Source organism: Misgurnus anguillicaudatus, chromosome 8 (genome assembly GCF_027580225.2).
Source record: "Misgurnus anguillicaudatus chromosome 8, ASM2758022v2, whole genome shotgun sequence".
Lineage (NCBI taxonomy): Eukaryota > Metazoa > Chordata > Actinopteri > Cypriniformes > Cobitidae > Misgurnus > Misgurnus anguillicaudatus.
The window spans coordinates 13,279,111-13,833,564 of record NC_073344.2 but is presented as its reverse complement, the minus strand read 5'-3'; the positions used below and the strand labels follow the sequence as shown (position 1 = coordinate 13,833,564).

Here is a 554,454-nt window from a genome sequence, read left to right as displayed (position 1 = left end):
GTTGAGACAGGTAGCAATAAGAGGCCAGAAAAGTTAAATGTACACATAAGGAACAGCCGGAGGAGGACCAATGTTTAGGAATGGGAATGTTGTCCTATTCTTGTCTAAAACAGACTTCTAGTTGCTCAACTGTCTTAGGTCTTCTTTGTCGCATCTTCCTCTTTATGATGCACCAAATGTTTTCTTTGGGTGAAAGATCTGGACTGCAGGCTGGCCATTTCAGTACTCAGATCCTTCTTCTACGCAGTCTTGATGTTATAATTGATGCAGTATGTGGTCTGGCATTGTCATGTTGGAAAATGCAAGGTCTTCCCTGTAAGAGAAGACGTCTGAATGGGATCATATGTATCTAGAACTTGGATAAACCTTTCAGCATTGATGGTGCCTTTCCAGATGTGTAAGCTGCCCATGCCACACGTACTCATGCAACCCCAAACCATCAGAGATGCAGGCTTCTGAACTTAGCGCTAATAACAACTTGGGTTGTCATTGTCCTCTTTAGTCCGGATGAAATGGCATCCCAGTTTTCCAAAAAAGAACTTCAAACTTTGATTCGTTGGACCACAGAACAGTTTTGGACTTTGCCAAAGTCCATTTTAAATGAGCCTTGCCCAGGGAAAACGCCTGTGCTTCTGGATCATGTTTAGATATGGCTTCTTTTTTGACCTATAGAGTTTTAGCTGGCAACAGCGAATGACACGGTGGATTGTGTTCACTGACAATGTTTTCTGGAAGTATTCCTGAGCCCATGTTATGATTTCCATTACAGTAGCATTCCTGTATGTGATGCAATGCTGTCCTAGGGCCCGGAGATCACGGGCATCCGGTATGGGTTTCTGGTCTTGACCCTTACGCACAGAGATTGTTCCAGATTCTCTGAATCTTTGAATGGTATTATGCACTGTAGATGATGATAACTTCAATCTCATTGCAATTTTTCTCAGAGAAACTCAGAAAACTATTTTTCGCCGCAGTATTGGTTGAATTGGTGATTCTCTGTCCATCTTGACCTTTGAGAGACACTGCCACTCTGAGAGGCTCTTTTTATACCCAATCATGTTGCCAATTGACCTAATAAGTTGCAAATTGGTCTTTAAACTGTTCCTTGTGTGTACATTGAAATTTTCTGGCCTCTTGTTGCTGCCTGTCCCAACTTTTTTTGGAATGTGTAGCTCTCATGAAATCCAAAATGAGGCAATATTTGGCATGACATTTCAAAATATCTTACTTGCGACATTTGATATGTTATCTATATTCTACTGTGAATAAAATATAAGTTTATGAGATTTGTAAATAATTCCATTCCTTTTTTACTCACAATTTCTACAGTGTCCCAACTTTTTCTGTTTTGGGGTTGTACAAACAATCCTTTTAAATTCAATTTTATTTATATAGTGCTTTTCACAATTTGGTTATTGTATCAAAGCAGCTTTACATTAATAGAAGCAGTGAAAAGCACAGAAAATCGACAGATAGCACAACATAATACACGATAGCACAAGCAGCTAAATATGCTGCGGCTATAAATCAACATTAAAGCGACTGTATTACTAATGTAACGTATGGAAGTTAAGCCCAAGAAGGCTGCCTCCCCGGGTTGAAAAACCCCCTAGGAGAAAAAAACCCAGACTTTTTTGCCGGGGAAGTAAAAAAAGTCCTAGGAGGGAAAAACCCTTGGGAGATATATATGTAGATCAAAGGTGTGCCGACTTTCACATTTACCGGAACTGGATCTGTTTGTCTCATTGTCCTCGGGATCGCGGACGAGACGGGGAGAGAGAAACAAAATCTTATTAGCGTAGGGGCCGTTCACATGTAAAGCAAGTGTCACACAGTGATGTGGTTTAAGTCAGCTCGGTTCCAGACAGGCTAACCATTGCTGGTTAAGTGTATTACATATAGTTGATGATTTTAGAAAATTTGTGGGCCCAGGGTGGGTCTATGTATGGGGCCCCCCGTATGATCTTTAAAACAGAAACAGAAACTCGTTTGACTAAGGCCAGAGGCCGCACTGCCAAAATATTCTGGTGTGCATCTTGAGTCAAAACAATGGCACTGATATGTTAAGATACATCAGTGTTTTAATATGTTAAGATCCATCAGTGTTTTAAAATGAAGGCAGCTTAAACATGCATCTAAAGCCCGGGATACACTGCACAATTTTTGTCCCAGACGAAAGGGTACCATCGTGAAACAATCGTGCCGATTTCTGTGATCATGGCTCTTTATCGGTGGTCACTTGTCATATAGTGAGAGAGACATTTTCCCGGTCTTGTGTCCAAAGTTAGCCTACAATAGTTTTCTGAGAGTGTTAGAAAACCTGCATACTAGTATTTGTTTACCACTAGCACATGTTGGTGACATTGCCCTAACGTGTGTCGCAGCCGTTAAAGCCTCCGGCTCAATAGGTGTCATCATCATACAATCTACAAGCTTGTCATACCCAAGTTTAAAGGGACACTTCACTTTTTTTTGAAAACATGCTTATTTTCCAGCTTTCCTAGAGTTAAACATTTGATTTTTACTATTTTTGAATTCATTCGGCCGATCTTCGGGTCTCGGGCGTTGCCACTTTTAGCATGGCTTAGCATGATCAATTGAATCTGATTAGACCATTAGCATCGCGCTCAGAAATAGCCAAAGAGTTTCGATCTTTTTCTTATTTAAACTTGACTCTTCTGTAGTTACATCGTGTACTTATGGTGCGTTTACACCAACCGCGTTTTAGGCATCAAAATCATGTCTACCGCGCCTAGTTTGCCGCTTGAACAGTTTGAATGCATTCGCGCATGTAGAGCAAAGTAGGCGCTCGGAAAAAGCAAGCATTTGATGCGCGTCTTGTGGGAGGGGCAAGTGCTATGCGGGTGTCTGTTTGCAAGATGACTGATGTTGATTGTGCATTTATCGAGAGAGTTACCAGTTTGTATTTGGTAACCTTACTATAGGGGGAAAATAAATAGAGCGGGTCGATAAATGTCACATGACTCAAAAATGAAATGTGTATTACAACTTACCAGGTTGCCCGATGTCCTCACTGACACTCTTCCAAGCGAGGTCCTTTTTATTCCTGTCTCCTCTATAGAAATAAGAACTTGTGTCGTATAGCTCTGGGTGACTGCTTATGTACAATATCAAGCGTTTGTTGAATGAGTGACTCCGGGCGGGGCTGCCACCACAGCAGCAAGCAGGCTCCTGATTGGTTAACGCGGCGCGAAATTCTGCCAAAGTTAAAAAAAAAATTAACTCGGGCGTCAGACGCAAATTCGCGTGAACCGCAAAATGCACAAAAAGCACCATTCGCGCGTACCATGCACAACGCTCAATTTGAACTAGACGAGCGAATGAGGCGAAAACGAGTCTTCACATTGACTTAACATTGAAATCACTCGCGCTTCATGCCTCTACCGCGGTTGGTGTAAACGCAGCATAAGACCGACGGAAAATAAAAAGTTGCGATTTTCTAGGCCATTATGACTAGGAACTATACTCTCATTCTGGTGTAGTGAGCAGGGACTTTGTTGTCGTGACGTGGCTGCGGCAGGCGCGGTGGTGTTGCGCAGCGCCTTAAAGTAGTCCCCTTGGTTACTTTCAATAGCAGAGGACTATTTTCGAGCACTGCGTAATATCGTTGCGCCTCCTGCAGCCATGTTACGGCAGTAAAGTCCATTATTATTACACCAGAAAGAGAGTATAGTATAGAAAATCGCAGCTTTTAATTTTCAGTCGGTCTAAGTGCATGATGTGACTACAGAAGATTTAAATAGGTAAAATATTGAAACTCTTTGAGCGCAATGCTAATGGTCTAATCAGATTTAATGGATTGTGCTAAGCTATGCTAAAAGTGGAACTGCGAACCCGAAGATCAGCTGAATGGTTTCCAAAATGGTAAAAATCAATGTTTAACTCTATGGGAGCTGGAAAATTTGCATTTTATAAAATAAAGTGAAGTGTCCTTTTAAATGATACGTCGCACAGTGTGACACTTATAGGAGTGCAAAAATCCTGCAGTGTATCTCAGGCTTTAGTCTAAAGGTGTATATACGGCCAACTAGTGGCTAAATAGTATACTGAAACACTGTGTATGGTGTCATTGCTGTGACTGATTTTGGGTTCATATCATAGACTGAGTGTAAAGGTTCCTACACTGAGCCTTAAAAATAAAGTTTACGCCCCCCCCCCCCAAAAAAAGAATTAATGAATAAATCTTATTTCTCAAAATGTTCACATTTTACCATGTGAAACGGAGAAAGGCTAACAATAAAAGTGGATGATGACTATGGCTATCAAAGGTACAAAAAAAAAGTGTAATTTGTATGCTATATTGTAAGCATATGGTGACAAAATATAAATTGTTTACTCAATTTTTGTTATTTCAAACCTGTATGACTGACTTTTTTTTGGACAAAAACAAAAAATTAGCTTTGATACACAACCTTGGTCCCCAGCAACTTCCTTTGTATGGACACGAAACAACCGAGACATTTCTCAAAATATCTTATTTTGTGTTACATGGATACAAATACCGTTTTTAAAAGACAAGAGGATGATTAAATGACAGATTTTTTAATTTTTGTGTGAACTATACATTAAAATAACAAACTCATGTCACTGATGATGTCTTTTATTGTGCAGAACCTTCAGTATTTTTTAAACCAAAACCGATCCATTCTTAGTCAAACATTTGAGTAAACAGGTGCTTGTCTGCGCCTGCTACCTCTCCACAAAATACAAATCGAATGTCGTCTAACATTCACACACAATGGTTACCAGTTTCTGAGTCACCATTAAAAAGAAGTATAAACAAAATGTAAAAATAAAAAACGACAGCTACCTTACGACTACAATGTAAAAGACGGGCCGTAGAGCCGAGCAAACCGATCGACATTTTCAACACTGGTTAGATGCGTGCAAATCTGTAAATCCTTCGTCGGTAATACTGCATGTTGGTGCATACTTGTGCATTCACATGTGTGATGATGTAAACCGCAAGTAATATCACAGCAGGAGTGTTTATGTGTTAAATCTGATAATAGCTTACTAATTCCATCACTAGTACTGACATTTGTAGTATGGAAACATGGTGAATGAATGTCAATTCAAAGTAATGTGTGGCGAACCATCGAGTGCATGCACACCACACACACACACACACAAAAGTCCAGCCTCTCTGTATAAAGCGAGTGACCTTCACATCAACATATAAGAAAGAGAAAGAAACATTACAGAGTCATGTTTTTAAGATAACAGCATTCATAATAGTGTAAAGAAACATATAAAAATACAAAAATAGGACGGTTACAATATGAAGACATATGAGACACATTTACCACAGCTGCAAATGTAACTTTAAAATCCCTTCTCGACTAATCAGGTAGTTGCCATTAAAAAGATTTTCCTTCATTTGGCGAATACTTTCTCTGGGTTTGGCCTGACACAGAAACACTCATACATACACAACATATTCTCTACTAACTATGAATACTGGTTATTGAAATATGCAAATGTTATCTCACTGAAATGATAAGAATTGTATTTAAAAAAAAAATGATTTTAGTTTTTTTAAACATCTGTTTAAAATCGTGCCTTTGTTGTCCTGGTTATGATTCCCAGCATTATTCTGTATCTGTCGATTATTAATGCGCTCCCACTATTATGTATTCTCATAAGCATAGCAATGAGATGGAGAACAACACTACCTGTAAAACAAAAAAAGTAAAGCAACACTACGATATTTTGTGTTGGATGATGTGTATATCTGCACACATACCCAAAAAACAACATGCAAACATCAATTATTGATGACGTGATTTTCAGGTTTACAGTACGTTGTTAAACAAATACTAACTTGCTGCCCTCTTTTTCATGCTAAAATCTAATATTACATACAAAAACAGGCCAAACCACTGAAGCTTTCACATTTTCCCATGAGCAAAACCAACATTCACGCACGCACGCACGTACAGTAACAATTACAAAGTCAAAGTCAAGTTTCTCTTCGGACTTTTCAAACTGAGTGCTTCTATGAAAACAAATACAAATCTTTAGTGATAAAAAAAACGTCGATAAAAGAAAACATTAAGTCAAAGCTAATTTGACTTGATGCTTCAACCCTCCAATAAGTAAGATTAGAGAAACATTCAAAAAGTGCAATTTCTCGGTTTACTTTTCCATCTAAGTACCTAGATCAAGGTGCGTTTGGACTGCCTTCGCTGGATCCCAGTATAGGTGATGAATTCTGGATCCTGTAGTTTTGCTGTAGGTCTTATGACATTACTGGAAATTGATATATAGTGTTTTCAAGGCTAAACTTTGTTTCGGGTACTTGGATGCAGAGTTGAGGGTCAGGAGTGCTTTTGTTGGGCGTTAACCAAATGTCAAAACCGAAGGTCATTTTTTATCTTTTAGTTTCAGGGTTTCAAGGTCAGTGTTTGGCTTTATCAATTTTTTTCAAATCCTGTCGTGTTCTGGATGCTGGCGAAATTCATGTATGTAATTTGTTCCAAAAATGATGAAAGTGACAAAAACAAAAGATTCGCTCCCTTCATTTCTATTTCTTCTATCTTAAAGGTTCCACTTTTTCCAAATCTCATGCTCCCTCTCTTTACTGCGTTGGGGCAACGGGGGCGTTTGGATAGAGAGGATCCCCTGTTAATGGAGTACTGGAATCTAAAAGAAAATGCAAACAGAATACAAATTTAAGCAACTGAATGCGTTTACGCTGTCGATCCAAATCGAAAAACACATAGAGACGTGATCAATTTTGGGGACGGGTTCTGTGTTTTGCACTTGAAGCCCTGTTTTCAGATTGTTTGTGATGAAATGGAACGGTTTTGACGGAAATTTGGACGTGTGATGCTGTCCCGAGAATTTTCGGTTTCTTTTGTATCACCCTCCACCTCTACAATGGGTGTATAGGTGCACTGGAACAATCCTTCTTAAAATGCATTAAACTTTCTTTTACAAAGACATGAAATTCATCGAGTGGTCGGGGGTGTTCGCTGGTGTGCTCGCACAGAAATCACTGCAAAAGATGCTTTCCAACAGGTGTTTTACCATTCGTTGTAAACTTGTGGACCTATTTTTCCAAACGCCTCACACCCGTAATTTCTTCCGCTGAGAGCTTGAATAATAGACACTCCAGCCCAGTTGGTGCCAATAATCCACCTTTGCCAATTGCAAGAATACAAACAAAGTTCCCGGCGCAGAGTAATACCATACCTCACAGCACATCTAATACAAGTCAATGGAGTTGGACAAAAACTACGATAAAACCTGTTGTAAAGCATCTTTTGCAGCAATTTTTGTGTGAGCATATCAGTGAACACCCCTGACCACTCGGTGAGTTTCACGTCTTTGTAAACGAAAGTTTAATGCATTTTAAGAAGGATTGTTCCAGTGCACCTATGCAGCCATTGTAGAGTTGGGAGGTGATACCACAAACACCCGAAAATTCCCGGGCCAGCATCATATGTCCGAATTTCAGTCAAAACCATTCTTTTTCATCATAAACAATCTAAAAACAGGACTTTAAGTGTAAAATACCGAACTTGTCCTTTAAATTCTTTAAAAAATATTAAATAGACAATAAAGGTGTAGAAAATAACTGACATTAATCTGACAATGAGAATCAAGTGCATGAATAATTTCAAATTTTAATAATACATTATTAATTTCCTAATAACAAGCATATAAGAAGAAAACATGAAAAAAAGTTTTTGTAAGGCAGGAGTTTGTCAGGCGAACCCCCTTGACATAAATTATTTACTTAACTCTTTCATCGCCATTGACGAGTTATCTCGTCAATTAAGAGAAAACGCTTTCCTGCCAATGACGAGTATTTCCGGCTTTCCGCAATACCGCTATTATAAAACCTGGAAGTATGGCCCTAAGGCAAGCAGCTGCATGTCCGTGTATGTTTTGATGGTCGGTTTGAATCTGATCTCCATCAAAAGTCCTTCACAAAAATGCAATTATCTAAGCTTTTTGCTCAAGAAGAAACCTACCCATATTTGAGAGGTGTTAAAAAGAGAACTAATGGAGGTAGCATGAAATGTTTGTTTTTTTGAAAGCAGAGGGTCTGTTCTTTCATTTGATATATTGTATGTTTATATATTTAAAGAAGAAAATTTTCTGCAAGGCATTAAACTTTTGTGAAAATCAAGAAAAATGCCAGCACTGACTGGCAACTTTTAAAAAAAATGCTGGCACCGATGGAGTTAAAGTACCCCCTGAGATTTTAAGTAAATATTGCAAGAATATTGCCTATTTGCATGTTTGACTACAAAAACATTTTATTTTTCAATTTTAAAGTTTTTATCAGCAGTATTTTTTGATTATTATTACCTATTTTTATTATTATTTTTATTATTATTATTATTACTTTCTTTTTATTATTATTATTACACCTTAAATAATTTTTTATCAGAAAATTTGGTAATTTTCTTTTATGGGTACATAAAATGTATCTGTCCATTTTTCATCAGTTCTCAGTTTTCTGATATATTGTATGGGGCGGTTTCCTGGACAGGTCACATTCTACTCCCAGAATAAAATCCATGTTTGAGCTGCCTTAATTTAAAAACACCTTGCCCTGACATATATTAACACAGGGGTCTCCAACATGGTGCCCACGGGCAGCAGGTAGCCCGCACAGAGTCTATGAGGTGCCCGCCAAAACACATTCTATTAATAGTTTCAATAGTAATATTTATTACATATTTTTAGATTAGCTTGGCTTGGTTTACGTATGTTAACATTACACAGACAGTAACTGTTACTCGACGACAAATAGTGCAGTTGAATCTTTTCGGTACTTTCAGCTCTGAAACTTTCGGAGGTGTACGCGGATCTGGAGCTTTTTCTGCCATTGTTTAAAATCGACTCCAGACACAGTAACGAGACCCGCCCTCCTTTTCACCCTGATTGGCCCGACCTGATCCTGACTGTATTAAACAACTAATCAAATGATGATGGCAGTGACATAACCCAGTTAGAGGTAGAGCACGAGTCTTCACAGAATGCGAGTGCTAATGTTTTGTATGAATGAAGGCTGCACAATTTGAAAATACGGGACAAACGACGTCCCGTGTTGATTCAAAATGACGCGCTTATTCTCAAATTCAGGACGACTTCAGAAATGTTTGGAAAATTGTAGCTTGTGTTGTAGCTACCGCACTACTTGGTCAAAAAAAGAGCTTAGCTACTGAAAAGCTGTTTGATTTAGAAAGCAGCTAAGCTACTACCAAGCTACTAAAAAATGTAGTTAAACTACTAGCTTCGCTTCTTGTAGTGAAGCTACTGCCCAACACTGCTTCTACGTGGGCCATGTGTATTTATTTCTTAGCCTTTTTTTCTTACAATTCTTGGCCTTCTTTGACTAATTGTAATTGACAAAGTCTTGTATTTTATGATGTAATGTGCTTTTACCGTGTGCTGCTCCAGCCTGTGCGTTGGTGGGGGGTGAACTGTGAGAAGCCACTGGAGGCGGAGCTTCGTGAGCATTAGCGGCTGTCGCTGAGGCGGGGCTTGGTGTTGGGGGTGGAGCCGAGGCGTTGGGGACAGGCTGGTGGGTCACAGATGGAGCCGCTGGCTGATTGCCAGGCTGGTTACTGTGATGCTGGTGTTGGATCTGCTGGAAGTGTTGCTGTCGGGCTCTCATCTCCGCATACTTTAGCTGCTCCATATGAAAGGACTGACGATCAGCGAGAAGCTGCTGCCTCTGATACTCCAACTATAAAAACAAAAAGCATATAGGCTTATACAGTATATGCTGAAAGTAACTCTACTAAATGCCTAAACTCTAGTACTGTTGCTTTCCTAAGACCAGGGTTCCCACACCTTGGTTAACTTCAAATTCAAGGACCTTTCAAGGACTTTCCAGGTACAATACCCTCAAATTCAAGGACTAAATGTGGGGATACATTTCAAGTGAGAGCAAGGTTACATCGTGTTACATTTTAGGATACATTGTTACAGTTCCCTTTCGAGGGAACTCGCGCTGCATCACTGCGGTGAGACTTTGGGGACGCCTCCAGGGGTAAGTGCATCTGAATGTGTATATCAAATTCAACCAATGGTGAGGCTTAACGACAAAGACAGGATGACGCGGGAGCCAGGAAGTATATCGCTATCTAAAATATTGCCAAAGACGGCGTTACAGGGACGCAGAAAAGTATGGCAAGGGAGACGCAGCGTCTCATTCCCTTCTCAGGGAACAACAGTTACATATGTAACCCAAAACGTTTTCATGTGTCAAAAAAAAGTACGGAAAAAAGCATTTTGGTAAGAATCAACATTCGCATACAGAAGATATAAGCATTTAAAGCGAACAGTTTAGCACGTGTGCTTAAAAAGTCTAGAATTTTTATGATATTATCCTACATTACACAGAAAATAATATGGATTTTTTTCCAGAATTTTTTTGCATAAAATAGATTCAAGCACTTTTAATGACCTGTATCTATGTATGTATATTTGCAAAAACTTCCCAGGGCCTTGAATTTTTCCCCAGATTCACAAACTTTCAAGGATTTCAAGGACGCGTGGGAACCCTGTAAGACGGTTCGCTATGTTTTTTCTCACTTTTGTAAGTTGCTTGGGATATAAAACATATACTAAATGCCGAAATGTAATTAAAGCGAAACAGATTAATCAGAAATACAAAGATCGGAGTATAACAACGTTTTTTATTCTTATTATAATACTTATATTGTGCACAAGTTGTCTGAACTCTTACACATGTTAAACATATGTTTAATGAAAGACAAAATCATACAAAAATGATTTAAAATGAGGGTAAGTTATTTAAAGGGGACATATCATAAAAATCTGACTTTTTCCATGTTTAAGTGCTACAGCTGGGTCCCCAGTGCTTTTATTAACCTAGAAAATGTGAAAAAGATCAACCCAGTAACTTGGTTTTGGTAAACCATTCTCTGCAAGCATGTGAAAAAATAAGTCATTGAAATCTGGCTCCCTCTGTGATGTCAGAAGGGGATAATACCACCCCTTAATTAATCTGCACTATCGAACCACGACACTGCCATTTAGTGCAGAGATCAGCTCATTTGCATTTAAAAGAACACACCCAAAACCGCACATTTTCGCAATTTTAACATGCTATAATAAATGACCCATATGGTATTTTGAGCTAAAACTTCACATACGTACTATGGAGACACCAAAGATATATTTTACATCTTAAAAAATTCTTGTGAAATGTCCCCTTTAAGTAACATATCCAAGGCCCACTAATACCCATGATGCCTTACCGCCTCTCTCTCTCGGTCCATGATGGTCTCCAACTCTTCAAAGTGTCTAAGTTTGATCTCCAGTTTCTTCATCTGAGTTTCTACCAGCAGAGCCACCAGAGATTTGATCTTCCTCTCTTCCACTGCAGCCAGGTGCTGAAATAAAGGAAATCGGAGAAGACAGCATTCAGTGTTGTTTGTAAAACATCGGTTTGTCCACTGTGATGTCACTCAAGTCACTCACTTTTGCTTTCACAGCTGCAGCAGCAAGTGCAGAAGCGGCAGCGGTGGCCAGGTTTCCTTCTCCTACATCCCTCTCCACCTTCGCTTTCTTCTCCACCTCGCTCTCTGCGTCCCTCTGACCCTCCTCCGTTGCCTCCTTCCGCTCTTTCTCCTTCTCGCCATCTGCTAGAAGTTCAAGTGTATTGGTACGATATTGGATTGTATGGTTTGAACTTTGTGTATATACAGTACCCACCCATTTCTGTATCTGTCTTCTCTGTTTCTCTCTCTGGTTCTGCTTCTCTTGCTCTTTCTTCCTCTTTCTTGCCGTTCTCTCCTTGTTTCTCCTCTTCTTCACTGGCTCCGTCTTTGGTCTCCTTATTGAATAAAAACAGGAATAAAGCACATCAATATTATGGATATGTAAAAAATGTATTACTTTAAGCTGAAATAGTTTAAGTTGTTTTTATACAGTTACCTTATTGTCCCTCTTTTCCTGGCTGAATTGGCCATCGCTGCTCTTGGTCTCCTCACTGCTCTCCTCAGCTGAAATATTTTTTTACATTTAATCATTTAGAAGACATTTTGTTTATTTAAAGGATTAGTCAATTTTCTTATGACACTCTGTGAGTTTCACGTCTTTGTAAACAAAAGTTTAATGCATTTTAAGAAGGATTGTTCCAGTGCACCTATACACACATTGTAGAGGTGGGAGGTGAAACAACAAACACCCGAAAAATAACGGGACAGCATCATATGTCCAAATTTCAATCAAAACCGTTCTATTTCATCATAAACAATCTGAAAACAGGGCTTTAAGTGTAAAATATCGAACTTGTCCTTTAAAAAATAAAAATCCATATAATTCATTCACCACCATGTCATCCAAAATGTTGATATCTTTCTTTGTTCAGTCAAGAAGAAATTATGTTTTTTGAGGAAAACATTTCAGGATTTTTCTCATTTTAATGGACTTTAATGGACCCCAACACGTAACACTTTTAATGCAGCTAAAAATTGCAATTTCAAAGGACTCTAAACGATCCCAAAGAGGCATAAGGGTCTTGTCTGGCGAGACGGTTGTCGTTTTTGACAAGAAAAATAAAAAATTGAACCACAACTTCTCGTCTATGTTCGGTCCTGTGACGCGTCATCGCGACCTCAAGCAATACGTCATCACGTCAAGAGGTCACGGATGTCGAATGCAAAACTACGCCCCAGTGTTTACAAGTGTGGAGAAAGAGGACCGTTCAGACGTTGTTGTATGTCGAATGATACTAATTAATGTCTTTGTGTCAATTAATTGTTTAAAATGGTCCGCAAATGTGCATTTCATATATGTAACACGTGATCTTTCCATGGCATTACACAATTACATGAGGTTGCGCTGGCGCGTCACACTGCTAGTGCAAGACGAGAAGTTGCAGTCTAAAAGTGTATTTTTTTTTTCTTGTCAAAAATGACAATAGTTTCGCTAGATAAGACACTTATGCCTCTTTGGGATCGTTTAGAGTCCTTTGAAACTCTGTTGAAACTGCAATTTTAAACTGCATTAAAACATGTTGGGGTCCATTAAAGTCCATTAAAATGAGAACAATCCTGGAATGTTCTCCTCAAACAACATAATTTCTTCTCGACTGAATTATCTGGATTTTTTTTAAGAAAATGTACTAATCCTTTAAGTACTTGTCCATCAAAGTGACAATGCTTGTATGGGTGCATTACCGGGTTTGTCTGAATCCTCAAGGCCCGTGCCAGCGATGCCGCTCCCCTCCAGGCCATAGAGAGGGTCCGGCCTGCCACTGTTTCTGGCCGCCTCCTCCACCCGACGCACATGAGCCTCCACCAACGCGGCTGGCACCTCCTCCTTCATACGAGAGAACTCCTCTGAGAAGCAAGAGGAAAAATGTGATGTTTACACTACCTTGTTGACCCGACTGCTCCAGAAATTTGACTGGGTCACATATAATAATTACCAAAATAACAAATGAGCCATATGTGCTACTTTAATAGATCCTGTTTTATGATTTTTTTAATTCATGAAAATTGTAAGAAAAACATATCCTCAAATTACAATGAATAATACGTGTATGAAATGATATTGAATGAGTAGATGACAAAAGCTTTATTTTTGGATGACCAATTCCTATAATTGCTTAACTTCTCACCAAGGGCAGATTTAGCTGCGGCGGAGGCCACTCGAGGGTCAACCACAGAAGCCAGAAATGCCACCGTGCTCATGACAGGATTTCCAGCTTGACTGAATGGGATCGGCTGATAGGCTAGTGGGCCCATGGAGGCGGAGCTATCCTCCAGGTACGGGTCTTCAATCGGGAGACGTAGGAAATGGAGGATGCACTCGTCCTGCGTACGGCTGCCTACATGCTCGGATACTTTATTCCAATCGTCCTTACACATCTCCAGACCCTGTGAACCAGGAGATTACATTTTCAATTACAATTTTCAAAAAAGATTCAAAAAAGTTTTATGCTATTGCATATCAAAGATTGAAATAAATGTAAATCTGGACCACAAATCTAGTTTTAAGTAGCAAAAATACACTGTATGGGTCAAAATTATTTTTCTTTTAGCCCAAAAATGATAAAGATATTATGTAAACATTATGTTCCATGAAGATATTTAGTAAATTTCCTACCGTAAATAAATCAACATCAATGGAACATTTCCTTTTACTCAAGCACATTAAATGTCCTTTGGAAATATTATAATAACATAAAAAAGGTTTTGCACAAACTTGTAAAGTCCATAATATGCTGTTAGTAAAAAAGGACATACCAAATAGCATATTCTGTATCCTAATATAAAATTTGTAATGTTCATTTTTTAATTTCATCTTAGTCATTTTTTTATAAATCTTTGAATATTAAATTATGGATTTGAATTTTTAAAGCTATTATAACCTAAAGATGCTATGTGAAAGTTTCTATCAGAAAATAGTGCTTTTTATCTTTTCACTTTCTTGGTATAGAAAACACATTTTTACAGAAATTAGTCAAAATGGATTTATTGCGTTTTGGAACCAAACTCTTCATATATTTTTTAAAATAAAATAAAAATGCTGTATACCTCCAGCAGCAGTAGGGTCTCCTGGTCCGTCCATTCTCGAGTGGCACTGGCTGCATTTTTATTCTGTGGAATGACAGAATAAGATCCTAAATCTGTCTCACAGCTCAATATTCCCAACATCATCTCCATACAGCATATTTCGAAATGTCACACACTCTCATACATGTGGGTGCTCTTACTTTAGCCGAGCCAGACTTTTTGCTGTACATGTCTGTCCTCAGTCCAAAGTTTTGCAGGTCGGTCGGTTTGTCCTTCACTTTTTCTGGGAATGACAGCATCTGTTGTGAAGTTGAAGTCTGAAGGAAGCACAGAAATTTTTTTTTCCATAGAATAAACTCCATAACAAAATGTTTAATTTTTTAAACTAGCCCCTTTATAGATACATGCCAGCAGTTTGCCCTTTCAAACAGGTTTCAATGTTGTTTTTATGTTATGTTATGTTTCTAACCTAGACAACATTTTTGGGTAAAATAGACATTATGACATCTCCAAACATTTGGTTTGCCTATGATGCCCAAAAATGCTTTCTATATAGGCGGGCGGCATAATATATTATGTATGACTGTCTCTGTACCTGTGATGCTTTAGGCTGTAGTGGGACAAGACTTGAAGGAGTGTCAGCCAGCACATGAAAGTGCGAGGTGGGTGGAGGTCCCATGGGAGTCGGACGACTCTCTGAATCCACCTGATAGTTAATCAATCCCCACTGTTCCAAAAACGCATGAACCCTGTTCACACAAACACATCATCACAATCAGAAACAATGCGACAAATATAATAGAGTGTACACAAAATAACACTCTCCAGACCTCATAATGGCACAAACATCTCCGGCAAGGTTCCTACGGCAAGCCGTGGATGTCAAATACTCCTGTGGGTTCAGCCGATATGTGTCGATCATGAAGTTACGGTAAGCCAGATAACTGTAACATAGCAGAAGAGTGAAAACATGGACAGGACAGAGGCGGCACATAGTGATCACCAAAAGAGATGGTAAAGTTTACTTACATTTCAGGAGTTTTGGATTTGTTCTTCCCATTAAAAAACTCAGGCAGTGCTCTGCGCTCTATGGCATGAACGCTACAAAACAGAGAGAGATATTATTATGAATATGATGTTAAAATTCACTCGATTTTAAAAGTATGTAACATGGTAGTCAGGTTAGTGGCATTAAATCTTTAAACAATATGGAGAAATATGTCATAGATATTGCATGGATCTATTTTGACATTAGTGAAGTCTACCTGTTGTAATCGAACCAAGCAGCATAACTCGGTATAATGATATGATGGGTCTGTTCAGTGACATTATCCTCATGGAGGTCCGAACCCTTTACCGGCTCTCCCTTCACACTGGGGGAACCCTCTTCTTCCTCCTATAAACACACACATAAACACACAATTCAACTGTATTCTCATATTGTTGTGCGGCTAACATAGCTTATAATAAAAAGAAGTACATAAAAAATTGGTAACACTTTACTTGAAGGGGTGTTTATAAGACTGACATGACACCTTCATAATCATGACATAACACGTGTCATTAAGATTAAGGAGATTTTATGACAACATTCATTAAGTGTCATTTGTTCCATAATGTCATTTTTAATTTAAAGATTACATTGTTTGAATTGTCTTTGTTAAGACAACTTGACATAAACCAATACATCATAACTTGACATAAATCTGTCATAACATGAGATAGCAGAATAATTATCAAACTTAAGAAACTACATAGCTTTATGAGTTAACATTACATTAAGTAATGCTAATACTATGTCAAATAATTTTAAATACCTTAACAAAATGCAACAGACACGCCAAAATATTATACTTAACTTTATGTATGTGCACAATACATAAAAAATCTGACAACTAACAGAACTTGTTCTTACTCAGACAGAAAGTTCTGAAATGTTCTGACAAAAAACTAACAAAACATTTAATTGATTAATTTAATGTAATTAACTGTTTTTCCAGCGATATGAACCCAACATTGCATGGGTTAACCCATTATTGTACTGTTTTCATTTCATTTTAGGTGAATCTATCTCCAAATGCAATAAAATATAATTGTATCAATTTTAATTATTATTATTATTATTATTGGATGATTGATTTTATTTCTTAAGCACATGAAGAAACTTAAAAAAAAAAAAACATTATGAACTGAAGAATATTCATGAGGCTGTTATAAAATTATTTGAAAGAGTATTTACACTTAATGACATTTTAATGAGACATTATATTTGTACCACTGTAGTTGAGGTCAAGAAAAATATTTATGACACTGTTATATAACTATTTGACAGAGTATTAACACTTAATGACATGTTAATGACAAATTAACTTATATCAATGGTAAAAGGTGGTCAGTTATGTTGTCATAACAAAGACATCTTAAACAATGTCATCTTTGCATTAAAAATGACATAATTGAACAAATGACACTTAATGACAGTTGTCATAAACATGCATAAAATCTCCTTCATGTTCATGACACGTGTCATGTCATGATTATGAAGGTGTCATGTCCGTCTTATGAACACCCCTTCAAGTAAAATGTTACCAAAAAGATTTATCAGCGAATTTGAAGCATTTTCCACACTATTGGTCTCAGACCTTCGGCAGAAATAAAGATACAAAAATGTGTAAGTGAATTTTCTAGAAAGATTTGAAATGTGGTTCATATAATTGCAGCCATACCTTTCCTACGGTTTCCATTGATTCATCCTCTTGCTCATCTAGGTGTGATTGCAAAGGAAAGGACAAATTTAACTGGGATGAGTTAAAAGTTATTTTAATAGAAAGGTAATCAGTATAAAAACATTTATACAGGTTTATACAGGTCAGAAAATGATGACAGAATTTTCTTTTTTTTTGTGAACTATCCCTTATATTATGCATAATAACAGGCAGCTAAAACAAACCTTAACGTTACATGTTGTTAATAATTATTACTCAGTATTTAAATGTTTCACTACACTGAAAAAGGACACTGTAAATAAATTGTAACCCAATCTAGAATTGACTATCTTGTCTAAACAATAGCACAAACATTATTTTTGGAGCCAGTATTATCACTAACATTGCACACTTCACCTTAATTTTAGTCGGAGCATTAGGTGTGTTAAGCTCGGAGTATAATCAGTGTTCACGAATGTACACACACAGTCAAACGCAAAGCCTTGCAAAGCATTGTTTATTTGACTCGTAGCTGTACACAGACGTTCGACACGTGTGTTGCGACAAAATGCAATGCATCTCCTGGGCTACCAATCCAGTATCATGATGTTACATACCTATAGTCACATACATTTTTTACTCTTTTCCGTGACACTGTCATGTTTTTCCGCGTTTAAACATGTACGTATCACGCATTTCTGTTTACGTGTCACTGTCACGTATTGGCTACTCAACTGTTTTGTCCTATTTTCTTACCATCGTCGCTTAGGTTTAGTGTTAGATTGACATAAAATGACATCCTTACCCAAAGTTTAAAAATCAGAAAATATAAAAAATAAATCAGAAAAAATAGTATAAACCAATACTTAAAGTGACATCCTAACGCGAACACCAAATCTAACCCTAAACCAAAGCGTCAATGGTTCGAAAATAGGAAAAAGCAGTTGAGTAACCACTACGTGACAGTGACACATAAACAGAAATGCGTGAAACACGGAAAAACGTGACAGTGTCATGGAAAAAAGTCAAACATTTACGTGACTATAGGTACATAATTTCATGATACAGGGTTGGGGCTACACTACATTATCCTGTAGATGTATAAGCGACCTACGCGTACAAGGTACGCAGACTCTCCGTATGTATAAAAACGAGACAATACTTCTAGCTTTAGACACACACTAATCCATAGATACATACCCAGGTCCGTCATTGTCCCTCCTTTGACTGGAGTAGAATCTGAGTCCTTTTTAGTCACTACACACACACAAATTTCATGATTACACACAATCTTGTCTGAATTGGTAGATTACAACAGGTCAGGTGTGTGTATGTACCTGTTTTAGGTAGTGTGGCTTCCTCCACTGCAGGTACAGGTGAAGGTTCATCTAGTTCTTTTGTCAGATCTTCCGGTTCTTCCTCTCTCTGCCCTCGTTTGGACTTAGTGTAGGGAGTAGTGGGCCTGGAGAACACAAGCACAGTTTCAGGGTCAGTAAAGGAGACACAAAGTGTATAGACCACTTGCATCTGTTATAACTTACTAGATCTTTTATTTTGAATTAGCTTCATTTTCAGGAAATGGTGCCTTTTGTGTTGTATGTGCTATATTATACTACCGGGCTGTTGAATGCTTTACACTGATTGGTTGAGAAATTTTCCATGGGTATGCATTATTTTTGCATTATGCATTAAAATTTTTAATTTTGCAAAATAAAAACAAAATAACTTAAAACAAAACATACATTTTGTTTCACAAATTACAAAGTAATTTGTATTTTTATTAAATTTATATTGAATAGTTATTTTTTTAACACTATTCTACTAACACTTTTTATCAAGAAAATGTATCAATTTATGTATAAAGGAAATAAAAATACCCCTTTTTTGTGTTTTTCTTTTTGTTTTCCTGCAGGGGAGGGGTTGGAGATGGAGAAGGGGAGCGTTTTCTCTTTTTGGCACTGCTTGGCTTTTTGTCCCTCCTTTCATCCGGAGTGCTCACTTCATCCGTGAGGGTCTTTGCTGAAATCCTCTTCCTCCTCGGTCCTCCCTCTCCCACCTCATAGTCTTCTTCGTTCATCCACTCGTTAAACTGATCCAGGTCGAGAATCCACTTTGCATGAACCTACAAAAACACAGGCACCCATCTGTAGTCAAGAGATTAACTATGCCAAATTAATGTACCGTAATAGAAATGTGTAGAACAGCATCTGCGTAAGTAAACATAAAAGAGAATGAAGAAAGCATGTGTGCGACAAACAAAAGAGACAAAGCAAAAGAGAGGTAAAAGGAACGTGAGACAGATGGAGAAAGGTAAGGGAGGGGGTTCCTAACCTTCCTGGGTTTCTCAGCTGTGGGCGGATCCTCCACTGCAGCTTCCACCTCATTGGCTGAAATCCATGTATCGTAACTGCATCACAAACACAGTATATTAATACATAATGCATATACAAACCTGACGTGTGTGCTTATGTGTGTGCGCACACGCACCTGTCCGGCCAGTAACCCCAGTGCAGCAGCATCTGTTTGTCTCTTTTCATAACAGGGCGGACCCATTCCTCTGAAAAGCACACACATGCGCATCACAATATGGTGAAAAACATTGGATGAAAAAGTCACTTAATGCATCTGTTAAAAAGATTAAAAAGTGAAAGCATATGTGTACAAATAATATCTGATTGCTGTAAACAATAAACAACAAAACATACCGTCCTCCAGACTAGCAGGAATAGGCACCACTACATGCGAACTGGATGGTTTATCCTCAGTCACAGACCCCTACACACAAACATAAATCTATATAAACTAGATAATATCAAATTATATGTAGGGTTGGGTGATATACTGAATATTGTGTTTGCAATGATTTTATTCATCAATATCAATATTAAATACAACACCCAGTGCACATTTGCGACACGCTTTTATTGTGGCCATTTTTCTACTGAACCAGTTCTTCTGTTTTTTTTTCTTCAAAAGCAAAGCCAGTTTGTATTTCAGTATGTTTTAATAATGGCCAATTGTTTATCTTTTTAAATTATTTTAGAGCACATATTCAGTGTAGATACTGGCATACAATTTTTTACTTCTATCGCCCAGCTGAAATTAAATGCCATTTGCACCAAGAACTAATAGCTATGACTGTTTAAAGCAATTTTGTTGTGAAGATACCTGGTGTCTTTTGATAATGTCCTTCAGCTTTCCCAGTAGCTTTGGCTCTATGTCTGAACTCAGGTAAATCACAGGTCGGGATAAACAGTTATTCTACACAAAGAAAGAGCACATCTGCATTACTCAATGTTTCATACCTCATACATTCATACTATGTGGGTGTGTGTGTTTATTTTGTGCACACCTGTACTAGCGATTTTTCTATAGTTAGAAACATTTCAACATTGCGGTCCATCCTTGAAGGGTTCTGGAAGTCAAATCTCCTCCTGAGAGAGACCACAATGAAAAATCAACAGATGGACAGCTATTGAGGATTAAAACATCAGACATGGACAATCCTTTACCATTATTCTGAAGATGCAGCACTTTTCAAATACACTCAAAGTGAATGCCATGAAAAATTTATTCAGGAGCATAAGGACCAATTCACACTACAACGGAGGCGAAACACGAGTTTCTCAATTTCACAGTGTGTCATAACATCAAATGCCACGAATGAAGCTACTTTGACAAGTTCACTAGTAAACCCGCTAAGTACGTCTGACATGTTTTCTTGTAAACCAGCATTTTTATCAGATTCTTAATAGATTTTGTCAACAAACTGGTATTTCTGAATGGCCTGAGGCTGGGATTAAAGGAATAGTCAACACATCCTCACCCCATGTCGTCAATATTTGACGACACTTGACCATTCGTCAATATGTGATTACGCAAAATTAAACAGTGTACGCGAAATTAAACAGTTGTCACCTGGCATTGGGGTTACAGTTAGGTACGAAAGTTGTCACCTGGCGTTGGGGTTAGAGTTAGGTTTGGGTAGGGATGTCATTATGTAAATCTAACCCTAAACCGACGCGAAAATGGTAAGAAAATAGGAAAGAGAATGCAACGGACGTAATAGTATTGAAGTCCCCAGTTCGTCAAAAAATTACGCGAAAGGTATACCCTCCCCGTCACATATTGACGAATGGTCAAGTGTCGTCAAATATTGACGACATGGGGTGAGGATGGGTTGGAATAGTTCACCCAAAAATGAAAATAATGTCATTATTTATTATGACCTCCGTTCATCTTTGAAACACAGTTTAAGATGCTCTACACTTAGTCCGAGAGCTTGCCGACCCTTCACTGAACATCTACGCACGGCACACTGTCCATGTCCAGAAAGGCAACAAAAACATCACCAAAGCAGTCCACGTGACATCAGTGGGTCAGTTAGAATTTGTTGAAGCATCGAAAACACACCTTGTTCCAAAAAAAACAAAAATTAAGACTCTATTCAGCATTGTCTTTTCTTCTGAGTCTGTTGTGAAGCGCATGCGTGAGGCCAAAGTCACGTGATTGCAGTTATGCGGCTGACGTGTTATCCTCAGACATGTTTTTTTCAAACTGACAGCATGCGTCTACCTCAGACTGTAAATGAAGCCCGGGCGCCCCCCCCCCAAAAAAAACCCCAGCTGGGGCGCACCAGATAACACGTCAGCCGCGTCGTACGTCAGCCGAAAGAAAAGACAATGCTGAACAAAGTCGTAATTTTTGTTATTTTTGGACCAAAATGTATTTTCAATGCTTCAACACATTCTAACTGACCCACTGATGTCACATGGACTACTTTGATGATGTTTTTATTACCTTTCTGGACATGGACAGTGTACTATACATAATTTTCAATAAAGGGTCAACAAACTCTCGGACTAAATATAAAACATCTTAAACTGTGTTCCAAAGTTGTCCGAAAGTATTTGATGAGCGTATAATACGTGCCGAGAGCATTTTGTTAATATCATTATCTCACTTTTGGTGAGCTCCTCAAATAATGAAAAATAAATAAAGGCACATTGATGGTATAACATACTGTAATCTTACCCTTTTAAATTTTAAATTTACTTTTCAGTAATTAAATGGTTTTAATTTATTAATTATGACTACAACAGGATTTATATTGTCAGAGTTACTTGTCAATAGCAATAATTGAAAGTTTGTTGCCATGTAGGACAGCCTGAATGGAAAAAAATGCAAGTAAATCCTACAGGAGATATGATTTTAGGCAGACAAGATTTATCATTTACATTGATTTTAAGGGTTGTAAACCTTGCCAGATACAAAATGATGACTACTACAAATCTAATTGATAATATTTAATAAAATACACAGTTTTATAACTGTTCTTAAATTAAACTGCTCTTAAATAAAAGACACTAAATATGAAATATTTTAAGAGTCTGAATACTTTCTGGAGACAACATGTGTAAAGTAAAAGGAAAGAAAGAGAGATATTACCATCCTTGATCACTCTTGAACTTGTAGGCAGCAGCTAGAATATGACACAAAGCTCCTCCAGATTTGAAATCCAGAAAACACTTTATCTAAGGTTGAGAAGAGAGGACATTACACATATACAGTGGTGCTTTGGTGATATAAGATTGTGTTTTCCTAATGGATGACTTTTTCAATGCTCATATAAAAGAGGGCTTGTGTGATTACCGGTAGTTTTGTAAGGGGTGGGTTGCTGACATGCCGGCCGAACACTTCCTCTTGAAACTGAAGCAGTTGAACCACCAGGCTTGACAAAGACTTATTGGTGGGGGGCTCTGCCTGAATATACTGGAGACAGGCAAAGAGAGATTTTAGAGTTGTTACGAAGACATCATCATGAAAGGGACATACATATATACATTTAATTTTCAAGAAAACACTGATAATTGTACCAATTGGGAGTTTTAAATTGGCGGGTTACTTTTTATAAATTATGATCAATTGTTAATTTCTTGGTAAAGCACAGTTTTAGCGCAAAAACTCAAATCGCGAGTCATCATGGTACACTAAATACAGCATTATTGGTCAGGCACTAGTAAGACACTGGCTCACTATAGGCTACATTGGGACACTTGATGACCGCTGATGTGCTAATTAAAACAAGGTTAAAGAACAGTATAAAAAACTTTAATTATTCTGCTTCATGTAGTACAGACAAGAACAAAGTCCAGTAAAAAAGACAGAGCTGGTACAGTGTTAAGATTAAATAGAAATTCTATTTAGTATATAAATACGTAATGGAATTTATTTGATGCTTTATTTGATGTTTATTGTACTATGTTGATTTGCTTACGTAAAAAAAGTTTTGGTGAAAAGGACAAGGGTGAAAGAGGAAGGGAGAAGATGGCAGGATGACAGAATTTTGTTGGAATATATGCAATTCAGATTTTATAATAAATAATAATAAAATGTTTATAAATAAAGATGACATAGTGACATGGTTAATCATTATTAACACAGTCAATTGTTGTTTTCTTACTTCTTTTGGCTAGTAGAAGTTCTGAATGGCCAGTAACTTAAAAATTTAGTAGCCAAATTGGCTGGTGAGTGAAAAAGTTAATTTCAAACCCTGTTCATTTCATTATTTAAGGAAATATATATTATTATTAGGTTCATTTTAATGGTGTTATTTTCTACAATGAAACTGTCAGAAATCAGTTCATTGTATTGCAACGTTTATCTGATTTAAAATAAAGTAAGTAACTAAAAACAAATGACAATTTAATTCATACACAATACTGTATGATTTAAGTTAGTGTTTTATTAAGGAAAAACGGATTAGACTTTTTACTGACCCGGCACGTCCTTGCATTGTAACATGAACAAAGTCATTTTAAAGGTTAAATCGTTGCAACCGAAACAGGCTACGCATTTAACACCTTCTGCTACTTTACACACGCGCGCGACAAGCATGGAGCCGCACATCTGGATGCGCGCACTTGCGCTGCACGCGAGCTGCCAATGCCGCAACCTCGTCAAGAGAGCTAGCCTTTCCCTGGATAAAAGACAAAACCATTCTTCAAGGCCATTTGTAAAAACCCACGAGACACGATGTAACGACTGTAAAGGTGTGAACGGCATCAAATATTGAAGGTAAATCCGAATTTTTAGGTGTATCTTACGGGTTTTCTCAAGACGCGCGTCCAGCATCTTCTATTGTTCGAGGCGCGTCAGACTGTGGTTTAAACAGCTGGATTTCTCTCCATCTCCTTTTCTGCCCTCCCCTCTCTACCCGCATCGAGCCCTTACTGCACTAATACCTCACTGACTCTAACCTGCTGGTTACAAAAAAATCGAATGGTACCTTTTTATAATTCTTGCCCAGCCAGACCCGGACATTGTCGAACTGCGAGACGGTATCAGACGCCTCGAAATATTTTACATTCGGGCCGCCGTCTTTCTTCCGTACCGCCATCTTTGTCTGCTCGAAAGTTTCACCACCCACCGCCCCCTGGTGCTCATTTGTTGTGCTAGACAAGTCGAAATATGATGGTTATGAAACTACATCCATTCTGGCTCAAATTCGAAGCATTGTCTTCTATACGGAGAAGGAGAAATTAGAGCCAAAATGGCGGACAAAGAGAGACAGTAACATGCCCCTCCCCATCGAGAAAAGTCTAATCACCAAATTAAATTCAGACTGTAGACCTTAGGTTGTGGAAGACCGTATGGTTCTTTAGCACGTTGGTTAGAGCAGCCTCACCCTCTCGCAGATTTTAATTGATCTTGATCCACCACAATACTGTATAAATAGCCAAAAAGCGATCAATCATATTTTTGCCAGGCTTCTGTAGATATTTTGTAGCGCCTAGCTATGATGACTGCAGTTTTTTGCCTTTTTTGACACCGATCTCGAACTTTTCAGAGCCAAGTCCAGTTTTGTAGAAAATGGCAATATCTATTAGTTTCCAATAGATGGGGCAATTGTGTTTAAAATATGGACAGACCATACGGAAAAAATATTTTGCCAGTATATATAACACTTATAATCACCTATCATTGCCATAATATACATGAATTAATAATATTATTAAATAATTATATTCATATACATTAATAAAACACATTAATTTGCTAACTGTAAAAAATAAAATGTATACTAACAATAATATTTTCTAACGTAAATATGCATTTTCTTAAAAAAAAAAAAAGCTATAATTTGATGGCATCATTCTGCACGTCAGATTTCTGACTGTGAGGTAAACTAAACGATGTTGGCTATTTTAAAATAGGGAGTAGCCTGAACTGAATCCTCACAGCTTTTCATAATGTCAACTTCTCATAAACAATCTTGCTTCTGATGGCCTAACTTCTGCTGTAAAAAAAGCATTCATGTATTACAGTTTTTCTCAGTGGCTTTGGAGCATTTCTCAGAAGTAAATTTTTCAACCAACACATCATCAAGTCTGTTGTGCACAACATATAAGCAAATTTTCACTGTTTTGGACAAATTGCAAATGCTTTGATACAATCATGCAGATGTTGACCTTTTTGTCATAATTCAATAATCCATAAGTTTTGGGTAGACTTTTGTAAATGGGAACTTAATTGATAAATTGCTGAAGAAGAATGAATGTTAGATCACTATAAGACTTTTTGAGTGATTATTTGCTATGTTGCGAGCATATATATCTGTTGTGATGTGGATGAGAATCTGCCTTTTGTTCCTTCCATCACAATATTTTGAATTGGATTTTTTTACATTATACAATTTCACATCAACAAATAAGTAACTTACACTCAAATAAGTAAACTTACATTACACTCCAATGGGGTAAGCAAAAAAATCTTGAACATTTTTCTTAAACACTAAATTCAAGAAAATTCAAGAAAAATTTGCTTACCCCATTGGGATTTTTTTGCTTGTTTTACGCACAAAATCACTTCAATTTGATATTTTTAGTCTAATAACTAGACTTATTTTCTTGGGTTGTTTTGCTCATCAAGAAAAAGCATCTTAATTTAAGAATTTTTAGATATGTTTACTTAAAACAAGACAAAAATACTAAGAAATTTTTACTTTGTACTGTTGAAATTTAAAAAGTGCAGCCATGTTCATTTACAATCATTATCAAAACTGATTAAAAAAAAATAATGACATCTATAATTGTGTACTCTTGTTATATTGACAACATGGCTAAACATTTTGACTGTCTTGTTTATAACCACTGACATGCAGACTTGCCATTTTGACATAACTGACATGTTCACTGACATAACAATTTACTTTTGAGAGATGAACTAAGGATTTTGAACAAGTTACATGCTTTTGCAGGAAATCATTTTACAAAATGTTGTGCTTTTTGTACAAATTGTTCTGAGAAATGCACTTATTATTTGGCACATTTTAAGAATTATTCGAGAAATGCTCCAAAGCGTCTGAAAAAACATTTTCATGTTGCCCTATTCTACAATTATAATAATGCTTGGTAATGCAATAGATAACATCCACCTTAGTGTACTGTATGTCAAACAGTGCATCTCTTTTTTAATAAAACAGGTTAAGGTTTCAGTCATATCTGCACAATACTGTACTGTATATTCTTGTAGTTGACAACACTGAAAGACGAACAGCACTGTCTTTATGCAATCATAAGGTAATGCCATCTCAACATAACACAAGGGTTAAAAAAATATTTAATATATTTTGCAGCCATCTCTGAGGGCTAATTAAAAAAAAAATCAATTAAAAGCATAGGCCTACCTTAAATGTTTAACTTAAATAAGAAATATTTAATTGGATAGAAAATTAGCAATACAATTAAAATTATGTGTTTGTATGAAATGGATCATACGATGCTTTCTCAAATGACATCTGTAATTGTAAGGCTCTGTGTAACCACCACCAATTCAACATTTATATATTAATATATTGTCAGTGCAGATTGACACAATATGAAACTTTCTCCTTTCTAACCTTGTTTCTGTCAGAGTTATCATAATTTCAGAGACTGTTTGTGTTTGTGTTATTGTCTAGCCAAAGTCTCTTTGACCTTTTACTACTGTCTTTCAAAGGATGCCAAGCTATCTCCCCTCATTACCAAGGAAAATATATGTGTGTGTGTGTGTGTGTGAGAGAGAGAGAGAGAGAGAGAGAGAGAGTAAAGCAATGAATAGTAATCAACACTATCAATTGTTTCCTGACTAATTAGTGGTGTGTTTGTGTGTGAAGAAAAGCGAGTGGGTTTTTGTTAACAACACATTTCGTTGGTAATGGGCTGGTGTACATTTATTTTAAATTGTTAACTGTATTTGTACCATATACACATTGAAGTCTTTGCATTGAGGTTGTGTACCCTACATTTTAAATTGTGAGAGGCATGTATTGATTATGTTTGTTAGCAAGTGGTGTGCTTGGTTGTAAGTGGTTTTCATGCCTTCAGGCCTTGCAGACACACACACTAAAGAGAAATAAAGCTCAAGATAATCAACTGTCCTGCTTTAATTAAAAATGAAAGGCAATTAGTTGCCAATTTTATATGTAGGTTTTCTCAGATAGACATTGAAGTGTTTATTTATTTTTTAATTACAGCATGTACTCTTTAACATGCCAGAATAAAATCTATAATAATGATTAATTACACTGCAAAGATTTACAACAGCAATCAAGTAACTGCAGGTTAAATATTTAGAAGCAAATCTCTTATATTGTGATATAACACATAAATTACATTGCAATTACATGCACACACGCAGACACACACATACGCACAGAAACTTGATGTTTTCAGATTACAATCAAGTCACTTTTAAAGTCATTCTACAACAAATTATTTCAAAGTTCTTTCAGTATAAACATAGTGTTAGACACAGAAGTTAAAAACACAGTTTCCATGCCATGAAATTGCATACAACATTTGTTCATCAAGTCCCTATTATACAAATTACACACAAACCTACACACATACATACTTCAGAGGGAGAATGTTCATTTAGTTAAGCATGACAAGATATATAATATATCTTATCAGTATAGCCTATTTTTTTTGTAGCTTAATAGGAGATAACATCAATTCTGGATGAGGTATTCACATAGACTTTGTAAATATAACAGTATGCATTTAAGGATGCCTGACATTGTGTTTTAGGGAATTTCAGTTACAATATCAGCATCATAAACTTTCTGTGCAGCAGTGATGGGCCTTTTTGCAACATGTCATAAAGTAGCAAATAATCTTTGATTACATGGAGAAGATCAATTGATCAATGAGTCAATGGTTATGGCCTACAATGTCATTGACATCACCATGAAAGAAAATGTACTTTATTTCCATAATGCAGATTTCTGGTCTTAAGAGGATGACTCATTAGTTGACCTTACTTCAAAAAAGTTTTTCTTTGCAATATAATTTGTTACAACAAAAAAAAAACAGTTAATTCACCCATATTTCCCACCCAATCATATTAATTTTCCACAATATTTCTACTATAAATATTGACATACAATCACATTCCATGTTGACTTTAATACTGTAGTATAAGTTAAGGTTATATATTAACAATAAAATAACAAAGGGGGAAACTGCAACCCTAAAAACACTTTCAAGGCTACAGTTTCCCCCCTCCTTATTGTGTTGTTAATATATAACCTTGACTGTTTTCTATACAGTATAGTGAATGTTAATGGTTTTGGATATAACCTTGATCACTACTGTATAGCTTCATAGCAGGTGAACAACATCTGTATTATCTGCAAATGACTTTTCAGCATATATGTACTGTATATGTATTAGTCGGGGTAGATAAGAAAGCCGCTGAATGTGCTGTATTTGTTGGTGTTTCCTCCGTGCACTTTTCCACCATCCAGCTGCACGCACACTTCATCTCCCACATCTAAATGCAGGATCACACTATTAGAGGCGTAGTCATAATTCTGATCTGCGTCCTGGGCGATCGCACTAGCCCTCACCTATTACAGGGACAAAGAGATGGAAAGGAAAGGATAGTTATGTTTTAATGTAAGAGCAAGAGCAAATCAATTCATTTCAATTCAGTATATCCCTATGCATTTAATTATGCATATTATGTTATGTCTAAAATCATAACTCCTTATAAATCACTAAATATGCTCATTTTAAAGATACCTTTACATCCCCCAATTTCGCAGGCACAAACAATACCCCATGGCATAAATAGTATATTAGACGGAAAAAAGATAAGAGACAGACCAAGGTCCAAGAGAATCAGGATTATTGATCTGTGCTTATGTGTTGCTTATAATTTATTGAAGAGGCCACTATTTGTACGCCACTTGCATACCTTTACACATGCATGCATACATAAACATACACATATTGCTACTTGGCTATCCTAATGGATACAGACTTTTTTAAATCCAAGTAAACGTATACATTTCTTTACCTGCATATATGTTTTTTAGAAGATTCATGTTAAACACTAAATACTTTGTGAAACTTCAAAACCTAAGTTGTCTTGTGATAATGCATTAATTTATGAGCAATAGGGTTTATGACGGGCAAACACCCTTGATCTTGCGGCACATTTTCTGAAAAAATGCGATGGAATATGCGATTGATATTTATGCAATTATATGCAATGAAAATGTGGGAACTTGGAAAAATTGCACAAAAAAAAGCTGTTTGCAGCTTTTGGTTGGTGTTCACGTCGCATAATTACGTCACTTCATAACGTTCCCATTGCAACAGGGTACATACTGTGCTTATGTGACGTAAATGCAAAAATTTTCAGCTTTATGCTAAGATATATGTGACATATGTGGTGTTTTTGCAGAAACCTACCCATATTCAAAAGCTGATTACAAAAGAACCACTGAAGGTAGGATGAAACGTTTTTTTTTTGTTTGAAAGCAGAGGGCCTGTTCTTTCATTGGTATATTGTATGTTTATATATTTAAAGAAAAACATTTTCTGGAAGGCATTAAACTTTGGTGAAAATCATGAAAAACGCTGGCGCTGGCTGGCAACTTTTTTTAAAAACGCTGGCGGTGAAAGAGTTAAACCAGTCACTAGAATAAAAATGTTTTCGGTCCAATATGAAATATTAATTAATGCTTCGACTATCCCACTAAACATTAGTCGTCTGATAGATCGGTCCAATGTCGTTGGACGTCTACATAAGGTGCAAACTAGGTCTGCTAGGTGACTAGCTAACCTTTATTTGACGTCTAGCTGTGCGTTTACACTAGCCGCGGGAGAGGCGCAAGCGCAGGTGATTTACATGTTAAGTCAATGCAAAGATGCGATTAGGCATCCTGCAGTGCGGTACGTGTTCCACGCATTTGAGCATTGCCGCGGGAAACGTGCAAGTTGAAAAATTCGGCGGATTTTCATGCAGTGTTAACCAATTAGGACCTTGCTGTAGTAGTGACGTGATTACAGGAAGAGAGCGGAGTTGCAGAAGCCCATCCCATGATGCAAATTTTCGTGTGAATGTCTCGAATGACTAGAATTTCACGCGCAGCTTTCATGCGCGAATGAAGCGAGTACACTCCAAATGTTAAAGCGTCCAACTACGGCGAATAGTGTGTTTTTGCTGCCTCTACTGCGGCTGGTGTAAACGCAGCATAAGACATGTGCCAATAATTTACATTTGTGCACAGAGCCTAGAAGCGGCATAAAAAATGTAATGTAGAAAAGACGTCCACAATGATGCCACAATGGCATCACGGTCCTCACCTTTAGAGGACCAAAATGGGACATGCAAACACAACGCGCAAAAGTGGGAGTTTAAATTTGATGTAGAAAAGACATCCACAACAACCACATTTGGACTACAATTAGCCCTTTTACAGGTCCAGTGAACATTAATACTGGATGTTCAGTAGACGTTAGAAAAAAGACGTGGTCTGGTGTCATAGTATGCACCTTCAGGAAACCAAAATTGGATGTGCAAAAAAGACGTGGGATTATCACATATGTAATTAATTTCTGCTACCGTATAGGTTATCAATGTGAAAAATACTTTTCCAAATAAGTAACCACGTATTTACGTCTCCTCTCAAATTGATCGACATTTTGTTGTGTGCTTCCTAATTCTTCTCACATCTCCCCTCATTAATTATCCCTGCCTTCCCCTCATCTTTCTTTTGCCACCACCTCTTCACCCGTATCTGTTCTTCCCTTGCACCATCTATCCATCTTTTTCTCCTGGAATCGTAATAAAATGCAGGTCACGCGCGTCTCCACCACGCGTCTTGTGTTGGCGCGTGTCCCTGTCCAGTCTAAATCGGATTGATTAACGGCGTGAGGTGGCAGCTCCCGCGGGAGGTCTAGGGCTCTGTCGGGTCCTCGCTTGCTCAGTAATTGCCCAGCACAGCAGCTCGGCTGTTGCTCCTAATGGGGCCCACTCCTCAATAACTTCACTGTATCACAATAAACGGAGCCTCGAACCGACCAGCGGTTAAATGGAGTCAGCGAGTATTAACTGGGTGTGTGGGAAATAGAGAGAGATAGGCTACATGGTCACAAATGTCTAAACGAGGACATGGATGTTGTATTTTATTGAATGTGCTCTGTGCTTTTCCCTGGTGATTTGAACGACCGTATCAGATCAGATTAAATGGCGAATATTTTTATACAAAACCATAGAGATCGTTTCTGGCAGAGAAACATGATCACATTGGAAGCATTATCTTTAAACAAATTCAAGGCCTGAATAACACAAGCTAAAAAATGTCTGAAGGTAAATGTAATACATACGCATACACAAATACTGGCACTAGTGTGAACTGCCACTGTACTTTATTTTATTAGATTTTTATGAAAGCCAATAAAATAAATTACACATGGCATGGACTACAAATGTTTTATTATTTGTTTTCCCTGAAAGACTGCATTTATTTATTTTAAGCTGTGACTTTGTTCAGCAATTTGTCAAAGCACAATAAATCACAAGAACAGCAACATCTGTCTGTCTGTCTATCTATGTCAGAGTATGTACGTATATCTACCTACTGAACAAACATTATATAGAGATAGACAGGAAAATCGTTATTGACAGGGGTGCAGTCGATATTGAGAGGGGCAATTTTGAGTATTTTGCCCGAACTGTGTTGCAAAATGTCAAGTGAAGCTATAAAAATATAAGAGGCAGAGTTGAACGAGCTATGGGATATTCTTGTTTGTTTATTTCTTAACATGATTGTAGCATCTATGGCTATATTCATGGTTAATAATCTACACACAAGTTAATCTATACATAAATTGGGAAAGGACAATTTGGTATCTCCAGGTTACCTAACCTGCATATCGTTGGACTGTGGGATGAAACCAGCAATCCTATCTCATGGCAATTCGTATGTATTTTAGGAGGTGGCAAATTTGAATTAATTTGTATGACCACATTCGTAAACAGTTTCCTACGATTTGAGCCGCTGTGATGCTGGGGTTAGGGGTGTGGTTATTGTTTTTTATGATAATCGTAAAATGATTCACTTCGTGCAAATTCATATAAATTTGCAGCCTGGTCTCAATGTTATTACTTAGTATAATACGTAACTTTTAAAAACACAAAACAAATTTTTCTGTACGTTTAAATGATGCTGAAGCATACAATGTAGACATATTAATGCAACATTTTATCGTAACATTATTACGTTTTTACAGCTACAAAACGTAAAACAATTACAAATCCTTCATACCATAAAGATTGCTGTATAATTTTACCTTTAACCATTTTATTGATACTGTTACCACTCTAACCCCAAACCTTATGTGGGGACCCCAAACCTAATGTGGGGACACATTTCAGGTGAGAGCAAGGTTACATCGTGTTACCTTTTAAGATACATTGTTACAGTTCCCTTTCGAGGGAACTTGTGCTGCGTCACTGCGGTGACACTTTGGAGACGCCTCCAAGGGTAAGTGCGCCTGAATGTGTATATCAAATTCAACCAATGGTGAGGCTTAACGACAAAGACAGGGTGACGTGGGAGTATATCGCTATCTGAAATATTGCCAAAGACAGTGTTAGAGGGACGAAGGAAGTATGGCAAGGGAGACGCAGCGTCTCGTTCCCTGTTCTTAGGGAACAACAGTTACATACGTAACCCGAGATGTTTTCATGTGTCAAACACAACTATGCAAAAAAGCATTTTGGTATGAATCAACATTCGCATACAGAAGGTACAGTATAAGCGTTAAAGCCAACAGTTTAGCATGTGTGCTTAAAAAGTCTAGAATTTTTATGATATTATCCTACACTACACAGGGAATAATATTGATCTATGCATGTATATTTTCAAAAACTTCCAAGCGCCTTCGATTCCCCCCCCCCCAGATTCACAAACTTTCAAGGATTTCAAGGACCCGTGGGAACCATGTTAATTATCAAAAGTAGTTAAAATGAAAATGTGCTGCAGCCGCGGTCCTCTCTCGAGTATATGAACAGAGAAGTATTAAAGTTATTAATCAACGTAAATATTAATCCGGCTTCTCTCTGTTAAGGTGAGCATTTTACATTTCAAACGTACATCGACTGAAAGACGGCAATGTCACAAATCTGTGACGTAGCACGCAAGTGCAGTGAGCGTTTAATATCATTACCATAAAGCAATGTGTCGTAAAGCTTCTTGAGGCGCAATATTGGAATTTGAATTCATAACGGCGGCAAGATTTGACGTTTACAGTTGCTGTTGAGAGCTGGAATCAAGATCGCTGGATAAAGGGTTGAATTTACATATTTTGTGAATTTATGTTTTTTTTTTGTAATTATTGTTAAGAAAATGCCTTTTCTGTGTCATGGAAAACAAACTAAATATTGCAAAATGGTAAATAAATGCAGAAATGTTATTCATTTTAATCTTGTTTAATATTATATAGACAGAGCGCAACGCGTCATAATCTGAAGACCACGCCCACCGGTGGGAAAACAATCCATCTGTCTCCATTTTATAAGCTGTCGACCCCAAAAAACGATCGTTTAAAGACACAAAAGTGGAAACAGGCAACTTTTTATAGTACTACTATTAGTAGAACTTCACTCACTAGAGGAAAACGTAGTTGGCGATCCACTTTTTTCTCCTTAAAGGCTGAGTTTTCCGGCTCGACAGCTTATAAAAACGTATGTCTGTTTTTTTTGGCTTGTTAGCTGTACACCTTGTTACACAGCAGCTTTTAGGCATTATTCTGTTTTTTGTTTTAAGCCAGAAATGACAAGGAGGCGGCCTCTCGCAATACAAAGTGAATGGAGACGGTTGGATTGTTTTCCCCCCGGTGGGCGTGGTTTTCAAATTACAACCACACTTTACATATTCTCATGAGATCATCACGCTGGAATTTGCCAACTCGTAAAATACGTACAAATTTTTGTGAGATCAGGCTACCAACGCTGGCACAGAGAGAACATGCAAACTTTAGACAGAAATACCTAGCCGAAGCTTGAACTGAAGACCTTCTTTCTTTGAGGCAACAGTGCTACCCACTGAGCTGCCCGTTTTTATCATTTGCACTTTATTAGAAAAACACACAATCAGCATAAATACCTAAAACAAAACTATTTTTAATTATACAATATGCCGGGAAAAAATATAAGCATAAGGAAATGAGTCTACAGTCCAGCCACATTCACAAAGATTTCCATGCAGCAACTGCACCTCTTTCTTCCTTATTTTTCTTCAAGGCTAAAGGACTCTGGTGTATTTTTCAGTATGTGTCCTTGTTTAAAAAACTGTACTTGAGAATCTAAGTGCCTTTTGTGCAACAGGTTCATATATGTGTGTTTTGATCGTACTCCTCAGAATGGGCCTGTTTATAAAAAACACGTAATTTCCGGGTTTTGTATTAGATCGATATTCAAAGGCCATTAAAAGCACAGGAAATCAAAGTTAAACTAAAAAACTAAAGGCAGAGACACATGCAGCACATGCAAACAGCCTATCAAGGTACTGTGGGATGACAAGATTAACTATATTAATGAATTAATTGGAGGATGTAAACTCATTAGTGTGGTATAATTGACAGGATGTTCTAACAAGTTGTCTGTATCACATTATAATTAATGCCGTGTTGCTCTAACAAGATGATGGAGCGCAGAGAGAGGGGGCTGGTGAGTTAAAAACGGACAGAGAGTAAAACGTTAGTCGTACAGCAGGATGACAAGAGATGTGTTAACATAGCCAAGAATCAATTATTGAATTCATTAATTCAGTTTTTAATGAGAAACAAATTGGCTGGGTATTTTGCTTGAGTGACATCAATTTGGTTCCTCCTGGAGCTCTTATGATGCTGTTTTCATTTCTTATTCATCCTTATGCAAGATTCCTGCCATGAAAAGCCATATAAGCTTCATGCAAGCTGCATTAATAAGTTACATTTTACAAAAATATTTAATATTCAGAACCTTGTAAAAATAAATATTGCTCAGTATTACACTGTCACTGTAGCAGTACCCTTTACACGCTCCTAACATGTACCATTTAGATGCAGATGTGTATACGCATGTATACGCAATATGCACTTTTGAGGTACTAATATGCACTGTTTAGGTGCAAAGGTGTACTTTTTTGAAAGGGTATCGCCCCAGTAACAAATAGGGTCCATTCAAATATTGAGTTAATTCAACTTAAAAATATTAGTTAACTCAAAAAATTGTGTAAAAATTGTTGTGTCAACTCAAAATTTTAAGGCAACCAGGTAACGTTTTTACAGTGATACAGCGCAGTTTGCAGATTTTGAGAAGCTTAATGCTGGGTTCACACTAGCCGCGGTAGAGGCTTCAAATTCGCATCTACCGCACATAGTTGGACGCTTGAACATCTTGAGTGTACTCGCTTCATTCGCGCGTGAAATTCTATTCATCGAGACATTCACGCGGAAACTTACGTCATGGGAGGGGCTTCTGCGACTTCGCTCGCTTCCTGTAATCACGTCACTACTAGAGCTAGCTCCTGATTGTTAACGCGGCGTGTTTTTCCGCCAAAGTTAAAATTTTTCAACAAGCGCATTTCCCGTGGCAACGCTCAATTCGCGCAAACTAGACATGCAAATGAGGCGAAATAGCTTCTAGCGTGCCGTGCTTAATGCCTCATTCGGGCCGCGAGACCTCCAGACGTGAAATCACTTGTGCTTGATACCTCTACCGCGGATGGTGTGAACACAGCATAAGTCCAGTGGCATGCTCTTCTGAGGGGTGCAAATTTAAAATATGTGTTTGGAGTGTCATGTGTGTTGCTTGTGTTATGTCAGAATAAGTGTCTGCTGCACATTCGTCAAAACCGTTTATGATAAAAGAGACGCTCACGTTCACAAAATACACGCAAGACACTTAACAGTAAACTCTGATTCCGCATGAGATTATGCGAGTATCTGGCAAACGCGAGCATCTCTTTTATCATAAACCCTTCATAAACACTTATTTTGACAAGACACGTTACAGGTTCACAAATTACGAACCACACACATGACGGGCTACATACATGTTGTGACGAACTTCGCATTGTGCGCCCTCGAAAAAAGAAGTCACCGGCCACCACCACAAGTCTATTATTCATGATACTGTATACGTTCCTACAGCTCAACTGGTATGGTTCACTAAGTCATGGGTTTAATTCCCAGGAAATGCTGAATTGTTCAAATTTAACTTGATATGTCAACCAAATGCATTCATGTACTGTAAATAATAAATGCGTACATACTATCAGCTGAACATATTTGACCTGAGATACGGTCAGTATCTTTCTGAGTCTCACACACACATATGTGCTCACACTTTTTCACTTTTTTTGCTCATCTATCTTACTTTGGCTGATCTGATGCTGTCTGTGTCTCTGGCCTCGCAGTAACACTTTCCCTCGACCTCTCTGTCGGCTTTCCTCTGATTAGCCATCCATCTTCCTCTTCTCCGTTCATCTCTCTATCATCCTACACCATGTTACTGTCTAGCATTGCACGCACTCATGTTCAGATCTTTCCCTGTAGCTCTCATTCTCACTTTTGTTTTATACGTTTAAAATAATAATAAAAAACTGAAATGATGAAATATAAAAAGTTAAAAATGAAACAAGAATGACAAGAGCAGGATTTACATATGGTTTTAGCTTACATCTAGAAAGAGCTAAACTATATAGTATAAAGACTCAAACGTTCACAAATCCTTTGCCTTGAACGTTGAAAGAGGACGATCTGCTTATGTTTGTGAAAATGCTCTGAGAGGACCTTGAGATGGGTTAAATAATTTAGCTAAGGGGGGGAGATAATTAATGAGGGTTGAGATAGACATTTGGCAGAGAGTGGCTCGGTGTGTGTTTGTGTGCCACAGGTGGAAAAGAGGGAATCTCATCTTAAAAACATGAATGATTTAGCAAGCGAGAAGATCACTGGAATGACAATATATGCAATACAGCATGCCATACACTGCGCTCCTACGCTCCTCATCTTTTTACTTTTCGTATCTCGTCCTTCACTTAATGGAAGCTGTGTTGAATATCTGAGCAGTCTGGTTCTGATCCACAGCACATGGGCTATTGTATAGTCGGCACTAAAACATTTTTGTGTATGAGACGAGTAGGGGTAGAGATTTAGCTTTTCTTTGGACAGACTGACTCATGTTTTATTAGTTTATCAGCATTAATACAATGTATTCATTGGTGTGTCCATTTAGACACATCTTGCCCTTGATATTACTGCCAATTTATCCAAATCCACCACTATAGTTTAAAACGTGGGCATTGGCGTTTCTTACTCATATTAATGACATGTTTTCAGTCATATTTTCTGACTTATTTATTTAAGACAGTTTACCCATTGATGGGTAATGAAATGATTATGATATTCAGAGAATTTCACAATATTGAACATTTTAAAACTTTAAAATGAATAACATTTCTGTATTTACTTAACTATTTTTTAGATATTTAGTTTGTTTGCCATGACACACAAGAAGCGTTTTTCTCCTATGCCGTCTTCTATGCAATACGTTATTATTACTATACTAAGCAATAATTACACCAAAACACAACATAAATTCACAAAAGATGTAACTTTTACTCATTTGCTGTAATCCACGTCTTTAAAATTCATACGATTGCGAGGAACAGATCCAAATTCAGCCCTTTATCCAGCGATCTTGATCCGAGTTCTAAACAGCAACCGTAAAGTCAGATCGCGCGTTCGTTATTATAGAAATTTGAATACAAATATTGCACCTCAAGAAGCTTTACGACACATTGCTGTACAGCAGTGATATCAAAAGTAGGGATTGACCGATATGGAATTTTTAGTGACGATGCCGATACTGATTTTTGTTTCATCAGCCTCATAGATATGTACACTAGATGTCGCCTTGGCTACAGCAGTTCGTTGGACCGAATGCGTCAGCTAGAGCCGCCATCTTGAAACAGGGGAACCCCGCATCAGCGTCATTGTAGGCAATGGTGTAACAGAAATAAAATCACCATAAATCGTCATGAACGTGATTTTCTTGGTTTTCTTTTGGTTCGTTTCAACAGTCAGACATTTAGTCCAGGAAAAAATATAAGTTTTGATTTTATGAAAATTAACTTTTTCTAACTGTAATGCATAGTGCTATTAGCCCTAACATCCATACGCAGCACAAAAGTCCGGCATCGTTCATGAATTCGAAGTACAGGCGGAGATAGCAGTTTTACCTATACTTCCAATGACAAGACCCCTGTTCTAAGATGGCGGCGGTTTTTACGCATGCTCAGAGCCCCAAGGCGACATCTAGTGTATATATCTATGCATCAGCCTTAGCCGATGACCAATACAGGCTGCCGATTTTCTCGAGCCGATATTTGGAGCCGATACTGCTTTTGCTCACTCAATTTACATCATAAAAATGACACAATTATGCCAAATGTTGCAAGTCTCAATTTAAAAAAGTAACATTTTAATGAACTTAAAAAAACTATATTTAACAAATAGTAAAAACAGGTGAGGGTGCTATGGAACCATGAACTGCACTCTCCACAACGACGAGGAACAATCAGCAAAGGATATTCATTTCTAGCACTTTACTACTACAAATATAAATAGAGACGAGAAATAAAAATCTGCTTTGTCCAGCTATGATCAGCTGTTAGGCTGAGCTTTCGATGTTGTCATGGAAAGGTTGGTTGTTTTTAGTCACATGACCTGCAATCGCTTGCAGCTTCCAGCAATCTGTTTGTAAATAATGCCGGAAAAATCAGCGAACACAGCAGCCACATATCGGCCAATGCCGATACACATAAAACGTCCGGCCGATATATCGGTCTATCACTAATCAAAAGCTCATTGGCTCTTTGCGTGCCACGTGACATTTACGTGATTTACGTGATTTACGTAATTTCCGTTGGTGTACGTTTGAAATAAAAAAAATGCGCAGTGACAGAGGGAAGCCGGATCAACGTTCTCTTGGATTAATAACTTTAATACTTCTCTTTGCTTCATATACCCCACAGAGTATATGGTAACAGTAACGTTAAATGATTTTAATGAACTGTTTTGCGTAGGATTTTAATAAACTGTTTTGCGTTGGCGTAACATATCACTAAAATGGTTAAAGGGAAATTATACAGAAATCTTTATGGAATGAAAGATACGTAAATGTTTTACGTTTTTTAGCTGTAAATGTTGTAAATATGTCTGTGTTATGTTTTAGCATCTATTGAAACATACAAAAAATATGTTTTTTGTTTTTGAAAGTTACGTGTAAATACTCCGTATTAACAATGAGACCAGGCTGCACTGGGTCATATTTGCCATCAAAATTTACAGCTTCACTTATTCTTGTCCAGGGAAACTCTTTATCATGAATCCATCATATAATGAACAGACATGGGCATCATTGGCAGGTGTTCTGTTATGTTAATGGTAGAGTAATGAAGGGAAGCTGTCAGTACAATACTACAGACTGATTAAAGGGGTTTCATTATTTCCTGTCAGATAAATCTGTCAAAGAGCTGTAAGCTCCGGGGAACCGTGTGTGTGCGCAAGAGACGGATATACTGTATGCAAAAACATACTATCAGGGAAATCTCTTTAGATAATCCCCGATTTCTGTTCCACTACTAAAACTCAAAACTGAGCGCTTGAGTTGAGAGCGCCTGAATCCCAGATCCATGTCATGTTTCACCAGATGGAGAGGTTTTTTCTCTCGTTACTTTTTCATTTATTGTTCATTCACAGGTCCTGTGAGAACTGCTTCCAGCTGTTGCATTTCGTTCCACTTGAGAGACAGACAAAAAATGTGCTGAGTGTCTATGCTTATTTGTATGTGCTTTAATTGGATTTTAGCCTATCACATTTCCGACATGAAAATTAAAATAAAGTGTTTTTTGTTGAACAAACATAAATATGTTTTACACAAAACACACTTAAATCACATTTAAACATATTTTTTTATAGATTCTGACAAAACTGCATAAACCAAGTTACATTTAAATGGTTTTACATATTTTGTTCCCCACACATTTCTTTTTTTTTGTGGCAAGGCCTCAAGTGATAGGCTGAGAAAATGACTACTGAATAATTTAGGAGCCGTCTTACAGGAACCTATTTGAATTTTAAACGCATTCCTTAATCCTACCTCAGTAAATCTAATCTTTGTTTAATATTTCAGTCATGCCAATCTTATTTAATATAATTCATTCACTTCCAAGCTTACTCTATGTAACATCCAAAAACTTCTCTCACATGCACAGTTATCTTACCTGTCCGTTTTTCTTCAAGTCTGCCCACATACTAGTTCCATCCCCTCCTTTCATAAGCACATGATAGGTGAAGAAGTAGATCCCAGGAAGAGGGCAGGTAAACTTTCCTGTGGTCGGCTCATAGTAGTTCCCTACATTTGTGACCACATCGTCAAACTTTAGTATCTCACTTCCTTCATGTTGCTTGCGCAGACCAGCATAGAAGGCTATTTTGGGGCTGTAGAATGATGGGATGTATCCTCCCGGGCCTGGACCTGGAGGTCCAGGAGGACCTGGTTTTCCTGGTTCTCCAGGTGGACCACGTGGGCCTGGTGGCCCTTGGTTGCCACGAAAGCCTGACTTGCCTCCCCCTCTGCGTCCAGGTATGTCATGAGGGGGAGGGGAAACAGGTGTTAATTCATTGGTGGGTGTCAGGGAGTCACAGACCATCTTACAACTTCCAAGCATTTCATAATGGGTGCCTCCGCCCCCTGACCCACCCAACTTGGTGCTGTGGACCAAAAGAGGAATTGCAACCAGTAGCACTAACACCATGGCCACACCCACTGCGGCCCCAATAACGCGCTTCCTGCGGCTGAGCCGTGAGGTAGCTATAGAGAGGAAGTCCTCCTCTCCTTTTGAAGAAACAGGCCCGGCCAGAATGAATTTTGGGATAGATAAAGGACTAAGATGAGATAGAAAGCTTGCTTGGAGAATACGACAAAATGTGGTTTGTGTCTGTAATATAAGCCACAGAGATGTTTTTTTGATGTGAAATATCCTTTTTCGTTCAAAAGAATTAAATATCCAAATTGCAATAATTATTACAGTTTATTGAGGATTAAAGAATGATTGTGTTTATTCTTATTAAAGTCTTAATGTCTTCTATTTTCTCTTTTTATTTGTATTGACTTCATCAAAATGTGCCAGCAGAATAACCCTCAATTCTGCGTGGCACACACTGGACTGAGTTATCACTCCATATAAACTGCATTTCTTGGTGATCCAGCGGGTTTAAATGGTCATATAAATAAATATAGCTTGTCTGATATGAGCAACATAGGGGATTTGGTGTCCCCAAATTTTGGTCCTTGGATGGAGATTCTATCAGATGATGGGATGGTGTATTTCTGTCTCGGGAGTTGTGTGGCAGTAATTTCTCCTTATAGATTTGTGGACTGACAGCTGTGCGGCTCTGTGTTATTTTTCCATGGGAAGTTCAAGAACTGTTGTGATTCTGGAGAATTCCCAGAAGAGTCCATATTCACTGCAGCACTCAGACAAACTCTGCTTGGTTGGGCTCAGTTTTCCTGGATTAAATTGATCAAGAAAATCCGTTATTGTTCCACACAATATATTATTTTGTATTTTCGTGACACTATGAAATCTCTTAAACCACCAAGTGTCCAAGATTAAGCTCTCCGCTATTAAATGTCCTGTTTGCCCAGTGGTAAATGGATGGTGAGATATAATTTTAAATCTGGTTCGTAACAATTCCTGCTGGTCTTCATTAAACTTCTCTCACTAAAAAGAAGAAAATAGATAAATAAGCAAATGAGACAATCTTACAACTCATTAGGCTACTTATTAGATAGCTGCATGCTAAAATTAATTTAAAATTAAATGCAAATAATTTTGTAGTTACTTTACATGCAAATGTTTTACTACATAATTTTATGTTACAAAACTCCTTTTTTTATTTTATTATGTTATCAGGCTTTATGCATACTTTACATTATTACTTACAAAACCACATACAGTATGATCACACATTTCTAAATAAAAATCTAATTTGTTTTTTTTAGATTCATTTAAACATCACTTAAATATCACAACTTAAATATCACTACACTTGCTTTTAAAAAATAAAGGTATAGTCTATCTTTTACAAACACAGAAGCTTTTTGTTTCATTAAATGATTTTTGTTGTAAAGAAACCTTTTTTAGATTATGAAAAGGTAAAGAAATTGTTCTTTTGTGAACCTTTAAATAAAAATATGTTTCACCTGTGGCATTGCTGAGAGGAACGCTTTACAGAACCTTCATTTTTAAAGTATGCAAGATGATTTCAAATCAATTGTGACAGATTTTGTCAGTCATCTCAACGTTAAAAAGTGTCTCAATTTACCAGAAATTACCCTTGTAAATAAACTACTTTTCCTAAATCAATTGTAACATTTTAAATCAATAAAACGTTTAAAGTTTGCAAATAATATATATAAATGTATATAAATAAAAAGACAAACCTTACCTTATACATTCCCAGAGAATATGGAAATGACACCAGATTTCCAGCTTGTCTCTCGCGCTCGAACCGCTGTAACGTTATGTCATCCAGTTCTCGCGCCTTCCGGCTTTTTATTTTAACGGTCACTCTGCTCTATGTGCTGTCTGTCAGCTTTAAGTCTCGTCTTTGTCCGTCTTCTCTGTTTGCAGCTTATTTGCAGCCTTTCCCGCTTCTTCAAGGCAGTTCACTTTACAGACGCTTACATCTACCATATAATTCTTGAGGAAACTCTTTAAGGTGAGACTTATAAATTTACTCTTAGAACCTGTAACTTTCGATTATTTTTCACTTAAAAGACAAAATCAGAAAGAAAGCGTCCATTTGAAAGTAAAACACGTTTCTTTGTTAAGATATCATATCGCCAAGAAGCAACAGTTTCTCACTTGTTCGACTTCTGTGAGGAAAAGACCCTTCCACCTGCGGGATGTGTGTCTCGCGCTCCTCCCGCCCTGTGTATAATCACGCGCCCGCTCGCGCCAGTCCGCAGATCAAGAAATCGATTTCCAGAGGAGGCGACTTGTTGGAGATGCGCATCCTAATAGGGTTGCTGTCTACCCAATTAGTACTTATAAAAAAATAAGAAAGGTTGTGCTGGTATGATGTCATTACAAGCAGCAGCAGGCATAACGTTACATATAAGCAGATATTTAGTAGCTATATTATGACTTCAGCTACCTGTTGTGTATATTCAACAAAATGGGTTTATTAAGGAAAAACTTAACGTTAACAAGCCAGTAATAATTACAAGTAAGGCACACATCGCATTGACATTTTGCAAATTGATTGTGTTCCCTTAGCCCTCACATATGCTCAGGAATTTTAATGCGTGATCGTATAGAAAAATTGATTATGAAAAAAAATCCTAAAAAATAATCCTTCTCTTCACTCCTCTGGCTTCGCTGCATGTCCCTCGCGAATCAGATGCTGTGTGTGCATCATACACTTGCTAAAGTGAAAATACATCCACTAACATCCATTACACTGGTTAGTTTAAGCTGCTGTACATACTTCATGTAAAGTAGCATGGGATGTGTTAATTATTTGGCTGAAATACTTTTTGCATTAGTCTGTGACAATGTCAAGAGTGGAAAATTGGTGTGAAAAAGCAAGAGACAGAGGAATGACAGTGTGTTGGGTGAAAGACAGTTTAGCTGTGTTTTTAAGGCTGTTGCCAGTGTCTCTGTTTCTTTAGCCTTCAGAGCTCATTAGCAGTGATAGACACATTGCTACTGACAACCTCCTCCACACACTTTAGCTCTCACCTTACTCCCTTTCCCTATCATTCCACTTTCATCATCATTTATATCTCTATCACAAACTCCCTGCACTATTAATTTCTATTTTACTAAAGCACTTGCCTCTCCTTCCCTTTTCATCACACTTTTTCAGTTTTGTCTCTCACGCTGTTATCTCAAAAGATTAATTCTGCTTAAAGTGTCTGTTCCCTTATTTGCACTGTAAAAGAGCACGCTTTTTAAGCATTTAGTACATTTACAATTATGCATTTGGCAGACGCTTTTATCCAACTTGCACAGCGACTTACAGTGCATTACAAGGTATAGGTATCAGATTGTGTGTTCCCTGAGTTTAAACCCATGACCCTTTGCGCTGCTAACACAATATCACAGAGCTACGCAGGAACACAAAGCAATTTGCAACTTTTAAAGAGCACCTATTGCCCGATTCATGTTTTTAAATTTCTTTTGGTGTGTAATTGTGTATTAGTACATGTTGATGCAAAAGGTACATACCAGTGATGCGTCGGTCGGGTCGTTTGAAATAAAGATGCAAGTTAACTATTTTAAACAAATACTACTTTTTAAAAATGCGGGCCAGGGAGCGAGTTGGGTACACAATTATTTTTTTTTTGCGGTCCGAGTTGCAGGCAGTTAGTTGAAAACGTTGGTCGGGTGCGGGTTGTTTATACATTGACCCGCGCATCACTGGTACATACCCCAACATAAACGTTAACGTGAGTTATCGTCTCCAACGTAAATCTCTTTTCTTGGACTACAGCAAACACACGGATTGTAGGCAACTCCTGGGATTGGTGATGTAGACCTCCGACATTATCATAATTCCTCCTGCTTCGTGAATTAACTCCTGTTAGCATTGCATTGTTAGCGAATCTTTCAAACATGGTAAGGAGTAGGGCTGGGCAAAAAAAAGATTTCACAAGCAAGACGACGACGATAGTGTTGTGGCTTTTAATTTCTTTTTATTAATTACCCACTTGTAAACTGCTATTCACTGTTCTTTTTTATTAATATAGTATTTGTATTAAATCTATATTCATTGAGTTGAATCGAGAATCGAGTATAAAAACCAGCCCGAACCGGAATCAAAAATTTAATCGGGAATCAAAATCGAATCGATCTGGAACATCTGATTCGATACCCAGCCCTAGTAAGAAGCGTCACATTTCTGGCTGATGTCAAAAGTATTCAGGCCAATCTTAGTAGGCCCCTTCTGCCTCGAAAGACAATATTTGTTTTAACCATAAACCATGTCAACACATTGTTTTATACAATAAAATGTATTAGCAATAAAATATGTGCCAAGTTTTGACTTGATATGTTGACGTAACTTAAAAAACTTAAATTAAAAACAAGTTTAAACTTAATATGCTATACGTTAAAGTACATGATATCATTTTTTACAGTGTGGAAACACTGACCACCATATGCTCTTGGTCATTGTCAATTTCCTTCATGACTTTGTGGGCTGCACATACATATTTCAGATTCAGTGTTGGGAGTAACGCATTACAAAATATAATGTATTACAGTAATATATTAGTTTTTGCTGTAACGCAGTAATATAACGCATTACTAATAACATTTTGGTAATATTTTACTCGTTACAGTCGTAGTAACGAGCGCGTTACAACAATGCATTTCAAAATTAGACTCTGTTATTTATTATTTTTTTTACCAATGCGCGCGACCAGCATCCACACATGAAAAAGCTGCGTGTAAAATAGTTATCTGCGTCCCAAACCGCATACTTCCATACTATATAGTGGGCGAAAAGCACTACTTCTCGTACTCTTTGCCTACTATATAGTATGGAAGTAGGCGGTTTGGGACGCAGCGTATGCCTGTTTCCATGCAACATGTTCATTTTAACTTTAACTTTGTATTTGAAATGCGATTTGGACGCGGTGCGCGTCAAATATAGACATGTTTTCGTAAAGAGCCAAATCTGGGAAGTCCGCGGCTGTATAAGAGGTAGCAATCAGGTCCAGTACCGCCGCACACGCATAATTTTGCGAAAAAGAGCACTAAGTAAAAGCAACAGAAAGTTTCTATCTGTCTCCCATGCTGCTTGAACCTCAGAAGTAAAGATACTTTTACAAATGTTGCCAGTAAAATCCATATCACACCAGCAATGACAAGGTAAGCTTTGCTATGATTACAGTCCATATACATAATAGATTGCTAGGCTATATGCTATCTACAGTTTTATTACAAACAGCAACCTAAACTACAACATAACATTAGTGAAGACTTAAACATGGTTATCTAAATAGTACATTTAAACATCACTGTTTAAAGTTTTTACCAGCCTTTGTATGGGAGCCTATATTCATTGTTTGGCAAAAAGCAGTGTTCCTCTGTTTGTCTGTGTTTTATATGTTAGTCTACATGTAATCCTTAAATTGTACTGAAATGAGCTGTATTCCTTGAGCCCTGATCCTCCAATAGCACTTTTTGATAAGTTGTGTCAACCAAGTGCATTCCAGGTTTGTGCTGTGAATCTGAATTAAAAGTGAATTAAAGAATAGAAATGAAAAGAGGTTGTGTGTCTTGCCATGTTATTAGGCTATAGGTTGCATTATAGTGGGCTCTAGCTCTATTGTGCTTGGTATGTCATGTGTACCATAATTTACCAGACTTTTACCAGATCATGTGTCTATGTTTCTGATTCTGACAGTGATTGTTACTGTATTTTGCCATAAGTATTCACTGTGCCTATTCAAAGCTCGAAGGCCAACACATAACTTCTAGATTTAGAAGCAGCAACAAACTACATTTTAACATTTTATAATGCCTAGTCTAGTCATACTTCTGTTATTTTGATGAAAGTAACTCAAAAGTAACGCAAAAGTAGTGTAACTCATTACAGTTCAGAGAAAGTAATATTGTAATGTAACTAATTACTTTCAAATGACAGTAATTTGCAATATATAATGTATTACACTTTGGAAGTAACTTGCCCAACACTGTTCAGATTAAACAGTTCCGGCAAGCTTGTCCACACATCGATACACAACAATACAGACAATGATGGCAGTGCACAAGATTGAGATGAGTAAAGTGTTATTGCACAAAAAAGAAACCCTTTGAGTCTTGACAGACAAATGGCACTCATGTATACGTCTAATAATGGTCTCTCTCAAGTACTGAAGGTACAAAAGTAGAAGGCCAGACTAAAGCCTTGGAAAACAAGAGACCTCTGATAAGTGCTGTCACTGTACTACTGTACAGCTTCTCTTTATAGGTTTCATAACATCGCTTCTTTGTTTTAATCTTGTATTTTTTGTGAATGCCTGTCTATGTTCCTTGCTTCTTAAACTTTATTAAGTCTGGTCCAGGAAGGTCCTGCCGCCATTTTGCCTCTTGATCAATAAAGCACACTCTTAAGAAAAAAGGTTCTTCAAAGGTTCTGGTAAAGGTTCTATATAGAACCATAGCTTACTGAAGAACCATATTTTGCTGAAATGGTTCTTTGTCTTGGCAAAAGGGTTCTTTATTTCCCTCCTTTTTTGATTTTAAATTTAGTCAGTTATTTTCAAGCTGCCTCTTGATTATTTTCACCTGTAAAAGCCCTGAATCATCAGTCCTGCTGAACCGCCAGCAGATTAACATCACAAGCAGGTAAGAGAGTAAAATAATCATCATTTACTGTTAAAAACATTTTGAAAATTGAAGTTTTGTGTGTTCTTATTGTAATTTATTTATTTTATAACAGGTAAACGTTATACTGTAAGCTTCATTCACTTTAAAGCAGGTAAGCTTCATACTGTTTTAAATGATAGGAGACTCTGCTTTAACAATGACTTAGGATAATGATTTGTTAAAGTGTTATAAAGCATATACTGTACATGTATATTGTACATTAAGTTTATTAAACTAATTATCAGAAGTATGTGGTACATCATGTGTTTCGTTTTTTTATTGATATTTCAGAGTTTTTGTATGTGAGGTAATCTTGCTGGGAAGGAAGGCAGTGCGTATGACCACTTGATATAGACACATTCTATTTTTAAAGGTGATGTATGCATGTTACTTTCAATCCTGGCATTAAAATAATAATATTTACTGTTTAAACATTTTGCAAAATTGAGGTTTTGCGTGTTTTTGATGTACTTTATTTATTTTATAACAGGTCACATACTGTAAGCTTCATTCCCTTTAAAGCAGGTAATCTTCATATTGTTTTAAATGATATATTTCAGGGACTTTGCTTTAACAATGACTTAGGATAATGATTTGTTATAGTGTTTGTTATAAAGCACATACATGTATATTTTACATTAAGTTTATTAAACTAATTATGAAAAGAATGTGGTACAACATGTGTTTAGTTTTTTTTATTGATATTTCAGAGTTTTCATATGCGAGGTAATCTTGCTTATTCTGGGAGTGAAGGCAGTGCGTATGACCGCTTGATATGAAAGACACATCCTGTTTTTAAAGGTGATGTATGCATGTTACTTTCAATGCTGGCATTAAAATAATAGTTATTTACTGTTTAAACATTTTGGAGATTATGTATGTGATCTTGTGGCACATTTACTTGTGATAACAGAATTATTTTTGTCTATCTGTTGTAGGTGGACCATGAGTGAAGATCTGGAGGTCTGCCATTGGCTTGATAACAGTGGTTTATGTGAATTGAGTGAATTCAATTTATAAATAAATCTTTCACCAAGCATTCACCTATTTACTGACAAAACAGGTATCTTGAGCAGAATCATATTAAAAATTCTGTCAAATCATGTTTTACATACAGTATGTAAGCAAACTCCAGTCTAATATTAACTTGTTTTGTCTCCATGTCTTATCCTTTCTCCCATCTCCAACAGATCCAAATCTCAGCCTGATGCTCAACCTTGTATGATGATGACAACAGCCAGGTGATGGAGATCTGTGTTATTCACAGCCTGCGTCTCAAGATCAACATGACAATAGCAGACCATTTCTTAACTTACTCTTATCTGACTAAATGTTCAGCATCATTGCAACAAAACAAAGAACATTGGATGGAGTATTGGAGTATTGGATGATCCCGTAAAGAAAATAATATGGACTTTTTTGGTGAGATTCTACAAAGATTGACACAATCCTATTGACTTTTATTTTTACAGTTAATAATGCATTATAAACATCCCATTCATTTGTATTCTATGTCATCGATCTGTTTGTGCTAAAGTGTTTACATCTGAATGTAATGTCAATAATATGTTAATATTCAGGATTTATTATCATTTGCATGTTTTGATGTTGATGTCATGATTTTATTGATTTCATGTAATTGTTGTCTATTTAAAATGATTTTAATTGCCAAATTTTATTGTTAATTTATTTAATATTGAAGCTGTTATTTAACATCCATATCTTATTTGAGTAGTGATTTGTTATATTTGCATAATAATTAATATATTTATTCTGATTGTGATTTTAATGCACATATTTATTATTGTATGACACCTCATGTAATGAAAAAGTGAAAATAAAAGTATTTTCTGATGTCTTGCAATTCTGTTTTTAAACTTTTAAACCTTATAAAGTGCTATAAATAAGAAAAAACAAATAAAAAATAATCCTTCTGACTGCTGATAAATGAAAGGGTTCTTTATAGCACCACTGAGGTTCTATTTAGCACTTTTTCAAGGCAAGGTTCTATATAGAACCATCTAAAAAAGGGTTCTATATAGTACCAGAAAGGGTGCTGCTATTGTTACAAGCTGAAGAACCCTTATTTGGTACTATTTAGAACCATTTTTCTTAAGAGTGCAGCTCCCATGATGCACCATGTCAACTTCTCTTACAGGCAACTGCTTGATGCATGCGAGGTCACATTAGCATAACAAACTTTAAAAATGCTAGGGCATCTCTTCTGTAAATAAAACAAATAAATGGTTGGTAAAAAAAGAAAACAGTTTTTTGCATCATGAGAGTAAAAAGACTGTCGTTAATAAACCAAATCTAACCAAAGCTGTACAACAATTACATATTATTGTGTATTACACTTTTGTAAAAAAAATTATCCCAAGCTGTCATTGTGGCGCAGTATATATACTAAAAGGTACCGATTTTATGTACATTTGATACCAATATGTGTCGAGGCTTTAATATGAACTCTTGACATGCAAAGGTGTTTTTGAAAGGGTACCTCCCCAGTTACAGCTAGGGAATATTTTTGATAATTTGTTCTAACAGTATGTTAATGTAATCCTAATGTAAGATAAAAAGTTAACAATTTTTGCCTCGCTTTTGCTCTTATTTCTAGATACAAAGCTGGAGTTGCAGTGAAGGAGAGATGGCGGAGTGTCAAAGGAGCGAGGTAGGAGCAATGACATTGATTGGTCAGATTAAATGAAGATGCTGCTTCATGATGTAAACAATTTAATAGTAATGTTGGGGATAGCATAGATGATTATTTATATTGATAACATAATAAAGAAAAGAGACTACACTCTTAGAACGAATGTGTTAAAAACAACACATTAGTGTTGATTCTGGGACAACACACTAACTGCGTCGTCCTGGAATCCACCCATCTCTGTGTTATTATTGAAACAACACATTTTGTGTTACTTTTAACACAACATGTGTTATACTTGAACACAAAATCAACACAAAATGACACATAATGTGTTAAAATTACACATAATGTGTTAAAAGCTTACCGCACAATGATGTGTAAAAAATTAACACATCCTTTCTAAGAGTGTACAAGTATTATAGTGATTTCCACCTGTCATTTTTTGTAATATATATACGGTTTCATCAGACGCACATGCGGTGACGCGATTACGCATCTAGTCGGAACTTTACTTCCGGTTTCTGTTTTTGCAAAATTAAGAATTCAAAACATCGGCTTGTATCTGAAATTTGTTAAATGTAACGCAAATGTGTGTTGCATTGAATGTTTTGTGCACACAACTTGAAAACTTAAAACACAATAAAAATTCTTAAGAGCCAGTAAGCTGCAAAATTTAAGCGTCCTATCACTGTTTATAAGTCCCGGACAACAGGTTTAAATGTATGCAAGGTCAAAAAACACTGTAATTTTCTCAAAATAAAAAATTAAAATTACCCCATGTCTCAGAGATCCCCAAACGATTTGTGTGAAGCCGTTCAACGAATCACTCTGCCTAAACCCCACCTTTCAGTGACCTACTCTGCTCTGATTGTTCAATTGACACAGTCTCCGCACAGACCACAGATCAGTGGCACAGACCAACAATACTGCAACATGCATTAACCTAGTGCTAACATGATTTACTGAAAAGACATTTAGTGATGGGAGAAACAAAGCTTTTCGAAGCTTCAAATCAATTGAACCAATTGCTTCGAAAATTGATTCAGTTTTTCGAAGCAGTTCGAAACACCACACACGCTGGCGACCCCTGCTGGTCAAAATAGAGTAAAAGCAGATATGGCCAAACATTTGACACTTTTTTTTTACAAAATAATAGCAAGATTTTTATTAAAATATGTTTTAAAAATTATTTTACTTACTTAAGACATGTATTATGACAAAGTGTATTATGTGTTTTTAGCTATATTTAGGGCAAACAAATCATTAAAACTAACTACCCTTTTGATTATGCACATTTTTGTCATTAAATCTGTCTATAAACAAAAAATAGACAAAATGGCAGTGTTATTAGTCAGAAGGATAAATGATTTATAAACTTTTATAATAAAACTGACCCGAGTTCACCGAAACATATTAGACACTGGTCATGTGATCAACTCCCCCTAGTGGTGAACCATCGGATTTTCGAAACGTTTCGAAACAGCTATGACGTAATAAAGCCTCGTTAGCTAAAATCACGTGACTTGGGCCAGTTTGAAACACGCTCCGAACCACTGATTCGAAACAAAAGATTCGGAAATGTTTCGAAGCCTCATGAAGCAGTGCTTCGAAAACGACCATCACTAAAGACATTATCGACATCAATACATCATTCATCATTAATCCAAGCAAAAAAACAACAACAGACACTCATATTTTACACTCATTTAAGCAAGTATGTAAGCAAAAATTTAAACACTAAGTTAGTGCACATGCGTTAGCCGCTTGCTAAATTGACTCTCTGACAGTATATTAAGAGTTTAAACACCAACATCAATACACATTATTCATCATCAGTCCAAGTTATAAAAGCTATGACAGACATTAACATTTTTACACTCATATAAGCAAGTATGTAGCTATAATTATACTTACAGGTTGTGGTTAGGAGACACATGTTGTTCCAAATAAAGTGGGTACGTTTAGTAAATCCCTCCTTGAAAAAGTAATTTTAACCACTGATTCTTCATATATCTTCATCCTTTGGTAGTGAAAACAACACAAACTGAAAAAACTAAGCGTGATGTTTACACACTAACTAGCTGAAGTGTCTGTTGGCAGGTCATAGTTTTTGTTTCTCCCGGGCAAGGCTGTAGGCGGAGATTATTATGCAAAGTGTTCGAATTACGTGGATAAAGACAGGCAAGAGATTCAATCCATATGACGACTCGTTTCAGCGATTCAGAGTCGACTCCCTACTTTAGAAGCCAATAACTTTATTAATCGTGCACTTTTTGGTTCAACTGCTTTGCACATTGTTTACATTGATGGACAGCTACATGATACACTACAATACAGGTCATTTTTTATTTTGGATCTGTGTGGCTCTTTAAAACAAGATATATTCCCTTAAGGAACCAAATGACATAAAGCATTTACATCTTTCTTTCAGAGAAATCTAACTAAATTTTGTGATACTTTTGCTACTGTATAAAAGAAAAATTATTGTTTTCCCTTTATTTGTTTATTTTTCTTACAAACAGATTTTTCTTGTTTTATGCAAAAACATCACAAAATTTTGATAGAATATGTAGATGTAGAATATGTAGATAACATCATTTTGGTTTTGGAAAAGAAAACAACAATACAGTCTTTCTGAAAAAAGCTATAGCTGGGTCTACCCAACATGCAGTGTATGTATAGGTTTTTGAAAGAAAGCGAGAGAAAGGGCAAAATAGAGGCTGGATTTGTTGTGTGTGTGTGTGTGTGTGTGTGTGTGTGTGTGTGTGATAGAGAGAGAGTGTGTTTGTGTGTATCTGATTGCTTGCTGATACATGGTGACATGCCGTAGATTGACTCAGCCTGCTTTTCTAATTCTCTCTATTAATAAGCCACAGCTTCCCACCGTTGCACCGGACTACATCTATTCATCTCAATTTGTCATCTGCTCTCCCCCTCTCTCTCCTTATCCTTTCAGTCTTTCTAACCCTTACTATCTCTCACTCTTTCCCCCATCATCTCCTGCATCATGTCTGTTTTACTGACCTCTTCTCCTGTTCCAAACCTGTCCATTCCACCCGTGTCGTTCACAGCATGAAGATGTCTGGTACATTAAAAAGGCCAGAGGTCCTATGTTTTATATTCTTTTTAAATGCGATGGTTAAATAAACTGATTTAGCTCTTGAGTATACTATGATGGCTTGCTCTCATTAATGGCATTCAAATATGTAATTTCCCATTTGGCATATTCAAGGAAACAACAAATGAAATAGTTTGAAGATTTCTTTAGTAAACTTATTTGGCTACACTGTAAAAAGTACAAATTTGGATCAACATCTAATAAATTTTACCTTAAAATACATTGTTAATTATTGCCAGTAACTTACTGTAGATTTAAATGTATGTTATTTACTGGCAACAGTTTGCTAAAAATTAAATGAATATTAAAGATTAACAAGTCTTTATCTTTACAAAATAAAATTATAAAATAACAGCCTCTTTCAAAGCACACTGTTGCCAGTAAATAACATAAATTTAAATATACAGTAAGTAACTGGCAAAAAGCTGCATATCTACAGCAAAAAATTTTACATTTTACATTTAAAGGGATAGTTTGCCAAAAATGAACATTCTGTCATCATTTCACATGTTGTTATAAACTTGTATGAATTTCTTTGTTCTGATGAATGAAGGAAGATATTTTGAAGAATGTTTGCAACCAAACCGATCATAAGCCCCATTCAATTCCATAGTAGGAAAAGATCATACTATGAAAGTGAATGAGGCTCATGAACGGTTTGTTTATAAACATTCCTCAAAATATCTTCCTTTGTGTTCATCAGAACAAAGAATTTTATACACGTTTGTAACAACATAAGAGTGAGAAAAAGATGACAGAATTTTCAGTGAATTATCCCTTTAAAGTATTTTTCACTTAAACATATAAGTTAAAAAAAACTTGTTTAGGTGTTACCAATTGAAATATTTTTTTTAAGTTGATGCAACTTTTCACTTTATACATTGTAATTTTTAAACAGTTCCCAAACAAGGTAAATGCAACCATTTGGCTTGTTGTCCGTATAATGGGTTAAATAAACATGCTCTTCCCAACCTTCCCCTAGAAATCAGTCTATATCAGAGGACTACTAAAAGTCTGCAACACGCACGTGTGTGTGTGTGTGTGTGTGTGTGTGTGTGTACCTGGTAATTATCACGTTGTGGGGACCAAATGTCCCCACAAAGATAGGAATACCAGTGTTTTTGTGACCTTGTGGGGACATTTTGATGTCCCCATGAGGAAACATGCTTATAAATTAAACAAAATGATGTTTCTTGAAAATGTGAAGTAGTTGAAGGGTTTCTGTGATGGTTGGGGTTAGGGAATGGGGTAGGTTAGGGGAATGTAATATACAGTTTGTACAGTATAAAATGTATTACGTCTGTGGAATGTCCCCACAAAACATGAAAACCAGAATGTGTGTGTGTGTGTGTGTGTGTGTGTGTGTGTGTGTGTGTGTGTGTGTGTGTGTGTGTGTGTGTGTGTGTGTGTGTGTGTGTGTGTGTGTGTGTGTGTGGGTGTGTGTGTGTTGAGAGAAACGTTACTACCGTAGGAGTGAAACAACTACAAAGATAAAAGTGGAATCTCAAAAGCATGACAAGGGATAGAAAGACAGCAGGAGAGGAAAGAAAATGAGGGAACATCCAGCAGGACAGACAAGAATTACTAAGACTACAGACATTGATTCTTTGCCCTTAACTTCCTTCAGCCGCAAACACACTGCATGTGCAACATGCACAAGCCTTTTAAAGAATAAAATAGTTATCTTCAAAGACTTCATTATAATCCATCTTTTCTGGATTGTTACATATAAATATGGATTATATTAGTACAAAAACCTAAAAGTTTTTTTTACAGCGATGCCATAGAGGAACCATTGTTTGCTTACATTTTTTCACTACAAAGATTCTTTTTAAAAACAAGGGGCCCTATCATACACCTGACGCAATGCATTGCATTGCACCACGCAAGTGTTTTTTGCTCGTTTAAGCACGGTGCATTTACTGTATTATTTTCACGTCCAGTGTCACTTGTTTAAACAGCAAATGCATTTGCACCCATTTGTGTGCCATGGGCGTGCTGGTCTGAAAACGAGGTGTGTTCAGGCGCATTGTTGGCGCGTTGCTATTTTGAGGCAACTAAAATAGACTACGCCATTGACCAACTAAAACCTGGTCTAAAGTCTAAAGTCAATGCCGCAATACTGTGTTTGTTATTTAGTGCATTAGTAATATGCGCCTATAAACAAGACGACAAAGTGCATTTGCTTATTATACACCTGGATACGCAGCAGCACAAAAACGTTTTAAATATAAAGTTTAAAGGATTTAAATGTAAAATATTATTACTGAATCTTTTGGAGATAAATGAGGACCGATTATTAGACGTTAGAAGGCGTAAAGAGCTGCTTCACCTGCTGTAGCCTGGTAAGTAATTAAAAGTTTTGCTTTAAAGGTCCCGTTCTTTCTGTGTTTTTGAAGCTTTTTTTCACTGTTCTAAAAACGGGCTGATGTCTTCAGAAATACGTATCGAGTTCTGAGTGAGTACGTTTAGATGTACAGAATAAGCGAATAACTATCAAAAATCTGCTTATTATAAAAAACTGTTTCATGCTTTTACATGCAAATCAATAAACCGGCTATGCAGATAACTGTGTTTACATGGGACTTGGAGATTTGTCAGGTTTCTCGCAGGTAGTAACGTCATCGCCTATAGTACATAATAGTCGATCAAAAAGCCGATGGCATGTCTGTCTTAAGCTATATTGTTTTATCTCTTTTTGTGTCTAAAGAACCTGTAAATATAACATCAGTTTTTATTTTCGCAGTTTCTCTGCCAACTGCTTAAGTACAGCAGAGACTTTCATGCGTTACTTTGCGCTTACTTCCGCGTCTGACGTTTATCTTTCACACGCGGAGACATGCGCACATGGACAAAACCATGAGAAAGCCGGTTAAGGTGTTTACATGCCACGCGGGGTAATAACCAAAAAACTACCTGTGCCGATTGGTTTTTGCTTACGCCGTTTATGGGCTTTCCCCGATTAAAGAAAACCGTTTTACGCATTTACATGACCCCACACGTTATCAGTTTATTAAGCATAATTGGCGAAAGACTGTGCATGTAAATGCACTCATTGTGTAGCTTGTTTGGTGTGTTGTGATTTGACTGCAGCTTAGCTTAGCAGAGCCGTTTGAGTAAGTTGGCGACTGACGTATTCCTGTGGGCGGAGATTAGTCAAAAAATTATTGATGTCATTCAACTGGGAAGTAAAGGGCTGTAGTCCAAACGGGCCGTTCGCTGTAGGCTTTGAAAGAGGAATTCTGTTAAAGAAAATATATCGCCTGGCAGTGAACTTTGAGCCTTATTATTTTTCAGGTATTATTTATGTTCTTACAGCAACAATACACACTAACTAAAGTTTGGCTGGCTTTTAAAGGGGGTTTATTACACGTTATGCCCAAAACACACCCATTACTCATTACGAGAATAGGAACAACCCTTTTAGACTGTGCGCTAGGCCCACAAACCATTTTCTCATTGTTAAATTAGCAAAAGTGGATTCTGACACACCCTTTTAGACTGTGCGCCATATGCTTTAGACCATACGCTTATATTGTAAAAATAGGGCCCAAGTTTTTTATGAAACCATTCATCCAAAAACAGTTTTATGGCATTGTGAAGCACTTTTATTTTTAAGAGTGTGTTTTTTTTACATTTCCAATGACTTAAGATCCCTTAACAGCACATACAGCATTATCACACAGATAAAACACCATCTGGGTAACACACTCAACACTAAAGTAATGCTGTAAACATTAGTTAAACCACAAGTTGTTTACTAAAACAAAAACATCCTTTCATTTTGTTCCTTGTTTCCCCATACATTGTAAAGAAAATTATACCTTTACTTGCAAACCATATAATTAAAGTTACATGAACCATCCTAAAAAGTATATTATTTAACCAGGTTATTTACTGTTAGAGTAGCTTAAGAACACTTCTGAAGTGTATGATACAGGTTAGTTATGTTAACGTGTATGTAGGTCTCTATGGCTAATAATACACCTAATTTAAGGGGATTTAAAGATAGCTAAAACAACTGTAACTGCACACTTCTCGCTCACTCTTTTTCTCTTCCTCCCACTCCTACCTTTCCTCTGTCAACTTCTGCCCAAATCATTATTAACCAGCGTTGTCTGTCTCATTAGTGTTCACAAAACACCACTGTAACATCAACAAAACCAGACGCAGACTAACCTCTGACAATTGCAGTTTTATTCATCTAACTATATATAACTGTCCTGTTTTATTCCCCAGCACCTGTCCATCATCTGTCCATTTAATCCTTTGCCTTATTTCCATCTAAATATACCTAATCTTACTGTTAAAAGTGGAGAAATTGGACTCATTGTATCAACATCTAGCAAATGTAAACCACTAATGGAGCTCAAGCTTTTATAATGTCTTTGTGTCTTTCTAATCAATCTTCTGATATTGTCATACTAGATAAAAAGTAAGGTAAAGGTTATTTAATCAAATTAATTCTCCACTGTGCTGTTTGTGAACTATTTAAACAAGTGTGGTTAAGGACTCATATTTAAGATAATTAATATGTGACCATGTCTGTGTCTCACAACCAGGCCAAAGTCTAAAAATCGAATTATGTTACCATTATTTGTCCCATTTTTTCCTAAGATGCTAAAAAAGAAAGCCAACATACTAAACCAACATATTATTATATAATATGTTGTTATAATGTTGGCACTATAATGTTTAAAGAGATACTTCAGCCAAATATCAAATTACCCCATGATGTACTAACCCTCAAGCAATACGAGATACATATGTCCATCATCTTTCAGACGAATGTCACAAGGTGACAATCTTTCTAAGGGCGGAACCAAAGTTAGGGAAGTTTTGGTTCCGCCCGGAAGGTTTCCCCACCGGGCCACAGAGGAAGACGGACCGGTTTACTTCCTGGTTTCCAGGGCGACGCTGTCAGGGCTTTACGAGCCACAGGTGTGAGGCATTGAGTGAGCAAAGTGTGATTGGAGGCTGGGGGAAATGAAGCACTTATATAGCTCTGTTGGAACACAGAGAGGAGAAGCGATTGACACGGAGCGATGTACATGTGAAGCAGTTGACACGGGGGAAGCTCCTTTGCCAAAGGCAAATGAAGACACGCACCTTTTGAAGAGCCCGAGGGCTCTGTTGATCCGGCGATCGCTGAAGCGGGCGGAAAGAGGACAGAGCCAAAGAAGGTGAAAGGAAGGCAGGCCGTGGATCTTAAACAAGGAGCACCCCGAAGTCGTGTCGATTGTTCCTGTCGTTGATGTGGATCGTAGCGCTGAGTTGGGCTCACCGGGTACGCTACTTTGGACTGCTGTATTGCTCTCTCTCTCGTCTAGATTATAGACTTATGTGGAGGAAAATACCGAAGACCTTAAAGGTAGATGAAGTGAACGAATGCTGACCTTGGATGAAAGCAACGAAGGAAGGAAAGACGCACCGTTGTGAGTATACGTTATGGAAGAATAGTGTTGGCGGCTGGAAAACGCCCTGTCTGTGCATCTGGAACTATTACAGCGTGAAGTCAATCTAGGACAAAGAAAGTACAACAGCTGTGAGTAACGGAATCTTCTTATAGAAGTATTGTGCATGTGTTTGACCTGTATATCTTTTTGAGTGTCTCCAACGAGAGCGGGCGGCCCTACCCCTGAGCCAGCGTGGTGGGTGAGCCGAAGGGTCTTTTTGTGGAACAGCTCCAGTGGTGAAAGACAAACACTAGGCCAAGTTAACATCTCCATATTTCCGTCCAGAGCGAAGGAAAGGAAGACGGGCGTCTATTGTGTACACTGAGTGGTGGGTGAGTCTTGGATGTAGAAATTGTCACTTGAAGTGGTGCTGTGTAATGCTGTGTAATTGCAGTGGGATTGCTGTTGTCTTGCCTGACGTACCCCCGCCTCCAGTCACTCGCTCCTGAGACGACGAAAAGGAAAAACGGTCCTAGAGTAAGCCCTGTACATGATTATGCTGTGAGTGTGTTCCAGTCTTGAGACTACGAAGTATTTTCCCAGCTAAACGCTCAGCGGGTTTGAGTTTATAAGTGGCGGTGAAGAACTGTGCTACTGACGGTGCGTGAGTATTATCCAGGATATTGTTCCCTTACCTGTGTCTTTTTGATCAACATAGAGCCTGAGGCGAAGGAGATCCGCCGGCCCGAGGTCTCGACCAAAGGGCGCCCCGGTCCAGTTTTCGATCGACCAACGGGTCTCGAGGAAAGGGCAGCGCTCGACCCGGGGAGCCGGCGTGACGGTTCTCGCCCCTCTATAGACCAACGAGCTCGCCGAGAGGGCTTTGGCCCCCGGCGCCACCTAGAAAAACCACCGTCCAGTTGACGCACCGCACAGCCAGCCACCGTAAGTCCGCCCCCCCTGTTAAGTAAACTATAACCTGTTAAACTGCTTAATCGACAGGAAGGAGGAGTGTGTCGTGAAGATCTGTGGAGAGAGAGAGACAGTGTGAATGTCGAGATAACGAGTTGGGAAGAGAGCCATATCTACCAAAAGCTGTAGTCAGCGACGAGGTGAGAGAAACCATTGGAAACCGATTCACGGTGCCCTTGTGTCCTAGCAGTCATCTGTGGAGAGAGAGAGACAGCGTGAAGGTCGAGATAACGCACTGGGAAGAGAGCCATACCTACCCAAAGCTGTAGTCAGCGACGAGGTGAGAGAAACCATTGGAAACCGATTCATTGTGCCCTTGTGTCCTAGCAGTCACCTGTGGAGAGAGAGAGAGACAGTGTGAAGGCCGGGATAACGAACTGTGAAGAGAGCCTAGAGGGGCCGATATTTTAAGTTCCCCTTTTTCCTGCCCTATTTATTATTTTTAAGTAAATTTAAATAAAATACATTTTAATTTATGCTTACCTTGTGTGTCTGGTCATTGGGGTGGCTTTGGGAATCTCCTCGAGGTGGAAAAAGGGGCGTGACCTTATTTACATCTGGGTCCACCCCGACTTGTGACACAAACACAGTCAAAAAGATGAAATGTTAGATTTAATTTGAAAAATTGTGTCAACAGGTTCCACACAATTCGTTTAGGAATCTCAACAAACAATAATTGAGTTTATTTTACAAAAAAAGTTCAAGTAAACTTAACAAACCTTAGTAGTGTCAACAAACAACAATTGAGTTAATTGTACATGAAAATTTTAATTAATGATGACAAAAATCATATCTATCAAACATAGTGTAGCTGCTCAATACAACTAATTATATAAACAATTTGATTACAGCTTATCAAATACATCACAAACATAACATGAAGTGTTACATTTCAAACTATTTGTTTTGTTTGTGTGTTTGTTCGTTCGTTTATTCATTCGTGTTCTAAAGAACAAGTTGACTGACTCATACTGAACAAAGAATTTTTAAGTAAAGCTGATAAGACACACTTTTTGTTAAATTAACTCAATTAAATTAAGTTTGCATTGTTAAATTGTTTAAATAATCTTAACATGAAAGGATTAATTAAAATTGCCAAAAGTTTTTTGAGTGCACATAATGGGGAAAAAAACATGGATCAGGGAACAACTTTTGACTCCAACATGGCATGTTACCGAAAACTAGTAATTACAGTTTATAAAGTTTGTAATCTGGATATTTTTCTTACAAAATCACATCAATAACCCACTAAAGACCTTTATTTAACCCGCTGGAGTTTCCCTTTAAGATTTTAAGGCTTGTAATCCCTGAGTCTTTTAGCATAGTGCATTGTGAGTTGCACTTGATAGAGTATTTAAAATCAGTCACGAACAAGGTTTACACAATTTGTATAAAATCTGTATAGAAATTACATAAGACCTATTTAACCTTCAAACTAAGCCTTTTTTTAAATGTTCAGACAAGTGATTGTGAAGCCAACTTCAAAGTTTGTCTAGACAAACTTTCCTAGTTGTCTACTAATTCTGTACATTCTTCCCCCTAATGGAAAACTGCAGTGCCGGTTGGAAGCGTAGAAACGCGTGTAGAGATAACTGATAGAGAGCCGAAACGCTCTGCTGCATAGATGGTCTCTGCTGACTAAAAGAAGGATCAGGGTGAAAGGAATAAAAAGAGATAGATGTAAGAGAGAGAGAGAGAGAAAGGAGAATTTTGTGTCAGGAGCATCACCCTTTTGAATGTGAATGTATGCAGGATCCGTCTATTTAACCGCAGGATCTGTCATACCGCATACGTGTTTGTGTGCATATGAGAATGTGATGTGGTTGACAGGATATCTTACGCCGTCTGATGGTATTGACAGAAATCACCGCTTGAAAATAATACAGCGGACATTTCAACACGTGGCCCTGCCCTTGTCCACAATGACAGGACGAAATATCACAGAAGATTGTATGTGTGCGTCCGTGTGCATGACAGTTCTCTATGCTGAAAACTTGTTATTTTGGGAGGGCATTCATTATAAGTTGTTGCACTATACAGACATTAAAAACAATTAATGAAGACAGGATGGAACCAATCATAAACACAGTGAAGTCGACATGAGTCAGGTTTTTAAAAATAAATCCCCAGGGTTTGATTTAACAGATTCAGTTTCACATACAGTAGATGTAAGTGTTTTCCAATTGAAATTGAATTACTTTGACATTAATTCCATAAAACACTTCTTTCAAACTTAAGTATACATAAAGTTGCCCCAAAATGAATCTAATATATTTGGACATTAATTCTACATTTAAATATTCATGAATGCTATTCAATTAGATTACAAAATATCAAACAAAGTGGGATTTATTTAACAGAAAAACAGCACAAGCACATTTTCCAGTCAAAATCTTTTGCATAATAAAAGTTATTGTTAAAGAACTGCACTGCACTGTCCATAAAATATTTATACAGTTCATGCCAAAAATTTTGCATGTCCATATGTGATGAACTACATCTGTGGTTATAATAGGGGGCTAAATTGCCAAAAGCTGACTTTGTATAAATCAACTAATGACTTTGGTAGCTTGTCATTATTACAAAAATTGCTGAAGATTATGAAAAAGTTAGTTCTGAGAAAATGTACAAGTTGTTCTTACCGTGGGTTCACACCAGTCGTGTTTGAGGTGTCAAATTTGCATCTACCATGTCTAGTTTGCTGCTTTGAGTTTACTCGCTGCATTCACGCGTGAAATTCTAGTCATCAAGACATTCACACAGAAATTCGTGTCATCGGAGGGGCTTCTGCGACTACGCTTGCTTTCTGTAATCACGTCACTAATAAAGCAAGCTACTGATTGGTTAACGTGTTGCGTTTTTCCGCCAAAGTGCTAATTTTTCAAGTGGCGCATTTCCCACGACAATGCTCAATTTCGTGGAATTCGCCCGAACTAGAAGCGCCGCACTTAACGCCTCATCCGCGCCGCAAGACCTCCAGACGAGCGTCAACGCGTCTTTACATTGACTTAACATTGAAATCACTCGCGCTTGACGCCTCTACCGCGTCTGGTCTGAATGCAGCATTAGGCCTGGGACACACTGGACTTTTACATCGTAAACGATTTTTAAATCCATGGGAGACCACAAACATAGGGACAGTGTCAAATGCATACACACGCACTGGATGACTCGAGCAGACCACGAAACCACAAATGACTGTACATCTCACAGAAACGCGAGATCAAACGTGACTTGAGAAAAACAAATGTTGTAGTTCTTCCATTCTTCTTACATTGTAAAAACACTTTTGCCATTGTTGTACAAATCTATATTCTTTCTCAATCCTCTTTCATATCATGTTTGTGAGTGTCTTGTTTTAGCTATAAGAGTACGCAACAAGCTTGTACGCTCTCATTGGCTATCGCAGCTGTCATGTCGGATCCAGCCCGATCAAGTTTGATATTTACGATTTGGGATAGGCAAGGCTCCAAGTCGATCAGGAGTACCAAAATAATCGCACCACACACCAGAGGTTTTTTTTTGGCCTTTAGATTGCAAATTTTTAAAATCATTATTACTTAGGGTTAGATTCGGGGTTTGCGTTAGGATGTAATTTTATGCATTGGTTTCTACATGTTTCTCTTCTGCTTTTAAAACTATTCTCACTTGGAGTTGGGTTTAGAGTTGGGGTTTGGGTTAGGATGTCACAGAAAGTGATTTTAACCCCAACCCCAAGCGACAAGGTTAAAAAATTAGGAAAAAAAACATGAGAAAACAAAATATAAAATGACACGATAAAGAAAGTTGTGCCACAGACACGAAAAACTATTTATAGAAATTTGTGCTGAGTGACACGAAAAATACATTCGTGATCCAGTGGCATGAAAACAGTGGAATCGCGTCAATAACACAAATACATTAATCAAATATTTTGTGACTATAACACAAATTTCCGTAAGATTGGGTTGGTCTGTACATATGAGAGTATTTTTACAAGGGGGAAATTCGCAAAGAGCTAATAAATTGTTTTAAAATAGTCAAATACTGCCAAGAATTTTAAAGTTATATGCACAAACAAAGATAATAAAAGCTCTGTGGTTTTAGGGGTAGCATCTTGTTATCATTTCCTTTTGGTTCATTTAGATGTCTTTGGTCCATGTTGCTTTCTTTCAAAACGCACCTGAGTGTGTTTGGAAGCGGACCAAGAGCCGCTTTTCAGCGGTCTCACTTGTTTGGTGTGCACCAAGTTGGGGGGTAGCACACTTATAACCAAGTAACGTAAGAAGCGCAAGAAAATGTATTTAACAGTTAACAATTGCAGCCAATATTTTTGAGGATAATGCTGATCTATGTTAGCCACTGTTCTCAAAAAAGACGAAAATGCAAGCTTTTATTTTAATTGTAAAGTCAGCGTGTGTTGGTTCATGCCCTTTATCTACATCAGTTAATTTGGCAGCAGCTGGTTGAACTCCACTGATGCTGATTTTGTGGAAGGAAGTGGCCTTTTCTGGCAACACAAGGGAAAATGTTTGTTTTGAGGAGAGCTATAAAGTGTCTCTCTCTCTCTCTCTCTCTCTCTCTCTCTCTCTCTCTCTCTCTCTCCGTCATGCTCCCCTGCTTCTGCTCTTAAGGTCACGGTTTGTACCCACCGTCACTGACTGTCACTCTGTTTCTTTCTTTCTTTCTCTCCATTTCTTCTTCCACCTCTAACCCCCACCCCATCTCTCTAGCCCTCTGTCATCCATCTCAAAAACACCATTGAACAAAACATAAAAAGAGATAGAGACAGAAGAGAGGGGAGAAAAGAGAAGCAATAGAATAAGACATAAAGAGGGTACAAAGACAGAAACGCGTCAAAATATTTAACTTTGTTCTTTAAGAATACCATCAGGACACATCAATCATTTCATCATCAGATTTAGTATTTGTTAGTAGCATTTGTAAATTGTTTCAGAAATAAAATCTGTATACAGAAATTCAATAATTACACCTACAGTATGTTAATTTTAATCACTTAATCTTTTTAACCTGTAACATTTCTATTTGCATCTATTAAACATGATATTTCTCATTTTTTGTATATGGTTAAATGAGGATCATTTAGCTCTAGTTCTTTGAAAGACCAGCGTGTTGCATTTTAGATGTTTCTACCCAGCATGGGATACTGATGTCCCTACCAGATCTCTTAACTAGCTTAACCAGCAAGGTTTCCTTGTTTAAGCTTTAGTAGAAAGCCCATGCTGATCAACCAACTTTTATTGGCATATTCCCCTTTCCCTAAGAAATCACTTATAGTTAATATATTCCAGTCTTTGGTTAAGACAGATGCAACAAACATTTGTGTTGTACAAACACAACCTTGAATGTGGGTCATTCTACAGAAAAGGTGGAATTCGGGTGATGGAAACTTGCTTAAATGAACTTCTTTCAACATACCCAAAACTTCTATAATAGCATTAATTAACTTGTCAAATCTATGAATCCGCAAAACGGGGAGCTTAATCTATGTTTCACTTTTTAATACATTTTAATAATAAAATCCATGACGTTGTATCTTCAAAACCTGACAAAATGAGAATATAATAATAGATAATGAATATGATAAACTGGATAAACTTAAACATTTTTCCATCTTGTTTTGTTTTTATGCTTTTATGTTGGTCAGTTAACCCTTGTATTGTGTTCGATTTTTGTGACGATTTTGATGGAGCGGGTCAAATTGACCCGCATTGGATTCAATGCAATTCCTTAAATATCACATTATGAAAAACAAGAAGGAATTAGGTATGAGCAAAACCATTTTAGTATCAGTCTTTGTCACACATTACAAACACTTAAAATTAAAAAGTATGATTTAAAAAAAAATGCATTTAACCACAATTTTTAACATGTTTGTTTTAACAAATGTTGCACAAAAACGGTTAACATTTAAGATTTAAAATTTTAATTCAACATGTTTTTTTTACATACCTATGTTTAAGACATCCTAAATGAACAATATAAAATTGCTGTGAAATGAAATGAAGCTTTTCTTTTTCTAAATAGGCTCATCTTTTGTTCTTGCGGATCATTGTACGAATTCAAAAAATCACTATTTGCATGATGTGCACACATCAAGCATGTGCTTTCTGACTTCTTGCATTTTACACAAATGGTGCTTATTTTGGTGTCATGTTTTATGGGGCACAGCTGGCATCACCTGTATTCACCTCTGGATTTTCTGTGGGTCTGAATTCATCAGCTTTACATAGTATTTCATATACATTGAAAATAGAAACGATAGTTCACATTTACTTTTCTGTGTCTGAGGAAGTCTTTATCAGTACTAAAAAAAAGTGAGGAAAAGCTCACTTTTCCCTTTCCAGGGTAGTAAAACACCAAAATATACGCAATAAATGTATTTAATTTGTGTCTTTACAGTTGCCTTGGAACAAAGAAATATGGGTCAAATTGACCCGCGAACATCAAAATCGTATCAAAAACCATTATTTGTGCTAAAAAAAAAAACACTTCAAAACACATCAGTGTATCCTAACTTTGCATGCATGTTCATGGCCCTAAATGAGAAAAAGTGACAAAATTTCTGGAAGAAAACCGTAACTTAAGTAGTATTTCATATAAATTGTAAATAGAAATCATAGCTCACTTTTACCATCTGTGTCTGTAAAAGTCTTTTTTAGTACTCAAAATAGTGAGGAGAAGCATTTTTACCCCCATTTCAGGATAGTAAAACACCAACATAACAACAAACACTAAAAATATATATTTAATTTAGGTCTATACAATTGCTTTGGAGTAAAACAAAATGCGGGTCAAGTTGACCCGCGAACCTCAAAATCGTTACAAAATTATTTTGGTACACTTCAAAACATATCAGCATGTCTAAACTTTGCATGCATGTTCATGGCCATAAATGAGAAAAAGTCACAAAATTTCAAGAATAAAATCAAAGGTTAACTGGTTTATCCGACAGCTTAAAAATCAAAACGGGTCAAATTGACCCGGAACATAATATGAGGGTTAAAGGAATAGTGCTTACACTCTCAGAAATAAAGGTACAAAAGTTGTCACTGGGACAGTACCCTTTTAAAAAGGTACACATTTGTACCCAAAGAGTGCATATTAGTACTTTGAACTGCCAAAATGTACCTTTAAAGGAACATATTTGTACCTAAATGGTACATATTAGGACCTTTTTTAAAGGGTACTGCCCCAGTGACAGCTTCGTACCTTTATTTTTGACAGTGTAGGAAGTACTCATTAGAGAAGTAACACCAATGACGGTAACACCAATGACAATTTACAGAAAAAAAATGGCTGCCATTAGCCATGTGCTATTTCATAAGAGATGTAACAATCACATTCTTATTCATTATAATGTATTTTTATGTAAAGATCTTAACACTCCCAGCTATAAAAAAAATACTAATGACATTCAAAAAATCTTATCTCAAAATTCTTAGATATATCATGATATTTTAGACAAATAAGGTAAGACGTCTAATGCTGGGTACACACCAGAAGATATTTTACATCTTATAAGATTGTCAAAATGTGATAGACCAAAAACATGAGGATAAAAAATCCTAGATTTAACCGTTTTGCTCCTATAGTGTGTGGTGTGCCATTATGAGTCAAAGACAGCACACCACACACAAACAGATTTTTAACCAGAGTCTCAACTGTGAACACAGGAAATCCCTCAATCTCGCGAGACTTCAGAATAAGCATGGCGGACGATATACAGGAAGACATTTCAATGAGAGTGATTGGAATAATTTTTACAAGACACGTTGTATAAACATTTGTACTGTTGCCACAAATCAACAAGCTGATCCTCCATCTCTGCTGTCCACATCAACTTCACTTTGGCCGTTTCTCAATCCGAAGGCTGTAGCCTGCGGAGGTCGCATATGCAGGCTGCATACGTCATGAAACCTGGTTTATTCAAGTTAACTGAGCATTACATTCGCAAGTCATAAGTATATTACAACAATATACGATACTAGGAATAATAGTTAATTTTATAACTGTTAATATTCTGAAATGATGATCTTGATGATGTCTATGCAGCCTGGAAATGCGACCTACGGATTGAGAAGCGGCCTTTGTGCTGCGCCATGACTGCTTCAGTCTTCCCTCATCTCGCTTTCTGATTGGATATGGTTTCGTTTCACGTGATAATGTCAAGAGCGTGCTCGCGTTTGTCCTCGGGATTCCCTACACACATCAAGATTTGTGATCGTAAATATTCAACATGTTGAATATTTACGATTCGCGATCGGCGCGGCTCCGACGTTCTTCCGAGCAGGTTCGGACACTCTTAACACACCTCACATGAAGGGACAATCTGATAAGATAATCTGTGAAACCTTCGCAATACTCGGGACATAGCTAGGATTGTCGGAAGGGGGGAAATCGGCCCAAAATCAGCCCGATTATCTTTTGGTGTGTACCCGGCTTTAGAAACCTTTTGCCTTCCTCCACTGCACTTCTTCCACTGACCTCTTGCCCCAAGAAAAACTTCAAATAGCTGATGCATTGTTTCAAAATAAAGGTGCTTTGGGTAGGGTAACACCAATGACATATTTTTGGGGGACAAATATTTATTTGATATTATTCATATTAATACTGCAATTTTTTACCATTTCAGTGTTGTAGTAAATTCATACAGGGTTAAAGGTAAATGTAAATTAGATTTGTTTTATAAAAAAACATGGTTTTAAATAATAAGTACACAGTTCAACTTCCATGTATGATCAAAGGGACAGGGCAATTTTCAGGACCAGACATTTTAAAAAAAGTTTTAAAAAAGGAAAAAAAAGAAAATGAAATAAATAAACTCTCTCATCATTTTAAGGACAGTCTATATTTATTAAAAATATATCATTATGGGATTATTGGGTCAAATTTAATGATTAAGGGGTCAAGGGAGCAAGGGACAAGCATTTCCACCTTTTTTGTAGAATGACCCATGTTAAATCCAGGCTAAAGTCTCATGATCGTAATCAATGATTTCACATTGATTTCAATCTTTGACTTGACCTTACTCTGTCAATATTAAATATATTAAGATTATATTTTCACAGAATGTTCTTTAAATTATCTAGAATGATTTTATGTAGAAAAATTACTTTAGCTGAATGGGGTCACAATTTTCTATTGAAATGTAAAGCAAATAGGAACCTTGCAACCTAGTTGTTTGCGACCCACTCCTACAGGCCACCTGCAAAGCTGCACTGCACACCTTTTTTAACGCAGCACTCTATCATCTAAACTGGGTTTGTCAGATAAGTCAGACACCTAAATGTTGAAGGGGGGGGTCCATTACCCAACTCCGCGTGTCTTTGTTTGTGAGCTAGAAAGATGTAGTCTTTTCTGTGATCAGATTACTTTGTGGCACGTTCTCCCCTTAAAGAGGATTTTGCCTCAAACTATTTGTCAGTGTATAAGCAAATATAAGACATTATTGTGACATTATTATTGGTTTAGGAAACACACTGATGCAAACACTAACAGCACCATATTTCATTGTAAACACACAGACATCTTCTCTGATATTTTTTCTGTTGTTTGATGCTTTCTCTCTTTTTTATTCTTTTCTTTGTCTCTGTGTGATCCCTCTCTGCAGACCTGCTGTGGTGCGTTCAAGCGCTCCGCTGCCACGCACTAACGAACTTCCAACATCTTGTCCCGTCACGGCAATTACACACACACATACACAAAAACACACACAAACACACATGTACACTGTGTTTACATTTACAATAATACACATATTCCCATTGCCAGCATTTATAAATGGACTGCAGATTTAGTTATGTGGATCCAATATTATTAATGTTATCCTTCTGTTAAACATTGACTTAATATCAGTTTTACCTGCTTATATACTGTACACTTATTTGACAACCATCTTAATGTGTAAAGCAAAATATGCTTTACGGCTAATAGGGATAATGGATATAGCATCAGTTGTAGTTTCATTATCGTAAAACTGTTATGACATGTGTTTTAGTATACAGGCGTATACATGTATAGAATATGCAGATATTAGACATGAGTGGTTACAGACACTCCCCTCACAGTGATATCTTAGACTCAGGGATAATCAAGGCTCAAACTTTAATAACACATACTTAATCATTTATAGCTTTGCTGAACCAGCAGACCTTGGGCCAGACAAAAACACACACAAACACATGTACACTTCAGTGCTATTGCAAAATCGCTAAAGATGAAAGTCTGCAAATGATGAAAGTCAGAATTAAAAAACATATAAACTAAACCACACATTAGGGGGCACTGTCATCCATGTCACATTTGGGTTGTGTTCAGGTCCAAGCAGCCTACTGTACTCACAAGAGACCAGGGGCAGATCTACAAGGGGCCAAGGGGGGCAGGTGCCCCCCACCTGTCCCCCTAACTTGGGTGATGCAAAAACTGTACTTGTAAAAACAAAAAAATCGCCACTATGTCAGTTTGCTTAATATAAAATATAAAATCTTGTTTGTAATGTTTACTGATGGTCGCCGTTTTGCAGACGTAACATTACAAAACAAAATACAGTGCCATTTGGAAGTTCAATCATTTTTATTGAATTAGCTAAGAAGTCCACCCTGCCAAGACCTCTTGCCACCTCTTTGCCCCCCATGTAAAATTTTCTAGATCCGCCTCTGCAAGGGACACAAGTTTGAATGTGATCCATGGTCATTTTGTGTGGCATTTAGCAGATTCTGCCAACAAAGTGGTATCTCCGAATGGCCTGAGGTGGGGATTAAGCAATTTGAAGTGAAGGTATTTAATGAACATAATATAACTGTATACAGTATACACTATTCTGTTTGTATACCATTTTACCTGATACAATGTGAACTGTCACTAAGAAAGCATTCTCTTTTAGTCTGAGACATAAATTGAGTGTAAAAAGAAAACTAATAGTCCACAAGAGAGCAAGAAAAATAAAGTGTGGGAGACAGGGCGAGCCAATAAGACCCAAAGGATGGTTAGGATTTATGATTCAGTTGCTGAACTTATAAACAGATCATTCAAAAGTAAATGCCTTCCACAACTCTCTTGCACTTAATCTCACTCATCTTTTATCAGTCTCAACACCAAATATATACCAGAAATATCATAAACTATATCTATCTAGCATATCTGTGTCCACACGCACCACAGGCACAGTTATATACGTATACTTATTGCAGTGAAATGAAATCTACAGACTGAGCAAAATATTTAAAGAGCACCAATTATCTGATTCACGATTTTACATTTCCTTTGGTGTGTAATGTTAACGATATGCAAAAGGTACAAACCCCAAAGTAAACGATGACGCGAGTTATCATCTCCAACGTAAATCTCTTTTCTTGGACTACAACAAACACAAAGATTGTAGTTTACTTCCTAGGATTAGTGATGTAGAGAAGACCGACATTATTATAAATCCTCACGTTTTGACTCAGCCTGTAAGTTAACTCTTGTTAGCAACCGAATCTTTCAAACATGGTAAGGAGCGTCACATTTCCGACTAACATCAGACGTATTCAGACTAATTACGACGTACAGATTAGCTGGCCAATCAGGGACAGTTTTTTACAAAATCCATGCATTTCAGGAAGAAATTAAGGGAAATCAGAGTTGGTGCTGTATATACCTCTTTCTTCTGTGCAACACAAACATAGATGTTTTGAGAAATGTGTCAGTGGTTTTATGTCCATACAATGGAAGTCAATGGGAGCCAGTGTTGTTCAATGTTCTTTAAAATATCATCTTTTCGATTTTGCAGAGTGAAGAAAGTCATATAGACTTGGGCTGAGTAACATAACTGAATGAGACCTTTACTAATATATGTATTATTTAAAAAGAGCTTGTGAAACTGTGTCTGTATGGCTGTGGCATTTAAAGTACTGTATACTCTCAGATGTATGTCTATTGACTGAATGCAGTTAATGCCTACTGGGGTGGAGAGAGACAAGATGGGGTTATAACATACAATCTGTACTAACAGGCATGCAGGCCTAGCAAGGACAATATAACAATTTATTACACGGCTCTCTGGAATGCTTGATTCTGATTGGTCAGTTGAGACATTTGCAGGTTCGTTCTTTTCAAATAATAACCGCTCCAAAGTAATAACGCATAGCCGGTACTACTTGTACGAGTAAAATCGCTACGCGCCAATAAAGATCAATAAAGATTACTGTTTGGCGCCATCTTGTGACAAACACTGGACAACCACGACAAGACACAGACAGCTTACTGAGACTGAACTTGACAAAATAGAGCATGACAGCTACGAAGCCAACACACAAAAAATACAGAATGGGCATTAAAACTTCTCAAAGACTGGCTAAAAGAGAAAAAATGGAGACAGACAAGTATGAAGCAGAGGATCTTAATAAGGTATTACGATCATTTTATGCATCTGTGCAAAGTTTCGCGGAAGGATAAAAATGTTAATTTAAAACAAATATGCCAATAAAATGTTTCAAATTCATATTCATGTCCGTTTTTTTCTTATGTGACAAGTAGCCGTGTAATAAGCGGGATAATGTAGAGGCAGCGGGTAGTTATCGGGAAATAAGCGCCTTCAGTGTGATACAAGACCCTCCGCTTCGCGTCGGGTCCTGATCACACTGTCGGGGCTTATTTCCCGATAACTACCGGCTGCCTCTACATTATCCCTTACATAACCTAAGCTAACATTAACCTGATTAACTTGACATTTAGATTCCTCTTGAATTGTTTAATGCTGATATGAAAGTTCACAAGCAATTTGCACCATACACATGTGCACGTTCCAAAATCAACTCTTTATCTTTTATCAAGTAGGATTCACAATAACCATCATGTTTTAAATGTATTCTGTTATTCTGTTACTTCAACCTTGCAGTACACATAAATAGATAAAACCATGCTAAGTGCTATTACCAGCTAGTAGACGGGGTCATCTGAGTTTGAACAAGCAACAAGTACCAAAAGAAGTACAAACCAACACAAGAAGTTTGCAAAATTTAACAGCCGCCACCACCACAATGAAACCCCAGAAATGTTCTTGGGTATGGGCTGAATGCACGCTTGTTAGTGGCAAGATAAAAAGAATGAAACGATGGAAAGGAGAAAAAATGGAGCAGTGCAGGGATTTGTTACTATAATTGAATAGATTTGGCTTGTTACCACACAGTTGTTAGGTGTCAAACTGGGAAACAAATAAATGGATAAACAATGTGTGTGTTAGCATTTAACTTAGCACATGTCCATATAGGGAATTTAGCGTGAATGTGTATGTGCATCAGGTTTTGCATCTGAGCTCTTTAATTGCATTAAAAAAGCTAAAAATGTAATGTATATAGTAAATACAACATAAAGTTTTGTAAGGTTTTGTCATTGTGGGTCCCAGGTAAACATAAAATCTTTATTGTGTCCTGGACCTACAAAAATTGAACCCATGATAATATGGCGCTTGCCTTTAAAAAAAATAATTGACTGATACACTTTTGAGAAACACAAAGAAATAGAAATCCCTACATTCATTCCCTACATGGTCACCCACACATACACAGATTCATTTGATATGCAACACAAAGTGTGTGTGCTTTAAATGTCAAGGGTGTGCAGGCTTAGCATTGCATTTAGCATACAATTAAAACAGGGAATGATAGCAAGATCAGGGAAAAAGAGAAAGTTAGAGGGCAAGTCACTAAAATGCAGGTGGATAAAAGATGAGGACAAACAAAAATATTTATTGAGAAGATAAATGGGAGAAAAGAGAGATGATGAAAAGGCTAAATAGAAATTTATTATAGAGGATGAATCAAATATCCAACATAAATGGTGAATATATAACATCTGGAAAAATAAGAAATAAATACAGTATAAGAGATACAAATGTTAACAAACTTTATAATAAGGTTAGATTTGTTAACAGTAGTAAATAGCTAACAGGAAGTAACAATAACCATTACCATCTTCAATGTTTATAATCTAAGTTAATGCCAACAAAGTTATTAGTTCAATCAATGTGCATTAACTAATTTGAAATCTTTTTTTTTACAAAAAAAAAAAACTAATTTGAAATCTTTGACTTTAATAATCTATTAGTAGATGCTGAAAATAGCACAAACTAAGATTAATAAATGTTGTAAAAGTATTTGTCATTGTTGGTTATGTTAGCTAATGGATTAACTAATGTTGACAAATACAACCTTATAAAGTGTTACCAAGATAGATTTACTGAAACATTACTATAAATCTTGCCAATTAGATTTGACTCATTTTGCAGCTCCAACCCCTTTTAAAATAGCTACATTACATATTGAGCAAGCGAAAGATGAAATAATATCTAGGGTCTTTTCAATGGGATGTTTGGACCCTCATTGTACCACTGAGAGATGTCTGTTTCCACCCAATGGTAAGAAATGGTACTGCCTGCCACCTATGAAAACACTTAAAAAGACAACAGATACAGAAACAACAACAAAGCCATTTATCCCAAGAAATGCTAAAATGTAAATTAGCCCTTTATTACAAATGAATAAAAACTATTCTTACATCAATGCACTTTTTGACCATGTCTATCAAAAAATATGAATTCTTTTGTGTTGGGGCAATCATGGGAAAAGATCTAAAGACAAATTTATGTCTAAATTAAACTCAAATGGAGCGTTTACCAAAGGCATACTGTATTGACAGCACTTACCTTAATATATTAAAGCCATAATTTCTGATTCAGTTTGATGCTAGTCATTTGTATGGTACGAGTTTGTTATATGTGCATGTAAAAAGAGTTGCTTCATAATTGTTTGTGGTAATTATCTTGGATACCTTAGTATGTATGTACCATTATTTTAAAATTTAATGAAGTTTATTTAACTAAGTTCGGGAGGAGCATGGTCATGTGATCCAACCAATCAGTGCAAAGAGGTGCCTATAAATGGCAGTCCCTCACCTCTGTCCCGTTACAGATTTTTTTGCAGCATCCCTCATCCACCCCATCACCTCACTCTCATCTAGATTCATTTATCACAGTTAAAGAGAGGGGAGTACTCTGGGTTCGGTCTAAAATTCCGAGCTTGGAGCCCTCTCCTCAGACAGCACGCCAAATTTATTTATCTCATTCCCTATCAATTACATGTTAATGCGAACTCGTGAAATGGTGTGTAAAATACTAGATGTTTTGGTGGCCAAGCAGGTACACAAAAAGACACTGCATTTTAATTTCCTGGAAACAAAACAAGCATTGTTCATAGAGGATGGGTAATGAAAGTGCTTCCTAAGCATTGTACTTCCACATCAATGGCATATACAGTAGTTGTACTATAAATGTGACAATTGAGATTTATTTAGTATGTAGAACAGCTTTAGGAATGTATCTCACTAAATTGTATGTCCCTAAAGAGAAATACAGTGGTGTAAAAGAGTGCTGGCCCCCTTCCTTTATTTCCTTTTTTTTTTTTTTTTGCATGATTGCACATTGGAGGGTTTTCGAGCATGAACCGCCTTTTTAAGGTCATGCCACAGCATCTTAATAGCATTGAGGCCAGGACTTTGACTAGGCCACTCCAAAGTCTTCATTATGTTTTCTTCAGCCATTCAGAGGTGGACTTGCTGGTGTGTTTTGGATCATGTCGACCAAGTCGTGTTTTACTGGAACTTCAGCAGCTCCAGGCACGTGAACAAAACGCCAATCTCATTGGTCGGCCAACTTTTAACGAGCCGCATCAAACCAAAAAACCATGTCCAAGGCGTTTTTCTGAAAATGACGCTTTTACGCCTGGCGCTTTACGTGTGGGTGTGCTCACTTATATTGGTGCTCGTTCTTAAAGGGATACTTCACCGATTTAGCATTCAGCTTTGTATCTGTAGAAACCCGGCAGTATTACTGAATGACCATGTTTCCCTCCCTCATTTCCCCCTGAGAGGAGAGATATCTGCATTTTGGTTCTGCAAAAAAGTCCTCCGATGATGTAATATGACGATTTTTGCATCATCGGAGGACTTTTTTGCAGAACCAAAATGCAGATATCTCTCCTCTCAGGGGGAAATGAGGGAGGGAAACATGGTCATTCAGTAATACTGCTGGGTTTCTACAGATACAAAGCTGAATGCTAAATCGGTGAAGTATCCCTTTAAGTCTTGAGGCGTTAAATGCTAGTGATAAGCACGGAAGTTAAACGTTGCGGTGTGCATGCGAACAGATGCCCAAACATTGTCCTTCAGGATTTTTTGGTAGACAGCAGAATTCTTGGTTTTTATTTATCACAGCAAGTATTCCGGGTCCTGAAGCAGCAAAACAGCCCCAGACCATCACACTACCCCCACCATATTTTACTGTTAGTACGATGATCTTTTCCTGAAATGCTGTGTTACTTTTACGCTACCCTTTACGCCAGACGTAATGGGACACACCTTCCAAAAAGTTAAACTTTGTCTTATCAGTCCAGAGAGTATTTTCCCAAAAGTCTTGGGGATCATCAAGATGTTTCATGACAAAACTGATACGAGCCTTTATGTTCTTTTTGCTCATCAACAGTTTTCGTCTTGGAACTCCATTTTTGCTCACTCTTTCTTATGGTGGAGCCATAAATACTGACCTTATCTGAGGCACGTGAGGCCTGCAGTTCTTTGGATGTTGTTGTGAGGTCTTTTGTGACCTCTTGGATGAGTCGTGGCTGCTCTATTGGGGTAATTTTGATCAGCCAGCCGATGTTTCATTTTTTTTTTTGCCATTTGTGGATAATGGCTCCCATTGTGGTTCGCCGGAGTCCCAAAGATTTAGAAATGGCTTTATAATCTTTTTAAGATGGATAGATCTCAATTACTTTCCTACTCATTTGTTCCTGAATTGGATCCCAATGATTAGATTACCAACTAAGATGATGTGTAGCTTCTGAGCATCTTTTGGTCTACTTCACTTTGTCAGGCAGGTCCTATAGAGGGTATGCATTGACGTAACTTTTCCGCGTGACCACGCTGGAGCACGCCCTGTTGCGTGGCAAAACATTCAACAAAGTGGCTGGTTTTCACAGCGGCTGCTGCGAAAACGCAAGTAAAACTGACTATTATCAGCTTAAATTGAATTTAGTTGGCCTTAACAGTGACCCTAACAACTTGCCAAACAACCAGTACTCTGTGGACATTGGCATATGGCCAGACATTGCTTTTCCTGACATATGTTTCTCTTGCCTAACACTATTAAACCATCCCACCTTTGTAGAACACAAGGCTCATCGTAATGGATGTTTGTTAATGAAGGCTCACTGACAAAACTTGGCAATTACACAGAATAAGAGTATAATTTATCTGTATTTCATGTATTTTTATAGGATTTTTTTATCCTAAAATTTTACCTACCTGACATATGGCTAAACAAAAAATGTATGTGCTTGTTTTACAGGCGGAAAGTGTACGTCCAAAAAGTATTTTAATGGGGCCTTCAGTGACATCTGCAGCTCTACTAGCATACACAGTTACTCTAAGTTTGTGTGTGTGTGTGTGTGTGTGTGTGTGTGTGTGTGTGTGTGTGTGTGTGTGTGTGTGTGTGTGTGTGTGTGTTCGTGCGCACGTGTGTGTGTGTGTGTGTGTGTGTGTGTGTGTGTGTGTGTGCGTGTTTGGGTGGCTATTTTTGCCACCCATCTGCAAAACTATGTCCTATGGGAAAAGATAGCATAAAGGTCAAGCATGCTATTGATGCATGTATTCACCCGTGTGTGTGGTTTATATGTCTGTGAATGTGTTTTGTGTTCTTCCAGTTTCATCCCTTTGTTGATTAAGCACAGGGATCACTATGAGCACAACATGCGTATGTGTGTTGTGATCATAAGTTTGATTTATATTTAGTTATCAAGGGGGTGGGCACGCTATGTGTGGGTGTGTATGACACCGTATAGCAGGGTGAGGGATGTTTATACGCCTACCACTCACAGACCTCTGCCTTTCCCAATCAGTCTGGGATAGAGTGGTCTGATAGAGAGCTACAGAGACAGAACAGTAGTTTACTTTTAATTGTCTCGTCGTCCACAGGCCATCTCGACAGTATGCAGCAGCCAACCACTGTGGACCCCACACAAATGGGGGTCGGAAAGGCCATCGCTGTCCTTACCTCTGGAGGAGATGCACAGGGTGAGGAAGTCTGTATTTTGTCTGTAGTTGTGACCATTTTTATGTCACAGTGTACACTATTGTATATACTGTATGTACAGTACACATTGTAGTGTATATTAGTCACTGTTCATGGTCCTTTATAGAGAGAAACTTTGATTGAATGTTTTAAGTGACTACACTTAATCTTACAACACTTTTAACTGTTTTTTACAAGTTTATGTTCCAATATAATCTTTAGTGTGCATGGTAAACAGTTTGGGATTGCTGTCCGCTATAGAAGGGATGTGATTTGCCCCATTCCTACACCACCATCTTTAATAACCTGGTAATAAGATTAGATGTGTGTACTCCTTAAACTTATGTTTTATAACCTAAGACCTCACTGCTCTTATATGTTTCTGTACACAGTGTTTAGGCATCATCTGCAGTTATCAGTTCAAACCTGTATCTGCACGTTCACACCGCTGCCGGCGAAAGCATCAAAAAACGCTCTGGCTGCCCTGCCAACGACGCTATAGAAAAAGAATAGTGGACGCTCTGACAATTAAATGCATTCTCTGGAATCCTCTCAAGCAGAGGACTTTTATTAGTTTCCACCTTCCGATTGGTTGCTGCCGAACCGGGTCATAGCTCATTACCATGAAGTTGACGTGCCTTCAACTCTCCTCGACACTGGCACTGTCTAAGACGTGCCGCGCCGATGCTCGCCGCCGGCTCTCATTGAAAATGAATGACATCCGGCCACTTTGGTGCTCTCGCCGGTGGCGGTGTGAGTGTACAGTATGTGTTTTTATACTATGAAACACAAAGCAGATGTTAAGTCCTCCATACAACTGCATAAATATATTAAAGGGATAATTCACCCCAAAATTAAAATTCCGTCATCAATTACTCACCCTCAAGTTGTTACAAACCTGTTAAACACAAAGAAAAATATTTTGAGCAAAGTTTGTAACCAAACAGTTTTGGAGCACCACTGAATACAATTTTTTCCTATTATGGAAGTCAATGGTGCTCGAAAACCTCTATTGTGTTTAGCAGAACAAAGAAATTGATACAGGTTTGGACAGTGTTGGGGGTAACGAATTACAAGTAACACGCATAACGTAATAATATTACTTTTCTGAAGTAACAAGTAAAGTAAAGGGCTCGCTATAGTTGTGCGTAGGTCCTATGGCGTAGCCGCGCTGGCGTTGGTTCCGTGTCGGTTTTAATTTATACTTTTGCATCGGTGTCCGCGTCGACGTGCAAACACACGCGCAGACCGCTGGTAGGCAGTAACAATGCGTGTAGCCACAGTACCAGCACGAATGTCAAAGAAGAAGAAGCTTAGCAAGTTAACCCACAAACGAAAAAGAAACAGCAACTTGTTGTGTATAATTTGAGAAGATCAGCAATGATAGCAGTAAATAAACAGCGACTTTTGTTGTAGTTTGAGTTAAATCACTCCTTAACTTGGCTCATCTTTGTTTTCACCGCCACAAACGGAAATACCTATGACGCAGTTTTTTTACCTGACGGGAGGGGTTCTGGTGGACCAATCACAGCGCTTGCGGTCCGCGTAGATCTGACGCGCTGTTAAAATTTGCGAGGTGCACGTCAGGCTATGCAGAGCTACGCACAGGCTACGGATAGCCAACGCCGTAGAACTTACGCACGTCTATAAATCGGGCTTAACGCCTAACTTTATACATGTACACATTAATATTTGAGTTACTCTTTTTTTTAAATAATGCGAGTTTCTTTTCAGTTTAATTAATTCAATTTAAAAATAAAAAAAAAATATTGAATTACATTAAACATATTAATGTAGAATTACACACTCTGTGCACCTGAGCGGGAACAGTTTGTGTCAGAAACGGAGATGGCAGGCCAGAGCTTGACATTTTTGCAATCATAAAAACACCTGCAAGGCCTGGAAGAAATCAAGCCTCAGCCAAGTAAGAAAAAGTAATGCAAAAGTAACTTAAAAGTAATTTAAGCATTACTTTCCATGAAAAGTAACTAAGTAACCTAATTAGTTACTTTTTGGGGAGTAACTTAATATTGTAATGCATTACTTTTAAAAGTAACTTTCCCCAACACTGGGTTTGGAACAACTTGAAAGTGAGTAAACGATGGCAGAATTTAAATTTTTGGGTGAACTATCCCTTTGAAGGTCCACTGTGTAGGTTTTTAGCAGCATCTAGCGTTGAGTGAATTGCAACCAAAGGCTCAGATCACAGATCAGAAACGTATAGAGAAACTACAGTAGTCGCAACAGGACAAACATATCATAGATTGAGACAACATAGTAATAAAACGCGCTCTATAGAACAATTTGGAGTAGGGTTACTGTAGAAAAATGGCGGTGAGTCATTAAGGGGACCCACGGTGTATGTAGATAAAAACGGCTCATTCTATGTAATAAAAACAATACCTTTCATTATTGGTTCTTTTCCATTGCATAGTACCCCACGGTTTGGTTTAGGTCGGGTCAGCTTACTTTTGGGGGCTTTTCCACTGGGTGCAGTACGTAGTACCCAATACTTTTTTTAGTACCATCTCGGTTGGGGTTCCAAGCGACCCAAGCTGATACCAAAACGTGACGCAAAAACACTGGATCACTGATTGGTCTGAGAAAATCATCGCTACCAGCATCACCGCTATAATGTAAAAGATTAGCTTTACCTTTATGCTAGCTTGCGCTGTCTCGAGTAAACCTGTTGTCATCTGTGCTTTGCTGTAAGTTCCCAAACTCCCTTTTTAGTGCTTAAAACATCCACAGGTTGAGAATCTGGAACACCATACCAGTTTTTTCCAGACTGGCAGTTTGTGGCGGCACATTTGCGATGCGCACGTCCGCATATTTGTGACGCGCATGTCCGCATATATTCGACATGCACGTCCGCATATATTCGACGCGCACGTCCGCATATATGCTTAAATGCAACTTAAATGCGGATCAGCGGAGCGTGTTGACTGACGCCAGGGTGTTTGTACGAAAACGCTCATGTGAGACAGAGGTAGTGATAAATGTGATAAATTTGTGGTGGTCAATTTTAATTTTTGTGGCAGACTGAGAAATAAATGAATGTATGGGGATTTATAAAACAGTTAGTTCCAATCCTTGATTCTGATTGGTCAATAGGTGTGCTTTATTCACGATAAAACATGTCTATGACTGATTCACCCAACGGTTCTATATATCACTGCGCGCTTAGCAACACCCTTAGCAACCACACGTATCGGTTTGCTGTTTTTATTTGAGCTTTCATGCATATTACACATTGGAACCCCTTTTTCTTCATGGTCAGGGACTATTTTTTCTAGCGGAAGGAATGCTTATTGATTTATCTTCATGAAAGTTGCACTAATATTTGTTTTACTTTAATATTGTGTGGTAATCGTTTTATAAAAGCAATAAGGTACTTGAGGCAAGTGCTGTATCGTGAATAAGTAACGGCTGAAGGGGTTGCTGGCACTCCGCTTCGCGTCGTGCTTAACAACGCCCTTCAGCTGTTACTTATTATGATACAGCACAGCCTCTCGTACCTTATTGCTTACATATAGCATTCCAAGAACACTCTCACTTGTATGATGTCACAGCAGTAGGCAGCGCAAATATAACGACACGCCTATAATCCCTCCCAATCCAAAGTGTTACTAAATTCGACGGAAAAGCTAACCAAGCCAAAGTGAGGTGAGCTGACCCGACCTAAACCGTGGGGTATTATTCAATGGAAAAGCGCCATATGTAAGGTCTTTATACACCACTGATAATATAGTTATGTATTATATTTAATTTCTGTAAAGAGATCCTTCTAAAGAATACACAATGCACCTTTATTAAGAGATATCTGTATTTTTACATTCAAGTAAATCAGATGTGATATTGTGTGACTGAAATAGCTGCTCGGAGGTGTTGCAGACATGGCCGCCGCAGAGTCCAGACACTTTCCCTAAAGGGACTTTGCTATAATCCAAGTCTGAAATCATGCCATCGTTATGTTTGAGGAACAAAATAAAGTTGTTATGTCTTAACCTCCACTCCTTACCATCCATTCTTTAGATTTGGTTTTATTAAAAACGCTCTTTTGAGGTGCATTGAGAGACATCACAATATTGGTAATTTTTCAACCAGAAAAAGAGATATGCTGTTTTCTCTGTCGAAATCCAACAAAAGATGCTAGGTCATACCGTAATTTCCCCCCAGAATTAGAATGCACGCTATAAAGTAAAATGTGTGTGCTACTGGATTCGGCACAACCTGATAGATGATAATATTAAGTGCTTGTGCAGGATGAGCTCTAGAATCCTTAATTACGTTATTGAACTCTTGCCAACTGGCGGCCACGTTGAATAAGCCAAAGGTGTCGTATATCAGTGAGGTCACGCAGGGTCATAGAGCTTTTATGCTGACCTTTAAGCCAACCTTTAGCAGTTGGAAAAAGATTTCAACTTTAACCTTATCTGGTACCAGCTGGAGAACAAGTCAAATAACTGTGTAATGTCAACTAGTCCTAGGAAAACCTTAACCATCAGTCCCTCTCTCTCTCTCTCTCTCTCTCTCTCTCTCTCTCTCTCTCTCTCTCTCTTTCTGTGGAGCGTTATATTTAGCTGGTGACCTTTGGGGAAATGTGGCCGCTCTGTAGAGCAAGGCAATGAGGCTTTGCCGGTTCTCTTCTCTGGTTCAATTTTAAATGAAACTCAAGCCAGTTAGATTGCCCTTTTCAGTGGGACTTAACCACGGTGTGTCTATAGCCTATAGTATGTGTGTATGACAAGATAACACGTTTTTATTTAGACCATAACCACACACTTCTTGCTAACAAGGGTTAGCTGAACATGTTCTACAAGAAGTCATTAAATTTAATTAAATGGTTTGTCAGTTTGTAATAAATAAAAAAGATGCAATTCCTTCTGATACATAAACGAGTGCAGTATATTGACATTAAAGGGAACATATCATGAAAATCTGACTTTTTCCATGTTTTAAGTGCTATAATTGGGTCTCCAGTGCTTCTATCAACATAAAAAATGTGAAAAAGATCAACCCAGTAAATTAGTTTTGGTAATCCATTCTATGCGAGCATGTAAAAAATAGGTAATTGAAATCTGGCTCCCCTTGTGATGTCAGAATAATTCCCCACGGTTTAGGTCGGGTCAGCTCACCTCACTTTGGCTTGGTAAGCTTTTCTATCGAATTTAGTAACACTTCGGAGTGGGAGGGATTATGGGCGTGTCGTTATATTTGCGTTGCCTACTGCTGTGACATCATACAAGTATTAGCGTTGTTGGAATGCTATGCATCCTCATACATATGTATTTTACGAGGTGGCTAATTTGTTTGAATTCCTTAGAAATGAATGGTATAAAAATGGATCATTAAAGGCTCTCTAAGCGAATAATGTGTGACGTCACTTCCTGTTGATGTTTGAACTGTTTTCAAACAAACGGAGCGTAGCTAACGCCTCCCCCTCCCTCTCCCGTCCGTGCTTTCATGAACGCGCCCAACGCCCACCCCCAAATCCTTCTTGTCGTTTATTGGCTGGAACACTTTGTTATGTTTTGTTGTGCTAGGTTTGGCCACTATGTTGATATTGCCGTTTGTCGAGCCTGAGCTGTCTACAGAGATCGCGTTTTTTTACAGTTTGATCAGCGGACAGGCAGCAAGCAGATAGTGAGGAGATGTTTGCTGTATGTAACAAAAAATGTTTTATGGTCTAAAACGCGTCAATTCGCTTAGAGCGCCTTTAATAAAAAAACATTATTGATACCCCATCCCTGACCCTGGCCCTAAATGCAACGTCACTGGGACAAAAGGACACAAACGTACCAAATGGATCACAAGAATTAGCCATCTCGTAAAATATTTACAAACTGCAAATGGGATTGTGTTGAAACTACTGTATGATTTTGAAATGAAATAACACTTCAATTGTTTTGCAATTTTATATATCATACTATTAATTTTTATATATTATTGATCAACTTTAATAATTACAATTTTTTTTATGTGTCAGGTATGAATGCTGCTGTCCGAGCCACAGTCAGAGTTGGAATGTATACCGGTGCTAAAGTCTATTTCGTACACGAGGGTTGTACATTTTCCAAATAAACCCAAATAAAATAATTAACTTATCTATGGATACTCGATGGATGCGTAAATTGTTCCTGTAGCTCAATTCGCAAAAAGCTTTGTGTTAGCCGTGTGAATGTTAAAGGATTACTCAATTTTCTTACAAAAAATCCAGATAATTTACTCACCACCATGTCATCCAAAATGTTGATGTCTTTCTTTGTCCAGTCGATAAGAAATTATGTATTTTGAGGAAAACATTCCAGGATTTTTCTTATTTAAATGGACTTTAATGGACCCTAAAACTTAATAGTTTTAATGCAGTTTAAAATTGATTGCAGTTTCAAAGGACTCTAAACGATCTCAAACGAGGCCTAAAGGTTTTATCTAGCAAAATTATTGTCACCTTTGGCAGGAAAAATACAAAATATGCACTTTTAAAGCACAACTTCTCGTCTTCCTCCGGCTGTGTGACGAGCCAGCGCCACCTCACGTAATTGCGTAATGCCGTGGAAAGGTCACGTGTTACATATATGAAACGCATATTTGCGGACCATTTTAAGTAAAAAACTGACACAAAGACATTAATTAGTATAATTCGACATACAACAGCGTTGAAACGGTCCTCTTTCTCCACACTTGTAAACACTGGGGCGTAGTTTTGCATACATCACCCATGACGTGATGACGTATTGCGTGAGGTCGCGCTGGCGCGTCACAGGACCGGAGGAAGACAAGAATTTGTGGTTTAAAAGTGCATATTTTTTATTTTTCTTGCCAAAAATGACAATCGTTTTGCTAGATAGGACCCTTATGCCTCGTTTTAAATTGTTTAGAGTCCTTTGAAACTGCAATTTTAAACTGCATTAAAACTGTTCAGTTTTGGGGTCCATTGAAGTCCATTAAAATGAGAAAAATCCTGGAATGTTTTCCTCAAAAAACATAATTTATTCTCGACTGGACAAAGAAAGACATTAACATTTTGGATGACATGGTGGTGAGTAAATTATCTGGATTTTTTTTAAAGAAAATGTACTAATCCTTTAAGGCTTCAATGCCCAGGGAACACACATACTAATAATATGAAGTTTATAGTATGAATGTGTTTTAAGTTGCCTTGGATAAAAGTGTATTTACTCGAAAAAACACTTGATCATTCATTTCTTACCCAATTATGAATTCATTTAGTATTTCAAAGAAGTTTAATGCATTTTTGTAACATCCATGTGTCTAGGGTTATCAGGGTCTGGTTGATGGAGGAGATAACATTCGACTAGCAACCTGGGAGAGCGTGTCAATGATGTTACAGCTGGTAATGAACATATTAACAATAAATTCATACACACATCACACCTCACTTTCAACATACATTGACTTTTTTACAACTTTGCACGCACATAACAGCAATACTGTGACCTAAGTGGTGTGTGCAGCAAGCGTATTGTGTATGGCTGATACCGTTCATGTTGCACGGTGATGTAGCCCAAAATGCCAGAGTTCAAAGACCTCTGCTTTTAAGACGTAAGGTAATATCATTTACATGCTCACTTACACTTTTAAACACACTCATGCACAAGTAGCTTTTGCTTGCAAACTCTCCAGTGCTTCACTATAAACGCGTTGCAAGTGCAATACTATACACTGTTTTAAATTGAAATTATTTGGGGGAAATTGACAGGAATCCTGATGATAGAGCTAAAGTGTTATTTCAATTTGACGGTTAGCATAACACTCTAGTGCACTACAAAGTGTAATATGTGAGCTTAAATGGCTTTTTTGCGCCTTTGCACATTACGTTATCTTACTGAAATACCCCACTGCCGGGTGAGTAAGTGTGCCCATAGCTCACTTGGTAGAGCATAATGTTAGCAGTACAAAAGTAATAGATTTGATTCCCAGGGAACACACATACTGATAAAAATGTATTGCTTTGTTGCAATAGATACAAGGATCTGCCAAATGCTTTCTCTTTATATGGGCAGGGTGGCACAGTGATTGGCAGTGCCCGCTGTCAGGACTTTCGCACCAAGGAGGGCAGAGCTAAAGCAGTGTGCAACCTTGTAAAGCTGGGCATCACTAATCTGTGTGTAATTGGTGGAGACGGCAGCCTGACAGGTGCCAACGCCTTTCGCAATGAGTGGAGTGAACAACTCCAATTCCTTCTAAAAGGAGGTAGGAGGACACCACCCAACATACAAAACCACATTTCTGAGAATCACATAGCTTAGCTTTTTATATTAAATGATCAACATCAGATCAGGTTTATTTGCTCTGGCACTTTATTCTTACAGGAACTACATTGCCACCAAGGTGTTTTAATATACTGTATACCATGATACTAAAACAAGATACCTGGAAAGATATCACAGTACAGGATCAGTGCCAATGTCTGCAAATGTTTGTCTGTGCTCGTAGGTAAAATAACAGCAGAGGAGGCCAGGCGTTCCGCTCATCTGAACATTGTTGGCATGGTTGGGTCCATAGACAATGATTTCTGCGGCACAGACATGACCATCGGCACAGATTCTGCCCTGCACAGGATCATGGAAGTTGTTGATGCCATCACAACAACAGCTCAGAGGTACACACATGTGACCTCGTCTATGAAATCCAGGCTAAAGTCTATAATCTAATTTTGAGATGAGTATAATTCATTGAATGTGTACAGGTCTGTTAACAATCTGACAACACATTTACTCAATTTTATCATTCTTTCCCATCTCTGCAGTCATCAAAGAGCCTTTATTCTGGAAGTGATGGGGAGGCATTGTGGGTATGTTGCAGTGTAGTGTTTTACCAACTGATGTACAGGAAGTATGCATAGAAATATCACGTTTCTACATTATCTGTTCCACATACATAATATGTAATCATATGGCTTGGTTAAGTTATTTATTTAGATTACAGATAATTATACAAACACAACAATGCTTTCTGTTATGGTTATTATTCACAATGCAAATACTGCCACTAACCAATAGTGTGTGTATGTTTTGGTCTTATTATGTGGGTATTTGGCTTTAGTTACTGCTCTGGCAAGTGGTGCCGACTGGGTTTTTATTCCTGAGATGCCCCCAGATGAAGGCTGGGAAGACCATCTCTGCAGGAGACTTACATATGTATGACCTATACACATTTTATCTAACTTTATAAAGCTCTGTTCAGTTTGCACTGCTAAAACCCCTTCTGGTTCCGCTTACAAATTGACGTCATGACTGAACAGATCTATTTCAAGTTTACTTATCATTACATTTATCATCACTATTATAATCTGGCTAACATCACTTTACATTTGTGATTCTCCTATTTATTGTCCAGCAAAGAAGCATTGGCAATCGTTTGAACGTCATCATTGTGGCAGAAGGAGCTTTAGATCGTCACGGCAAACCCATCACCTGCGATTTGATCAAGAACGTAAGAGCGACACGCCAGCATGTGAAAACATAAATGTGGTTAAAGATTTTTATCTGGTTCTTGACATGGCCCATGTTTGTGTGTCTGTGTGAATGTTTAGATGGTCACTAAGAAGCTTGGCTTTGACACACGTGCGACTGTTCTGGGGCATGTGCAAAGAGGAGGAACACCTTCAGCCTTCGACAGAATCCTGGTAAAGTCTTAGTTTATGTTATGTGTTTTAGATAACACTTTACAATAAGGTTGTATTTGTTATCATTAAAGGACACATAATATGCAAAATCCACTTGTTTGGACATAAATGTGTGTTGGCAGTGTGTAAACACAACAACTCTACAATAAAAAAATTCAACCCTCCTCTTCATTTTTTAATTCCCATTAAACCAAAGCATTCTCAAGACACGTTGTTTTGATTCTCTTGTTAATGTGATGTGACACTGATAAAGCCCCGCCTACGGCCATTGACTGATTGGTTAATTTTCCCCAAAAGAGGGAGAGGGCTCTGAGCTCGGAAATGGGCCCGAACGCAGATTATCCCCCCCGGTTTAGGAATTAACCTGGTGAGTGAGAGGAGACGGGGTGGTGGAGGGATTCTGAAGACTGCAGAGGATCGTTGGAGAGTTAAACTGTGACTTGTATATGGCTTGCCTTTGTGCTGATTGGGTAGATATGATGATTACTGATTGTGGACAGCTGGTGGTACTAGAGTATTTGTTGATTACTGATTATAGATTATAGGTTTATTTGTAGTGCTCCTCCCGAACTACGTTAATAAAACATCATGTGACGTATTTAAGGCGTTTTGGGAGACTGAATCCGCTATTTTTTGAAACCGGGTCCTAAAGTGGATAAATCTGAAACCGACACCCTTGCGGTTTCGGCTGTACAGCCAATCCGTATATTTTGTGAAGCGAAAACGTCATCACATCACGTGTCGGAAGCGTCACACGTAACAGCAACAACAATAACGGCGGACTACGTGATTGTGTTCGTGCTACAGAAGCTACTAAAGCCTACTAGCTTTATTACAGCAAAATCTATTGCTTCTATGCAATTGTGGTGACCAACAAGCGATAACGGACAACACCATACCTTGGTTATGCGCACGCTCAAAGTCTTCTTCTCCGTGTATATTGTATATCTGTGGCAGAATTACAGCGCCCCATACTGGTCCGGCATATATACTACACCGCTTTCAGTTGGTTTCAGTGGTTTTGTGTTTACGGATTATTTTTTTAGAGCAAGGAAAAAAATGATCGGATAGGGAATGCACCGGCTTCGTGTGGACATAGCCTAAAATCCTGCACTTTGTAGGTTTTCCATAGCGTCAGAACTTTGCAAATTATCCATGATTTCTCTGGAGAGCAACAATGCGTCCATTTTAGTTTATGACAAGATCATAAGGAGTGCGTGATGCGCTGTTCTGTCATGCTGGTGAATGATCTCAGCTTCTGCGTGGATAGTGACGAGCTCCCTGATCTCTGCTTCAGTCCAGATTGTTGATCTGCGTTTAAATCCCTGCGTCAAAGAGCTAAACCATAAGGGGTTGTGCACACCAAAACTTTTAAACGCGGCTGAAAACGCCTGGACAACGCCCAAATGCCAGCTGTTTTTTCAGATGAGTGCCAGCTTTCTTCAGCTGAGCGCTTTGGTAGCTGGGATACTTTAGCTGGTTGGTTGCTGTGGTAATGCCCCACCTCTCCTCCACTGTGATTGGACGGCCGTGTGAGAACTGACATTGACTAGTGAAGTTTTTCACCCAAAGTTGAATATTTTTCAACTCTCGGCGCTCAGAACTGAGCGCGGAAAAACCGCTGAGCACCGTTTTTTAGCGCGGAAGAAAATTTATTTGAAAAACGCAGAGCTTCCATTGGAAACAATTGAAAACATGCGCCAGCTGCGGGTCTAAAAGCTTTGGTGTGCACGGCCCCTAAGTTCTGGTTGCGATGACACGCAACCGCGCGCGGCGCGCCCCTTACGGCATTGTTTCTGCGTCGTGTTCACACAGAATGCTTTCAGTGAATGTTACTAGGTCCTCTTTACGGGATCCCAGAACATTTACAGAACGTGTTTGTGTTCACACAGAAGCCTCTCTGCCATTTTTACGGAAATTTTCTGGGACCAAAGTGCTGTGTGAATGGGGTTTTGTTTTACATCTTGTAAAATGGGCATAATATGTACCCTTTAATTAATGTATTAGCTAACATGAACTTGTGATTATCAATATAGACTTATATACATTCACATGTATCTTTGTTAATGTTAGTTAATGCAAATACAATTGTTCATGTTAGTTCATTGTAGCCTGGCTCCACCCTCCTACGTGCTTCCGCTTAATTTTCATTTAGCTTCAGAACTACGTCTGGGACTGCTCTGTAGAGTTTCGTTTTCTCCTGGAAAAATCTGCAGGACCAATCAGTGAACAGATGGGGGTGGCTAAGAACGATGACGTTGAGGTTGTGCGTCAGTTTGAGTTGTAGTTCAGTAATGGCAGCGGAGAAAGACGTGAGAAAACCTATTCAGTCCGTTGTTGCAAAACTGCCGAATATACAGAAGGTAAAGCTGGAGCAAGAACCAGGTTTACTAAGTTTTGCTTGTCTGATTATTCTGACTTGTTGTTTCCGGACGGTTTCAATGCATTATGTACGTCACGACCACACGTTAGCGAACGCCTATGGCAGATCCTGAGTGACTCTGGGCAGATCCAATAGTTTTAAACTTCAACAGAGGACCCTCCTTAACGGAAGTAACGCTTTGCAATGGAGCGTGGCCAGGCTCTCCGTACAAATGAAATGAATGTACGAGAGTCTGATTGGACCAGGCTAAGTTCATTGTGCATTAAAGGGGACGTTTCACAAGACTTTTTTTAAGTTGTCAAATAAATCTTTGGTGTCCCCAGAGTATTTATGTGAAGTTTTAGCTCAAAATACCATATAGATTGTTTTGAATCGCTAGTTAAGGCGCTAGCTCAGCTCAGGCAATCGATACCACAACCTGAGACGACGGCATCTTCTTTGTTTATGTCAACGCTCGTCTGTTTATGTAGCAGCCAGTTAGCGGCAAGGGAAGGTAAAGCAAATGGTAATCGGGTGGTGTCTAATTTTTTAGACAAACGATCTGTCTTACCCCTTCCCTTTCACTCGGTTTCGAGGGGCAAGGGGAAGACGAAGACAAAGGGGAAGGGGTAAGACACAGAAATGAGATTGGCCCTTATTATAACATGCTAAAATTGCTACTTTGTAGGTGTAAGCAAAAATGTGAATTTTTGGGTGTGTCCTTTAAAATGCTAATGGCTAGTGCCGTGGTAGAATAATGCAGATTAAGGGGCGGTATTATCCCCTTCTGACATCACAAGGAGAGACAAATTTCAATGACCTATTTTTTCACATGCTTGCAGAGAATGGTTTATCAAAACTAAGTTACTGGGTTGATCTTTTTCTTATTTTCTTGGTTAATACAAGTACTGGGGACCCAATTATAGCACTTGATTTATAAAACATATAAATAGATGCTGAAATGAACATGAAATTAACATGAACTAAGATATTTAAAAAAAACTTTGCAGAAATATTGTTCATTGTAACTTTCTTGTTACCTAACTTTTTGAACAACTCCAACAACTTGCTGTGGTAATGGGCTAAAATAAGGTATTTTTGGTTCTCAGGGGAGTAGGATGGGGGTCGAGGCTGTGATGGCATTGCTAGAGGCAACACCTGACACTCCTGCTTGTGTTGTCAGTCTGTCTGGAAACCACGCTGTCCGACTGCCCCTCATGGAGTGTGTGCAAGTGGTGAGGTGGCATACACACATTTCTCTAAATCCTCAATATAACCTTAGTATCTTTCTTACCAATATTGCTGAACTCTGTAGGGTTGTCTTAAGGTTTTCTTTTAATATATTTGTTGCTTTTTGTCAATGCAGATGTGTTTGTGTGTAATTAAATATCCTGTAAATGTGCGTGTGTGTGCGTATTTTGTAAGTGTATATTTTTCAGTATTTGTCCGAAGCAAAACATAATAATAACCTTTCTCGGTTTTTAGACTAAAGATGTGACCACAGCTATGGCAGAAGGCAGGTATGAGGATGCCATTAAGCTCAGGGGAAAGTAAGTTGTTTATCCCTCTCCTTCTTGCTTTCAGTACAGTTCATGCAAAGTAAGTTTGGGATTGATATGCTGTGTCTCTATTGCAGGAGTTTCGAGAACAACTGGAACACATATAAACTCCTGGCCCATGTGACCGCCCCAGACATAAAGGTGTGTAACATCTTCACTTTAAATCAAGTCTTTAGTGTGGATGAAGTTGATTAAAAGCCAAAGCGTCAAGCAACAGTGTCAAACTGTTTTATAAATGATTATTATGTGATTTCTTTCCTCTCTTCCTTTAGAGTAATATAAACATAGCTATAATGAATGTTGGAGCACCGTGCGCCGGAATGAATGCCGCCGTTCGTTCGGCTACCAGAATCGGAATCCTCCAAGGACATAACATGCTGGCTGTGCATGACGGATTCGAGGGTCTTGCGCAAGGGAATGTAACGTATTTTACATTGTACTATACATGAGCAATCAATGAGTCCACATAAGGAAACCCTGAAAGTTTGAAGAGAGTGCTTTTTCTCTCTGTTTTCCCACCCTTGACAGGTTGAACCAATGGGATGGTCCTATGTGGGAGGATGGACAGGCAAAGGTGGTTCTAATTTAGGAACCAAGAGGTAACACAGTGCTGATTTAATTCATATATAAGAATATAAAACTAAATTATTTATAAATGCTTTAGTCCAAGTAATTTTATTTTAATGTATTGTTAGTAAAATTGAAAGGTTGTCCTCACCAGGCTCAATGTCATCACTTTATTTATAATCTTCATATTAATACGTTTTTATTTGGGATACACAATTGGAAAACTATCTAAAAATATTTTTTTCCAAATCCTGTGCTGCTGCTGCTGCTACTTGCATTTATCTCAGTGATGTATCTCACCTGTTTTCTTTTTCTATCTCATTGAAATTAAAGGACATTGCCAAATACTATGATCGAAGAGATCAGTCTGAGCATAGCCAAGTTTAACATTCATGCATTGGTGATCATAGGAGGGTTCGAGGTGAGGAACTTAAAGATACCGAAGGCAATAGCAAATGAACAATTACAATTCATTTATTTGCTAACCTGAAACCTTTCTCTCTCGCTTAGGCCTTTGTTGGAGGTTTAGAAATAGTGGCTGCCAGAGAAAAGTATGAGGAGTTGTGTATTCCTCTGGTTGTTATTCCAGCTACTGTGTCTAATAATGTCCCCGGATCAGACTTTAGTATTGGAGCTGATACTGCCCTTAATACTATCACATCAGTAAGAAACTGCACCTGAATCAAACACAGACAAGCATTATGCACAAACTTGTGAATATTCATAACAAATATTACATTTTCATCTAAACACTTAAAGTCCCCCTATTGACGATCATTTTTAAAATGATCTTGCAATTGTTTCCTGTAATAATTTCTTCATGACATACAATAGCTTGAATTTAACTACACACCTGACTCATGTAGTATACACAGATCTATTAATATGCGAATTAGTCCGCGCCTCTACTTAATCACCCCAACTTGGACCATAGATATTAATACATTAGTCTCTGTAGACTATATATATAGATATAGATATAGATAGATGCTGCTTTCAGCAGTTCCAGACATTTAGTTTCACAATGCAAACTTGAGTTGCACATTTTTAGCACGTTAAGTATTTTCTTCAACGCTGAAGTTAACAGGTTGAAGCCAGTGCCGGCTGGTGACTTCTTTTTTTGAAGCGCACAATGCGAAGTTCGCCACAACATGTATGTAGCCCGTCATGTGTGTGGTTCGTAATTTCAAAATATGTGTTCTGCGCTTGGGGGATTGTGTGTGCATCACGTGTCATGCCAAGGTGGGTGCCTGCTGTAGACACGTCTAAAGGGTTTATGATAAAAGAGACGCTCGCGTTTGCCAGATACTTGCATAATCTCATTACATCTCATGTAATCAGAGTTTACTGTTAAGGAAGTGTCTAGCGTGTATTTTGGGAATGTGAGCGTCTCTTTTATCATAAACGGTTTTAGCGCGTGTGCAGCGGGCACTTGTTTTGGCGGAATACGTGGTGCACACACACAGGATCTCTCGACACGCAGGACACATGTTTTGGGAAAGAGAACCACACACGTGACAATCCGAATACTTATTTTGAATTAGTGCATCCTCGGATGAGCAGTCACGAGCCGCCACTGGTTAAAGCATTCACACTGCACGTGTAAGCAGCACATCTTTGCAGTGCCAAGTCTATGCAAAATATATATCTATGGCTCGAACTGCCTAACCGTGGGTTCACACCAGCCGCGCTTGAGGCGTCAAATTTGTGTCTACCGCTTCTAGTTTGCCGCTTGAACATTTTGAATTTACTCGCTTCATTCACACGTGAAAGCCGCACGTCAAACTCTAATCATCGAGAGATTCACGTGGAACTTCGCGTCATGGGAGGGGCTTTTGCTACTTGGCTCGCATCCTGTAATCACGTCACTACTAGAGCAAGCTCGGCACGTTTTTCCGGCAAAGTTCAAATTTTTCAACTTGCGCGTTTCCGGCGGCAACGCTCAATTCACACGAACTACACGTGCAAATGAGGCGGAATCGCATCTACTAAACGCCTCATTCATGCCGCGAGACCGCCAGACGCTTGTCAACACGTCTTTACATTGACTTAACATTGAAATCACTTGCGCTTGACGCCTCTACCATGGCTGGTCTGAACGCAGCAAGATCCACTCGTTCAACTGTTTTGGCGTGATTGGTTGTATGTTCGTGACGTAGGCGCTTTCAAACTGCAATTTCATGGAGAAAATACTTAGCAATGGTGTTGAATGATGAATTTGGACATGGTTTGTCCTAAAGCATATTAAAAACATCCCATTGACATACAGTGTAAACAACAATATCATTTGATTTTCATCACAGGGGGACTTTGTGAAATTGAAACATTTGCCATCACAAACTTTTTACCCCACTGTAATCTCATATTTGTCCTCCTTGTCTGTGTATTTTTAAGACATGTGACAGGATAAAGCAATCGGCCGCAGGAACAAAGCGCAGGGTGTTCATCATTGAAACTATGGGGGGATATTGTGGATATCTGGCAACTATGGCAGGGCTGTCTGCAGGGGCAGATGCTGCCTATATATTTGAAGATCCATTTGGCATCCATGACCTGGAGGTGAGACAGTATTAATGTATGTCTAAATCCATAGGTGCATATTTGGATGTTTAGATGTGATTATATTAGTTTTTATAAATGGTCAATTTCTGTTTGGGAGATAGACAAACGTGGAGCACTTATTGGCAAAGATGAAGACCACAGTGAAGAGAGGCCTCATCCTCAGGTTGGTCTTTTTTGTCCATTTTTCATCTCTAGATCAAAGTTTCTCTCTCATTCTGTCAATGTCTGCAGTAATCTTAGCAATTAACTTTGGCGTTATTTGATTTTTGTATTTGATTTTCCCCAGGAATGAGAAATGCAACGCAAACTACACCACAGATTTCATCTTCAACTTGTACTCAGAGGAAGGCAAAGGGGTTTTTGACTGCCGCAAAAATGTGCTTGGTCACATGCAGCAGGTCTGACATTATTCAGTGTTTATAACATTGTAGACTTGTGATATAGATTAGGATACTAAAAATCACTAATTATGCTTTCTCAGGGTGGATCTCCAACACCATTTGACAGGAACTTTGGCACAAAGATGGGTGCTAAATCAGTGTTGTGGTTGACTGATAAACTGAAGGAGTGCTACAGACATGGTGAGTGAAAATTCATTTCAATAGCTGGAGAGTTTTTCTCTGTACTGTGCTATGGTGTGTCTTCAGCTTCTCTTTTGATACATTTTCATAATCCTGACTGTAATTGTGTAAGCAAATAACATTATTCATCTTTCTGTTGGTGCACAAATGTCTTTCACTATCATATGAGCAGGTCGCATATTTGCTAATACACCGGACTCTGCCTGTGTTGTGGGACTGAAGAAAAGATCCATGCTCTTCCAGCCTCTCTCTGAACTTAAACCGGATACTGACTTTGAGTAAGTTATTCATTCAGATGTGTCAAGCATCAGTTAATACCTAGTCTGTTTACAACCCAGCTCAAGTTTTTGTGATTTACTGTTTACTACATAAAATCGTCTTACATGATGTAAAGGACATACTGTGAAAATATAACCAATATATCTTTAAAGGTGCAGTGTGTTACTTTTAAAAGGATCTAATGACAGAAATGCAATATAATATACATTACTATATTATCAGTGGTGTATAAAGACCTTACATAATGAACTGTTATGTGTTTATTACCTTAGAATGAGCCGTTTTTATCTATATACACCACGGGTCCTCCTACATGGAAGTCAACATTTTGTTCCACCATGTTTCTACATTAACCCTTAACGCACAAACTGCTCTACAGAGTACGTTTTGTCACTACTGTATTTCGGTGAACGGTGGGCGGAGCTGTTGGTTGCAATTCACAATCTCACTGCTAGATGCCACTAAAATCTACACACTGCACCTTTAATAATGACTGAGCAAGGTCATGTCAAAGATTGAAATTAAAGTGATTTTAATGAAATCAAACTTTGATCATAAAAATCTCACAATGAGATTATGAGACTTTAGCCTGGATTTTAGCCTGGATTTTTTATCGTGATCGACTTTACTTCTGTATTGTGACGTGTTGGATTGATTGGATATAAAAAACTAGGCATTTGTCTAAAATGGACCTTGTGTCGGAGCCAATGGTGTAGTGGGCAGCGCTCTGACATGTGGTGCTTTCGCACTTTCGGCGACCCAAGTTCGATTCCTGGCTCATGGTCATTTGCCGATCCGATACCCCTCTCTCCTTCCTATACTTTCCTGTCCTCTTTTCAACTCACTGTTAATTAAAGGCAAAAATTGTCAAAAAATATAACTTAAAAAAAAGAAATGAACCTTGCAGCAGACTGACAGTTGGAGGGGGCGCGGTTAATGGATGCTCTGCCTAACTGTGCATTTACACCAGATGAGGTAGAGGCGGCAACACTGCGCTACTCGTTTCATTCGAGCGTGAAATTGTAGTCATTTGAATTTGTGCTTAAAACTTGCAAAAAAATCTGCCAATGGGGTAAGAAAACAAAACTCTTAATGCAAGAAAAATTCAAGGAAATTTTTCTTACCCTATTGGCAGATTTTTTGCTTGTTGTAAGCACAAATTCTCTTCAATTGTTTATTTATTTGTCTAAAAACTAGACTTGTTTTCTTGGGTCAATTTGCTCATCAAGAAAATACATCTTGATGTAAGAATTTTTAGATATTTGTACTGAAAACAAGACAAAAATACTAAGTAAGAAAGTCATTTTTGCAGTGTAAAGATTATGTTTCATGTGAAAGATCTCTGATCTCCGTTTGTTTTCCAGACATCGCATACCAAAGAATCAGTGGTGGTTGAGGCTTAGGCCTCTTCTCAAGATTCTGGCCAAATACAAGATCAATTTGGACACCTCAGAGAAAGCAACGATGGAGCACATTATCAAGAAGACAGGAGCCGTCTAGACGAATCACACACCAAATAACAGTGGAATAGAGATTCTGTATTTATGACCTGTGTAATCTTTATGTAAAACATATAGTTGATAAGCACTTACAGTCAGTAGTGTTAAACAATGTTTTACATTCTTAAGATTTTTAATAGTTCTCAAACATATTTCTCAGTTTTATGATCACGTATGGTATAAGTTGTACTACTGATTGAATATAAATGAATAAAATTGCGCTTCATACTAGGTTCACATCCAATCATTATGTCTTTATCTCTTTTTGTTTGTCTTACTACATGGTGATTTCTTGTTTGGGTGTTTTGACATAAGCAAGTTTCATCACATTCACATGGTGGGGAAATAAAATGCTTCCCTAAAACTCTTTTGTTTTATGCACATTTTAAAAAACTGATCATGTTTATGAAAATTACTTGCTTTATACACGTTAACACTTACTTGCTATTCCAAGACATGTTACAGCTTCAGTTAAGCAAAAGTGAACGCAATTACATTATAGTATTTACATATAATATTACATAAAATATTTAAATATTTTTAAACTGATTCCAGTCAGCAAAAAGACACAAACATGCAAAATCACGAGGAAGTAGTGATACGGTAAAAAAAAATATTTTTCCTGTATTTCTTGAACTGCAAACAAGCGTATGTGATATAAATGGTCTGTGGCTCAAAACATACAGAGCTGTCTGTCTAGGCTGCATATTAAACGTTGCATACGCGTGCTGTCCCCAAATCATGCGTTGAAACAAACACGTGCTGCATTTTTTGGGAATCATATACCACCCTCACCTAAATATCTAACATCCCCAGGCGTATTTTTCTCTCAAGTGATGTTGTCTAGTTAGGAAGCTCACTAGATTTTAAGACACGCCCGTCGACATAACGATAATGATGACGTCCCATATTTGACGCGACGTCAATGAGTCTTCAGCATCTCATCAATCACCACGCGATCTCTCATGTTTCTGGTAGGATAAACTGGGAATTTTAAACTGGGATTATTTTAATAGATTTTACCGTGTTGAATAATCTGTCAGTTCAATCTCATAATTTTAAACTACAAAGTTAGTTTTAATAACTGGAAGTGGTGTGGTGGGGAGGAGTGACTAACTATAACGTTACACAAAACATCAGGTTTTCTGAAACACCACATCATCTTTTTATATGTTTTATTCTTGTAAACTGTTTAATGCTATTTATTGGTCACTCTTCCTGTCAATTTCGTTTACTTAATTTCTTAGAGGAGTGCGTTGATGAACTCGATCTTTTATTGAGAAACCGTTATAAGACTTCTATATTTTAAAGCAAACAACATATTACACGAAATAAATATTTATTTTGTTAGACCTTTTCCACATTCCTAACTAATTTAGCTGCAGAATACGTCAAAGTTTATCAAACTGTTTACTTACTCTTCTAGAGAAGTACATTGATAGGCATCTTTAGCTTGAGCTTTGTTGCAATCTTCTGCATTTCATTACAAACAACATATTAGATGTGACAGACATTTCTTTTGTTAACCCTTTTTTATGTTTTTCAGTTTTTTCTACACTTTATCTACTTTACACAAGGGAATAATATTTTAAATATATATATTAATTTATTTAAATTTTTAAGTATTTCCTTTCTGATGTTCCTCATACAGTACATCCTCTCGTTACTCTGAAACACTAAAAAGGTGCAGTAAAAGATCTCACTGTCTGTTTTGATCTCTAGATGTTTCCGTTGCTGGAAGAGTGTCAACCCACAGTAAAAATGTGGCATTGCTCCGTAAAAAAAAATGTTTACCAATACATACAGCTGAGGGTTGATTCTCATGTCCAATTTAATATTATCCTAAACGAGAAAACACAACTAGTGTTTTTTCGGCATTAGCTCAATTAAATTTTTATTTTTTCCTCTGAATTGATTTAATGCTTAGCGACATTTACAAAGAGGAAGAGTGAAACGTTGTGGTTTTGTGTGACTGTCTGCCACTGTGGCCTCATTTACAGATAGTTGCAAACGTTAGGCTTGTGAAGTCTGACTCATTGTGGAATGCTTGGTGTATGTTCTCACGAATGATAAGTTTACTGCTGTTTTATATTTATCTCTGGTGTTTTTTATTCAAGTGACTGCCAGATGGAGTGACGTGGTTTGTCAAACTTTTACAGAGAGATCACGTAAAATTGGTTATTTTTAACCCAGCGTTAGGTCAAAAAGGAACAAACCTAGCCGTTGGGTTAAATAAACCAAGAAAATCTTTATATTTGACCCAACAATGGATTAAAACAACCCAGCATCAGTAAATTTCAACCCAATGGGCCCCTTAATAATAACCCAGTTAATTTAAGTACTGAGAAATTTCTAGTCTTCTAGTTTACTACCTGTAAAATGATGGTGGTTTTATCAAAATAGATCGGTTTATGTCAGTATTTTAAAGTAGATAGTAAGTGATAGACAGCCCTGACAGGTGTTATTTCACCATAATAACCGGCTGCGGCTGCCTGCACATTATTCCACTTATATCACATGGTTGTTTAACTCATAAGTAAGGTAAGGAACATTAAATATTGATTTGAAATATTTAATTAACTAATTTTTAATAAAAACGTTTATTAATATTTTTAATAAAAAGTTTTTTCGTGAGAAAAATTTTATTTTTGTATAATATTATACTGTACCTGTCAAAAGGATTTGCAGCATCTGGGTTACCGTGTGTTATTAGTTTAACGCAGTTGTTATTTGGGAATAACAAACCTGCAAATGTCACGACAGGCCAATCAGGATCAAGCATTCCAACGAGCAGTGTAATAAGTAAGGCATAATCCACGGCTAGCCATGCATTAAAGGATTTTAATGCACGACGTAGAGGTGAAGAACCACCGGACGTGTAGCACATTTATCACATTTATTTAAAGGTAGGGTAACAGATTTGATCCTGAAACATTTTTAGTTATGCTGGTTAAAAGTCTCCTCACATCCTGATAGCAATCACTGTGTTAAGTTGTTTAAATGTATTTGTAGAAATTTATGTCATCTGTGAAAGGCATAGGCCAAAAATGTTCAACCAATCATAGATTTCGGTCCGAACGGACGTTTCCTTTTTTGTCCCTCATACGTAAGCGTCATTTGAATGCCCACCGCGCAGCGAGTCCACGCAGACACCATACGTCATCGGCGCGTTCACGTGCGCTCACCTCCTATCTGTAAACAGCGAGAATGGCAAACTTTTCTGCTGAATTGACAACCTGCACAGGAGCCAGAAAAAGAAAGATATCTTTTATAACAACATCAGCAAAGAGCAAAAACCTAAATTAACATCGGTAACTTTACTGCTTTACCACGAGATGCAAACAGCTGCAGGAGGCAAAGGGTCTGAAAGGGTTGTTGCACTGTTTATTTTGGTAAGGTAGGTACGCGATATGTTTGTATTGAGATGGATTCAGATATTCTACTTTGATGAAGCATTGTGTTGCTTATGAAATTTGTGTTCGTTTACGAATTAGCGTAACAATATAGTTACTAAGTCTACACAACCGAAAAGTATGCTCTAATTCTGATGTGAACCAGTTGTTTATGTTGGATATTTTGGAAATGTTATTCACTTTGTACTGCAAAGTTTTCATAACTGGTTAATGAGACATGAGATGTGACCGTCTGATCTGTGCGTGTTCATGTGTTTTGAAAGAGGCGTGACTTTGGATGACAATTTGACTTGAGGGTGGGATCGTGATTTCATTGCTAGGCAGCTACCGTTAGCATTTTTCAAAATGTGAAACCCTACCTTTTATTTAAAGCAACACTAAAGAGTTTTTGCTCTTTGCTCCCCCTACAGGTTGGAAGCGGAATTGTCCATTACCACTGTCGTAAATAATTTAGCCTACTGCAGCAAAGCTGACTCTGATTGGATTGTAGCCTAGGTCTTCCGTAAAGCATGTTTTTGTAGTTTTCACTCGAACTACAGGACCGCGACCCGACGGTTGGAAACTTCTTTAGTGCGGTTTTGGCCGATAGAGGGCTGCAAAGCGAATGTGAAAGTGTCGTTCACCCTGTTTCGAGTGGATGAACGACTGAAACTTTTTGGAAATGTTATTTTAAGGTGAAAAAAACTCTTTGGTGTTTCTTTAAATTATTTATTTAAAGAGAGAGACAGAGAACTGAAAGAAAAGGACCCGAGAAAGAGAGAGGGTGAGCGAGAGAGATTGTGTGAACGAGGCTACCTCTATGCGTCTCTAAACAGCGCTGTTATTGCCTCTGAAAATCGTCTGTCATGTTGTTTTTGTTAGTTCGTTATTACAGTTAATATGCAAAGTGATATGGAAATGTAAAGCAGTCAAGAGCTGCCTGGAACTACGTTATCAGATTCAAGCATTCAATGGACCCATAGTATAAGTAAAGGATAATGTATAGGCAGCAGGTTGTTATCACAAAAATAAGCCCAGACAGTGTGATAAGGATGTGATCTTGTATCACACTAAAAGGGCTTAATTCGCAATAACAACCTACTGCCTGTACGTTATCCCATAATGCATGGATAATGCCTGGAACATAATATTTACAATACACATCTGGCATTCATAATTTCCAGCTTTTTTATTTGATTTATTTAGTTTTGTACATTTTTACTGTAAGTTTTGTTACCAAGCTGTCAATGAGGAAAAAGGACCGTCTACTTATTTATCACATTTACCAACTTTTTTTTCAGTAATTACAACATATGACTAGTCACTAGATATGACTTAATCATGTCTCGCTAGTTGTGGCAACATCAACACATGACCAAAACAGCAATAATTTTTTTCTTAAAGGTCACGTTCTTCCTGATCCCATTTTTCAAACTTTAGTGTTAGTGTGTAATGTTGCTGTTAGAGCATAAATAATACCTGTAAAATGATAAAGCTCAACGTTCACTGCCAGGTGATATATTTTCTTTAACAAAATTTGCCTTTCAAAGCCTACAGCGAACAACCGGTTTAAACTACAGCCTTCTAATTCCCAGTTAAATGACGTCAATATTAGATTCTGACTAAACTCCACCCACAGGAATACGTCAGTCGCCAACTAAGCTCAAAACGGCTCTGGCTAAGCTAAGCTGCTGTCGAATCAAAACACACTAAACAAACTACACAATAAGAACTCGTTACGTATTTCTGAAGAAGGGACTTCATAGAACAAGGAAGACATCAGCCCGTTTTGAGGACAGTGAAAATAGCACTATACAGATAAATTGTGTGAAAAATACCACATTTTTTTACACGTGAAACATGAACACATGCGCACTGTTAACACTAATGCTGTGACGGGTCGCAGTTGATCCGTTATTTATACAGATCACAACCCGCGGTTCGGCTCCCATGCCGTTCGCTGATTGATATGTAAATTTAAATAGGGAAAGTTTATCATTTGCATGTGTTTCTAAGGCATGCAAATGTTAACATTCAAGTGATTTAAAACAATTTAACCGCAAAAAGGCACTAAAGTGAGCAGATTTCTGTATGCACATGCGGTTAAATGTGACCGGTCCATCTCCAGTCAGAACTCCTCGTGTGTAAACTATAGAGAGAGTTGCGCTACTGTGTATCATACTGTAGTCCATTAATACATTGGCTGAATAGAGCAATGAAAAACAACGTAACGTTTTTTATGCTGCAACTTCTTCCTGAAGCGCCGTTTGGAATTCGCCCTTCACCTGTGTGTGTGTGGACGCGTTTAAGTGCCATCAGTAGTGCATATACGGAGAGACGCGTTTCAGAAAGTAAGCCAACATAAAATCGTTCCATTCTTGACAGGGCACGTACACACAAAATGATCTCACAGTATTCTTTTTCTAATAAAAACATTATGTCTTAAGTGAATTATAGAGTCAGAAGAAACCAGTCTGTACTTATTTGTTCTTAAAGAGACAGTAACCTCAATTAACTTACTTAAGTCTGTGTCATTAATGTTAATCAAACAACCCAAGACAAAGAGAAAATCACTTCTGCAGCTCTAAAAAAATAATATTCATATTTAATTTGTACAATAAAGACAGTGTTTTTATTCATTTAATTCGATTTACACTCACCTAAAGGATTATTAGGCACACTATACTAATACTGTGTTTGACCCCCTTTCGCCTTCAGAACTGCCTTAATTCTACGTGCCATTGATTCAACAAGGTGCGAAAGCATTCTTTAGAAATGTTGCCCCATATTGATAGGATAGCATCTTGCAGTTGATGGAGATTTGTGGCATGCACATACATGGCATGAAGCTTCCGTTCCACCACATCTCAAAGATGCTCTATTGGGTTGAGATCTGGTGACTGTGGGGGCCATTTTAGTACACTAAACTCATTGTCATGTTCAAGAAACCAATTTGAAATTATTCGAGCTTTGTGACATGGTGAATTATCCTGCTGGAAGTAGCCATCAGAGGATGAGTACATGGTGGTCATAAAGGGATGGGCATGGTCAGGTAGTCCGTGGCATTTAAATGATGTCCAATTGGCACTAAGGGGCCTAAAGTGTGCCAAGAAAAAATCCCCCACACCATTACACCATTGCATTAATGAGAACAGGTGTTCCTAATAATCCTTTAGGTGAGTGTATGTTCCTAATGCTAATTTTAGACCTTACTTAATGTGCAACTTTGTTCTTTTTTTATAAATGTTTGTAATTTCTTTATTTGTTATTAGATTTTTTTTACTGATCCGAAAAATTAAAGCTTTAAAAACACAGGAAGAATGGGACCTTTAATGCAATGTGTTTGTGTTTTTTGTCATTTTTCTAATAAAACAATTGTATTAGTTTACAGGAGAATCAAGATCTGATGGACATCATAAAGCTTTAACTCTACCTTTCTTTCTCTCTGCAGGTTATGAGGACTGTTGTGATAGTAACAATTCTCCTTCACTGTGTGGGACAGAGGTATATACTAGGTAATACAACTAAACACTTGAATCACAGCCGTGCCTTTCAGCATAAACTAAATGTGTCATTTCCTTTCCCATTTTGATTTTTGATGTTGGCTGTATCTATGCCTTTAGGTCAGGAACAACTGTGTCAACCTCAGCCCTCATGTTCTGAATGCATAAGCAGTCCTGGATGTGCGTGGTGCACACAGTTGGTGGGTCATATCATATAAATAAGTCATTTTATTTGATCCAATTGTTGTGTTATTCTTTATAAATGTTTCCCATATTAACAGTAATACACCATTTAATGATTGACAATTATTTACAACTAACACTCATCAGTAACATGAGGTCAAATTCATGACCTTTGCTTTGCATTACTTTATCAATTGAGCTACAGAAACACCATAATACATAATAATAACATATTTGAATTCATTGTTATATTTACATAATAATTGAATTTGCCAAATTTAACTCCCAAGGCTCCGTTCTGCCGTGATCTGCATACATTGTCAGCTTTTTGATGAACTTACCAAATAGGGATTGTTGAGAAGAAAGGCATAAATTATAGAAATCATATAACACAGGCCTTTAAGTTTGCTCAGGCATTACTTTTCAAGCACTTTTGCAGGCCCTTTTCCTGCTGTGGTACTTGTGGTGAAACTTGTTTACTATGCAAGCTATCTTGCTGCTTCAGTAATATGTGTTCATATGAAAGACCAATTATATTTTTATTTTCCTATCATTATTGATTTTTAGTACAAGTAAGAAATGCACACAATAACAGATTGCTGTGCAATAACAGATATGTCTTGCATATTGACTTCCATTTATCTATGCTTACAGACTTTTAGAATTACAATATTTCTGTAAGATTTCCAACATATCTTTGTTGAATATGTAATAAAAAATCTTCTGCTGCAGGACTTCTTGAAATCGGGCGAGGCTAATGAACGACGCTGTGATTCCCCCGACTCTCTGAAGACCAGGAATTGTAAAGATTTCACCAATCCCACAAATTTATTTACCATTAAAAAGAACAGCGACCTTAGTAATAACCCTGATAATGTGGTTCAACTCAAGCCTCAGAATGTCGACATTAAACTCAGAGTTGGTGAGTTTGCTTGCACATGCAAGTATCATATCATTAGCAAGATGTGACATTCATGTAACCTTTAAGCCATCTGCATTGTATTATAAAGCATTGTATACAAAGTCTTAAAGCTCAACATTTAGTTAATATTGATATAATGAGACTTAATCAGATTTTTTTTATGTGCAGGTGTCCCATATGAATTCAAGATTGATTTTCAAAGGGCTGAGGGTTATCCTATAGACCTGTACTATCTGATGGATCTGAGCTATTCAATGAGAGATGATCTGGCGCAAATTAAAACCTTGGGGCAGAAGATTCTCGGGAAGCTGAAGGAAATAACAGGCACTGTTCGGATCGGTAAGACTGCACTCTAAAGTGTATTGAAACAGGAGGATTTTTGGTATTGTGCATTTGCTACAAAGTGAGTCAACGTAATAAGCAGTAATTGTTTTAGTAAATACTTAGTACTGCTTTTGCAAGTGAAAGTAAATTCTTAAATTTTTTAATAATTTGGGATTCTGTGCTAAAAGTCTGACAACAAAGCCAGTTTATAGGTCTGGTTTTACAGTCTGATCATTTGGAAATCTAGTAAAACCTCTTTGCTCAAAACACCTCAAGTTGTGACAAGACACAAGATTAGGTTCACGAGAACGAGACAAGATTTTTACACTTTTTAAGAAATCCTTAATGATAAAATATATAAATGGGAAACTAAAATCACATCATTTTGAAATGTTTCTAGGAGGCTGTTTACACTTGGCATTAACATGCGTTTTCATAGATCGGATCACAAGTGGACGACATTAATGCCAGGTGTAAACAGTGTTCAAAACGTTTTGAACGCGTCCACTTTCAACCACATTCAGGGGTAGTCGAAACCCCCTTTGATCGGATTGCTTTTGTAAACGCACATGTGGTTGAATGTGTTCGACCGCCTTCCCATTTATCTAATCTAAGGTACTGAACACAAGTTTTACGTCTTTTCTGACTTCTGGCTTGAAGATACGGTGAACAGTGCTATTTTTGACTTTCATTGATACAACTAAAGTGGTCTCCGTAGTTTCGTTTTGAAAACGTGTGAAAGTTGCGCGATCTTATTTCATCAATTGCGCTGAAAATTCAGAGAAAGCTCTAACATATACACAAACAAAACACTGTGCAGCATGTTTACTTGCTAAACAAGCAGTGGACTCTGACATAATATTAGTTCGCGTCCATATAAACTCATAATTACTTCTGGTCGCGTTTGAATGATACCAGGTGTAAACGTAATGTGTCTCTCTCGTCCACTTGTGATCCAATCGATGAAAACACATCTTAATACCGAGTGCAAACAGCCCCTAGGTTTGTCCCTAATAATTATTTTGGTATTTATAATGAAATGATTTGATTATTTTTAGTAATAAAAATAGATCTAATTAAACAACAACCTTTAAAATTACATATTGTAATGATTATGCAGTAAAGATTGGTTCAAATAAAGTATCAAAACCAAGTAAACACATGTAAAAAACAGCATTATGTATTATAACAAATGCCTTAGAGGGCGCCCGCAGACTTGCGATTGTTATTTTTGCATTTATTTTAGATTGAGAAACGCTTTCTTTTGGCCAACAACATTTAAATCCATTTAAATATTTAATATTTGTCCAGTTCTTTATAATAGAATTGATACAGCCACTGAAATTTTTGAGCAAGAACATGCAGACATTAAATCATTTAAACTTAAAATGAGAGTTTAATCTGCTGAGACACATCACATCTCACTGACAGTGGCGGCCGGTGACTTCTTTTTTCCAGGGCGCTCGATGCTAAGTTCATCCAACATGTATGTAGCCCGTCATGTGTGTGGTTCGTAATTTCAAAATATGTGTTCTGCGCGTCGAGTGATCCTATGTACATCACGTGTCTTGTCAAAATAAGTGCCTGCTGCAGATGTGTCTAAAGGGTTTATGATAAAAGAGACGCGTTTGCCAGATACTCGTATAATCTCATGCGCAATCAGAGTTTACTATTAAGGGAGTGTCTTGCGTAAATTTTGTGAACGTGAGCGTCTCTTTGATCATTAACGGTTTTGACACGTGTGCAGCAGGCACATATTTTGACAAAACACATGATGGACATGGTTTACATGATGCAACAAACACATATTTTGAAAACACGAGCAACACACATGACACTCCGAGCACTTATTTTGAATTTGCGCCCCTCGGATGAGCAGTCACGAGCCGCCACTGCTCACTGATCAACAGACAAATACAACACATCTCAGAGTTTATATGAGTTCCCAAATAAACATTATTGGAAATGCAAATAAAAAGAGCACATGCAATAAAAGACAGAATATAATGCATTGTATTAAAAAGTGAAACTATTATTGCTATTAACTTAAAAAAACATAAATAAAATTAAATATTTTATCAAATTGCAGTTTTCACTTTCTTACCACTTTCCCTTTTTATCTCTCAGGGTTCGGCTCATTTGTCGATAAGGAGATGTTGCCGTATGTCAGTATGGTTAAATCAAAGCGTGCAAACCCCTGCCCAAATCGCATAGATACCTGCCAACCAGCTTTCAGTTTTCAGAATGTCCTGCCATTGACCAGCAATGACAAAGATTTTACAAAGGAGGTTAGCAAACAGAACATCTCTGGCAACCTGGACTCCCCTGAAGCGGGATTGGATGCTATAATGCAAGCTGCAGTCTGTACGGATAAGAACTGTGTACAGGATGTTTCCTGGCTCAGAATGAGGTGAAGGTCATTGTGGTATAATGATGCACACATGCATGTGTACCGTGGCTCTTTATATATGCACCACTTCATGCCAGTCAAAATGACAGAAAATGAACTAACCAACTTGTAACTTGCCACCAATTTGTTGATAATTTGCATTATTTGCGCTGTGCCTTTTAATAATGACTAATAAGTCTTATAAAATTCAGAGCAAAAAATTCTTTCACATCCTCCTGTATGCGTTTCACTCATTGATCTCCGCTTGATTCACTGAGCTCTGATTGATTCGTTTGGTGAATGAATGGTTTCCTAAACGGATCGGTTTAAAAGAATCATTCATTTTTGACTTATGACTGGTCACGTATTATTCAGAAAACGTTAACGCATCAGCTTGTGTTTAAAGTGATTTACATGTACAACATCCATGAAATCTAGCTAATATCTAATATAACTCTTATAGGAAACTCCATGTATTGCAGTTCTTCTTATAAAGTTTGGTCAGCGCCTCACTGTGTTGACCACAAATCCGTGCCACCACAGTGGCGTAAGGCCACAACTGCAAAATGAAAGTCCACCGAGGGCAAAGATTTGTTAGTGTTTTCGAGAAGACACATGTCAGGAGCAAGAGGCGGCACGAAATTTGGTTGAGCTGGGTGCATCCAAAATCTCTATGCAGGAAAAACCTGTTTATAAAATCAGACTTCATGGATAATGTCTATGTTTCTGTTTTGTATGTTCCTTGTTGTTCCAAAATGTAGTTGCATCCAAAAAAATAATCAATTATTCATCAAACTGTCAGAAAAAAATGGTCCCTGTGGGCTGTCCCTGATATTTTGTTTATTTCTCACTACAGGATAAGATCAAATGGGGGAATGTGACACGAATTCTGGTTTACACCTCTGACGATACTTTCCATATGGCAGGAGATGGACGGCTGGCTGGTGTGTTTCAACCCCATGACGGCAAATGTCACCTTAATGACAAAGGTTCCTATAATGGAAGATCTCATGTGAGTATGGCAACATGTTTTATTAATATCCTGTTGTTGATGGCAGGGGTCAATAAAATTAAATGTTCAACTTTAGGGTATCACCTACAAACTAGTACGTAAAAAAATCAATATAGATGCATATGTGTGTTTTGTATACTTTATTGCAGGATTACCCATCAGTAGGTCATCTGTCAAGAGTTCTGCAGGATAACAATATCCAGCTGATATTTGCTGTAACTGAGGAAATCTATCCAGCATACAAGGTTAAAGCAAATACTACTTTTATATTACAAAATAATAATAATAACATTTTATTTTATTTTATTTTATTAACGTTTTTATAATATAGTATTCAATATATAGTATATCCTCTATAGGATCAGCTATTTTCTATAGGATCAGTTTTTTAACCTGGGAGTAATTTGGGGGTCAGCTGACATTAGCTTAACTTAGAACGATGTCACTAGTACGGTTTAATCTTAAGACGGTGACACTCTGGATGCGTTGCATAAGCGCCTCAGCTGCGTGGCATGTCCGTTTTTTATCCGGCTATCAGGTTAACAGGTTAGAGCTTGTAGACTGCCTGCGTGAGACGCGTGGAAAGCGCGTGAATGCTAGAAATAGAACCGACGCCCATTTTTCACGGCACACGCAAGCGTGTTGGGAGTGTTTCCAGGAAAAATAGAATAGGAAAATATGTTTATGTCATTTTGTACACACATACATATTAATTAATGACATTTTGATGTTTGAAAGTCTATAGGTTGACATAAATTCAGATATAAATGTAATTTAAAAAATAAATAAATAAATAAATATCGATTTTCAAATATGGCACCTGTCAAACATAGTCTATTTTGCCGTCAATACTGTTGACGGTGTCCTTTATCTGTAGGCTTTATATTTATATATAAGCTACACAGTGTTAGGGGTAACGCATTACAAGTAATGTGCATTACATAATAATATTACTTTTCTGAAGTAACGAGTAAAGTATAAATGTACACATTAATATTTGAGTTACTTTTTAAAAAAAGTAATGCGAGTTACTTTTCAGTTTAATTAATTTGATACAAAAAATAATTTAAAGAATTAAAGTGAACGAATACGTAGAATTACGCACGCGTATGCCGCTGTATACTTGGTTGTCCAATGATTTGTCTGTTTTCTCCTGTTTTTATTCATGTAAATCTGCTTTGAAACAATAAAACTATTGTTTTTTTGCTAAATAAATCAAAATTGAATTGAATTTACAGGCATTGAGTGCATTGATTCCTCAGTCTGTGGTTGGTGTATTAAAGACTGACTCTAGTAACGTCGTTGATCTCATCTCTGAAGCTTACGGAGTGAGTATTGAACCCTTTAACCCTTTTCAAATATTTTGGCTTCTGCACTAGCCCTACTTCCCAACTGATCTAATGATACAAGAAGCAACTGCTCATGAGAATAAGTCATCATGTGTCACGCAATCCTCTTTCTCACTTCTCCTTCAAACAATAGTGGTTATGTCATATCCTAACTGAACTGAAACCATGTGTGTGTGTGCGGGACAGCATGGGTTTATGTAAGATACTGATACCGGAATCAAGTAAACTGAGACTGATATGCATCTATGTTTGTCTGCAGTTATGACACAACGTTATTTAAAACATTGTGTAACTTTTAAGACAGCGCATCGTAAGTTATAGCTTAGTAGCTTTAGTTTGTAAGTTGCTTGGTAACTTATATAAAATTATTGTTTGGTCCAAAGGTCTCAGATAGTGAAAATGTTAGTGAATTTAGCTTTTTTTCTAATACGACAGAGCACAACGTGTCATAACCTAAAAACCACGCCCATTTGGGGGGAACAAGCCATCCGTCTCCATTGACTTTGTACTGCGAGAGGCCGCCTCCTCGTCATTTCTGGCTTATAAAAAAAAAAGTATAATGCCTAAAAGCTGCTGTGTGACAGGATGTACAGCTAAAAAGCAAAAAAACAGAAATACGTTTTTATAAGCTGTCGACCCCAAAAAACGAGCGTTTTAAGACACAAAAGTGTAAAACAGGCAACTTTTCATACTACTACTATTAGTAGAACTGCGTCCACTAGAGGGAAACGTAGTCAGCGATCCACTTTTTTCTCCTTAAAGGCTGGGTTTTACGGCTCGACAGCTTATAAAAAAACATTTCTGGGTTTTTTGGCTTGTTAGCTGTACACATTTTCACACAGCAGCTTTTAGGCATTATTCTGTTTTTTGTTATAAGCCAGAAACGACGAGGAGGCGGCCTCTCACAATACAAAGTCAATGGAGACGGTTGAATTGCTTTCCCTCCGGTGGGCGTGGTTTCCAAATTAGCATAACTGCGCTCTATCTCTATGTTTAGGACCCCAGTGACCATATATGGCAATATTGGGGAAACAAATAGAATTCTTTTTTAAGTAAGTCTTATGACAGATGTTGATGTTTTTACTTCCTACAGTCCCCCATATTTGTAAACTGATATATAAATATTGTATATATTAAAATGCCTGTGTTTTTATCAGAACTTGTCATCCACCCTCATGTTGGAGGCAGAGGGAGCACCAAAGGAACTGGATGTGTCCTACAGGTCCATCTGTAACGGGAAACCGGCAGAGGGTGAATGGAAGGACAAAGGAGAATGTCAAGGCATCAGGCATGAGAAGGTGAGATCCACCATAATTGGTGTCATCATCAGGCCCATCAAAATTATTGAGACTTAAGAGAAACATCTGTCTGCTTAAAATAGGTTTTTGTTTGGTTTTCTATTTCAATAGGTTTCGTTTGAAGTACGTTTGAAAGTGTCAGAGTGCCTACCGGAGCCTCAGACGTTTCGGATCAAAATCCAAGGCATCGGTGAGGAGGTGAAGGTCACGGTGGATACGCAGTGTCAATGTAGCTGTGGTGAACCAGAGACGTCTTCTCAACACTGTAATGCTAACGGAACTCTCTCGTGTGGAGTGTGCAGGTAGAGCCCCCTAGCGGTTTTAGCAGGGAACTACATTTACAGAAAGTGCAGTATATTGCTTTAAAGGAAACAAAAATTACATTATTAAATACATATGCAAATATATATAAATAGCTTTTTATTATTTGTTTGTTAGCTGTGACAAAGGTTATTTGGGTCAGCACTGCGAGTGTATGCAAAACAACAATATGGACTCCATTCAAAGCATGCTGACGTTGTGTCGCCAAGACAATAACTCGCTGGTATGCAGTGGACAAGGCAGCTGTGAGTGTGGCAAGTGTGTATGTCACGGGCGCTACAGTGGGAAGTTTTGCCAATGTGATGACGGTAGTTGCGAACGCTATAACAGCATGATCTGCAATGGTAAGTCCAGTAAAGTAGCAGAACAAACCCACTTTTGTACACACAGTTCATTGTCTTGAGGGACAGTTTTGGTATTTTGCACTTGGGGCCCTGTTTTCAGATTGTTTATAATGAAATAGAACGGTTTTGACCGAAATTTGGACATATGATGCTGGCCCGAGAATTTTTGGGTGTTTCTTGTATCACCTCCCAGCTCTATAATGGCTCTATAGGTGCACAGGAACAATCCTTCCTAAAAATGCATTAAACTTTCATTTACAAAGACGTGAAACTCACCGAGTGGTCGGGGGTGTTCACTGATATGCTCACACAAAAATCGCTGCAAAACGACGCATTCCAACAGGTTTTATCGTAGTTTTGTCCAACTACATTGACTTGTATTAGATGTGCTGTGACGTACGGTATTATTCCGCGCCGGGAACTTTGTTTGTATTCTTGCAATTGGCAAAGGCAGATTAGCGCCACCACCTGGGCTGGAGTATTTATTATTCAAGCTCTCAGCGGAAGAATATACGGGTGTGAGGCGTTTGGAAAAATAGGTCCACAAGTTTACAACGAATGCTGAAACAGCTGTTGGAAAGCATCTTTTGCAGCCATTTTTGTGTGAGCATATCAGTGAACACCCCTGACCACTCGGTGAGTTTCACGTCTTTGAAAACGAAAGTTTAATGCATTTTTAGGAAGGATTGTTCCTGTGCACCTATACACCCATTGTAGAAGTGGGAGGTGAAACAACAAAAACCTGAAAATTGTCGGGGCAGCCGCATATGTCGAAATTTCAGTTCTATTTCATCATAAACAATCTGAAAACAGGGCTTTAAGTGTAAAATGCCGAACTTGTCCTTTAATTTGGGATTGTAATACTTTTTGCATAGTGCTTAAGATTAATTTTATTTGGGTCAATGACGTGACGTTAATTATTTGGTGTCCGTATTTCGGACAAATGAATTTGCAGATTACTTGCAATCATTCTCTTTTTTGCGGACCAAGTCTAAAATTTCTGGTTTTATTTCATTTTTAAAGAATATTTGGGGGATAATTGCAAAAATGTCAATGTGGTGTAACCGGTCTGTGTCAATTGGTGTAACTAGTATTTTTTTAAATTAAAATATAAATATATTCATAAAAAATTGAGAATAAAATCTAATCATCTAGTTTAGTGTAATATGATTTTTTAACACACAGTTTTACATAATTTGATAAAGATTATTTAGAAAACAGAGCTATTTTCAGCATATGTCAGGAAAAATATTACAAAAACGCATTAAAATTTACATTTAGAAATAACTAATAAAATAATATTTTAAAATGATGAGTAATTTTATGACTACGCTTACATGCAATCAAGGTGGATAACATATTTAATATTTCTCATTCTTTAGCGCAATTGGCGGTTACACCATTTGACATTTTCAGGTCCATTCAGTCTTAACTGTCATAAAAATGGTGCAAATGTAATTTTATATCGCATAAAATGAACAAAAATACAATGTGCAAGGAAATAAACCTGATGCATGCTTTTAAAACAAGTTTTTTTGTATTGAATTTCTCATCTTGCCAAACCGTTTTTGTCACTGACCCACTTCTCATCTGTAAGCCGCCGTGGATAAAACTGTGTACTAAATAAATAAAAATTATGTTTTTTTAGCTTTTATGAATGTTTTAACTTTAATGTTTCTGTTTTTAAATTACATTTTTTCATAGGAAAAGGAACATGTAACTGTGGCACGTGTATATGTCATGGAAACTACACCGGCTCTGCATGCAGTTGCCCTCCTAGCACAGAAAATTGTCGGTATAACAAGGGGCTATGCAGTGGCCAGGGCAAGTGCGTGTGCAACCAATGCCAGTGTAACCCAGGTTTCACGGGAAGTCATTGTTCTTCAATTTTGAACCATTGTGCACAATTTAAGTGAGTATAATAAACTACATATGTCTCTGCTTGTGATCTCATAGCTGTGTTTGATATTTTTTGTGATGGAGCATTTATGTGTTTGAATCTATATATTTTTAAACCCATTGCTATAAGTATCATAATCACTGGGGTGTAACCTTTTTTTAAAAGTACATTTTTGTACCTAAAGAGATGCCTGTTAGTACCTCAATGGTGCATATTGGTACCAAATTGTACATATAAGGACCTTTTTAAAGGGTGCCGTCCCACCAACAGCTTTAGTTTCTTTATTTCTGATTTTATATTTGCATTTACCTGTTACTGTTTTAACCCATTTTTGTCTCATCTGTAGAGATTGTGTGGCATGTCACGTGGAAGGTAGGGGGGCTTGTGCTGAGACCTGTTTGAATGGCAAAATAACTCGTCTTGATGGTTATCATGAGCTGGATTGCTTATATAAAGACACAATTTCCTATGAAGTGGAACTCGGGCCCGAAGGCAAAATTGTTCTTAAATATGGAGACCTGCCCCGTATGTCCTAACAGTCATTTGAAATGTCATTTGTAGCGTATTGTATATATTGTATTGTGCATAATTAAAATGGGTTATCAATGTTACTTATATACAACAGAAACAACACAAAGCTAATGAACTGTTAATGTTTTTTTTGTCTATAGGTTCTATCGATAAGACCACAATAATAATCGGCACCTCTGTGTCGTTGATCATCATTATTGGCATTATAATAATCGTTATTTACCGGGGCCTGCTGGAGTTGTATGACATAAGAGAATATCAAAACTTCGTCAAAGCACAGAAACAGACTCAATGGAATGAGGTGACAAATACAGACACACTCTATGGAGACACTTTACGTTATTTAACGAAAATTATAATGTTCTTTTTCATTAATGTTTGCGTAATTTATAACTTCTCACAAACCTATTATACTTAACTTGGGTAAGCAAAGTGGAGCATAGATTAACCTATGCATACAAAATTATCTTTAAGAGTATGAACTAGAGCTGTCAAATGATTAATCACGTTAAAATTGCATATAAAATAAAAGCTTGTGTTTGCATAACATATGTTTGTGTAATGTGTGTAATTATTATATTTAAATATATAAATACCAACATTTATCTATATATAATTACACACAGTACACGTACTTTTATTTTGTATGCGATTATTGTGATTAATCTTTTGACAGACCTACAGATTCAGTTTAACAACCAGCTGTGTCTGTTCTCTCCAGGTCCAGAATCCCCTTTTCAAAGGTGCCACAACAACAGTGCTTAACCCTTTGCATACAGCAGACGAGTGAGATCAGGTCACACATGCAACATTATGAGAAAACTATTTAATTTAATGCAACAGAGGATCCACGGGAGTTAGTTATTGCCTCTTTTTTGTTTTAGTATTTTTTTGTATAGCTATTATTGTATACTTGTGTCTAACACTGGACAAACTGAATATAAACAAATTAATTTTTTTTATATTTTCTAAATGGCAAAAAAGCCAAACAAGGTGAACGTGACTTTTAAAATGTTATAGAATATTTTATATTTATAGATGCATGCTGAAGTTAAAATAACAAATACGGTGGAGACACTGTATAAAAATAAATTGCTTAATGTTATTTTTTTATTTTTCTGGTTATGGACAAAAATAAATTTGGGAAACAAATTGTGTTGTCTTTCATCTTTAGGTCATGTCATTTTACTTTAAATAGAAAATAGCTTAAAGTGTTCTTTATATTTATAAAGTATTAACTGTTTAACTACATATTTATTATCACCTAAAAAGAAATAGAGACGCTCTGTCGTTTAAATACTACAATACCCATAATCCATTTCCTGGGCTTTTTGATGACGTCACCGCAAATTCCCGACAGCCTTTGCGCTTTTTTAAAATAAGTGCGCTACTTCTTCGTGCGCCGCTTCTGTCAACAAAATTACGATGAGGAGAAAGTGGAGATTGTAACTAAGTTAATCTTACATTGACATTTATTTAAACCACACGTGTATGCTACAGCTCATACAGGGCGAGTAGTTTATCGCATCTTTTTGGCCATTTGCTGATTTAGGTAAGTTGCACGCTAACACGTTTGTTTACATCATCTGCGTCTTGTTTAAAAATAGAAATAGAAACAGCTGCACACGCCATCGAGGTTGTCTTAATTCAGTACAAAAATATACTTTAGTCCTCGTGAAGTGTAGTTACTGTTATTTCTTTATTTAAAATGTAACGGTTGCTTTGACGTGTGTGGCCGACTGATAACCTCCGAAGGACTCTGGAACGGAAGACTCACTTAGCCAGCTAGCATGCTAATTTTGAATTCAGTGTCCAAGTGAACAATATAATGTAAAGAAGGCAGACTTATTTCAATAACGTGTGTATGTGTTCACTGGACCTAAAAGGTATTTGGGATCATTTAGACACTCAACCCACTCTAGCGAAATATCATAACTAACGTTACCATGATTGGCTGAAGTGTCCAATCAATTCCTAATGAAAAATTCAGCTAAGACCAGCATGAGATGGTTTCATCTGGTGTAGCAAGCTGGTCTAGCTGTGTTTTGGTTACCTTCTAAGATGACAGCTGACCCACCAGATTGACCGTCTTTGAAAGGCTGGGAGGACCATCTTAAACCAGCTACGAGCTTATGGTGGTTTTAGCTGGATTTTTCAGTAGGGATACTTTTCAGATTATGGGTTTTTATTGTTTAATGAAATAATGATTTTCCAATGAAAGCTTTGGCCATGCCAAGATACCTGAAATAGTTTAAATTAACCCTGTTTTTTCCATCTCATTCAGTAAAGTTTTGGTCGCAATCTCTTTCCTGCTGCCATTGTTTATCAGTTTCATAATTTTTGAAACTTTTCTTGGTTCAAACAGCTTGGACTGGTTTTAAAAGTTAACCTAGTCTAAAGTTAAACCCTATGGGATGGTTTCCCGGACAGGGATTAGCTTAAGCCAGGACTAGGCCTTAGTTTAATTCTGAAACATAAATAGTTTTAACAAACATGCCTTACTAAAAACATTACTTGTGTGCATTTTGAGGCAAAACAAAGGGCACTGATGTATTTAAAGATATGTCAGTGCAAGTTGTTTTCAGTTGGGACAGCTCTTACATTTATTTTTAATCATATCGTGAAAATGGGACCTTTTCCATGTTTAAGTGCTATAATTGGGTCCACATTGCTGTTATCAACCTAGAAAATGTGAAAAAGAACAACCCAGTAACTTAGTTTTGGTAAATCATTTTCTGCAAGCATGTGGAAAAATGGGGCATTGAAATTTGGCTCCCCCTGTGATGTCAGAAGGGGATAATACCACCCCTTAATCTGCACTATCCAAACGGCACTGCCATTACGTGCTCACCTCATTTGCATTTAAAATTACACACCCAAAAACGGCACATTTTTGCCCACACCTACGAAGTGGCAATTTTAACATGTTTTAATGAATTATCTACTATTTTGAGCTAAAACTTTACATTTGTACTCCGGGGACACCAACGATTTGTTTTACATCTTAAAGTCTTGTGAAGTGTCCCCTTTAATTATGTTTACATTTAAAGGTTCATTGGTCTAATTTGAATCCAAATAGTAAAACTGATTAGCCCTAACCAATTGCTAGCTGGGTGATTCTCATGAAAATGTAAAAATTGCTTAAATTTACTTTTTTCCCACCATACTTTGAAAAACAAAGTCTGGAAATTAATGGGAACATTAATTTAAAAACTTTTACTTATCATTTAACACTTTTTATAACATAATTTAAAAAATTAGTCCTAAAAAATCTCATTACCGCAACAGTCAGAAAACATCAACACTGACATATTTTCAAAATGACATGACAAACCTGAAAGAACATAATTTGGAGATTCTGCACATGCATTTAAAATCAAAGTATTATGCTTCTATTAATTAAATTAACATTTAATAAGCATCTGTTGCGGTAATGATAATCAAAATGTTGTGTAAGCATTCTGACAAGACAATATTTCAAATTAACTGTAAAAAAATTCTTACCTGGTAGCCATCTTGAAGTAACTGGTCCATGTGCTTGGTCACTCAAAATCAAACTTTATTAAAATTCTGTATGTGTGCTTAAACTGTTCTCAAAAAGTGTTGCGGAGGATGAGAACATCAGGCATGGACACATCATTTTCCTAATTTTTCTTCATTATTATTATACATGAATATTCAGTAAATATTTTTTCTGTCATCTAAAGTAGTCTAGCAAAACATCCATTTATTTTTTTTCTTAATATTTTTGTGTTAATTTGATTAAATTACAACATAACGCATGTTCAAACACAGCCGGACACATTGCGGTAATGAGAATTGCAGCAGAAAATGAGATAAAATTTCCAATTATAAATTCTTATGTTGAAATCACACATTGTGCAAGGTAGAACACAGAATTGTGTTCATTCTGATCCTTTTTAATGTTACTATATTACACATTTTAAAGCTAAAATCATTAGTGCCGTGGTGTTTCAATGGTTTCGTGAGAATCACCCAGCTGATCAAACTAGTTCTTAACAGTCTTAATTTAGCAGCTGTGTGTTAGTAATTGGTTTTTAATCTGTGTTTCAGAATGTAATTTAATACATGCTTAGCTAATAAAGATTAAGGCTTACTCCTGTCCTATTTTAAACCCAGTCCAGCCAATCCCAGGTCTAAAATAATATCTTTAACAATCATTATGTTTAGCAGAAGCAACAGTGAATGCAAAATGAAGTACTTGAGGACAGAGGAGTATGTCCAACAGCTGTCTTCTGTGAAGGACACTATTCTTCTTTACGACAACCTGAAGGTATACAAATAATTGTTGTGTGTGTCAGCGACAGCAGATGGTTTTGATTTCAAATTTAATGCACACTGTTGGAGTTTCATGTTGTTGTCTTTTGTCAATGTTTTACTTTAGAAACATGTGGATGGTGGCCTCGGTCCATATGGCCGAACAATGTGCGATCGTATCATCCGGGCGTGCAACCAGCAGCTGGCCAGTGGCATGTTGGATTTTGCCCATCAGGAGCGACTGGTGGAGTTGGCTGAACTTGCTATTCAAGGGTTTGAATTGGTTGAAGATTCAGGAATGCAAAGCAACCCATTATATCTGGAGAAAATAGTATACCACATCCTACAGAAAGTTGCATCCTTTAAAGCTCACGGCCTTGCTAGTCGATTGGGGCATCTCATGTACAGAAGACTGAAGCATTTTTCTGCAGAGGTAGTTTGCTGCTTTGTTACTGACACCTTGTAATGCATGTACTAGTGCTATTTCTTATGGACCCTCATAATATATCCCCTTTTATAAAGATAGATAGATATCCCCTAATATATCGGTGTTTTTTGTTTTGTTGACAGACCGACGACTTCAACGTTCTGGTGCGAAACTGTTTTGCCGTCTTATGGAACAGTCTCCAGGTTAGCGCGCGCAGCTCCGCCCTCTCTCCAAGAGACAGACTTCACTATCACCTACAAGCTCTGACCTTCAAGCTCCTACAACAGGAGCCCAGCGCTGCGTCCTCTACATCCAAAATTCCTCAGTTTGTGGAGGAGGTGGTAGGGGAATACGAACGATCGTGTAGTTTGACTCACGGTGATGTGAGTTTTTTTAACTTCTGAATTACAAAAACTTTCCCTTGTGCCGTGCTTGGAGCAAGACTCCGAGCAAACGTGCCTTTCACTGGCTGTGAAGTGTGAGGTCTTGTTTAAGGTCTGTAAGCTGCTCTGTAAGAGTCAGTTTTCAGCAGAAGCTGTCGGGTTGTTGCAAGGCGCCCTGGAGGGAATAAAAAGTCCAGGTGCTCTGCGATCGTCCCTGAGTCTTGCAGATCGGGCATTGCAGCTGCATCGTACTTTGGGTTTGGAAGGAGATTGCTGTAAAGCGTTTACTGAATGCGCACGCATCCTAAGGGGGCTGCCCAAAGCCATGTCCAACCCGGAGTGCCATGTGCTGTTAGAGGCTTGCCAGCTGGTTATTTGGGCAGTGGAGGGTGGCCGGAGTAAAGGGATGAACGTGGTCACATTGCTGGCTTGTTTCTCCTTCTTGGAGGAATACCAGGAACTTCTGTTCACACAGCAAAAGGTAATACCGTATAAGCATTACTCATTTTTTTGGGAGAACTATTCTTTTAAATATACCTATAGAAGCTGGCATGCTGTTTAAAAGAAAATAACAATTTTAACCCTTTAAGTGTTATCATTTTATGTGTAGGAATCAAACCCATGACCTTGTGTTTTTGTCTTCCAGGACTCATTTTCACAGCAAGTGCAGTACTCCCTTTGTTTCAGTTTCTACCAGGGCTTCATTAGCACATACGATAGCCTTCACACATCTCTGGTAATACATTAAACTGTCACGAGTCCAATATCCAGGTTGTAGGATGTTAAACACAATGGCTTGAAGCATGTGGTGGATATCCTTTCAGTATATTTATGTGTGTCCTCAGGTGTCTACCGGCGATTCTTTGGACAGAGTGCTGTTGTACTGCAATGCAACTGCAGGACGCATGCTAACTGAATTGCGGACACTAAACAATGACAAGTTTTTGCTTAACGCAGGTATGTCTGCCTCAGATCTGCCTGCTTTTATATAATAAATAGCTTTGACATTAAAGTGATAGTTCACCCAAAAATGAAAATAATGTCATTGATTACTCACCCTCATGTCGTTACAAACTCGTAAGACTGGCGCTCATCCTTGGAAGCACAGCCCAAGACTTTCTACATCTAATCCGAGAGCTTGTTCACCCTTTATTGAAATCTATGTACGGTATACTGTCCATTTCCAGAAAGGTAATAAAAACATCATCAAAGTAGTTAATGTGACATCAGTGGGTCAGTTAGAATGTGTGAAGCATTGAAAATACATTTTGGTCCAAAATGTACAACTTTATTCAGCACTGTCTTCTCTTCCGCGTCTGTTGTGAAGCGCATGTGCGAGACTAAAGTCACGTGACGCGGATGACTTATGGCACGGCTGACGTGTTATCTGGTGCTCCCCAGCTTTTTTTTTTTTGGTCCGCCCGGGCTTTATTTACAGTCTGAGGGAGATGCTGTAATTTTGAAAACAAAAAAACTTTGCAAACATGTCTGAGGATTTCATTTCTCGCGCATGCACGGAAGAGAAGAGAATGCTGAACAAAGTCGCAATTTGTTTTATTGTTGGACCAAAATGTATTTTCAATGCTTTAACACATTCTAACTGACCCACTGATGTCACATGGACTACTTTAATGATGTTTTTATTACCTTTCTGGACATGGACTGTATACCGTACGTATATTTTCAATTAAGGGTCAACAAGCTCTCGGACTAAATATAAAACATCTTAAACTGTGTTTCGAAGATGAACGGAGATCTTAAGAGTTTGGAACGAGTCATTAATTACATTATTTTCATTTTTGGGTGAATTATCCCTTTAATGTCTTTTGTATCTTGTATTCAAGGCAGCATGCGTAAGTTTTTTTTGAATGGTAATCTGTTGTTGCTTACTACTTTTAAATGATTTGCATGTTTTAATGATTGAAAATACTTTTTTTTTTATATATTGTTCTGTCTTCCCTATAGTGTGCGTAATGAATGATGTGGTGTATGAGCTGTTTGACAAGAAGTTGTATGACGGAGCATTTGGTTTGGCTGTGATTGTATGTCAGGAGCTGTTAAAGGATGGCCTACCCTCACTTCCTGTGGACAGGGTAAGACTTCCAATTGCTTATTAAATTACAGTTCATTTAAACGGGACGGAAGCGTTACTGCTTGATGGAAGGCTTGTCTGAAGCGTGACCAACAGCCAATCACAGTGGCCGCAACACATTTTCCGGTCTTCCAATTGGCTGGCTCGCTCTAGGTTATTTGCATGAGGCGTTCTGATTGGCTGACGCATGCATTGGGGCTTAAAGTTGAGAAATGTTCAACTTCTGCTGCAAACAACGGTAGTGAAGTGACGTTGACGGATCCACAATTCAGTTCGGCAATGGATGACCTCACCTATTAAATGGAACATATAATGAAAATCTGACTTTTCCATGTTTAAGTGCTATAATTGGGTCCCCAGTGCTTCTATCAACCTAGAACATTTGAAAAAGATCAACCCAATAACTTTTTTGGTAAACCATTTTCTGCAAGCATATGAAAAAATTGGCAATTGAGATTTGGCTCCCCTTGTGATGTCAGAAGAGGATACTACCGCCTAGGGCTGGGCGATTAATCGAAAAATAACCGAAACCGAAATTCAGAACCTCTAACCGACATTATTTTATCATGTCGGTTATTTCAGTTTTTAATCCTGTTAATACTTTCCCTTTAAAAACAAACTGCTGCGTGTGATGTTGCGTAACTCCGCCCCGTCCTGTCAGTGGCACAGCAGAAACATGGAGGAGAACTCAAACACTGTTTAACTGAGCAGCAGGATCATCTAGTGCCCAAAAGAAGCACAGTACTTTTTTTAAGAAGTACTCGCGAATGTGCAGGCACCTGTGACAAAAATACGGAATGCGCGATCGGGTTTTTACCGCACACGCGCTCAGTTTAATCTACCGATGGGTCTCTAAGCAGCCCGGGTAATGTCATCACATCTCACTCACTCAAAACCGCGAAAAGACGCGACCGCGTGAGTTTAATTAGACACTTCAGAGATGACGGAGAGAGAGAACGGGAGAACTTCTAGTCTACATTAACACCAAAAGCATTACAGATGAGAATAAATGGCTTAGACATCAGTGCCCAGTTAAGAAAAAATGGATTGAATACAAGAAACGTGTAAAGGATAGAGTCCAAGTATGTATTTTGCCCTACTCATCTCATTACAATATGCTATCTGGATACAACTTATTATGTATGTATCTTATGTCTATAATTAGTCATGGGGGTTGTATGATTCTGAAAGTTTCATCAATTGTACATAATGACATGCAACATCTGCATAGAGTTAAGTCTATTTAATATTTTTCAGTAATGCAGTTATTTTGGGAAAAATGTGAATAATTGCATTGCAGGCTGATTTAAGGTGTGCCCTAAACTTTCCAACCTTGTCAGTGAACTATGAGGCAAAAAAATAATCGTTTATTAATCGTAACCGATGTCAAATGTTAGATTAACCGAGGTTTTGATTTTAGGTCAAATCGCCCAGCCCTACTACCGCCCCTTAATCTGCACTATCCAACCACAACACTGCCATTAAGTGCAGAGATCAACTCATTTGCATTTAAAACGACACACTAAAAAATGGCAAAATATTTTAACATGCTATAATAAATTATATGTTATTATGAGCTAAAACTTCACATATGTATTCTGGGGACACCAAAGTTTGTTTTTGCGATAACACCCTTTATTACTCACTTATGTGTGTTGAGTTTTATTATTTGGACTCTTCAAAATAAAGTGCATAAACGGAAATATGAACCTATAACCTTGATATACTGTATAATAAATGTTTGTGTACATGTTCAGGTCAATCGGTGCTTTAAGCTGACCGTCCAGTGCAGCCGACGTGTGGGTCAACTGGAGCGGGCTTTAGACTGGATTGTACGCTGGATTCAAGTTTTGGGGGCGCGGGTTTTGGATCATCTCTCAGAACCTGTGTCGCTGTGGGTCAAAACCAAATGTGATGCAGCACGAGCAGGAGATGAAGACACACGCCTAAGGTAACTTGCACTTGATGTTTGACGTGGGTGGTTAATCGAGCTCGCATGAGTATGTTAAACATCACACTCTCTCTCTTATCAGAACTCTGAGGGATGGTTTGGCAGAAGTGTCGATGGATGAAGAGGTGCTCATGAGTTTATTAGAGGAGGAATTACGCATGTATAAGGAGCAGACAGAAGACACTGCCCAGGAGCGCTACAACACACTGTGTGACCTCTTGGATATCTGTCATGAAGACACCGTACACAAACTGAGACGTGCTTCTTACCTGTGCGAGATGTCACAGGTTGTGTGTTACCAAGACTTTAGCCAACAGACTGAGTGGTAGGTATTTATAATTTTTATGCATGTTCCCGCTTTAGTATTCCTTAAATTGGCACGCTTGAGGACTTTAAAATCTTTCTTTTTGGCAATCAGCTCAGCGGTTGACTTTACCCAGGAGGCTTTGCGGTTATTGGAGGCAGAGCCAGAGACGGCAGAGAATGCTGATAGGTTGAAGGACGAAAAGGCACAGGCCTTCCTGTGGCTGTACATCTGCACTCTTGAATCCAACCTGCAAGAGGTAAGTACTTGAGAGATTTATTTTCATGATGTTTTGAATAAGTGGACTAGTGGTACCTAAGGTAACCATATATATTTTCCTTGAATACCACAGGCTGTGGACACAGAGAAACGATTGCGTGCTGTGCAAGAGGAGAATAAAGTGAATGTCGATCCTGTTCCCACCAACGATCTGGAGTATGAGGAGAAACAGAAATCACAAGAGAGTCAGCTAGTCTATGATGGACTACGCTTCAGTCTACTGGCCGACAGCAGTAAGGCACCCTCATGATACAATTGATATAATTTGGTTTAATTGTGACCCTGCCTGTGAAATCCAGGCTAAAGTCTCATCCAATTATAAGATTAGGAGCATCAAAGTTTGATTTTTGTCATTGATTTTAATGTTTGTCATGAACTTACTCAGTCAATATTAGAGATATAAAGGTTATTTTTTTTAATGGGATGAGACATGCTATTGATTTGTGTCTGTGTTCAGAGCTGAGCGAGCCTTTGGAGAAGAGTTTGTCTTTATGGAGAAGTCTACTCAAGGGGTCCTCACCAGCAGTTAGAGACCCTAAACTCACAGCATCTTCAATCACACTGATGGCTGCCCTCCACACACTCATGGGAAAAGTAGGTCCACGCACATCAACATCCGCAAAAGGCTTCCTTAGTTTGACTCTAGATTTGAACTTGCATTGAATAATAAATGGATCTTTTTCAGCACCTGCAATCTCTGGAGGGATATCAGCTCGCTGCCGCTCTGTTTCGTGGCATTGGCGATGCTCAGAACAGCGCTAATGCCTTTTGCCAAACTGCCAGGATCCTGTTGTATCTAGGGTCCCCTCAGCTCGCCCAGGTGACCTTTTTATGCTTTGAAAAAACTATATTTGAATAACATCAGTGGTTCTCAAACGTTTTGGTGTGCACCCCCTTTCCTTGTTTAGGGTGCATCCCTGTGGGCCCCCCTACAAAGAAAACAATAACACAAAACAATCTCAAACTTAGAATTTAAAGGGATACTTCACCGATTTAGCATTCAGCTTTGTATCTGTAGAAACCTGGCAGTATTACTGAATGACCATGTTTCCCTCCCTCATTTCCCCCTGAGAGGAGAGATATCTGCATTTTGGTTCTGCAAAAAAGTCCTCCGATGATGCAAAAATCGTCATATTACATCATCGGAGGACTTTTTTGCAGAACCAAAATGCAGATATCTCTCCTCTCAGGGGGAAATGAGGGAGGGAAACATGGTCATTCAGTAATACTGCCGGGTTTCTACAGATACAAAGCTGAATGCTAAATCGGTGAAGTATCCCTTTAAATTGTATAATTAAATATGCATTGTTCAATGTAGAAGTGGTGTTGGTTAGTAGCCTTATTTTTCTGAGGTTTAATTTAACCGAATTTATGATGAATGTATTCTATAAAATGTCATAAAACTGGGGCCCCCGGCACCGTCTCACGGCCCCCAGGGACCCGCCCCCTGTTTGAGAACCAGTGCTGTACATGTTCATTGGATAGTTAGTGGCTTACTAACTATCAGAAAGACTAATATCAGAAAGACTAACTATCCTTTATTCATGTTTTAGGAGGAGTTAGAAAAAGCAGAACAGAGTTTGACATCTGACTCAAGCTCAGAGGGCTCGTCTGTAATATCCATGACTGTAATGCTACAGAAAGCACAGATCTGCTATGCTTTAGGACAGGTAATGCTTGCATTGCACACATAAATGTATGTGGGAAATGCAAAAAGATTTTAATCCCTGTCCATACCATTCTTTCTGATTCGAATGCAAAATGTTTGACGTCAATTGAAGTCATCTACCAATAATCCAGTTTGATCCACAAAAGTAAAAAATGAATAATTCACCCAAAAAGGAAAATTATGTCATAATTATTTCATCTTTTACTCTTTCACTGCCATTGACGAGTTAACTCGTCAATTAAAGGCGGTGTGCATGATCTCTGAAGCCAATGTTGACATTTGAAATCACCTAAACAAACACACCCTTACCCCAATCGAATCTGGACCTTCTTTTGATAGACCCGCCCCTTGGTAGATATCGGGTGTGCCTCATAAGCCTTGAAAAGTGAAGCCTCTGGCTCTTTGATCACCCCCCGGTGGCTGGCTGCAGTACAAGTCATAAACCCCGCCCTCTCCATTGAAACGAATGGGACTCTGCTCTAAATAAAAAAAATGATTTACACTTCCAATAAAAGTTTCCGAAAGATGGTTTTGGTCCTTTCAAGTATTTGTTATCACGCTGATATATATTCAAGTGTTCATTATTGTGGTTAGTTTCATTTTAGCTAGTAATTTAATGCTATAGAAACGGGGCTTGTCGTTATGATTGGCGTGGTTGAATTGGTCGCGCAAGTGTTTGGGCGGAAGTTTGATACCGCGGCTCCGCCTCTGGCTCCACGGACGATTCCTTCTTCGCATGCCTTGGCTCCAAACTGACGTTTTTACGCTTCAATTCATTACAATGGTGGGAGGCGACGTCGCGTCGTCCCTATTTTTTTACAGTCTATGGTAGATACGCACTTTACTGCCGATTGGCTACAAATGTGTTTTGGTACTTGGCCCGACTCCTTTTTCCAAAGTGTTTTTCAAAAATTATGCACCCTGCCAATGGCGAGTTTTTCCGGCAATCCGTATTTCTGCTATTATCCACCTGGTTGTGCTCTTACCCAACTTATAAAACCTGGAAATATTCCCTTAGGGCAAACAGTTCAAACTCCATGTATGATTTGATATCTTCACAAAAATGCAATTATCTGAGCTTTTTGCTCAAAATTTGGTGTTTGAAGAAACCTACCCATATTTAAGAGGTAATAAAAAAGAACACATTAAGGTAGAATTGAACTTTTTCTTTGAAAGCAGAGGGTCTGTTTTTTTCCCCATTTATTATATTGTATGTTTAGATATTTAAAGAAGAACATTTTCTGGAAGGCATTAAACTTTTTTGTGAAAAATCATGGCAACTTTTTTTTAAACGCTGTTGGGGAAAGAGTCAAGTTTTTTTCAAACATGTATACATTTCTTTGTTCTGCTGTACACAAATAAACATATTTAAAAAAAGATTTGTAATCAAACAGATCTGGGGCATCACTCACTTCCATAGGATTTACTTTTTCTTACTATAAAAGTGAATGGTGCCCCAGATCTGCTTTGTTCCGAACCTTTTCAAAATACCTTCTTTTGTGTTCAGCAGAACAGGTTTGAAACAGCTTGAGGGTAAGTAAATTATTTTTCTGTGAACTATCCCTTTTTAGATTTAGTAACCTTAAGTTTTTAGTCTCCATAAATTGCATTTGTATACTCATTCCTGGACCACTTTTCTACCCATCTACTCTAATTTAAACTCCTGAATTTGGGCTGTCCCCTCTGTCAGAGCGTGGGTTTACTCCGGTTTTCTTCCACAGGCCAAAACATTTAAGTACGAAAAATTGGAGATGCCCAATTGCTCTCCCCAACATATGTGTGGATTAACTTGTGTATGGAACCAGTTCTCACCATAAATGTAACCATAGATGCTGGAATGGCGTGAAGAATAAATAAATAAAGAAAAAATGTATGCTATTAGTTTTAATTATTAGCATTTATTTATACATCTCACTCTCTTACAGATGGAACATGGTGTTTTTTGCCTGATGCAAGTAATTAAGGAGTCCACTCGGCATCATTCCAAGAGCTGGTACCTGCTCAGGGCACGAGCACTGCAGACAGCCAGTGACTACTTGAGCCTGGACACGCAGACTTTAGACACGCAACTGCGCCAGAGCATCATTGAACATGGTCAGATCACATTTAGTGCAAATGTTTTTTATGTGTAAATCCATTCAAACTTTTATTAGAGCAAACCACCTTGCTTGGCCACAAATGATGTCTGTGTGTGATAATGTAGTGGATGGTGTTTTACAGGTTTGAAAACTCCAGATACAGCCCAGTATGAAGGACTGAAGCTATTGTGCAGCTTAGTGATGATGTTGCTGGGCAGCGGGTTTTACGGAGCTCCCGGATCAAACACAGACACTCGCTTTGTGGATCAAGGTACCACCAGTTTACCACAAAACACTTAAATATGCACTGCATGTAAATGCTGCAATGGGCGCTTGTGCTTTTTCTCCATAGGAGACAGCGTTGTATTTAAGTGGCTGTTGTTGAGCGAGGTACTGGTGTGTTCTGAGAGGATGGTGGCAATAAGGAGCAGCAGCGGGGCCGTTCATGAAGCTAAAGCTCAGTGTCTAGAGGCCCTCAAACTGGCCACCAAACTACAGAACCTCAGCCAGTAAGTGCATTAACTATTAAAATGTGTATGACTGTTCACATATCTTGTTTTGGACATCAAGTCACCACTGTAAGTGCTTTACTTAAGCTTGAATATGTGCATTGAATGCTCGCTTGCATATTTAAAATGACATTTCATCTGTGTTTGTAGCTGTGCCGAGCTGTTGGTTTTGAAAGCGGAGCTGGAGTTGATGAAGGGAGCAACTGAAGCAAGTGGTTTGGATCTAGAGCAAGTTAGAAACTTACTGGATTTGTGCACGGGTAATGGTGAAGTAAAAGTCACCCATTTCACATCTCTCATTTTGGAGCTATTGCTATTAACATGTCATCTTTCCTGCATGTAGATTTTGGCCAGGGGCAACAAGCGAAGAGTGAAATGAAAATAAAACCACGCAAAGGTCGACCAGCTGCCCCTGCTTCCTCTGGTGACGTTCTTGAGGAAGAAGAGGACCTGAGTGGAATCCTCAGCTCTCGTGCCCTTCTCAAGGAGCCTGTCGAAACCTTATCTAGATTAGGAAGCCAAGGAGCATCTCCCCCTCTAAAGTGCAAACGCCAACGTTGGCTTTCCTGCCTGAACCATGCCGAGACCTGCTCCTGTCCTTGCTGCACCGAGCTCGGTGTGGCTCGCGTCAGTATCCATTGGGCCCTGATACAGGCAGAACTCCAATCGGACCAAGAGCTCTCCCGCCGACTTCGTCACTTTGCCAGGAAACGTTGCCGTAGTGTAATAGCTAAGCTCCAAAGCAGTCTGGGTGCTTTTGTGTCTTCAAAAAAATCAACTAGGCAAGGTTTGACAGTGCTCCAGGCATACCAGGGTAGGGTGCATTTGGCCACCGTGTTTCAGCTTCTCAGGACGGGAGATAAAGGTAAGGCTGCGGCCTTGTGGGAGGAGATTGAGGCAGGATTGGAGGCTGTGAAGCCTTCAGGAGCAATGACACCAGAACTTGGACCCATCAGGGCTGCCCTACTAGGAGCTAAAGCCGTGGCTTCCTGTTTAGCGCTGGCCATGAAGAAACAGTGCAATCCTGAAGAACTCTTCTCTTCTGCGTGGTGCTGGAACCCATCAAAGATTAAAACGCAACTAAAACCTAAAACAGAAATGAAGCAAAGAGCCAAAAGCCAAACTAAAGAAACCACTGCAGGTTCCAAGAAAGCTGAAGATGTGGTGCCTAAAATTACCATCTCCAAATCCTCTGTGGTTTTCAAGACGCCTAAACCACCAAGGACTTCCCGGCCCAAATTTGGCTCCACTAGCACTAGTATTGGCGATCTGAGATCATTTGATTTCAACAATGAGGTGCCTGAGATTTCTGTAAACCTAACACCTGCCAGCAATCGTGTGGCTGCCAAGGCGAAAGTTGCCTCGAAGGGATCATTCGAAGTTTACAAAGATTCTTCTCCTATAGAAGTGAAATCTGTGGCTGTGCCTGCCGCACCTAAACGGACCAAACGCTCTCGATTTAAGGTTTCCACTTATTTATGTGACAAACCAAGCTAGTTATTTTTTGCGATTTGATGTTTTCTACAAAATGTGTAAAATTTGAATTTTATGTCTTCTATCTCAGGTTGAGTTCAGTGATGAGAGCGACACTGAAACTGCACCTGTCGTAGTGGAAAAGTCGGAGAAAAAGCGAACCGCTTCCAACTCCAAAACCCCTCGCACACCTAAACCAGCGTTGAACTCCAACCCCAGTGACGCCAAAGTTCCCGTAGAGCCAGATCGTCCTCGAAGAGCACGAACCGCTAAGAAGAGCACAGCCCTTCCCTCCACCAGCTGTCTCTCTTCTGACGAAGATGCCTCCCAACAGACACGCCCACGAAGGGGCAGGTCGAAGAAGGATCAAGGTTTAGAGGTTACAGGAGAGCCAGAAAAGTTGAGGATGATTAAAGAGGAAGATGAAGAGGTTCGACTGAATATCAGCTTTGAGGAGCTCAAAGTCTCAGACACAGGTGTGTAAAACAAAACTGTAATTGCGTGACTTTGAATTATATTGGACTAATTGGTTTTGTGCGTGCGTGTGTGTTTCTAGGCAGCCCAGATGCTGATTGTGAGGTGCTGAGGAGAGATCTGACTGCAGATGTAGGGCGAGAGTGTTTCAGTGAGCTCAGGAGGGTTGGACAGAACGGTCCTGGAGCTCACACACCCCTACCACATGAACATACTGCCTGGGGTAACACAAAGTCCTTTAAAAACATAACGCATACAAAAAACCAAAGAAGGAAGATTTTGGTTATATAGGCAGGCCCAGATGGAATCATAGGATTTGGGTTTAGGGTTGGGTTTGCTGGGTGGGTTTTAATATGGGTGGGTAAAATGTGCAAAATGAAGCTGAGAGTACTTAAAGGATTAGTCAATTTTCTTTAAAAAATTCAGATAATTTACTCACCACCATGTCATCCAAAATGTTGTCTTTCTCTGTTCAGTCGAGAAGAAATTATGTTCCCCGAGGAAAACATTCCAGACTTTTCTCATTTTAATGGACCCCAACACTCAACAGTTTTAATGCAGTTTAAAATTGCAGTTTCAAAGGACTCTAAACGATCTCAAACGAGGCGTGGTGGTCTTGTTTAGTGAAATGATTGTCATTATTGGCAAGAAAAATGGAAAAATGCACTTTTAAACCACTACAACTTCTCTTCCTCCGGCTGTGTGACGCCCCAGTGCGACCTCACGTAATTGCGTAATGACGTCGAAAGGTCACGCGTTACTTATGTGACTTTCGCTAGATAAGACCCTTATGCCTCATTTAAGATCGTTTACAGTCTTTTAAAACTGCAATTTTAAACTGCATTAAAACTGTTAAGTGTTGGGGTCCATTAAAGTCCATTAAAATGAGAGAAATCCTGGAATGTTTTTCTCAAAAAAACAATTTCTTCTGGACTGAACAAAGAAAGCCATCAACATTTTGGATGACATGGTGGTGAGAAAATGGACTAATCCTTTAATTCGTTGTAATGTAGATGTAAATATGATCTTTGTATGAACTACGTCACTCATCTTCTCCAGAAATTTTGTGTCATACGCTAACATTGAAGTAAATATATGCATTTCCTTCTATTTAGCTGACCTGTCAATGGAGGCCATCCAGTCCTACCTGCGCTCATCATGGCTGCTCCTCCATCACTTCCCGCCTCCTTTTTATCCTCAAATCTGCTCACTCCTCGCTCAGTCACTAGGTCAGACTGATCCCATCACCACAGCAATGCTGCACGCACAGTCACTGGGGGTGTCCACCCGGCACCACATGACCCGTCACGTGGCTGGCCAGTTCAGGTCAGTCACCACTGAATTTCAGAATATTTACTTGTCTTCAAAGAAAATCTAAGACCCCTACCATCTTTTATTTTTTTCTATTTCTATAGGAAACTGAAAAAATCATGTAATGATGTCACTGAAGGTCTTGGTGCTCTGAGGCTGGAGGAAACTGGAGGGGTGACTCGGTCTCAAAAACTATCTTTGCTGGAGAACATCTTTTCGTTCGCGTCATCGAACCCAAACCAGTTTCCACATACACACTGCCAGCAGTTCACGCAGCAACTGAAAGATTTACCAGCAGGTAACTCTTGCGTGTTCATGTTCAGGGGTCTCATTTATAAAACTGTGCATAGGATCCTTACTAATGGCGCTTTTTCATTGCACAGCACCGCACGGTTCGGTCTAGTTTGGGTCGGGTCAGCTTACTTTTGGGAGCTTTTCCATTGGGTGCAGTACGTAGTACCCGATACTTTTTTACGTACCACCTCGGTTGGGGTTCCAAGCGACCCGAGCTGATACCAAACGTGACGCGAAAACACTGTAGATCACTGATTGGTCTGAGAGAATCGTCACGTCATCGCTATAATGTAAAAGATTAGCTTTACCTCAATGCTAGCTTGCGCTGCCTCGAGCAAACATGTTGTCATCTGCTCTGCAATAAGTTCCCAAACTCCCATTTAGCGATGAAAAATATACACATGTTGAGAATCCGGGACACCATAACAGTTTTTTCCAGACTTGCAGTCTGTGGCGGAACATTTGCGACGAGCACGTCAGCATTATATATGCTTAAATGCAACCTAAATGAGGCTCAGGGGAGCGCCGTCGGCTGACGCCGCGGGTGTTTGTACAGAAACTGTCATGTGAGACAGAGGTATAGTGATAAACGCGATGTGCAAACATCTATTTGTGGTGGTCAATTTTAATTTTGTGGCGGTCAATTTTAATTTTGTGGCGGACTGATCAATAAATAAATGTCTGGGAATGTACAACGACACTCTCACTTGTATGATGTCACAGCAGGCAGCGCAAATATAACGACACGCCTATAATCCCTCCCACTGCGAAGTGATACTAAACTCAATGGAAAAGCTAACCAAGCCAAAGTGAGGTGAGCTGACCCGACCCAAACTAAACTAAACCGTGGGGTACTATGCAATGGAAAAGCGCCATAAAAGTCTACGTATGCACAAAAGCCAAAATGGCATATGCCAAAAAAAATTTAAACTTCTAAAACAAAGCAATGTGCCCTTTATAAATCACAGATCACCTGCAAGTGTGCGTACTAGGGATCGACCGATATGGATTTTTCAGTGCCGATGCCGATACCGATTTTTGTTTCATCAGCCTTAGCCGATGACCGATACAGGCTGCCGATTTTCTTGAGCCAATATTTGGAGCCGATACTGGTTTTGCTCACTCAATTTACATCATAAAAATTATGTAAAAAATGGCATGTTTTAAAAAGAGATGTTATTAGTTTGCACAGTTCTTACATTTATTGTAGTCTAGGACTAGTCTAATCCCTGTCCAGGAAACCGCCCCATAGAGATGAAAAAAAACCCACTTTGTTCAGATATGATCAGCTGTTAACCCGAACTTTCAATGTTGTCATGAAAAGGTTGGTTGTTTTTAGTCACATGACCTGCAATCGCTTGCGGGTTCCAGCACTCCGTCTGTAAATTATGCCGGAAAAATCGGCAAACACGGCAGCCATGTATCGGCCGATGCCGATACACATAAAACTTGCAAATATCGGCCCGATATATCGGCCGGCCGATATATCGGTCTATCACTAGTGCGTACATGAATCATCTGTAGATCCCACCATGCAAGCCCATTCTCCCATTTTTATTTTTTATAGAGTACAACCTTTGTGTGAGAACTACGCCAGTTCCCCACTTTATAAATGAGACCCCAGATCTGTTTCAGTTTCTCACGCAATCATTTTGAATGTACCTTTTGTTGTGGTAATAAAGAATGTTAGGGTATTATGTTACCGATTAAAATTGCAATTGACTCTTTTTGATGTAGGAATAACAGTGTGCCTGCTTTCACTTGCGGGTGTGGATCCTGATGAGATTGGCGGTACTATTCTACTTACCCGACTGCAGCGAAACTCTGCCCCAATAACCGTGAGGATCCCTACTACAGACAGAGAGGTAAACTTGTTGGGACTAGAAATCTGTGTTCTGCTTGGAGACAGCGCTGCCATGTTTGCAACGTCTTCAGGTCTTGTTACAGCAACACCTGTCATATACTGCGCATGCACAAAGACAGGGGATGTCATTTTATGACGATAAGCACTAGGGTGGACATATCTTCCCCATTCATATCAATACCAGTGACGCATCTTGTTAATATTAAAGGGACACTCCACTTTTTTAGACAATATGCTCATTTTCCAGCTCCCCTAGAGTTGAACATTTAATTCCTACCATTCTGGAATCCATTCAGCTGATCTCTGGGTCTGGCGGTACCACTTTTAGCATAGCTTAGCACAATCCATTGATTTGACTGATTAGACCATTATCATCACGCTCAATAATAACCAAAGAGTTTGGATATTTTCCTATTTAAACTGACTCTTCTGTAGTTACATCGTGTACTAAGACTGACGGAAATTAAAAGTTGTGATTTTCTAGGCCGATATGGCTACGAACTATACTCTCATTCTGGCGTAATAATCAAGGACTTTGCTGATGTAACATGACTGTAGCAGGCGTAGTGCCCGAAAATAGTCCCCTGCTATTGAAAGATACTAAGGGGACTATTTTCAGGTGCTGCGTAATATCATTGTGCCTGCTGCAGCCATGTTACGGCAGCAAAATCCTTGATTATTACGCCAGAATGAGAGTATACTTTTATTTTTCCGTCGGTCTTAGTACACGATGTAAATACAGAAGAGTCAAGTTTTAAATAGAAAAAATATCAAAACTCTTTGGTTATTTTTGAGTGCAATGCTAAATGGTCTAATCAGATTCAATGGATTATGCTAAGCTATGCTAAATGTGGTAGCGCCAGACCCGAAGATCAACTGAATGGATTCCAAAACGGCAAGAATCAAATGTTTAACTCTAGGGGAGCTGGAAAATTTTCAAAAAAAGTGGAGTGTTCCTTTAATTATCTTTGACTGAAGGCTTTTTTTACTGCATTATCTGATTTGTTGCATGAGTTTACATGGGTAGTCTTTGTCATTCTTTAGCGTTCTATTACCATGCTGTTGGAAGAAATGGACGGAGTGTTGAAGGGGCAGAAGGAGGTGAGCACAGTGGCGGAAAAATCACAGTGGTGGGAGGGACGCAAGGCTTTGGATGCTCGCGTGGAGGTGAGAAATGAGATAAATGGGAGTAATGTTGGATGTACTCAAGCTAGCAGTTTTTTTGACTCTTATCTGTTTCCCTTCCTTATCAGAAAATGCTCGAGGACATGGAAGAGGTTTTAGGGGTGTGGCGAACTTTACTCCTTCCTTTGACCTCTGACCCTGAGCTTGAAGTTCAGATTAAACGCCTCCAACAGACACTGAAAGGAACAAAGATCACAGAGGACACGCTTAAGGTACTGTATATGGTGTTTCTCAATTCTTGCGCCCCCCAGAATGCTTTAAATGTTTCCCTAAATAAAACTGAGCACTTTGATGAGTGCTACTAGTGGTAAATACATCATTTTTTGTTTTCATAAACCGTGTCTGTTTCTCTGTTAAGGTGGTTCTTTCGGCATCTCCACTCCTTTCCCTGCCTGACCTACAGTCTCTTGTGGAAGGAGTGGGTCTGTATGATAAGGACTTGTTGAAGCTTCTCCGGGTTGTTGTGGCTGAACTGAAAGGGAGGGAGGAGCCACAGGGACATACAGTTCTGATCTTAGACAAGGTATAGTGTCATGATTTACTACTGTGTCCTTTTTTTCGCTGGATTAATTATAAATATATAATGGTTATAAGAAGTGCTAGCTGCCAGTCATATTACTAGTTATGTAATTCCGAATCTGTGTTGTGTTATGTAACTATATATTGTTTGCTCCAGTACTTGCAAAGGTTGCCATGGGAGAACATTGCTTGTCTGAAATCTCGTTCTGTCACTCGCATGCCCTCATTACATGCTGTACTTGGACACGGTCACCTTAAAGAGGTATCTGTTAACCATTGCAAGCACAATATTTATTACAGAAAGGGATAATACAATCCTTAATACAATTCACCCCAAAATGAACCCAACAACTATGAATGTGCCTTTTCATAGATGGATTCAAGCTGTGTGTTGTCTTCTGGTGTGAACCCTAAGAAAGTTTATTATGTCCTGAACCCTGATGGAAACCTGCCTGATACTGAGAAACGCTTTAAAGATTGGTTTACCGGGTAAGTTGCAAAAATAAGGACGCTTGCATGCCCACCATTGTGTAGCTCGAGTTTACAATTTGCCATCTATCCTGTCCAGTGAGCGAGCATGGCAAGGGGTTTGTGGAACCGCTCCTGATTCAGATAAACTACAAGAGGCCCTCACTACCAAAGATCTCTATATGTGAGTGAAACTGATGAAGAACTGCTGTCATCATTATTGTGTGCTTTACAATAAATATCTATAAGTATCTATACATTTATGGTGCAGTTACATAGGACACGGAGCAGGAGCCCGTTTTTTGGACGCTCAGAGGGTTTTGAAAAGCTCTGTGCGGGCAGTGGCTTTGCTGTTCGGTTGCAGCAGCGCTGCGCTCAGTGTACTTGGCCAGCAGGAAGGAACAGGAATCATTCTCAGCTATCTGACCGCAGGATGGTAATGTACACATAAATGTGCTGAATTATATTTTATCAAATAAATTGCTTTATCATTAAATATTCATTTTGTCTGCACCAGCCCATTAGTGCTTGGTAATCTGTGGGACGTGACGGATCGGGATTTGGATCGCTTCACATCAGCTCTTCTCCAATCCTGGCTCTCTGCTGGGCCTGGCTCGTCTCTTCTTCAGCATTTAGGCCAATCACGTAACGCCACACACCTCAAACATATAATTGGTGCTGCTCCGATTGCGTATGGTTTGCCTGTGTACATTCACTAGCTCAGTTTTATTTTTAAATACTATTTTATTCACAGCCAATTGTAATGAAATGTTTTGGTCTCTCTTGTGTAAAGTTAAATATTAAGCCTGTGTACATTTATAAAGAATAAAGCGCCACTTGAACTTCACTCAACTTGAGTAAAATCTATGACAACCTCGAACTTTGGCGATCCCAAAGTGTTTAGCTATTTTTAATGTTAAGTGCTTTCATATTTGTCACAATAGCAATTGTTTTTTGTATTTCTTGTGACCTACTGATTTTTTTTTTTTTTAGGTGTAAGTTTTATTACATTTTTGTATTTGTGTTTATGTTCTACATTTTTAAATTAAAATACACGCTGCTTTAAAATGACACACTTCCTGGCAATTGCAATTATTTCAACTTCGTACTGTGTGGTGGTGATTAGACACGCAATAAAATAAAACCTAAAACAATTACAAGCAATGCATTAGAAATTAAAAATATAAAAAGTATGTGACATAATTGGTATATTCAAAATATATTGCAATCCTACTGTATGTATGCAAGTCATATGGGGAAAAATGTAACTTGGGATTAAAACTACTATACAGATCCCTACTATTCAGAATACGATATTTTCGTAAATGACAGTAACCACAGAGTTAACGCTACCTATTGACTTCCATAGTATTTGTTTTCCTACTATGGAAGTCAATGGATACCGTCAACAAAATATCTTCTGTTCCCCAGAAGAAACTCATACAGGTTTTGACCAATATGAGGGTGAGTAAATTATTTTTGCGTGAATAACGTGTTTAATTTTTATGTTTCTGATATTAACAGTCATTCAAAGTTGCAAACAAAACCACAGTGTACAATTTTATAAAGTTTGATTTTCAATATACAGTTGAACTCTCTGTAATAAAGCTTCTTACTCATTTTCCATTAGACTATCTTAACGTTACCTAGAACCCACATAGAAAATGCAACGCACTTTCGTTAAATTTTGGTACGGCTATCTAAACATTAAACATCAATTTAATAGGTATGTTCGATTTTGTCTGGCGCCGCGTGGATGACGTCAAAATACCGCGAGAGCGAGTAGAACGTAGCCTTCTCTGTATGATTTCTTGCATCGCTCTCGCGGTACTTTGACGTCGATTCTTGCGGCACGCATGAAGTCTCCCATTTCTCAACTCAAAGACTGCAGCCTCCGGAGGTCGCATTTGTAGGCTTATTTCAGAATATTAACAATTATAAAGTTGACTATTATTTTTAGTTAATCGTACATTGTTGCAGCCTTCGGATTGAAAAAAAACGGCCACTGAGTCGAACAAGCATATTGTTAAAAGTCCTTTGTTTCATTTCCGTTCGACACGGAAGTATTCCTCGGCCTTTATCAACATGGCGGTGAATCTCACTGAATTAGCTCTTCCACAATTAGAGAGCTTAAAAACTCAGCTTGACCAGGTAATGTGTGGTATGAATACAATCATAACTGATTTTACATTAAACTCCAACTTGCTGTGATATTTTCCTGTCAGTAGTTCACTAACTTACTCGCACACAGCGGCTCTGTCAGTGTCAGGCTGTCTGCGCGTGTGCTGTTAGTAGCACTAACGTGCATTAATGTAACCCTCTTAATATCACCATACTTGTATTTTTTGTTCTTAATTAGCAATTGTTTGTACATGTTCGTTACCTCCTGGGGTAAGATAAAATCCATCAATGCTGTTAACATCAGATATTGCATGATTTTTTTTCTAGGAAACCGAGTTTCTGTCATCATCCATAGGTCAGCTGAAAGTAGTTCAGACAAAATATGTGGAGGCCAAAGACAGTTTGAATGTCCTTAACAAGAGCAATGAAGGTGAGGTTTTTAAGATTTTACTTTGAAATGCTGTCAGCATCCCATAATCATGTATTTGTATTATTGTGTATACATATACTGTACTTCTATTCTATATATGTTGTTCTTATCTGTGTCCCTGTACTTTTTTGTATTTCAGGAAAAGAGCTACTTGTTCCCCTCACCAGTTCTGTATCCTCTTAACAGTTCTTGATCAATTAGATTTTTTACTTAGAAAATATTTTTCCACCATTAATGTACTAACAGAATCACTTGGGGCGTTTTTATATTATATAACTTAAATCTTCAACAGATTGTTAGTTGTTCCCCTAACTCCCTTATTGCAGATGTATGTACCTGGAAAGCTGCATGATGTAGACCATGTTTTAGTTGACGTTGGAACAGGTTACTATGTGGAGAAGGTAAGGCAGGATCTTATAAATTAAATGGATAGTTTTATTTTCCATGTAATTTGTATTTTTGGTACAATGTTAGTACATTTTCTTTTACCCCTTTAGAAAGTAGAGGATGGTAAAGAGTTCTTCAAACGCAAAATTGACTTCCTTACAAAACAAATTGAGAAAATTCAGCCTGCCCTTCAAGAAAAACATGCCATGAAGCAAGCTGACTTTTTGTTTGCTTTACTCTGTTTAGAATGAGAGTTGGATATATGTATTGTTGTATTCATATCATTTTTACTGTATTTAAGTGGCATTTTCATTCATTCCTTTTTTTACTCTTGTGAAGCTGTGGTAGAAGTCATGAACATGAAGCTCCAGCAATTGCACAGCCAACAAGCATCACAGTCTGGTACCACGAAAGCCTAAAGGATCGGTAAACAATCAGGACAGATTCTGAGGATTCAACTTCTGTATCACTCCAGTATGCATTCTTGAGACAGTACTTGATGTCTCATTTTCCTGGAAGTATGTCCAACAGTTGCCTGCATTGAACACTTATTAACTTATTCTGTTCCACATTTTCATACTCACATTTTGGTAAAAAAAACAAACCTTGGCCTTGCATGTGGTTCTTATACATAATGCCACACACGTCTGGGATTTATCTTTTAAAGGAAGAACATTCTGTGGCAACATTTGAATATAGACAGCTTTGTTAATACAAATTGCTAAAAATATTGGCTGAAGAAATTGTTCTCGTTCGGCTTAAAGTGAAATTGCGGTGTATTTTTAGTATTTTTTACTTATTTCATCACTGTCATTTATGATTTGCATTGCTTTGAGCCAAATGAAAACACCACAGTTGTCCGCAACAGATAAATTGACGGTCCATGTTTAAGACGTTTATCTTTATGACTACTGTAAATGTTTATTTAGGATTTTTTTTTGTTCTGTGCTGGGCAAAATACATTAAAATGACATTTCAAAACTTACATCACTTATTTGTGTTTCATTCATGAAAATGTAAGAAAAATTACAGTTACAAAATAAGTTTATTAAAATAAAAACATAAAATTTAACCAAAAGCAGTGATGTTATAAACAAGGCATTTATCTTAAGATGGTCTCAGTTTCACAAGAATTTCCTCTAAAAATATTAAACTCCTAAAAGAAAACAAGTTAATAAAAGTATAATACATTTATAATAAATATAACACCCTGTGGGCCGGCCACGCACCCACATCATAGGGAAGGAGCCTACTTAATATTTGTTTAGTGACACTATTCGTTTTTAAAACATTGTTGGCCTTTACATGTGTTTTTTGTCCATTTAGAATCACACACAGTAATATTTAATATTTTATTATTTTTATATTTTATTTTCATATTATTAGAAGCAAGGTGTTTACCATTAGATGCTCAGGTGTTTCAAAAGTAGAGCCATTCTTGTTTCCCAACCCACTTAACCCTTATAAGTCCCTTGGTGTCAAAGCCACTTTTCTTTAGTTAAATAAAAAATGGTTCCCTTCAATAAGATTTTGTGACATTTCTAGATTATCTGTCAATATTCATATTTAAAAAACTGCACTTGATTCTGTCGTTCTGAAGTGTGTAATTTTTTTTTTAAAGAAGCCCTTGGGGGTCTAAATGACCTAAATTTGAAAATGAATGGAAAATACCAAAAAATATATTTTTTAATTATTTGTCAAAAAAAATCAATGTTCTGTTGCGACGATCGTAACAAACACGTAAAAGTATGACTGCCACAGAGAGCATTTCTTAGAATTTGGCAAAAAAACAGGCACAGATGCAGAACAAAGATGTAAAGTGGTGGGCTCTATAATGCTCACACAGGTGCTTGCACAAACATACATGCGCGCACATACATACACACACACAAAGAAAGACAGTCACACACAAACATGCATGTGACACACACAAAAGTATAACTGCCACAGAGAGCATTTTTATAGATTAGAACCTCAAAATGTCCCCACAAGGTCAAAAATTTACTGGTATTCCTATCTCACCGTGATAATAACAAGGTACACACACAAACTTACATTGTCAAATTTCTGTGGCATTTTGTCAAAACGGACATTTCAAAATGCATCAAAAACTACAAAAAATTAAATACATTTTTTATGTCCTTTCTAATGTTTATATATACAAAAATTTACAAAAAGTATTACTGAAGTAGTGATGTTAGCAGTTGGCCACATCCAGTGAAATGGATGGGTCTCTATGGGCCTCTGCTGGTCAAAATGATTTATTTCCTGAACTGTAATTCTTTAGTTTTTTTTTTCTAACCAGCAGATGGCTGAATTCAACACATAACATCTAGATTCTAGATCAATATCTTAAAACAATTTAATTAAAATGTAGATAATTTATGTGAATTTTTCATTTTAAAAAATGCAAGTTAATGCATAATGGTGTAGTTCAGGAATTTAGTGGTAAACAGGTTCAAAAGTACTTAATATCTCCAAAACACAGCATCATAGATGGGAAGTAAAAAAACCTTGATAGATTATTTGTGTATCATTAAATTGTTTATTTTTCAATTTCAATTTCTGGAGTCATTTTGACCCACACAGACATCTAATGTAAACAGGAAAATCTGGGATTATGAGGGTTAAATGGGGCGAACCGCAGCTCATGTCGCCCCGTTCCTCAATACATGCGCAGGGCACAACAAACTGCACACTTTTGGTGCTTTTCCATTGCATAGTACCCCACGGTTTGTGTCAGGTCAGCACATGGCACGCACCTCGGAGCGACCTAAAGTTGCGGACCTAAAAGGCATTTCTCTTAAAAAGAATTATCTATGCAGGTTTTATTCCTAGATAGTTTTGGGACCCGTTTGGCTAAAAAAAGAAGTTGAACGCCTTAGGGGCTAATCTTTTGTAAGAGATCAGATTCAGAGCGATGATCAAAACAGGCACAACTTAGTGGATGCTTCCGGGTTTTATAAGTGGGTAGGAGCGCCACCTGGGGGATTGTAGAGGAAATATGGATTGCCGTGAAAACTTGTCATTGGCAGGAAAGCGTTTTCTCCTCATTGACAAGTTACTCGCCAATGGCGGGGAAAGAGTTAATGGCACAATTAAACAAGTCAATAAACTTAAATAAACAAAAAATGCCATTTTAGATGTAAATAAAATGCTAATAAGTCATTATTCAGTATTTGATACGAAAGTTAGTCAACACTTTGGAGGTTTTACATGAAGGCAGGGGGGCTCAGATTGTTAGAAATGTAAGTGAGTGCTATGGAAAAGACTTTGAAAGCTCTATAATATTTATTTTATTGTCTGTGTAAGCACAAATTTCTGTGAGCTGTGCACACTGTTCCAAAAAAATTTGGTGCAGTACCCCCCTGATTTTTAAGAGATATCTGTCTTTTCCTATCCAGGGAACTTTGGTACGATTCAAGTGAAATTTGCTTGTTAAAACTTTTTTTTTCTTAAAACAAAATAATACAATATTTATGACTAAATAAATCTTTCTTTTGTCTTCCATTTACTGAAATTAGTCATAGTAATTACAATTCAAGTTTTGTTTTAAGTCGTAATATCTCGACTTTTTTCTTAAAACAATACAGTACCACCACCTACACAATATCTGATTAAAAAGTAATAGGGTTGTAATGTCCAAATGCTGTGAATGAGTCCTACATGTCACGGCATTCCCAACAACAACTACTGTGCATTCTCTTATAAACTAGTATTTTAATCATAGTTTAATGTACATACAGTTCCCGAACAAAAGTTTGTTTAGTGTAACCCATGTTATAGATACAGGCTGTTGATTTATTAAATCATGCAAAAGCAGATTATTCAGTCTAGACTTCCATTCAATAAACAGCCTCTGGTCTCCTTCCCTGCGTAATGCATGGCTTCCCTTAAAGCGGCTTTGGTGTCGATGAGCGTCTGTCGCTATGCGGCGCGAGCGCCCGCTGGTTGCTATGCGGCGCATCGCGTGTTGCACACTGTTGCCAGGGAAGAGCGAGCGCGATGGAGGGGGTGGTCGCATTGTCTGTCGGGACGTTGGCGGTATGTGAATTTCTGCCGTCTGTCAGAAACGCTCGCTGATCTCCCGGTTTGTGTTTTCTTAGGTAATCAGGTTATGAAGTGAACCAACAATACAGATAGATTAGTTTAGGTGCTAGCATAGCTCCAGTCGTTTCGTTCGAGTAGATAGGACAAACCAACCCTAACTAGCTAGATCAAGTGCTTGTTGCATTCAGCCGGTGCGTGCGAGGAGTGGCGGAGCGGACGAGAAGGTGCACGGCGCTTGGTCGCGGATCGGGTAGAGAGAGTGGCGGGCCGGTGGAGAGCGAAAGGCGGCCGATGACTTCGGAGAGTAGTAGTCAACCGCAACAGAAGGAGGAGGTCGAGCTGGGATCAGTCGTACGAGATCAAAAGGAAACCGGCGAGGACCAAGGCGGCATGGTAAGCACGGGCCTGTGGTGCTGAATCGGCACAACCCATTTAACCATCCCCTAGTGTTATCACGTCTTTACGCAGGTAAATGCAGGTAGTTAATAATGTAGCATTTAAAATAAACGAGTTTAGACTACATCATGATAGTCATGATGACAGTCAACTGTTATTGAAACTATTAGAATATGTACAGAATTGTAATTGCTCACAAACTACTTACATATAACGTTACGAGCTGACCCGATTGTAAAGTAATGTGCAAAGTTAACGATTCACTAAATTCGTTCAGATAATTAGGCGTTTAGTTGAGTATTAGCCACGTCTGGCTAGACTGTGACATAGGTAAGACTACATTGCTAGGCAACTAAGATACCAAGCACGTGTTAATAACCTGGTCAACGGAGATCTTCAATATGAGAGCACTGTTACTATGGCGCTGAGGTTAATCGTTTGCAAGTTAGTTTTGTTTCTTCACGACCACCTGACAGGTTGATTGGGTTACAGTTACTTTCAGTTCTCTATCTCTTTTTTTTTTTTTTAGATATTTTTTCAGTTCAGTAACTCATTCAGTTCTCATTTGTCCCACATAGAGAAAGGGCACAAATGCATGTTTGTAACTTAAAATTTAATTATTCTTTTTTTTTTTAATACATTTTTATAGTTTGTGACTATATAGCATAGTGCTGTCACAGTGCCTGTCCAGTTTTGTCCATTGTGCTGATTCTTTAACCCTGCGTATGAGTGACAGCTGTGTTGTTAGGACTGAGATGCTTGGTCATCATGAATCTCAATATGCCAGGAGGAATTTGATGCCATGTGGCAGAAACTGCTTTCTAAATTGGCTTTACTATGAAGAAGTGCAACTTTAGCACAAGAAGCCTTTCATTTCTCCTTCAAAAAGTACTGTAGTGGTACCATCATGGTACAATGATTATCCTACTCATGTACAATGGTATTAATATGGTACTTTAAAGGAATACCATATTATATGCCTTAATACATGTAGTACTAATGTAATTTACTAATTGTACACGTATTTTTTGTATAGTTACATTATTTTGGGGTTAGATCAGATAGAGAAACCTTTGATTGTCAGATAAATAAAATGTATTTTTAATATGTGCCAGATTGACCATGTCAACCAAAATTTCATAACACAATTTTAAAATGCGTAATATAGTTGTTTTTAAGTTTCTGACAGGTCTCGATGCAAAAGCCAATGGCAGTCTTATCACACTCACAAATCGCTGTAAATAAATGCATTGACATCCATTCACCACCAGTCTTTGTATTTCCTAGTACTGTTTGATCCCTCGTGACATACCGATATCAGACCTTACAACACACAATGTCGATTTCAGCCTTAATTTCCACTTTAATGTTCCAAAATAAATGCAACTCTGCGATTATTTGCAATTTTTCATTTTTTTTAAAACACTTATCATTCATTTTGTCAGGCCTGACTCATCTCTCGCCACGTGCTCAGCAATGATCTTTACGGCAGGGGTTGCAGTTCCGGTATATTGAACATAAATTTGACAGACACACGTCTACTCCAATGATGTGGAGACATTTTGTGACGTATTTTAGAACGCACCAATCCCATAGCGAGGGGCGGGAGATATTCAAAGCATGCTGCCGCATGTGATCACAAAAGAGACGAATGAAAAGCCACTCGTGGCCAATCAGACTCCATAAGCGCCGTCTCAATGCTTACGCAGTGTAAAGTGGATTGTAGCAGATGAGTGGCGGCGAAACTCTTTTGCAGTGAATTTGCACTTTTTTGGTGTAAGCAAAAACACCTGCAACCTACTGTCACGTTATCGGGTTCTAGATTTATTTATCTACGGGGTGTCCAGCAAGTGATAACGTTGTCGGCGAAAGACCATGCTGTTGTTTGTGGAGGTGAGTAACGAGGTCACTTTGGCGACCGCGAATGTTCTCGAATGATTAATTGAGCAAAACTTCGATGCAGTTTTTTTAATGCAGTTACAATGGTTATGTTTGGTTTCATATCTTAAAAGTAGTTAATAAGCGATAATCAAGTTGGTTGGAGCTATTTGGTTTTGAGCTGGCCGTCGACACGGAAAAGTCCACGTGCGCGCAACAAATGCTAGCCGTTTAGCCAGTCTTTAATTCATACAACATGCGGACTTTTATATAGTAAGTTACAGCTCAAGTTTTAACAGAGTTGGAAAAACAACCAAACAGCTTTGATTTTACTTCAACTCGTCCAAAAATAACTTTAGCCCATTCAAATCCAATAAAGCCGTAGTCTTGTTAACCTGGCTAACGTAAGTTACCGTTCAAATGCAGGTTTGTAGTCCTTTGCCCTGAACTCTCGTTGTGGTTGATTAGAGTGGACGCGGATTAATAATCAGATTAAATGGGTGAAAGGCCGACTATTTAAAACCCCGGCCTGTGTGCATGGAGTGTGTTCGTGGTTAAGTAACAGATGTTGTGAACGAGACTTATCTGTTATCAGGCGCTGTAAGTTACAAAGTTGACAGGAAAGGTGGTTCTGTGTTGAAACTTGCGAGGAAGTGCAGGTTTGGTTTTCAAGTGCAATTTCTTTGGGTTTGTTGTACATAAAATGTGATTAGTTTGAGCAATTGTTTGTGTTTCCCCACCTTGCTCTTTAAATGTCCTTCGCCAAGGTTGTAGTAAATGCAAATAGTCACACTACAGCAGCGTGACGCGGGACTGTAGTCGGTACGTGTCACGTGAAAGTGATAGCGTCGCGTCTGATGCAATTAAATGCTGTTTATTCGCACAAAAATGGCTTTGCCATGCCCAGTTAACGTTTAAGATACTTTACCACTTTGTTTTTAGGCACACACACACATTTTTGCATATAGGTTTTGTATGTGTGTCCTACACCTTTGCCTGTCACTTTGACATTCAACTACTAGTTTCCAGTTCAAACAATTACTTAATGCAAACTTTGATAAGATTGCTGTCAGTGCATTGCAGAAAGAGATGTCATACAGTCCATTCAGACGACATGATGGTAAAATTATAATAAAATGACCAGAAGTCTTCTAGTTTAGATGTTGCCAGCTGTCGGTGGCTTTTGTTTCATCTTGGTGGGAAGATTTAATAAGGATGGCATTGTGTTAACCTTGTTGTTTTATTGTAACCTTGTTTTCAAGGTGACCACCAAGGGGGCCGGTCTGAATCCCAATGCTAAAGTGTGGCAGGAAGTATCTGCACCTAGCACCCAGGCTCCAGAAGCGGTCACAGAGACTTGCCAATGGCCACAAGTGGATACTAACTCTGAGGACTTAGACGGTATGTATGTACAACATTTAAAATGTATCAAAAATGTACATCAACGATGTCAAAAGACAAAAACGGGTATTGGGAATTGGTTTAAAGACAACTTTTTTGAAAGGTTTGGTCCACTTCAAATGTTGACTAGTATATTTTCCCAATCCTTTACCATAAAACTTCCAAAAAGCATGTAAAGAGAGCGGCAATACGTGACATGGGAATAGTTCACCCCACAATGAAAATTAGCCCATGTTTTGCTTGCCATCAAGTCATGGATGTGCTTTAAAAACGGAGCACTGTCCGGTGTCATTATAAAGCTGAAAAGAGCCAGTATATTTTTTAATATAACTCCAATTCTGTATGTCTAAAAGATACAAGTCATATACACCAAGAAGCACCTGAGGATGATCAAAATATGGGGTAATTTAAAGGGGCCATGGCATGAAAATCTGACTTTCCATGTTTAGGTGCTATGATTGGGTCCCCAGTGCTTCTATCAACCTAGAAAATGTGAAAAAGATCAACCCAGTAACTTAGTTTTGGTAAACCATTCTCTACAAGCACATGAAAAAATAGCTTGTTGAAATCTGGCTCTCCTTATGATGTCATAAGGAGCTCTTATTATAATGATACCACCCTTTAATCTGCACTATCCAACCACAACACTGCCATTTAGAAAAAAAGCACAATTGAGTTTTAATTGCAAAAAACAACCATCATTGTGATCAGTGTTTAAATTGCAAATGAGCTGATGAAATTCAAAGGACACACCCAAAACGGCACATTTTTGCACACACCTACAAAGTGGCAATTTTAACATGCTATAATAAATATTTATATGGTATTTTGAGCTAAAACTTCTCACACCTGCTATGGGGACACCAAAGATTTATTTGACATCTTAAAAAAGTCCCTTTAATATTTAACGCACTATTCTTGGTGAAGGTAACTGTTGTGTTATGGTAAAACAGTTGTAGTTGCAATTGCATATGTGTCCTAAAGTAACCTCAAAGCCTGATGTTGGCTCAAGTTTGAACCCCCGATGATGATCAGTATCGCGCTTGGAAGGACCCAGAACCACTCTTACTGTTGAGATCTTTCATTCTTGTTTCTCATCCATCCTATTTCCTCCATTCTCTTCCTCTGTTCTTCTCTGGTTCTGCCTTTTGCTTGCTTCCTCCTACTTGCTCGCAGTGGAGTGGGTCTGCCCTAATGACCGTGAGATTATGAGATCTGAGGGATGAATTTATTTGCTTAAAACTTGCTGTAAGGATGATCTTCAAGGACAACCTTTAAACTTTCTCTGCTCTTCCTCTCTGCAAGGTTTTAAAGAGTTTGGCGTCGGCTATGGTGACTTGGATTCGGCCTCTCCTTTAGAGAGCAACATGTTGAACGGCATTGAGTCTGCAGAACTGGATTACCCACTCTATGAACCAGGTCTGAGTGTGCACACACCCACTGTCACTTTAATTTAATCGTTTTTGTTTAGTGACTTGATTGTCATTGGGTGTGTGTGTAAATCTTCAGTTGAAGGTGAGGCGATTGAGGAGCAGCCGTTGACTGAGGAGAGCCTGAAGGAGTTGCTTAGGAAACAGCTGGAGTTCTGCTTCTCCAGGTAACTCCCACATCATTCATTGAGACGTGTAGACATTTCCCGAGTTATGTAATGAGTATAAGCACATGAGGGACGGATGGAAATTCATAATCACCTGAATGATGAAGCATTGCTTGTTTGCTTGGTGCTTAAATTAATGAGATTTGTAATGTAATGGAGCAATATGGCACAAGGTTGTATTGTATTGGGTACGTTGCTTATGTTTTATGACAGTTGCTGCCTAATAAATATATTTAATGGTAATTGTTATAAAAAAATTGTCTTCGTGCATTTGGATGTAAACAATAACAATGTGTTGTGAGTGCTACACAATGAAGCAAATAGGAGCTTCTTTTTGACAAGTCAGCATTAAAGAACTTAAAGGAATATTCCATTTTCATAAAAGAAAAATCCAGATAATTTACTCACCACCATGTCATCCAAAATGTTGATGTCTTTCTTTGTTCAGTCGAGAAGAAATTATGTTTTTTGAGGAAAACATTGTAGGATTTTTCTAGTTTTAATGGACTTTAATAGACACCAACAATTAATACTTAACTCAACACTTAACAGTTTTTTTTCAACGGAGTTTCAAAGGACTATAAACAATCCCAAACGAGGTATAAGGGTCTTATCTAGCGAAACAATTGTCATTTTTGACAAGAAAAATAAAAAATATGCTCTTTTAAACCACAACTTTTCGTCTAGGTCTGGTCCAGCGCGACCTAACGTAAATGCGTAGTGACGTAGGGAGGTCACGTGTTACATATATATAAAGGCACATTTGCGGACCATTGTAAACAATAAACTGACACAAAGACATTAATTAGTATCAGTTGACATACAACAACGTAGGAATGGTCCTCTTTCTCGACACTTGTAAACACTGAGGCGGAGTTTCGCATTCGTCCTCTGTGACCTCTTGACGTGATGACGTATTGCGTCGGGTCACGCTAGCGCATCACAACCGGATCTAGACGAGAAGTTGTGCTTTAAAAGTGTATTTGTTATTTTTCTTGTCAAAAATGACAATCGTTTTGCTAGATAAGACCCTTATGCCTCGTTTCGGATTGTTTGTGGTCCTTTGAAGCTCCGTTGAAAAAAACTGTTGGGTATTGAATGTTGGGCTCTATTGAAGTCCATTAGGGTGAGAGGGGTCCTGCAATGTTTTCCTCAGAAAACATAGTTTCTTCTCGACTGAACAAAGAAAGACATCAACATTTTGGATGACATGGTGGTGAGTAAATTATCTGGATTTTTCTTTTAAGAAAATGGTATATTCCTTTAACAGTTTTATCTTTACCACTTCACAGGCAGTTTAGTGTTTTCTTCATTGTGTTTGATTACTGTAAATGCTTATCATCTGTGTAACACGTATTATGTCCTTTTTAGGGAGAATCTTTCTAAGGACCTCTATCTAATGTCTCAGATGGACAGTGATCAGTTTGTCCCTATCTGGACCATTGCAAGCATGGAGGGGATCAAACTGCTGACTACTGATATGGACCTGATAACTGAAGTGCTTCGAGGTAACAAAAAACTTTAAACAAGATAACACTCCGGGTAACACAGTACTTGCATGTAAATGGGTGTTTCTGTTCTGTTTAGCTTCTCCCATGGTGCAGGTGGATGAGAAGGGCGAGAAGGTACGGCCCAACCACAAACGATGTATTATCATCCTCCGAGAAGTACCCGAGACTACGCCTGTTAAGGTGAGATTCGTCGTCTTCGCACGCACACACACACACAATTATACAAGTATATTCCACGTCATGCATGTTTAATGGGGTGGTAAACTGGCTGTTTTTGAAGGTTCAATTGTGTTTATTGGGTGCAGCCATTTCTGTTCAAGAAAATATCTCCATTTGCATTGGACTTTGAGCATCGTCACTTTGCAGATGTTGTTTATGCTCAAACAGCAACATTACACACTAACTAAAGTTAAAAATGGGAAATATTATGAACATCTATAAGGTTTAGGGTTGCACAATTTGTACAGAAATATTACACACACAAACGGTAGGCTTCATGTTGATTGTGCTTCTTTAAAGGACAAGTTCAGTATTTTACACTTAAAGCCCTGTTTTCAGATTGTTTATGATGAAATAGAATGGGTTTGACTAAAATTTGGACACATGATGCTGGCCTGTGAATTTTCGGTTTCTGTTGTATTACCCCCACCTCTACAATGGCTGCATAGGTGCACTGGAACAATCCTTCCTAAAATGCATTAAACTTTCGTTTGCTAAGATGTGAAACTCACCGAGTGGTCAGGGGTGTTCACTGATATGCTCACACAAAAATCGCAACAAAAGATGCTTTCCAACAGCTGTTTTACCATTCGTTGTAAACTTGTGGAGATATTTTTTCAAACGCCTCACACCTGTACATTCTTCCGTTGAGAGCTTGAATAATAGACACTCCAGCCCAGTTGGTGCCGATAATCCGCCTTTGCCAATTGCAAGAATACAAACAATACCATGTCCGTTCCCGGCGGCGTAGTAATACCGTACCTCACAGCACATCTAATACAAGTCAATGGAGTTGGACAAATACTACGATAAAACCTGTTGAAATGCGTCTTTTGCAGCGATTTTTGTGTGAGCATATCAGTGAACACCTCTGACCACTCGATGAGTTTCACGTCTTTGGAAACGAAAGTTGAATGCATTTTAGGAAGGATTGTTCCAGTGCACCTATGCAGCAATTGTGAGGGTTGGGGGGGGGTGATACGCCAGCATCATATGTCCAAATTTCAGTCAAAACCGTTCTGTTTCGTCATAAACTATCTGAAAACAGGGCTTTAAGTGTAAAATACCGAACTTGTCCTTTTAGGATTAGGGCTGCACAATTTTAGAAATATTACACGCATGCACACAAACGGTAGGTTTCATGTTGATTGTGTTCCTTTAAGAGAGACATGAGCCATAAATCTCCAAATTATCGTAAGATAAACTGCAAACTGAAATGGATTTCAGCCTTTATAGAAATTGATTTTGTCATTTTGCTTCGGTTATCCCAGTGATGATCAGTATCGCGCTTGGAAGGATCCAGAACCATTGCTGCTGTCTCTCTGTTTGCCTCTCTGTCTCTTTCTCTCTTTGTCTATCTCTCTGCCTTTCTCTCTATCTCTCTCTCTGTCTGTCTCTCTCAGTACAGTGGATTTTGCCCTAATGACCGTGAGATTATGAGATCTGAGGGATAACCGATAACTGAAGTTTTTCAGTAGATTTACTAGTTTTTCAGTTGATGTTTAACTTGCGCTTCTGTCTGTCTGATAGGAGGTGGAGGACCTTTTTAAAAGCGAAAAGTGTCCGCCAGTTATCAGTATGGAGTTTGCACACAATAACAACTGGTATATCACATTCCAGTCTGACACTGATGCACAACAGGTAAGATGAATGCAAAACGTTTCTTCAAAAAACCTAAAATTTTCTTTTAAAGCATTCCTTTAGTATAATCTGTTGTTTTCTGTATTGTTGGGTACACCTAAGGGCAATGCGGTTATCTCAAATTCTTCCCTAAACATAAATTAGGTGAACTGATGTTTGATGTAATTTGGTCAGAGAAGCACGTTTAGTTGGATTGACCCAGTGATGATACACAAAGCGCATAGAGGGAGACAAGGAGTGATAAGATGATTTTGGGAATTCTTCTCTTTATCTTCTCTCCATCTCACTCTTTTCTCCTTCTATCATACCCAGAATCTCTGAGACTTCTTTCCCAGTGAGCGTAAAGATTATGAGATCTGAGGGTCAGCTATTGAATGTTCACATTCATTAGTCATAAGCTAGTTCACCAATTTTTAATTTTGTGAAGGCCTGAGTTTTTGTATCACAATAATAAAGATGATGGCGTCTAAGTGGGAACTCTAAGTTTGGAATCATCAGTGGTTTGATTATCTGTTGTTTTCTGTATTAATATGCGTTGCTTTTACCCAACAGGCTCACCGGTATTTACGCGAGGAAGTCAAAACATTTCAGGGCAAGCCTATTATGGTAAGTGGACATTTAACATCCTACTTTGTATGTTGCTAGGTTGGTTGTAATTTAAGCATACTGTGTGTGTGTGTGTACGTGCCTGGCCCTGCACTTTGTGCAACTGATGTCACCTTGAGTTTATGACTTGGTCAGTCAGTGTCTTGTTAGTTTGATAAGACTGATGATTTATGCCAGCAGCTGTTGACTTTGTGCGAGCATGTGATAATTGTGGTGTGTAGGAAGTTTGGCTGCACCATTTTAGTTTGCACAGCTCACTGGATGCGGTGTTCACTTTTCACTTAACCAATGATTGATTTGGTTACACACATCACGATTAATCTATAGCAGAGTAAAAGTTTTTGTTTACATCGTGTGTGTGTGTGTGTGAACTGTATGACAATTATGTATATAAATAAATATGCGCACATGCATGTATAATTTTAAGAAAAAATATATTTTTAAGTATTTATTTATAATTTCATATATACACGTTAACATTTCTTAAATGTATAGACATGCATGTTTGTGCATTTATCTATGCAAAGTAATTATACACAGTTTACACACACGATTTAGACAAAAAACTCCTATAGATTAATCGCAATTAATCGTTATGCATTCCTAGAACAGACATATGTAGATGGTTTGTGATCATATAATCTCATGTTTCATAAATCATCCATTCCTCATTATCTTTAAATAGTCAGCCATTTCTAATGCATGTGACGATGTGCCTTCCTGCCATGGAGGTGGACCTTTAAGTAGAGGTTGACCGATTTATCGGCCGGCCGATCTTTGGCATATTTTAAATAGGCTTTGGCCGATTTTGCTGCAAAATTAGGCCAATTAATAGGCAGGCGCATCTGCGGGCACCTAAGCGCTGTTGTAGAACTCGCGACGCTGCCTCTTGCTGCAAGCAGATCGCTCCCGTCTTGTGTGTGTGCAGCCATGCCTTGTTCACAAACAGCTTTAGTAAACGATGGCGGGGTCGCGCGAATTAAGCAGCCAGTACAACAGCGCGACGGGCTTATGTCTTGCGGTGCACTGTCCGTGCAAAGATTAGGCTCATTTCATGTGAATAATGAGTGATGATGAGTTTTGTTTGCGTGACAGAGAGAGAAGAGCCGCGCGCGCACGCTTTCTGTCTCTCTGCTTTTATTACTTAAAACAAAACTGACTCGATGGCGAAAGGTCGGAAGACCAAATCATATCCACAGAGGAAATGTTTTTCGTGTTGTTACAGTAAGACTTTGTTTACAGTTTTGCGCTGCTCAGCCTGGATTAAAAACACAGCGCGTCCGATTCGCGAACTGACTCCTTTGAACGGATTCGTTTGAATGAACGGTTGAAACAACAGATCTGTCCCAACACTAAACTCACAAGACGTCACTGTCAGCACAATCAGTCACTTATAGCGTCTCAGAAATGAGAATGTAAATGTGTTTAGAAAGATTTGCCCTAAATAACAGTCTTAACTTAAAAACATAGATGTTAACTTAATGATGAATAAATAATTTATCAGGTCAAACAAATAAGGATTTTATCCTACAAAGCAATAAAAGCCATTGTGAAAGCGTAGTGAAATTACAAGATTAAGGATTCTTAAATATGAAAGTTTCTTTAGTAATCAAATGAAATTAATATGTTCCTTGTTAATTTTCTGTGTTTTTTATGTAGGCACGCATCAAGGCTAACAACACATTCTTCGCCAAGAACCCTTACGGCGCCGTTGATTCGGGCGCGTACTCGACTGCTCCATCCCAATACTCATCTCCAGTGTACCTGCAGCAGGTGTACCAGCCCCCACAGCAGTACCCCCTTTACAGTCTGCTGCCTCAGACATGGTCCCCTTCACCAACCCCTTACTTTGAAACCCCTCTGGTGAGAACATCAGCTTTGTCTTGAATACTTTTGTGCATTATGCAGGTAGGAGAGTTTTAATTGATCCATCCACTCTCCAAACCTGCTTATTCTACGTTGGGTACACTAAAGTGCAATGTGGTGACTCCTCCAAATTCTTCCCTAACAGTCCAGAAATGGAAATTAGGTTTGATGTAACTTTGGTCAGAGAAGTGGGTTTAGTTAGATTGACCCAGTGATGATACACTAAGCGCATAGAGGGAGACCAGGAGTGATAAGATGATTTTGGGAGTTCTTCTCTTTATCTTCCCTCCATCTCTCTCTGTTCTTCTCTATCATACCCAAAATCTCTGAGACTCCTTTCCCAGTGAGCGTGAAGATTATGAGATCTGAGGGTCAGCTATTGAATGTTCACTTTTATTTTAGTTAGAAGCTAGTTCACCAATTTTAAAGATTTTTGATCACAATAATAAAGATGGTGTCATTATTAGGGGAATTACTCCAGTACAATGTAGTATTAAGAGTCAGAATGGGAAGGCAAGGCTGCTTGGAAAACGGTTACCATGACAACAGTTATTTGGTTCATTTAACACATCACATGTGTATGGCACTAATTTACGTTTGAGTCTGAAAATGGGAATTTAAGATTTGTAGTAGTATATTGACCTGTGGGCTAATCTTAGCTTCTGGTGCATCTTGCAGGCTCCATTTCCCAACAGCACATTTGTTAATGGGTTTGGCACAGCAGGAACCTACAAAAATGGCTCGTCTCCAATCAGCCTTACACGCAGCTACCCCCGCAACCGGTAAGATCCCTCGGCTTTCTTTTTATTTCCTAGCCTATTTTTATCTCTGTGCTTGCTAGATAACATAATAGGGTGTTTCAACAGTGGGCCCTGATTTCCTGGTGGTTGATTTTAAGCTTTGAGTTATAACGAACAAACTTTTGATGTATGAACATTATATAAAACAAGATGCGTCACTGTTATTGATATTATGGGGGAAATCGCACCGGTCAGAGTCTGCTCTAGTCCCGCCTCCTACTATAGAGCCAACCGTTAAAGAATGAAGTCCTCTTGCAGAGGGACTCTGCACATGCGCAGAATCGACAGGTCGTGTTCTAACAAGATCTGGAGACGTTGCAAACATGGTGGCACGTAACTTCCTTGTAAGGTTTTTGGATGCGTTTCAAGTTGCACTTTAAAGGGGCCCAGAGTTGAAGCGTCCAATAATTGTTAAATAACATTTCTTGTATTTCTTTCGAGTAAATGGGCTAAAGTGTTTTTCTCCGCTGTGTCATAAGTGTGAGCATTGAATTTCATGTGAATTCAGTGCTTTGCTGTTATGTGCTGATGTGGGTACAGGAAGTGAGTCACTGGAGGGAATCTGACTCTCCTAACCGACTCTTACTTTCACTTTCTAGACTTCCGCTTTATTCCAGAAAGAATGTAATCAATGCCTTCAGGTAGATGTGCTTTGATACTTTAAGCATTTCTTCATCCGAAAGATCATCCCATGCCCTTTCATCTTAGTGCTGTTAAGTTGCAAATGCCAGAGCTGCATTGCAGTGATACGTCTTTGAATCGTGTACTCATTTCTTTAGGGATGTGCTTTATTGCATCTTCACAAAGACAAAGACACCTTTTCCTGAACAATTTCTGAGTGCAACTGAATCCGTGTTTATGTGCAATGAATGAAATGTACTAAATTTCAGTTACAAGCTTTTATAAAACCAACATACCAACGCTTTAATCATGTAATATGTTAAATGTAAAATAGGAAACAGGCTTTTGGTATACAATCGGCGTCTTCTGTGTTCTGGAAAAGGTGGATATGGTTGTAGTGGTTGCAAATGATGTAAGCCACATTTGCTTTAAAGGATTAGTCATTTTTCTTGAGAAGAAGTCCAGATCGTTTGCTCGCCACCATGTCATCCAAAATGTTGATGTCTGTCTTTGTTCCGTCGAGAAGAAATTGTTTTTTGGGGGGGGCATTCCAGGATTTTTCTCATTTTATAGACTTTAATGGACCCAACACTTGAAGGCGGAGTGCACAATGTTTGGAAAAGGAGACAGGCCGACTACCAAAACACACTTATAGCCAATCAGCAGTAAGGAGCGTGTCTACTAACCGACATCCTTGCCAGGTTGCGTATGTGTGGGGCGGGTCTTTTAAAAGAAGGTCCAGATTCTATTGGGGTAGGGGCGTGTTTGTTTAGGTGATTTCAAATGTCAACATTGGCTTTCGAGCATTGTGCACTCCGCCTTTAACTTAACTCAACACTTAACAGTCTTTCAACAGTTTCAAAGGACTCTAAACGATCCCAAACGAGGCATAAGGGTCTTATCTAGCGAAACAATAAAAATAAAATAAAAAATATGCACTTTTAAACCACAACTTCTCGTCTATTTACGGTCCTGTGATGCACCAGCGCGACCTCGGGCAATACGTCATCACGTCAAAAGGTCACAGATGACGTATGCGAGATTATGCCCCAGTGTTTACAATTGTGGAGAAAGAGGACCGTTCCGACGTTGTTGTATGTCGAATGATACTAATGAACGTCTTTGTGTCAGTTTATTGTTTAAAATGGTTCGCAAATGTGCGTTTCATATATGTAACACGTGACCTTTTTACGTCACTACGCAATTACGTGAGGTCGTGCTGGCGCATCACAGGACTGGAGATGGACAGGAAGTTGTGGTTTAAAAGTGCTTTTATTTTCTTGTCAAAAATGACAACTGTTTCGCTAGATAAGACCCTTATGCCTCGTTTGGGATCGTTTAGCGTCCTTTGAAAAAATCTGTTAAGTGTTGGGGTCCATTAAAATGAGAAAAATCCTGGAATGTTTTCCTCAAAAAAACACTTTCTTCTCGACTGAACAAAAAAAAGACATTTTGGATGACATAGTGGTGAGTAGATTATCTGGATTTTTTTTAATGGACTAATCCTTTAAATGCATGACTCTCTCATGTTTTTAAAGAAATTACATACACCTATCAAATTTTAAAAGCCATCTTTATAATTTGACAATATCATTGATTTTTTTTTTTTTTGAAAGTCTTGTTTGCATGCATCATTCCCTTCTCTTATGAGATGATGTTCCTGTTTTTGGAAGTATGTGGAGAGTATTTACCTACATTCTCCCGATTTCATTACCCATGACTACTAAAAAACATATGGCCCAAAGGTCATTGAAACTGTCATTACTAAATTTGAATTGAGATTGGATTACATAAACCCATTGTGATTTGTAATGTGGAAAAGTTACATCAGCCTCATCTTGATTCATGTCAAAGCCTAATCAATTTATCAGCTGAAATTAGTCAGTGACACATTTCCACTTGTTTATACTTTTTTTTTCTGACTATGGTGCTCAATCTGTATTTTTTGTATTCTCTGCAGGAACTATGTGAAGCCACAGTCTCGTGCTGACACAGAGACGTTATCCGGTGCCGGCAGCCCTCAGCCCCCATGCACGCCCAACTCTGACACCACTGCTTCCACACTCACACCCTTCTCCGAACCTCCGACTTCCCCGAGGGAGAACCACCACTCAGACCTCAGCGGCCGTGCCAGGTCTGTCAGTACAAAAGATGGCACAGACATGTGACACCAATGTAGCAGTATATGTATTTGCTATAGCTTTTGATTGTAATGGATAGACACCTTTATTTTATTGGCGGACTGCACTGGACTGATTTTTCTAAATGACCTTAAGATTTTTGCACAAATCGCAGCAGATTTGTTTGTATTGACCCTGTGATGAGAAACTTGAGCGCATAGAGGGAAGCAAGGAGTGATGGGAAGACTTGAGGAAATTCCTCTCTTTGTTTTTGTCTCTTCTGTACTCCTTTTTCTCAACCTCTCCCTTTATTTCTGTCTCCTTAAAGTCTTTCACTCCTGTCCCAATGAGCGTTTAGATTATGAGATCTGAGGGTCACATGTAAGCGTGCATGTTTTGTGATTGTGCTTTCGATGATAGTAGTGTTTAACAGCTTCTGATCTGTGCAGGAGAGGAAGCTATCGCGGCATGAGGAGGAGAAGAGAAGACGAAAGAGTGGTAAATCCAGAACCATGTTTGTTTGTTATTTTTGAGTTTAATTAATTCTTTTTCTAACTGCATGATCTTTTCATCTGCAGAGGCAACCTTCTGAAATGGAGGTGAAAGCTCCGCCCCCAAAGTTTGACCTTGCCGCCACTAACTTCCCACCGTTGCCAGGGGGTGTGCCAAACCATCTACCAGGTGTGGCCATGCAAGCAGAATCAGTGTTGGAAAATTGCATGGCAGATGTAGTTAAGGGCATCAATAGGGACAAGGTATGAATCGATACTTATTTAGTGATGAATGAAACTGGTTTAAGTTAGTAAAAGTAAAGGAAACAATAAAAGACATGAATTTAGAGATTCAATCTAAAGTCCCTACAAGTTTCATATGTCTGCCCGTCTTTTTGTTTTTAGTCAGATGCAAATAAGCCAGATGTTAGTCAAGAGTCTGTAACATGTCAAGTGGATACGCAGTTGACTGCGCAGCCGACTGCACAACCTTCTCGAGCACCAAAACTCCCCGCCACAAAACCGGACACACCTGCCACAAGGTACAAGCATGTTTTGTTATTAAGCAAGTTATTAATGTGGATCTGGAGTGTGTACAAGGATAAGATGCAGGATAAATTAAATTTTGAATGCTGTATTTCACTTTAGTGTGTCGCATCAAGTGAATATAAAAGAAAAAGAAGTTCAGAAGTCGTCTGATACGCCTCCTAACACTGCATCAAACGCCACAAGCCCTGTCCATCCTGTTCCCACCCCCAAACCTTCACACAGTCCAGCAACTTCAAACACCGTATCTGCCCCACTCGTACCCATAAGCACAACTGTTCAGGTAAGCGCCTTTATCTGTTTAACACTGCTGTCGCCAACTCCACACTATTTTAAATTCATATGGTTTGCGTGACTGTTTTCCCAGGAGCCTCGGAAGCTGAGCTATGCGGAGGTTTGTCAGAGGCCACCCAAAGATCCTCCCCCCGTGCCTGTAGCCCCGCCCAGCCCCACCCCTTCTCCAACCGCTAATCAACCTTTACGTGAGCTCCGTGTCAACAAAGCAGAAGGTCCGGCCTCGTCCCGCCCCAGCGAGAGGTTCGAGAAAGGAAGCGAAGGTCGGACATCCAGAGAGCAGAACGGCTATCAGCGTGGTAACGGACCCAGAGGGACAGGTTTTAAGCTCAGAGAGCAACAAAGACGACCCCCACAGGGTCGGCGCACTTCTCCTCAGTCGGGATACAACCGACGCAGCGGAAAAGAACAAAACATCCCACCCAGATCGCCAAAGTAATGCCTCACAACACATGCACAATTGTGTATATTCGTATACACACATACATAGCAAGAGTATATAAATCTATATATCTATATAAATCTACATTTAAGTACTAGACTGTCTCACTGTGGTGTTAAAGAACCATCTTCCCTCCAAATGACCATGACGTCTGGGAACTCGATCCTTTAAAATACGAGAAAACTATGAATTTAAGGAAGATGACAAACCTCTTACTTGAAAGAAGAAACGGAGGCCATGCTTCCCGTGTTGTTTTACAGCGATTGATCAGCTTGTGAATGAGTTTTTATTTTACTTGTGTTTAAGGTCCTGGCACTAGTCTACAGTCATGTACATTTTTGTCTTGAAATGAAATGAAAACGTGTCATGCATATGAAACAAATCACACAAAGAAGGCATGGCACTGCTCTTCACCAGTCTGTACGTCACACCTGTGCGTTTATGTGTGTGTACGTTCGTATTATGTCCTGCATTTATGCCTAAAATAGGGCTTGGGGAAATCTTATATGGAGATCCTTTGCCATGCTTTTGATGTGCATATTTATATTTTACAAATTGCTACTGATTTGGTTTTGTGGGAGGTAGTAGGTGTGGAAAACGCGTACAGATATAAATGTCAAGAAGTACATTTATAGTAAACCTGATGATGTGACTTTAAAAATCTGGTGGGACGATGACTTGCTCAGTGGTCTATTTAAATTAATATTGTGTGCAATCATTATCATGCTCACAAATTGACATATAGCACAATCCCAAGCAAGCACTTCTGCTACAGTCTAAATTTTGTTTTTTTACCTGTGAAAAAGTCTGCCATTGCTGAGATAAGTAGTGAATGTGTTGACCACTTATTTCTCATCATTGGTTAAAAGGTCATTTTGATCGATACATCAATGACTGTGAGCGCGTCCCATTACAAATCGTGTCAGAAATGGCTCCCTATACCCTTATATAGTGCACTATTTGAGGAGACGGCTGTTTTGTAGTGGTGTCCGAAATTATAGTGGACACTATCGAGTGCACTTCATCAATCGCACAGCTAGCCGCTACCCTGTACTGTGAGGCACGTGCCAAATTAATACCCACGATGGCGCCCGTAGCGCTTTCGGCACTTACGGTCCGAATTGACTCAATCGTTTTCATTTACTCATTCAAGTGGACTATATTAATGAACTAATGTAGGGAATGGTGAATGAGGGTGGGGGGCTATTTCGGACCCAAACAAGGTCTCTATCCCATTTTTGCTTCCAGAGTTACGAAGTTGTATTGTGACTGAATTTTATTTGTCTATGATTTCCACCCCAGTCCAAAACTGTTAGACAAATTGTTGTGTGTATGAAATGGTGATCAGAACATGAAAAGTCATATTGAATGGATACCTCCATATACAGCAGGTAAAAGAAATGGACAAAAATAGGTAGTGTATTTGAGGTGATTTCGAGTTTGTGTAGTGTTGTGTGTAATGTGTCGTAAGGTGTCATCTGTGACGGTCCTGTTTTTAATGGCCAGATCATTAAAGGCGGGGTGCATGATTTTTGAAAAACACTGGAAAAGGAAGTCGGGCCGAGTACCAAAACACACTTGTAGCCAATCAGCAGTAAGGGGCGTGTCTACTAACCAACATTGTTGCCTGCGTTGCGTATGTGTGGGCTGGGTCTATCAAATGAAGGTCCAGATTCTATTGGGGTAGGGGAGTGTTTGTTAAGGTGATTTCAAATATCAACATTGGCTTTCAGAGATCATGCACTCCGCCTTTAACAGAGGAAGGGGATCAAGCTGCTTTTCTAAAAAGAGTGAAATTTGTGACGCACCACAGTTTGTCTTCCTTTCCTTTTGATGTGAAAGTCTTAAGTGACGTCTGTGTTTAAATCAGGTGTTTGTGTTAGGTGCTTTTGACCTGAGTTTTATTTTCTTTTAGTTTAGATGATAACAATCATGTTGATTTTTAAATGTTCTGAGTTAGTGTGCTTTTTTGTTTTTGTTTGTTTAAGCCTGTATATTTCAGGTTTGATTACCTGTTTGCGGAGTGATATAACTGCTACATTGCTCATAATTTTAACTTTTATTCTTTTTTTTATATAGTTGTGGGAACCTTGGAGGAAATCTGTGATTTGTGGCACTGTTAATTTTGTCCAAAGCTTGATTGGCTTTATTTTTAAATTCAGTAGTAACTATTCTTTTTAGAAGCCTGAAGTTTTCCATAATGAAATGTATATTCAAATGATTATTGAATCATTGACATCTTTTCGTTCAGTGTTTTCTCTCTCTTATGTCATTCACATGTATGGATAGGTTGTCCACAGATCCAGACCAAAGTCAAATCAGCAGAGAGACAATCTCAGGAAGTGCTGTGAAAGTACAGTAACTCCTTCCTCACTCCTCTCTTTATTCTGCAATGTTTAATGCATGAGTGGTTATATCATGGTTTTGATGACTAGTGAATTCAATGTGTGCGTATGCATGTGTGTTTTAGTTTTATGAAACAACATCATCCTTTGTTTAGACCTTCAAAAGGTAATGTCCTAATGATTAATTTCTCGGTTCCCTACTTTGTTTGACAGTTTGAAGAAATAATTTTAAGGGAATAATTAATGCAACTTTATTTATTTCGTTTTAACGCTGTCTGTTTCTCTGTTAAACTTTCATTAGCGTGGCTTCCTTGTCCTAACATACATCTGTTAATAGTTTGAGATGTTATTTCAGATTTCTATTTTCTATATTTGGCATTATTGTCTTGGGGCGCAAATTGTGTAGAGACTGTGCCACTAAAATTAGAGAAATCAGTGGACCTGGTTTTATTTTTTTTTATTCTTTTATCTGAATTAATGGATTTGATTCATTACTGGCTGTTGAAATGTATTCTGTTTTGTTGCTAATCCTATATCACTTGTAGGCTGTAAGCTTTTTAAAACTTGAAATGGTGCGGTTATAAGTAGCAGGACTTTAGCCCAAAAAAATAAAGTATTCAGTTTGTTTAATCCTATAGGGATGGTAGGCTCTGTCCCAGGAGAATAAGTATATAGCATCTGCTGAGTGAAGTGTTTGTACAGCATAGTAGATGTTTAATGAAAAAAATCTAAAGGAAATGGAAGAAAAAAATAAAAGAATGTTTTAAATCTACATGTTTGTTTTCTGTTTTTATTTTTAAGTATTCTAGAGGATTCCTATTTGAATTTTGGATCTAATAAAACTGTTTACGCAGAGTAAAATTCTTTTAGAACACACAGCTTCAGTACAGTAACTAATGTTTTTAATCTTTAAGGTTTTAAAAACTAAACTCCTTTTGTGATTGTGATATTCTGTTTCACTGGACGATGGTTCTAATTTTAATATTTAAAAATCTTGTAAAAATTATTTTAATGTTGATCTGAATGTACACATTTTATGATTTTTAACTTTATATTTGTAATGCCACTGATTGTCTATCTATTCTACTGGCATAAAATTTTATTTAAAATTCAAGAAAAGACTGCAATTATTTTACAATTTCTATTAACGGTTATCCCAAATTAAACATGCGTTTCTCCTTGGAATACGTTTTCTTCACCCATTGAAGTTTAAACTGTGTAAAATCTATTGTTTGTGCTCCTCCAATGAAAGACCACAATTTACAACCTGTTTAGATTTTTTTTTTTTTTTAATGAAAATGAAAGTTCTGTCATTTATTCGCTTTCATATTGTTACAAACATGTTATTTTTTGTTCTGATGAACAAAGATATTTTGAGGAATGTTTGTAACCAAACCGTTTGTGAGCCCTATTTACTTCCACAGTAGGAAAAAACAATACTGTGGAAGTGAATGGGGCTCACGAATGGTTTGGTTACTAACATTCCTCAAATATGTTAATCAGAAAAAAGAAATGTATACAGATTTACTTGTAACACCGTAAGGGTAAGTAAATAATAGAATTTCATTTTTGGGTGAACTGTCCCTTTAAAATCTTAAAACTGCCTTTCCTTGTTCTATAATTATGTATTTGCGTCATGTGACGTTTTTGGTGTAAGACGAAAGGGTTGCGGAGACAGTTAGGCGTGTGACCTCACAATACCGCGAGAGCGATTCGTAAACACAGCTCTCGCGGTACTGTGAAATCATACGCCCATCCGTCTGCGCAGCGCCGCACGAAGTCGAACACGCCTGAAGAGCTACGTAAAGCACCGGATTTTACATCATGGTTTCAAATCTGTTACGCAACGCCTTTAATCCGGTTCGAGTATTACCTCAACACATCGCGAGATTAGCGTTGCGTGAGCGAAAACTGGATGAAGGAGTTCCAAAGGTGGGAACGCTGAACGAGAGGGAACGAGCGCGAGAGGGAGGAGCGGGGTGAGTTTGTAAACACTGAAACCCTTGGCTGACGAACAGGTGACACGCAACATATTCGGATTATCTGATGCATTACAATTAGCCATATCAAATCCAACTTTACAGGTCGCGCGAGTGGCAGTGGCGTTATGACAACGCATGGCACGCGACGCAACAATCAGAACACTCCCATTATAATCCACGACATCGTCGCGCGTTTGTACGTCGTTCATTATATTGGGAACGCTGTCGTATTGTCGCTTCGAGCGGATCGCTTGCCGTGTAAATGGGGCGTTACAGCTCGTTGGCTCATGTGTGGTTAGCATTAGCCTGTTAGCTCACACCACAAGCGTTTTAACGATAACTCTTGGAGTTACAATAAACCCCGCGATGTCTAATCGTCTGTTTTAAACTGTTATTGCTTTCTTGCGATCCATTAAGAGGGATTGTGTTGTTTTTAGAATGGTTTAGAGAGGACACGCATGCTAGCTAGCTGTTAATAAAGCTGTTAGGTGTAAGTGTTGGCGGAAACGTTCTCTGAATAGGGCTAATCACAGACAATAGTCAAATGAAAGCGTTTTATCATGTAACCATCGTGCAGTGGTTTGGTGTATCTTTCCTGCAATGAAGTATTGTATTGTCAAATGTGACAGGAATGCCACTCTACAACAATTCAAATGTCAAGACCGAAAGCGTTGACGTTTGACACATTGAGGTGTAATGATCAGATGATGAATTGAACGTATGTCACTTGAAACGCATAGAAACCAAACTCTTGAAAAGTCTGGGCCTCATATATCATAACTGTTTTCTCTGAATGGTCTTTAGAAGTCACACAGGAAGTAGTTGATCTAAAATGGGAGACGATCGACCTTTTGTCTGCACTGCCCCGGGCTGCGGACAGGTAAGAGGCACGCTTTTATTCTGTCACTTTCTGCTGTTTCTTCATTCTTCTCCACTATACTTAGAAAGTCTATATTTCATCGATGTAAGCTAAACTGATACTGCAAGGCCAAAAATATGCTGACACAGTTAATTTTTTTAAATTAGTGCCATTGGCTGCACTTCTAAGGGATATTTCTATCCTGTGCCAGTTCAAAAATCTACTGACAGCCAATGAATAGGGCACATTTACTATTTTCACACATTTTTAGCAGTTTTGAGTAAATGTTCTGTTAGATGAGTGTTTATTACATATATTTAATCTTATATTGTATCGTTAAATTTTATTAGATATTTTGGCAAGCCATGTTAAGTTTATTCACTTTAAAACTCATAAACACTAAACCCTGTGCTGTCTGACCTTTTGGTCCAAAATAAGGTATGGGTTAAATGGGTCATATATAAACATTTGGGGGGACATTTCACTTTTTTTGAAATATGCTCATTTTCCAGCTCCCCTGGAGTTAAGCGTTTTATTCTTGCCGTTTTGGAGTCCATTCATCCGATCTCTGGGTCTGGCGGTACCACTTTTAACATAGCTTAGCATAATCCATTGAATCTGATTAGACCATTAGCATCACGCTAAAAAAATAACCAAGGAGTTTCATATTTTTCCTATTTAAAATCTGACACTTCTGTAGTTACATAGTGTATTTAGACCGACGAAAAATTAAATGTTGCGATTTTCTGGGCGGATATGGCTAGGAACTATGCTCTCATTCTGGCGTAATAATCAAGGACTTTGCTGCCGTAACATGGCTGCGGGAGGTGCAATGATGTTTTGCGGTGCTGGAAAATAGTCCCCTTTAAAAGATACTAAGGAGACTGTTTTCGGCTTTTGCGTAGTGTCATTGCGCCTTTTGCAGCCATGAATAGTGTAGTTCCTGGCCATAGTTGCCAAGAAGGTTGCAGCTTTTGATTTTCTGTCGGTCTTGGTACATAATGTAGCTACGGAAGTAGTTTAAAATGGGAAAAATATTGAAACTCTTTGGTTGTTTTTTTTGTAGGCGTGATGCTAATGGTCTAGTCGGATTCTATGGATTGTGCTGGACTATGCTGGGGGTGGTGGCGCCTGGCCCGGAGATCGGCTGAATGGATTCCAAAACGGTAAGAATCAACTGCTTACCTCTAGGGGAGCTGGAAAAGGAGCATATTTTCAAAAAAAGTGGAGTGTCCCTTTAATAATCGATGTATTGACCACTAATCAGACCTGCATGCTGATTGACTAATTTGGTTATATTGGTTATTGCCCTCGTGCACAATGTATTCTTGGAGACGACGGTTTTATTCTGAAAACATACCAGCTGTTTAATCCCAGCTTTCACTGAGCAACTGTAAGAGGCTCCCATAGCACTGCATAACTGGATAACATAAGCCATCATCAAAACAACAGATGGCTTGATATCACCCACTGCATCTCTGTCCGATTTGAATTAAGATCGGGAAGCAAAAATGAGATGCGTATTGCCTGAAAAACTATCAGCGGGTTAATGTGACACAGTGAATGTTTCTCTTACATCAGAGGTTTACCAATGAGGATCATTTGGCAGTGCATAAACATAAGCATGAGATGACACTGAAGTTCGGACAAACCAGAACAGATACGGTTATCATAGCAGGTTTGTTTCCTGATATATTCACTTATAGATTGATTTATGTTTTCTGTTTGCTTATATTGCTGTGCTGCATATTTTCTTGTTAAGCTATAAGTTCAGTCTACTGCATATTCTCATTGTTACTTGATATCTATTGTAAAGCGTTAGTCAGATTCTTAGTTTAGTTTTGGATATGTTGACATTTTATCATGTAACACCGTGTTTATACTATAGGCCAGTGGTTCCCAACCTGGGGTCCATGGGGGATGCATGACCCCAGGTTGGTAACCACTGTTATGCGGGATCTGATGTTTTTGTGGTTAAATAAAAATGCATAAATGTTCCACTAATAATTGTGTATACAAAACAAAAATATTTTTTTAAGGGTTTTTAAAAATCGTATGCTTAGAAAATGTTAAAATATTCTCTTATGTAAAATAATTATTTTAGTTTTGCTCGCTCCATTTCAAAGTGCTTGTCAACGTATCTTCAAAATTGAATCAAAAGGAAAGATGGATGCAAGAGGGTTTTGGGGGCTCAAATTGTTATATGTACTTGTGGGGGGGATTAGGGGTTGGAGGAGAAAAGGTTGAGAACCACTGCTTTAGGCGACTGATGACTGACATTATTAGATTTCTATTAAAAATTATGTACACTTTGTATTCCTATTTGGTGCTGACGTGTTTGCCTGTGTGTGTACAGATCAGACGCCCACTCCAACCCGTTTTCTTAAGAATTGCGAGGAAGTGGGCTTATTTAGTGAGCTGGCTGGTTCCTTTCAACAAGATCTTTGCAAAACGCACGATGACGAGGAGAGGAGGATTAAAACCACGGTAAGATTTCATTTGCGGAAAGCGGGTTTTATGAAAGATGGATCTTAATGTAGCAGATGTATTCTTTTTAATTGATACATTGTGTTTGCCAAAATCTGTAGTTCATTAAATTGTGAGTTGATCAATGACATTGTCCCATAAGCATCCAACTCTTCAGACGCCTACAGAGAATAAGGACAGAGGAGCACCTCTTGAGATCGACTCCTCTCCCCCTGACAGTCCTGAATCCGCCTCCAGCATGACAAACAGCAAAGACGCTGTTGCCATGGCCAAGGAACCTGTTGCCATGAGGAAGGGCGTGGTGAGTTTTAACATCTTATACTTTTGGTTAAATACCAATTACAGCACTGGTTAAATTCCTAGACTAGCTGTATGTGACCTTGAACCACAAAACCAGTCATACGGGTCATTTAAAAAAAACTGAGATGTATGGTTTGTTAGGATAGGACAATATTTGGCTGAGATACCATTTTATAATCTGAGTGTGCAAAAAAAAGAAAACGTACATAATATCCTAATGATTTTTGGCATAAAAGAAAAATAGATAATTTTGACCCATACTATGCATTGTTGCCTATTGTTACATATACCTGTGCACCTTGTGACTGGTTTTGGGGTCCAGGTTTACATATATACGTTTACAATTATGCGTTTGGCAGACTCTAAATCCGAAGCGACTTACAGTGCAGCTATACATTTCATCAGTATGTGTGGTTCCCTGGGAATTGAACCCATGAGCTTTAGCGCTGCTAATGCAATGCTCTACCAGTTGAGCTCCAGAAACACCAGTATATAATGATGTTATTTAACCACTTCTATTTTTGCAGGATGTTCCTCCAAGGACTGCAGCTAGTTCCACCCCTACACCAACCATAGTGCGCCCAGGCTCGCTTCCACTTCACCAGGGATTCGATTCCATGAATCCAACCCAACCCTCCCCCACATCGGTTATCACTAGGACCCCTCCTTCAAACAGACTTGGGTATGAACATACAAGAGGGGCATGATTTGCAAAAACTATTCACCCCAAAATATGATGTTCCTAACTTGTTTTGGGAAGCACTGTTGCCTTAAAGCAAGAAGGTTCCCGGTTTGAGCTCTGGCTAGGTCAGGTGGCTTTACATGTTCTCCTTGTGTGGATCAACTTGTGTATGGATTAATCAGTTCTTTCCATGAATATAGCCATAGATGCTGGAATGGCATGAAGATAAAAGAAAAAAGAAAGAAAGAAATTACATGAGGGTGCAAATGACAGATTTTTAATTTTTGGGTGAGATGTGTTGATCCTCGGTTTTGGAGCAGATACACTCCTGAGTTTATACCTTTTTAATTGCATGAGTCATTTCGGTGTTCTTCACACCTCTCTTTTCTCATCCTGTGCGAGTAAAAGAAATGTTCTAAAATAGCACCTCTATCACTCTTTTTTTTTCAGCTCCCCGTCTGGCTCTTTTCCCATGCTGATGCAGCTTCCAAATGGTCAGACTGTTCCCCTCCTGCCTAGTCCAGGGCAGACTTCAGTCATATCGGTAATCATTTCTCACACACAGATTTAAAAAATTAACCCTTTGTAATGCCTGCAAATGAAAATCTATATTTTTACTGACCTTAAAATACGTTTTGGAACAAACATAGGTCATAGCATGTATGTCGCTTATGGGCCTTTCACACAGGAAGCAGCAGTGTCATGAGTGTCTAGTTCATTTTCAATAGGAGACATGCGGAAAGCAGCTAAATGCGGGATGTCCGCCCTACCACCGCAACACCATTATACAAGAAAGGCGGCAGCCGCGCGTTGATTCCACCCCTTGCCGCGTCCCATGTGAAACGTCATTTAGTATGTCTTTGCTTTAAATCACACATTTACTTGAGTTGGGTCAAATAATTCATCATTTATATTCAATTGTTATAAAAATAATGTTGCAATACCTAATAACCAGGGTTTAAATTGGGCCGGGGCCATCCGGGGCTAAGCTCCGGCACATAGGCTGAAGGTCTCTCTCTGCTCGTGCCAGTGTACCCGCTGCGCTTGTGCGTGTGTACTCGCTGCGCTGGTGCGTGTGCACTGACGCGAAGGGAATAATGTGTTTCCATTCATTATGGGGCATACTCACCAACGCAAGTTCAACGATTTGCGCGAGTAGATTACATACAAATTCAATGCAAAGACGCTACAAGACGCGTCCTCGCACGGGGCGATGCAAATGATGCGAATTCGGCGGCGCAACTGCCGCGGAAACACGCGCTTTTCCTTTTAAACGCGTCTTCGCGCAAGTTATGTAACTCGAGCGACAAAACTCAAGAACTTCAAGAACGCGCTTTCACACAGGATCATTTGACATTGTAGAGACAAGAGAGAGAGAGAGAGAGAGAGAGAGCGAGAGAGGTAATAATGGTGTCCACGTCAAGGAAACTTAATAGAAGACTAGAAACGTGTTAAGGACTAAAGTATGTATGTCACTTATCTAAGTACAGTATGTTAACTGGATAACACTTCATATAACTCATTGTATAGTTTAATACATTTATGTATTTTGATTACACAAATCAAACCTTACGATTGTTTTAGCTGCTGACCAGCATAGGGAATCTCTATTGCTAATTTATTAGACTTTTTGGGTAGCCTATCTTATAGAATTATTCAAGGAGGTTGATTCCTTTTACTTCATTTAAAGTTTGATCAATTGTGCATAATGACATGTGCAACAAATTGATATAGGGTGTCAAACTCATAGATTTGCATAATTTAAAATTCAGACGCTCTTTATGAAATATTTGTGGTCAATCTCTGGCACAGATTTAAAGTTGAAACTTATCAAATCCTATCAGAGGTCCAGAATGTCATTAAAACACACCAGTAGCTTTGCTGTCATCAGTATTAAACATGTTACCCCTTAAAGTACCCTCCCTGCAGAGCCCCCCCCACATAACATATCCCAATTTAACCCCTGCTAATAACCAGCCAAAAAGCGAGTAGTTCTATAATTTTGGCCCTTGCATAAACACGTTTGTGAGAACCTGTTTTGCTTACATGCAGTGTTTAGAAAGATTCAAAGACGGTCATTAATCCGGTCTTTCTATTATTTTTTGTTAGTGTAAGAAATTTGGCATGATCTTATGACCTACGCTGCCGGGTAGCCATCGAAAATGCAACCTGAAATGATTAATCGTGACAGTTAAATACGTTTTACTGCTTGAACTCTGTAAAGACATTGCTAAGCTTTACATTGCAATAGTCATGATCAGTATCACTGTAAATAAAGGCCAGGCTTACGTTTATTTAACTCATTCACCGCCACCCATATTTTTGAAAAGTTGCCCGCCATCCTTTTTTGTGATTTTCACAAAAGTTTCACAAAATGCCTTCCAGATACATTTTCTTCTAAAAATATATAAACATACAAATAATATCAAATGAAAGAACAGACCCTCTGCTTTCAAACAAACAATAAACAAATAAACAAAACGGGAAAAAAACGTTTCATTTTATCTTTATATATTTTTTGCTTTAAACTCTTAAATATGGGTATTTTTATTTAAAAATACAAAAATTTTGCAAAAAGCTGAAATAGTTGCATTTTTGTTAAAGGAATATTCCATTTTCTTAAAAGAAAATCTAGATAATTTACTCACCACCATGTCATCCAAAATGTTGATATCTTTCTTTGTTCAGTCGAGAAGAAATTATGTTTTTTGAGGAAAACATTGCAGGATTTTTCTCATTTTAATGGACTTTAATAGACACCAACAATTAACACTTAACTCAACACACAACAGTTTTTTTCAACGGAGTTTCAAAGGACTATAAACAATCCCAAACGAAGCATAAGTGTCTTATCTAGCAAAACGATTGTCATGTTTGACAAGAAAAAATACAAATATACACTTTTAAAGCACAACTTCTCGTCTGGATCTGGTCGTGATGCGCCAGGTGACCCCACGCAATACGTCATGACGTCAAGAGGTCACAGAAGACGAACGCGAAACTCCGCCCCAGTGTTTACAAGTGTGTTGAAAGAGGACCGTTCTGACGTTGTTGTATGTCAACTGATACTAATTAATGTCTTTGTGTCAGTTTATTGTTTACAATGGTCCGCAAATGTGCGTTTTATATAAGTAACACGTGACCTCCCTACGTCACTACGCATTTACGTTAGGTCGCACTGGACCGGACCTAGACGAGAAGTTGTGCTTTAAAACAGAGTGTTTTTTGTTTTTCTTGTCAAGGATGCCAGTCGTTTTGCTAGATAAGACCCTTATGCCTCGTTTGGGATTGTTTATAGTCCTTTGAAACTCCGTTGAAAAAACTGTTACGTGTTGAGTTAAGTGTTAATTGTTGGTGTCTATTAAAGTCCATTAAAATGAGAAAAATTCTGCAATGTTTTCCTCAAAAAACATAATTTCTTCTCAACTGAACAAAAAAAGACATCAACATTTTGGATGACATGGTGGTGAGTAAATTATCTGGATTTTTCTTTTAAGAAAATGGACTAATCCTTTAAGGAATTTTGTTTGAGATCAGATTCAGAACGATTATCAAAACATACACAGTGTTTAAAATTAGTAAAGATCTTTTTGGCTTCAGTTTTTTCATAAATTGGGTAATCTAGTGGATAATCGCGGTGTTGCAGATCATCATCATCAGGAACATGTTTTTTTATGCAAATGTTATCTCTTAATTGACGAGATAACTCGTCAATGGCGAAGAAAGAGTTAACCTACATGCAAGCTCCCTTTACAAAAGTGGATCCTTTCGGTGGAGTTCTGAATTGGGATACTTTTTGCAGGTTAATGTTTTTCTGCAGGTTAGAGATGGAAGGATTTGGTTCATTAGTTGTTGGTATTTGAGCTGTGAATAGTCATTGGGATGCTTTTAATTTGAATGGCCATTGGGCAGGTTTTGTAACATGGATCTGGCAAACCTGGTCTTTAAATGCATCCTATCCAAGTTTATTAGATTTATGTCAAACGGTGTGATCTCTCATGATCTTATAAGATGGCAGAAATCTCACAGCCTATAGCAGGCTTTACAGACACTGCCATTTTAGACACCTCACTAATTGGTTTTATTGTGTTTGTATTGTTAGCAATACGACCCTTGCACATATTTTGAAACAATTCAACATCTGTTTTATGTGTCTATGCTTTCTTTGTATAATATTCTAAGCTTGTTGTTATTTGTGTGTATATCTAGCATGCCAGATCAAACGCAGTGCCCAATATCCCAGGGATTCCAGGGCCTCCTATTGGTGGAAGCAGCAGTGGCTCCTCCTCTCCGTCTGGATACAGTACACATTCTGATGCCAAGACGGTGAGACTGCTCACACTTACACCCACACTTGCACATGCAGTGTTTAAAGTGTATATGCCTTGCAATGAGATACAACTAACAAACAAAGATTTTGGGCATTCATTTTCATAATTTGGTGTTTTTTGTGTCTCCATCTAGAGGCTAAAAGCAGCATTATCTCAACAGAGTCCTAGTGGATTAGGACCATTGCAAAAAACAGAACACAACGAGGCACCATCACCCGCTCAACAGGTGCTCAGTAATATATCTAATGAGAAATAACATCCACAAAATGATGTTTTAAGTAATGACATCATTTTACATTGTGGTTCATGCATATGTTATATTCATTATAATCTTTGGGAGCCCTAATTAACCAATAAATTAAAGAATTGTAATTGGTCCTTTTATATGTACTACAACATATAAAGTACTGTTTAATGGTTCATCAACATATCGACTTTCCTTGGTAGTTCTTCAGTGGATCTGACAGTCCGTGCCATGACCTGCAGGTATCCCCTGCTCCACCAAAAGGTGGACGCAGACGTCGAGGGGCAGATATAGAGCCGGATGAACGCAGACGACGTTTTCTTGAACGGAATCGAGCTGCTGCCTCTCGTTGTCGGCAGAAACGAAAAGTGTGGGTCAGTGCGCTAGAGAAACGCGCTGAGGAGTTGGCAACGTCTAACAGCACGCTTACCGTAAGAGCAACGGTTTGACCACAATCATCTTTTCTTTATGATTGATCTCACTGTACTATACCCTTCGATATATACATAAGGAATAACTGACAACAGACCATTGAATTAATTTGGAAATAATGCCTTTACACTGCGGGTGTGAATTATTTTTAAATAATTCATAGGACCAAAGTCAATTATTTCGCTTATACCACAAACATTGCTAAAACATTGCTCTGACATTTGACAGGTCAGGTGTGCGTTTATCAAAAAATAATACATACCCGTGAAACATTTCTCAACCAATCAGAATACAGCACTCAATAGGCCCGTGGTATAATGTACACTCACCTAAAGGATTATTAGGAACACCATACTAATACTGGTGGTAACAAGGTATGATGGATCCATGTTCTCTTTCTGTTTACGTCAAATTCTGACTCTACCATCTGAATATGGCTCAACAGAAATCGAGACTCATCAGACCAGGCAACATTTTTCCAGTCTTCAACTGTCCAATTTTGGTGAGCTCGTGCAAATTGTAGCCTCTTTTTCCTATTTGTAGTGGAGATGAGATGAGTGGTACCCGGTGGGGTCTTCTGCTGTTGTAGCCCATCCGCCTCAAGGTTGTGCGTGTTGTGGCTTCACAAATGCTTTGCTGCATACCTCGGTTGTAACGAGTGGTTATTTCAGTCCAAGTTGCTCTTCTATCAGCATGAATCATTCGGTCCATTCTCCTCTGACCTCTAGCATCAACAAGGCATTTTCACCCACAGGACTGCTGCATACTGGATGTTTTTCCATTTTCACACCATTCTTTGTAAACCCTAGAAATGGTTGTGCATGAAAATCCCAGTAACTGAGCAGATTGTGAAATACTTAGACCGACCCGTCTGGCATCAACAACCATGCCACGCTCAAAATTGCTTAAATCATCTTTCTTTCCCATTCTGACATTCAGTTTGAAGTTCAGGAGATTGTTTTGACCAGGACCACACCCCTAAATGCATTGAAGCAAACGGCCATGTGTTTGGTTGATTAGATAATTGCATAAATGAGAAATTGAACAGGTGTTCCTAATAATCCTTTAGGTGAGTGTATATACTGTATAATCATCTGGTTCTTGAAAAAAATGCCTTTAATGACATAATGTGTGTGTATGTGTTTGGCAGAATGAAGTGTCCTTGTTGAGGAACGAGGTTACTCGACTAAAAGAACTGCTGTTGGCCCATAAGGACTGTCCTGTTACTGCCATGCAGAAGAAAGCTTATCTTGGTAAGCCGTCTATCCATTAACCTAGCATACAGCTCAAAGAATTGTTGCTGTAAACCTACCATCCACATTTTCTTCTCTCTTAAGCTGCAGGAGTGGATGAAAATGCAGCATCGGCGCTCGTGATGCCCGTTTCGGTACCGGCTCCGGTGTCCGTCAACGGTCTGAGCATGCGTGCGGCCGAGGCCGTTGCGGTTTTAGCGGGAATGGGTTCTGGCCAATGGAGCAACGCCGCCGGAGACGCTTCCTCCCAATCACAGCCCACGTCCAGATGATGAGCACGTCATTCAGCCAATAGGAACTTAATATACTGTGTCAATGATTCCTTCAAAGGAGTGAATTTCCCCTTCAAAACTTGCAGTGAATTTGTGAATGCCTCTCATGTGACAAATGGGAACCAACGTTGCCACGCTCTTACTACACCCCCCTGCTCACCCACAGCCTACCATAGACTTTCCCTGGGCCCTTTAGATCTCCGACGGCACAACACTAGGAGGAAATGAAGTCTCTTTAAATACACATTTAGATATACTTGTATAGATCCTCTCACTAATGCATTCAGTTGATATTTTGCAAATATTTTTCATTTTGCATCTTACTCGATTGTTTTTCTAAAACAATGATTCATTGCATGATTCTGGCCACATAAGAAAAATTACTACACTATGCAGATACGTTTTATTTTTCACACTCTCTGGCTATCGTGATCTCGCACACATTCGCTCTCTCCGGTCCCTCTCTGTCTTTGTATATTTTATTGTTGTAAAGTAATTTCTCTCAGGTCCGTGCTTCTGTGGCTGTTCCAGTGAATTTTTTCTCACTTTAGCGTAACCTGGCTGGCACCACACAATGGACTTGCGAACGCTTATGAATGGAGAGAAAATAAGAGCAATATATTTTTATATTTAAATATCGTTATCGGTTTGTCTGCATTTTGCAGTCTATATAATATGGATGTATCGGGTAGTGTAACCACGTGGATGTGTTATAGGTCAGTATGATTATGATATGCTTTGCTGAGTTCTAGTTGTATCGAACCAAAATACATAAATCCTTTTGCATTAGAGGTTAGACCCTAAAGTTGAATTGTATCTGGTCTCGTAGCAGGGAACGCGCACACGAACACTCTCACGCGTAATTACTCTCGTGCTTGCATTTTGTGAATGTACAGTAGTTAACTAACCCGGCTATGAATGTGAAGCGTTGTACAAATAAAATATATTTCTTTTGTCAGGTCTGAAAACATCAGGTTTGGAATCCCTGAGTGAATTTCATCTCATGCACATACCTGACATAATATTTATTAAATTGTATGTTATTAAACAGCGGTCCTGTTTTGTTGCTAAGAACACCTGATCAAATAGTAAACCCTACCCGTTTTATACCGAACTCATCAAATTGACTGTTTTTCTTAACTTTTATATTTGATTTTGAACGCATTTTATTCCTCTTATGTGTTTTGATGAAATGGTCTGTTTGATTTGATTTGTTTATAAAGCCTATCATATCAGTATCTGTCATTAACCTGCCCTGCTTCTGAATTTATCATATTTGGATGTAGACGTACTGCTTTATAGAGTGTGTGTATAACTCACTGATCCTGTACTGTCAGTCAAGCCCTTAAACTAAAGCTGTAAATATAAAATGAGTGTCAGCATACAACAATTGCTTATTGTATGATTTACTGAAATGGTCCTTAAGATATAATTAAACATTGATGGAACTCTAGTCTTAGATGGATTGTGCTGGTTTGTGCAATTTTTACCATGTTGTTTTAAGAGGTGACATTCTTAATGAAGGTTGTACAATTGGTAAGTAAACACATTATTTAAAATTCACAAGGCGTTTGGACGTAAATGTGTGTTGGCAGTGTGTATCCACAACAATCCTACAATGAAAAAAATCCACACCCTCATTTTTTAATCCCTTTTGAACCAAATCGGTCTCATTAGACATGATGTTTTGATTCTCTTGTAATTGTGATGTCACGCAGATAAAGCCCCACCCACGGCCACTGACTGGTTCATTTTGCTTTTCTAAATATGTTTGTTGCCGCTAAATATTGTTTCATACTGTAGTTAATAATGTTTGTAAAAAACCAAACCTTTTGAAAATCGTTGGAAAATTGAGTAAGTTATGGTCATTTAAAAGTACCAGCACCATTAAAACTCAATGCTACGAGTGAGCGAGCTGCCTGTGGTAAGATGGCCGCCAGGTGATGACATTATTGGTAGTCGCCCCGACCATAGTTATGTATAATAAAGGCTACACGTCTCGCCTGCACTGCTGGCCAGTTAGGTGGAACGTCCGCATTTAGCGGCCATCTTAACACAGGGCGCTCGCTTACTCGTAGAATTGCGTTTAACGAAGCATGTGCTTTTAAATTACCATAACTTGCTCAATTTTCTACCGATTTTCAAATGGTTTGGTTTGTTATAAACATCAGAGATGTACCTATGACACTGCATACTTAGTGAATCATTTTCATGAATCATTTTAAAGCATCCAGAATTATAGCCACGTTAATAATGTTTGTAAGAAACCAAACAGTTTGAAAATCGGTAGAAAATTGAGCAAGTTATGGTCATTTAAAAGTACCTGCACCATTAAACACAATGCTACGAGTGAGCGAGCTGCCTGTGGTAAGATGGCCGCCAGGGTAGGGTTGCACCAGTCGTTCGTAAGTTCTTACTTAAACTGGGACGTAAAGTCCAAACTAGAGGCTTAGTAACTACTAGCTAGTTTATAACTAACTCTGTACTTTATTCGGTTGCACCACTTGTTCTTAAGGCAGAACGTAGCTAGTAAGTCGTAAGCTCTCCGTAAAGTAATGCGTTGTCGCATAGAATGACGTTTATTTTTCTTAACCCAATCACAAGCCTTATAATGGGTAAACAGGAAATAGTCTGAACAGTACGTAATTTCAAACTCATTCTTGTCTCGCCTAAACTGAAAGTTAAACAAAGACGTTAAAGCATATGTTATCGAACTCAAAACATTACACTTTTAATTGAAAATATATATCCCATACATGGAAGAGAAAATAAACAGGAAGAAATTTTAAATCTTATTTTAATTGATGGATACACAGAAAATTAAACAGTTCTTGAAAACTCGTTGACGAATTTGCGGCTCTTCATAATTAATACGAGCTCATCGATGTTATATAATCTGGATGACATCTTATTCCAAACGTTATTCATGGACAGGGGCTTCCGTAAATATTAAGTTACAACGTATTGTTACGTTTAAACTAAGTTTAATGGTGCAACGCAAAAACATTTAGTAGTGCGTAAGTTGTAACTTAGTGCCCATTTACGTCGTAACTAAGCTACGTTGTAACTTACGCACAGCTGGTGCAACCGGCCCCAGGTGATGATGTTAGAGAGTTCCGCCTTAACATATCTAGCCTTTATTATACATATCTATGGTGCTCACCTTTTGAGGTTGTGTGCTTAAAAGGTCGCAGCCCTTGAGTTGGGACACAGCTTTAGATTACATCTCGTAAAAATTGACATAATAGGTGCCCTTTAAATATTTTTAGCTCCTTTTTATCAAATTTAAATAAGGTATGAGAACAAATATAGCGGAGGGATACATTAAATTAAGTAGTACCGGTCAAGATGACTCGCGGTACCCGGATGAGTTGTATCGGTTTTGAAATTGCGGGATAACAGACTACTTATCGTGAGTGACCAAATAGAATCAAGTATCATTATGTTGTTTTGTCAATATTACCAAGATCAAAGGCTGCTCTTGTCTTGAATATCACCACAAATTTGGCTGCATTTCCCATTGGTATAACAATGCTTTAATACAATTAGATTTTTAATATAGTTTTGTTTTAATGTTATACATTTAATTGCGTATAATACATTTAAATGTTAATAATTCTGGAACTTGTGTAAATAAAACTTGTAAATTATATTTGGGATATTGCATTAACATAAAGATTCTCCCACACCACGCTAGAGGGAGCAAAATCGCCACGGTTTCGGACCGTCGGCTCAGACTCCTCATCCCATTGTCACGTGACTCTACCCATCGGTCGGGATTTCTTTCTCGGCATGGCGGAGATGATGGAGCTCAGTCTAATGTCAAATAACATTTGTTTTTCACTGTGAGGAGGTGGCGGGCTTTTGCTGTCGGTAAACCATTCCGCATCCTTCTTTATCGGGCCGTAATGGCGGAACGCGGCGTGGATGTGTCTGCTCTCCCACAAGAAGTCCGGGAGCAGCTCGCAGAGCTGGACCTGGAGCTGTCCGAGGGTAAGCCTTTAGACAACAACACAATAATCCTTACCGATAAAAGATGGTTTGAATACAGGCTGATTTTGAAGGCTGTTCAATAAGAGCATCAAGATGTCAGGTCGTGATCGCGATGATGCCTCAATGTCGGAAACACACTGACCTCCTTTTCTGCATCACATCGGTTTAGCGACGCGTTTATCCACACGTTGGCCTTTAATGGTTCTGACAGCGCTTTTATTTGTTTTCTTATATACTCTTACATTGTGCAAAATCAATCAGAACGTGGGCTTTGTCTTATTCCTGTCATTATTATACAGGCCGATGTTTATTTTGCATGTATCCTCTGCATACTTGCAGTAAGACTAAATTAGTGGTAACGTTATTTTCATGAGATCTCTTTATAGAAAAGATAAGCAAAATAGTAAATTAGTGGTTGTTGGGATATAGCTTTAGTCATATTATTATGAAATACAGTGCTGTTATTATTATGAGTATAGTTTATTGTTTATTAAGCTATAAATAGACAAGATAGTTCTCCATAAACACCTTTATTATATCATATGGGAGTCACATACATTTAAAGATCACAAAAATTGCTTACTCAATGTACAGTATAAAAAACTGGAGCAGTCAGTGCCATTCTTAAACTTTTATGGGATGTATACCACCCTAAAAAAAATGTGTCTTGTTTTAGAATTTCCAAAAAATGGTCTCGGAAAAGCTGCATAAGAAAAATCTTTTTTTCATGTCATTGCCATTAATTATATATGTGCAATGAGTCTAAACTAAAACATGATAACATAGATATAAAGTTTACACATAGCGTATCATTATTAAGATTATGAGACTTTGTTTGTTGGTGTGTGTACTTTATTTAGTTATCTTTATGTGTTACATAAGCCTTTCAGCAGGTGTTCGAAAGTTTCAGAGGAGCTGAGAAAAACCTTAAGCAGAATTTAATTGTAAAGAGAGATCCTCATTCATCTCTGCTCTGAATCACAACATCTGATCTGAGATCAGTGCAGTCTGGTCTCAGTAGGTCTCCCACACAACTAATCAGATAGCAGCTAGAGGCAAATTTCACATATTGGACTGGTTTGCGTTTGCCTTCAATTGCTGTTTGATGTTTGGTCTTAGATTTCCTGAGGCTCAGTTGATAGAGCATTGCATTAGCGGTGCAAAGGTTGCCAGTTCGATCCCAATGAAACATATATACTGCTAAAATGTATAGCTTGAGTGAACTGTAAGTTGAGTGTCTGGCAAATGCATACATGATTTATTGGATTTTAAGGCAGTCATGTGCATCAAACACATAAATGCTTTGTATCTCCTACACACTGTTCTGCTTTCATTCAATTGTTTGTGCATTTCTTAAATCTCCTGATGGTTTAGCTCGCTCAAACCATTTTGTACATATTATGTATGTGCTACGTATCAGCAAGGACTGTTTGTCGGTGCCCACAATGCAGTTCTGGCACCATTCACAATCCCCACCTACGGTCCTCACATTTTGGCTACTAGACAGAAGATGCCTCATGCACCCCTTGGTATACAGCTCAAACATACTTATTTAGTAAGTGTTGAGATCAAATGCTTTAGAAAACCGTTGGCTTGTGTAATTGTTTAGATGGCACCCATATCCTATTTCTTATTCAGTATAGGTGACTGTACACAAAGAAAATGTCATAGTGAAGCGGGTAGGTGGCAGGGTGGGGTTGGACAGTTGTCCATAGATTTAGCCAATTGTTTTAAAGCAAAACTCCCAAAAGTCGCTCATCATTTGCATAGAGTTTAAAGGTGCCATAGAATGTAAAACTGTAGGCATTAGGGATGTCAATATATGCAATTTCCCATATTCGATGATCGTTTAAATTAACGATCAATCAAGCGAATAATCGTTAACTGTAATGGTGCAATAAGCCATTACAGCAGTGGCATATAGCCATTGAAATAAAAGTGTGCGTTTCTCACGCGAATTAAAAGATTTTATTTTAAATAACATGCTAGTGGGATTGTAAAATGAGTCAATGTAGTTGGTGTTTTGATAAAAAGCATCAATTTAATCTTGTAATGAAATATTATGACACAGTATAACTCCGCATCAAATAAAAGTTTCATTATAGGGCTGAAACGATTCATCGAGTTACTCGATTTACTCGATTCAAAAAATTCCTCGAGGCAAAAATTCTGCATCGAAGCCTCGTTAAATTCCTATGACGCGCACTACACGCGCCAAAATCTGATTCACACGGACCGTTGTTCAATGTTCAGGAAGCACATCATAGCGCGTGGTACATTTTGAATTTAGTTGGCGCGATGGCGGAGCGAATATGTCCATAAACGGCAGAGAGAGACTGTCTTAAGTTTGGGATCATTACATTCAGCATCTGAACTGAAAACATCCACTGTTGTTTCACCAAGCGTCGATGAAACAAGGTAACGTAGCTTCCGCTGATTTTAATCCCATACTGTATTTGTAGCGATGTCGTTATGCGGTTTGACTAGATATGATGTTTAGCTTTGATGTTTTTAAGTAGTAAACGTATTCACGTTCAATTGCAGGACAGTATTAAAAAAGAACCCCTGCCTTGACACACATGCATGCACTACAGGTGTGTGTACCAAAAACGGCACCACAGTGCAATCATATATGGGCAACTTGTAATCTGACATAATCTCTGTTTTATTGGAGTTTAGCATTATTCTCTCTCACGCGAGTCAGACCGATCGCGCAATGCATCACATATGCTTAAACTTTTATGTAGCCACGCAACAATAATTTCAGCATGCATTCACTGTATACAGCGGGACGTGATGTTGTGATTTTTCGAACGGATTCTTAACCTAAAATGCACCGCAATGCAAGTGATGCAAACCAAATCCAGCGTTCTATTGAAAAGTAATGTATGTTTTTCTGCAGTACCAAAATGCAGTGAAGCAACTGAACGTCTGACTAGGGTGTCACTCTTCCTCACGCACAGAACGCGTGCACACACACAAACACAAGTGCACGTGCGCGCATACACACAGGTTGTTACCATAGCAAATAGGCTCACCCCAGAAATGATATATTATATGTTAGTAGCCTAATGGTAAATGCTGCAGGTGTAGAAATGTACATAAACCAGATATTTACTTTGATGTCAGGGCTAGATTACAGCATGAAACCTGTTGTGCATATTAATAAATTAAAGTGTTTAATTGTTGGCACTGGCACTTATAAACACTAAATGGGTAAAAAATTGAAATAAATAGGCTTATTTCTTGGAGCCAAATACCTCTGTTTTTTTTTAGAAATTAAAGCCAAATGCTTGAACATTTTACAGCCAAGTCATTTTCGTTATGCATTATTTGTTTTGGTTGTTTAAAAACACACAAAAAAATTATCCGATTACTCGATTAATCGATCGATCAAGTGCTAGATTAATCGATTACAAAAAGAATCGATAGCTGCAGCCCTATTTCATTATCATCAAGTGTTGTTATTTTTCTAGTTGTTCACCCCGCTTTCTGAGTCGTTGATATACCGTTTGTTGTAATTATATCCAAGAAGCACACGAAGGGCACTTTTCCTGTTGTCACCTCAGCTTAGACGTACGTCAAAGATGCTTATATTATGAAGATTTTAACCTACCATTAGAAAACCCGCAAAAGTCAGTCAAGAATGATGATCAATGATATATGTTGCGGGCGTTCAGAGTTCAACGACAGTCATTTACAGTTTACATTTTAGTTTCTTACCAGGTTACATTTTAATCTGTTCATTAAAAACGGCTTCTGGTCTCCTTCCCTGTGTATAGCAGCGTTGCTATGCTAATCTTACAGGCTTCCCTGAAGAGGGTCTTTGCTTTTAGTATCTTAACTGTATTTGCATTTTCTGTATCGGACCTTATCAGATCTACTGCGGATGCCATTAAGTTGCGTTAGCAGCCAGCCTTGTCTCGCATGATGTTAAAAAGCCCAGGTGTGTGTTTGGCATCGAGCATCATTGTGATCATGGCTAGTTTAACTGGTTTAATTTTGTTCACCGGCTGTATATGCTTTGCGCAGGTGCCGCACACACGTGCTTGCTTTTTCGACAATCCTTAAGTTTCATCGATTTATTTCTTATCGACAATTAATCGAAGATCGATTTATTGTTAACATCCATAGTAGGTATAGATGAATAATAAAGCCGCATTCACATTAGCGCCGACTAGCGATAGCAGAGCGACGCAATCTCATTGATTTCCATGGAAGCTTGCCGACTTCCGGCGACACGAGCGACAGTGACTGTTGGTGTGTCAAGTCGCGCGACAAAGTTGAGAAATGTTTAAGTAAGGAATAATTGACGACGGGCCATTGAATTATAAGAAAATAATGCACACCAAGTTGGTAATGCGGCACGACGCGAAGCGGAGTGCCGTTAAACCGCAGGTGTGCATTATTTTCAAATAATTCAAAGGACCGGAGTCAATTATTCCGCTTATACCACGGTTACCACAAACATTGCTCTGGTGCCTATTTTTAAGACATTTGAAAAGTTAGGTGTGCGGTTTACAGAAAAATAATCAACACCCATAGAACATTTCTCAGCCAATCAGAATGCAGCATTCGACAGACCCGTGGTATAACTTTATAGAAATTATGAGGGACTTTGGGAGCGACAACCAATGAGAACAAAGCAGAGGAGTTCACGTCATCCGTCTCCCGTCAGTTACTGGAGTGGACGTTACTCAATTGTTTATGACAACCAGATATAGAAATGCCTCTTTTGAAAGAGACGAGCGACACACAGTGACAAAGTCGCTTATAATGTATGTGAATGTACCTTAACTCTTTCCCCGCCAGCGTTTAAAAAAAAAAGTTGCCAGCCAGCGCCAGCATTTTTCATTATTTTCACAAAAGTTTAATGCCTTCCAGAAAATGTTCTTCTTTAAATATATAAACAAACAATATATCAGATGAAAGAACATACCCTCTGCTTTCAAACAAAAAAAACCTTTCGTCCTACCTTCATTAGTTCTCTTGTAATCACCTCTCAAACATGGGTAGGTTTCTTTAAAAACACCCAATTTTGAGCAAAAAGCTGAGATAATTCAATTTTTGCAAAGGACTTTTGATAGAGATTAGATGCAGAGCGATCTTTAAAACATACATAGAGTTCTTTCTCTTTCACGTGAGGCGCTACTTCCGGTTTGTATAAGTTGCGGAAGTGCCCCTGGTGGATAATAGCGGTACTGCGGAAAGACGGAAAATCTCGTCATTGGCGGGGAAGTGTTTTTCTCTTAATTGACGAGATATCTCGTCAATGGCGGCGAAACAGTTAAGAGTTCTTTACATGGTAATACGATATCGTGAGCCGCAAACACTATTGTTTCCTTTTTCTTATCTAAACCTTGTGCATTCAAAAGGCCGCTGAAAAACAGGCCAATCTCAACATAACATTGACTGTAACATTACAGTACACCCTATTACGTTAAATTAATTACAATGTTGTTACAATGCTAAAAACTAATTTTGACTGCTTAGTTAGCGCTATATGATAGATAATGCTATATGCTAGCGTTTAGGCAGAAGTTCTACTATTGATGTTACAGTTATGTTTTGCATGTCCATACTGAAAAAAACACACAAATAAACGTACCACTCAAAAAAATCCATTTCCAATCTTCGAACAATTGGTTGTTCCTCAAAATCTGTATCTTTGTCTGATACAGGCTCGAATATATGAGGTCTGTTTACTAATGTGAGCTACTGACATGAGCCTCCCTGCGAAACTGCCAATCAGAGCAAAGCAGAGCAGAGCTCAACATTATTATTCATGACCCTTCCAAATAAGGTAAAAACAGCCCATTTCATTCTAAGGAAAAATCTTAGGGTTGTAAATAGACATGTAAAACAGTCTCTGGATCATTTTTGCACTTAATAAAGTCACGTACCTTCTATGTAGATATCAGAGAACGATTTAACACATTGTATCAATGCATTCTTTGGCACCTTTATCTTTCCATAACTTTATCAAGTCACTGACATGCCTACTCTGTGTCACCAAAGGTCACTGTCGTGCGTGCCGGAGGAATATGCCAAGCTTCCATTGGAATGAATGAGATCATGCCTCTCTGCTGTTGCTAGTCGCTGGCAGTGTGCTTTACAATAGCAGAGTATTGGGTGTTGCAATATGAAAGCAATAGCAACTTTGGGTTCGGTTTCAATCTCTTCACCTCTGCTTTGTGGGAGGGTCTCTGGATAAAAGTGGAACAATCACAGCTGTTGTGGTCTTGCAAGTTACAGGTTTGGAATATTGGGCTATGGTGAAGACCTACGCTGTAATTGCCATAAACAAGCAGTGGAGGACACCTTAAAAAAAGTTATCAACTTTGACCTGGACGTTCTTCAAAAATATCCTGGAAGAATGTAAAAACTGTTGACATGCATTAAGAGTTTAAATTCACTATTTAAAATTTTTTTTAAATGTCAAAAACATGGTGTGTACTACAGTTATCAATGTCCTCCCATTGTTTCATCCTCTCTTTATCTATGTTAAAAGTCATCCTGTCCCGAAGAGGAAAGGGCCTGCAGATAGTGCACTTTCAGCACATATTTGTTGTTTGTATGTGTGTTATGAATGAAAGAAAGAGTTTGTCTGTATTTATGTGTGCGTCTCCATGACAGAGCGTTAGGGGTGGAGATGGGAGGTTCTGACAGATTCCCACACAATGGACACCATTGAAGGCATCAGGGCCGTGCCGTAGTGATCCCTGCTGAAATTCCTAGCACATACTCAGACGCCTTTATGCACTTAAGCTGATCAAATGAGCTGTGTGTGTGAAAATCCACTTCCTTAGATTGTCAGCCTACACTTGAACCAAATAGGCTTGGACCTGGTGTGTAATGTTCGCTTGGTCGTGTATGTATGTATGTGTGTGTGTTCAGGTAACTTCAGTAGCTTATGCTCCCTGTGTGGCTGTAGTGTAGGAGGACAAGCTGGTTTTCGAAGTTGTAAAGAAAAGGAGTAACAGAGTCAAAACAGAGAAAGAGAGATTACTTCAATCTAGGTCACAGAGCGGCAAGAAGCAATGCAATATTTTACCCACGATTCACAGCAGGGTTTTTAAACATGTACTATCTGTCTCTTTTGCTGTCTTCGATTATAGATGTACAGTGTTGCTGTAGCTCAGTTGGTAGAGCATTGCATCAGCTAGGCAAAGATCATGGGTTTTATCCTCAAGGAACAGGCATATTGATAAAAGCAATGTATAGATTGAACATACTGTAAGTCGCTTTAGATGCCAAATGCATTAATTTAAACGTAATGTAAGTAGGTTCCCTGAATAACTATATTTACTTGTAATCGTGTAAAGGGATAGTTCACCCAAAAATGAAAATTCTGTCATCATTTACTCATCCTCAACCTGTATACATTTTCTTTTAAGCAATGTTTGTAAACAAACCAATGTTTGTTTTTGAGCACCATTGACTTCCATAGTATTTTTTCTACTATGGAAGTCAATGGTGCTCCTGCTTGTGTTCAGCAAAACAAAGTAATTTATTCAGGTTTGGAAGAACTTGAGGGGAAGTAAATGATGACTATCCCTTTAAAAGGTGTTTTATCTGAAGCGAGTGCAACAAATAATTCATCCCCTAAAATACAGTAACAGTTCCACAAACGCTTTAAAGAAATACAGCCTAGAAGAGGGAAAGAAAGAAATCATGGAAGTATAAAGAGTTAATATTACTTGCTGTGTGGTGCACTAACTGAATTATTCACCGTTGTGTGATGGACATATGAAACGCACACCCTATTCACAGCGGACACACCACACGCACAAACTGAGCTTTTATCAACTGCTATCACTTTGACTTGTGTTATCTCTCTATTATAACATCTCCCATTCAGGGAATTATTCATTTGTATGATGTAAGATGTATAATTACATTTTATTTGTCCCAAATTGTTGTTAGTCTACATGCTGACTTACCGTAGGGTGCAAGATACATTAAAGGCGGGGTGCATGATTTTTGAAAAACTCTTTGGGCCCAGTACCAAAACACACTTGTAGCCAATCAGCAGTAAGGGGCGTGTCTACTAACCAACATCGTTGTCTGGTTTGCGTATGTGTGGGGCGGGTCTATCAAAAGAAGGTCCAGATTCTGTTGGGGTAGGGGCGTGTTTGTTTAGGTGATTTCAAATATCAACATTGGCTTTCAGAGATCATGCACCCCGCCTTTAATCTTTTGGAGAAGAATGAAAAAAAAGGCATCCCAGAAAGCAATTTTGCGTTTCAAAGACGTCTAATAGCCGTCCAGACACAGGCAAATTTTTGGCTGTCAGTGAAAATTTAATAGACGTGTAAGTTAAGTCATAGCCCAAAAATAAATGATGTAAAATAAATAAATAAAAGCAAACATCTTGTAATCACTGTTGCTTTGCTTACATTACGGAAAATCGCGGAAGATTTTTTTTTTTTTTTTGAAAAAACAACATAGGTGGCTGTAGGGGTGGGCGGTATGACCAAAAATATATTTTAAGGAATGAGTCATTTTAACTGGATATTTAACTGGATATTTCATGGTATATATGTTTTATCAACGCTATCTCATAAGAATTTGTACGTATTTTACGAGTTGGCTAAATCGTTTACATTTTTACAACCACATTTGTATGTTTTGGAACAATTTGCCTTGACCCCTGTAACATTGGGGTTAGGTGCGGGGTTGGGGGTTCAGTTTCGTTGTTGTTGTTGTTGTTTTTCTTCATGAGAATCGTACGATTTTGCACGATTCACTTTGTATGAATTGATACAAATTAGCCAACTTGTACAATGTGTACGATTTCTCATGAGATATCAGGATGGTTGTTCTGTTTATATTGTTTTTAGAAAATAACAATTTCCCAATTACTATAGCTTTTAACTAAATGCTCACCACCGTTTTAAAATATGGGCAAGTTAGTGTTAGTGTTAAAATAAACAGTAAATCAATAAAAATGACTTTAGCTGGATTTTCAAAGACTGGGTCACATATAACTTCTGTTTAACTTCTATGTAACTACTACACAGTTAGACAAGGGGGTTTCAATCTGGCGTCCGGGGACCCTCAGGGGGCCTCTAGGAGGTTCAGAGATTTTTTTTTACATTTGTTAGGTATTTACCTCTCATTTCTTGCTACATACACATTTGCTTTGTATCTTTGTAGAGTATTTCCTAATAACAGTCCCCTTTATCTCACTGGAGTTTGACAGAATTCTTTATAAAGCTGCTGTAGTTGCTGCAGTATAAATAAGTTTGACTTGAAAATGTTTCAAAAAGTCTTCAGGTTTATAAAGTACATCCAGCTTTACGCTAAGTGTAGCCAATTATATATTTCATCATATTTTATTGATTATATAGTTTATCATATTTGGGGGTCTCTGGCATCATAAGATATAAAGAACTGGCTTAGACAACAGGTACAAGAAAACAATAACAGCATTACTATGTGATATAGATACCCATAGATCTTTTACATCTGATTATAGTGTGTTTTTATGTTGTTCTGGTATGTTTGGGTATGGATTTAAGTGGGTTGTATTTAGGGTCACTGTTGCTATGACAACAGAAGAGTTTCCCTTAGGCTGATCTCATTCATAACAAATAGCTAAAAGCATTAAGAAGCCCATATGCCACCAAAACAGCTAAAAGCCAGCAACATGACATTAAACCACACATGACATTTATTAACAGGAGCTGTTAAAGGACAACACCACTGTTTTTTTATATTTTACTTTATTCTTACCTCAACTTAGACAAATTAATGCATGCCTATCTTTATTCAATGCGTGCACTTAATCTTTGTACAGCCCATCGTGAATGTGTTAACATTTAGCCTGACCCCATTAATTCCTTAGGATCCAAACAGGGATGAATTTAGAAGCCATCAAACACTTCTAAGTTTTCCCTATTTAAAGACTGTTACATGAGTAGTTACACAAGTACGTATGGTAGCACAAGATAAAACGTGGCAATTTTTTAAGCAGATAAAAAATGAGAACTATATTGTATGGCGGAAGAGCACTTAGGGGCTGTCCACACGGAGACGTGTATCACTGTATACGTATAAATTTGTTATCATATTGGCGTTTCATCCACACAGATCCGGCGTTTTGGGAGACTGAATCCGCTATTTTTTGAAACTGGGTCCTAAAGTGGATAAATCTGAAACCGACACCATTGCGGTTTCGTCTTTACAGCCAATCCGTATATTTTGTGAAGCAAAAACGTCATCACATCACGTGTCGGAAGCGTCACACGTAACAGCAACAACAATAACGGCGGACTACGAGATTGTGTTCGTGCTACAGAAGCTACTAAAGCCTACTAGCTTTATTACAGCAAAATCTATTGCTTCTATGCAATTGTGGTGACCAACAAGCGATAATGGACAACACCATACGTTGGTTATGCGCATGCTCAAAGTCTTCTTCTCCGTGTATAGTGTATATCTGTGGCAGAATTACAGCGCCCCATTCTGGTCCGGCATATATACTACACCGCTTTCAGTCGGTTTCAGTGGTTTCGTGTTTACGGATTATTTTTTCAGAGCAAGGAAAAAAATGATCGGATAGGGAATGCACCGGCTTCGTGTGGACATAGCCTTAGTTTAAAGCATTTCGACCTCGGCGTGCAGTAACATCATCACTCCTGACTACTCCCCCTCTCGCTCAGACTTCATCAATATTACTGCGCTCAAGGTCGAAGTGCTGCAAACAAAGTGCTCTTCCGCCATACAATATAGTTCTATTTTTTTATCCGCGTAAAAAATTACCACATTTTATTTAAATACATACTCGTGTAACCACTCATGTAACAGTCTTTAAATAGGGAAAACATGGAAGTGTTTGGTGGCTTCTAAATTCATTCCTGTTTGGATCCTAAGGAATAAATGGGGCTAGGCTAAATGCTGACACATTCAGAGCGTGCTGTACAAAGATTAAGTGCGCGCATTGAATAAAGATAGGGATGTATTAATTTGTCATTAAGTTGAGGAAAGGACATAGTTAAATATTGAAAAACAGTGGTGTTTTCCTTTAAATCACTGCATGACAAAGCTTGACTTTTAAATAAAAAAGTAGGCCTCTGTGAGAGTTTGCTTTTAAAAAAGATGCTAGGTGTTGTGGGTGGTTGCCGGGGTGTTGCTATGCTGTTGCTAAGGTGTAGCACAAATTTTTAGTGCAGAGAGTGGTTAGTGTGTTTCTAGGTGGTTGCCAGGGAGTAGGTTAACTGAAGTTATTTTAACTTGAAACATCACTAGTAGAGTACATTATTAACAACAACTAAAATACTGTAATGCATTAGTCATAAATTAAACATGACAATACACCATACACACATACATTTCCATGTACTGTACTACAGAGTGAGTTCAGAGGGTTACACCTGACTAGGCTTGTTCTCAAGTGTGTGAGGCGGTAATTTGAGTCTTGTTGTCACCTGCATGCACACACCCTCGTAACTCTGACGTTACTGTTTCTACAAGCAGTTTTGCAAAACAGGTTGTGTAGTCAAGAACAGTGGAGCTCAACCTTTTTGACTTAAAGCCCCCTTATTGTCCATTTTAGAAAAAAGGGACAAAACCTGTCACTGGGTCGGTACCCTTTAAAAAGGCACCATTAATGTACCTCTAAGATACCAATATACAGCTCTGAGGTACTAATAAGCCCTCTTTAGGTACAAAGGCGTACTTTCTGAAAGGGTACCACTCAAAGTGACAGCTTTTGTAGCTTTAATCTGTTATATGACTATATGAACCCCTACTCACAATTTTTAATTAAAATATTTTAGAGCTTAATATAACTAGAAAGATGTATATTTGTTATAAAATAACTGAATGCTAACAAATATATTGATTTTTAGATGTTTTACCTTATTTTGATGCTTAACTTGTTTTAAATAATTTGAAGTCATCTTTAGGACTCCATGGAAGTTTCCTGAAGCTCCCATATGGACCCTGAGCCCCTGGTTGAGAAACATTGGTCTAAAAGACACAAGAACAGATTAAAATTAATTGAACTCACTGTTGTGTCATGTTTTCTGACACTTTCTGTCTGTTTCGTCTCTCACACGGGCCTGTTTTTATCCTCTCGGCAGAACAGGAAACCGTGTCATAGTGTTAAAGATTTAGCGCTGGAGAACATGACATCATCCAGAGGGAAAAAAGGAAATGTGTGTGCGCAAAGAAAGACAGAAGTTGGGATGTGTACAAAAGAACAGTAAAGGGGGGGTGGATGAAATTAAACTTCAGTACAGTGCGATACAGTGTTGCCTAATGTTGAGTCACCATCTGGTGGTAGGTAACCAAGACTATGTGCGCGCGTGTGTGTGTGTGTGAGTGTGTGTGTGAGTGTGAGTGTGTGTGTGTGTGTGTGTGTGTGTGTGTGTGTGTGTGTGTGTGTGTGTGTGTGTGTGTGTGTGTGAGTGTGTGTGTGTGTGTGTGAAAAGCACACAATGGAAAGATAACGCTGTATTGTGTCTTGAGTGAAAGTTATTGTGAGAGCTCTTGTGTTTTGTAGTGTTTCATAGTTAGTGATCCAGTAAGGGGTGGGGGTGTATATCATTATTTAAAAATAGTGTGGTCAGACAGAAGTACGCTTTTAAAAGGAAACAATAAATAAAGAAAACGGCTAGATATTTTTGTCTTTGGCTCTCCTTTTTTCTTTCTGTATATTACACACACATATGTACCAGACTCACCCACTTGCACAGGAACACTCACACATCCCCGCTTCAAGTCGAATTTCCCACAGTCAGAGTGTCTGGTGTTTAATACAGAAATACACTGGGGGACTGCATGGTTTAGTCTCTGTTGTGTTAGCGTTAATGCTTCATACTGTAAAACCATAGAAATCTATAACAGCATGGACATGATCAACTTTATTAAACAATTTAGGTTAATATTTGTCGTTTTATGAATTTTATATGTGACCCTGGACTAAAAAACAAGTCATAAGGGTCAATGTTTTAATAATGTGAGATTTATACATAATCCAAAAGCTAAATAAATAAGCTGATGTATGGTTTGTTAGGATAGACAATATTTGGCCGAGATACAACTATTTAAAAATCTGGACTCTAATGCTGCGTTCAGACCAGCCGCGGTAGAGGCGTCAAGTGCGAGTGATTTCAATATTAAGTCAATGTGAAGATGCGTTTACGTGCATATGGAGGTCTCGCGGCGCAAATGAGGCGTTTAGCATGGCGCGGTAGACGCGATTCCGCCTCATTGGTGCAAATTAAGCATTGTCGCAGAAAACGTGCGAGTTGAAAAATTTGAACTTTGGCGGAAAAACGTGCCGCGTCAGGAGCTTGCTATAGTACTGACGTGATTACAGAAAGCAAACAGAGCTGCAGAAGCCGCTCCCATGACACGAATTTCTCGTGAATGTCTCAATGACTAGAATTTCATGTGTCACTTTCACGCGCGAATGAAACGAGTAAACTCAAAATGTTCAAGTGGCAAACTAGACGTGGTAGACGCGAATTTTCGTTTTTAAAAAAACTTGCCAGTCAGTGCCAAGCATATGTTTAAAGGAATAGTCTACTCATTTTCAATATTAAAATATGTTATTACCTTAACTAAGAATTGTTGATACATCCCTCTATCATCTGTGTGCGTGCACGTAAGCGCTGGAGCGTGCTGCGACGCTTCGATAGCATTTAGCTTAGCCCCACTCATTCAATGGTACCATTTAGAGATAAAGTTAGAAGTGACCAAACACATCAACGTTTTTCCTATTTAAGACGAGTAGTTATACGAGCAAGTTTGGTGGTACAAAATAAAACGTAGCGCTTTTCTAAGTGGATTTAAAAGAGGAACTATATTTTATGGCGTAATAGCACTTTTGGGAGTACTCTGACTCGCCTGAAAAGTCCGCTCCCCTTCTCCCTCTCATAATGGGAGAGGGAGGGTGTTACTGCGCCGAGTCGAAGTACTCCCAAAAGTGCTATTACGCCATAAAATGTAGCTCCTCTTTTAAATCCGCTTAGAAAAGCGCTACGTTTTATTTTGTACCACCAAACTTGCTAGTATAACTACTCGTCTTAAATAGGAAAAACGTTGATGTGTTTGGTCACTTCTAACTTTATCTCTAAATGGTACCAATGAATAAATGGGGCTAAGCTAAATGCTATCGAAGCGTCGCAGCGCGCTCCAGCGCTTACGTGCACGCACACAGATGATAGAGGGATGTATCAACAATTCTTAGTTAAGGTAATAACATATTTTAATATTGAAAATGAGTAGACTATTCCTTTAAGTTAGTTATTTAATGCTATAAAAACGGTGGTGTTACATCATGATTGACAGCTGTGTTATGCGCATTCTGCGAGGCCTTGATTTCGCGGCTTTACTTCCTGCTCACTACTGCGCAGGACTGGTCCCGAAATTCCAACTGCGCAGAGTCAAACCCAAGATATCAGCGCCGTATCGGGACAGTGGCGGCTTCACTTTTCACCAATGGAAGACAGCGAACGGGCGTTGTCCATCTTTTTTTACAGTCTATGGTCAGCCTCAGCCTTTTTTTATGACAACACAAATTACTATAGGGGTCATATATAATAATTCGTCTTTTTGAATAATTTAAATATTTTAATGAAATATAGCATGTTAGACCACCCACAACAACCCACAATAAATGCATGCAGTGTTACTAATCAAATACAGTGAGGAAAATAAGTATTTGAACACCCTGCTATTTTGCAAGTTCTCCCACTTAGAAATCATGGAGGAGTCTGAAATTGTCATCATAGGTGCATCGTAGGCGTAGGTCTCATCTGACCACATGACTTTCTCCCATGACTCCTCTGGATCATCCAAATGGTCATTGGCAAACTTAAGATGGGCCTGGACATGTGCTGGTTTAAGCAGGGGAACCTTCCGTGCCATGCATGATTTCAAACTAGGGCTGGGCGATATGACCCAAAAAATTATCGAGAAAATGTTTTCCATATCAGTCGATATCGATAATTATCATGATAAATAACAAATCTTTATTCCTGTCAAATTTAAAGGCAGATTTTTGCTCCTGAATGAAAATTTTAATATTGGTTAATAATGGTTTTAAACTACTTTTTATTCAGAACATGACAAATTCAAATACGAAAATCTTGTTTTAATGTTCAGGCATCTGTATTAAATGTAAATAGCCTATATTTGTTATGAAATCAACACATTTCTGACACAGAAAGCAGCAGGCTACTGTCACTTTAAGATCCAAGACAGTCTACTTTAAGTTTTAATATACTGAGGTAACATCCAGCTGTTTATGTTCACTTAAACAAAAAAGAAAACTTAGTTCAGTGATCACGCGTGTGTTATACATATACGAGCTATACACGCTGATAAATGGATGTCAAGAGCGTCACGTTGCTGTGGGAGCGCATACGCATACAATATATTCACTGCAGTGGTGGATCTGCTGTTTTTCCTCAGTTTCCTGAATTAGTGAATGTCCTGTAAATATACTTTTAAAGCTGTGCGGATGTGTCCGCGCGCAAGGCCGACGCTGAAAGAAAGTACAGTATACTGCACCTATTGTGTCTGCTGTGTTGACGAACCCTGTTTGCGCGTCCAACATTACACACACGAAAATGTTTCCGCGCATTTGGATTCCGTGATTCCGTCCGCGTTATCTGCATCGCGAAAATCATAGGGCTCTCTCTAATAAATGAATAACTTTCCTCATCTTCCACTCATTCAAGTCTAACTGACACTCTGATTGTAAACCCTATGGTAAACAAAGAGCGCGTGCCGCATCCGGAAGTGCTTGCGCAACATTACTCACAGTGCGTAAACATTATCGATCACTTATCGAACTGTCCTTATCGTTTTATCGAAAAAGTTTATATCGGTAAAATTATCGTTATCGAATTATCGCCCAGCACTATTTCAAACCATGACGTCTTAGTGTATTATCAACAGTTAACTTGGAAACGGTGGTCCCAGCTCTTTTCAGGTCATTGACCAGCTCCTCCCGTGTAGTTATGGGCTGATTTCTCACCTTTCTTAGGATCATTGAGACCCCACGAGGTGAGATCTTGGATGGTGCAAAGGGAGATTGACAGTCATGTTTAGCTTCTTCCATTTTCTAATGATTGCCCCAACAGTGGACCTTTTTTCACCAAGCTGCTTGGCAGTTTCCCCGTAGCCCTTTCCAGGCTTCTGGAGGTGTACAATTTTGTCTCTAGTGTCTTTGGACAGCTCTTTGGTCTTGGCCATGTTAGTAGTTGGATTCTTACTGATTGTATGGGGTGGACAGGTGTCTTTATGCAGCTAACGACCTCTAACAGGTGCATCTAATTTAGGATAATAAATGGAGTGGACATTTTAAAGGCAGACTAACAGGTCTAACTAACTTTGAGGGTCAGAATTCTAGCTGATAGACAGGTGTTCAAATACTTATTTGCAGGTGTATCATACAAATAAATAGTTAAAAAAAATCATACATTGTGCTTTCTGGATTTTTTTTAGATTATGTCTCTCACAGTGGACATGCACCTAAGATGAAATTTCAGACCCCTCCATGATTTCTAAGTGGGAGAACTTGCAAAATAGCAGCGTGTTCTTATTTTCCTCACTGTATGTAGGTGCTAAATAATCAGTAATTCAATTCCACTGGTTGCATGTGTTTTTTTTAAAGAGGCACTGTTTCATCAAAAGTGCTCACCATCCTGATAATTACAGTGAAACATTAATACCCATGCAGTTTTATCTTTTATCTAAAGGAGGAGTGCCCTCCTCTTTCAACTGCCCTCTTCATGGCCAAGAACATCCCCACTGTGTTTTGTGTGCATGCACATGTCGTTTTTCTTGTATATGTGCATAATTACAGTGTGTGCATAATGGTATACAAGTATACAAAAAGTACCAGTGACATATAAATAGGTGCTGTATTAAAAAGAAAGGGGTGTGACAAATCTCAGTCTGCATTTCCGTCAAATGATGTGTCTACAATGTGATGTTGTCATGAGTCCAGTCCAATCCACAGTCTGTTGTAGCTCACTTCACATTATCATCATTCTCCCAACAACCAATCAGAATCCATCTAATCCTAAGTGTAAACTGGACCACCTCGGGCCACAACCTTCTAGATTGCAATTGAGTTAGTAATGCATTTACACATCCCTTAAAAGCTGACCTATTATCTCACTCATTGCTTTTCTCCAGACACTTAAAGACTCGTAAAGAAAATGAACTTGAGCACATCTACACACACCCACCCTATACTTACACATCATAGAGCAGTCCACTAAAGCTAAAAATATCCTATAGTGCAGCTGGGCCCTCATGCATTACTTATGGCGGTCGACTCTTTTCTCCTTTCTGTGTTTTTCCTTTTTAATTGCGGGGAATGACAGAACGCTTTTGTCATGCTTGAATTTGTGCTGTTTACTGTCAACACGCTGCGTTTTGCAGTGAGCATGAAGCTTAAGTGTAAAGGCCAATTTGATTTCAATGGGATTAGTATAAATATCTGTGTTATCTCTCGTAAAATCTTTACCCTTCGGGGATGTGTTGAAATGAGCTTTGTGGTGCGTACCCTCCACATGTATCATAACCAAAGCTCTTTGGATCTCATATAATCCCACTAGATTACACATTATGCTCTTTTTCACACTCGCAAGCAAACAGATGCAGCATTTACTACTTATTCCATTAGATTTTGTTGAGAAATGTAAAATGTGATGATCTTTTTGTATTTGTGTTGTTCTAGTGCCACAGTCTGTGATAGTTTTACAAAAAGAAATTATAAATGTAGTCCCCAAAGCATTTGGACGCTTACCCCAAAATCAAAATGTATTAATGTAATTCCAGTAGATAAAAGGTATAAACAGGGTGTATACATGTTGCTGAATGGCTATTAATGCTTTTATCTTTATTTTTTAAGGTGACATCACACAAAAAGGATACGAGAAGAAGAGGGCCAAACTTTTAGCACCCTACTTGGCACAAACACAAAGTAAGAACGACACAAGTTATCCTATCCTACTTATTCATACTAGTGCATCCATCTCCTTTTCTGCCATGTTATTCTCTCTGCTTGTTTTTCTCAGTTGACTCATATGTTAATGTGGTTATGAAACATCTTCTCAGGCTCTTTCCCTCGAGGTTGAGGGTTTTAGTCCAAAAATCCATTTGCAATGCCCTCTACTGGTCATGTGTAGAGTGTCATACCTACCTACTCACTTTATCTAAAAAATAGTTGAGGTAATGTATTTGTTTTTGCTATGGCTGCAGATTTGGCTCCGCCTCCAGCATACGATGAACAGTCTCCTGGTCCAAGCTCTGCCCCTGCACCTGAACCTGGCCCTGGCCCTTCGAACTCCTCTTCCTCCTCCTCCTCTCGCCAACGACGCACACGGCGGCGGCACAGGAGCAGTGGAACTAGAGATGAACGCTACAGATCTGGTAAAAACAGCATGAGGACATGCAACACGATTCTTTTTTATTTATCTCATTTTCGTCTTCCACTTTGTAAGACATCAAAAGGGGTGGGCGATAACTGGACAGGAATAAAAAAACGATATCATCCGGTAGAGATTTTGGGCTATCGTTGAGGTTACGCACCCACGTCACATTGCTGTTTGTATGGTCACGAAAACGTTACTTTTGAACACGTATTCAAGCACCGCAGTTTTAAAACAAGTGTTTTTAAGCCATTGAAACGCAAATGCGCGCACTACTGTGTGTAAGATGAGTGCGCAAGTCGTATTATGAGAATTTTTGCTGCTTTATTGGCCTTAAATTTCAATTGGCAAAATTTCAGTTTTTGCAAGTATCCTTATAAACACAATCATTAAGGTCTTAACTCTTCAATTAAGAGAAAAGAAAATGCTTCCCTGTCAATTACAAGTTTTTACGGCAATCCCTATTTTCCCTATTATCCACAGGGTGGCGCTCTTACACTGAAAAAAATGATTAATTGAATCCAATCAATTTCTTCAAGGTAAGTGGTCGCAATCAACCCACTTAAGCTACATTTAAACAAAAAAGATCAGTAACGTAAAATAAAATATAAAACTTTTGTTGAAATGTAGCTTAAATAAATTGATTGCAACCACTTACCTTAAAAAATTGATTAAATTCAATGAATCATTTTTTTCAGTGTACTCAGCTTATAAAACCCAGAAGCAACCAACTAAACCAAACAGTTCAAACTCTGTTTATGTTTGATCATCGTTTTGAATCTGATCTCTATCAAAAGTCCTCAGCTTTTTGCTCAATTTTTTTTTTTTTTAAGAAATCTACCCATATTTGGAGGTGATAAAACGAGAACACATAAAGATAGAAAGAAACTTTTTTTTTTAAAAGCAGAGGGTCCGTTCTTACATTTGATATATTGTATAAGAATATTTCTGGAAGCCATTAAACTTTTGTAAAAAATTTATAAAGAATGCTGGCTGTCAACTTAAAAATGCTGGCAGGGAAAGAGTTAAGAAAAAGTAAACAGCTGAAAAAGAATTTATTACCCTTATTAATCACTGACTATTTTATCTTCAGTAAGCTTGAGTTTTGTTTGTTTTTGTCTTCTTTTTTATGCTTGTATAAGTTTTTTTTGTGAGAATTATGAAAATTTTATAGCATTAAAGATTTTAATAACATAAAAACTTTATTAAAAGAAAAAGCAAACTCTACCGTGATCCATATCGTTATCATGATATAAAATTAATCCTATCGTGATATAAGATTTTGGTCATATCTCCCACCCCTAGACATCAAGATGAAGTGTGTAATTTTTGCACCACTAACAACAAGAAACATTATCGCAAACAAGTAATTTCTTCTCCCTGACACTTGCGTGCCATCGGTTGGACAAACAGGTGGTCCCGCTCCAAATTCATACTACTGGTTAAATCAGAAGTTAACAATGCTTACAGAAAAGATTTTGAACATTAAATAAAATAAACTTCACCTTCAAAACTTCTTACTTTGCGTTCACACCAGACGCGAATGATGCGTATAAATCACACTATATTTGCGCGTATTTGGACGCTTGAACATTTTGAACATTTAACTTGCTTCATGAGTTAACGCACTTGAAATTTGCTTCATTCGGCTTTAGCTAGCTTTTAGTCTCTCTCTCTCTCTCTCTCTCTCTCTCTCTCTCTCTCTCTCTCTCTCTCTCTCTCTCTCTCTCTCTCTCTCTCTCTCTCTCTCTCTCTCTATATATATATATATATATATTTATTTATTTATATTTAGCTTAAACTGAGTAAAGAGCATTTTTTTGCAACTTACCAGATTGTTCGACCTCTTCACTCACTTTCTTCCAAGCAAGATCCTTTTTATTCCTGTTTATATAAAAGTACGACAATGTGTCATACATCTCCGAGTATCCACATACAGCAAGAATGATTTTGTCCCCCATCGTATTTTTGCCTCAGCTCGCTACTTCTTAATCACGTCACTACTAGAGCAAGGTCCTGATTAGTTAAAGGGGCGGTGAATTTGTCGATTTTATTGTTTTATACTGTTGTCTGATGTCTACTGATGATGTTCGCGTGGTTTTTACATTCAAAAACATCAAAAGCAATAAGTAATAGGCTATTTTGTAACATGGATTAGTGGCTCTCTGGAGAAATGGTTCGTTTGAAGGGGCGGGCCGCATTGAAGACCTGAACGTAAACACCCACTGCTATGATTGGACAGCTTCATTCCCCGTCATTACATGTGGGGACTTGTTTTAAAAACATTAATGTGATAAAAATAGCAGTCGAACACAAATATGTTTGAGCCACAAAAGATTCTGGGTGCTAAAGATGATACACATAAATGACAATACGTATATTAAAGTAGAAACAAAACTCGACGTGACTAAATTACCGTATACAACACAGTAAGCGCGCATCAGAATCTAAACTGCGGCTGATAAATCCTTATCAATAACTTTGTATATTTCTATTGTGCTTGTGAGGTTGCTTTTACATTCACGTAATGTTAAATACCACAGTTATATGATAAAAAATAAGCTTTGTTGAGTGTTTGACCTTTCAAACGCAACTCGCCTAAATTACCGTATACAACACAGTATCCTTCCTTATAACTAACTTTGTATATTTCTACCTTTAATTACAGTCGTATTGTTAAGTGTTGTACCTTTATTAATCGTTTAATGTTTTTAGTAAATTAAAACAGTCAAACAAACGTGTTTAGACACGGATGTTACAACAGGACATATCAAGCAATCTCTTCTAACAAAGCAATAGTGAAACGCAGTAACTTAAATAAAGTAAAATGTCTTACTGTGTATACTGCAGCTGTGTCATTGTTGTCAGATCCAATATAAGTTGTGCTTTTAATCACAGTCTCTCTGCAAATCCAACATCGACTTCTTTACAAATGAATCCGTGTACACAACGTTAACAAACACTCCCCACACGAGCTGGAACTTCTTCAAAAGCAAACTTTATCCAAGCATATTGCTAATGTTATGTTCCAAGCCTACGAATTGAAGTATTTAGCTTCTGTGTTGTTCCCACGCGGTTCTTCCACAACCGAAAATGCGTTTCCATGGTATCATAACAGATCACCGCGTCAAAATAAAAGTCTCTCAGAAAAAATGTATTTAAAAGTCATTTTGGTTACATTTGTCAATCTTTAAAGACATGTTTACTTGTTCAGACACACGTGTGTCACGCGAAGCTGTGGGCGGGGCTACAAAAGTAGACGTGTCCTTTTGGTTATGGGGAGGTGTTTCAATTCTACTTTGAAACTTGCAGGATGTTCATTTAAGTATGATGACCTCTTATATAACAAATTAAGAAAGTTAAAATTGAGTTTTTGATTCACCGCTCCTTTAACGCGAATATCCGTCAAATTTCAGATTTTCAAACACATGTCAAACACCCGAAACGCTCGATTCGTGCCGCGTCATTCGCGACGCAGGATGACTATTGCATTTTTGCATTGACTTAACATGTAAATCACTCGCTCTTAATGTATCATTCAAGTCTGGTGTGAACGCACCAATACTAGAGCTTTACAGGTGAAAATGTTCCTAGAGATGTAATTTTCACCACATGGCAATATTTGTCTGTTCTTTCACCACATCATTGTATAACCATTTAGTCATCTGCTGTGATAGTCGACCAAATGGTTGCCTGAGTGAAGTGAGTCATTTGGGGATTGATGGTCCTTTGTAGGCTGTTTGGCCCGATGCAGGTTTTTCAATGACTGCGATTTCATCTTCATGTGCAATCAAGCCATTTTAGGTTTATTTAAATATAATTTCTGTGGGACTTCTTTCTCCCAACAAGCCAGACATTGCAACATTGGCTAATTCAATGGTATGACATTGGGGCGAGACAGTTTGTTTAACGAACAAATGGGGAATGAGGGATATGTTCGGAAATCTGTCAGAGCGATTATTATTCTTGTATTAAAGGAAAACATCACCGTTTTAAAATATTTTACTATGTTCTTAACTCAACTTAGATGAATTGATACATTACATTACCTATCTTTATTCAATGCGTGCACTTGATCTTTGTACAGCGCGTCGTGAATATGTTAGCATTTAGCCTAGCCCCATTCATAGGACTATAGTTCATATTGTTTATCTGCTTAAAAGTTGGCACATTTTATCTTGTGCACCCATACTTAATCGTGTAACTACTCATGTAACAGTCTTTAAATAGGGAAAACATGGAAGTGTTTGGTGGCTTCTAAATTCATCCCTGTTTGGATCCTAAGGAATGAATGGGGCTAGGCTAAATGCTAACACATTCACGACGCGCTGTACAAAGATTAAGTGCACGCATTGAAAAAAGAGAGGGATGTATTAATTCGTCTAAGTTGAGGTAAGAACATAATAAAATATTTTAAAAAACAGTGGTGTTTTCCTTTAAACTACTTACTACTTTAGTGATCTATTGAGTTCATTCCATTATTTATGTTTATGTCCTTGTTATGTAATCCTTACAAAAATTGTCTGTCCTGTGGCTAAGGAGCTGTGCTGATAATACAAAGGTCGCTGATTTGAATCAGTCAGTAGCATCCCATGAACCGGAAAATGAATAAGATTCCAGTCACTGTTGTGCTTTTGAGCAAAGTGTTTAACCTCAGGATGTTTATCGTTATATATATCCCTGTCACATTGGATACAAAACAGCTGTTAAGGCATCTGCTTGTAAGTAAAAAATGCAGAAAAAGGCCTTTTAGAAAGTGTTTTACAAATTCAGTTATTATCCTCTTTTGTCAGATATTCATACAGAGGCGGTTCAGGCAGCATTGGCAAAGCATAAAGAGGAAAAGATGGCACTGCCCATGCCAACCAAACGTCGTTCCGCTTACGTACAGTCACCAATTGACAACTGCACACCGCCAGGTAAGACCCCACACATATATAAACGCTATGTAAACTGTGTACTAGTGGACATTTACATACTGTCATACTTTCAGACTCCTCCTCTTCCTCTGACGATGAGGCAGTGTCCAGTGAAAGTGCCGGGCCACAGCATTCTCCAGACACCTGGATTAATAGTTCTCTTCACGCCTCCTCAACCTCCTCCTCTGCATCCTCAACTCTCTCTCATGGAGAGTCTCGCCCTGCTCAGGCCGCCCAGTCTCAGCAGGCTCCGCCCCCACCTGCATTCGCTCAGCCGCCCCACTCGCATTCACAGCCCTCCGCTCTGGCTGAAGCCTTTGCTGCAACACGTATTGGTGAGTGTGTCACACATTACCACACACGCTTTGTGTATTGCAAATTAATTCGGGTAATTAAGTTTAATTATTTACTTTTTACTTTATAAACAGTTGTTTCTTTATGTCAAATTTTTCTTTTTTGTTCATTTGTGACTTTTGACCGTCAGTGAGAAGAATAGGAAAAGGTAAAATTAAGTGTGTTAACAACTTTCACTTTACCCTTTGTGTGTAAGATTTACTGTGAAGTACAGATTTCCTCCACCCCCTCCACAGGCCACACCCACTAGCCCCTCCCTCACTCTCTCATGTATTTGTGTATTTAAAGTTTATGCATGATTGGTCCATAGCAGGTGATTGAAATAAAATAAAGACAGTTTGTGACTTGGTTCTGTTTACTATGGTGTTCAGGACTGATCATCCATTATACTTTAATATACACTTGATTCTAGTCTGTATTCCCTACTGAAAAATCCAGCCAAGACCAGCACAAGCCGGTGAGCTGGTTTTAGCTGGTCCCCAGCTTGGTTTTAGCTGGTTTTGCTGGTGTGGGAAGCTGGTTTTGCTGGTGTAGCAAGCTGGTCTAGGTGTGTTTTGGTCACATTTTAAGCTGGTCTAGCTGGACTTAGCTGGTCATGCTGGAATACCAGCTGGCCCACCAGCATGACCAGCTTTGTCAGGCTGGGAGGACCAGCATAAACCACCTTAAACCAGCTAAAACCAGCTACCAGCTTATGCTGGTTTTAGCTGGATTTTTCAGTAGGGTTTATTAAGGGAGTGTGTGTTTCCTGCATATGACTTATCCTGAGTGTGTGTAAAAAGTCAGGAGATGTTAACAGTAGTTTTAGACAATATGTCGACTTCCATTAACATAGCAGGGTTTCCTTTAATTGATTTTGTTAACACGGAATGCCATTTGCAGACACATTGCATTTTGTAAGGGCAACAATGAAGTGTTTTTTTGTTTGTTTGTTTGAAACAGAGTATACATTAGAAAATAATGTAGGGTCGGATTTGATTTTATCTATTGGGAATGGATTAGGCTGTGAAAAGAAGGCTAGCATTTCTGGTAATATAATTTTTCTTTGCCCACATAGTATTGTTGATATCTGCAAAAAAGAAAGTAGTTTCAGAGATAGAAGTTATTCAGATCTTTGAAAGATTATGGGCATTTCTTTACTTTAAACAAGACCTGTTATAACCAGTTTCTTTAACTAAGGGATAATGTATTATGTGTGATTGTGTATCACACTTATTTTGCGATAACAACCGGCTGCCTGTACATTATCCCACTTTTTACACGGCAATTTACCTCATAAGTAAGGTAAGGAATATTTCATATTTTAATACCGTGTTATTAGTTTTAAACGGTTGTTTTCTTATCGCGTCTGGCCAATCAGAAACAAGCATTACAACAAGTCGTGCAATAAGGTGATACAATATTGCGTCACTTTCAAGAGGTTTGTATGGACAAAATAATCCAACTGTACATCGCTACTTACTACATGGTGGATTGCCAAACAATTAGAGAGCACAACTAGACAAAAATATAAATATGATGTTATTTTTTAAGAAGATAGGCAAAAGAGACTTCATAATTATATGAAATACATGAAACCACCTGGGACAGCAGTCAAATATGCAGTTTAACAGTTTTAGTTTAAAGGCACAATATGTAATTTTCGCCCCTTAATGTCGCCATACAAAAACAAAGGCGCAGCTTGATGATGATGTGAAGTAGCATGGAATGATGGAAGTTGTAGTCTTTACATCCATCGCCGTTTAAAAATCATTCCTATGGGACTCACAAATCATGTTCATTAAATAACAAAGTCAGTCGGTGTATGACATCTTTTAAAGCGATTCGATACTGCTTTTGCATTGCTCTCGCAATACTATGATGTCATAGGCAATCGGTCTGCACAGCGCTGGATGAAGTCGAAGACATCCATGATTTTTACTGCAGTAAAAGCGAAAACTGAGGATAATGTGGACGTGCGGACAACCCTATCCGCTTGTTATGTCTGACGTCATGCACCCTTTTTGGGTCCAGCTCACAGATGCCATAGAAAAATAACAACAAAATCATGCAAATATATACTTGTATCATGAAAAACTACCAAAAACACCCAATTTTAATTTTTATCTCCATAACAAAATCCGAGATGACCAGACATAAACTCTTGGACCTGGATTTTTTACGAATTATTAATATATTGCTGTTGGTAATTCCATGAAATTAATTATAATAAATTACATTTTTGCTTAAATGTGTCAAATGAATAAATAGTGCTCATAAACGGCTGTTTAAACAATATCCTCTATTGAAATGAGTGGACCTGGAAACAGTATTTCTTACACCATGATTTAACAAGCGAGGAAAAGGAATAGAAGGCTTTTTAAAACTGTATTCAAATATTATTAAAAAAAATTAAGGATAATGTAAATACAGAAGTAAACAAAATATTTAATTCTGTGCTTGTAGTTTTTGGATATTCTTATTTATATTAAAAATATTTGACTGAAGCAAGCAACAGCTAGCCAATCAAAATCAAGTATTCCAAGGAGCTGTATAAAAATTAAAAAACAAGCCATTTTTCATTTTTTATTTAAAATATTTTTGTTTTAGCACCTATTTGCAAGGGGTCTAACAGGACAACTTTAAACTTTAATGTTTTAAAGTTAAATGTGAGAGAGTAATGTTTGTTCATTCGGGTCAGATCCAGGAGGAGGAGTCGGGCCCCCTGACGTGCCATCCCAAGCTCAGGCCAGAGGCTCTCGTGTGGATCTCCCTACCAACGCTGTGGTGCGAGGAATGAGTCGAGGACAGAGCCGGTCCAGCATGATGGAGACAGCAGACGGTACTGAGTGTGTGTTTAAAAGAGGGATAAAAATATATTTGTGTGTTACAGTATATGTACATACATTGTCAAATGTATGTCAGTTGTACTGTAAGTGCTCTTCATAACTTCTCATGTCTCTCAGAATTTTGTGTTTACATCTTAACCCTTTCCCCGCCAGTGCTTTTTAAAAATTACTGCCAGTATTTTATTTTGTGATTTTCACATAAGTTTCACAAAATGCCTTCCAGAAAGTTATCGTCTATAAAGATATAAACATACAATATATGAAATGAAAGAGCAGACCCTCTGCTTTCAAACAGACAAACACTTTTTTTATCACCTCTGAAATATGGGTAGGTTTCTTTAAAAAATACAAAATTTTAAGCAAAAAAATCTGTAAATAATTGCATTTTTGTTAAGAACTTTTGTTATAGATCATATTAAGAACAATGATCAAAACATGCACAGAGTTTTAACTGTTTTTGAATTAGTGAATGCTTCAGTTTTTTTATAAGTTGGGTAAGAGCGCCACCTAGTGGATAATAGCTGTATTATAAATTACTGTAAAAACTCGTCAAGGAAGCGGCATTGGCAGGGAAATGTTTTCTCTTAATTTGACGAGATAACTCGTCAATGGCGGGGAAAGAGTTAATAAGGACTTTTAAATGAGTCTTTAGGAAATGCTTAACTTCCTCATTAACTGCATCCCATTTCTTTTTTCTTTTCTGCCTTTTATCCACTCGTGTCATGTTGCTTTTCTCTGTCAGTGAGAAGAGTAGGCAGAGGTGATAAGACTCACACATGTCTCGTAGTTACACTTTGAGTCTGTGTTTGTGATTGTATACTGTGTGTTTGTTATGTAGAGACAGCACAAACCAAAGTAAAACCAACACAAAATAAGATAAAAATATAAATGCTAAATCACGTATCATCTTTGCTCACTTGTGGGGTTTTTCATTTCTGAGCCTTTGTAGCATACAATTTTAATAACTCTGCCTACATTTTATGTATAGAATAATATCATATGAGCTTATTATTCACATTTCTTCTGGTGTAGTTTGATATCTTAAACTTTCATGTGATATCTTTGGATAGGACTGAAAAATACCACTGTGAGAAGGATAAATATACACACTGGCCTCAAAAGGCATTTGGACACTTAAGCTTGAAGTGTGTAAAAGAGCATGAATGTCATTGCATTAAACTTAAAATCTACATAGCAAAATATCAAACAAACTGGCATTGATATTTAAAACATGACGTACTTTTGTTTAGCAAGAGATGTCCCGAAATGAAGTTTGGTTTTAGCGGCATCTAGCTGTGAGATTGCGATTTGCAACCAACCTCAATTTCGAAACGCAGAGAAGCTACCGTAAATGCCACAGGACAAACATGTCGTTTTCTGAGACAACGTAGTGATAAAACGCGCTCTATAGGACAGTTTGTCCGTTTAGGGCTACTGTAGAAGCATGACGTCGACTTCCATGTAAGGGGACCCGCGGTGTATGCAGATAAAAACGGCTTATTCTAAGGTAATAAAAACAATACAATTAATTATGTAAGGTCTTTATACACCACTGATAATATAGTTATGTATAATATATTGCGTTTCTGTCAAGGGATCTGGAAACTGTATTTGTAAAAAGTATTTGCTTCACAAGTAATTTGTAAAAAGCATAATTTATTTGCAGATGCTCTTTATTTGATATTTTGTTATCTTTATGAAATTTCGACTATGTGAAATCTGGCTTAAGTGTCAAAATACTTTTCGGAGCTCTAGTCACGATTTGCAAATACCCAGGTGAGTTGAGAGTGTGTGTATGTGTTTGCTTGTGTGTCTCAACCCACCCTGCTGGACCCTAATTCTGGTGTAGGTGTTCCTGTGTCCAGTCGCGTCTCCACAAAGATCCAACAGCTGCTTAACACACTGAAACGACCAAAACGGCCAGAACTCAGCGAGTTCTTCATGGATGACCAGGAGGAGATTGTAGAAGGTACAAGTGATGAAATCATTCTCTAATATGTCCATCAATGTGTTTTTTTCTTAAAGAGATAGAACGGCCAAAATGAAAATATGAGGTGTTTAAATGAAAAGCTGCTAAATGCCACCTCCGTCAAAAATGAGATAATGATATCAATCGAATGCTCTCGCCATGTATATGTTCATCAAATATCCAGCGTAACGTCATTCAGAAATATTGCGTTGTTGGCAGAATCCATTAAACGGCACAATATTGTCCTCTAAGTGTATGGAAGATGAATTTGGTCAACGACAGTGTTCCTTAAAGTGAGATTTATAAAAATAAGTAATTTTAATAACTGAGTAATAACATTGTCATTATTCGCGCTAATTCGCGTCAAGAGTTTTTTTAACGCTGCTTACAATATCTATATAGCCTACTGTCTACAAACATTAACAATATTAACATTACTATACATCGTTTAAAAGGTATACGGGTTTAGCATCAGTTTATGGACTCTGTTTTGAGATACAGATGCTCTAGCATCATAAATGTAGTATTCCAGATGGCAACATGCAAGAGTCCAGTCCAGTCTGTTTCAGATGTGTGAATAACCCATTAAGACCATCTAATAGAATACATCCAATGACCACTTTTGTCCACAAATGCGTATAATCCATGAAATATAGATATATAGTGCGTTGTTTACATCAGATTTCACATGAACGTCTTGTAATAGAATATAATATACAATCTGAGGACTATTTACATCGCAACACTGTATAGGAGATTACACTTTAGGTTCAAACTAACACAAACCCGTGTTCAAACTTTGTTTTTAAAAGTAGGCGGGAGTATAATACATAATATTCAAACAGCACCGTCAAAAATTGTGACGTCATTTGACTCGCTCGTTCCCCCAATGCCTTTATAGAAAATATTGATAAACAGAATGTGTAGCCAATTAGATAACAAATCCAACGATCTTTGTGTGACGTTTTATTTCCTGATGTGGAAACTGCATTTTATATGCTAACATGATGATAAATAATAATAAGAACGAACGTGTATGCATGTAAACAAAAAACTTTTATTTTGGGGTTGATTGGGACTTAGAAAAGGCACTAGTCTTACAAAAACCCTCGCATTTTTGGCCTACTGATCTCAAAGGTGAAACATAGCTTTTTTTAGACTTGTGGCTTTGGGTTTATTGCATTTCTTGGTTTCACACACATATTTATCATTAAGTTTTTTAGTAATAAAAAAGATGTTATGCAAAAAAAAAATGCCAATGTACTTTAGCCTGTCTAACTTCTTTAATTTTTAACTTAAAATAATTTTGAAACCTGGAAAATGAAGCTCAAAGTGTCCTCTCTTTAATGATAGTTATGCTTATATTTTAAATGGTTTAGTAAAAACAACCCTTTTAGTGAAAGTAGGTCTTTTCATGGTTTGGGCTAGAGTGGGGGTGCTTTTCAAGAGGTTAAAGTAAAATAACCGAAGCTAAACACACTTAGAGGGTTTTGCATCTAAACTCCTCATATCTTTTGTCTTTCCTTGATATAAAACTGAACTGTCAAACAGCAAAAGCTTTATAAAAAATTATTTTATGAAAAAAATAATAGCAGACATGTTTATTTTTTTATGTTTAATTTATCTCTTCTCAGTTCCTCGGGTAGATCCTAACACCCCTAAACCAGAAGGTCGACAGATTATCCCTGTGAAGGGGGAGCCATTGGGTGTAGTCAGTAATTGGCCTCCTGCACTTCAGGCAGCATTAGCTCGATGGGGCGCCACACAGGGCAAAAGTCCCGCCCTCACTGCTCTGGATATCACAGGGAAACCACTTTATACGCTTACATATGGTAAGATTGAGCAAGATCACCTATAAGATACTTAACTGAGTCTTGTGATTGGCTGATTGGGAGGTTGATTGGCGTGTGATTGGCAGGTAAATTGTGGAGTCGCAGTGTGAAGTTGGCCTACACTCTCCTCAACAAACTGGGAACCAAAAACGAGCAGATCCTCAAACCAGGGGATCGGGTAAGAAAAACAGAAACCCAGATGATCCGACGTCTATAAGAATTTCCGGATATTCCTGTGTATCGGTGGCCGGTGACTTCTTTTTTCGAGGGCGCACGATGCAAAGTTCGTCACAACATGTATGTTGCCCGTCCTGTGTGTTGTTCGTAATCTCAAAATATGTGTTCTGCGCGTCGAGAGACCCTGTGTGCATCACGTGCCCCGTCAAAACAAGTGCCTGCTGCAGACGCGCCCAAAGGGTCCATGACAAAAGACACCCTCGCGTTTGCCAGACACTCGCATAATCTCATGTGTAATCAGAGTTTAATGGAGTGTCTCGCATGTATTTTGTGAATGTGAGCGTCTCTTTTATCATAAACGGTTTTGATGCGTATGCAGCAGGCACTTATTTTGACAAAACACGTGATGCACATGGTTCACATGACGCAACAAACACATTTTGAAAACACGAGCAACACACATGACACTCTGAACACATATTTTGAATTTGCGCCCCTCGGAAGAGCAGTCACGAGCCGCCACTTCTGTGTAACATTTCTGTCATAACATTAACCTCACTTTATAATGAAGCAATATTCATTGCCAGAAATGATTAGCAAACAATGTTGTGATTTGCACCTAGGTGGCGCTGGTGTATCCTAATAGTGACCCTGCTATGTTCTGGGTTGCGTTTTATGGCTGTTTATTGGCTGAAGTCATTCCCGTACCCATCGAAGTTCCACTATCACGAAAGGTAAACACTACAGAGACTTAAACCTAAATGTGACATCAGTGTAAATCGTGGTTAACTTATATTTTTGCGCCATTACAGGATGCCGGGAGCAGTCAGGTTGGTTTTTTGTTAGGTAGCTGTGGTGTGGGACTCGCCCTGACCAGTGAGATCTGTCTGAAGGGTTTACCGAAAACACCCACTGGAGAAATATTGCAGTTTAAAGGTCAGACTCTTAACCATCACAGAAACGTGCAGGCACTTTGTTATGTGACAACATGATGGATCTAATACTTTCTGATAGGCTGGCCCAGGTTAAAGTGGGTGGTGACGGACTCCAAATACCTCACCAAGCCGTCAAAAGACTGGCAGCCGCATATACCGACAGCCAACACGGACACAGCATACATAGAGGTAAATGATGTATTAATGTGTTTTTACAGTAAACCAGTATGTATCAAACTCAGGATTGCACAGTGACATCTATAGATTTTGATCGTTATGATGCTTTGTCCTTCACTGGTAACTGTTGAATGGACCTGCGTTTCTCCTATGCAGTATAAGGCCAGTAAGGAAGGCACGGTGATGGGTGTTGCGGTTTCAAAGGTTGCCTTGTTAACACATTGCCAGGCACTCACTCAGGCCTGTAACTACTGTGAGGGTAAGTGAATCTGTTGCTATGGAAACACTATCCTTTTATTGAAGCTACAGTCAATCAAATAACCAGCAATGCAGTTTAATACACAGCACAGTCAGAGATGTAACAACATGCATTTGCACGCAGGTGAAACACTGGTGAATGTTTTGGACTTTAAGAAAGACATGGGTTTGTGGCATGGAGTTCTCACGGTGAGTGATGATGAAAGCGTGTAGATTTTGTAAAACTTCAGACGTTATAATGTTTATAATACACTTAAAGTGTACAGTAGATAGGCTACACAGGTAGCTTTATTTTTATTATCGAATAGCATCTGGGTGATTTTCACGAAATCCAGATTTAGAAGGTGTCCAGCATCAGAATTTTTAAAAAGCCCTTGAAGCCAACTATTTTTATAGGATTAAGGTCTAAACTTACTATAACCATTATTTTTAGAGGATTTAAAAATATTTCCTATAGAATTATTTAAATTTTTTTAGATTATCATTATCAAAAATTATCATTACCGCAACATGATATTACATTATGCATTTACAAACTCATGTTTCGGTAATGAGAACTAAAAAGTTGTCTAGATAAGCCCTTGAAGGCAAATTTTTTTTGCACATATACAGTGTTTCCCATATATTTATTTATCTGTGGCGGGCCGCCACAAATAGATTTTTCATGATTCCCATTAACATTTGAATTTTACTATTTAGAACGGCTTAATTCATTGCAGCGAGCGCTCAGCGCTCCTCCATCCTCTCTCTCTCGTTGTTTGCAGCGCCTCAACAGCGCGCGCCTCCGGCCCCTCCCCTCTCTTTGCTGCGCGCCTCTCTCACATAACAGTGAAAAGTATTTAACTCCGTGTTCCTCCGTGTTCTTTCTCTTTTTCGCGTAAACGTCAACAGTCACGGATGTTACTGACAGAGAAGACGGCTGATCAAGTTCATCATGAGAGTAACTTAACAAAAGGTTAGCAGTAGTGTTTCCCACACATACCCGTTCTGATGTGAGTCTGTGTCCGAGCTCTCTCCCTACCTATGATGCGGCATGCCCGTGCACGTGTTCTGTAGTAACAGCAACCGTGTATTTTCTCATATTTCTGAATTTGCAACAAATTGTTTGCGCTATACGCGATATACAATAAAACTACCACTCGTATTTCAAATAAAAAAGCGTTCATAACACAACAACACTGATGAGAAGAGCAACATCAGTACAGCCTCAATGTAAACGTATGATGATTTTTTCAGACAATGTCGCGTTTTTAGCAGCAGTTAAAGAAAGAGCTGATTGGATTAAACAAAGAGTTACTGAGTCGTGGGTCGTTACTGGGTCCTGTTTAGTCACTATTTTATAGACAACAGAACAGAAACTAAGTAAAAATAGCATTCAGTTGTGTTAAAATGCAATATAATGTGACGGATTAAAGAGTAAAACACAACGCAATGACGTCACATATATGCTAATCAGCGTGTGACGTCATTACCGCCACAGTATCTCAAATCCTGTGGGAAACACTGTATAAGATTAAGGTCTGAACTTACTAGAACCATTATTTTTAGAGCATTTAAAAATATTTCCTATAGAATTATTTATATTTTTTAGATTATCATTATAAAAAATTATCATTACCGCAACATGAAAAGACATTAAATAGATGCATTTACAAACTCATGTTTCGGTAATGAGAACTAAAAAGTTGTCTAGGTACTATGACAAACAAAATTTCAACTTTTATCTGGAGAGAAAAAATAAGAACTGCTTACCATCTTGAGTGTCACAGTCAATTATGTCCCTTCCAAAAAATATATATTTTTTAATGTTTGTTCCTTGAGGGCTTAAACAATGATTGAAAATTGTTGCGGAGGATGAGAAAATTGGTCTTGGACACATATATTCCTTATAATTGTCTCTACATTTACCAATGATCACTAAATACCACATGTTTCTTTACTGTAAATGTTTATAGTATAACATGCACTGAAGCTTTTTATTTTTTAGATTTTTTAAAATATAAATATTTCCATGTCAAAGAACCCAAATCCAGTCATGGACATGTTGCGGTAATGAAAATTTCCCCTTAAATGTGCAAAAAACAACAAAATTGGTTGTATGATGACATTTGAAATCATGTGCAAAATAGTACTTGTTTGTTACTGTATGCTTCTTATTTTGATAACATTTACATTTTCTTATCAAAATGTTTCATGACACTGTATAAGTCTAATTTCGCGATAATCACCCATCTGTGTTTGTCTTTTAGAGTGTGATGAACCGAATCCACACCATTAGTGTCCCATATGCAGTAATGAAGGCCTGTCCACTCTCTTGGGTTCAACGAGTTCACATACACAAAGGTAAGGCGCACAAACAGATGCACACGTGTTACACAATTACACAGTAGCCTGACAAACTTTTGTGTTGGTGTAGCGCGAGTGGCTCTGGTGAAGTGCCGTGACTTGCACTGGGCGATGATGGCTCACAAAGATCAGAGAGAAACCAGTTTGGCCTCCCTGCGTATGCTAGTCGTCGCTGATGGAGCCAATCCCTGTGAGTTATGGTTACGGGCCTCCTGCAGTGCATTGTGGGAGATGCTGTTCATTTAAAAGTGATTTATGCTGCTGTTCATACACTGATTTTACTCCGTCTCTTTCTGATGTAGGGTCAGTTTCATCATGTGATGCATTTTTGAACGTATTCCAGGCTTATGGCCTAAAGCCGGAGGTCATCTGTCCGTGTGCTACATCACCTGAAGCCATGACAGTTGCCATACGCAGGTAAAGAATTTTAAGTTTTTGTGTATGGTTTGGGTAACTTGTACCAGACTTTGTGACACGTTTACATTTAATGCGTTTGTCAGACGCTTTATGCAAAGATATTTATGGTGCATTCAAGGTATACATTTATCAGTATGTGTGTTCACTGGGAATCAAACCCACAACTTTTGCCCTGCTCTGCTCTATCAACACAATATTTAATTTACATTTCTACAGGCCTGGGGTCCCTGGTGCTCCTCTACCAGCAAGAGCCGTTTTATCAATGACCGGTCTGAGTCACGGGGTTATTAGAGTCAACACTGAAGATAAGAACTCTGCTCTTACTGTACAGGACGTGGGACATGTCATGCCTGGAGGTGTGTGTGGGTTCATAAAGGTCATCAATGCTACCAAAAAAGGATCACTTGTATTAGCATGTTTTTTTTTTTTGGACATGTACCCTTATAGTGCCTTGGTAATATTGCGGTCTATAAACAAAGTAACCGTTTAGTGCCATGCCATATGTGAAACTATAGTAAAAAAAAAGAATATTACACCATAATGTACTCACTTTAATGTGATGCTAGGTGTATATGACTTAGATTGACAGGAACACTGTGTGTTATGTGACCTTTAAGGTGAGTAAATAATGGGGTAATTATAATTTTTGGGTGAACAATTCCTTTAAAGGGGACATTTCACAAGACTTTTTTAAGATGTCCAATAAATCGTTGGTGTTCCCAGAGTCTACGTACTACGGAAGTTGTAGCTTAAAAAACCATATGGATAATTTATTATAGCATTTTAAAATTGCCACTTTGTAGGTGTGAGCAAGAATATGTCGTTTTTGGGTGTGTTCTTTTAAATGCAAATGAGCTTATCTCTGCACTAAATTGCAGTGCTGTGGTTGGATAGCGCAGATTAAGAGGCGGTATTATCCCCTTCTCACATCACAAGGGGAACCCAATTTTAATGACCTGTTTTTTCACATGCTTGCAGAGAATGATTTACCAAAACTAAGTTACTGGGTTGATCTTTTTCACATTTTCTAGGTTGATAGAAACACTGGGGACCAAATTATAGCACTTAAACATGGAAAAAGTTAGATTTTCATGATATGTCCCCTTTAACATGTAAAACCAGTGATGTGTTTAGCATATTGTAAGTACTGTATCACTATTAAAAAAGTCAGCTGTATTCCACTTTATAATTGTATGAATTGATTTTTGACCAAGTATGTGCTCATGTGTGCATGCGTAACATCTTTATGTGTCGTGTGTGTTAGCATTGATGTGCATTGTGAAACCGGATGGGCCGCCCATGCTGTGTAAGACGGATGAGATCGGAGAGATCGTTGTAAACTCTCGCGCCGGTGGAAACATGTACTACGGCTTATCTGGTGTTACCAAAAACACCTTTGAGGTATGGGAATAACGGCAATGTTATGAATTGCATGAACAATAATTGCATGTAATTGTTGTGTTGTTTTAAATGTTCCAGGTGATTCCAGTCAACGCTAGCGGTGCTCCTATTGGTGAAATCCCATTTGTGCGATCCGGTTTACTGGGGTTTGTTGGACCGGTAAGTGAAACATTAAACCTGATGCACGCTGTACGATTTTGGCCGATTTTTTGTTGCTTTTTGCTTGTCGGATTGTGTGATATAATCTCTGTGAGAAAGGCAAATAAACAGCAGTTGGTAAACATGTCCCCCTACGAAATATCTTTTCACCAGTGGCGGCTGGTGACTGCTCTTCCGAGGGGCGCGAATTAAAAATATGTGTTCGGAGTGTCATGTGTTGCTTGTGTTTTCAAAATATGTGTTCATTGCGTCATGTGAACCATGTGCATTACGTGTCTTGACAAAATAAGTGCCTGCTGCACACGCATCAAAACCGTTTATGATAAAAGAGACGCTCACATTCAGAAAATACACGCAAGACACTTAACAGTAAACTCTGATTACGCATGAGATTATGGGAGTATCTGACAAACGCGAGCGTCAATTTTATCATAAACCCTTTAGACGTGTCTGCAGCAGGCACTTATTTTGACAAGACACGTGATGCAAAAAAAACAGGGCCTAAACGTACAGTGTGCTTAAAGGGATAGTTCACTCCAAAATCAAATTTGATTGTAGACATATTCATATATACAATTACCCTTGAAGAATGGGACAGTGCTGGTATTTTGCATAATTTTTAGTATTTTGCTATTTCTTCTCATTGTTTCTCCATCTTCCTTGTTTAGGGAAGTCTGATATTTGTGGTGGGTAAGAATGAGGGCTTGCTAATGGTTAGCGGTCGTCGTCACAACGCTGATGATCTAGTGGCAACGGCGCTCGCAGTGGAACCGGTCAAGACTGTGTACAGAGGCAGGTGAGGGTATCCCTAATATTTCAGGGCTGAAGTTCAAATCGTGCTGTACTACCAAACTACACTGAAATGTGGAGCATCATAGGAACACATTTGCTTTGATCATATAAATGTTAGAAATGTATTGCTAAAACACACCACAAAGATGGTGTAGTACTGAATCGCATAGTTAAATTGTTAAACAGTTTGTCACCATTTCTAAGTTCAGGATTTTTTAGGGTATAAAACGGTGGCTCGATGATGCACTTGAGGCACAGCGCATGGCCCCGCAGTATTTAAAAGTTGAGAGAGATCGTCAGTTTTTACACGAGTGGGTGTGGTTTCAGCGCAGACAATGGACAACGTTTGAGAGCGAATCCTTCCTGTTTTCCAAGATTTTGATAACTTATTTTATTTATTTAGCATTTAATCATTCAAATTTAATCATTCAAATTCAGACTTTACAGGGACTTTTAAGTTTTCTGTGGTTAATAACACAGTTTTCAGTGGTGTTGCAAACTCTGAACAGATTTAATATCTGACTTTACAGGGACTTTTAAGTTTTCTGATTTATAATTTGTGTTATTGTGTACTTAATCCAGAGAGTGAGTTTTAATCGGAAGTGCGTGTGCGTTTTGTAGGATCGCTGTCTTCTCAGTGACTGTGTTTTTCGATGAGAGGATAGTAATCGTAGCCGAGCAGAGACCTGATGCCAGCGAGGAGGATAGCTTTCAGTGGATGAGTCGAGTCCTGCAGGTACAACTTTTGCAACGATGAATGTTTGTATTTGCATTGTTTTTTTAAAGGGGACGTTTGATGAAAATCTGACTTTTTCCATGTTTAAGTGCTATAATTGGGTCCCCAGTGCTTCTATCAACCTAGAAAATGTGAACGAGATCAACCCAGTAACCTAGTTTTGGTAAACCATTCTCTGCAAGCATGTGAATAAATAGATCACTGAAATCTGCCTCCATTTGTGATGTCAAAAGGGGATAATAATGCCCCCTTAATTGGCACTATCCAACCACGGCACTGTCATTTAGTGCACAGATCAACTCATTTGCATTTAAAGGACACACCCCAAAACAGCACATTTTTGCTCACACCTACAAATTGGCGATTTTAGCATGTTATAATAAATTATCTGTAGGGTATTTTAAGCTAAAACTTCACATACATACTCTGGGGACACCAAAAATTTATTTCACATTATTAAAACACCTTGTGAAATGCCCCCTTCAAGGTTATGCAGCTTGTTTTAACTATGAGCCATGAGAATTAGGATTTTTGTGACGGGAAAATAAACATGGAAAAATTCCGAATAAGCCATCTTTAGTAATTTACTGTTTTAAATCATCCTTCATAATGTAAAGAACATTTTGTGAAAATATAACCTTGATATCTTTAATATTGAGTAAGGCCAAATATATTGAGTGTATAATATTGTTAAAAAAATCAATGTATATTATTTCTCGACTTTAGGCAATTGACAGTATTCATCAGGTGGGACTGTATTGCCTTGCTCTGGTTCCTGCTAACACTCTACCCAAAACTCCCCTGGGTGGCATTCACATCTCAGACACTAAGCAACTCTTCCTAGAGGGGGCGCTGCACCCGTGCAACATCCTCATGTGCCCTCACACATGTGTCACTAATATGCCCAAACCACGTCAAAAACAACCAGGTGTGTATGACTGAATCCCACACCCCATTATCCAACTGTACAAGTGAACGTGATTTTTTCTTCTCAAACTGAAATGTGTTTATAGTCGGTGTTGGGCCTGCGTCCATCATGGTGGGCAATTTGGTTGCTGGGAAAAGAATTGCACAGGCTGCAGGCCGGGATTTGGGGCTGATCGAGGACCAAGACCTGGTCAGGAAGGTAAGATTCGACTTTGCAACAATTTTTGTGAGTCACAGTCAGAGACATGCATTAAAGATGCAATGTGTACATTTTAGGAGGACCTATTGACAGAAATGCAATATAATATACACGTTTTAGTTGTGTATAAAGATTTTACATAATGAACTGTTTGTTTTTTAATTATCTTAGAATGAGTCATTTTATCTACATAAATGCACTGTTGGTTCCTAACCACGGGGATTGCCATTTCTACAGAGCGTTTTTTGTCACTATGGTGTCTCAGACGACAACATGTTTGTCCTATAGCTGCTACCGTAATTTCTCTATGTGCTACGAAAGGGAGGGGTAAGCAGTGAGCTGAGCCATTGGTTGCAATTCACAACCTCACTGCTAGATGCCGCTAAAATCTACACATTGCACCTTTAAATAAAGGAATGAGTCTATCATAAAGCTGTTTGTTTGAAATGCATTTTGTGGTGTTTTATTGCTTGCGTGTGGATGCAGCTGTGCATGTGGCCTACGATGATGGTAAGCACATATTGATGAGGTCATCACCACACATTAATGTCTTCTCTTGCATTTTATCATGACACAGTTGGTGATGTTATGTTTTGCTTTGTTAGCAAAACCTTTTCCTGCTGTGATGTTTTGATATTGATGTGGTGATCTCATGATGAATCTCTATTTCTCAGCATCAGTACCTTACAGAGGCTTTACAGTGGAGAGCGCAAACAGACCCTGACCACACACTTTATGTGCTGTTAAATGCAAAGGTATAATGCTCGCCAAAACGCTTGGAAAGTCTTATTTACAAACCCACAGTGACCATTTCTGATTCTGAATCTACTGTATACATGTACATTTGTATCTCTCTCATTCTCTTTCATTCTCTCTCTCTCTCTCTCTCTCTCTCTCTCTGTTCCTATAGGGAGTGGCTGTGTGCACAGCTACATGTGTTCAGCTTCATAAAAGAGCAGAGAAAATTGCTGCTGCTCTTATGGAGAGAAGTGGTATTAACATTGGAGAGAATGTGGTGCTTTTGTATCCTCCAGGTAAATCACAAATGTCCTGTGTAGAAACATACACAAGGTTTAAGGCAGACCTTTGTGTGGTATGCTACAGTCTTCTACACTATGCTAGACTAGAGCAGTTCAGACTATACTATACTGTACCAAAGATATAGCTATTACTATAAATATAGGGAACAATGCAGCGCTCAATATTGCTGCTTTGGCGACTGAATCCCGTCTTCCAGTTTAAAAAGAACCAATCATCAACGGATAAAGACTGATTGCCACCCTGTGAGCATGCACAGCAGCTAAAAGTTATGCTACAAAATGCAAAGCATCTTCTGGGATACATATTACATTCACTTGTACGTACATGCGCGACCTACACGTTCAAAGTATGCGCAGTTACAAAAAAATTCAGCGGTGTGCGCATACTATTCTGATGAGGAAATTTGACCCTAATGTATGCATAAAGGATTACTCCACCTTCATAAAAAAGAAATCACGATAATTTTCTCACCCTCATGTTATTTAAAATGTTGATGTCCTTTTTTGTTCAGTCGAGAATAATTTTTTCTTTTCTTTTTTGAGGAAAACATTCCAGGACTTTTCTCAATTTAATAGACTTTTACGTTAAGAGGTGATTACACAATTATATAAGGTTGCGCAGGCTCTTCACACGGCTAGTGCATGATGAGAAGTTGTGGTTTAAAAGTGCTTATTTTGTATTTTTCTTGTCAAAAATGACTAGCGTTTTGCTAGATAAGACTGCTAGAGTCCTTTGAAGCTGCGTTGAAACTGCAATTTTAAAGGTGCAGTGTGTAATTTTTAGAAGGATCTTTTGACAAAAATGCAAAATAATATACAAAACTATATTATCAGGGGTGTATAAAGACCTTTCATAATGAACCGTTATGTGTTTATTGCCTTAGAACAAGACCTTTTTATCTACATACACGAGGGTCCCCTTACATGGAGGTTGCCATTTTGTGCTGCCATTTTTTTACAGAAGCCCTAAAAGAACAATTTTATGCTAAGTTGTCTCCGACGATGACATGTTTGTCCTTCTCTATGTGTTTCAAAAGCCTCACCACTGCACCTTTAAACTGGATTGAAAATGTAAACTGTTGGGTTCCAATAAGTCTATTAAAATGGGAAAAATCCTGGAATGTTTTCCTTAAAAAAAAGCTTAATTTCTTCTCGACTAAACAAATAAAGACATAAACAACTTGGATAAAATGGGGATGAGTAAATTATTAGGAGTTTATTTTTATGAAAGTGGACTAATCCTTTTAAAACGAGACTATACTTCTGACTTTAAGCCTGGAGTATAGTCTATTTATTATGTTTACGCACAGTAGAACGCACAGCCCTGCAAAGCATAGTTAATTTGATTCATCGGTGTACAAAGACGTTCAATGAATGCACATTGCCATAAATGCAATGCATATCCTGAACTACACAGTACATTCTCCTGTAAGCGCATGCGCAACATACACGTACGTGGCTGTGCGTGTACAGTTTACGCATACTATTTTAATGACGAAATTTGCTTTATTTGAATCGTACGTGTACAAAGACATTTGATGCATACACATTGCGACAAAATGCAATGCATCTTCTGGGCTACATAATACATTCTCCTATACGCGCATGTGTGACTTACATGTGCAACGTATGCGTGGTTCCAAAATCCGGCTGTGCATGTACAGTGTGTGCATACTATTTTCATGACAAAATTTGCGTCACGCGCATTTTTCGCATACTCTCACGTATACGTAAAAACGGGACTATACTTTTATCTTTAGTCTTGCATGACTGAAAAAACTGCTCAGAGGCGTTGCAAACATAGCCGCCTTGTGGTGCCACTTCCCTAAAGGGACTTTAATTGTAATAAACAGTACTCTACTAAATAATTTCTCTTTTTATGAAAACTAAAGAATAAGGCATGTATGATATGAAAGGTGATTAATCCTAAATTCATTTGGCAGACACTTTTATCCAATGCAACTTACAGTCCATTCAAACCATAGATTGTTTTCAGAACGTGTATTCCTAGGAGTCCAACCTACAATCGTTGCTCTGACTAAAATAATGCTATACCATTTGAGCTACAATAACAGATGATTACATTGTATATGAATTCTCTTTGTGCAGGTATAGACCTGATCGCAGCGTTTTACGGCTGTTTGTACGCTGGCTGTATTCCCGTCACCGTAAGGCCTCCACACCCGCAGAACCTCTCTGCCACCCTGCCCACCGTCCGTATGATCATCGACGTACGTCTGCGTGTTTGTCTATTTGTTAAACGTTGTTTCTTATTCGTGTATGTTTGTGTATAAATGCCTTTCAGTCTAACATCGCAGCTTTTTTATTCATTTTTAGGTCAGTAAGGCTGCCTGCATTCTCACTACTCAGGTTTTAACAAGAATTCTCAGATCTAAAGAAGCAGCTGCCAGTGTCAACATAAAAACATGGCCAATCATAATAGACACGGGTACGACACGCTCATTCACACATGCTCAGATATCTGGGCGTAGTATATATAAATATACTGTATATGTTTGTTCTCAGATGATCTGCCTCGCAAACGACCCCCAACTATTTACAAACCACCTAATGCAGAGGTGATCGCCTACCTGGACTTCAGTGTCTCAACCACAGGAATGCTGACAGGGGTGAAGGTGAGATTTTGGATGCAGACCTTGGTCACCGAATAACTGACCAATAAGAGATGTTTAACTTTCAATTCAATTTCACTGTGAAATGAGCTGTCAGTTTTACTGCATTAAGACTCTGCTCTCTGATTGGCCGTTTTATCAGATCTCTCACGCGGCGGTGAGCGCTCTGTGTCGCTCTATAAAGCTGCAGTGCGAGCTTTACTCCTCACGCCAGATCGCCATCTGCCTCGATCCGTACTGTGGACTCGGATTCGTGCTCTGGTGCCTCGCGAGGTAACAGATGGATACACGCAAGCAGTCACATAAAAATGACTCATAAAGTGACTCACATTATGAAGTGATTTGAGTGGATATGAATGTGTTAAAGCTAGTGTTTGCCTGTGTTGTGCAGTGTGTACTCGGGTCACCAGTCCATCCTGATTCCTCCTATGGAGCTGGAGAGCTCACTGACCCTGTGGCTAAGCACACTGAGTCAGTATCGTATCAGAGACACCTTCTGCTCTTATTCCGTCATGGAGCTGTGCACCAAGGGTTTGGGTGGACAGACGGAGATGCTAAGGGTACACTTACATGCATATAGTATATATGAAGAGTTTGGTTCCAAAACGCGATAAACGCCATTACTGTCAAAATTAGTATAATATCAGGTCAGTATTTAAAAGTAAATTCTTAATTTTACGCGAAATACAATATCCGTTGTGTTATTCTGTCATCTTTTCTTCCTTTTTTCCCAAAACGCAATAAACGCCACTCCTCCTTTTCTGCAAAATGCAATAAATCCGCTCGACAAATCACAGCGCATCATTTCACGCATTGTAAACAACAATGGCGGCACGTTGAATACACGGAATCCTAGTTTTCCTCATCTTGTATTTCGTGATCAAAAAACGTAACAAAAACAAAATAAGACTTTGATGGCGTTGATAAACTTGTGGTGGTTTTCTGTGAAGGGAAAGAAACATAAGCCATCAAAATGTTATAATTTACGCGAGAGGCACTCGGGAGACGGTAAATGCCGGTTGTTGCTTGTTCTCCCGACAGCATCAAGCTTCTGTCATGCTAACACATTGACCTTAGTGGATGTATGAAAAACGTTCTATTATTTTTCGCGAAGCCAGCGAAAATTGAGCAGGACCAAAACATTTTACAGCTGATTGCTGTGAAAAAAGTTAAAGGAATATTCTATTTTCTTAAAAGAAAATCCAGATAATTTACTCACCACCATGTCATCCAAAATGTTGAAGTCTTTCTTTGTTCAGTCGAGAAGAAATATGTTTTTTGGGGGAAGCATTGCAGGATTTTTCTCGTTTTGATGGACTTAAGTGGAGCCCAACATTTGATACTTGACTCAACACTTGGCAGTTTTTTTCAACGGAGTTTCAAATGACTAAAAACGATCCTAAATGAGGCATAAGGGTCTTAACTAGCGAGACGATTGTCATTTTTGACAGGAAAAGTGAAAGATATCCACTTTTGAACCACAACTTCTTGTCTAGATCCAGTCGTGATGCGTCAGCGTGACCCCACGCAATACGTCATGACGTCAAGAGGTCACAGAGGACGAACGCGAAACCTTGCCCCAGTGTTTACAAATGTGTTGAAAGAGGACCGTTCCGACGTTGTTGTATGTCAACTGATACTAATTAATGTCTTTGTGTCAGTTTATTGTTTAAAATGGTCTGCAAATTTACGTTTTATATATGTAACACGCGACCTCCCTACGTCACTACGCATTTACGTTAGGTTGCACTGGACCGGACCTAGACGAAAAGTTGACGTTTGAAAGAGCATGTTTTTTGTTTTTTTTGTCAGGGGTGACAGTCGTTTCGCTGGATGGGACCCTTGTGCCTCGTTTGGGATCGTTGGGGGTCATTTGAAACTCCGTTGAAGGGGACTGTTGAGTGTTGAGTTGGGTGTTGGGTGTTGGGCTCTGTTGGGGTCCATTAAGGTGAGAAGAGTCCTGCAATGTTTTCCTCAAAAAACATAATTTCTTCTCGACTGAACAAAGAAAGACATCGGCATTTTGGGTGACATGGTGGCGAGTAAATTATCTGGAGTTTTCTTTTAAGAAAATGGAATATTCCTTTAAGCGATGACGTCCCAAGGATGACATAAGCAATGACAGTGTTCTTAATATGACGAAAGTAAGTGCTTTATTAATGCCATTAATGTTTATTTTTTTTAATCAGTGTATATCACTAGTCAACTAAATGAATATAACATGGCAAAGATAAATGCACATTAATATATTGATTCAATAGATTTATAGCAACTTGTCATGGATTTATTGCATTTTGTGGAAAAAAATAATCAGTTTTTATAATAAATCTTTGAAAATCAAATTATGGATTTGAATTTTTTATGTTTTTATAACCTAAAGATGCTATGTGAAAGTTTGTAACAGAAAATAGTGGTATTCATCTTGTCACTTTCTTGGTATAGAAAACACGTTTTCAGCGAAATTAGTCGAAATGGATTTATTGCGTTTTGGAACCAAACTCTTCATATATTATAAGACTTTAGCCTGGATTTCTCATTCATACATATAAAATGGCATGGGGGTAAGTAAATTTTTTGAGAATTTTATATAACAATGACTTCAGAAAATAAAATAAATTTGGTTAGAACGCCACATACTGGTCAAAAGTTGTAAAGCTAATAAATGGTTAATGGTCTCATAGTCTTTATTCTTAAAATTGATTGCAAGGGGTGCTGTGATCAGGCTGATTTACTCATGTGCTTAACCACTCAGTATTCTTAACATGCTTTCTTGAACGTGTCTGACTGCAGGCACGTGGTGTGAATCTGTCTTGTGTGAGGAGCTGTGTTGTGATCGCTGAGGAGCGGCCACGGCTGGCGCTCACGCATTCATTCTCCAAACTATTTAAAGACATCGGCCTCTCTACACGGGCTGTCAGCACCGCTTTTGGGTCGAGAGTCAATCTAGCCATCTGCTTGCAGGTAGATTATCTGAATGATACCATTTGTATGTGAATAGTAGCCTAATCAGTGAACAGTGTTAAAAGACTGTATGTATGGGCATGCACGTGTGATATTTAGTTACTAGCTGTGCACCTGATCTATCTGTATGGTTTACAGGGTACCACTGGACCTGACCCCTCAACTGTATATGTAGACATGAAGTCCCTTCGACATGACAGGTAAGAAAAAGACTTAAAATATATACAGCACATAAAGGTCTAATAGTCGGATGGCACTAATAAAGATGCTTCTTGTGTACATTTAATTAAAGAAAATGAGCCCATAATTTACTTAGTACTGTGCAAAAGTCTTAGCCACCATGCCACAATTAGATTTGTTGTTTTTGCTGTGTTATGTGATCATATATAACTGTTTCTCAGTCTCTTTAATAGAATACATCCAGAAAATACAGGAAATGTGTATATATAGTATTAAAAACTGTATAGAAATGTAACTCTCTTTCCACTTGAGCAATAGCAGGAAACTGTATGATCTCTTAAACCTAAATAAAATTAAACCCTAATTTCAAATTTTTATGAAATTAGTCTTTTTACTTCTTTCTGCTCAAAAACGCTCAAGATGTGTCTAGTGCCAAGAAAGGTCACACTAAACACAGACGATGCCTAAAAAAGACATTTAGTCTTATTTTTAATATTAATTTAGTTAATTTTTTTTGTATATATTTCCTGTATTTTCTGTATCTTAATAAAATAGATTGAAAAATAAATATGGATGGACATTGAAACTTCTAAAACAACAAGTCTGGTGGTGGTGGTGGCTTAAGACTTTTGCACAGTACTGCACATAAATTGTATTGGTCCATTTTGCACGAGTTCTCTGATTGAAGTGTTGTTTAATGGTCACATGACTTGCAGATAAAAAAAAACATAAATATTTTTGTTAGTTTTTATTTAGATTTTTTATTTAAAAATTATTTATTACAATTTTATGATTTTTTAATAATATTTTTTATCAACTCATGAACCCTCTGCAATTCTCCCACAAACCACTAGGGATTTGCAAACCCCAGTTTGAGAAACCCTGCCTAACTGTGAGTTCACACCAGACGCGTTTAAGGGTCAAATTCGCGTCTACCGCGCGTAGTTGGACCCTTGTAAATTTTGAGTGTACTCGCTTCATTCGTGCGTGAAAGCCGCGCGTGAAATTCTAGTCGTCGAGACATTCATGCAGAAATTCGTGTCACGCGACGGGCTTCTGCGACTCTGCTCGCTTCCTGTATTCACGTCACTACAGAGCTCCTGATTGGTTAACACGGTGCGTTTTTCGCCAAAGTTCAGATTTTTCAACTTGCGCGTTTCCTTCGGCAATGCTAAATTCGCGTCATTAGCGCGAACTAGACACGCAAATAAGGCGGAATCGCATGTACCGTGCTGCACTAAACGTCTCATTCGCGCCGCAAGACCTCCAGACATCGGTCAATGCGTCTTTACATTGACTTAACATTGAAATCCCTTGCGCTTGATGCCTCTAGCGCGGCTGGTGTGAACGCAGCATTAAAGGGATAGTTCATTTATTTTTCTCAGAAGACATTTAATTACTGTATGGATTAGTTTTTTGTGGATGTTTTTGGACCTTTAACAATGAGAACTATCCAATGCCATTATAAAGCCAAAAAGAGCCAAGATATTATTTCATATAAATCTGACTGTGTTTGACTGAAAAAAAAGTCATGCCCTGGTGGAAAAAAACAGCATACCAGCAAGACCAGCAATGTTGTGTTTTGGTATGGTGGTGACCACCAGCATGGACCAGCATGGGAATTATGCTGGTCTATGCTGTTTTTTTCAGCAGGGTGTACACCTGTGTTGGCTTGTGTGTGAGTACAGTATGTGCCAACTTTCATTTTTGGGTGAACCGTTTCTTTAAAGCAACACTATGTAGTTTTTTTACCTTTAAATAATTTCTCTAAAATTATTTCAGTGATAGAACAACTTTTAACTGGACAAATTGTACTGTTGCTGCAACCTGAGCAGCCTCCTAGCTGCTACAAGCACACTCTGAAAGTGGCGGTGGAGGGTAGGAAACACAGCCCCGCCCCTCCCCCTGCCTGCAGAAGAGTGTCTGATACCAGGCACTGTCTGCTTTTCAACCACATGGGGGAGCTGTAAGTCATTTTTACATGGAAACTACATAGTGTTGCTTTAATGCCATACCTTAAGTATGAGGTATGCAAAATCCACTTTTACAAGGTGTTTGGACATAAATGTGTGTTTACACAACAACTCCCCAATGAAAAACCTCCCTCTCATTCTTTTTTAATACCAATTAAACCAAAGCAGTCTCATTAGACATGCTGTTTTGATTCTTTTGTTAATGCTACTTCACACAAACAAAGCCCTGCCCAAGGCCATTGACTGGTTAATTTTACCTAAAAGCTTTTCTAAATGTGTTTGTTAGCACATTGTTGAGGTAATGCGGCTAAAGATACGATTGTCTCAGACTGTCTTCACAGGAATCAGATCTATTTATAACCAGAAGCGCTCACTGTCTGTTGGTAAGGGAGTGAGGGCAGTGGCTCATTTGCATATAAAGGTACACACATGATAACAGGCTATAACACATGATCTGTGGGGTATTTTGAGCTGAAACTTCACAGACATGTTCTAAGCACCTGAGACTTATTGTACATCTTGAAAAATGGGTATAATATGTGCCATGTTAATATCCTGGATCTTTTAACTTTGTGGTACATGAATGGAGTCTGGATTTCTGAAGCTTTAACTGGGTTAATATATGTTTTCTGAAATGAAACAAAGCATATAGTGATTGATACATCACGTTTGTATATGTACACATGTAGAGAATTGTAGACACATTAAATGGTCGCATGCCACCTCCATGACGTTAAGTAAGATGATCACTGGTTCTCGCATGTCTCGTGATTACATTTCGTCATGACGCATATGCCAATTAGTCACGAGACACTTGGGAGACAATGATCCTCTTACTAAATAGCATGGAGCCGGGCGGAGCCATTTTTCGTGTACTCAATCCTCTATGGCTGCGTCCAAAAACTCAAGGCAGTGACTTGTTGCCTCGCTGCCTCATGAGGAAATTACTTCTGAGGCATGAAGGCAGCTTAGAGAAAGACTTTCGGACATACTTTAAAGGCAGCGGGTTTGAAATAAAAACAGAGAGCGCCTTTGTGATAACTAATCTCATATTTGTAAACTACAATCCTAATTTCTCGCCAGAAATGCAATAAAATGTGTCAAAAGTGAAAATCTACTTTTTTTAAATGTGTAAAAAGTGAAAATGTACTTTTATTTACTCTTAATTTGTGCTCCAGTCGCTTCCTTGGCCGCCATTTTATTTTTCCGAACTCGACCAGGCTCAACCAATCACATTCTTATTGTACACCCACGCATAGGTATGTCAGGAGACAGGAAGTAAACCTAAAATTGACTTCGGACATGCCTTGATGCCTTCCTGCCTTGGAAAGCTCCCTCAGAAGGCAGCAATTTAGAGTTTTTAGACGCAGCCTATATGTCCTCTGCATGTTATTTTCATTTTTGAGTGAGCGGTTCCTTTAAAAAATTTTGGTTCCACTTTATATTAGGTGTCTTTATCAAAATCCATATTAAAAAATATTATCAGCCTACCAATTTTGTGTGAAAAGAACTTAAACATTATTTTAGACTCTTTTCATAATGTAATATCAATGCTACTGTTTGTGTGTTGTAGGGTGAGGTTAGTGGAGCGTGGAGCCCCGCAGTCTCTTTCTCTGATGGAGTCTGGAACAGTAAGTAACCGTAATGACCATTTAAGTGTTAATCAATGTGATTTGATCAATAGAAATATCCTTGATGTCTGTTCTTTTAGATTCTTCCTGGTGTGCGGGTGATCATAGTCAATCCAGAAACTAGAGGACCGCTGGGGGATTCTCACCTGGGAGAGGTGCGTTCGTGTGTACATAATCATAATGTTTGTGATTACAGGTACTGATTTGGCTTTGAAAAAGTCATTGTAATGCACTTTTCCTCTCATTTACAGATTTGGGTGAACAGTCCCCACAATGCAACAGGGTACTACACTATATACGGAGAGGAAAATCTTCAGGCCGATCACTTTAACACTAAGCTGAGCTTCGGAGATCCACAAACGCTGTGGGCCAAAACTGGATACCTGGGATTTGTCAAGAGAACTGAACTCACAGATTCCAGTGGAGGTACTGATAAACTAGCTCATGAGGATATAGATTTTTATTAGATTCAATGGGATATGTATCGTTTTGGCAAACAAAATGCATGTTCTTCCAGGTTGTGCTTAATAATATTGTTGTTTAGATCGCCATGATGCCCTGTTTGTGGTGGGCTCTCTGGATGAGACTTTGGAATTGAGAGGTTTGCGATATCATCCAATTGACATTGAGACCAGTGTGTCACGTGCCCACCGCAGCATCGGCGAGAGGTAAAATATTTGCTTTAAGTTTCCCTTTGGAGATATTTGGTAATTAGATTTCTTAATAAAACAAATACTAAATTATAAGAAATATGTTTTCTTTCAGTCTGTAGACATTTTGTTTATCTTATATAAAACACTATGGGGTGGTTTCTGGAACAGGGCTTAAAGGGATAGTTCACCCAAAAATGAAAATTACACCATGATTTTCTCACCCTCAAGTTATCCTCGATGTGTATGATTTATCTTTTTTAAGCCAAACACAATCAGAGTAATATTAGAAATATCTTGAAAGTACCAAACTTTATAATGGTAGTAAATGGTGCTTCTGATTTGAAGCCTAAAAAAGTCCATTCATCTTTCACAGAAGTATTCCACTCTGTTTCAGGGGGTTAATAAAGGCCATCTGAGGGCAATTGATGTGATTTTGTAAGAAAAATATTATTATTTAAAACTTAAAATAACTGGCTTCCATTAACGATTGATGCACATTTACGAGAGAGTGCGTTTCCAACGTCAGATGTAGTGGGGTAGTGACGAACGTTTTTAAATATTGACATTTTTCTTACAAAATCACATTAATTGCCCTCAGAATTAACCCCCTGTGAGGGATGGACAGACTTTTTTGGGCTTCAAATCAGAAGCACCATTCACCACCATTACAAAGCTTGGAACCGCCAGGACATTTTCTAATATAACTCCGATTGTGTTCGTCTGAAAATGATAATATCATATACATCGAGGATGGTTGAGGCATGAGTTAATCAAGGGGTAATATTAATATTTTTGGGTGAACTGTCCCTTTAAGCCTAGTTCAGGCTAAAAGGCATGTTTGAGCTGTTTTAAAGAGACACTCCACTTTTATTCAAAATATTTTCCAGCTCCCCTAAAGTTAAACATTTGATTTTTACAGTTTTAAATCCATTCAGCTGATCTCCGGGTCTGGCGTTACCACTTTTAGTATAGCTTAGCATAATCAATTGAATCTGATTAGACCATTTAGCATCGCGCTCAAAAATAACCAATATTTAAAACTGGTCTCTTCTGTGGTTGCATCGTGTGCTAGGACAGACGGAAAATAGTCCCCTGCTACTAAAAGTTACCAATGGGACTATTTTCAGGCGCTGCGTAATATTATTGCGCCTGCTTGCTGCAGCCATGGTACGACAGCAAAGTCCTTGATTATTACGCCAGAATGAGAGTATAGTTCCTAGCCATATCTGCCTAAAAAAATCGCGACGTTTAATTTTCCATCAGTCTTAGTACACAATGTAACTACAGAAGAGTCAAGTTTTAAATGGGAAAAATATCGAAACTCTTTGGTTATTTTTTTGCGTGATGCTAATGGTCTAATCAGATTCAATGGATTATGCTAAGCTATGCTAAAATTAGTACTGCCAGACCCAGAGATCAGCTGAATGGATTTCAAAACGGTAAAAATCTAATGTTTAACTCTAGGGGAGCTTGAAAATGAGCATATTTTCAAAAAAACTGGAGTGTCCCTTTAACTGAAAACAGCTTGCACTGAAATATCTTAAAATATAACACATTGGTCCCTAGATGCACAGCAGTAATGGTATTTGTAAGATTTTGTGTTTGTAAAAACTACTTTAAATGTCCTAATATAACTATTAGGCCTAGCCTAGTCTTGGCTTAATCTAAACCCTGCCCAAGTCTCTGTTATGTGGATTGCATGCAATCATTTGTGTATCTTAATTTTGCAGTCACACCCAATTTCCCCCTTTTTCTTCCTCTTTAGTGCCGTTTTCACCTGGACAAACCTGCTGGTGGTGGTCGCTGAACTCTGTGGTTCAGAGCAGGATGCATTAGACCTGGTTCCACTTGTAACCAACGTTGTATTAGAGGAGCACCATCTAATTGTAGGGGTGGTGGTAATTGTTGACCCAGGGGTTATACCTATAAACTCCAGAGGAGAAAAACAGAGAATGCACTTGAGAGACTCCTTCCTGGCCGATCAGTTGGACCCCATATACGTAGCATACAACATGTGAGCTGGGCTATGGCAAACCAGAGGATGCTTATATAGTTTGAAAAGACTTGGCCCTGTTTGTTCAGGGGTAAGGTGTTAATTTACCCAAATACAAATATGTGAGTTCTTCAAAGGAGGGATACTATCGAGTAACACCTCCCCGGCCTTCTCCGGACTCTCCCCAAAATGCCATAAACACAGTCCGGCCAATCACAATTGTAATGTACTTGAATCATTTACGTCACCGCAGTTTTATTATTATTTTAAACAGGCCTGTTTGGTTGGTGCTTAAAAAAGATTATACCCTCAATTTGTATTTTTTTTAATATCCATAGAGCTGATCTGCAACTGAGCAACTCACCAGCTTAACTATGGTGCTGTGTGTTACAGGGCTGTTAATTGTAATATCGAAGGGGTGGTGTTTAAATAATAATAGGGTTATCAAAACTCCACCGTGGTCATTTAGCAGACGCTTCTATCCAAAGCAGCTTACGGTATTCATGCTGCAGAGAAAGTCCTTTATTAAAAGGAGAAACGGAAACCTGGGGTTAAGTGCCTTGCTCAAGAGCAGTATGGTAATAGGACATCTCTGTAATAATTTAGATAATAGAATGCCTATACCCAGGTTAAAACACAGTTTAGCTGCATACCTAGAGACTTCAAGACTACACTACTACCAACCCTTCAGAAAGACCACTCAAACCACAATCTTTTCGGGGGAACATGAGAAATTGCTTACAGATTATGCAATGTAGACTGCAGTTGCACCTGATATATGGATGCAGATCTGATTAGCTCAAATGTTAACGTTATTATAAAAAGATTTATTCATAACACTCAAATTATTCAGGAACACTAATGCTTTAAAGGGACACTCCACTTTTTTGGGGATATGCTGGTTTTCCAGCTCCCCTAGAGTTAAACATTTGATTTTTGCCATTTTGGAGTCCGTTCAGCTGATCTTCGGGTCTGGCGCTGGCACTTTTGGCATAGCTTGGCATGGTTAGTTGAATCTGATTGGACCATTGGCATCGCGCAGAAAAAAAAAACCCAAAGAGTTTTGATATTTTTCTTATTTAAAACTTGACTCTTCTGTAGTTGCATCGTGTACTAAGACCGACATAAAATTGAAGGTTGCGATTTTCTGGGCAGATATGGTTGGGAACTGTGCTCTCATTCTGCCGTGGTGATCGGGGACATTGCTGCCGTGGCATGGCTGCGGCAGGTGTAGTGATATTACGCACTGCCCAAAAATAGTTCCCTTGGTTACTTTCAATAACAGGGGACTGTGTGGTATCATTGCACCTGCTGCGGCCCTGTTGCGGCGGCGGGGTCCTTGATTGTTGCGCCGGAATGAGAGTGTGGTTCCTAGCCGTGTCTGCCTGGAAAAACGCAACTTTTATTTTCCGTCGACCTAAGTGCACAGTGTTGCTACAGAGGAGTCAAGTTTTAAATGGAAGGAAAGTGTCGGAACTCTTTGGTTAATTTTTTGGCGTGATGCTGGTGGTCTAATCAGATTCAATGGATTGTGCTGAGCTATGCTGGGGGTGGTACCGCCGGGCCCGGAGATCGGCTGAATGGATTCCAAAGTTATGAGGATGAAGTGTTTAACTCTGGGGAAGCTGGAAAGTGGGCATGTTTTCGGAAAAGGTGGAGTGTCCCTTTAAAGGTGCACTGTGTTAATTTTAGCGGCATCTAGCGGTGAGGTTGTGAATTTGCAACCAATGACTCAGTCCACCACTCACCCTCCCTTTCGAAGCACATAGGGAAGCTACGGTAGCCGGCACAGTACAAACACATTGTCGTCTGAGACAACATATTGACGAAACAGGGCGGTTCAAAATGGCGACTTCCATGTAAGATAAAATGACTCATTCTAAAATAATTAAAATGAATGGTTCATTATGTCTTTATACACCACTGAAAACATAGTTTTGTATATTATATTGCATTTCTGTCAATAGATCCTTTTCAAATGTACACATTGCACCTTTAAGTGTTAAATCTTACTACTGGGACTTTGTTTATTTATTTATTTTTTTGAAGATGTACAGTTTTCCTTATACTAAAAACACATGCAATATAGTGCCCAACACTGAATTGTTATCTTTTTTTATTTCAGAAATGTACACAGGCAGGTGTTTCGCGATTTGTTAGTTTATTTGTTTAGTAAATTGAACTTGTTTTCTTGTACACAGAAAAGTATTATTGAATAGGAGACTTTTAAACCATGACCTATTTAAAGGCCTATAAAATGCATTTGATATGGGCCCTTTAATTTTACACTCTCGCATATTTTAATTTTTTTTAAGGTTTTCAAAAATAAGCATTGTTGGCTAGGTATATACAGTACTGTGCAAAAGTCTTGGGCCACCATCACCAGCTTTGTTGTTTTAGCAAAGTTTTAATGTCCATCCATATTTATTTTTCACTCTTTTTTAAGATACAAACAGAAAATACAGGAAATATGTACACACACAAAAAAAACAATTTTCAGGACTAAATGTCTTCTTCAGGCATCAGTCAGTATTTAGTGTGACCTCTCTTTAGCACGAAACACATCTTGAGCTTTTTTGAGGAAACTGAAGTCCTGAAGTCATTCGATTAGAATTAGAAATTAGGATTTAAATTTATTTAGGTTTAAGAGATCCTGCAGCTGCCTGCTATTGCTCAAGTGGAAGGAGAGTTTACCCTAAAAACTTGACACTTCAGCTTATACTTTTATACTGTTTTTAATACTACATATACATTTCCTGTATTTCTGGTTGTATTCTAATAAAGAAAAATTATATATGATCACTATACAATTGCAAAAACAACAAATCTAATGGTAGCATGGTGGCCTGGGACTTTTGCACAGTACTGTATATGCAACGATACTACAAAAGGCCAAAATGTACAAGTGAAGGACTTCAAAGTGAGGAAAAACTTTGCAACATCCCCATGAAAGTTCTGTATGAGGACACACACAAGTTGTTTTCTTTATCCTTTATGCACTTTATTAGATAAATGTGGATATATTCATTAATATCTGTCAAGCAGAAGGGCATGTGTAGCCATTGTTATGTAATGTTTACTTTTGAGTAGCATTGATGACTAACACAAAAAAGTGCAGGCACATAAAAACACAATGGTCTATAACCCAATCTAACCTCAACAGCTAATTCCACAAGCTCACCCCTTCATATATAGAATTATTTTAATTTAATTACTTCTAGATTTAACTTTAAACCTCATCACAAACCAAACAGAAACTGAGGTATAGCTCTATTTTTGCTCTCATATAAAGGTGCTTCTACACATCAGGACAAGCCATTGAAACCTCGAAATGGCAAAAAAAAAAAAGAAATTCAGGCATCTGTACAATTAAGCAAAATAACTGTAAAATAACACGACTCTCTGTACAAGCAAGCCCCTCGTAACCATTTAACTGTACAAAGGTATAGTTTTTACATGTTTGGCAAGAGGATCTTTACAGATGCTGATGCTGTCTCATGTACTATAAACATTTTTACCAGGAATGACTCTTCTTGTAAACCATAAATAAATGTAAATAATTGCTTGTGTACAGATGATACATTCTACTGTACTGTATGTTAGTTGTTGTATTCTGTCAGATTTTTGGATGAATATAAACTACTGTCGCTGACATCTCTGGGTTCTGACATTTGAATTTGTAAATAGCTTGCTCCATTTTTGTTTGTTCTTTTACGCTTGATAAGAAATGTGATTGGTAGATGTCTGTGTTCAGCTCCATCTATCATGCATTTCTATTTAGATTTCAGTTTCAGAGATTCTCTATGGTATGTACAGTCCTTATGATACAAGCATGATAAGGTGGGACTCGGAAGAGACTATTTTTAAGTCCTTACACAATTGATCATTTTAGTGCGTTAGCCTAACCTCAATATTGTATAAAATGGGGTATGTGTGCATATGTTTAGAGTGCATAGTGGCAAGCTTGCGTGTTTGTAGTTCACAGTTAAAGGTGCAGTGTGTAAATTTTAGCGGCATCTAGTGGTGAGGTTGCGAATTGCAATCAACGGCTCAGTCCACTGGTCACCCCTAACTTTTGAAACACATAGAGAAGCTACGGTAGCCACACCGGACAAACATGTCATCGTCTGAGACAACTTCGTAAAAAAAGTTTGGCCGTTAAGGGCTTCTGTAAAAACATGGCGGCACAAAATGGCAACTTCCATGTAAGGGGACCCTCTGTGTATGTAGATAAAACATCTCATTCTAAGGTAATAAACACATAAAGGTTCATTATATAAGGTCTTTATACACCCCTGATAATATAGTTTTGTATATTATTTTGCATTTCTGTCAAGAGATCCTTCAAATAATTACACACTGCACCTTTAAATAGCCTACTGATAGACAGTTTATAACTGTGAGAGCACAGGTTGTATGGGTCATGATCATTTCCACAATATCTTCTCTCAAATCTGATACACTGTCATGAAATGTATTTTTTACTCATGCAAGGCTGAGTTTATGTGAAAGCACAAGTGAGTGAATGAATGAGCTTTTACATGGGACATTCAGGGAAATATTGCTTTCCGGGACAGAAAGGAAATTCATAAAATGTTCACTTTAATGTTTGTATTGATTTTTGTTTATTAAAGAAAACTATTTAATTGTCATTAACATCTTAATTGTGCAAAACAGAAAATAAAACATCAATTCTGTAATAAATTTATGAGATGCCAGCTTAGGGCTGGACCAAAATGTACCTATGCAAACTGCTGCAGACACATTTTGAAGTATTTGGGAGACTTGCACACAAACATACAGTATGAAGGGAAATGTACTTGCTAACAATGGACTTAATAAAAAAAATACATTAACATGACTTTATTGTTTAGACAATGCATATTATTTTTTTCTTGATAGTTTTTGTCTCATAATATTAATAATAGCGATATGGCAAAACTTTTCAAACTGAAACTTGAATGAATATGCAAGCAAACATTTCCCTATTGGTTCACATCTGTTTCGTTTTTGTACATTGTTTACTGTTACTGTTTTATACTGTTTCAAAACACGAAAAAACAATAAAAGGCTTTTATTTTGCAACTCTAAAAAACTTTGGCGTTGTTACAACTGCATTTCACGTTATTAAAGGACACTTGTAAACATCCCTCGCTTTCATTCATCTCCCCAGACCCTTTTGCGTTCAAATCTCATTGGCCAATCGCAGCGCTCATAACACGATTACGTAACACGTCCTTCTAATGGGCGGCGCTTATCGCGGCCTTTAGAAAAAACCCTCAAGCCATTTTTGAATGGAAACCGCCCAGGTTTATTTCATGCATTATTAATTAACTTACTTTTCATCGTATACGTTGAATACTGGCGTCTATAAACATCGCATCGTTGTTTCCAGGAGCAGTACGAACGGATTAAAGGTAACGCTTTGCTTTTGTACTCATCCTCGTCAGTCGAGCCGTCGCTGGTGTCATGGCGCCTGTCCGCTCGGTTCTTACGGGAAGGTGTTTTAATGGCTCCCCGTATCGCTGACGTCTATTGACGCGGGCACTTGCGTGCCAGTGACTAGCTTGAAAGTTTCTGCAGAGCGCGACACGAAGTCGCCCACGGGCTTCATAACACACAGTAGCATGTCGATAGTAATGCAGCGGTTTGCTTTATTCACATATGCGCTTTTGACCAGGATCTCTCGGGGGATGGAGACTTTATCACTCGGGCTTTCGCAAAATATTTACAACATCCCTAAAACGCTATCCACCCCTATTCTGATGATGGGGTTTGTGTGTAGTGCAAACAAGGACGGTTGTAAACACATTCTAAACGTTTTATACTTAACGTTACTACATACATATAAATTCCCGAACAGTTTGTTTTATTAGCCAGTTAGCTGCTATAGCCGTATGTTGTTATGCTATCATGTGTAATGTTAACGGCTAATATTACATACAAAGACCAATCAACAGGTGAATACAGCCTGCATTTTTACTATGACTTCATAAAAAAGGACATTTATCTTAATAATGTTTTTTTTTTGCAAGTGGTTGATGGGCGGTTTTTAGCATCCGGTTTTAGTTTGGAGGCATTATTAACAACACGATTCACCTCCATCCACAACACAAAGATTATGATTTACTCCACTACTTTTTATTACCCTAATGTGTTTTTATTACATTGTAGTTACTTCTACACTTTTGCAATTTACATGCTTTAACTAGGATCAGCATCATAAATAAAGACAGAAAATTACACAACAGTGTAAAAAAAACAGTTCTCGTGTGTGCGTGCGTGCGAGCGAGGGCTGAAGTTTTGAAACAGATTGACTCAGTACTGAGGAATATGGAAACATTGACTAAATCTTCTTGGTAGGCTGACCTGACCTTACCACACCACACATCTTTCTATTCACGTATAAGAAAAAATGAATGCCATAGTTTTTTTTATGATGGTAACTAGTACAGTTAGGAGTTAACCGTTAGAGATTTTACATGTCATAGGAAGCATTACATTTATTGATCTAAAAGCTCATCTGTGTGTTTGCAGTGGCAATGGAGGAGGTTCAGCAGAATAACACCAATGGCTCTGAGTCCCAACCTATTGCCATCCCAACAACTATTACTGCCTCTCAAATATCACAGATCGCACAGGTACTGTTAAAGGGATGGTTTACCCAAAAATGAGAATTCTGTCATCATTACTCGCTCTCATGTTGATACATACCTGTATACATTTCTTTGTTCTTATGAACACGAAGGAAGATTTTTTGAGGAATGTTTGTAACCAAACCGTTCCTGAGCCCCATTCACTTCCATACAGGGCTGGCGCCACGAGGGGGCGTGAGGGGGCGTCGCCCCCTCACCGGCAGTATCCCGCCCCCTTAGATCACCATTAATGTTGAATGGGATTTTAATGATAAAATTTTATTTAAAAATCACATTTGCCTTGTGTATTGTCATCCTAAAGTGAATTTTATAGTCTATTATTTAACAAAACAAAAAAATCAAGTGTGCATGTATTCTGTGACATTAATAAACACACGAACCAAATGTTCGGCTGCCATGTCAATTCTGGCACCATGAACTTCAGCCAGACTGTACATAGTTTTGAAAAGTTCAGATGTTTATGTTCTTCAGCATCCTTGCAAGTTAAAGTACAACCAACCTATTATTGTTCTGCATTTAATGTTAAAGGTAAGCATACGATCTCTCTCTCACACACACCTGTTTATCAGAAGTAAAACACATGTATTATTATTAATATTAATAGATAAAAAACAGACATGGAATTTATAGTTAACGAATAGGTATTTGAATTAGCCTGTCCTAAAGCATAGCTAAATGTGTAAACAAGTTATTGTCATTTTGCTATTGTGGTTCTCTATCTGCTGGTGTTTAATCGCTAGCTTATGGTGCATTACTTGTGGCAGTTAAAATAACTACGTTGAATGATCAAATTGAACCAAAATTTTGATAAAATGTTGCGTTTGGACCGTTTTTGCGCTAGAAACCATTTGCAAACACTGTTCCCCGTGACCATTACGTAAAAATTATTTGCACTACGGAAAGCAAACACGAAGTACGAACATTTCATAATTTCAGGGTTTTATATTGCATTAACTAATTTCACCATGGACATTCGAAATGGATTATAAAGAAACTACCTCTGGGTCTGAACTTCAAATGAGCAGTGTTGAGCTGTTAAATAACGTTAGGTATGCTTTTTTGTTGTTGTATATAGTAAAAGTGTTCAGATCATGTACGTTGCTCACTATAGCTGTAGTTTTCGTGGTTGTATTACAGAGATGTTTGTTTATAACACGTTAAAGATTAAGGGACGTACCAAAGCTATATGTATTTTCTAGCTTGGGGAATTAAATGCATTTTGTGTGATCGCCCCCTCTGGTATTTAAGACGCCCCCTCATCAGCGCTGGGCTGGCGCCGGCACTGCTTCCATAGTATTGTTTTTTCGTACTATTGAAGTGAATAGGGCTCATGATCAGAACAAAGACATTTATACAGGTTTGTATTAACATGAGAGTGAGAAAATGATTTCAGAATTTTCGTTTTTGGGTGACTCTCCCTTTAAGCTATGTGCATTTCTTATAACCTTTTATGCAAATTAAAGTGTTTGAAAAAGGAATTGTATACAATTGTACATTTTGCAGTTGATTTCACATTGCTTTGTGCATTGCTTTAACATCATAGATGTCTCTGGGTGGCTCGCAAGTGGCTGTGGTCCAGCTGCCCAGTGGTCAATACCAGGTGCAAGGTGTGATTCAGTCAGCTCAGTCCTCAGTTATCCAGTCTCCTCCAGCACAAGCACAGGTAACGCATACATAACCTCACATTCTTCGTTTTCATCCTACAACCACAAGCATATTAACAATGTTTTCTTTTAGGGTCAAGGATCTGACAGTGATGATTCTCAAGAGTCATCTGACAGTGGGTCCTCTAACCAGAAATCAAGAGATATCTTGGTTCGCCGCCCATCCTACAGGTATAGCTGCAGTCCCCATTTTTATACTGGGAAATGCTTGAGTGCTCCAATCCGCTTGTTAAAGCCAAATGTCAAAATTACCCTTAAGCAATCTGAGATACACATGTCCATCATCTTTCAGACGAACACGTTTGGAGTTATTTTTAGATCAGGGAACAACTTCTGACCCTGCAAAAAAGTGCATCCATCCTTCACAGAAGTAATCCACATGGCTCCAAAGGGTTAATAATGGTCTTCTGCGGGTAATCGGTGCAATATTGTAAGAAAAATATCCATATTTTAATCTTTTATAAAATATAACTAACTAACTTCCGGTAGCAACCCCATCTTGAACTCGCAAGATTCAGGAGAGTCACTGCGCAATGTACCTATGGCACTACGTTCACAACGCTAAAACTCTTGTAAGTTGCTAGCCTGGGTTTCCCCATGCTGCCTTGCGCGCAAATTTATTCACGTTGCAAGTCTAGCATGGAAACTATGGACCTGTTTTAACCCTGAAATAGGGAACCAATCACAGAACGGGGAGGGGGCAGCAAGACGATGATGACATCTATGCGACACACCGATTGGCTATGAGCTACGTACAGACGCATTTGATAGACATTCGTAGCACTCAATAAACGGCACAGGGAACCAATCACAGAACGGGGAGGGGGCAGCAAGATGATGACGACTTCTATGCGACACACCGATTGGCTATGAGCCACATATAGACACATTTGATAGACATTCGTAGCGCCCAATAAATAGGTGTGTTCGAGATCATCCGGCGCTGCGCAGACCGATCGGCGAGGTTTGCCGCTTGCAGTCGAGGGAGGAACTGAAGACGGAGCCGTCAAGCCAGACACCTTCTGAATGCTGTAGTGACGTGTGCGCCGTGTTTCCTGGTTTTTAATCGCAAATGAAATGAATTGGATGCTGAATTTGATAAAAACAAACCTTTTAATAAAAAGTTGCAACCAGAAACATTTTATATTGAATATTTTAATTGCTGCTTATACTGTATACCCGAAAATAACGGGAAACAAGCCTATATTATTAAAATACCAATAGTTTGTTATTTTCATTTTTATTTTACTACACGACACAATATCATATTTATGCATATTAACGTGTTTTTTCCTGTTTTAAAACATGAATTTATAATGTTTAGTTGTGGAACTTAAGGTTGGATTAAACTTGAAACGCACGTGATCGTTGTCATCAGTGAGGCGACCAATCACGTAAAGCTATGTCGTCATCACAACTGAGCTAGCCGGCTACTCTCGAAACGCTCTCGCGGTACTTAAAAACCATATGACACAGTCCCGTGCCTGCAGCGCCAGCTGAAGTCGGACAAAATAACTAACCGGAATGCACTGCTTCAAGTCAGCCGCCGATCGGTCTGTGCAGCGCCGCATGAAGTCGAACACACCTATTGGCTCTGAGCATTCATAAACCACGCCTCTAATACGAGAAAATGAACATGTGGTTCCCAGACCACGTCTCATTCTCTATAAGACTGGTCTGCGTGAGTTCAAGATGGCTCTGTTACCTAGTTATTATAGTTTATAATGTTTGAAGTATGGATATTTTTCTTACACAATCACATCGATTACCTGCAGAACGTCTTTATTAATTCCTTTGAGCCATATGGATTCCTTCTGTGAAGGATGGATGCACTTTTTGGGGTTTAAAGTCAGAAGTTGATTCCTTTTTTCTACCATTATAAAGCTTGGAAGAGAAAGGATATTTACTAAAATACCTGTAAAATAATAATAATTTGTTTATCTGAAAAATGATGGACACATATATCTCGGATTGCTTGATGGTGAGTAAATCATGGGGTAATTTTGATATTTGGCTGGAGTATCCCTTTAACAAGCGGATTAGTGGATCCTATAGTATAGTAGGATTGTTGGTAGTGTAGTATTGCATCAAGAATTTGGCAGCTGAGAAATCTATTTCTCTATGAAGATATTGAATGCAATGTTTACCTCTAGAACCTTAAAGGGATAGTTCACTTTTAAAAAAATTCTGTCATCATTTACTCATCCTCATGTTGTTCTAAACCTGTATGAATTTCTTTTTTATGATGAAAACAAAAGAAGATATTTTGAGAAATGATGGCAAACACACAGCAGATAGTGACCATTGACTTACATAGTAGGAAAATATATTTTGGAAGTATTGTGATAAATGATGAAGAAAATATTTTGATAAATGAAGGTAAGCTCACAGTTGACGGTACCCATTAAATTCCATCATATTTTTTATTCCTACTATGGAAGTCAATGGTCACTATCTGCTGTGTGTTTACCATCATTTCTCAAAATATCTTCTTTCATGTTCATCAGAAAAAAGAAATTCATACAGGTTTAGAACATACAGGTTTAGAACAACATGAGGATGAGAAGATTATGACAGAATTTTGATTTAAAAGTGAACTATCCCTTTAATGTTGTGCCTAATTTCAAACACATATGTTTACATAAATAAAATGCAAAACATTTTTTAGTAAGTGACAGTTGCATTAAACTTTCTGTTCCTTTTAATGTTTCAGGAAGATTCTGAACGATCTATCAGCTGAGGAAGTGGCAACACAGAATGAGGAAAATGAGGAAAATGCCACCTCCTCTACCATAACAAATGTCTCCCTCTCAACTCCGATCTACCAAACAAGCACTGGCCAATATAGTAAGACATGCTAAATAAATATACACATAATGAAAAAAAAAACCATCTTATGTAGGCAGTAATGTGCTAACTTAACATTTTGCAACAGAAATGAAGCAAATGGTTGCATAAGTTAAGAGATTGACAACACAGCTGAGGGCAAAAAAGCCACACAGTCTTTATTTATTTCGCAAGATGGATGCTTCTAAAATCTTGTCTTACTTTTATTTAAAGGTAATTTTGCAATAATGCACAATTTACAGAATTAACTACAGCATGATTGTAATAATGTCTTTATAAGGGTGATTCTTACGAAAACTTGGTTTTAAAAATGTCAAGCATGAAAATGTAAAAATTGCTTAAATTTACTTTTTTCCCACCTGACATTGAAAAACAAAATCTGGAGTAAATGGGAACATTAATTTAAAAACTTTTACTTATCATTTAACACTTTTTGTAACATAATTTAAAAAATTAGTCCTAAAAAATCTCATTACCGCAACAGTCAGAAAACATCAACACTGACATATTTTCAAAATGACATGACTAACCTGAAAGAACATAATTTGGAGATTCTGCACATGCATTTAAAATCAAAGTATTATGCTTCTATTAATTAAATTAACATTTAATAAGCATCTGTTGCGGTAATGATAATCAAAATGCCGTGTAAGCATTCTGACAAGACAATATTTCAAATTAACTGTAAAAAAATGATCTTACCTGGTAGCCATCTTGAAGTAACTGGTCCATGTGCTTGGTCACTCAAAATCAAACTTTATTAAAATTCTGTATGTGTGCTTAAACTGTTCTCAAAAAGTGTTGCGGAGGATGAGAACATCAGGCATGGACACATCATTTCCCTAATTTTTCTTCATTATTATTATACATGAATATTCAGTAAATATTTTTTCTGTCATCTAAAGTAGTCTAGCAAAACATCCATTTATTTTTTTTCTTAATATTTTTGTGTTTATTCGATTAAATTACAACATAACGCATGTTCAAACACAACCGGACACATTGCGGTAATGAGAATTTCAGCAGAAAATGAGATAAAATTTCCAATTATAAATTCTTATGTTGAAATCACACATTGTGCAAGGTAGAACACAGTATTGTGTTAATTCTGATGCTTTTTAATGTTACTATATTACACATTTTAAAGCTAAAATCATTAGTGCCGTGGTGTTTCAATGGTTTCGTGAGAATGACCCATAAACTGTTTGTAATGCTATACCATGAACTATTTCTCACACTTTGCTTTTTTGCAGTTGCGATTTCATCCAATGGCTCTCTGCAGCTGGCTAGTACTGGATCGGACGGGATGCAAGGCCTGCAGACCCTCACCATGAGCAACTCGAACCCAAACCAGCCAACTATACTACAGTACGCCCAGACTGCCGACGGGCAACAAATCTTACTGCCCAGCAACCAGGTTGTGCTGCAAGGTAAACACTTATGCATCTAAAGCTTATTGTTGGTTTAGTGAACAAGTGTCGGTTCAAACACCTACTGTAATGTTGTGCTGCAAGGTGCGGGAGGAGAAATGCAAGCTTATCAGATCCGTTCCTCTTCCTCATCGCTGCCTCAGACTGTTGTCATGACATCACCCGTTATCAGCTCTCAGGGCAAGAGTGACGACCCACAAATGAAGAGAGAGATACGCCTCGCAAAAAACAGGTAGATGGCGTGATAATTAAAGGTGCAGTGTGTATATTTTAGCGGCATCCAGTGGTGAGGTTGCGAATTGCAACCAACGGCTCAGTCCACTGCTCACCTCTCGTTTTAAAATGCATAAAGAAACTATGGTACCCGCCACTGGAAAAACATGTAATTTACGAAAACAACTTAGTAAAAAAAGTTTGTCCGTTAAGGGCTTCTGTAGAAAACATGGCGGCACAAAATGCCGACTTCAACGTTAGGGGACCCTCTGTGCATGTAGATAAAAACGTCTCATTCTAAGGTAATAAAAACATAACAGTTCATTATAAAAAGGTCTTGATAATATAGTTTGGTATATTATTTTGCATTTCTGTCAAGAGATCCCTTCTAAAAATTACACACTGCACCTTTAAACTGGTATAAACAATGTAACCATGCTTTTTAACTAATTCAAATCTGTCATGCAGGGAGGCCGCCAGGGAGTGTCGCCGAAAGAAAAAGGAGTATGTGAAGTGTTTGGAAAACCGCGTGGCTGTGCTGGAGAATCAGAACAAGACTCTTATCGAGGAGCTCAAGACATTAAAGGACCTGTACTGTGTTAAAAGTGGCTAATGGGACACCACGCCAATCACGCTAAAGGAACTTTACTAGCAGACCTGTCTGCACACATGCTTATACAAACACAGAAACAGTGACTTTTTGGCACAGGGAATACATTTAATCCACTTCCTGTCAAATGTTTGTTTTTATAACTCATTTTTAACTAACAGCCTAAGAACGATTGACCAGAAACGACGACGACAAATACGCTTTTGAAACTAAGGATGTACTTTTCTGTGACATCTTTTTATTAGCAGTCAGCAGATGTTTATATTTCTGTATGTATCTTGTGCAAGATTGGCACGTCTACACTGGGAGTTCTTGCTTTGTTCTTGACCCATTTGGTTTCCAGGGAATCTTGAATGTTAATTTTATTGAAAAGTTTTTTTTTTTTTTGCTCGCAGTAGGAATGCAGAATTGACGGACTTGTATTTTTACCTTATCTTTGATGCGCTTGTGTGTATGAAAATTGTGACGCGATTGTTGTGTTCTTTGCATTATTTGCTATGATTGCCCCCATTTATGAAGCTCTGGTATTCTTGTCCCCATTCCGTGTTTTATTTTATGGAATTTTAGTGCAACATTTCCGATTCATAGACTGAACAGAATTGAAGGCAAGGGCTTTATTATGAAATCTATGGCTAACAGTGGAATACTTAATAAGCTGAATTAAGAAAACCGAATTTAACTTGTCATTTTTAGTCAAAGCTTTTGTAATATACGTCTAACTGGTCTGTAAGCCATATACACGCTTTAGTTGATACGTTTTGATGGTTTAGTTAATAGGTTCATGTATTACCGCTGTTTATAAGTAAAGCTGTTACAAGACAATCAGGGAGAATACACCTGCACCTCACAAAGCAGGGGGAAATCAATAAACAATGAATTAAATAAAGATGTCATTTGTTTTTGGTAAGGTGAAACTAAATAAATATTTTTTCAGCCTTTGAGTGTGTTTCTTTCTCATGTCTTTCAGATTCAACGATGCGCTTCATGACTTATTTCAAAAGCAGCTAAAGCATGTACACAGAGATTAAAGGTGCTTGAAAAGGTGCTGTCATGTGATCTAATGGGAGCGGTTAGCTCTGCGGTGATGTTTGATAAAACGTCTTCCCGCACTAAATGAGTTATATCCAGCTGCAGCCCCGCAGCGCCACGATTCAGGGCGCTCGTTTGCGGGCGGAAGTCGAACCATATATGGTTATGGTCTTACTAGAGTCGTGAAAACCAACATTTCTTTTTGTAAATATTCATTTTCTCATGGATTTTGGTATAAATACGAAACATTTGAATCATATGTTTGATACTTAAAAACAATACATGAAAATTAACTAAAATATATAGTCAAATATAAATATTTCTTATCTCCATTAAAATGTATGTTAATAATTAAGTAATGTCCCTATACTTTTTAATTTGATATTAAGAAATTACATTTACTTTGTGTTCATCATCAGTATCTACTTTAAGTATTTGTTACAAAATAAACACCGACACAGAGCATAATTTTTAAATGTCAAATAACATTTTTTATTTTAGAATTTCAACTACACATTAAATAAAATATATTTCCGAAGTAAATATTTCTGCACCACAAAAAAAACTAAACAACGCCAACTGTCCATCACTTCGCGTTTGTCTTTTTTTATTTTTATTAATCCAATATTCTGAACAGTGAACAGAGTATCAAATACATCAAATATAATGGTAGACAAACCGCGTTTGTCCTGAAGCGCGTGCATCGGTGCCGCCCCCACTTCCGCCCTGGATCGTGTGCCTCGAATCGCGGCGTGCGGGGCTGCAGCTGGATAATATTGGGACCAAATAGTAAAATATACTATTACCAAATAGCTATACTTAGTTAATTGCTCACATGATGGCATCTCGTCTTAGACTTAACTATACATTTCGGCATAAATAAATATTTGTTAACGTCAGCAAAGGACCCCTTTACTTTAATTTATTACTGTCTACATTATAAATGTTACAGTGCACTTGAGTGAATGAAAACAAGTAAATCCGGACAGAGGACGCCATCTTGTGCAGAGACGCGGGAATTCATTTTGCTCGAGCCTCACCTCTGACCTCACACTGCGTCCCAATTTGCATACTATCCATCCTACATAGGCTAATATTTAATGTAAATTGCCTTGTTGGAGTACTTTACAACTTTGTTAGATCGGGTCTCTACCGCAGGAAAAATATTTAGGATCCAGCGCCGGACGCCAGATCCCGTCAGGAAATATAAATTACTCACTGTTACTACGTTTAACAGAATATAATGAACGACTGAATGAATGAATAAACAATAATATAATGATAAAAATAATATTGGATAATCATATAAACAATAATATGGATAACTAATGATTATGAAAATAAATGTTTAAAAATAAACTAAAAAACACCATAATAAAAACATTCTGCACGTGAGGATCTAAGGTAGGATCCATCAGATGTTATGTCTATAAAGGGCACAAAAAAGAAAAAAATATAAATCTTCCCATGGCTTTTGTTTTAATGTTAATTAATTTTATTATTTTACTGTTGTTGTTCTTACAATTTATGTAAGTTGGGTTTTTTTTAAGTCCTGGAGTCAATGCAAATACGCTGCTGAGTCACTCCTTGAAAGGGACTTTGCACCTATTTAAATGTGTGAACAAGATAAAGGTATAACAAGACACATAACACAGTCTTGGTATTAACTGTGTTACTCTTTGATACAAAATTATATTTCTAAAATAAAAAAAAGAAAACATTGGATCAATTAAACAATCCTAGTTAATGAATATAGACTTCAGATAAACATTCATTACTTTACAGCGTAACCAACAATGTGAGGTTTGATCATGAAAAACAGAGGAGGATGAATATGGCGTAGCTGCAGGTCTGAAAAGCCAGCCGCCTCAAGATCCTTCCAAATGGCACGAGTTGTCTCACAAAAATACCCCATATAGTACCTAACAAACATAAATTTAAATATATTATTTTTATCTTTTAATATAAAGATATAGCGCTTTTAATTTCAGTACACAGACTCTGCAATATTATTGTGTGTTATCTCCAAAAGATAGTTCTGCATTCTCTCTTCCTTTGTTTAGTTATTCCTTTCTTATCAGCATGCATCGTAAACTTCAATATTGTGTAAGTGATTAGCATAAAAAATATTTTGTGAAATTTAGGACGAAACCCTTTTTTCCAGCTTGGTCGTGTATATTTGAATAATTTATAGGCCTACACACTGTAAAAAGTGAATTTTTTTCACTTTTAGTGAAACATTAATTTAACATAGCTTAACATTTTTGGGTGTTACCAATTTAAGTAAATTAAAAAAAGTTCACCTTACATTTTTTCACTTTAAATGAAAAAATGTCAGTTGACAAAACGTTCTTTTTAAGTGTTACCAATTGAATTCATTTGTTTAAGTAGATCCAACTTCATGTCTAACATCTTGTCTAACATCAGGCTCTAAATTGACCAAAACTTGACACTGTACATTTCTAAAATCCACAGTAGGGCTGATTTAGGAAAATTCGAACAGTGTCCCAATCTACCTGAATTCATCCTACAGAAAGCCCCTTAATTTTATGTAAGGGTTAATGTAAGAGTAATCTTGTAAATAGGCCTATTATATGTATTTCCATATTACCATAAAGGCTGTAGAACGTGTTGAAAAAAGTAAATCCAGCTTGAGGGGTCAGATACCACATGCTCCATAAAGAAAAATGCTCCACCCTGAAGAAGATTAAAAAAAACGTTCTGGAAAGGACATATATCTGACTCAATTGTGTGTGGTTTGGTTTTTCTCAGTGTTTCAGTATTTAAAGCACTTAAAAACAGTAATAATTTGCATAATGACATGTGTTTCTAATGGGATTACATTTATCAAATCAAATACAAAGATGTAATTGCAGTCAGCTATCTGTTGCGCTACAGTTATGTAATGCTATGCGTTGGACTACTGTCAGAAAATTAAATGTCAATGAATGTCAGTTTTTAATAAGGGGAGGGAGCTTTATCACAACAGTGTTTTCAAGTTTTGGTGTTATTAATAGAAATACACCAGATTACTGGACTGGGTCATGTTGATTAACTGTATGTCATCAACTTACGGGCCTGAGAACTCTCTTCGTCTCCTCCAGAACCTTGTGAACATCCTTAACTGAGCACAGAACCAGTGTGCTCACCACAACATCCACCGAGTTGTCCTCTACACCTTGTAGATTTTCGCCTGAAGCGACAACGAAGCTGTCATACACGAGGTGGTCGTTCTTCGCCATATGACCCTTGTAAGTGGACAGTATGCTCCAGGGCATTTACATTAAATGTTATTAATAGTGCATAATTTCACGCGTTTCCATATTAAAGTGTCCACTTACAAGGGTCTGTCATCAGATATGTTGAAAACGTGCATTTTGATATTTATGTGTGCCAAGACATTTTAGAAATCACGACCGGATGACGATTTACGGCCATGTCCTGAGTACAGTACGTATGCTATGTATAGTGACCCTATATATACACAGTTATGGTGACACAAAATGATTTAAAACTTGAAATAAGGTTTTGGATATTGCACATCTCCAAGTCATTCACTCCATGTGCAACTTTGTTCGCTTTTTACACCACCAGGTGTCACTGTGGCCTCAAAGCTTCAGCACTGGCACTCAGAGATCGATTGCTAAGTCTGAGGTAAAACACGCCCCCCTCATTAGCATACAGACGAAGAAAAGAAGAAACAAACAAATGTACAAACAAATAAATGTGGAAATAAATATATATAGAAACACACAAATGCATAAACAAATACGTGCAGACATAAACACATCCATACATAAATAAATGCGAAAATAAACCAAAGTCAAAATAAATAAATGTATAAATAAATGAATAAATAAATAAATAAATAATAGTGTGAAAAAATACAATTATACATAAATAAAGAAATACAGGTATAAATACTCATTTATTTTTGTTTTTTTACATTTCCTTGTATATTTATTTATGTATTTATTTATTTATGAACATGGCAGAATTGGCTCCCCATAGAATAGACACATCACAGACATTTTATTGGTTTTATTCGGAATTTTATTGGTTCTAATGGAATATGGCCCAAAACATACTACAGTGTATTGGTCTTTGTTGGTCTCTAATGGTATGTATTGGTCTATGTATTGGTTCTAATGGAATATGGCCCAAAACACACTACAGAGCGGTTTGCTAGCTGGAGCCATTTACTTCCAGACTTTGTGCTAAGCTAAGCTAGCGGGGGCTGCGTCAGACAGAGACAGCTTAAATTAAATTTAGTTGGCCTTAACAGTGACCCTAACAACTTGCCAAACAACCAGTAGTCTGTGGACACTGGCGTATAGCAATTACACAGAATAAGAGTATTCATTTATGTGTATTTCATGTATTTTTAATCCCAAAATTTTAAATAAATGACATATGGCTATGCTACTGATTTACTTCTCCTTTGAGTGGCAAAACATTCAACAAAATGGCTGGCTGTTCTAGCGTCGGCCGCAAAAATTTCAGTATAACTGACAATTATCAGCAAAAATTAAATTTAGTTGGACTTGATAGTGACCCTAGTAACTTGTCAACCCACCTGTGGTCAATGTACGTTGGCATGAACGATCTATTTACTTTTCCCTTCTGTGTTTTTGGCAGTCTCTAAAACGATAGCTCCGAATTCTTGTTTAATCTGTTAGGACAGTCTATCCCACAACAGCTTTTTCCCATTTAGATGCGTTTCCCTGTGTTTTCGCTGATTTCACACTGTACACAAATTCTGCCGCTTTGTCTTTTGCCACTCAGTGGGTGTAACCGCAGTCACTTTCGCAGAAGGTGACGTCATGTGCATACCCTCTACAGGATGTGAAGACTACATCGCATTCGCAACTCTCATGTGATTCACAGCAATACTTCCAGGTTTCTTCCCACCAGAGCCTCGTTTTCGATTTGAAGATGGCGGCTGCATGAAATCAGTATACTCACTTTTTTTCTCACCAACGCACAAACCAGACAGAATAATGAAAAAAAATAACTAAAAAGTCTGCTGCCTTTCTAAACAGACATCAAAACACAGTAGCACTCACTCAACCGATATTAGACTGCAGTATCGATGTCCACCTGCAGGGGGCGTGGACAGGCTTTCGAACAAAAAAGAATGACGAAATGCTTAAAAAATTATCTGGATTTTTCTTTTAAGAAAATGGACTATTCCTTTAAGGATCACAGCGTTGTCCAGGCAACAGTCGTCACTTCCGTTTCGCGTTTGCATATCTGTGGGTGCGTACTCTTTCGCTCTGCACTCAAAAGTAAGTCCTTTTGCTAACACAAAAACAGTATATATTATAATTGCAAATTGCAACCATCAGCTCACCCTTAATTTGTTAAAACGCATGTGGTAGCCGCCATAGGACACATCGTCATCTGAAGCAACGTAGGGGCCAAATGTGGTCTATTGAACAGTTTGTCCGTTTAGGGCTACTGTAGAAACATGACGATGGGTTCCATGTAAGGGGACCCGCGGTGTATGGAGATAAAAACAGCTCATTCCGAGGTAATAAAAGCAATACAGCTCATCATGTAAGGTCTTTATTCACCACTGATAATATAGTTAATGTATGTGTTTAATATAGCATTTCTGTCAAGTGATCCTTCTAAAAGTTACACAATACACCTTTAACAGTTTTTTAATAACCAAATACTGCTACGGCCAAATCTCGTGAAGTTTCGGGTTAGGTTTGGGGTAGGATTAGGATGAAAAACAATGGTTCTTTCGTGATATGATACAGCTACGACCTAAATCCTGTGAGATGTTGGGTTTAGGGTTAGGTTTATTGTTTTATCAACTGAAGATATTTATGCATTCTTCGTTTCTGTTAAACATTTGTCATGTTGGTAAAGTCATAGTGAACATAAATCTTCCCATGGCTTTTGTTTTAATGTTAATTATTAATTAATTGTTGTTTTACTGTTGTTGTTCTGATCTTTACTTGTTCTTCCAATTTATGTAAGTTGCTTATGGCATTTTTTTAATCCTGGAGGCATTACAAATACGGCTGCTGAGTCACGTGACTCCTTGAAAGGAACTTTGCACCTTTGTGTAAACAAGATAAAGTTAACAAGACACATAACACAGTTTTGGCATTAACTGTTTTACTCTTTGATACAAAATTATATTTCTAAAACAAAACAAGAAAACGAATTTAATACACTTGAAAAGTTTCCCTTTTGTCAAAATGCACCTTCATTATTTTACGGCATAACCAACAATGTGAGGTCTGACCATAAAGAACAGAGGAGGATGAATATGGCGTAGCTGCAGGTCTGAAAAGCCAGCTGCCTCAAGATCCTTCCAAGTGGCACGAGTTGTCTCACAACCATCCCCAAAATAGTACCTAACAAACATACATTTAAACATAAAGATATAGCGCTTTTAATTTCAGGAATGCTAAGGCTGTTACCAATTGAAGTAATTTGTTTAAGTATCCAACTTTCACTTTTTACAGTGCAGATATAACTTTTCACCAACCAAAGTCTAACATCAGGCTCTAAATTTGACACTGTACATTTCTAAAGTCCACAGTAGGATTGATTCAGGAAAATTGGAACAGTGTCCCAATCTACCTGAATTCCTCCTACAGAAAGCACCTTAATTTTATGTAAGGGTGATCTTGTAAATAGGCCTATCATATATATTTCCATATTACCACAAAGGCTGTAGAACATGTTGAAAAAAGTAAATCCAGCTTGAGGGGTCAGATACAACATGCTCCATAAAGAAAAATGCTCCACCCTGAAGAAGATAAAAAATAACGTTCTGTGAAGCATATTATACATAACCGACTCAATTGTATGTGGTTTGAGTAGGTTTTCTCAGTATTTCAGTATTTAAAGCACTTAAAAACAATAATACTCTGCATAATGACAGGTGATATAAAACAAACATGTGTTCCGCTGTTGCGCTAGCTATCTATATGTGCCTAAGAGCACTGATAGTTATGTAATGCGTTGGATTGACTGTCAGAAAATGTTAATGAATTTTAGTTTTTAATAAGGGCATGGAGTTGTAACACCACAGTGTTTTCATGTTTTGGTGTTATTAATAGAAATACAACAGATTAATGAAATGGACACATGTTGATTTACTGACTGTGATCAACTTACGGGCCTAAGAACTCTCTTCGACTCCTCCAGAACCTTGTGAACATTCTTAACTGAGCACAGAACCAGTGTGCACACCACAACATCCACCGAGTTGTCCTCTACACCTTGTAAATTCTCGCCTGAAGCGACAACGAAGCTGTCATACACGAGGTGGTCGTTCTTCGCCATACTTTTCTCCAGATAGCTTCGAAAATGTGGGTTCGGGTCGGTGCATGTAAGTTTGCAGCCAGTCGGGTAGTACTCAAAGTTCGCCCCGGATCCACAGCCCACCTCCAAGATCCGCAGAGGACCGTTCTTTGGGTAAAATTTTGACAAGCTTCGAAATAATTCCCTTTTCTTATCGTTCATTTTGTCATTGTACGAAGCCGCACATCTAGACACGATAAAAGGAAACACGCGTTTGTAGAAAGACAAAAGTCCGACCGTTTCTGCTACGTAAAGCGGTAAGGTAATACATTTAACGAAGAAAGCGCAGGCGTGCATTAAAAACGTCATTTTTAACAACAATCCTGCCGCAAAGACATGCACCTTCTTCTCATAAACGAAAGGGCAGTTGCTACGAATACCATGTGACTACCATGCCTACATCTGAGTGCAGTATATACAATTTGGACAATGTGCCTACAGGTGGCGTCCGTGTATAAAGAATCAGTGCCAGGGTCCAATTTCCCCATTACAGTTTAACCTTTGTGGCCAATCCTTCTGTCTGTCCAACTATCAATCTGTCTTAAAAAAGGCACTAATTCCTAAAGTCCTCCATGGTCACTAAAGCTTACTTAATAGGATTAGGTTTACAGTAATATCTTTAGAAGCTCTGAGCTCCTGTATTACTTGCAAGCCTATCTAGAAACTACAAATCTTTACACCTTGAGCAAAATAATAATACTGTGCTCTGGTAATTTCAATTATATTGGCCCGGCATGCAAGATCATGTTAAGACGTCACTGCCCCATTTGGATCAAATTCAAAGTGGAACTTCAGCACCAAGGACAGTGCCCAAACACAGCGGCTTGTGGCACATTGCACAGCAAAACTTCATCCATTTGATGCTCATCAGTGAGGACTACAAAAGATGCTCAGGTGGCCCAGAAGGAGGAGTTGGCAATAGGGTAAAAGTCTAAGGCTTATTGCACGGTCTAACAGGATTAGAGGAAGATTAACAACTGCCTGCAACCCCTGACCACCTACCATTTGTTTCATCTCAACCAGCCTCCCCGCATGAATCAGCCCGATAAGTACAAACAATGACCAAGCCATTCTGACCACTTTACTCAAAACAACAAATAGTTGATTGAAACCTGAACTAATTTGCTTACCATTTTACACTGTAAAAAATTCCGTAGAAATTACAGTGGTACTTGCAGCTGGTTAGTTTTATAGTTTTATTCTGTAAAGATAAAGACTTGTTAATATTTAAAATTTATTTAACTTTGAACAAACTCTTGCCAGTAAATAAAATAAATGTTAATCTACGGTAATTTACCGGCAAACCAGCTGCAATACCATTGTAATTTCTACAGAATATTTTTACAGTGTTGTTAATATTTAAAATTTATTTAACTTTGAACAAACTCTTGCAATAGCATCAATTTAAATCTATGGGTAAGTTACCGGCAACCAGCTGCAAGTTACACTGTAATTTTGACTGAATTTTTTTTACAGTGTATTTTATATTTTTTTGCCCATGTTCTTTAATATCCTTTCACTATCACTGGTGACTCTGTGTTTGACCTCAAATTTTAAAACGTTTAAACATTTTTTTTTATGAAAACATTAATTCAAATAAGGCAAAACCCCAAGAAAGTTTACATGTAACATATTTGTAACATATTTGTATGATGGTACAATAACAGTTGATCAATGGCATTGAAATGAAATTAATGTGTGCTGATGTAGAAATATTGAAATATTTTATAGTGTTACACATTGGATTAAAATAACTATTAAAATATGGACAAATTCTCTGTTGGTAGTGGTTGGGTTTGTCAATATTTTACCCCACCATGCATGGGTTGAAACAACCTAACATTTTTGCTCTAAAACCTGTTCAAACAAAAGTTGGGTACATTAATTTACTTTGAAAAAGTAAAATGGGATGGCACAACCCAGCATTATGGATAGGTTTGTCCAAATTTTACCCAACCATGGGTTGAAACAACCTGACAATATTTTGTTTTAGTGTAGCCTAGACCATTTCAAAAGATGTAAACAATGCTGGTCCAGAAACAATTCCTGTTTCAGTTTGTGACTGTTTTTTTTATTTCACACATCTTTAAGATGTTTGTTTAACTTTTTGATTCAGTTCTATATGTTGGTTGTATTTTATCCCAACGTTTATCTAGTGTTAAAGAACTGAAACAGGAAGTTGGACCAGTGTTGTTTACATCTTTTGAAATGGTCTATATTACACTAAGGGTTATGAAGCATGAAAAACTACAAATAAAATATTATTTAGCATCTGAAGAGCTTTTCACATCTTAAAATGTGCATAACTACAGGCTATTCATTGTTACACAGTCAGCTAATTTTGGAACTGATTAAATTAAAGAAATGTATTTTTCCACCTACAGTAGAATTAATCAATTAATTTGTCATTAATTAACAGTTCAACTTTAATTGTTGGTTTTAAATCTGAGACAATTTGGCAATTTGAAGACAACTGATTTCTGAAAATTTAAAGATTTTAGGAATTTTTGGATGGTCAATTAAGCTAACATGGTGATTGATATTCCCTTTCAGCGCCGTTTTGCTTACGTTGCAGCGTTCTCCTCGGTCAGTACGGAAGTCGGAAGTAGGGTACTTGCAGACGCTCCCTAACAATTTGCTGAGAGTCATCAATTATGCAGGCTAGCCGTACGCACTGGGAAGGAAGATAGCGGCAACAATATGGCGACATCCGCAGTTTCTCCTGGGTCTTTTAAGCATCCTTAGTCACGCAGTATCTACATGGATCGCTCTTAATGCGGATAAAGTAAGTAGACTTTCTCTTGTCTACAGCGCCAGCGTTTTATTTTTGTCAGGTGTTTATAACCCATTCTGAGCATGCCTCATACCTGGACTCATCTGCCGCAGAGCGGTCTCTCTCGCTCAGCATCTTTTCTGCTCGCAGATGCTGCAGAAAATGCAGGAAAAGACCAATTTACACGCCTGACACTACTAACCGTTATAGTGCTGGCCAAATGAATCGTATGCAAAGTCTGACTGAGGTAAATGAGGGTGTTGGCCTGGCGCCGAAAACATAACATGAGAGTGTCTGTATCGAAATGTAGAATATACGCATAGGATGGGACAGGCAAGTGAGACCTCCGCAAACTTTATTGTATTGATTTCTTTACCTCGCGAAAACACAGACCGACGCATGACGCTATAGTAAGCTTTCAGATGAAATTTGTGACAGTGCGTTGCAACGTAACATGTCAAAATCACTAATGTGGCAGTTTTATGTCCCCTTGCGCCTGCATTCCCCCTCCCTTCGAGTCACCCTCGCCATACTTATTTGGGCTGGACTCCCTAGAATGGGTGCGTTTACGTTTTCATCGTTATAACGGAATTTACACTTCTCATTTGCTCGTAGCTAAATGATGTGCCTCAACGTGTGCGGTGTTGCGGGTTAAATCAGAGGGAGGACGGTAAGACTGTACGGGTGTGGTGCTGAAGCGGACAGGAGTCCCAAATGTTACCAAGTGTTCACATAAAAATGATATTAAACCCTGCGGAATAGCAGCTCTCTATTGAAAACCATTATAGGCACGGCTGTCTGAGTCGTCGGTGGGGTTGAGATTTTGGACTAATGACTGATATTTCACAGGTTCATTCGCTGGCTCGTGCCTTCACACGAGCTCAGCTCCACTGCAGTATTTCAGTAGAGAGCGTGGGGCCCACGCGTGAACATACAGATGTTGTAATTATCGCAAACAAACTTGGATACTGGTCGGTATTCATAGTTTTTATTGCATTGCATGCACAAGCTTGTAAGAAACTAAAATGTTTAAAATAAGAGAGAATTGGTAAATATATGGAACAAATAGAAAGCAAAGCAGAGAAGTGTGATTATAGAATCACAAAATATTTGTAAATTGCATGTACAAATACGTTTACCTGTCTGTTTGTTACTGGACAAAACATACATCTGGAAATAAAAAAAAAATGACTTATTTTATCACATTTGCAATTAAACGTGAGAGCCTGCTCTCATTTTGTTTGTTTTGGTTTAAAAGAGATGGTTATTAAACCAATTTTATGGCCTTTCAACTGCACACGGGACAGGCTGAGGGGAGGGTCCTCCTCGTGACAGTCCCCCCACCCCTTTAATGTACAGCGACTGAACATTAGTAGCCTACCGATAGGAATACATTCACTATCATTTAAAGACACAGAATCAAATACGAGAAAGATATAGGAGTCAGGACATTTGATGGTTTGTTGAGGCGGCATCTGGATTTTTTTTATCACCTAGACTAGAGGACACGCGTCTGCTCGCGCCAAGCGGTACTGAAAAGAACAGCGCTCTTGAGGAGTCAAGTAACCGACGGCAGTGTCTCAACGCCAGTGGACTTTTACCGGTTATTAGACACTTCCTAAAACAAACTACATATTTTTCCGGGCTATAACGGGAATATGTAGGAATCTTCACGGCGGTACGGGATTTACATTTTAAAGAGGAGAGTGAGCAATGACTTTGCTTTTCAGCCATGTAAGTAGCCTACCTGTCTACTGGCATCGATCATTTTACATAAAATGTTATCCGGTAGCTTTTTGTTTTACTTTGCTAATGCTCAACCTTTGATTGAGGCAGTTGAAAATAAAAAAAATACATTTAAAAGTCATTTCCATAGCATTTGAGAGAAAACCAAAAGCATTTTAAGGTCATTGTGGATATGAGTTGTCAGGGCCTGTCTCTTGGACACAGCGTGTCGTTTATGTATCACCTTGAGGTGAGGCGTTTCCACTGTATCTCTGAAAGGAGACTTTTGGGATGGACAAAACCCTCGTGTAACAAAAAAAAGGCACGTCGGTCATACTGTCTATTTTCTGTTTCATTCCTACAAACAGTTCATCTTTGATAGGGAAATTTCATTTTCGTTTTAGCTGATGCCTCTGTATTTAAACGGCCAAGCAGTCGCCTTACATATTATGTCACGTGGTCGTGAGCACTTTACTATTGATCTGGCCCGTGCTGACTTAACTGAATCAGTTTTTGGGTTATAAATAATTAACACACAGTGTCATTAAGGATATAGAGAACAGGGATTCAGCGTTGGACATCATAAAAAAATCCAGAATTTGCTTATGCTTAAGAAAACAGATTTGTCATATAACACTTACTGTAGTTGACATGTGATGGGAATGATGCACTTATCAGAAAAGAACATGAGGGAAAGATTGTGTGTCTTTGGACATTATGCCCATATGCTTTTTTAAAAATGTTGCTTCCCTGAAAAGGATCAATTGTGTATCCAGTCTTGGTCACTGAAGTGTAAATGTGGGACAGACTTGCAGGATGACATTCTGGAAAAGTAATAGCCCAGTTTCGATAGGGTTGGAGCTAAGTCGACACACACCTGAAAGACTGGAGAGTATGATCTCATTCGGGGTTTTTATGTACCACGTCATAAATCATTTTAAATCAGATTGTTCTTCATGGACAAAGCCAAAGTTGCTGAAAGCTTAGTGAAAAAATAACATCTTGAAGATATGCTAAAAAAAGAGTGCATGTGTAAATAATTCTGGTTTATTGAAGTAAAGAGTTTGTTTGATGATGTTTTCATGGCAGCTGTATGTGGGCCCAAGTTTAGACTTTCTGTTGATGTTCTTTTTCTTTCCCAAACATATTTGACATAGCGATGTTGTTTGTTATCTGTATTCACTGCCCAAATGTGTTTTTAATGAGATGGCATAACATGTAATATCCCACAAGGCTTTGCAGTTTAAACCAAGAGTGTGTAGTTTTCTTGAAATCAAGTGAAACCGCTTGTATAACTTGGTACCAGAGTTGGTGTTTATAAAATGGCTTATAATGTTTATGGTCTAAACCAGCTAATGAAAAAATAAGTGTGGCTTAAATGGGACATTTCTGTAATAAATGATCCACAAACTGGATCAACTTTTGAGATTTTAGTATGTATAGCGCAATTACATATATCTGTTTATCTGTTGAACCCTTAGAATGAATATGCTTGACGACATTGTGGACTGGTCTGCAATGTTAGTTAGATAATCCAGGTCATCTTCGAGGGTTGATAGGGCAGTAATACATTTATGACCTTTCCCACTAATGTACACTCTCTCTTTCTCCCTCTTACGCACAGACACACACGTACAGGTTGAGCCTTTAGTGCTGCAGCGCATTTGGTATTATTCTGCTTGGTCATCTACTTCTTAATGGATGTAATGAATGTGTGTGTGTGTGTGTGTGTGTGTGTGTGTGTGTGTGTGTGTGTGTGTGTGTGTGTGTGTAAGAGTAAGAAAACAACAAGAGAGAGAACTGCAAAAGAGGATGACGAATAACAGGGCCCAATAAGACATCAACTGACAACACACGCTAATATAAAAAAAATCAAGAATAGTTTTATGTTTGTTGTGTTTGTAAGTCTTTTCTTAGTAATTGGTGAACTTTACAGAATTATAACATCTGTTCTTTTTCTTTTGTCATTGTTCCCTATGTACATCTGTCTGGGTGCCTGCCTCTCCCCTCCTCTTACTAGAGCTGGCTGTCCTGAATGGCTTCTAAATAAAGAGGACTCTGCTGCAGGATGACAATATGGCCGCGCAGCTGCTCGCACCTCCAGGCCCAGATAGCTTCAAAAAATTCACCCCGGAGTCGTTGGCCAACATCGAGAAGCGAATTGCCGAGGAGAAAAAGAAGAAGCCTGTTAAGCCAAGATCTGACAGCAGTCACCGTGACGACGATGACGAGAACAAACCTAAGCCCAACACCGACCTGGAAGCGGGGAAGAGCGTGCCCTTCATTTATGGGGATGTCCCTTCGAAAATGTTGGCCGTGCCCCTGGAGGACATTGACCCCTACTATATGAACCAGAAAGTGAGTCCCGTATCATCCCTGGTAAAACTCATCCTCCAATGGACGGGTGGAATGTGGTTGCCCTGTCTAGGGTGAATTTAGAGGAGGTGTTCCAATTGCTTCGCTCTCCAGCTTCTGGGAGAACCAGAGAACAGGGAGTGGTGGAAAGGTTTGGGGATGTGCAGAGAGAGAGTTATATCTGCTTGTTAAGTCATGTTGACGTAAATAATACTGTTTCCGGGTCCAAGTCTCCATTTATTTCAAAAGAGGATATTGTTCAAACAGCGTGTATGAGCACTATCTATTCATATTACACATTTAAGAAAATTTTATAAACTTTCAGTATACACAGCAGTCTCCAGGCTTACGGAATTGCCGACAGGAATATATTAATAATGTGTAAAAATCCACGTCCATGAGTCTGATCATCCTCAGATTTTTCAGATGTTTTTGGCAGTTTTGCAATGCGATTGTATATTAGCGTGATTTTTTTTGTTATTTCTCTGTGGCATTTGAGATGGGTTGGACCCGGAAGTGCTGCATGACGTCAGACTTAACAAGCAGATTGGCTGGTGAGAATTCTAGATAGGTGGAATAGTTCTTTGGTAATTCAGAAGTCATTCAAAAGTCATAGATTTGGTTACTAGCAGAGTTTTTTCACCTATGGGCTTTTATTTGCCGAGTTTTTCCTATTATAACGTCGTCAGCATTTTTAGATGCTTTGTGTGTTGAAGTCGTCAAAATTGAATTTGCACTACAAAGTTTCATAGTTTACAGCTAATGCTATCGTTTCTATTGTGAAATTACAAAAAAAGTGTATTTGACATATTATTTTACGTTATTTTTAAGGCACCCCAACTGCCGGAATTTTACGTTTTTTTTACCGTTTTTTTTACAGTGTGCTTTTTATTTTACGTTAAATTGCATATAGTTCGATACACATAAAAGTTGCCATATATACCACATGAAATGTACATAAAAGTAGTCTTGTACATGTAAATAAAACTCAAAAGTCACTCCTATACAGCTGTATTAAGATTAGTATTAGCAGCTAGTGAAACATCAATGTCTAGCGTTTTTAGTATACCGCCATTGACATATCTGCTGTGTTTTGCTTATGCGCGTGGCGTGCGTGACCAAACAATTCACAATATTGTTCTACATTTATTGCAGTTATGCTTCTTTGTGTGGTCTTGTATGTTTAAATCATTCTTATTTATTATCAAGTGACAGAGAGAGTATAGATGATGTGCTCTGTGCTTTTTCTTATGATGCTTAAACAGCAAAACTTTCCCTGTCACTCCCTGTATCTCTATCTTTTCTGTTTCTTTACCTGCTTCTGAAATGACCTTCAAACTCAATGTAGTGTGTGTGTGTGTGTATGAGTAAAGGAGCCGCATCAGCATGTCCTTGGTACTCACTAGCGGTGTGTGTTACATAACTGGACAGAGTGTAGCATGTTTCATATGATAAGGGGAAAATGAGAAAAGCAAAGGAAACATGTTTTTCGTACCTTGCCTTTGTCATCCCTCATCCCTGGAATGACCATTTCCATATATTTCACATCATCTTTTTTGTGTTGTCTCTCTACTGTGCGAGGGTGCAATAACTGCAGCAGCTTACAGTAGTGCTCTTGTATCGTAGAAAGGAGTTAAAGTGAATAAAAAGAGGAAAGGGAGGAGGAAGTGAAGAAGTGCAGGGTTGCAGTTCTGCTGGTCCCTTGAGTAGTGAGGTGAAAGAGCCATTCAGAATGTCATGGGTGTATAAACCTACAGAAAGGCCCGATGCCACTTGACTTTGCATGTGTATGTTTGTGAGATATGGGATGTGTCCGAGCTGCCCATTCGGTTATTATGTAAAATTGACATGCCATGCAGCTCCTGTATAGCTCAGTAGTAGAGCATTGCGCAAAAGGTAATGGGTTCGAACCCATGGAACACACGTAGTAGTAAAAAATTTATGTATTTTAATGCAATGTAAGTCGCTTCAGATTAACGCGTCTGCCAAATGCATAAATGTAAATGTAAAATTTAAATGCAGCTTTCTGTTTGCCCCAGGTGTGTGTGTGTGTGTGTGTGTGTGTGTGACTTCTAGAGACAAGACAGTTTTTTATGGCTAGATAGATAAACTATTTGTTTTTGTCTATTATCTTTTATCATTTTTTTATCGTTCCCAATCATTTCTTATATGTGACACTGCCTATGAAACCCAGCTTTTTGTGTTTTCTACCTAAAATCCTGTTACATAATGTAAAGAACATTCTGTGAAAATATAACCTTGATATCTTTAATATTGACCGTGGAAGACTGTCAAAGATTGAAATCAATGTGAAATTAAACTTTGATGCTCTCAAAATAAGACTATGAGACTTTAGTCTGGATTTCACAAGGAGTGTCACATATTCCTGTATGTACCTTACCTTAATATATTTTCTGCATTGTCTTTTGCATACTTAAAGTACTTTATAATGATAGAGCTTTTTGTATGTTGACAGACAGGAACACACTTATATGACTGGATAGACAGATGGGTGATTCTCACGAAATTCAGATTTAGAAGGTGTCCAGCATCAGAATTTTTAAAAAGCCCTTGGAGCCAATTTTTTTTGCACATATAAATTAATATCTGAACTTACTATAACCATTATTTTTACAGGATTTAAAAATATTTCCTATAGAATTATTAAATTTTTTTAGATTATCATTATAAAAAATTATCATTACCACAACATGATATATTACATTAAATATATGCATTTACAAACTCATGTCTCGGTCATGAGAACTAAAAAGTTGTCTAGGTACTATGACAAACAAAATTTAAACTTTTATCTGGAGAGAAAAAATAAGATCTGGTTACCTGGTAGCCATCTTGAGTGTCACAGTCAATTATGTCCCTTCCAACAATTTTTTTTGAAAATGTTACTTCTTTGTGGGCTTAAACAATGATTGAAAATTGTTGCGGAGGATGAGACAATTGATCTTGGACACATTTATAATCCTTATCATTGTCTCTACATTTATTTACCAATGATCACCAAATACCACATGTTTCTTTAAATGTTTATAGTGTAACATGCACTAAACTTTTTATTTTTTTAGATTTTTTAATTATAAATATTTCCATGTCAAAGAACCCAAATCCAGTCATGGACACGTTGCGGTAATGAAAATTTTCCTCTTAAATGTGGAAAAAACAACAAAATTGGTTTGTTTCATGACACCTCATAAGTCTCATTTCGCGAGAATCACCCAGATGCCTACAGTAGACATACAGACAGGCAGACACATAGATAGATGTGAATAAATGTGGAGAAGTGTCAGATAGCATTTAGAAGGGGTGTTCATTTGAGGCCTTACAGTAAGTGCATTGAATGACGTAGAGTAGATCGGATGTACTCGGAGTTAAGTGCAACCGTGATGCTATATCCAATTTTACCACTACTGAAACCCCCCTCCACCCCCAGCTCTCATCCTCCTCCCCCGCTCTTGTTAACGTCTTCATGTCTCTCTGGCTCTCCTCTCTGTAGATGATGAAATTTTCAGTAGCTTTGCGGCATATCACTTACGCTTTCACTTATACCAACAGACTGGAATGTATGCATGTGCAAGTGTGATATTGGTTCGGCATGTATCTGTTACATCTCATTTCACTACCGTGCATCCGCATGACCTCCCGTGAAAGTGAGATCTTTCATATAGTCATGAGGTTTCTGAAGTTAACCCATTAGACATTTGTCTGAATTGAGGTGTGGAGCCACAAGGCTCAAGGTCATTTTTGAAACTATATGATGATGTTATGGATAAAGATGGACTTCTTTATGTTGTAATATGTTTGTTAGATGCTGAGTGAGGACATTATGCTCTTGTCACAGGTAATCTCATGATTGTCATAGTTGCTTTGGATTGAAGTGTCTGCAGAATGCATAAATAGAATATGAAGACTTGGAGAAGAACAGAAAGATCTGGATATTTAGGACAGGATATTTATTGTGAGCAGAAGAGAAAGAGCCGCAGCTACGTCCTTAGCAAGCAGTGCAGTGTGGGAGCTCCCGCCAGTGGAGGAAGCCCACAGTCTGTCGCATTGTGTGTGTGTATGTGTGTGTGAGCGAGAGAGAGACTCAGGGGAAACCAGTGCTCGGTATTCAGTAACACATGGGCTGTTCACAGCTTTTGCTGTCTGTGCCCCGAAATGACAGCTGTCTTTAGATCAGAGGACACAGTGTTTTTGACTGACATACGCTGCTTTTCATTTATGATTTTGTTGAGCATGTTACAGTACTTGACTTGAAATGATAACAGCGGATGCTGCAGACGAGGAGGTGGAAAACAGATAGACGTAGATGTATTTTGAGGTTAGGGTGCTTATTATGTCCTCCTTCAGACAGCTGTCTATTTTTAATCTAATTAGATTTCAGGAAGATTCTCATCTGCGCGTCTCGCTGGTGTTTCCTTGAGTGGGTGAATGCACTGCTTAAAACACATACACACACACACATAGACTCTGCTGTGTATGTGTTTGTTTAATGATGGGGAAGTTTGCTTTTTTTCTTACATTACATGGCATCAGTGGAGCTGTGCAGGGCTTTTGACCCACCTTTATCACACCCCCCCCTACACACACACAATCTGGAGTCAGCACTTCTGCATCTGACGGATCGCAGTGTTAGCGGTTAGCATTAGCGTTAGTATTACAGTCTGAGTTCCTGTAAGAGCTCTATCTCTTTGCCAGAGCTCACTGCGGTTGTCTTAGCTTGGTTCACGTAAATAATTCCCTCGGTGGCTTTGAATCATCAGGCTTGTTTCTTGACCTCAGTGTAACATACGTGTTGTTGTGAATCTTGGACCCCTTTATTTGTCGGTGTATTCAAAAAATGTGTCATATTTTGCAAGATTTTGTTCAATGCGGGTGCAAAGCTCAAGTAAAGTACATTTATTATTGCTATTTCTCAGATGTGAACCCGTCTGAAAACCCAGCTAAAGTCATTTGAGTGTTTTCTACTTAAAATTGTCAAGAACATTCTGTGAAAATATAATTTTTGATATATATATATATATATTTAATATTAACTGAGAAAGGCCATGAATTTAAGTTAAATCAGTGGGTGAAATCAAACTTTGATGCTTTTAATCTCATTATTCGATTATGAGACTTAAGCCTGGATTTAACAGGCGGGGTCACATATGGTTATATTATTTTTTCTTTTTCTTATTAATGAAAGATTTAACTGAAGACTGACATGTTTGGATAAAGTCTGTTTCTCTTTTTCCTTTCTTCTTTTCTCCTCAGACCTTTATAGTGCTTAACAAAGGAAAAACGATCTTCCGTTTCAGTGCCACGCCTTCATTATATATCATTAGCCCTTTTAACCTATTCAGGCGAATAGCAATTAAAATTTTGATACACTCATATCCTTTTCAATGCCTTTAGAGATTGCTAGATGTTTTTGTTGAAACTGCTTTCTGATTTGTGCTTTATTCAGTTTTTTCAGTTCATGATGAACACCAGTTATAAGCAATATAAAGAGTAGTACTGTTTGTAATAGGTACAAGCTATTCTGTATCAGTATACAATTTCACTTTTTAAGATTTTGCATTTTATTATTTTTATTCACTTTCAGCTAGATCATGATGTTGCATTGTTTTTTTATATCTAATTGTTATTTATAACATGCTATGATGCATTATGCAAGTGAACATGTTCAGAATTTCCTTAACTACTTCTTACAGTTTTCAGCATGATCATCATGTGTACGATTTTGACGAATTGCGTGTTCATGACATTAAGCAATCCTCCAGAATGGTCCAAACAAGTAGAGTAAGTTTGCTACTCTATTCTTTACAATTATTTTATTCCATTCTATTTATGTTATGTATAATTAAGAGATTATATCCAGTATCATCAGGCAAATGCATGCAGAAAGTCAGAAAAGATAAAAACAAATCCAAATGTAAAAAAATATGAAAAGCTCAAGTTTAATTTGGGCAAGTATCAAGACACAATGGCTGCGTTTACACTTTGCATTTTCTGTACATGTGAACTATGTCTGGATGTTATCCACATGCAAGCGTAAATGCGCTTCTGATCGGAATGTTATCTGATCTGTGTGTTCTGGTGCAGAGGTAGTTGAGGACGCATTGTAATTGGATTTCATTGTGATTTGATTTTGTACTCAATCCAGCCATCGTATCTGCATTCACAGGTCAACGTCAAACCAAACCTTGCCCGCTATCGTTATTCTCTTCCTTTCTCCAAAGGTTGTCTAGAAACCGAGATTGCATATACTCTTAGTGGAAAGTTTATTTTTATTATACACCTGAAACTTGCACATCCATTTATTGTTTGTAAAGGATGCAAAATGTTCCCACCACATCTGACAGTAATTTTAGACGCATATGTTTACATTAGAGATGCACTGATATAACGGCCAATAATTGGTTTCATACAGTTGTTAAAAGCCATTTTTAGCAAATGTTTAAAAACAGTCGATAGTCATGGACGATATATCCTGTCAATCAAAAGAGAAAAGGAAAATGCAATGAATTTGAGCTCTGTGTATAATCGATGTATAATATCAGTTTGAATAATTGGTATCAGTGTTTTTTTATATATAGTTGCATCTCTCATTTATATTTACCATTTTGATTGCAGTCTCCTCATTTTATGAGATTTGTAAAATCTCCTGCGATTGAAAATCCACCACTTCTGGTTGACTCTGCATCGCAGGCCATTTTCCACTGCAGACTTATTAAAATATTGTGCATTAAACAGAGATTTTAGATCAGATATCCAGATACAGAAGCCACTTGATGTTGATAAGTGTAATTGTGCAATGTCCGATTGGTTTATGATCCAATCTTCCTAATCAGATTACGGTGATCGCATGTTAATTGGTGTAAACGCAGCCAATGTTGTTAATATGCGAGTATGAGTTTGCTAGAAATTGGTTGTAGATAAAAGGAGATCCATAAACACAAAATTCAAGAGTACAGGTAGCAAAAAAAAAGTCAAACTGTTCAGGGGAAGATGGGCTATGAAAGTTAATTTTTAAATATTGCACACTTGGACTCATTTTCTTTCACTCTATCAGATACACTTTCACGGGGATCTACACATTCGAGTCACTCACAAAAATTGTGGCTCGAGGTTTCTGTATAGACGGCTTCACCTTCCTCAGAGACCCATGGAACTGGCTGGATTTCATGGTCATCTCTATGGCATATGTATAAACCTACTGTCTTTCAAGGATTAAAGGACCTTTGAAATGATACTGGCTATGCATACATTGATTAAAGATGTGTAGCATGAACGTACAGGGGAGTTTAGATCAGCTTCAGGGGCAGAAAAGTTCCCAAGGCTGGTGTTCAGTTTATAATTCTAGTTTGTATATTGGCTTATTTACAATCAAAGCAGAAATATGTGTTTAGTATTTAATCTGTCTGAGTTTGGCATTCTTAAGAGACATAGATTTTGCACAGTATCTTTGTAGAGGTCTGTGAACCTTTAAATTCAAAGATAAATCAGCACCATGACCTCTATCTACATGGGATAGACTTTAAACCCTAATGTTAAGCTTGCACAGAGGAATATGTGTGAGGCTTTTTCTGCATGATGTCTTTACAGGTTGTGATTGGGAGTTGAGATATCTCAGAGATATCTGTTCTTGTTCCTTTTTACTAGTGGTTTCCTCTCTTTCTTTACCTTTAATTCATCTGCAATTCAATTTTTACATTACCTATACATACTGTATCTATACATCTTTTTTTTTTTGAAAGGTGAAGTTATAATTATTTTACCCCAGGTTCCGTTTTGTACATTTACAGGTATACAAAATACATAATACAATGTTGTACCTTTTTGGGTACATTACTGTATTTTAAGGACCTATTGTGTACCTTTAAACGTACAGTTAAATGTTTTGTACCACTAACATTTAACTGGTGCAAAATTGGTCCTTGGGGTGTAGTGTTGTACCCCAAAATGTACAACAGTTCAATGTACTGTATGCTCCAGCGTACAAAAATGAACCTTTGAGGGTACCACCCCAAAGTTTTTGACAGTGTATGCAGAGCCAACAAATCAAAACAATGCTCTCTGACACTTGTGTAACAACGTTGGCTCATCCAAGATTAAGTGTTAGGAAAACCTGTATGAAGTCATTATTTTTGCATCTCTATTTGATCCAAATTTCCCCTTCCATATTTTAAAAGAAACCTTTCTAAGAAGTTATACTATTAAATAAAAATAAACCTATGTGAGATTTATCTAGGAAATGGTCTGCATTAGATATAGACAATTAATGGTCCTAAACCATCATTGTCCTTAAAAATGGCAAATCTGGAGGGTGTGTTTTGTTTGTTTTCCGAAACTAGGAAATGTATGCAAGTTGAACATATTATAAATGTGTTGAGGATCTTTTTGCAGTAATATTGTTCATATATCATTACTTTTAACAATAAAGAAATGTTTCAGTATACAAGTTAAAGGGACACTCCACTTTTTTGAAAATATGCTCATTTTTCAGCTCCCCTAGAGTTAAACAATTGATTTTTACCGTTTTGGAATCCATTCAGCTGATCTCCGGGTCTGGCGGTACCACTTTTAGCATAGCTTAGCATAATCCATTGAATCTGATTAGACCATTAGCATCGCACATAAAAATGACCAAAGAGTTTTCGATATTTTTCCTATTTAAAACTTGACTCTTCTGTAGTTACATCGTGTACTAAGACCGACGGAAGTACGATCAAATATTCTCTATGTAGTTATAAATCAATCTTCCAATGTATGTCATAACCACGTAAACCTCATATTTTTGGAGTAATATGTTCAAGAATACCAGAAAGGGACCGTTCACCTGTCACAAATCAACCCTTAGGACTGCCTTGCCCCATAGGCTTCAATCATAAGCCCTCTCAGAATAACTACAAAAGCTGTCCCTAGGACGGTACCCTTTAAAAAAGTACTTATATGCAGTGTTGGGGAAAGTTACTTTTAAAAGTAATGCATTACAATATTAAGTTAAAAAAGTACGTTACTTAGTTACTTTTTATGGAAAGTAATACTTACGTTACTTTAAGTTTCTTTTGCGTTGCTTTATCTTACGTGGCTGAGGCTTGAAAGTAATATATTATTACGTAATGCACTTTACTTGTAATGCGTTACCCCCAACACTGCTTATATGTACCATTTAGGTATATGTACCTGTGAGATACCAATATGTACCTTTTGAGATCCTAATATGGACTCTTTAGGTACAAATGTGTACCTGCATGAGAGTCTGTGTGTTTTATAACGGAGGCCGTTGATTGAGCATAACCTGTTTTGAACCAACAACCTTCCATCCTTGCAATTTATTTGGAGATAATATTTTCAGTTGTCTTATTTCTAAGGGATAAGCCTCTTCTTCCTTCCCTGCTCTTCCATCCTCAGTCTCTTCTTTTCATTTCTCCTCTCTCTCTCTCTCTTTCTGGTAATTTTGTTGCGATCCATTCTACAGGTATATTACAGAGTTTGTAAACCTAGGCAATGTGTCAGCTCTGCGCACATTCAGGGTGCTGAGGGCTTTGAAAACTGTTGCCGTGATCCCAGGTAAGTCCAGCATCCATCAGGGCCAACAGAGGGCGCCGTTCGTTGTCTCTCTTTTCATGCTCCTGTCTTTTCCTTCCTCCTCAGTTCGTTTCTTTCTTCTCCCGTTAGACGGGCTTTTGCGTGACGTCTTCCTCCCAGTTCAGTGGTGGTGCTGGTGGCAGTGTTGTGTCGTACGTGCCGTGGTGCTGTGCGTGTGTGTTGTGTCATGGTGTTTGTTCTGTGTGTGATCCTCCCTTGTTGCAGATATGTTACAGAGTTTGTGGACCTCGGGAATGTATCAGCCCTGAGAACCTTCAGGGTTCTACGAGCTCTCAAAACTATTTCTGTCATACCAGGTGAGAACGCGTTTAAACACGAAGGCTGAGCTGCTTCCCATGCCGATGCAAACTATTATGACCAGTATTACTACTACTGTTTTTGTTTTTCTTAGTTTTTAAACAATTCTTGGCTTGCTGTATTTTTTCAAGAGGATGCTGCGGGAAGAATACTTTTATGTTATGTACTATTTATTTTCAGATATCCAAACAATCAAAAATGGTAGCGATACATTTTTGATAGGCTTTGCAGTCTGCAGTCAAACACTGACATCAAAATCCCCTTTTAGTAGAATATAAAGGAAAGGTTTATTTATAATACTCATGGTGAAAGCATTGAGATCTGCGTGAGACCTGGATTTTCAGATGGTGCTTGAGGGAATGGCTGAGATGGTATACCACCCTAGTCAAAGACCCTGCTGGACAAAATGCCAATAATTTTAGGGTAAATTGGTCAAGTGTTTGAAACAACAGCTGGATTATTGCTGGTCTGAGATGGCATAACAGGGCTCCACCAGCTAGTCACCCATATAAACCAGAATACCAAAGTAATTACCTCCTTTCTCATGCTAAGCAGATTTACAGTACAATGTTCTGGTAAAACACACATTAAACCGAGAATATAGATCTTATGACATCCAATTTACATTAAAAACATAAATTATGTTGAACATGACACACAAAAAATGCAAGTTTGCTTCTCTACAGCTGTTCTTTATTCACAGCTTTCAGCCTCACTGTAGTTTAACAAAGCATTGGACAGATGTGATGTCTTTGTTGTGTTGGGTTTTAGTTTAGTTTAGTGCCCTTTTTGTAAGTTGAAAACATAAAACACAGCCATATGACATGCTCAAGGTGTACAGTAGCAACATATACACTCACCTAAAGGATTATTAGGAACACCATACTAAAACTGTGTTTGACCTTTTTTGCCTTCAGATCTGCCTGAAAGCATTCTTTAAAAATGTTGGCCCATATTGATAGGATAGCATCTTGCAGTTGATGGAGATTTGTGGGATGCACATTCAGGGCACGAAGCTCCCGTTTCACCACATCCTAAAGATGGTCTATTGGGTTGAGATCTGGTGACTGTGGGGGCCATTTTAGTGCTGAAACCAAATTGAAATGATTCGAGCTTTGTGACATGGTGCATTATCCTGCCGGAAGTAGCCATCAGAGGATGGGTACATGGTGGTCATAAAGGGATGGACATGGTTAGAAACAATGCCCAGGTAGGCCGTGGCATTTAAACGATGCCCAATTGGCACTAAGGGGCCTAAAGAAAACATTCCCTACACCATTGCATTAATGAGAAATTGAACAGGTGTTCCTAATAATCCTTTAGGTGAGTATATGTGCATTTCATACAGCTGTCATGTATCACAATCTGTTTGATGATGACCATTTTTAAAAGAAGCTGATGTGATGTATCCCAGAGCAAGAGTTTGTAAATAGCGCATTCACTGAGACTGCCAAGCCTAGTTTGACACATTTCTGCTGCATGATGCTTTCGGAGACACCTGCTTTTTCAGTTTGTCTTTCTTTTATTCTTTTTGTACATATTTCCTTTTTTAAACAAGTGGCTTTCTTCGAATATCTACATCCTTTACACACACATAGATATATTTTTCCGTTTTTGTAAAAAAAATGCTATTTTGAAGAACTCGGAGTGGAAAGTACATTAGACACGTCAGAACGAGACGAGGAGATGAGGTCTTTGTGAGTATGTGTGTTACGGTTAAGGATACCAAACATTAGGATTAAGTACTTACCCATTATTTACTGGCAGTGTAAAACATGCAAACACACAGAATTAGCAAATTTAGGATTGTTCAGTTTATCATTCATTCAGACTCTGCTGTGTAACATTTGAGTATTTAGATAAGAGAAAGACTTTATCAGTTATCTGGTTTCTCTCAGCTAAAAAGACATTAGCTGGGAAATAAAGATGGGGTTACACATTCTCATAACGATTTGTTAAATAGACATTGACACCATAATGATAAAGCAATAATGATGTTGCTGCCTTCAGCCTTGGCGTTTAAATGACCTGCATGACCTTCCTCCCCCTGCCTGTCCTTTTCTCTTCTTCTCTCTGTGTTGGCTCTCTGCATACTGTTCGTGTATGGCGCCGCTCTCTATAAGCAATGTCTATTTTGCTGATATGTGTTCAATATTATGTGTGTCTGTTGTTTATATTTTAAAGAGTTCTCCTCTTATCTCTTCAATGTCACAACCTGTCCCTTGTAAAGTGCTTACGAGTTTCTTTTAAGTTTAATTTTTTTTACTGTTAGTTAGACAAGTTTATAATGTTTTTATTGTTCACACATTGGACATCTATCTATTGCTTATATAAAAGGGAATATTAATGCATTAAAGAACATTTAAGGTGTTTTCAGTAAAATGGGGGATAAAGTATGAGTTTCTTTCACTCTTAAGTAAATCCTGATCAATAAAACAAACATTAAAATTGTCACAAAAATAAGTTAAAATACTTTTTGATATTTTAGGTGGTGGGTTTCACTTTTGTAAAACAAATGCAACACAAACTGAACTACGGATGAGAAAAATAGGCTTAAGCCATCAGGGGCCCAGGTTAGAAGAGGTGATGAGAAATGTGCAAAAGTTAAAGTATGTATGGAGCTATCACACTTGTCTCATTGAGTATAATATGTATATAATGTAGTATGCTAGTATCTAATATATCATCATATAGCGTGATATGCAATAACAAATAGAGCTTTAATATAATTTTTCTGTCCAACTATCTTATGTAATATTAAACAGCCTACTACCATTCAAAAGTTTTATGGTCACTTTCACTTAGGCTAATTATTAATATTTTTACACATATTACTATAATAGCAAATTGATCAAAACTATAAAACAATTAAAGTCAATACTGTAACTTAAGAAATCCATTAGTTTGAGACCGCAGCATTTATCAATGACTGACGTTCTGGTGCACCGTTTACCTTATTAATATTAAAGGTGAGCCTTAAAGTATTAGGTTTGTTTTACAGTGAGTTTACATTTAATTTAGTATGAAGGCTGAATACAAATTAATGATGGACATTAATTTATTTATCATTTAAAAAAAAATATATTGTTTTATAGGAGGAGACTTCATAGTCTTGGCAAATTAATTTGTTCAGAGGTTTGTAGCTACAGACATTCTTTGCAGTTCATCCAAAGGCTTTTTTATTATACCGCTATCGGATTTATACCGTTTTGGCCGAAATTTAAAAGTATATCGACGATAATTTTTTTTGGGGCCATATTGCCCAGCCCTAGCTCCAAGATGAGTTTTAAGGGATAAAATTATCCATTTATTATCCATTTTTTATTATACATATTTATTATACATATAATCATACATTTATACATTTTTATTCATTGCGACTTGCATTGAGTGCATTACAGGCTATACATTTTATAAATATGTGTGTTTCCTGGGTTCAAACCAGGGCTCGCTCTTGCCAGCTATAGATGGGTGGGCTGGCAGATATCCTGGGTGGGCAATTATATATATATACATACACACATAAAATTATGAGATTAATGTAATTGCACAAACTTAATAAAAAATACATTTACAAACAATGTTTTTGCATGGCATATTAACAAGCTAAGATATTTTATGAATTATAATATTGTTGTTTCATGCAGAAAGATTAATAAAACTGCAAATATAAAGAAAGTGACCAAACAACACTGAATGACTCACTTCTGCGCCTATATACTAATAAATCTGACTTTACAGTACAATGAATCTCCATTCACATCTGCACGTTTATGATAAACTCATTGGAAGGCGTGGCACGCTTTAACCAAATTCTTTAATTGCACCATGCACAACTGTGATTGGTTGTAATGCTTAACACTGCAAAAATAATGCGCAGAAAGTAACCTGATGCAACGTGAACAGATCTAAATGTTATGTAATACTGTCTTCATTTATTTTGATTATGATATTGATCATAATATTTCATTTTGACAGTCATAAAATTTTTTAATTGTAAGGGCCCCTTGTCTTGAATTTAGGGGGCTTTTTTGTTTATTCTGGTTGCATTTTCCCCCAAAGCCCACAGTATTTCCGACCACAAGATGCGAACTGACTATCCAACATAAAATTACTGCTAAATGGAATTAATTGACTAGGATGTGATTTTGGGGAATTTAGGTGGAGAGAGACAGATTTATTTCTAAAACAGGAGCTGTGAAAAGTGGATTTTATTCCGGATCATCGGAAACAAGAGGGTAAAAGCTACACATTGCACACAAGTAAATCTGCTTTAAAATCTTGTGTCGCGTCAGTCAGATTCAAACAGAGGCCGCCTTATGAGTGTAGAGTGACTTTGATTTCAACCAATAAAAACATTTTCTGGTGTTAATTAGTTAGGACAGTCTACAGCCCTTCTTCAAACCAGAGAAAAACATAGCTCGCCTCAGATTGCTTTTAGCCAATGTATAAATTGTAGTACTATAAAACAGTGGTTCTCAAACTTTTTCTGCATGCGGCCCCCCTTGTGTAAGGTGCATTCCTTCGCGGCCCCCCAAAGAAAATTTATGACAAAAAAATGTTCTAAAATGTAACATTTTAATTAAACAAAAAACATATGAAGTTATACAAAGTATTGCTGTTGGTTAGTAGCTTTATTTTTTTTTTAGGTTTAATTACACAGAATTCATGATAAATGAATTCATTTTATAAAATGTCATAAAACTGGGGCCCCCCTGGCACCATCTCGCGGCCCCCCTGGGGGCCCCGGCCCCCAGTTTGAGAACCACTGCTATAAAATATGATGTCTTTGACTAAAAAGACAGAACCCCCCCATGCCTAGAACTGGCGCTGGTTTAAACTCATTACTTTTTGCGCTGCTAATGCAGTGCTATACAGGAGCACAAAATAACCCAGAACCCCTGTACTTTATTACAGCAACTTTTGCACACACAAGCAGACTCACTTTTTCTTCTGAAAAAACAAAAATCTGGTTATTTCTAATATCATAATGTCAGCATATTGAATGTCTATATGTGAGAACAGCACATTAGTGTCCCACCTGACAAGAAATCAGCATTATTTTTAGCTAGCATTTCATATTTAGCATGACATATCTTTATTTCCTTCTTTATCAGAGTTGTTGCTCATGCATTTGCTGTTAAACATACACATGAATGGAATTTCTATTTCATTCAAAATAGCATAATGAACCGGCATAATATATAGTGTAATTGCATTAATGTTCACATTAATGTCCAGTGATTTAAGTTGATCAGTGTGGTGTACATGAATCATACTGACTGCAATTTCACTTATTAAGACGGGGCAGTTTGTGACCAGTTGCTATGAGGAGGTGGAAACTCTTTAAACTGTCTGTTCGGTGTAATATCATTATGTTTTTATCTAAGAAACCCCCTGAGTATATCTTATGATACATAAGAAAAGCTAAGAAAAACAAATATGTGACAGTGTGATTGCTTTGGGATCTGAATGTGTGCAGAAATCCATATGTGTATGCTGTTACCCTATATGTTCGATAAGTTAATTAATGCAAATATTATAAAATATGCTACATATACATAATAGTCAAAGTAATCAAATTAAAATCAGGAAATTGGGAGAAATTTGGGAGAACACAATGTATAATGTGAAAAATTGAAGTGATGGGTATTTACTGCGTGTATCCATGTTCATGTATGAGCATTGTCACATAAAAGCATTTGTAGCAGACTGTATTTTCCTTGATGTGTTTATTTCCTAAACTTCCCACAGGGCTGAAAACCATCGTGGGCGCTCTGATCCAGTCAGTGAAGAAGTTGTCAGATGTGATGATTCTGACGGTGTTTTGTCTGAGTGTGTTCGCCCTCATCGGCCTGCAGCTGTTCATGGGTAATCTTCGGCATAAGTGCGTCATCTGGCCAATCAACCAAACCGAAACCTACCTGGCCAATGGCAGCAGGGGCTTTGACTTCAACGAATATATCATGAACGATAGTAAGTGAGCAAAGCTGTTATTACTAAGGGAAGAAAATTCAATAATAAACCCCACTTTTATCTATAAGACCCTTCATTTTATGTAGTATTCCAAGTTAGCCCAAGCTGAAATCCATCCTTTGCATAAGGAAAAATCTTATTTTCTCTCTTCTTTTTACAGCAAACTTCTACTTCCTGCCAGGCCAGCTGGATGCTCTGCTATGTGGAAACAGCTCAGACTCAGGGTGAAGAGCACACGCACACACTAACAGTGCTCAAAGTGTTTGTTTGCACATACATGTAAATATGTTAATTCATTGTTTATCATTGACCGTCTATACTGTACAGGCCCACTTTATAATAATCAAGAAACATGAATTAATGGTTTCATATACACTCTTAATCTTAAAATCGAAATAATGCCACATTGATACACTTGGTCAATAACCATATATTTGTTTATGGCGTAACTGATGAAGATAAAAGGCAGTTTTTATAAAAATGTGTGTGTGTGTGTTTGTGTAGGCGCTGTCCAGAGGGCTACACTTGCATGAAGGCCGGACGCAATCCAAACTATGGCTACACTAGCTTTGACTCCTTCGGCTGGGCTTTCCTCGCTCTCTTCCGACTCATGACACAAGACTTCTGGGAAAATTTGTACCAACTGGTGCGCACTCATTTATTTTTCTTTTTTAGATGCTTTTTGCAAAACCCAATAGTTGTACTGTTTAATGCCATCTCAATTTAAGTATTAACGTTTCAACTACAGCATGCTTTATCCTTGATTTTATCTTAAACAATGAACCATTTTTTCACATTTTTACATAAACATTTTGTACATTACATGTGTAATTTACAAGATTTACTAACAGCTTGCACCAGCGCAAAACATCTTTTGACATTAAAAAGCAACTGTCAGGATTTACTGAAGACGCACTGAAAAGTTAGCGCTGAAAAGGCGAGGACATTAGGCAAATGACCTTATTGCATATCCATTTGTAGGAGTTTCCCTTTTTGGCGCTAGATACATGCGAGGAGAGTAAATGAATGCAATTTACTACACTGTAAAAATTATGTAAAATCATAATACATTTTTGTTACATTAACTTAAAAAAATAAGTTAAACAACTTGTCTTTATAAGTTATGTTAACTTATCACAAGTAAAAACTCAAAATAGTATGTTAAATTGACTTGCAAAACCAAGTTGGTTTAACTTCTTGCTGCATTTTTTTTACAGTGTAAGGTTTGTGTTCGTCAGTTTACTGGTATTTGCACCTTTATTTAACTTATTGCTCTTAATTCTGCGTTCAGACCAGCCGCGGTAGAGGCGTCAAGTGCGAGTGATTTCAATGTTAAAGTCGCAATGAAAGTAAAATAAAAAACTTTAATTTGTTTTGTAATATTGTGGTATTTTTTACAAGTGATTTATCTGTGAGCTTCATTCATTTTTAAAAATTCATGTGCCCTCATAATCCTTAATCAAAAATGCAAATCTCCTCCCCTCCTAAAAACGATCTCTCTTTACTTCCGGTCATAATGTATGGCAGGTGGGCGGGGTCCGGGAGAATATCGCTGCGATTAGCAATTAGCAACACGACCCAACTTCAAATGATTCAATCAGATCTCGATGGACAAATTCGAATCCAGCCCTGCCTTATTTCATTTCAGAGGCCGGTTTTACTCGGATACACGTCACCACGGGGAAAATTAGGCAATTGATGCTTTCGTTTCATGGCGACTTTAAGTCAATATAAAGACTGGCGTCTGGAGGTCTCGCGGCGGGAATGAGGGGTTTAGGGCGGCGCGGTACACGTGATTCCGCCTCATTTGCACGTCTAGTTCGTGCGAATGCCGCAAATTGAGCGTTGCCGAGTTGAACAATTTCAACTTTGACGGAAAAACGCGCCACGTATACCCAGGGCCGCATTAACACTGTAAGGGGCCCCTGGGCTTTATCATTTTGTGTGGCCCTTTATCCACCAGAATTGCAGCCTACATTCACACAATCTTTATAATCACTAAGTGCAAGTTGTCAGGCTTTTATTTTGCTGGAATAAATGGAATTACAAAATATTAAAACCATATCAGAATGCCCGCAATATACACAAATATCACTGCATAACATATGCACATAGTCCTAGGTGACCCGAATATTCTAAGATTCGATGCTTTGACAGGAGATGCTTCGACTACTGCACAGTCAATTGTCGCAGATGTGTTATAAAATTGAGGATCATTTAATTTTGGCTGTATAAGAGTGCACAGTATCTGATTTCACATTTAACAGCGTTCTCCCAATATAAAAAATATACATCCTATTATAATAATACTAAGTAAATAATATAGTAGCTTAAATATTTTTAAAGTCTGTTAATAGCCTAAATCCCGTGACAGGGCTAGACGTCCATATCCAGAAACCATTGCAAAGTCTCTTTGTTTCTGCAATTAAAAAGACAAAACAGGTAATTCTATACTTTCGTTATTTTAAAATTAATTTTAATATTTCCTTGTTTTTATTTAATTTATAGATTATTTAGTGTTATCTGATTAAACTATTTGTGGGTTTTATTCCCCTGCGCATTTAGGCATTTTGCACCCATGTTCTGCACCTATTGATTCTGACTTTATTTTGTTTTTATGTTTTATTAATTATAAAGGTAAATTCTGATCTAATTTAAGTTCTGTAAGTTTTGGATTGCTTTTCGTTGTGTCGATGTTGCGCGGTTGCATGCTGTTCAACTTAGCCGAACGTGCTAGGTGCTCTGCGTGATCATATTTAGGCATTCATCAAACGTAACATCAAAAAACTGATTTTTTCGACAAGTATAAGTTTTAAAATGTATTTAAAAAGGTTGCTTAACTTGTCAAAAGTTGAGCTACAAAACAGGTAAGCCGTTTTTGTGAATACAGAGATGATCAAAGTGAAAGTAATCAATCAGATATTTCTGTGCAAAATAATAAAGCATATATAGTGTCTATAAAATTCTTAATTTCAGTGTTTTTTGGTTATAAATGAACCGTTTAAGTAATTGTATATAAAGCTTGTTTTTATAATTTACAGTAACAAATTATATGTAATTTCTCGTCTTTTATTTCCTTGCCACGCTAAATCTCAAAATGAAACGATCGCTGAACTTAGCCGTGGCTTCCGAGGCAGCACCTAATTTGTTATTTATTAGATTTAGTTATCAAAAATGTTTTGTGTAATATCTTTGTGTGCTGTTCTGTACATCTTGGCTTTAAAATGTTACGAGGAATCATTTAATGAATGTTTATACACGTTGTCTTTCATATTAAGATAAAAACGCGTCCTCAGTTTAGTCTTTGTTCATCACTTGAAAGGCACTTTTGGTCACTTTATCAGAAAGCTGTCTGTGTTGCCTTCAGAAATGCAATAATGGATATTTCAGACAGAAATTTTAAAAAGCGCACTAATGATTGCAGGGTAGCCTATAGTAAGTAAGAGATTTTCTTGCGCAGGAACTGCATTCACGCACGGACATTCAAAGCAAAGCGATTAAGCATAATTTTAAAGGGAGTATCAACTTTTTATAAAATGCGGCAGTTATTTTTTTCCGGCAACTCGGGGCCCTTCCCAGCCCGAGGCCCTGGGCTTAAGCCCAGGTAAGCCCATGCATTAATGCGGCCCTGCGTATACCAATCAGGAGCTTGCTCTAGTAGTGATGTGAATACAGGAAATGAGCAGAGTCGCAGAAGCCCCTCCCATGACGCAAATTTCCGCGTGAATGTCTTGCTGACTAGAATTTCACGCACAGCTTTCACGCGCGAATGAAGCGAGGAAACTCAAAATGTTCAAGCGGCAAACTAGACACGGTAGATGCGAATTTGACGCCTCAAACACGGCTGGTGTGAACTCACGGTTACACTGCTCTTGTAGATTGCATTCTCGTTGTTACAGAAATGTTCTTTAACTTTTCCTCGCCAGCATTTAAAAAAAAGCCAGCCCCGGCATTTTTTATGACTTTCACAAAACTTAAATGCCTTACAGAAAATGTTCGACTTTAAATATATAAACATACAATATATCAATTGAAAGAACAGACCCCCTTTCCTGTTTCATCCTATTTTTATTTATTCTCTTTTCATCATAAAATAACAAATTTTGAGCAAAAAGCTGAGATAATTTCATTTTTGTAAAGGACTTTTGTTAGACACCAGATTGAGAGCGATGATCAAAACATAAACTGAGTTTTTACAGTTTTTGCATCAGTGGATGCTTTAGTGTTTTATAAGTTGAGTAAGAGCGCCACCCGGTGGATAATAGCATATAAGATAATAACAATAGCAATAGATAATAGTCATTGACAGGTAAGTGTTTTCTCTTAATTGATGAGATAACTCGTCAATGGCAGGGAAAGTGTTAACGTGTGCCTTGTCAGTAAATCACCCGCAGAAATTGCCACTCCCATCTGGGCTTTTTTTTTTTAATTGCACTCTCACGATAATTTGACCTGTTTAGTTAATCTGGTCCTTTGTCCAATGAAATAGTAAGAAAAGAAAGAGATAATTAAATGAATTAGAATTAGTAGTTTACCCGAAAATGTACTTTACTTACCCTTAAGCCATCCCGACCATAAGGTCCTTTTATTAGTTGAACACACTCATTTTTGTATTGAAATGCTATTCTATTTTTTCAAGTTTCTCAAAACTTTCATTTTTCTTAGACACTGCGAGCTGCTGGGAAAACGTACATGATCTTTTTTGTGCTGGTCATCTTTGTGGGTTCATTCTACCTGGTGAATCTGATCCTGGCTGTGGTAGCCATGGCTTATGAGGAGCAGAACCAGGCCACCATGGAGGAGGCCGAACAGAAAGAGGCGGAGTTTAAAGCCATGCTGGATCAGCTGAAGAGACAACAGGAGGAGGCACAAGTACACACACATGCACACACATGAAAACACAAACAGAGTTGTAATAGCGACGGTTTTTGCTGTGTTTCCATGTCCACATGCTTTTTATACACTTCATAGCCAAATGGTCCCATTGTTGTGAAATGTTTACACAGGTATATGAAGGTTTGGACTTTGTGTTTTTTTTTTCTAAGTGGTTTATATTCTCTACCTTCTTAAATTGTCTCTCTCCTCTTTCGAATTGCAAGGCAGCGGCTATGGCAACCTCAGCAGGTACTGTATCCGAGGATGCGGTAGAGGATGATGGGGGAGGGCATCTATCCCGCAGTTCATCTGAGGTGTCCAAGCTGAGCTCCAAAAGTGCCAAGGAGCGAAGGAATAGGAAGAAAAAGTGGCGGAAAGAACAGGAAGAGAAGGGTGACAGTGAAAAAGTAGTAAAGTCCGAATCTGATGACGGCAGCAAGAGGAGCCGCTTTCGTTTCCGAGACAACAGGCTTGGGAGGAAGGCCTCTATCATTAACCAGGTGAGAGCGTTGCTAGAAAACTCACACAGGGCAGGTACACTGCAAAATTAGAAAAATTAACACCAAATGTACCTGCAATGATATAATCACCCATAAAATTAAAGGCAACATTTAGGCATATTCATAACATGTTTTACTGTGTGTTCCATTTGGGGGTTATCATTTATCATTCAGTCCACATGAAATCTGTCAAATCTGAAAAGTATAATACAGGAGATTTAGGAGATAGTTGTCTTAATATATTTAGAGAATATTTATGCTCTTTCTGAATATATTGAGGCTCTATAAAGATATGCATCAAATGCAGTCACTGTTACGTGACAATAGCAAATAACCTCTTGTGCTTCCTGTATGGCCCAGTTCAGCCCATCCCAGCCTTCCTCGAGATGACTGTTCTCCCCTCTTTGCAGTCGCTACCACTTTCCGCTGAGTCATCGTCCATCTCACCAGGGTGATTAGACAAAGTGCTTTAGCCTTACACTCAAAGATCAGAAGAAGAGGAAGTGCTGTTGCCCATCTATCTATTGCTGTAATCTCATTCATTACTGTAGCTCTGTTCCAAAACCTAGTGAGCTGACGTATTAAATTCCAGGAGGTTTAGAATGCTCCCTTTGAAGGCAGCTGTCTGTAGGCATTAGATATTAAAGGGGGGGTGCATGATTTTTGATAAACACTTTGGAAAAGGGAGTCGAGGACCAAAACACACTTGTAGCCAATCAGCAGTAAGGGGCGTGTCTACTAACCGACATCGTTGCCTGGGTTGCGTATGTGTGGGGTGGGTCTATCAAAAGAAGGTCCCGATTGTATTGGGGTAGGGGCGTGTTTGTTTAGGTGTTTTCAAATATCAACATTGGCTTTCAGAGATCATACACCCCGCCTTTAAGTAACCGATTTGGATCACTTGTCACCTTTCTTTAATGCACCATCAGGGTTTAATGAGTTATGCTCGCTACTTAACCGAAATTGTTGCCTGGGTTGCATATGTGTGGGGCGGGTCTATCAAAAGAAGGTCCAGATTCTATTGGGGTATGGGCGTGTTTTTATTTTTTAATTTTTTTATTTATTTTTATTTTTATTTTATTGCATGTTCACTAAACATTACATAAAAGAAAACATACAACATTACATAACATATGTGTTTGTTTAGGTGATTTCAGATATCAACATTGGCTTTAAGAGATCATGCACCCCGCCTTTAAGTAACCGATTTGGATTACTTGTCACCTTTCTTTAATGCAACATCAGGGTTTAATGAGTTATGCTCGCTACTTAACCGACATTGTTGCCTGGGTTGCATATGTGTGGGGCGGGTCTATCAAAAGAAGGTCCAGATTCTATTGGGGTATGGGCGTGTTTGTTTAGGTGATTTCAGATATCAACATTGGCTTTCAGAGATCATGCACCCCGCCTTTAAGTAACAGATTTGGATCACTTGTCACCTTTCTTTAATGCAACATCAGGGTTTAATGAGTTATGCTCGCTACTTAACCGACATTGTTGCCTGGGTTGCATGTGTGTGGGGCGGGTCCATCAAAAGAAGATCCAGATTCTATTGGGGTAGGGGCGTGTTTGTTTAGGTGTTTTCAAATATCAACATTGGCTTTCAGAGATCATGCACCCCGCCTTTAAGTAACCGATTTGGATCACTTGTCACCTTTCATGGATGCAACATCAGGGTTTAAAGATTTATGCTCGCTCTAGATTACTCGCGGGGTTTAACTTCGTGTCATGCTAACTTTTCGCTTGAGTTATTTTCAGCTTGTGCGAAGACACGTTTGAGCCGAATAACATGTTTTCTCGCCAAGCACGCTTCCCGATTTGCGTCATTCGCATCGCCCTTTGCCAAATTCGCGTCAATTTGCATCTTTGCATTGGCTTTGTGTTTAATTTATTCACGCAAATCGTTGAATTTGCATTTGGTGTGTACTATAAGTTCACCCAAAAATTAAAATTTTGTCATCATTTACTCTCATGCTGTTACAAACCTGTATAAATTTCTTTGTTCTGATAAACACGAAGGAAGATATTTTGAGGAATGTTTGTAACCAAACCGATCAGAGGCCACATTGATGACCCATAACAGAAAAAGAAGGGCAAAAGAAGAGTATATAAGTATATAAGAGTATAAGTCGCATCATTCAAAAATGCGTCATTAAGCCGAAATAACATATATAAGTCGCAGTGGATTATACGTCGCGTTTATTTAGAAAAATATTTCACCAAATCCAAGCTGAAGAACAGACATTTAATCTGGAAAGGCAAGTTCTTCAACTAAACAATAGCAAACAGAACAGCAGGCTGAAAAGATGTCTGTACGTTAAAGTAATATTATCAGTTATTTAAAAGATAAACCATAGCATACAGAATTTACCTGGAAGTTAAATAGGCTAAATTAACCGAACAAGCCAACTATTCAATTCAATTCAATTCAATTTTATTTATATAGCGCTTTTCACAATTTGGTAATTGTATCAAAGCAGCTTTACATTAATAGAAGGAGTGAAAGCACAGAAAATCGACAGTTAGCACAACATAATACACGATAGCACAAGCAGCTAAATTTGTTGCGGCTATAAATCAACATTAAAGCGAATGTATTACTAATGTACGCATACTCGTCATTCCGCATCACTGAATCCATTGAATTACATAAATACAGGTGCAGCATATAGCGGACTCTTGTGGCTGTAGACGGTAATGATGTCTCTTGCCTCATAAATGTCAAAATTGATTCATACTGACTTATAAGGCGCACCTGACTATAAGACGCAGCACCAGCCAAGTTATGAAAAAAAAGTGGCTTATAGTCTGAAAAATACAGTAGTAATTTTAAAAAAGCAGTCAATGCCTGTTTCGGATAAATGCTGCCATCTCTATGTTGTTGTTGTAAAGAGACATGGCGTATAGCAGGGAATGGCCATACTTTTACTGCCCCGTGAATTATTTAACCACACACTATAAATCTTTCATCTGATGAGAGCTACGTATATTGTGCTTAGACAGGAACTTATTGGTCTTAGACCCCACCCTGCAAATTCTGCTCATAACAGCCCCACTGTGATAATGGATCCAAGCATCTTATTAAGCAAACACTGCCTCTAATCTGTCTGGATTAAATGCAGCATTAATCTCAGGATTCGCTTTCTTTAGTATGCATAGAAAGCCACTGTCACTTGTAATTAGATAATAATATAAATTTTCTCCTTTGTCAATTCAGCAATGTGGTCTCACCCGTTTACCAGATTAACCCTGTACTCCTCAGTAAGTGATGTGAGTAAAACAGTCCCTGCTGAGAATGCATTTGGGTTTCACTCTGCTGTACATAAACTGCAGTGGTCAACCGCTACATTACCGAGAAGTCTCACAGCGCATCGCAGAGAAAATGTCTGAGCTAGCAACTAGCATTCTGCATTATCAGTGGATTTCAGCAATCAGTTACAACTCTGCAATATTAGTTGTTTCAACTTGCGCCTTGGATCAACTGTGTATTTTAGATGAAAAGTGAATTTTTGCCATGAGCAGTCATTCTGCATTAAGACTGTGCTGCTTCTTTTAGTGTAGTATGTTATAAATATATTTTACTGCATTTAACTCTCTGGGGTCGACCGCGGTGCACGCGCCGTAAACTCTTTATTTTTCAATCACTGCGCAAAGAGACTTAGATTACTCTGCTGATTTTTGACATACATGATTTATACATCATTTAAAACATTAAAGGGTCTATTTTGTTCACTCCCAATTAAAACAGAATGTTGTGCTTTTCGCAAAATTAAACCTTATGGGTTGTTGAGGCCATTTTTTGGTCTTAATTTGGCCAACTTTCTCTGTTTTAGCAAATGGAATGATTTTTGGTGACAAATCTTATATTGACACATATTTTGAGAAAATGCTTTGAAATTTCAACAATATACCGTGGGCAAATTGACTACACTTTCGGGTTGTTTCTGTCAAAAAAAAAAACACTAAATTGAACGACTGTAAAAATGTATCAAATGAATTTTTTCACATTTATTTGCATAAATCTGTTAATCACCCTCAGTACTGATCAAAACTACCAAATGCTTACAAAAATTCCATGATTGTAACTCTTTAATTGCCAAGTTCATGTCATTGATTTGAGGGAAAAATACACAAAATGACCAATTTTCAATATAAAAAGTGATTGTGGACTGGATTTTTTTTTTTACAGTCTTGGGCATGTCAAAGATTAGTAAAAACATTGGCTTTGATGCATTTTAGTTTTTTGTGCAGAATCAGATTCCCCCCCCCCCCTAATTAGTTGTTCGTGGCTTTTTTGTGCCATTGACTTCCATTATAATGACATTTTTTGATTGCAAAGCCATAACATCATATAATCATGCATTCTTGATTGTTAGCAGTTCTTACTTTTGCTAAGATGTAAAATTTGTCATTTTTACTGTTGATCACCACGTGGCACCATTAACCCTTTAGTAGCCCTGTGCAAAAAACAGCTGAAAGGATTAGTCAATTTTCTTAAAAAAAATCCAGATAATTTACTCACCACCATGTCATCTAAAATGTTGATGTCTTTCTTTGTTCAGTCGAGAAGAATTTATGTTTTTTGAGGAAAACATTCCAGCATTTTTCTCATTGTAATGGACTTAAATGGACCCCAACACTTAACAGTTTTAATGCAGTTTAAAATTGCAGTTTCAAAGGACTCTAAAACTCAAACGAGGCATAAGGGTCTTATCTAGCGAAACAATTGTCATTTTTGGCAAGAAAAATAAAATATATGCACTTTTAAACCACAACTTCTCGTCTTTCTCCCATCCTGTGACGCGCCTACTCACGTAATACCTCATCAAGTCAAGAGGTCATGGATGACGTTTCGAAACTGAACCTCAGTGTTAACAAGTGTGTAGAAAGAGGACCGTTCCGGCATTGTTGTATGTCGAATGATACGAATTTATGTCTTTGTGTCAGTTTATTGTTTAAAATGGTTCCCAAATGTGCATTTCATATATGTAATACGTGACCTTTTGACGTCACTACGCAACCACGTGAGGTCGCGCTGGCTCATCACACAGCCAGAGGAAGAAGAGAAGTTGTTGTTTAAAAGGCCATATTTTTTATTTATCTTGCCGAAATTGTTTCGCTAGATAAGATCCTTATGCGTTTGGGATCTTTAGAGTCCTTTGAAGCTGCGTTGAAACTGCAATTTTAAACTGCATTAAAACTGTTAAGTGTTGGGGTCCATTAAAGAACATTAAAATGAGAAAATTCCTGGAATGTTTTCCTCAAAAGACATAATTTCTTCTCGATTGTACGAAGACAGACATCAACATTTTGGATGACGTGGTTAGTAAATTACCTGGATTTTTTTTAGAAAATGGACTAATCCTTTAATTTCTGGCTTGTACCTTGAGTTAATTAATCTGATACATTTTTACAGCTGTTTAATTTAGTGGCTTTTTTGTACACGAACAACCCAAAAGGGTTAAGAAAATAAACATGATGCGCGTTCTGTTCTCTCTACCTCAGTGAAGTCCTTTCAGAAACTATCTAATTGTAACTTAACAAATACCTGTCAGACAAACAAAAGATAAATGTAGTCTACATAATGCTTGGAAATCGAAAACAAATATTCTCATTCAGTGTTAGCCGTATAAGAAGTTAACCGGATAGGTACCGTCTTTCTCCTGTTACCTCATTATCTGTAATGAGCTCAGACTGTCACACCCCGCGCCATTGATAGTAAAAGAGCGAGACATAATAGTGCTGTAACGGTTAATTGTGTGTCCCATTAAAAATGCCTGTCTGAAATCGATTCTGTATCGCAAGGCTGCGATTCTGTGTTTCATGCACAGCTTGTGCGTGTACTACGGCATTTGGTCAGTAGGAAGTCCTTATCAATCTAAAATTATTATGAGTCGGAGTCGTTTGTAATGTGCATTTAAAAAAGCAACAATCGTTAAACGAAATCATTAAAAATATTCTTTATTATCATGAAAATACCTGAAACAATTTGAAGAATAGAGATATAAATATTCCTGTAGACATTTCCTGGAATAGCGTTTTTAATGCTATGGCACACAGGGAGTTTCTGCATGAGAGCGCCCCCTGGCTTTGGGATGTGCCAGGATTTCACCGTAATTCATTAAAATTCATTCATGGGAAAACGCGCATTTGCACGATTAATCGTTACAGCCCTAAGACATAAACACATAAACATTCATGGGTGTTTCTTTTTCTTTTGCAGTCCTTGTTGAGTATCCCTGGCTCGCCATTCATGTCCCGTCGGAGCAGTATATTCAGCTTCAAGGGCTCAGAGAACGGGTTTGCGGACGACGAGCACAGCACAGTCGAGGAGAGTGAAGATCGCCGCGGTTCCCTCTTTGTCCCCTACAGGCGCAGCAGCTACAGCGGCTACAGCCAGGGTTCCTCACGCATCAACCCGCTGGCACCCCACCCTGGTTGCAAGAGAAACAGCACGGTGGATTGCAACGGAGTGGTGTCTTTGATCGGTCCAGGCCCTGGCCGCCTTCTGCCTGAGGTGAAAATAGATAAGGCAGCTTCTGATGACAGTGTAAGGACGTCCACAGGGGGCAGGTTCAGAGTATAGGCATGACAACAGTGGCCCATTATGATTCCAGTTTAGATTTTATTTGTCCCCAGTTTATTACCCCATCTTGAATTTTTCCTTTTCTGGTTCTGAATTTCTGGACTGTGTGTTCTTTCTCCACCCGTTGATGATTTGTTTTCCTCTACTTTTATTCTTTATTTTGTTTTTTCGCAAGTTTTGATCAGCAGTCTCCCTTTGTGAATAGCCAATCAAATCTAAATAAATAAATAAATTAATTAATTAATTGGGAGAGCTTTCAATAGGTCCCTTTGTGCACATCTTGGCTATTAAACCTTTACGCCCATCTTTAAACTAACTTTAGAATATATTTCTTAAGACATAAGGTAATACTCACCCTTAACCCCATACTTTAACCCAATACCATACATACCAACATCAAAATATATTTTTTCTTTGTCACTTTGATTTACTTAACCCTTTAAGAGTTTTAGGACCACTCTGCTCCCCCAAAACCTGTAATGCAAGGCAAACCTATCCTAACCTTTCCAATAACAGCATTTTGCCTTATTTTAGTTAGCATGGTGGATTGACATCCTTATACTCTCTTTGCCTTTACCTCCTGTGCGGGAAGCATGAAATCTGGCCCAGTTTCCACCCAGCTTTCCTGCATGCTCTTTCAGACCTTTAACTATACATGCAACTGTCATCAAGTAATTGCACTGTAAAATTGATCAGCGTTGTAAAAATCTTGGTTACCGTGAAACAGACAAAAGACTTAATATTATACACGCATAAAAGAGCAATGCCCACAATACTAAGTAAACTGATTTCTAAAGCATTTGGCAGTGAAAACTGGGCCTTTGTGCAGTGTGTGATTGTCCTTGCATGATATTGTAGAGGACAACTAGGAAATTAGACTTGCAGTTATTAGTATACAGTAAATATATTAACTCTTCCCCCGCCAGCGTTTTTTAAATGATTTTTTATGATTTTCAGAAAAAATTAATGCCTTCCAGAAAATGTACACAATATATGAAGAGTTTGGTTCCAAAACGCAATAAATCCATTTTGACAAATTTCGGTAAAAACGTGTTCCCTTTCAGTCGGTCACTACGACGTCACGTCGTGACTGACGAATTGGGAACCGCTTTGCGGGTGACCAATTCGTCGGTCACGACGTGACGTCTCCGTTCCCTTCCTTCAGGGAACGAGGGTTACATACGTAACCGAGACGTTTTCTATACCAAGAAAGTGACAAGATGAAAACCACTATTTTCTGTTAAAACTTTCACATAGCATCTTTAGGTTATAAAAACATAAAAAATTCAAATCCATAACTTGACTTTCAAAGATTTATTATAAAAACGAATTATTTTTTCCACAAAATGCAATAAATCCATGACAGTTTTTTATTTCAAAATGCTATAAATCTATTAAAACAATGTATAAATGTGCAAATATAAAATGGTCATCTTTACCATTTTATATTTATTTAGTTGACTAGTGGTATACAATGATTAAAAATAAACATTAATGGCATTAACCAAAACACTTACTTTGTTATATTAAGAACACATTGCTGCGGTTATACTTGACGTAGTCTCTTTACATTTTCACAGCGATCAGCTGTAAAATGTTTTGGTCCTGCTCGATTTTCGTTGACTTTGAGTAAAATAATGTAAAGTTTTCATAAGATCCTCTGGGGTCAATGTTTTAGCATGAGAAGCTTGATGCTGTCGGGAGAACAAGCACCCGAGTGCCTCTTGCGGAAATTATTAGATGTTGATGGCTTACGTTTCTTTCCCGTCACAGAAAACCATCACAGGTTTAGCGATGCAATTAAAGTATTATTTTGTTTTGTTTGTTGATCACGAAGTACAAAGTAGATGAGGAAAACTAAGACTCCGTGTACTCAGCGCGCCGCCATTGTTTGTTTACATTGCGTGACTGCCTGGTGGGCTGTAATATCAGGAATTGATTGATTGCGTTCTGTAAAAAGGAGGAGTGGCGTTTGTCGCATTTTGGGAAAAAATGGAGAAAAGATGACATAATATCACGGCGGGTATTGGATTTTGCGTAAAATTAAGAATTTACTTTTAACTACTGACCTGATATAATACTGATTTTGGCAGTAACTCATTTTTTTCAAAAATGGCGTTTATCGCGTTTTGGAACCAAACACTTCATATCAAATGCAAGAACAGAGCCTCTGCTTTTAAACAAAAGAGCCCGTTTCATCCTACCTTTATTTGTTCTCTTTTTATCACCTTTCAAATATTTTGATACGGATTGCCGGAAAATCTCGTCATTGGCAGGGAAGCGTTTTCTCTTGGTGGGGAAAGAGTTAACTTTAATGGCTAAACTAAGCTTGCTAAGACTTGCTGTGCTTGCAGGGCAGCACTTTGTTGAAATTACAAAACATATTGCATATTCTGGTTATGTCAAAACATATTCTGGTTAGGTCAACTAGCTTTAGGGCTAAGTGTTGCGGGTGACAGCGTGTGGCAGGTGCTTTTGTCTTTGTGTGCATGTGCATGTTTGTTGGCATGGATTAATATGTTTCTTGAACAATCTAATTTTTGACTTCTTTGTCTATCTCCACTTTCAGACCACAGAAGTGGAGGTGAAGAGAAAACACTCAGGTTCTCTAATGGTGTCAGTGGATCAGCTTAATACTTCTTTTAGCCGTAAAGAGCGAGCCAACAGCGCCATGACTGTTGTTACCAACACGCTGGTGGAAGGTACAGTCCAGTATCAGTTTTTTATTTTCATAAAAATAACTGCATCCATTGTTTCCAAAGACAGATAAATGCACAAAAACACATTTTATTATTACATGCTCAACAACAAGCAATGTAGCATGACCAGTGTAGATCTACAGTATGGCTTACTTTTTAGTAAATCATAAAAAAACAGTTTGGATAAATGCATTCGCAATGCATGTAAGTGTAGTATATTGTTAGGATAATATATAGTTATTAATGTGCTATCTATCAAAATAGAATCACTGTCATTCGTTATAAACCTAACATTTCTTATGCTTATATTATTATTTATATTATATATGTTTGTGCTCAAAACATAAGTCTTTATTCCCTTAATCTCCACAGAACTTGAAGAGTCTCAGAGAAAATGTCCACCTTGTTGGTATAAGTTTGCCAACACGTTCCTGATATGGGAGTGTTGTCCATTTTGGGTTAAATTTAAGGAGATAGTGAACTTGATAGTGATGGACCCATTCGTGGATCTGGCCATCACAATATGTATTGTGCTGAACACTGTCTTCATGGCCATGGAGCATTACCCCATGTCAGAGGAGTTCGAGGCTGTGCTTTCTGTGGGAAACCTGGTAAGAATTTGCATAATTTATTACATAATAGAAGGTTGCTGCTGAATAAGATTTGGATTTGGTTACTTTCCTATGAAAGCTAATGGTATTTACTTATTCATTTTATTTTACACCAAACACATTCTCATTAAACAAAATTTTTTTATAAAACAGACATGGCATTTAGAAAGCTATTTATAGTGTTATGCAAGATGCTTTATTATTTTAGGGCTTTTATAGACACGTATGGGTGATTCTCGCGAAATTAGACTTTTGAGGTGTCATGAAACATTTTATAAAAAAATAAATGCAAAGTAAGAGTGTCAAAATAAGAAGCATACAGTAACCATTTTTTTTTTCCACATTTAAGGGGAACATTTTCACAACCGCAACGTGTCCATGACTGGATTTGGGTTCTTTGACATGGAAAAATTATAATTAAAAAATCTAAAAAATAAAAAGCTTCAGTGCATGTTATACTATAAACATTGACAGTACAGAAACATGTGGTATTTGGTGATCATTGGTAAATGTAGAGACAATAATTAGGAATATAAATGTGTTCAAGACCAATTTTCTCATCCTCCGCAACAATTTTCAATCATTGTTTAAGCCCTCAATGAACAAAAATAAAAAAAAAGGGACATAATTGACTGTGACACTCAAGATGGCTACCAGGCAATCAGTTCTTATTTTTTCTCTCCAGATAAAAGTTGAAATTTTGTTTGTCATAGTACCTAGACAACTTTTTAGTTCTCATTACCGAAACATGAGTTTGTAAATGCATATATTTAATTTAATATCATGTTGCGGTAATGATAATTTTTGATAATGATAATCTAAAAAATGTAAATAATTCTATAGGAAATATTTTTTAAATAATCTAAAAATAATGGTTATAGTAAGTTCAGACCTTAATCTTATATGTGCAAAAAAAATGGCTTCAAGGGCTTTTTAAAAATTCTAAATCTGGATTTTGTGAGAATCACCCATATGCATATAAGTTAAGTGATCCATTAACATAAGATTCAGTAAAGAAACCCTATACATGTGTATCTGACTTCTTATTTGTTTCATGTTCAGTGGTTTGCTATTTCAGTTCAACCCTTCTCCTCATTTCTGTAATGAGTAACAGCACTGGACTCCATCCCAGATTTCCATTTTCAGTTATGTCTCTGGCAGTGCGGTACTGATGTCTGCTGCACTGTATTTAATGGGCCTACATTGAAAATGCAGCCTGCATTAAAACAATTTTCCATCATCTTCAGAGTCTCTAGTTTCTTCCACCTCCCTTCATCCCTTTCTTCTCATATCTGATTCAGTGGTCCCGCAGTACTCAGGCTACAATACAGAGGAATTAAGAGATAGATGTCTGTGCATGTGTGCGCTTGTGCATTAATATTTCAGGATAACTCTTGAGGATTAGTACACTAAAAACAAAAAATTGTAGTAGTAATAAACAGTGAAAAAGGTTTAGTTTTGAAAAACTGATCAAGGTAAATCTAAAAACATGGACATTTTTTATAACATTAAATACAGATTTTGTACTATTGACTCCCTATGACACATAGCTTTTGTTTCCTAATCCTAATGCCTTCATGTGTATATTTAAATGTAGATTGAAAGAGGAAACGCTTAACTTTGTGTTAAAGGGTTTAGTATAGCTATGGAAAAGCTTTCACATTCTGGCATATTTGCATTTTTATTCACAAGTGACAAATTACATGAAGGACAGTCCTTACTTAAAACCTCCCATTTTTTGTCTTTTTTTACCTCAGGTGTTCACGGGTATTTTCACAGCTGAGATGTTTGCAAAGCTGGTAGCCATGGATCCATACTACTACTTCCAGGAGGGCTGGAATATCTTTGATAGCTTCATCGTAAGCTTGAGTTTGGTGGAGCTGGGGCTGGCTGATGTGGAGGGGCTGTCTGTGCTTAGATCTTTCAGATTGGTGCGTTGTATATGAAATGTTTTTATGGTATTTCCACTTGCATCCTTTTGTAAGTTTGAATATACTTATTTGAATTTTTCCCTATACAGCTGAGAGTGTTTAAATTGGCTAAATCATGGCCCACTCTGAACATGCTGATAAAGATCATTGGTAACTCAGTGGGAGCTTTGGGGAACCTGACCCTGGTGCTGGCCATCATTGTCTTCATCTTCGCTGTGGTGGGCATGCAGCTGTTTGGGAAAAGCTATAAAGACTGCGTGTGTAAGATCGCCGAATCCTGCGAGCTGCCCCGGTGGCACATGAATGACTTCTTTCATTCTTTTCTCATCGTGTTCCGGGTACTGTGCGGAGAGTGGATTGAGACCATGTGGGACTGCATGGAGGTTGCAGGGCAAACAATGTGTCTCACAGTCTTCATGATGGTGATGGTCATTGGAAATTTGGTGGTGAGTTGTTCTTGTTTTCTCATATTGCTGTTTATTATTTCCACTCACTGACCCAAATGCTACTCACTGCAAGTCCATATGAAATGAGCGCCCAAGATCATCTACAGATGTGTAACCGATTTTTCTTTTAAACAGGTGCTGAACCTGTTCTTGGCCTTGCTGCTCAGCTCCTTCAGTGCTGATAATCTGGCAGCCACAGATGACGATGGCGAGATGAACAACCTGCAGATCTCGGTGATTCGCATTAAGAAAGGCATTGCTTGGGCCAAAATTCACGTACGTCTTCTGGTTGCCCATATCCTGAAAAAGAAACCTCTGGAGGACGAAGACAAACCTCTCGACGACATGTATGACAAGAAACTCAACCTCATGGGTAACCACACTGGTGTGGAAATCAAATGCGGTGATCTCAACTACCCCAAAAACGGTAACGGCACCACAAGTGGCATCGGCAGCAGTGTCGGAAAATACATGATCGACGAGGAACGCATGTCCTTTATACACAACCCCAACCTAACGGTGCGAGTTCCCATCGCTGTGGGAGAATCAGACTTTGAGAACCTCAACACGGAGGACTTCAGCAGCGAGTCGGATGTGGAAAATAGCAAAGAGGTAAGCACGGGGTGAATGAAGTACAAGGTTTGTGGAGCTACAGAATGTGGGAAAATAGCAGGAGGTAATGGGAAAAGGATGGGTGTGAGAAGAAAGGTCGTAGGTACGAGTGGTTTCTATAGATGTATGAGAACAATATTGCTAATTACTGATAAAAATAAGCAAACTGTGATAAAAAGCAGCAACAGTGTTTTCTTTGATATTAGGGGATATTAGGTGCATTATAGTCAGCATATTTCAGTACAGGTTTTATGAGGCAATGCATCAAATATAGAAACTTTGGCAGCAGCACAGTGGAGTAAAGATGCCTTTTGACTAGTAAGTGAAAATGCAATTGGACATCTTTATTTTGAAAGAGGTAGTTCACCTAAAATAAAAATTCTGTCATCATTTACCCACAAGTTGTTTTAAAGGGACATTGCACTTTTTTTGAAAATATGCAAATTTTCCAGCTCCCCTAGAGTTAAACATTTGATTCTTACCATTTTGGAATCCATTCAGCTGATCTCTGGGTCTGGCGCTAGCACTTTTAGCATAGCTTAGCATAATCCATTAAATCTGATTAGACCATTAGCATCGCACAAAAAAATATATCCAAAGACTTTCGATATTTTCCCTATTTAAAACTTGACTCTTCTGTAGTTACATTGTGTACTAAGACCAACGAAAAATTAAAAGTTGCGATTTTCTAGGCAGATATGGCTAGGAACTATACTCTCAAACTGGCGTAATAATCAAGGACTTTGCTGATGTAACATAGCTGCAACAGGCGTAGTGATATTACACACTGGCCAAAAATAGTCCCCTGCCATTGAAAGTAACCAAGGGGACTATTTTCGGGCAGTGCGTAATATCACTACGCCTAATATCGAAACTCTTTGTTTATTTTTTTGCGCGATGCTAATGGTCTAATCAGATTCAATGGATTGTGCTAAGCTATACTAAAAGTGCTAGCACCAGACCCGGAGATCGGCTTTATGGATTCCAAAACGGTAAGAATCAAATGTTTAACTCTAGGGGAGCTGGAAAATGAGCATATTTTCAAAAAAAGTGGAATGTCCCTTTAAACCTGTATACATTTCTTTGTTCTGCTGAAATCTGGACCAAACAGTTTTGGAGCACCATTGACTTCCATAGTATATTATGGAACTACTATGGAAGTCAATGGTGCTTTTGCTTCTCTGCTTGAATACAAACCTCTGTGTTCAGCAGAACAAAGAAATTATAAAAGATTTGAAACAACGTGAGGGTTAGTAAATGATGAATTTTCATTTTGGGTGAACTACCCCTTTAAGTTAAAGTACAAGAAAACAGTTCTTTTATCTGAATGTTGATACTGTATTACAATTATATTGAATAATACTGCTTTATTTTTCTACCCGTATACTCATTTTAAAAACAGAATGAGGAAAACAAAAAATGATATTTTTTTTTTAAATCAGGCTGAAGTAAAGCCAATGAAAAAGTGTACGTAGCCCATGCAGTATTCTTTAAGGAATTGAAAATGGCTTACTGCGGCTTACTGTACAGAATTCACAAGGATCATCATCATTTCGAGGCCACAACGCTTTTAGTATCATTTACTTGGGAAAGAGTTGGCTTGTGTGTACGTTTTTCTTCCTGGCATGGTGAAAGGAACTAATACCACATTATGTGTGTTTCATGGGGGTTTATTAGCTTCTTGATTAAAGATATAATAAAAGAAGGCTGATTATGCACAAATAGGATTAGCAGATATCAAGATTGCATTGACTGTACGTCCGTGTCATTTTTCTTTTAGTGGCTGCTGACTAAACTAATATTGTATGATCAGATTATAGCAGTATTTGTCTATGTAGTGTGAGTAGATAAAGACAGTGTCAGAAGTTGATTACAGACTGCAGATTACAGCAGCATGGGTGGATTAAGGCTTCGCAGGCAGTATAAAAATGTTGAGTTGTGCTATTCCTGTGATTTATTGCCTTGCCGTTACTGCTGAGTGCTGAGCCACTCAGCCAAAGAATAGATGCAGTTCACTAGATGATGTAATGTTTTTCTTTTGTATACGTGTGTGTGTGTGTTTGCACACATGTGTATGTGTAAAAATTTTATGAAAACTTAAAATATATTAGATAATTTTCAGGGACAGCCTACACAAGTAAACGCTTGATATAGTATCTCTCCAAAATCTGTGCACTAGAGTTATATTAGAGTTATTCTGTGTCTGGAAAAAATTGTGATAAGAAACTGATAAAAGAAATAAAATATAATTTACAGGTGCGAAAGCAAATTGTATAAAAACATACAAATGTTATAAGAATTATCACCAATTAAGCACCTTGTAAAATACGTGTGAATTCCCATGAGATTGTGTTGGCTGTAAAATATATTTTCAGTATTTCTGCTTAATTAAACTGACATATGTAGAATAAACTAAATATAGAAATAAGCTAAACGAATTAACACGCAGTGTGAATTAACAGGAATCTGAAGGATGGATGAATATTTATATGCATTTGCCTGGAGTACATAGATTTATACTGACTTTCTTGTCAATGTCCTCTCTGTGCAAAGATTGGGTCACCTTGACCCAGTTTAGACTTATCAGATCCAGCACTGCTGAACTACACGTGCTGAACATTCAGTCAGGGACATCACAGTGCTTGTTAGCCAATCAGAGCATTGCTGGCCCTTTGATTGGCCTGGGTGAATCAGTGAGGACTGCAGAGGAAGTGCGTTTGGGTTCTTTAATGCTTTTGACTACTGTGTGTGTATTGATGAATAAAGTTTTTTTAAATTGCTGTGTCATCCTGGTCTGCTGTGATCAGGCCAACCAGTATAGACTGGATTGGTATATGTGACTTTATGTGTTGCTGTGTGTTGCTGTTTCTGTATGAAATCGGGTTCAAATGATGGGAGTTTGATAACACAGGCGATAACACCTTACATTAAAGTTGTTTCCTTGTCAAATTGTATAGTTATTGTATTTATAAACAGTCAGTATTAATATGAATGCTCAAAGTTTTATTGAATAATTCTAGGATTTTTATTTTCATTTATTTCAAACATATTTATTGTTTATCACAGCCATTCCATTTATTAACAAGTTAATGCATTAGCTAACATTCAACGATAAGCAGTATATGTATTAAAGGGGCCATGGCATGAAAATCTGACTTTTTTCCTTGTTTAAGTCCTATGATTGGGTCCCCAATGCTTCTATCAACCTAGAAAATGTGATAAAGATCAACCCAGTAACTTAGTTTTGGTAAACCATTCTCTAGTTGAAATTTGGCTCTCCTTATGATGTCATAAGGAGCTCTTATTATAATAATACCACCCCTTAATCTGCACTATCCAACCACAGCACTGCCATTTAGTGCAGAGAAAAGCACAATTGAGTTTGAATTGCAACAAACCACCAACAATTGCGATCAGTGTTTGAATTTCATCAGCTCATTTGCATTTTAAAGGACACACCCAAAACGGCACATTTTTGCACACACCTACAAAGTGGCGATTTTAACATGCTATAATAAATGATTTATATGGTATTTTGAGCTAAAACTTCACATATGTGCTCTGGGGACACCAAAGATTTATTTGACATCTTAAAAAAGTCTTGTGCCGTGGTCCCTTTAAAGGCCACAATATGTAAGATTTTTGTAATAAAATATCCAAAAAACACAGTGTGATATATTTAACACAGTTTTGTACATACATTATCCCAAAAATTGTAAATCCAGACAAATTGCTGTTTTAAATAATGCCTCGTCCCTTGTCTCCCCTGTAATTGTCGCCCTTTTAGTGTTTTAAGGGGGACATATCATGAAAGCACTATCCTCAGTTTCCGGTTGTAGAAACTACGGCAACAAGAGTGGACAAATGTGAAAGTGGCCGCTATACAGCGTCTTACACGCAGCTGTTGTGTTGTGCCTTGCAGCTAATTCATTATGATGGCATAAAATAATGTGATTAAAGGCGGAGTCCATGATGTTTGAAAGCCAATGTTGATATTTGAAATCACCTAAACAAACACGCCCCTACCCCAATAGAATCTGGACCTTCTGTTGATAGACCCGCCCCACACATACGCAACCCGGCATTTGATTTGATTTGATTGGCTATTAGTGTGTTTTGGTAGTCGGCCCGTCTTCTTTTCCAAACCGTTTTTCAAACATCGTGGACTCCGCCTTTAAATGTATAGGCATTAAAACATGAATTCATTACCTCGTTCATGAACATGATTAGCGAATTCCATACGTCTCTGGATGGTGAAAACAACATCTCCCATCATTCCATTCTCCTTCATACCTTGAAAAAGTAATTTTAACCACAGATTCTTCGTATAACTTCATTCTTTGGTAGTGAAAACAACACAAACTGAAAGCACAGTGTGATATGATGTTTACACACTAACTAGCTGTGGGCAGGTCATAGTTTTAGGCGGAGATTATTATGCAAAGTGTTGGTATTACGTGGATAAAGTCAGGCAGGAGATTCAATCCATAAGATGACTCGTTTCAGCGATTCAGAGTCAACTCCCTACTTTAGAAGCCAATAACTTTATTAATCGTGCACTTTTTGGTTCAACTTTGCACATTGTTAAAGGAATAGTCTACTCATTTTCAATATTAAAATATGTTATTACCTTAACTAAGAATTGTTGATACATCCCTCTATCATCTGTGTGCGTGCAAGTAAGCGCTGGAGCGCGCTGCGACGCTTCGATAGCATTTAGCTTAGCCCCATTCATTCAATGGTACCATTTAGAGATAAAGTTAGAAGTGACCAAATGAGCAAGTTTGGTGGTACAAAATAAAACGTAGCGCTTTTCTAAGCGGATTTAAAAGAGGAACTATATTGTATGGCGTAATAGCACTTATGGGAGTACTTCGACTCGGCGCAGTAACACCCTCCCTCTCCCATTATGAGAGTGAGAAGGGGAGCGGACTTTTCAGGCGAGTCGAAGTACTCCCAAAAGTGCTATTACGCCATAAAATATAGTTCCCCTTTTAAATCCGCTTAGAAAAGCGCTACGTTTTATTTTGTACCACCAAACTTGCTCGTATAACTACTCGTCTTAAATAGGAAAAACGTTGATGTGTTTGGTCACTTCTAACTTTATCTCTAAAGGGTACCATTGAATGAATGGGGCTAAGCTAAATGCTATCGAAGCGTCACAGCGCGCTCCAGCGCTTACGTGCACGCACACAGATGATAGAGGGATGTATCAACAATTCTTAGTTAAGGTAATAACATATTTTAATATTAAAAATGAGTAGACTATTCCTTTAAAGAGCCCCTTTCATGGATTTCAACTTTTTAAATCTAGTTACAGTATAATGTAGCAGTTTTGAGCATAAAATAGATGTGCAGAGTTACAAAGCTCACACTCCAATTTAAAGGAAGATATTCCCTTTAACTGAAGGCATTTTTAATGTACTACAGTAAACGCCTGAGATGTAGTTCTACAGTTATTTCCGTGACCTGATGACGTAGACGTGTGCATTTGAATAATGCCCGCCCACTAGCTGCTTATACCCGCCCACTTGCTGTTGTCAGAGAGAACTGATTTGTTAAATAGCCCAAGCCTGTTTGCTAAAGGTATTGCGGAGTTATTAAGCTGTTTTTTTATGTGAGGGTAAAATAATATTGTACAGTATGAAGAGTTAGTGAAATAGTGGTTACAGTTTATACAATAAACAGTTGCAATGCAATTCCTTCGCACTGAAACCAGAAACTATATTTCTCCTCTCGTCATTTTTGTGATCACTGCTTCCTTAAACATGTAGAGGTCAAGGCTGGATTTGTGCAATTTTTGCTCCTAAAGGATTAATCTGTTCCTAATTTGTTACCTAGTGCTTTAGGATCACAACCAGTATATGCTACATTATTATGTGTATATTTATTAGTTGTGTACGATCGCGATGCTGTGGAAAACATAACAAATAGTTAAAAAAATTTAATAAACTGACATCATATATGGGAGTTTTTCACGCGTATTTGCGCCATGTTGTGTGGAGAATTCAGTAAATCATACAAAACCATACACTGTTACAATGTAATCGTTTCAAATCATGCAGTATAGTGTTACATTGTAAACTTATAAACTTCAGAGGACTGTAAAATAGATCATCTCTTGTGCATGCACGTTAAATGAAGCCTTTTAACGTAGCCTGCTGTATGTCTAAACTCAACCACTGTTTAAACCTGTATAGCTCTAAATCGACAAGCAAATGCATAAACGACGAGAATAGTTTTGTTGGTGTATAAAACGAATGAAGCAGTTCTCGTTTATACAAGCTCATTTGACAAGAGCCGCGTGCCGCGGTAAAAGTTTGAGTAGTAAGTGGAGAGAGACGGAGCTTCTATAAACCTCATAACCCCTCTTACATTTATACTCAGTGCTGTGTTTCTCAATAACGCTGTTTTTAATTAAACATAGCGTGCTATGAAGACTTTAAAACGTTTATTACTTACGATGTTAGCGGCTGCTGTCCATGGGAATGGTGCTGAATTGGTAGACAGCGATCTTTCTGCATCCATAGTTCAAACAGGCATGTTTATACATTCATTAATACTTATTTATAGCTAGATTGTCTATTCAAAGAAAGTAAAAAATATTTTGTATCCACTTCGCCTTTTTGGCAAGAAAGTATTTGGCTACTTTCATAAAAAAAAACTAGACTTTGTAAAACAACAGTATGTCACGGTACGTGTAAACCGGATTGTGGAAAATAATAAGAGATGAACCCAAACGCAAGATGTATGAAAATATAACTATTTATTAAACTGAAACTAAAAACACCCACGAGGGGGTAAAAACAGAAGGAACAAAACAATGAGATGAAACACAAATAACTGGAACAGATACACGGGAACCATAACACTTGGATTTAACAAACATCAAACAACGCACGCACACCACACAGAGAACACAAGGGCATTATAAAGACACCACATCAATGGGGAACAGGTGAACATAATTAATCACTTAAGACATGGTTACATAAGGGAGTAGGGTAAAAGTGACAAGACACTGGGAATACGTGTTACACAGATATGATGTGAATACACACGTATTCCCACATAAAACACTGCTGCCCTGGTCCTGCCCTCTGGATAATAACCAAGGTCAGGCAAGACCATGACAGCCACAAAACACTGGGAACACGTGTCACACAGATATGATGTGAACACACGTGTTCCCACATACACACACTGCTGCCCTAACCTTGCCCACAGAACATAGACCTGATCTACACTAAGGTCTGGCAAGATCACGACAGCAACAAGACACCGAGAACATGTGGCAGCCACACACAGAATGTGATCCCACATGTCCCCACACAGAACATGATACTGCCACGGTCCTGTCAGATGCACTCAGACCTAATCTAGCACGGATGTCCGACAGGACCATGACAGTACCCCCCACTTAAAAGACGGATACAAGACGTCACAAACAAAAACAAACAAAAACATTAAACACGAGGAACAAAAGACTGCACAACAGAAGACAACCAAGACAACATTACAACAAACAACAAAGGTAAACAGACATACGTGACCAACGGATTGGGGTGATGTAACAAAAACAATATATGATGAAGGGGTGGTGGGGCAAAAACAGGGGAAACAAAATGTCCATGGGGAACAAAAGTCTTAAAGTCCTGCGGCTGAGAAGCCGCCTGGTGACGTGTCTCTGGCTGCGCCGGCGCGTGACGTGTCCCCGGCTGCGCCGGCTGGTGACGTGTCCCCGGCTGCGCCGGCTGGTGACGTGTCCCCGGCTGCGCCGGCTGGTGACGTGTCCCCGGCTGCGCCGGCGGATGACGTGTCCCCGGCTGCACCCGCGGATGACGTGTCTCCGGCTGCACCGGCGGATGACGTGTCTCCGGCTGCACCGGCGGATGACGTGTGTCCGGCTGCACCGGCGGATGACGTGTCTCCGGCTGCACCGGCGGATGACGTGTCTCCGGCTGCACCGGCGGATGACGTGTCTCCGGCTGCACCGGCGGATGACGTGTCTCTGGCTGCACCGGCGGATGACGGGTCTCCGGCTGCACCGGCGGATGACGGGTCTCCGGCTGCACCGGCGGATGACGTGTCTCCGGCTGCACCGGCGGATGACGGGTCTCCGGCTGAACCGGCGGATGACGGGTCTCCGGCTGCACCGGCGGATGACGGGTCTCCGGCTGCGCCGGTTCCGAAGCCCTCTTCGCCCTTCTCCTCCTCCCCCTCGACGCAGGGAGAGCAGGTCCGAGACTGGCCCCGGAAGTAGTCTCCAACACCGAGGAGACAGGAGTCGATCCCTCCAGCCGGATAGCCCCGGTTCTAATGGACCTCAAGCTGGCCTGTGTCTGGCGGGATCCAGCAGGTCCGGTTGGGCGCCGCCTGGCATAACCTTCGGGCCCGCATACGAGTGGGTCATAACACTCGGACCCCGACTCGTATGCGGGGCGGGATCTCCTTCCCCGTATCGCCAGGCGGCTGCCAGCAAACATCTCGCTGGGTTCTGTTGGGTGCGTGCGTTATGTCACGGTACGTGTAAACCGGATTGTGGAAAATAATAAGAGATGAACCCAAACGCAAGATGTATGAAAATATAACTATTTATTAAACTGAAACTAAAAACACCCACGAGGGGGTAAAAACAGAAGGAACAAAACAATGAGATGAAACACAAATAACTGGAACAGATACACGGGAACCATAAAACTTGGATTTCACAAACATCAAACAACGCACGCACACCACACAGAGAACACAAGGGCATTATAAAGACACCACATCAATGGGGAACAGGTGAACATAATTAATCACTTAAGACATGATTACATAAGGGAGTAGGGTAAAAGTGACAAGACACTGGGAATACGTGTTACACAGATATGATGTGAATACACACGTATTCCCACATAAAACACTGCTGCCCTGGTCCTGCCCTCTGGATAATAACCAAGGTCAGGCAAGACCATGACAGCCACAAAACACTGGGAACACGTGTCACACAGATATGATGTGAACACACGTGTTCCCACATACACACACTGCTGCCCTAACCTTGCCCACAGAACATAGACCTGATCTACACTAAGGTCTGGCAAGATCACGACAGCAACAAGACACCGAGAACATGTGGCAGCCACACACAGAATGTGATCCCACATGTCCCCACACAGAACATGATACTGCCACGGTCCTGTCAGATGCACTCAGACCTAATCTAGCACGGATGTCCGACAGGACCATGACACAGTAGGCGCGAAACTATCTGCACTAGAGCTGTAATGTCCGGAGCCCGACAGAATGCAGCCCGAACCCGAACGTACATTTAGATTGCCCGACATTATTTAAATGTGCACACACACACAGCTTTTACACAGCTTTTGTCAAGAATGAGAAATCTACACAGGTTTTAACATTATTTATTCATGACTAATAATCTACACGCCACTTGGAAGTTGAATCAAAGAAATAAAATAAGTCATCTGTAACATTGTAACATCTCATTCTAAATGGGCTTATGCAATACACTATAAATATGCCAATAAAATTATTATTTCTTAACGAATTAAATTAAGATAATACATTCTGAATTAAGATGGGAATTTGGCAATAACGAAATTAAGAGAAAGGCTTCGCGGGATTTGCGTACGCACTTCTCTCCATTACTGCCAACATTAGTCTATATCCTCTGTCTAAATTATGTATTTAAGACTCGATTCATATTTAGTTATACATTGAAAAACCTACTCACCAAGATTATGCTACATGTTTTTGATGAGGAAAATCATTAAATCCACTGGAAATGAATTCAGCGCGGTCCTGTGCTACTGATAATGCATCCAGCAGCATTGAACTTGACCGCTCATTTACCTCACAAAGCCGGAGCGCAAGCACGAGCCCGGTCCGAGCCCGTGTAAAATGTTACAAATCGGGTTCGGCAAGATCTTCAGTGTGTTTACCCGAGAGAGTTTGGTCTGCGCTGCAGAGAACGCGTGTATGGTATTTATTTTATTTTAGCTGTTTAGATGTTTGGTGTCTGGACTGGACATCGACTGTGTTTATTATTATAAAGCAATTCTGCACCAAGGTTTGCCATCATGCTTTTACACAGTGAACGAGAGTAACAGGTTATTATGTGACAGACAACTAGTCCAGTTCTCTTCAGTAGGCTACACAGCAGAGCTTCACCAAAAATGACAATATGTGGCCACGATCAGACTGCTGCACCTGTGCTCTCACTCTTTCTAAAAAGCCCCGCTGTGACATAAAGCGGTTTTACATTACAGACACTAAATATCTATGCAGACACTTAAATAAAGAATTGTAATACAATAGATTACCTTTATTTCTGAATATGGAAAAATTACAGACGTCTGAATTTTTGTGACCCTGTTGTTGCAGCCACAACACATCCGAAGTGTAAGGCGGTTACAAATGTAGCATTGTGAAGCATCCTACTCAATTCGTCCTTGGGAAGGAGTTTTTGTTAGATTTGTTTCTTTCTGCAAACGTTCTAAATCTGATTCAGGCTCAAACTGCAAGGCAATACCGATGCAATAGCCAACTAGAGGCAGTTTACAGAGACCATTTTGTTTGATTATCTGTACACGCATGAGAAGCAGAACCCCGATTATGGTAATGGACATTTCGAACGCTACAAGGATTGACCAATCACAATCGTTTAGAATCCCTGACCAATCAGAGTATACTTGCCGTTTGTGGGGGTGGGGCTTTGAAGAGACGCGCTGCAATCAAGCGTTTTAGAGAGAGATGTTGCAAATATCTATATTATGAGAAAAATAATGCGTTTTTTTAACTTTAATTCAAACAACAGATTTGTGGTAGACCACAACAATAAATATATAAACTTTTTTGTGGTCATTTAAGTGGCTCTTTAACATTGATGGACAGCTACATGACACACTGCAATACAGGTCATTTTCGATTTTGGATCTGTGTGGCTCTTTAACAAATGCAACCTTATAGTAAAATGCTACCCCAATCTTATACCATATGTATTTATTTAACTATGACTCTGTATTTATTTTTGTCATTATAGTACTTTATGCGTCAAGATGGTCAGATCTTTAATGCCATACTACATCACAACAGTGTTGTTGAATGCGTTATGATGTAATGGGTATTATTGTTACCTACAGTAGTATGTTTTGCCATCTTTCTCACTGCATTATGTTTTTTAGTTATACAGTAGCTGATTTCAGAAATAAATACTGGCATGATCACATGTGCGACGCCATAATATTACAATAAAAAGTGAATCAATAAACAATGCCTTATTTGCATAAAGAGCAGCAATAACTCATTCATCACTGTCTGATTTGCATATATAGATGATAGTTTTCAACCTTGTTAACTTAGTGAATGTAGAGTCAAGGTTACATCTGGCTTGAATGGAGTGAATTCTAATTAAGCTTGACACCCAGAAGAACGGTGAAGGTCAATGCTAGGACCAATTTGGCCATCTAGATAATGTAATGTACCAGTAAGACTCTCTAATGTCCTGATATTAATATACATTGTATCTTGCGTCAATAATTTCTGTGGACTTACAACAGAAATTTGTTCTCTTTGGTGGGCAGAAGTTCTTTTTAGGGATCATAGAGACTATTAAACAGTGACTATGACCTTCTGAATTTTCCAGCTCTTATCGAATACAACAGAAGTAAGATGGCACAAACAAAATGTGTATTATTCATACATCCATGTTTTTCCATACAGCTTGATGACACCAGCTCTTCAGAGGGAAGTACTATAGATATAAAGCCAGATGAAGAGGAAATGGCCGTGGTTGAAGTGGTGGAGGAATACTTGGACCCAGAGGCTTGCTGGACCGATGGTGAGCAATCCATTAGTGCTTGTTGGCATGTAACTATACACTTTCTTATATCCAATACATGCATTTTTGTATGAGGATCCAGTGGATTGCAAATTAAGATTCACGTGTGGTAATGTTTTTATCATGTGTAATGTTTTTCAGCCTGTGTGGCACGTTACAAGTGTTGTGATGTGCCCATCACTGAGGGCTGGGGGAAGTACTGGTGGTTTTTAAGGAAAACCTGCTACCTCATTGTTGAACACAACTGGTTTGAGACACTCATCATATTTATGATTCTGCTCAGCTCTGGAGCTCTGGTGAGATTACACACATATACACATATCACGCACAAACATACATACCTGTACTCTACAATCCAGAAAATGTCATATTATTTCATACTACATTTCTAAATACAAGTAAATATAAATACTGTATGCAGATGCCAAGAAAACTAATACAGCCCGAATATTTTGGAACAAGTTCAGTTTTTTTCTTGTTATACAACGTTTTAATGCATTACGTATGCACTCGAGCACTAGTGCTATTGGTGCAGGTGAATTTTAATGTGATTGAGGCTGCATTGCTTGCTGTGTGGTATATGATCTATGTAGGGAGCTAATGGCTATCACAATGTTGCACTATACTGGGCCCTGCATTTCAGCAGTCTGTCTTGGGCCTGCAGTATATCTTGTCTGGTTTTAGGGACCATAGCCAAATGCTTTAGAAAAGGCCCCACATGCAGAAGATATTGCCACCTCACTCAGTTACTTTTAGGGAGCGTCATCAAACTCCCATTGTTGTGGAAAAGTGAGCCAATACAAGTGGGGTTGAAAGTGAAGTAGCAGAAAAAGACCTGATAGTTCAAAGACAAATAGTTAATCCAAACATGAAAATGATTAATCAGTCATGGTATTTACAAGTAATTTTATATATATATATATATTAATTACGTTTTGAAGAATGTCTTGCCTACTGTTTTATATATAATTAAACTGAATGAAATCCAAAAGCATTATAAGAAATGGTTCATATGACTTAATATGCATTCAAATAGATTTTAAAGCTTTGAAAGAGCTTTGTACCCAAAAAATGCTATAAACCAAAAAATCCCTTTCTCTGTTTTTTCACAAAGGCATTTGAGGACGTGTACATTGAACAAAGGAAAACAATCCAGGTCGTTCTAGAATATGCAGACAGAGTCTTCACATACATCTTTATTCTGGAAATGTTACTGAAATGGGTGGCCTATGGGTTCGTCAAATACTTCACCAATGCATGGTGTTGGCTGGACTTCTTCATTGTGGATGTAAGTAACTTACATTAATATCTGTCATTTTACAGTTATTGTCCCTTGCCGTATCTTATACCAGTGGTTCCCAAACTTTTTCAGCGTGCGTCCCCCCTCGTGTATGGTGCATTCCTTCGCGGCCCCCCCAAAAAAATTTGTGACAAAAAACTGTTCTAAAACTCAACATTTTAACAACCCCCCCCCATTAAATTATACAAAAAAGTAGTGCGTTTGGTTAGTAGCCTTATTTTTTTTTAGGTTTAATTACACAGAATTCATGATAAATTAATGTATTTTATAAAATGTCATAAAAGTGGGGCCCCCCTGGCACCATCTTGCGGCCCCCAGTTTGAAAACCACTGTCTTATACTATGTAACTTGATGTAGTTTTAGAAAGATATTTTAACATAGACTGAATGATCTGTGGATATATGTGAACATTTTGTTAATCATTCCCTCCAGGATTTCATGATTTATTTGGGGGGTATTTTTGTGATCAAAATGACCCCCCCCCCCACCCAATTAGGATACCAATGCTTTTCTAATATTAAATTATTATTTAGAAGTTCTCTAAAATTAAGTAATTAAGTAATTTAGTCAGTGATATAATAAGCAAAATTAAAATATGAGAAATAAATACTCCTAAGATACAGATACACTGTTTGTTGTTTGAGTAACATAGACAGCTGTCACACAGTGGTTTTAAAAACTGGGTCGCCTGGATGATGTAAGGAAAATGTTATTAAAATAATGAGCCACTTCATAAATGTTTGATAAATGTTTGATATTAATAAGAACATATGATTAAATCCTATCGCCAACACTGAGAGAGGTGTGTCACGTAATCTTGTTTTTATTTCATAAAAACTCTTTAAAAAGTTTAAAAATGACTAAATTACAGTAATGCATAATAGCCACAATAGTCCAAAACAGCTTTTTCCCTAAACTGTGTCTTTACTTGTGCTTAACTATTATTCGTGTATGTGACCGTTCAAGTGCAAAGCCTGAAAGGAGAACAGTTCAGTCCTCGCGCGCTCGCGCTGACAGGCATGCGCACATGTTTGCTAACGCTGAGATTATAGTGGACAGATGCCTTTTTTGTGTCCCAAGTCCCAACAACTTAATATAAGGACTACAAAACAGTAAATTGAAATGCATTATGACATTGCTTCACCCAGTTTTTGGCATTTATGTGAGAGCAGGTCTGCCACCCAGGACCTTTCACCTATGTATCCTCATGAAAATAATGCATTATACTAGCTTACAGTTAAAAACTTGAGAATTAAAAAAGAGATAATGTGCTCAGGAGATTGTGATTGACTGTTAACTGGAGTGCAGTGTGCTGGAGAGAGATTGTTCATGTGCGATAGTTAAATAAAGCCAGAAAAGTTGCTTACTCTATATGATGACAGAATATTAGATCATTTTCTAAAAACAATTATGAAACCTTTTTAATTTTTGTGATTATTTTGTGATGAAATTATGCAGGATCGCAAAATAATGCGACATTTTATTGATTTTTGCGCTATGTTTCACAATAAAAACTGGAGGGACTGGTTAAAGGGATAGTTCGGCCAAAAACGATATTAAACCCATGATTTACTCACCCCCAAGCTGTCCGAGTTGCATATGTCCATCGTTTTTCAGACAAACACATTTTCGGATATTTTAGAAAATATTTTAGATATTTCTGTTCATTAAATGTAATGTTGCGGGGTCCAGCAATAGTCCACGACCTTCAAGTCCAAAAAAGTGCGTCCATCCTTCACAAATTAAATCCAAACGGCTCCAGGATGATAAACAAAGGTCTTCTGTGGGTAATCCGTGCGGTGTTGTTGTAGAAATATCCATATTTAAAATGTTATTAACTTTATAAACTAGCCTCCGGTAGCGCCGCCATCCTAGACTCAGGAGAGAGGATTAGCGTAGTGTACGCACTTTTCTTAGTGACGTATGACAAATTCGGAGGGCGGGGGCACAGAGCAGCAGCAGAGAAACTCTGTACGCTGCGTAAGCTCTCATCCTGAATGCGCATCACTCCAAAATGGCGGCGCTACCGGAAGCCAGTCTACAAAGTCAACAACACTTTAAACATGGATATTTCTACAACAACACCGCACGGATTACCCACAGAAGACCTTTGTTTATCATCCTGGAGCCGTTTGGATTTAATTTGTGAAGGATGGACGCACTTTTTTGGACTTGAAGGTCGTGGACTATTGCTGGACCCCGCAACATTACATTTAATGAACAGAAATATCTAAAATATTTTCTAAAATATCCGAAAATGTGTTTGTCTGAAAAACGATGGACATATGCAACTCGGACAGCTTGGGGGTGAGTAAATCATGGGTTTAATATCGTTTTTGGCCGAACTATCCCTTTAATGTCATTATGTGCTTTAACTATATAACATTTTTAGCTGATCAATGATGTTATCTGTTATATCAAAGTAAAACATGTTCTTTTATTCCTAATGGTCTGTTCTCATGTCAGTCATAAAACCAGAAGATATCTTAATTCATAGAATGCTTTTTTCAGTGTTATGTTTTTAAGTGAGTGAGGCAATGCCAAAGTAGTTTTATCTATTTGTATACATTTTATAGAAATTAACTGGAAAAACAGACATTACAGAAGAACAGAAATAGACAAAATATCGGTATTGGTCTTTTAAATTTATAGTATTCAAATTTTACTTAATTTAATTTTATAATGTTTAAACTGTTAATTTTTATTTTCAACAATTAAAGTTTGTACTGTCAGGTTGCTTTTGAAACTTTTGATAAAATTGAAATTTAAAATGAAAATGTAATTTCATTATTTTTTGCAAAGATAAATAACAAAATATGTTTGCAGTTACATATAAACAAGATCACAGTCACGTATATTTACTAAAAACAAGTGTAACACAAACATCTATCTTGTTCTGTTGTGTTACTTTTGACCCACCTGTGTGTTACTTTCGTCCCTGCTGACAGGATCAAAAGTAACAATGCGCTACTTATGTATAAAGTGAAATTGTACTCGTTTTACATTTCTTCAAAATTTCACCTGGTATGGATAGACCACATTTGTGTTACTGACCACAGCAAAAATATATCTCTGTGTAAAACATTATCTTTTAAAATTATGTTTTTCTGAAAATTTTACTTTCCCCTAATTTGAAGAATGATTTTATATGATTTTATACTAAATTTAATATGAAACCAGAATTAAATTCCAAGATAAACATCCAATGACTACATTGAGAGACAACATTACTTTTTGTAGCCACATTATTTACCTTACCTCTCTTTTTATTTATATTAGCAACTTTAAACTTTCACATATGTAGATAAAGTGCTCTTTTTATTGTTTATCTCCTAGTTGATTGACTGGTAATAGTAACAGTAATATTAGTTGTTTAGTAATACAAAAATTGTAATGCTTTTTATGAACTTTTATTGATTTCATATCCAGGAACTGTTCATTATTTTACATCCTAGGAGTTTTGCCAAATCAAAACAGAGGTTTTTGAAAAATATGGATAGATAGAAAAGATACAAAAGCAAAAACAGCCTGATTATTCAAAAGATGGTAAAGGTAGTCATAAAAAACATGACGCTCGAAACTTTAACTAATATTAAATATTAATTGACTAATAATAAGGAAAAACGTTAAATGTTAATTTGGTAACACTTTACAACAATATTGTATTTGTTAACAATTAGTTAATGCATTATCTAACATGAACTTGATCTTAGTTCATGTTATTTTTAGCATTTACTAATATATTATTAAATCAAACTTTTCAAATTTTAACTTAATGCACCATGCACTCTCTGTAACTATATTGACATTAAGTAACATTAATAAGAATTAATAAATGCTAAAAAACATATTTGTTTATACATTTTTCATGTTAGTTCATGCATTTGCTAATGTTTACTAATATAACCTTATTATAAAGTGTTACCGTTAATTTTTATTAGAGATAGACCGATATATCGGCTGTTGATGAAACAAGATTCAATATCTCTTCTATAAGGGCTAAGGCTGATGAAACAAAAAATCGGTATCGGCACTGAAAAATCCATATCGGTCGATCCCTAATTTTTATTTTAAAAAATGTTGCTAGGTAAATTACCACACTTAATATCTTGTATGTTGCCATATTGTACAAATACCCATAATACTAGATCAACAGATACAGAGATAGAGAGATCTGAATTTTCTAATTATGCCCCATACTGTATGTGTATCTACCATTTCTTGCTTTATTCAAAAACATTTTAAAGTTTATTTTTATTGAACATATTTTAATAGCTGATTAGAATTTGTATTGCTTTTTAAATTTGATTCATTGGATTATAGTTCTTGTTTTTATTGTTGTGTCTTGTGTTGCCTATCTTGACCAGGATTCCCTTATAGAAGAGATATTGAATCTCAATGTGACTATAAATGCAGTAACTAAATAAATATAATAAATAAACTTAAGAAAAAAATGTAATGACAAGTATACAAAATAGCACTTTAATGCTTTAAAACAATTTAAAGGATTTTACCTATATATTTCAAATGCCGAGTGTTTACTGATGTATGTGGTTGAAATTCCTAAGAAACGTTTTTTTTCCCGATTGATAGTTTATTGTCCCTGACAGGTACTGTAACCTTGTCTCTCTTTAGTGCTGGTGGACACAGAGTGCCATAAGAGGGCCAAGAAATAAGGGGCCAGGGTAAGGTCTCTGTCAGGACTCTCTTGTTTTTTTACAGGAGTTCCTCTCTCTTTCTGCCTCCTTACTCTCCCAAACCGCCCTGTTACCCCAATGACTTTCAAATGGTCTTGTGTGTACCGTACAGTTTGCGGTTGGTGTTTGTACAGTATATATTGTGCGTATTTTGTGTATACAAAGTACAGTGAATGTGCTTGTACATTTGTGCACACCTCTTCTCTAAATGTGTCCCTTCACCTCTGTTTTTGGATTTCTCTTTTTGCAACTATCTCAACCACAAGTTTCCTTCCAGGTTTGCTGTAAGCTGCTTTCCAAGTCTCTTCTGCCTGCCATATCAAAATTGAATCACATACATAGATTAAAAAGAGGGTCGCCCAAAATACCTATACATCTGACTGGATAACCCCATCATGTTTAACCTTTATCTCTTTCCTTCTTTCTCTCTCACTGTTTTTGAATACACATATGTGCATACATACATAAGCGTACGTTTGTATATGTATGTATATATGTGTTTACTGCCTCTTCAGCTCAGTGTCAACATAGGCTTTCTCTCTCTCTCCTCTTTGACTCTAACACTTTGGCCCATCTCTCTCTCTCTCTCTTCCTCCCTTGCTCTTTCTCTCTTTGTATAGGTGTCTATAGTCAGCCTTATAGCTAATGCGCTGGGCTACTCAGACTTGGGCCCCATAAAGTCCCTGAGAACTTTGAGGGCTCTCAGGCCACTGAGAGCTTTGTCCCGGTTTGAGGGCATGAGGGTAAGATCCAGGGCTGCCCCATGCATGCCAGTCACTCTGTGAGAACACGACTGCATGCTGTAAACCACCATTGTGCAGAAAGCAAAACCACAGCTACAGAGGAATTAGCAAATCTGTCAGGATTCTTGAAATACAGATCACTTTGTATTGGCCAAGCTTACTTTTCCAGTGCATGTGTTACAGAAATATACGCATGGAAAACTTCAACATTGCGTCATGATGCAGCTGAATTTTTACGATTTCTCTTCAGTTTAGATTTCTGATATATACAAATAATCTTATAGCAACTTTTGGGGAAACTTATGGTTTTAGAAAAAGATGAGATAAAACATCAGGGGTTATTATGTGAAGCTGCCTCATCACAACCTTTAATTTGTTTTATGTTTTTTGAAATTAGTGCCATTCATGCAACAACATTAATTGAAGGCCTGTTTGTGATCTTTCAAGGGTCTAAATGCCTTCACTGGTTCTCTTAAAGTATTTTTTAAAGTATTCTTTCTTCAGCCTAAATCTCACTTTCCATGCTCTGTTTTCACCATGCATCTTTTCTGCATCTCAACATTTATCCACTAATTCTTACATCCCTTCTCCACATACTAACCTAATCCAGAATATTACCAAATAATGAAAATCATTTACAATAGCCTTTTTTGGTCCTTTTGATCATCATTAATTTTCTTAAGTTCTGTTTTAGCCAATAGAATGTGAGCTCATAGAGCAAAACATTTGCTTTTCTTTGAGTTTGAAGATTTTAATGAAATAACAGAAGTCAACTTGGGCAGGCTTTGAGACAGCATTTGTTTTTGTCTGGAGCTTTCTGTGTCTTTTTCAAGATGTTTTTGTTAAGCAAAAATTAGTGACTGATACATCAGCAGACCATGCGCTCCAAAAAATGCTGGTTTTTTTTTAACCCAGCATTTCCAGACAGCAGACGACTCCGTGCCGGATCTGCACTGGAGCTGCTGAGTTTGGTGCAGATCCGACTCAAAGTCATCTGCTGTCTGGGTTGGGTCAGAAAGGGACAAACTCAGTGCATTGGATTGTAATTTAACCTATCCTGGGGTGCGTTTCCCGAAAACATTGTTAGCCAACTACGGTCTCAAGTACCATCACAGCAAAATCACCAGTGTTAAATCTACACTACTGGTGTTTATATGGGTACCACCAGACCTGGAGTACCCTAGTCTCGCGTAGCCAGACCTTCAATACTAAGCCCGCCCACGAGCTGTTTGACCGACATGTCAAACAACCAATCACAGTTTGTTTCATCTAGCGTCACGTTTCGGACTCCCCACAATAACAAGCCGGCTGGCAACAAGTCAGTTATTGAAATAACCAGCCGCAACCAAATAGTATCTAAATAAACAACATAACTCACCATAGGACAACGTTGTGCACTTCATCAACAGCCACACCAATGAGACGATCCTGTTAAACATCTGTTTGAAGCATATCTCTCCACTTTTAAACACATACAAGCAATTCAGGAGAACCAAACTTTTTGACTCCACTAACTGCCTTAAAGAAAACTCTTGGACGTCTTTTAGAGAGTCGATGCCGCGAACTTTGCATATTTTTGAGAATCCAATGTTTAGCTGATCATGATAACTGCTCATTATTATCCACGTGAACACGACTGATTCTCTTCCTCAATGGAACGTCAGAGCTTTGTTTTCCAGGGACCGAAACTAATGGCGACACTCGCGTCTACTGGAAATCCGTTTTTTTCCAACCAATCAAAGACGACTTTAACATTCTCACAGGGTTTCCAGAAAAGTGTACGAAAAACATCAGACGTTCAGCCAACAGTTTGTGGGCGTGACGTCTGAGGCTGAGAATAGGAGTACCCATACACCAGGAGTGTACATTTAATACTTGTGATTTTGCTGTGATCGTTTCAGCATAGTTCACAGATGCGGATATTCGCAAACTGCATCACAAAGTTGTGTAACCTGTCGTTAGAAGCATAGTTCCTTGTTATTATAATATGTAGACTTACGTTGATCATGATTTTGAACAAAATAAGCAAAAAACATGTAGTATATTCTTTAGCCATCATTCATCATTATATATATATATATATATATATTATGTCTTTATGTTTGTAAACAGAATTAAAGCGCTGCATTTGAAAACTGTGCATGTGCACAGTCCTATGAGCTTTAAGACCCTGGGGAAATCCCTGGGAGGAGTGACGTAAGAGGGAACTTGCGCATAAATTAAATATCTTGAAAATAAACAACATAAAAAAGGTTTCAGCAGTAACAACATAAACAAGCGGCTGCCGTGGTCCGCACGTGACTTCCGGTAAATTCCGCTAAGAATAAATAACAACAAGGTTCTTTAAACATAGTTTATTTATATAACAAGCAAAAAACAACACATAAATTACCTAGGAAACCAAAACATTTGTTATTTTCGACGAGGCATTTGTTCAAGAGATCAGTTTAGCAACTAAAAAACAAAAAAAAACTCAACCGGAAGTAAAGTTCGGATCCTGACGTGTATCGCGTCACCGCACGTGCGTCCGATGATACCGTCTCACTGAAAAAAATGATTCATTGAATTTAATAATTTTTTTTAAGGTAAGTGGTTGCAATCAATTTATTTAAGCTACATTTAAACAAAAGTTTTATATTTTATTTTACGTTACTAATCTTTTTTGTTTAAATGTAGCTTAAATAAATTGATTGCAACCACTTACCTTAAAAAAATTAAATTCAATGAATAATTTTTTTCAGTGTACAACTAAATCACAATAACAATATCTTCCGATGCAATATATGTTATTTACAGCAATAATCTGACATTAAACAGATTAATTAGTACTCTTCCTCCCACGTGACATCATCAACTATGTTGTTAAACAAACATGGTTTAAACAACGAATGTGCGACAAAGCTACTATGCTTTCGGGAAACAGTCGTGACAAGGTAGTTCATTTCTCCAACTATGCATCGGACTATGTTGGTTCAGCGAAGAGTTACGTCGTTATTCGAGAAACACACCCCTGGGTTGTTTTAACCCATTGTTTATAAAATATTAACACTTTCTGGGTTAATTTAATTCAATGGCTGGGTTTGTCCTTTTTATTGTGTAGTACGCTGATCACTTTATATATTGGAACACAATTAAATTTGCATCAACATTTCTTACAACTATGAAAAGCAACTATGCATATCATAGTTTAATCTTTGTTCTTTGTGTTCATCTGTTTCACCTGCTCTTTAACAGTGCTCATCATGTCGAAAGCATGTTTTTTACAATGTTAGCAAGAAGCCATGCTCAGCACTATGTTGAAAGAAACTCCTTATGCTTGTGTGTTGAAGAGAACTAAACTATAACCAATCAAAGCTATTTTTATTTAAAAAATTAAATAAAATACATCAATTGCATAAATACATATTTTTCAAAATTGTAATTGCATCGATGAGGATACTGATTTGTGTTAGATTGTTCAGGTTGTAAATTGAGGAATAATAATGAGTTAGTAAGATTGTTTACATGGTTAATGGGCATGGCTTCTGCTCAAACCCTGCATGCGCTCTAACTTGCTTACCATATCTGAACCTCAATCAATTAGACAGTGTGCTGACATCACCGCTTTTGTGTGTACTGTGAGTGAGAGGGGATTGGGAGGGCATGAAACTTTCTCCCTGTCTCACTTTATATTTTAACCACAGTAAGTGGGATTGTTCTTCTAATATATGGCTACTTTTGTAACACTAAGCAATGTACTGGTATGGATTTTTTTTAAACCTATATTTAGTTGACAATTTTTGGTCTGATTTAAAAAAAAAAATGTTTACTGACACATCAAAGGTGGGAATGGTCTACAAATCTAATTCAGATTTTCTGGAAGCTGCCATTGTTCTGCTTTTGCTTGTTTCTCATAGCTTTATAGACCACTGTGAAATTGCTGTCCGTTCATATACAGTATATAGATTAAAAAATAAATGAAAATATTCTTTAAATTTTACTTGAGGCTTTATATGAATCATTTTTATCAATATGTGTGAATGGGGAACAATAAGGAAATAAGGTATTGAGAAAGTCGTGAGAAGCAGAGCATGAGATATCCGGTGTTTAACTCGCAAACAAAAAAAGCAAATATCTACAAAATCTGCCCATGTGTTACATAATGTCCCATTCCAGTTCAGAATTTAGTAGTAAAGATACAGAATGCGCTTTATTGCATTTGGTCTCTATAATCATTCCCACTTAGATGTTCACTTTGTAGTTACGGATTAATTGATATTTAAAATTTTGTATCACGCCTTAATAGTATGCATAAATCCATACCAGTTTACAGCATCCTAGTGTTGTCATCTTTATAATATGTATTTATATATTTATCTCCATGCTCTTTTCTTAATCTAGTAGCTAATATTCTGTGTTTTTACACACTTTAATTATTTATTTTATTTATGCATTTGGCAGACGCTTTTATCCAAAGCGACTTACAGTGCATTACAAGCTATACATTTTTATCAGTACTTCTGTTCCCTGGGTTTGAACCCATGACCTTTTGTGCTGCAGACGCAATGCTCTGCCACTGAGCTATACAGGAACACACTTTAAAGGGATGGTTCACCAAAAAAAGTCATGATTTACTCACTCTTGTGTTGTTGCAAACCTGCAAAGGAAGATATTTTGAGGAATGTTTGTAATTAGACCAATCAGAGGCCCCATTGACTTCCATAGTATTTTTTTTTCCTAATATCAATGGGGCCTCTGATCTGTTTGGTTACAAACATTCCTTAAAATATCTTCCTTTGTGTTCATCAGAACACAGACATTTGGGTCAATGAAGTGACGTCAATTATTTTGTGTCCTTATGGTTCAATTAAATGTGAGGGTTAGAATTTCAAATTAAATTTGCATATTACTTGCATAAATTATTTTGAGGACCAAGTCTAACATTTCTGGTTTTATTTCATTTTGACTGAATAATTACACTGTAAAATACATGCTGCCTTAAAATTTTTTGTTGAATCAACTCGGATTTACAAGTCATTTCAACTTACTATTATTTATCTTGAATAGAGATGAGTTGTTATAACTACAGGTGAGTTGTTATAACTTATAAAATTGAGTTGACTTTTCTCAACTATATTTTTATAATTTTATAATCTCTGTTGACATGACTTGTAAATCTGAGTTGATTTAACAAAAAATTTAAGGCAGCAAAGTATTTTTTACAGTGTAGGGAATAATTGAAAAAAGGCCAATGTGGTGTAACCAGTCTGTGTCAATTGGTGTAACTAGTTTTTTTTTAATAAAAATATAAATATATTCATTAAAAATGTGGAATAAAATATAATCATCTTTAGTGTAATATGATTTTCTTAAATACATGTTTACATCATTTGTCAAAGCTGTTTTCAGCATATGTCAGGACAAATATTACAAAAACGCATTAAAATTTACATTTAGAAATAACTAATAAAATTATATTTTTAAATTATTTTTTATGATTACGCTTACATGCCATCAAGGTGGATAAAATATTATTTCTCATTCTTTGGCGAAGTGGCGGTTACACCATATGACATTTTCAGGTCCATTCAGTCTTAACTTTCATAAAAATGGTGCAAATGTAATTTTTTATTGCATAAAATTAACATAAATACACTTTTCATTGAAATAAACTCGATGTGTGCTTTTAAAACAAGTTTTTTAAAAAGATTTTTGAATTTCTTATCTTGCCAAACTTGACATCTTGTTTTTGTCACTGACCCTTATACAGGTTTGTACCAACATGAGAGTAAGTAAATGATGAGTGAATTTATATTTTTTGGGTGAACTATCCCTTTAATATATTAGATATACTTTACATATTATGATACTTATTTAACTTACATAGATATGATCATCAAACAATTGCCATATCTTGTACATACCTAAACTGTTAAAGAGATTAAAAGTACCCGGCAAGTACCAAGAGGAAAAAAGTTCACCTTCATGACAAAATGATCTGATACCTTCTGAAGTCTAGAATTGAACTGATTATAAAAGAGCTTGGAGATATGCACATTAAATGTTAAGATCTAAACAACAGAATAGTGTTTTTGTTAACAGTCGCCTAGTATTACACACCATCAATCAATGCCCGTTTCCCCAATCTGTTTATCTGTAGGTTGTCGTGAATGCTCTGGTAGGTGCCATTCCCTCCATTATGAACGTGCTATTGGTGTGTTTGATCTTCTGGCTGATCTTCAGCATTATGGGTGTCAACCTGTTCGCTGGGAAGTACTACTACTGCTTCAATGAGACCTCAGGGGAGAACTTTCTACCCGACGTCGTCGACAACAAGACAGAATGCTTTGCGTTGATCAATGCAAATTACTCAGAAGTTCGTTGGAAAAACGTGAAGATTAATTTCGACAACGTGGGTGCAGGTTACCTGGCGCTTCTGCAAGTGGTGCGTAATTTTAACTTTCACCATTTGTGAGTTGTTTGAATGTATAAACGTATTGTTCTCAAGCATGTAGAGCAAGGATTTGTAATTCTGCAATTCTGATTTTCTCTGTGTGACCTAGGCTACATTCAAAGGGTGGATGGACATCATGTACGCTGCTGTGGATTCTAGAAAGGTATGAATGTTTTTATAGTTTAACAGTTCGTTTTTAACATATTTATGTAGTTGATGTCATAACAATGTGCAGAAGTAAAAAATATTCAATCACCTGTTGTTTATTGCTATTTACAGGTCGAGAGCCAGCCGATCTATGAGGACAACATCTATATGTATATATATTTTGTCATCTTCATTATCTTCGGCTCCTTCTTCACCCTGAATCTCTTCATTGGTGTCATCATTGACAACTTTAATCAACAGAAGAAAAAGATAAGTTTCAATATGATACAGACATTCTTCTCTTTGTCCTGTATTTCTTTCAAATTCTCACCTTTTACCACAAATTTTAGTATTAAAGAATTTAAGACTATATAAGACAGGTGGGTGACAGTTGATCCATTTGTGTGTTTATTTACATGCACCGTAACGCTGTGAACTGTACCGTAATGGTTAACATTAATCTCAATATTGTAATAGTTTCGCTATAAAATATATTTGAAAAGGTCTTTTGGAGTGTCTCTTTGGTGTCTTCAAAAGTTTTTTATATAATAATATTGATTAATTGCAGGTCACTTTGCATACGTAATATACATACTGGTGCTGAACTCATTTTCTATATCTCTGATTGATTTTATCCAACAAGGACCAAGATGAGATCAAACATGATAGCCATTTTACTTTAGGTATCTAATTTTTGAGCTAGTGATTTAAAAGATACAGGTTTTGGGCCCTATTTTAACGATCTAAGCGCATGGTCTGAAGCGCAAGGTGCATGGTCTTAATGGGCGTGTCCGAATCCACTTTTGCTAATTTAACGATGGGAAAAATGGTTTGTGCACCGAGCGCACGGTCGAAAAGGGTTGTTCCTATTCTTTTTATGAGTAATGGGAGGGTTTTGGGCGTAACGTGCAATAAACCAATGAAAGTCTCAGCTCTCATCCCCTTTAAAAGCCACTTGCGCTGGCGCTATGTCTAATCCCTATTTAGATGACGGACTTTGTAAACTGCAAACACAAGAGAAAGATCCGCCCACCAAAAAGCTCCCTGCTTATATATTTATTTGATCCTGCACCCATATTTAATTTGGATGTGCGTGATTCTATCGTTTTGCCTTTTGGGACTTTGTAAACTGAAAAACTAAGCGGAGGAAGAGGACCATCAGTTTAAGAATAATGTTAAATAATTGTGTTGTTTTTCACTTGTATTGAAATTGTTATTTTTTTATTAAAACCTTTAAAACCCGTTTTCTTTTAATCATGGAAGTAAAAATAGCAGGCTTTTAATTGCTGTAAATGTATGGCTATCCAATATCATAAAACATTTATTTACAAGTATGTAAGAAAAGGTTTGTACTCTAAAAAATACTTTATTTGTAACAAACAGGGATTTACAAACGTGCGGAGAGCCGTTTCAGCACCTGGACAGCGCCATGACTTTTTTTTAAAAAGCATTACTTAAAAATGTTTCTCATCTCACCATATCCACAGGTACAGAGTCATCATATACAATAAATCCGTGATGTAGCATTTAAAAAAACATTTAAAAACAGATGCATTTGTTTAAAGCAAAGCATATAATTACTTACCAGGCTACAGGTGAAGCAGCTCTTTACGCCTTCTAACGTTTTGTAATCGTTCCTCATTTATGTCCAAGAGACTCAATAATAATCTTTTACATTTGAATGCTTTTCTTTTTCATATTTAAAAGCTTTTTTGTGCTGCTGCGCATCCATGTGTGTGATAAGCAAACCCACGTTGTCGTCCCGTTTATAGGCGCATATTTCTAATGCGCTCAGTAAATAACAAAAACACTATTGCGGTATTGACTTTAGACTAGGTTTTAGTTGGTCAATGGCATAGTCTATTTTAGTTGCCTCAAAATAGCAACGCGCCAACAATGCGCCTGAACACACCTCGTTTTTAGATCAGAACGCCCATGGGCGCAAAAATGGGTGGAAATGCATTTGCTATTTAAACAACGTGGCGCTAAATGTGAAAATGATAATTGCGCCGGGTTGAAACTAGCAAATGACACTTGCGTTGTGCATTGCGCTGCATTGCGCCGGGTGTATGATAGAGCATTTTGGGTTTATTGGTTTAGTGTTTCAATTTATTGGCTAAAACTTTAAAGTCCCAAGGAAATCAAAACTGTCAAAAATATATATATATTAGTAAATGTTGACATTTACATGAAATTACCATCATCGTTAGTTCATGTAGCTAATGCATTTACTTATGTTAACAAATACAAACTTGTGTTTTTTCTTTAATGAGCTTACATCAAGATCAATAGGTTGTAACCAATATTTTATGTCTCTATACTTTGGAGGTCAGGATATCTTCATGACAGAAGAGCAGAAAAAGTACTACAATGCAATGAAGAAACTAGGCTCCAAGAAACCTCAAAAGCCCATTCCCAGACCGACGGTATGCTAACACAAGAGCCTCTTGGCCATGCCATCACCTCTAAAGACATCTAAAGTCAATGGCTTTAGTATCTGTTCTTCTAATCCTCACCCTGTCTTCCTTTTTTTTCTTACAGAACCCAGTCCAGGGAATGGTATTTGACTTTGTCACCCAGCAGGCCTTTGACATCTCCATTATGATTCTCATCTGTCTGAACATGGTAACTATGATGGTGGAAACAGACGATCAGTCGGCTGAGACAGAGAACATTCTGTACTGGGTAAACTTCATATTCATAGTGGCCTTTACCGGGGAGTTTGTCCTGAAACTCTTTGCACTGCGACATTACTATTTCACCAATGGTTGGAACATCTTTGACTGCGTTGTCGTCATTCTGTCTATTGTGGGTGAGTATTGCGTCCAATTGGGACGTAAATGGTTTAATGACAGAATTTTTGGTGAACTACTCATTTAAAGTTGTAAGCTTATAGTATGAGATAGCAAGAGTCATTATTTTGACATTTTATTATCCTGGGACAACTTGGTAGTTTGTCTTTGCTTCGTTTTTCAGGTATGTTCCTGGCAGACCTGATTGAGAAGTACTTCGTCTCGCCGACGTTGTTCAGAGTAATCCGTCTGGCTCGAATTGGTCGAATTCTGCGTCTTATCAAAGGAGCCAAGGGCATCCGGACATTACTGTTTGCTTTGATGATGTCACTTCCCGCACTGTTCAACATTGGCCTGCTGCTTTTCCTCGTCATGTTCATCTTCTCCATCTTTGGCATGTCTAACTTTGCTTACGTGAAGCGAGAAGTGGGAATTGACGACTTGTATAACTTTGAAACCTTTGGCAACAGCATGATCTGTCTATTCATGATCACCACATCGGCTGGATGGGATGGACTCTTAGCTCCAATCTTGAACTATCCTCCCGACTGCGACCCTAACAAGGAGAACCCGGGAACCACGGTTAAAGGTGACTGTGGAAATCCTTCGGTGGGAATCTTTTTCTTTGTAATGTACATCATTGTTTCCTTCTTGATCGTGGTGAACATGTACATCGCCATCATTTTGGAGAACTTCAGCGTCGCCACGGAGGAGAGCGCTGATCCGCTGTGCGAAGATGACTTTGAGTCCTTCTACGAGATCTGGGAGAAGTTTGACCCGGACGCTTCTCAGTTCATCACCTTTGCCAAGCTGCCAGACTTTGCGGATACGTTAGAACATCCTCTCCGCGTGCCAAAGCCAAACATCATCGAGTTGATTGCCATGGACCTGCCCATGGTGAGCGGCGACCGCATTCACTGCTTGGACATTCTGTTCGCCTTTACCAAGCGCGTGCTGGGTGACAGCGGAGATCTTGATATGATGCGGCAGCAAATGGAGGAGCGCTTCGTGGCGGCCAATCCCTCCAAAGTGTCTTACGAGCCCATCACCACCACGCTGCGGCGCAAGCAGGAGGAGGTGTCGGCCCTTGTCATCCAGAGAGCGTACCGCTCGCACCTGGCGCACCGAGGCTTCATCTGCAAACGGAGGTCTGGCAACAACAAACTCGAGAACGGAGGAACCAATCAGGAGAAGAAAGAAGGCACGCCCTCCACCGCATCCCTGCCGTCGTACGACAGCGTAACCAAGCCTGAGAAGGAAAAGCAGGACGACAACAACGAAGGAAAAGGACGCAAAGAAAAAGGCAGAAACCAAAAAGACGTCAGGGAATCCAAGTGTTAAAGACTGCTGCGGACTCGAACTCGAGGACGGTATTAATGATCATGACGATATAATAACGAAAACTGTCATTTCAAGCGAACGGAAACCCTGAATCAAACTATACAGATGTACAGATTAATTTCATTAAAGGGAAAAAACAATGTTTAGGTTACTCGAGAAAAAATTGTTTACAAGCGTCACAGGTGTATCGATGCGAAAAAAAATGCGTTGGGGTTCCTCAAAGCTTGAAGACTTTTAAAAGTTAAACCAAACATAATCAGCTTCCTGTGTGACACTGTTGCATCAAGACTTGATTTAAACAAAATCAAATACGAATTTAAAAAGACATACTTGATCAAGTGTATTTTAGAGGGCTATATCGCGCTTCAGTATGGAACTCCTCACCGAGCGGTAATGCGATCATCCAAGGGAGACGACGAGCAAGGATGGACGGGGTGCCACCCTTACGGATCCCATGCTTACGAACTGCGTCGGCGAATTTTCCATGCAGAAAACGAACACAATGCTATCCATGACAGAATCAGCTTCCTAAAGCGGATGATGGTGAAGGAGTCTGCACCCTTTCATTTCATAAACATGTGTATGAACTCAAAAAGTGTTGTGAGAGTGAGCCGGAGTGTGAACAAATCCAAGAGTCTGGCTAATTCCGACGGCCTCTTTGCGTTTGTTAGCGTCGAATATCTTTTACATGGTCTTTACATTATTTGAGCGGCAAAAAAAGGAGAATCAGGAGACGAGAAAAAAACGTCACATTTTGCCCATGCCACCCTCAGTAACTGTGTCATGATAACTTTGTTATACCTGCATCAAAAGGCTTTTTCTACATGGGCTTTCACACCGATAGGACCGGGGGCAATAACCAGGGGCCCCCAATACACATCTCCAAATGAATAATAAATTATTGTGCTTGTTCAATGCATAGAAATGACTTGCATGATGGCATGTTTTGATCAGAAATTTTGCATGAATAATCATAGTCCACGAAACACTAATACAGACCACCACAGTGGCTTGATAATGTTCTAGGCTGTCCACTGGCTAAATTTACTACCAGAAATTTGATATCGCATCATTTGATACTGACCGAATTGGCCTAATTGATCTTCTCCTCTACCTATCCTTATTATTATCAAGTAGACTATGGAATTTTGGGATTGGCTTCAGATGGTGCAAAATGCCTGTAACTAATCAGTGGCTTACATTGAAACAAATACTAGCATTGTGGCACATTATTGGAGAGAACGGATAAAGGAGACATCCCATTTTTTTGCTGCTCAGGAGATGATGAATGGGAAAACGTTGGAAATGTTGGAATGCGTGTGTGTGTATGGAGACGGAAGGAAATGATACTAAAATTAACACTGTAACGCTTCTTATTTTATTTGTATGCAGCAATATCGCTTACTTAACCTACAGCACTGCCCGCTCGGCGGGTTATATGGTAGGTGGTTCTAGGGAGGGGGGCAAGAGGGTGGTGTTGGGGGGCTCGGGCATTATTACGGGTGTAGCAAGTTGGTTGGCATTTTTGATCCTCATCAGGGGTTAGATGAGAAAGTGGCAGTTTTATTTTAGAATAATAGAGTTATAATTTTGTATTCATTTAATTTTTACACAATATTTGCTGTAATATGTTTCATGCTTTTTTTACTGTTTATAAAGCCATCACATCTTCAGCAATGGTTTGATTGTAGCCAGAGCGAGGACACATTGGAGACAGGACTTGAGATAGACAGCGAGCCAGGTGGGCACTCACAGCTGTTAAAAGAGAAGCCAAAGATGTTTGTTTTTATTATTTGGTGTGTGCGTGTCTGGACGTTTCTGCAGTGTCTCAAGGGGGTGAGCTGATCCCCTCCTCTTTAACCCTTTCAGGCAGACTGATGCTTGTTGAGTTTCCCCATTATTCTCAGGATGCAACACAGATGTATCATTGTGACTGTGATGTCATCAATAAGGGCCTTCACGTCGGGTCCGGAGAATGTTTGTAAAATGGGGCGGTGCTAAGGCAGGAGCAGCTTCCATCTGTAACGGGAATATAATTATAGGTAGGTGGAAGCAACAACACCACTTTTGTAAGAAGCACAGGGCGTTTGATTTAAACGTGCAGTTATTTAACCCCTGGTCGGCTTTTGTTTTTCATTCGTAGACCAGTGCACTAATGGTTATTTTAGCATTAACCATAAGGCACTGGTCCCGCAGCGTATTTTACTGTGAGCAGGGCAACCCCTACATCAAACTTCCTCCATTTATTTTTTTTGGTTTTTCACTGCGCTTAACCCTTCATCCAACGGTCCGTTTGCTGCATGCGAGGGCGTTGACTTGAACCAAAACGAAAGCTCGGCAAAGCTCAAACCATTCTCATTTATGCAGCCATGCGGGCTTGACTGTATAAACGCAAAAAATGTAAAAATTAACATTCATTTAAAAACAAAAGTGACTTAAAAAAAATACTGTACAGTATAGGCTATGTTGTAAGCGACACAAATGTTAAGAATGAACTTTTTAAGAGACTATAAATAATGTAATATATAATTTTATTTTAACGGCATGCATAGTTTTTTTTTGTAAATACAGAAATACTTTTAAAAATGTACTGCTAATAATCGAATACTGAAAAGTAATTATAATAACCTTAATAGAATGGCTTCAGTCATTGCCCTGGTCTCACTTGTAGACTGTGACATATTTGTTAAAGGGTGTGGATTTTTTGAGACACTTTTCACTTTAAAGAGGGGAATCCAATATGTTAAAAGCAAAAAGTATAAATATATATCTATACAGAAATCAATGCATATATAGAGCTATACTACATATGTATCTATGTATACATGTATATGTACATACATATGTGTATGTATATATGTATGTATATATGATATGAGAGCACTGTCCTCCTACGTGTTGACCTCTGCTTGGTGTGGAGGAAAAGCACTGCTGGCTGTCATTTTTATTTCTTTTGTGCAATACGTTCGGTGAACGACCAAAACTCTGGCCTGGCCCACACAATGTGTGCTTGCGCGCGTGTGTAGTTTGGGTTTGAGAATGAGTGCTTCGTGTGTGCGCATCCAGGTCCAGCTTTTAATGCACGGTGATGTAATGGCTGCTCGCTATGGCTTATGTCGCCCCGTTTTCGGGAGGGTAATGCACTACCAGCAATTCATTTACACCCTGTGTGAATAGGTCTTTCCATCTCGACCCCTTCCATCCAACACAACTTGCGTACATATGCACCAGATGGCACATGCACTTCCCCGTTTTCAACTTTCTGCCTTATCGGCAAACGCAGTCAGAGCCTATAAGAGAGCAAACGTGTGGGATGGCTGTGCGTGACTTTGTCACTTTAAAGGTTCGTGACTTACAGTAAGCTTAGCTTGTTCTTCATCTCTTAGGTACACAGCAATGCAATTCGCGATCTTAGGTTCGGTTAGGCTTTCGATTATGCTTTCCTTGTCTTTGTATGTTTGTTTAAGGTGCCTTTCGCTGACGGATTTCGTTTGTTGACAATGTAGATGATGTTGCATAAAATTCTCCTAAACAAGTGGAGCTTGTTTCAAATGAGCACTGGGAGAAGAACTGAACTAAAGAATGTCTGTGACATCTATTAAAAAGCAAAAAAGAAACAAAAAATACAAAACGTACAAAAAAATGACAAAAAACAGAAAAGAAAAAAAAGAAAACTTAACTGGCATCAGCCTGACTCCATCATCAGAGATTGTCCGAAAGCATGGGGCGAAAAAATGGAGTGCAGCGGTCACTCGATGAATCTCTCAAAGGTTGAGCGTGTAGTAAGAGAAACAGTTTGACTTCTGTGCTCAGCTTCTGTTCATTTTCAGCCACTTCTTTTATTTTTCTATAAATACTGATTTTTCTGTCTATTCTTTTGTAGCATGACTGAGATGCTATTTACTTCATTTGCTGACAATATTACAAGTGGTTTTTGGTTCACAATGTTGTTCTTTATCTCCTGCCACTGATGTTGGAGAGGAGAGGGTATGTTGCACAACCACTTGACTTGGCGAGAATCAGTGAAAGATTGTCTTCATTTGAGCACGAAACCTTTTTCCAAACAATAAAGCAGCCTTCCAGTTATGCTCGAGTGCTTGTGTTGTTTTTCTTGCTTTTGTTGACTATATCAAACAGTGAGAATGTCTTTCATTTGTGGATGCAAGAGCATGTGCATATAAGGTTTGAGAACAATATACAGATTAATGGAAAAAGTCAATATTTTAAAGGGATAGTTCACCCAAAAATAAAAATTCTGTCATCATTTACTTAATCTCATGTTGTTACAAACCTGTATAAATTTCTTTGTTCTGATGAACACGAAGCAAGATGTTTTGAGGAGTGTTGTAACCGGGCCATTTGTGGGCCCCGTTCACTTCCATAGTAGGAGAAAAGAATAATATGGAAGTAAGTGGGGCTCAGGAACTGTTTGATCACGAACATTACTCAAAATATCTTCTTTTGTGTGTTGATGAGTTAAATCCGGTGTTTTAAATAAGGAGACAACAAAAACTTTCTGGGAGGGGTACTCGAGGACCAATATTGGGAAGCACTGACTTAAAACACTATGTAGTTTCCATGTAAAAATGACTTACAGCTCCCGCCTGGTATCAGACACTCTTCTGCAGGCAGGGGGAGGGGCGGGGCTGTGTTTCCTACCCTCCACCGCCACTTTCAGAGTGTGCTTGTAGCAGCTAGGAGGCTGCTCAGGTTGCAGCAACAGTACAATTTATCCAGTTAAAAGTTGTTCTATCACTGAAATAATTTTAGAGACATTATTTAAAGGTAAAAAAACTACATAGTGTTGCTTTAAGGGATTAGTCTATTTTCTTGAAAAAGGGTCCGTATGGTTTGCTCACCACCATGTCATCCAGGGTGTTGGTGTCTTTCTTTGTTCAGTCGAGAAGAAGTTGTGTTTTTTTGAGGAAAATATTCCCGGATTTTTCATTTTGGTGGACTTTGATGGACCCCAGCACGTAACAGTTTTGATGCAGTTTAAAATTGCAGTTTCAACAGGGTTTCAAAGGGCTCTGAACGATCCCAGACGAGGCGTGGGGGTCTTGTCTAGTGAACCGATATATAAAAAATATGCACTTTTAAACTACAACTTCTCGTCTATCTCCGGTCATTGTTTAAAATGGTTCGCAAATGTGCGTTTCATATATGTAACACGTGACCTTCCCATGGCATTACGCAATTACGTGAGGTCGCGCTGGCGCGTCACAGGACCGTAGATAGACGTTTTTTTATTTTTCTTGCAAAAATGACAATCGTTTCGCTAGATAAGACCCTTATGCCTCATTTGGGATCGTTTACAGTCCTTTGAAACTGCAATTTTAAACTGCATTAAAACTTTTATGTGTTGGTGTCCATTAAAGTCCACTAAAATGAGAAAAATCCTGGAATGTTTTCCTCAAAAAACTTAATTTCTTCTCGACTGAACAAAGAACGACATCAACATTTTGGATGACATGGTGATGAGTAAATTATTTGGATTTTTTGGAGAAAATTGACTAATTCTTTAAAACACGTAGAGTTGAATAAGTGGTTTGTGTTTTACTATTGCTATGCACTAGCAGTGTTGGGGTAACGGCTTACAAGTACGTGCATTACGTAATAATATTACTTTTCTGAAGTAACGAGTAAAGTAATGCATTACTTTTTAAATGTTCACATTAATATTTGAGTTACTTTAAAAAAAAAGTAATGCAAGTTACTTTTCAGTTTATTTAATTCGATTTTTAAAAAAGTATGTACAGAATTAAACTGAAAATAATCATGTAGAATTACTTAAACTCTATGCGTGCGCGCCTGAGCAGGAACAGTTTGAGTCAGAAACGGGGATGGCAGGACAGAGCTTGACATTTTTTGCAATGGAAATATGCAATTAATATTAAGAAATTGTCTTGATTAGTAATAATTTACTTTAAACTGGCATGCGTAAATTTCTATTGTGTGACCTTTTTCTATTTCTACCATTGTGTTTTTTGTTGTAACATTAGAAATAATTGAGGTTGAGTGATCAAAATTGAATGATGATAGCCTTAAAATGCTTACTTTTGAAAGCAGTAACAGTAACACCAGTGATGATAACACCAGTGACAAATCTGCAGACACAATGGCATATTTAAGAATGTGGCCACAGTAGCTCAAACCACACTTCTTAAATTGTAAATAAATCACTTAATCATGCAATCTGAAAAATTATATAAATAAAATTTCCTTTCCCCTTACTATAAACTGTAGTAACACCAGTGACACATCCTAAGTCCTTGCATGAAATTATCAAATTATTTATCAAATTGCTAAAAGATGAGGAGAGAGTGCACACTCACCATGTGCTTTTCAAAACAGCCATGCCTACAATGAATGTTTGACCCAGGAAGAAGTTGGCAAGGATGTTAATTTTTTTTTCAAAGTGGTGGTTTTTATAAATTGTAACACCAGTGACATGAAATTGAGGGACAGGTATTCCCTGTAAATTATTTATAATATTTAGTTGATATTTTAGTTTTTTAAGTAGTCCACTAAATAACTGTACTATTTCCCTTTGTATTATGACATTTAAAGGGGGAGAATAATATATTTTTTAACTCAAAATATGTAATTAAACCATGACTCCTGACTCGAGGGACAAGCCAATTTCATGGCACTGACCGTGTTCTACAATATATATAAAAAATGGTTTGCAATATAACTGTCTTACATATGTTTGATTAATAATAAAACACTTCAATTAAAATAAAAAACATATATTTTGTGTCATTTTCTGACAATTTTAAGTGTTTTTCCTGGTTGGGGCCGGGACAGGAAAGCCACCATTTTCATAGAATGACCCATTAGGATCTTTTTAAAGGGTACTGCCTGCCCCCATGACAGCCTGGGATCATTTTTTGACCATTTTTATGATGGTGTCTTACAGAATTCAACAACACTCTTAACACTACACAGGGTTTAGTCTTAAAGGGAACATTTCACAAGACTGTCAAAGATGTCAAATCTTTTGTGTCCCCAGAGTACATATATGAAGTTTTAGCTCAAAATACCATATAGATAATTTCTTATAACATGTTAAAATTGGCACTTTGTAGGTGTGGGCAAAAATGTGCCATTTTGGGTGTGTCCTTTTAAATGCAAATGAGCTGATCTCTGCACTAAATGGCAGTGCCGTGGTTGGATAGTGCAGATTAAGGGGCGGTATTATCCTTTTCTGACATCACAAGGGGAGACAAATTTTAATGACCTAATTCTCACATGCTTGCAGAGAATGGTTGATCTTTTTCACATTTTCTAGGTTGATGGAAGCACTGGGGACCCATTTATAGCACTTAAACTTGGAAAAAGTCTGATTTTCATGATATGTCCCCTTTAAGATAAACAATGAATGAAGTAAAACAAAAGTATATATGTCCTTGCATCTGACTTGTGGTTAAATGAAGATTTATGGACTAAGGGAAGCACTGACTACTATTACTATTACTGAAAGTGATAATATCATGCATATAAAATAAAATAGATTATATTTGTGGTGCTGTCTGTAAAATCCAGGCTAAAATCTCAATCAAATTATGAGATTAGGAGCATGCACTCTCAGAATTTTTTTTAGTATGGTACCATTTTGATACAGATATGTACCTCTGAGGTACCAATATGCACCAATATAACTTTTGTACCATTTTTCCGAGTGTGCATCAAAGTTTTTGACATGACCATACTCAGTCAAGATATCATGGTTATGTTTTCACAGAATGTTCTTTACATTGTGTAAGATGATTTTATGTAGAAAACAGTAAATCACAAAAATGACTTTAGCTGGGTTTTCACAGGCAGGGTCACAATTTTACTTGTTACAATATGGCTGTCGTTATGCTGACACCTAGTGATGAAGATGCAGATTAAGTTAAAGGATTAGTAGATTTTCTTAAAAAAAAAAACACAGATAATTTACTCACCACCATGTCATCCAAAATGTTGATGTTTTTCTTTGTTCAGTCGAGAAGAAATTATGTTTTTTGAGAAAAACATTCCAGGATTTTTCTCATTTTAATGGACTTTAATGGACACATATACCATTATTATTATTTATTATTATTATTATTATTATTCTCATTTTAATGGACCCCAACACTTAACAGTTTTAATGCAGTTTAAAATTGCAGTTTCAAAGGACTATAAACGATCCCAACCTGCAATTTTAAACTGCATTAAAACTGTTAAGTGTTGGGGTCCATTAAAATGAGAATAATAATAATAATAATAAAAAATAATAATAAAGGTATATGCAGTGTTGGGGGTAACGCATTACAAGTAACTTGAGTTACGTAATAATATTACTTTTCTGAAGTAACGAGTAAAGTAACGCATTACTTTTTAAATGTACACATTAATATTTGAGTTACTTTTTCAAAAAAGTAACTCAAGTTACTTTTTTAGTTTAATTAATTTGATTAAAAAGTATGTACTGAATTAAACTAAACGTATGCACTCTCTGTGCCTGAGTGGAAACAGTTTGAGTCAGAAACTGAGATGGCAAGCCAGAGCTAAACATTTTTGTGATGAAATATGCAATTTCTGAATGCAGAACTTTTCAGTCATAAAAACACCTGCAAGGCCTGAAAGAGATCAAGCTTTAGCCAAGAAAAAGTAACGCAAAAGTAACTAAAAGTAACGTACGCATTACTTTCCATGAAAAGTAACTAAGTAATGCAATTAGTTACTTTTTTTGGGAGTAACTTAATATTGTAATGCATTACTTTTAAAAGTTACTTTCCCCAACACTGGGTATATGTATATATATATGGGTCAGTGACAAAAACTGTTTGGCAAGATTAGAAACTCAATTAAAAAAAAAACTTGTTTTAAAGGCATGCACAGGTTTATTTCAATGCACAGTGTATGTTAATTTTATGCAATAAAAAGTTACATTTGCACCATTTTCATGAAAGTTAAGACTGGATGGACATGGACCTGAAAATGTCAAATGGTGTAACCACCATTGCACCAAAGAATTATAAATATTAAATGTTTTATCCGCCTTGGTGGAATGTAAGCGTAATTATCAAAAAAAAAAAAAAAAAAAAACGTATAACTAATATTTCATTAGTTATTTCTAAATGTAAACTTTAATGCATTTTTGTAATATTTGTCCTGACATATGCTGCAGCTCTGTTTTCTAAATAATCTTTGACAAATGCTGTAAAATGTATGTAAAAAATCATATTACACTAAACTAGATAATTATATTTTATTGTGTGGAATAAAATATAATATATATTTTATGAATATATTTATATTTTAATTTAAAAAATACTTTTTACACACCAGTTGACCGGCTACACCACATTGACATTTTTTCAATTTCCCCCCAAATATTCTTTCAAAATGAAATAAAACCACAAATTTTAGTCTTGGTCCTCCAAAAAGAGAATGTATGCAAGTAATCTGCAAATTTATTTCACATTTAATTGAACCATACGGAAACAAAATAATTAAGGTCACGTCATTGACCCATATACTGTGATTCTGAATCAGTACACATGGTGACTAACTGATGCTATTATGACATACGCATTGATGTCAATTACAGATGTCCAACTTCACATACCAATCTCATTTATCACTGGTTGCTTTTTAGTTGATGAACACGTTTCAGTCAATTTTTACAGCACAAAGATGTTGATCTGTCAGATGAAAGACACAATTCATCAGTCTCAGATTTAATGCCTTTCACAGTATTGAAACTTCTTCAAAACAAAGCACCAGAGGCTGCGTGGTGGGGGTGGATGGGGAACATCTATCACACTCGGCTGCACTTTGACTGCAGGGAGCTTGGGAAGGGGGAGCGGTACAATAAAGAAGCGAGTCAAAAGTCAGCATCTGTTTAGCGTTTAGTTAGTGTTCGGGTTCAGGGGATTCAAAAGGACAGTTAAATAGCTGTTATAGGCAAACATAAAGGGAAAGTGATTTTTCCCAAGTGTTCTTTATATACTAGCCACCGAAGGAAAACACACAAATAGTCATAATGTATGATAATAAGTAGTAACATGTAAAGTAGTAAATGTCGATTTAATTCATGAAAGAAGATCAGAGAGCTTAAACAAAGACACATCTGCACAGCCATAAGGTTGTGATCGCTGTTGGGAATTAAGGCACGTGATATCTGAATGTCAAACTGGACAGGGTACAAGGTGACCTAGCAGGACCAGCTGTGTATCTGGTCTTTAGGGAGCTACAATAATATATGCAAGTAAATCCTGTTAAAGGATTTAATACAGTCCTACTAGACTGCATGTGTTTTGGAATGGACTACAAACAGATTTTTCATCCGAATTCCCCTTGCATCTGAAAACATTTCACAAATGGTTGTGAAAAATTATTTTTGGTGATTTCCTTGATATCATTAATACTAAGGTCACGTCAAACATTGAAATCGAAGTGAAATCAATTACTGGAATTTTGATACTCAATCTTACACTAGATTAAAGGGACACCACTTTTTTTTTGAAAATATACTAATTTTCCAGCTCCCCTAGAGTTAAACATTTGATTTTTACCTTTTTGGAATCCATTCAGCTGATCTCCGGGTCTGGCAGTACCACTTTTTAGCATAGCTTAGCATTATTCATTGAATCTGATTAGACCATTAGCATCGCGCTCAAAAATAACCAAAGAGTTTCGATATTTTTCCGATTTAAAACTTGACTCTTCTGTAGTTACACCGTGTACGAAGACCGACAGAAAATTAAAAGTTGTGATTTTCTAGGCATATATGGCTAGGAACTATACTCTCATTCTGGCGTAATAATCAGGGACTTTACTGCCGTAACATGGCTGCAGGAGGCGCAATGATATTACACAGCAGCTGAAAATAGTCCCCTTAATAACTTTCAATGGCAGGGCACTGCGTAATATCACTACGCCTGCTGCACCCATGTTACTGCTGCAAAGTCCTTGATTATTACGCCAGAATGAGAGTATAGTTCCTAGACATATCGGCCTAGAAAATCCCAACTTTTAATTTTCTGTCGATCTTAGTACACGATGTAACTACAGAAGAGTCGAGTTTTAAATAAAAAAAATATCGAAACTCTTTGGTTATTTTTTAGCGCAATGCTAATGGTCTAATCAGATTCAATGGATTATGCTAAGCTATACTAAAAGTGGTAGCACCAGACCCAGAGATCAGCTAAATGGATTCCAAAAAGGTAAAAATCTAATGTTTAACTCTAAGGGAGCTCGAAAATTTGTATATTTTCAAAATAAGTGGAGTGTTCCTTTAAGACTTCAGCCTGGATTTCATACGCAAGGTCCCAAATCGGGTATCAAACTTTGGTCAACACGCAAACAAAACCAAATTTTGCATTGGTATAACATTTTTATTGCATGTATTTTTCTTGAGGTAGACATTTAGGCATGTAACACACAATTGCATATTCTGAACGTACAGCATCGTAAAAGTGAGGTAGATCATATTTAATACTTTTTTACATTGCCCCCTACTACAATATATTGCATTCGTAAGTGTTAAAACCAAACCAGTTTACATTTTAATATTAACCGAACTGTCATTTAATGTTTAGTTTGTACATTTCAGTGTATGCCCTGCTTACCTCACCAAAACAAAAGATCTTTATTCTTTCACATACCTCCTTTAAAACAGAATGGGTGGAGGTCGAAGGGTTAAAGGAAAGCACATCCAGTGATCAGCTTTAGGGGGCTGGGACAGCTCAGAGGGTTTCCATAGTAAAAGTCACAATAGGGGAACAGTAAAACACATATTTTAGCCTTCGCACTGTTAAAGTTGCTGGATATATGTGTACGGTAAAAAAGCATTTTATTTGTTATTAATGTTTACTGGCTGAGATTTACGAATATAGTACTGTATGACATTAAGGACTTTATAAGAACGTACATTTTCCAATGTCACATTTAGAGAACGTAAAGAATCTAAGCTAAATACACAATAAACTTCTGTCAAACTCAAATATCTGTATAATATAAAAGTATGGCTTCATTCACAATTCCTGAGGAAAATCTGATTTACATTCAAAGGGTACAGAGTAATCTTAGCTCTTATTCCTAAAACGAGTCTTTATAATCAATAATCATTTTGAAAAACACTGACAATCACAACCGACACACTGACTAATAATACATGTTAAACCTTATATCACACTCATACTGTAAAACATTCACGTGTAGTATTAAAATACTGATCATTCAGTAATGTTGTCTTTTTTTAAGAGAACCCAACAAACAAAGCCAAAACGACATATTTTCTTGATACAAAGTAGAAAACCTTATTTCTCTTTCATCTTCGTTTTCCATTCCACCCTTTCAGTCTTTGGTTTGGATTTCATTGATTGAAGTGGTGGATTAGCGCTTGTCACCATAATGTGCTTCACTGCACAGCATAATTATAGAGTAAGGGATGAAATAAAAAAGAAAGCCTGATTTAAGGTCATAAGGAATGCAACAATGTCAAAATATGATACAAAAGAGTGTCTGTGTTAAAACTCAGATTCAAATTTGTCAGGTTAGTAAACAGGTTACTATACCGATGGTATTGTCTCATCCCGTATCCCACCGGGAAATAATACAGATATATTACCAAACTTGATATACCGCCCAGCCCTATGTTGAAGTATTGTTATATGTGATACTAAAACATCTAGGCCTGGTTTCACAGACAAGGCTTAGCTAAAGCCAGGACAAGGCTTTAGGAGTTAAGCATCTTTTATAAACATGCTATAGAAAAAGACATCACAGGTGTGCACCTTGAGACAAATCAATAGCATTGGCATATTTTAAGATATGTCAGTGCAAGTTATTTTCAGTTGAGACAGCTCAAACACGGAGATCATTCATTGGAAACTCCTGCCAAATATCAAATATACCCCATGACTCACTCACCCCCAGGCAATCCAGGATACATATGTCCATCATCTTTCAAGCGAGCGTATAATGGTAGAAAACAGGGATCAGGGAACAACTTCTGATTTTAAACCCCCAAAAAGTCCTTCACCCAGGTAGTCCATGTGGCTACAATGGGTTAACAAAGGTCTTTTGGGGCTAATCAATGCGATCTTGCAAGGAAAACATTCCAATTTCAAACTTTATAAACTATAACAACCAGCCTCCGGCAACGGCGCCATCCTGGAGTCACGTGGTTCACGCAAGAGTTTTAGCGTGGCGAGCGTTGCTTGCCTTGGGGTATACGTTGCGCAGTGCCTCTCGTGAATTGCGTGAGTCCAAGATGGCGTTGCCACCGGAAGCTAGCTACCACAGTTTACAAAGTTTAAAATATTAACATTTCCCTTACAATATTGCATTGATTACCCACAAAAGACTCCCATAAACCCATTAGTGCCGTGTGGATTACTTCTGTGAAGGATGAATGCACTTTTTTGGGCTTCAAAGGCTATGTTTACACGTGGGCGGCTATTTTCATAAACAGACATTTCAACCTCTCCGGTTTCAAAAATAATATCGTGCACACGTGTCAGTTTTCAGAAAAGTGTTCATTTACACGTACCCGTGCATATATGCCGTCAAGAGAAGCTCAAGCCCACATAAGCCAATCACCGGCAGCGCTGGTGGTGACGCGGACTGGTTCTTTGTTTTGGAGGGAGGAGTTGTTGCAGTAGGTGTTCGATGACGTCATAGTACCGCGAGAGCAATTCGAAATTAGACCTCTACGTGTGATTTCTCAACTCGGTCTCACGGTACGTTGATATCATCCGTCTGTCGGTTTTTGCAGCGCCGCATGAAGTCGAACGCGCATAAAATTGCTGACCCCCGAGCACTCGTCTCTGCTCCTCGACATTATGGAGCAGCTGTATTTGCAAATACAAACACGAACATAAATGTGATCTTGGAAGCGTTCAGAGTAGCAGTCACATGTAAACATAGGTTGCACTTTTGACGTAGGTGCGAGCTCTGGTGCATACTCTGTGACATTGCCTGCTTAAACATCCGTTTGTCTTAGTTTACATGCAACCGAAGATTTTCAAGATCTCCACTCCACTCGGCCGGAGTTTTTAGAAATAATCGGTTTTAGAGGCGAGTTCTCCGTTTGCGTGTAAACGAGGGGCAAAAATGAAAGTAAATCTCTCCGTTTTTAAAAATAACCATGTACGTGTAAACAGGGCCAAAGTCAGAAGTTGATCCTAATCCCAGTTTTCTTCCTTTATAAACTTGGAAAAGCAAGGATATTTCCCAAAATAACTCAAAATTTGCTGGTATGAAAGATGATGGACATACGCACTTCGGATTGCCCGAGAGTGAGTACATCATGGGGTTATTTTGATATTTGCCTTGAGCATCGCTTTAACCACCGTTTTTCAATATTTTACTATGTTCCCACCTCAACCCAGACCAATGAATCCACACCCATCCCCATTCAATGCGTGCACTTAATCTTTGTACTGCGCCTCATGAATGTGCCAACACCCAGCCCAACCCCATTCACTCCCTAGGATCCAAACAGGGATGAATTAAGAAGCCACCAAACACTTCCATGTTTTCCATATTTAAAGACTGTTACACGAGTATTAACACGAGTAAGTATGGTGGCACAAAATAAAACGTTTGTTGGAGCCATAGGAATAAATTGGGCCAGGCCAAATGCCAACACATTCAAGAAGCGCCGTACAAAGTGCACGCATTGAAAAAAGATAGGTATGTATTAATCCATCCAAGTTGAGGTAAGAACACAGTAAAATATTGAAAAACAGTGGTTTTCCTTTAAGTAGATTTAAGGATATGTGTACTGTCCTGGGCCTCCATAAGACCTTGTCTCTAAAGGCTGGACATTACTACTCTTCCCCTCAATATCGGCAGACAGTCTTTCCGGACGGTAGCTCTGGGCGTCCGTACCGCAGCTTTCGTTTCCGTCAGCGGTCTGCCGATCACTCTTGTCTCTGATCGTGTAAGGAGACACTCTGGCGGTTTTGGATTGGTCGAATCCGAACTTCCGGTTGCGCAGAGGATCCGAAGGACTGTGGAGGGTGGGGTTCAGAGGCGTAGGTGTGTGCAGGCCGGAGGGCAGCAAAGGCGGCGTACCGTGGGAATAACCGGCCGTAAGGCTGCACTGCTGGGGATAAGCATAGGCCGGTGCGGGTGGCAGGTAGGCAGATGGTAAGGCAAATGCTGGTGATGGGAGATAGGATGGTTTGGGGAGCAGGTGTTGGCTACTGTAAGATGAAGGGTAATCCTGGGGTGACGGGCCACCGCTGTACTGTTGTTCTGTAAGATCACTTCCATTCCCCTTTAATGCATCTAAACCAGGTGGACCCTCTGCACCGTATCCCACAGGCCACGCCTCCTGATGCTGCTCACTTCTCAGGAAACTTCCATGCTCTGGTAGGGCCGAACTGAAGGAATACCTCTCAGCGTATCGCTTCAGCAAGCTAGAAGCACTCAGGGCGCTGATATCGTCGGTGTAGCCCGAGAACCCAGGACGACTAGGCTGTGGAAATGGGAGGGGCTTGGGGTGAACTGGTGGTGATGTGGTTGAGGAGACATCGTAGTGCTGCTCCGCCCACTCGGATGACCACTGCATCATTACCACACCTGAGAAAGTAAAAAGGTAAATATACCGCACACATTTCATATACGATACATAGTAGGCCATTTGTGTTAAAGGTGCACTCATTCATTTTGGGTAATGTTGCAGTTGGACATGCTGACACTTACAGTAGCTGTCAGGAATGCATTTAAAGGTGTAATGTGAGTTTTAGCGACATCTAGTGGTAAGATTGCAAAATGCAACCAACCTCAATTTCAAACTGCAAAGAGAAGCTACAGTTTGTCCATTAAGGGCTACTGTACAAACATGGTGGCGACAAGGAGATAAAAATGTCTTATTCTAAGGTAATAAAAACAAAACATTATGTAAGGTCTTTATACACCACTGATAATATAGGTATGTATATTATATTGCATTTCAAGGGTCCTTCTAAAAGTCATACACTGCACCTTTAACACATGAAATGTACTGTATACCTTGTAATGCACTGTAAAATGCATGCATCTGCAAAAAGCATACATGTAAAATGTCACAGCGACACCCATGAGGTGGTCCACACCGTGTGCATTTACATAAGCATTAATGTTGTGTACTTTATATTAGTTATATGGTTATCTTGTATGACTGTACGTGATTTTGCAAATATACACTGCAAAAATTATTTTCACGAAAAAAAATCTTAGTATTTTTGTCTTGTTTTCAGCAAAAAACATCCAAAAATTCCCAAATCAAGGTGCCTTCTCTTGATGAGCAAAACGACCCAAGAAAATAAGTCTAGTTTTTAGACCTAAAATATGAAATTTACTATAAGTGATTTTGTGCATAAAAAAGCAAAAAATCTGCCAATGGGGTAAGCAAAAACATCTTGAACATTTTTCTTAAACACTAAATTCAAGACAATTTCAAGAAAAATTAGCTGATTTTTTTTGCTTGTTTTATGCACAAATTAACTTAAATTTGATATTTCTGGTATAAAAACCAGACTTATTTTCTTGGGTCGTTTTGCTCATCAAGAAAAAGTATTTTAATTTATGAATTTTTACATATTTTTACTGAAAGCAAAACAAAAACACAAAGATTTTTTTATTGAAAATAATTTTTTGCAGTGTATGAATTGTGGTTAATACAAGCTCAAGGTGAATTTACTATTTTTTGGATAAACTTTTAATTACTAAATGCACCTTTAAATATATAAAAAGCTTGAATACATCATTTTAATGTCATTTCAAAACCATTAATTTCCAAAACCGAACCATATGGAAGTGTTTAGTAATCTGGACAAGATGTGATCCATTCTTTACATCCTAATCTGCATACTCTCAGTACAGTTCATAATCTCGCACATTTTAAGAAGTGTGAAACAAATTAAATGAGGGATTAAATGTTAAAACCAGCATAAATGTGTGTGTGTTTTCTGGAAGATGAAGTCAGATTAGAATTGACAGATTGATGTTCAAGCGGCCAGAAGAACAATGACACATTTGTCAATTTCCTTTCCCACAGATGAGATTCCTCAATAATCCCAACAAATCCCTGCTTAACACACTCTTGTTCATTTAAAAAAATATATTTAACCCAGGAAAACATTCACATGTTTTATACATAAATCTCTCTAACTTTTATGTTTTGTGCCGCTGATCTTTTTACGCTGCTTCCCTCAAATTCACACTGATCCTAGAATTCCCATTGAAGAGCCAGGATCCCATCCATAAATTTGGCTGCACCCGGAATGCCAAGAATTCAGCTTGGGATCTATTTACAAAGAGCACATCATTTCCACACACACATAAACACATACGGGACGGCCAGACCTCAAAAAAGACTTTAGTATGAGATCTGCAAAGTTAAAAATCAATCAGTCATGACGTGCAGAAGTTTGGAGACTGCAAATAAACTTTGTAGGCAGATCTATAGATCTGTTATCAATAAAACAAATGGTTTTCTTAAATGATAGTTAAACAAGCCATAATGAGAAGACAGCTGGTTAAACCATTACTGTTGCACACACTTTTCCTGTTGCAGAATGTAAACCTTTTTGCATTAACATGCATTTACTCACCATGCTGTTTTACTTCAATTCCGATTCAGTGTGTCGTTTTTGTGAGTTGACTATTGGTTTGCAGTATTTGTTTGACCATTGTTCATCATACATGCCTAAAATACAAAAAGTTATTACTGCTCTTTGCATAGAGTCACACTTCCTTCTCATAGGCTTACAAGCACACGCATTATACAATATAACAATAAAGTCTCTTTCCTTGCACGTGCATACCATCAGTTAGATCAGAAAGGCAGTCGTGAATAGATATCATTTAGACATACGTCACAGTGTTTTAAAATGTGCATGCAATAAGAAACATAGCATTACCTCTCTACGTATCGCCATTGCGTATAACATTTATAAGTATATCCCAAGCTTACACTGCCATGCCTTTACACTCACTCTTTTTGTCTCTTTTCTTGGCTTCAACTCCACGTTACCTCCCTCTGTCCCCGTGACAACAGCCCCACCCCCACCGGAGTCCTACCCTCCCCCTTCCACTCTGTTGAAACATTTAAGGGGAGAGAGGGAATGTTTTAGTATGTTTTTACAGTTAAATAACAGCGTTTTCTGTCACTGTTTATCTAAGGTCAACAAATGGCCAGTGATCTGTAAATCATCCACACAAATGGAGGTTGCATTTGTTTTACATGAGTGTAATGCTAAAACCGAAACGGACATTTGTTGCTTTTCGTTAGGTGTTGCATTTTTGTTAAATAAGCCTCTGAAAGAATCAACATAATTTCTAAAAAATAATGATTATTGGCTTGTTCGACTTTACGCTGCGCAAACCGATCTGTCCATGACATCACGGCACCGCGAGAGAAAGTGACTATCGAATCGCTCTCGCGGTAGTTTGATGTAATACGCCGGTGGGTCTGCGCAACGCCAAAAACGCCTACTACTACTGTGAAGTCAACAGCTGAGGGTGCTGTTGGCTATAATACACTCACTCACTGCTGCTGAAGCGATTAAGCGGTGTGAAATGTTGAGGGTATTTTTTCCTTATTAATAAATGATCTTGAGCAATGCTAAATAATCTGTTACTTATCTAAAATGCCTACATATAATCAATAAATAAGTAATCAATTGGCTTTTTTAATCGTTTGAAAAAGTCACACCAAACAATGTTACAATATAGATTTTTTTGGACATGTATACGCATATGGCCTGCATCATTGTTGACCTTGGAACAACATTTCTAACAACCAATCAATCAGATTTAAGGGATAAGGTAAGGTTTTAGACATACAACCAGGGTTATGGTTAGGTATAAGATTTTAAGCATAAAGTTATAGTTAGGGTTTAGGGTTTGTTGACACTGGACCATCTCTTACTTAGCTACATCAGATTTACAGTAGTGCTTTGGTTAATGTGTGTGTAGCTCCTTAACAATTCTTTGGAACTAATTTGTCTTCAGATGTGAGTTAAATATGATCATTTTTACTTTAAGGGATAATAAGGATGTCCTCAAAGTAAAACCAATGTATAGATGTTTTTTTAATCGAGAAATACAAATGCAAGGCCTGTGACAGTGTTGCCGATTCTTCTTGATTTCTAGAAATAAGTGTTTTTTTTTTTGTTTAACAGTAGCTGACAGAAGCAACAGACTGCTTGTGTTTCAACACATCTTCATGCGATTGCAAAGATTAATACAAGAAGATGCTCTCTGATTTGCTCAGGTATGTTGTGTCCCTTATGTAGACTTTATTTTGTCTTGCATGTTTTAGCCTCATTAGCCTGTTTAGTTGTCCTATCATATACCCATTTTTGTGTTTTGGGTACGTCTGGGTAAGTCTTTAGTTTTTGTTATATTAATCAGCACTTGGATCTTAACCCTTGCTGTCTGAAGGTTCATTTTGTGACAGCTAACATTAAAGGGCCCCTAACATAGTTTTTTTCAGCAATATAAATATAGCCTCTGATATGCCAAGGATTGTGTCTGTAAAGTTTCAGCTCAAAATACACCACAGATCTTTCATTATACGATGTTGAACATGGCCATTTGTGGCTGCAATGAAAAACGCACTGTTTTTGTGTGTGTTCCTTTAAATGCAAGAAACCTTTTTCCGCTCCCCATATAGAAAGTAGGGGGTAGAAGCCTTACACATGTGCTTTGGACTACATGAAAACATGTGTCTCTGGCAGAAGGTTGAAATATGCGCTCATAAGGCTGAGTCTGTGAGCCGTCATGGATGGGAGGTAATCAGTGTGACATCACATTGATAGGGGATTCCCAACCGTCTAAATGTTGTAGGACCGTTGCGGTTTAAAGATTACACAAAGAAGAATAAATGGATTTGTATAATAACAGGATGTTTCTGCACACACTGGTGACTCATTTTCTGATAGAAAAACATTTTGAAAAACAAAAATTCAAACAAAAGTGAATTTTTTAGGTAAGAGGGGCTTTAAGACATTGACAAATGTCCTCATCCCGTCTCCTTGAAACCCATACCTAGTTAAAAAGCCATTAGTTATGAATTTAGTGTATAAATATATACACTAAATATAAATGCGATGACCTGTTTGAAAACTACTTTTAGGGGCTTTTCACACTTGAAATGGTTAACCCCTGGGTAATTCCGAACCCTGGGTAAACAGAGTTCTTTGTTATCTGTTTATATTTTACTAAGGTTATCAGAGCCCTGGGTATTAATAAGTTTCACACTTTTCGCAGATTATTTTCTGGCAATCAAAAGTGGTGGAAAAAAATGCAACTCATACAATTATTTTGTATTGTGTAACAATGACAACAGAATTGCTGTTTGTACGCGCTGCACTTCTAGGATTTCACGTCATAATGCTTTGAAATAATTAGTAAAAAGCAAAAATATCGCTATCTATAGGTATGTAATTCTAAGTAGTTGAATATTGGTATCGGCACATCAATTTTGCATTGGTGCATGGCCAAACTTTCATTTAAACTTGACCAGAAACCCTGTAGGAGGGAGTGAAAGTGATTTAGTAACTAAGGGCTAAGGGGGCGTGTACACCAAAGCGTTTAAACTGAGGGCCACCTTCCGATCTCTCTGATGAATCCAATACGGAAGTGACTTAAACTGCAATTAACCATCTGGTTGCTAGAGGCTGGCTCCAAAAGGGAGTCAATTCCTATAGACCTCTATGTTAAAATGGCCAACTTCACAGCAGAAACGAATATATTTATAGCCCGGTCCAAAAAGTGTTCTTGGTCTTTAAAGCTAATTTTGAACTTCATGACAACTGTGTGAATTGTATCTCATTCGTTTAAATGATATTAAAGGTGTTGAGGAAGATTTTCTTTTTCTGGGTAGATCATCAAGACTATTGGTCCTCCTAGTTGTCAATCAGGAGTGTTGTGCAATTGCATTTTTTTTAAAAAGTGGAGAAAATCCTCCGCTTCACCTTTAAGTCTTAAAGTTCTGCATAATTAAGGGCGTGGCCACTTGAGTGACTGGTGAACTGCCAATGCTGTCACTAGAGTTGAGCTAGGCGGGTGTGGTTTCAGCAACCAGCCACCTCAGTTTCACTCACGTCCCGCCTCTTTACCCATTTTCGGTTATACGCGAGTGATGCGTGGTGACGCCAAGATGGCGACGGCAGGCACCGCCTACTATTGGCCTTCAAAAGAGCTCTTCACAAACCTATGGGTAACGTCACTGACACTACGTATATATTTTTTACAGTCTATGGTTTAAACGCCACTGAAAAAGGCAGGCAGATGCCAACTCTCTGCGCTTGCCAGCTTTTCTACAGCTAAGCACTTTTGTTGCTATATGATACTTCTGTTGTGTTTATCAGTTGTTGTAAAATGCGCCGGTTAGTTGTTGTGGTATTTGTCCCAACCCTCTTCCACTGTGATTGAACGGCTGAGTGAAAAGTGACATTGACGAGCTTAGCGCACAGTGCAGACAAAACATGCCAGCTACTGGCGTTTTTGAAAACCGCTGCGCTTCCATTGGAAACCATTGAAAACATGCGGCGAACGCAGGCGTCAACGCCTTGATGTACACGCCTCCTAAACTAGATGTAGGGCAGTAAAATCAATTATTTTGTAATGGAGAAACACATCTTATACACTGGAAGAAAATGCAGCATGAAGTTAAAACAACTTGGTTTTCCAAGTCAATTTAACTTACTATTTTAAGTTTTAGCTTGTGAAAAGTTGACATAACTTATAAAATACAGTTGAAATTGTTTTACTTAATATTAGCTCATATTCGAAATGCGTAACTTTAAACAGAAGTCATATTTTAGTTAGGTGGTGTTAAATGTCTGGTGAAGTGTACATGTTTGCTAGTCAGGGTGTAGATCTGTTAAATGCATAGTTTACATACCCAGTAATATTCTTTATAGTGATTAGCATTTTTCAAATGTCTTTAAAGCACTCGTCTTTGTAAAACACTCCTCACATTCACTGTAGAAATCATTTTATTACTTTTTCTCACAAAATTCTTCACATTTCTTTTGACATTTTCATGTTTGTGCTTTTAAACAAGACTGTATAATTGAACAACAATGTGGCACATTATAATACGTATTATAAGTTTTATAATACACCAGTAATGCCGTAATGTTGCTTTTATGTAACTCGCACATTGCTTGGCGTGTGTTGGGTGTAACAGTATTTGATGAGAGAAAGTAACTTTAAAAGAGATGAAACGTGTCCAGAAATCTGCGCTGAATAGATGGTCAGGTCAATTCAAAGTGGATTTTCCAATAGAAAAAGATTAAAGCGATTTGCCACAGGTTTCATTTGAATGCTTTCTATTTGAATCTCAAGTGCCAAAATGTTTTGATCCACGTTCAGCATGTTGTTCTCTTCAAAGTCGGCATTTGTGATTTCAATCTCTGTCCTCTTCTAGTGCATCCTGGAGCTTGAAGAACAAAGACATAGTAGAATCATAAACTTCTCGACATTATCTATACTAGTATGATACATATACTATATAACCTTACTTGAAGTCTCCTCCATCAAGGAGTCTCTTGTATGTGTTGATCTCTGCTTCCAGTTTCATCTTTATATTAAGCAGGGCTTCATATTCCTGCCCCTGCTCTGTGATGTTTGATCTCAGGTGTGTTAGCTCAGATTCAAGCTGTAATATGATGTTATTGGACTTTTCCACCTCTATATTTGAGCGTTGCTCAGTGTTCCTTAATGTATCCTCAAGTGATGCTTTCTAGAGAGAGTTTTGAACACAAAGTGAGAGAGAAGTACACTTCAACAGATGACTTAAGCGAGTCTTATTAACACCAAAGCAACGATGCACTGTGCATTTAAACCCCATAAAGTTGTGTGTCTGTGCATGTACCAGGCTTTGTTGGGAAGCGAGCTCTATCTCTAGAGTCTGAATCTGTCTTCGAAGATCGTTCATCTCCATTTGGGCACTTTGCAACGCCTCTGTGTTCTGAGCTACCTGCACCTGAACGTCTGAGATCTGAGGAGAGAGAGAGAAGCTTGAGATCATGTAGCCAGATTAGTGGCCAGAGGTTTGGTTTTATCCTAGAAGTCATCTCTGTACCTGGTTTTCATGCCACATTTTGAGTTCTTCTGCATTTTTAAGAGCAAGTTTTTCGTAGTTGGCCCTCATTTCTTCCATCACTTGAGCCATATCCTGGCCCTTAGGGGCGTCAACATCAACCTGGACACCTGACTGGGTGATCTGGTTTCGTAGCTCTCCAACTTCCTGCAAACACAGAAGAAACATGAGATGTAGACATGCATTGATGGTTGGGCATTGAGACTGTTCGGTAACTTAAGTGCTGGTTAATGATAAAAGACATTGGTCAGATAATCTTGACACAATTATTTGCATGCCAATTCTGATGGCTTACATACAGCTGCATTTGTATATTGAATTGGGATATAAAACTTGATAAATTTTACACACTTTCGCTTAAAGCAAGTTTAAAGCAACATTCTGTTAAACTTTGTGTTAAGGGTGCAAAACAGCTCATTGGTTATTTACATTATCATGGTTCTTCTTGAGGAAAAGAAGCTCTTCTTTCAAGGACTCAATTTCACTCTCCACGTTCAGACGACCCATATTTGTCTCATCAATGAGCCTTTTCAGACCAGCAATATCTGCTTCAACAGACAGTCTGATGGACATCTCATTGTCAAACCTAAAACACACATATGGTTTTTAAATAATGTGCTAACATGTCTTGGTAAATCGTCAACACTGTATTTAAAAAACACAACTACACTTGTACAAAATTTGTCACTGGGGTGGTACCTTTTACAAAAGTACACTTTTGTACCTAAAAGGTACATATTGGTACCTCAAAGGTACACAAGGTACTTTAGAGCTGTGGGTCGGATGTGCTTCATACGTCTTGAAAAGTAAAGCTGCTGGCTCTATGATGGCCCCCTGGTGGCTGGCTGCAGTACAAGTCATTAACACCGCCCTCTCCATGCAAATGAGCGTGACTTGGCAAAAGAAAATTATTTGCAATTCCAATAAAATTTTCCTAAAGATGGTTTTGGTCCTTTAAGGTAGTTGTTATCACGCTGATATATGTTCAATTGTTAATTTTTGGGCTAAGTTTCATTTTAGCTAGTAATTTGATGCTATAGAAACAGGGTGTGTCGTTATGATTGGCGTAGTTGAATTTGTTGTGCGAGCGTTTGGGGGAAGTTTGTTACCACAGCTCCGCCTCTGGCTCCACGGACAATTCCTTTTGACGTTTTTATGGAACATGGCAGCGCCCATGGACGGACATTCTTGACTTCAATTCATTACGATGAAAGGAAGCGATATTGTGTTGTCCACACAACACAACGTTAAAAGATATGGAGATAGTGTCCGTGACGTCACCCATAGGTTTATGAACAGCTTTTTTGAGCCAATAGTTGGCGGGCCCTGCCGTTGCCATCTTGGCATCGCGTCACTATGCATCACTCGCAGATAACAGAAAATTGGTAAAGAGGTGGCAGGTGGGTGAACCGGAAGTGGCTGGTTGGGAAAATCACAACTTTTCATTTTACGTCAGTCTTAGTACACGATGTAACTACAGAAGAGTTTTAAATAGGAAAAATATCGAAACTCTTTGGTTATTTTTTAGTGCGATGCTAATGGTCTAATCAGATTCAATGGACTAGACCCGGAGATCAGCTGAATGGATTCCAAAAAGGTAAAAATGAAATGTTGAACTCTAGGGGGGTAAAAAATGAGCATATTTTTAAAAAAAGTGGAGTGTCCCTTTAAAGGACAAGTTCGGTATTTTACACTTAAAACCCTGTTTTCAGATTGTTTATGATGAATTAGAACGGTTTTGACTGAAATTTCGACACATGCGGCTGCCCCGAGAATTTTTGGGTGTTTGTGTTTCACCTCCCAACTCCACAACGGGCCGACAGGTGCACTGGAACAATCCTTCCTAAAATGCATTAAACTTTCGTTTACAAAGACATGAAACTCACTGAGTGGTCAGGGGTGTTTACTGATATTCTCACACAAAAATCGCCGCAAAAGACGCCCTCCAACAGGTGTTTTAGCATTCGTTGTTAACTTGTGGAGCTATTTTTCCAAACGCCTCACACCCGTACATTCTTCTGACGAGAGCTTGAATAATAGACACTCCAGCCCAGTTGGTGGCGATAATCCGCCTTTGTTTGTATTCTTGCAATTGGCAAAGTTCCCGGGGCGGAGTAATACCGTACCTCACAGCACATCTAATACAAGTCAATGGAGTTGGCAAAAACTACGATAAAAGCTGTTGGAATGCGTATTTTGCAGCGATTTTTGTGTGAGCATACCAGTGAACACCCCTGACCACTCAGTGAGTTTCACGCCTTTGTAAACGAAAGTTCAATGCATTCTAGGAAGGACCGCTCCAGTGCACCCATCAACCCACTGTAAAGGTGGGAGGCGAAACACAAACACCCGAAAACTCTCGGGGCAGCCGCATATGTCGAAATTTCAGTCAAAACCGTTCTATTTCATCATAAACAATCTGAAAACAGGGCTTTAAGTGTAAAATACCGAACTTGTCCTTTAATGCCAATGTCCCATGAATGGCAAATTCAATGGTTTTAATGTTAGATATTTTGGGATTGCAATTAAACATTTAATTCATACAATGACAATAAAAACTACACTCTTCTAAAAAGACAATTTTTTTGTATTTCAAAAGTTTTTCTGCTTATTTTTATAAAAAATATTTTGGTGGGTGCTGAGATAATTATACCAGTCTAAGTTGCGAAATGAAAATGTTTGGCAACCACTGCCTTAGGTACATACTGGTTCCTCAAAGGTACATATCTGTACCAAAATGGTACATATTAGGACATTTATTTAAAGGTACCGTCCCTGTGACAACTTTTGTACCTTTTTTCTGATTGTAAAGAAAGATACTATGCAATAGTATACTATGCAATAAGATACGTTTGTAAGTTCTATTCAAAGAAAATTGGCATACAAAAATGAGGTCAGAATGTTTAGAGGCATTTTTAAGATTCTTGTTGTAACCACTGGAATGTATACTGACTTCACTCTGAAGTCATCTGCGGCCAGACGAGCGTTGTCAATCTGAAGAACAAGACTAGCATTGTCCACAGTGGCATCAAAAACCTACAGGCAAAACAGCAAACATATTTCACCACAATGTGTCTATAGAGGAAAATCTGCTTTTGACATCCATATCAAACCTTTATAGACCAGTTCAAATGATGTTAACAACACTGGTCCAGAAACACTTCCTGTTACAGTTTGTGACAGTTATTTTTTTATTTTACATATATTATTATCTTTAAGATGTTTGTTTAACTTCAGTTAATTCAGTTTTATATGTTCTGTTTGTTTATTTTATCCCAACGTTTATCTAGTGTTAAAAAACGGAAACAGGAAGTGCTTCTGGACCAGTGTTGTCCACATCCTTTGAACTGGTCCATAGTATGTAGAAGCAAGATAAGAAGAGCATTATTAGAATGGGGTTCAAATTGGTCATGAATTAATCATGCATGTAATAAAGTAAAATTATGAACCTTTGGAGCACAGAAAGATCTATATAAACAGGAGTTATTGTAAAAAAGCATTTTTGCATGTGAAGAGCTTGTGCATGTCTATCAGTATTATCTATTTGTGCAGTGTTTTGAATAGATTGAATGATAAAACACGCCTACAAGTTTGTCATGTGACACATCCTGCAGGAGGAAACTGCTATGATGCATTATCACGAGCTTCTGCTCATCTGGCTGCCAGAAATGTCATAATATCTTAATGTTATCCAAATATTCTTCATGTGACCCTGCTTGTGAAACCCAGCTACGGTCATTTTTTCTACCTAAAATCATCCTAAAGTAAGAACGTGGATTAACTGATCGGGAAACCGCCCCTAAATGTTGTAAAATGACCCAACCACATCTGTTGTTTAAATTTTGCAGCAGTTGCATTCTTCTGCGTTCGTGAGTGCCTGGGTGATTGTGTGGGTGCGTATGTGTTCCTCATCCCACATCTGTTTTGCATTTTGACTGTGTAGTCTGTGTAGTTTGTGACCTTGTAGGAAGTTTCAGCTGCCCGTAGTTCGTCAAACTTTTTTAACAGTTTAGAAATGACTGCAAGTGGTTTATTTGTGTAATCTGTCTCTATGGTTACACTGATTTTACAACCTTGGAGGAATTCCCTCATAGTAAAGAATGGGTATGAGGAACAGAACATGCACAATAGAAAAGAGAAGAAGAAAAGGGCATGTGCCACACCCTCCATTGAGACGTAGACATATGATAACCCATTTGCTGAATTCTAAAGGTTTCTCATGGACACAACTAAATGTTAAAATATAAATGTATTTATTTAAGTAGATTCATCTTGATAATGCTTTAGTTAAAGCCTTCGATGACAAAAAAAAATAGTTTTCACAACTTATACACTTCTTTATTCTTTATACATTATAAAATGTTTATATGTTAATACATACAGACTATACTTATTATATTCACTTTCTTTGCTTCTCTTTAAAAATTCTCTGTGTCTCCAATTTCGGCTAGACCGCTATAATTCAAAACATCTGGCATCAGTGTGAATAATTTTTGGTCTCTCAACTTTCTCAAGCTTCAACCCCCCACCAAAGAAAACACATGAAAAAGCATGTATGACCTGACAGTATCTCTCACCTTCCTCCTCAAATCATCCAGGATGGCATTGTACTTGCTATAGTCTCGGGCTTCTGGACCTCCTTTCTCCAGGACCTCTCTGATCTGCTGCTCCAGTGTGGCGTTCTCCTTTTCCAGCCTGTGCACCGTATCCAGATAGGAGGCCAGACGGTCGTTCAGATTCTGCATCTGGCCTTTCTCATCGCCCATCATTGGCCCCGTGGACCCTGCGCTCGCTCTCAGGGACCCTCCGGAGCCGGCGCCCATGCCTGCAGAGCTCACCTTGTAGGCGCTGGAAGAAGTAATGCCCCCACTTCTAGGGGCAGAACGGAGAGACATGGAAGATGCAGAGGAGATCCTCGTACCTTGACCTCCCGCCCCGCCATATGTGCTGGCAGCACGGTATGCTGGCATTGACCGTGTGAAGGAGATGTGAGATGCCTGTGGTGCGTAGTAACTCATGATGATGGAGGAAGGAAGTGTTAACTGAACGAGAAACTTAGCACACGCTAGGGGACGTCAACGCTAAAGAGCCACAGGAAGAGAACTGTGAGGCTTTTATACCCCCACCAAACTCCTGCCGTTCCTCCTTTTCTCTATCTGAGTCACAAACACGCGCACTGACCAACTAAGACCCTGCCCACATGATCTGTTCCCCCCTGTTTTTTAACGCCCTTCCCACATCCTCTTTCTCCCTCTCTGCCCGATCTCAACCCTCCGCCTGCTTCCAATGCCTGAGTTCATCTGGCCAGGGCCACATACTGCAATAAGATACAGCGCTGAGATCGGGCTCATTTTATACTTTTAATCCCATAATGTTTTGCAGAAAGATTGAATTACAGTCTCAGCTGACGAGAAAACAAGTTAACAATAGAAAACAATAGTTTTTGACTTTGATCAAGCCCAGTAGGGATAGGCTACACCTATGAGTACACTTTTCCAAAAGAAAGTGACTTTTATTCTTTTAGACATACACTGTCAGAAAAAATGTACAAAAGTGTACCTTTTCTGTCTCTGGGGTGGTACCCTCAAAGTTCATTATACAACACATTAAAATGTTGTACCTTTTAGGGTACAATATTATACCCTAAGGACCTATTGTATACCTTAAAGGGATATACTAAATATACTAAGTTAAACATTTGATTTTTACCATTTTGGAATCCATTCAGCTGATCTCTGGGTCTGGCGGTACCACTTTTAGCATAGCTTAGCACAATCCATTGAATCTGATTAGACCATTAGCATAGCGCAAAAAAATAAGTTGCGATTTTCTAGGCCGATATGGCTAGGTACTATACTCTCATTCCGGGGTAATAATTAAGGACTTTGCTGCCGTAACACTCTATGATATTACGCAGCGCCTGAAAATAATCCCCTTGGTTACTTTCAATAGCAGGGGACTATTTTCAGGCACTGCGTAATATCATTGCGCCTCCTGCTGCCATGTTTCGGCAGCAAAGTCTTTGAATATTATGCCGGAATGAGAGTATAGCTTCTAGCCAAAAAAATAGCAAATTTTAATTTCTGTCAGCTTTAGTACACAATGTTACTACAGAAGCATCGAGTTTTAAATAGGAAAAATATAGCCTGAGTGCCAGCCGATCTTAGCCCCTCCCACAACATTTTAAAAGACGGGAAGATCGGTCTGGGGTTTCTTCGTGGAGGAGCTACTATGCGAGACCCAAAGCTGGTCGACCAATCAAATTGTCAGGGCGGGCTTTATACGATGATGGACAGATGATCAACAGTAACCTAATCATTCACGTCACCAAAGAGCGCGTTTGTTGAATCTATTTACAACAAAATGGCTGCCGCTGTAGAATTTAGTTGTGTGGATTCTTCGCAAAAGCCACTCCCATGACGCAAATTTCCGCGTGAATGTCTCGATGACTAGAATTTCACGCGCGGCTTTCACGCGCAAATGCAGTGAGTAAACCAAAATGTTCTAGCAACAAACAAGACGCGATAGACGCGAATTTCACGCCTCAAACGGTGCTGGTGTGAACCCACAGTTAAAGCTACACAATAGACCCTTTAAGTACAGTAATGTACTCAAAAAGGTACAACCTCATTATGTTTAGTAAACCTGTAAAGGTACCACTCCAAACCTTAGGGTACCACCCCAGCTACAGAAAAGGTAAAATTTTATACCTTTATTCCTGACTGTGTACAATATGGGTGAGATTCCACCTTTCATTATATTATTAAAAAGCATCTAACACCTAAAGACAGTGTACATTGTCAAAAAAATGGTCCCTGGAACAGTTTATAAAGGCCCTAACATGTACTATTTAGATTCAAATGTGTAGAGATTTGGTACCAATATGTTCCTCTGAGGTACTAATATGAACTCTTTAGGTGCAAATGTGTACTTTTTGAAAGGGTGCTGCCCCAGGGACAGCCACGGGCCATTTTTGGCTATTCTTTCTGACAGTGTGTTCAATATTAACATTTTCACATTCTGAGAGTTTTTTTCTGTAAACATCAACTCCACAAATAGTCTCACTCGCTTTTGGCCTTTTAAGGGTATACTGCTCAAAATTACATAACTGTCCAAAAATGCAATGTGCTATGATAACATTAGGACACAAAACAGATAAAAGTTGATTAAAAGATGCAGGCCTATGAAAACGGCTCTGTATCACATCGCTCGTATTACATCATATTTTGGCAATGAAGCCTCTATATCATCTCTAAAATTTGGACTTGAATGAATAGAAAACAGTATGAACTTTTACTTAATGCTGCATCTTTTGTAATCTGACCATAGCAGATTACACATAACTGATAATGTTGTTGTTGTTGTGAAACACCATTGATCTATACAACAGGACACCTAGAGGCTGTATACACCCACAACTTTAAAGGAAACCTGAGGAGTTTGCACAAAGCGTTTTGTGAAAGCGGATCCTTCTTTTTCTCTTTTTTTTATATAATTCCTACTGTTCTCAGCAGTTCTAGTATGTGAAAACCCATCTATAGTCAGTTTGTTATTTATTGTTTTCTACATATAATCATCATACATTGAGTACATTCTGTTACCATGTAACCTTGATGTCTTTAATATATTAACTGAATAAGATTGAAATTAATGAGTTAATCAGTTTATGAGACTTTAGCCGGTCACATATTCAACCAAACTTTTTACAACTTACAGCATTTAACAACACATCTCTATTTAGCTTCATGAATACTTTATTTTTTGGCATCAGTGGATCAAAATCTATTCCAGCTGGCAGACATAAAATGACGGGGTGTGATCTGCAGGTTGTCTTTGTTTGGTCTTTGTGTTGTCCATAGATTTCAGAGAGCTTTGGTTACCAGATGAGTCATCAACCCATGATTTCCGGGAGCTCTGAAATACGAATGGCGTTTTTAAATCACAAACAGCCCTGCGGCTGAACGTATGGCTTCATCAAACCTCTCTGCTTTATGCTCGAGGAAGTCGCCTGCATAATGTCTAACTGGAGCTTTATTCTTAAAGCTGTAGTATTTCAAGACACTCTTCAAGAAACTGAGTGTTTGTTTCTATCATACTCATGGCAACTAAATGTGTGTCATGTATTTCGACAGATGGTTACCAAGCAACGTTTTCATTTCCTGTCTTGTGGCTAGTCAAAAAAGCACTTGCATGGTACTTGCACGCCTTATATCACACAAATTAAGCCTGTAATTTTTTCTGTGACAACATTTTTAGGTGTTGTTTAAACTTTCAGACCTGAACCAGGTTTTAGATGTACAGGTAGTGCGCCACACAGATAGCAATTTCTATACATTACGTTTAACTAAATGCAGACGATTGATGTAGAATTTTAGTTACCTTTCGTGTAAGTTAGTAACAATTTGGATATAAATATGGTCCCCTTCATATACTTAACCACGATTAACCACGATGGTATTATAGTTAGAGTGTAATATTACATTAGTAAAACCATGGTTTTACTACAAATCACATGTAATTTAATCAAGCAGGTTTGTAGTTTGTAGTTCAAGTTTGTATTGGCCCACACCTGACAGATACTTTTATAATTGTTGAAAATTTTAAAAATGCATAGGGAGTTGATATCCTAGCATTTTAATGTCTTAGCTGCACCTCTGTTACGTAACCTACACACATTCACATTTAGGCATGTAGCAGACATTTTAGGTTAGGAATAATTGACGACGGGCCATTGAATTATAAGAAAATAAAGCACAACCAAGGTGGTGTGCCGTTACACCGCGGGTGTGCATTATTTTCAAATAATTCAAAGGATCAGAGTCAATTATTCCTCTAATACCACAGTTACCACAAACATTACTCTGGTGCCTATTTTTAAGACATTTGACAAGTTAAGGGCTCTTTATAGTTGTGCGTAGGTCCTACGGCGTAGCCGCGACATCGCAGATTCCATGTCGGTTTTAATTTATACTTTTGCGTCGTCGTCCACGTTGATGTGCAAACACGCGCGCAGACCGCTGGCAGTATCCATGCGTGTAATACCTATAATGCAGTTTTTTTACCTGATGGGAGGGGTTCTGGTGGACCAATCACAGCGTTTGTGGTTTGCGTAGAACTGACGCATTGTTAAATTTTTTGCGAGGTGCACGTCAGGCTACGCAGAGCTACGCACAGGCTACGAATAACCTACGGGCTTTAGGTGTGTGGTTATCGAAAAATAATGCATACTAGTGGAACATTTCTCAACCAGAAAATAGCATTCAACAGACTTTATCCATATTATACCACGGGCTGTTGAATGCTGTTTTCCTGATTGGTTGAGAAATCCACAGTTCCATGAGTATGCATTCTTTTTCGATAAACACACACCTGACCTGGCAAATGTCTTAAAGGGGACATATCATGAAAATCTTTTACCATGTTTAAGTGCTGTAATTGGGTCCCCAGTGGTTGTGTCAACCTAGAAAATGTGAAAAAGATCAACCCAATAACTAAGTTTTGGTAAAACATTCTTTGCAAGCATGTGAAAAAATAGGTCACTAAAATTTGGCTCCCCTTGTGATGTCAGAAGGAGATAGTACCGCCTCTTACTGTGGGTTCACACCAGCCACGTTTGAGGTGTCAAATTCACCGCGTCTAGTTTGCCGCTTGAACATTTTGAGTTTACTCGCTTCATTCGCGCGTAAAATTCGAGACATTCACGTGGAAATTCACGTCATGGGAGGGGCTTCTGCGACTCCGCTTGCTGCCTGTAATCACGTCACTACTAGAGCAAGCTCCTGATTGGTTAACGCGGTGCGTTTTTCTGCCAAAGTAAAAAATTTTCAACTCGCGCGTTTCACGCGACAACGCTCAATTCACAACATTCACGCAAACTAGACACACCAATGAGGCGGAATCGCATTTACCGCACCGCGCTAAACGCGTAATTCGCGCCGCAAGACCTCCACACACGCAGCAAATGCATCTTCACATTGACTTAACATTTAAAACAATCACTCGCGCTTGATGCCTCTACGGTGGCTGGTGTGAACGCACCCATAATCTGCACTATCCAACCATGGCACAGCCATTTAGTGCAGAGATCAGCTCATTCGCATTTAAACGGCACATTTTTGCACACACCACCTACAAAGTGGCAATTTTAACATGTTATAATAAATTATATAGTTTTTTTTAAACTACAACTTCACATACATGCTCTGGGGATACCGAAGAATTATTTGACATCTTAAAAGAGTCTTGTGAAATGTCCCCTTTAAAATAACCACCAGAGCAATGTCTGTGGTTACCGTGGTATAAGCAGAATATTTGACTCACTCCCCTTGTGTCATACAGCATTACCACATTGGGTGTGCATTTTTTTCAAATAATTTAACAGCTTGTGATCAACTATTCCTAAAGTGACTTTTACAGTGACTTTTAACAGTTAGGAAACAATGAAGCGATTAATCTTAGGGAAGCTACAAAGTTTCAACAATGTAAAAGGACAATGCAATACAAATGCTTATGAATTAGGCCTGATAGATGTTGATACTGTATATCTTAATGCAAAACCCTAAAAACAAATATTGTTTACAGTTTCTTCTCACTTCATAATGAAATAATTTTTATCATAGTGGGGGTCACATGTTTAGATCTGTTCTGTGTGATAAGATCTGCATAACAAATAATCACTTGTTGTCGAACAGCTAAGTCATAGAGTCTAATGCAAATGAGCAGTTACAGTTGGCCGACAGAAAACAGAGTTAGGGAGGATAACCGTGTCAAAGAACAGGAAAGTGATGGGATAGTGAATCACACACCAGAATGAAGGAATTTGCACCCTCCCCACCCCATTACCCATGAAGCACCATCCACCAATCCCAAAATCCCCAGATCTCTCTCTCTCTCTCTCTCTTTCTCTTTCTTTTATTTAAGATGAATGCAATGCAATATTTTGAAAAAAATTGCTTATTTAAATCGATAGCCTCAAATGCAGCCTGTATGCATTTTAAATGAAAAGCGAAAGTTTGAAAGCATTTTTAAGAGAGGGTGAGAGCACATTTTAACTGCACTCCTTTCCAGTCAAAATTGGCTCTGTGGCCTTTAGTGAGGCTCAATGTTCTTGGCAGCCACATCCAGCTGAACGTTTTACGACTCTTTTGTGTTCGCCTGTTTTGACTCGTGTTTCCACCCAGTGCTTTTCTGCACTGCCTGCCTATTATCTGCAAAAAAAAAATCTTTGGGAAAATGAGAAAAAAAGAATAATGCAGAGAACAAGGAAGGAAAATTTGAATCCTTCTACAATGGAAAACTGGAATCATATTTCTGCTTTTATTTTCCTTTTTCCAACAAGCATTGTTGTAAGCTAGCGTGTGAGAAATGAGAAAGTAAAGATGCAAATGTTCTCCTAAAAAACTTTACACGGCAGTCTTAATGAATAACAGGACAGAGTGTAAATATTTTGGTTTAATTTACAATGTTTAATTGTATAATTATTATATTTTTTATGCGGCATAAAAATATACTGCATTATAATGTTTTTATAATGTAGTGTAACTTTACAGAGTAATTTTGTATGTGGCATGTTTTGATAGAAGACATATGGTGCAATTCCAGACTCTCCCTCAAGAGGGCGCTAACAACATTACAAAATCAGAACAGAACACACCAGGGTTTGATAAGTTTATGGCACCACATTTTGTTTACTCAGCTTTCTTCCTTAGTTTTCACTCTTGGCTACAGCTTCATTTTGTTTTATCCTGCGATAAAAAATGGAATTTCAACAGGACGCAGCGTTTTCCCGAAGCTTGAATGTTTACGAAGCAATAATCTCAGGTGCTCAGCTGAAGCATTTTGCATACTTGAAGCAAACCATAATCAAGTTATCAATTGTAAATGTACCCAGCCTTTAGGATCAGTCTCTTTCTCACTAGATTTCCCAGTTTTGTAATAAAAACATTTCCTTTCATGCATGAACTGGCATGTATTAACTTAAGATTTGTTTTTGCTTTCATTCAAAAATCACACAACTCTGCATTGTCTATACTTACACCTTACTTGAACTAGTTTATCCAAAGGCAAACAGATATGTTATGCGTGCTTGGATAAGCTGTCACTCATAGCCAATTGAATTTAATCTTTGTTGTCATAAATATGCCCACTAGAGCCCCTGGAGGGAAACCGGTTTCATGCATGAGGTGCATATCTGCTTTTTAAAGACCTGTTTTAACGTTGATCACCTGTACTGAGCATACCTGCAGGGTGACACACCCATACTCTCATTTCAGGCAATGTGAATGAAGAGTGCATAGCAAGCACTTGTTTGAAGATTATTACTCACTTGGCCAACAATACGCAGGATTCACCTTTAAAATGAATTCCCAAGCCAACGAAAATAGGTCACCATTGGTTCACTGCTGGTTTGGACTTGTTTGCATTACATGCTGACTAAAATGAAAGTGTGTGACATGTAGTTCAAGATTTTTTAATTAGTATAGACATGATATAGAAACGCCCTGAGGTGATCTGTTGTATAGTATAGGACTTCTGCACCCCTATGCTGGGTTGCTTCTAAAAAATAACACTGAGAAGTTGCAAGAATTGTTCTAGTAGCAAGAAGTAATGATTTTAATTAGTGTGCAGGCTAAACATGACCATATCAGTACAAGACCTATTTATTTTGGCAAAAAAATAAAAAATAGTTTTAGGCAATATTGATCAGTTTTAAACATACACTGTCAAAAAAAAAGAGTAAATAAATGGTCCCTAGCTGTCACAGGGGCGGTACTTTTTTCAAAATGTACACCTCTGCACTGAAAAGTTCATATCTGTACCTCACAGGTATATTGGTACCAGAAAGTGCATATTATTACCTCAAAGGTACATTAGTACCATGTATACAAATGTATACCTAAATATGTACATATTAGGACATTTTTAAAATGCTTTTAGAGCTTTATTATTTAGAGGCCTATATTTTTAGGTGAACTGTTCTCCTTCAAAGGGACACTCCACTTTTTTTGAAAATATGCTCATTTTCCAGTTTCCCTAGATTTTTACTGTTTTGGAATCCATTCAGTTGATCTCCGGGTCTGGCGGTACCACTTTTAGCATAGCTTAGCATAATCTATTTAATCTGATTAGACCATTAGCTTCACGCTAAACAATAACCAAAGAGTTTTGATATTTTTCCTATTTAAAACTTGACTGTTCTGTACTTAAATTGTGTACTAAGACCGACGGATAATTAAAAGTTGTGAAAATAGTCCCCTTGGTAACTTTCAATAGCAGAGGACTATTTTCGGCCACTGCGTTATATCATTGCGCCTCCTGCAGCCATGTTATGGCAGAAATGTCCTTGATTATTATGCCAGAATGAGAGTATAGTTCCTAGCCATATCTGTCTAGAAATTCCCAACTTTTAATTTTCCGTTGTTCTTAGTACATGATGTAACTACAGAAGAGTCAAGTTTTAAATAGGAAAAATATCAAAACCTTTTTTAGCGCAATGCTAATGGTCTAATCAGATTAAATGGATTATGCTAAGCTATGCTAAAAATGGTACCGTCAGACCCAGAGATCAGCTGAATGGATTCCATGATAGTAAAAAGTCAAATGTTTAACTCTAGGGGAGCTGGAAAATTAGCATATTTTCAAAAAAAGTGGAGTGTGCCTTTGAGAAATTCCTAACCAGTGTGATTTCCAACCCTGTTCATCAAGGCATGGAGGAACACCTCAACTTTTGGATGTCCTCCTTCTCCAACACACCTGATTGAACTCATTGGCCTATTAGCAGAATAAACCTAGACCTGCAATGGGTGTGTCAGATAAAAGCAGTCATGCAAAATGTTAAGTATTAGTTTTACTTTCGTGGATCGCAACTTTAGCAATAGTCTCTATTACATTTAATGGCATTTAAGAACATTGTGATTTTAAATAATTATAATAACAACTGAGATTTTAAGGGGATCTATCTTTACTATGGATTTCCTATAAGATTGTATAACCTATAAGGTTTTGCAGGAATATGGCATTCTACCTAGTCTAATCCAGCCTTTCCACAATGCATTATTTTTAGCAACGATTTTTTTAATCAGTTTGTCTTTTCCCATGGGAATCGAAACTGTGGCCTTGCAAGTGCCATGCTGTGTCACCTGAACTACAGAAACTCCTTGTTAAATCAATTGTCTTTTAACTACACCAACCTGCAATCAGCCCGGTTAGCTAAAAGTTAACTTTATGTGCCAGTAGATGTTCATGAAAAAGGGGAAGAAAAAATGGCATGACTTTTTACGGTCTAAGTACACTGTCATCCATCCCATAAATCAGACCAAATAAACATGCCCCACCTACAGTACATGATGAATGTAAACACCACACAGCGCTTGTGATCCCTTTAAACCTCTTCACATTTTGGGTTGCTTGTATAATTAGCAAAGTAGTTGTTTTTTGTAATTCCCTAATTACTCAAATTATTAAATTAGTGTTCTTGTAGCTCAACTGGTGGAGTACTATGTTAACAATGCAAAGGTCATGGGGTCACATTCCAGGGAACACTTAAAGTGACTTTAAAAGTGTGATTGCATTTTCAAGTCACTTTGGATGGAAGGTAGTATTAAAATGAAAGAGGACATATCATGAAAATCTGATTTTTTCCGTGTTCAAGTGCTATAATTGGGTCCCCAATGCTTTTATCAACCTAGAAAATGTGAGTAAGAACAACCCAGTAACTTAATTTTGGTTAACCATTCTCTGCAAGAATGTAAAAAAATAGGTAATTGAAATTTAGCTCTCCTGGTGATGTCAGAAGAACCATTCAGTCACTGGTTCTTAAAGGGACACTTCACTTTTTTGAAAATATGCTCATTTTCCAGCTTCCCTAAACATTTGATTCTTACCATTTTGGAATCCATTCAGCTGATCTCTGGGTCTGCCCGAAAATAGTCCCCTGCTATTGAAAGTAACCAAGGGGACTATTTTCGAGCAGTGCGTAATATCACTACACCTGCTGCAGCCATGTTACATCAGCAAAATCCTTGATTATTACGCCAGAATGAGAGTATAGTTCCTAGCCATATCTGCCTAGAAAACGCAACTTCTAATTTTCTGTCGGTCTTAGTATATGATGTAACTACAGAAGAGTCAAGTTTTTAATAGTTTTAAAAATATTGAAACTCTTTGGTTATTTTTTGGCGCGATGCTAATGGTCTAATCAGATTCAATGGATTATGCTAAGTAGGGCTGGGCGGTATGACGGTATATTCCGTTACCGCGGAATAAAATGTCAGACGTAACAGATTTTTCTATTCCGTCTATTCCGCGGAATGCAAATAAGTGGGCGTGGCTAACTCTGCCCTCCCGCATGTTAGACTGAGTGTGACGGAGAAACATGGGAAATAATTTACTCATAAAAAATGAACGAGTTATTTGTGTAATTTTTATAATAAGTGCCAGTGAATCCACCACGGGTCTCGCAGCAAGACTCTCGCTCGCGCTCTCGCTCGCTCTCTCTCTCTCTCTCTCTCTCTCTCTCTCTGCTCATGCAGCAGCCGGCCGGTCTCTCGCGTGCAGAGGTCTCTAGGCACGCGCAAGGAGCTGCGACGCCAAATAAAGAGTTCTTCTCGCACATGATCCTAATAGTTATAAAGTTTTCTGAACTTTATGCAAGGTAAGACAAAACTCGCGTTTATATCAGTGACACGTGCGCTGCTGGAGCGATGTAGTTTGATGCGCCATTTGCTTATAGTACAAACATATTTGATCGGAAAGACGAGAAAGAGACACAACATTTAATGTTAAGGTCTAATAGAAAGTAAAGGGAGTCAAGACCTTAAAACAGACTTCATGATTACATCATAGCACCTGTCATATTTATAATATCTAGAACTTCGTCTCTCATATACAGGTGTTTATGCTGTCTGTAAGTTTTTGCATATATTTATACCTGTTCATTTTACGTATTGCATATGTTTAATGTAATGTATGCATAAATACAAAATACAATGAAGGCATACTATAGCTTCAATAGTCTATAAAATTAATAACTTAATTAAAAACAAGATTCTGTCTTATCAAGACTTATCTGTTGTTATCTTCTGGGCATTTTCACTTTAACATTATTAACTTTAAATTGTCCATATTTTAAAACTGCGGTGAGCATTTAGTTAAAAGCTATAGTGAGTGGTGAATTTCTGTAATTTTTTATAATCAAAAAAAAATATTAACTGAAAAACATTTATACCGCTAAATTTTCCGTTCCGTGAAATAAAATGACTCATTCCGTTAAATTGATTTTTGGTCATTCCGCCCACCCCTAATGCTAAGCTATGCTAGAAGTGTTACCGCCAGTCCTGGAGATCAGCTGAATGGATTCCAAAACAGTAAAAATCAAATGTTTAACTCTAGGGGAGCTGGAAAATAAGCATATTAAAAAAAGTGGAATGTCCCTTTAAAACAATGGTTCTCAAACTGGGGTCCGGGGCCCCCAGGGGGGCCGCGAGATGGTGCCAGATGGGCCCCAGTTTTATTAAATTTTTATAAAATAAATTAATTTATCATGAATTCTGTGAAATGAAACCTAAAAAAATAAGGCAACACTACTTTGTATAATTTAATGTTTTGTTTATGTAAAATGTGAAGTTTTAGAAAAAAAAATCATCATAAATTTTCTGGGATCTGGGAAGGAATGCACCGTACAGAAAGGGGGCCGCACGCTGAAAAAGTTTGAGAACCACTGCTTTAAAAGAACCATTTCTTTACCCTAAAAAGTACTTTTTCTTTGTAAGGTTCTTTGTAAGTTTGATCTTATTCTCATTCCACGGCAGCAATTTTTTAAAAAGTTGCCCGCCAGCATTTTTTGTGTTTTTCTGAAGTTTCACAAAATGCCTTCCAGGACAATTTTCTTTTGAAACATACATACAGGGCCGGAGTGGGGCCACTTTTCAGCCCGGGAGTTTCAGGCCCAAGACCGGCCCACTTTTTCCATAGTGTTATTCCAAATTAGCACTTTTTTCAAATTGGATAAATAAAGCAACAGTTCAGCTCTTACTATAGTTTTTATTAATATCATGGTTTAACAAATAAGGTAAAAGTTAAATAATATTTCACTTAAGATATTCACAAAAATATTCCTCTACACTCTAAAAAAGGCTGGGTTACTTTTTACCCATAATGGGTAAATATTGAACAGAACACATGCTGGGTCAAAATTGACCCAATGCTGGGTTAAAAATAACCCAATGTTGGGTTGTTGTTATGCAACCATGGATTATAATAACCCAACAGTTGGGTTAAAACAACCCAGCACTGGGTCAATTTCAACCCAGCAGTGTGTTCCGTCCAATATATAAAATATATAAACCAGCGCTTTTTAGAGTGTATTCCACAAGGAAAGGTTGATAAATTATTAGCATGGCTAATGCTATGAGGCGGATGATTAATGCGAATAGAAATATAAAAGTCCTAATTAAAAAAGAAAACAATTTGACAAAAATATTAAATACAATATTGGGTAAATGGCATAACAAGTGATTTATAAGCTTTTTTCGGCTGGTCAGTTTTGACTGGGAAAACAAAAGGTGTTATAGGGTTCTGAACACAATGGGTTAAATAACTTTAATTCATATTGTTTACTCATGGCCTCCTCATTTTCAGTGGGGGACTGCTCAGAAGCTGCTTGCATAATATTTGCAAAGTCTATGAATCGCCATGTATACACAAAAGGGTAATATTTTAACAAAAAAATTTGCCTTTTAAATAGTTTGACAACGGTATTAGCCAAATAATTACGTTGCTAATGCTAATCATTACTAGGCTTATTTCTCTTTAAGTTACCTGTTGCCACTTTTGTTTGTCCTCTTGAAAATAAATCTGTAAGTTTGGCACATTTGGCATCCTCCTCCTCCAATGGATTTTTTTCTTCAATCTGTTTTTACGCCCTCCTCCTCTCAGACGCGTTTTGTTACGGTAGGGCCGGCCCAGCCTACCGGAGAAAAGTTTGGACGCGCTATGGACCGAACCAACTCTATGGGAGGGGAGGGGAAAACTCCCTCACATGGTACAACCCATGCAGAGGCTGCGCGCTGCAGTGTCAATGCGAAACGTGTGAAGTTTCATTTAAGAGAAGATAGACTCACTAACGTGACAAATGTAAAAAAAAAAAAAAAAACTCGACCGGCCCAAAAGTGAAGCGGCCCACCGGGAACTCTCCCGGTTCTCCCGATTACCCACCCCGGGCCTGCATACATATATATTAAATGAAATAACAGACACTCTGCTTTCAAACAAACAATAAACAAATAAACAAAGCGGGAAAAAAACCTTTTCATTCCATCTATAAAAGTTGAAATTTTTGTGAAGGAATTTTGTTAGAGATCAGATTTAGAACGATTATCAAAACATACAAAGAGTTTAAAATTAGTAAATAACGTTTTGAGTTCAGTTTTTTCATAAATTGGGTACTGTAAGTGTGGTATTGCAGATTAACATAAAAGTTAATCATTTTTAATGCACATTTTTTCTCTTAATTGACAAGATAACTCGAGATAACTCGTTAATGGCGGGGAAACAAAGCAGCCAAAAATGGTTCTTCTATCACATTATTTTTTTAAAGTGCAGCACTAAGCAGTTGAAAGTTTCAATCTGTTATCTTTACAACATTGTGGGAGTTGGAATTAGCCCGTAAAAAGGTTGCCTTCAAAAAAGTACAACATACTTTTACCTGTTGTACACTAACCAATGAATGCAGAGCGCGGAAGCTTGATGAAGAAATCGGGTATTTTAATGGGTTTAAAGGGTAATTGTTTTGGTTTGTAGATAGTGGGGGAATGTGAATCAATGAAGTTCATATCAGCTATGAAGGGGTCATCTAAACATGTGCCATGTACTCAGAGAATCAGTTAATGTATAACATCTCGATTTTCGCCCGTGTGTAACCCTTTGACCACTTATATGTATCTTCAACATTGTTTCTCCATCAATAAACCTACCTTGAACCCCTCCCCGCACTTCATATAAGAGATCGACAGACCTTTTTCCATTCCTTCGTATTTCAGCTTCCCACCTCGACTCTAAGTTCTCTCTCTCTCTCTAAAAGCAAAAAGATGCTCAGCATGAAGAAAACCGTGAGGTCCTACAGTAGCCAGTCCTCAGTGGGTGTAAGCAACAAGAGCTTCTCCTCTCGTAGCGCCGTTTCCAGTGGATCGGCAGGTGCAGTCGGGGGGTTCAAGGTTGTTGGGTACAAAACTGCTTCTGGAATACGTGGGGGCAGCCTGGAGTTTGGATATGCGGTAGGGATGGGGTCAAGAGAAGGCTGGGGTTCTGCCCCCACTATCTGTCCTCCGATCACAGCCGTAACGGTTAATAAAAGTCTCCTTGCGCCTCTGAACCTCGAAATTGATCCCAGTATCCAAACCATCAGGACGCAGGAGAAAGATCAGATCAAGACCCTCAACAACCGATTTGCTTCGTTTATTGACAAAGTAAGTGATTCTTATTATCTGACTCTTTAATTCTGGATGACCTTAAGTTTAGTCTTGGTTTGTCCAAGAATGCGTCCATTTTATTAGGCTTCAGTCTTTGGTGTTCGTGTTATCATATCTATATTTTTCTTTTAGATTATTCAACTAGTAGCAGTGCAAAAAGTTCGATCCTATGGAACACACTCTTATTAAATATATGACTTGAATGTATATTTTATATTAGTGATGCACCGATGTATCGGCCACCGATATATACCGGCCGATTTTTGATGAATTTGAAACCATTGGCATATCAGCAATAGCACGAGAAAGGCCGATACGATTGTTTATTAATTAACCGCATAAAGACATCCATTATATGTTAAAAAATGAGTTAATGTTGTTAATAAAATAAATGCTGAATAGCAAAAAACACCTTTGAAGGTTGTCATGCTGTCTTATTATATTTGTTTTAGCATAATTTGTGCCTCTCTTATTATGTTGGTCAGTTGAATGTTAATCAGATCCAATCCATGTTCAGTAAAAATAATTTGATGCAGAAATAAACTAGCTAATAAATCAACTGTATAGTATTTATACAATCGTTTAATATCGGTATCGTCCAGAAGTTGTCTGTTTTAAATCGGTATTGGTATTGGCCCAAAAAATCCTATCGGTGCATCCCTATTTTATATAATATGTGAATATAATGATATGGCACATCTTAGATTACCTTTGTATGTCGAAGACCCCTGCTTTACTGACTCTCCTGAAAGGGCAATGTTCACAAACACACCTTAGACTGTTTGTAGGCAATAGGGAGCTATTAAAATCAGGGGCAACTCCCTAACATTTCTTTATACTGTAGAAACACATACGCCGACACAAACGAACCCACCCTTTCAATACAGCACAATGTGAGAAGAACATTTTCTTCCCACTTTCCCACAAACCTAGAAAGTTAAAAACCAATTTATGGCCTTCGCATAGTCCAGAATGACATAACGTGTCGTGGCACGAGCAACATTTTTAGGCAGCATTTTATGAGTGCATTCATTTTATTACCTGAGAGATTATGTGTACCCAAATTTGTTTGTTTTATTTCGATCCCAGGTGCGCTACCTAGAACAGCAGAACAAAATGCTGGAGACCAAATGGTCTCTTCTGCAGGAACAGACCAGCAGTCGGTCCAACGTTGACGCTATGTATGAGAATTACATTGCAAGTCTGCGCAGACACCTAGATGGTCTGGGCCACGAGAAGAGCCGCCTGGAGTCTGGCTTACATGACATAACTGGCTTGGTTGAAAACTTCAAGAGCAAGTGAGAAAACTAGGAGTGTCTGGCTACCGTTTTAGCACATATTTTCATGAGTAGAGTACATTCCACATGCACTTCCAAACAAATAAAATCGATGTATTCCTTAGGTACGAAGAGGAAATCAGCAAACGAAATGACAGTGAAAATGACTTTGTATTCCTTAAAAAGGTTAACACTTAAAGTGCTCTTGATAATTACAACTTTTTATGACTAATATATTAATAATAATTGTGTGTGCGTGTATGTGTGTGCGTAGGACGCTGATAAGGCATATCTGAATAAAGTGGAGCTGGAATGTAAATGGGACAGCTTAACAGATGAGCTCAACTTTCTTAGACAGATTTATGACGAGGTACTGGTTACTCCCTTCAATCTTTTTATTTTTTGTACTGTAGTTCCTTTTGCAATACTCTTTCTTACTGATGCCCTTGTTGCATTTATTGATAGTAATACATCATATCATTTGGAAGCTTATATGTTATGAATAAAATAATAAATCTTTTACAAAGCATTTTAAATATATGAGCATGGACCACAAACCAGTCATAAGTCACACGGGTATATTTGTAACAATATCCAAAAATACTTTTGAATGGGTCAAAAATGATTAAAGGTCATGTTCCGTGGAGAATTTTTGAACAATTCCTACCATAAATATATAAAGAAATTAGTGCTGGGCAAAGATTAAAAGTTATTTTTTGCATAATATCACATAACATTCATGTATGTATTTAAAAAACATTTACATGTGTATATATAATGTATATTTATTTATATTTTTATATATGATAAATAAATAAATACAAATTAAATATAAATAAAAAAATTCTGAAATGAATATGTGTGTGTGTAGTTAAATAAACATAATAATTACACACAATACACTCACATATATTATGCAAAAAAAACACTTTTATTTTGTATACGATTAATCGCGATTAATCTTTGCCCAGCACTGTAAAAAATCTATTTATTATTAGTAATATGTGTTGTTACAGCTTTATTTGCACAACTTTAACGGTGATTTTCTCAACATTTACATTTTTTGCACGATAAGATTACAGATTTTCATACACTGTAAAAAAAAATTCTGTAGAAATTACAATGTTATTGCAGCTGGGTTGCCGGTAATTTACCGTAGATTTAAATTTATGTTATTTACTGGCAAGAGTTTGTTCAAAGTTAAATAAATTTTTAATACTAACAGGTCTTTATCTTTACAGAATAAAACTTTACAATAACAGCCTCATGCAAAGCATTCTGGGAACCAGAAATCATCATCAACCTTTTTCTGTTTTTTGCTTCAGATTTTGTTTCCCAAATGTTTTGCTTGATGCTGTTTTTTTAGTTTTACTTTGTAAAGACAAAGACTTGTAAATGTTAAATGTTCATTTAACTTTGAACAAAATGTTGCCAGTAAATAACATGCATTTGAATCTGCAGTGGATTACCGGCAACCCAGCTGCAATTTCTACGGATTTTTTTACAGTGTATAGTTGTATCATGGACAAAAAATCAATTTAAATTTTCATTTTTTTTATTTCAGATGATGTATTTCAAAAAATTGTAGTTTAAGTCACATATTTATTTTAAGCGGTAAGCATATATAAACTTGGACATGAGTGCTTCCCTTGTTGTGTCTGTAGGAAATTCATGAGCTCCAGCGTCAGGTCAAGGATACATCAGTGGTTGTGGAGATGGACAACAGTAGAGATTTGGACATGGATGCAATAGTTGCCGAAGTCCGTGCTCAGTATGAGGAGATTGCCAACCGTAACCGAGCTGAGGCTGAGAGCTGGTACAAACACAAGGTGTTTAAACACTAGGTTTTATTTTCTTTTTCTTGCCTTGACATGCGTGTGACAAGACGTGTTTGAGCTTGTGCAATACATGTCTAACGTAAAAGTTTTGCATATAAGTATGGTTTCTAAAGATGCTCAAATGAATTAAGTATGCGTTTCCTGTATGATTTTAGTATGAAGAAATGCAGCTGTCGGCCACCAAACATGGAGATGACTTAAAAAGCTCAAAAGCTGAAATTGCAGAGTACAAGCGCAATATCGCACGCATACAATCCGAGATGGAAGCTATTAAAGGGCAGGTAAAAACTTTATTCATAATATTCATTATTTAATATATGGGTGTTCATGCACTAGCAACGCAAAGGTCAAGGGTTCAATCCCAAGGAACACACATACTGATAAAAATGCATATGTTTAGTGCACTATTAAAGGGACACGTTTTTTTTAGAAAATGTTCTCATTTCCCAGCTCCCCTGGAGTTAAATATTTGATTTTTGCCATTTTGGAATTTATTCAGCCGATCTCCGGGCTGAATAACTTTTAATTGCAGGGGACTTTTTTCAGGCACTGCGTAATATTATTGCGCCTCCTGCAGCCATGTTACGGCAGCAAAGTCCTTGAGGTGAGTATAGTTCTAGTATAGTTCATAGCCATATTTTCCGTCGGTCTTAGTACACCATGTAACAACAGAAGAGTCAAGTTTTAAAAAAGAAAAATATCGAAACTTTTTGGTTATTTTAAGCGCGATGCTAATGGTCTAATTAGATTCAATGAATTATGCTAAGCTATGCTAAAAGTGGTACCACCAGATCCGGAGATCAGCTGAATGGATTCCAAAATGGTAAAACTCAAACGTTTAACTCTAGGGGAGCTGAAAAATTAGTATATTCTCAAAAAAAGTGGAGTGTCCTTTAAGGCGCTTTGAAAAATAGCATTTGCCAGATATAAGCTGATCTGAATTTCATTCGCAAGAAATAGTTCATAGTGTGGCGATGGTGTAATCTTTTGTATCCTTTCATTGTTCAAGCATTTAAAACATCAGACTCAGGTCACCGAGGCAGAGGAGCGGGGTGGAAAGGCTGTGAGAGAAGCGAAACTTCGTCTCCAGGAGCTTGAGGCGGCTTTACTGAGAGCGAAACACGACATGGCCCGTCAAGTGCGCGAGTACCAGTCATTAATGAACATCAAACTGGCTCTTGACATTGAGATCGCCACCTACAGGAAACTCTTGGAAGGAGAAGAGAGCAGGTTGGTAAAGCTAAGCAGTGTAATTTTGCAATGTGTGCAGTGATGAAAGTAATCCGATATGTACCGTTATTCCTTCACAGGTTGTATAGGTCCCACAATGTCTCCATCTCTAAACAGAACTGTAAGCACTTTAAGAGCACATTACAATTTTTTTTCTTTATACACATATTTGCTGATAATCTGTTATAGTGAAATCATCTGATTTTTCATAGCCTATGACCTTGAAAGCAGACGCCTTGCAAGAGTCTCATCTCAAAGTGCTGGGCAAGATGTTCTGGACGTGGGTCTGCTTAAACAGGAACTCGTAGTTGCTAAGGGTGACGGTGGCATTTTAACAAATGAGAGTTTTAAAGCTGCCAGCAGTTTAACCAGCAGCAGTGCCACCATTACCAAAAGCACAAAGACCACCATCGTCACCAGTGAGAAGAAACTCGTAGCTTCTGAGGGACACGTGGAAGTAACAAATACATCTGCTAGCATACAAGAGAGGAAGGTTTCTGAATAACCGATGAACTGATGAATTAATGTGCAGGGCTGTTGGTTAAATTCGAACAGAAGAACACATTTTGGATGGGTTGCACCCGTCTCTCACTTAAGCCTGAAAAAAATTATTCATTCAATTTACAATTTTTTTTTAGTTAAGTGATCGCAAACAATTTATTTAAGCTAAATTTAAACAAAAAATTGAAAAACAAAACAAAAAACTTGTGTTCAAATGTAGCTTAAATAAATAAATTGCGACCACTTACCTTAAAAAATTGAGTAAATTGAATGAATCATTTTTTTTAGTGCAGGACAAATTTTTCATGTTGCCCTACTTGTGCACTCCAAATTCACTTACATATAGTTATATTAAATGCTTTATAATAGTAGAAAATTAAAGAAAATATATGATGGACAGTGTTTAAGCTGTCACCTTTCAAAAAGTACACATTTGTACCTAAAGGGTGCATATTAGTACCTTACAGGTACACTGTAAAAATTCCATGTTGCACTTCAATTTTTAAGTTTAAACAATTTAAAATTACAATTAATCAACTTTTTGACTATTGCGGAGTTGCTATACATTTTTTAAATAAAGTTGAAATAACTTAAAGGGCACCTACTATGGCCTTTTTACAAGATGTAATATAAGTCTCAGGTGTGCCCAGAATGTGTCTGTGAAGTTTCAGCTCAAAATACCCACAGATAATTTATTATAGCATGTACAAAATGCCCCTATTTGCGTTGGAGCAAAAGCACGCTTTTTTAATGTTCTCTGTACCTTTAAATGCAAATGAGCTACAGCTCCTCACTTCCTTACAAACAGACAGTGAGCACTTTCAGTTAAAATAGATCTGATTAATACAGTCTGAGACAATAGTATCTAGTGGACAGAGTACAATTTGCTGAGGTTGGAAGCTATGGTAATGCAAGACTGTAAGTGGGCGGGGTTTATCGATGTGACCTCACATTGATAAGAAAATCAAAACGGCATGTCTAATGAGCTTTGGTTTAATGAGGATTAAAAAACAAGTATCGGGTGGATTTTTTTTCATATGGGTGGTTGTGTTCACACATACTCTTAGAACGGATGTGTTAAAAACAACACATTAGTGTTGATTCTGGGACAACGCACTAAATGCGTTGTCCCAGAATCCACCCATCTTTGTGTTATTATTGAAACAAAACTTTTTGTGTTAAGCTTTTAACACATTATGTGTAATTTTAACTCATTATGTGTTAACACAAAGTCTAAGAGTGCATTGCCAACACACATTATGTCCAAACACCTTGTAAAAGTGGATTTTGCTTAGGTGCCCTTTAATTCAACTTATTTTTTTAGAATTTATAGCAACTCCTCACTCGGCAAGAAAGTTAAAATTGGAATTGTGATTAAACTTAAAAATGTAAGTGCAACAGGGAATTTTACATACATACAGTGTACATAATGTTTACTTAAAGGGATAGTTCACCCGGGAATGAAGATTCTGTCACCGTTTGCTCATTCTCATTTTGTTGCAAACCCATATGGATCTCTTTGTTCTGATGAACATGAAGGAGGATGTTTTGGGGAATGTTTGTGGCCAGGCCATTCGTGGACCTTATTTACTTCCATAGTATTATTTTTTCCTACTGTGGAGGTGAATGGGGTCCACGGGCGGATTGGCTGCAGGCATTTCTCGATGTGTCTTCCTTCGTGTTCATCAGAACCAGGGAATGTGTGCAGGTTTGTGGCAACATGAGAGTGAGTAGATGATGACAGACTTTTTATTTTTGGGTGAACTGTTCCTTTAAATGGTACATATTAGGACCTTTTTGAAGGGTACCGTCCCAGTGACAGCTTTTGTACCTTAACACACTAATAACGTATAATAACGAAAAATCTTTTTTGCTGTTTTCAGATTACCGCTTTACTGCACGTTTATTCAAATAAAGTCAAACTTAAAACACAGATTTTCCTTTCATTTGAATTTTTTTCCATTTTTAAGCCTCAAAGCTTCACGGGCTGTGCTCTGAGACAAGGATTCCCAATAAGTATGTGAACCCCAGGGGTACTTGGAAAGATTTGAGTTTGCCTTGTTAAACCTGTTCATCTTTGCACCTCCAAGTCTTATTCAAATCATGGTGAATATTTCATATCTGCTAGGCTTAAATGTACCTACGAATGTGCAAATATCTTCAGTTCAATTTTTTTTGGAAACACTGATCTGGAATGCACCATTTATCATTATGAGGACATAATGTCACTTCACACCTTACATGTTCCTTTTGGCAGTCAATGATGGTTTAGAAAAGAAATGAAGTGACATTCCTTGATGAATGAAGTTACATCCATCTACAAATTACACCTGATTACATAAGAAAACCAACATTCCCTTTTAAGCCCTGCTTTTCTTTTACCAGAAGTTGTTTGCATTAATGTGACCTTTCATTGTTAAACACAGTCATTTTGAAACAGCAGAGGGAGACAAAACAAGCACAGGTGAAACGTAACCTGTTGCATAATCACATTTAAAATTTATTTTACATTAAAATGCTATTATTGTAGCTTTTTAGGGCATTTGAAAACTTTATAATGCCAGAATTGTTTTTATTTTTTTAACAAAAACCAAACCCAAACCAAAAGAAATTATGTGCTCTTGCACACGTGCACACACACATATATTAAGCATACATTAATATTGACAATAGGCTTAAAAAGAGTGTCATGTCTGCAAGTCTGCAAGTATCTCCTAAATAAATAAGCCAAAGATACATATCCTGCCAAGTAAACAGATGTAACATAATGCCAATAGTAATAGTAATAACTACATTTATGACAATGTCTCCTCCCCCAATAGCAAACATTATCAAGGTTATAGTCCTACACTCCATATCTAACTGCTCAGAGCGGATTAAGCTAATCTGTTACTAATTCGATCAGCAGTTTTTCCATAATTATCACGAAACTGTTAACTGATCATATTTATGTTTCATAACCCTATACTACACTATATGTGACAATGTCATGCATTTACCACATCTAACCACAGATTGTGATAAAACTGTCATTGTGGAGATAAACAGTGGTGTAGGCAAGTTACAATAGGTAAGTGCCCTGGAATTTCACCTGTGGAAGATCCTGCCACAACATGCACAGAGCTATTATGTTCGGCTTTCTGTGTCCTCCTCCCATTGACTCCAGCTGTTGTGTAATTGCGTAGTAATTTGCAAAGAAAGTGAAGTTGTACAATAGTTCTTGTTAAAATATAGTTTTTTTTTAAAGAGAGTTTGCAGGTATCGTAAGATAAAGTTAAATACCGCAGTAAAAAATTCTTCACATTGCTGGGTTGATGCAGGATTTTTATGACAAGCGTTGACACTTGTTTGCCTCAGGTGCTTAGTCAGTGACCACACCTTAAACACACCTAAATAACTCGTCCCCTACGATTCATAACCTCCCTCCCTAAACCAAGCTAGCGATACACTATTATTTTCTCTGACTTTGTGCAATTTTAGCTTCGTAACATATAATGCAGCTTTTCCTTGTTTGACCCTCCTCCCTTTTATTGATTTTTCCATGTAATTTTTAAATCGTTGATTGCCATTAGTTTGAAAAAAAACTCCTTTTTTTCTCACTCTCTCTTTTAATCAATCTCTCCTTCTATGCAGGCCCGAACACGCTGCTACTTAATTACAGATACCAGCAGAAACTTGAGGGTTTCACATTTGGATATGCTCCAAATTTTCCCTTAAGCACTTTTGCTGGTCACAGGATTTCCTCAGTTTTGCACATGCAGTTTTCCATGCATAAAGACTTTATATAAACAGATATTTTGCAAACAGCAGTAGTGGATATATACTGTATGCTTATATGCATGCATTGATTGCACTTATGCATGCACAAATCTGTTTTATTGCAACATAGTTAGTTACACTTTAGCTGCATGCTACAAAAAGTAATGCACATTTTGAAAAGTAATGGACAAACACCATCACAATTTGATTGTACAAACATGAATAATGTGTGTACATTGTTTTCTAGTTACATGTTTACTTAGTCTTAACCAATCACAATACAGAATACATATTTGAGAAGCTTCCCTCACAATGCAAAAAAATGACTTTCTTGCTTGTTTTTAAATCAAGATGCATTTTCTAGATCAGTGATTCTCAAACTGGGGGCCCTGAGATGGTGCTGGGGGGCCCCAGTTTTATGACATTTTATAAAATACATTAATTTATCATACATTCTGTGTAATAAAACCTCAGAAAAATAAGGCAAGCAATACATTTTATAATTTAATGTTTTATTTCAATTTTAAGTGTTTTACGTCATAAATTTTCTTTGGGGGGCCATAGAGGGATCCACCATGCACAAGGGGTGCCACATGCCGAAAAAGTTTGAGAATCACTGTTCTAGATGAGTAAAGAAAATAAGTTTAATTTATAGAGAAAAAATATCAAATTGAAGTGAATTTGTGCTTAAAACAACCAAAATAATAAAAATAATCTGCCAATGAGGTAAGAAAAAAATCTTAAAGTAAGTTTTCTTTTTTCTTAAACACTTAGTTTAAGAAAAAATGTCTTACCCCATAGGCAATTTTTTTGCTTTTTAAGCACAAATTCGCTTAAATTTGATATTTCTGTCTAAAAACTTTTTCTTAGGTCATTTTGCTTATCCAGAAATTGCATATTAATTTAAGAATTTTTAGATATTTTTACTGAAAACAAGACAAAAATACTAAGAAAGAAAGTAATTTTTGTACAGTGCAATCTTTTAAATATTTTGTTAATATTTGTCTTTCATTACTCTACTCCTGTATATTATTGTCTGTGCTTTCAAAGTACTTTACAGTAGTAAAAAAAAGATATATATATATATATATATATTTTTTATTTTTTATTTATTACAAATCATAACTGCACACTGTGACATCATCAAACTACTGTAATGTACAGTAGCATCATTCGTAGTAATGTGTATGTATAATTTTACTCTTTATTGGTTTAATTTGCTACGGCTCTTTCTGTTTGTGACTTTAGTTACTGGTAAAACTGTTGTAAAGTTCATAGGTTTGGTTTTTATCTTTTATAAATCTGTGCAGGTCTGGTTGCATGTTAGTCTTATCCTCAGTATTGGAGTCAGTATCAGTCAGTATTAAAGATATCAAGGTTATATTTTCACAGAATGTTCTTTACATTATATAGGATGATTTTAGAAAACAATAAACCACAAAAAATTACTTTAGATGGGTTTTTTTACAGACTGGGTCACATTTAATAGTTAGGGAACAATACTTGATTGGTTTAGAAAAGTTGCATCGTCTGGTTGGAAAAGATTTTATTGAGAACATAAAATTGCAAAGAACACATTTGCTTAATGTCTAAATGCAAATATCTAAGTTCCTACCATTTTAACATGACTCCCTATTATATTCATGTCGTTCTCAGTTAATTCACCATTGTGGTATCGAGTTATTTATGTAGATGACAGAAATCTAAAAATGATCATGCATGAATTCCACATTAACATTTTGAGAGATTTTCTGGAAAGGTATATGTTGGAAAGGTATTTTGGTTCTTTTCACTGCGGACAGCAAGCCAAACCTGTTTCACTCTTTCATGTAACCCTTAGAAATTCTGTGGACCTGTGAAACACAAACACAAAACACAGGCCAGAACAAACACAGGTACAACAGAACGGTGTTAAAATAAAATAAACTGGGGCAAAACCCACTTGTTATATGCTTTACTGTATGTTTATATTAGATTTGTCTATTGTTAAATAATAGTGCATAGAATACTATAGAGAACGTATTTGTATGGATGTGTGTGAGTGAGTGTGTGCGAGAGATAGAAAGCAAGAAGGTGTGGTATTCAGTGTCAGGGGGCAATCATCAACGTTTTGACAGAACCTGTTGCTTAGTTTATAGCAAACACAATCATAAATCTTGTTTCTTTGCCCTCCTCTTAAACGAAAACACATACCTTTTTTTTCCAAAAGAAATAAGGTAGAGTAATATTTTATTTTAATGACAGGAAGGTATTTGATTTCTTTTGATTATTTTTCATCTATAATCCATTTTTTAAAACTGCAAATATTTCTTGCGATCAATAAACGGCTATAATTTCAACTATTAGCGAAACTGAAAATAGTTTTTGATGAAGTGCATATTCAGCTTCACAAATGTTATATCAAAACCTTACCACAGTGAAAATGCATATTTTAATGACATTTCAAGTACTATAAATGACTAAAGAGCAACCAATTGACCATTTTAACCAGCAGAGAAACTCGATGTATATAAAAATCTGCTTTTTGCTCTCGCACACCAGGTTTGTCATGTTTAGAGGGTCTTGAGAAACTGGTTTGCAATGTTTAGTTTTCATGCATTCCTTAACAGTGGCACTAAAGCTTTATCCCCCGATCCCCCTCTCTTTCTCTCTCTCTCTTTCTATTTGCCTAAGCTGATAGATATTTTTTACAGGTGTGTCTCATTCGTAAGCTGTGGTTAACAATACAAGTAGCTATTTCAGCTATTCTGCTCCAATTCTCACAGTCAATCGCTCATAAAAAAAAACGTTCCTCGATACTGGAATGAAACTAGAGAAAACAACAATACACAACAGCTGAACAGTTCAGTGCAGTTTTAGACAAAGTTTTCATATGCACATGCAAATTTCATGAATGTGGATGCAATTAGTTATAAATATCTTATAGCCACAAATATGCATGGCTATAGAAATGCATTATGCATTTGAAATATTAAGTTCTCAGGCACTTATTTTTTAAATGTTGCTTTATTTCATTATATTATGATAATAACGTAACAATTAAAAATGAACACAAATTTCAGAATTAAATTTTTGATATGTCCACCATTTTGAGAACAAAAACTGTTTTTGCAAAACATGATGATTGACGTTTTGCAGTATGATTAGAGAATTTTCGAAACAAAAAGTGTTTTGTGTATTAAAGATTAAGAAAATCTTCCATTTTTATTGGATTTAGAGGAAAACACCACCGTTTTTCAATATTTTACTTTGTTTTTACCTCAACTTAGACGAATACATACCTATCTTTTTTCAATGCACGCACATTTAATCTTTGTACAGCGCTTCTTGAATGTATTAGCATTTAGCCTAGCCCCATTCATTCCTATGGCTCCAAACAAGTTTTATTTTGTGCCACCATACCTACTCGTGTACATACTCATGTAACAGTCTTTAAATTGGGAAAACATGGAAGTGTTGGGTGGTTTTTAAATTCATCCCTGTTTGGATCCTAAGGAATGAATGAGGCTAGGCTAAATGCTAACACATTCACAACGCGCTGTACAAAGATTAAACATGCACGCATAAAATAAATAGGTATGTATTAATTTTTCTTAGTTAAGGTAAGAACAAAGTAAAATATTGAAAAACGGTGGTGATTTTCTTTAACGTTTTCCTAATAAACTAAAAATAGCACAAAATTAAACGTTTCTTATAAAAAAAGTTTTTTTGTTTACTTTTTTAATTGCTAAAACTTATTTCTAGATTTAAAACAGATGGTGACTTCCAGAATTTTATGTGGCATTGCAAAAACCAAATTCCGGGCGGGGCACTTTGATAAAATCTCTTGGTTAAACGCATGCAAACTTCTTCACCTCGTATTGCATCAGTATTTTATTGCTTTCAGATTGAAAGGAGCATTTTGAGTGCAGTTACAAAAAACGTCTCTTAACTCAAAATGAGTTCAACAGGAATATGGCTGATGGTGTGTTTACTCAATTTTAAATGGTATAGGGGATGTTTCTGTGAACATACTGGTGTTTATGAGGTCAGCATGTTTCCAACACAAACTGCTGCCGCATTGCTGTCAAAAATGTGTGTGGTTGTGTGTACATAAATGTATAGGAACCTCCACGCTAGAGATTTCATAGCACGCACATTTCTGTCTGCATTATCATTATCATAGTCTTTTTGTGAATGAGAGTGAATAATCTGTGCACACAATCTGTGTCTTGTGGAGTTAGGAGGTTGAGTTTTTTTGTTTCTACAGCTTTACAATCATTGCTTTGATCTGCAGCTGAGTTACACAATCATGCCAAAATCTTTCAGTTTAATTGCTTCTATAACATCAATTCACTCTCCACATACACACTTCAGATAACGCTGAGCACTTCATGACTACTGTTTCACCCAAGAAATTTAAGAAATGATTCATGCACGGACTTGTAGTGTACTTTTTCGAGTTCTCTCAGTTGTCAAAAGTTCTCATGCTGAACATTGAAGGCGATTTTTCAATGACAGTTCCCTTAGCCTGCATGTGTAAAGTGGTAAATACTGTTCTATTTTCAGACAGTGTGGGCTTTGTTCAACGCCTTTTGGCCAATATAACTTCCACTATCTCATGAAGGTGTGTGTAACCAGTACGAGATGTGTGTGGAGGGAGTGTCCAGCTTTCCAAACACATATCTTCAACATGAGGATAATAGTTTCGAGGGTTGCAAACACACTAACATCTGAATCTTATATAAATCTTAGATTTAAATATCCTGGAAAGCACACAAATGCTTTAGGATGTTACATCTGCAGCAGTTTGATACACTTTTGTTCATATTGTCAGATTTATTTGTCTCATAGGAGACACAAGATAACTAAAAAAGTGACATTAAATTAGAAAAATACAAAACAGAAGCATTTTCACTTGTTATATCTTGTATTCTTTAAACCCCATGCAATGACTTTGCATTTACATCGTTTTATCTTCAAAGTCTGTGAACAAATGACCTTGATTTAGGATTTAGCAAAAGATTCAGAAAATTTGAAAACTGCAAACTATAACAGCGAAACCGGTCGTCACTCCACCCTGCCCCGCTATATGTGTGAGTGAAGTACAACACTCACAAAGAGACGGTGATAACGCCTAAGCTTGGCATGATCCACACCCTCTTGGCCCATGTGGATTAAGCATTAACTAACCTATGTCTCTACTGCAGGTAAAAGACTGTGTGTCAATGTGTCAAAAAGATTGAGGAAACTTGCATATCACAAGTACAGTACATGTATGCACACACATGAACAAACCTAAAGGGACACTTTACTTTTTTTAAAAAATATGCTACTTTTCCAGCTCCCCTAAAGTTAAACAATTGGTTTATACCATTTTGGAATCCATTCAGCTGATCTTCGGGTGTGGCGGTACCACTTTTAGCATAGCTTAGCATAATCCATTGAATCTGATTAGCCGTTAGCATCGCTCTCAAAAATAACCAAAGAGTTTTGATATTTTTCTTATTTAAAACTTGACTCTTCTGTACTTACATTGTGTACTAAGACTGACGGAAAATTTAAAGTTTGCGATTTTCTAGGCAGATATGGCTAGGAACTATACTCTCATTCTGGCGTAATAATCAAGGACTTTGCTGCCGTAACATGACCGCAGGAGGCACAATGATATTACACATGGCTGCAGGAAGCACAATGATATTACACTGCCGAAAATAGCCCCCTGCTATTGAAAGTAACCAAGGTGACTATTTTCGGCTGGTGCATAATATTATTGCGGCTCCTGCAGCCATGTTACGGCAGCAAAGTCCTTGATTATTACGCCAGAATGAGAGTATAGTTCCTAGTTATATCTGCCTAGAAAATCGCAACTTTTAATTTTCCATCTGTCTTAGTACACGATTTAACTACATAAAAGTCCATTTTTAAATAGGAAACATATCGAAACTCTTTGGTTGTTTTTAGCGTGATGCTAATGGTCTAATCAGATTCAATGGATTATGCTAAGCTATGCTAAAAATGTGGTACCGCCAGATCCGGAAATCAGCTGAATGGATTTCAAAACAGTAAAAATCAAATGTTTAACTCTAGGGGAGCTGGAAAATTAGCATATTTTCAAATAAAGTGGAGTGTCCCTTTAATGCAGATATTAATAGAAATCATTCAATTATAAAGATGGAAAATTCACTGGGAGCCAATAACACACTCTTAGAAAAGGTACAAAAGTTGTCACTGGTGTGGAACCTTTCCAAAAAAATACACTTTTGTACCTAAAAGGTGCACCTTAAAGGTACACACTGGTACCTTAGAGGTAGGCGTACATATAGTACTGATACCTTAAAGGTATGTCTGTATACCAAAATAGTACAAGGTACTACAAAGGTACCCTCCCAGTGACAACTTTTTCTGCCCCTGTTGAAAGATTACAAATTAGAGGTAACAGCTTGAAATTGGTGGGGGTGGAAGACATAAAGCAAGATAAACTCTGAGGCTTAAAGGTTTTGAAGTAGTAACATCTGTAAAAGTATATCTGATGTTTGACACATGAAGTCTGCACAGGATTATGTGCACGCATATTTAGAATTCTTGCGTTTGTGTGTTGAGTGAAAGACTCATTGTATCACCCGTCAAGTTTTAACCTTTAACATAGCAATTGACACCCAGATACCTTGACATAAACAATGGAGTACTTCAGAAACGTATAAGAAACATGTGTACTGTTTGGACAAATGTAAGTGCAAGTGAAGCAAAGAACAAACTGCAGATGGTGGAAAGGCATTAGGCGAGGGTTTTACTGTATGTTCCGCTGTCAGGTTGCCATGGTAAAAGCGCTCGGTTAGGGTTGGCACGTGTTGCCACGGGAGAGAGTGTGTCTCTGTTTGAATTGTGACTGTATGTTGCCATGGAAATTTTACGCGGTTCCGCAATACTCGGTCCTAAATCCTTGCCAGGTATTTCTTTTTCACACTAATGCAAAAGGCACGGAAAAAGCCTTTACGTGAGCTACATGCTGATTTTTTGTCTTGCATAGTTGTGAGATGAATCTGACCCCCTTAACAGAAAGGTGGGGCTTGAAGAAATCGCAGGCTGGAGTTGCATAACTAGACTCAAGGTTTTTCCTACTTTAAAATAGTAGGAATTGAAATTGCTCTTTGAAGTACCCTTGACTCTTAAAAGGTTCTTTGGAGAACCAAACACGAACCTTTAGGCCTATAGTACTTTGTTTAAAAAGTGTTTTTGTGCAAAAGTAAACAAAGAAATGTGAGACATAGCGGTAGCATATCCAATGCAGATTTCAGTCTTTCTGTACTGATTGTGAATGGATTGTATGACGTTATTTAAAGTGGGAGTAGGAATGGATTAAAGCTCAGCCTGTTACTGTGGACAAGGGGGCTACGTCATATACTCAGTGGTTGCTAAGCACAGCAAAACTGTAAAAACATCAACAATGGCGTTACAGGAAAACTGGCTGTTGAGACCTGAATGTCTTCAGACATTTTATCCTTTGTACACAAGCTTGATCTGTCTGATTTCTGCCAACACTTGTTTCTATTCTTATCCCCTTGGAAAAACTTCTTTTGAAGGAGAAAAACAATTCCATGGGGAAAAGAAACATCTGATGTTAATCTTATGTAAACCACTGGACTAAAGGAAATGTAGCGCACTGTATGTGGGAAAATATGACTCTGCTACTGTTACAGAAAGCACCACCTTCATCACTGTATAAAGACCACCCACCTAACCGCACTTTCTTGACTTCATCCCTGCATACTCTTGGGTTTGGCAAGATTCCTATACTGTGTGAAACAGAGTTTCCAAACCTGGCTTCATGCACTCTAAAAAATGCTGGGTTATTTTCAACCCAGCATTAGGTCAAAAGGGGACGCGCCCAAGCCGCTGGTTTGTAATTTAACACGTGCTGGGTTGTTTCAACCCAAAAAGCATTTTTTTAGAGTCTGCTATTTTAAGTTTTGACATCAATTTTTTAACAGTGTAGAGTTACAAAATTCTGGCTATTATGGAAATTACATGGGAATGTACACTCACCTAAAGGATTATTAGGAACACCATACTAATACTGTTTTTGACCCCTTAATTCTACGTGGCATTGATTCAACAAGGTGCTGAAAGCATTTTTTTAGAAATGTTGTCCCATATTGATAGAATAGCATCTTGCAGTGGATGGAGATTTGTGGGATGCACATCCAGGGCACGAAGCTCCCGTTCCACCACATCCCAAAGACGTCTATTGGGTTGAGATCTGGTGACTGTTGGGGCCATTTTAGTACCGTGAACTCATTGTCATGTTCAAGAAACCAATTTGAAATGATTCGAGCTTTGTGACATGGTGCATTATCCTGCTGGATGTAGCCGTCAGATGATGGTGGTCATAAAGGGATGGACATGGTCAGAAACAATGCTCAGGTAGGCCGTGGCATTTAAACGATGCCCAAATGGCACTAAGGGGACGTAAGTGTGCCAAGGAAACATCCCCCACAGCATTACACCACCACCAACAGCCTGCACAGTGGTAACAAGGCATGATGGATCCATGTTCTCATTCTGTTTACGCCAAATTCTGACTCTACCATCTGAATGTCTCAACACAAACCGAGACTCATCAGACCAGGCAGCATTTTTCCAGTCTTCAACTGTCCAATTTTGGTGAGCTTGTGCAAATTGTAGCCTCTATTTGTAGTGGAGATGAGTGGTACCCTGTGGGTCTTCTGCTGTTGTAGCCCATCCGCCTCAAGGTTGTGCGTGTTGTGGCTTCACAAATGCTTTGCTGCATACCTCAGTTGTAACGAGTGGTTATTTCAGTCAAAGTTGCTCTTCTATCAGCTTGAATCAGTCGGCTCATTCTCCTCTGACCTCTAGCATCAACAAGGCATTTTTGCCCACAGGACTGCCACATACTGGATGTTTTTCCTTTTTTACACCATTCTTTGTAAACCGTACAAATTAGTTTGATACAATTTGTATAAATTACCCAAAATGTACAAATCATTTTCTTTAATCTATTGTGGTGCGTTTACACCAGACGCGTTATGCGCAAATTGAGCGTTGCTGTGTAATCCGCGCAAGTTGAAAATCTGAACTTTGGCAGATTTTTGCGCCACGTTAACCAATCAGGAGCTTGATCTACTGTAGCAGTGACGTGATTACAGGAAGCAAGCGGAGACAGAAAAACAAAGCAACTATGGAGGACAATCATCATCGCTACACGAGAAACCTTTGTACTTTTACCGTAAATAAAAGGATAATTTTGGAAGAAAGTGAGCGAGGAGGTCAAACAATATGTAAGCCCCTCCCATTTACGTGTGAATGACTCAAATGACTAGAATTACACGCGTGACTTTCACGCGCAAATGAAGTGAGTAAACTAAAAATGTTCAAGCGTCCAACTACGCGCCAATAGCGCGTTTTTGCCGCCTCTCGTGTCCGGTGTAAACGCACAGTGAAGCTTCCAACTTCTAATATTTTCAAAATTCCCGAGCTTGGCAACCTTACATAAAATGAAAACATGCATGCATAAAAATGCACAGATCTCTCAAAAAATGCTTACATAATTACATTTTTATTCACAAAATTAAACGTAATATCCTATTTACGTTGTGATTTGGAAATGTATATTGTGTTTTCAAAGGTTAGCATTAATTATTACATGTTGTCACTTCAGTGAAATTATGTCATTCGTATAAGACAAAATATGTTGGAAATTCCTAGGAACTCCTATCCTTACCCAACACTTGTTGTCTGTGTGCCAAACCAGGAGCATTGTGTGTCTCTTATCAGTCAATCACATCTGCTAATAAACTTTTACAGTTCACTAGTTTTTGTCCAAAAATGGTCATGCATTTTAGTTTTTATTTATTTACAGTGAATTCTGTGGTTTACACATCTTTGTGGAAATAGTTGTTAAAGGGGAACGGGTTTTTTATAGTGTACATGATTAACGGTTCAATATCGTGTTGAACAAGTATTTAAATGCTTTCTATGGTAATAGTATTCAAGTGAAGTGGAAATTTCTGATGAGCTGCTAGCAGCGGTTTTCTGCATAAATAAACGGTCTTCTGTGACATTCTTTTATTTTTAACGTTACATTCTGCCCTGAAGCTGTAATAATATGAAAACTAGTAATGCTCTTTTTATCATCTTTCTCATACATTTTTATAGACAGAGTCACATATTGTGAAAATATTGTGAACCTTGTCATGTAATGTCTTTGGTCAAATCTCATTGCCTAATCATTCCAGATGTTTTTTTTTTAATTTAACGGTCTGATGAAATTATGTTCAAAAGTCATAAATGCTCATAAACCAAGCCGAAAGCCACTAAATCAGGCTATAGGTTCATTATTAAAAGTAATTTCATGCTATACTGGCGCATGTTGTCACAATGGGAACATTGCTTTTTATATAAAAGAATTAGATTGAATATATAAAAAACTACCTTAATTAAATGGTTAAACTACAGTATACTGCATGTGTGCATCACCCTACCCTACATATATACATGTTTTATTACTTTACAAAAAAATCTCTTTCTAGTTACGGGTGTGCCTGACACACATATCATCATTCCTGTAAATTGGCCAGCTAACAGAGATATGACTTTAGCCGTTTACTTTACAATATATCAGCACCTTTTTTTGTTTGAAGGTATTCTCTGTTGGTTCACAAAGTTTCTACTAGTTGGCAGCTTTTTCTGACAGTGAGTAATGCGAGAGAGTACGTTCTCTCAGTTCTTTAAGCCAACACCCATCCACTAAGCCAAAAGACATACTCATGTCATGAAGTAGGAGAGGGGGCAAGTACAGACAGAGACACCTTCATTTTTCTATTACTAATATTCTGCAATATAATGTCAATTAAAAGGGGAAAAAAGAGAAATATTAGGTAGCTGTTAAAGCATTTTGGCATTATGATGCACACATGCAGTTTATACTGTAGATAATAATACATAGAGTTCTACATATCATTAGATTTTCACAAACTAAGAAATTTTATTTTAATTTTGTTATTTTAACTTAAATAAAAATAATATGCTGTATTTACTTAAAAATATAGTGCATCATTTTTGCATCCACTTTTTTAAGTAAGTTTTACTTGAAATTTTAACCAGTTGCATAAATTGCTTAAAATATGTTATATATAGTGCATAATTTTTGCATCCACTTTTTTAAGTAAGTTTTACTTGAAATTTTAACCAGTTGCATAAATTGCTTAAAATATGTTATACTTGCTTATAAATGGATGTAACTATGATTTTAAGTAAATCCAGCCCTTATTTTTTCAGTGTGCGTGCTTCCTTAAAATTTTGAGTTAATCCAACGTAAAAATATTAGTTGACAACATACTTGAGTTAACTAATATTTTAAGTTGTAACAACAAATCTTTTATTACATCTGCAGACACATTGATAATCTTGGTATTTGGTGTTTCTCTGCAGGGAGTTTCATTTGATGCATTCTGACCATTCAAGAAAGGCCAAACTTGTTTGGCTGGGAATGGTGTAGTTTCACATCATGGAGGTGGGCTGCAGTCCATTTTGCATTTGCAAAGAAATACAAACCTGACAGGTTTCAATGCCCTGAGCACGAATTTTTATACTGTGATTTATCCTGAAATTATCGAGACCTACCGATCTACATTTTGTTTTTGTAGTACAATGTTTAGGTACATGTACAAACCCAATGAATTCAATGTGTTTAAATAAAAAAGTGGGAGTAAATCTATAGTGCACCCTGAGTTTTTTTTTTTTAAGGCAATTTGCAAGTCCTGAACATGCCTTTGCAGATACTGTTACTGAAGCCATGCTACATAAACCTAATTCACATCTCAAGCTATATCTCAATGTGTATCAAAAATGCAGATGACCTGCATAAACTTTCACTTAAATCAGATGTTCTTTGATGGACGTATATATATTAACCTGTGACCCTTTTATTTCTTTAAAAACAAAACTTAAAAGCATTCCTGGTGATAGGCAAAAACACATACCATAGTAATGTCCCCAGGCAAATGTACTTGTCTGTAGATGACACGTAATTCATGCTGTGCAACATTTCGCTATATAGCAGATCTTAATATTCACTTGAATGATACTGTATGACTATGATTAGTTATTGATTGATGTTGAAATGGTTGCCATTACAAAACTTTTTGACTTCAAAATTATTCAAGGAGGAGCTCAGATGCAAAAGCCTTCAATAGTTATCTTCATCAGAAATTATATAATGATATTAACCAAATGCTCTTTATCAAGATAAGATAGGTAGATTATTTTATCAGGTCTAGACGTTGGGTGTGCCATTAAAAATATCTAAAGATATTATGTTCTTATAAAAGCATGTGATAGTGTTAAGATATTTCTTACTTCCATATATGGTGCTCATCTGACAATGATTCCACCCTTCTCATGACTGACAGGTGGCCCAGCCACATGCCTTACGGTTTTTTTGTTGTTGTTGTGATAACTGCACATCTGCGCAGTTCATGCTTAAAATAAAATAGCACTGTAAACACTATACACATCTGGGTTTTATTAAATGCATGTTTATGTTAATCTATACCGAACTTGCTTGAGTATTTCAAAGCATTATTTTTAGGGGCTATGTATGTATTGTGCAATACTTTAAGTCAACAATCCAAGGGTGTGTCTTATCTTGTCACCTAGCCAGTTTTTTACAACCTGCTCTAGATCTTTATCTGTCATCATCAAAGTTATTCCTTCAATGCATATACAGTAGGTTAATTATATTTATAACCACATCTAGGTATTGCAATTTCTTTCTATTCTGTGTTTGTGCATGTGCAAGTATAAATGAATAGTTAGTAAAATTTTATTTATCTTGGCTATCAACCATCCCTACACAGTTTTTCACAATGCATTTTTGCCATGCACATATTTAGGGTCAATGCAGTGCATTAAAAATGCCACACCCTGCTGTTGGTTATAGTACTACATCAATGCAAAAGTGCCAAACCCTGCAATGTTACCAAGATCAAATAAGGTACACACTGCAATTTATAGAGAACACGCCTTAATCTTAGATCACCTAATGTTCAGACATACACGTACAAACATGCATTCACACAAATGCAGGCAAATACGTGCACACATGAATAATATCCAAAAAAGTCATAGCTGAGTGTGCACACCGTCCTGCAGACACTGTACAGCCTACGCTTTCAGGCCAAACCCTGGCCTAACCCCTGTGTTAAACACATCTGATTTACAGTAATAGCCTGCCGTAGCCAACATTCTCCGCAAAGTCCTGAGGATCCAGCCCGGACATGCGTTTTCCTGTTTTTTCTCATTGTGTCTCCGACTTCTTTATAAGGTACTTCAGTATGCCGTAGTAGATTTAGCAAGAGCTTATTGCTCATCACAAACACCCATACAAAGCATTGGATTGTACACCGTGAGCTCATAGCTCTCACACCTGCATTATGCTATCGTGAAGTCATGATATTTAATTGTGTTATACTGTGAGAGCTGTAACACCCAACGGTCTAAAACTTTTACTGGTGGGTCAATGACAATACATGCTGGGTTTGTGTATGTGCATTATTTCCTGTGCCACTTTATGTTTTGGTATCTCAAAGTTGTAAAATGTCAGGTGGTGCAACTGTCCGAACAAACAGATTAAGATAACTTTTAGAAATGGTGTTTAAAATATTGTGGCATTATTTTATACTCCGAGATAATTGAAAAACTTTTGTTCAACAATTTGGATATTCTTAAATGTCAGGGTGGTACAACCACAAATATGGGCATTTTACTAAAAAATCATTCAGAGGACCCCAAGTGATCCTTCTGGCTGAATGAAAAGGTTTGTAGATTTGCTCAAACATATTAAATAGCTATTTTCATGTAATAAGTAAAAAGGTACAATTTCTGTGTCAGGTGGTGCAACCAATATAAAACAAGGAAAACGGTGTTTCATCAAATATAATTAAAAACTGCATTTATGTGCTTAGTAGCACAGGCAAAAGTCAATACAGGCATCCAAGTAGAAGCTTGTTAAGTGTGATTTATAGTCGTGCATAGGTGCTATGCCGCAGGTTCTATGCCGTGGGCAATGCATAGGCTATACGTAGCCTGATGTGCATCTCTGCAAAATTGTAACAATGCATTACATTGTATTTACATGGACCGAAAGCGCTGTAATTGGACCGCTAGAACCCCTCCCATCTGGATTTTTGCTAAGGACGGTAAAAACAAGTTGAAGAGTGATAAACTCAAGCTGCAACAATTGTCGCTCTCCATTTACCTCCATCACAGCTAATCTTCTCAAATCATAATCAACAAACTGCTGCTCCTGCTTCTTCGTCTATGGAGGGTTTAATGGCCAAGCACCTCCTTCTTCAGCTGTTTTATTGCTACTGTGGGTAACATACATGGATACTGCCTACTAGCGGTCTCCATGTGTAAGTGCACGTTAATGCGGACGATGACGCAGAAGTAGCCTATATATGAAAACCGACGCGTAGCCTACGGTGTCAAGGCTATGCCGTAGGACTACTATAATGAGCCCTTGAAAAAGTCAGGTGGTTGGTACCATTAGTAAGTTATATAATCATTTGGTTGTACCACTGACAATTTTTTCAATTGGGAAATCGAAAAAAAAAACTAGTGCTAGGGAAAGATTAATCCCGATTAATCGCATACAAAATAAAAGGGGTTTTTAGCATAATATACAAGTGTGTGCTTATTCGTGTGTAAATATTATGTATATATAAATACACACACATTCATGAATGTTTTTAAGAAGCATTAACATGTGTATATATTTTTTATATATTTTTATTAGTGCTGGGCAAAGATTAATCACGATTAATCGCATACAAAATAAAAGTGATTTTTGGCATAATATATGTGCGTGTACTGTGTCTAATTATTATGTATATTTAACCACACACACATTCATATATTCATTTCAGTATTGTTTTACTTATATATACATTTTTTTAATTTATATTTAATATAGAATATATAAAAATATAAATGAATATATAAACTTGTAAATGTTTCTTAAATACATACATGAATGTGTGTGTATTTATTTATAGATAATAATTACACACCGCACATACTCATATATTATGCCAAAAATCACTTTTATTTTGTATGCGATTAATCGCGATTAATCTATGCCCAGTACAAATTTTTATATATTCTATATTATATATTCCTTTTTTTAAAAATGATATATAAATAAAACATTACTGAAATGTATGTATGTATGTGATTATGATTAAATATAATAATAATTACACACAGCACACACACATATATTATGCAAAAATTAACTTTTATTTTGCATGCGATTAATCGCGATTAATCTTTGCCCAGCACTAAAAAAACTGTAAAAAAATGCATCAACATGCATTGAGATGTTATTCAACAAACTAAACAATGCCTAAACGCATTGTTACATTGCATTACATCCTTATTTTAAGGATTTAAAAAAAGAAGTTTTAAAGCCTTTTGGTCATGGGCCTGGTACTGAGATGGGCCTATGACCTGACTGTAGAGGGCGGATGACACTTAGGGAACATTGGGTGAATTGTTTGGCACGATTGACATTAATCGCAAAAGCAGTTTGACAGTTAGGAGTTTAATCAACTTTTCTCACCGTTGTTATAATACAGTCAGCTCAGGAATGGCATGCTATGCCTTTACTCTGCTCCACCTCAAACACACACAAATATGTGTACACACACACACAAACACACGTACGCACACACATGTAGTGTAGGCTAGTTAAAGCCATAAAACACATAAACTACATTAGCTGGTAGAGCTGCCGGACAGAAGTTGCATGCATGGAAAAGATTTTCCTTACAATCAATACAGAGACTCTCTGTTCTTTTCCTTGTAAATCTGAACAACGTAACCGTTCAGCTCTGGGGGATAAAGCCTGCGCTCGGTTGAAGACACTGGCAAAAGTAGATGGAAAAAAATCATTCATGAATGTGAAAGTTGCTGCGTGCCCCACCCTGCTGAAAAGAGCAGAGGTTAACTCATACTCCGAGCCTGCCCAGCCAACCAGATCCAGAGGCAAAAACACACCCATTGGCAGGCTGTGAGAGCTACGCTGTCTTTTTTGACTTGCTGAATTTTTGCTGGAATGTCTGTGCTTGAGCCTCTCGTGTTCTCCTATTCTCGCTCCCTGCCCGAGGCCAAGCCTCGAGCTGGGCGTGCCTGCATTTATCTCGCCACTTTCTCTCTGTACCTGTCTAACAGGTATGGTGTGTGTGTGAAAGTGTAGCTGTGCATGAGTGTGTGTGTGACCGGGAGGCTCCTCCCACCATCCGTGCCTGTATAAGAACCGTCAGCCAGAGGTAGAGAGGCACGCAGAGGGACATTGACTCTCCTTTGTGAGCAACCTCCTCCTCTCCACTCTTCACTCAGAGAAAACTCGCTCCGCTCTTTCTGCTCAACTTCAAGACACAGACATCATGTCAAGCACCAGGCAATTCAGCTACACCATCGGTGGTTCAGGCGGCGGCGGCGGCTCCGTAAAAAGGGGCTACTCCAGTCAGTCAGCCTACGCAGCTCCAGGTGGCTCTAGCAGGGTCAGCGTGAGCAGCACCAGGCGCTCTGTTGTGGGTTCCGGCTTCGGAGGTGGTGCTGGAGGTGGAGGTGGATATGGCTTCAGCAGCAGCAGCAGCGGCGGCGGCTACGGCGGAGGCTTCGGTGGAGGATTCGGTGGAGGAATGGGCATGGGTGGAGGAATGGGAATGGGTGGTGGCGGTGGAATGGGATTCGTCCCAGCTCCCATCACCGCTGTTACCGTGAATCAGAGCCTGTTGGCCCCACTCAACTTGGAAATAGACCCCCAAATTCAGGTTGTCCGCACTCAAGAGAAAGAACAGATCAAGACCCTGAACAACCGCTTCGCCTCATTCATTGACAAAGTGAGTATTGCATTCAGTCTTTTTTTGTATTATGGAAATGCATATGATGGTATTGCAAGCTTTATGTGTTTAGGCAATTGAACGTAAATGCATCATTTTATTTATTACAACAAGTATGAACTTTGAACCTGTAACACTAAATGCCTCAAGTGAATGCTTGCACTAAATTAAAAATGTAATTTCTTGCTTAAAACATATCTCAATACTTGTAAATGTTAAGTTTAGTGTCACTAGAACAGTGATGCTTTTCTAACTGGTTAAGCTGTCAATCATGTCAGCTTGCACGTGTCATTTACCAAGTGTTAAACTATTCCTATTTGATCCCTTCGGCTCGGGAAATAATACTAAAAAGTTTTTTTATCTATTCAAACATGGGTGGAGTTTAGGTAATAACCTAGTAACTATGTGAGTCATACATACACACACATTAAGTGCTGCAAAAAGCTGTTTGCGTAGTCCAAAGTCTAGACTTTATTACATCACAAAAAAAATTGCTCAGCTTATATGAAATTAGCAGTCATTGCGTTATACAATACGCCTTTAAAAAGTTTTTGTTAAATTATTTCTCATCAAAGCCTAAGTCAACTTAAAGTCAGATACGCCCATATTTGGCAACAAACAAATACTTCACAACTTTCTGAACAATTGTGGACAGAGGACACACCCTAAAGGGCATGGAGTCGGCATACACACACCTTTATTTTTTGGCCTGGGGAGAGTGTGCAGTAAACACATTGTGATCAGGATGAGTCATCTCTATTGTAGACACTATAGACACTTAAACACAGACTATAAACAGTTATTTTATAACTTTATACATTTTTCAGGTTATGGGTTAAAAACTATACCATGCATTTAAAGGTTAAGTATCTCTAAAACATTGATAAAGATGCACCAAAATTTGCATTACATCTACATAATATTTCAAATGAAATGTTTACTTGTAATGTTATAAAGTCTGACCAATCCCCAGTGACCCTAACACAAAACCTGCATTAGGGTGTGGCAGGTATGGCTTTTCTCTCTCTGATCTTATATCTGAAGTAATGCAGGTTTGGGCGAGGCCGTTCCTGGAAGACAGTTTTTTTCATCTGGGCGTTTATAGCTTGTGTGAAGCTCTGCCACACCCAGTCAGTCCACTTTCACCTTACCCTCCCCCTTCCCTTCACTCCACCCTGCAGAAAAATGCCTGGTGAAGTGACTCATGCCCATTTGTATTCACTTAAACAATGGTGCCAGAGAGCTGGCACAAAGAGACTTAAAGAGCCTCAATTTACAAAAGAGTCATACAAGTTCATACAAAACCACTTACTTATTCATGTATTGACTCATTAGTCATCAATCAGTGTTTTAAGTTAGGGATTTTAAGTGACATGTTTCTTATCTAAATATGATAGTCATTAACACCAATTGCTTTTTGTCTTTCCCCAGGTGCGCTTCCTGGAACAGCAAAACAAAATGCTGGAGACCAAATGGAGTCTTCTGCAGGAACAGACCACAACCCGCTCCAACATCGATGCCATGTTTGAGGCTTACATTGCTAACCTGCGCAGACAGCTCGATGGATTGGGAAATGAGAAGATGAAGCTGGAAGGAGAGCTGAAGAACATGCAGGGCCTGGTCGAGGACTTCAAGAACAAGTGAGTGACGTTTTAATGCAACCTGTGATGAAACGAATAGAGCTCAAGTGAAGAAATTAACATTTTGTGTCTGTCCAACAGGTATGAGGATGAAATCAACAAGCGTGCGTCAGTAGAGAATGAGTTTGTCCTGCTCAAGAAGGTAAGGACCATGCTAACATTATTTCTTGTCACTCATGCACATTATTATATTGCAAAGAGATAAAGTGTCCCCTTTTCGAAATTTTAGGATGTTGATGCCGCCTACATGAACAAGGTTGAGTTGGAAGCCAAGGTTGATTCTCTTCAGGATGAGATCAACTTCCTCAGGGCAATCTACGAGGCTGTAAGTTCAATTTTGTTGTGTTCAGACTAGATGATGCAGTATGGTGTGTAAGGATATATCATTTACAAACTGCCTGGTATGTGTTTGCAGGAGCTGCGTGAACTTCAAGGTCAGATCAAGGACACATCAGTTATTGTGGAGATGGACAACAGCAGAAATCTGGACATGGACTCCATCGTGGCTGAAGTTCGTGCTCAGTATGAAGACATCGCCAACAAAAGCCGTGCCGAGGCAGAGGGCTGGTACAAACAGAAGGTGGGTCAAACTACTCATCATTTACCTAAATAACCAATCGTTTAATATTTATGATACTAAATTACTGCTTCAATGCCATTACAGTTCGAGGAGATGCAGTCCTCCGCTGGACAGTACGGTGAGGATCTTCGATCAACCAAGGCTGAGATTGCCGAACTGAACCGCATGATTGCCCGTCTCCAGAACGAAATCGAAAACGTCAAGTCACAGGTAACAACGATCAAAAGTTAAAAAAACATTTTCGTTTTATTCATTACAATTTCAAAGCTGACTTTCTATTCAACTTATTTTCAGCGCGCCAACCTGGAGGCCCAGATCGCAGAGGCTGAGGAGCGTGGCGAGCAGGCAGTGCAGCAAGGCAAACTCCGCATTAAGGAGCTCGAAGAAGCCCTTCAGAGAGCCAAGCAAGACATGGCCCGGCAGGTGCGCGAATACCAGGAGCTCATGAACGTCAAACTCGCCCTGGACATTGAGATTGCCACTTACAGGAAGCTGTTGGAAGGAGAGGAGAGCAGGTAGGAAGAGTTAACCGCACCTCTACCTTTTTTACAAAGTTGGGTGTTGAAAAAACTCTAATTTGTTTTTCCTTCCTCAGACTGTCAAGCGGTGGAGCTTCAGCAACCATTCACGTGCAGCAGTCCTCTTCAGGAGGCAGTAAGTCAATGTCCTAATGGTCTCATTTGATTGTTGTCTACATCTAACAATGAATCTAAACTCATTCTCTTTGATTCGCAGGCTACTCTTCTGGTGGTGGTGGTGGCTCCGGATTTGGATACGGAGGTGGAAGCGGAGGCGGATTCGGTGGCGGATACGGTGGTGGAAGCGGATTCGGAGGCGGAAGCGGATTCGGTGGCGGAAGTGGATATGGTAGCGGCGGCTCCATCAGCAAAACCAGCGTCACCAGCGTCAGTGCTAGACGCTATTAAGGAGAAGCTCCCCAAACCTATCCAGTTCCTGACCACTTCCCTTCCTGCAACTAGATCATTCTCGACCTTCTTACAACTCCAGCCAACTATGGTGCTATATTTTAGCCAGACAGCTATCCCCTGTTAATAAGGAGATGAGGACAAGAATTTTTTAAAACCCAAAATTATGTTCTACTGTACGTTGATCAGTTAACATTTGTCTGGTGGTGTCACTGCCAATTTTAAATCAACCCCACTTCACTAAAATGACACTAGGAAGAATGTAATGGGAATTTTCTACTCCCAGCCACTGAATTGTTTTGTTTCTGCACTGATTGTATGGGGAATTATTAGAAATTTATACACACGCTGTAGAAATCACTGAAGCCAAGAGTAGGATTTCAACTCTCTATATAAGACCACGAGCAGTACAATGGTTTCACTGAATCAGGGATTTTCTATACAGGTCCTGAAAGTCCAGACTGGATGTTTTGTGCTGTTACAAGCTCCTTGGTGTGTTCGAAAGCTATTTAGACTAAAATGACTTTTGTCATTAGGCAATGGCTGTTAGCAATAGTTTACATATTTGCTTAAAGAAATATATATATGACTCTCAGCCACCCTTACATGACAGTACTGGTGGACTACCAATGTCCAGGTACTTCACATAACATACTTCACAAGGCAGAACTGTTACAGCAAAAAACAGACACGAGGGCATTTCTAGGGACCGTCTCTTTTAAACCTTGTACTTGCTTTGTTGAAAGCTGACAGCTCCATTTACTGTGTGGTATCCATCCAACTGTAATACCTTAGACTTCCCCTGTATTCAAAGGGCTTCCAGGGCGTATTTTGCAGTGCCTTTCAGAAATGGTTCATTTGTGAAAACAAAACTAAACTGAAACCACGTTCAACCAGATTTATTTTGTATTGATTGACTTTGTAACAACCTTAAATCTGAACACAATAAATCTGAGACCACAAGTTTTGACTCACGTTCTCTTTTGTTGCTTGAGTATCCTTATGTTTGAAGATATTTTGATATTATCTAGCTGCATATGGTTTAAAAACACAATAAAATACTAGCAAAAAAATTATAAAACATTAATATATTTAATTGAGCAATAAATCAAAGCTGATACAATAAAGGTACATTAATGCACAGGTATTTGTATTAAATTATATTCTCATTATATGCTTAGCGTGCAAAGTGGACCTTCTTTATAGGACACATTATTAATGCATTCATTTAAAAAAAGTTAACTTTAAAAACACTTACTAAAAGAATTTGCCTTGAAGAAAAACCCTTTATGTTGAAGTCCATACCACTCAACACATCACCATTCATCCAACATAGTATTTCACGAGGAAGCTTGTCAAGATGATTCATGTCATTGCTTCACTTACTAAGCCTGTAAACCATAAATTAAATTCCACTGGATTACAGTTGCTGAGGTAAGTGGTTCAAGTTGCTCTCTGGCTTTGTTGTATGGGTGTTGGTTGCCTCCGGGTCACAGGCGCTTGGTGCAGTTTCATTGCTTTCAATCACTTGTGTTGCTCTAAATACACAAAGATATAAGAGAATTGCTGCCCCAACTACAGTCGTAAGAACACCTGCCACGATTGGCGCTGCATCAGGTGGATTGTATACTGCAAGAGGTGAAAAAAGATTGAACATCAGTACAACAGTAATGAATAAAAGTGCATGAAACAGATGTAGTCAATAACATCCCAGATAGCAATAGACTCCGCCCACAAATACTAGACATAAACACTTGGCATAAGCAGAGCCGTTTTTGACTCGTATCACAGAAATATGTGTACTAAGAAATCATACTTGTCTCTGTAATTGCCTGTAAGAAGAAACGCATTGCATATTAGCCAATCAGAAAGCTTGGAGTGACTCTCTGACAACCTTAACCAATAGTGTGAGTATGGGGCACCTGTTTTTGATCAATGAATTACTATTATAGTAGATGTTTAACTAGTGGCTCATTTTTGGAGGTCTTTAAAGATCGAAATAGACATGCTTTTACTTGTCTGATGCTAGGTGTTATAAAAAGTAATTATTTTGATATAATTATCAGTTGCTATTGCTAATATAATGTATATTCTATGTATTCTTGTTTATTTATTTCTATACTGTTTATTTGACTTCTCTACTGTTTTGTTGTAAAAATGTATTTTTTATAAAGATGCTCAAATTGTGAAAAGCTCTACTGAAATTAAATTATACAAAATTATTAAGTATATATGACCCATCTGTGAACTCATCTTATGTTATTGTTTCTATGTGATTTACTATTTGCTACATAAAATGATACAGTACATAATGTGAAAATATAACCTTGATTTGATGCTCATAATTAGATTATAAGACTTTAGCCAGGATTTTACAGATACGGCCACATATTTTAGACTTTTACAGATACGGCCACATATTTTAGACTTTTTTTTTTTTTTAAATAGTACCAGAAGGGTCAAGTTTACAGTATAAACATACGCAGTACGCCTAGCAGCTCAGCACTGCCCCCTTGTGTGTATTTTTTTTTACATAACAGAAGTACACAAAGTAAAAGCATAATAATGTGCTCATTTAAGGTAGATTTAATGCAAGTAATAGGTTGAACGTATATGCACTCACTGTAAATAAAGACCGGGTTGCTGGGCTGGGACAGGAACGTCCTATCAAGTTTAAACACACAGTCGTATTCTCCTTCGGCCACTGTGGCATATATAGTCAACAGACTGCTGCTGTTTGGTCTCGTGTACGGGTCTCTCAAAACAACGCCATTGTGCCTGAAGACCATGTCCGTCTACAAATAAACAAGTTAAATGACTTAAACTATTGTATGTATTGGTAAAATATTTTAATGCATTAAAAATCAAAGCGCACAGACTGGCATAAGAGTTACAACCGCAAGTTTCGCGAAAGTCTACATTTTGATGTAACCGACTTTAAAACCGTTATAATTAGTTTTGAAAAAAAAATACAACTTGATGACTAACTTGTAAGACTAGTCTAAACAGTTTATGGAACCGGCCATAGCAGAGCTGTGCAAAACCAATCGACATGAAGCACCGCGGGAGCGATTTGGTGCGAACTGAACAGTCCACACACGAACAGCTCTCCCGGTGTTTGATGTCATGCGAACGATTTGCGCAGCTCTGCATAAAGTCGAGCACTAATTGGCCAGTAGCATAAGCTGTTCAGACCAGTCCCACATGTCAGTGATCTTTTATTTCTTTTTCAAAAATGAAAATAACAGTTTAAGCCCGTTACATAAAAATTGTCAAATTTTTGTCCAAAAAGTAACAAAATAATTGCTAGTTGGTCAGTTCAAGACAGTCTTACAGGCTGTGTGTATTAGGTTTATTAGTTACTCTATTATTTGGTTAATAGAGTGTGAGTATATGAACAGGATGAGTTACAGTGTCATATGATGTCAAGAATGGTGAGTTGAAGGAACAGGAGATATCCACAGACTGTTTGTCATTGACATACAGTTTGGAGACAGGGCCATATCCAATCACTGATAGCTTAGGAGGAGGCAGTGCATCTGGCAAAAAAGAGAGTTAGAGATATTCTTAAATTTAAAGAGTCACGAGGAAATAAGAATGATTCAAACTATTTCTTTAAAGCGACATTATAATAATATAAAAATGTAATCCTTTTTAAAAAAAACACGTTCACACCAAGAATAGTCCTCACCACAATAATAACGATAAAGATGCTACACTGAAAAAAATCTCTAGTTGCACATGATTGAATTAAAATTTCTTAAAATTATTTTTCTTAAAAAAAAATTGTTGGATCTAATTTAATTATGTACACAGTTCAACATGATTAAATCAAGTTGTCTTAAAATGAAATTTATTTTGATTAATGTTAATTTCATTTAAAAAAATTAAATTAAATTAAATTAAATTAAATTAAATTAAATTAAATTAAATTAAATTAAATTAAATTAAATTAAATTAAATTAAATTAAATTAAATTAAACAAATGGCTTTCGTGGAACAAACGTTATTTCGGGTAAACTCCGCAAATAATCAATAACAACTGTGGGGTGGTTTCTCGGACAAGGATTAGCTTGAGCCAGTACTAGACCTTAGTTTAATTAGGAAATAGGCGTGGCCGCTTGAGTGATGGTTGAACAGCCACTGCTGTCACTAGACTCGCACTAGGCAGGTGTGGTTTCAGCATCCAGCCACCTCAGCTTCACTCATGTTCCGCCTCTTTACCCATTTTCGGTTTTTCCATGAGTGATTCGCGGTGAGGCGCGGCCAAGATGGCGACGGCAGCCAATGCCTACTTTAAGCTTCAAAAACGATCTTCAGAAACCATACGATCTATGCTTATACCTCATATAGCTAAAGCGTATCAAAAACGACACTGAGCTAACGTTACTGTGCAAAATGTGTATTATATAATTTATACAATGTCAAATCTTCTTTCAAACCTCTATTTGAACCATGATCGCCGTCACCCCTTGTCTTTAGGAAACCAAAACATTTGTTATTTATTTGTTCTATTTGTTCCAAAGTTCAGTTTAGCCACCAGCCAGACCATTCAACAAACAGAGACCGGAAATAAAGTTGCGTCCGATGAAACCGTCTACAGTTATCTTTACAGCTATCATTCTTGGTATGAATGGGCCTTGAATTTCAGTTTCTCTCTGTCTTACCTGAGCAAACTATGCGGAGAGTATATTTTATGCAGTACTGAAAATCATCCATTGGACAATCTCTAATCTTATTTTCACTCCCATTGCATCTAACTCCACCAGTTGAAGGACCACCCATATAGCTGTCGTCAACCCTCCTCCAGCCAATCACGTGTCCACATCCCAATTCCCTGCATGCCACTTCAGCTGTAGATGCTGCTGCTGCTTCTGAAGACGCTGTGGTGATGTCTTCCTGACAAACACCTGTCCATTTGTCTCTGAGCTTGATATATAAATTTCCCAGACAACCACCTGCACGGCCTTTACTCTGGAGTTGGATCGAAAGTTCCTCTAAAAGAGTGAAAATGACACAGAATGGGTTTAGGAAAATATATGGGTGCAATGCTGAAACATAAAGTTATAAGATTCTTAAACAATTAATTTGCTTCTACTTTTTGTTTTTCCAACTTTTTCCAAAAAACATCCATTTGGTCTCTTTAGGCTGAGAAATAAAATACCTGCCTTAATTAATATACAAACTCAAACATCCATACACATACAGTAGAAAGAAATATTCTCCTTTACCAGGTATAGCTTCCTCAAAATTAGACAGCGGTGAGCGTAGGACTTTTCCTTTGTACAACATCTCCATTGTGCAGACAAATTCTGCTTGAAAGTTTACATTTGTCTGTGTTAAAATGATCCTATTGTGGTTTCCTGTGAGATTCACAGAACCCAGGCTGGTCAAGGTGGTGTTAGGGGTCACAGGAAGGTAGCGGTAATACAAACTCATTGAGAAGTTAGTTGCCTTATCAGCAGTTGAATCACAGTACACAGAGTAATTTCCACCAAAAGCAAATAGTTTGGGATGCAAAGTCACTTTGGGAGGAGGGAGGGATGCTAGAGAAAACAATACAGACAGAGAAACAGTGACTTTTCAAGAAACAAACAAAGTCTCATTGCATTTTGTGATATAGGCATGACATTTTGATGTATTCAGTGACATGAAATAAAGCAAAATGGTGTCCATGATTAGTAATCACAAACAAATTAATCAAATTTTTTGTGACTATACCGCAAGCTACGGTAGGAAACAACACTGCTTACATATGACTAATTTAAGGGGGTTACTGAATCCAGACGTCTGTCCATTGCGAGTGGATTTGTACCAGCACACTACATCTCCCTCTGTGGCAGGCTGGGTAATGACAGTGAAAATAATTGTCTTCGAAAAGTAAATGCCATCAGAGGCTTCCCAGGGTTCTGTGGTTTCGGGGCTCTGTGATGGGCTTTCAAGCTTGCCGATATATATATTTATGGGAAATAGAGCATTATATTTGACCGCACATTCAAAAACGACTTTAGTGTACAGCTGAATATCACTTTCATTCACTCTGTACCCATAACTGAGAGTAGGAACTGGATGTGAACCTGGAGGCAAGAAACATCAAGAGAGAAAAAAGTGAACAACAAGATAAGCATATATTGCAGATATTGATATCATTATCCCAGTAAGTACACTGCAAAAAATAGTTTTCAAGAAAAAAAATCTTAGTATTTTTGTCTTGTTTTCAGTAAAAATATCTAAAAATTCTTAAAGTAAGATGCTTTTTCTTGATGAGCAAAACGAAAATAAGTCTAATATCAAATTTAAGTGATTTTGTGCATAAAACAAGCTAAATAATCTGCCAATGGGGTAAGTAAAATTTACTTGAATTTTTCTTGAATTTAGTGTTTAAGAAAAATGTTCAAGATTTTTTTGCTTACCCCATTGGCAGATTTTTTTTAGCTTGTTTTATGCACAAAATGACTTAAATTTGATATTTTTGGTCTAAAAACTAGACTTATTTTCTTGGGTCGTTTTGCGCAACCATCTTAATTTAAGAATTTTTAGATATTTTTACTGAAAACAAGACAAAAATACAAATATTTTTTTTCTTGAAAATCATTTTTTGCAGTGTAAGTGTTTGTTTATTTGGTAAACCCTAAGTAACACTAAAAAGGAATCTATTTGTTTTCAATATGATTTGCTGGGATATTATGTTAACATCTAATAACACCTGCTTCCTGCATTTGCTCCATTTATAAAAAGTTTATTATTGGGTAAAACCTCTAAATAAAGGCAATGGGAAGAGAAACTACTACGAAGTGAAAGTGAATTGAAGTGAAACGCTACTTTTGACAAATGATATGGAGTCCCAAATGAAAAATGAGGAACAGATTCTTTACACTGTCATTACAGTTATAATGTCTACATCACAACATCATCAGACATTACTGAAAGAAGTCTCAATGCCTGATGTACTGTAGTAGAAGGACAAATATTAAAAAATATCTATCTTTGTCTATTTTAACAAAATGAAGAGCTCAGAGCCCTCTGTGTCTGACATGTTTTATTGTAAATTTGTGTCTGACATTTTATTTTATTAGGGTCTTTTAGTAATTTCACTTTAATGACAAATAAAGGTAATTGGTCAGTAATTGAAATGCTTTATTTTCACAAATGTCACTTTGCAGGACTTCTCCAGGACCAGGAATGCCCACCCCTGGTCTAAGTACATGCAAAAATCTTAAAGGAAAACACCAACGTTTTTCAATATTTTACTATGTTTTTCCCTCAACTTAGATGAATTAATACATACCTATCTTTTTTCAATGTGTGCACTTTTAATGTTTGTACAGCGCTTCGTGAATGTGCTAGCATTTAGCCTAGCCCAATTAATTCCTATGGCTCCAAACAAAAGTTTTATTTAAACTTGTGTAACTATGTCTTTAAATAGGAAAAACATAGCAGTGTTTGTGCCTTCTAAATTCATGTTTGGAGCTATAGGAATGAATGCAGCTAGGCTAAATGCTAAGACAGTCAGAGATGCTGTACAAAGATTAAAAGTGCACGCATTAAAAAAAGATAGGTATGTAAGTTGTCAATGTCTCTTCAATGTCCTTTCTGTATAAAAATGCTTGAAAATGTAGTCTATATCCTAATATAAACCTCCTTTAACTGTATAAAAACTCATCTTGACAAGCATCTTGACGTATACGCAAGCTCATCCAGTTCGTCTTCTGTGCACATATGGACTTTGCTGAAAAACTGTTGTGATGGTTAACAGATTCTGTCAACAAACACATTTCTGAATGATCTGAGGCCAGAATTAAGCGGATTTGAAGCGAAAGTATTTGATGAACGTATAATATGTGCCAAAAGCATTTGGTCAAATAGGCTATCATTGTCTCATTTTTGAAGGAGGTGCTGTTTAGCAGCTTTTGCATCTGAGCTCTTCCAATATTGCAAAAGTGGTTATGACTTAACATTGATTGGCTTTAACAATATTAAAGGATGACATTGTCTGATCTGTGTCTGATAACCTCATTGTTATTGTCTATTATTGTCATTTTGCTGATGTATAGCAGAATGTTATTTAGGTGAAATATTTACCCTGGGACATTGTGAGTCTCACACACATCATCCAACATACGACAGCTAACACTGTGAGGAAAGAAGAATGATTGCAATATACTGTGAAATACAATGTTTCACAAACTAAAAGTACACGAAACGTGCATGTTTCAACACGTTCATCATACATGCACAAACACACAACATACAAGATTGTTCAAACTGTTCATTTATGTACAAGGGTGGACAGAATAACGTGAACACCAGTGAAATATCTCTCTCTCTTTAATTAATAAGGTGTTGGACCAACATTTGCCTTTAGTATAGCTAACAAAATAGCTTCATACAACTTTTAAACAGCGTCCAGTGGATACTATTAATCTATCAGATCATCTTTCAGTTGTTTCAGAGAGGTTGGGGTAAAGAACCTGCTTCTATTTCTTCTCATTATTGTGGAGACAGAGACAATAATCAATTAGGGCCAGGTTTCTCAAAAGCATCGTAAGGCTAAGTAAAACGATCGTACGAATCATCTTAGAATTACGGCCGATTGATGCTATAATTCATCTAAAAATTGTTTTGAAGGGAAATGGCATCTAAATAAAGACACCAAATAAATATTTACAGTACAATGCAATAATCCAAAATAATAAATAAACATACAAACTACAAATTCGAGTCATTCTAGGTGACATTTCAGCACTTGACAAACGGATAGCGACTCTTAAGTAGCACTTAAAACCTAGCTGTGAGCAATTGTTTTACGTGCATCTTTGGGAAACGCACGTAAATGAACAAAGAATGTTCGTAAAGTAGCTCGTAGAAAGTGCTTTTAAGTGCTATGTTCAATCGTTATCGGGAAACCCAGCCCAGGTTGTTAAGGTTACAGATGCTCCTGTCAAATGAGCTCCCATGATTTTCCCCTGACAAGTTAACAATTTGAACAATTTCTCGTATTAACCACTGCTGAACTTGTTCAAAACCTTGCTTTGGCATGCAACCTAGACTATAAACTTTAAACGTTGGATCTACTTAAAAATGACTTTAATTTGTATCATTAAAAAAATTAAGTTTTATCAACTTAAATTTTCTCACTTTAAGTGAGGTCAAATAACTTAAAAAATAACTAATTGGTAACCTCAAAAAAAAAATTTTCAACTTACATTTTTTTCACTTTAAGCTAAAACATAACTTAAATTTTTTAGGTTTTACCAAACGGAAGTATTTTTTTTAAGTTAATCCAACTTTCACTTTAAGCTGATAAAACTTAAATTTTTTAGGTTTTACCAAACTGAAGTTTTTTTTAAGTTAATTAATACAACTTTCACTTTTTACAGTGATAAAATAACAAAAGATAACCACAATATATGTTTTTTCACAGTAGCCTACATAACTTATATTAACCCCAAGTGTTCATATAATTTTTCCAGCCCCTGTATATTATTTAATTTATCCTGTTCTGATAAGTTACAAAGTAAATGGTTCCTCATCTCGTATCAAGATAAATAATAGTAAGTTGACATGACTTGTAGTTGATTTAAAAAAAACATTTTAAGGCAGCAAAGATTTTTTACTGTGGGATTATTATTATTTTTTTTACAATTTAGTGTACTAACTCAATTACACATTTTGTTCTGAATCTAACAGTATACTATTTAAGTCTTTTTGTAAAGTTTATCAAACATACAAAAAATTTAAATAACCACATACCTCTTTGGTTGGGAAGAATCATCCTGATGGGTAAATATGAGACTGTTCGAGATTCAGATGATGAACTAACCAAAAATGTACAGCTAAAATACCCCAGTGGTGAAACACTGTGTTGTGCACTTCCTTTAAGAGTTGAGCAATAGCAGGAAATTTGTTGTCTCAAGAGTTATAACGCATGTAAATAATTCAAATGAATTTAAAAACATAAAATATATTTTTATTAATAGTTTATCAGCCTTGATTTACATAGTTATCATCACTCCACAAATCTATTATTTAAAAAGCAGCAATCACAAACTAAGACAGAGGTCTCTGCTTGACCTGAGTGACCCTGCAGAAGGTGTAATCCAGGATGGCTTAACTGTCGCTTTCAGGGTTGCATAAAAGAGTAGATTACAGACTCATGCCTCCATGTGTACCAGCTGTGTTACGACAGGTGAGAGAGTGAGAGAAACAATCGCCGTGAAAAACAGGATACAGCATTTATTAAATCATCATTCTTTAGCTACACCGTTTTATAGCACTTTTATTTTTAAAGAAGTTTATTTAAATAAGTTCGGGAGGAGCATGGTCATGTGATCCAACCAATCACAGCGAACAGGTGCCTATATAAATAGCCATGTTTCACCTCTCTCCCATGACAGTTTTTCCAGCATCCCTCCTCCACCCCATTACCTCAATCTCAGTTTCATCTATCCCAGTTTAAGAGGGGGGAGTACTATAATTCCAAGCTCGGAGCCATCCCCTCGCACAGCATGCTTTATCTAATATGCTTTATCTCATATCGATTATGTTAATGTGAACTCTTGAAGGAGTGTTCATCATGTATAGTTATCTGTACCTAAATAATAAATATTAAAACCTTTTTAAAGCATATTGCGGCAGTGACAGCTAGAGACCCTTTTTTTCTGACAGTGCATGGAGTTATGGATAATCAAATGTAAACTGAAATAGTTATAGATCTATGTTGTTCAGGTTCTGAAAACATTCCTTAATGCTGCATTTAATATAAATCAATGTCATTTTTGAACCACTAATGCTACCAAACAAAAAGATGTGCAATAATAGGAAGCACTTGCTTTAGACAGGAATGCCCATGCTAAAATTTCAAAATGCACTTCTTCTTTTTAAAGTGCATGTGTTATTCACTGCGTGCATTGCTCCATTGCTTGGTTCGGCAAGGATTTTCAACATGCCATTTTATTCAAAACCGGTTTTTTAAATTTTTCCATTATTTTACCAGGAAAAGTCCCATTAAAATATAAATCTCTTCGGAGTCCAGGCCAAAAATGCCCAGCAAGCAAAAAACGATATTAACTATAGACCCAATAGTCTAGCTGTAATCCACTTCTACCCTTAATAACCTTAAATTTTTTTGAAATATGTTTGATATGCCATCCTGTAAGCGAAGTCAACAGGTGTTCAAGGTGTTTGTTTTAATTTTTTAAAATGTTTTAAAAGTATACGCATCGTCTATTCTTGGGCTAAATGTAGACGTCTGACTTTCACTGGCAGATCAAATTTTGCCTTTTTTGCCAAAATTGCTTGCTGGGTGAGGACCTCTAAACCTCAGTAAGAACAATCAAAGCTCAAACAGAGATATTTAAATCAAAGATATTTAATTGAGCAATACATTGAATCAAAGCCAATACAATAAAGGTACATTAATACAAAGTGATATATTGTGTTATCTGGATGACAATGTTATTGGATGATACTGGTAATTTCCAAAAATTATTGCAAAGTAGACCTACTTTACATAACACATTATTATTTACATAACACATTATTAATTAAAAAAAAGCTTTTAAGAAAATAATTTGCCTTGAAGAAAAAAAACATCCAACCTTCACATCACCATTCATCCAACATAGTATTTCATGGTTGTCAAGATAATGCTTCACTTACTAAGCCTGTAAACCATAAATTAAATTCCACTGGATTACATTTGGTGAGGTTAGTAGTTCAATTTGCTGGTTGCCTCCGGGTTACAGGTGCAATATCATTGCTTTCGATTTCTTTTGTTGCTTTACATACACAAAGATATATCAGAATTGCTGCCCCAATTGCACTTGTAAGAACACCTGCCACAATTGGTCCTAGATCAGGAGGATTATATACTGCAAGAGGCGAAGAGAACTGAATGTCAGTACAACAGTATGTTACTAGCAACATTATAGTGTACACTAAATATTTTTTTTTAGATATGACACATGAAATGTATTAAAATTATTAAAATTGAGGAACTCAGATGCAAAAGCTGCTAAACACCACCTCCGTCAAAAATGACATTAATCATGATATTAATCCAATGCTCTCAGCATGTATTATGTTCCTCAAATACTTTCGTTTCGCTTCAAATACACTCAATCCCCACCCTCTCAAGCCATTCAGAAATACGCTTTGTTGGCAGAATTTGCTAAACCCCACCGTGGATCACAATCAAGCTTGTGTCACTTGTGAGTACTCTGTGAATACTTGAATACAACACGAAACAGGGCGTTACGTAGACCAAAGCGCCCCCTAATTTTTTAAATTATTTTCAGTGTTTCTACAGCAGTTGCATCTTTAGTGATTTTGCAACTGTTTACTATGTCTTGTCCAAAAAAAGTGCATTTTTTAGAAGTGGGGGTATTTGTCAAAAAGCTAGCATGCACTTAGAGGGTTTTGCAGTGAAAGTCAAATTTGTGAATTATTCAGTCATTAATAAAAGTGAAATGACCGAACCTAACCTATAAGAGTCTGATAAAAAAAGCTTATTTACAAGAAAACATGCCAGGCCTCCGAGAGTTTTGCATGTGAACTCTGAGGAATTATTAGCACAGTTACCAATGCTAATATACATCTAATGATATGTATTCCAAAAATACCATGTATTTTATGTTTATAATTTTCTTGGTTTCCATCATTTATTTTTTCCTTATTTCTATACTGTTTTTTATGTCTATAGCTCTTAGGACATAAAATGAATTGAATATTACAATATAAGTATGTTTAAGCCAGACGTCACTTTTTATAACCAACGACCACAGGCTGAACCAGTTTAATCCGCTTACCCGTTTCCTATCCCTATCGTGTTTGTATACATAAATATATATATTAATCTCTCTTAAGGGTTTTTGTCCTCCTAGGAGTTTTACCACAGGGTTTTTCTCCTATGGGGTTTTTTATCCCCTGGAGAGTCAGCCAACATTGGCTCAATTTAGCACTTTACTGTATACGTTACATCATTACTACTCTCGCTTGTACGTTTTATTCTTAGCCGCTGTATTCTTCTTCTTATATTATCTATTGATTATTCTATCTATTGTTTTCCCCTACATCTATTCATGTAAAGCTGCTTTGAAACAATTAACAATTGTGAAAAGCGCTATACAAATAAAATTGAATTGAATTTTTTTTTAATTATAAGTCTTATAGGGGCTGTTTCCCTGTCTTATTGTAGTCCCAGACTAAAATGCATATTTAAAATCATCTTGCACTGACACATCTTAACATATATCAATGCCATTGTTTTTTTCTCAAGATGCACACCAGTATTGTTTTTTGTAAGATTTGTTTGTAAAAACTACTGTAATGTAACTAATATAACTAAGACCTAATCCTAGATTAATCTAAACGGCCCCATAAAGTTTATAAACGTAAAGTAGTAGCTCAGCACTGCCCCTTGTGTTTGTTTACATTACCACATTATCGATAAAAGTAGAACAGTATAAAATGTGCTCATTAAGGGTAGGTTTAAAGCATGGAAAAATTGATAAGACACAAAGGCACTTACTGTAAATGGAGACCGGATTGCTGGGCTGGGACAGGAACGTCCTATCAATTTCAAACACACAGTCGTATTCTCCTTCAGGCACTGGGGCATCTATCGTCCACTGACTGTTGCTGTTTGGTCTCGTGTACACGTCTCTCAAAGCAACCCCATTGTGCCTAAAGACCATTTGCACCTGAATATAAAAAAATAAAATAACTATGTACAGATATCATAATTTAAGCATTTTAAACATAGTGATTCAATATCTCTGTTTTTAGTTGGGGTCCTGATCATGTCAGGGTTTATTTTATGATTACAATCTGCTGGATATACATGATCCCTTCCTTACGAAAATTAACCATGTTTTATTGTGATAAAAGTGAAGTAACCATGTTTTTTTGGGGGGGTATAGATTATTTTTAGCAAAATTATTTTACTACATTAACCGGAGACGAAAACGAGGTTTTCAAAACCATGGTTATTTTGTTTTACTACAGTAACCATGTTTTTTTTAATGTAGTAAAACCATGGTTAATTTTCGTAAGGGATTACTTAAAAGAGTGCATGTATGAATAGGATGAGTTAGCCTACAGTCCAATATGATTTCAAGAATGGTGAGTTGAAGGAACAGGAGATTTCCACAGACTGCTTGTCAGTGACATACAGTTTGGAGACAGGGCCATGTGTAACCACTGATAGCTTAGGAGGAGGCAGTGCATCTGGCAAAAAAAAGAGTTAAAAGGAGCTTATTGGATGAGGACAATGTCATGGTCCTGTCAGACATCCGTGCTAGATGTAGGTCTGAGTGCATCTGACAGGACCGTGGCAGTATCATGTTCTGTGTGGGGACATGTGGGATCACATTCTGTGTGTGGCTGCCACATGTTCCCGGTGTCTTGTTGCTGTCGTGATCTTGCCAGACCTTAGTGTAGATCAGGTCTATGTTCTGTGGGCAAGGTCAGGGCAGCAGTGTGTGTGTACGTGGGAACACGTGTGTTCACATCTTATCTGTGTGACACGCAGGGCCGCCTTAACCTAATGTGAGGCCCCGGGGCTAAGAGGTTTTGTAGGCCCCCATTCCCCTCGATTTATAGTCAATTTTTTTTAAAGTGTAATATCTAGGTAATCTACATCACAAAATGCATTAGTTTCTTTCGAGACAACAACAGTGAGTTTTCCCTCTTTGAGCCAGAAAACACCATAATATTGTTATTAACATATCACTGAGCCCACTTAAGCATAAACTTAAGACACTTTATTTAACAACCACACACAGCAACATGTGGTGATAATAAAACCAAAATGTGTGAAAGTATATATGTCTATAAGCTTTATATTTATATAGTTTTTGGAATATACAAATTTACAGAAAATTGCCACTCATAACTAAATGCTCACCACAGTTTTAAAAATATAATAAGTTAAAGTTAGTTTTAGAGTGAAAATGCATTAATGATAACAAAAGATAAGTCTTTATAGACAGAAGCTTGTTAAATGCATTAATGATAACAAAAGATAAGTCTTTATAGACAGAATCTTGTTTTTTAATCAGTTATTTATTTTGTAGGCTATTGAAGATATATTATGAATTGTATTTAGTATTTATGCATACATAAGCATGTGAAACGACCAAGTATGAATATGCACAAGACAGACAGGGAACAAACCTGTATATAAGATCTTTAGATAATGAGATTATAATGGTGCTATCAGGCGATGATCATTTGAGATGGTCTTGTCGCTCTTTACTTTCTTAGACTTGCACCTTTACCGTTGCGTCTCTTTCTCATCTTTCTAAACCAACAGATGTGTGTACTATGAGCTAACGTTGCGTCAAACTACATCGCTCCAGCTGCGCACGCGTCACTGATATAAACGCGAGTGAACTTAAACTTTATAACAACTAACAGCATTATGTGCGCGAACTCCTTTCTTAGTTTAGCGGCACAGTTTCTTGTGCACGTTTGGAGAGACTTCTGCATGCCAGAGACTCAGACAGCTGCGCGAGCACAGAGAGCGAACGAGCGAGCGCGCGCACGAAAGAGAGAGAGAGACCTGCACATCAGGACTTATTATGAAATTTCAGAAATTACTCTTTCATTTGTTGGTGGATTATTTCCCGTTTCTCTGTCACACTCAGTCTAACGTGCAAGAATGTCAAGTTGACAACGCGCACTTAATTACATTACGCGGAATAGAAAATATGTGACGTCTAGCATTTTATTTCACGTGAAGTTACAACGGACCAATCAGCAGCCATGTAACGTGCAATTAGAGTGATTGACAGAAAACCTGACATTACTAAACAATATGACATTTTCAGCTCATCATGAACGCAAACTTGGGAGGCCCTTGAACTTGGGAGGCCCCTGGGCTTCAGCCCAGGTAAGCCCGTGCATTAAGGCGGCCTTGGTGACACGTGTTCCCAGTGTTTTGTGGCTGTCATGGTCTTGCCTGACCTTGGTTATTATCCAGAGGGCAGGACCAGGGCAGCATTGTTTTATGTGGGAATACGTGTGTATTCACATCATATCTGTGTAACACGTATTCCCAGTGTCTTGTCACTTTTACCCTACTCCCTTATGTAATCATGTCTTAAGTGATTAATTATGTTCACCTGTTCCCCATTGATGTGCTGTCTATTTAATGCCCTTGTGTTCTCTGTGTGGTGTGCGTGCGTTGTTGTTTATCCTGTGTTTATGTACTCCATTGTCTGTTCCTGTAATTCTCAGTTTCTGATTTGTGTTCCAACACAGTGTTATTATTTTATATTCTGTTTTACCCCCACGTGGGTTTGTTTTGTTCAGTTTATTCAAATACAGTTATATTTTTCATACATTCCTCTGCGTTTGGGTTCTTCCTTTTATTACCACAATCCGGTTTATACGTACCGTGACAGACAAATCAAACAATTTCTTAAAATACAGTGTCTTGGAAGCAAAGCGATATTGTAATAATTTCATATTATTGTTCTTATTAAAAGCCTGCTCACACCAAGGATGATGGCAACTGTAAAAATTGAAAACGCTAACGTACGCTAACGTCCGTGCACAATCGAGGGCACAGCCTTGCAAATTATGGTTTATTTGACTCGTACATGAATTCAGACGTTCGACGCATGTGCATTGCAACAAAATGCAAGGCCTCTCCTGGGCTATGTATGCCAATGTATGCGGGGGTTTCAAAAATCCAGCGGTGCGTGTACAGTATGCGCGCACTCTTCTGATGACAAAAATTGCATCACGTTTCTTTACAGTTCCCTTTCGAGAGCGTTGCATCAGTAGCTGACGCTATGGGAACTCCTTTCCCTTCCCGAAAGCTGACATCTTTTTCAGAGCTTCCTGGGGCTTATGGCGTCGGCTTTCATGCCTGATGTTAGTAGCTTTTCCCCCTGGGAAATTCCCTGGAAAAGGACCGAAAGAGGAGTTCCTATAGCGCCAACTACTGATGCAATGTCTTGTTCCTTTCTCTCAGGGAACCGAGGTTACAATAGTAGCGGGATACTTTATCATTCTTGGTGTAATTGGGTCTTAACTGTAAAATTCTCTGTCTCACCTGAGCATGCAACGCGTAGAGTATTTATATGACTGCAGAACTGAATATCATCCATTGGACAATCTCTAATCTTATTTTCGCTCCCATTGCATCTAACCCCACCAACTGATGGACCTCTCATATATACATCCACTTCCCTCGTCCAGCCAACCACATGTCCACATCCCAACTCCCTGCATGCCACTACAGCTGTAGCTGCTGCTGCTGATGATGAAGATATTGTGGTAATCTCTTTCTGACAAACAGCTTTCCATTTGTCTCTGAGCTTGATATTTAAACTTCCCAGACAACCACCTGCACGGCCATTACTTTGAAGTTGGATTGGAAGTTCCTCTAAAAGAGTAAAAATAACACAGTGACACACAACATCTTTAGAAAATATAAGAGTAAAAGCACATATACAAACTTACACATATACAAACATAGAAAGAAATGCTCCTTTATACCTGGGATAGCTGCTTCATAATTAGACAGCGGTGAACGTAAGACTTTTCCATTGTACAGCATCTCCATTGTGCAGACATATTCTACTTGGAAGTTCACATTTTTCTGTGTTAAAATTATCTTATTGGTGGTTTCTGTTAGATTGAGTGAGCGCAGGTGAATAAAGGTGGTTTTAGGGGTCACAGGAAGGGTGCGGTAATACAAACTCATTGAGAAGTTAGTTGCCTTATCAGCAGTTGAATCACAGTACACAGTATAATTCCCACCAAACCTAAATAGTTTGGGACGCAGAGTCAGTTTGGGAGGAGGAAGGGATGCTGGTAGTGAAAAAGTAAAAAAAATAGAAAGAGTGACTTTTCAAGAAACAAACAAACAAATATGTAATACACTGAAACAACAGCTTACATATGACTAATTTAACAGGATTACTGAATCCAGATGTTTGTCCATTGGAAGTGGATTTGTACCAGCACACTACATCTCCCTCTGTGGTAGGCTGGGCGTTGACGAAGAAAAGAACGTAAGTCCAATATCTAATAACTTTAGAGGTCACCAAGGGTACCGTAGTTTCAGGGGTCTGTGATGAGCTTTCAAGCTTGCCGATAAAAATAGATATGGGAAATGGAACACTAGGTATGACACATTTGAAAACTACTTCAGTGTACAGCTGAATATTCACCCTGCTCTCAAAACTGAGTTTAGGAACTTCAAGTGTACCTGGAAGTGGGAAACATCAAGAAAGAGAAAAGAAAGGGAACACTTAATAATGACATCAGCATTATAGACCATTCACACTGGGCGCAATTAAGTGAAACATGAGACGCGATGACACACTAGAATAAAAACAACAGATCATTAGCAGGCCTTTCAAACAGTGCACAATCACCGGCGAGAAGGTGAAAATGTATACCTTGTTGCCCTGCAATAAAACAGGCCGTCCAATTAGACTTATGCTTTAAATCCAGTTTGGAAATAGTTAACTACAAGTAGCGACGCTAATAACTTACATATTTTTATAGCTTAAAGGTAGTTCAGTTCAGTTACTACAGTGTAGCTTTAACAGTAGTTAAATACTTTTTCCAGCAAGTGGTGGTGAGAAAACGCTACATTACGTTACGACCTTGGCGTGCAAAACATCACCTCTCGCTCAAACTTCTGTCAATATTACTGCGCCTGAAACTGAAGTGCTGCAAATTAAGTGCTCTTCCGCCATACAATATAGACCATTTGCATGTTTGCAAACAGAGAGGACTTTTTTGTGGCTGGAGCCCAACTGGTGGCAGAAAGTGTCAGCTCTGCAGTAGAGGTGTGAAGTGTTTTAGCATTAAACTGTGATTTTTATGGATCCGGTGTTCTTTCGCAGTCTTTTTCTCTTTAGTGAAATGTTTCTTATTGCGTTTTCATCATGTTATGTTTATTTTTTAGATAAATTAAAAGTTTAAATGGCTTGGCCATGTATACAGTATGTATTGTTCATTATTTGTAAATCAATTATTTTACAGTATGAATCACTAAAGTACATATAAAAACTATATATACTATAATGTATTTTATATAATACCATTTATTAAATATTTCATAATTTTCCTGTTTTCTTTTATTTCTTCCTTATATTTGTAGCCTACGTGTTTGCTCTAAAACTATTATAAAACTATTATGTTTACATACAAATTAATTTGCATAGGCTTGTTTATATATTAATAACACTTTACAACGTGTGTGTGCTATATTTATATATTTTACTATGTAAGCATAATAATTTTAGAATAAAGGGGAAGAAGACAAAATATAAGGTAAAAAGAAATAATAGAAAATGGAAAAAATATGAAATATTTAATAAATGGTGATATTATTGCTTTTTCAGTATAACCTACTCAAAAATCTAAAATCTTTCTAAATAAATTATAAACACAACGTGATTATAGTAAAACACTATAAGAAACACATAGAGGGATCAGACTTCGACAGAACACCGGACATCTTCTCTAATTATTTTCTATTTTAGTTATTAAAGTGTAACTAAACCCCTGGTCAGAGCCAGACTCCACCCACTGGCAATATTTAGGCTTGTTCGACTTTATGCGGTGGCGTGAGAACGGACAGCAGGATGACGTCAAAGTACCGCGAGAATGATTAGAAAAATCATAAGAAGAATAATTTCGTCTCGCTCTGGCGGTACTTAGATGTTTTTTTTATGTCATCCGGCTGTCGGTTCTTGCGGCGCGGCATGTCTACTGGCGAACAAGCCTATTGAAAAATACAAAAAAAGTGGTCAGATCCCAACGGAGATAGAGGGGACGAACTAAGCTCGTACCAAGTGTGTGGTGAGATCGTAACAAGGGCGTGGTGAGCTTAAACCTGCTCATGTCACGAGGTATTTTTTGGACCCAACATTCAATAGGAAAATTCAACTGCAGTAGCCACCGTTTAACATTTTACATTCTATAAAAATGAAGATAATCTTTTTTGGCACTCCTATTCTGACACTCGACAGTACAACAAGACATTTTCTAGTGAGTTATCTCGCTCGTTTCACTTGTGTGTAATTCATTTCCACTGTTTTTCTGCCACCACATTGCGCGCACAGCCTGCAGTGACGTAGCTGTGACGTCTACTCGCAAAAGGTCTATAGGTGTCTTTTTTTCTTCAAAAATATGCACATTTTATTTTGGTGCCACCTACTTACTTATGTAACTACTCATGTAACAGTCTTTAAATAGGGAAAACATGTAAGTGTTTGGTGGCTTCTAAATTTATCCCTGTTAGGATCCTAAGAAATGAATGGGGCTAGGCTAAATGCTAACACATTCACAACGCGCTGTACAAAGATGAAGTGCACGCATTGAAAAAAGGTAGGTATGTATTTGTCTGGGTTGAGGTAAGAACATAGTAAAATATTGAAAAACTGTGGTGTTTTCCTTTAAAACATTCTTCATTAAAAATCATATGCAGTTATTTATAATATAAAAGTTTTTCTAGAAACTATTATATTATAAATATAATAGTCTCCTTAGTTAATAAAATAAAATACTTACCTGGGAGAAATTATCGAAAGCACCCATATAAACATACACACACATAAAATAAATGCTCCCGTATACCTGGGATAACTGGTTCAAAATTAGACAGCGGTGAGCGTAGGACTTTTCCCTTGTACAACATCTCCATTCTGCAGACATATTCTATCTGGAAGTTTACAATTATTTGTCTTAAAGTGATCCCATTGCTGCTTCCTGTGAGATTCAGTGAACCCAGGTGAGTCAAGGTGTTGTTAGGAGTCACAGGAAGCTTGCGGTAATACAAACTCAGTAAGAAGTTTGTTGCCGGGCCAGCAGTTGAATCACAGTGCACAGTGTGATACCATCCCAAAAAATGATGTTCAGGATGTAGAGTCACTTTGGGAGGAGGAAGGGATGCTTGGAGAACAAAAAATGAAAAACAGTGAAACAGTGACTTTTCAAGAAACAATCAAACATATCTAATGCACTGAAACAACACTGCTTACATATGACTAATTTAAGAGGGTTACTGAATCCAGACGTCTGTTGATTGGGAATGGATTTGTACCAGCACACTATATCCCCCTCTGTGGTAGGCTGGGCGTAGATGGAGAGAAGAGCTGGAGTTGAATAACTAAGGACAGTAGAGGTCCAGTATATTGTGGTTTCGGAGGTCTGTGATGGGCTTTTAAGCTTGCCGATAAACATAGTTATGGGAAATGGGGCACTAGATACAACACATTTAAAAACTACTCGAGTGTACAGCTGAATATTACTTTCATTCACACTGCTCTCAAAACTGAGTTCAGGAAATTGAAGTAAACCTGGAGGTGGGAAACATTAGGAGAGAAAAAAGAAAGAGAAAACTTAATAATGACCTTTCACTTTGGATGCGGAAAAGCAATGTGAATGTGAGAGGCGAGGACCCGCTGAAATTAAAACAGTATAGATCCATATGAAACATTTTACACAGCATGCACATGAAAGCAAGGATTTTCATTTGCTTTGGTATACATGTACCCAGTTCAACACATTGTGTCTCTTCACAATAACAATGTGCATGTCATCAGCAGTGTTGGGGGTAACGCATTACAAGTAACATGCATTACGTAATAATATTACCTTTTTTGAAGTAACGAGTAAAGTAACGCATTACTTTATAAATGTACACATTAATATTTGAGTTACTTTTTCAAAAAGTTTAATTAATTTGATAAAAAAAAGTGATTTACTGAATTAAATATATAACATAGTCACATTATGCACTCTATGCGTACACGCCTGTGTGGGAACAGTTTGAGTCAGAAACTGAGGCTATGTTTACATTAATGCGTTTATGCTTTAAAACGCGTTACTTTTGCTACGTTTACGCCTTTCATCTACACTACATCACCGTTTTCGACCCTCATAAACGGATTCGTTCGCAAACGCTGAAGACCCTGTTTTAGTTTGAGAACTCAGACGTTGCTCTGAGTGTAAATGAACGTAGACGGAGTCTTATGTAAACGAACAGCTGATGTTAACGTGACAGCGCATCATTTTCAAAGTAAAAATTATTTTATTCATGTAAATATTGGTTTGCAACGGAGGTTTTGCTAAAAATAGTAAACATCTACCAACCAGCTATTATAAACGCTATATCAGGTTGTTTTAACATGTATCCTTTTAGATGTCTGTTTTATATTAATGTTTGAGTACTGTTGGGTTTAATGTGTTTATGTTTTGTTTAAATTTAGTTAGCTTACGAAAGATAGACTGTAATTTAAGCGCCATATAGGCGTTGCAAAGGCCAATATGAAGGGAGAATTGTAATGGGTCAGACATTATTTTCCAGTTTAATGTAAGTTTTGTTTGCTTCTTTAAAATGAATTTCGTTTCAGTTAATTTGTCTCTTAATTTTAATCGATGTTTTGTTGATAAGTTTTGTGAATATAAATTAATAAAAACAATAAACTCAACGTCATTAATATAATGCTCGTTTAGGCGCTTGGCTTTTAGCTATTTGTGTGTTGCTAGCGGAGGACGTGCACGGACCTCGCACACTTTTAAAAATTAATGCAATAAGCATTTCTGGTAGGCTAAAGCAATACTTCACTTCTTACTATGTTTGATTGAAGTTTGCATTTGCGTACATTTATTTTTTCTTCAAGTTCGCTACTGTTTACTGTTTACTTGAATGCTTTCTTTTTAAATCATAAAGACCTTTCTGTTTAGTTATAAAATTAAAATTAACCTATTAATCATATTAATATGTTGTAGGGGGAGCTAGAACAGTATAAGTGTTTATGTTTTGTTTAAATTTAGTTAGCTTACGAAAGATAGACTGTAATTTTAAATGCCATATAGGCGTTGCAAAGGCCAATGAAGGGAGAATTGTAATGGGTCAGACATTATTTTCCAGTTTAATGTAAGTTTTGTTTGCTACTTTAAAATGAATTTCGTTTCAGTTAATTTGTCTCTTAATTTAAATCGATGTTTTGTTGATAAGTTTTGTGAATATAAATTAATAAAAACAATAAACTCAACGTCATTATTATAATGCTCGTTTAGGCGCTTGGCTTTTAGCTATTTGTGCGTTGCTAGCGGAGGACGTGCACGGACCTCGCACACTTTTAAAAATTAATGCAATAAGCATTTCTGGTAGTCTAAAGCAATACTTCACTTCTTACTTTGTTTGATTGAAGTTTGCATTTGCTGAAATTTATTTTTGCTTCAAGTTCGCTACTGTTTAGTACTGTTCACTTGAATGCTTTCTTTTTAAATAATAAAGACCTTTAAAACAAAATTAATCTATTAATCATATTAATATGTTGTAGGGGGGAGCTAGAACAGTATAAGACTTTCCCAAACACATTTTTATAGGTTCAAAAATAGTGTCTGTTATAGTTGCCAGCAAAGGACCCATGTATGACTTTTTGTCAATATCGCACACCCCTAGGCTGCGTAAACGTGCAAAGGTAAGCTATTATTAGAGTAATAAGTTATTTTACACTTATATGCGCATGCCCAGTTACGTGATTGGTCATGTTTCATGCGTTTATGGTGGTGTATAGTGTGGATGAAGATTCTTTTTAAAATGCCAGTATAAACGAGGATCGTTTTCATTTTAAAATGCCGTTTTAAAACGCAAATGCTCTAATGTAAACATGGCCTGAGATGGCAGGCCAGAGCTCAACATTTTATGCAAAATATGCAATTTCTGAATGCAGAATTTTTCAGTCATAAAAACACCTGCAAGGCCTGAAAGAGATCAAGCCTCAGCCAAGAAAAAGTAATGCAAAAAAAACTAAAAAGTAAGCATTACTTTCCATGAAAAGTAAATACGCAAAGCAAATAGTTATTTTTTGAAAGAAACTTAATATTGTAATGCATTACTTAAAAGTAACTTTCCCAACACTTGTCATCAGTGCCCTATAGCGCTTGATAATTATACTGTGTGATGTGCATTTTTGTAAAGATTTTTAATCAATAATTGACACAAAGTCAATCATGAAGTTTAATCAAATGATATTCCATACACTATATAAATACGAACCTAAGTGAACTTAAAAATTTAAGTACAGTCTACATGAGCACTGAATTAAATGAACTTTAGTATTCCAGTTTTTGGCAGACACTAGTTTCCACAAATTTTTCTAGTAATCTGAACTAGCAGACATGTTATAGTAATTTTTTTTGTTTGAGTTGTGCGTACAAAGCTTAAATTAAATCTGTAAGTTAGCTGAACTCATCATACTGAGTTACCTTTACTTGAGTTTTCATGTAATTTCTATGTATACAGAAGGACACTCTGCAAAGCTGTTTTAAGTTTTACTAACTCAAAATTGATCAATGAATTCATTAGAAAATTTTGAGGTAATTGTTTTTTACAGGTTTTCTAAGTAAACTTAACTGATTAATATTTACAGAGTACTATAGCAATAATAATAATAATAATAATAATAATAATAATAATTGCTGCTGCACTACTACTATTTGAATAAGGGGATTATTCAACAAGAAAATCATAATTTTAATAAAAAAAACTTTTTAGGGCTTATTTATGATTTAGTTTACTAAAAAATATGTCCCTGTGAACAGCAACAGGGTGATAGTCTGACATATGTCTGCTAGTTCACCTAATTTTTTATTGCCCATTAATATTAATTTGTTTGTTAATAGCAGCAGGTTTTTTTAACTACTTACCCTGGGATGCTGTTAGTTTCACACACATCATCCAGCTCACGACAGCTAACACTGTAAAGAAAGTGCAGTAAAAAAATAAAATAAATGTAAAACATAGTGTGTTTCCAATTAAAAGAACATGAAATGTGCTAATTTTATTACATAACACATAAGCAAAAACACAAAAATTCAAGATTGTTCAAACCATGAAGTTTTAAATTTAATAGGTATATTTAGTTCATATTTCCTGATTGTTTTAACATAATGAGAAGTAGTCTTTTAACTCAAGAACACATTTTCTGTTCAAAACAAAAGGTTTACCAAAGGTGCATGAAGTTGTTATATAGAATTATTCGAATTTTTGTTGTTTTGTAAATTTCATGTCCTGATCAGTCTTATCTGGTAAATATTGTATAGGATTGATTGATTGATTTATATATAATAAATAAATATCAAATCAAATAATTAGACATTTTAATTACATCTCTCAAGTTGTTATTCAGGCTATAGCTCTCTCAATTCAGGGTAGCTACATTTTTGCACTGGTTTTCAGAATTTGCAATAAATAAATGTACTAAAACTCTTTTATTATATTCAACTTTATAGTAATTGCAGTATATAGCTTTACTTAGACCATGAATCTAAGTTAATACCTTCAATAGGCAATTTACCCAGTTGTTAATCTGCACACCCCTAACATCAAAACATAATGAAATGTTAATAAACCACATACCTATTCTGTTGGTGAGAATCATCCTGACAGGCATTGTAAGCGTGAGATTGTGGCACATTCAGATGATAAATCGAACTAAAAAGTAGAGCAAAAATACCCTAGTGGTAAAACACTTGCCCACTTCCTTTCAGTGTATTCAACAACTAACAAAAAGTAGGCTACATTGTTCCATGACAAGTAATCATTTGTGCAGTTACAGTACTGGTTAACATCCATGTAGTACACTGTATTGTATTGTATTATAATTACATGATTCAATTTCAATCATTGATTTCATGTATTTTATGTATGATTTTATGTAAAAAAAAAAAAAAAAACAGTAAATCACCAGTAGCTGGGTTCTCTTAGTTTATGAGGGGTTGTATGAAACATAATTCATTTTAGAGTTCTCACATGCATGTTCTCTATTCAAATATGTATATTTCTACATACATATGCACTGGGGTAGATTAGTATTCATCCTAACAATGCCCTTTAGCCGTTACTTATTCACAATACAGCACAGCCTCTTGTACCATATTGCTTACACATACTGTAACGTTAGCTCAATAGTTCATATGCTTTAGCTATGATTTGGTAATTTAAAAATAATCTACTCTTGGTTGTTATTGATTATATGCAGAAGTTAAGTTTGGTCCACCAAAGCCATTTTTTTGTTGTTGCCACTAAAACCTTCTCAACACTACAAGTCCAGTATTATAAATAATCATTTAGAAAAAAATATCACAAACTATGTCAAATGTCACTGCTTGACCTGACCCTGCTGAAGGTGTAATCCAGCATGGTTTAACTGTCGCTTTCAGGGTGACTGGGTTGCAAACCAGAAAAAGAGGAAATTACAGACTCAGACCCAGTTGAGTGTCCCTGATGAGGTGAGAGAGTGAAAGGGATAAACAAAATCACAATCATTGTGTACTACAGGATAAACCATTTATTTAATCATATTTACAGTATCTTACAATGGATGTAGCACATTTACATAAATTATCAGGACAGTATCAATTATATATCTGTTGTTGCCATTATTATTATTGCCAGGGTCAATGAAATGACTTAAAAAGATAGGGGTCTTGAATTTGTCCATTGAGAATTGATTGCATTGTTTGAAGTTGGGTCATGTTCCTAATTGTTTCGAGGTGGGGAGGAAATTTGCGTTTTTAAAAGAGATTATGAGGGCACCTGAATAAAAAATAAAATATTGGAGTTCACAAATGTCATTTGTAAAAAAAAAACTACAATATTCCAAAAGGAATTTCAGTTTTTTAATTTCATTTAGACTTTAAAGAACCATGAGGAGCTCAGATGCAAACCCCCTAACTGTGTCTAACATGTAAACTAGCATTTTTTAATCAGACTTATATGGATTTTGCCAACAACCCAGTATTTCGGATTGGTCTGAGGGTGAGCAAATAGGGAAAGTATTTGATAAACGCATAGTACGTGCCGAGTGCATTCGGTTAATATCATGATCTCATTATTGACAGAGGTGGCATTTAGCGCCTTTTGCATTTGAACTCCTCATTTGTTTCTTATCTTTTATAGTAAATCTTTCTATAAAGTTTTTACCCATGTTAAATGTTCTTTATAGAAGCATACACAACCAGAAATGGTTCTTCTATGCCATTGTAAAAAACAAACAGGACCTTTTTTCGTTTGGGAATTCTGAGACAACATGATCTCACGGAAAGTCGTGTTATAGTCATGCAAAATTGAATTAATTTATTTAGTGTCAATGGCATGAAATTCAGCTTTTTTGTGCCTTGAAAATTCGTTTTGTGCCTTGACACTCGCAAAATTTCTATAAATCGTTTCTCGTGGCACAAATGTATTTTTCATGTATTTTTATGTACAACCCCAAATCATAAAAAGTTGGCACACTGTAGAAATTGTGAGTAAAAAAGTCATGGAATAATGTACAAATCTCATAAACTTATATTTTATTCACAGTAGAATATAGATAACATATCAAATGTTGAAAGTGAGATATTTTGAAATGTCATGCCAAATATTGGCTCATTTAGGATTTCATGAGAGCTACACATTCCAAAAAAAGTTGGGACAGGTAGCAATAAGAGGCCAGAAAATTTAAATATACATATAAGAACAGTTGAAGGACCAATTTGCAACTTATTTGGTCAATTGGTAACATGATTGGGTATAAAAAGAGCCTCTCAGAGTGGCAGTGTCTCTCAGAGGTCAAGATGGGCAGTGACTATAACACGACCTTCCTAAGATCAGTCTGTCTGAGGTTATAACTTCACCTACTACTCTGTAAATGACCTCATGTTCCTATATACAATACAAGGACTGTCCAAATGTCTTGGATGATTCTATTATTTCCAATGTAAGTGATGAACTGTGGATTAGATGCAACATTTACTAGTGTATATTAACTTAACCAGTCAGAGACAATAACCACTGTAATTTCTGCAACACTAATGCTACCAAACAAAATGATGTAAGGATATGAGGCACCTGCTTGAAACAGAAATGCTATACTGAGATTTTATAATGCAGTTCCTCTTTTGTGCTTGTATTTTTGACTGCATTATAACATTACTTGTTTCCATGATTAAGGATTTTCCCACAAGATATTTCACACTTAATATCTCATTGACACTCAACGCAGACATCAGAACGTCAGAACATCAATGCGTACATCACTGCTCACAATCTTTTCCTTTCTCCTTGTCTCTCAGTTTCTTTTCTTTCTCCTCCTCCTCTATTATTGCTTTCTTCTCTTTCTTCTTCTCGTTCTTGGTTTCTTTATACTTCCACTTCGGAGGCTCCAAGTAACCATTCTGTCTTTTGTTTTTCTTTACTTTCTTAGGGGTGGGCTCAGAAGATTTGGTGACTCTGATCTTTGGAACGCAACCCGAGGGAAACACGCTGTTGCGTCTCGCTGCTACGCTACGAGGTATAAAGGTGCGCATGCCGGACTGAGCAATGGACAGCACACTGCCTCGCCTCTGCGTTTCAACACAGCAGGACACAGAAGCAAATGTAGATGAGTGGACAGATGGAGAAATGGACGTAACAGAGTTGTTTCTATGGCAAAGTGACCCTTCCTCCAGCTGTTTCTCGGAGTGCTTCAGCACCAGCTCAGCCACAGCCAACCGTCGTTTGCCCACCTCTGGAGGGCTGCTTGGGCACAGTGGCCGTGTGGCCGTGGCTATCAGTGGACTACGTAGACTGGTGGTCATTCTGACCATGTGATCCATGACACCGTTGTCCTGCGCGTCCCGTGGGAATCTGAAACCAAAGGTGCTCTTTAGATTATGAGTCAGTTTCTGGCCTGCACTCTTATTGGCCGTTGCTTTGGCGACGAGGATCTTTAGGTTGGGCCACTCTGGGATGTAGGAATCACAGAACTGTTCCGCTATCGGGTGTAGTGCAAGTCGACGGAGACGTTGCAACGTGTCGAAGCGGCCCGTTTTTAGCGCCCAGTCTCGTGCACATTTACCACGGGTTGAGTCTACGGCATTTACATCAGCACCTGAGACAGAGAGAGGGCAATATGGACAACGACAATCTTGAAATCAACTTTCTAAAATTCTTGGTGCATATATATGTACACTCACCTAAAGGATTATTAGGAACACCATACTAATACTGTGTTTGACCCCTTTCGCTTTCAGAACTGCCTAAATTCTACGTGGCATTGAATCAACAAGGTGCTGAAAGCATTCTTTAGAAATGTTAGCCCATATTGATATGATAGCATCTTGCAGTTGATGGAGATTTGTGGGATGCACATCCAGGGCACAAAGCTACTATTTTACCACATCCCAAAGATGCTCTTTGGGTTGAGATCTGGTGACTGTAGGGGTCATTTTAGTACATTGAACGCATTGTTATGTTCAAGAAACCAATTTGAAATTATTCAAGCTTTGTGACATGGTGCATTATCCTGCCGAAAGTAGCCATCAGAGAATGAGTAAATGGTGGTCATAAAGGGATGGACATGGTTAGAAACAATGTTCAGGTAGGCCGTGGCATTTAAACGATGCCCAATTGGCACTAAGGGGCCTAAAGTGTGCATACCCCACACCATTACACCATTGCATTAATGAGAAATTGAACAGGTGTTCCTAATAATCCTTTGGGTGAGTGTATATACAGTAGGTACATCTTTTGTCTCTTTTTTATGAGAGTGTAGCATAGTGACTCACAAACCCCCATATCCAACGATTCGGTTCAGCTCGCACCTGACCCATAGGGGAACTGGGTGAATGCCAGCTATCCCATTCTTTATTGGCCGTGTGGGTCAGCTGCTGTCTGATTATATTAAAAAAGCAAGATTCTCTGTGTGCTTGCGTATACTTCAGGCTGCAGTCACTAACCGTGCATTATAAGAGCTGCCACCACATCATTCCTGCCCTGCATGGCTGCTTTAATGAGAGCAGTAAACCCTCTGTTGTCTCTGATCTCTGTGTCTGCTCCGGGGAAGTAATTTATAATGTAATTACATATGGAGACATGACCTGTGAACAGAAACATTCAAATAAGTTGTAACATAGATAGCAGCACCATATCACTAAAGTGCTGAATTGGCATGCACAACAACCGACCAGCTTGAGCTGCGATCATCAGAGCAGTGTTGCCATCGTTGTCTTGATGGTTAATATCCAGATGCGGACAGCCGTGAAGACCAAAAACAATCGGAAGAAAACCTTTGTATGAAGCAAACATCATCCCATTCTAAAAAAAACGTGGGACGAGAATTATGGTGTGTTATAAAGACTGTAAAAATCATGCTTTAAAGACCCAAGGCTCTTAGTTTTTAAATTTCTATATGGTAATTTACTCCAAAAAATTGACAAAATAACTAGCAGATTCTCGCACTGACCAAAAATATTAACGACTTTTGTCCAATCAAGTGCTCTTTAAAGAGAATGCCCCTCCCCTAAAATCACCTGTCAATGTACACTGCCAAAAAAAAAAGGTTTAAAACAGTATCTTTTCTGTCGCTGGGGTGTTACCCTGAGGTACATAACATAATACAGTGTCGTACCTTTTGGGTCCATTACTGTACCCCTATTATGAAACTTTAAAGGCAATGTTAACTGTTTTGTACCCATAAAATTTAACTGGTACAAAATTGTTCCTTAAGATACACAATAGGTTCTTGGGGTATAATATTGCAATCCAGTATCACAAAATTACACCTATAGTCACGTAATATTTTAATTTTTTTCTGTGACACTGTCACGTTTTATTAAGTTTTTTCGCAATCATATCACGCATTTCTTTTTACGTGTCATTGTCATGTATTTTTACTCAACTGTTTTGTCCTATTTTCTTACCATTGTCGCTTCGGTTAAGGGTTAGATTTACATAAAATGACATCTTTACCCAAACCCAACTCTAACCCTAACACCAGGCGACAATAGTTTAGAAATCTGAAAATATTAAAAAATAAATCAGAATAAATAGTATAAAACAATACATGTCAGCCTAACGCAAACACCAAATCTAACCATAAACCGAAACATGGTTTGAAAATAGGAAAAAGAAGTTGAGTAAACAACTCCTGATAATGACGTAAACAGAATTGTGTGATACAGTCACAGAAAAACGCGGAAAACGTGACAGTGTCATGGAAAATAATCAAAAAAATTATGTGACTATAGATACATCATTTTGTGATACAGGGTTGAATATTGTACCCAAACATTTCAAGGCGATGTATTCCCCATAAAGGTACAAAAAGGTACCTTTGAAGGTACCACCCCAGCGACAGAAAATGGTAAAAAAATAATTTTTTTCCTGACAATGCAATAGTTAATACCATTTTTAAAAAAATCAATAGCCTACCTTCGAAAGCTTTGAAAAAGTTTATAGTCTTACCCATCCATTCATGTCAACTTCCATCACTTCCTCGTAGGTCACACCACGCTCTAACACTCTCTTCAGGGCCTGTGCATCATTTTGGACACAAGCTTCATACAATGTGTTGGCAGTACCTGTCTTAACATCCTCTCTCTCATAATCTGGAAGAACAGAATCCTCAGACCACAGGGATCCTGAATCTGACTCTTCTTCCAAAAATGAGATTTCAGAGGCATCCTCATCTGGTCCCGACCCCAGGTTTGGATCCTGGATCGCTGCCATGTCTGTAGATTTCCAGTATGCAGGTCCTGCCTACATTATCTTAAAGTAATTGGCATTTGTGTGTAGTGTTCCGATACAGTTGTAATAGGTCAGCAAAGTGGGACGGGGAAATAAAATCCAAGTACACTCTCAGCAAAACCTACAGAAAAAAATCCACAAAGATCTCTAATCCAGTCAAGAAAACCTCCAAAGAAAATATGTGTAGATATCCGCAATGGTGTTTTATTGCTTAATTTTGCTGTCAAACTAGCTTACTTTCTTTGCGAAGCAATCCATGCTCTTCCATCTGGAAAGGTTTTGAGGTTTAGAAGATCTGGATTTAGCCTGGGATAGCGGCACTTTAATTGTCAATGCTAAATCTGGCCTACACAGGCTTAAAATACTCCCGTAAACGGCTTACAGCACATTACAAACACATGTTACCTCAATGAACTATACCTTATAGTCTAATAAAAGTCTAATATAGTCTCTCTCTGTCTCTCCCCATACAGCAAAAAAAAAAAAACATTTATCTGGCCAAAAACATGTTTTAAATATATGAAAAATACATTTTGTAGAAAGTAAAGCTTAATAAAATAAATTAAATATGAAAATGTATTTAGTTTTAACCTTTATATATTAACATATATTTTATTTCAGGGGCAACAAATACATTTCTAATTTTACAACCCATATGGCAAAAAAAAATCCTGGCCAAAATATAACAGTTTCTATAAAATATATAAGTATAAAATTTATAAGCTGCAGTTTGTTTACAGTTTGTTGTGTTTACAGGTTTGTAACAAAGTTTTTCAATTCAATTTATTATTATTTTATTTTTTATATCAAAATTGTTTAATTGTTTCAAAGCAGCTTTACATAAAAAAGCACGAGAAAAACACAGTGGACAACATAAGAAGCCAAGTACAGCAGCTGGGATTAAACCGTACTAGCGAGCATGTATTTTCTTTCAAGTCAATGTGAAAATAAATGCTTTAAAGTATATTCATTTTTAAAATGTTGTTTTTATAAACATATTTCAAAATATACAGTACTGTGCAAAAGTCTTAGGTCACCATCATCGGCCGTTGTTTTAGAAGTTTTAATGTCTATCCATATTTATTTTTCAATGTATTTTATTAAGATACAAACATAAAATACAGGAAATATGAAAACTTTAATTTTCAGGATTAACTGTCTTCACTCAAAAAAATTAACTTGGTTGGAGTCAGTTTTACTAAATAATTTCTTGTTCACTTTACTTAACAAACACAAGTAACTGAATATGATTACTTTAACTTAGTAATTTCAACAAAAGACTGTGTCTTGTCAGCTTTACTTCAAAATTATTTGTTCAGCCAATATAACATTGTTGCGTAAAAGTAACAGATTAATAAAACCAATACAGACTTGCATCTCATTGGCTGATGATGCTGCAGTGTATTATGGGTAAATTGTTGTTCTGGCAGAATTGTTGTACCCTCTTGCAAAAGTGTAGCACGATTAGATAGGTACCTGAGTATAATAAGTGGCCAAGTATAAGTTAATTAACTTGTTCTGATATATTTTAGAACAAAACAAACCAAAAAACAAACGGTTTGAAATGTTACATTGCTTTTTAAATATGTTTGTGATATGTTTGATAAACTGTACTTAAATAAAGGTTGTATTGAGCAGCTGCATTCTGATTGATTGATTCGTTGTTATAGAATTATTAAATCATTATTTTTAATTTTGTTTTCATCAATTATGTTTCATAATAGTGACTTTACTAGGATTTCTTTAGTCCATGCAACATTTAAATTGTCAATTTTACACAAACTTTTTTAGTAAATACAACTTACATTTTATTTGTTGACATTACCTAACAATGCTATAAGTTTTTTTAAGTAAATCCAACTTTTTATTTTTTTGAGTGTTCTTTAGGCATCGTCGGTGTTTAGTGTGACCTCTCTTGGCACTAAACACATCTTAAGCGTTTTTGAGCAGAATGAAGTTAAAAGACTAATTTCTTTAAAATTAGAAATTATGATTTAATTTTATTTAGGTTTAAGAGATCTTGTAGGATGGGGAGTTTCCCTTAAATCTTGACACATCAGTTTACATTTGTATACAGTTTTCAATATACACATTTCCTGTATTTTCTGGATGTATTCTATCAAAGAGACTGAGAAACAATTATATAACATTGCAAAAACAACAAATCGAATTCTGGCATGGTGGCCTAAGCCTTTTGCACAGTACTGTATTTCGGTATATGTTTAGCCATTTTTGTATATTTTGAAATATGTATGAACTATTTTTGAAAAAATATATTTTTTGCATCTCTTTGCTCTCTCTCTCTCTCTCTCTCTCTCTCTCTCTCTCTCTCTCTCTCTCTCTCTCTAATATACATGATACATAATACATTATGTATCCACTGATGTAATGGCATATATACAGCAGTCATGTTTTAGGACACATTTGTTAGATTATGTATTATACAGGCTATGCTTATACAGAGTCATACTGTGGTCAGCGTGGCCCCAAAGTTTCCAAAACACATTATGCTACAGTTTATTTATTGGTAGGCCTATATGTGAAACAAACATGAATCATTTTTAATATTCATGCATATATTGTTAGTGTATGAGGAACCTGACTTTAGGTCAGAGGATTAAACTGCATGTAATGGAATGTGAGAAGAGGTTAATTACAAGCTGTCTTGATCAGGTTTTAAGAGTGACGTGCCTTGCTAACAAAAATGTCCCCAAATGCCCTGACTAAAGACTTTATTGATAGTTACCACTTAAGTTTAATACTTTATTTTAAGATACTCATGATACATGTAATAACTACAGTAGTAACAGTAAATTATCCAAATGTCCTAATTAGTCTTAAAAATAAATCTGTGTTGCCATAAAAAACTATTTTTGGATCCCCAAAGAACCTTAAAAGAATATATTTCTTACATTTTCATAGTTTGTAGGGTCGTTTTTTTCAAAACAGAGAAACTTTTGTGCATGGATGTCGAAGGTTCTTTATGGAACCATACAACCTGACAAAGACCATTTTAGGAACCTTTGAGTATGGGGACTTTAGTACAATAGATGGTCTCCACCATGAAAAAAACAAACATGTGTATGTGTTTGCATGTAAAATAATCTTTCTTTTCACATAACTTTTCAGTGGAGCCCTTTCATCTCGTTTCTTCATGTTGCTTTTTCTCTCCCTCATGGCTCACGGGGCTCAACATGGAGCAAGAGGGTGTTGAAGGAAAGGGAGGGAATGGGGGAGGTGGGCAGCGGAGAGGAGAACAGATAAGAATGTGTGTCAGTCAGTAAAAGCCGAGTGGGGATGAACTCATCACATTTAAACTGCAGTGCTGGACCAGTAGAGAAGATACAACAAAACAAACAAAAAGAGGAAAATGAAGAGTTTGGCCAAACTTCAGAGCAACACAGATCAGCTGCTGACATCTTTATCAAACACTCTTCCATCACTCACTTTAAGTAACCAGCACTGGGTAAGCAAATACACACATATTTCTTGTTTTCATATCATGTTTTATATTCAACTTAATGACACATTTTCATCAGTTTACTGTTCAAAGCCATTGTACTATTGGGTGATGTACTATATTTACATTTGTGCATCTGACACATGCTTTCATCCAAAGGAACCTACAGTACAGTGCATTTAAGCTATAGTATACATTTTATAACTATGTGTTCCTGGGAATCAAACCCACTAGCTTTTGCGTAGCAGAACACACTATAGAATGCTATATAGTACTGTATAGATAATTGTATTGCTACCTAATCTCACAAAATGTATACTTTACACAAATACAATGAATTGAGTGAAGTAGCTCAGCAAACGTAGATTTGTCTTTCTACAAAGGTTATTCAATAATATTTACTCTCTATGATGATCCGGTGATCTGTTACACCCCTGTTAATTTGTTATTCTTATACTATGCAATTAAAAGCTTTAGCCGTATTTTAATTTCTTTACAATCATGTGAACAATGTTTTTGTTAGACTCTGAGACACACACACACAATGCTTGTCAAAACTGAAGTGATTGAAAGCAGATCTGTCTCTCCTTACTTATGCCTTAGGGATGCCTATTCTCTTGTTTTGCTGTCAACACACCAAAATGCCTTTAAAATGACAGGGACCACATAAAAGAAACACTAATTTTGGCTAATATTTTAAGTGACTCTTTTGTTTTTTTTTCTCTTTAAAAAAGCCGACAGGAATTGTTCTTCCTGTTTTTGTAGCAAGACTAAATCTCGCACAGTAATAGAAATTTGACAAACTTGTCACAACACGTAGTCATTACAATCTTGAGATACCTTCAACTAAGCCCAACTTGACAAACAAAGAGAGTAAGTGTAAAAAAGTTTATTTCTCTGGAAGGTGAAACAAACAACTTGGTGACCCGGTCACATACGATACGATTTATGGTATATATTTACATTTTTTATGGTATATATTTACACTTAAATAAAAAGAAAGTAAATTTGCATTTCATGTATAATATAATTTTTTCGTGCTATTATCACGAAATTTCGTGTTTTTCGTGATCGTTTAACGAATTCCTGTTTTCGTGTAATTATCACGTATTGGTTACTCAACTGTTTTGTCCTATTTTCTTACCATTGTCGCTTCGGTTTAGGGTTAGATTTACATAAAATGACATCCCTAACCAAACCCAACTCTAACCCTAACGCCAGGCGACATTAAAAAAAATGAATCAGAAAAAATAGTATAAACCAATATATAAAGTGACATTCTAATGCAAGCACCAAATCTAACCCTAAACCGAAGCGACAATGGTTTAAAAATAGGAAAAAGCAGTTGAGTAACCAATACGTGATAATCACACGAAAACAGGAATTCGTTATACGATCACGAAAAAACACGAAATTTCGTGATAATAGCACGAAAAAAGAATAAAAAAAATATGTGACTATATCACAAAACTTTGTGAGACTGGGTAGGAAATAACCAAACTGTTCCAGAATCATTTTGTGAATATCGTGAACTTTGTAATAAAATATATTTACATAACTTTATACAATTTTCATAAATGCTTTAGTTTAAAGAAGTGATGTGAGGATCATTTACAGTAGGTATGGACTTGCATTTCATTCCAGGTGTTACAGTAAGGTTACAGCTTCCCGCTCTAAGCCGCGGGGAAACTTTAACTTTTATGACGTGTTTTAGATTGAAGAGAGCACTGAAGGGCATCTTTTACTGGAAGACAAACAGACTTGTTCAAAGAAGAGTGCAGAATGGGAAAGGGGAGAACAAAGCAGGAGCTCTGCAAGATGCAAACACATACCTGAGGGCAAAGGTGAGGGGTCACACAACATAGCCCACCCTATCATAATGATCAGGCATCTCTGAGTGTTTTCACTGGAATTCTTAACTGCACACTGCGGACAGTTTTATGGCTGTACTATTTTCAAATGGTGTCAAATTTAAATACTCAGAACTTGCTCTTATACCTTGGAGGAATTAATGTTAAATTCATGTCTCGACTGTTTCAACAGTTTTTTTTCTAAAATTAAATAGAAAATTTGACAAAAATTATGCAATTGTTACAAAAGACATATGAAGTGAGTGAATAGCAAAACTCAGAGTTTTTTTATTTGCAAACCTGAGAACAGTGTGTTATGCTGCGTTTACACCAGCCGCGGTAGAGGCGTGAAGCGCGAGTGACTTCAATGTTAAGTCAATGTGAAGACACGTTAAAGCGTGTCTGGAGGTCTCGCAGTGCAGATGAGGCGTTTGGCGCGGAACATGCGATTCCGCCTCATTTGCTTTAGAGTCACATGTCGTTTATAGACCCACGCCGTTTATTTTCCCCTTATAGTAAAGTTACCAAATACAAACCGGTAACTCTCTTGATAAATGCATAATCAACATCAGTCATCTTGCAAACAGACAATCGCATAGCACTTGCCCCTCCTACAAGACGCGGATTTTGCCTTTGAAGTGCGTCAAAAGCTTGCTTTTTTTGAATGCATTCAAACTGTTCAAGCAAACTAGGCACGGTAGATGCGACGGCTGAAACGCGATTGGTGTAAACACAGCATAAGGGGGTGTGCACATCTAAGCTTTTAAACGCGGCTGAAAGTGCCAGGCGGACAGGACTGCCAGCTTTTTGTTAGTCGACTGTCAAGTATTTTTTTCCGCTGTGCGTTTTGGTTGCTGTAATACTTCTGCTATGTTTAACAGTCATTGAACAATGCACCTGTTGGATGTTGTGATGTTTATCCCGCCCCTCCTCCATTGTAATTGGACAGCCGTCTGAGAACTGACATTGATGAGCTGAGCTTTTCACCCAAAGTTGAATATTTTTAAATCAAAAACCACAGATCGACGACTTTTTTGTGCCCCCCCCCAAAAAAATAAAACGGCTGCGCTATAATTGGAAACAATTGAAAACATATGGCGCATAAAAGCTTTGGTGTGCAAGCTCCCTTATGGGGCCGTTCACATGTCGCGCCTAAAAATGCATAGAAAAAGCTAGGCACATAGGTTCCTGTCACATGACTTGACACTTGCCCTATTCTGAAAAGTTAAAATGTTTTTAACTCAATGTGGTGCGGACGCACCTGAAAAAAATTAGCGAGTCGCGAGTGCATGCGGGTCGCTGACATTTTGATCGTGCATACTGCACGCCTACATTCAAAATAACAAACTTGAGCGTGCAAAAGATGCGATATGTCAAACAACCCTTAGAGTGTGCAATGTTTCTCCATTAGATGGCAGTATGGTGTTGTGTTTAAATGTACAGATTTTTTGTCATTTCCTCTTTCACGCTATTCAAACACTTCAAAGTGAAGTGTATTATTTTCATGGTATCAGCTTAATGTAGAACTTTAAGGGGGCGTGCACACCAAAGCTTTTACGCCAGCGTATCTTTTCAATTGTTTCCAATGGAAGTGCAGTGTTTTTTTAAAACGACAGCAGCTGGCATTTTTTTTCGCACTGAAAGGTCGGCGTTTTTTCTGCTGAGCGACAAGAGTTGAAAAATATTAAACTTTGGGTGAAACGCTCAGCTCGTCAGTGTCAGTTCTCACACGGCTGTCCAATTACAGTGGAGGATGGGCGGGATATACATCGTACAATGACGGATAAACAAAGCAAAAGTGTCAAAGCAACCAAAGCGCTCAGCTGAAGAAAGCTGGCAGTCGTCTGAAAGCTTTGGTGTGCACACCCCCTAACTGATTTGTGAATTAAGAATTGATATCTGTAGTGTGAACACTTTTGCACTGTGTTCACTTTCAAAACGTTGCTCTTTTGAGGATGTTAGCATATTTGTGAATGTTGAACATACTGAATGTTAACCTTTGCCTCAACTAATGGCATACGTTGCATATGTAATAGATTAGAGATGATAAAAATTATTTTTGGTGTAATTAACACATGCCTACTTAAGGATTTTAATCCCATCTGAGTCAGATTTTCGAACACAATTAATTTTTATAAAATCCAGTCAAAATGTAAAAAAAAATTTGGGAAAAAATTATGTTCTTAATTTGTTTTTTTGCAGTGATACAAAAGAAGAACTATCTTCTTAACAATAAAACACAAATTATCTATAATTTTTTGTTCTTTTTTTACTGCAAAAAATATTTAATAAATCTTTAATTATAGTGTTATAAGATTTGTATAATCATTTAATGCATAATAAAATTATTTTTATTATAAAATTATATTTAATTTAATTAAGTAGGCTAATTTTAAATGTAAAAAAGTTACAAAATGTGCATAAATTTGTAAAAAATGTACTAAAATGAATTATGCGTATGAATGAAAGTCAATAGGACGAAAAGTCTGTGTGACCACAGCTTTAGGTAAAAGTTCAAAGTGTAGATCCATGGACACTCAAACAGCTAATATAACCCAACACAATTACCCAAATTACCCACGCAAGTGATTTAAAGGCTCTCCCTCTCTTTCTCTAGAACCGTACACATTGACTGAACTCAGTGATGTTTCCTTACAATCCAGTTCACCTTCAACTGCTGACTCCAGTGATGACCTCTCTCCAAACTCACCCCCTCTCTCCACCGAACGGCCCTCCTCGGCTCCCCATCGCTCTGTCAAGGCCCTCAAGAGATGGCTGAGCAGCCCAGTACGACGGCTAAGTCTGGGAGGAGGTGGCAAAGGTCAAAGTTTAAAGAATACGTTCCTCCCTCCCTCACCTTCACATAGCCCACTGAGTCAACCAGTGAAGTCCAAAAAACTTCCCCGCCCTTATAGATCTTTGGTATGGACACAATATGTTGAACTTTAGCTTTACCTGTTATATTTGTCATATGTAATGCATCATGAATGACCACAATCATTTTGCTTCCTGCGGGCAGGACTGTGAAGAGCTTTCACGACCAAACTCGCCTGACAACAGCTATTACCCCAGATACTTAAATGATATATTGCAGGTAGGACCACAATACATATCAAACAACATATTTTGTGTTTGAATGTTGAATGAGGCACTATGTAGTGATTCCTTCCTGCTTTTTTGAAGTTTTTCAAACCTGATCTGTGTGCAGTTTCAGAGGCATCACGAATGCAACTTGCTTCCCGGTGACAGTGAGTCGTCCGTTACTTCAGAGGAACATGCACAATCAAACGATCCAGAGGTCCAAAAAACTGCCTTGGAGAAAAGCATGTAGGTATTTTAATTAAACTTTGAAAATCTATTCTTACTTAAAATCTAACCATTGTGATGTATCTCTTTTGTAGATACGTATTGAATGAGCTGGTTGAGACAGAGAAGCTGTATGTGGAAGATCTCGGGCTTATCGTGGAGGTGACATATCATATACAAAATTTGTGTGAAATATATCGTTTATCCATACGTTTCTAAATAAAATGCAGAATTGAATTGACCACATAATTATATACTATAAAAATGTACCTTGAATGCACTGTAGGTCATTCAAAAAAAAGAGAATATGCCAAATGCAAAAATAAATGACCCTGGGCCACAAAACCAGTTGAAATTGAAATTTACACATTATCTTCGCATTGATGATAGTAGGGTAGGTCAATATTTGGCTGAAATACTATTTGAAAATCTGTAGGGTGCAAAAAAAATCTATATATTGAGAAAATTTGCCTTTTAAATTGTCCAAATGAAGTCTTTAGCATCACATATTAAAGGACAAGTTTGGTATTTTACATTTAAAGCCCTGTTTTCAGATTGTTTATGATGAAATAGAACGCTTTTGACTGAAATTTCGACATATGCGGCTGCCCTGAGAATTTTCGGGTGTTTATTGTATCAACTCCCACCTCTACAAGGTGCACTGGAACAATCCTTGCTAAAATGCATTAAGCTTTCGTTTACAAAGACGTGAAACTCACCGAGTGGTCACCTATACAGCCATTATAGAGGTGGGGGTGATACAAGAAACACCAAAAAATTCTCGGACCAGCATCACATGTCCAAATTTCAGCCAAAACTCCTCCATCTCATCATAAACAATCTGAAAACAGGGCTTTGGGTGTAAAATACCGAACTTGTCCTTAAATAATGACAAATATTTTTTTTTTAAATTTAGGGTAGGAAATTTACAAAATATCTTCATGGAACTAGGGCTGTCACAATGATTAAATAATCATCTCATCGCGATTGTTTGACCTCATAGTGATGATTTAAGATCACCGCAATGATTGCACATCTCTCTAAAAACACAAGGGGGAGCTGCTGTGCCTGTAAAAATGAGACAGTATCAGATGGCACTCCTGTACTGACAGTGTAAAAAACAGCATTGAAGGAAATGCTGCAAAACTTTGATAGGCAGTATGAACTGCCAGGCAAAACATACATTTCCAAAACAGCAATTCCAAATTTAGGGAAGTGAAGGATGTTATTCTTAAGGATCTGTAAGGAATTGATTTTTTGCAGTCACTACAGACATGTGGTCCAGTACTAAAAGGACCTTAGTAGGATTGGCTACATTATTATTATTATTTAATGCCTGTTCTGGAATAGTCAGTTTATTTTATTGCCTTTTTATTTTCGGTTATTTTTCAGAAACTTTATTGTGTATACTTCTTATGAAAGATATATTCATTAAATAATCACTTTTAAATATGTGTATTAATATTTACTGCCAGGTAAACCTTGCAAAAGATTTAATTTAAACAATCACAAAATGTATGAGAATTACAGTATTTCATTTACAAAAAAAAAGAGAATTAAAGGGGACAGAGAATTAAAAACCATTTTTACCTTGTCTTTGTTGAATAATGTTAGTCTACCCATATTCACGAACATACAAAAAGTGCTAGACATGCTAAACATCTCAGTCTCACAGAAATTCCTCTTTTAGAAATGTCAGCCAGAAAACGGCCCAATCTGAAAAACTGATGCTTATGACATCACAGGCATCTAACTGCCCCTCCACTTTAAAATAATTGGCTACATTTTTTGAGTGGCAGCAAAGTCAGCCAATCAGTAATGATATTGCAAGTTAAGCCAGTAGGGGGAGCCAAATAGGTGCAAAACCACTTGTTTGAAATCCCCCTCCCTAATAGAGCTATCTGAGAGAGGTTTTTAGGAAGCTTCTAAGGCATTACAGACCCAAACAAAAACATTTTTGTCTACATGTCACATCACAGAACAAAGATAAATACCCCGTTTAATCATTCTATGTCACCTTTAAATGTCAAAGCCCTAAAACAGGCAATTAAGCGTCATAATCGTCAATTAACCGTCTGCCAAATTTCATAATTATGCAGCCCTGGAACATGATCTTTACTTGAAGATACTTGATTCCTTACTTAATTCCTAACGATTTTTGGCACAAATAATGGATAATTTTGACCCAAGCAATGTATTGATGGCTATTATAAATACACCCGTGCTACTTATGACTGGTTTTGTGGTCCAGGATCACATATAATTGTAAATCTATCAGTTGTTCTCTTGTTTTTTCAGGGTTATATGGCCACAATGAATACTAATGGGGTGCCTGAGTATTTGGAGGGAAAGGATAAAATTGTATTTGGGAATATTCATCAGATCTACGACTGGCACAAAGAGTATGTATGTAATGTAAACCGCGTGCGCGCGCGCGCGTGTGTGTGTGTGTGTGTGTGTGCATGCGCACGTGCGTGTGTTTGTGTGTTTATAATATTTCTGTCTGTATGCTAGGTGCATATCAGTTTGACACTTGTTTGAGTTTTTTTTTTTTACTGTTTTTGTGGAATTGAGCAGCTATTTCCTTGGCGAGTTGGAGAAATGCGTGTCTGAGCCTGATCTTTTGGCTCAATTGTTTATCAAACATGTGAGTCTGTGTGTGTTTCATCGTGATGGTACTGCTGTAAATTCCCAGTTTTCAGCATTTCTGAATTGACTGGTACAACATACATTAAGCAAGAAACTAATCTCTGTGTGATTCACAGGAGCGAAGGCTTAACATGTATGTGATCTACTGTCAGAACAAGCCAAAGTCAGAGCACATAGTTTCAGAATATATTGAAACCTATTTTGAGGTAATTGTTTATATTCTATAAGATTTGATTTGTGTGATTTTGTGGTTCATTACCAGGTGTATGAGGTAAGGATGTATGACTATCGGTTTTATTGTTTTGTAGGAAATGAGACAACATCTGGGTCACAGACTGCAGTTAAATGACTTGCTTATCAAACCAGTTCAGAGAATCATGAAATATCAGCTACTGCTGAAGGTGTGATTATGTTAACAATGATTTGATCATGGCATTACTTTACCTTTATGCTATGGATATTATATGTACATGTTTATTCCCAGGACTTTTTGAAGTACTACACTAAAGCAGGCGGACTAACTGAAGAGCTTGAGGTAAGTATGGCCTTTCTTTAAAGGGAACATTTCACAAGACTTTTTTTAAGATGTCAAATAAATCTTTGGTGTCCCCAAGTTCTAGCTCAAAATATCATATAGATAATTTATTATAACATGTTAAAATTGCCACTGTTTTGTGCCGTTTTGGGTGTGTCCTTTAAAATGCTAATGAGTTGATCTCTGCACTAAATAGCAGTGTCGTGGTTGGATAGTGCAGATTAAGCGGCCGCATAATCCCCTTCTGACATCACAAGGGGAGCCAAATTTCAATGAACTATTTTTTCACATGCTTGCAGAGAATGGTTTTCCAAAACTTTGGGACCCAATCATTTGGGACCCAATCATAGCACTTAAACATAGAAAAAGTCTGATTTTCATGAAATGTCCCCTTTAAGTAAACAGTAAGAGTAAAGAGAAGAGATAAACACACATTATGGGGTGAAATATTGAATTATTATCATGTTTTCTAATCGCAGAGGGCTGTGGAGGTGATGTGTTTTGTTCCAAAGCGATGTAATGACATGATGAATTTTGGAAGACTTCAAGGTTTCGAGGTAATAAATACACTGCATATAAATTAACAAAATGTTGAAAAATATTAGGTATAAAAGATATCTAGTAGTTATCAAAAAACAGACATTTTTAATTATTGTAAGATCTAACTTACATTTAACTTTTATTTTACCAGCATTGTAAGTTTATTGTTTTCATGAAAATTACAAAAAAACATGCACACAGTTGTACTATGTTAAATTACTGTTATTAAAAATATTTAATTATACTTTATTTTAAGTGCCCATCACATTTATTAAGCTTTTAGTATGAACGATGCTATCTTATGGCAATTCGGTGGTTTATTCATATTAATTCGTAGGACCACATTCATAAATTTTTGCCGTACAACATTCGTACAATTTTGTACAAACTACATTGGGGTTAGAGTCGGGGTTTCGTTATTGTTTTTTTATGATAATTCTACGAATTATTAACTTTGTACAATTTCATACAAATTAGCCAACTTGTAAAATATGTTCAGGCATAAATGTAGCATTAAAGATATCTATAAGCAACTGTGTTCTCCGAAACATTGACACACTTTGCATTTGAGATATAAGGATTTAAAACATATAGGGGTGGTTTCCTGGACAGGGCCTATCCTAGTCCAAAATTAAAATGCATGATTGAGCTGCTTTATTTTATAACACCTTGTCCTGTTTAATTTAAACATATTTTGTTGACATTGTTTTGTCTTAAAATACACACCTGTAGTGTTTTTTGTAAGGTATGTTTGTAAAAACTTCCTAAATGACCTAATATTAATAAGGTCTATGTCAGGATCATGCCAAGGAGTCTTGTTTAATGTTTATGTCTAGACATGATGGCAGGGTTCTGCCAGTCCCATGTTCTATGTGGAGGCTCTTGGCCTCGCGTATCTGGTCTTGTGCTCTGGTGTCTCTTCTCTTGTCCCCGCCCCCTCATTCTCCTGCTTATTGTTAATCATTAGTTCATTCCCATCACCTGGGTTTACCCCTTGTTACCTTGTTTAGATTTTCTTACTTTATGTCATTGTGTCCTTAGTTCTGTGCAGGTTGATCTTGTATTGTTCATGTTTCCAAGTCGTATGTATTCCAGTCAGTTTTCTAGTCAAGTGTTATTGTCAAGTCTTCAGTCTAGTCTAATCTATTCTAGTGTTTTGTGTCTGTTTATACGTGGACCGTTGTTTTGTCTTGTTTCATAATTAAAGAATTTGTTAACCCCTTCATTGTTGCATTTGGGTTCTCTCCTGTAATTCTTGACAGCCTAATCCTGGATTAACCTAAACCCTGTTCTGGAAACCGCCCCATAGGGGTGGTTTCCAGGACAGGGCTTATACTAGTCCAGACTGAAATGCATGTTTGAGCAGCCTTAATTCAAAAACACCTTGTATTGACATATCTAAACATATATCAGTGCCATTGTTTTGTCTTGAGATGCACACAAGTATTGTTTTTATAGTAAGGCGTGTTTGTAAAAATGTCCTAATATAACTAAAGCCTAGTCCTGGATTAATCTAAACCCTCTTTGGGAACCTGCCCAATAGTCTCTCATCCCCCAATAATGATTTTTATTACATCATTTTGAACTTCAGCTTCTTATTAGATTCTATTATTATTAGATGGTTAAATTATATCTACTCCAACTTCCTGTTTCGGTAGAAGTTGCATTAGTGCATTGAACAAAGCTGTGCATTTTAAGGCTCTTTAGTGGGTCGGCCCTAATTTGCACCCTATTTTTGCATAATTTCTTACTTTTAAATAATTATTTCACAGATTGTGAAAAATGCATGCCAATGCTCAAATATTCCTTGATTCATTCTATAGGGTAAGCTGAGCTCACAAGGAAAGCTCTTGCAGCAGGACACCTTTACCTTAATTGAGAATGAGAACAGCATTCTCTCCCGTCCCAAAGAGAGACGGGTCTTCCTCTTTGAGCATCTTGTTATCCTTAGTGAACCAATCGACCGCAAGAAAGGCTTTTCCCTGCCGGGATACATCTATAAAAACAGCATCAAGGTGAGCCATAACAATAAACAAGAGCAAAGTGTGAGGTCAAAATGGGATAGCACATTTACATTACATTTTTGCATTTGGGAGGTTTCATTCATTATAGTGCATTTCAAGTTATATATTTTTTTTATTTTGCCCTGCTTACACAATGGTCCACCAACTGGGTTGCAATCCTAGTTGTCAACCCTTCTAATCCTTAACCTTGAACATTGTCTTAGTGACAGTTATATCTAATAACAGATGTGGCACACCTATAGTTAGGATTTCCCCAATCTCTCCTCTCTCTTAAAGGTCAGTTGTTTGGGCATTGAGGATTGTTGCCTAGACGACCCCTGTCGGATGGTCTTGACATCTCGTAATGTTGATGGAAGCATGCACCGATTTATCCTTCATGCATCATCTCCAGAAATCAGATTATCCTGGGCAAATGACATCCTACAGATTCTGGAATCACAACGAAACTTCTTAAACGGTATCATTATCATTATAGCTTCCCTATGACCTTACAATTGACATACCCATCACTCTCCATCAATTCCTCTTTTATTCAATAGCCCTACAATCTCCTATTGAATACCAGAGGCAAAAAATCAAATCTCGTAGCCTGGGAAAACCCATGACAGCAGCACAGTCACTGCACTCCGAACTGCAACCCTACAGCTCCGGCTCCATAGACCGCCAGCATCTACCCAGCCTGCACTCCTGGATTTCATCACAACCCTCATCACCTCAATAAATGGTTAGTGTTTGCTGGATTGTAATGATGAATTTATGGCATATGCCTTCTTATGTAAATCTGTGATTCTGCTCTTATTGATGGTATTTAATTATTTCTTTTTTTTTCAGCTTTGTGCCCACCTTGGTGGCATCTTTTTCTGCTGAGCTGAATAGTATCCCACATGTTCAGAAGACAGTTTTAAGAACATATTCCATTTGGTCACAATCACAGACTGATTAAATTTATTTAATTATGAATTATTACAAAATTGGAAAAATTGTCAAATAATGGTCACTAGGCCTCCTAATATGTACCATTTGGTATCAATATGTACCTTTTGACTATTTTTTCTGACAGTGTATTTTGACCTATAATACAATTTTTTATTTTAGTTGGCAGAAAAGAATTGAAAGTTGTTGTGTGCGCTAAATTTGATTTTTAAACCATTCTTGAGTGACAAATCTGACTATAAAATACATCAAACATACCCAGAGATGTCATATGTAAGAAATAATTGACGACAGGCCATTAAATTTTAAGAAAATAATGCACACCATGGGCGATAAGTGTCTGGTTCGAACTTTACTTCTGGTTTCTGTTTGTTTAATGGTCTGACAAGTTGCTGAAATTGAACTCTTAAACAAATACCTCCTATGTAATCTACGTGTTGTTTATTTTGCTTGTTATATAAAAAAACTACTTTAAAAGGACTTTGTTGTTATTTATACTTCACAGAGTTTACCGGAAGTTACGCGATGACCACAAAAGCCACGTGTTTATGTTGTTACTGCTGAAACCATCTATACGGCAGTTACCACAAACATTACTTTGGTGCCTATTTTTAATTTTATTTGACAAGTTAGGTGTGTGGTTTACAGAAAAATAATCAACACCCATTGAACATTTCTCGACCAATCAGAATAAAGCATTCAACAGCCCTGTGGTATAAGGTGGATTTAATGTACTGTACTGTATGCTGAACAGACTGGAATTTCTGAAAAATTTTTCTTCAGTGCCATGTGACAATTGCATGTACTGTATGTATAGGGGATTATATTGATGGGTAAAATGTCAGGTACAGTAACTTTATGTTCTGTACTTAATGCTTTTGTAAAAAGAAATAATAAAATGTGTTAAATCTTTCAATTATTAAAACAATACAGTTGTTACAGTATTCAAAACAAGGTATTCACTGAATATTTTGAAGATTTTGTTAATGGTTCTCATTTCATTCTGTCAATTTAAAGATTCTTAAGTCAACACTTTTGTTGTGCATAATATTACAATTTTATAATTTATCACTATTTGAAGCCATGAGTAAACAGAAGACTCAAACAAATGCCACATATTTTATCATCAAAGCCTTTATCTCATTCCATAACAACTGTTTTTCTCTCTTATATTTAAAAAACACTTTTCACTCAAAGGGACACTACACCCCTTCTGAAAATATGCTCATTTTCCAGCTACCCCAGAGTTAAACACCTGACCTGCACTGCTTTGGTGATATTACGCACTGCCTAAAAATTTCCCTGGTTACTTTCAATAGCAGGGGACTATTTTCAGGTGCTGCGCAATATCATTACGCCTGCTGTAGCCATGTTACGGCAGCAAAGTTCTTGATTATTACGCCAGAATGAAATTATAGTTCCTAGCAATATCTGCCTAGAAAATCTCAACTTTTATTTTTTTGTTGGTCTTAGTACACGATGTAAGTACAGAAGAGTCAAGTTTTAAATAGGAAAAATATGGAAACTCTTTGGTTATATTTTAGCATAATGCTAATGGTCTAATCAGATTCAATGGATTATGCTGCTATGCTAAAAGTGGTACTGCCAGACGCAGAGATCAGCTGAATGGATTCAAAACCAGTAAAAATCAAATATTCAACTCTAGGGGAGCTGGAAAATGAGCCCACCTTCAAAAAAAGTGCAGTGCCCCCCTAAATTTTAGGGGCTTTTGCATACTACATTGTCTTTTAATGATCACTTGTATTTTTTCTTATTTTTGGGACAGAGGAATAGCAACCTACTAAAGAGATACAAAACACCAACAGAAATTATTAATTTTTTCATTTCATGCACACACTGTGAAACCCAGAGATGAGACAGAAAGTGCAGTGATCTGAGAGGAAGGAAGGAAGGTGTCTGAGCAATACAGAGTAAATTAATATTCAATTGGATCATTTGTAACCCATTGCCTCGTTACTTTACTCCAAATTTAAACAAAAGCCTTGCTACACTCCTTATACAGTACATGCTCCCTTTGAGAGCTTATGTATGCTTAACACCTCAATATGCAGGTAGGCATTCTACTAACAGAAACAAAGCAGCTCTAAGTATTGTTTAAAATATTGGTGTTTTAAACCTGATCGGTGACTGCTAGAGTGCTCCATTACAATTTTAAAGGATTTTGCACATTTTATGAAGAAAACAAATAGACAGGTTAGTGTCGCATTATCTTTAAGTGCAGCACTTTGTTATTAACCTGACTGCATACTCAATAAACACTTGGTTCCAACTGATCCTCAGTTTTTTTTATATTTTTAAGGCTTTTAGACAGCCATGCAATAAATTACTCCTGTATGGCACCATTTTAAACAGGATGTAACAGAACAGGTGAAGAAAACAGCCACATACACACTCGCACACAGAGGTAAAATCTTTGACAAGGCAATAATGCTCAACATTATATTTAAAGAATATGTGCTTCCATGTGTAATGCAGCAAACAGTCATTTGGGCCATACTATGTTTTTTTTGGGTATGACAATGTAATTGCACAGTACATCTGATAATCTCTCTCTCTCTCTCTCTCTCTCTCTCTCTCTCTCTCTCTCTCTCTCTCTCTCTCTCTCTCTCTCTCTCTCTCTCTCTCTCTCTCTCTCTCTCTCTCTCTCTCTCTCGTATTTGAGGTTTACCCCCCATTGCCATAATGCCTCTTAAACTTGACAAACTGTATATTCTATCCCCTTCCCTCTAACCCAACCCAAAAACCTAACCCTTACTGAAAATTATGCCATTTTGTTGTAATACACATGTCATTATGAGTGTTGGGGGTAACGCATTACAAGTAGCGTGCATTACATGATAATGTTACTTTTCTGAAAAGTAAAGTGTAAAGTAACGCATTACTTTTTAAATGTAAACAATAATATTTGAGTTAGTTTTTTAAAAAAGTAATGCGAGTTACTTTTCAGTTGAATTAATTTGATAAAAAAATAAAAAGGAACTGAATTAAACTGAACGTAGTCACGTTGAATTACGCACTCTATGCGCGCCTGTGCGGGAACAGTTTGAGTCAGAAACAGATGGCAGGCCAGATTTTGACATTTTTGTGATGGAAATATGCATTTTCTTAATGCAGAACCTGCAATGGCTGAAAAGAGATCCAAGTTAGAAAAAGTAACGCAAAAGTAACGCAAGTATTACTTTCCATGAAAAGTAACGCAATTATTAACTTTTTTGGGGAGTAACTTAAAGGTGCAGTGTGTAAATTTTAGCGGCATCTAGTGGTGAGGTTGAGAATTGCAACCAACGGCTCAGTCCACTGCTCACCTCTTGCTTTTGAAACACATAGAGAAGCTACAGTACATGTCATCGTTGGAGACAACTTAGTAAAAAAGTTTGTCCGTTAAGGGCTTCTGTAGAAACATGGCTGCACAAAATGGCGGCTTCCATGTAAGGGGACCCTCTGTGTATGAAGATAAAACGTCTCATTCTAAAGTAATAAACACATAACAGTTTATTATGAAAGGTCTTTATACACCCCTGATAATTTAGTTTTGTATATTATTTTGCATTTCTGTCATGAGATCCTTCTAAAAATTACACACTGCACCTTTAATATTGTAAAGCATTACTTTTAAAAGTAACTTTTCCCAACAATGGTCATTATACACGTTTTTCAGTATACACATTCCTTGTAAACCCAACCTGATCTCACGAATCTCCATGGGACAGTCACAGAATTTTTTGCTAATTTTTCCGTGGCATTCTCACGGATTGGTTACTCAACTTTTTTGTCCAACATGATCTCACAAAGTTCCGTGGCATAGTCACGGAATTTTGTGCTCATTTTTCCGTGACATTCTCACGGATCTCCGCATATTTCCGTGGCCCTGGCCTGCCACGGACTTTCTTTTCCGTGGCATTCTCACGGATTGGTTACTCAACTGCTTTTTCCTATTTTCAAACCATTGTCGCTTTGGTCTAGGGTTAGATTTGGTGCTTGCGTTACTTTGTCACTGTAAGTATTGGTTTATACAATTTTTTCTGATGTATTCTTTTATATTTTCTAAACATTTATCAATTGTCACCTGGCATTGGGGTTAGAGTTGGGTTTGGGTAGGGATGTCATTTTATGTAAATCTAACCCTAAACCGAAGCGACAATGGTAAGAAAATAGGACAAAACAGTTGAGTAACCAATCCGTGAGAATGCCACGAAAAAGAAAGTCCGTGGCAGGGCCACGGAAATATGCGGAGATCCGTGAGAATGTCACGGAAAAATGAGCACAAAATTCCGTGACTATGCCACGGAAATTCGTGAGATCAGGTTGTTTTTGTCCCATTTTCTTACCATTATCGCTTCGGTTTACGGTTAGATTTACATAAAATGACATCCTTACCCAAACCCAACTCTATCCCCAACGCCAGGTGACAATTGTTTAAAGTTTAGAAAATATAAAAGAATAAAGCAGAAAAAAATTGTATAAACCAATGCTTAAAGTGACATACTAACGCAAACACCAAATCTAACACTAAACCGAAGCGAAAATGGTTTGAAAATAGGAAAAAGCAGTTGAGTAACCAATCCGTGAGAATGCCACGAAAAAAGACAGTCCGTGGCAGGGCCACGTAAAAATGCGGAGATCCATGAGAATGCCACGGAAAAATGAGCAAAAAATTCTGTGACCATCCCAAGGAACCCCGTGAGATCATGTTGGTAAAACACATATACCAGGACACACACACACAACATAAGCAACAAGCAAAAGAATTGCATGTTACAACTTCAAATAGGGATACAGTACCTTGTAACGGAGAGTGATTGCACCTGCTTATTACATGCTTTTACCCTTTGGAGGGCAACTACTTTTAACCCATAGGCATTTTAAAAAAAAAACATTTTTACTAATTTCTTCTTTGTATACAGTACCAGTCAGACATTTTGACACACTTGGCTAAATTCACATAATCTTATAGACCTAAGGGCAAAATTTATGTTTGTAAACAAATGCATACATTTCTGTAATAAATGTAGTTTTTTATGTATGTGCTGGTTAAGCATACAGTACATGAGAATCCAAGTTGACTGGTCATTATTGAACAATTCCTGTACTTTTTGGGGGGTTTACTGTTATTAATGTACACAACAATAACAATTAATATCAAGTTGTGTAACAAACTTTTGACTGCTACTGTACATATAAAAAAATGAATTACAGTTTGTTTTATTTTGTAAAGTAGCTTCCTATCGTATCTATTTGCACAGGCATGTTATTTATCCTGAAGAGTGTATTAATGCTTAATTAATGATTAATTTTGGTTTCATTAAGATTAGTTTGTTGTCTCGGCCATTCTGCATAAAAAAGCGTTCTTTTCCAAAACTGTGGGGCAGTACCCTCAAAAAGTACAACTTTGTACTTAAAGAGTGCATATTAGCACCTCAAAGTTACATATTAGTACTGTATACCAAAATAGTACATTTAAGGGCTTTATAACAGTGACAGCTTTTGTACTTGAGTGTAGTTATAATTATTAAGTGGCTTTGCAAACATAGTTTAGGTGTATTAGATGTGCATTTGGACTTATCATTGTTGAACCCCCGAGAAGACAACTCCACAGCTATTAAATCTGGCTGCATGCTAGTACTGTGGGATGGTAGGGGTTGCAGTTTAAAAGGGACCCAATGAGGAAACAAAAACATTTGAACATTAAATAAGTCATACCAGGACAGTGATTAAGCCTTTGGCACAGTCACACTTTAAATAAACAATACAATAAATAAATCTTCCATCTTTTTGGAGTGAGTATGTGAGAGAGGGACGGTGAGAGATGTGTTGGGCTGTCTTGTGGTTTAGGCTTGCTAATGATATTTATTCTATTCCTTCTTGTAGTAATGCTAAGGGTCTGGTCTCTCCAATATGAAGTCCATTTGTATTAGTGCAAACGTACAGAGAGATGGCCCTCAATAAAACACACACACACACAGACACACACGCACACACACAGGTACGCACACATTTTCTATCCCAATGTCCAATAGGACGGAATCTCCCTTTAACCGGGTTTAAAAAATCTACTGTACGTCCATAGTCTATGTTTTTCCGTATCAAAAGAATGTTATCCGTATATCCATCAGTTAAGCGTGATGATTGGCTGAAGAGAAAACTGATATAAATAATTTATGGAATGGTTGGATTTGTATTTAAAGGATTCTTCTGAACAAAAATAAAGCTAAAGACTCAGAAATACGACATCACTTCTTCAGTTATCAAAAAAATATTCATCAGCCAATCACTGTGTGCGCATCTTATCAAGTCAGTCATGTTTGATCACGTGAGGATTCCTTCCAAAAGAAGAGGTCTATGTGAAATCTCCCATACTTGCATGGGACCGTATACAGTACGTACAGGACACACAACACCTCTGATATCTTCACAGGCCTCTTTAGCTACTCACGTAGAGAGAGTTTGTTTGAAGGAGTGGGAGGAAAGAAAAAGGTCTCTTCAGTTGTGTGTTAAACACTGGAAGCGGTTCTTGAAATATAAGAGGCCATTTTTGGTGTGCGTCGCGTCGGATGAAGCAGGCGGGTAACGGAACTTTGCGTACGTTTTGTCGCTTTCCGACTGGCCCCATGGGAGTTTGATCTTGGTGGCGTGGTTCACAATGACGTCATCGCATGACCCAACATGCAGTGAGCCCAGGCCGTCTATGAAAAACTCTGAAAAACAAAATAAAGCACTCGCACTTTAAATGTGTATGTGTGTAATTGCAACATTTAACCCCTAAATTGGCACAGCCCTTTTTAAAGGGACACTCCACTTTTGAAAAATATGCTCATTTTCCAGCTCCCCTAGAGTTAAACATTTGATTTTTAAATTTTTGGAATCCATTCAGCTGTTCTCCAGGTCTGGCGGTACCACTTTTAGCATAGCTTAGCACAATCCATTGAATCTGATTAGACCATTAGCATCGCGCTAAAAAAATAACTAAATAGTTTCGATATTTTTCTTATTTAAACCTTTACTCTTCTGTAGTTACATTGTGTAACTTTCAATGGCAGGGGACTATTTTCGGACACATCCTTGCGCCTCCTGCAGCCATGTTACGGCAGCAAAGTCCTTGGTTATTATGCCAGAATGAGAGTATTGTTCATAGCCATATCTGCCTAGAAAATCACAACTTTTAATTTTCTGTTGGTCTTAGTAAACAATGTAACTACAGAAGAGTCAAGTTTTAAATAGGAAAAATATTGAAACTCTTTGGTTATTTTTTAGCGCGATGCTAATGGTCTAATCAGAATCAATGGATTATGCTAAGCTATGCTAAAAGTGGTACCGCCAGACCTGGAGATGGGCTGAATGTATTCCAAAACGGTAAAAATGAAATGTTTAACTCTAGGAAAGCTGAAAAATGATTTTTACAACCTTCTCAGTTTACAGCATTTCTAACAATTGCCTCAATTTTTGCACATCATGCAGATTTAATGTTATGTTTCATTATATATGCTAATTCAACCGCAATAGTGAAAGCACACACTTATATTCATCGCTCATTCCAGTCTCACCTAGATGTGCAACACGTGCAAGCCGGGGGTCAAAGCCAACCTGCTGCACCTTTTCTGTCCTTGCAAGAAAGAAATTGATGACTCCATCAGTGACCACGCAATGAGGAAAGCCCTGGATGATGTGATGAAAGCCACGTCTCATGTGCAGACAGTCCCCGTCTTCCTCTCCAGCTTCAATTGATATCGTCTGCCTGTAGGTGGCAGTGTAGCCTGTAGCTTCACGTACTGCACCTCCGACCTAAACACACACACAAAACAGTCCAACAATAAGAACGATGGAAGTGGAAAAGATTAAGTTAAATTTAGTTAAGGGTATCTCTTTTTTAAGAATAAACTCTTTCTACATTTATATGCATGACATTTATGTATTTGGCACATGCTTTTATCCAAAACAAGATACAGTGCAGTACAGAATGTGTAAGTCTTACCTCGAGCTCTCAAACTTATAACTTTTGTGTTGCTAATGCAATGCTTTACCAGTTGAACTTTTTATTTAGAACATTTTATATTTGTCTCTTATTCTTTAGGGGTTGAATCAAACTAGTGATCGTGTACACAGAAGAATCTTTGACTGGAAAGGTCACATAACTGACCCACTACGCATCCATAATAAGCCCTAGAGCTGCTCACATAAACAGACTCTACACAATCATGTGCTGTTTGTGTAATATGTCCTATTTTAACTTTGAAATGAACTGAAATGTCTACTTTTTGTTCCCTATGGTGGGGATGTGTAAAACCGAAACCTGTGTAGGAAATAACATGTTACACAATGAAATAAAGAGAAACGGAGATTAAAATTTTCAAATTGGTGATATAAATAAATTATGTGTTTAAATAAATGAGCTGTATAAAAATGTGTTCATGTTAGAATCAGGAACCATTTCTTCCAATTCCCATAAGAGCAAAATTCAGCTCAGCAATAATAAAGCTATAAGACAGCACATTTTTCAGTGCCATTATTTTTAATGTATAAATACTTTTTCTTATGCCAACTTAACATGCTGAAACTATTATAGAAAATTCTGCAAGATGTAAACAACACAGCTCCAGAAGACCCCCCAAAATGGTCCTAAGCTGTCACTGGGGCAGTACCCTTTAAAAAGCGCCTATTATGAACCATTTAGGTACAGATTTGTATGAACTCTTTAGGTGCAAAGGTGTACTTTCTGAAAGTATACTGGCCCATTAGTGAGGGACCTATTTTCACCGTTTCTGACAGTGTGTTTCAGATTTTTTTCACACAACACAAATGTTAAAACAAAATACAACCAACAGAACATTTGAATATATATTCAACTAGTTGAAATAAAAAGCAACTAAAACAGGATAACTGAAACAGAAAGTACTTCTAGAACACCGTTGTTTACATCTTGCAGAATGGTCTATAAGTAGCTTTTCAAAGGCTGACGTCTCACAAAATTGTAAACACATGAAAACTATAAAAACATTTTGCTCTGTTTGTTTGAGAAATCCACCCACACAGGCACAACCAATTTCTTCGAATTGAGAACACATTGTGTATGTAAAATATGGCATCCACTCCTACAATTGGAAATACTATCCTGTATAAAATTCCTTGTTGCACTTAAATTTCAATTTTTAAATTACAATTTTTTTAAAACTTTCGTTAATAGGGAGGAGCTGTTATAAATTATAAAAATAAAGTGGAAAACTTAACCTATTCAACTTTTTTAAAATAATTTATAGCAACTCCTCATAAGTCAAGAAAGTTTAAATGAATTGTAAATTCAAGTTGATTAAACTTACCAATTTAAGTGCAACAATGATTTGTTTTTACAGTGTAATAAAACGTTTTCAAACAATGAAATCGAATTGTGTCTAATATATTGCATAATACAACAATGCTGCTCAGTCAATAAGAGTTTGCTTGTTACCAGGTTATATCAGTATGCAACCCTGTATCGCGAAATTATGTACCTATAGTCACGTAAATTTGTGAGACTTTTCGGTGACACTGACACGTTTTTCTGCCTTTTTGCGTGAACATGTCACATATTTCTGTTTACGTGTCACTGTCACGTATTTGTTATTCAACTGGTTTGTCCTATTTTCAAAAACCACACTCTAAAAAAACAAACGGTGCTATATAGCACCAAAACTGTTGCTTTGGATCGTAACCATAGAAGAACCATTTTTAGTGCCATATAGCACTGGTGAAGCACCAGTGAAGCACCTGTGTAGAACCATATAGGGGCCATATAGCACCACTATAGCACCACATTTGGTTCTACATAGCACTATATGGTTCTACACAGGTGCTTCACTGGTGCTTCACCGGTGCTATATGGCACTAAAAATGGTTCTTCTATGATTACGAGCAAAGAACCACTTTTGGTGCTACACTCTAAAAAAACAAACGGTGCTATATAGCACCAAAACTGTTGATTTGAATCGTAACCATAGAAGAACCGTTTTTAGTGCCATATAGCACCGATGAAGCACCGGTGAAGCACCTGTGTAGAACCATATAGGGGCCATATAACACCACTATAGCACCACATTTGGTTCTACATAGCACTATATGGTTCTACACAGGTGCTTCACTGGTGCTTCACCGGTGCTACACGGCACCAAAAATGGTTCCTCCATGATTACGAGCAAAGAACCACTCTTGGTGCTATATAGCACCGTTTGTTTTTAGAGTGTATATAGCACCGTTTGTTTTTAGAGTGCAATGAAGCTTCGGTTTAGGGTTAGATTTGGTGTTTGCGTTATACATTTTTTCATGATTTTTATTTTTATATTTTATGATTTTTAAACCATTGTCGTCTGGGATTAGGGTTAGAGTTGGGTTTGGGTACGGATGTAATTTTATGTAAATCTAACCCTAAACCGAACCGACAATGGTAAGAAAATAGGACAAAACAGTTGAGTAACAAATATGTGACATGTTCACGCAAAAAGGCGAAAAAACGTGTCAGTGTCACGAAAAAAGACTCTCAAATTTACGTGACTATAGGTACGTAAATTTGTGATACTGGGTTGCAGTATGAGTTATACCTCTTTCTAACCATGGCACAGGCTGAGACTTTTTTATTAACCAGTTAAACAATAACAAGATGTCAAGCAACACCTTTACCACATGAGACTTTTAATTAGCAGAGTCTGTGGAGACTGTTGCCATGGATATTGTGAGGTGGGACCACTGCCCTAAATGAGCACTGTTGTGAGTTCCTCACCACAGGAGAGACCTGATAACATGCCTTGCATCACACGCAATGTAAAAATACTTATGGGTGTTAAGGCCACTTGCCACGGACATGATGATATACTTCCAAGCACATATTATTGAAATTGAAACACTTTAACAACGCTTTGAAAACTAACATATCAGGAACAAATTTTGCAGTACAGCACCATGGAGAGTTCCTTATCAGCCACTCCCTTAGTTAAATCACAATTCCCTTCCCAAGGCTAAGCAACTCATTTACCTGCTCATTTTATACTAAATCTTTAACTTAAAGGGACACTCCACTTTTTTTGAAAATATGCTCATTTTCCAGCTCCCCTAGAGTTAAACATTTGATTCTTACTGTTTTGAAATCCATTCAGCTGATCTCTGGGTCTGGCACTAGCACTTTTAGCATAGCTTAGCACAATCCATTGAATCTGATTACACCATTAGCATCGCGCTCAAAAATAACCAAAGAGTTTGGATATTTTTCCTTAATTTATTTTTTCCATTTTTTAAAACTTGACTCTTCTGTAGTTAAATCTGTCATGGAAAATGTTATCTTTACTTGTTTTATCTTTACTTATTTCTACTGTTTTATGATTTGAGCATTTATTACTGTTTATTCATAATTTTATAGTATAAGTTGCATAAGTTAACTAAGCTAAGCTACATTTTTTTTCTGTCTCGACCTTAGGTTTAGTTGACTACGTGATATATAGTGATATGGTTACTGGTTAGACTTAATCTTAAGTACAGAGTGTACAGACTGTGAATAAACAGGATGTGACAATTTCTAGTAGCTAAGTATAAAAGTGTTAACACAGAGTTAAAGTTTGCCTTTTCTCTGCACAGTCTGAATTGTGCAGACGGAAGTGCCTCTTGCAAGATATTAAAATCATTTCAAACAGTATTGGGTTCTGACTATAATTATTCATGTGTTCAACAAGGTAAAAATTCCACAACACATCGACAGAAAATTAAAAGTTGCAATTTTCTAGGCATATATGGCTAGGAACTATACTCTCATTTTGGCGTAATAATCAAGGACTTTGCTGCTGTAACATGGCTGCAGGAAGCGTAGTGATATTACGCAGTGCCAGAAAATAATCCCCTGCTATTGAAAGTAACCATGGGGACTAATTTCGGGCAGTGCGTAATATTACTACGCCTGCTGCAGCCATGTTACAGCATATCAGCCTAGAAAATTGCAACTTTTAATTTTCCGTCGGTCTAAGTACACGATGTAATTACAGAAGAGTCAGGTTTTAAATCGGAAAAATATCGAAATCTTTGGTTATTTTTTTAGCGCGATGCTAGTGGTCTAATCAGAATCAATGGATTATGCTAAACTATGCTAAAAGTGCTAGCGCCAGAACCCGAGATCAGCTGAATGGATTCCAAAACGGTAAGTATCAATCAATATAACTCTAGGGGAGCTGAAAAATGTGCAGAATTTGTGAAATGCAGTTTCACAGACAAAAAAAGTCTCATAATCTAATTATGAGATTAGCATCAAAGATTGTTTTTATTGATTTCAAACTGACTTTAATCTTTGACACCAGGCCCGGATTGGCCATAGGGAGAACCGGGAGGATTCCCGGTGGGCCGGTCTGTTTTTTTTTGGCCACGAGGGCCGGTGTTGTCATGCCACCGGGATGACGCGTATTTGCGGGTGAGAGATGTCCCCGCCGCTTTATGCACAAGTTGATTGTGTCCCGAGTCCCGACCACTTATTGGAAGAATTCTTGCATTAGGGTTCATTAACATCTAAAACGCATGGGAAACGCAGGACCTGCCGCTGTCTACTGGTTTTCAAAGCGCTTACTTGAACACGAGTTTTGTTTCAGACGCGTCTATTTTGAGTGCGCTTGCCGGCCGCGCGTCTATTATATTTTAAATAAACTTGAGCGCGTCTTTTGAGTGCGCTTGCCGGCCGCGCGTCAATATTTTAAATAAACTTGAGCGCGTCTTTTGAGTGCGCTTGCCGGCCGCGCGTCTATTATATTTTAAAGAAACTTGAGCGCGTCTTTTGAGTGCGCTTGCCGGCCGCGCGTCTATTATATTTTAAATAAACTTGAGCGCGTCTTAATACAAACGAGCTGGCCTCTAAAAGAAAAAGAATTTACAAAACGTATTTTTTTATCCAAGTCATAGATGAATTCTCTATGAATAGTCATTATTCATCATTTATTGCAAGAGTAACAAAAATCTATTTGATGCAAAACTCATTAGTTTATTTGAAAAAAGTAGTTTCAAAAGTATATCCATGATGTTTTCTTTTTTTTAACACAATGTAGGCCTACGTTATTTAGCAATAGACATGATCTAAGTACTAAAAAAGAGACAGATTTTTTCCATTTGTTTCCAATGCATACTTGATAAATCTTGCTTGTGTATTGTATATCAGGGGTTTCCAAACGTTATCAACCCAACAGTTAATCTCAAGACTCACAATTTTTTTAGAAATAGAAATATAGTGGAAAACACAAACACATTTGTTTCCTTTAGTTTTTGAATAAGTTTACTTTAGTAATATTATGGTCTTATGGTAGGGCTGCATGATTATGGCAAAAATTAGAATTGTTTACTGCATTTGCACGGAATATGAAATTATATATTTGAAAAATACAGTGAATTGCAAGTGGGCCGGTCTAAGGCATGAAACTCCAGGGCTGAAAATGAGTCCCACTCCGGCCCTGTTTGACACGACTCAAAGATTATAGTTTTATTTTATGCTATTTGCATGTTCTGACATATATTCTTTAAGTAAAGTTAAAAATGTCTGATTAGCATTATTTTAAATGTGCATGCAACATATCAGCGACACTATGGCTCCCCACCAGATCAAGTGTGGTTTTTTCCAGCACGTCCACCAGCTTCTCCAGCTTTGTATTGGCAGTGAAGATAAAGTCATCATCCACCCACAGTACATACTTGGTGGTGACCTGTGACACGGCCAGGTTTCGACCAGCAAACCAACCCTGAGACATAAACATACATGGAGATCACATCACAATGCTCATAAACACACATAATACTATTAGCATTTTAGGAATTGATCAAGAAATTCTACCTTTCCAAAGGGCATGATGTAATGTTCAATATATGGGCCCGACACAGTTTTTGGGTGTTCGCTGTCATCCGCTATCACTATTGTGACCGTTGGGTAGTACTGTCGAATGCTGTCAATTAAATCCTGGAGCTTGTCATAGCGCAAGAAAGTTTTAGTTGCTATGGTCACTAGAGCGCTAATGTTGTACTCTGAGAATGATAAATGTGAGAGAAAACACATGTCTATAATTAACTCATTTGCGGGCTGAGATGAAATTTTTACCCACAGAGGTCTGTAAAAACATCAGCACATTTATGCAGCGGTGACACATCTGTCATTCATAAAATCATAGAAATTTTGGAAGACTGTAGATTGTGTAGTTATTTCAAACGTACCATTAATTACTATACCAAGTAAATAACAGTGATAAACATGAAAAAGATTTGTACATAATTTACTCATCCTCATGACATCCAAAAATGTTTATGACTTCCTTTTTTCCATTAAACACAAACTTTACATTAAATGCCATATTTGGGAGTCAACAACATGGCAAAACCCTAAAAGCACATCCATTCATCATTAAATCATGCATGGTGAAACTTGTTGAATCATGATCTACAGTAAGAACCAGTCATGATTTATTGATGGGTGTATGGGATTTTTGGAGCTTTGACATGTTGGCTTGAATTTAAAATCTCACTTTAGTCAAAAATTTTATCAGATAAAATCTTTAAATGTATAATAGCATATATAAAAGTTTTACCTGTCACAGTAATTTCTACACCCTCTACACCCTTGCCTCATTTAGTATACGCGGATCTATGAATATGCAAATTAGTCCCCGCCTCTAGTTAATAGCTCAGCTTGGACCATAGATATGAATTTGCGAATTAGTTCCCGCCTCCACTCTTTCGCACAAACTCCCATGCGAAAGAGTATATATAGAGTATATGTAAAAGAGTATGTAAAGAGTATGCGAATGCGATTGAGACAATGCAACGATTAAGCAATGGTGCTGAATGATCATTTAAACATGTGGCTTGTCTTAAAGCATATTAAACCACACAGACATATGAACAACAATAAAAACCTGATTTACCTCACAGTGGGACTTTAAAGGAATAGTTTACCCAAAAATAAAAATTCTGTCATCATTTACTCACTCACATGTTGTTACAAACACGCATAAATGTCTTTGTTCTGATGAACATAAAAAAAATTATGAAAAAAAGATGAAAAAATATTCATTGAATTTAATCTTTTTTTTTTAAGGTAAGTGGTTGCAATCAATTTATATACATTTAAACAAAAGTTTTATATTTTATTTTACTTTACTAATCTTTTTTGTTTAAATGTAGTTTAAATAAATTGATTGCAACCACTTACCTTAAAAAATGTATTAAATTCAATGAACCATTATTTTCAGTGTATTTTGAGAAAAGTTTGTAAACAAACTATTCGTGGATACTTACCCATTTACTTTCATAGTATTCTTTTTTCCTACTATGGAAGTGAATGGGGTCCACAAACGGATTGGTTACAAATATTTCTCAAAATATCTTCCTTTGTGTTCATCAGAACACATTTATGCAAGACATTTATGCAGGTTTGTAACAACACGAGAGTGAGTATATGATGACAGAATTTTCATTTTTGGGTGAACTTTCCCTTTAAGATAACATGACTGCAGTTTTATTATGAAATTATTATTTGTGTTCAATTGAATAAAGGAAATCATATCATTTACAGAAAATCTACTGTTGCCTCTATATGCAAATAATAAATAAAATTCTAAAAACATACTGTCTATATTTTCATGCATTATTACTTTACTGTTTAGTGTTTGATTTGGCTTATTTACCTTTATCTGCATCAGAGCCTGTATTGTAGAGCTTGGGTGTCACTCCGTGCCGTATCTTTATGGTGAAAAGGACTTGATGTCTGTCTGTTTCTAACTGCACTAAATGACATCCACAAAAAAATTATATATGAAATATATAGCCAATAAACGGACAGCTGCCAACATAGGCAGTAGCATTAAAGCCCTTTAGAGAAATCATGTTTGTCATGCCTCAGTCATTTCAGACATGCAAGACTGAATGGGGAAAGACAGATATCTATAAAATCACTCAAAAAACATATTTCTGACCAACAATGAAACCTGTACCTTAACTTTTGTTTCTTAAAGCTCAAAATAGCTAAATTACACTTTTTTAGTGGTTGTTTTAGCTACTACGCATCCAGATAGGATGGCAAGTGCCTCACAGGACTCAAAGAATACTCAGTCTATTGATTGATAATTGGTTCTTTAAATTGGAAGGCGGGACTTTCATATCCTGAGCTTTGCATTGTCCCCTATACATAGTAATAGGAGACCTCAATTTTGTTAGATTCAATATCGTTGGTACCATCAAAAGACTGCATAAGTTATAAGGCTCTTCATACACTCTAAAATAAATAGTGTTAAATAGCACTAAGCTTGAAATCATAGGGGCACCATTTTTGGTGCTATATAGCACCTATAAAGCATGAAGAACCATCCGGGGGTGATATAGCACCACTGGTTCTATATAGCACAATATGGTTCAACACAGGTGCTACACAGGTGCTACATAGACACTTAAAATGGTTCCCGTATGATAACGAGCCAGTGAACCACTTTGGTGGTTTGTTTTTAGAGTGTAGGCATCAAATTTGTGTGGCATACAAACACAGTAGCTGCATCCCAATATGGAATGGAATAAGCAATTTCATGGGGTCTTTGATGATTTTTTCTTTAGAAACTACACAGGAGCTGCATACCTGTGTCAGCGGTGCTGGGGTGGAACAGAGTGTTTGTGTATGTGATGAACTGAAGCTGCCGGTTCAGACTGGGTAAAAGGCTGCTGCTCAGGGTCATGTGCATCTCGCCTTCACCCCTGATCTTTACCCCCTCCACCTCTGCTGCCACATTAAATGTGCCTAGAGATGCTGAAAAGTTCAGCTTCAAAAAAGGGAGTGAAATACAATAAAATTAGAAAAATTGCTTTACTTCTTAAGCCTTTTGGTGATCTAATACAGTACATATCTTGAAATTTCCTATCATTTTGACCTATTATTATAAAATCAATTCAGAATAATTCATGTAAACATAAAACGGCAGTGTCTTGACAATGCAAGGTTAATGATTAAAGGGGACAGTTCACAAGACTTTTTTTAAAGGGACATTCCACTTTTTAAAAATATGCTCATTTTCCAGCTCCCCTAAAGTTAAACATTTGATTCTTACCGTTTTGGAATCCATTCAGCTGATCGCTGGGTCTGGCACTAGCACATTTAGCATAGCTTAGCACAATCCATTGAATCTGATTAGACCATTAGCATCGTGCTAAAAAATAACCAAAGAATCTCATTATTTTTCCTATTTAAAACTTTTAATTTTCTGACGGTCTTAGTACATGACGTAACTACAGAAGAGTCAAGTTTTAAATAGGAAAAATATCAAAACTCTTTGGTTATTTTTTAGCATGATGCTAATGGTCTAATCAGATTCAATGGATTGTGCTAAGCTATGCTTCACAATGTGCTTTAATGTGTAATAGTGCTTCATAATGCCATATACAAAAACAAACTTTTGCAGCATTCAGAAGATGATGCCTAAATATGATAATCTAAACCAGGGGTCTTCAACCTTTTTGTGAACAAGGGCTACCACAATGAATAAAACAATCTGGAGGGCTACTTTTTTATATAGTCTTTATTAAAAAGAAAATGTTTTACTTGTTGATTTTATTTTATTTTACTTGTTGATATGTTTTATCATTGTTTAAAATGTTAACATAAAGTTAATATAAATATATATAATTAATAAATATTAAAATTGAGGCTTTTAATAGAATGTGCTTTGGTCTGCAACTCACAGACTCTTTGCGAGCTTAAACATGTCAACATTTATCTGTAATATGACTTACGCTATAGATATCTCTGGGCAGATCTTTTAAGGCCAAACCTGCAACACAAATCACAGTCATTGTTAATGTCCAGCTCCTATAACTAAATCATACCCCACTCAACTAGCCTCGATTACCAACAAAATCCATTCAATAATCTAATAATATGCTCTTTCCAGATCTCACTTATCTTCACATTATCATTCTTAACTGGGAAACATATCTTATCATCAATGTAATCTGGAAAAGATCAAACCTGCATTTCCAATTCCTGAACAGATGTTTATCATGAGAGGACACATTTTTAAAGTCACGCTAATCCTGACATTGTTATTTATGACTATTATTTGAATGTACATCAATAAGAAATATTAATTTATATATTCATTTAATACTTTACAGAAGCTTTATAGTCTAATTAATTTGACTGTTTTCAGTATATTTTTCAGTATGTTCAAGTTCAAAGCAATACCTGGTATAAGGATAGTTTTAAGTGGCCGAACCTCCACACCCTGTGTTGGGTACTGCAGAGGGCTGTTAGCTTCAGCTACAATCAGCAGATCAGCTGGAGTCTGCGACCTTTACACACATGAACATGCATATCTTAAATGTTATCTTCAATGATTTCATATTTACTTAGAAAGAAATTAAGTAAAGCATAAATTGCCTTGTGTGCACAAATGCTAATTAGCAAATTGATGCTATTAGATTACATATGCCAAAACATTACCATTATGCTCGTTTAATTATAATTAATTGACATGAAATGATGCAATGCACCTCATTTGGAAGCTCTGGTACTCTTTGGCGCGCCTTCTCTTCATCTCATGGAGCTGGGAGGGCTGGAAGGCAGTGTGCAGGGGATGGGCAGACACTCTTGGGAACAGCAATTGTGCAAACGGAAAGTTGACCCCTTTGCCCTCTCCTTCACATACACACCCATTGCGAGCCAGCAGCCTTTGCGGAATATAAGCAGGGTTATCCCAAATTAGTATGTCACTGAATTTCTGACATTTTTGTATGTGTTACCGTATATAAGAAATAGTTTAACCAATATTTTGCCATCATTTACTTACCATCATTTATACATTTTAACATATGTTAGGAAATGACAAATATCTGTCTTATTACAAATATATTGTCATCTACAGTAGACGGACTGACCTTGCCACACTCTCTCTCACACGGTACGGGATGGTGCTAGCGCTAGGGTCTGGATCAGGTAGTCTTTCCTCCAGAAGCCGTTCTGCTCCAGGGCCAGGTCTGTACCGAACATCCACCGTGCTGTAGACCCGAGTGGGCCAGGAATGTAGGACCGCCACAACCAGCACCACTGATGCTACCAGAGCTAACAGCACAGTCTTACGTAGGGAACGCATGCTACAAGCTAAAATACACAAACAAACAAAATAATAGCAAATATTGTGTAGGGTTGTTCATGCAAAATGTATTATTCTCCTGTTGTTATAGTATGGTCTTTGGTCATTCGTCCCCGCTGGGCCCGCCAGCCCTCATTCGTCCCCGCTGGTTCCGCCCAGCCCTCGTTCATCCCTGCTGGTATCACCCAAGCTCTCCTTCATCCCAGCTGGTCTCGCCCAGCCTTCCTTCATCTCCGCTGGTATCACCAAAGCTCTCCTTTGTCCCAGCTGGTCTTGCCCAGCTCTCCCTCGTCTCCGCTGGTCCCAGCCAGCCTCTTACTCCCTCCTACACTATCAACGTCAGCCAGCAAATCAGCCATGAGACAACTGTCATCTGTTTACACGCAAGCTCATCTTCAGCGTGCCGGCAATGCAGGGTCGGAGGAGCTGGGGCATAATCATCTGCTAGCCGTCTCTGGGAGTTTCCCAAGTATCCACTTCCATCCTCCGAGACTCTGACTCCACCTCTGCCCTTTAACCTATCAGCTCCACCTTGGCTCAAGAGTCCCTCATCTCCACCGTGGCCCATCTTCTCTCTAGCTCCGCCAGGCTACCTCGTCCCTCCAGCTCCGCCTTGGTAAGTCGTCATCCCGCCTCCACTTCAGGATTGCACTCTTCTCGGCTTTACTTCGTCACTCCATTCTGTTGGGCTCCTCCCTTCCTCCAGCTCCACCTCCGAGTCGTCGGCTCTGCCCTGGCTTTCGGCGCCTCGGCTTCCCAGGACTCTCCGTCTGCTTGGCTCCATCCAGGTCTCCTCCTCCAGAGCCTACGTCACCATCATTCATCCCCAGGGTGTCGAGTACTATTACTCCAACCTGGCTCCTCCCGGCAACTCCACCCTGGGGCTTCATCTTGGCTGGTCTCTGGACCAACACCTTGCACCTCCTGCTCCGGGCTCCTCCCTCCATATTCAGCACCCTAGCTCCATTAACTACCCTTTTTTGTTTAGTTGCCCCCTCCCACCACTTCGGTGTAGTTTCATTTACGGCCTGGGACGCGCCTATGGGGAGGGGGGAGTACTGCTATTGTACTGTTATTTAGATTTTCCTCATGTTTCATTTAGTCGTCGTTGTCTGCACCTGTTGTTTATTAATTTAATCACCGTCATTGTCATCACCTGTGTTCCTGTGTGTGTGTGTGTGTGTGTGTGTGTGTGTGTGTGTGTGTGTGTGTGTGTGTGTGTGTGTGTGTGCGTGCGTGCGTGCGTGCGTGTGTGTGTATAATCAGTCATTGTATTTGTTAAAGTTCTATGTTTATTGTATCCATCATTCTCCTCGTCTCTTTTCACCAGCTAATGTAACACCTGTCTCACAGAATGAAGCATTGGTACAATTCATTTTAACTTAATAAACAAGGAAACACTGTTATTGTAAGACTTTATATACTCACTCTATCCAGTCAAAGGGAGAGGTACTGTAAGTTGCCATTACTGCTCCTAAATGTCCATGGCAATGAATGGCTCAATCTTGATGTGACTGACCAAAGTTAATAGGGCTGATGGAGGCCTCTCTCCATCTATTAATAAAAAAAACAATGTATGGTATATATTTGTAACAGTATATATTACTTATTGAACAAAAATAATAATGATAATAATTCTGGTGCTGTCTACAATAAAGATACATATTTACTGTATATAATATTTCAGTCTTTAAATCGCATTTCTTTTATTATGCCAATATAAACGTACAAAAAAAACATAGAAATAACACCAAAGGTAATAAGTAAATAGTATCCTAATTTGTGCAAATGTATTTGTATATCCAAACATCACACCAATGTGTGATATTTTAACTTTTTATTTCAAAAGCATTAATATTTGTAAGGATTTGGTCCTCGCATTTGCTGCTACTGCTTTCACTTTTGCTGAAACATGGCTGTATCCTCCAGGGAATTGCTCCCATTTAGACACAAGCACATCAGTGAAGTCATACACTGCAATGTTGGGCAAAGGGTCTGGCTAGCGGGCAGCTTTCCAAATTCATTAAGGAATATCCACATACTTTTGGCCCAAGTAGATTACCAACAGCCTTGGGTTTAGCAATAGGAAAACTATAATTAATTGGTTACAAATATTAAATGATTAAACAATATTGAAAACCACTGCTAAGGTCTTTTTGCAATTCATTTGAATGCTTAATCTTCCAACCTCTCTCCTAAAATGTTTTTCTAGGTTGTTGATCTATTCTAGACCATTAAAACTAAGCATTAGACATGCCACACCATGTGTGGTTTGGAAAATGTGGTTTTTACATAAAACACCAGAGAGAAACCGAAAACCTTTTTAGAGATCTATGTATAATTAGAACAAATGTGTGGCTGTCACTTTGTGTAATTGCGTTACCATTTTTAACTGTTTCTTACAAATAAGATTTGAGTCTTTTAAAACGAATTTACTAAAATGAATGATATATCAAACATACCAACCCTGTATCACGAAATGAGTATAATGTAATTAAGGATGGTGGATAAAACCTTTCAGTATCAGTAAAAAAAAAATCTATTAGTTCCTGTAATATGAAACAGTAGTGCTTAGCCTTTAAATTAGTTGAGTCTATAACTGTATCATTGATGGTGATTCGTGCTGTATTGGGTGGAGATGCTCAAATGATAGGCCTACTGAGAATGCTTTGAAAATTTGAATGGTGATTATAGGAATGTTCATTTATGTTACTCCAAACTGTCAACTATTTCCACTTTGGTGGATACAAAAAAGGCATTTTGGCACAATACTTGAACTAACACAAACTAATTTTTTTTTAGTTAAATATCAAATAAATGTACTCCAGATGTTTATATTTCCCAAAGATGTAGATTACTCTAAAAACAAACAAACAAAAATTTGTTGTATATAGTAGCATAGTATTTACTATAAATGTGTGACTGCAAATGTTTTTGAACTTTAAAATATTAAAGTATTCTACAGTATTTTTACAGTATAAGACACAAAGTGTAGTAATTATTATAATATACTACAGTAAATAAGTATGCTACAGTATTTTTCATAAGGATGACTTCGGTTGCAAAAACATCACGAATTTGTGAAAGTAGCCTACAAATACGCGACGCGTATTTTCCCCAAAAAGTGGCACTTCAGGGCCTGAGAAAACTTACAGTACATCTATTTTAATATGTCCCTAGGGCTGTGGCTACTGTCACAAAAAGTTATAGGGCCTATCTAAACTAGTAATAAACAATGCATGCAGTGTCCTCAGCTCATACGCCCACTTATACAAACGCTGATATTTCGTGCGACTAACGTTTTAATAAAAGATGAACTTACCAACAACAGACCGTAACAACAGCTGTGTTAAGCGTATTTGGGAAACAATCACAACTCAAGTGCACGTTTGTTACAGAAGTTAGAGTCGGATGCTCTCCCTTTTTAGGCATGGACTTTAACATAGCCCCACCTCTTTCTCTCTCTCTTTCCGTTTGCATTCATGTCTATTTTAAACAGAACACAATTAATAGCATCTGGATGCATAAAAATATTATTCGTGAGAAACAGTTGCACTGGGTTAAAAAGTATGGAAGCCCGTTTCCGCCATGTTGTAAAAAAAATACAATTCTGACTTTGTTTCTCAAAATTCTGAGATGCAAAGTCAGAATTCTGAGATGCAAAGTCAGAATTCTGAGATGCAACGTCAGAATTCTGAGATGCAAAGTCAGAATTCTGAGATGCAACGTCAGAATTCTGAGATGCAAAGTCAGAATTCTGAGATGCAAAGTCAGAATACTGAGATACAAAGTCAGAATTCTGAGATGCAAAGTCAGAATTCTGAGATGCAAAGTCAGAATTCTGAGATGCAAAGTCATAATTCTGAGATACAAAGTCAGAATTCTGAGATACAAAGTCAGAATTCTGAGATACAAAGTCAGAATTCTGAGATGCAAAGTCAGAATTCTGAGATGCAAAGTCAGAATTCTGAGACACAAAGTCAGAATTCTGAGATACAAAGTCAGAATTCTGACTTTGCATCTCAGAATTGTGACTTTGCATCTCAGAATTCTGACTTTATATCTTATCTATATCTGTGTGTTTTAAGTCATTGCTAGGGTATTATGGGTGGTTGCTAGGCTTTTACTAAGGTTTTTAAGTGGTTGCTAGGGTTTAGCTATGGTTTTCTATCTGATTGCTAGACAATTACTAGGATATTATGGATGATTGCGAGGCTGTTGCTCTGGCATTCTATGTGGTTGCTAGGCTGTTGCTCTCAGAATTCTGACTTTTCATCTCAGAATTCTGACTTTTCATCTTAGAATTCTAACTTTATATCTCATCTATATCTGTGTGTTTCAAGTCATTGCCAGGGCATTATGGGTGGCTGCTAGGCTGCTTCAGCTGCACTCCGTGTGTGTTCCAAGTCGTCGCTAGGGTATTATGGGTGGTTGCTAGTAGGGCTGTGCAAAAAATCACCTGCGATTCTCATACGTGTTTCATCAGTAAAGCCGGTTCCTTGATAAGTATTAAATCGCCATCAGCTGCTTTCAGATGGAGCGGCATTTAGTACACAGAGCCGTATTTCACTGAGAAGCTAAGCAAAATCGAGTTCATAATTGAGGAAAATCAGCTCCGATAATCTATGCGATTTTGCCTAGCTTCTCAGTGAACTACGGCTCTGTGTAGTAAATGCTTTTTCATCTGAAATCTATGTAATAACTAGACTGTTGCTAGGGTATTGTGGGTGGTTGCTATGCTATTGCTCTGGTTTTCTGGGTGACTGCTAGACTGTTGCTAAGGTATAATGGGTGGTTGCTATGATGTTGCTCTGGCATTCTGTGAGGTTGCTTGGCAGTTGCTAGGGTATTACGGGTGGTTGCTAGGCTGTTGTTATGGCATTCTGGTTGGTTGCTATGCTATTGTTCTTGTTTTCTGGATGATTGCTAGACGTTTGCTAGGGTATAATGGGTGGTTGCTATACTGTTGCTAGGGTGTTTTGAGTGAATTCTAGGCAGTTGCTAGGGTTATACTGGTTGTTGCTAGGCTGTTGTTAAGATATTTTGGTGGATTGCTATGAAGTTAATGGGATAATAAGGGTGGTTGCTAGGCTGTTGCTGTGGCATTCTATGTCAGTGCTAGGCTGTTGCTGGGCTAGAGTATTTTAATTGGTTGCTAGGGTATTGTTATGGTTTTCTGGGTGATTGCGATGGTGTTGCTGTGGCATAATGGGTGATTATTTACCAGGGTATTTACGTGGTTTATAAAATTGCTAGTCTGTTAAAGGGGGGGGGTTGACAGAAAACTGCTATGCGTTTAATAGGGTGTCTGTGAGTAAATGATAGGTAGTTGCTACAGTATTATGGATGGCTGTTAGTGTTACGAGTAGGTGGGTAGCTTGGGGATTGACAGAGCATTGCTATATAATCGATAAGGTATTTAAATTAGAGTGATCTAAAATGTCCAGCACATGCTGTATTTTATATAGACCATTTGCAAGTAGATGTCACAGTTACGTCACTGCAAGCTGTGCGCGCAATGTCATGCCAGAAAAACAGTAAAAATTAAATATACCCAAGTGAAACGAGCAAGATAACTCACTACAAAATGTTTTCTTGTGCTGTTGAGTGTCAAAATAGGAATGTCAAAAAAAGATTTCCTTCATTTTTATAAAATACCGTCATCAAAGACACCATTTGAAGATAAACGTAGGTGTTTATGGTTGCAATAAGCCCTAAAAATGGACAAACTGGTGTGATAAAATCATCTGGAAATCAATTAATAATTAGAATAAAAATAATTAGAGAAGATGTCCAAATGGGTCCACCCATAACACTGTAGTAACTGCCTATCATTCACTCAAAGACACCCTATTAAATGTATAGCAGTTCTCTGTCAACCACCCTGAACAGCCTAGCAATTTTATAAACCACCTAAAATACCTTGAAAAGGACTACCAATCACCCAGAAAGCTATAGCAACACCATCGCAATCACCAAGAAAACCATAATAATATTCTTGCAACCAATTAAAATACCATAGCCTAACAACAACCTAGCAACCACATAGAATGCAACAGCCTAGCAACCACCCACAATATCCTAGCAACGTCATAGCAATCCACCATAATATTTTAGCATTAGCCTAGCAACCACACCAGATGCCACAGCAACAGCCTCACTCACTCAGAACAACATAGCAATAGTCTAGCAATCACCAAGAAAGCCAGAGCAATCAACCAACCAAAATGCCACAACAACAGCCAAGCAACCACCCATAATATCACAGCAATTGTCAGTGTAGCAATTAGCCAGGAAATCAGAGAAATAGCATAGCAACCCCAAATAACACTAGAGCAACAGCCTAGCAACCAAATAGAACGCCAGAGCAACAGCCTCACAATTGTCCATAATATCCTACTAATTGTCTAGCAATCACATAGAAAACCATAGCTAAACCCTAGCAACCACTTAAAAACCTTAGCAAAAGCGTAGCACCACCCATAATACCCTAGCAATGACTTAAAACATACACAGAATGCAACTGAAACCGCCTAGCAACCACCCATAATATCCCAGCCACTTCATAGCAATCCACTATAATGTTTTAGCAATAGCCTAGCAACCACACCAAATGCCACAGCAACAGCCCAGTAACAACCAATAAAACCCTAGCAACTGCCTAGCAATCACTCAGAACAACATAGCAATAGTCTAGCAATCACCAAGAAAGCCAGAGCAATAGCTAAACCAACCAAAATGCCACAACAACAGCCAAGCAACCACCCATAATATCACAGCAATTGACTTGCAACCCCACGGAACACCAGAGCAACAGCCTAGCAACCACCCATAATGCCCTAGCAACTTCCTAACAACCCCACAGAACACCAGAGCAACAGCCTAGCAACCACCCATAATACCCTAGCAACAGTATAGCAATTAGCCAGGAAATCAGAGAAATAGCATAGCAATCACACAGAATGCCACAACAACAGCCTAGCAACCACCCATAATAACATAGCAACTGCCTAGCAACCCCAAAGAACACTAGAGCAACAGCCTAGCAACCACATAGAATGCCAGAGCAACAGCCTCGCAATCATCCATAATATCCTAGTAATTGTCTAGCAATCAGATAGAAAACCATAGCTAAACCCTAGCAACCACTTAAAAACCTTAGTAAAAGCCTAGCAACCACCCATAATACCCTAGCAATGACTTAAAACACACAAAGAATGCAACAGAAACAGCCTAGCAACCACCCATAATACCTTAGCAACGACTTAAAACACACAGATATAGATAAGATATAAAGTCAGAATTCTGAGATGCAAAGTCACAATTCTGAGATGCAAAGTCAGAATTCTGACTTTATATCTCAGAATTCTGACTTTATATGACTTTATATCTCAGAATTCTGACTTTATATCTCAGAATTCTGACTTTATATGACTTTATATCTCAGAATTCTGACTTTGTATCTCAGAATTCTGACTTTGTATCTCAGAATTCTGACTTTATATCTCAGAATTCTGACTTTGTATGTCAGAATTCTGACTTTGTATGTCAGAATTCTGACTTTATATCTCAGAATTCTGACTTTATATGACTTTATATCTCAGAATTCTGACTTTATATCTCAGAATTCTGACTTTGTATCTCAGAATTCTGACTTTGTATCTCAGAATTCTGACTTTGCATCTCAGAATTCCGACCTGCATCTCAGAATTCTGACCCTGCATCTCAGAATTCCGACTTTCTATCTCAGAATTTTGAGATACAAAGTCAGAATTTTATTTTATTTTTTTTACAACATGGCTGAAACGGGCTTCCATAAAAAAGCGTATTCTTATTGGTCAGACCACAAAATAGCGATGGCATCCAAATTTAATTAATGCCAATCAAGTGCGTGCCTGGAATATGAAAAACACAACATATATAGCAAATAAATCTGTGAATTAACAATTCACGTGAATTGGACAGACACCCATCGGGCTGTGAAGAAAATGCGCATCCCTTTACACATCAAAGAAACGTTAGTGTAAAACGCCCAGTGTATGCGACCACCCTCCCTTTAATATTGACGGTATAGTATATATACAGCAGGCCAGTGTGCGGTAATTCCTGTATAATGTAAACTATCCCCAGACAGGCCGCACGGCTGACAAGATGCACCGTTGGCGGTTTCCAGACATACGCCTTTTAAAACCCTGGCAAATGGTCAATAGCCATTAAGGGGTATAAACTGGCGTTCTCATAATTTCCACTGTTTCAAGTCCATCTGTACATCAATACAGACCGCTACCGAAAGCCCCATGGCCTATGGTCGCCATATGTCACAGCATCCACATAAAATACCATAAGGCAATGCAGAATCACATTTCTATGCACCGTATCATTTAAGACCGGTGCTTCCTAGTCAGACTGCAGGATCTTGATGCATATAGTAAATGAATTTTGCATCGCAATTTTAATTGTATTGACTCAAACGTGCACTAACAACAAATAAATCCGCTGTAAATTAGTGCCTAAATCATATCATTGCCCCTATCACGCCAGGATGAACGACCAAATCTGTTCAAATAAATCTTACCTGCAATGTCGCCACCAAGAGGGATCTCCTACCCTTAAAATACCCCCGGTGCGCTTGTCACATGGATGCAAACAGCTGATAAATAGAGAAAATCCGGTGGCATGACATATACCTCAGAATGGAGAGAAGGAGAGTCGGGCTACCCCTCTGTCGTAATAGCGACGGAGGGCTGCAGCACGGTGAGATGCGCTCCTCTGAGCGGTGGAGAGAATGGATGCAGTTTACAACATGCGCTCAGTCTAGGGCTTAGCACACGGAGGGGGTATTTTTTGCATGTATGCTTGATGGCCTGTGTGTGAATTATTTATGCTAGAAAATCAATAGGTACCATTTTTATATTAATTTATTCATATAGTATATAATGTCTGATGCATGTTTTATTTTAAAATATAACCTTTTGGGCTATCGTTGGAGAACCATTTTAAAATGTCAGAATAATGTTTAACCAAAAATGTCTCCATCTTTCTACTATTTTACCCTTTTTTGACTGCATAATTTAGCTAGCTACACCATACGTTAACCATAAAAAATCCTTTAATGTTTTCTTATTCTTTTTGATCAGAACAACGCCTTCTCATTTCCTATATTTATAGTAGCTATTTAAGGTTCTTTCATTTGCATATGGAACTAAAACCAGAGGTGTCAATCAAACCCAGTGACCATTCAAATGCCAAAAGTGCAATTTCTCTGTATTCTAATGTAGCTTCCGTAATTTTTGTATATATTTTATTTATTTATTATTATTATTATTATTTTGCTTTTGCTCATTTTAATGTTTTAGTTTTGAAGAGTTGGAGAGATGTCAGTTTTAGTTTTGAAGAGTTGGAGAGAAAGACGGTAATAAAGTGATTGATTACTATTTAAATACATCTTTTTTAAGTCTTTTAAATGTGACACAAAGTTATTTCGTGCTTCTATATAATTGTTTTGAAATATATATTCACAAGAAATAAATCGGAGTTAGATTGCAGTTTATCTTCTACGGTCTAAATGTCCCGTGGACATGCGCTATTTTATTAATAAAAAATTATTCGATTATTAAATAGATAAATGAAATATAGATTATACAGATTATTTCCATCCATCACATGAATATCATATGACGCAAATACCCCTACAAAATTAAATAAACTGTAAGCACTCCACAGTGACCCCACGAGGCAAAGCCACAGCATTACTATGATTCAAGACAAGCTAATCAGCCTGACCAATGAAATTCACTTGCGTGGCTGGTTAGCTTCTGATACGGAACGAGATCCAATGAAAACACGTTTTGAGCTTGACTGATGTTTCTATTATCCAATCAAATCTTCGCCTTTTAAAACGTTGTCCAATCCACGTTGCCCGGGGCACGTCTACATGCACCAAAATAAGTCATTTGACAACGCTAGTTAGCGATATGAGAGGACTATGGCTTCCTCCTTGATTAAATGGTTAAGAGGATTATATGTTTATTTCTTAACATGTCTTCTCTCCGTCTCTGCGTTTTTGAATCTAGAAGAATTGAATGAAATGAAATATGGAATACAGATTTTGTCCGACCCCGTTATTATGGGACAGGTAAGATTGTTTTGGGTAAGGCTGCTGCAGCTAGCAGATGTTTGTTTGCTACATACAACTGTTAACGTTAGCTTATGGTTTGAGTGAAGGCAGTCAGTATGTGTATTAAAAGAAGATATTTACCAGCCTACTGTCAATTAGTCTTACAGACTAGTAAAGCTGAGTATAAGTAACAAGTGGTGAAATTGCCTGCTAATGTAAATACAGCTCGCATATGTTTTACTTTTATAACTAAATCCTCAGCTGTGTTTTCGAATTTAAATGAATTTAAATGAGCTAAATGTAACATGTTCGTGGTTCTCGTTTTCTGTTTCCTGTTCTCTGTTTCTGTCATCTTCTCTCTTCTACTTTTAGATGGAAGATGTGATGTTGGTTTCTAACAAATACAAGCAGCTGTATGAGTGTCGTCTGCCAGCGCAGGCAGTGCGCTTTCATCAGGACCCGGTGTCAGAGTCTGACGTGCAGGGCTACAGTGGCCCGGGAGTCCCTGAGCTCCTCAAGCCCATGCAGACTGCACCCTGCCTTGTTAAGGTTAACATTTCCTTAAATCAACATATCACAGTGATATAGCTACATTAAACACTACTGGATATGCACCACTACTCATTGGATATGAATGACTAATGATATCAATCACAAATGAGAAAATTTAGAGAAAGCATCATGTTGCATTTAGTATCCCCATTTTCAAATGTCTCTTTATATCCAAAAATTCATTCCTTTGCCACAAACAACTTGTCACAGGGACCCATGGACTTTGTTTTTTATCTGTTTATAGACCAAAGATTGGTGGACTTATGAATTTTGCTATGGGAAGCACGTCAGGCAATACCACTTAGAAGGTACTGTATATGAAATAATTCATATTTTATATATAATGTAATATAATACAATATAATATAATATTATAATTTTATATATATATATATATTATAGCTGTGTGCTTAAATGTTTAAAATTATTTATGTAGACAAAAATATAATGATATAATTTATAACAAAACAAAAATTTATTTAAAAAAGTGGTTTTGGTTTATGTTGTATGCTTTAGTCCGAAAATAATTCCTATAATTACATTAGTGGTGTTACATAATTTTGATTGGTTACCTATTATTTTAAAATGTGGAAAAATATTCATAAGGATTGAGTAAGTAACTTTTTAATGATTCATTTTAGCTTTTCTTAATAAAATTGTTTTATGTGTGATTTGACTCTTAAATATCTAAATATAACTGAAGCTTTCACACATTTTAGTTTAATGCTTTTTATAAAATGTAGTTGTAATCTTACTGTTATTCTTTTTCCTTTGGCCTTTGAACTTTAAATGGCATGTTTTCAAATGAATTGCTAATGTGATAAAATGCTACCGAGGTGTTTTTATGTTAGATTTTTCAAATGCACTTTCATGTCTTTGCCTTTTAGATTCGGAGATCAAAGGAGATGTGCTTTTTTTGGGATATTATCATTCAGAATTTGACTGGACTAATGAAACGGCCAAGGTAAAGTCAGATGGTCCCCTTCTCATTGCTTTTTGTGTAGAGAGCAGACATACTGTATACAGCCATAACATTATGACCACCTGCCTAATTTTGTGTAGGCCCCCCTTCTGCCACCAAAACAGCCCTGACCCGTTGAGGCATGGACTTCACCAGACCTTTCTATCAGAACCAGAATTCACTTTTTCAGCAGTTTCAGCTACAGTAGATCGTCTGTTGGATCGGACCATACGGGCCAACCTTCGCTTCCCATGTGACCCTGTTTCCAGTTCATCGCTTTTCCTGGAATACTTTTGATAGGTACCGACCACTGCAGACTGGGAACAAAAAAAGGGCCAAAAAAGCAAGGGCCTAATTGTGATGGGTCAGAGCATCTCCAGAACTGCAGCGTTTGTGGGGTGTTCACGGTCTGCAGTGGTCAATACCTATCAAAAGTGGTCCAAGGAACGAAAAGCGATGAACCGGCGGCAGGGTCATGGGCGGCCAAGGCTTATGGGTGGCAAAGGCTCATTGATGCATGTGGGGAGCAAAGGTTGGCCAGTGTGGTCCGATCCAACAGACAAGCTACTGTAGCTGAAATTGCTTAAAAAGTGAATGCTGGATTTGATAGAAAGGTCTAGTGGAGTACATGCCTCGATGGGTCAGGGCTGTTTTGGTGGCAAAAGGGGGATGTTAAAGGAATAGTCTACTCATTTTCAATATTAAAATATGTTATTACCTTAACTAAGAATTGTTGATACATCCCTCTATCATCTGTGTGCGTGCACGTAAGCGCTGGAGCGCGCTGCGACGCTTTGATAGCATTTAGCTTAGCCCCATTCATTCAATGCTACCATTTAGAGATAAAGTTAGAAGTGACCAAACACATCAACGTTTTTCCTATTTAAGACGAGTAGTTATACGAGCAAGTTTGGTGGTACAAAATAAAACGTAGCGCTTTTCTAAGCGGATTTAAAAGAGGAACTATATTTTATGGCGTAATAGCACTTTTGGGAGTACTTCGACTCGCCTGAAAAGTCCGCTCCCCTTCTCACTCTCATAATGGGAGAAGGAGGGTGTTACTGCGCCGAGTCGAAGTACTCCCAAAAGTGCTATTACGCCATAAAATATAGTTCCTCTTTTAAATCCGCTTAGAAAAGCTTTACGTTTTATTTTGTACCACCAAACTTGCTCGTATAACTACTCGTCTTAAATAGGAAAAACGTTGATGTGTTTGGTCACTTCTAACTTTATCTCTAAATGGTACCATTGAATGAATGGGGCTAAGCTAAATGCTATCGAAGCGTCGCAGCGCACTCCAGCGCTTACGTGCATGCACACAGATGATAGAGGGATGTATCAACAATTCTTAGTTAAGGTAATAACATATTTTAATATTGAAAATGAGTAGACTATTCCTTTAATGTTATGGGTGATCGGTGTATATACTATATATAAAATATTAGTTGTGCCCACTTCATATCTCAAATATATAAATTAAATTAATTTATTTCTGTTTGAAATTATGGGAAAAAATGTATAATTGTTTTTACCGATTTACTTTTGTTGGAGTTTGTGCAGTTTTAAATTCTATCTTCTTCGTTTCTTTAGGCATCTAAGCACCATAAACTGAAGAGGTACCACAGTCAGTCATATGTCAACGGCTCTAAATGTGACCTGAATGGCAACCCCAGAGAGACAGAAGTTCGAGTAAGAGAGCACACACATTCGCACCTGCTTTTCAGGCCATGTAGAAAAGTTTACTATTTAGGTCAATGTGATGTTATTAATGTCTTCCTGAGAACAGCAAAAAGATCTTATAGGCATGTAGTGTTCAATTATGAGTGATCCAATAAATGTGCTTGCTTTTAAACAGTTCCTGTGCGAGGAGGGCTCTAGTGATTTTATTGCACGGGTGGACGAACCACAGTCCTGTCGATACGTTCTGACAGTGCACACTTCACGTACATGCCAGCACCCCCAATTACGTCCACCATCCACTGCCAAGCCACAGGGCATTGTGTGCCAACCTGCACTCAGCGCCCAGCAGTACATGGACTACGTCAAGGCCCAAGTCTGTAAGTTGAAGCGACGATAAATAAAATAAAATTGTATTCATAATACAACAAGGGTCTCCATGATCACAATAACAGGTTTCTGGTTGCTGTGATGAAAAGAAGCAGAGACATTATTACTGCTGCTTTGCACAGCAGGGTCAGCTGAAATCCAGCCTACCTTAACTTGATGCATTTTAATAGTTGATTGGCAGTTTAACTGCTGTAGAGAAACGTTGCACAAATTTAGCTTGGACTCTGATTACATGTAAGAATTAGACTGTGAGCTTTAATCAGAGTTGACTGATTTTCATGATAGATACATTGTTCCTTTGTCTACTTATTCTATTCTTGGAAATAAATGTCCCGACTGTGGAAGTGATGCCCTTGGAGATGAGGTCTCCAAGGATGCAATTAGCCAACATTTAATCATATACTGTCCTCTAATTGATGCATTATTTTTAGCACTTGGACATCTGTCTTTGTATCTGTCTCTCATGCTCTTTCTTTTATCAGCTGACACGAAACGTAAAGTGGAGCAAATCTCAGAGGAGCTTAGGAACCTGGATGAAATTCTGTCAAAGGATGAAAAGAATAAGGGATTGCAGGACGACAAAACAGATGAGGAGTTGGAAGTTCATTCGGATGAACCTCCGGTTTCAGGCTCGGAGACCAAAGGTAAGCATCCAGGCATTACGTGCTTGAAGAGCCAGCGCTGCTATTATTGATGTTCATGCTTGCACATATGAGCATAAAACAAATTTCTGAACTTCAGGTGTACAGAGCCAGCAAAGAATTAATTGTCATTTCCCTATATAGGTTAACTATAATAGACCTGATATAGTTTGGCTATAAGTAACCCACTTCTAGCCAATTGATGAGTTATGCATCTGTATTAGGGATGAACCGATAGGATTTTTTTGGGCCGATACCGATTTAAACACACAACTTCTGGCCGATGCCGATACCGATATTAAACACTTGTATACAATACTATACAGCTGGTCTATTAGCTAGTTTATTTCTGCATCAAATTATTTTAACTGAACATGGATTGGATCTAATTAACATTCAACTGACCAACATAATAAGAGAGGCACAAATTAAGCTAAAACAAATATAATAAGACAACATGACAACCCTCAAAGGTGGTTTTAGCTATTCAGCATTTATTTTATTAACAACATTAACTCATTTTTTACATATAATGGATTTCTTTATGCAATTAATTAATAAACAATTGGTATCGGCCTTTCTCGTGCTATTGCCGGTATGCCGATGGTTTCAAATTCATCAAATATCGGCCGATTAATATCGGCGGCCGATACATCGGTGCATCACTAATCTGTATTTGTATTCATTGTAGAAGTAGCTGACAGGGACTCGGTAAGTGAAGAACCAGAAGACAAGGATTTCTGGGAGGGAGTTACCAAACCACCCAGCACAAAGTCAAGCACATCAGATTCAGAGGTACAGCCATTTTCAGTTTTGCAAACCACATACACCTTCCACTGCCTTTACACCTGTGCAGTGTAGTCAAGGTATCTCTGTAAAACTGTCAAGTTATTTAGAGGAACTAATCATGTCCATCTTTTACAGACCCATCAGGAGACTCAGGAAAGCCCGCTGCATGATAATGACTGTAAGGAAATTTATTTAAATGCATAACTTAATATTTTGAATTCAATAAAACTCTATTTTAAAGAAGTGTTTGTTACATACTAATTATTCACCTTCTTCTCCTTCTCGATATTTGCCCAGTATTTGGGGAGGAAAAGTTTAATTTTAAAATCATCACGGACCCAGCAGACCTGATGAAGTTTGTACAACACCTTAAAGAAAGCAACCAAAAGGTAAGCAGGTGCTGGAGACATCAGGGATCATTTTTGCTTTTGCCACTAGAGGGCAGCTTGCACTTTGATGGGGAGCAGGTGTTTGGGATAGGCATCAGTTTTTGTCACTAAAGCACTATTCGGTCGGGATTAGTTTTCCAAACAATGTTTGAGTTTCAACGTGTCCCCCAGGAGGTCTGTGATTTTATGTACCGATTCGGACGGGATTAAAATGATGCAGGCTATTCCAGAGATGGGAGTGTCTGTTTCATGAATTTTGGCGTTGCAGAAGAGCACGTGCTCTGGATACGCGTGTTTGTAATGTTTAATATTTAGCTTTAAATGTAAAATTATGACAGAAAATGTCATTTATTAATTTAATTTTAACAAATCAAAATAAAATATACAAATCCTACTAAAGTAACATTAGCCTACGTGTTTTATATAACTGTCTGCTTATAATAAACAATAAGAAATGAAGAAATAATGACTAATAACAATTTATTATCTTTATTAATTAACATTACCATTTCGGAGTTTCTTATAACGTTAATGATATTACAGTGGCCAGTCTTAACAGTGTTTGATATTCAGCTCGTCTTGATTTAATTATTTTATTTTGCCGAATGCGAAAAAACATCCATATCTGAATGAATGGGACTCAGGAAATACAATATGCAAAAGATATTGCGGGCAAACACAGACATTTGCATTCGGACGGGATTAAGTTTCTCAGAGGACCTCTGAGTTCGGCGGAAAAACAGTAGGTAAATTGCTCTGGAATTTTTACGGAGGTCGTCAGAGAAAAACACAGACATGGCCGATTCGTACGGGATTAAAAACACAGAGGACATCTGAGAAGCACGATTTTCTCAGACGTCCCCCTGTAAAACTAATCCCGTCCGAATAGGGCTATAAAGCCCGGTGCACACTGTGAGATTTTAGCCACGATTTAGCTGTCTGGGAAAAATTTTGAAACCCTAAAAGATTCCTGGAATCCTAAGCTAAAATCTGCTGATTAACGACAGCAGATTAGCTGATTATCCTCCGACAAAATTCTGTCAGTGTCAGAAATTTTGAGACACAATCCTTCTGTGTGACATTTCCCTACGACAACCAAAAGATGCATAGAACCCGATGATGCAATTAGTGTGACAACAACAAACCAACGCAGACAAATGTCGAAAACAGCCAGGTGGACATATGCGCTGGAAATACAAATGCCAGGTTCTTGTCTCCTTTGTTTTTTCTTTGTTTTTTTTTTGCTCGAGACAAGGCATGATTAAAATGAACGCTAGATGTCGTTTCGGTTTGCTAGCCTTCGCTTCAGCGTGTGTTTTCGCCCAGCCGTCGCGATTAATGTTGTAAAACTACGGATGCGTCCGATTTTTAAAAGTCTTTAAACTCGTACCGTCTGACGTTGATGAAAAAATGAGATCATACAGTGTGACATGGATATAATTACAGTCTTGATAGCACAGTGTGGCAAGCAACAATCCTAAAGGACTATTTAAAGGGACACTCCACTTTTTTTGAAAAATATGCTCATTTTTCAGCTCCCCTAGAATTAAACATTTGATTTTTACCTTTTAGAATCCATTCAGCTGATCTCCAGGTCTGATGGTACCATTTTAGCATAGTTTAGTATAATCCATTAATCTGATTAGACATTTATATCCAAAATAACCAAAGAGTTTCGATATTTTTCCTATTTAAAACTTCACTCTTTTGTAGTGAGCCATTTTACAGCAGCAAAGTCCTTGATTATTACGCCAGAATGAGAGTATAGTTCCAAGCCATATCTGCTTAGAAAATCATAACTTTTAATTTTCTGTCGATCTTAGTACACGATGTAACTACAGAAGAGTCAAGTTTTAAATAGGAAAAATATTGAAACTCTTTGTTTGTTTGTTTTTGCGCGATGCTAATGGTCTAATCAGATTCAATGGATTATGCTAAGCTATGCTAAAAGTGGTACCATCAGACCTGGAGATCAGCTGAATGGTTTCCAAAATAGTAAAAATGTTTAACTCTAGGGGAGCTGGAAAATGAGCATATTTTTTTTAAAAAGTGGAGTGTCCCTTTAAAATCGCACAGCTTAAGTTCTCCAAACTGGAGTTATTGAGACATGTAAATATTTCTTACTACAGAGATGTTATTAGGCAATACATATTTATAAATGACCCATTAAAAAAAACTTTATCCAAAAATTAAGCTTTAATCTTCATTTACATCTAATACAAGATATTTTGATAAAGGATGCTAAGCACACAGTTGATGGTACCCATTGACTTGACTTCCATAGATTTGTGATTTCTACTATGGAAGTCAATTGATAGCGTTAACTGTGTATGTTACCATAATTTATCAAAATATCTTATTTTGTGTTCAACAGAATTAAGAAACTAATACAGGTTTTAAACAACATAAAGGTGAATAAATGATGCCAGGATTTTTGGGTGAACTGTCCCTTTAAATCATTGTTTTGTTTTTTGGCTATTGGCTAAAAATGAAGAACATTACCCTGCCACCATGAATTATTTCATATACTTTCACAATCTCATTTTTCACAAGCTAAGAGACCATCCTACATTTCATTCACTGCTAAAATTGACATAACAGTTGTAAAAATAAGTATTTTACTTTTTTAGATGCTTGCTTGCTTGGTATGTTATACTGGACATTATCTACTCTGCTCATTTAATATTTACATCATCATTCATTGAAAAACCATGTCTGTTTAATGTTCAGAATAGGAAAGCTGAACTGGAAAAAGAGAGCCAGCAATCATCTCAGAGCGGACAGGAGGAGGGAAAAAAACAGACGACAGCAGAAAAGGAGGTGGAGGAAGAGGAAGGAGACGAAGATGAAAGATTGCTGCAGGAGTTTGAGGAAGAGATGGCTGATGTCACCGTTCCCTCCGCCAAGATAGAAGAGATTAAAGAGGAGATGCAGAAAGAGTTTGACAACATCATAGAGGAAGTATGGAAGCTTTATAGCTCACATTCAAATTAGGGACAAATATAGCCGTGAATTTCCATGTATTGTGGACTTTTTTCCAGGCCCAGCAAGAGTTGGAGAATGAAGGTCTTAAGGGGGAGTTTGATCGCTCACAGGCTACACAAACTCTTGAGAACACATTGGGGAAGCTTCTGGACCGTCTGGAGGACAAAAACGAGGTTGAAACAGAAAAAAACACAGACCTGCATGAAAACACACAGTCTTCGCATGCAAAAGAGAAAGACTCTTCACCCGGCAACCCAAATCTGGTTCCCAAAACACCAGGTAATAATAGCAAATGAATGCTGAGTGAACAGATGCATGAATGAACGGATGGCAGAATGAATGGTTCATTAAATTGCATGTAACATCTTTGCAGCCCGGGTATTTAGAGACCAGCATTTAATCATATAATAAAGTGTAATAAATATAAATAAGTCCATGTATTATGTATATTATACTGTGCAGTGTCCCCAAAAAGTCTTTTTTTTTCAGCATTACATTAACAATCACATTAGCTATGGACATGTTCTTCATGTTAAGGGACCAGAAAGTGTCCCAATCTTTTTATTTTTTATAGGTTTAGAACCACTATATCTTTTATAAAAAAATATGAAATCATTGTCACCCTGTCGTGCACCTCTCATTGAACCATTGACACTGCTAGAGAGACTGTAACGTGTACAACGGGGAGAGAAAATTTTCCGCTGTATTCGCGGTAACCTCCCCTTTTCTCTGTCTCTCACCCAAGCTGAAGCGGGCAACAGTGGTGAGGTAAAAGTCAGGGTGACTAAGTATAATGTGGGCGGAGGTGTGGCTGCAGGAGCAGTTACCGGGGGCAATGATGATGATGAGGGGGGTGTGAAGGTGAAGGAACTGGGCGAGGGCGACCCCCAGTGGCATCAGATTCAGGAAGTGGTCAGAGAGCAGCTAGAAAGAGCCGGCATCAAGGCCGAAGGTAGGCCAGCACACACACTTTAAGTATTCCTGTTTGCCTGTGTGTGTCTTTGTGAGTGAGGCAAAGACCTAAACTTTACTTCTGAATCTTTGAAAAATGTTTTTCTGCCTGGGCCTTTCTCTTGGGTGATTCATTGGTCATTTTCTTTAACAAAAACATAACAACGTCAATCATTTATGCTTTTCTTCTCTTTGAAGCTACTAATTTTTTTTAAAAAAAGGGACATTCCACTTTTTTTGAAAAATGTGCTCGTTTTCCGGCTCCCCTGGTGTTGAACATTTGATTCTTGCCGTTTTGGAGTCCATTCGGCTGATCTCCGGGTCTGGCGCTGGCACTTTTGGCGTGGCTTGGCACGGTCCATTGAATCTGATTGGACCATTAGCATCGAGCTAAAAAATAAGCAAAAGTTTTTCGATATTTTTCCTATTTAAAACTTGACTCTTCTGTAGTTACATCGTGTACTCGTGTTATCTCAAACTGGCGTAATGATCAGTGGCTTTGCTGATGTGGCATGGCTGCAGCGGGTGTAGTGATATTGCGCACTGACTTTTTTTGGGCAGTGCGTGGTATCGCTGTGCCTGCTGCAGTCATGTTGCATCGGCGAAGTCATTGATTATTGCGCCAAAGTGAGAGTATAGTTCATTTATCTGCCTAGAAAATTGGGGAAAATTTTAATTTTCCGTCGGTCTTAGTACACGATGTAACTACAGAAGAGTCAAGTTTTAAAAGGAAAAAGTGTCGAAACTCTTTGGTTATTTTTTGGCGCAATGCTGGTGGTCTGGTCAGATTTAGTGGATTGTGCTGGGCTATGCTAAACGTGGTGGCGCCACACCCGAAGATCAGCTGAATGGATTCTAAAGCGATAAGAATCAAATGTTTAACTCTAGGGGAGCTGGAAAATAAGCATATTTTCAAAAAAAGTGGAATGTCTCTTTAAGGGCACTTCAAAAAAGGGATATATTATTATCTTTTTAGGAAACTACAATCTTATGTTTTCCCCTTGATGCTGGCTTTTGCATGATAATTCACTGTAGAAAAAGTTGAGGAGTTCTTTGTCGGTCTTAATAATGACATGAACATAATACATTTTAGTAGCATTATTAACAAGGTTTAGCATTGTTACATTGTTTTTCTCAGCACAGGGTGTTGCTCTGGTTTTTCAGGTTTCAGCCGTCATAACATTTTCTGCATGCATTCATCCTATTACTACATCTTTCGTGTGTGTGTGTGTGAGAGAGATAATTGAATCATTATTTGTTTTTCTTTTTGTAAACGTGTGGCACTAGTTTAGATTACAACACTTGTGTTAATGACTAAGTATTTGAGCATGTTTTTCAGGCAAGATTGAGGTGAAGATTTTAAGACATAAGACAGCGGAGGAACCAGAAGATCAATGGCTTACAGAGGAGGATACAAAATCATTTAGAGAGCTTCTCATCAATCTTCTGGTAGATAAATGTACACACAGTTATGCAAGTGCGACATGTAAATCGTAAAGCTGTCAAATGTAATGCATTTAAAATAATTACAAAGTTAACTGACGCCTGTTATATTTAGATAAAATGTTTAATGTTGTCTCAACAACAGTGATGTAGTAAAAAAACAGGTTTCTTTTGTTTTTGAAAAATATCACGTGCACAAGATAATGCTCTCAAAAAGATCCACGTTTATATTGATCCACAAAAATGACTAAACAGGCTGTTTCACGTGTGCCAGACCAGTAGGGGATGTTAACTAACCAGTTTTGAAAGAACAATATAACTCACTAGAAAATGTCATGTTGTGCTGTTGAGTGTCAGAATAGGAAGATGTCCTTCATTTTTATAGTATACGTTCGTCGAAGACACCATTTGAAGATAAACGCAGGTGTTTATGTTTGCAATAAGCCCTTAAAAGGACAGACTGGAGTGATGAAATTCATTCATTTGGAAATCTTTTAATAATTATAATAGAAAATAATTAAAGATATCCAGTGTTCTGTCAAAGTCTGATCTCTCTCTGTGTTTCTTATAGCGTTTTCATCACGTTAAGTTTATAATTTATTTAGAAGGATTAAAGATTTGAATGAGTTCATAATATCACCATTTATTAAATATTTTATAATTTTTCCATTTTCTATTACTTCTTTTTACCTTATATCTTATACTATGTCTTCCTGTTTGTTCTAAAATTATTATGTTTACATACTTAATAAATATATAAATATAACACACACACACATACACACGCGTGATTTAAAGTGTTATTAAAATATAAACAGGCCTATACAAATTAATTTGAATGTAAACATAATAGTTTTATAATAGTTTTAGAGCAAACACGTAGGCTATAAATATAAGGAAGAAATAATAGAAAACAGGAAAATAATGAAATATTTAATAAATGATAAAATACATTATAGTATATTTGCTCTTAGCCTATATGTACTTTAGCGAATAAAAATAATTGATTTACCAATAAAGAACAATACATATACATTACATACATGGACACATATCAGTAGCCAAGCCATTTAAACTTTTAATTTATCTAAAAAATAAACATAACGTGGTGAAAATGCTAAAAGAAACATTACACTAAAGGGACACATAGGGAAAACAGAACACCAGATCCATAAAAATCACAGTTTAATCACCATTTTAGGCCCGCCTACATACTACACAGTTTACAGTCTTTGTGATGTGTTTCAGCAATCATTCTTAACATTTATAGAAACCGTTTCAAGATTGACTTTTACAGGGAGTGTATTACTAAATAAGCTCATTTCTTGTGTTCTGTCTCTTTGTTTGCAGACTGGAGGCACAGAGGAAGTATATAAAGAACAGAAGAGGCAACAAGAATTAGAAAATAACTACAGATTTGTGTGGGGGGAAAAACAGGACGAGAGCCAGTCGAAAGGAAACAGCGATTCTGATGAAGCAGATTTCTGAGGCCTCTTCTTTCCAATTCTTTGGACATTGAAATAGACTTGAAACAAGCAGCTGTCTGTGTGCTAGTTTAGTTCATCATCAACGATTCATGTGGCATCACAACTAACCTGCTCCTCTGGATTGTTTCAATCATGTGAAACTTTTGATAAGTTCAGCCCACTGCCGTGATGTCCCTCCTGCTTTCTATTTTTTCGAACAAATATACAAATCACTTTCATTCTGTGTCCATTCATCTTCATATTTGAGTTATACTGGGGAATTTTTTTTTTTACGAAAATTTACCAATGCTTTTTAAATCTGTGTGTGACATAAACTGTGAAAGAATGATGTCCTGTCACACATACTATCTATTGTTTAATGATATAGTCATTATTCCAAGGCAGTTTTGGCCTGTCCTAATGACTAGAAAAATAGAGCGAAACTTTAAAAAATGTTGTCAAGAAAATCTGCATATAAGAAATGCTGTTATTTAGACCTAATGCCTGTTTCTGGCACCTTAAATTACAGAGTAACATTGAATTTTAGTTGGTTTTTTTGTTTTTTTGCACATTGGACTGAAAAGAGTTTGGCCACATGCTCACATCAGCAATTTATAGGAAGTAGACATTGGGATATATTGGGAATAAATTGGGACATTTATTCGGAAACTTAGCTCCAGCTTCCATGTTCCTGGCATTTAAGGGCTCTTTTGTTGTAACCTTTCTGAATGACTGGTTTGTTAGATTGTAAATAATGTTGCTTCAGTGTCTGAATTGTTGATAATTTAAGGAATGATTTCAGTTTCTCATGTAAGCACACTTGACCTCTTTGTGAAGGGTTGGACGTGGTTGAAGCTGCTGTAAGCGTTTTTAAATTTAGCTTTTCTACCCATAAATGTCATTTGAAATAAAAGTATTGGGAAATTACAGACTGTTACAATGCTTGCCTATGTAAACAGTAATATAAAAATCGAAATATGACAGAATTACACGTTTACATCGTGGTACGCAGTTGTTCACGAGTTGTTTTGGCGTTTAAAGTAGGGGAAACCTGTGGCCGGTTGCATAAACAGCTGTATAGTAAAGACTGTGTCTTAAGAACTAGTTGATCGATTTTGACAAATCCACATTTTTTTATGTAACACTTAAAACTCTTAACACTTAACACTTAGACTACCCTGCTAAAAAACAGCATTCCCGTGCTGGTTTGGTGCTGGATTGGCTGGTGGTCATCAGCATACCAGCACCAAAACACAACATATGCCGGTCTTGCTGGTGTGCTGATGACCACCAGCTGGTCCAGCACCATACCAGCATGGGAATTATGTTGGTTTTACCAGCCGGGTAGTGTCAGAAGTTTATGCAACCAGCCAATGTAAACACAGAAATCGCTTACGGCAGCTTATGTTAATGTGAAACACAATAGGAACATGTACATATTTGTTTTATTGAAGAGGCATTCTCCAGAAATTCCCATGGACAAATAGTTATAAAATTAAATTAATGAATGGAAGGAACACTTTGGTTCCTACAGTAAATACATCAGCTGTTTGTTTAATGATTAAACACTGTCTTGTTATACGTTAAAGCCATTGCCCCATGTTACATCATCAAACAAATTGCTTTTAATTTCTTTTGTTACACTATAACAAGTTTTAATGCAAACATGTTACGAGATAAAGGAAATAATATATTCATAGACGGAGTTTCGCGTTTGTGCTTGGGGGGCACCTATAGACCTGCAAACAAGGATATAGCAAAACATTTTCAGAGTAGCAAGAGGTGGCTTCATGGTTTTAAATAAGGTTTAAATGAATTCAAACTATTTTAACCTTAAGTTAATTAGTCTACCTATTACAAAATTAAATTTGTATATTTCCCTACTGAAAAATCCAGCAAAGACCAGCATAAGCTGGTAGCTGGTTTAAGCTGGTCCAACCAGCCTGGCAAAGCTGGTCAAGCTGGTGGGTCAGCTGCTCTTCCAGCATGACCAGCTAAGTCCAGCTAAACCAACCTAAAAAGTTACCAAAACACAGCTAGACCAGCTTAAAAAGTGACCAATACACAGCTAGACCAGCTTGCAATACCATCTAAAACCAAGCTGGGAGACCAGCTAAAACCAGCTCACCAGCTTAAGCTGGTTTTTACAGTAGGGGCAATAATAGCTCAGACAAAATCATAATTACATCTGGTCTGCCCCCCAAACTCCTCATATAATATTGTCAAAAACTACGTTTAATGCACCAGTATAAAGCTTAATAACATCTACACAAAGTTGCTGGGTGTGAGACAGCTCAGTAGCATTTGACGGAATACAAAATTATCCATTTTAAAGTTTTACAGAACATGAAACATATGGGCCAATCATAACACGCGCTTCGGTGACGTTTCGCTCAAACAAAAGAACGACAGGAGATTCACCCAATCAAATGGGTTTCCGTGTGTCACTCTGACCCGTACTAGATGTGACGTAAACAGGTTCATAGTTGACCGAGCATGGATTCAGATTCCGGAAACGATCGAAAACATTTGTTTAAGGCGACAAGACTGAATCATGGCATGGGTGCGTGTCAATGTTCGTAAAACAAGGACTGCCCGTGCGTAACTTCTAAAGGGGCTGGCTTAATTTTTTCTTTTTTACAGAACCGAAGTGTTCCTATCAACATCGGCTTTACTTCGTGAACATCCAGTTAGCAAACACGTCGGCGGTTAGCTTAAAATAAAACGTAATATCAACCCAATTTGGTCATGAGTTTAAAATAATGATTTAGGAGCTGCTACGTTTTGTGTGGTAGTCTGTTTTTTTTTTATTTAGGTCAGACAATTCTGGTTTTCGTGTTATGTTAACTCTCTGAGTTGGACTGAAATGGACTCGGAATCGAATCCTACAGTTTTTCTCACTTCTGTTATGGAGGAAATCGAGTGTCTGGTAAGATTCTCCAAGACGTATATTATCGTGCTTTTAACGTAAACATTATTTTCTTGAATCAACATTAGTGTGTAATTCTGGTATTTACTTTGCTAACCAAATATTTTACAGCTGTTAGGCAGAAATGTCAACGACCAGGAAGTTGAGTAGAGTTTGGTAGATGTTTAACTTTCAGTAGTTATAATGACCTGTGTCACGATACATCTCATTTCTGAAAGCTGTTACTCCGTTGTTTCAAGGTAGTTTAAACCTGTCATAAGGACTACGGGCTAGTTTTTTTTTTTTTAGATGAATAACATCCAGGCCAGTCCAAGAATTCGGCGTTTAACTAAACTATATGAATGATTTGATTTCTTGTAACCGTTTGTTTACCACTGTGTAGTTTTTCTGAGGTGGGAGTCTGGATATAGAGCTCGTCATGAAGGCTCTAGGCGCGCGCTCCGCGTTCTACGTTGGCTTCTTTGTGGGCACGTGCAGTCTGTACCTGTTCTTGCGTCAGGTTGGGTACACGCTGAACCAGGGGTCCACTGTGCCAGAGGCCGACTTGAAAAGTTTGAAGAAGTTGATTGAAGACGAAAACAAGAACTGGAAGAAGGAGAGGTTAGCTCTGTTCAACCTCAATCATCCGCACCATACAGGTAATGCACTGAAAAAACTTTTCTAAACGTTAAAGGGGGTGGTGGGCATGGTATTGGCATGGCCGTTTTACAACTGTAATCGTTTTGGTGTTTTACCTGCACTGCTCTGAGGAATACTTCATTCTTATTGGTATCTAAGAACAGATCGGAAATCGGACATTCTTGTATAACACTGAAGGGGCTTATTCTGCGATAACAACCGACTGCCTGTAACGTTACATTATCCCGATTATTGCACACTATAAAAAAAATCCGTAGAAAATACAATGGTATTGCAGCCGGGTTGCCGGTAAATTACCGTAGATTTAAATTTATGTTATGTACTGGCAAGAGTTTGTTCAAAGTTAAATAATTTTAAATATTAACAAGTCTTAATCTTTACAGAATAAAACTATACAGTAATAGCCTCATGCAAGGCATTCTGGGAACCAGAAATCATCATCAACCTTTTTCTGTTTTTTGCTTCAGATTTTGTTTCCCAGAATGTTTTGCTTGATGCTGTTTTTCTGGTTTTATTCTGTAAAGACAAAGACTTGAGCAAAGTGTTGCCAGTGAATGGCATGGATTTGGATCTGCGGTAGGTTGCCGGCAACCCAGCTGCAAATTTCTACGGAATTTTTTTTACAGTGCACGGCTATTTACCTCATAAGTAAGTTAAGGAACACTAAATATTGATTTTAAACATTTTATTTGCTTAGTTTTAACACAAGCAGACCTTCCGCGAGGAAACCCCACTTTTAAGATAAGACACGACTTTTAAATGTCACAAACACACTATTTGGTTTGTCATTTGTGAATATAATGGCATATATGTTATTAAAAGACATATTCATTTTTTGCGTAATATTAAACTGTACCTGTCAATGGTTTGTTTAATTAGCATCATGGTTACCATGTGTTATTAGTTTCATGCTTTTTTATCTACGAATAACATACCTTTGAATGTCGCGACTGGCAAATCAGAATCAAACGTGTAATGGAGTGCTGTGTAATAATGCCAGTTATACTACAGGCCTGTGGAAGGTTGTATTCTGATTGGTTGATAAATGTTCTACGGGTGTTGATTATTTTTTGTAAAATGCACACCTAACATTTCAAATGTCTTTAAAAAACCATCAGAGCAATGGGTCTCATTCTCTAAGCATGGGTAAGCACAAATTTGTGCGTATGGATGTACGTATAAATGTACGCAAAAATTCAAGAAAACCTAAAACCGCTCGTACGCATTAATCACGTACGCTATAATCAAATAGTAGGCTATAATTATAATGTTTTTAATAATGTTGATCTATAAAATGTACATGATTTTCTTTAATATTAAAATATTTTTGTATTATATATTATTATACATTATCTAGATTATTATTATATACATTATATTATACATTATTATAGCCAATTATTATTTTTTCTACATGTATAAAGAGGATGCACGTAATGACATCTTCACGCTTTCCTTCTTCACTTTGTAAATCTCTATATGAAAGCGTCTGCTTAAAGCCTAATGTAAACGTCATGTAAGTTCAAAGGTCAATCCCTTGATCTCCTTTCTGTTTAATTTTTGATACAGATGCCCGTCTGTGTGATATTAATTAAATGTCATATTTGTTAACGCATTCAGTACTTTTGTTTAATGTTTCTCTGGTCGGTGGACAGCACTGGCTTCCTCCAGCAACATCAAAACCTGCCAAATAAAAAATGCAAAGCAAATCGGAACTTTACCGATAATACATACGATCATAGATTTCTTTTCGAGCACTTTTGCTTCTATGACAAATTGCTCTAAAATGTTCTGTAGACTAGCGCTGTGCTGCAGAAAACCTTTACTTGGAGCTGGTTTGGGTGTGTTGTCTCCAAATGACCATGTAGAACACTCCAAATTCACTAACATAGGAACAATTATACTAGTAACTATGTGTACATGGCTGGACTAGATTGACCAGTCACTATACTCGTAAAGCCACTTAAACCATAAAAGTTGTTCAACTTGATTTGCTTGGTTTCAGTTACAGTATAAACCATAGCATGCGAATCATAGGGCAGTGATACCCAAATGTTTAAAACACTTAATGTGATCAGGGTTGGATTAGTTTCTTTGCTAGCTGTTATACACCTGTTTACATTGTTTAAAGATGTTTGTTAAAGTTGAAATCATAGTTATGACGTAAATTTAAGATCCACTTGAAAAGAACAAGTAAATCAGGATCTTTGATGCTTTTCAAATTGCACTGTGGAGGCATTCTCAAAAGAGGTGTGTTAGGCGGGTAAGGTCAGACAATGTATGGTACATACAGCGCATTACTCCCTATTTTTCAAGATAATTGTGGATATAAAAACATCCTGGTGATATAACTCGGCAAACAGTAAACCTACAGCTTTAGGTCCATTACACAGTAAATATTGTAAGACAATGCAGAGCCCTTCCTTATAACTTAATTTCACCATACATTATACAATGATCTAATTTATAATATGGCTCTGTTTGTGAATTATTATTATGTTGACTGTGTATCCTAGAGAAGCCTTGGACTTTGGACTGTATTTAGCCCTGCTCTAAATGGGATGTCCTGGTTAAAGTGCACACAGAGAGGTTTTGGAGGCTACATTTGTGCCACATTTTTATCAGTAAACTATCCCAAAGTCTATCATATGTTCATGCACTCACACATCTTAACCATTTTGTCAAGTGTAAAATATCCTATTCAACTTTCAGATGAGGATGGCACACTGGCTGATGCCCTCTATAAAAATGTCCGTGTTCTGTGTTGGGTTATGACCGGTCCAAGTAACCTTGAGAAGAAAGCTCGACACGTGAAAGCCACGTGGACTCGTCACTGCAACATCGTGGTGTTCGTAAGCTCCGTAGATGACCCAGATTTTCCTACAGTTGGCGTGAACACCAAGGAGGGCAGGGATCAGCTGTATTGGAAAACGATAAACGCTTTCCACTACGTAATGGAGAAATACGGGGATGAGGCAGACTGGTTCCTGAAAGCGGATGATGACACTTACGTGATCGTAGACAATCTGCGGTGGATTTTGGCCAATTACTCGCCAGAGGACCCTATATATTTCGGTCGCCGGTTTAAGCCCTATCTTAAACAGGGCTACATGAGCGGCGGTGCTGGATACGTCCTCAGCAAAGAGGCTCTGAGAAGATTCGTGGAAGGGTTTCGAACCAAAGTGTGCGTACATACCTCCTCGGTGGAGGACCTGGCCTTGGGGCAGTGCATGGAGAAGATGGGTGTTGTGGCAGGAGACTCCAGAGACACCATAGAAAGAGAGACCTTCCATCCTTTTGTACCGGACTCCCATCTCGTTGGCTCATTTCCCAAGTCCTTCTGGTATTGGAACTACTGTTATTATCCCGTTGTGGAGGTAAGCGTAAACTCATACACAATGTTCTGTTTCAGATCGCTTTGCATTTCAAATACAGGGCAAGAAAATTACTTTTTGGGTTATATTGAGTTTTTGCCTTTAGGTAGCATTGCATACGGCAGTGTATTGCAAAAATGTGTCGCAATGCACCCAGCGTAATAATTCATGATTTGGTTAAATTCTGGCCACGATTAGGACTGGCTGTGGAAGATGGGCAAGGTCATTCTTTTAGGGTATTTTGTGTTTTTTTAGCATTTGACTCAAAGGTTGTGAATCTGAGAGAAATAATTCAAGGCCCTGGGAAGTTTTTGAAAATATACATGCATAGATCCAGGTCATTGAAAGTGCTTGAATCTATTCTTTGCAAGAAACAAGTATTCCCTGTGTAGTGTAGGATAATATCAAAACATTTCTAGCCTTTTAAGCACACGTGCTAAACTGTTCCCTTTAAATGTTTTTATCTTCTGTATGTGAATGTTGATTCATACCAAAATGCTTTTTAGCATAGTTGTGTTTGACACATGAAAACGTCTCGAGTTTTGTATGTAACTAGTGTTCCCTGAGAAGGGAACGAGACGCTGCATCTCTCTTGTCATACTTCCTGCGTCCCTGTAACCGTTTTTGGCAATATTTTAGGGGCTGTTTACACTTGGTATTAAGATGTGTTTTCATCGATCAGATAACAAGTGGAAGAGAGAGAGGCATTGCGTTTGCACCGGGTGTTTAGGTCCGTCTCTTTTGTCCACTTTCGACCGCTTCTGTCCTGAATACCACCCCGGTCTGAGCTGTCATTCAAACGCGAGCGGGAGTAATTATGAGTTCATAAGGACGCAAACTAATATTATGTCGGAGTCCGCGTGTATGTCTAGCAAGTAAACATGCTGCACAGTGTTTTGTTCGTGTAGATGTTAGAGCTTTCGCTGAATTTTCAGCGCAATTGATGAAATAAGATTGCGCAACTTTCACACGCTTTCAAAACGAAACTACGGAGATCAGCCGCTTTAGTTGTATCAATGAAAGGCTAAAAACAGCAGTGTTCACCGTATCTTCAAGCCAGAAGTCAGAAAAGACGTAAAACTTGTGTTCAGTACCTCAGATTAGATAAATGGGCGGAGAGAAGGCGGTCGCGTGTGGCTGTTCGAACACATTCAACCACATTTGCGTTTAGTAGGGATGCACCGATAGGATTTTTTTGGGCCGATACCGATTTAAACAGACAACTTCTGGCCGATGCCGATACCGATATTAAACACTGTATACAATACTATACAGTTGTTCTATTAACTAGTTTATTTCTGCATCAAATAATTTTTACTGAACATGGATTGGATCTAATTAACATTCAACTGACCAACATAATAAGAGAGGCACAAATTAAGCTAAAACAAATATAATAAGACAGCATGACAACCTTCAAAGGTGGTTTTTGCTATTCAGCATTTATTTTATTAACAACATTAACAAATTTTTTACATATAATGGATTTCTTTATGCAGTTAATTAATAAACAATCGGCCTTTCTTGTGCTATTGCCGATATGCTGATGGTTTCAAATGCATCAAAAATCGGCCGATAAATATCGGCGGCCGATACATCGGTGCATCACTAGCGTTTACACAAGCAAAAGCAATCCGATCGAAAGGGGTTTCGATTACCTCTGAATGTGGTCGAAAGTGGACGTGGTCCAAACGTTTTGAACACCGTTTACACCTAGCAGTAACGTCGTCCACTTGTGATCCGATCGATGAAAACGCATGTTAATGCCAAGTGTAAACAGCCTATTAGATAGCGATATACTTCATGGCTCTCGTGTCACCCTGTCTTTGTCGTTAAATCCTCAACATTATTTGAATTTGATATACACATTCAGACGCACTTACCCCTGGAAGCGTCCCCAAAGTGTCACCGCAGCGACGCAGCGCAAGTTCCCTCGAAAGGGAACTGTATCAATGTATCTTGAAATGTGTCCCCACATTTAGTCCTTGAATATGAGGGTATTGGACCTGGAAAGTCCTTGAAAGGTCCTTGAATTTGAAGTTAAAGCAACACTATGTAGTTTTTTTTACCTTTAAATAATGTCTCTAAAATTATTTCAGTGATAGAACAACTTTTAACTGGACAAATTGTATTGTTGCTGCAACCTGAGCAGCCTCCTAGCTGCTACAACTACACTCTGAAAGTGGCGGTGGAGGGTAGGAAACACAGCCCCGCCTGTCCCCCTGCCTGCAGAAGAGTGTCTGATACCAGGCACTGTTGCGCTTTTCAACCACATGGGGGAGCTGTAAGATATTTTTACATGGAAACTACATAGTGTTTGGGAACCCTGTTGACTGTTGAAAATTGACGTTCCCTACCGACCGAAGTTGAATTGGAGTTCACACAAAAGAGTTACAAGACATAATGTGCCATGTATACAGATAACAAGCAAATAACAGGGAATCATCTAAGATTTTTAGTTAACAAAAGTATTTATTTATATGTTTATCAGCATTAAAAGCAAAAAATTGGGGGGACTTGATAGCAGTGTCAAGATTCATGGTTTATGCCAATCTTCTAAATATCATTGGCTTTTTGTGGCCCCCGTAAACAATGCTGACATGCATATTTAAGTTGCACAATTGACCTGTCATATGGCTTCATAACAATAAAATTTATTGCAAGGTTTGTGAACTTCTGGTGAGTGAGTGAGTGAGTGGTTGTTCATTATCCTTTTCAAAGCCTGACAGCCTCTTTATCATTTATTTTCATAATCTCAAATGGAATGTGGCCATGTGGCATTTCATAGCCATTTTGTGGTATTCAAATAAGTGAAACATGAATGCATTTGTTTCTTTAAGGACATATCTTTTTTACCTTTTCATTTCTTTGTTTCTTTTATAGGGACCTCAGTGTTGTTCAGATCTGTCTGTTTCTTTCCACTACGTGGATCCACTGAACATGTACCTGTTGGAGTACTACACTTACCACTTGCGCGCTTTTGGTTACAAATACCGCTATCAACCCACAGAACCCAAAATCCGACAAATCGAAATTCCAGTCCCAGACAAAGTGGAGGTCAGGGACTCAGAGCAAAAACAGGAGGAAGAAGCACCACCACCGAATGAAGAAATCATATCCAATGAAGAAGAACAAAGGCTATAGCAGCATTTTGCTTATACTGTTTTAAAATGACATTTGAAATCTTCCGAAAGAAGTTTTTGAGATCACTCTGGCTTTCTGGGAGTTTTTTTGTTCTTTTCGATTGTTTGGATAATGTCCTATATTGTGCCACAGAGATGTGTGCATGTACTGTATGTGTGGTTTAATGAACTGGTATCATTTGAAAGGGTGTTTCTTATAATAATGCATTTGTATGTGAATGTATATATATATAAATATGTTTGACAGTACAGAATTATATTAAATGAAGGTTGTACACAACAGAGTGTGCTCTGCTTGGGATGTGATTTTATCTCTGAGCCGGCCTTAACAGTATAACACGGCGTCATTTTTCCCACAAGCAAGATTTACACTCTGTAAATGTGTCTGCATCCCTTGGCATTAATTTTTAGTGAAATTTTATGAACAAAATCTAAATCTGCGTCTTTGCGCTGTGCCATGATCATAAGCACACAGCGTCTATGATGTAAAAAATGATGTTAGTTTCGACTGAAATAGTGCCTTTGCTCCGATCCGTGTTTCTCCTTTATATCTAGACAATTTTTATGCTTTCCAATACGGATGCACCGATGTATCAGCCTTTAATTGGAAGTGGCAGATAAACGCAAATTTCCCTATTATCTGACCGATGATCAGGACAGGTGCGTATATACTTTCCAAGTAAACAGACTCAAGATCCGGCTGTGTTTTACAGTACCTCTGTAACAAATTTGCCAAAGGTGTGGTATACATTTTTAGTTTTTTTATTGATGTTATCCAAGTTAAACATTTGCTATGCCACATCAAGATGCCATAATTCATTTCTGGTAAGCTAAGACCACTGCAGCTTTGCTCAAAGATTTATTTGGCTGGCCCAAGTTACTCTTGAGCTCTTGGGACAAAGGTTTTCAATTTTTTACCAGCCTTGGCTTAATTCAGATGTTCAGTGCGGCACACCTTAAGTACAATAAACGTGTACTGATGCAAATGGGTGATTCTCACGAAAACTTGGTTTTAAAAATGTCAAGCATGAAAATGTAAAAATTGCTTACATTTACTTTTTTTCCCACCAGACATTGAAAAACAAAGTCTGGAGTAAATGGGAACATTAATTTAAAAACTTTTACTTATCATTTAACACTTTTTGTAACATAATTAAAAAAATTAGTCCTAAAAAATCTCATTACCGCAACAGTCAGAAAACATCAACACTGACATATTTTCAAAATGACATGACAAACCTGAAAGAACATAATTTGGAGATTCTGCACATGCATTTAAAATCAAAGTATTATGCTTCTATTAATTAAATTAACATTTAATAAGCATCTGTTGCGGTAATGATAATCAAGATGTCGTGTAAGCATTCTGACAAGACAATATTTAAAATTAACTGTAAAAAATGATCTTACCTGGTAGCCATCTTGAAGTAACTGGTCCATGTGCTTGGTCACTCAAAATCAAACTTTATTAAAATTCTGTATGTGTGCTTAAACTGTTCTCAAAAAGTGTTGCGGAGGATGAGAACATCAGGCATGGACACATAATTTTCCTAATTTTTCTTCATTATTATTATACATATTCAGTAAATTTTTTTTCTGTCATCTAAAGTAGTCTAGCAAAACATCCATTCTTTTTCTTAATATTTTTGTGTTAATTTGATTAAATTACAACATAACGCATGTTCAAACACAGCCGGACACATTGCGGTAATGAGAATTTCAGCAGAAAATGAGATAAAATTTACAATTATAAATTCTTATGTTGAAATCACACATTGTGCAAGGTAGAACACAGTATTGTGTTAATTCTGATGCTTTTTAATGTTACTATATTACACATTTTAAAGCTAAAATCATTAGTGCCGTGGTGTTTCAATGGTTTCGTGAGAATCGCCCAAATATATTGCTTTAGTTACCAGGTGTGTCACATTTCTAAAATTTTTGCTTGCATACAGTTTCTATACATAATTATGTGCTCATGAAACCCTGAGCAGAGGCAGCTGGACTAGTATTGCTCTTTATCTTTCCCAAAAACTAATGAAGAATGTTCTGTTTTAAAAATGTTGTTCATCAGAGTAAGGTGCATTTATCTTTACCTGCATTTGCATGTTTTTTTGACACTTTACTGTATTTAGTTGAACACTTGGCACAACTATGAAGGAATTCCGATTAAGTAAATTTAAAGAGTTAACAAGCAGAGTATGAACAAGCATATAACACACACATTCTTGGTGAAATGCTCTTTTGACTTTGACGTGATACATAAATGGTCTGAATTTAAATTATTAGGGGTGTTTTCCCGGACAGGGTTTATCCTAGTCCCAGACATAAATGCATATTTGAGCTGCCTTAATTTAAAAACACCTCGCACTGACATATCTCAACATATATCTGTGCTGTTCTTTTGTCTCAAGATGCATACCAGTATTATTTTTTGTAAGCCCTAAGATTAATTTAAACCCTGTCCGGGAAACCGCCCCATAATGTTGTATGCTTAACCTCACCACATGGGGTCATCTATATTCTATAGTATTTAAAGGTGTCTAGATTGAGGTAGTGCTGTATACTGCTGATACAAAGAGCTGTCCACCTATTGCACAATCAAATAGTAATATTCTTTTTGGGACTTTAATCCAATTGTACCTTAGCCTTTGGCAGTAAAGCCACGTGCAAACATTCTTTAACCCCAAATTTACTTAAATTCAAAATACACCGCAGTACACAAACAGAACTCTTGCAGTCTTTTAAAATGTGGTCTTGTTTGAGGAGGATTGCAAATTGAAATCAAGAGCTGTTGTGGTATGTAAATATTGTTTGCCCTCATTATTAAACATGTCTGAATCAGAGTGACTATCAATGCAAGTGATAAAACATTACTTGAGGCAAAATAATCTGTGAAACCACTTGATTTGATTTTTCAGATAGGGATTTGCAAAGTGCAGGGAAAGTCCACAGCAACATGAATTAAAGAAATGTGTGTGAGTTAATGCACATTTTTCATTAATGGTTATTTCTGTACTTTTGGAGATGTGTAGGGATGAGTATATAAAGACTTTGATATGCAAAAGAGTTTGTAAGGGCTTTGTGCCAAGCTCCTTTTCAGTTCTCTTTCATGCCCTGTGTTTAATCCTGTGGTACATGCTTTCCTTTCTTATTATCTTCACTTGTATGTACAAAGGGAATCTTTGTATAGTACTTCCATAGCAATTTTTTATTTATAAAAGGGTGTGTGAGACAAATGTGTGACAAGAAGGAATTTTTGCAATGAGGAACAATAACCAGCAAATTAAAATATTTTATGAAATCTTTTGTGTGTGTGTGTTTTTTGTATATTAGAAAAAAATTAATTTGTGATACACACCGGTTAAAATAGTTGAGGAAATATTTTATAAGGGTGGATTTTTTACAACACAGTAAATGTTTTTGGCTGCATATTTGCAATGCATAAGTCGTTTCATGTAATTTAACCGGATCATTTTCATTTATCATTTTTTTTTATGAAAGCTAAAGGGTTAGATGTGAGAACTTAACAAAATGTACTTAAATAAATTGCACTGTAACAAACTGAAAATCACAAAGCTCGATCATGGCTCTGTGACAAAACTTCTTTCTTCTGAATGGCATACTTTCACGGTGGATGAGTTTCAGGCCGATAAGATTAGGCTTCATACGGCACAGCAAAACCTTCATGAGGAAAAAGCACAGTAAAATCATGAAAAAAAACCCCAAAAAATAAAAGAGACATAGCAATGACACTTCACTGAAGGAATGGCCTTTAGCTGGTCATTTATGTACACTAGGTAGTTTTCTCCACATTAAAAAATTACAAAAAATTTTAAGAAATGACAATTTTAACTTTGTAAAATATGATAAATCAAGCACTTAGATAAAGACATCAGCCATTTCATTGCCCTAAAAAGTGCATTATTGTACATGAAGCAGGTTGTCTCATGGGGCAGACATGTTGACAAACCTAATACAACGACACTTGCAGCTTATTTAAATAAATTTCATTACATCAGTAATTTTCACTTATGCATGCTCCATTTACACTGCCAGCTGTAAATATAAGGCTCGCACATTTACGTGTTTATAATCTTATTTTTATTTATAAGTTGATCACACTTTACAATAAGGTAGCGAATGCAGTAAATAACACGAAAAATATAGTGTTTAAGCATTTACTATGTCAGTATACAGTTATTCATGTTATTTCATGGTGCATTATCTAATGTTAATAGTTTAATCATTTGATTTTAATAATATATTATTAAATGCTAAAATTACTATAAATGCTGTAGAAGTACTGTTCATTGACAATTCATGTTAATGCATTTACTAATTGTTAACTAAATACAACCTTATTGTAAAGTGTTACCAATGCTTCTAATGAATACAACGGGGATTTTAACAAACACATTACGGCACTGATCTCAGGCTTGTAAAAGGTTAGATGATGGTCAGACTCCAGTGCAACCTACAAATACTCACCTCAGCCTTCTGTCTTTTAAGAATATATTGCCCCTTCTCGGTCCTCTCCAAGCAGGAGCAGCTGATTGTCAAAACAAACATGCACAAAAAATGTAAACCTAATATACTATACTGTAAAAAAAAATGCAGCATGAAGTTAAACAACGTGGTTTTGACATGTGAATTGCTGGCATAACTTATAAAAATAGTTAAAGTTGTTTAACTTAATTTTTTAAGTTAAAGTAGCATAAAAATATGTTGATTTGACAAAAAAACTGCCTTTTTTACAGTGTCAAGCTTTTAATAGATTTTAATATACTACCACTAGAGGTCAGTACATTTCCTGTTATCTGTTTCAGTGTGCAAAAATTTTGATGTTACAAATGTGTTATACTGTAGATGTTTGTTTGTGATTAATATAGACAATAAATTAACTCGTTCATGCAATCATTTGTTTCTGCTTCACATTTTTAACAAAAAATATCAAGCACTGGTATCATCTAAACATGACAATTATTCATATTTACACAGACTTACCAGTATTTCTCCGGCCTAACAGTCCAACAAAGATATCATTCATATTAGCTACAAAGGGACCAAAGTGACAAAGCTGTTATGAGGTTCTTGTTTATTTTAGCATATTGAAACAAAATAACAATAAACACTCACATCTAAATGGTGGATCTGGGCCTGTAAAAGTAAAACGAATAATAAAATATGATTTTATTTCTGAGTTTGCTTTAGTCATTCAATAGCTTTGAAGATTCAAATGAATTTCAACTATTAATATCAACTTTAGGAGAAGTAAAAATAGGACATGGTGGAGAAGTAAATGGACATAAAGGGGTTAACATCAGCAAATAGAGCTATAAAACTAATAGAAAGCAGTATTTTGTAAATAAGAAATATTTACTTTCTGTCTCACCTGTGCTCCGTCTGCCCATCAAGCCGATGAAACTGTCATAGTCAACATCATCATAACGTTTCACAAAATGTTTTAACTGAGCATCGCTGTCATCCTGTACGTAATACAAAAACAGTATGATTCAAGAACTTTCCATATATCTGACTCACTAATGTGAATGACTCAATAACAAACATATTTCAAACTGTGATGATCATTAAAGTCAAAAGAAAGAAAGAAAATATTGCCACAGAGCTCTTTCAAAAAAGTGATATTATTAGTAAAAAAATACAGTAGGCTATGTGTATATACGTAAAAATTTACCTATAACATTTTTTATTAAAATAAAGGTTTAACAACGATTTCTGGATCCATAATAAAGAAATTTCTTGTTAATGTCAAAATTCATAGAGATACACATGAATGAACCTCAGTGTGAGCCCGTATAACAGTCAGACACCACATTACTGAAATCATTAAGTTTTAAAGAAATCACCCAACCCCTTCCTCACTATCATTGTCTTCATCTCAATGCTTTATCAATTGCATTTTAGCTGTGTTCCCTCACCCACAAAAAATGTTAAGGGAAACAACATACAGAAAAAAATAACTGGATTAAAAAGCAGCTTGTTTGTTTTTTCTTTACTTTTTCACTTTTATTGCATCAAAACATAATTGGATACACATGGGAGATGCTTTTATCAAAAGCGACCTATGGTGTATTGCAAAGCATACTTTTTTTTCTTACAGTCAATATTTGTGTTTCTTACTATTGAATGACCTTGTGAGCTAACACAACCAACTTAACCTACTTCCGATTTTTTTATTTTTTATTTTATAAATTAATATCCATTTTTATTTCACACTTTCTGTTTCTCTCTAATATAACTTTAAAACCATGTTTACTCACCGCGATAGGCGCGTAGTCAAACTCGCAGCGCGAGAGTCCGGGGCACGAGAGCAGCAGCAGCACGTGAGGGACCAGCACGAGCATCCAACCGCAAGACATCCTCCAATCTGCCCTCGCCAAATGAATAAAACTTTGTCCATGAACTTTATTTCTTTCATTTCGTTTTGTAATAAATATATGCTGAAGACGTAAATCAGATGTTTATTTAAATATAATACATTGCTACAACAATACCTTTAATTGAATAAGATGAGCCGGTATTCAGTTAGTCTCGGGAGAAATACGCGTTGCAGCTCTATTGACTTGAAGTGTAGCCTCGAAGGTGCGCGCGTTCCTTTATGCGCAGGTTTTGCGCGCTCCACTCACACAAGCTCGGGCAAGCTCCCTTTCCAATATGAACCAAATAATGATGATACCATATTCAAGTGACGCAAAGTCATTAACACTAGAGTCCTGACGTATTTGTGCGGTCAATTATATTACTACTAAAATCACACCTCGACCTTGTCTCTTCAGCTTCATATAATGTCAATTCGGAACCTTTGCAAACCGGCCTACATGTATATTATTTTTCTCTTATGTGGTGTTCACGAAACCTTTATAAAGATATAGCCTATAGCTTGATTTTTTTGTTCCTTGGTTTCACCTCTAAATACATGGTCAAGGTTTTTGCTTTACAGTAGCCTATATTGTAAACAGTTATTTTAAAAGGCCTGTAAGGCATTGCACCATTAAATTAGAGGAACATATGTGTGTGCATGGGGGTTCAATGTTCATTACCCTGCAGGATTATGAGTCATTTATATACTGCTACTTTCATTTATTTTATCTCTTATCTTTTATCAGGACGGAGCTGTCTGTGAGCTATTGAAAGGGTAACACCACGAATAAGATGAATGCATTATGATGGCCTTACTGCATCTCTGAAATTCAGTAAAAAATGTTTTAAAAAATCGACAAAAATATGATTGTGATGTGTGGATTTTAAAAATAGCTTCTGTTTGGTTCATTTTTCTTGAAAATTGAAAATTTGAAAATTGATATATCACCTAATATTTTTTCTTTTCATGTTTTCTTTCTCATTGCTTTTCTTTCTCACTTACTTTCAATGCTATTTAATGTTTCTCTCACTCTCTCGCTTCTCTCTCTCTCTCTCTCTCTCTCTCTCTCTCTTCACACACACATACTGTATAAACCCACACTGGTAATGATTTTTATACTGTACAAACTGTATCTAGCCTCTCTGTATCTTTTTCTATCCCATTCCCCTAACCCAACCGTTAAACCAAACCTTCACTTTTAGATTTTTAAAAAACATAATTCTGTATGATTTACAGTATACGGTTGTTTCCTCACGGGGACCACAACAAATGTATGGGTGAAATGTATAGGTGAAAGGTTTACTGAGCTAATACAATTTTCTAGCCCCTGAGCCTGACCCCAACCCCTAAACCTAACCCAGAAAATCTTTGGCATTTTTGAATACTAAACACCATTTAGTATGTTTTTTAAGACAGGGGATGTCCTCATAAACCAAATATTCAACCCCCACCACTCACAAACATATTTCTAATGACCATATTGTTTTATTGCACTTGATTTGATTGTCCTTTTATCCGCAATATGAAAGTCAACAAAACTCATTTACATAACTTAGCCCTGAACATATTAGAAACCAATTAGTTTTTTTAATTAATTATAATTTCTCTCTTTTGTTTCCTCAAAGCTCTTACATCAAAGCACCAAGGTCCTTATAAAAACCCATGAACGCCCCCTGGTGTGTTCGGATTTACTGTTGACAAGGAGCATGGAGCTGAATAGGAAAATATATGAGCAATTCCAAGCAAATGCCAACCTTATTATGATGTCATTGTTTGTCAATATTTGTTGGTTTAAACACCCATGCAAAGTCTCTGTTATTTTCGCACGGGTAAATTTCAGAATGATCACGTCCAGAGAAATTATCATCAGAACAGCAGATCTCACGGACATGGCAGTAAGAAGGTCTGAATAGTTTGGTCTGACTTGTATTTGAGAAAGTGTGCATGCGTCTGTTGATGCAGACGTGAAATATTAGTACAGTTCAGGAAGTACACCCACACTCACCAGAGTTCTGTCAGTGTTTCTCAATGGCACCTACCATATCACTTACGCAAACAAACTTTCACAAACTCCCATTCTCTCTCTGTCATTTTCGTACATCTTAATCCAATCTCTTTGTACAGTATGACTGGCATATTTGTTTATTTTTAGTGTACTGCATTGCAGTTCTGACCTCATTTAACTGTAGCTGTATACTTTAATTCATACGTACAGTCATTTACTTTGTATTTGAATAATAGCTGTTAGTAAAACTGTCAGGATTTGGAGAGAAGAAATTCATCAGTTTTGTGGCAGACATTGTTTTGCCAACTAAAAATAAAGTACCTTCATAAACATCTTATATTGTTTGTCTATATGGATGTGTTCTATATTACAGCGAAAATAAGTATTTGACCATTTTTATCAGTAAGGGGATTTCTAAGTGGGCTTTTGAAACAAAATTTCCACAAGATGTAGCCATCAAGACAAACATTGAATTCATACAAAGAAATCAGAACATCCAAGTACACAAGTTGAGTCACAATAAACAAAGTGAAATGACACAGGGAACAAGCATTGAACACATGAAGAGAACAATGTGCAAAATGGCATAGAAAGCCAGGAGATCACCTGAAATCTGTCAGTATTGAGAGAGAAACCGTGCCCCCTATCAGTACTAATTGATATCAGCTGCTTTAGTCCTAATTTATGGCCTATAAAGGCTTTTCATTACCCAGGAGGCACACAGGAAAGACTTCATGATGGGTAAAAAGCAAAGATCTCTCTCAAGATCTCTGTTATCTTATCTTTGAAAAGCATTTTGATGGGAATGGTTATAGGGGCATTTCCAGAATGCTGAATGTTCCTGTGAGCACTGCAGGGGCCATTATCTGGTAATGGAAAGAGCATCACTTCACCATAAACCGGCCACGATCAGGTGCTCCACATAAGATCCCTGTCCGAGGAGTCCAAAGAATAATCAGGAGAGTTCTCCAAGAGCCAAGAACCACTCGGGCAGAACTTCAGGAAGACCTTGCATCAGCAGGTACTGTTGTTTTAAAGAAAACTAAGCAATGCACTGAACCACCATGGCATCCATGCATGCTCAACATGCAAGACTCCATTGCTGAACGAAAAGCATGTTGAGGCTCGGTTAAAGTTTGCGAAAGCGCATTTGGAGAAGCCTGTGGTTTATTATGAGACTACAGTATGGTCAGATGAAAGCAAAATTGAACTTTTTGACATGCATTCTACACACCATGTTTGGAGAAGAAATGGCACTGCCCACCACCCCAAGAACACCATACCAACAGTTAATTTTGGGGCAGGAAGCATCATGGTTTGGGGCTGCTTTTCAGCAAGGGGTACTGGCAGACTTCATATAATTGAAGGCAGGATGAATGGAGAAATGTACTGTAACATTCTGGATAAAAATCTGCCGCCATCTACCAGAAACCTGAAAATGAAAAGAGGGTGGACATTTCAGCAAGACAATAATCCAAAACACAAGGCCAAGGAAACAATGAAGTGGTTTCAAAGAAAGAAAATCGGGTTGCTTGAATGGCCAAAGTAAAAGAACTGAAGTTCATAAAAGAGGCCCAAGGAACCTTCAAGATTTAAAGACCATTTGTGTGGAATAATGGGCCAGAATAACTCCTGAGCAATGCAGATGACTGGTCTCTTCATACAAGAAGCATCTAGAAGCTGTAATCACCAACAAAGGCTTTTCTACAAAGTATTAAATCAAGTGTGTTCAATACTTATTCCCTGTGTGATTTCACTTTATTTATTATGACTCAACTTGTATACTTAAATGTTCTGATTTCTTTTTATGAATTCAATATTTGGATTGATGGATACATTTGGTGGAAATTCTGTCTCAACAGCCCACTTAGAAATCCCCTTACTGATAAAAATGCTGATGTGTCAAATACTTATTTTCCCCACTGTATGTGTAATGTATAAAAAAATTAAAATTTCAGATAAAATATAAAGTAATTAAGAAAGTAAAAATATTAAGTAAATCTAAATAAAATGTGACAAGCAGTTGAGTTAAGTTAACCCAGAAGATGTTTATATTTAACTAAAAACAACTCTGCATAGGTTAAATTACAACTCTCTTATACGTTGCTATACTCTATATTTCCACTACATACCTGCATGCACACACAAAAACTAGTTTGAGTCTTCAGATCTAGGAGAACATAAAAAATGAAATGCTTCCTCCATTCATCAAAACATCCCATATTTTAAAAGGAGATGTTCTTTGTTTAGGTCTCATGGTCTGCAGTTATTGAATGTGTCAGCATTTGCACTGGAAATATTCATTTTGTGCCCCTGTGAAAGCTTTAATCCAAGGACACTTTACTGTCTGAAATCTCTGCAAATATAATGTGTCACTTTTCTATGAATTATACAAACGAAGGACGACTTGACAATGAGCACCAAAGGCCAAACACACCAAACTGAAATTCAAGGTAATTAGCAACAATTCATTTATTAGTCATTTTGCCGGAAAGTTCTGCTGCATTTTTTAAAGTTGTATTGATTTACTATTCAAAATAAGGCATTGGTCTCAACTTTTTTAACTCCATAGCAGTGGCGGCTCGTGACTGCTCTCCAGGGGCACAAATTCAAAATATGTGTTCGGAGTGTCATGTGAACCATGTGCATCACATGTTTTGTCAAAATAAGTGCTTGCTGCACACGCGTCAAAACCGTTTATGATAAAAGAGACGCTCACGTTCACAATATACAAGACACTCACTTAACATTAAACTCTGATTACGCATGAGATTATGCAAGTATCTGGCAAACACGAGCGTCCAGGATTTGTCCCCAGAATGAAATTGTCTATGATTACCTTATTTCAAAGGGTCATGAATAATAATGTTGAGCTCTGCTGTCTTCAAAACGACTCATTTCAGTAGCTTTGTGTGTGTGTAGACAGACTATTTGAGCCTGTATCAAACGAAGATACAGATTTTGAGGAATAATTAATTATTCGGAAATTGGAAATTGACATTTCAGAGTGGTAAGGTTGTGTTTTTTCATTATGGTAAGCAAAACGTAACTGTAACGTCAATAGTAGAACTTCAGCCTAAACATTAGCATACAGCATTAACAAGCATATAACGCTAACTCAGCAGTCACAACTTTGTTTTAGCATTGTAACAACATTGTACTTAATTTAATGTGTTATCGGGGACGTACATCTCGACTAGTCACAGTTGGTGTTATGTTGAGATTGGCCTGTTCCAAGCATGCCGCACAAGCCCTGAAAAGTGAAGCCAAAACGTCTCGATCGCCCCCCAGTGACTGTTCCCAGTATAGGTCATAAACCCCGCCTCCCCATGTTATTCAATGGGACTTGAGACCAACTAAACAATGTAATTACACTTCAATTATCTTTTTTCAGAAGCTGGTTTCTGTCATTTACTGTAGTTTTTATCACGCTGATGTTAATTCAATAAATAAAAAAAATCAGTTTTTAAAATAAGTTTTTTTAGTTAGTTATTTATTGATATAAAAACGGTGGTGTCACGTCATGATTGACAGCTGTGATATCGTATGATATGCACATTCTGCGAGAGCGAGGGCGGGGTCTTGATTTCGTGGGTTTACTTCCTGCTCACTACTGCGCAGGACTGGTCCCGAAATCGCTACTGCGCAGATTCAAGACCTAAGATGTCAGTGCTGTATCGGGACACTGGCGGCTTCACCTTTCACCAATGGAAGAGAGCAAACAGGCGTCGTCCTTTTTTTTTACTTTTTTGGCCTGTTCTCAGCGGCCTTTTGCATGCTCGAGGTTTACATAAGAAGGAGGTAAGAAGAAGGTGTTTGAGGCTCATGATATGTCATTACCATGTACAGAACTCTTTTTATTCATCTGCCTAGGTAAATAGTTTTACATTCTACGGCACCTTTAAAGAGTACCTATTTCATTGATAAAAAACGTTATTTAGTGTACATTTTTGTAGCTCCAGATTTCACTCTCTTCCTGAAACGCACGGATTTGAAAAGCTCTGTGTCCCAGATTAGCCTGTATGTTGTGATTGGCCTGAATACATCAGCCAGAAATGTGACGCTCCTTACCATGTTTGAAAGATTCGGTTGCTAACAGGAGTGGACTTACAGGCTGTAAGTCTGAAGAGGGAGGAATTATGATAATGTCGGTCTTGTCTAAATCACCAATCTCAGGAAGTAAACTGTTGCCTACATTCCACGTGTTTGTTGTTGTCCAAGAAAAGAGATTTAAGTTGGTGACGATAACTTGCGTCATTGTTTACTTTGGGGTTTGTACCTTTTGCATATCGTTAACATGTACTAATACACACTTACACACCAAAGTAAATTTAAAAACGTGAATCGGACAATAGGTGCTCTTTAACACTAACATAGATAAATCCACAAAAAGATAAAATACTGAACCTGAACAACTGAAGTGATTTTGATGTGAGAGAGAAATCTACTCATCTTGGCTCATAATGATGCATTGCATTCTGGATGCCCCTTCTTTAGATTACATGAAGTAATTACAATATGCCGTACTTACTATCCAGTCGTATTACAATCCCATTACACATTTGGATGTTCATATTGACAAAGCTAATTATATGTTTTTAATCAAAATCACATTGACAAACACAAAATCAATGTTCACTTCCCTAGGTGGTTATTAACACTTGATTCAGGACCGTGTGTATGGTCATGGCATGCGTCGCATGTGTGACTCAAATGTGTAAAATCCCATTTGTGTTTTGGGGCAGTTATAATGTATGTGAAAATGAAAATCGCACTTGTACATATTTCTGCCTGTATCTCACTCCTCCCACATGTTCCTCTCTTTCTCACTTCAATAGGTGCCAATGGCATTGACGCTGGAGCTGTCACCGAGATTTAATTGAACCAAAAAACGCAGCATACTGTTGGTCAGTACATGCGCAATGTGTTTTTGTTCATTCATTGCAGTGCGCAGGAGGTTAGTTCACAAGTTACACTTGTTTTTCGTAGGAGGGTCACTCTCAGATAATTGCTTGTCAATAAATTACATTCCTTTTACACAATGTACAACACATTTACTGTAGGCAAACATTTGTGCTGTCACAACATTCCTCTGAGACCAACCCTGCAAACACCACATAGTGTGTGTGTGTGTGTACTTTTACAGCTATTTTGTGAGAAGCAATGTTTTGTAAGAACATCGTAGTGAGGACAAAGAGAGTAAAGTGAAAATGTATTATCTGGTTTCTGGCACCCCTTTAAAGGGCTGTTTAAGAGTTAAGACTTGGGTTAAGGGCAGTGGCGGCCGGTGACTTATTTTTCCGAGGGCGCTCGATGCGAAGTTTGTCACAACAGGTACGTAGCCCGTCATATGTGTGGTTCGTAATTGCAAAATATGGTTCGGCGCGTCGAGTGAACCTATGTGCATCACGTGTCTTGTCAAAATAAGTTCCTGCTGCAGACGCGTCTAAAGGGTTTATGATAAAGATACTCGCATAATCTCATGTGTAATCAAAATTTACTGTTAAGTGAGTGTCTTGCGTGTATTTTGTGAATGTGAGCGTCTCTTTTATCATAAACGGTTTTGACGCGTGTACAGCAGGCACTTATTTTGACAAAACACGTGATGCACATGGCTCACACGACGCAACAAACACATATTTTGAAAACGCAAGCAACACACATGACACTCCGAACGCTTATTTTGAATTAGCGCCCCTCGGATGAGCAGTCACGAGCTGCCACTGGTTAAGGGTTTGAATTAGGTTAAGGTTGGGGTTAGGTTCTTAGTTGTGAGTGTTGGGGTTTCAGTAAGAGGATAGAAAATGCATTATGGGGGATATATGCAATTACGAGATGTGTGTAATGATGACATGTTTACTATGCTATAAACATGGTTTACGGGGACACTTCCTGTGGCTAACAGCTTAAAAACATAATATATGGTACTTTTTCATAGATTAAAGACTGCATGCGTGTGTGTTACACAAGTTGCCTCCATAGAGACAGAGTGCAGTTATGCCAATTTGAAAACCACGCCCACCAGGGGAGAAAACAATCCAACCGTCTCCATTGACCCTGCACCGCGAGAGGCCGCCTCCTCGTCATTTCTGGCTTACAACAAAAACAGAACAATGCCTAAAAGCTGCAGTGTGACAAGATGTACAGCTAACAAGCCAAAAAAACCAGAAATAACTTTTTAAGCTGTTGAGCCGTAAAACCCAGCCTTTAAAGGAATATTCCATTTTCTTAAAAGAAAAATCCAGATAATTTACTCACGTCAACACTTTACTCAACACGTAACAGTTTTTTTCAACGGAGTTTCAAAGGACTATATACGATCCCAAACGAGGCATAAGGGTCTTATCTAGCAAAACGATTTCCTCAAAAAACATAATTTCTTCTCAACTGAACAAAGAAAGACATCAACATTTTGGATGACATGGTGGTGAGTAAATTATCTGGATTTTTCTTTTAAGAAAATGGAACATTCCTTCAAGGGGAAAAAAGTGGATCGCCAACGACGTTTTCCTCTAGTGGGCGCAGTTCTACTAATAGTAGTACTATAAAAAGTTCCACTTTTGTGTCTTTAAACGCTCGTTTTTTGGGGGGTCGACAGCTTATAAAAATTTATTTCTGTTTTTTTTTTGCTTGTTAGCTGTACACCCTGTCACACAGCAGCTTTTAGGCACTATTCAGCCTTTCTGCTACAAGCCAGAAATGAGAAAGCCTCTCGCAATACAAAGTCAATGGAGACGGATGGATAGTTCCCCCCGGTGGGCGTTGTGCTTTCAGGTTATGACGCGTTGCGCTCTGTCTCTTTTATTTCAAAAGTAAAATGAAGGGTATCTAAGGTCATGATTGAGTGATGAAGAAGGGAAATGTTGTTTTGTTAATGGAAGGTCGTCCAAAAGATGACAATCGATTGGTGAGCATTTTATAATGAATTGCTTTGCATGAATGTTATAGCTGAACATGCTGTGACACTTGCTTCATTTAAATCAAGCTTTTAGACTGTATTGCTATTGACTAGCGATGACTTAAAACTTTACATTGAGTCACACATAAATCTGTAAAAAAACCATTTGAGTCACCAAACTTTATTGAGTGGAAATCCTGTAAGATTGCCCTAATTTCTCTAAAGATACTTTTAAACTTCATCTTATTACCACCAACCTTATGAAAGTCCTTTATTGGTAAGCCTGAAAACACCAGTGAGTCATGTTTGTGTGAAAAGCTACATTGCCCTCTAGTGGACAATTGAACACATAAAAATTTTATAATAATAATATGTTGCATTAATTTTGCCACTTGAGGATGTTTCATTTGCAATTCTTTACAGAGAAATTGGTTGTATGGGTTAGCTAGAAACTGTTGTAATTCAGCTCACTGAAAAATGTGTAAAAGGTTTACTTCAAAGAGAATTATTCAACCATTAAAGGGGAAATTTCACAAGACTTTTGATGTAAAATAAATAAATCGTTGGTGTCCCCAAATACTTTTTGGATGTGTCCTTTTAAATGCAAATGAGCTGATGCCGTGGTTGGATAGTGCAGATTAAGGGGCGGCATTATCCCCTTCTGACATCACAGGGGGAGCCAAATTTCAATGACCAATTTTTCACATGCTTGCGGAGAATGGTTTTTCAAAAGTCAAAACTAAGTTACTGGGTTGTTCTTTTTCACATTTTCTAGGTTTATAGAAGCACTGGAGACCCAAATATAGCACTTAAACATGGAAAAACAGATTTTCATGATATATCGCCTTTAAACCAGAGTAAAATCATTCTATGTTGTATGCAAATAAAAACAATCAGTTATAATACTGCTATACAGTTATATAGCACCACATTCAACAAATCTGCATTTTCTTGGAAGCACATTAAACAATGCTTTGATTTAGAATAACCGCAACCCTACATTTTTAAATATATAACAGATATTGCACTGATTAAAAATTAGCTCTGGGCTGTCAGGCAATGTTTAAAAGGCTGATATGACCGGGTCATTGTAAAAGGCGTGTGACCTGTAAACAAAAAAAACAAAAACAAATAAAATATCACGCAATGGTGCACATCCTGTTTTCTCTCTTCGTTCTCTCTCTATGTCCTCGCAGGCATGAGAAATGTGCTGCAATGTATCTGGGTCAAACACAAAGCTCCCAAATCCCCCCGCTCTTCGAGTAAACAGAGATAGAATGAGAGGAAAAGAGGGAACATGAGAAATAATCAAAACAGCCATAGAACACATCGAGAGAGAGAGAGAGAGAGAGAGAGAGACACACAAAGAGAGAAACACATGTCTTTGTGAAGTCCAGATTCTAACACAGAAGTATCATCTGGATTGTTAGAAGGTAAGAGCCTTTATAATGTCTTATAATATCTAATATAATACAATCTTATTAATCTAAATATTTATATTTCAAAGTAACTGTGAAATTCAGGTGAGTTGGAAAAACATTTTCTCTAAGACTTTAAGACCAAAGATATACATTTTAACCACATCGAGAGATTGTCTTATGTCTGATAAATTTATTTAAAATTATATTTTATCAAAACCCAAGAAAGACAAAATAAATAATTATTATAATACATTTCTTTCAAAGTGTTTAATGATACTAAAGATGATTATGTTACAAAACAATTTTGCACACATTTGTACTACATGTACACTTTTAAAAATAAAGGTTCCTGAAAAGGTCTTAAAACAATCTTTGTTTGGCTGTTTGGTTGCCTAAAATCCTTTAACATCCACAGAACCTTTCTGTTGCATTAAAGTTTTTTTGTAGTGGAAAACGGTTCTACAGAATATAAAAATGTTTTTTTAAGAACCAAAAATGGCATCACTGTGTGAGGAACCTATATTTTTAAGAGTGTACAACAACAAGATGAATGTAAGGAAAAATGGTTTACCAAACGGCAAGTCTTTTTGACAGAAAATATGCAACTGTATTACATTAATGTTTATGGTCTCTCTCTACACACATAGGCATACAATAACACCCCTTTTTTTGGAATCTCACCCCCTGCGGTATGGCTACAGCTGCAGATACTTAAAAAAACAGCTTTACGCTGCACACACACATCATTAATTTTGCTCTATTACTCCTTTCTTTCTTCACAGTCTGTGCTTTCGACTGGTGCTGTGCGTATCCGCAATTCAGCATGGCTATATGGAACTCAAAACTCAAATGGTTACTTCTGGTCCACCTATTAATGACAGATGTGGTCTTTGCTAGAAACCCACTCCCCCCAGGACCCAAAATAAACTTGAGGCCAGTCACTTCAAACATCTTCCCAAGTTTATCAGAGTCTGGAACGGTGGAGCTCACATGGGCAGAGAAGCAAAGGAACGAGAAAGTAGAATTAAAAGAAAAAGACGATATCGATCCTGCTCATCAGCTGGTCTTAGACCTCTCTGAATCTCTACAAGATCAACTGCATCTCCAAAGCAATGCAAGCTGTGCAGAGCTCGCTGCTGGAGGCTGGAAAGGAAATGTTTTCTCTCAGGAGCTATTGGGGTTGGCAATGGTGCCTGTGTTGGTGTCGGCAGGATGTTTGGTTGAAGCCCAAGCGTTGGTAATGAAGCTCTACACCGTGCTGGGCCAGGATGATACGCATGAACTTTTGCAAGACGTAGTGATGCTGATCAAAAGAGGCAAGGAGAGAGAATCGACAAACTCCGCCTATCACACAATTTTTAGAAATGCAACCCATACCCCGTCCTTTCCTACTATACGAAGCCAAGAGTCACAGCATCATATGCAGGCTTTAATTTATAACATTCACCAGCTAGCCGAAGTGGGAAAAAGTGCAGATAAGTTTAAAGACGAAGTTATGCCTTGCAAAGGTTGGGTGAGGGTGAAGGGCACACAGTTACTGGGACAAGCTGCAGAACAGAGCGGGCCATTGCATCTTGCAGAGGCACAGAAGGCTTGTCGACGCTTAAGTCTCCACTGTGCAGGTGTGACCCAAGATGGCAATCACAATCCTGGATATTATCGTGTTATCCTAAGGCATGGTAGCCGAGTAGTGCCTTCGTCATTCTCTGAAAGCTGGATTCAGAATTGCAAGACGGCGCCTGTACGTTGGCGTAGAAATACGGTGCATCGGCACAACTGCGTGAACCAAAAAGAGCAGCAGGTGTATACAGTGGTGGAGTGGATCCCTGCGATATCTACTCTTTATAATCTGGGAACGGCTGTTTATTACGCTACGGTTAACTGCTATGACACCGCAAAAGAAAGAGCGATCCTCAGTACTGTGGATCTGGGCACAGACGCCCTCATGGCTGTGACTGGGGGAACCGCAGGGGTTGCCGGTTATGCGTTAGGTGCTGGTTTGAAAACTAGTGTGAAGGCAGGGGTTAAATACCTGCTAAACAACATGAAAGAGGAAGATGACCTTGTAATGAATCAGTACAGCTGGGAAGATGGAACTCTTGACACCTCGCAGTAAAAGGACAAGCAGAAAGAGTAGACCGGACCGGGACAATAGCACTGCTCCAGTGCAACACTGTACACAGAAAACACATGCAGTAAATTATGTTTAGGAGTATGTACATGTTATCATACAATGTGCACAGTGATAATTCACTGTAAAGTGATAATCCTGTAAAGATATGTATAGTAAAAACAAACAATATTGAAGGTGAAATCAAAAAGACATTTTACTTATCTTTTAGTCTTTTGCTTTAGACTAAAGAGGGAGAGAAAGAGAGAGAAATGATCTATTAGTAGCTTGCATGACCTGCATGATCAGCTTTAAAGGTGCAGTGTGTAAATTTTAGTGGCATCTAGTGGTGAGGTTGAGAATTGCAACCAACGGCTCAGTCCACTGCTTACCTCTTGCTTTTGAGACACATAGAGAAGCTATGGTAGCTGCCACCGGACAAACATGTCATCGTTGGAGACAACTTAGTAAAAAAGTTTGTCCTTTAAGGGCTTCTGTAGAAACATGGCTGCACAAAATGGCGGCTTCCATGTAAGGGGCCCCTTTGTGTATGTAGATAAAACGTCTCATTCTAAGGCAATAAACACATAACGGTTCAATATGAAAGGTCTTTATACACCCCTGATAATTTAGTTTTGTATATTATTTTGCATTTCTGTCAAGAGATCCTTCTAAAAATTAAACACTGCACGTTTAACATAGCGGCAGGGCAAAACGTTGCAGTCAATATTTGTTTATGTTGCATGTGACCGTTCAAAATAGACAGGTACCAAGAAACAGGGGTTACATTGCATTTTGTATTGTTGAAATTCAATATCCACCATTATATGAGTGTGCATCAATTGACACGTTTTTATTTTTTATTTAAAACCTTGATTAATAGTAAATAGTAGTAGACTGAGTAGTAAACAGAATAGACAATGTAAAACATTACAGTTTAGCAGTTTGATTTGAATCATAAATAGCTATTGATGTGTAACCTAAAATCGTACACTATTTTTTTCCTTTATATTTTCCATTACAAATTTTTGAAAATACAATAGTATTTTTTTTGTATAAATGTTTGTAAATGCAAACCTTTTTTGTGTGCATTGATTACAATCACAAATAAAAACAGAAAATAAATGTACCTGTTGCTCATGTTGATCTCGAAAACATTGTATGACTTTTTAAATTGTTGCGGTACGTCACTTTCACTTCGTCATTTCTTGGAAGGTAAGCAGGCAACCCTAGAGTTTCGTTTCTACTGCTGCTGTTCCTTTAACACCCCTCTGCTGTGTAGGGAATGATTGGCGGGCGCTTTACCAATCGCCGTAGTCGCTTTCTGCATATTTAAATGGGCGGGACTAATAGTTGATTGGGTGTGCGCTTTTGACTTTATTCGTTGCTGCGCACACTGATCACTATATGACATTAAAGTACCGCGAGAGCGATTTGAAAGCACGGACTTTGAATTGCTCTCGCGATACTTTGATGTCACATGCTGATTAGTCTGCGCATTGCCGCATGATATCGAATACGCCTAGTGGTAGAAGCGCTTCACATCATGGAAGAGACAGCAGAGGGAGGATCATTGAAGAGCCGAGGGTTTCCTGCGAAATGCTGAACGTGTGTTTATTTACTCGTCAGATGTTTTCCATCCGCGATACACGAAGACGCGCTGTATGATTGTCTAGCCTGTATGCGTGCAAAAGAGACTTCCAGAGCCACGATTTGATTTGACTTCGCTTGAAGAGTAGACGATTGGCCCAAGTAAGTTAGCAATGGATTGTTTTGAATTATATGACAACTAAGTTATGTAGTCACTAACCACTGTGAACATTACCGTTAAACGTGTGTGTTACTCTGTTAGAGATGGTAGCATTATGGTATATATCGCATTTATTGTTGTTATCAAACTGTCACGCGATGTCTTTGCTGTAAAGGTTTACTTTTTCCAATGAGACCCAGTTTTTCCACTGTTCGTTGTTGGGGGGGGGGGGGTGTTGTGAGATCTATATAGGTTGAGGTTGCACTGTAGGCACTGTATAAGGTTGAGAGCAGGTGTTGGGGGCCTCGTGCATACAAGCAGCCAGCTTGCGTCAGTGATTAAAGTCTAGAATTCAGTCATAAATATATAAATTTGTGCAATGTCATTATTTACTTTAGTGTTTACCTTTGCAAATACGATATGCTGTTGTATTTAATAGGAAATGAATGTTTAATGTTTATACGCAGTACTTTTCGTACTTCTTAAAACTAACAAAAAATGTGAATATTTGCTTCAGACTCGTGTGTTATAGGCTACTTTGTGTGAGGAACAGACTCGGGGTTGAAATCATTATTTACATTTATGCATTAGGTGAACGTATAGACTCGAAGTGCATTAACTGTCCATTATCAATATTTATACCACGGGTCTGTTGAATGCTGTATTCTGATTGGCTAAGAAATGTTACGTGGGTATGCATTAATTTCTGATAACCGCACACCTAACTTTTCAAATGTCTTAAAAATAGGCACTAGAGCAATGTTTGTGGTAACCGTAGTAGGCCTATAAGAGGAATAATTGACTCTGGTCCTTTGAATTATTTGAAAATAATGCACACCCACGGTGTAACGGGTGTGCATTATTTTCTTATAATTCAATGACCCGTCGTCAATTATTCCTTACGTATGTTATATGAGTTATATGTTATACGAGTGCATATAAGTTAAATGACTTTTAAGAGATTCATGAACATGGCCTTTAATATCTTTTATATTTGTAGAATGGCACAGTGGGAAAAAGTACAGCAGCTGGATTTGCTGTATCAACAAAGGGTTCATGATCTGTACAGCGGTGATGCATTTCCTATGGAGGTCAGACATTACCTAGCACACTGGATTGAGGGCCAGGACTGGTAAGCTTTAAGTACCTGAATGAGGAACTAGTAAAACCTGCAGTGCTGCAGTGTTTGTTTTTACTGAGGTTGCCAAGTCTCACAGTACAAAAGGAAATTAATACACTCCAAGTTCTTTAGAAATATGTAATGCCAATTATAACTAATCTGACATTTTTAAAGTAAAAAGTTAGGTTAATATTTGTATTAAACTAAATATATCCTTTTACTGTTTCTCAAATAAGTAAACACAACTCTGGGGATCCACCGGTGGGTCCAAAACTGCATAGTCAAATTTATAAAAAAAAAGTTGTTGATCACAAAGTTTTCTGTAAAATATATATATTTTTAAATGAAATTACTCCAAAGTATGTGGGTAGATGACTCCTTTTCAATTCAGGCATGCCTAATTTTGCAAATATTCTTATTATAATGCAGAGCATTTAGTAATAAGTAACAAATGCATTACAAATATAAATAAATAAGCAAATATTACCTATAGACGGTTTCAGCAGTAACAACATAAACAAGTGGCTGTCGTGGTCCGCACGTAACTTCCGGTAAACTCTGCTAAGACTAAATAACAACAAAGTTCTTTAAGCATAGTTTATTTATATAACAAGTAAAAAAACAACACATAGATTAAGTAGGAAATCAAAACATTTGTTATTTTCGACGAGGCGTTTGTTCAAGAGATCAGTTAAAGGTATTGCGGAGGATTTTCTGTTTCCGGATGGATCATCAAGACTATTGGTCCTCCTAGCTGTCAATCAGGAGTGTTGTGCAATTGCATTTTTTTTAAAAAGTGGAGAAAGGCGGTTCTTTTCTAAAATTCGAGACAATCCTCCGCTATACCTTTAAGCAACTAGTCAGACCATTAAAAAAACGAAACCGGAAGTAAAGTTTGGATCCAGACATGTATCGCGTCAGCGCACGTGCGTCTTTGAAAACCCAGCCTTTTTTTGTGATTGACTGTTTTCTTCAAAAATATTATGTAGGAAAAAATCATCCTACATAATGTAAATAACATTCTGTGAAAATATAACCTTGATATCTTTAATATTGGCTGAATGACGGGGGGAACACACCAAACGAAAGTTCAAAGATTTGCGCAAGTAGATTAAATATGGGAACTCGCGCGGGGCGATGCAAATGATGCAAATTGCGCAGCGCGATTGCACAAAAACATGCATTAAATGTGTCAACTTAAGTTGAAAATATTCAAATCAAGCGAAAATTTGCATGACACGACATTAAATCCCGTGACTAATCTAGTGCGAGAAACGTGATGCCTTGTGTTTGGTGTGTATGCTACGTACACGCCAAACGCTGGACATCGCGTTTCTCGCTCTAGATTACTCGCAGGATTTAAAGTCGTGCCATGCGAATTTTTCGCTCAACTTGAATATTTTTAACTTGGACGAAGACGCATTTGAGGCGAATAGCCATGTTTTTGCAGCAAACGCGCCGCCCATATTGTGTCATTCGCATCGGCCCACTCGAGGAAGCGTCTGATCGTGTCTTTGCATTGACTTTGTATGTAATCTACTCGCGCAAATCATTAAACACGCGTCTGGTGTGAACCCACAGTAAGACAATGTCAAAGATTTAAATCAGTGATTGAAATCAAACTTTATTGTAGATATCGATTATAAAACGTAATAGGCAGCAGCAGTTTAAACTGCAAATGCATAGATCTGATCTGATATTTTGTTAATAAAAAATGAGATGCCGTTCATCATGGGTTTATGTGTGTTATAGGTATCGTGGCTTTCGGGACTCCTCCTATGCAGTGCTCCTGTTTCAGGTGCTTCTGGAGAATCTGGACAACCAGTTCAGTCGTTTCGCCCAAGAAAGAGATTTCCTGCTGCAGAGTAGTTTTAGACGCTACAAACAATACTTTCAGGTCAGTTGACCTTTTGCACCTCTTCTTGACCAAAGTATACGTTAAATTCTGAACAATTTTAACCAATAATGGGCAGCTGTGTAATGATGGATTATATTTGCTGGCCTGCAGAAGTTTCAGGAGGTACCCCATGATCTAGCTGCTATTATCAACTGGTTCCTGACAAAAGAGAAAGATGTCTTGAATGAAGCAGAGCTTGTACAGAAAGTAAGTAACTGAAAACATCTTCATCATAATTATAAAAATCACAACCAGCATCTTTTGAATCAATTTTTTTCACCACTGTATTTCAGGCGCAGACATTGAACGTTCACCCAACTGTGATGGATCCGGAAAGCCAGAGTGAAATGGAAAAGAAATTAAGAGAGTTCAAGAAGAAAACCGAGGTGTGTGTTTGTATTGTATGCCCTTTTGTTTAAGTGCATGCATGTGTTTGTTCAAGTCAAAGGAATGGCTCGTGATTCAGAATGAATCATCTCAGTGATTCTTTTGGCAGGTGATGGAGCACAACATAAGATGTTTGGAAGAACAGCAAGACGAGTTTGATTTCAAATACAAGACAAGCCAAATGGACTCTAAGACCCCGAACAGTATTTTATTTCACACTATCTCTCATACTTCTAACTTTTGGACGTACTGTGTGTACGTACTTATGGATGTACTTATGTCCATGTTGTTTAGCTAGCACAACAGAAGAAGAAAAGCTGGTGCTTCAGAAGATGCTCAACACACTTGATAAGGCCAGAAAGGTATGCGCATTTACTGTGTATGTAAAAACAACGTGCACTTGTTTGCACGGCTGAGCAAAAATTTTGTTTGGAAATAATCAAAGAATGCTTACATATTGGTAACCAACTAAACAGAAGAAAGATTATTTAATCATTTTCATGTGCACTCATTTAACAAAATAAAATTTGTAGAAATGTATCTAGGTAGATGTTTTTGGATAATTTATGTCCTTTGCCTTTTTTGATCCTTCTCAGAACTTCCTGTCCGACATCTTGAACATGTTGAACTCTGCTGATCATCTTTGCTCAGTGCTCATAGACAAGGAACTGGTTGACTGGAAGCGGAGACAACAGATATCCTGCATTGGTGCTCCAGATAATACAAGCCTGGAACAGTTAGAGAAATGGTAATTCGGAAAATTGCAATTCTTTCAGCTAGGATCTCTATAAAGATTAATTTCTAAGCTTTTATTGGTCCGTTTCCAGGTTCACTCAGACGATAGAGAGTATGTTTAGTCTGTTGAAGTTCTTGGAGAAGCTCGATGAGCTGCAAGGGAAGTTGAGCTATGAAAATGACCCCATACTCGAACAAAAAACTCCCTTAAAGGAACAAACTGAAGCTGTGCTGACCAACCTGCTGAAAAGGTACACTTTGATGCATACACAGCATTATTGTTGTATTGTTGACCTTGCCGTATGAATGTTGAATGTTTATGTATGTTTTTAGTGCATTTGTGGTGGAGTCTCAGCCAACCATGCCGCAAGGTCGAGGACCACTGGTGCTGCGCACAAATGTCCAGTTTTCAGTCAAAGCCAGGTCAGATTCTAACATTGCACAACACATTACACACCACCTGTCATGTTATAGCAATAACATTGTTTCATGTTCATTGTTGTTCTTTATTGCAACTGGTTCACACATCGAGGACATTGAAAATGTTTGTTCATTTTCGCATATTGTCCTGTACATGACCCTACAAGTTTTAAAGAAATAAGTGCACAGAAAATTTTAGGACAAAATCTTTTTTATTTCCTTCTGGCGGTCCTCCTTTTGAATAGTTTTTTTATCTTTGTTCATGCAAATGATTCTTTGTTTTTGTTCCATTCCTGTACAAATTATATGCCTGGGGTGGGTGGGATGACTCAGTACTGAGGAATTTTTCTTAGCAACGAGTCTTGTAATTTCAAGATAAAAGAACAGTTTGTTCTGAAAACAGAATGTCGAGTGAGTTTTACAGCAGAAACCACAAACATGTGGGCAGAAAACATTGTTCGTTTATAAAAATAAAATGTATAGTTACAGTTTTTTTATTTGTAATGTAAAGATGGGTTATCTGAAAACATTGTTTCATCATCATATTTATATATCAGCACATGTTTTATATCATTACATTTATTTTGTTACTCCACTGTCCAGATTCTTGTATAAAGTTCCTGAGCTCAACCATGTTATGAAGGTGAAAGTCTCCATTGACAAGTAAGATATCTGCCTCTATTCCTTTCTTTCTCACTTTGTTTTATCAAATGTGGGGTTTTTTATCTCTATGAGTGAGATTTACATATGATCTTGTGTTTGTTTGTTGTGACTTTTTAATGCGTTAAGAGAGTGCTTACACCAAAGCATTTACGCCCGCGGCCGGCGTATGTTTTCAGTTGTTTCCAATAGAAGCACTGCGCTGTTCAAAAACGCTATCGACTGAATGCCCGGAGTTAAGTAATGTCCAGCTTTTGGTGAAACGCTCAGCTCGTCGATGCCACTTCTCATTTGGCCGTCCAATCAGAGAGGAGAAGAGGCGGGACAAATATCACAACAATCAACCAGCGCATCGGTCAACGACAGATAACCAGAGCAGAAGTTAGCAACCAAAGCGCTTATAGTAGCTGAAAAAATGCTTGCAAGCACCACAGTCGGTGTCCGCCTGGCGTTTTAAGCTGCGTATAAACCTTTTTGTATACACGCCTCCTAACTGTCTGCTTTAAGTGTATAAGGTATTAAGTGTATTATGGTGATTGCAGTATTATCATGGTATTGGATTACATTTGAGGAAAAATTGTTGTTCCAATAGACCCCTTCAAGGTTTGTAAACATTGAATGACTATCGGGTGCGCGCAGCACGGGGTCAAACTGTTCATACAATCGAGGCTTTAAAATTTAATCTAACAGGTCTGAAAAATTATGACTTACCTCAAATGAAGTGAGCACTACAAACACAAGCCTCTTTGATATTTGCATTGTCTCAGTCTGCACGTTAATTGCTTGGAGCCGCAGATGTTGTATTTTTTTGTTTTTGAGATTCTGCATGAATCACGAAAACTTAACGGAAGACCTGGTGCGATTTTCAGAGCCCACGACGTAAGTAGGCATTTTTAACGATACCGAATAACACGCAACTCAATCTGCTGTAATGACTTTTCTGACCCTGACATGCGCAGTGGGAACCGACTGTGACGTGAACGGTGAAGGGGTCTATAAAATAATTAAAGAGAGAGTTCGTCCCAAAATTATATTGGGCCCATGATTTGCTCACCCCCGGGCTGTCCGAGATGCATATGTCCATCGTTTTTTAGACGAACACATTTTCAGTTATTTTAGAAAATGTTTTAGATCTTTCGGTTAATCAAGTGTTAAGTTACGGGGTCCACGTCCTTCAAGTCCAAAAAAGTTGCATTTATCCTTCCCCAAAGAAATCCAAACGGCCAAAAACTAGCTTCCAATAAGTAACTAGCTTCTGATAATGCCGCCATCTTATTCGCGTCCGCATTCAAGATGATAGCGTACGCAGTTTACGGAGGTTTCTCTGCTGCTGCTCTTTGCCCCCGCCCTTCGAATTTGTCATGCGTCACTAAGAAAAGAGCGTACACTACGCTGATACTCTCTCCTGAATGCGGAGGAGTCTAAGATGACGGCATTATCGGAAGCGAGTTATTTTTGTTTATAAAGTTTTAAATATGGATATTTCTACAACAACACCGCGCGGATTACCCTCAGAAGACCTTTGTTTATCATCGTGGAGCCGTTTGGATTTCTTTGGGGAAGGATAAATGCAAATTTTTTGGACTTGAAGGACGTTGACTCTGTAACTTAACATTTGATTAACTGAAAGATCTAAAACATTTTCTAAAATAACTGAAATTGTGTTTGTCTGAAAAATGATGGACATATGCATCTTGGACGGCTTGGGGGTGAGTAAATCATGAGTTTAATATCATTTTTGGCCGAACTATCCCTTTAAGAACAACAATATAGAGTTTATCCTCTAATATAATCCATTGTGACAATTCTGCAATAAAAGTCCTAGCAATTACCAAAACAAAAATCAATATAATTAAGAACAACCCTCATAAATAAATGCAAATTATATATAAAAAAAAACTTGAGTATTTAAGAAACTAATGAACTATTAAATTAATCAATACATTATATTTAAATGACTTAAAACAATAATAACCTTCTCTAAATTAAGCACAATAATTAAATCAACCACTTTATGATGATTATTAAAAGTGACTCTGATTTATTGGTCAATGCATTTCATTAATTGAGGACATTGAAATGGATATTGGATATCAACATGCTTAAAAATTGCTTCTTGTTGTAGTTTTTGTTTACACTCGCTGTGAGGCACAGAATTTGGGCCAGATATACTACCAGTGCCAGCATAAACCATCTTTTGACTTTAAAAAACTACTGTCAGTGTCAGGATTTACTAAAGACAAAGTAAAAAAAGCCCAAAAAAGCATTTCTTAAATTGCATTGGCCATTATGCAAATGACGCATTGCACCTGTGTTCTTCTTTCACGTGCGCCTTGTCAGTGAATCACTCAAAGAAATATCCACTCCCGTTGGCGTTTTTACTTTTTTTTGGAATTGCACTCACACTCATTTGCAAGCCCGGTTTTGTAAATCTTGGTATGTTAAAAAGCCCATATGCAAGGGTTGTGTTTAAACATTCTGAATCTTGAATTATTGATGGAAAGAAAATTACTATTATTTCAGAGAAATCTAAACAATTATGTCTATATGTTATATAAAATTATGTACAGTATTATTGTCAATACTGTTATGCTAATTATTTATCATCACAACATTTTTTTTAATGAATTTTATTTAACTATGTTCAAGAGGAGCATGGTCATGTGACCCAACCAATCAGCACAAAGATGTGCCTAAAAATAGCAGTCCTTACGTCTGTCCCATGACAGTTTTTTGCAGCATCCCTCCTCCACCCCACCACCTCACTGTCATTAGTTTTATTCATCCCAGTTAAAGAGGGGGGAGTACTCGGGGTTCGGGGCTCGGATGGTACGCCAAATATGCTTTCGATTACATGTTAATGCTTAACTCGTGAATGGTATATAAGTATAAGTCAAAACTGGATAGTGGGGATTAGTGAATAAGATGCTATAATATATTGTGTGCAAAAGTAAATTTCACTTGAATTCTCATATTGTCTCTGTCTCTTACCCTCTCTCCACTCCGTACTTTGATTCAGGGATGTTGGAAAAGTCAAAGGGTAAGTCTATCCATACACATACACTGACACACATACTTATTCTTTATTTGCATATTTTGTAAGCTGGAAAAATGGCCTTGGCAGGCTGACCACAAATAAACAGTATGTTCTTTATAGATAGAGAGGTGTGCTAGAGTTATTGCTCCTTAATCTGTATTTGGCTAATTATTTGATATTTAAATAATTATAAAAATTACCTAGATTATAATCATGTTCAGTATGTTATATATGGAAATCCGATGCATACAAATGTTTTTGTGGAAATAGAACCACATATCTTTAAGCCATAAATATAGCTGTTGAATTGTGCAAGATCCATGTATACTGTTTAAAGTACGTCACACAGTTGTGCAACATCATAAAAGGTGTAATTTGCTCTAGCACACACCTGTAACCACAAACACTGAACTTGGCACATTAGCCAAGCATATTGTTATGTAATCTTTTATCTTTTTCGACACCATATATTTAGCAAGCTTGAGACTACATAATTTTTGAGGCCTGACCATTTCACATGTGTCTGTCATAGGTATCGGAGGTTTAACGTTCTGGGTACGTCCAGTAAATCTCTTAATATGGCTGAAAGTTTAAACGGCAGCATGGTGGCTGATTTCAGACATTTGGTAAGTAATAATAAGTATAATACAAAAAATAGTGTGGCTGAATTGTGATTGCACAAAGCAATACAATAACATTGGTACTTTTTCTCACTTTATATAAATAAACTCTTTCAGTTGCCTAATCTCTGCAGATGAAATCTTGTATCACTTGTGTCATGTTCTGCTTCAAGATCTGGATGTTTTTTCATTCGAATCACACTTAACCTACTTTAAAGTTGGGGTTCATGGTTGTTTTCAAATATTTCGTATAACAAGTACTATCTTGTTCTGGCAAGTTACTATGGGGAACTGCTAATAACCAAAATGCATGTGGTTTGGACCAATCAGTGATGAGATGTGGCAGTTAGGTCACATCTCACCACCAATCTATGTTAATATCAGGGAGTATCGAATAATAAGAGAGAATATACACACACCTTCATGCTTTGTAATAGTAGTACCTCAATGTACATAAACATGGTAACATGTCAAAAACAACATGGTCTTGTAGTGTTACTTTTTTAAGTTGTTGATATAGTTAAAAATGCTTTGTTTGTATGTTTGCTTTTGTTCACAGACTTTGAAAGACCAGAAAATTAGTGGTGGAGGAAAAGGAATCAGCGATGTGAGTTTTCTGCAGAGCTTATTCATAAACGCAATTAAGTGCATCATTGCATCTAACATGCATACAACAAACCAACAAATCTGGAGACAAATAAATCATAAATAAATAAAAAAACTTGATAATATTGCTGAAGATAAAGTAGGATTGTTTATTCTGTTGTGTTTTATATCAGGTATTAGCATACATGCTACAAAACACATATTGAATCTATTATTTAGTGATAGTTCATTTAAATGAATAATGTGAAAATAAGTCCAAGGAATAGTTCACTGAAAAAAGAAAATCATCCCAAATTTTAATAACCTTAATGCCATCCTATGTGCATATACCGAACACATTAAGAGTTAAATGAATTAATATCTTCTTAGCTTTGTAATGGTAATAAATAGTACCCATTTTTTAAAAGCTCATCCATCATCAGAAAATGCCAGGAGTCGATACAACTCGATGCGAAGTTCGTCACAACATGTATGTACCCCGTCATGTGTGTGGTTCATAATTTCAAAATATGTGTTCTGCGCATCGAGAGATCCTATGTGTATAACATGTTTTGTCAAAATAAGTGCCTGCTGCAGATGCGTCTGAAGGGTTTATGATAAAAGAGACGCTCGCGTTTTTCAGATACTCGCATAATCTCATGAGTAATCAGAGTTTAGTGTTAAGGGAGTGTCTTGCGTGTATTTTGTGAACGTGAGCGTTTCTTTTATCATAAATGATTTTGACGCATATGCAGCAGGTACTTATTTTGACCAAACATGTGATGCACATGGTTCACATGACGCAACAAACACATATTTTGAAAACGCAAGCAACACACTCCGAACACTTATTTTGAATTTGCGGCCCTCGGATGAGCAGTCACGAGCTGCCACTGCTACTTTATGTTTTTTGAAGCGAAACGATATGTATGTACAAGAATACTATTAATATTTTGAGTGTATTTAAAGATCAATGTCACGTTTTAATGTAAACACATTTAGATCAATAATGGCAGCACGCTGGCTCCATGTATACGTACATAAAGCCTGGGATACACGGCACGGTTTTTGGCTGTCCCATACGAACAATCGATGCAAATTTTGTTGTGATCGTGGACGTATGTCGCACAGTAAACAGGGCTCCCACAGGTCCTTGAAATCCTTGAAAGTTTGTGAATCTGGTGGAAAAAAAAATCAATGCCCTGTGAAGTTTTTGAAAATATACATGCATAGATACAGGTCATTGAAAGTGCTTGAGTCTATTTTATGCAAGAAGTTTTCTGGGAAAAAATCCATATTATTCCCTGTGTAGTGTAGTATCATAGAAAAATTCTAGACTTTTTCAGCACACATGCTAAACTGTTCGCTTTAAATGCTTATATCTTCTGTATGCGAATGTTGATTCATACCAAAATGCTTTTTGCATAATAGTGTTTGACCACTAAAAAGTCGTGGGTTACGTATGTAACTGTTGTTCTCTGAGAAGGAAACGAGATGCTGCGTCTCCCTTGCCATACTTCCTGCATCCCTGTAACACTGTCTTTGGCAATATTTCAGATAGCGATATACTTCCTGGCTCTCGCGTTAGCCTGTCTTTGTCGTTAAGCCTCACCATTGGTTGAATTTGATGTACACATTAAGACGCACTTACCCTTGGAGGTGTCCCTAAAGTGTCACCGCAGTGACGCAGCGCAAGGTTCCCACAAAAGGGAACTGTAACAATGTGTTACCTTTAAAGATAAAATGTAACCTTGCTCTCACTTGAAATGTGTCCCCACATTCAGTCCTTGAATTTGAGGGTATTGGACCTGAAAAGTCCTTGAAAGGTCCTTGAATTTGAAGTTAACTTAGGTGTGGGAACCCTAAGTAAGAGGGGATCAAAGACCGCTGTTTTCCCGGTTTTGTGACCAAAGATAGCCTACGATAGTTTATAGACAGTGTCAGGAAATCAACACGATCAACGCACAGTGTATTTGTTGCTACGACCTGCGTACCGGTATTTGTTTACCACTAGCGCATGCTGATTATGTTGCGCTAATGTAGGCCCCCGATTTAATAAGTGTCATCATCATTAGGGAGGGGTTTCGTTTGGGTTTTTTACGATACCGGTGCCAAATCGATATATATATATATATAATGTTTTTTTTACTGTATCGGCCTTATAGGTTTCGGTACCCAACCCTAATCATCGTACAATCTACATGCTTGGCATACCCAAGTATAAACAATTCACATCGCACAGTGTGATAAGGTCTTATAGGATTGCAATAATCTTCCAGTGTATCCGGGCTTTAGATGATCATTGGTTCTTGCACGAGAATTTTCATTTTTAGTGAACTATTTCTATTAAATTATTTTCTATTTTGAATTACAAATTTAGGCAGGTTTTTGTTGTTGTTCTGTATATGACTCATATAATGTGTATATGTATGTGAATCCTCATATATTTTGTACAGCTTTCGTTGAGTGTGACCGAAGAACTGCACAAAATACACTTCGAGACACAATTTGACTATCAAGGCCTGTCCGTCCCTTTGGAGGTGAAACATCCTCATTCAAAGCATTCCTGCTGGGGTTTACACATACTGTATTACATGCCCGGAAAGAGACCTGGCAGTAATCATACTTTCTTTCTGTCTTTTTTAGACCTCTTCTCTTCCTGTTGTGGTGATTTCAAACTCCAGTCAGCAGCAAAGCGCCTATGCATCTGTTCTGTGGTTTAACACGCTCTGTTCAGATCTCAATGTTAGGACCAGCGGTTTTGCATACTTCATGACTACCTTGTATTATTTGCAAATAACCATAGTATTAGTAAGTATATAATCATAATTGCATACTTCTTTTGTGTGTGCATCTCAATAAGGTTACATTTTTTGAGAGCTGTCCTGTAGCCACCTGGCCACAGTTTGGGGAGATGTTGAGTTGGCAGTTTCTCTCATGTGGAAAGCGTGGTCTGAACAGCGATCAGTTGGAGACCCTCGCTATTAAGCTTTTCGGTAAGGTTGAATAACAGATTTGAATTAATCAGATTTGCAACCCAGTCAAACAACATAATATAGTACATGTATATGCATTGAATATAATTTTGTGTTTGCAACACTTTTGCGCTGTTATGTTAGTCATCCAAGACTAAAGTCCTGGCTACTTGAATGGGTGAAAGACAAATTAAACAGAATTTTTCTGACCAACCATTAAAGGACAAGTTCGGTATTTTACACTTAAAGCCCAGTTTTCAGATTGTTTATGATGAAATAGAAAGGTTTTGACTGAAATTTGGACATATGATGCTGGCCCGAGAATTTTAAGGTGTTTGTTGCATCAGCCCCCATACAATGGCTGCATAGGTGCACTGGAACAATCCTTCCTAAAATGCATTAAACTTTCGTTTACAAAGACGTGAAACTCACTGAGTGGTCAGGGGTGTTCACTGATATGCTCACACAAAAATCGCTGCAAAATACGCATTCCAACAGGTTTTATGGTCGTTTTTTTGTCCAACTCCATTGACTTGTATTAGATGTGCTGTGAGGTACGGTATTACTCCGCCGCCGGTAACTCTGTTTGTATTCTTGCAATTGGCAAAGGCGGATTATCCCCACCATCTGGGCTGGAGTGTTTATTATTCAAGCTCTCAACAGAAGAATATACGGGTGTGAGGTGTTTGGAAAAATAGGTCCACAAGTTTACAACAAATGGTAAAACACCTGTTGGAAAGCATCTTTTGCAGCGATTTTTGTGTGAGCATATCAGTGAACACCCCTGACCCCTCGGTGAGGTTAACGTCTTTGTAAACGAAAGTTTAATGCATTTTAGGAAGGATTGTTCCAGTGCACCTATGCAGCCATTGTAGAGGTAGGGGCTGATACAACAAGCACCCGAAAATTCTCGGGCCAGCATCATATGTCCAAATTTCAATCAAAACCATTCTATTTCATCATAAACAATCTGAAAACAGGGCTTTAAGTGTAAAATACCGAACTTGTCCTTTAAACCTAACATCAACTGCAGCATGACTTTAGCTTCTTAAGCCCAAATTACGCAAATAACACACTTTTAGGTTACACAAGTTGGCAAGCAGCTCATGCCACTCCGAATAGAGCCACTTCCCAAGACTGGGGTCTCTGCAGAACAAAAAGAGGCGTGTTCCAATTTTGGGGCGTTTTCAAACTGAAATGGGTGTTAAAAAATAATGACGTATGGCTTTTCAGGGCTTCCGTACTTTTTTTGATTGGAAGGTTCAAACGCCTAATAACAGTTTGAAAACGCCCCAAAATTGTGAAACGCCCCTTTTTTGTTCTGCAGAAACCTATACTTCCCCTTACCCAGTCTTTATTGATTGATGATTGGTCCTTTAAACTGTGGGGCGGCCATATTGAGCATTGCATAGTTTCCTTTTCATAGTAATAAGAGTGCTCAATGTTATTATATCCAATATCTGTGCTTTTGCATAGGCAAACAACAGAGTTATGACAACTGTACAATATCCTGGTCAAGGTTCAGTAAGGTAAGAACAGATAAACACAACTATTTATAAAGCTCTCTATATGTCCCATATATATATATGTGCTTGTTTAACTCGTGTGTTTGTTTTAGGAGAGCATCCCTGATACAAACTTCACCCTGTGGGTGTGGCTGGATGGTGTTCTCAGCCTGGTTAAAAATTACCTGTCAGACCTGTGGAGTGATGGGTATGTATGGGTGAATTACGATTAGATGAAACATCATTGCTGGATTGAGAAGTATTTTTTAACACACACATGCCTGTGTCTGTAGGTCTATAATGGGTTTCGTGAGTAAGGGGAAGGAGAAGGTTTTGTTGAAGAAGAAACAGCATGGCACTTTCCTGTTGCGTTTTAGCGAGAGTATCAGAGATGGTGGAATAACATTCAGCTGGGTTCAGTATTCAAATGATGGTAAATATTTAAACCTACTAGCCTTACCTCGTGCATTCAGTAAATGGGCGAGTCAAATATGCACTTGTTAAAAAAACTTTTTTTGTCATTCAGGCACACCAAATGTGCGCGCAGTGCAGCCGTTTACAAGCACAGACCTCAGGCAGATTGCTTTGCCCGACATCATTCGCAACTTTCAGATCATGGAGGCCGAAAACGTTCCCATTAACCCGCTTTGTTACCTTTACCCCGATTCTCCTAAAGATGAGGCGTTCGGCAAGTATTACAGCGAGAAGACCGGAGGTGAGGGGCCACATCTCTTACGTGCAAAAGTTTATTTGTAGCCAGAGAACATTGCTGAACAATTAACAAGTTTAAAGGAATAGTCTACTCATTTTTAATGTTGAAGTGTGTTGTTGCCTTGGCTGAGAGTTGTTGGTGCATCCCTCTATCATCTGTGTGCGTGCGCGTGGGCGCTGGAGCGCGCTGCGACGCTTCGATAGCATTTAGCTTAGCCCCATTCATTCAATGGTACCATTTAGAGATAAAGTTTGAAGTGACCAAACACATCAACGTTTTTCCTATTTAAGACGAGTAGTTATACGAGCAAGTTTGGTGGTACAAAATAAAACGTAGCGCTTTTCTAAGCGGATTTAAAAGAGGAACTATATTTTATGGCGTAATAGCACTTTTGGGAGTACTTCGACTCACCTGAAAAGTCCGCTCCCCTTCTCACTCTCATAATGGGAGAGGGAGGGTGTTACTGTGCCGAGTCGAAGTACTCCCATAAGTGCTATTACGCCATAAAATGTAGCTCCTCTTTTAAATCCGCTTAGAAAAGCGCTACATTTTATTTTGTACCACCAAACTTGCTCGTATAACTACTCGTCTTAAATAGGAAAAACGTTGATGTGTTTGGTCACTTCTAACTTTATCTCTAAATGGTAGCATTGAATGAATGGGGCTAAGCTAAATGCTATCGAAGCGTCGCAGCGCGCTCCAGCGCTTACGTGCACGCACACAGATGATAGAGGGATGTATCAACAATTCTTAGTTAAGGTAATAACATATTTTAATATTGAAAATGAGTAGACTATTCCTTTAACATTACCCGTGCACGTATGGGCAGGGTTTTCTACATTTACATTTGTGTAAAACAGGTTTGCGATAGGTGCCTTAAGCACTCAGCTGTACAATGATGAACCCAAAGCATTTCATGTTTACTGTATAACTCAAATTATTAGTTCTGTATTTGCCTCTATTATCTAATGCAATGACATTGCACTTTCAGACATATTCAGAATGAGGAACTGGTTATATTTTTTGTCCACTATAAAAACGAACTTAAAGATCTTCCGTGTGGTTTACACCAAATAAAGGTGGAGTTTAACCATTACCACCTTTCCAAAAAATGTTTGTACAAGGATAAGCTGAAACCTTATCACAACTTAGTGATTCAAATAGAGATTTAAATCTGTTCTTTTGGCCAATATGAATGCAGAAGGAAATAAGCTCCTTTTATCTCGGTTCAGTTAGGGTAAATGGAAAAAAGTTTTTCTTTATTTACTCAACTGTGCATCCCAAAGGCAAAACAATGTAAATGTTTTTGCATTGACACCGTGGAGGACAAAGCATATTGGGACCATTTCTCACCTTGTGCTCGATCTTGTTTTGTTTCAGATGAGAATCCTTACCTGAAATACCTCAAGACCAAACTGGTTTTTGTCTCTAAAGAGTAAGTTTGCATGTTTATTTGTGCATGTATGCGTAATTATGTCTGTGGTGTTGTTTTTCCCTATGATGCATGTGTTGACGTTTTTACTTATCCACCTAGAATCTGTTAGTAGTTAGATAACAAACAAAGATAACTCAAGTAAGTAATTAAATCATGTATACAAAAACAAAAAGGATATCGATGTAACAGCACTCGACAGCAGGTGTGTTTTATTATGATGACGAGTCACAGAAAACGTAGACGAGAGCTCCCCCTATAGGTCTCAGAGTTTCCTTTATAGCCCTGGTGCCTTTTTTCACCAATCACAGATGAGTTTACAAAATGCCCAATCTTGCAAAAGTGGAAGGACGGGAGAATAAAGTGAATAGGACAAAACACAGCAGCAGTAACACTTTTTTTACTGCTTGGAATAGATCATTGTGCAAAGTACAGAGCCAATAGGTGCAAAGCTATATGAGTTTATAGTGTCAGAGGCACAGTACAGTGCAATTGATAAGATACAAATAGAGAAGGGGAGATGTACAGTGATAATACAGTATAAATGACAGGTGATTGAACAGTAAATAGAGAGGGGCAATGAGTTTATAGCAGAAATGTGCAAAAGAACAGGATACCATACATTTAATTGTGCAAGTGCATGGGGTATTAATGTTATGACCAATATTCAAGATTGCGCAAGTTAGTAAGGTATATGTTAGGTTTACTGTAAAAAAAATGATTCATTCAATTTACTCAAATTTTTTGGGGTAAGTGGTTGCAATCAATTTATTTAGGCTACAATTAAAAAAGTTCTTTGTTTTGTTTTTCAATTTTTTTTTGTTTAAGTGTAGCTTTAATAAATTGATTGTGACCACTTGATTGTTTGTGACCACTAAAAATTTTAGTAAATCGAATGAATATTTTTTTTAGTGTTGGCTTTTATTTAAAAATGCTTATTAAAGGTGCAGCATGTAAGATGTTTGCATTAAAATATCCAAAAATGACTGGCACAGTGTTATATGTGTCCCTGAACCACAAAAGCAGTCATAAGGGTCAATTCTTTAAAATTGAGATGTGTATATATTATCTACAAATAAGCTTTTCATTGATGTAAGCTTTATAGGGTTGGTTTCCCGGAGAGGGATTATCTTAAAGGGACATTTCACTTTGTTTGAAAATATGCTTATTTTCCAGCTCCCCTAGAGTTACCCTACAGTCACATTAGCTACAAAAGTGAACGACACCGAGCGACACGCACTCGCTTGATGGGCGTTCCTTGGCTAGTTTCCAAAAGCAGTATCAAAAGTCACTTTAGAGGTATTGTTAAGTTTCAACAACGGTGTTTTTGGATTTAAAAGTATTTATTTCTCGATAAAAGTAACAAAATATATGAGATAAAATGCCAAACTTTTCAGATATATACATAAATACGCATTTTCCGCCATCTTGAATTATTTTCTCAGACGCGACCACAGACCTACGTCACGCTGCTCCTTCACTCCGATTGGCAGTCGCTTTGTCGCATCGCTCAGCATTTGCATAAAATAGCCTGCTTGTCTATTTTGGCCCCGCCTTGCTCGCGCAGCGCCGAGCTTGTCGCTTGTCGCAGGCAAACGGCCACTTCCATTGAAAATGAATGGTAGCCTGTCGCTCTGTCTCTGTCGCTTGTAGCTAATGTGACTGGGGGGGTTAAACATTTGATTCTTACGGTTTTGGAATCCATTCAGCTGATCTCCAGGTCTGTCGCTAGCACTTTTGGCATAGCTTAGCATAATCCATTGAATCTTATTAGACCATTAGCATCGCGCCGCTCACATAACCAAAGAGTTTTGATTTTTTTCCTATTTAAAACTTGACTCTTCTGTAGTTACATCGTGTACTAAGACCGACAGAAAATTAAAGCTGCGATTTTCTAGGCAGATATGGCTAGGAACTATACTCTTGTTGTGGCGTAATTATCAAGGACTTTGCTGATGTAACATGGCTGCAGCAGGCGTAGTGATATTACGCACTGCCCGAAAATAGTCCCCTTGGTTAGTTTTCAATATTTTCGGTTAGTGCGTAAAATCACTACGCCTGCTGCAGCCATGTTATGGCAGCAAAGTCCTTGATTATTACGCCGAAATGAGAGTATAGTCCTAGCCATATCTGCCTAGAAAATCACAACTTTTAATTTTCTGTTGGTCTGAGTACATGATGTAACTACAGAAGAGTCAAGTTTTAAATAGGAAAAATATTGAAACTCTTTGGGTATTTTTGAGCGTGATGCTAATGGTCTAATCAGATTTAATGGACTGTGCTAAGCTATGCTTAAAGTGGTAGCGCCAGACACGGAGATCAGCTGAATGGATTCCAAAATGGTAAAAGGTAATCAATGCAATTTTGTAAGAAAAATATCCATATATTTCAAACTTTATAAACTATAGTAACTAGCTTCCAGTAACAGCCCCTTTATTTTATATGCATCTCAGATTGCTTGAGGGTGAGGGGTAATTTTTGATATTTGGCTGGAGTATCGCTTTTAAGTTTTGTGTTCTAGGGTCACACATATTTCGCTTTCTTGTGTATTTACATTATTCTAAATGTATTCAACAATGTTTAAATCCAGAGAAATTAGCAATTTTAACCAGTGTTACATCCCTCTTTCATGGCCAGTCAATTGATTCTGCTTTTAGTGAGGTAGAAATCATAGGTTTGTTTGGTTTCACGTGCGCGGCGTAGATGGTCTTCAGATGGAAATCACTTCAACGGCACTCACAAATCATCTTACTGGATAACGTATTGAAATAAAGTTTTATAGCTGTTATGTTGTGGTTTGATAAGAAACAACAACAGAATGGCATGTCACATGTTACAATGGGGTGTGACATCAAAGTATCACATGAATGATATCAAAGTCAGTGCTGTATTGCAGTACACTCATGTCATATGCCCATCGATCCTAACGGTTACACAACATTTTTTCAATACCATTATTGCTGTAAACATATTGTGCCTTTAAGCAGTCTTGAATAACTCTGATGAAGAATTTTGTTTCACAAGCACTTACAAGCACTTGCTTGCTTCTTTTAAAGGAGGTGCTGGGTCAGTAATTGTGGGTTTCTTGCAGACTAGTTGTAAATCAATGTTTGTACTTTGCAACACTGGTACTCCTGGCTGTATAGAGATAATCCAACTGTGTTCTGTTCCAATGCACTTTGTTCTACCTGTCTAATGTTAACAACACATCCTAAGAAATAGTTATACTGTTTTTTTTAAGGGCAATTATTCAGACAGCCTTTGATGCAACCACTGACAAATTTGAATAAATGTATTTTGTGCATTCCTATACCATGAAAGATTATTGTACTTTGGTATACTGTAAATAGTCACCGAGGTGGCTGGTCTATTGGTTTACTTAGTATACTGTTTCAGTAGTAAACTAAGTGCACTGTGCTTGGTTGCTGCAGGAATGGATGTACAAGCTCCAGAGAGGAGCCAGTTTCTGACCTGTGCTCACAGCACAGAGGTGAGTCCCGCCTCTACAGCTCCTCGGGAGCCAATCAGCTCGTCACTATTCTGCCTATCACTGATTGCATGGTCAATAGCAAGCATGGGTGTTGTCCTGTCTGTTACTGTGCACATTTGAGTGATTTCATTGGGTTTTTAAATGAATAGATATCTGTATGAATAAAATTTGTAGAACACACTTTTCAGGCGGTCTTACCTGCAATTTGTTTACAGTCTTCGTGTCTTCCTTTTCACTACCCAAGTGCACTAAAATGGATTGTTTATTTACTCATTCTCATGTTGTTACAAACCTGTATTAATGTCTTTTGCTCTGATGAACACAAAGGAGGATGTTTTGGGGAATGTTTGTAGCTAAGCGGATCAGAGGCCACATTGACTTCCATTAAAAAGAATACTATGGAGGTCGGTGGGGCCTCTGATCGGTTTGGCTGCAGTCATTCCTCAAGATATCTGACAGTGTACTGGTTCGTGTCAACTTGAGGGCAAGTACATGATTTTCATTTTGGGGTGAACTATTCCTTTAATTCAAGGAATGTTTAGTTTGTGTTATAACAAGCTTTGACTGTGGTGTGTCTGTGCATGTGGATTTTTCCCTGCTTTAATAACACGCAATCATTACAATTACCAATGTAAAAAAAGAGTCTTGAGTATGGACACACACTTTAAAAAATTAATTGTTGCACTTCAATTTTTATGTTTAATCAACTTGTATTTACAATTAATTTAAACTTTCTTGACTAATAAGGAGTTCCTTTATTATAGAGAAGGTTGAATTGGCTTAAAGGGAGAGTTTGCCCAGGAATGAGGGTTCTGTCGTTATTTGCTCACTTTCATGTTGTTACAAACCTGTATGGGTTTCTTTGTTTTGATGGGCATGAAGGAAGATATTTTAAGAAATGTTTGTGGACCCCATTTACTTCCATAGTAGGAAAAAAGAATACTATGGAAGTGAATGGGGTCCACAAACATTCCTCAAAATATCTTACTTTGTGTTAATCAGAACAAAGACATTTATAAAGGTTTGTAACAACCTGAGAGTGAGTAAATGATAACATAATTTTTATTTTTTGGGTAACTTTCCCTTTAAGCTAATTAAAAAATTTTTATAATATAGGAACTCCTTATTAGTCAAGAAAGTTTAAATTAATTGTAAATAATACAAGTTGATTAAACATAAAAAATGTAAGTGCAACAAGGAATCTTTATAGTGTAGAAGCTATATGCCATTCACATGCACTGACTTGCTTAATGGCTGGCCTTATGTAACCAACTTTTATTTTTATTAAAAAATGTAATGTTTTAAAATCAGACTGCCAGTCATTGTCCTGTATAGTATAGCTATACATTACATAAGAATTATGTAGTGACAACAAACCATTTCATTATTTCATTTTACTATCTAAAGACATCATGTTAGTTCACTTCTAAAAGTCCCACATACTTGAACATTTTATCAGTTAAAACTCATCATAATAGCAAAAGTAAACGTTTTTTCCAGTGACAGTACTCTCTTTATGCAACCACATGAATGTAAATCTAAACATTTGCCTTATTTACTATATGGGCAATTCCATACAAATCAACATTATCATGAAAGTTTTTAACCATACTTATACTCTCTCTATTGACTCATTCCCCACCAGCCATTTTTTAGAGATTGCCCCCCAGCATTGTTTTTGTGAATTTCACAAATTTTTCGCAAAATTCCTTCCAGTAAAATTTTCTATTAAAAATATATAAACATACAAATATATCAAATGAAAGAACAGACCTTCTGCTTTCAAACAAACAATAAACAAACAAACAAAACGAGGAAAAAACGTTTAATCCTATTTATATTTTTTCCTCTGCTTATAAACTCTTAAATATGAAATATAAAATTTTTTAGCAAAAAGCTGAAATAATTGCATTTTTGTGAAGGAATTTTGTAAGAGATCATATTCAGAATGATTTTTAAAACATACACAGAGTTTAAAATCAACAAATATTTTTTGCTTCAGTTTTTTTATACATTGTGTAGGCCAGTGGATAATCGCGGTATTACAGATTAACATAAAACCTCATCAGGAACACTTTTTTATGCAAATGTTTTCTCTTAATTGACGAGATAACTCGAGATAAAGAGTTAAAGTTTTTAAAGCATATTTTATATTCCATACTTAAATTTCAGAATTTTCACGTCCATAACGGAGAAATTTCACATCCATAACGCTGTTTCTTCTTTATAAATGCACATACAAAACTTAAAATAAAATAAAATAAATATTAAATGTTCTTTAAAGAGCCGTCGCTTCTTCATTTGTTGAGTATTATTACTTCTGGTTTGTGCATTTAAATCCACAGAATTCTTACAAAGTATTTCGTCTCCCAAAAACGTTTTTGTCATGTCCATAACCAACCACGTTTTTCTCATCTAAATGGGAAAACATGAGTATAAACTGCTATTTTTCTGATCAGCGGTTTATGAAAATATAAACAGATGGTTTAATATATTGGTAATAAATTCATTCTCTTGACATGTCACATTCATAACGCTGGAATTGCCCATATGTGAATCTATGAATATGCAAATTAATACTCACCTCTTCTCAATTGCACAGCTCGGACCAAAGCTATAAATCTGAGAATTAGTCCTCGCCTCAACTCTGATTAGAGAAATATATATAAATAAGTGCTACATTCGCCAGTTGCGGACACTGCTAAGTCCAATCTCACACAGGGCATACGAATAGGAAACAGAGTTGCTCTGACTGGCAGTCTTTATTGTTGTAAACATTTACTGTATTTATTACATCTCTTGCCTTTCTTCTCTCATTCATTTTTAAAGACTCCCCTGCTTCTGAGGTAGATGATAGTGTCATGCTTCAAGGGCCCGAGAACTCGCCGATGTTCTCCGACTTTACCATTGATACAGAATTACTCAACATCATGTTGGAGAGCGAGACATTCAGCGGTACAGACATCCAAATTTTTTCAGACATCCAAGATGCTCCTCCAGTGAGTGATGTGGAAACCCTCTTTCCAGAAGCACTTTCTCCAGAAACAGATTTTCTAGGCGATCCAAACATCCCAAACTTTACCTTCCTACAGGAAGATCTAAAAGGTTTCATCCCAGATTATAGTTCGCAGAAGTTTAGCTATCATCATAGCATTCCCCTAACCCCATGAATTTGATCTTTTAACTCAAGTGCTCACATATAATACACTTCATCTTGTAAACCCTAAACTTTGCAACTTGCTCTGTTCATATCGTCATGATTTAAAACTAAATATTAAAGTATGCTGCAGTAAACAGTATATTTTTGTTTAGGCTGAATTGCATAAATTCAAAAAAATATATACTATTTGATCCAATCAAGAATGTATTGTAAGAATGGATTCAACTGTTCTAAGTAACAACAAATTTAAAAGCTATAAACTTTATTTTAGTCAATATTAACGCCATTGGGTGTTGAAAAGGATCGATTTAAAAAATTACTTCAATTGGTAACCTACTTTTTTTTCAACTCGTGTTTAAGTGAAAAATAAAAAATTAAAATTGAGAAAACCAATGGAAGTATTTTTTTTAAGTTGATCCAATTTTTTACAATGTACAGGTTTCTCTGCATATATATATATATATATATATATATATATATATATATATATATATATATATATATATATATATATATATATATATATATATATATATATATATATATATATATATATATATATATATATATATATATATATATTCTCTAATATTAAACAAACTTTCAAAGTAAACATTGGCATTTTAAATTAAAGTGAATTGATACACATTGAAGTCTCTATGCAAAAATAATTCCTTTTTATCCCTTTAGTAATTCGTTTATAGGAATATGATTGGGATACCCTAAAACTGATTCAGTTACAATGTTCAAAATGCTTCTATAGTAGTCTTGTAATAGAAATGATTAGGCTTTAAATTCTTGCTGCTTATAAATGATTATTTTTTTCAATGAAAAAATAGCGGTGAATTTTACTCTAAAGTTACATTTCACCAAAATGAGCTGTGAAATGGAGAATGTCTAGTTGTTCCTTGCCGCCTTTTATGACATAAACCTCCACTTTTCCGATTTTGTACTGTTTGGGGAAGTGGCTAAATGTGTTTTTTTAATACTGCACTTTGTTAGTCAACTGATTTTTAGTTAACTATTTAAAAATAATTTGAGGGCTTTTACTGAATTGCACAATTTAAAGAAAACAGAAATGTCAAATTTTCCTGTTTCCTGCACTGAATAGCTGAGTCATTACTTAAAAAATTATGAATAGTCAGAAACTGTTTATAGAGTTGGGACAAAAAGAAAGTTGGGACTAGGTTTATTTGCACTTATAGAAAATACTAAAACTTTTAGCCCAGTTAATGACAGACACATGGGATAATACTGAATTATGATATTGTTATGTAATGTGAAAACTGTCTTATTGTATAGTTTGTCAGTTCCTTGATATTCAATGATCAAAAACATTGATCATATTATTTCTATGTGTGGCATTGTAATATATATACATTCATCCTCTAGCTGACCTATACTGGAATAGTCGATGTTTATATTTTAAGTGAATTTGAATACCACAAATGCGAATAGCAGAGAAATGCACTTCAGTGAAAGCATAAAGTATGCATCTGATTTCTTGATAAATGAAATGACTTAAGTTTAGTCCTCTTTTATTGCTTCGTAGAGCATGTTTTTGTTTCCTTTTAAAGTCACTGCAGTTTATGTCTTTTTAGTTGAGTAGGTTGTGTTAATGTGTAGTTTTCTTTAATAATGTATCATAATGGATTGAATGCATTTACCTGATCAGGCATCACTTTTTACCATCTTAAAACAGATTTCTAGAATGTCATAAAATATACCCGGGTCAGTTAAATATATATGCTTGAACCACTATTAACCACAGTCAGTATCCATCTCCTTACAGTTATACCCAATATTCACATGTAGTGTTTGTTGGATTTGTCATGTATTCCACTTTACATTCACATTCAATGTTGATGATTTACAAACTAATTACGTATTGTAAACTGGTTACACTTGTCATTTTGTACACCAATAAAATGATTAAAAATTAATCTTCAGTTATGTTGTTTTGTTGGTGACATCATCGTTGCTCATCTTACATCGGCTTTGTTGTAACTTGTATCGTGTCTGTTCCTTTGTTGCGAAGTTCAGACTTTTTGTACATATTACGCAGTCACAAAGCATGTCAAGACTTGTGCAATGTTGGTGATACTAAATAGGAAGGAAGCTGACAAGGATAATATTTCAGATTATAGAACACAAGAAAAGAAATAATGTTTCGTTGTATTTTATTAAATGTATTTAAAGTGAATTCAATTTCAAACTAAATCATACATAAATTCTTGCTTGTCATTACAAATTTGATGTAACAAATTTAGCAATATTAAAAAACAGATTAGATGTGCAAAATATAAAATATAGATCGATAAAAAATATTTCATAGAAAATGTATAATAGCTTTATTATATGGCCAGTATAAATACTAAAATTGGTTAAAAAAAAGGTTTTACATGTGATATAATGAAGCTGTTGCACGCTCCAGTTTGTTCCCATTTTTCGGTTGTTCATGGGTTTACGAATGTGACAAACAGGAACTCAGGAGAAAGTGTTTGTGGGGTCAGTTACAAACCTAACATCTTTGTTAAAGCTGGAAAATCCCACATCTTGAAAAATAAATGCTTACAAAGCATTGACTGTATGCCTAAATAAAGAACACTTTCATCTTCAATTGGTAACACTTAAAAAATGTATGTTTTATCAACTTACATTTTTACACTGTGAAAAATTGACAGTAAAAAAACTTTATAAAATTACTTCAAGTGGTAACACCTAAAAATGTAAACACATTTTTTACTTAAACTGAGAAAATTTAAGTAAAAATAAAATTGGAGGTTACCAGCTAAAGTATTTTTTTGAATTAATCCAACTTTCACTTTTTATGGATTTTTATACCATACAAGCAAACATTTTTAACTTATACAGAAAATATCACAGAGATTATAAAATGCATATCTATAAGCATAAAAAAGTTGGTCCAGCCTAATAAAGTAAGTTTTTTAAGTTACCTAGTTGCCTTATTTGCCAAATTTAGTTCGGTTAATTCAAATTTTTACGCAACCAGATAACTTACTTTTTTAAGTTAACCCAATCTTTGTTTTACAGTGTAACAACAAACAATTAAATTGTGAGTTGATTAAAATACTTCAAAAAATACTTGTGCTTATAATATCATCAGTAATATATTAACAGATCCACTGTGATGTTGTTCACCAGAAAAATGAAAGTCTCACAGTCTTCATTTTGTATATGTTAAGAAACGAGTTCATTGAATGCCCACAAATGACTTCAGTGCAAAAGTTGCTTGGAGTGGATCATTATAGTTTAAAATGACTTTCAGTCTCCCATTTTTCATTGAACTCCCGTTGTGAATCGTTGAGATCTCCAAATCGAGGTTATTGGGTGTATGGCTTTCTGTAGTAGGTCTTTATAGGCCTGATTAAATTGGCGGTTCATGGCTGCGTACAACAAAGGGTTAATGCAACTATTTAACCAAGTAAGATTTGCGCAGAACATGTGAACCACCTGCGGAGCGCGGTTTGCCTTATCAGCCACGTTCAGTAACAGAAATGGGGCAAAACAGCCCACAAAACACATGAAGACCGTGAAACACATTCGTGTCACGCGTTTAAATTCATTGTCCTCTCCTGTGGTGGACGCAGGAGTGGTCTGGATTTGTACCGGAGATGGCTTCGCTACATCTGGGGCGTTTCGTGACTCTTGTGTGGTTTTGCTGACCTCAGAGTTGCTTTCAGATGCTTTTGGCACGTGCTGCTCCGCTCCCACCCCATTGCTGATCTCAGTGCTTTGGGTTGTTGATGCACCAGCACTGATCCCGCTATCATCTGTGGACCTCTCAGCTTCTGCTAGTTTGCGTTTGGACGTTCCTCGACCTGGCCTGTACTTAAGAAACGCCTTTGAGGCCACGCGCACCTTGCGGTAGATCAAAAAGTAGAAAAGCCCTACGAAGCCCAAGCCCAGGAAGAAATAAAAGAAGAGCAGCACCGTGGTGTAAGGCCGTCCCTTCGTGCGGTGAAAACTGCAGGTGCAGACTTGTGGTGCGAACACATAGACTGGCCAAAGTGGACCAAAACTGGCCAGACCCAGTGCCCAGGATGAGACGACGAGCGCAGCCACGCCACGTTTGGACAACAGCAGACGGGCGCAGCGCGTTGTGCGATGAGCAACAACCAGGTAACGGCTCATAGCGATGAGACATAATGTAATAATTGACACGCTGTTCGACAGAAACAGCAGGAGTCCAAACATCTGACACCACAAGGCTCCGCCCCTCCATTGCAGGTGCAGGTAAGAGTCCACGCTGACTGGTTGGAGCATAGTACAGTACAGGATGTCAGCAAAGGCCAGGTTTACAATGAGCACGTTGAAACGCGTCCTCAGGTTGGTGTCTGTAGCGAAGGCAAGCACTGTCAGAATATTCCCAATCGTTCCTACGATGGTGACAGCTGATCCCAGCAGGACACCAAAATAACGGTAGCCCTCCACAGACGGGGAGGCACACGAGAATGAATCATTTCTCAGGAGATCTGTGTGGTTCAACATTCTGTAAATAAACAATAAAGGGTGTGATTTAGTATTTAGGAATGCATACTCATAAAAATGAACACCTTTGTACGCTACATGCACATGTTTCTCAGCACACCTGTAATGAGGTCAGCTAGCATTATGAATATGTGCAACTATGACTAACATCCATGTACTTTTTCTATTTCCTTTATTGGTTTTTCTATTCTTAAACCATTAAGTGGACATTACTACCACATCCTGTTTTTGAAATAACCTCTGCAATTCCTACTTCTGGTGTTAACCACTTCCAAAGTGAGATAATTTTAATGATTATTTTTAAAGTTGCTTAATCATTTAGAACATGTATTAATAATACACATTAAGAAATGCTGTTTTTTTAACCCATGGTTTGGTCATATGAAGAGTTTGGTTCTAAAATGAGATTACTTCGTTTTTATTTTCATGTGCATTCCAATTAATATCAATCAAGCTTCAGTTGGTTTGTTTTGATTTAAAGGGACACCTTTTTTCCAGCTCCCCTAGAGTTAAACATTTGATTTTTACCGTTTTGGAATCCATTCAGCTGATCTCCGGGTCTGGCGGTACCACTTTTAGCATAGCTTAGCATAAATAACCAGTTATTTTCCTATTTAAAACTTGACTCTTCTGTAGTTACATTGTGTACTAAGACCGACGGAAAATTAAAAGCTCAGATTTTCTAGGCAGATGCTAGGAACTCATTCTGCCGTAATAATCAAGGACTTTGCTGCCGTAACATGACTGCAGGAGGCGAAATGATATTACACAGTGCCCAAAAATAGTCCTCTGCTATTGATAGTAACCAAGGGGGGCTTTTTTCAGGCGCTGCGTAAAAGTGTCCCTTTAAGCCTTCATGATAAAAAATACAGCTTAGTGTTTACAATAAAACATGATAACTTAATAATAAACAATGTTTTGAGTTATCTCGTATTGGAATCAAACTCTGCATATGGATAAAACCCAGTCGTTGGATTAAATTAACCTAAACTCAAAAAAACTTGTGGTTTGGCCAAAAAGGGACAAACCCAACTGGTCGGATAAATTAACCCATGAAATGCATATATTTAATACAACTATGGGATAAAACAACACAGTGTTTTATCTTAAAACAACAAAGCATATTAATTTACAACCCAACAGTTGGGTTTGTTCATATTTTACCCAACCAGAGGTTGAAATTTTTTTTTAGCAGGTATGTTAAATATTGCCATGATAAAAAAAGTGTCTGTATTGCTATTACAAAAATACAAAAAGAGACCTGATATCACCTGATGACAGTTCAAAATTAAAAAAAATAAGTGTTTTTAAAGGGGACATTTCACAAGACTATTTTAAGATGTCAAATAAATCTTTGGTGTCCCCACAGTACATATGTGACGTTTTAGCTCAAAATACCATATAGCAAGTTATTTATAGCAAGTTAAAATTGTCACTTTGTAGGTGTGAGCAAAAATGTGCTGTTTTGGGTGTGTCCTTTAACATGCAAATGAGCTGATCTCTGCACTTAATGGCAGTGTTGTGGTTGGATAGTGGCGTTATTATCCCCTTCTGACATCACCAGGGGAGCCAAATTTCAATGACCTATTTTTTTACATGCTTGCAGAGAAAGGTTTACCACAACTAAGTTACTGGGTTGATCTTATTCACATTTTCTAGGTTGATAGAAGCACTGGGGAACCAATTATAGCACTTAAATATGAAAAAGTCATGGTATGTTCCCTTTAATGGTAGTCTTGTTTAACATTTACACAATGTTCACGGTTCCATGTTGATGTCACATAACAAAAGTAAAGAGTATTAAAATGTTTCTTCAAATCAAATTGATTCCTCTAAAAAAGGATGTGTGTTTTGGGGCAACACACTAAATGCATTGTCACAAACTAGGCACATATTTGTGTTATTATTGGAACAACACATTTTGTGTTACGTTTAACACAACTTTAGTTGTCAGTTTTATTTATTTTAACACAAAAAAAGTGACACATAATGTGTTAAATAGCATAACACAAAAATGTCCAAAAAATAAACTTTTTAAGATCATTTGATCAACTTCATCATCATTTTTTTGGTAAAAGTGATTCATTTGTCTTGTTAAATGGAAAGAGTGTAGGTCAGCATATTTGTCTCGCCAGTGGTTTAAGATTAAGAGGTGATCACACTCATATACACACTATTTATATAATTAAGCCTATTGACAAGAACATTTCAAGCTAAAAATATGATAAAAAGTGCCAGTTTAGTACTTAAGTATGGCATTAAACTTTTACTATTTACTAAAAGTGCAATTAAGTAGATAATTTAAATTTAGGCTATAGCTAGTTCAATGGGAAACCAAGAAAACCACTTATAAAGGTAAGAATTGCTTACCTTGCAACCTTTCTCCAGCTTCTCTGTTATGAGTTCTTCTTCTGTTTCCTTTTTAATTTACCGCAATCTGCCTCTTCTACTCTCTTATGTGTTTGTTGCGTTTCTGGGTTTTATCTAATAGGCTCTTCGGTCACGCCCACTTCCCCACCTCAGTTCCTCCCTAAGTCATATTGCTGGAACTGATATTTTAACACGATGTATGTGTGTGTTTGAGCTATGAAGTCACTGTTGGCCAACTGTTTCACAATCCTGGAAGAAATGTACACAGCATGGGTATTTTGCCATCCGATATGTAGACAAGCAGGGAAAGTGAGTGATGAAATAAAGGCTTTGTTAGCCGTTTCGTTTGAGCGTGCTGATTGCCTTTATTATATTTAATATATATAATATATAATTTCAACCCAGCTGTAAATCCCTGATTGTTCTGAATAATGTTTGTCTTTTGCACGACAGGCTTTAAAGAGTGAGACTGTTCAAACAATTGTTTTAACAGCCTTGCTTAGTCATGACAGTCACCTGGGTTTTTAAATTAAAGTTTATTAGCATTTATGACACCATAACAATATCTCTAAACACAGAAAAGCCAAAACACTAACTAACCTGGATGAATTGCTTTTATATATTAACTTACAACACTTACCGTGATATCAGCATAAGAATAAGTGACATGGTTTGAGCCACAACAATCTCTGCAACTTTCTCACTACCCTGCTTCAAGTTTATATGGCATTTGGAGGTGTCAGAGACAATATTTACATTGAAATGTTAAGAGTGATTACAGTTCAGTATAAAGAGTAAAGTAAAACAGTAATTAAAGTTTACAATATACAATACAAATATATTAGTAGGTTATGTGTGGTAAGGCTATTGCGAATATGGTCGACTACGGGGTCATTTACACGTCAACAACTTCAACCATAGACGGGACAGTTTTTGTGTTGTTTGGCTGTTTGTTTGCACAACAGCGGCGTTTTTGGTTCCTGAAAACGTGTTTCAAAGTGGAAGTTTTTATTAACAACATCTTGTCATCTCCGTGTAAACTACGTAAACGAGAAATCTGTGATAACGGCATGGACGTCGGAAGCAAAAAAGTGGATCCAAGACATTTAGTCATTTTTTTGTATTTTAGTGCCTTTTAATTAAACAATTGCTTTTATAGCCTAAAAGCAACCTAAAAGCATTTAGTTACCTTGTTGTGTCTGTCGAAGGAGTGCAGCATGCAAAAGTAGTAAAAACACGTAATGTAGTTTCAATATGGATTCTGAATAAGTGTATTTGATGAAGCAGCAGCGTGAAAGTCAAAACTGTAGCTTAGGGTTCCCCAAATCTTACCCTGGAGGGCCGCAGCACTGCAGAGTTTAGCTTCAACTCTGATCAAACACACCTGAGCAAGCTAATCAAGGTCTTCATGATCATTAGACAATCCCAGGTGAGTAAGTTTGATTAGGGTTGGACCTAAACTCTGTAGTGGTAAGATTTGGGGAACCCTTGCTGTAGCAGGGGCATTTCTCTAGTGTTGGCGATCTGACAAGTAAACAGACATGCGTAAATTAGAGAAAATGTGAGTGGGTCCGATATCATTGGTCTTAAGAAAGTGGGTGGGTCTTGTCCCATCCACATTTAATGATTCTGATACCTATGGATAACGGTGACGGGATGCGCATGTGTTAATTGAGTTTCATGACCTCACAGCACTGTTGTCATGTAAACGAACAGCCAAAATGCTAAAGTGGTTGAAAGCGTTGTGAAAATGGCCTTTTAGACAGACAGCCCTGCTGAAAAAAACAGCATACCAGCAAGACCAGCATATGTTGTGTTTTGGTGCTGGTTTGCTAGTGACCACCAGCTAAACCAGCATAGACCAGCATAATTCCCATGCTGGTCCATGCTGGTTTGATGCTGGATCTTTCAGCAGGGAGCACACACAATCCTGAATGAGGATTGTAGATTTACACATCGTGCATTTGTACGGCATTGTACTCACTGTTGTATTACTAGCCAGTCTGAGACTAGTAGAGTGAACTACCAACTTCTTGGAGTATAGTCTGTTTTTACATGTACGTGAACAGAGCCTTGCAAAGTTTTTATTTGACTTGTACACAGACCTTCGATGCATGCACATTGCAAATAAATTTAATGCATATCCTGGGCTACAAACTACAGTACATTTTGCAGGCAGCGCGACCTAGATATATAAAGTATGATGATATACAAAATCCAGCAGTGTGCGTGCAATGCGCATATGCGAACAAATGGACCATACTTCGGCCTTTTACACTTGCATGCACTTGCCCAGTGACATGCGTTTTTGATAGTGTAGTGTGGACTAAGACAACGGTTCTCAAACTGGGGGCCGGGGCCCCGCGAGATGGTGCCAGGGGGGCCCCCAGTTTTATAAAATACATTAATTTATCATGAATTCTGTGTAATTAAACCTAAAAAAATAAGCCTACTAACCTACAGCACTACTTTAATTTAATGTTTTGTTTAATTAAAATGTTAAGTTTTAGAACTGTTTTTTGTCATAAATTTTGTTTGGGGGGGGACGCAAAGGAATCCACCGTACACAAGGGGGGCCACACACTGGAAAAGTTTGAGAACCACTGGACTAAGATAGTTTCTGAAATGCAGTTAAAACAGACAATATAGACAAGGATTTGTTTTCAAACAAAAATGAAATGCAAAAGTGTAAGTGCAATAGTGTAAAAACAGCCAAAAATTCCACGGCATATCATATACATATTACTCAAATTTGGTATTATTTTAAATACAATGGTCTCATTGTGAAACTGACTGACTATTGGACTTAATTTGTTAATTTGTACGCAGTTCTTTGCCATCTAGGCAGAACCCTGAAAATAGTGGCAAACATGAAGTGCTAGCCTTGGTGCTCAAGACCTTTGACATCAAGATATGGATTTCACATAATAATGTTGTATAGAAAGTGCAGTTTCTTGCATAGACAATCATTTCACGTCATAAGACCTCGGTAAGGACCAAGGCTTCAGATAAAGGCATTACTATTCTACTCAAGACAAAAACCTAAATCTTGAATGCCTTGACAGCGAGTAAATTGGCAAGAAGAAACAGTATGTATTATTGTGTTTATCAGTTTATGACTGAATTAATAATAATTTAGCACGAATTTGGCTTTATTCTCCAATATATGCGCTCTTTGTCTTTGATCAAAGGCAATGATTTCGTCCAGGAATCATAAAATCAAAATGCTTAAAAAATGGGTTATATCTACCGCATTCATCGGATCTTGCTCATCCAACTTCCACTCCATTAAATCCATGTTAGTAATGAACGTGTTTGCAAAGGGATAATATTTTTTACCAGAAACAACTTCTCATTTTTTTTCTGATTGCCCGGAAGGATGCATTAATAGGTGTGTACGACTTCATGAGGCGCTGCAAGAAACGACAAGTGGATGACATCAGAGTAACGCGAGAGCGATTTGAAATCAGCCTCCTCCGCAAGATTTCTCGCGGTACTCTGATGTCATCTGCCTGTCAGTTCTTGCGGTGCTAGGTAAAGTTGAGCACAAAAAACTCGAGGCAGAACTGCCCTGCGTATGGCTGCACCTCGTCCACTCTTACTTCTCAGCGTGAGAAATACAAGGTTTGTCATGTGAACTGACTGAAATGTGTGTGTTTCACGCTACACAATGCGTTATTCTCATCTAAAATTGCAATAATCCACGTTTTCTCAGGTTTGTCCTGTGGACATTTGTAAAAAAAAATGATTTTCTGTGTTGTGAGGGCTGAATGACCAGCATCTCTATTTGGTAATTTGGGAGTGGGCAGAATCACACAGACCAAAACAAAAACAGAAAGGCTTACACAGAAAGTGAATTTCAAGAAAAGAATAACTGGCTATAGCATTGTTTTTCAGAGAAACAGTAAGTTATAAACTTATTAACATATTTCCTAAAAATCTGCGAATATATTATAGTATTTATTTTTAGTACAGTCAAAACCCTAGGCCTACTGCTTTTTTAATTGCCTAAATGATGGATGCTAATACTGAGTTCACCGCTAGATGGAGGTATTTTAAATACAGTTGCCTTTAGCTATTCAGATGCTCCACAAAAACAGCTGTGATTTACAATTCAGATTTTATTGTGAGTAAAGCTTTAACAACGCATGAATAATTTAATTTTATACCACTACAACTGTGTAGAATAATAATACTAGATAACATAACTTGTAGGGTACTGAAAAGTTCTGAAGAGTCAAATGGCCTACACAAGTTTAAAAATAAAAGGATTGACATTGGTAAGGAAAGCAAAACAGTGAGATTTTGTGGGACTGATTTATTTTGTTCATTACAATATCCACTTCCACAGTTAACTTTCCATTTGTGTAAAATATTTTGAACAGGTAAAAATTTTCTAAGCCTAAACTTATACAATATTAGTGTCTCTAGTTTTTCTATGTTGCAACCATTCACAACGACTGACTTTTAATGGGCTAGAGACATTTCTCTATGCCAATGTATTACTTGTAGCATAAATCTACTATATGTAGAAGTAAGTATGTTTATATAATGTATATAGAAGTGTATTTATGCTTATTTATGTCATCTTACAGCAAAAGGTAGACCGTGTTGTATAATATACATTGCATATAATAATATATTGCACAGAAAGTGCAAAATGACATCATTAATATTCATTATGACAGAAATATTTGTATTGTAACAATAAAGAAATCTCAAGTAATCATGTGCTGATATAAAGCACATTTAGGAAATGTACTAGATTTGTGCAAAATATGGCAAGTGTATGTAACCGAGAGCTCAGCTCACAACTATTAACATACATCCTAAAACTACATACACTCATAATAAAAGTGCTTAAACGGTTCTTCACAGCGATGCCATAGAAGAACCATTTTTGGTTCCTCAAAGAACCTTTATCACTACCAATAACCCCTCTAGAAATAGAAAGGTTCCTCGGATGTTAAAGGCTCTTTATGGAATCCCTCCAAAAATGGTTCTTCTATGGCATCATAAAGCACCTTTATTTTCAAGAGTGTATTTAGAACAGATAGATAAAATGACTAAACATAATAAAGTTTGTGCTGTTGATGAACTTGAATTTGTGCTGCAGTTTTTTGCAGGTTGTTGGCATTCATCCAAAGTAGAATCTCCAAGAGAACCTGCGAGTTAGCACACGCCTCATACTGCGGAGAAACAAAAACAAAAATTAACATTACATTCTAGAATACAACATAGTTTAGATTTTTATATATATATATTTGATGCAACATAAGACAATTACTGGTGCATCGCTGTTTGAAATCGCTGCAACACCAAAATTTGCAGCCGCTATTGCAATTGCAGTAATTTAAGGCGTTGTACAGCTCATTGCATCTCCCACGACAAGAGGTTGAGGCTGTACCAAAAACATACATAAAATCCATGAGTCACAGAAATATGTTTTGTTCAAGGCTATAGGCTACTGTAAACATGTATGGCTAGTTGTATCAAAACAGAGAATATTACTTTTGCTGGAAGAGGAGCAAGAGGCTGGTGGGCTGAAGGTGACGAATCCGGGTGAGTTCTGACTCTGACCAATATTTGAATTGATCCAGCTCTGATACTTTGATACACGGGTGTAGACACCAGGTTTATTTGGCTCAGCACAGCCTTCCCCCCAGCTGGTGATACCAGACAGAACCCACTTTGAACACTGCTGGCTTACCATTGGACCCCCAGAGTCACCCTACAGAAAAGTTTAAAAGAAAGTGAAAGAGATATATGAATTTTTTCAGTTACAGTATTTGTATACAAGACTTTCATCGGGATAAGACCGTAAAAGACAACAAATACACTGTGAAAGGTGAAAAGTTGAATCAACTTAAAAAATTACTTCAAAATGCAAAGTGCAAAATACTTGATTTGAAAATTTTTATTATAAGTTTTTAAGTTCAATCAATTGGAATTTACAATTAATTTCAACTTTGTCTCCTTACTAGTCAAGAATGTTGAAATTAATTGTATTTCACATTAATTAGTGCAACACGCGATTTGTACAATGTGTAGAAGTCACTGCGCATAAAAACCATAGACTGTAAAAAAAGATGGACGTAGTGTCCGTGATGTCACACATTGGTTTCTTAAGATCGGTTTGGAAGCTTAAAGTAGGCGTTGCCCATAGATATGTATAAAGGCTAGATGGCTCAAGGCGGAGTCCCTAACGCCATCACCTGGCGGCCATCTTACGACAGGGCTCTCGCTCACTCGTAGCATTGAGTTTAATGGTGCAGGTACTTTTAAATGACCATAACTTGCTCAATTTTCTACCGATTTTCAAAAGGTTTGGGTTTTTACAAACGTTATTAACGTGGCTATAATTCTGGATGCTTTTACATGTTTCATGAATTTATTTTTTATTTTTAGTATAGGTATGCAGTGTCATAGGTACATCTTTGACGTTTATAACAAACCAAACCGTTTGAAAATCGGTAAAAAATTAAGCAAGTTATGGTCATTTAAAAGCACCTGCACCACTAAAACTCAATGCCACGAGTGATCGAGCGCCCCGTCGCAAGATGGCCGCCAAAATGCGGACGTTGCACTCCATTGGCCAGCAGCGCGGACGAGCCATCTAGCCTTTATACATATCTATGGCGTTGCCTGCCGTCGCCATCTTGGCCGCGTGTCATTGCGCATCAATCGCGGATATCCGAAAATGGGTAAAGTGGCGGGACATGGGTGAAGTTGAGGTGTCTGGTTGTCGCCTAGCTCGATTCTAGTGACCGCAGTGGCAGTTCATCCGTCACCCAAGTGGCCACGCCCTTATTTATGCAGAACTTTAAAGCTTAATATAATTTAAACGGATAAATGGGAAAACATTGGAAATATTAAAATATAAAAAATACCCCATACTGGGTTAAAAATGACACAATGTTGGATGGTTGTTATGCAACCATGGGTTAAAACAGAAGTTGGAACAACCCAGCATTGGGGCAATTTTAGTCCCAGCTTCTGTCCAATATTTACCTCTTTCCCTGCCATTGACTAGTTATCTCGTCAATCCGCAATAGTGATATTATCCACCAGGTGGCGCACCTCCGCAACTTATAAAACCCGGAAGTTTTCCCAAGGTCAGTGGTTGTCAGGGGGGCCGCGAGATGGTGCCAGGGGGTCCCAGTTTTATGACATTTTATGAAATACATTAATTTATCATGAATTCTGTGTAATTAAACCTAAAATAAGGCTACTAACCAAAAGCACTACTTTTTTTATTAAAATGTTGCGTTTTAGAACAGTTTTTTGTCACAAATTTTCTTTAGGGGGCCGAAAAGGAATGCACCGTACACAAGGGGGGCCGCATGCTGAAAAAGTTTGGGAACCACTGCCCTAGGTCTCAAGTTTTGAGGATCACTCTGCATCTGATAGTGATGCGAGATACAAAGCTTTATGAAGCTTCGAATCAATTGAACCAATTGCTTCGAAAATGTATTCAACACACACGACATTCAGCTGTCGACACCTGCTGGTCAAAATAGTGTAAAAGCAGTTCTGTCCAAACATTTAACACTTTTTATAAACTCCCCCAGTGGTGAACCATCGGATTTTCGAATCGTTTTGAAAAAGTTATGACGTAATGAAGCCTCGTTTGCTAAAATCAAGTGACTTGGCCAGTTTTGAAACACGCTCCGAACCAATGATTCGAAACAAAAGATTTGTAAAAGTTTCGAAGCCTCATGAAGCAGTGCTTCAAAAGCGACCATCACTAGCATCTGATCTCTATCAAAAGTCTTTTACCAAAATTGAATTATCTTAGCTTTTTGCTCAAAATACCCATATTTCAAAGGTAATAAAAAGAGAACTAATAAAGGTAGGATGAAATTTTTTTTTTTGTTGAAAGCAGAGGGTCTATTTTTTTCTTTTAATATATTGTATGTTTATATATTTAAAGAAGAGCATTTTCTGGGAGGCATTAAACTTTTGTGAAAATCATGGCGGGTAAAGAGTTACCTAGCATGGCTTAAAAATAACCCAGACATTTTTAGAGTGAATATGCAATTTCGTGCATACTGTATATACCAGTTGCCATACAATTTGTTCCAATGCACATTTGTTGTACCTGGCAGGTATCTTTGCCACCCGCCAGTAATCCAGCACAGATCATGTTGCCGGTGACAGACCCATCACCCAGAAGAGTATTGCATTGGGAATTATCCACCACTGGAATCGCTGCCTCTTGCAGATTTGCAGGGGTGGAACTCACTGTTCATGTGCACAGAAACACACCATCATCAGTCTGCAATGTTACAGGCTATAGTACTCAAATGAATAAATAAATACTTTAGACATGTGTACCTCCTGTATCTCCCCAGCCTGTGATCCAACCCATGATGCCAGCAGCAAAGACACTGTCCTGGGCTGCCAGGCACACAGGTTTGATATAGTCTGTAAAGGTGACTGTGGAGGACAACCGCACCAGGGCGATGTCGTTGTCATTGGTGTTTCTGTTGTAGGAGGAATGAATGATGCTGCTTCTGACGGTTCTAGAGACTTCGTGGGAGTTAGTACCCGTCTGTGTTTGTCTTCCCAAGTACACAGTCATAGTTGATGTGCTGAGACTAAATATAAGCAACAAAAACAAGAAACAACAACAACAATATAGATAATTCAATCATTCCACCAATTTATAAACATTTGAGCAAAAATATGTGACCATGTCTGTTAAATCCAGGCATGCAAATACAGTTTTACATTCTATGGCACCTTTAAGGTTGGATATCTTTGTATTATTATGCTTATGTGCCACCACCGAGTAGCCGCTGGCCTCGTCCAGTCTCACTCATGATGAGAAATGTATGTTCCTATGGAATAATTGTAATGAAATGTGTTGGATAAATGTGTACGACATACCCTATTAAACAGTGAGCTGCTGTCACAACCCATTCATTGTTTATGAGTGAGCCTCCGCAAAAATGACCTCCATAGACAGAGCTCTGCAGACTGACCTGCCACGGCCACGACCCCTCAGGTGCAGTTACACCACCCACAATACGAGTGTTTAAAGAGGAAATCCCACAAACTGTGAAAGAGAAATAAACATTTCACGTAAGATATCATAGTAAATTATAGAAGCACAGCATGTGATAACCGCTAATGATATTGAAGTTATCTTACCACTCAGTTGAGACTGTGAATCTGCAATGGACAAGACAAAAAAGTACAGATTAGAAGCGAAGATATGTTAGTAGTTTTGTGTTTGATTGTATTGCTGTCAGTGAAGACTAATAAGACCAAAGCAGCTTTCGTGTTTACTCTAATGTTATAGCTATCAAAAATCTTTGCACATGTCAGAGTGTACAGACAGATTGTGGAGAAACCGGTTTAAATAAAACTATAGCACAGCAGCTTTCATACAAAGAAAATTTTTCTTGGTGACCTGAAGGCTACATTCCTCCACATATGCCTAGCGGCATGAGACATTGTGTAAACGCAACCCAGATTGGAACAAATAAGTGGGTTAGACAAACCATGAGCATGCAACTATGCTAATCACTTGAACTAATCATGGCAATAAAATTTCAAAGACATAACACAGCTCTCTGGCTCTGATTGATCTATTGCATCATTCATTGTACAATTGAATGTTCATCCTAGGAACAATGTTTTTTCCATACAGACTTGTGTCTTTTATCACAAGTTTTTGCAAGTAATAATAATTGAAGCTGTCCATATATTTATTATTTTGTAAGCTGGTAGTAATAATGGCCAGCAGACTCTACAATATGCCTTACATATAAATCGTCCTCATATATTTACCAGCTGGCCCAGACAGAAACTAATGCTTCTGGAAATGTCTGTATTGATTACAAATTTGCAGAATTTTGCAAAAATGTACTAAACTTAAAGGGACAGATCACAAAAAAATGAAAATTCTATCACACCCTCAAGCGGTTCCAAACTTGTATACACTTCTTTGTTCTGCTAAACACAAATGAATGAATATATATATATATATATATATATATATATATATATATTTTTTTTTTTTAATACCAATAACTACTAAGCAGATCTGGGGCACCATTGGCTTTAATAGTGAAAAAAGTGGTTGCAATCAATTTATTTAAGCCAATTTTGAACGAAAATAAGAAAAAAAAACTTTTGTTTAAATAAATTGATTGCAACCACTTACCTTAAAAATATTTAGTAAATTGAATAAATATTTTTTTCAGTAAAACCAGCCCTTAAACAAGTTAAACATATTTACTGTATTCAGAGAAATGCTAAATTGCATTTAAGAACATAACTGTTACTCTACACTGGGTTATTTTCACCCCAATATTGGGTCAAAAAGGATGACTGTTGGTTTAAATTAACATGTAAAATGTTTAAATTTCACCCAACAATATAGGTAAAAACAACCCAGCATATAAATTCAACCCAACTGGTTGGGTTCATCCCTTTTTGACCCAACGCTAGGTTGAAAATAACCCATTAGTAACTTTTGATTCAAAAGTAATATAATTTATGGTAGTAAAAAAATACTTTGCTGCCTTAAATTTTTTTTGTTGAATCAACTCGGATTTACAAGTCATTTCAACTTACTATTATTTATCTTGACTAGAGATGAGTTGTTATAACTACAGGTGAGTTGTTATAACTAAAACTAAGTTGACTTTTCTCAACTATATTTTATAAGTTGTGACAACTCATCTCTGTTGACATGACTTGTAAATCTGAGTTGATTTAACACAAAATTTTAAGGCAGCAAAGTATTTTTTACAGTGTTATATAGACACATCCTCTCTGTCTAAGTTGTAACTAGACAGGTGCAAAAGCTGAAAGGTGCTCTATTTAAAAAAACCTTACTTTAATTGATAAAATGTAAAAAATTAAATTTGATAAACTTTTCTTACTTTAAGTAAAAAATTTAAAGTGAAACAAATTACAAATTACTTCAGTTTTGTAACACCTAAAACACCTAAAAATAATTTTCAATTTTTACATTTTTCACAAAATTTTTTAGCCGTTACCAATTAAAATAGTTTTTTTTAAAGTTAATCCAACTTTTATTTTTTACAATGTGGTCATCAAATCTATAAAATCTTACCTTTGATGCACACGAGCAGGACCAAAGTCGCACACATTAACCGCCACATCTTCACTAAAAATTACTTTTTACTTGCAGAATGGATGTTAATGGTAACCTGGTGCTCTTTACTATGACTAACTCTTACAATGCCTTTTATATTGTCGCTCTTATCCAAATAATCTCTCCTCACGTCACCAGTCTCCCCATTTGTTTGCCATGCCCCTCCTACATTGTCTAAAACCATGTTTCATTCTTTACATTCTATTAATACTGCACAGGTGACAAATGTGCAGTCACATTTCACTGAATGCACTTTTGAAAAATAGTTTTAGTTTTTATTCTTGCATTATTTGTGCACTTATGATTCACAAAAATGATTTCACAAAATTATAATTATATAGTAAAGTTGCAATGGTTTAACTAATTTTATTTCATATCTTTAAATTTATCTCACCAAATAACTGAATTGTCAGTGGCTTTAAATATCAAACGTGTTTTGTTTTAAAATTTTTCACATATGACTTAGTATCTCACAACTTGTTTTCTTAAGTTTATATGTAAGGAATGAAGGAAATATATATTACAGTAAAACGTGAAAAGATATTCCAGTATACCTGTCAATAACAATACGAATACACAATAGGACAAATA

At 37.6% G+C, this 554,454-nt stretch overlaps 29 protein-coding genes and 2 long non-coding RNA genes across 57 annotated transcripts; 18 read left to right on the top strand and 13 right to left on the bottom strand.

The window, feature by feature from the left end:
• Nucleotides 1-4,605: 4,605 nt before the first annotated feature.
• Nucleotides 4,606-24,689, bottom strand: smarcc2 (SWI/SNF related BAF chromatin remodeling complex subunit C2). 3 transcript variants are annotated; one of them, XM_073870341.1, is made up of 26 exons: nt 24,531-24,689; nt 22,895-23,014; nt 22,691-22,776; nt 20,595-20,676; nt 20,411-20,503; nt 19,948-20,017; nt 19,730-19,799; nt 19,574-19,649; nt 19,120-19,364; nt 18,580-18,704; nt 18,443-18,499; nt 17,264-17,301; nt 15,803-15,933; nt 15,567-15,638; nt 15,368-15,481; nt 15,133-15,286; nt 14,738-14,854; nt 14,559-14,621; nt 13,640-13,898; nt 13,197-13,358; nt 11,950-12,017; nt 11,728-11,848; nt 11,494-11,657; nt 11,271-11,405; nt 9,427-9,730; nt 4,606-6,666 (listed from the first exon to the last, which is right to left on the bottom strand). In XM_073870341.1, exons 1-26 carry the CDS (start codon nt 24,639-24,641, stop codon nt 6,602-6,604), a joined length of 3,102 nt encoding a protein of 1,033 aa, XP_073726442.1. In that variant the 5' UTR covers nt 24,642-24,689; the 3' UTR covers nt 4,606-6,601. The 3 variants fall into 3 exon arrangements, with proteins under 3 accessions (XP_073726442.1, XP_055069544.2, XP_073726443.1); XM_055213569.2 differs by having other exon boundaries at nt 11,494-11,654; XM_073870342.1 differs by lacking the exon at nt 24,531-24,689 and adding an exon at nt 24,349-24,465.
• Nucleotides 24,690-27,976: 3,287 nt separating this feature from the next.
• On the bottom strand, nt 27,977-41,522 carry c1ql4b (complement component 1, q subcomponent-like 4b). Its single transcript, XM_073870339.1, has 2 exons — nt 40,857-41,522; nt 27,977-29,135 (listed from the first exon to the last, which is right to left on the bottom strand). The coding sequence occupies exons 1-2, from the start codon at nt 41,388-41,390 to the stop codon at nt 28,956-28,958; spliced, it is 714 nt and encodes a 237-aa protein (XP_073726440.1). The 5' UTR covers nt 41,391-41,522; the 3' UTR covers nt 27,977-28,955.
• Nucleotides 41,523-58,594: 17,072 nt separating this feature from the next.
• On the top strand, nt 58,595-60,099 carry LOC141365955 (uncharacterized). The gene is made up of 2 exons (XR_012370914.1): nt 58,595-59,727; nt 59,909-60,099. It is a non-coding gene; the product is annotated as an uncharacterized lncRNA (long non-coding RNA).
• A 17,963-nt stretch (nt 60,100-78,062) lies between these two features.
• On the top strand, nt 78,063-97,573 carry pfkmb (phosphofructokinase, muscle b). The gene is made up of 22 exons (XM_073870340.1): nt 78,063-78,270; nt 84,258-84,335; nt 85,552-85,625; nt 86,296-86,485; nt 86,729-86,894; nt 87,042-87,081; nt 87,319-87,432; nt 87,632-87,727; nt 87,828-87,920; nt 91,392-91,517; nt 91,768-91,832; nt 91,919-91,982; nt 92,114-92,260; nt 92,370-92,440; nt 92,742-92,829; nt 92,919-93,071; nt 94,803-94,967; nt 95,072-95,133; nt 95,257-95,368; nt 95,452-95,551; nt 95,724-95,829; nt 97,195-97,573. The coding sequence occupies exons 1-22, from the start codon at nt 78,186-78,188 to the stop codon at nt 97,328-97,330; spliced, it is 2,331 nt and encodes a 776-aa protein (XP_073726441.1). The 5' UTR covers nt 78,063-78,185; the 3' UTR covers nt 97,331-97,573.
• Nucleotides 97,574-98,169: 596 nt separating this feature from the next.
• On the top strand, nt 98,170-115,949 carry itgb7 (integrin, beta 7). Its single transcript, XM_073870338.1, has 16 exons — nt 98,170-98,303; nt 104,173-104,236; nt 104,345-104,424; nt 105,140-105,329; nt 105,498-105,668; nt 107,781-108,029; nt 108,906-109,054; nt 109,204-109,299; nt 110,293-110,382; nt 111,561-111,701; nt 111,813-112,003; nt 112,140-112,366; nt 114,071-114,278; nt 114,613-114,791; nt 114,938-115,098; nt 115,519-115,949. Exons 1-16 carry the CDS (start codon nt 98,295-98,297, stop codon nt 115,585-115,587), a joined length of 2,274 nt encoding a protein of 757 aa, XP_073726439.1. The 5' UTR covers nt 98,170-98,294; the 3' UTR covers nt 115,588-115,949.
• Nucleotides 115,950-116,137: 188 nt separating this feature from the next.
• On the top strand, nt 116,138-137,428 carry espl1 (extra spindle pole bodies like 1, separase). Its single transcript, XM_055212377.2, is given in 33 exon segments — nt 116,138-116,349; nt 118,992-119,091; nt 119,203-119,508; nt 119,646-119,891; nt 119,893-120,366; nt 120,532-120,621; nt 120,731-120,842; nt 121,851-121,978; nt 123,735-123,928; nt 124,011-124,253; nt 124,347-124,491; nt 124,585-124,744; nt 124,969-125,105; nt 125,197-125,331; nt 126,065-126,181; nt 128,106-128,274; nt 128,401-128,529; nt 128,611-128,767; nt 128,918-129,027; nt 129,111-130,231; nt 130,332-130,716; nt 130,797-130,937; nt 131,830-132,040; nt 132,130-132,323; nt 134,057-134,184; nt 135,228-135,350; nt 135,437-135,580; nt 135,727-135,891; nt 136,045-136,149; nt 136,261-136,376; nt 136,456-136,539; nt 136,627-136,791; nt 136,873-137,428. Coding segments are annotated over 32 exon segments (6,417 nt in total). The 5' UTR covers nt 116,138-116,349; nt 118,992-119,010; the 3' UTR covers nt 137,075-137,428.
• Nucleotides 137,429-138,325: 897 nt separating this feature from the next.
• On the top strand, nt 138,326-140,278 carry pfdn5 (prefoldin 5). Its single transcript, XM_073870337.1, has 6 exons — nt 138,326-138,506; nt 138,804-138,906; nt 139,046-139,077; nt 139,233-139,307; nt 139,404-139,512; nt 139,636-140,278. Exons 1-6 carry the CDS (start codon nt 138,441-138,443, stop codon nt 139,710-139,712), a joined length of 462 nt encoding a protein of 153 aa, XP_073726438.1. The 5' UTR covers nt 138,326-138,440; the 3' UTR covers nt 139,713-140,278.
• Nucleotides 140,279-143,302: 3,024 nt separating this feature from the next.
• Nucleotides 143,303-162,889, top strand: larp4ab (La ribonucleoprotein 4Ab). 3 transcript variants are annotated; one of them, XM_055212366.2, is made up of 17 exons: nt 143,303-143,736; nt 146,880-147,018; nt 148,324-148,437; nt 148,528-148,615; nt 149,987-150,123; nt 150,203-150,306; nt 151,876-151,986; nt 152,539-152,592; nt 154,252-154,455; nt 155,137-155,240; nt 155,858-155,899; nt 157,840-158,013; nt 158,449-158,497; nt 158,578-158,754; nt 158,896-159,032; nt 159,139-159,319; nt 159,404-162,889. In XM_055212366.2, the coding sequence occupies exons 1-17, from the start codon at nt 143,635-143,637 to the stop codon at nt 159,767-159,769; spliced, it is 2,283 nt and encodes a 760-aa protein (XP_055068341.2). In that variant the 5' UTR covers nt 143,303-143,634; the 3' UTR covers nt 159,770-162,889. The 3 variants fall into 3 exon arrangements, with proteins under 3 accessions (XP_055068341.2, XP_055068342.2, XP_055068343.2); XM_055212368.2 differs by lacking the exon at nt 143,303-143,736 and adding an exon at nt 145,386-145,632; XM_055212367.2 differs by lacking the exon at nt 155,858-155,899.
• A 1,014-nt stretch (nt 162,890-163,903) lies between these two features.
• atf7b (activating transcription factor 7b) lies at nt 163,904-176,412 on the top strand. Of its 8 annotated transcripts, none has more exons than XM_055212374.2 (12): nt 163,904-164,096; nt 164,904-164,979; nt 166,540-166,636; nt 167,315-167,445; nt 167,603-167,746; nt 168,273-168,427; nt 168,878-168,971; nt 172,637-172,753; nt 172,892-172,984; nt 173,206-173,445; nt 174,585-174,687; nt 174,772-176,412. In XM_055212374.2, the coding sequence occupies exons 2-12, from the start codon at nt 164,932-164,934 to the stop codon at nt 174,957-174,959; spliced, it is 1,410 nt and encodes a 469-aa protein (XP_055068349.2). In that variant the 5' UTR covers nt 163,904-164,096; nt 164,904-164,931; the 3' UTR covers nt 174,960-176,412. The 8 variants fall into 8 exon arrangements, with proteins under 8 accessions (XP_055068349.2, XP_055068350.2, XP_055068344.2 ...); XM_055212375.2 differs by having other exon boundaries at nt 163,905-164,096; nt 167,588-167,746; nt 173,245-173,445; XM_055212369.2 differs by having other exon boundaries at nt 163,907-164,096; nt 167,588-167,746.
• A 2,308-nt stretch (nt 176,413-178,720) lies between these two features.
• On the top strand, nt 178,721-231,887 carry dip2bb (disco-interacting protein 2 homolog Bb). Of its 4 annotated transcripts, XM_055213470.2 has the most exons (40): nt 178,721-178,952; nt 196,837-196,908; nt 197,187-197,357; nt 202,150-202,275; nt 202,350-202,610; nt 205,310-205,450; nt 206,200-206,217; nt 207,307-207,426; nt 209,061-209,258; nt 209,345-209,436; nt 210,059-210,169; nt 210,248-210,371; nt 210,450-210,559; nt 210,704-210,806; nt 210,930-210,994; nt 213,055-213,148; nt 213,222-213,341; nt 213,454-213,568; nt 213,785-213,924; nt 214,833-214,969; nt 215,048-215,128; nt 215,797-215,924; nt 216,542-216,656; nt 217,383-217,584; nt 217,670-217,782; nt 218,269-218,292; nt 218,457-218,537; nt 218,693-218,816; nt 220,932-221,053; nt 221,160-221,271; nt 221,349-221,458; nt 221,598-221,728; nt 221,847-222,015; nt 224,246-224,416; nt 224,555-224,616; nt 228,143-228,200; nt 228,281-228,355; nt 228,452-228,626; nt 228,745-228,868; nt 230,619-231,887. In XM_055213470.2, exons 1-40 carry the CDS (start codon nt 178,868-178,870, stop codon nt 230,869-230,871), a joined length of 4,833 nt encoding a protein of 1,610 aa, XP_055069445.1. In that variant the 5' UTR covers nt 178,721-178,867; the 3' UTR covers nt 230,872-231,887. The 4 variants fall into 4 exon arrangements, with proteins under 4 accessions (XP_055069445.1, XP_055069446.1, XP_055069447.1 ...); XM_055213471.2 differs by lacking the exon at nt 206,200-206,217; XM_055213472.2 differs by lacking the exon at nt 218,269-218,292.
• Nucleotides 231,888-236,360: 4,473 nt separating this feature from the next.
• atf1 (activating transcription factor 1) lies at nt 236,361-245,204 on the top strand. Its single transcript, XM_073870336.1, has 8 exons — nt 236,361-236,806; nt 237,384-237,487; nt 239,046-239,165; nt 239,240-239,337; nt 241,880-242,013; nt 243,267-243,443; nt 243,528-243,675; nt 244,125-245,204. The coding sequence occupies exons 1-8, from the start codon at nt 236,752-236,754 to the stop codon at nt 244,267-244,269; spliced, it is 981 nt and encodes a 326-aa protein (XP_073726437.1). The 5' UTR covers nt 236,361-236,751; the 3' UTR covers nt 244,270-245,204.
• Nucleotides 245,205-245,782: 578 nt separating this feature from the next.
• Nucleotides 245,783-248,557, bottom strand: LOC129451053 (thiol S-methyltransferase TMT1A-like). Its single transcript, XM_055214105.2, has 3 exons — nt 248,370-248,557; nt 247,907-247,992; nt 245,783-247,217 (listed from the first exon to the last, which is right to left on the bottom strand). Exons 1-3 carry the CDS (start codon nt 248,535-248,537, stop codon nt 247,070-247,072), a joined length of 402 nt encoding a protein of 133 aa, XP_055070080.2. The 5' UTR covers nt 248,538-248,557; the 3' UTR covers nt 245,783-247,069.
• Nucleotides 248,558-251,410: 2,853 nt separating this feature from the next.
• Nucleotides 251,411-253,014, bottom strand: LOC129451054 (thiol S-methyltransferase TMT1A). Its single transcript, XM_055214107.2, has 3 exons — nt 252,439-253,014; nt 251,982-252,067; nt 251,411-251,669 (listed from the first exon to the last, which is right to left on the bottom strand). The coding sequence occupies exons 1-3, from the start codon at nt 252,931-252,933 to the stop codon at nt 251,522-251,524; spliced, it is 729 nt and encodes a 242-aa protein (XP_055070082.2). The 5' UTR covers nt 252,934-253,014; the 3' UTR covers nt 251,411-251,521.
• A 2,240-nt stretch (nt 253,015-255,254) lies between these two features.
• scn8ab (sodium channel, voltage gated, type VIII, alpha subunit b) lies at nt 255,255-327,009 on the top strand. 6 transcript variants are annotated; one of them, XM_073870334.1, is made up of 27 exons: nt 255,255-255,409; nt 259,143-259,480; nt 264,749-264,868; nt 265,188-265,276; nt 266,550-266,678; nt 269,294-269,385; nt 275,141-275,362; nt 275,523-275,586; nt 275,867-276,008; nt 280,028-280,234; nt 280,462-280,737; nt 286,961-287,287; nt 289,893-290,025; nt 290,395-290,633; nt 292,391-292,564; nt 292,654-293,010; nt 293,146-293,622; nt 305,353-305,470; nt 305,612-305,766; nt 306,585-306,758; nt 312,088-312,210; nt 318,350-318,634; nt 318,753-318,806; nt 318,923-319,060; nt 321,112-321,216; nt 321,332-321,602; nt 321,767-327,009. In XM_073870334.1, the coding sequence occupies exons 2-27, from the start codon at nt 259,199-259,201 to the stop codon at nt 322,921-322,923; spliced, it is 5,910 nt and encodes a 1,969-aa protein (XP_073726435.1). In that variant the 5' UTR covers nt 255,255-255,409; nt 259,143-259,198; the 3' UTR covers nt 322,924-327,009. The 6 variants fall into 6 exon arrangements, with proteins under 6 accessions (XP_073726435.1, XP_073726433.1, XP_073726431.1 ...); XM_073870332.1 differs by lacking the exon at nt 269,294-269,385 and adding an exon at nt 268,959-269,050 and having other exon boundaries at nt 286,961-287,254; XM_073870330.1 differs by lacking the exon at nt 269,294-269,385 and adding an exon at nt 268,959-269,050.
• Nucleotides 327,010-334,265: 7,256 nt separating this feature from the next.
• On the bottom strand, nt 334,266-340,951 carry LOC129450957 (fidgetin-like protein 2). 2 transcript variants are annotated; one of them, XM_055214009.2, is made up of 3 exons: nt 340,896-340,951; nt 340,512-340,606; nt 334,266-338,496 (listed from the first exon to the last, which is right to left on the bottom strand). In XM_055214009.2, the coding sequence occupies exon 3, from the start codon at nt 338,486-338,488 to the stop codon at nt 337,679-337,681; it is 810 nt and encodes a 269-aa protein (XP_055069984.2). In that variant the 5' UTR covers nt 338,489-338,496; nt 340,512-340,606; nt 340,896-340,951; the 3' UTR covers nt 334,266-337,678. The 2 variants fall into 2 exon arrangements, with proteins under 2 accessions (XP_055069984.2, XP_055069983.2); XM_055214008.2 differs by having other exon boundaries at nt 340,821-340,946.
• Nucleotides 340,952-341,074: 123 nt separating this feature from the next.
• LOC129450349 (uncharacterized) lies at nt 341,075-386,295 on the top strand. Its single transcript, XR_008646312.2, has 3 exons — nt 341,075-341,727; nt 342,084-342,175; nt 385,517-386,295. It is a non-coding gene; the product is annotated as an uncharacterized lncRNA (long non-coding RNA).
• On the bottom strand, nt 344,889-351,125 carry krt18b (keratin 18b). Its single transcript, XM_073870329.1, has 7 exons — nt 350,593-351,125; nt 348,969-349,051; nt 346,445-346,601; nt 345,998-346,162; nt 345,788-345,913; nt 345,441-345,655; nt 344,889-345,359 (listed from the first exon to the last, which is right to left on the bottom strand). The coding sequence occupies exons 1-7, from the start codon at nt 351,031-351,033 to the stop codon at nt 345,320-345,322; spliced, it is 1,227 nt and encodes a 408-aa protein (XP_073726430.1). The 5' UTR covers nt 351,034-351,125; the 3' UTR covers nt 344,889-345,319.
• On the top strand, nt 365,027-372,260 carry LOC129450346 (keratin, type II cytoskeletal 8). The gene is made up of 9 exons (XM_055213044.2): nt 365,027-365,478; nt 366,571-366,779; nt 366,884-366,944; nt 367,033-367,128; nt 368,423-368,587; nt 368,752-368,877; nt 369,606-369,826; nt 369,907-369,947; nt 370,039-372,260. Exons 1-9 carry the CDS (start codon nt 365,101-365,103, stop codon nt 370,329-370,331), a joined length of 1,590 nt encoding a protein of 529 aa, XP_055069019.2. The 5' UTR covers nt 365,027-365,100; the 3' UTR covers nt 370,332-372,260.
• Nucleotides 386,296-390,416: 4,121 nt separating the features above from the next.
• krt4 (keratin 4) lies at nt 390,417-395,102 on the top strand. Its single transcript, XM_055214081.2, has 9 exons — nt 390,417-390,993; nt 392,425-392,633; nt 392,715-392,775; nt 392,863-392,958; nt 393,049-393,213; nt 393,298-393,423; nt 393,508-393,728; nt 393,809-393,867; nt 393,949-395,102. The coding sequence occupies exons 1-9, from the start codon at nt 390,535-390,537 to the stop codon at nt 394,137-394,139; spliced, it is 1,587 nt and encodes a 528-aa protein (XP_055070056.2). The 5' UTR covers nt 390,417-390,534; the 3' UTR covers nt 394,140-395,102.
• LOC129451033 (uncharacterized) lies at nt 394,463-403,985 on the bottom strand. Its single transcript, XM_055214082.2, has 8 exons — nt 403,893-403,985; nt 402,222-402,272; nt 399,893-400,216; nt 399,371-399,685; nt 398,807-399,136; nt 397,551-397,678; nt 396,763-396,934; nt 394,463-395,768 (listed from the first exon to the last, which is right to left on the bottom strand). Exons 1-8 carry the CDS (start codon nt 403,912-403,914, stop codon nt 395,560-395,562), a joined length of 1,551 nt encoding a protein of 516 aa, XP_055070057.2. The 5' UTR covers nt 403,915-403,985; the 3' UTR covers nt 394,463-395,559.
• A 1,569-nt stretch (nt 403,986-405,554) lies between these two features.
• LOC129451157 (uncharacterized) lies at nt 405,555-415,355 on the bottom strand. Its single transcript, XM_073870959.1, has 8 exons — nt 415,154-415,355; nt 414,750-415,064; nt 412,054-412,365; nt 411,651-411,965; nt 411,205-411,537; nt 408,241-408,368; nt 407,671-407,842; nt 405,555-406,012 (listed from the first exon to the last, which is right to left on the bottom strand). The coding sequence occupies exons 1-8, from the start codon at nt 415,353-415,355 to the stop codon at nt 405,858-405,860; spliced, it is 1,932 nt and encodes a 643-aa protein (XP_073727060.1). The 3' UTR covers nt 405,555-405,857.
• Nucleotides 415,356-421,919: 6,564 nt separating this feature from the next.
• On the bottom strand, nt 421,920-426,348 carry ankrd33ab (ankyrin repeat domain 33Ab). Its single transcript, XM_055214102.2, has 4 exons — nt 425,395-426,348; nt 424,116-424,245; nt 423,888-424,028; nt 421,920-423,040 (listed from the first exon to the last, which is right to left on the bottom strand). The coding sequence occupies exons 1-4, from the start codon at nt 425,656-425,658 to the stop codon at nt 422,205-422,207; spliced, it is 1,371 nt and encodes a 456-aa protein (XP_055070077.2). The 5' UTR covers nt 425,659-426,348; the 3' UTR covers nt 421,920-422,204.
• A 2,309-nt stretch (nt 426,349-428,657) lies between these two features.
• On the top strand, nt 428,658-441,064 carry arhgef25b (Rho guanine nucleotide exchange factor (GEF) 25b). Its single transcript, XM_055214103.2, has 16 exons — nt 428,658-429,142; nt 430,851-430,980; nt 433,604-433,908; nt 434,006-434,080; nt 434,195-434,313; nt 434,388-434,454; nt 436,591-436,694; nt 436,870-436,939; nt 437,058-437,147; nt 437,250-437,342; nt 437,426-437,476; nt 437,956-438,033; nt 439,840-440,031; nt 440,317-440,497; nt 440,580-440,764; nt 440,872-441,064. The coding sequence occupies exons 1-15, from the start codon at nt 429,047-429,049 to the stop codon at nt 440,759-440,761; spliced, it is 1,833 nt and encodes a 610-aa protein (XP_055070078.2). The 5' UTR covers nt 428,658-429,046; the 3' UTR covers nt 440,762-440,764; nt 440,872-441,064.
• Nucleotides 441,065-441,378: 314 nt separating this feature from the next.
• LOC129451212 (chymotrypsin-like protease CTRL-1) lies at nt 441,379-553,958 on the bottom strand. 2 transcript variants are annotated; one of them, XR_012370734.1, is made up of 9 exons: nt 553,822-553,958; nt 551,886-551,906; nt 551,622-551,790; nt 551,067-551,329; nt 550,831-550,973; nt 548,241-548,460; nt 548,017-548,130; nt 547,829-547,918; nt 441,379-441,389 (listed from the first exon to the last, which is right to left on the bottom strand). XR_012370734.1 is itself a non-coding variant. In XM_055214274.2 (8 exons), exons 1-8 carry the CDS (start codon nt 553,868-553,870, stop codon nt 547,914-547,916), a joined length of 984 nt encoding a protein of 327 aa, XP_055070249.2. In that variant the 5' UTR covers nt 553,871-553,957; the 3' UTR covers nt 547,026-547,913. The 2 variants fall into 2 exon arrangements, 1 of the variants encoding a protein (XP_055070249.2); XM_055214274.2 differs by lacking the exon at nt 441,379-441,389 and having other exon boundaries at nt 547,026-547,918; nt 553,822-553,957.
• Nucleotides 445,381-469,259, bottom strand: b4galnt1b (beta-1,4-N-acetyl-galactosaminyl transferase 1b). Its single transcript, XM_055212947.2, has 12 exons — nt 468,673-469,259; nt 461,526-461,651; nt 459,883-460,105; nt 459,499-459,675; nt 459,191-459,297; nt 458,740-458,777; nt 457,592-457,772; nt 456,651-456,749; nt 454,808-454,995; nt 454,575-454,715; nt 448,536-448,773; nt 445,381-447,689 (listed from the first exon to the last, which is right to left on the bottom strand). The coding sequence occupies exons 3-12, from the start codon at nt 460,095-460,097 to the stop codon at nt 447,475-447,477; spliced, it is 1,599 nt and encodes a 532-aa protein (XP_055068922.2). The 5' UTR covers nt 460,098-460,105; nt 461,526-461,651; nt 468,673-469,259; the 3' UTR covers nt 445,381-447,474.
• os9 (OS9 endoplasmic reticulum lectin) lies at nt 470,042-483,387 on the top strand. 3 transcript variants are annotated; one of them, XM_055212945.2, is made up of 15 exons: nt 470,042-470,232; nt 470,587-470,763; nt 471,011-471,074; nt 471,654-471,730; nt 473,318-473,416; nt 473,583-473,784; nt 474,277-474,438; nt 475,127-475,230; nt 475,369-475,402; nt 475,522-475,613; nt 478,344-478,574; nt 478,655-478,877; nt 479,344-479,550; nt 480,889-480,998; nt 482,343-483,387. In XM_055212945.2, exons 1-15 carry the CDS (start codon nt 470,083-470,085, stop codon nt 482,478-482,480), a joined length of 2,070 nt encoding a protein of 689 aa, XP_055068920.2. In that variant the 5' UTR covers nt 470,042-470,082; the 3' UTR covers nt 482,481-483,387. The 3 variants fall into 3 exon arrangements, with proteins under 3 accessions (XP_055068920.2, XP_055068921.2, XP_055068919.2); XM_055212944.2 differs by having other exon boundaries at nt 470,043-470,232; nt 475,360-475,402; XM_055212946.2 differs by lacking the exon at nt 479,344-479,550 and having other exon boundaries at nt 475,360-475,402.
• c1galt1lb (core 1 synthase, glycoprotein-N-acetylgalactosamine 3-beta-galactosyltransferase 1, like b) lies at nt 484,939-495,851 on the top strand. Its single transcript, XM_055212953.2, has 4 exons — nt 484,939-485,387; nt 485,770-486,025; nt 488,739-489,403; nt 492,284-495,851. Exons 2-4 carry the CDS (start codon nt 485,806-485,808, stop codon nt 492,542-492,544), a joined length of 1,146 nt encoding a protein of 381 aa, XP_055068928.2. The 5' UTR covers nt 484,939-485,387; nt 485,770-485,805; the 3' UTR covers nt 492,545-495,851.
• tac3b (tachykinin precursor 3b) lies at nt 495,914-500,724 on the bottom strand. Of its 2 annotated transcripts, none has more exons than XM_055212954.2 (7): nt 499,062-500,724; nt 498,828-498,934; nt 497,927-498,032; nt 497,683-497,703; nt 497,551-497,598; nt 497,035-497,095; nt 495,914-496,227 (listed from the first exon to the last, which is right to left on the bottom strand). In XM_055212954.2, exons 2-7 carry the CDS (start codon nt 498,924-498,926, stop codon nt 496,209-496,211), a joined length of 354 nt encoding a protein of 117 aa, XP_055068929.2. In that variant the 5' UTR covers nt 498,927-498,934; nt 499,062-500,724; the 3' UTR covers nt 495,914-496,208. The 2 variants fall into 2 exon arrangements, with proteins under 2 accessions (XP_055068929.2, XP_055068930.2); XM_055212955.2 differs by having other exon boundaries at nt 497,939-498,032.
• On the top strand, nt 509,106-512,491 carry apof (apolipoprotein F). Of its 2 annotated transcripts, XM_055212949.2 has the most exons (3): nt 509,153-509,264; nt 509,900-509,941; nt 510,035-512,491. In XM_055212949.2, the coding sequence occupies exon 3, from the start codon at nt 510,076-510,078 to the stop codon at nt 511,366-511,368; it is 1,293 nt and encodes a 430-aa protein (XP_055068924.2). In that variant the 5' UTR covers nt 509,153-509,264; nt 509,900-509,941; nt 510,035-510,075; the 3' UTR covers nt 511,369-512,491. The 2 variants fall into 2 exon arrangements, with proteins under 2 accessions (XP_055068923.2, XP_055068924.2); XM_055212948.2 differs by lacking the exon at nt 509,900-509,941 and having other exon boundaries at nt 509,106-509,264.
• On the top strand, nt 512,933-537,790 carry stat2 (signal transducer and activator of transcription 2). The gene is made up of 24 exons (XM_073870328.1): nt 512,933-513,114; nt 514,113-514,244; nt 515,985-516,129; nt 516,241-516,336; nt 516,423-516,515; nt 516,626-516,707; nt 516,814-516,878; nt 517,113-517,264; nt 517,344-517,502; nt 517,585-517,674; nt 518,275-518,334; nt 521,351-521,371; nt 521,901-521,994; nt 522,548-522,595; nt 525,030-525,113; nt 525,220-525,318; nt 525,437-525,569; nt 527,025-527,077; nt 527,167-527,261; nt 527,347-527,486; nt 527,580-527,768; nt 529,146-529,200; nt 532,629-532,687; nt 535,517-537,790. Exons 2-24 carry the CDS (start codon nt 514,114-514,116, stop codon nt 535,855-535,857), a joined length of 2,484 nt encoding a protein of 827 aa, XP_073726429.1. The 5' UTR covers nt 512,933-513,114; nt 514,113; the 3' UTR covers nt 535,858-537,790.
• gpr84 (G protein-coupled receptor 84) lies at nt 538,011-544,063 on the bottom strand. Of its 2 annotated transcripts, none has more exons than XM_055212952.2 (2): nt 543,919-544,063; nt 538,011-540,360 (listed from the first exon to the last, which is right to left on the bottom strand). In XM_055212952.2, exon 2 carries the CDS (start codon nt 540,357-540,359, stop codon nt 539,148-539,150), a length of 1,212 nt encoding a protein of 403 aa, XP_055068927.2. In that variant the 5' UTR covers nt 540,360; nt 543,919-544,063; the 3' UTR covers nt 538,011-539,147. The 2 variants fall into 2 exon arrangements, with proteins under 2 accessions (XP_055068927.2, XP_055068926.2); XM_055212951.2 differs by lacking the exon at nt 543,919-544,063 and adding an exon at nt 542,730-542,889.
• Nucleotides 553,959-554,454: the final 496 nt, after the last annotated feature.

Coding starts and splice junctions, on each gene's coding strand:
- smarcc2 (XM_073870341.1), bottom strand. CDS start 24,641: ATGGCGGTACGGAAGAAAGACGGCGGCCCGAATGTAAAATATTTCGAG. Junction 20,504..20,594: donor TAGAAAAATCGCTAGTACAG/GTGTGCACAAAA, acceptor TTCTTTGTGTAG/AATAACTGTTTATCCCGACC. Junction 17,302..18,442: donor AGGGACAATGACGGACCTGG/GTATGTATCTAT, acceptor AATCACACCTAG/ATGAGCAAGAGGATGAATCA.
- c1ql4b (XM_073870339.1), bottom strand. CDS start 41,390: ATGGTGTTAGTGCTACTGGTTGCAATTCCTCTTTTGGTCCACAGCACC. Junction 29,136..40,856: donor ACTTGAAGAAAAACGGACAG/GTAAGATAACTG, acceptor TCCCTGTAATAG/GTGAGGGCTAGTGCGATCGC.
- pfkmb (XM_073870340.1), top strand. CDS start 78,186: ATGCAGCAGCCAACCACTGTGGACCCCACACAAATGGGGGTCGGAAAG. Junction 91,518..91,767: donor TCATGGAGTGTGTGCAAGTG/GTGAGGTGGCAT, acceptor CTCGGTTTTTAG/ACTAAAGATGTGACCACAGC. Junction 91,833..91,918: donor GCCATTAAGCTCAGGGGAAA/GTAAGTTGTTTA, acceptor TCTCTATTGCAG/GAGTTTCGAGAACAACTGGA.
- itgb7 (XM_073870338.1), top strand. Junction 104,425..105,139: donor GTGCGTGGTGCACACAGTTG/GTGGGTCATATC, acceptor CTTCTGCTGCAG/GACTTCTTGAAATCGGGCGA. Junction 115,099..115,518: donor AACAGACTCAATGGAATGAG/GTGACAAATACA, acceptor TGTTCTCTCCAG/GTCCAGAATCCCCTTTTCAA.
- pfdn5 (XM_073870337.1), top strand. CDS start 138,441: ATGGCGGTGAATCTCACTGAATTAGCTCTTCCACAATTAGAGAGCTTA. Junction 138,507..138,803: donor TAAAAACTCAGCTTGACCAG/GTAATGTGTGGT, acceptor TTTTTTTTCTAG/GAAACCGAGTTTCTGTCATC. Junction 139,078..139,232: donor TTGTTCCCCTCACCAGTTCT/GTATCCTCTTAA, acceptor CCCTTATTGCAG/ATGTATGTACCTGGAAAGCT.
- larp4ab (XM_055212366.2), top strand. CDS start 143,635: ATGACTTCGGAGAGTAGTAGTCAACCGCAACAGAAGGAGGAGGTCGAG. Junction 147,019..148,323: donor TAACTCTGAGGACTTAGACG/GTATGTATGTAC, acceptor CCTCTCTGCAAG/GTTTTAAAGAGTTTGGCGTC. Junction 155,241..155,857: donor CGCAGCTACCCCCGCAACCG/GTAAGATCCCTC, acceptor TTCACTTTCTAG/ACTTCCGCTTTATTCCAGAA.
- atf7b (XM_055212369.2), top strand. CDS start 164,932: ATGGGAGACGATCGACCTTTTGTCTGCACTGCCCCGGGCTGCGGACAG. Junction 164,980..166,539: donor CTGCCCCGGGCTGCGGACAG/GTAAGAGGCACG, acceptor CTCTTACATCAG/AGGTTTACCAATGAGGATCA. Junction 167,747..168,272: donor TTGCCATGAGGAAGGGCGTG/GTGAGTTTTAAC, acceptor CTATTTTTGCAG/GATGTTCCTCCAAGGACTGC.
- dip2bb (XM_055213470.2), top strand. CDS start 178,868: ATGGCGGAACGCGGCGTGGATGTGTCTGCTCTCCCACAAGAAGTCCGG. Junction 215,129..215,796: donor TACTGGGGTTTGTTGGACCG/GTAAGTGAAACA, acceptor TTCCTTGTTTAG/GGAAGTCTGATATTTGTGGT. Junction 218,817..220,931: donor GGTGCTTTTGTATCCTCCAG/GTAAATCACAAA, acceptor CTCTTTGTGCAG/GTATAGACCTGATCGCAGCG.
- atf1 (XM_073870336.1), top strand. CDS start 236,752: ATGCTATCATGTGTAATGTTAACGGCTAATATTACATACAAAGACCAA. Junction 239,338..241,879: donor GTTCGCCGCCCATCCTACAG/GTATAGCTGCAG, acceptor TTAATGTTTCAG/GAAGATTCTGAACGATCTAT. Junction 242,014..243,266: donor AACAAGCACTGGCCAATATA/GTAAGACATGCT, acceptor GCTTTTTTGCAG/TTGCGATTTCATCCAATGGC.
- LOC129451053 (XM_055214105.2), bottom strand. CDS start 248,537: ATGGCGAAGAACGACCACCTCGTGTATGACAGCTTCGTTGTCGCTTCA. Junction 247,993..248,369: donor CGAAGAGAGTTCTCAGGCCC/GTAAGTTGATGA, acceptor AATCTTCTTCAG/GGTGGAGCATTTTTCTTTAT. Junction 247,218..247,906: donor CACGTTCTACAGCCTTTATG/GTAATATGGAAA, acceptor TATGTTTGTTAG/GTACTATATGGGGTATTTTT.
- LOC129451054 (XM_055214107.2), bottom strand. CDS start 252,933: ATGACGTTTTTAATGCACGCCTGCGCTTTCTTCGTTAAATGTATTACC. Junction 252,068..252,438: donor CGAAGAGAGTTCTTAGGCCC/GTAAGTTGATCA, acceptor TATCTTCTTCAG/GGTGGAGCATTTTTCTTTAT. Junction 251,670..251,981: donor CATGTTCTACAGCCTTTGTG/GTAATATGGAAA, acceptor TATGTTTGTTAG/GTACTATTTTGGGGATGGTT.
- scn8ab (XM_073870334.1), top strand. CDS start 259,199: ATGGCCGCGCAGCTGCTCGCACCTCCAGGCCCAGATAGCTTCAAAAAA. Junction 280,738..286,960: donor AGGCCTCTATCATTAACCAG/GTGAGAGCGTTG, acceptor TTTCTTTTGCAG/TCCTTGTTGAGTATCCCTGG. Junction 318,807..318,922: donor CTGCTGTGGATTCTAGAAAG/GTATGAATGTTT, acceptor TGCTATTTACAG/GTCGAGAGCCAGCCGATCTA.
- LOC129450957 (XM_055214009.2), bottom strand. CDS start 338,488: ATGATGCAGTGGTCATCCGAGTGGGCGGAGCAGCACTACGATGTCTCC.
- krt18b (XM_073870329.1), bottom strand. CDS start 351,033: ATGAGTTACTACGCACCACAGGCATCTCACATCTCCTTCACACGGTCA. Junction 346,602..348,968: donor GCAGATGACTTCAGAGTGAA/GTCAGTATACAT, acceptor TGTGTGTTTTAG/GTTTGACAATGAGATGTCCA. Junction 345,360..345,440: donor AGACTCCTTGATGGAGGAGA/CTTCAAGTAAGG, acceptor TATGTCTTTGTT/CTTCAAGCTCCAGGATGCAC.
- LOC129450346 (XM_055213044.2), top strand. CDS start 365,101: ATGCTCAGCATGAAGAAAACCGTGAGGTCCTACAGTAGCCAGTCCTCA. Junction 369,827..369,906: donor TTGGAAGGAGAAGAGAGCAG/GTTGGTAAAGCT, acceptor ATTCCTTCACAG/GTTGTATAGGTCCCACAATG. Junction 369,948..370,038: donor CTCCATCTCTAAACAGAACT/GTAAGCACTTTA, acceptor GATTTTTCATAG/CCTATGACCTTGAAAGCAGA.
- krt4 (XM_055214081.2), top strand. CDS start 390,535: ATGTCAAGCACCAGGCAATTCAGCTACACCATCGGTGGTTCAGGCGGC. Junction 392,634..392,714: donor GTCGAGGACTTCAAGAACAA/GTGAGTGACGTT, acceptor TCTGTCCAACAG/GTATGAGGATGAAATCAACA. Junction 392,959..393,048: donor TCAGGGCAATCTACGAGGCT/GTAAGTTCAATT, acceptor ATGTGTTTGCAG/GAGCTGCGTGAACTTCAAGG.
- LOC129451033 (XM_055214082.2), bottom strand. CDS start 403,914: ATGATTCTTCCCAACCAAAGAG. Junction 402,273..403,892: donor GATTCTTCCCAACCAAAGAG/GTATGTGGTTAT, acceptor CTTTCCTCACAG/TGTTAGCTGTCGTATGTTGG. Junction 399,137..399,370: donor TTTTGAGGAAGCTATACCTG/GTAAAGGAGAAT, acceptor TCACTCTTTTAG/AGGAACTTTCGATCCAACTC.
- LOC129451157 (XM_073870959.1), bottom strand. CDS start 415,355: ATGTTTATCGGCAAGCTTAAAAGCCCATCACAGACCTCCGAAACCACA. Junction 411,538..411,650: donor TTATGAAGCAGCTATCCCAG/GTATAAAGGAGC, acceptor TTACTCTTTTAG/AGGAACTTCCAATCCAACTT. Junction 406,013..407,670: donor CAATCCGGTCTCCATTTACA/GTAAGTGCCTTT, acceptor CGCCTCTTGCAG/TATATAATCCTCCTGATCTA.
- ankrd33ab (XM_055214102.2), bottom strand. CDS start 425,658: ATGGCAGCGATCCAGGATCCAAACCTGGGGTCGGGACCAGATGAGGAT. Junction 424,029..424,115: donor GATGATCGCAGCTCAAGCTG/GTCGGTTGTTGT, acceptor TTCTGTTCACAG/GTCATGTCTCCATATGTAAT. Junction 423,041..423,887: donor GGCAGCTCTTATAATGCACG/GTTAGTGACTGC, acceptor TCTCTGTCTCAG/GTGCTGATGTAAATGCCGTA.
- arhgef25b (XM_055214103.2), top strand. CDS start 429,047: ATGAAGAGTTTGGCCAAACTTCAGAGCAACACAGATCAGCTGCTGACA. Junction 438,034..439,839: donor GAAGACTTCAAGGTTTCGAG/GTAATAAATACA, acceptor TTCATTCTATAG/GGTAAGCTGAGCTCACAAGG. Junction 440,032..440,316: donor TCTATAAAAACAGCATCAAG/GTGAGCCATAAC, acceptor TCTCTCTTAAAG/GTCAGTTGTTTGGGCATTGA.
- b4galnt1b (XM_055212947.2), bottom strand. CDS start 460,097: ATGCGTTCCCTACGTAAGACTGTGCTGTTAGCTCTGGTAGCATCAGTG. Junction 456,750..457,591: donor CCCCAGCACCGCTGACACAG/GTATGCAGCTCC, acceptor GATGTCATTTAG/TGCAGTTAGAAACAGACAGA. Junction 454,996..456,650: donor AGGCTCTGATGCAGATAAAG/GTAAATAAGCCA, acceptor TATCATTCTCAG/AGTACAACATTAGCGCTCTA.
- os9 (XM_055212944.2), top strand. CDS start 470,083: ATGGCTTCCTCCTTGATTAAATGGTTAAGAGGATTATATGTTTATTTC. Junction 470,764..471,010: donor CTGCACCCTGCCTTGTTAAG/GTTAACATTTCC, acceptor ATCTGTTTATAG/ACCAAAGATTGGTGGACTTA. Junction 479,551..480,888: donor AGCCGGCATCAAGGCCGAAG/GTAGGCCAGCAC, acceptor CATGTTTTTCAG/GCAAGATTGAGGTGAAGATT.
- c1galt1lb (XM_055212953.2), top strand. CDS start 485,806: ATGAAGGCTCTAGGCGCGCGCTCCGCGTTCTACGTTGGCTTCTTTGTG. Junction 486,026..488,738: donor CAATCATCCGCACCATACAG/GTAATGCACTGA, acceptor TTCAACTTTCAG/ATGAGGATGGCACACTGGCT. Junction 489,404..492,283: donor GTTATTATCCCGTTGTGGAG/GTAAGCGTAAAC, acceptor TTTCTTTTATAG/GGACCTCAGTGTTGTTCAGA.
- tac3b (XM_055212954.2), bottom strand. CDS start 498,926: ATGTCTTGCGGTTGGATGCTCGTGCTGGTCCCTCACGTGCTGCTGCTG. Junction 497,704..497,926: donor GAGCACAGGTGAGACAGAAA/GTAAATATTTCT, acceptor TTACTTTTACAG/GCCCAGATCCACCATTTAGA. Junction 497,599..497,682: donor CCCAGATCCACCATTTAGAT/GTGAGTGTTTAT, acceptor GTCCCTTTGTAG/CTAATATGAATGATATCTTT.
- apof (XM_055212948.2), top strand. CDS start 510,076: ATGGCTATATGGAACTCAAAACTCAAATGGTTACTTCTGGTCCACCTA.
- stat2 (XM_073870328.1), top strand. CDS start 514,114: ATGGCACAGTGGGAAAAAGTACAGCAGCTGGATTTGCTGTATCAACAA. Junction 516,879..517,112: donor CACTTGATAAGGCCAGAAAG/GTATGCGCATTT, acceptor GATCCTTCTCAG/AACTTCCTGTCCGACATCTT. Junction 529,201..532,628: donor CTGGTTTTTGTCTCTAAAGA/GTAAGTTTGCAT, acceptor TGGTTGCTGCAG/GAATGGATGTACAAGCTCCA.
- gpr84 (XM_055212952.2), bottom strand. CDS start 540,359: ATGTTGAACCACACAGATCTCCTGAGAAATGATTCATTCTCGTGTGCC.
- LOC129451212 (XM_055214274.2), bottom strand. CDS start 553,870: ATGTGGCGGTTAATGTGTGCGACTTTGGTCCTGCTCGTGTGCATCAAA. Junction 551,907..553,821: donor CCTGCTCGTGTGCATCAAAG/GTAAGATTTTAT, acceptor TGTCCATTGCAG/ATTCACAGTCTCAACTGAGT. Junction 550,974..551,066: donor AGGCTGGGGAGATACAGGAG/GTACACATGTCT, acceptor GCACATGAACAG/TGAGTTCCACCCCTGCAAAT.